The sequence below is a fragment of the Onychostoma macrolepis genome, chromosome 01 (genome assembly GCF_012432095.1).
Source record: "Onychostoma macrolepis isolate SWU-2019 chromosome 01, ASM1243209v1, whole genome shotgun sequence".
Classification (NCBI taxonomy): Eukaryota; Metazoa; Chordata; class Actinopteri; order Cypriniformes; family Cyprinidae; genus Onychostoma; species Onychostoma macrolepis.
The window spans coordinates 12078555-12581475 of NC_081155.1; the positions used below are offsets into that span (position 1 = coordinate 12078555).

A 502921-nucleotide genomic window follows, 5' to 3' on the forward strand; every position below is an offset into this window, starting at 1 on the left:
CACACATGGGAGTTCAGCTGAATCATGAAGCATCAATCACCGCACGCCTTCAAATGCAACACAACCTCTACGATCCTCAACAAACAGGTGAAACAAAACGCTCACATTAAACTAATGTCTTTAAAAGTCAAGGACCTTACGGGATCCTCAAATATGGTTATAAATTAAACCATTAATATCATTAAAGAACCATTAAAGTTGAAATATGTCATTTCTCCACCAGTGAATTGCCAAAAAACTATAAATTCTACATTTAAATTGTTGTTACACGTTACAGTTATTATCTTTTATTACAATGATAATACTAAAAAAAATTTTCAGACAGATATGGTTCTTAATTGAACCATTAATATAAAAGAACCACTAAATTTCCATTCAATGTAAGTGTAAAAACGCTAAATTTATATTTATATTAAACTTAAACATAATAAAATAAAAAATATAAAAGAAATAGTAATAATAATAATAATAATAATGTCATTATATGTTATTACTGTAAAAATGAGGATGGTGATGATAATAATTTAGACAGATATGGTTCTAAATTGAACCGTTAATATCATCAAAGAAGTGTTTAATTTGAATAAAGTTGCACCATGTGATTTCTCCACTGCTGAATCACCAAGTGGAACTGCAGAAATACACTTTGTTTTTAAACAAGTTTCCCGAACACTCCCCCGTCTGCCACTGGTCAACAAACAGATAGCCCCGCCCCCCAAATCATCCCATTGGTTGAGCTAGTGTTGCTGTGTCAGGATGCTCAAACGTTTTTTTTTTAGCAACTAATTAAACATAAACTCTTTCAAAGAGCTATCTCTCTTAGATAATGGACTGATTATGTAATTTTTTAAAGCAGATAAGTATTTTTATGACAAAAACAAGGAAGACCTCAATTAGAATGGTAGCGTTAGACTTTAACCCACATTTAAAACCATAAAAAAACATCATGCTGAACTGATTAATATCACGCAAAACATTTTACTACATAAAACTACTGTCATGACATGAGATTATTCTGTCAATATTGAGTCACACTCATGAATCAGCAGATCAATGAACTGCCTGATTTCCTGAAAAAAGGGTCAGACTCAGTTCACTGAAATGAATGAAGGATGGAAGGAAGGAAGGAAGGAAGGAGGGGAATGTTCTAGCTGAGCGTGATTCATCTGCCTTTGTAATTTTACCATGTTAAAAATCACTGTATAACCTCAACACTGAAGACTTGAGCTTCACTCTGTGTCTGATCTCTCTGAGAATGTGACTGTGAAGCGGTCTAATGTTCATCGGGGTGTGAGGAGTGCGGCTGAAGTTCATGGAGGACTGATAACAGAACTGAACTGTACAGGTTTATGCAACAGACTCCAGCAGCAGCTGGAACATTATCATCTGCTGACTGTCCTACAGCCGGAACACAAGGGGAAATCAAGACAGATATGCCAATGACAGCAAAGACTTGCTTTACATTGAATTCTGACTGGATTTTCCAATCTTGAAGGCCTTGTCAATAATAATAATAATAATAATACCACCACTGGGGATTGTTACCACCTCATGTTATACACATACAATGAATCGCATACTTGCAATGCATTGGCCAGATGCAAACTTTGGTAGGACATTACATGCAAAAAAAGTATAAATAAATAAATATGAATATTTAAATTAAATTTAATATGTAATATTTAAATTAAATGCATTCATTCTAATAACAAATAACAATATTACTGTAATAATAATAATAATAATAATAAAACAAATAATAATAATAATAATAATACCTAATAATATATTTTGCATTGCAAAAATTCCAAATGTCCTATGAAATAAAAGTTTAATAAGAATAAAAAAGTACATAATCCTGAATAATGAATAAAAAGTACATAATCATGAATAATGTAAATAATAATAATATAAATAATGTAAATAATAATAAAATCTCAAATCAAATAAATAAGCTAATAAAAATAAAGGTAAATAAATAAATAATAAATAAAAACTAAATAATAAAAGTAAATATTAAACGATTAAGCAAATAATAAAATGTAAATAATAAATATAATGCAAATAATAATTTTAATAATAATAATAATTAGTATTTACTAATGCGGCCAAACGATTAATCGCGATTAATCACATCCAAAATAAATGTTTTCCTTTATATAATATATAAGTGTGTACTGTGTATATTTATTATGTCTATATATATATATATATATATATATATATATATAAATACACACACATGTATGTATATATTGTGTTTATATATTAAATATATTTATATATATAATATAAAATATATACTATATGTATGTGTGTTTATATATGCATAATAAATAAACAGTATACATACATATATTATCCAAACAAAACTTATTTTGGATGCGATTAATCATTTATAGCACTAGTATTTACATTATTATTTGCATTATATTTATTATTTATATCATATATTTATATTATTATTTATATGGGATTGCAAAAATCTCATATTAAATAAAATAAAAAACAATAAAAATAAAGGGAAATAAAATGAATAAATAAAAAGTAAATAATAAATGGAAATAATAAAAGTAAATATTAAATGGATAAATAAATAATAAAAATGAACAAAAAAAAAAAAAAAAAAAATAGAAATGCATTTAAATAAATAAATAAATATCTTAAAATGAAATATTTGATAAAATGATAGAATGCAATATTTCAAACACAGCTTCCTGTGTAATAAAAACACACATCAGCGCATTAATGAAGCTGACAGTATTATATTGCGACACAGTGCTACTCTGCAGGTTGTCAAGTTTGCACTATTGCAGTAGACTTTGATTTTATTGGTTAATTCTTAAATGGCTAATGTACAGGGGTTTTACTATTTGCATTGCAAACCTATGGCACAATACTTGGATCGAGTACAAAAGATACGAGGTTAAAGATAAAACAATACTTGATAGGTAAGCGGATAACCTGAACAGATAAACAGCTGACTTATCAAGTGCTTAGTGATGGGAAAGTGCTTCGGCAAGTGGTAAATAGCTTCAATTACAGGATATTTTGATTCGAAGAAAATTCATTTTGAGGCTGAGAGAAGAGTTTTCGCAAGCACAGCGCCGGTAATGACGCAGGACTGGCTGACTGAGACAGCATACTGTCATTATGTGAGTGCCAAGTATCTCCAGAACTGGGCCGATCGAAGAACAGCAGCGTGTGATTGGACGTCTGCGCTCACACCCTCTAAACGTCACGGCGTTTCATTCAGGACACACCGCTGCGTTACAGCCCTGAACTCTGAACAACAGCAAACACAAGGCCTCTGTCCAATTTATGCAAATGACAGAGTCTCACAGCTCTATTGGCCTCTAGTGGACAAACACTCAACAACAGCCACATTCAGCATGACCAAGCAGAAAAATAACACCCTCAAGAACGAACAATAATTAAAAACAAAGAAATAGCCCTTTTCCTTATACTACTACTACTACTACTCATATAAAATAAACAAATAAATAAATAAAGATAACAAAAAAGTTAATAAAATAATAAACAAATAAAAATAAATAATAAAAAGTAATAAAATTTAATAATAATACTACTAACAACAACAACAATAATAATTTATCTGGGGTTAAATAAAAAGTAAATAATAAATAAAAAATATCAAATCTCATATGAAATGTAAAAAATAAAAAATAAATACATAAAGAGAGAGAGAATAATATTCATTGTAGAAAACACATTAAACTAACATTTATTAATTTAAAATACATTTAGGTTTATCAGAAAAATAAGTTTATTACTAACTACTAACCAAAATTTCTTCATCAACTAGCTACATATTTCTGTGACAGTTTTATTTAGCCTAAATCTGCGTCCATGTCCATGCCCAAGTGTTGCAAAAATTGCAAACCTTGTATAAAATGTTAAATAAAACTGCATATCGGAGCCCCGTTTCACTGACACTTTACAAATAAAATGTAATATAAAAACAACAACACAAACACTTTCAATAGCTTTTCCCCATGTTTTGTACTGCAAATGGACTGCAATACAGTAAAAAATAAATGAAACAGAAGTGAAGAGTTTTTGATAACAGGACAGGATATTTCCATTTAAACTTTTAATTGCTGGAGGTGATCTCAATCATTTACAGGTCGATTTTAACCATTCACATTAAAACGTAAACTTAAAAACAGCAGCATGAAATAAAGTAGAAACGTCTATTTAAAAAAAAAAACAATCAAACAATAACTTACGAGAAGGTGCACAGACATGCCACATGCCTGGTGAGAACACGGTAAAATAAAAACTGTACACAATCATATTCTTCAGCAAACACTATAAATCAGATATCAATCACAGCTGGACTGTGTCGCCTCTCAGCCGATTCATATCAGATATTTCAGCGCTGACAGATGTGAACATCCTCACGATTTACAAAGAAGAAAAACCCAAAGTGCAGGTGCAAGGAATCGAGAGAGGAAGAGAGAAATTAGAAATCTGGGAAATTACAGATGATATAGAAAACGTCCTTCCAACAATCCCAGACACATTTAACTTCCTCTGTGTTAAATATCACAGCCGCTCTCTCACGTTAAAGATCATTTACTATACTATAAAAAACAAAGCCATTCTCTTAATCTGTATTTAATTATCTTATTTCAAAGTAAAAATATCTAAATCTTCAGAAGATACTTGAGAAGCAAAACCACATAAGGTTGCATAAGGCTATTATTATAGAATATATTATAATGTCAAATAAATGTAAAGTTTACCTGTATTGTCTATACAAATACACTATTTAAAAATTTGCATTTTTGTTCTTGTTTTTAGCATACAAATGAACCTTTTCCCCCCCCTAAGAATTCTTGCACACACTTTTGCTTCTTAAGTAACTTAATATAGCTTTTTTTTTTTTTAAGGAGATTTAGATACTTTTATTAGAACATAAAACAAAAGTACAGATTAAGAATGTGTTTTATCGCAGCGCAGGACATGTTTTATCCCAATCAGGACTAGTGAGCTATTCTAGACACGATTACTATGATAAACAGCCTAACTGTATTAGATATTATTAGTAAACATTTCTGTATATAAAGTACATCAAGCGCATTGTAGTATACAACAGGTCCTCTCAGACTTTGTACAGGTAAAAAGATCATTGTGTCGGTCTGTCCTCAGATCAAAGACAAGCCTCGAGGAAAACGCAATACTGTCCGTTCCCTAACGAGCTCACGCGAACATCAAGCCTTTGAAACTTCCCGCCGATTTAAGAGGAGATCAGATTAGGTTTAGTTAAAAATAAAAGTTCTGTCATCATTTGCTGACCTTTGTGTCGTTCCAGACCTGCATGAGGTTATTTCTTAAGGTAGAACACGAAAGGAGATATTTAGCCAAATGTCCAGGCTGCTCATTTCCATAGAGTGAAGACAGGAGATTTCAAGCTCCAAAAAGGACACTACAACGTCATATAAATGGCCAATAAACGTCTAAAGTCATAAAATAGGTTTGTGCGAGAAACAAGTTGTTACTTGCTAGCATATGGCTTCAGACAACACATTATATATAGTGCACAATTATGTTATTTCATTGGACGTTTAGGTTCACTGCTAGAAAACAGTGAAAATACATCAATTAGGGTTTTTTGGGGGGGGGGGGGGATCTGTTTTAGACAAGTCCCAAAAACGTTCAAGTGCTGCAAAAATTGCAAGCCTTGCATAAAATGTAAAATAAAACATTGTGACCTCCTGAGGAAGATTTCGAGCTCCAAAAATGACAATGAAGCATCATAAAAGTGGCTAATATGATTATTACAAAACATCTAAAGTCTTAAAACAGATTTATGTGAGAAACACACTCAATTTAAGCCGTTATTTGCAAGCACGTGGCTTAAAAAAACTCAATACATTGTGCATAAGTCTTATATTCTGTCATTTGATATTGAGATTTACTGTCGGAAACAGCGAAATCACACCAATCAGGGATTTTTTGCGTGAAACTGTTGCAAAAAGCCTTGTATAAAATGTAAAATCAAACATATAATATTTCAAGCTGACAATGAAACATCATAAAAGTTGCCATTATATTTATTATAAAATGTCTAAAGCCATAAAGTGGGTTTGTGAGAGAAACATGAACTTTAAGTTGTTAGCATATGGCTTCAGAAAACTCACTATGTAGTGTCCAAGTCTTTTTTTATGGTGCTTCTTGTCATGTTTTCGCTCGACAGAGATGGTTACCATCCGCTTTCATTGTATGGAGAAACTAGCATAAACTTTTCACAAAAAATAAGTCAGGTTTGGAACATAAAAGTGAGTTAACGATGCCCAAATCTTATGTTTTGGATAACTACTCCTTTAACCCCCAAACACAGCTTTGAACGCAGAGGTAACAGTTTTTAGCCTGATAGCGAGATCTCATAGTCACTGATGGACATGTGTTGGTGTCCCACCTTGCGAACGTTCTTGGCGTTGGTTATTCGTGCGGCAATCTCCGCAGGCTTCTCAAAGTACTGCACCAGGGCTTGTTCGGTCAGCACCGAGGCCAGGAACTGCTCGAAAGTGATGGCCCAGTCCTTGTCGATGCTGGCGCTGTGAGGCAGACCGGACCTCCCATGATGCCCGGCGGCCGCTGCGCCGCTGCGTATGAGCACGGTGTCCTCGGCGATGTCCTCGCACTGAAGCTCGTGCGAGCCGGCGCTCAGGACGGAGTAGGAGGACATGGACGTGTCGTCTTTGGTCTCATCGTCGGAGATGAGCATGGCGGAGGACGTGGCCGTGTCTTTGGGCGAGGAGTCCTCCAGCTTGATGTCGTCTGAGGGAGCCGTGTCGCAGGGTCTGCGGCGCACTCGCTCCTGCTTGCTCCTGCTCGGCGGGATGCGCTCGTCTTCATCCTCCTCGTCCTCCTCGTCTGTCTTGTGAGCCGGACTGCAGAAGAGCTTGCCCACCTCTCCCATCTCCAGCAGCAGGCTGGTGACCGTGGCCGTGGCGTGATACAGCTCCTGCTCGCTGGGGTCTTCGCTGAACATGTTATAGAGAGTCTTGCACAGCTCGATGAACTGACTCTGAAGAAGGAAGAGACAACAGATTCATCACAACAGTCAGATTTTCCATGAATAAACAAACCTGAGCTACTTGTCTTGCAGTACATTTATTTATTGAGTTTTGTTAGATAATTATATGTGTGTGTATATATATATATATATATATATATATATATATATATATATATATATAAATATGTGTATATATATATATATATATATATATAGTTTTATATTATTTATATTTATATTATTAGTATTATATAATATATTAAAAATATTATTATAAATTATATGTATGCTATTTATGTTGTTCTATCTATATCTTTATATCTAAATCAATTTATTTATATATAAATGTTATTATATAATTATATAAAAGCTAATAATTCTATAAAGTTGTATCTAAAATATAAAATGTATTTAAAATATATAATAATCGTTATTATAATACATAATAATAATCATTGAATTAATAAATAATTATATATACTATTGTTTGTTGCTAGATAATATATATTTTTCTTAAAAAATGTAAATGATATGCATTTGTTATTTGTGTTTTTTTTATTTATTTATCAGATGAACCATTATTTCAACCAAACAACCATTGTTGTAAGATTTTTAAACACATTTTAATTTTTAAACATTTTCCACTGACAGTTTCTCGTGTTTAAGTGAACATGAATTCAAATTATCTTATATTTACTTCATAAATTCACATTTCTGGTGTCATTGTACTCCGAAGAAAGAAAAGGTTTATTTTTGTGATCTTTCTTGCTCAGCCTCTGAAGTGGCTTTTCTTTGAATTTGATGGGTTGTGAATAGAGAATCATGTTGTTTTAACAGGAGTTACACTGATGAAGTAACTTAGGTTGGTCTCCAGATGTACCTGGTTGAGTTTGGGCAGATCCTTCATGTTCTCTAACTTTGCTTTGGTCTCCTGGTTCCACAGGCGCAGGTACGTGCGGTAATCTGGAGTGTGCATTTTCTTAACTACACAGAAGACATAATGCTGCACATTTAAACAGCTCTCCAACATCAAATATCAGCTCTGATTCGAAGAAGAGGCTGTTTTCTCCCACCTTTTTCACTTTTAAAGGTGACTCCTACAAAACCATCGTCCTTCTCGGCTCTGTTCTTTTGGTCGAGGCCTATCAACGAGAGGTCAAAGCATCAGCACCAGCGATCAGTTTCCAGACTTGGCATCAAGCATCATTTTCACTGTAATTTCAGTGCAACAAACTATTTTGTATGGTAAGTGTGAGCATGCAGCAGTACCGCTGGAGGTCTCTGGGGTGATGTCCTCAAAAAAATACTGCGTAGCTTCACACGCTGAGTCGGGCTCCTCCTGCTCCTGGTGCAACTCTGAGAACAACAAATACATTCAGTCTCTTCTAGAGCTCAGTCTAATTCAGATAATAACACCAAATCACAAAAAACATGATACAAAACACATTATAATTAAGATGCATTTTCTTGATTCTTCTTTAAGGACTATTCTTTTGATTTGTTGGTTAAATTTGACCCAGACATGTTCGTGCCAATGTACAGTAATTGAAAACAACCATCTTCACTTTCATTTCTGCTTTTTATCCATATTTCCCGCTCACAAAAGAGAAACACAACTAATAATCTTACAGTTACCACATAATATACAGTATGCATGTGTGCAAAGGCAAACAGGAATATCAAAGCCGAAAATAATAAACACATACTACAAGACAAATTTGTAGCACCATGCTAACAATGTTTTACATTTTATTTTCTCTTTTACACCCACCTGGAAGTACATGAATCTTATACAGAAATTTGAGTTTTTCCGTCAGGTCACCGTGACACAGGACACCTACAATAGAAACCAAGTTATCAAGTTAATCATTTTAAATGTGTACAAAAGCAAGCAACCTCATACATTTGATTTAGTCTGAATTTAAATGTTTTTAAATCACATTCATGTGTTTATGTGAACCTAGGGTCCACTTATAGATTTTTCTGGTCATAATATAGATTATAATTTTTTGACATTTTTACTTCTAAACTTATTTTACTTCCATAACTTAGCCGTTTTACTTATATATGGAAAGAAAGATGATTGCAACTTCAAAAATGGGATTGGTCATGATAAAGCGCACTCACTGAGGCCGCTGATGAACTCTCTGAAGTTTATGAGCGTGTCTGCGTTGTGGTCCAGCAGACGGAAGACGCGCAGGGCCAGGTCGTCGGTGTGTGTGCCACAGGCCCAGGAGAAGAGCAGCGCAAACAGCACTTTGAACTGCTCCAGATCGATGCGGTACTGCTCCAGGTATGGCAGGCTCGGGTCGTGCCGGCTCATGGGGTTACTGGTGCTGCCCCAGTAACAGCTGGTCAGATGCTCAGCCTGAGGGTCATAAATCATGCACAGGTCATGATACTCATGTTATACAGTCAATGGATATGGAGCATGTATGTTTAAATGTGGATGCACCTGCGATGGGCAGTGGTCGCAACTAATGTGTTTCATCTGTTTTACTGTCTGCCAGGCAAAAATATTTTTTTACTGTTACCACAACAGACTATGATTTGAGGATTTATTCAAATGATGATGAGGATGATGATAATAAACAATTATTTAGCAAGAACCAGTAAATGACAAGACAAATTGAGAAGTGCCGTTTTCTATGACCTAATTATGGTTATTGCCATTATTATTGCCAAATGGAAAGCATCCTCTGATTAATAACCACATTTATTCCTTTAAATTAACAAGACATTTGGGACAGAAATGGCTTCGATCCAGACACAAGGAAACCCTCAGAGCGCTTGCTGTGTCAGTGAGAGCTAATGAATGTCCTGAAGAACTGCTTAAGATGAAGATACACGACTCGAGTAAAAACTCAACCATCTGCAATATATTAACACACACAATCCATCTATCCGATCCTGCACAGGGGAGTCATTATCTTAAATCACAGCACACTCGCTGTAAATATGCAATTGGGTGATTCATGACCTCATCTTGGGACTGACCTTAAAGAGTGTATAAAGCTCCTCCAGCTCATCGATGCTGAAGGGCGTCTCCGTCACGATGGTCCGCACCTGCAAAACCAGTGGATGACCCAAACATATTAAACTCCCAGATCCTCTGACTGAGTGCTGATACTACACTAGTGTCAGTATGGAGGGTGTCTGATTACCACATTGCGTTTGGTGGTGTCCTCAATGGTCTGGATCACTCTCAGCCTCTGTTTGAAACGCATCTGCTCAATCACATCCGCCCGGATGGAGCCGAACTTCTGCAGATCACAGTGAACATCAGCAAACATGCAACACCACACACACAACACGTGAACACACTTTATGATATACAAGTTGAGAACTGGAGATGAACGGACCTCATAGGAGCTGCGCACCAGTTTGAAGATGTCCACCTCAGGATGAGGCTCCCCATTATCCGTCAGGAGAGAGTGAAGATGAGGGATTGGAGGAAGAGTGCTGTCCTTGTTTGTCACGCTGTCCAGATACCTACAACACAAATACACAAGCATACACACTCGTTTGAGTCAGCAAAACGAAGAAAATCAGCACTATCATCACCGTTTCACACATAGAAACTGCTATTCCATATGTACTGTAGTATACTAAAAATACACAAACATATATATACACTTTATAGTACATTATATACACATATACTACAGCATAGCCCCTTTGTAGTACACTGTATACACACATACTACAGTATAGTCCCTTTGTAGTACAATGTATACACATACTACAGAACAGTCCCTTTGTAGTACACTGTATACACACATACTACAAAATAATCCCTTTGAAGTACACTGTATACACATATACTACAGAATAATCCCTTTGTAGTACACTGTATACACAAATACTACAGTATAGTCCCTTTGTAGTACACTGTATACACATACTACAGAACAGTCCCTTTGAAGTACACTGTATACACACATACTACAGAATAATCCCTTTGTAGTACACTGTATACACATATACTACAGAATAATCCCTTTGAAGTACACTGTATACACACATACTACAGAATAATCCCTTTGTAGTACACTGTATACACATATACTACAGAATAATCCCTTTGAAGTACACTGTATACACACATACTACAGAATAATCCCTTTGTAGTACACTGCATAGACACATACTACAGAATAGTCCCTTTGAAGTACACTGTATACACACATACTACAGAACAGCCCCTTTGTAGTACGCTACATACACACATACTACAGAACAGTCCCTTTGTAGTACACTGTATACACATACTACAGAATAATCCATTTGTAGTACACTGTATACACACATACTACAGAACAGTCCCTTTGTAATACACTGTATAGCCATATGCTATAGTATAGTCCCTTTGTAGTACACTGTATACACACATACTACAGAATTGTCCCTTTCTAGTACACTATATACACATATTACAGTACAGTCACTTTGTAGTACAGTATATATTACCGTATAGTCCCTATGTAGTACACTACATACACATATACTACAGAATAGTTCCTTTGTAGTACATTATATACAAATACAATACAGAATATACACACCATAAAGTACGCTGCTACACACACTAGGTTTACAGGATACTGTATACTCTTATTTAGTATGTAACATATAATCATGTTGTTGTTCACACATTTTGCTTATAGATGTGAATACTCACTACGCATTATACTAGAACCACTAAATTTCCAGTGTACTATATACTCTATGTCAGGCATCCTCAAATCTGGCCCACTCCTGCAGAGTTTAGCTCTAACCTTAATCAAACACACCTGAGCATGCTAATCAGAGTCTTCAAGATCATTAGAAAATCACAGGTAGGGGAGTTTGATCAGGGTTGGAGCTAAACTCTGCAGCAGGCTGGCCCTCCAGGGAAAGATGTGAGGAACCCTGCTCTATGTAGTATAGTGTTGTCACGGTACCAAAATTTCAGTATTCGGTACCGATACCAGTGAAAATCCACGGTTCTCGGTACCAATTTCGGTACCACATGCTAATTAAAAACACACTATTTTTAATAATAGTCAAACAAAAATAAAATTTACAAAAATCAATGCCATTCTTCATACTTATTTAAATTGTGTTTCAAGTTTTTCCGCAAGTAATAAAAGTATGAAAAACAGTAAACAGTAAAGTTTCACCCAAATTTAATTTGTCTTTTAATTAATTAAATTTAAACATTTTATTTTTGGGGTAAATAAAGGGGATATACTATTAAAATTAAAATATGGAAGAAATATTGTGTGACTATTTCTTTAAAAATATATATATTTTTTATCAACAGTAGTAATAGTATCACATACATTCTACTAAATAATAGTAATATATTTTTGGCACAATGTCTTTAAGATAAACTTTTATTTTGACGGGTTGCCGTGAATACCTTTAAATTTCTGTGTGTAGCTATATGATATGAAGCTGGTTTTACTCAAATGGAACGGTAGAATGCTCGTGAAGTGACTCTCAGAGCAGTTCTGTAGATGTTGTTTATGTATTTATGTATTTATGTCTTCATTGAGACGGCAGATGATGAAATCACCGCGAGCGTCACGCGCTTCAGTGTAAAAAAAAAAAGAAAAAAGGAAAAAAAACGCGCGTCTCTGCCATTCATTCATTCACACACACAGAGACTCGCAGGGTTCATATCTGAATCGACTTTTGCGGCTTAATATTTACAGATACTAGTCCATGTCGCGATTTGATTAAAGTGTGACGACCTACTTTTGATTAATTCATCCAAACTTTGACAAATTCCGTGACATTTCGTGCTAAACTGTAAACTCCGTTTTTATAACTGGATTCCGAGATTCCATCCGCGTTTTCTGCATCGCGGAAATCATAGGTCCATATGTGTCAAGAACCGGGTTGACCGGGTACTCGGTACCACCGGTACTTAAAAAAAACTGGTACCGTGACGTTTTCATTTTTTTTGTACCGACTTGGTACCGAAGTACCGGGTCTTTTGATAACACTAATGTAGTATGCAGCATATTGTCACTTTTCAGCACAGAGCATTAGCAAACTTACAGAGTACATATACTCACTTTGTAGTATGCTATATACACTATATTCAGTATTCTGTACACTCATATAATCAATCGCACAATTGCATACAATCACACAACAAACTTTGTTTACTTAATACATTGTAGAATACAAACTTAATTTGCAGTACACTGTGTACTCTGTAGTATGCAGCATAAAACCACTTTGTAGTACACAAAAAACACTGCTTACAGACTATATATACTCACTTTATAGTATGTTACATCCAATACATTTGCAGTATACTGTATACTAGTATGTAGTATGCTACATATAATCACCTCGCAACATAAACATGAACTGCTTACAGACTATATACTCACTATGTAGCATGCAACTAGGGCTGCACGATATTGGAAAAAACTCACATTGCGATATTTTGTATTTCTGCGATATATATTGCGATATGAAAAAAAAAAAAACTCAGATGACTTGAAAAGCTCTATTTGGAAAAAAATATTGTAGATGAGTAAATCAGCATAGAAAAATGAACAAATTACAAACATAGATAAATATAATAGAACAAAGATATAACAGTGCTTTATATTTTTTCCAGTAAGTCTAACAGTATTCAGGTATACTGGTTGAATAATCAAATGTAAAATAACACTGTATAAATTAAATCTAATAAATCTGTTAAAGCTACAAAAGTGATTTTTCTCTGTGTTTTGCTGTTTGATTAACATTCATGACACTGAAAGCCTTAGGAACATTAAACTGCTGTGAGCCTATACTATCCATTTTCTTTATCAATTTTTTACCTTCACCTAAGCCATAAGCAACTGTGTTTACAAGGATACTTGCAGAGACATGCATTTTGACAGTTTCGCGCCTATGTGTCATTTCAGGCACAAATAGACACAAATATCTGAGTGACTCTCACCGTGTCTACAAAGGGCGCTGACAAAATACAATAGAACCCATTATAATCAGTGATGCCGTCTACACTGGATGCGGTGCGACACGGCAAATCCTTGCGAGTAAATCCTCATTCTTTTTATGACGACTGACACAAAGTTCAAAGGATTTGCAACGGTCGCCGCGTCCAGTGAAGACAGTGCGTCGCGGTGGCGTGATGCGATAGCTGTCGCGAAAACGATCAGTATAAATATAACGGTCAGTATACTAAAAATTGCACATCCTGCGATGTGACTATCGCGGATGTGCATATCGCGATATCGATGCTGAAACGATATATCGTGCAGCCCTACATGCAACATTCACTAAACTCGCAGTATGGTATATAGTATGCAGCATATGACTTTGCAGAACAGTACATACTGTATGCAGAATACTATGCATACTTACTAGGCAACACACTACAACAGACTCATTATGAATTATACCACACTTAGTATGCGGTTCTCCTACCTGCCCAGGATGGTCATGGCTTCTCCATCATCTTTGCAGCTCAGCAGCTGATGGATGTTAGCGTCGAGCACCGACAGCGCTAGTTGGAAGATGACCTTGATGCCCTCATAGAAGAAGCAGTCGACCACCACCACGGCGCTCTCGAAGGGCATGACGGACAAGAAGAGCGTGAGGAACCAGGACAGAGAGATGGTGGAGATGACACCCAGCGCCTGCATGCAGTCGTACAGCTGAGGAACATAGACGTGAGCCAGCTCCTCGAACACACCCTGGTCCATCAAAGCACCTGAGATACACACAAACACAATCAGTGTTCACAGATCTGCCTGGATGTGTGTCATAAGGCAGGGGTTTCCAAACCTGTCCTGGAGGCCCCCCTGCACTGCACATTTTGTGTGTCTCCCTTATCAGACACACCCAATTCAGGTCTTGCAGTCTCTACTAATGAGCTGATGAGTTGAATCAGGTGTGTTAGATGAGGGAGACACAGAAAATGTGCAGGGCAGGGGGGCCTCCATGACAGGTTTGGAAACCCCTGTCATAGGGCACTATGAAAATGATTTATTTTTTCCCAAATTTACAATTAACTGAAATCACGAAACATAAACAATTCAACATAAATTTATTAGAAGTTTGAAAAAAAAAAAAAAAATGTTGTTAGGGATCTCAACTTGAAATCTCCAAATTCTGTTTTCCATTTTAAATTTTCTAGATTCTATTTTAATGGTTTAATTAAATCAAAACTTTGACAACTTAATAATTTATTACGTATTTTACCATTAATAGAGCCCTATGAAAAAGGTTGAATTTTTTTCTAAAATTATGTTTAATTTTTCCCTAATTCCGCATTTTCCACTTAAATTTTTCTGGTTTCCATTTTAATGGTTTAATTACATTTTAATAATTAAAAAGCATGTATAATCAACTCATTTAATTAATTTGACAAGAATAGTGCTATATAATTTTTTTTCGCACAAAAAAACAATTTCAAATGAATCAAATGAAGGCATAAAACATTAACAATTTAATTCATAGTTTAAAATGTAATCGGATGAAAATGAATAAATTCCTTTCTGCTGCACAACAGAGGTTTACTATTAAAATTAAAACATTTAAGACACGCAAGAAAGGAATTGTGTAACTTTGTGTAATAAGTTTCATTATTATTATTATTATTATTGTTATTATTATTATTATTACTTTGAGAACTACATTCTACACAATAACACTTGTTAAACAAAATTCTTTCACTGGGTCATGATGAGTCCAATTTTATTTACTTTTATACTATTTTATTTTGTAATATATTTATGCCTCAATTTCTTCAATTTAATAAAACAATTCTGCTCGTACTTTATTTTATTTTATATTTTATTTTATTATTAATTTATTTTATTTTCTAATATATTTATGTCCTTTAAGACCTTTGAGTTTTTGTGTGTATCTGACGATAGTTTTAAGAATTGGAGAAATACTGGTGAAGTGACTCTCTGGAGATCCATTTGTGTTTATTTCCTCATATAGTAAGACGACAGATGCTGAAAACACTGTAAGCGTCACGTGTGCCTGAGTAAGTGTGCAGCAGATGAAACTACTCCACTCATTCACACAGATACGTGCAGAACATGCAGATTTAATATTACACAGCAGTTTTTTGTGGTTTAATGTTCACCATTACTAGTCCATATGGTCATTTGATTCATTGTACACTGCTACTTTTCATTTATGCATCCAAAATCTGGTGGCTCGTTGATGCATTTGAGAAGCTGCAGGAGCTCACCTACGACTCTGGTGTTGTAGTAGTCAGGAAGCATACGCTCACATAAGGCCACCAGCAGCCAGAAAGCCTCTTCCTCTTTAGCGTACAGCAGCAGGACGGAGGTCACGATGTTCATGGCCTGTGGAAGATGACAGACCGGGATTACGACCGAGCTGTGAGTGTATTTATTGCAGAAGGTGTGTTGTTGTGCGTCATACCTGACAGTAGCCGATGTTGGGGTTGCGGAAGGCGTATGCAGTGAGGACTCGACGCAGAGCAGCGATGCCCATCTCATTCTGAAAGGCTGGATGCTCTGGAAGAGAGCGGTGCAGGTCTCTCTCGATCTCCTCGGTGGCCAGATTATATTTCCCCATCGACTTCTCCACCAGATCCTCATAATAACCAGGATGAGTGGACATCTCATTAATCGCTCCTGTACACACCAATATACACACGTAAACAACCAAACAATCAGATAATAATAATAATAATTTTACTGAGTCATGATGAGTTCAATTATACCAGTGGTTTTAATTCCTGCCCTTTATTTTATTTTAAGCAGTAAAACTAGCGATTTATTTATTCTATATCATCACCAAAGGCTCTTTCTATGGCATGGACAAAATAATTTGATATATTAAATAATTATTTGATCCCCTGCTGATTTTGTAAGTTTGCCCACTTAAAATAAAGAAGGGTTTATCATTTTTATGGTAGGTTTATTTTAACTGATAGAGACAGAATATCAAACAAAAAATCCAGAAAAAAGCAGCATACAAATTTACATTTACACAGTATACACATATTATATATATATATATATATATATATATATATATACACACACAAACATGTTTCAATTTGACTATTGTTTGGTGAGACCTTTAAAAAAATCTGACTGCTGAATCAAACTGTCACATGTGTGTTCCGTTTTGCCCTTATTTGGTCAGTTTCCTGTGTTCTCATCAGTAGTTAATTATCGTTTAGTCTGTTCACCTGAGTTCTATTAATCGTCTTGTTTGCTCCTTTGTTCCATGTCTTTATAAGCCTTCAGTTTCTGTCTAGTCTTTGTCTCGTATTTAATGTTCTCCTCAATGGTCTACGTGAGTTGATGTTTATTAAAGATCCCTGTTTGTTTACTTCTTCGTCAAGAGCCTTATTCCACAACCACAACCACGACCGCGTGACACAAACATTTGTATAGTGATATTAAAAACTGGGCAGGTCCAGTAATTTCATATTATATATATATATATATATATATATATATATATATATATAAATAATGTGTCACTCATCATCACCAAAACTATTGCTGAAATGATGCACTGAAAATACAATGTACATTTGATCTTGCAACTTACAACCTGCTCATTGTTTCTGTATTACATTAGATACATTTCACTGAACTGTCTAAGCTGATTATTAGATCACATAACAGTTCTTGTCGACTTAGTAAAGCTTAGTGAGCAGCTTGGGCAGGTAATTCAACAGAGTAATTTAACATTAGCTGAACTACTTTAAATCATGAGAAGCTTGTAGCTTGGCAAGTTTCAAATGAACTTCAATCCCATGATTTCATCGTGCTGTAATGTTGCTCATGCAGAAAACTGTGAAGGAAAACAAGGCAGCTATTTGTTTACTACCACAGAAGTGTGCTTGTGCAGTCATGTGTTTCAGTTTGTGCACTGGCCTATACAGCTTTGAAGTGTGCATGTGTGACTCTTCTAAATAAGGCGCTCACATCTAACAAACAGGAAGCAGTGCTGTATTAGACAAACAGGTACATACCCTGAACCACAAAACAACCGCACAACAAAACAGGTGCACGTAAAAGAGAGAAAACACCTTTCAACACGTCCAGGTTTTTGTTCCTGAATGCTCATGTCTAGTGCAGTGGCTGGTTTTGCTTCAGGATCCAGATTTTACATGGAACATTAAGTGCTGATAATTATTTCTTGCATAAAAGTACAATAAAATATGTATTATTGTTTTATTTTTTTATTATTTAAAAATAATTATTAAAAAATAATAATTTTTTTTTGGACAATAATTGGCTGCATAACACAAATCATGCTCCACGCAAAGCATTTTTAATGTAATCTGGATCATATTTTCATTTACTTTGTCTATTTTCCTATAATAATGTTCTTAAAATCAAACTTAAGATGTATTATTGTTTTATTTTCATTATTTAAAAATAAAACTATTATTTTTACCAACAAAAAATATTAAATTTTTAATTTATTCATTTATTATTTATTTAGACAATAATTGGCTGCACAAAAACATCATGCTCCATGCAAATCATATTTAACGTAGTCTGGATCATATTTTCTTTTACCGCATATTTTGCTCACTTTTTGTTCACTTACTCAATGAGGTTAACACAACTTGTTCATCTTGGCATCTATCTAATCTGACTAACTTCAACCAAATGACAGATAAATCTGTAGAAACTAATTGGCCATGGGCTCTTTGATATCAACAACACAAGATATCAGTAGACGGAAGGTGATAAGACTAATTATCTGGCTAGTTATTTATTGCTTGAATCCAGTCTTCTTGTTCTCCCTGCTGTCTGTGACCCAGTTGTGGGACGCATGACTCACCAGAAAACAGGAGCCAGAGCTCTCCTCTCATATTCTCCGGGATGCCCTGCAGCACCAGCTCTTTGGTCTTCTCCGTGCGGTACATGCACACTCCCTGGCCATATTCTGTGAAGTGATTCTTCCAGGCCTGCTCCTTCAGAAACTCTTTAGCCTGAAATATGAGTATAAAGAGAGCGACTCATCTGCTGTCCTGACTTCAACTTCACAAGTGCTGATGTAGGAGACTCTGACTTTGAAAATAAGCACTGGCAAAGAAGCGAAGCCAGTGAAGCGTGAACTTCATTAGCTTTCTATTCTCAAATTTAAAATGTGGTGCATTTAATGTATATAAAGGCTTTAGATTAGACAACCTTACAAGCAAAATCCCCCCAAAATGACAAGAATACTATTCTGAATGCAAAATGTACACATCTTTGCAAGATTTACATGCATTTTGCTCTTACGCACTGATACTGTGTGACTAAATTAACCTAGTCTAGTAGTTTTAAAGCGAATGACTTGGTTAAGCAGGTTTTCAGGTCATTTGTTTCAGGGTCAGCAAACAAAACGAACTGTACAAGGTCTTCTCATCAGTTGCACTTCCTGTGTGTGTCCTACTAAAGTATCTGCTTTAACCACAGCAAATGCAATGACCTGCATCTGACTTCAGGCTTTGAACTCTGACTGTACGAGGTGCATTCAAATGCCGATAAACACAGACCTGTGACCACACCAGGGTTATTATCATTAACTAAATCTAAAACTTTTTTTTTTTGTTAATTCAAATAAAATACATGTTAACTAAAATAAAATAAAATATGAAGAAAAACATTTTTAATTAAAAAATATAAAATATTAATTATTTTATAAATAATATTTAATTAATATTTGTATATTATAATATTATATATTATTATTATATATTATTTTGTATACTATTATATATTAATATTTAGAAATGATTATATTTTGTAATAAAATAAAATATATACAAATTACATTTATTTTATTTCAGCAAGTTGCCAAGGCATCTTTATTTGTTTAGTTCAACTTGAAGTAATAAATTAACTAAAACTAAATTAACTACAACTAATAATATAAAAATAAATACAAATTACACAGACATTTGAAAAAACTACAAATGACAAAAATACAACAAAAATAACTAAAATGAAAATGAAAACAAAACAAAATGTAATTTAAAATATTAACAAATACTATAATAGTACATCAATGATAATAAAAATATACTAAAATAACACTGAAACAAGATGCTGTGTTGTTTGTAAACAGCCAATAATTAAGCTGAAGAACTATGTAACTTCACATAAGATTAGTTTACTCTGACAATTAATATTAATTTATAAACACAACTATAACTATTGATGTCTTCCTGTTGTGTTATAAAAGCAATAAGCCACTCAGGGTCATGTATGGCAGTGATTTAACTGTGTTTAAGAGTTTCTTCAGGGTGAAAGGCAGCTCTTAATCATGGTAAAATCACTATAATGCACAGCCTCTTACAGTATTTGGCAGGACACATTCTATTCTACTAATCCTGTTGATTTGTGAACAATGTACATCAGCTCCTGTCCTTCTCCTTCAGTCCTCTCAGTACACAGTGATAAAAGCACAATGCTGCGGTGTTTGTGATCAGGCATGAGGGTGCTGTACCAGTTTGGGGTTGAACTCCTCCGGGGATCGCCGGCGGTACATGGTCATCAGAGCTTGTGTGGCAGTGGGAACCCTGTTATCATTGAGATTGAACTGTCTGTCACTGTCTCCCTCCGAGCTGAGAGCGCTGCGCTGGGGACTACAGGACAACACACTGCCCTGCTGAGAGTACACCTGCACACAGCACCGCAGAAGAGATTTTAACGTTAAACGTATAAAATATGACAGTCAAGACATTTATACTGTTGCAAAAGATTTATATTTCAAATAAATGCTGTTCTGAACTGTCCATTCAGAAAAGAATCCTGTATCTTCAAATATAAAGCGCCACAACTGTTTTCAGCATTAATAATAATCAGAAATGTTCTTGAGCTGCAAATAAGCATATGATTTCTGAAGGATCATGTAACACTGAAGACTGGAGTAACGATGCTGAAAATTCGGCTTTGCGTCACAGGAATAAATTACATTATAAAATATATTACAATAGAAAATGGTTATTTTTACATTTGCATTTACATTTAGTAGAAGCTTTTATCCAAAGCGACTTACAAATGAGAACAACGGAAGCAATCAAAATCAACAAAAGAGCAATAATATGCAAGTGCAATAACAAGTCTCAGTTAGCTTAACACAGTACACGAAGCAAGTTTTATTTTTATTTTTTATTATTATATAATAAATAAAAACAAATAGACAGAACACAAAAAGATTAGAGAAGCTAGTGTTAGTTTTTTTTTTAAAGAAAACAAGCAGTTAGTAAATGAATAGAGTGCAAGTCTAAAGAATAAAAAACAGAATAGAAAATAAAATAGAATATTTTAAATTGCAATAATATTTCACAATATTACTGTTTTTGCTACATTTTTTATCAAATAAATGCAGCCTTTTTGACCAGAAGAGACATTTTTTTTTTTTAAATTATTTTTCTTTTTTTTTCAGGATTCTTTGATAAATACAAAAGTTACACAGAATAGAAATTATTGGAAATTTTAATGTGTACTTACTCAGTAAAAGCAGAGTTATTTCCTTTAAAAAATGAGTATTAGTAATAAATACAAATAGAATAATAAACAGAGTTGTTCCCACCTCGTCGTCTGAGCTGCTGAGGCTGCCCGTGATTTCCCGCTCAAAGTAGATTTTGGAGGTGGTCTGCTGCAGGAAGTCCGAGATCCTCTGCACCAGGAAGTCGCGGTCTTTGAGGTTGGCAAAGAGGAAGGTCATTTTGTTTTTGGTGCTGATTGACAAGGGGCTGGGAAGGACGTTACAGCTATCGGCTTTCTCAACGATGGTCACCTAGTGAAGAGAGAGAGGGAAAGGATGCAAAATGCAACTCACAACCCATTTTACTTCCACAATGATAATTAAAAATGTCTTTATGCTGCAAGAACTGACTGGATTGTGAAAGATGGTGGAGAATGCAGGATAAATGCTTATGCATGTTCAAGTTTTGATTAAAAAAAACTAAAATCTAATTAAAGTTGACTGTTTTATGTGTGCACTTATTAGAGTATTGTGTCATTAGTCACGCACCTCTCTGAGCGGGATAATCAGACTGCAGACGGTCTCCTCTTTACTGGTGAAGCAGATGTAATTGGTGGAGACGAACATCTGTCCGAGGATGTGCATCTTGTTGAAGGGGGTCCATAGTGTGCAGTCCGTGTGACCGTCCAGTTTCTCGTCTTTCGGCAGGCGGAAAAGTGCCCGGTATCGCTCGCTTTTAGCCCTGGCATCCAAATCCCTAAAGTCACAAAAACAAATGTAATACTGAAAAAGGCTGCTATAAGTTTCCTAAACTCCTTCTAAATGCATATAGCGAACTAAACTCTACAATATTGTCACTTTACTATAAAATTGGTGGAGCTGTTCTGCTCATCAGAGCATTCTCACATAATCCTCTTAGTTTGCACACACGGTGTTCAGAGCGCTCTGAAGGAAAACCAGATTTGCTCCTTTCAATTTCACACAGCTGCCAGACGACTGTTTGCTCCAAAATATAATCCTTCACTTTTTTGTATTTCAGCTCCCATTTTTAAGTCAATTACTATTATCTAATAAATTCGATAAGCAGCAGTTCTGTGACTGATCTGTAACTGAAAAATTCTCAGTTGTTTTACAGAACAAATATCTAAACTTTCTTAAAGCAGGATACATTTACATGAGAAGCAAAATTACTGAAAGGTATTAAGTTTTGTTTTCTGAAATAAATTAGCAAAATTAAGTGAGTTTAAACCTAGAAAAACAATCTTTAAATGGGGTTAGAAAAATAAACAATGCGAAAGGAAAACAAGTTTTATTTTTCTTATCTCATTGGCAAATATTTATTATTATATCTTTATATATACTTTTTATTATATACTTCATATCTTAATTTAGCTTCTTAAGTAAATGTATCTTGATTTAAGAATATTTAAATTAAATATAAATATAACAAATAAAAATGACAAAAATACTTGTTTAGAAAATCTTTTTTCACATCACAATATGAATTTCATTTAATTAAAATGTATTAATTAATTTACATTTATTTCAATCTACATTTTTTTGCAAGAAATTCAACGCCAGCTTTTATGTATTACATAATAAATTAGTAATTTCTATTTTTGATAATCTAGTATAAACTCTACACAAATTAAAAGTACTTCACCAGGTGCTCATTTAACAAAATAGGTTTAATAAGTAAATAAATGTAAGTAAATATTTAAATAAGTTTCCTCGTTTAAATAAAGTAGTCAGTGCAAAAACAGCATTACACACACACACACACACACACACACACTTATATAAAATCAATATTAATATTTCTTTGTAAATGCTTTTCCACACTGGGTGTGAAAAAGCTAAACGAATTTTGGACACGATGACGCGCTGGAATAAAACAACAGCTTCCTATGGATGCTTCCACATAGACCGCGAACATTCACGCATTGAAAATGCAAATGTTTTTTTTTCGTCCAGTCTGACGAATCTTTTCAGTTTCGCAAAGCCAAAACACAAGCCGTCCAATAAGATTTGAGCTAGGATCACGTGACCGGAGCAGCTGCTGTTGTGCAATAGGGTGAGAATGGTGGGGCTGTTTCGAAAACCAGTGTAAACAAACACCGAAGAAGAGTATCTCGGATAAGAGTGGATGCCGAGTTCTTGTTATCGTTGGTATTTGAGAACAGATTTATTCTCATATATATATGTGACCCTGGACCACAAAAGCAGTCTTAAGTCGCTGGGGTATATTTGTAGCAATAGCCAAAAATACATTGTATGGGTCAAAATTATCCATTTTTCTTTTATGCCAAAAATCATTAGGATGTTAAGTAAAGATCATGTTCCATGAAGATATTTTGTAAATTTCCTACCGTAAATGTATCAAAACCTAATTTTTAATTAGTAATATGCATTGCTAAGGACTTCATTTGGACAACTTTAAAGGCGACTTTCTCAATATTTAGATTTTTTTGCACCCTCAGATTCCAGATTTTCAAATAGTTGTATCTTGTATCAAATAGTTGGCCTTAACTTTGTAAATGTGTGGTGTTTAATTCACCTCCTAACACCGGTTTTCTAGCATCACTTGATCTTGATTGATCTACTTTATCTTCATGAGTGTTGCTGTCACAGACCTTTTGAGGGCCGACACTTTCTTGGGTGACTTCTTCTTGAGTTTGGGCAGAGAGCGGTCCTGCTCGAAGCCCTTGTTGTCCAGCAGCTGTCTCATGGCTATGTTGGCGAGCTGCTCCATGAGTTTGAAGGTCTCGTTGATGTTGAGAAAGACGGAGAAGACATGCTCGCTGCAGCGTGTGCTGACGCGCACCATGTCCGGCAGCAGCAGCGTGGCGTTCTTCTCCAGCTGAGTCACGTCAGCCCAGCGGATCACCAGCTTAGCTGAAACAAACCGCCACACACACGCACAGTCAAATGGAGGAAGAGTAAACATTAAGATCTGTTAGGACAGAACATATGTGACCCTGGACCCCAAAACCAGTCTTAAGTATCACGGGTATATTTGTAGCAATAGCCAAAAATACAATGTATGGGTCAAAATTATAGATTTTTCTTTTATGCCAAAAATCATTAGAATATTACATAAAGATCATGTTCCATGAAGATATTTTGTCAATTTTTAATTTTTGATTAGTAATATGCATTGCTAAGAACTTCATTTGGACAACTTTACAGGCGATTTTCTCAATATTTAGATTTTTTATTTTCAACCTCAGATTCCAGATTTTCAAATAGTTCTCAGCCAAATATTGCCCTATCCTTACAAACCAATTTAAAAAAATGGCCCTTATGACTGGTGTTTTGTGGTCCAGGGTCACATATGATCAGAGGACAAAAAGAACATATCTTGTCATAAACATTAAAATACCGTATACTCAATAGCCACTTACTGTACACACTGTAAAGTTTCAGGAGTCACAACCACATTTACATACAGTGGTAAATCTCATACATCACTGTTTTGTGTGAGTATGGAACAGAACTCACTGATGATTGACATTGTTGTAACCATAGCAACATTTTGCCTTCTCACGCGTTCAGTATCCACTATTTTTTTTTTTATAAAAGTAATACTACAATGACCAAAGACTCGTTATGTTCTGCAATTTTAAATAAACCACTGTCAACAGAGCCATTGTGTTTGGGTTGAAAGTGGGAATATTCTGAAGGCTGCTTTGCAGAGCGCGCTCTTGATGGGTTGCCAAGTCCTCTTATTATAATCAATGCTTATCAAGCGACTTTGGGCCTGTTGTTTAGGATCGGCTTGGCTCATAATGCGATCCATTTTACAATAAAGTAGGCAGGTGTGAGTCATGATATTTCCGTATGTGGCTTATTTGTAAAGATAACACATCTGGCTCTTAATTAATGTGTATTTTTTGGCAACAGTGAGTCAAAACGTACATCCTGATATGCAACTCTGATATGCGTTTAAATAAGTCATTAACAACTACTTGTTCAGTGCAGTTCTGCATTTTCTGGGAGTTTTTGTTTCATTTGTAGAATCCATTTGTCTCTCTGGTAAATTACTAAATTGTGTGTGTACAGAAGAGAATTAAGCACTAAAAGGTGAACTGACAACCGCTGCAGTGTGTACGTGACCAATATCTACTCACCAGCATTATATTAGTACCACTGATATATTGTTATAGTTTTTGTTAATATTTTGAATGAGTAATTTATCATTTAGTAATTTTAGAATTTCGTCATTTTGTTTCGAGGTTTATTTTTTTTTCACTTTAAAAAAAAAAATGTCTATTTAGTTTTTAGTTTTACTTCATTTTTTAGTTTAGTTTAGTTAGTATTTTAATACTTAAAGCTAATCTAGGCGAAAATGAGAAATGAAAAACATTTTAGATTTTTTTTATAATTTATTTTAAACATTATTGTTAACATTTATTTTATTTCAAGTAACAGAAATCTTTTTTATGGTTTTAGTTTAACGTAATCAACATAATCAGCATTGTTTACGTTCAGGATAAAGCGCGCAATGACTGATGATCGTAAACAGCGCTGATTACGTTGATTATGTTCTGGGGTACTCTCTAAAATGGCTGAAGACGGTAACTCAGGGAGAAGAATTGTTGAATAAATTATGTTATTATTGTTTTCTTTGCACACAAAAAGTATTTAAGCAGCTTGGTAAAATTATGGTTGAACCCCTGATGTTGTAGTGTACTCACCCTCTTTCCCGAGCAGGTAGGAGTAAAAGCAGAGGTGGTTGATGCTGAGGTACAGCCAGCCCTGCCGTGGCACCTTGCCCTTCCAGTAGCTGCAGGAGTAATAGTTGACCAGCTTCTCCTCCTCCGGCATGACGAAGAGCTTGCGAAACTTAGCGATGGCCTCCTTAAACTTATCCGTGTCGTCATCCTCTCTGATATCATGACCTTTGTTGTATTCGGCTATAATGCCCTGAACACAAACACACACTTATAAGCACTTTGGCTTATAATTAATCACCAATTAAATGAATAGCATGTCTGAAATGCTAATGTGTAACCTGTATTTTGCCCTTGACGAAGGTGGTGATGTCATTCTCGTTCTCGAAGATGGAGAGCGTCTGCAGCAGATTCTGCTCCAGCCATTCCCAGTTCTCCGTGATCTCCTTACGAGAGCTCCCTGCCAGAAACAAAAGCCTCGGCGTCGTCAAACAATACTAATCCAGGCGTTTAGGATAATGAATTTCATTTGAAGTCTTTATCTGCAGCGACTCCATTTGCTCAGAACTGAACAGCAGATGGGTCCGGGTTCTTGGTTTAATTAGCTCTGTATTAGCACAGCTCTCCTCCGGCAATTAATCAAACACATTACTGGCAAGCCAAATGATTCATTAAGAGCGTTCTGTGACGAGTGCCCCACAATTAGGTAAAGATGGAAATACACAATTATTTTAAAAATTAACTATCCACGCTCCATGTGCCGCTTAGCCAAAACTCGCATAAAACAAACAAATACATTTAATATTAAATGTTAAGTTAATATTAATATAAACATACATATACATATATATATATATATATATATATAAGCTTAAAATAAAAAAATATATTATTAATAAAATTAAAAAAATAAATTGTATAATTATATAATTTTATATTTATAATATGTACATATGTGTATATACTATAATAATATTAAAATTCATTTAACTGTTTATAATGTCTGAAAACCAATTTACATTTTTTACATTTATATACATGTACATTTAATATTAAATATTAATAATAACATTAAATTTACTTAGTTGTTTATGTCTATAGTAATATTATAGTTAATTTAATATTAACATTATAATTTATGCGCGTGTGTTTGTGTGTGTGTATATATATTAGTGGTGGGCATAGATTAATTTTTTTAATCTAGATTAATCTCACTGTAATCTTGGAATTAATCTAGATTAATCTAGATTAAAATGGCTCATTTGAATTCTGCCAAGTAGATCAGAATAAGTTCACTACTAGTAGTAAACAACTAGCAGTCATCAAGAATTTAATATTGGTAATAACATTGAAGACATTGTATGATTATTCCTTAAAGATAAGGTTTTAATAGTTTTAGTAGTAGTAGCCTATTACGTTCTGCCCAATGTCTTCAAGTGAAACCGAACCTTTATTTTGACGGGTTGCCGTGAGGATAGTTTTTCTCAAATGAAACACTCGAATGCTCATGAAGTGACTCTCAGAGCAGTTCTGGAGATGTTGTTCATGTATTTATGTCCTCATTTAGTGAGACGACAGACGTTAATATCGCCGCAAGCGTCACGCGGGCTTCTGCATGAGTAGTGAACAAACCCGCGCGTCTGCGCCATACATTAACACAGAGACACGCAGAAGTCATATTTAAATAGACGTTTTGCGGCTTAATATTTACAAATAGGAGTGGGAGTGTGCTCGCTTGTGTGTGCGCTTACGTTTGTTTGTTTGCTTGTGTGTGTGTGTGTGTGTGTGCGAACCGGGGCGGAACTCCGCTGTGCGCGAGATACAGAGAGCGCGACCATGTAACGTAGAGACAGAAATGACTTGCCGATCTTCATTGGGAAGCTTCTTAAAAATAAATTTTCCCTGAAGCAAACCCGGCGGCTTCACAGCTGCATCCATGTTAGCACGCATATACACACAGGTTCGAAGACTCGTTCTCGCCCCCTACAGTGCAATTCGGCTAGGTATACATCCGCGCTAAAATATCGAGGTGAAAGTCATCATAGCTTGCGTAGTATAGACTCAGCTCCCAACCCAACTTTGAGAATAGATTAACGGCGATATTTTTTTATCGCCCGATAAGAGTCTCACGTTAACGCAGCACGTTAACGCCGATAACGGCCCACCACTAATATATATATATATATATATATATATATATATATATATATATATATATATATATATACACACACACACACACACACACACAATTTTAATACTGAATATTTATTACATTATTTATTTATACATTCATTTTTATAATAGTAAACAAAATAATAATATTTATATTAAATAGTAAATTTATTATTAATATTATAATTTTATATTTATAATACAGGTATTTTAAAAATATTTTTATAGTTAGATATAAATGTAATATTAAACATTTATTACTTATATATTTATTTAGTTTTATTTATTTATTTTACGAGGATTACTAGCCTAGGATTACTTCTAGAAAATACATTTTCAATAAAAAAGTCCCTAGGTACAGTCATGCTACAGCCTTTCACAGAACATATGCACATCAGAGCAGGCATACGGGTTTCTCGCCTTAAATAAAAAGATTTACCAAATGGCTTGCAGCTAGCAAAGTAACAGCTTGTGAAATATGAACCAGCATTCGCAGTTGCCTGTAAACCATATTAGCTCCGAAACAGAGCACTCTCCGCTCCTCTGGGAAGCCAGCGCTCTCTTTTGGCTTCACACATAATGTTCTGGGCTGGGGCTGGACGTTCTTACCGTAAATACAGTGGGACGACCATACAAATCTTACTGATATAGTCATCTTGCATTCAACTTCATGTTGTGTCATCCATTAATAGCATGCTTTTTTCCATGTCTGACCATTTTCAGCTCTGTATTTTCACTCTCAAAATGTCTCCACATATTGCTTGAAAAATTTTTATTTTATTACTGAATGTGTATTTGTCTTTTTAAAGCAATGTTAATTTGAAATAAAATGTTTTAAAGTATTATTTATTTAGAATTATTAATTTGCAATAATATTTAAATCTGTAATTTTTTTATGATTAAAAGTAATTTTTTTTACCATATTAAAATAAAATAGTGAAATATGTAAGAGGCTCAATATCAAATTCATTTTTGTAGTGGTATTGAAATTAGCATCAAAAATCATGACATTTTTTTAGCATTGCTACTGACTACAAAAATGAAAATGATGGTATTTTGACAAAACTACTTGTTTCTTTAAGTGTAGGGGGCTTTTATAGCAATATTTACTTAACTGAAAAACTACTGAAGGCTACTTACCATTTTTTTAATGTATTATTTATTTAGAATTATTAATTTGCAGCAGTATGTGTAAATAACATACATAATATGTGCAAATAACGTAAATCACTCTTGCAGAAATATATCTACCACGTCAATAATTGTATAGTAGAAACTATACTGGTTTGATTTTATTTTATTTATTTATTTATTCATTCATTTTTGTCTTTTTAATACAATATTTACTTAACTGAAAAGATACTGAAGGCTACTTGCCATTGTTTTAATGTATTACTTATTTAGAATGATTAATTTGCAGTAACATTTCAACAAATGTATTTGTATTTAGATTTATAAGTTAAAATATAAACTAAAAATATAAAGTGAATTAAAAACATTAAGCTAAAATTAAAATATTTAATATTAAATGAAATTAAATTAAAAATAGAGATACAGTCCACTACTAAAAATAAAGTTGCAATAACAATATTTGTGAAACTGGTTCTGAGAATCTTTACTGAAAATGTTACAAATTTAGAAACATGTTACTGGTATTGCTCTAGCTACAAAAACTTTGGTATTGTGACAGCTGATTCCATGTTTCTTCACATGCAATAAGCGTAATGCAGACCTGCGCAAATTATATCTACCATGGTCAAAGTGCTATAACACAATCCATGGGTTTCAGTGTGCAGTGTTACTCTGAGCAGAGCCACTCTCCTCATAAGTGCTCTTAACTGCACATTAACCGCACTGCCCTGCATCAGAAGACTCTTCGTAGTCCTGCACAAATACCGATTCTTAACAAACACCATCTGTGCTAAAACATCGATTCCTGCACTGAAGTTTTCCACGTCTAAACTGAAGTTTAAAAGCGGAGACAGTGAGTGAACATCATGTTCAGCCGGGCAGCGTTTGAAAGAAAAGTGGAGATTGATTTCTGACTTCAGCTTGCACTTTAGAGGCACTAGAGCATGAGGTAATGCTCCGGCAGCAAGCGGCCGTCAGGGAGCAGAGTACTCCAGAACGGGAGGCGGCGGGGGTCCGAGGCAGTATGTTACCGTGGGCGATGGTCCAGTAAACCAGGGAATCGGGGGTCTGGTAGAGGATCCTGTACGGGGCCACACGGGCGCTCGAGTCCAGCACCACGTCAAGAGTACCAACCAGCAGACCTGTGAGAAAACAGACCACACACACTCAGAATGACCTGCATATCAGTAGCCTAAAGCTGACTAAACCAACAGTGCTTAGAAAACAAGTCCACACAGACTTAGGTTTTATTTCATGGAGATATTTCTTTTTGAAAAAATTTGTTTGATTTATTAAATGGTTTCAGTTTTTCATTTTAGTTTTAGTATCAGTTTAATATTCGGGAACATTTCCAGAGTTGTTTGTAAAATATTGTTTCCTAATGACCACATCATTAGACTCTCGTTGTGATCTTGTTATCCTTGTCTTGGGACTTGAAAACATGACAGCGTTATGAAATAGATGATTTAATATCATCCCTGATTTAAGCTTTAGCAACAAAAATGGTATTACAGTTGCTAAAGTTGATTTATTTCAGTGAATCAGTTCAAAATGAAGTGATTCATTTTAGTTTGGCGTCTTTTCAGTCTCTATTGCATCGCAGGAATAAATGACCTCTTAAAATATATTCAAAGAAGAGATTTCTTCCAAAACCATTTTAAAAATCTCACCAACACCAAACTTTTGAACAGCAGTGTGTGTATACTATATACATATCTTCAAAAAGCAGAAGCATACTGACATACAGCTTCGAAGGGTGTAGTTTAGCTCTAACTAGGTGTAGATAAGGTCAGTAGCAACAAAACAACAACCAAGCAAAAACACATCAGTCCTCAAAGGCTGCTGCTTGTAAACCCCCTGGGCGAACGCTGCTAGCGGCTTTGAAGAGTATACCTGAGGAGCGTTAGCACTGCCGCAGGGCGAGAATGTGCTAGCATCGCTATCAGAGCATCAGACACCTGCAAAACCTGCAGATCAGAGGAGCAGCACTCATTCTCACAAAACCTACAACACGGTTTCACAATCCAGTGCAGATCAGGCAGGTTCAGCCAGTTTGAACGTGCACAAGCAAAAATGCCAATGGGATTTGAAAGTATCTATTTTTTTTGGAATAACTGATCAATCATGCACAATAAGACCCGGAATGTGCATTAGCAAAGTAAACACCCACGTGGCCGTTTTTGACACCACAGATTTTGCCAAAGTTGAATGTGTGAATCAGGATCCTCCAAACAAATCTGGCTTCCTGTTTCTGCTGGAGCTCGTATGTTCACTAACACCCCCTCCTGAACACATGACTTTCCGTTCCTGCTTTCATATGCTCGGATGAGCCACGGTTTCCTTGGTTGCGAAACAAGAGAGCAGAGATTTGAGAGTACTGTAAGGATCACATGATCTATTCAGCGGCAGAGCCCTGTGTTGAGCGCTGTTTAAGAGCAACAACATTCAGTTCATTCTTTAATAAAACCTTTCCAGTATTTCGAGGTCCTTTGACAGGCAGAACCAGACAACTGCCTTCTTCTGTCAAATACTTGACATATTTCATGACATAGCATTTCATCAGCCTCTTTTTATACTGATGTATTTTCAGAAAAAAACTTAAATATTTGTAAAAAATATTTTATTATTTATACTTTTTAAAAAAAAATTATTATTGGTATATTTTAATATGATTGATAGAAATTATTTTACAGACACATTCAATTATATTAATTGCGTTTCCTCTGCAATAAATATTAAATATTCTATTCTTGGGTCATGAATATTAATTAAGCTGCATGACTGGACAGTCCCAAAAGGTTTCCAAGCAACGCCTGCCTCAATTGATATTCACACACTTTATGGCTCAAATTCCCACTGTTACACAGTAGCAAAGTCGTTTAACACTTTCTATTTTCTATTAGGGTTCATTCACACTAGATTGCCATCAAGAAAAATCACTTCACGCTCCACAACGAATACGAGCAAATGTATGTGAAATCATACTCTAGGGTTTTTGTTTTTAGCAAATAATGAATTAAAATAAAAAATAAAAAAGGTAATAATGAATGCAAAATGTCAAAATATACCATCTATAGCAAACAGCATTAGTGTTTGTTGTTATTGTTAAGCAATGTTTTTTGTTAATTGAAATAAAGCCAAAAATATTAATATTAGATGAAAAACTAGAAACTAACTAGCAAGTTAAAGTACTAAAATTTCTAAAACTAAAACTGAAATTACAATAAGTTAAAGGTAACTATAAATAAAAACTACTAAAAATGACATAAAAATTAGGCCTACATAAAATTACTCAAATTAAAATAAAACTGAGAATATAAAAAACATTTATTTTAAAAAACAAAAATTTAAAATACTAATATATACTATAATAGCATATAAATAATATTTAAATAACACTGGATGTTTATATTCTTTGTGTTGAAGTCAATCTGCAATGTTTAGATCCTCTTTTGGTCAAACTGCTCAGTTTGCACTGCACATTGCCTACTATTTTTAAATATTTGAAACAATAATTGTTTCAATAGTAGTATTCTACACTGATGTCACAAGACCTCTTTGTGAACATGTATAATTCAGCACGTGGCATCCTGTTGTTGTGTTTATAAAACATTAAAAAATAAGCATTTTTAATCCAATGCATTTTAACCATTTGCATATGGAAGGACCAGTCAGGTACACTGCATTATGGGAAACACTACATAGTGTGCACTACTGTACACTGCATATTTTGACCACTGTAGTAGGGAGTGCTACACTACATAGCCTTTTACAGATATTCTTGTGTTTCCCTGTTGGCAAATATGTGAATCCTAGGAACACAATTCAATCAGTCCTGTGATTCTTGTTAGGATGCTTGGATAAGGAGTTGTGGGTGGAAAATTTCATTGTTGTCTTTTCTCATTCTAAATATAGAACGTTCTGCTCTCAATTGAATTCATCTCCGCTCTGACAAAAACAGCCTTACCAGCACATGGACAAAATCAATATTCTCCTGAACAGCATCAACCTGATACAACTGTATTGAATGGCATAAAAACACAAATGAGCTGTTGACTTCACCCGTATTTAGTCTAAAAATCTCTACTTTTCATCTATTATCCTCAGGCCCAGTGGATAATATCAACCGATATTGATATCTTCTTCTTTTTTTTATAACCGATAGTTTGCATGTTTATGTGCCCGATAACCGATATGCAGAACCTGCATTTATTGTTTTACTTCTGTTTTATTTTCATCATGCACTCATTCAAGCCTGTTTTATTTTAAAATTATGTAAAGTTACATCTTGATTTGACATATTACTTGACTCTATTTCAAAGCGCCAAGCTTAAACTACAGATCAAGTGTTTATGTAACGCACCTCATTTGTGCATTAATGGCAGTTATGTTAAAGTTTAGAAATTAAAGCAAAGCAAGTTACTTTACATTTGAACAGGTTCATAATGGCGGTCTTGCATGCAATTCTTCATTTATCGGTGGATTCGATATGAGAAAACTGATATCTGTTTATGGAAAAATGCATAAATATCTGGGAAAATATTGGTAAAAACGATTATCGGTCAATCTGTTGCAACTGTTCTGGACATCTTAATGATAAAATTGGATTAACGTATGTTTATGTTGGTTTAAAAATGTACTACTTACAGTTTGATTGCTTAAAGGTTGCTCTTTCTTAGCTCAATGGAATTTTTTAAAGCATTTATCATTTAAGCATCAACTTTGTATCAAATGTTTGTCATAAAATGCCTCAAAAACAGACACAAATGAGTCGGCTGTAGAGTACAGATCTATACATATAGCTCAATAACTTTCCTGGAATAATCTGACGAAAAATGCTTGAGACCAATGGCAAATCTGAGCACAGTTTGAGACAATGTTGAAACACATGAGGGATTCCTTGAGTCTTTATCTCAGGAGAAAATGTACCCATATTTAGCCACAGAAAAGACATTTGGGCTACTGCATGCATGTAAACCCCCAGCGCTTTAGATAATTGACAAAAACACAACTGTACTGGACGTCTTAATTAACAAATTGGAATAAAGTTTGTTTATGTTGGTTTAAAAATGCACTACCTACAATCTGACTGCTCAAAAGCTGCTCTTTCATAGCTCACTACTATTTTTTTTAAAGCATTTATCATTAAGCATCAACTTTGTCTCAAATGTTTCTCATAAAATGCTTTAAAAATAGACACAAATGAGTCGAATTTTGAGTGTAGAGCTATAAAAAATAACACATGGATTATAGCTCAATAGATTTCTTGTAAGAATCTGATGAGAAATGCTTGAGTTCCTATGGAGAGCGTTGTTTGAGACAATGTTGAGATCTCTAGAGGAGAAAATTCTTGTAAGATTCAGGTAATAATACCGAGACAAATGTCTCTGTTCAAAAGCATTTGTTCTCAATGAGAATCAAGTGAGACATTAATGAGATCTTAGCGAGATCTCATGTGTGATTTTTTGTTCTCATGGGTAAATAAATGGAAAAATTGGACGAATCTACAGTATTTACACATGTAAAGAATCAAAAAAATAGGAAAATGTTTCAAAAACCATATAGGCTCATCATTATGCACAACTCCATCGTCTTTGTCTATTCCACTGTTCTTCTGTTAAAAATTCATGTCTGAATAAAAATTTGACAAGATATTTGGTCAGTTTTACGTATGTAAACACACACAATATATACACTATGTACTTCTGGCCGAACGTCGGCTACCCAAGACTCTGTGGGTCAGTCTGCTGGGCCGTGCCAGGCTCACCGACTCTCGCTGGCACACAGCTCGCACATTTATGTAACAATGACATCATCTCCCCTCGCTAGTGTACGCTTTGTGTCTGTCTTTTCTCACTGACAGACACAAAGAGGTAGACGCACAAATACCGGCAACGTTTCGGCTCTAACAACGTCGATCTCTGCTATTCACTCTGAGTTATATCCGTAAACACATTATTTTTCAAGAACTCTCTTCAAGGCTCCAGCACGGTATCTGTCAATCAGCGATAAAGAGGCGAACGCCACACATACAGCACCTGTCCAGCTATGAATACAGGTCAGCTCACCAGGTGAGGTCAGTAAAGCATATTTCACAACACCAAACCAGTTCAGCTTCCTGCCCTGAGGCATTGAGAATAAATTGAACCTTATTGAGCCTGTTTGGTCACTAAAATCACACTAGAAGGACTTTTATATCGGGCTATTGGATGCATATATCAGCCAGACCGATTAATCGGACAATATGTGACAATGGACCACAAGAGCAGTCATATTAAGTATCACGGGTATATTTGTAGCAATAGCCAACAATACATTGTATGGGTCAAAATTATCAATTTTTCCTTTATGCCAAAAATCATTAGGATATTAAGTAAAGATCATGTTCCATAAAGATATTTTGTAAATTTCCTACTGTAAATATATCAAAACTTCATTTTTGATTATTAATATGCATTGCTAAGAACTTCATTTGGACAACTTTAAGATTCCAGATTTTCAAATAGTTGTATCTCGGCCAAATATTGTCCGATCCTAACAAACCATACATCAAGGGAAAGCTTATTCATTCAGCTTATTTCATTATTATTTAAAATTGACCCTTATGACTGGTTTTGTGGTCCTGGGTCACATATTTGGCCATTTGCCTGTTATCAAAGCAATAGAGTAAATTTTTAGGTTTTGTAACCAAGTCTAACAACATGAAAATGAATGTTAATTTCAGCAACTTTCCCAGTCATCAGTTAACCTGATCTCTAGATATTAGTATCAGCCACTGAAAAAACCCCATCGGTCAACCGCGGCCATATTAAAAACATCCCACAGAAACAATAATGAACCATTTCTATGCTGCTTGAATGCATCTACAGCATCAGCAGTGATGGAAATAATATGATTATGAGGTTATATAAATCCATGTAGGTCTATATTATGCACAATCATACATACAATCATTAAATATATACAGAATACTTGATTCTGATTGGTCAGTCATGGTATTGTCCAGGGCAACTGAATGGAAACCAACTTTCTATCAATATCAAATCAGAATATTTATTGTCCATTCAAAATCTAATTTATTTTTATTTATTTTTTTAGAATTTTGAAAAAGGAACTTTCAAATAATCAAATAATGCTGGATAACATGAATCAGCAAGTTACCACAAACTTGGCCATGCAGACATTATAAACATGAAATATTAAAATTGCTGTTATTTTCAAATGATGCTGATAACATATTTGCTAAGAAATAATACATATTAAATTGTGAAAATGTCTACACAGGTAAGAGCGCACTCGCGCGCACAGGTGCGTCTCCGTGTACGCGGCGTGACCAATAACAGCGCGCGTCCACCTGAGTGTGCAGGCATGAATGAACACACACACACACCTGTGTGTTAATAAGCTGTCATCATAAACAACATGCGGTTGATTGAGTAAACACGGCTTTACCCGCGAGCCCTCCTCCGCCGTCTCCGTGGCCCTTTCTCTTCTGCAGGATGAAGTAGGGATTCGCTCTCTCTGTCATCCACAGCGCGCTGGCCAGCAACACCTCCTCAGGGTTCACCCACATCTTCTGCTCGGGTTCCTCACGAGGACATCAAACTAACCTCAGATGCGTGTGCGTGGTCCAGTATGTGGTCGCCGTCCTGAAGCTTATCCGAGCGTCACAGCGACTTAGGGAAGCGACGCGCTTCGAAAATCCGACGGCGGTATAATGCAAAATTATGAGCTGTCAGTAGAATATAACACTTACTGTACCGTGCAATTGGATAAATATTAAAATATGTTCATTTAAAAATGTGTACAGTCCTTCCGGAGCTCCTTGAGACGCGCGCGCACCTCACACTACACAAATAACAGCATTAAACACCTTTCTTATTAAAGGACGACAGCGGCTCCAGTGCCTGACACTGACTGGCTCATCTCGCGAAGAGCAGGACTGATGTAGTCCGGGGGCTAATAATGAACGGCGAGGATAGTTTCAGCGTTTAAACGAGCACGCAAAATAAACAATGCCTGACATTTCTACCGTGCTTCAGTGATGCTTCACTCACTAGCTCCACTGCAGCGCGCGTCATGGGCAGGCCATTGTGACGTCACGGCTGTGGGCGGGAAGCACGTTGATCATAAACAACAAAATGATTGACAATTCATTTTGACTAAAATAAAATTAAAAAAATATATATTTTGGGTGGTTTAGGATTACAAACTGGGTTTTATTAAGGTGTCACCATCAATAATGTTTAATAAATAAATAAATAATAATGAATACACACACACACACACATTTATATATACATATATATATACATATAGTCAACATTTGAAGTGGATCAAAACCTTTTATCAAAGTTGTCCTAAAACCTAAAACCAAAATGCGTTTTTGTCTTTGATTAACTTTTTAATCCACTTCAATTGTTGACTACTGTATGTATATATATATATATATATATATATATATGTACACACACATACACACACATATATATATATATATATATATATATATATACATAAATACATAAGCACACACACACACACACACATATGTAGATATGTGTGTGTATATATATATATATACAGTCATGGCCAAAAATATCAGCACCCTCGGGTCAGAAAACCTTAAAAAAATTGTCAAACAGCACCTACATCACCACATGTTGTTTGGGAGGGTTTCAAGAAAATTCTCCTCGCTCATCCAAAACAAACTCCAGCATATTCAGTTATCAGACACGACTGGAACTTCAAATGGGACTGGCTTCTATGGTCAGATGAAACTAAAAAATGCTTTAGCAGCAAACACTCAAGATGGGTTTGGTGAACACAGGGATAAAAAGTACCCCATGTGTACAATGAAATATACTGCTGTATTTTTGATGTTGTGGGCCTATATTTCTGCTGGAGGTCCTGGACATCTTGTTTAGACACATGGCATCATGGATTCTATCAAATACCAACAGATTAAAAATCAGTGACTGACTCTGTTAGAAATCTTATAATGGGCCATGTTTGGATCTTCCAACCGTACAATAATCCAAACACACAACTCAAAAACAACACAAAAATGGGTGACTGAGCACAAAACCAAGCTTCTGCTGGCCGTCCCAGTCCTCTGACCTGAACCCTGTAGAAAATGAGTGGTAAACTGAAGAGAAGAAGCAGCAACATGGAGCTGGGAATCTAAAGGGTCTGGAGTGATTCTGGATGAAGGAATGGTCTCTGATCTCTTGTCAGGTGTTCTCTAACCTCATCAGGCATTATAGGAGAAAATTTAGAGCTGTTAAACTTGCAAATGGAGGTTTCAAAAAGTATTGAATAAAAGGGTGCCGTTAATTGTGGCCAATGTGTATTAGAGAAAAACATTTATTTCATAATGATATTTCCCTCAATTTTAAATTCTTATTATCCAATGAAAGGTTAGATTTTTAAAAAGATCAAAAAGATTAACAATGCAGATTTATTTTCACAGCCTTCTTTAATCATATTTACCAAGGGTGCCAATATTTTTGACCATGACTGTATATATATATATATATGTATATGTGTTGAAAAATGCTTAATTCTTCATATAATGTAATGTGTGTGTGTATAGGCCTATGTACATACATATAATATTTTATTATAATACATATATCTACAAGTTATATGGTTATAATTTATAATAATAAGAAAAGTAATATGTATGTGTATATATAGTGTTATTGTATTGTTTATTTGTATCAAAAATTATTATTAAAATAGAAAAATAATTAATTATATTTTTATATATTTAAAATGTGTGTGTGTGTGTGTGTATATATATATATATATATATATATATATATATATATATATATATATATATATATATTTAATTATAATACCAATAAGATGTACAAGATTATGTATGGTTATATAATTTATAATCATAAGAAAATAAACACGTGTGTGTGTGTGTGTGTGTGTGTGTGTATATATATATATACATATATATATATATATATACATATATATATATATATATATATATATATACATATATATATATATATATATATATATATATATATATATATATATATATACGATGTACATGATATTTTTTAGGATTATATATATAATTCTATAATTTATAACAAGAAAATAACCTTTTATATCATGTTTGGCTAATTGGCTGATTTTCAAATAAATAATCATATCATGCTTGTCATTTGATTTTAAGTTTTACAACAAAAGGACACAATTTCTATTTTTGTAATTGCCATTTAATCAGGTTCATTGGGTTGAGGTGAAGCCCTTATGCATAAATAGGTCAAGTAAATAAAGCAGTAGCTGATGTTTGCACGAGGTGTTTCCCCATCAGTCGTCTGTGAAGGATCAGAAGCAGTGTGTTGTTGCGTGTGGCTAACCGCTGTGTCAGTAAGTTTAACACCCCTGCTCGGCATCACAGGTGGGACAGGTTGACGTTCAAAAGGACGAAGCAAAACAGCCGCATAAACACCCACAGCGACAGCTGCACAGCAGGAAAACAGAGGTGCGAGCGGCCGTCAGGCATCCATTACTGCACTGCTGCTCTGGTGGTTTGTCAGCCGCTGCTGGATGAGAGGCAGGAGATCGAGCTCCTTCCTAAACCAGACCACAGCCAGAAAACAAACAAGATTGTGTTGGCGGCGTTGAGAGGGTGCAGAGGAAACTCAACTGGAAAGTGCTGTGAACTTGGAATAAGTGATCATGTACAGTCAGACAGTCACACGGCGCTCTGTTGTCATGCTTAGATTAGCTTAAAAGAGTCTGGTACAACTTAGCCAATCAGAATTTAGTATTCCAGAGAGCCGTGTAATAAATTATACAGAACAAAAGCAGGATGTTAAGTGCTCACGTCAACTTGGACAGTTTTATAATTCCAATAAACCATACAAATATTTCTTACAAAATACCCTTCAATAGTAAAGTCTGTGGAGATTCTGTCAGCTCTGAATGACTCATGTGTGTTGCATTTCTCACTCATTTTCTCAGTTCATGAAGAAAATGTGGGACTTTTCTGTGTTACATGTGGAACTAACTTACTTTTCAGAGACAAACAGATCAAAAAATCCTAAATGACGCATTGCAAGCATTACATCAAAATAACGTCAGAAACAGAACAGAACAAGAAAGGTTTTATTTGGATGTCATGCTGACTTAAGCCTACAGTAAATTAACCTAGGCCTATCATACATGAATCTCTAAGGCCTGTAATCTAAGAATAACTTTTAGAAATATTTCAAGATGAACACTTACTGAACTGAAGTAACGTTGGTTTACTTGATCATCCTTATTAGTCCATGGGCCAAGCCAGAATTTGGTACCACCTAAGGTGGCAAAATCTCTTTGGTACCAGTTTGTTTGTAGAGTCCATATAAGTACTTTGAAACATGGTAACCATTTCAAATGAGTAGCTTTACTAATCTTTTGGGACAATCATTATTTTAGCCATTATCGTCCTACAGTATCTGCACAGCAGGTTTGTATGAAGTCTATTGTAAGAGGTAGCCATACATCCTATATGTTGTTTTTTCAGGACAGTCAGGGCTATCCAGATCTGACATAATTTGACATGATATTTGTTGTATACATTTTATATTAGCCTTCACATTAAATAAAACAATTTTTTGCATCTATTAAATTGTTATATTTGTATATCTATCTCAAAAGATATTGATGTTAGGGGGGATATCTTTTCAGATAAGGATAGACAAGACTGTCTGTAATCTGGTGATATCAGAACCATAATGGTGGGACAATCCATGACCTAGCAATTTGAAAAAATATGTATGAACTGTATATGAAATAGTATATTATGCAACAACAACGCCTGGTGCTAGTTTCAAAACCAGATTACTCCACCATACTTTGTTGTAATGATAAGCCACTAGCATCATCTGAAAAGGTAAGTCCTGCTGTTTATTTTGATATGTGTTACCCTTGGAGGCCACAAGCACTTTGCAACTTATTCAGCTGTGACTCAGCTGTGTGAAAATGAGTAAAGAAATGACCAATGATTGCAACTTTGTTTAATTTGATGCATTTTCAAATTAAGATTACTCCGACCATCTTTGTTCTATAAGCAAGGTACTGGTGTCACTGTGAAGCAGAAGGTCCACACTTTCATTTGATACCTGCTTTATACGATAACAACTTCGTGAATAATTAAAAAAAGATTGAGTGTGTGGAGATGCAGAGATGGAAGTAGTGCAAGACGGCTGAAATTTCATGTGATTTCGAAATTTACTAACAGATAACATAATTGGAAACGGCTAGTCCTGATGCTATTTTTAACACCTCATATTTAAATGTTCCTTGTTCTTGATATAACGGTATTTCTGTTATTTTCAATGTACATCACAGAATAGAGAAGTATGGCAGAACAAAGTGCAAGTGTTACAGTCAGAGTGTTTAATACACTGTTCGGATGATGACTCTAACCTTGTGGCACCTATGAATATACAGGTGCATCTCAATAAATTATAATGTCGTGGAAAAGTTCATTTATTTCAGTAATTCAACTCAAATTGTGAAACTCGTGTATTAAATAAATTCAATGCACACAGACTGAAGTAGTTTAAGTCTTTGGTTCTTTTAATTGTGATGATTTTGGCTCACATTTAACAAAATTCAACAAATCTCAACAAATTAGAATACTTCATAAGACCAATAAAAAAAATTTTTTTTTGTGAATTGTTGGCCTTCTGGAAAGTATGTTCATTTACTGTATGTGTACTCAATACTTGGTAGGGGCTCCTTTTACTTTAATTACTGCCTCAATTCGGCGTGGCATGGAGGTGATCAGTTTGTGGCACTGCTGAGGTGGTATGGACGCCCAGGTTTCTTTGATAGCGGCCTTCAGCTCATCTGCATTGTTGGATCTGGTGTCTCTCATCTTCCTCTTGACAATACCTCATAGATTCTCTATAGGGTTCAGGTCAGGCGAGTTTGCTGGCCAGTCAAGCACAGTAACACTATGGTCATTGAACCAGCTTTTGGTACCTTTGGCAGTGTGGGCAGGTGCCAAGTCCTGCTGGAAAATGAAATCAGCATCTCCATAAAGCTTGTCAGCGGAAGGAAGCATGAAGTGCTCTAAAATGTCCTGGTAGATGGCTGCGTTGACTGTGGACTTCAGAAAACACAGTGGACCAACACCAGCAGATGACATGGCAGCCCAAATCATCACAGACTGGAAACGTCACACTGGACTTCAAGAAACATGGATTCTGTGCCTCTCCACCCTTCCTCCAGACTCTGGGACCTTGATTTTCAAATGAAATGCAAAATTTACTTTCATCTGAAAAGAGGACTTTGGACCACTGAGCAACAGTCCAGTTCTTTTTCTCCACAGCCCAGTTAAGATGCTTCTGACAATGTCTCTGGTTCAGAAGTGGCTTGGTAGCCCTTTTCCTGAAGACGTCTGAGCGTGGTGACTCTTGATGCACTGATCCAGCTTCAGTTCTCTCCTTGTGAAGCTCTCCCAAGTGTTTGAATCGGCTTTGCTTGACTGTATTCTCAAGCTTGTAGTCATCCCTGTTGCTTGTGCACCTTTTCCTACCCAAATTCTTCCTTCCAGTCAACTTTGCATTTAATATGCTTTGATACAGCACTCTGTAAACAGCCACGCCTTTCAGTAACGACCTTCTGTGACTTACCCTCTTTGTGGAGGGCGTCAATGTTCGTCTTCTGGATCATTGCCAAGTCAGCAGTCTTCCCCATTATTGTGGTTTCAAAGAACAAGAGATACCTGGAATTTATACTGTAGGGATGGTCATTTATTCAAACTCAAATGTAAATATTCTAATATTTTGAGATACTTTTTTTTTTTTACTTTAATGAGCTGTAAGCTCTAATCATCAAAATAAAAAAAAAATAAAAAAAACTTTTGAAATGTTTTACTTTACATGCAATGAATCTAAAATATATGAAAGTTTCACTTTTTGAAATAACTTACAAGAAAAAAATGAACTTTTTCACAACATTCTAATTTATTGAGATGCACCTGCAGATTCATGGAGCATACTACTCAGAGCAGCTAAAATAAGAGGCTACAGCCCCATCCTTGATCTTGCTAAAGACCTACCTGAAGGTAGCATACCATCAGTATTGTATCACAGGAAATGTCGTAGCATTTTCACTATGAAGAAACTGCACTCCTACATCTCTAGTGGAGTTTCTTCAGATACTCCTAACAGGTTAATTCATTTACAATGCAGGAGAGTGCAGAAATGTGCAAGCTACAAACCTGCAGCAATCAGAGGGAGGAGGTGGAGGAGGATACTGATGTCATGAAACTAGTTGAATATGATGATGATGACGATGATGATGAATAAACAGAACAGTTTGCAATGACCAAATAAGCTCATGAACAAGGTAGAATTATGTTGCTTTTCTTTGTATGACATGCTCTGTTCAAATAAAGTTAAACAAGATATTTTCATTATCTGGCTCAACGGTTAGTGTCATTGAAGGCTGATTTCTGTGACAAAGCTACCACTAACAAAAGGTTATCATGTTGTAATATCATCTAGAGATATGGACTTAAAAAAATAAATCAAACTAGAATTTGCCACCTTGGGTGGTACCAATTAGTGAAAAATGTGGCCTGGGCCCATGGACTATATAGAAATATCTTAGAAAAATCATAATTGAGGAACATTTATTTGTTATCATCATTGAAGTGAATCAGATTTTGCCCCCCACATTAAAAACTACACACCTTTTGATCATAAAGCTAAACATTTAAGTCACCTTACAAAGACATTATTGGGAGATATAGAGTGAAAACTGATATTTATATGTATTTGATGTAAGTAGTCTGCTTTAGGTCTACTTAGGTCTCACTGATTTGCTTTTTCAGACTATTATAGGCATTACCGGGTTATGCGCGAGCTTGTCGAGTGAATATACTTTTCTCACAGACATCACTGCAACGTTTGTAGTTCGGTCGGATATGTCAAAAACAAGTAAGCAAAACAATGCACAAGTTACTTAACGGTAGGGAGGGAGGGAGAGAGAGAGAGATAGAGCGCGCGCGCACTTCTGTGACCTTTATTGATGTTCGTTCACATAGCATGCATCACTTGGATTAAAACTGAATCGTAAATATAAGACAATTTATAGGGGCACTCACTATAAAATAAATAATTTATTTTCAACCTTAAGCATACACGACTTTCTGACGAAAGTGAAACTAGCAGCCTGTGTGAAATGCGCTAGGCTGTACTGTCCCTCTCATTCTGCACCAGTACAAACACGTGCGCGCGTTGTGCATGTTTTGCTTGCTTCATGAGTGTTTCTGCATTAGAAAGAAAAGGAAAGAAAAACGCGACTTCTATTTCTGAAAATATTAAGAGATTTATAACGAGTGGTTCCCTTCATTATTACAGCAAAACGCGTGATTTTAGCAGCTCTAATGCAATTGAATTAAAGATGATGTACCATAGAGCAAAAAAAAAAAAAAAAAACAGTGAAAGTAACAAAAACTTGCAAAATACATTTTACTGTGCATAATTAAGTGTGAAAATAACCGAAGGATATACAGTCAAACCAAAAATTATTCAGAGACCAAACCAACCAACATTATACATACTCTTTTGGTTTCTGCACCCAATATTTAAAAAATTTACAAATGCAATGAAAATATTGGTATCGGGCGAATACTGGAAAAAGTGGTATCGGTGCATCCCTATTCTCAAGGTCAAGCGGTGTGAAAATCCTTGATTGAAGCCTGTACATCAGGTTAGGGGGTGTTTTGAGGGTTTTCTTTATGACTAATGACTTTCCCCTGCTAATGTCTGCTCTGTACTTTTTCTATTTTTGTTCGTATGACTCATCTATACGAATATATGACTCATAAATATCCTCAATCTGACTTTTAAAACCAGAGTGTTCCTGTTTTTGCACCTAGTTAATATTAAAGGACACACGTCTAACGCAACAGTAACCGTGTTGTCTCGGTGGATGTTTCACTACTGGAGAAGCTCATGCAGATGCAGAAGTTTGCCAGCACACACTTCACATTATCAGCTGAAACCAGCTGAGGCGTAAATGTTCTGCTACATAGCCATTCCCCCAAATGGCTTAATTATCATAGAAAACAACAAGGTAAGCAGTGTCACTCGTTCTGCATCATTTGAGACGATCACATCCTGAGAAAATGCTCATGTAGAATGGAAGCGGGTATGTGAAACTGAGAGCCATCGCAGACAATAAGGTGTCTGGACTTCATTAACATACAGAACAACAGGAACAACTGCTTTTATTGGGGGCAGTAAACTGAAACAGGATGAAGGCTTGAGTTTAGGATGTTCGGCTGCTACTTTGTTACTGCTATACTGCAATAAACTTCCTCATTGAGATGTCTTCATCCTTTTTTTCTTACAGTATAATATATTTTAACATGGGAGGGACATGTACATATCGGTGTTATTTTAGTATTATTGATCATCTGTTTTTGTATGTATAGCTTTTATTTATATATTTCAATTTTATATTTTCAGTTTTAATTTATGTAGTTTTAATGTAGTTTAGTATATATTAATATTATTTAATTAGCTTTTATTTATATATTTTATTTTTTAAATTCCGTTTTTCATTTTAGTTTATGTAGTTTTATTTTAGTAGGCACTCTATATCTTATATATATAGAAATATATTGCTTTCAGTTTTCATTTAATTTAATTTTTATATAGTTTAGGTTTTACATGCTTTGGCATTTAAAAAAAAGTAGCCTTTCTTTCTTTCTTTCTTTTGAATTTCAGCTTTAGTTATAATAACTTTAACACTTCGGTTATATGCCATGGCAATTTTTGTTTTTGTTTTTTTTTTGTTTTGGTTTACAACAGCATATAACACTAAATGAAGTGGGAGACAGTTCTGCATATTGTGCTTCCACTAGAGGGCAGTGTGTCTTTATACAATATAATAATGTCTTTATATAATAATCGAATATATATATTCTGAAGAGCAGCCATAACAGATGCAGACAGTGAAGCACACATTCATTCTAAGGAGTCGGTTCATCCTAAAAAACCCTTTTTTCCCGAATTATTTTAGTGAACCTGTTATATAACCCTGTAGCCTATATATGTTTTTGTTCACTCGGTTGTTGAAGTATTATACAATTTACTGTACTGTATATTTACCTTTTTACCATCCAGAGTATTTACCTTTTCGAGTTTGATGTTTGCTTTTCATTCACTCAAAACCCCGCGTTGAATTTGTGACATAAAAAACACAGCCCTGATTCAATAATACATTATTGAATCGTTATAATATTGTATAATAGTTTTATAGTTATAGCTATACATTTTATAAAGCATATCGTTGCCCAACTCCAGCGTAGTCATCTCTTTTCGTTTGTAGCTTGTAGCCTATAGCTAACGTTTTTTATTTTTCCGATTGATTATCTTGTAGCTTGGCAAACTACAGTTTCAAAGTACTTCTTCAACACTCTTTATATACATTTATTAGATTTTAAGTGATGCAATGTGTTAAAAGACATTTTTCTGAAAGGGGATGTGTGTTGCCATAAAAAGGGTCGTGTTAGGACAAAGGACTGGATGTGACAAAATATCTTCAAGTTCCACTAAGGACAGAAACTCATGTTTAAAACAACTCGAGGGAAACTGACAACTCAATTTTAATTTTTTAGGTTGACTTTCCTTTTAATGCCGGTAGATCAGGGCAATAAAATCAACCATGTCAAAACTGCACCATGAGTCTTCCAGTAAACAGTAACGAAGAGGATTGCAGCCAGCAAGACAACGTTGGATATCCTGATAGCAGAGAACCGGCAGGGACACGTTGAGACGAGTTATTGACATCCAACACAAAATGACAAAAAGTACATGATCCAGAATTGGCAGGACATCTAGATTTTTAGCTGCCAACTGACTTTAATTAAATAGGGGAAATCTGGCGCAATGCAGGGAACATCCATAACCATCGAATAACCAAGCAAAAGTGTAAGCAGGGTGGCTGTAGGTCTATAATAAGGAACAGGTCGGAAATCCAGGCCATGCTTTTGGGTTAGAACGGCCTGTGCAAAGCCCAGATCCAACAAATGGAAAGGCTACTCATAGATGAACCTATAAAGCAGAGGTTGTGTTTGAAAATGAAGAAATCTCCAACATGAATAGCCAAACACATCATACAGACGTTTGATACCGATGCCCTCTGAGATTAGGAAACGCTCCGGTATCCACCCAAACAGTCACGCCACGTCTAAAAACTGTATTGTATCTGTTTCCCTGAAGGAGGGTGAGGCACATCCTGAATGACATTAAATTTGATGTCAAAGCCAAAGTAAATACAACACTTAGAAGATTTTCTGTAGCAAACATGAGGGACATTTATGTATCCAAACTTTCTGCCAACATGGTATTCAGTTTTAGTGCCAGGTTAATGTTAGGACAGTTTTTTAGGACAAATATTTGAAGTTGCAACTAAAATAAGGTGACCTGTCGCATGAAGCCGGTTTGGGTTTTTATCCAGGTACGTTTGAGTTTTGAGGCTCAAAAAGGTGGGTTGGTTTTGAGCAGGTTTTGCATGTTTTTTTTTAATGTTGTGGGTTACAAATAATAATGATTTAACAACAACAATAATAATATTGATATACAATTCTCCAAAAAGCACACTATGACGAGTAGTAAACAGTAACCACTGCAAATAGCGAACAAATCAAAACAATAATATAATATTACAAAAATAACAACCTATATAAATCTGCACTATGAATTAAATATTTAAAAATTTAAATATACATTTTATATTTAAACATAAAAATTATATTTGTAAATATTATAAATATAATTCAATATTTTTAATACAGTGGGGCAAAAAAGTATTTAGTCAGCCACCAATTGTGCAAGTTCTCCCACTTAAAAAGATGAGAGAGGCCTGTAATTTTCAGCATAGGTATACCTCAACTATGAGAGACAAAATGAGAGAAAAAACCCCAGAAAATCACATTGTAGGATTTTTAAAGAATTAATTGGTAAATTCCAATGTAAAATAAGTATTTGGTCACCTACAAACAAGCAAGATTTCTGGCTCTCACAGACCTGTAACTTCTTCTTTAAGAGGCTCCTCTGTCCTCCACTCGTTACCTGTATTAATGGCATCTGTTTGAACTCGATATCAGTATAAAAGACACCTGTCCACAACCTCCAACAGTCCAACTCCAAACTCCACCATGGCCAAGACCAAAGAGCTGTCAAAGGACACCAGAAACAAAATTGTAGACCTGCACCAGGCTGGGAAGACTGAATCTGCAATAGGTAAGCAGCTTGGTGTGAAGAAATCAACTGTGGGAGAAATTATTAGAAAATGGAAGACATACAAGACCACTGATAATCTCCCTCGATCTGGGGCTCCACGCAAGATCTCACCCGTGGGGTCAAAATGATCACAAGAACTGTGAGCAAAATCCCAGAACCACACGGGGGACCTAGTGAATGACCTGCAGAGAGCTGGGACCAAAGTAACAAAGGCTACCATCAGTAACACACTGCGCCGCCAGGGACTCAAATCCTGCAGTGCCAGACGTGTCCCCTGCTTAAGCCAGTACATGTCCGCCCGTCTGAAGTTTGCTAGAGAGCATTTGGATGATCCAGAAGAGGATTGGGAGAATGTCATATGGTCAGATGAAACCAAAATAGAACTTTTGGTAAAAACTCAACTTGTCGTGTTTGGAGGAGAAAGAATGCTGAGTTGCATCCAAAGAACACCATACCTACTGTGAAGCATGGGGGTGGAAACATCATGCTTTGGGGCTGTTTTTCTGCAAAGGGACCAGGACGACTGATCCGTGTAAACGAAAGAATGAATGGGGCCATGTATCGTGAGATTTTGAGTGAAAACCTCCTTCCATCAGCAAGGGCATTGAAGATGAAACGTGGCTGGGTCTTTCAGCATGACAATGATCCCAAACACACCGCCCGGCAACGAAGGAGTGGCTTCGAAGAAGCATTTCAAGGTCCTGGAGTGGCCTAGCCAGTCTCCAGATCTCAACCCCATCGAAAATCTTGAAAGTCTGTGTTGCCCAGCGACAGCCCCAAAACATTACTGCTCTAGAGGAGATCTGCATGGAGGAATGGACCAAAATACCAGCAACAGTGTGTGAAAACCTTGTGAAGACTTACAGAAAACGTTTGACCTCTGTCATTGCCAACAAAGGGTATATAACAAAGTATTGAGATGAAATTTTGTTATTGACCAAATACTTATTTTCCACCATAATTTGCAAATAAATTCTTTAAAAATGGATTTTTTTTTCTCATTTTGTCTCTCATAGTTGAGGTATACCTATGCTGAAAATTACAGGCCTCTCTCATCTTTTTAAGTGGGAGAACTTGCACAATTGGTGGCTGACTAAATACTTTTTTGCCCCACTGTAAATGACATTTTTAAACAATTATTTTGAACAATTTCTTATTGTATTTAATTTTCACACATTTTGTATATACTGTAATTACAACTTCAGATGTTATTTTATGTTTGTGCTTTTGGAAATGAGTCGTTAAGCTTATTTGGCTTTTTAGGCTCATTTTGAGCAGAAAATGCATTCTGCAAACATGCATTAACAAGTGTAATTGTTGAGGTGGATTTGTGCTTTACTGTCAAAAGTAAGACAGACAGCATTCATCCCCAGGTCTCTTTTATTATCTTCACCTCTCATCCGTTGTTATGATGGAAACATCTTCGATAGCGGTTGTTCTGTTGACACAGCTTTGTCGTTGTGTTTAATGTTTTCCCGCAGCAGATGCCAGCTGGCTGACACAAATGAAGATCCATACGGCGTGTTTAAGAGTCCAGTCTGTCATCTTTATGTTAACTGTTGCTTGGAAGCAGCAGTGTTTTCTGTGCTGATGAAAAGCATTAGAGGAAGACAAATGACAGTTATGCAACCGTTCAGTCATTAAAGGTGAGGCACGTGCCTTAAAATAAAACGACAAGATTAACTAGATTTACACAGGTGTTTCTTCTCCGTGTTCTTGGCTGAAAAACATGCATATAAAATAATTTTACAGAAGCCATATTCTGCTTCTTTAAAAAAAATATACATTTAATAGAGAAGTAAAACCACTTGACTTTAGATATTTCATTAAATAATATACCTGTATCTTTTATACATTACAGAAGTCTCTTCTGCTCATGAAGTGTGCATTTATTTGATCAAAAATACAGTAAAAACAGTGAAATATACGTTAATATACTGTAAAATGTAATTTATTCCTGTGATCAAAGCTGAATTTTCAGCATCATTACTCCAGTCTTCAGTGTCACACGATCCTTCAGAAATCACTCTAATATGTTGATTTGCTGCTCAAGAAACATTTCTGATTATTACCAATGTTTAAAACGGTTAAAACTGCTTCATATTCTTGTGGGAACCATGGCACTTTTTTTTCCAGGATTCTTTGATGAATAGAAAAGTTAGAAAAAAAAAAAAAGAAAGACTGATCCCAAACTTTTTGGTGTTTCCTTATCAAATATTCACATTTCTAAATAAATTAAATGTATAATTAATAAAATAAAAAAAAAGTATAACACAAAGTGAGTAGTGGTTGAAAAACCTCCAATGAAATGTATTGTCCCTCACAATCATGGACATGCAATGATGTATTATAACTGTGGCTGAATATATTTACATTTTCTTTCATAACAAAAAAGGCTGTACTGGACTGAGTAACTAAAAGTGCAGATCCCAAATCCTTATAGCTTGTAAAACATGGAAGTGGTAAAATACTGAGAAACTGTGCAATAGGTGAACCGAGACGGAAGTCAGATGGTCGCAGAGTGCTGTGGCCAGCATTAAATATCAAATCTGTTTTTAAGGTATTTAGGACAGTGGCAATTGAATATTTATCACAATTATAATTTTATTGCACTGAAAAAAAGCAAATTGATTTACTGCAAATACCACATTCACAAACCATGAAAGACATCTGGTTCAAATTCAGAGAGGTTATCAACCAAATGCTAATGGTATCATGTGTCTGTGCAAATCACACACAGCAGCCTGGATAGCATCCAATCATTTCACAAGAAAACTGATATGCATATACAGAATGTGCTTGATACATCAGAGGTATAAGGTCCAGTGCATGACAAAAACATTGAAACAGCAGTCAGACAAACAATCGATCATGTCTACAACAGCACACACACATACCGCTTCCTTTAAAGGGGTCACAGAAGAAATATCACCTTGACGCAAACATACTGCAAAATGACGATCTCAACACTTTTTGACGAATCTATCCAAATGTGTGCAAATGCTCATGTTTATATATGAAGAGGGTGTTTACATCGTCTTAAAGGCACAGTACGGAAATATTGCAAATTAATTTCCCAAGGAGAAAAAATAAATAACAAATGCAAGATATGACCGCTTTAAAGGATTCACAAAATAATTTATAAACATTCCAGACAGACGACTTCAAACAATCAAACCACACTGGGCCGAATTCACAAAACTTTAAAAAAAGAGAAAAGTTGAGAGAATTTTGTATTCCCAAAAAACGTCGTATGAATGTTATATTTTTTCTTATTACAAACTTAAGAAGAAATAAAATTCTTGAAAAAAATTTAAGAAAAAAAAAAAGTAACTAATTTAGTAACAATATTGTACATACTTTTTCAGATAAGAAAAATAATCGTTTTTTAAATAATTGCACATTTTTTAACACATTTACAAACTTAGAATTTATCTTCTGAATTTTCATAGTTTTTTCAAGAATTGCACATTTTAACGTTCTTACACTCTCAGAAATAAAGGTACAAAAGTTGTCACTGGGGCGGTACCTTTTCAAAAGGTACACTTTTGTACCTATTAGGTTCAAATATGTACACTTTAAGTACTAATATGTACCTTTAAGGTACCAAAATGGACCCTTTAGGTACAAAAATGTACCTTTTGAAAAGGTACCGCCCCAGTGACTGCTTTTGTACCTTTATTTCTGAGAGTGTATGAACTACTTCGAATTTATCATTAGTATGTTTGGATTTTTTTCTCAAGAATTGCACATTTTTCAACATTCCTACAAACGTCTTAGAATTTATAAGAACTTTTGTAACTTTTTTCTTAAGATTTTTGTGAATCCAGCCCACTGTCATTTAGTTTTTGCATGTTTGTTACAATGATTAAATAAGCACCAAACCATAAGTGCTTAATCATCTAATCTATAAAATTCCTCGGAACATCAGTTTCATACACTGTAAAAAACAAAAAAAAGTTTTTGGAGTTTGCTCTACTTATTTTTGTGGGATACTCTCAAATTTTTGTTGTATAAACTTAAAATGACAAGTTGAGAAAACTCAAAAATCTACTGAAGCTGGTTGCCTTAAAATTTTAAGTTGGCTCAACTTTTTTTTTTTTTTTACAGTGTACATGCTAGTCTAAAGTGACAATAAAATCTGCAGATCTCAGGGAAATCTCATGTGCTTTTTGGCTGACAGATGCAAATAACACTGCACAAGCCTTTACGTTAAATATGACTGAGTATGAATATCAGGATCACAGATCCCAGCGCTGTGCTCCACAACAAGACCATTCAGTAGAAATGCACAGGTCACGTGACATCCACCTGTCCTAACATAATGGACATATGCAGACATATCCAGCAGTGTGTTGAAATGAAACACTGAAGCTTTGGTGTGCTGAACATTCATCAGACCGTCCCGCTGCAGCAGTGCATTCTGGGTATTAGCGCGTTTAACTGGGGAAGTGCATTCTGAGACAAAGTCTCACTGAGAAAAAAAACAATAATTAATATTAAAACAAAATACCTAATTAAATGACTAAAAATTCATAATTTTTTTTAAATAATAAGAAATATTTGAAGTTGGCAGATACACCAACAGTAAGTCTGTATTCAACATCGACAGGCTACATATGATCACTATATATACTGGAAAGCTATTTAGTGAAACAATAATAATTATAATAATAAAACATAAATATTTAAAAGGGGTGTTGTTTATCTTCATATGAGTCCTTTGTTTGTTTTTGGCTTTTTCGTTTTTAGAAAAATAAACCCTTTGATATCAAAATAACCAGTCAGCAGTCTTTCACTTTCCTATTGTGCATGATAAAAAGCAAACGGTCATATCAAACAGGCCTGTTAGTCATATGCTAAACTTCTGCAAAAGTATCGTGAGCTGTTTAAAATGGTATCTTTTACTACCGTCCTGTAAAAGATACATGTGCAATTTCTGCAGCAACCAAACAGAATAGCAAAAACTATTCTGTTAGTTCGGCTGTTTTTTTGGACGCCATCCATTGTTTGGACAAACTGGTAGCGTCTGCGCCACTAATTGAGATGTTCGGATCAATTCAGCTGCTCAGACTGAAATTCTGTTTGGAGTTGCAATAATTACCCACTTTAACTTTTAGCTAGGAGTAAAGCAAGCATGTCCACGAACAGAATGTAGAAATCCTAGATGCCGCAGAACACAAACCAAATTTGATAAACCTAAATTTACAAATGTTCTACCATTCTTTATATTTAAATCCAACACAACAATTCCTCTTCAAAACAGAAACAGCCCCTGAAGAGGTTAACTCAGCACGTCCATGCCAGAGAATATTACAAAAATGGCCACATGCACACTGCAAGGTTTAGGAAGTGACAAGTGCTGTTATTTGTGGGAGTGCATCACGACGCTTGACTCAGACTGTCTTCATAACGGAAGGCTAGCTCAGTGCATACTGAAAACTGTGAAGTATACACTTCATACTGACAAATCTTTAGAAATATAGCATGTGAAAAAGATTACAATACTACATTTCTGTCAAATGACAGAGAGTGGCATCCATAATCTTAAATAAATAAAAACGTTCATTTAACAATATTGATTAAATGTAGTGTAAAATATCTTAAACTTCATCAACATTGACAATCCAAGTCCTTGGAATCAGTTGTTGTGCATTTTATTAAGGAGTCAAATCAAATAATTAATTAATTAATTAATAAATACATTACATTTTTTACATTGTTTTAAAATAAAAATGCTTTTGATATTAAAATCATAATATCAATCATGCATAGCACTGTGGGGTACTGTAATGCATGCAGTGTGCTCTTTATTATGTTTTCACTAGTTTTCACAAATTCATACTATTCACCATTTTTTGCTTGCAATATTAAGTCAGGAGAATTATGATTGGCTGTCAATGTTTTATCACATATGAAACCAAAAATATTTATATATACAAAAAAAAAAGGAAAATATCCAAGGATGATATTGTGCTATTCTCATAAAATTACCATTCATTATATTTTTTCATAATGTTATGCTTTTGGATTTTTTTATTTTGACAATGAATTGCAATAGAAACTTAATTATACAATTAAAATGTATGTAAAAAATGCCTTATGTGCAATTTAAATGGCTATATATGACTCAGCTTTTATTTGACTGTTGAATATTTATTCAATTTGTTTAAATAATTCAATTAAATTTTACTCAATTCAATAAAAAAATAAAAAAATAAAAAAAATTAAATTCGGACCCCCTCAAAAATGAGATGAATCATCTCAAGGGGCTATCCCGTTAATAAATTCAGTTCAATTGATTATTAAATAAACTTTCAGTGTTCAGTTTTCGACTAAATGAAAACCTAAATTGTTTTTTGTGCATCACTAATACTTATCATTTTGTGTGTGAATGGGCCTTTATTTATTTTTGACATTCCACATCGTACTTCATTTCCAAGCTATGACATGCATGCAGCTTTGAATATGACATGAAAATTTAGTCGTCACTTGAATTGGGTTGAATTTGAATGCAGTTGTCACTGTATTTAGCAGTGTGCATGTGGCCTAGCAGAACAGATGACAGCACTTAGTCAAGACAAAATGAGCGGAAACTACCTGTGTTTGTGGCATTGTGATTTACAAACACTGCTGTGACACGCTGTCACTGGATACGGCTGCTGAAACACTCACCATGTCATAAGCTGGGTTTCTGGGTTCACTGTAGCGTGATTTGACACATCAAATATCTGAAGATGCAAGAAGTGTCCTGCATACGATAAGCACTGGTGATACTTCACAAGGAGCATCTGACACTGGACCATATGAACTGCTGGTTAGAGCACACGCAAACTGCTTTAGACACTCAAAGCAAATGTAGGGCGCATTCATTGATGCATTACATATATTCATTTTGGAATATCCTGGTGTATACTGGCAGTGATCCCATAGGGAAGTTGAAACAGTCAAAATTCTCCAAAATAAAAGCGGAAACATCCTTCGTAGGACCATGTGGCTTTTCCAGTCTGGTAACACAAGCTCAGGACAGAAGACATTGAGTGCAATACAGCCAGAGGATGAGGACAAGCAAGCTGTTTTTTGCAGTGATGGAGACCATGAGGTCAAAAAAGGAGGTTGCACACCTGTGCTGCTTTTGCTCATGTTCTTTTATTGTCCCGCTGCAGTCCGGCTCCGTTTATGGCACTTCAAGACTTTGCGTCGTCCTGTTCTGGATCGGACTGCAGATCAATGTCGGACAGGGCGAGCTCCACTGGCATGATGAGTGAGGTGTCTGAATCAGTGCTCATGGACGGCTGGTGCTCACCTGAAACAACAAAAAACATTCAAGACGTATGTGAGAACCAATGCTGTTTTAGCACCAAACCTGGTGAGAGGTGTCGTTTTTTAATTGGAATAAAAATGTTAACAAGATTTGTATGTAAATTTGTTTCTGCCACAGAATAAAAAATAAAAATTTAATTTAAATGGTGAGACATAAATTCTGAGAGAAGTTTGAAATTGTGAGATATAAACTCACAATTGTGATATAAACCTGAAACTGAGAAAAAAAGTCAGAATTGCGAGATATAAAAACTCACAATTTTGAGAAAAAGTCAGAATGTGCGAGATATTAAAACTCACAATTTTGAGAAAAAGTCAGAATTGCGAGATATAAACTCATAATTGCGAGGTATGAACTCGCAAGTTTGAGAAAAAGTCAGAATTGCGAGATATAAACTCATAATTGCGAGGTATGAACTCGCAAGTTTGAGAAAAAGTCAGAATTGCGAAATATAAACCCAGAATTGGGATATGATCTCGCAATTTTGAGGAAAAAGTAAAACTGAGATAAAAACTGAATTTTGAGAAAAAACTCAGAATTGCAAAATACAAACCCAGAATTGCAGAATTTGCTATTTTGAGAAAAAATAATTGCGAGATAAAAACTCAGAATTGTGAGATATAAAATTCTGAATTGCAAGATATACTCGCAATTTAAAACAAGTCAGAATAACAAGATATAAACTCAGAATTGCGAGATATGAACATAATTTTGAGAAAAAGTCAAAATTGCATGATTTAAACTCAGAATTGCAGGTCATAAAATGGCCATTTTGACAAAAAAGCCAGAATAGAAAGATATAAACTCAGAATTGCCTTCTTATTTTTGTGAATTAAAGCTGCAGTTAATGATTTTCCGAGATTTCAGAGCTGGGAACAAAAGCTGTGGTTTTGTGATGTTTTTTTGTTCTGTCTGGAGTTTGACAGGATTATTTACAGTGAGTGGCAGCAGATCTAAGCTACAAATCTAGTCTCATATCTAACAAAAGGCCTGATACAGGCTACAGAAGCAGCACAGGATCAGATTAGAGCTGCGATGGAGAACCAGGACAGGCTGTGCTTTTATTTGCTGCCGACCTAAATATGTGAGAGCTGGAAGTAGATCACATGCAAGATCACTGGAACAGACTAAAATAATCAAAGAGATGTGTAGGTCAATGCGAGAGAGGGGAATTTCACACTGGAACTACAATTTCTTTTATATTTGCTCTAAGCATTTCTTATACAGATTCTTGCATTATGTGGAAAAATGTCTTTATTAGGATATTTCATTTTGATGGATTCCTCTTTTGAGTTTCATTTTAAAAGTAACTTAAAACCCCACAGAAATAAGAAAGTGAAGGTCCATATATTGTTCCCACTTCTCTGAAACAATGAATTTCTATACAACTGCAAGGAAGTTTAAAATTAATTTTACATAGACTGCACTCAGAAATAGCAATTCCACAACCAGAAAAATACATATTCAATATTCAATATGAAAACGACCATTGATTGCATGAACTCTAGCCCTGGAAATCACCATTTTAAAATTCCCTAATTGCTACTGAAAATTCAGCTTTGCGTTAAAAGAAAAAGAAAAGTAAATTTTAACATATATTTAAATAGAAAATTGAGAAATGATTAAAATTAAAATGTTTTTAAAAAGTTACTAAAACTTTTAAATAAAAAGTTATTTAAAGTTATTATTTTAATTTAAAAGTTATTAAAATTATAATAATATTGCGCAATATTAATGCACAAAATTAATCAAATAAATGCAGCCTTGGTGAGAAAAGGGACATCTTTCGAAAACTAATTAATATCTTACTGACCCCAAACATGTCAGCATGACAGTTATTCAATATTCATAAATTATTTAGATGTTATACAATACTTTAATTACTTTACATTACTTAAAACATACTTTTATTTTTCTTATTTTCATAAAATACCTTGAGAAAAACTAAACTTCTTTTCCCAACAAAAGGCTCAAGTTGTTTTCTTGATAATGCATAGACTTGTGTATTGTGAGTCACATGACGGTTCATCCATACTCACTGCTGGCGATGTGATGGCTCTCTCCAACCTGTGGGAAGGTATCCATCTCGTGGTAAATGTGTGACAGGCCTATTGTTCTCATAGCTGGGTCCAGGACCACCGAGCTCTCGCCCACTGAGACCTCACTAGCGCCCGTCACAGGGTTGGTGGGCGGCCCGCTGATGGACATCTCATAATCCGGAGGGATGTCATCAGAACAGTCTGTATTGGGCTGTTTGAACAGCAAATTACAGTGTTATTAAGAGCAAAATGAGGTTACATGCAAGGCTCGTGGATAGAGTAGCTTCTACTCTTACCGGGATGCCCAGGGCCTTAAGGATGTTCATTTTGCACATGGGACAGGTTCTGTGGTCCTGTAACCACGGGTCCACACAATTCTTATGGAAGACATGACTGACAACAACAACACAGTGACATTAAACAGTCAGAGACGCATTTTACACAAAAACACCTGTCAAACACTGTCTAAACATTTTCATTTAATTTTTTAATGCATTTTAACCACATTAATATGGACTTTGTATTGGCTATCTTAGCAAACAAACAAACAAATAAATAAAAATGATACATGATCAACCAGTTTTTAATGTCTTTAGATGCCTACAAACTGATTAGAGTTCATTTTTAACCATCTGATAAGCAGAAATGATTTTTCATTTTTGCTTTTTGATTCAATAATTAAATCCCAGAAAACAAGTATACAAAAAATTATTATTATTAAGTAGTCTTTAATTATTATTACTATTATTTAAAAAGTAACAAACTTATTTGTGCAAAAAACATTAATTATTAATAATTTAATTATTAAACATTAAGTGAAGCATTAATTGAATTCACAGTAGTGTAAGTAGCAATAAAACTGTGAAACTATACATATAGTAATGAAAGATTATTTAAATGAGTAAGCCAGACACCTGGAAATCATGGGCCGGCTCTGTTGTAACGGTCAAAAAATATTCATTTGTAAATAAAATGATTAAATTAAAGATAGATGCATTAAGACAAAGTGTCTGGAATAGCTGTGCAACATTTTAATAATAGAAATGTGGCGTCTGTTGATCCCACAGATACTTCCAATTTCTGCATTTTCATTGCTTATAAATGAAGTGATGTATTTTCATCCAGTGCAGACATAATTTAAGCAATGCTCCAGGAAGGAGGCATTTGATTCATACCGATGCTGAACTATTGGGAAAAACATTTAATGTTTCACTTTCACAGAATAAAACTGAATGGCTTTAGAGGAAGAGCTCATTGAGTTCAATAGTTTTAGGTCGAACCTCAATACGACAATAACACTCACGACAACACTAACTTCACTAATGATGACTTATTTACAGTTTTAAACCTTCTATTTCTCTGAGAGTCAGAATTCGTCATTTCAAACTACTTTGCTGAAGTCTTGTAATGTTTGTGTGAAGTCTTACCGACACGGCAGTATCCTGACAACATCATTAGGTTTGTAGTCTTCGATACACACAGCGCAGTTATCAAAGTCTGACTCGGTTTCCTAGAAACAGTGGGTCGATAAATAATGTTGTGAGAAACCACACATGGTCGACTGTATGTGTACACTGATCTCCATTAGAGCTAAAGCAGCAGACAGGAACATACAGCCATAAAACACACATAATGAGATTGAATCACAGACGGCTGTTAAACGACACCAGACTACAGATATCACACATTTTGAGCATTACATAACATTTCCTCTTCAAAAAGTGACACTTGCGATACGAATTTAGAATCAGAACAATCCATTTTACACTTACTCAAAATCTGAGGTCAGTATGATTTTTTTTTTTTTTTTTGCAAGAAATTAACACTTTTATTCAGCAAGGATGCATTAAGCCAAACGTATTAATCTATTTCAAATAAATGCTATTTGTAACTTTCTTCTCATCAAAGGATTTGAAAAATGCATCACAGTTTCCACAAAAATATGAAGCAGCACAACTGTTTTCAACATTTATAATAATAACAATAAATGCATCAAATCAGCATATTAGAATGATTTCTGAAGGATCATGTGACCCTGAAGACTGGAGTAATGATACTGAAAATTCAGCTTTGTAACATAATTATATTATAATAGTAAACAGTTGAGTTAAATTGTAATATTATTTCACAATATTACTTTTTTTTTAATCAAATAAATGCAGCCTTCGTGAGAAGACACTTCTTTCAAAAACATTGAAAGAAAAAAAACTATTCTATATTATTCCAAACTTTTCAACAACTGTATAATAAAAGCTGCCTGGCCAGTTTATAAGGATGTGTTTTTGCCTCATTTTGCATGATTTTTCATTAGAACTATGGCATTATTCTTCTGAGTGAGTTGCTTAAAACATTTCACAATACTCAAATACCAAGACATCTGCCAAAAAACACAAAACGAGCCGAACCTTGTCACCCTTTCTAATGGTCCGCACTTGTATCTTGCTTATGGCCTTTTTTGCAGCGTCGCCCAATCGCCTCTGCAAAAGACAAGAAACATGCTGCACTGAAATTATTCATTGCTGTCTTAATGCATGTTGTGTAAAATACAAGCGTGCCTGTACAGCACCTGGTTGCGGTCGCGTGCGTTAGCGTAGCGAAAGCGCTGGATGTAGTAGAAGACCAGCCAGGCCAGAGAGATGATCATCAGGACGATGAAGGAGATGGAGACGAACACCACGGAGGTGCGGCTGACGTATTTCTGCAGGTTGCGTGTGCCAATGGTGATGTGCATGGCCACGGTTATGTTCTTCTCCAGTAGGGCCACGATCTCACGACCTTTAGGCTCGGGAATCATGATCGCCACCACATCGCCGGTACCTAAACCAATGATGATGGGTTCAAATCTCAAATGATTGACGCAGATGACATACTTCACACTTTTAACTGACCAATGTAAAAACACACAGACAGTCAGCGATTCACAGCGAGTTGCACTGTCATTCGGTGTCAAAACTAGCTAAGCTCTACTTTAGACTCTGCTCGAGTTGTTTGAGCTCTAGAAATCTCTGGAAAAAGCCTTCGCTTGCATTTCCTGAACAGATCTGCAAAGCTGATGTAACTAAATACAGAGAACAAACACACAGGCTGCTCACATCTTCCTTTACACTGATACCATTAACAAGACATACTTCATTTAGATTGGATTCTGCTTCATTGAGTCACAGAAAATGAAGAAACGGAATAAATAAATAAAAAGAAATTGATCTTTTTGTGTGTTAATAAGGGTATTTCCTAAAACTAATATTTTATATTTAAAGTCTGATATTTTCAAGTGATTTTATTTTAAGATGTTATTTTAGTATTATTTATATACTATTGTAGTATTTATTTATATTTAGAGATTGTATTTCTTTTTATATTTTCAGTTTTTATTTTAATTTTAGTTTAAGGCTTTTATGTGTATCACTTTTTAAAATTGCATGTAGCTTTATTATTTTTATTTCTGTTTTAATTTTTGTCATCTTAGTGCTTCAACTTTTTTATTTCACATAGTTGCCAAGAACAAATTTTTCATTTTTTTATTATTCATTTATTTTTTAATTTTTTTTTTACGTTTAAGTCTAACATTTATATTTTATTTTATTTCAGCTTTATTTCAGTTAACAAAAATTATTTTTAATAGAATAATCAGGCTTCATTCAAAAAACAAACAAACAAACAAATTTTAATATATTTCAAAAAACGGCCTTCCTAGACAAAAGGAATAAATAAATAAATAAACAAACAAAAATAATAAATACATACTACAACTACAACCAAAAAAAAAAAAGAAATAATAATAATCCTAAATTAAGAAGATTAATAAAAAAATGTATAAAAAGAGTAACATATATAAAGCTAGTTTTTCAAAATAATTTGTAAAACTGCACTAGAATTTCAAAGTAGTTCATGTTTAAGTTAAACCTAATTTTAAGTAGTATGTTTTGAAAGAACATAAATTTTTTTGTTGTTAGATATTTCATTGATTTTGCATTTAAACCATTTCGTGTGTTTTGCTCATTTCGAGAGGGGCAGTTTTCCATCACCTGATGTTTATTATTTGAAACTAAAGACTTCACACATCTCAGCTAAGCTCTGGGCTTCAGACATTCTGGACTCTGAACTTCATTTTGCATCTGAGAAAGCCAGTCACTTCATCCTCCAAATTAGCAATGTGGACTGAGCTGTAATGCAGCCAGATGGTGCATTTGAGCTGCTTTAAAACATGATAAACATTAACAACTTACATCTGAGCTGAAGAATTCAAGCACATTCAGATGTAATGAACTCTCACATACTTACAGCGAGTTTCTCACAACAGCACCATTTCAGATCTCTGATTCCCACAAAAACACTGTAAAATCCCAGGCCAATGTCTGGCCCCTCCTCATGCACATTTCATTACTCAATGTAAACAAAGAAACCAAAAATAACACTACAAAGAATGCACTTGACCAGCGCTGAGTACCAGCCCCCTCCATTTGCAAACAAGGAACTGGCTGAGTGCTGGATTTGAGAGATGAATCACTGCGCTGCCGAGTTAAGGATACAGTGATTAATGTTAAACAACACTTTTATGGAACTTCATCCATAACAACATGACAGCAGCAGGTTACACGTCAAAACTATGCACGAATGTAGTCAGTTTCAGACTCTGACCCACTTCAACCCTTAAATGATAAACATTTGAACTAGTGCTGTCAATCGATTAAAAAATGTAATCGCGTTAATCACAGTCATGGACTGTGATTAATCATGATTAATCACAAATTTAAAATACTTGGATTTACCTGTAAATGTGTTGAAAAAGAAATGCATGACAAACTAGTTTAAGGAAACAGAACCTTTCACACCTCCGCCAGGTATGAGACATAATCCTTATTATTCTTTTATCTTTATTCTTTTGTTTTTATTCAGCCATAATCAGCCTTTATACTGGCAATAAAACTTTTACCAAGCCACATCGCTTCAATCCCAGTATACATTTACCTGACTATTATCAAAAGTATTTCTAAATAAACACAACAAAACATTTCTTGCGTCCTTACATGAAGTATTATGACAAAATGCATTATGAAGAAGAATTGGACCTGTTCTGCAGCTGCATTAGAGCTAATATTAGCATCATGCTTTATAAGACAATTTATGAGATTAATAGTACACTTTTACTCAGAACTCACTTCAAACCACCATCGAGTGTTTGTAATAACTTCCTTTTACGATCACATGTGGAATTTGGTCGTTTACTGTTGTTAATTATGCTATTTATAGCCTTTTAAAAATCACTCAAGAAAATCACATACAGACCATATCTCTCGTAATCGTTTGTTTATTATCTTATATAATCTATAGTGGCTGTTGTCATGTTTATTTCTGTTGTGTAAAAGCCTTAACATGTGCTCTGCTGAAACTCACGTTGTTTGTGATATTACAACCGCCTCTCCATTCTTAAGTTGCCAGGGATACATTTCAAGTATAATACACATTACTAAAAGGATCTATTTAAATTTGTATTTGTCTATATACACTTTGAGCGTCCGCGGTACATTATAAAAGTAACCCAAAAAACCGCAACCCACGGCTCTGCAATTTTTCCCACGACTGTATTTTCAAAATAGCCCACTTGTGCCGTTACCCTGGCAACACTGGTGCTGTTCCCTCATCACACAATGATAGATAACCTTCCGCGCTGCGATGACGGGAAGAAGTTGGGGCCAAACCTTATCAGATGATTAATCTGTGTTAAAAAAAATATTAACACGTTAAAATTTTTGGATTAATCGCATGCGTTAACGCGTTAACGTTGACACCCCTAATTTGAAAATTTTAGAGGCTAAATAGAGAGGTTTAATGGAGAGTTCACCCAAAAATGATAATTCAGTCATCATTTAGTCACCCTAAATTCGTTCCAATCCTGTATGAGTTTCTTTCTTCTGTTGAAGAATGCTGGTAATCAAACAGTTGATGGTCCCCATTGATTTCCATAGCATTTCTTTCTCTAAAGGGGACCAACGACTGTTTGGTTCTTCAAAATATCTTCTTTTGTGATTAGTAGTAGTTCATTCAAGTTTGCGACAACTTGAGGGTGAGTAAATAATTACAGACTTTTCATTCTTGTAATGTAAACATAGCATTAAACAGAATAATTTCATTTTGCCTGTTATCCAGCACTGCTTATTTCAAAGCTAAACTACAATTTACAAGACTCATGTAGTGATGAACAAATGATGACAGAAACATTTAAGGGTGAACTGTCCCTGTAACATTGGAAAAAGAAAAGAAAAAAACCCACAGCAGCTTTAACCAACATTTGCAGAATAATCTGGATACTGTTGCTCTTGCCATGCCTGTCTGACTGCTGTGCTAACCCTCAAAAACCACAAAGAACTCATGAAACAAAGGGTCAAGAGACAAGAAAACAGTGGGGAAGTGAGAGAGACAGAGAACAACAGGCACTCTTGATCAGACACAACAGCATGTTCTGCAAACGCAAGAGAGATTCTTGTGGTTGAAATGGTTTGAGCAATATAACAACTCCCACTAACGTTACCAAACTGAAACACGCACAGACAAGATCTTTGAGATTACGTTTAAAATGAATAGTCCACCCACAAATGAATGAATGAATGAGGCATTTATATAGCGCTTTTAATGTGTATTGCAATACACCCAAAGCGCTTTACAATCATGTGGGGTGTCTCTCCTCAACCACCACCAGCAAATTCACTGAAAATTCACTCACTCTCAGGACATCCAAGACGTAGATCAGTTTGTTTCTTCATGGGAACAGATTTGGAGAAATGTAGCATTTCATCACTTGCTGACCAGTGGATGCTCTGCAGTGAATGGGTGCCGTCAGAATGAGAGTCCAAACAGCTGATAAAACATCACAGTAATCCACAAGCAATCCATAATAATGCTTCCTCCAGTGAAAATGTCCTTCCCCTGTTACTCTCTCGCAGCAAAATCCACCAAGATATTTGTTTTAAAACAGTTTTTGGCTTGGAAACAGTGCTTGATCTGTGCATATTTCTCTCCTGATTCAGACAAGATGACGTTTTCACTGTAGAAAGCTATATTATGCATAGAGGACTCATATTTTAGCCGAAAGCAATGATGGACTGGATTGGTGTGGATTGCTTGTGGATTACGGTTATGTGTTTATCAGCTGTTTGGACTCTCATTCTGACGGCACCCATTCAATGCAGAGGATCCATTGCTGAGCAAGTGATGAAATGCTGAATTCCTCCAAATCTGTTCCAATGAAGAAACAAACTCATCTATATCTTTAATGTATTAATGAGTTTTTAATGTTAATGAGTTTGGGAGAACATGAGCTTAACTGTCATGATGATAATAATAACAACAACAACAACAATATTAATAAGTTCCGAAAAAAGCCTCACTTTCTTTATACAAAATATAATTTCTTAATATTTTTCTTGTTGACCTGGACATGTTTTTGTGAAAATCGTCAATTGCTGAGAAAGCACAACACAAGCATGAAGAAACCTGCAGTGATTGCAAGCGCATTGAGTAATCATGTCGCAACTCAAGTAATAAACATCATAGTTAGTCACGACAACAATCACAGAAAATATGTGTGTAGACCAATACATTTTGATTCTTGCAATATATGAATCATACAAGTATGAGACAGTGGAGTCAAGAGACAGTTGGGAAATGTTCGGAAAGTCTGTGCAAGAAAGTGGGATGTTGGGAACGTCATTAATGTGCAATAATATGCCTTGTTGTTAGCATTATAGTTTTTACTTTTTTGCATTACAGCAATATTATTTATTGTCATGAAAACAATGTTAAAAAGCAATAAATAAATAAACTAATGGAACCTTATTGCAAAGTGTAACAACATTTTTTATTTTGTTTTTGGTGTGAAATATGATGCAATATGAAAATAATATTAATGCAAATATGGCTTTGATGCAAAAGAGGCTTAATACTTTGCAAAGTATGTAAATAGACCATGCAAATCTAACGGGTTTTTCCACATCAGCATGATAGATGTTAACTATTAATAGTGCAAACAAACTGGTTAAGCTTGATTCACACAATATGGACCATTGGCCATAATCATTTATTATGCATTTATGTGATATCCTTGTTATACATTAAAGGAATAGTTCATTCGAACAGCAATTTGGTCATTATTTATTCACCCAAATAACCTTCAATAAAAGTTTCTTTAAAGTTCACCCAAAAATGATAATTCTGTCATCATTCGCTCTCCCTCAAGTTGTTCCAAACCTGTATGCATTTCCTTCTTCTGTTGAACACAAAAGACAATTTGAAGAACGCTACCAACCAAACAGGTGCCGGTAGCCATTTATTTGCATAGTATGAAAAAAAAAAATCACTGGCTACCGTTTGGTTACTCACATTCTTCAAAATATATTTTTTTGTGCTCAGCAGAAGAAAGAAATGCACACAGGTTTGGAACAACTTAAGGAGCAGAATTTTCATTTTTAGGTGAACTACCCCCTTTAAGTTGCTCTTATACAGTGCACAACTTTAACGGTCAATTCATGAGCAAATGCACAAGAAAAGCATCTCATCTTACCGTGATGTGGCATAGTAATGGTCTCATTGGAGTTGCTGGAGGCCACATTGAAAATGACCACAGCGGATGCATTGAGAGTAGCAGCATGTCTGATCTTCTCCCTGTAGGTGCAGTTTCCTCTGGCTATCAGTGCTATCCATGGGATGCTGGGATGGGGAAGGGGGAATTTAGTGTTACTGTCGCACGCCTGTCTGTCCTGCAGAAGAGATGGCATAAACACAAAGCCCCTGGCCTCTCTTTTAGGTGAGTGCTCCCCATATCTGCCACATTCACTCTTCTCTGTCTTTATTTCAGATGTGACTGGATCCAGGTAAGTGATGTTGACAAAGGCAGTGTACCATTCCTCCTTCTCTGCTACTGTGAAGTCCAGACACAACAAATGCACAAAGCAAAACGACAGCAGCCATGTAGACAGGGCAAGACTCCGGCAGGCTTGGGTTAGGGACATTGCCATGTTTTAAGAGATGATCCCAAACTAACTGTTTTCACGCTGGGGAGCGTCTTTATCCAGTCTCTTTTTTAGTATATGATTACGATCATTGAATACAGCATCACTTGGCAACCCCACTACACAATTAAAGCGCAGTCAGACCGAAAAATCTACCTGTCCATCGCCGTCGTCCTTTAAAAGTGGCTTATAGATGCAGTCCACCATCACGACAAGCCACCCAGCAGCATTTGCGCTTGTTGTGACGGTGTCGGATGCGAAGGTTGCCAGATATTGTTACTAAACATGGTCTGTTTAGTAAATGCAGTTGCTGAAGAATATCGCAATATACATTGCTATACTAAGCAATAAGGTGCTCAAAGAGCATATAAATAAATAAATCGGAATAATTGAAACGAGAACGTTGCTATGCACACACACACACACACACACACACACACATCTATCTATATCTATATCTCTATATCTATCTCTCTCTCTCTCTCTCTCTCTCTCTCTATATATATATATATATATATATATATAATAAGTAAATCATGTAAAAAGATTGCATAATCTTTGGCAGTGTTTTTTATTTTATTTTTATTTTTTTTAGATATACTGCTTGATTTAGATTTATAAATCGTTTTATTACTATTTTAATTACTACCATATTTATTATTATTTTTGAGTAGAATATTTGCAATATTTGAATGATTTTTCCTTTAATTTATTACTTATCAGAGGCAACGTGAAAACTTAGTGAAGCGATTTGATAGAGTGTCTGGCAACCGCTCCATTACGGACAGCGCAGAACATGTGCGTTGCCCTCCTCTGTGATGGAGTGGGACTACATCTCCTGTAATTCTTTTAAATTAACATATATATGGGTTTTAATATATATATAGATATTTTAATACAGTTTATCTGCATTATATTATAATCCAAACGGTTCCCCCACGCAAAAGACACCTGTTGGTAAATGTTCACGGAACTGATAACAGCTTCAGTTAAGTTTTCTTCCGGAACGATTTACCGTTACACACGCACCGGGATCAGCTGTGATCAACTGCCTGTTTTCTACGCGATTGAACCTTTAATCTGGGTATGTTTCCTATGGCAAACGTGGTCGATTATATGTTATTGACTAAAACCAGACGTTTTCGTAAAAGTACCTGTTAAGCTTGCGATGTTTATTAAAGTCATATTAACGTACTCATGCGAGTTCAGTGGGAATCAGCAGCGCGGAGTCACGCTCCGCCAACAGCACTTCGCAGTGTGTTTTATAGTCAATCGAGTACATGTGTCACATGTTTGTGTTCTGTCTTTGTGATATTGGAGGTGGAAGATGCCTAAGAAAAAGACTGGCGCTCGTAAGAAGGCTGAGAGCCGAAAGGAACGAGAGAAACAGAGTCGAGCCAATAGAGAGACTGTGGATGTGGCCAAACACCCATGCAATTCATCCATGGTAAGAGTCATCCAAAGCTTTCATACTGCATTGACAGATTACGAAAATATATTTTTTCCTTTTTTTCCTCAAGGCTTTCATATTAGTTCAGTGCTTATTCTCCTTTTAAAACTGAAAATAAAAACCTCTATGTCCTCTTAAGTGCCATTTGAAATTTTCTTCTGAAATTAGTGTTTTTCTTTTAGGCTCTTAAGTTTATGTTTGGTTATTTCACTTTAATGACAAAGAAAAGAACTCGTGTATTAAATAAATTCAGTGCACACAGACTGAAGTAGTTGAAGTCTTTGGTTCTTTTAATTGTGATGATTTTGGCTCACATTTAACAAAAACTTCAGTGTGTGTGCATTGAATTTATTTAATACACGAGTTTCACAATTTGAGTTGAATTACTGAAATAAATGAACTTTTCCACGACATTCTAATTTATTGAGATTAGGGTTGCAAAATTCCGGGAATTTTCAAGACTGGAAACTTTCCATGGGAATTAACGGGAATTAATGGGAATAAACTGGAAATTTGCTAAATTGTAGGAACTGGGAACTTAAATGTAGTTGAGAACAAAAACTTGCAGCATAATCTTGGTTAAAACAACCAGATTTAATGCAATTTCAGTTTAATTTCTACTCTACACATTGCTCAATTGCACACAGCACACTGCTTACTGCAGGGCTATCGAGGCCACGCCCCCTACATGCACTGTGCTTATCTACCATTACATGCACACATCATTTCTTAAATCCTGCACACAAAATATCGAAATGTCCATCTTGGTAAGTATTCATATAAATTACATGAATATTACAAAAAATGTTTAAAACTTCCTTGTGCTGTGTGTAATATACTGTGCAACTAAATTAGGCTATACCATAGTAAAAATAAATACACTGACTGAACAAACATTTAGGTGAGATAATAATAAAACAAAAGTCTAAAAATGACCCTCCCCCCCACACACAATCCTCTCTAGTCACCTAAGAGGGGGATTCCCCTCCATTTTCTCTGAAGCTGCATTTGAGCCCAAAGACTACATCTAAGTTTTGATATTCTAAATATATTTGATCTATGGGGTTCACGTTTAACTAGTAAATACCAAAAAGTGTTTATACAGTAGCTAGACCGTTTATGAGGTTGGCTGTGTGCTATATAGCTCAAGCTGTGATGCTCCTTCTGCTAACAAGTTTTCTGTTATCATACAGTAGTGCAGTACTGGTCAAAAGTTTGGACACATTACTATTTTTCATGTTTTTAAACATTGCATATCTTTTGCTCATCAAGCCTTCATTTACAGTGGGGCAAAAAAGTATTTAGTCAGCCACCAGTTGTGCAAGTTCTCCCACTTAAAAAGATAAGAGAGGCCTGTAATTTTCAGCATAGGTATACCTCAACTATGAGAGACAAAATGAGAAAAAAAAAATCCAGAAAATCACATTGTAGGATTTTTAAAGAATTTATTTGCAAATTATGGTGGAAAATAAGTATTTGGTCAATAACAAAATTTCATCTCAATACTTTGTTATATACCCTTTGTTGGCAATGACAGAGGTCAAACGTTTTCTGTAAGTCTTCACAAGGTTTCCACACACTGTTGCTGGTATTTTGGCCCATTCCTCCATGCAGATCTCCTCTAGAGCAGTAATGTTTTGGGGCTGTCGCTGGGCAACACGGACTTTCAACTCCTCCAAAGATTTTCGATGGGGTTGAGATCTGGAGACTGGCTAGGCCACTCCAGGACCTTGAAATGCTTCTTACGAAGCCACTCCTTCGTTGCCCGGGTGGTGTGTTTGGGATCATTGTCATGCTGAAAGACCCAGCCACGTTTCATCTTCAATGCCCTTGCTGATGGAAGGAGGTTTTCACTCAAAATCTCACGATACATGGCCCCATTCATTCTTTTGTTAACACGGATCAGTCGTCCTGGTCCCTTTGCAGAAAAACAGCCCCAAAGCATGATGTTTCACCCCCATGCTTCACAGTAGGTATGGTGTTCTTTGGATGCAACTCAGCATTCTTTCTCCTCCAAACACGACAAGTTGAGTTTTTACCAAAAAGTTCTATTTTGGTTTCATCTGACATTCTCCCAATCCTCTTCTGGATCATCCAAATGCTCTCTAGCAAACTTCAGACGGGCCGGACATGTACTGGCTTAAGCAGGATTTGAGTCCCTGGCGGCGCAGTGTGTTACTGAGTGTGCGTTCACACCAGACGCGACTTGCGCGAATAAATCGCGCTATTCGCGCGTAGTTGGACGCTTGAACATTTTGAGTTTACTCGCTTCATTCGCGCGTGACATTCACTTCACAACAGACGCGAATTCGCGTCATGGGAGGGGCTTCTGCCAGGCGAACGGCTCCTGTCTCGTTGCGAAATGGCTGACATGGATAAAATACGGCGAATAAGCTCAATTTAGCTAGCTTGTAGTCTCAATACGTGTATATGTATATGTGTGTATATATATATATATATATATATATATATATATATAGCTCAAATTGTATAAAGAGCGTTTTTTACAATTTACCAGATTGTCCGACCTCCTCACTCACTTGCTTCCAAGCAAAATCCTTTTTATTCCCGTTTCTGTAAAAGTACGAAAATGTAGGCTATCATACAGCTCTGGGTGTCCACAAACAGCGATGATTATTTTGTCCTCCATTGTTGTTTGGGATTCCCTCCGCTCGCTACGTCGTAATCACGTCACTACTAGAGCAAGCTCCTGATTGGTTAACGCGGCGCGAATTTTCGCCAAAGTTCAGATTTTTCAACTCGCGCGAATCACGCGTTACGCGCCTCAAACGCCCGAAACGCTCAATTCGCGCCGCCTCATTCGCGTTTTTGACATAGACATAATATACGTTTATTATGTCTATGGTTTTTGAAGCCTAAAGTGGGCGGAGCCGACCGCCGCCATCTTGGAAGCGCGTCACCGTGCATCACTCCCGGATAATCGAAAATGGGCAAAAAGGCGGGACGTGGGTGAAGCTGAGCTGAAACCACGCCCCTCTATAGTGACAGCAGTGCTGCCGTGCAAAGACAAAACACCATAACTTCGTTTTTGGTCGAAAATGAGTTATTGATCATTTTGGGACATGTTTAACATGTTGTATCATGGAGAAAAGTCCCGGAGAAACCAAGGCAGAACACTATAACATCAGTTACCGCTCTTTGATTTTGTTTTTGAAAGCTCAATTAAGTTACGGTGCTCTGCATTTGTTTGCATTCGTTCGTCAATACTGTGCCAGCCTGGAGTTACATGGTATTCTGCCTTTGTTTTATTGTCCATTTAAAGTCCGCCGCGTTTGTGTACTTCTATATCTGTTGGCACTTCATTAGACAAACAAATGAGAGAGATCGCGATCTAACAAACTGCTCCACTGTAAGCAATAACGATTCGATAACTTGGCACCAATAATTAATCGTAAATAATCTTTAAAGTGTTTTTTTTAATATATATAATGCAGATTATTCACTCCTTGCAAGCTGTCAGTCTGGGGCTGCACACTTCTGTACATGACAACTCAAATGCCCTGACAGCGTATCACACACAAAATCAATAACTGGTCGCAATTAAATCCTTTTCCTTCCTTTTCTTGTAAGTCGACAAAATCCATTGCAATGAACGCCATCGGAGATGTTTAATTCACAATCATTCGGAGCATCATCCCTGCTGGCGTTCACATCAATCCACAAGTCTTTCTTAAGCTATTTTAATTCAGTTCGATGTAAAAACAATAGGCTAAGTATATCTTGCATCCTTTAATGTTAGCGAACATTGCAAATAAATTGGTTGCAAAACGGTATCCACTGGTGTTTAACTTTGTCTGGTTGTTATGGTCAGAAAAAAAAAAAAAAGAATCACATTACTAGATGTTATAGCCTAGCCATTGATCACTAGATTTTATCCAGATGTTACTATAATGATTCTGTAAATGGTGATCAGCACCCTATATAATGTGTTACTGCCTTTTTCCTTGGCGTGACATCTCACTTTTTGCAGACAGTGCAAACGCAGAGTACAATATCAATATAGCCGTAAAAATCAAGTTTGAGATCATTTTCATTAAAACATCTAATTGCCAGATTCCCAGTGTCCTACCTATAATTATTTTTTCTGTACAAATACAAAAGTTTCACACTCTGGAGCAGAGCGGCAGTCCACCTGTCACTCAAGTGACCACGCCTTAATTATGCAGAACTTTAAGGCTTAATATAATTTAAACGGATGAGTTATAAAAAAAAATTCACCCCCCTCACAGTTGTCATGAAGGGCAAAATTAGCTATATAGACCAAAATAATTGTTTGTACCAGGCTATAAACTGCTGTAAAGTTGGGCATTTTAACATGGGGAGTCTATGGGATTGACTCCCTTTTGGAGCCAGCCTCCAGCGGCCAGTCGATGTATTGCAGTTTTAGTCCGTGTTGGTTTCAAGAGAGGGAGCGGGAGGTTGACGCTTGGTGGAGCCCCAGATCGAGGGAGATTATCAGTGGTCTTGTATGTCTTCCATTTTCTAATAATTGCTCCCACAGTTGATTTCTTCACACCAAGCTGCTTACCTATTGCAGATTCTGTCTTCCCAGCCTGGTGCAGATCTACAATTTTGTTTCTGGTGTCCTTTGACAGCTCTTTGGTCTTGGCAATGGTGGAGTTTGGAGTTGGACTGTTGGAGGTTGTGGACAGGTGTCTTTTATACTGATAACGAGTTCAAACAGATGCCATTAATACAGGTAACGAGTGGAGGACAGAGGAGCCTCTTAAAGAAGAAGTTACAGATCTGTGAGAGCCAGAAATCTTGCTTGTTTGTAGGTGACCAAATACTTATTTTACAGAGGAATTTACCAATTAATTCTTTAAAAATCCTGCAATGTGATTTTCTGGATTTTTTTTTTTCTCATTTTGTCTCTCATAGTTGAGGTATACCTATGCTGAAAATTACAGGCCTCTCTCATCTTTTTAAGTGGGAGAACTTGGTGGCTGACTAAATACTTTTTTGCCCCACTGTATTTGATCAAAAATACAGAAAAAAAGTGATATTGTGCAGTATTGCCGGTATTACAATTTAAAATAATGGTTTTCTGTTGTAATATACTTTAAAATATAATGTATTTCTGTGATCAAAGCTACAGTCTTCAGTGTCACATGATTCTTCAGACATCATTCTAATATGCTTATTTATTATCAATTTTGGAAACAGTTGTGCTGCTTAATATATATATATATTTATGTTATTGTTATTATTACCTGTGATTCTTTGATGAATAAAGAGTTAAAAAAAAACATTTATTTAAAACAGAAATCCTTTTTTAACAATACACTACCATTCAAAAGTTTGGGGTCAGTGTCTTTTCTCTTTTTTTGAAATAAATTAATACTTTTATTCAACAAGGATGTGTTAAATTAATAAAAAAAAAGTAGTAGCAAAGACTTGTATTGTTAGAAAATATTTCTATTTTGAATAAACTGTTCATAAGTTTTTATTCATTAATAAATCCTGAAAAAAGCATCACGGATTCCCCCCCAAAAATGTCACTTTTAAAATTTGTATTAGTTTGCATGCAAGTGAGCCTATGATCAAAAATATATATATTTATGTTTGTATATGATACAGTTTTATAAATTTCCAATTAATTCCCATAAATTCCTGGTAAGTTTCAAATTTGGAATATTTCCGAAGTTCCCATGGAAAGTTTCTGGAAAAATTCCATAAATTTTCCGCCCCTTTGCAACCCTAATTGAGATGCACCTGTGTATATATAACACACACACACAGTGCACAGCATAAATGAGTACACCCCCTCTGAATAAATATAAAGATGTATTTTCTTAATGATCACTAATATAATTCATGGAAAGATGGCAAAATTGAAATGTATTAAACATATGCTTAATAAAAACAACAAAATATATGCCAATATTTTCTGTAAGATAAGTAAATTAGCCAATTTTATTTACATGAAGGATTGCAGAAATGAGTACACCCTAGATTTAATTCAGCAAATGTATAATATTCTAGTACTTAGTATGTCCTCCAGAACTTTAAGTATACTGCTCTGACTCTTCTTGGCACTGAGTGTACAAGTTCATGACAAATTTTCACATCTGTCCTGTTTAACTCTACTCTGGTCTTTAATGGGGAGCTTTGCTCCGCTCGTCTCTACAGAATCCCCCACAGCTGCTCAAGAGCGTTAAAATTGAGTGAATTACATGACCACTGAAGGATTTTCACCTTGGGAGAATGAATATCTTCATTGTCATGCTGAAAATATGCCCAATAATGCCGGGAATGAGGGGAGGGTAGCATCTTCGGTTTCAAATTTTTTGTATTACATCACACAGTAGTGTGTGAATTCATGACAGTGTTGATAAAGCACAACTCCCTCACACCTTCAGCACTCATTCATCCCTATATAAGAGCTTTACCACCACTGAACGGCACTGTGGGAACCAAGCACTTCTCACTGTACTCCTCCTCTAGCAACGCCAGAACATTTTGGATGCTTTTGGATCCTAAATTATTGACTTGGTGACTTGGAAGTCTCTATTTTGTAAGTATAGGCCTTGGAAGAGGTTAAATGAGTTTATTTTGCTTTGGCTACAGTAGGTATACTATATGGACAAACGTGTTGGGACACCCCCTTCTTTAGAACAGAAAAAGGCACTTCCAAAACTGTGGCAACAAAGATGGGAACATAATTCACGTGTTTAAAAATTGTATTTCCATATCTGTTGCAACAGTTTTGGAAGTGTCTAAAATGACTGTACCCATATGCACAAGTCATTGGTGTTTGGTAAAGAGTTTTTGGCTCAAGATCTGTATTTAAAGTCACAGCAGAGGTGTTCAGCTGGGATTAGGACTTGGCTTTCTGCAGACCAGTCAAGTTCTTCCACACTGAACTAAATCAATCATTTCTTTTTTAACCTTGCCTTATACACAGAGGCATTGTCATGTTAGAATAGAACAGGGTCCTGTCCAAACTGTTGCTTTAAAATTAGAAGCACACAATTCCCTAGAATAACATTATATGCTTAAACATTAAGATTGGTACTCATGGAAATTACTAAAGTAGTCAAACCTGTTCATTAGAAGGGGGTGACCCAATACTTTTGGCTATATAGTGTATTTCTAGTGGTGACAACAACCATGCATATCACTTCTGCAGGCTGCGTCATGTCCTGTGAGATAAAGTGTCACTCTTTTCATAGCTTTTGCCGGCTCTGAGACACTTGTATGTTATTTCTCCTGCTCCTTTTCTAGCAAAAAAATTAAAGTGAAGACCTGATTATTTCAGGAGCCTTGTCACAAGTCCATTGTTTTTGAATGTCGGTGCTACTTCTGCTATATTTTCACACTTAAAACAATAATTTGGTATTCCTCTTGTACCATTGTCCTCTCTTATGCTAAGAAATAAGTCAGCTGGCAGTTCTCTCCCGAGTGGTTCCACTGCTGCCAGCATTAAGTTGGCTATATAACACTTTTAATTGTCAGGAAATTACTTCAAAAGTTTTGGTTCAATATACTTACCTGTTGATCAAAATAACCTTAAACCTATACACTTTTTATTTTATTTTATTTTTTATTTAGTCATTTTGAGGAGGGTGTATTCATTTTTGCAACACAACATTTTATCACTTTGATAAGAAAATCTTATTTTGCTGAATAATTTTGACATTCTTCTTTGGTAATTGATGAAGCAGGTTTGATGGAACATTATATCTCCAAAGGACCCTAACATGTCATATAAGTAAAGAGTAATTGCTGAATTTAAGTTTTAGAGGTGTTGTCCTTTAGTGGGCTGTGCACTATATATATATATATATATGTATATGTGTGTATGTATATATCAATTTTTCAAAACTGAGATTTAGACATCACCTTCATAAACCATACATCAATGGAAAGCCGAATAAATAAGATATAAGAATAATAAAATGGTCTTTAAATTAGTCTAAATGAAGTTCTTAGCAATGCATATTACTAATCAAAAAAATAAGTTTTGATATATTTACAGTAGGAAATTTACAAAATATCTTCATGAAACATGATTTTTACTTAATATACTAATGATTTTTGGCATAAAAGAAAAATCAATAATTTTGACCCATACAATGTATTGTTGGCTATTGCTACAAATATACCTGTACTACTTGTGACTGGTTTTGTCGTCCAGGGTCACATGTTCTTTCTGTTTTTGTTTGTTATTTTGCGAGATGTCCCAGACATGCTTTTTAAATTTCTATCAAAATTTGGATGTAACCTAGGCATTTTCTAATTAGTACATTAATGCACAGACGTAACCTTTTTTCTCTCTCTCTCTCTCTCTCTCTCTCTCTCTCTCCCCTTTTTGTACTTTTTAGGAATGTGATAAGTGTCAAAGGTAATTTGACTTATTTTGCACTCAGAATTGTTACATTACCTTGTACCTTTCCATAATATTTCATAAAATTATCTGTTGACAGGCGACAAAAGAACAGGGCGTTCTGCTATTTCTGCTCTTCAGTGCAGAAACTTCCCATGTGTGCACAGTGCGGTGAGGCGAACTTCCTCCTTTTGAACCCCAACACGCCCTCCACACTCATGATAACTGACCCTCTTCATTTTCCCCAGTTAGAGTCAGTTTTTTTCTGGGAAATAACTTGCACGTTGCTCAGTTTGATATTAGATGTCTGTCCAGTGTTCTGAAACTTGGCCTGTCCAATAAAGAAGATAAAGATAACACATTGTTCTTAAACACACAAATAACAAATGATAACAATACAATCAACAGGGATGTGATTTCTTTTTTTTTTTCTAATATTTTCCAACCTCTGGGACGACCCATGTGATTTGTGTAGATTTGAGTATTTTTTGGGGGGGTGGTTACTGCATGATGATTGAAATCGCACAAATGGCCTTAAGCTATTACCTAAATAAACTGCGAAAAGATTGTTTTCTAAAACGTTATGGATGAACTGGTCCTGAGAGTGCTGCACGAGCTCGCGGCGCCATCTGCAGGACAGTTCAAAGCGCCAAAGGTGAGTAGATTTAGTGCTGAAACGTGTTACTCGACCCGGTGACTTTTTCTGAATGGCGGTGAGAATTTGAGATTGTTAGTGCTGTCATAAAATGCGCAACGGTTGTGATATAATTATATAATAGACTGTAGTCTGATGCGCTACATGTCTGCTGTTACAGTACTGTTTCAATTCACTTAGTCGACGGCTGAAGGTCTGGAATCCATGGCAGCTTTCATTTGCCAAAGCCCGCCCATGAGACCGTTTGACCAACATGTCAAACATCCATTCACAGTTTGTTTCGTTCAGCGTCACGTTTCGGGGCGTGGAAATGTCGCAACAATAACAGACTGGTGTGTAAAACTCTTTGAAGCATTTTAAAGATTCTATTGAACTTTGTATATTTCACATACTTTTGAAAATCCAGCTTTTAATTGATCCTGATAAGCGCACGTCATCACAGTTGTAAACACAACGGCTTTCCTCTTTCGTGAGGGGGTTTGGCATCACGGCCTCTTTGTTTCCAGGCTGAACGTTAAAGAACGCGACACACACGTCTCCTGGAAATCCTGTATAATCTAACCAATCCGATGACGACTTGGAAACTCCTGAAGTGTTTCCACTTTTGTGTGCCATATGCATCAGACATTCAGCCAACGGTCCGTGAGCGTGACGTCTGAGGCTGAGACTACGATTCATTGTTAGTGCTAGCTGAGCTGCGCTTGGTTCGAGACGCTTTAATTCGCATTTGAGAACGCAACATTCGTCATTAGAAACGTTTATAAATCTGTTGTTGTTTACAAAGAGAAGTTTCAGTGTCACATGATCTTTCAGAAATCATTGTAATATGCTGATTTGCTGCTCAAGAAACTATTGTTAAAAATAGCAATGTTTTGCTGCTTAATATTTTTGTGGAAACAATGATACCACTCAAACATTTGTATAAGATTTGAAAAAGAGAGAGAAATTAATAATTTTATTCATCATGCACGGAAGTGATTAAAAGTGAGTGAAGACATTTAAAATGATTTCTATTTTAATAAATGCATTAACAAATTTAATTAATATATTTGACACATGCTGTTCGTTAAACTTTATATTTATCAAAAAATCCAGAAAAATAAAGTATCACCATTTCCACACAAAATATGAAGCAGCAAAATTGTTTTCAACATTGATAATAATCAGAAATGTTTCTTGAGGGTCAAATAAATTGTAATGATTTCTAAAAGATCATGTGACACTGAAAACTGGAGTAATAATGAAGAAAATTCTGCTTTGCATCACAGGAATAACATTGCATTTTATAATATGTTAAAATTTAATATAATTAATTTTTTTTTTAAATTTGTAATATTTCACAATATATATATATATATATATATATATTTTTTTTTTTTAACTTTATTTTAATCAAATAAATTCAGCCTTGATGAGCAGAAGATATTTATTTCAAAATCATTAATAATTATAATGTTTCCAAACTTTTGGCAGGTACTTTAATAATAATAACAATTCTATATACTTTACTATAATATTATAGTACTTTATTCTAATACATTATATTTTTATCATGATGATTAAATGCCGCTTTTTATTTATTTATTTTTTTTTACAGGACAATAGTATGTATTATTACAATATAAGATATAGCTTTTAATGTGCTAAAATATATATTTTTAATTATAATTGGCTTGTGGGCGTAGTCAGATTTTCCTTCTTTTTTTGTCTCTAGCTAATCGATCAAATTCCTGAATCAAATCTGCAGCTCAGGAACAGAGTGCTGCTGCTTGCTTTGCGTGCAAAGGGACATTTCTTCAAAACACAGCACATAAAATGACATTATAAGCAGACCTCAGAGTAAAAAAGGAGTATATAATACGATCCCCCTAAGTACGCAAAGGGAAGTGAACTTGTCTGTGAAATGTGCCTAGTGTATCATAAAATAAATAGACGCTGGACAGAGATAAAGCACGGTTGGTGGGCTACAGAAAGAGAAGTAGTACATTTCTAGAATATTACACAGTTTTAGGTTTCTATTTGAAGTATTTATTCTGTTATTTTTCTTTATTCAAAGGCAAAACGAAATGTATGAAGGCTTCAGACTGTGTCATAAAACATCCTGGTGTTCACAGCACTGGAATGGGCATGGTGGTAAGCACAAACATCTCCATAAATGACCTCACATGTCTTCCATTTTATACCCATTATGCTAGAAAGGGCTGTTTTTGGACAGAAAGCCAAGCAACTGCCAAGCTCTGAATGTTAGCAGATGGCTTTCTCTAGGTTGCACAAAAGGCGGTAAATGCAGCATTTGAGCTGATTTGCCAAGTGCCATAAAACCTCTAAAGAAGGTTGCACAAACAAATTCCAATCCAAGTAACATTCTTATGATTTATATTCAGTTTCTTCAGTGATTTTAAAGTTTTCTTTAGAATGAAAGTCTGTTGTGTTTGTCATCATCACACATTATGACTGTAGTCTAAGAGTTCACCTCTTTCCTACACCCCATGATGTTTTGCGGAAATTATGGGAGTATCTTCAGTTAAACTTTAAACAGGCAGCGACTGCCAATAAATGTGTTTTAAAGGTTCACTTTAAGAATGCAATACTAATCCTTTGCCAAAAACTACAGTGAAGTGACATTATTCTTTCACTCCTCACCCATCAAACAACTACAGTAAACTTAAAAGTGTTCAGCTGACCACCAACAACCCTAAAAGATCAAATGAATGAGTCTTTCAGTAGCAATATTATGGATGTGTTAAATATTACTGTTTAAATATGTAGTAACATGTATATGTTGTGTTGATTAAAAATGCTCCATTATTAACTGTAATATTTATGGATATTTCAAAGTGCTCTCCCTCATTTTGACAGATCAATGTTGTATTTCCAAGCTTTATATTATTATGTAACTGAATAATATTGAATATGATCAATATTCCAATAAACGCAGCTAATAAGGATTGGAAGTGAAAAAGGGAAGAAAACAACTACATTTGAAACTGCCATTTGAAAGAAGAAAAAAAAAATTTCTTTTTCATATTAATACAGCAAAATACAAGGAAACAGGAAACAGGACACAGCTAGAGGACTGAAAAGAGATTTGTCACATGACATAGGATTGTTTGTGATGGCAATAACATTCCAAGCATTATATTGTTTTCCTTACAGATAAAAATAGAGCATGATGCATGATATACTGATTAGGGATTATTTGTAGCACTACCTTATAATTTGAAATGATTTGTTTCAGTCATTTTGAATGGAAGTTCCCCAACCCCATGATTTAAACACAATAGGACTCGTTTGGAGTTTCTTTTACAGTCCAAATTTGTATTTGTTATCATGAGTCATTGCACGAATGGCACAGAAAAGTGAAGTTAGTTCTAGGAAAATGTAGTTCACTTTTTGTTTCTAATGCAGTGAAACTCAATACTTTTTGGGGTCACTAAATGTGTGTCATCTTTTAGTTTCGCCTTATTGTAGACGGAGACTTATTGGAATCGTGCTGATGCTTACGTCACTGTTAAAGGTGTTTTAAATTGGCTTTAGAAGAATCTGAAAATGCTGGTGTGTGATTTGAGCTCTTGCTCAGTCCAAGAATCAGTTTTTTACTGAACACAGAAGAGTCTGATTGAATGCTTGGCTCTGTTGTTAATGCAGTAGTGTTTATATCCTATAGGGGGCCATATGTGACTTCTGTGAGGCCTGGGTTTGCCATGGAAGGAAGTGCTTGAGCACCCATGCCTGCTCTTGCCCTCTTTCTGACGCAGACTGCATTGAGTGTGACCGCAGCGTTTGGGAACATGGTAAAGGGCAAACGTTCACGTCTACTACGGCACAAACCGTTACCACCAGTTACAAGTAACACAAGTGATGTAGTCAGATTACTTTTTTTACTGTAAATAGTAATGCATTACTTTTAAATTTACAGCAAAATATCTGAATAACTTTTTCAAATAAGTGACACAAACTGCTTTGTGAGTGAGATGCCAGAGGTACTTCCTTCAGCTCGAGGCTTATTCATTTAACTTTTGGTGTGAAAGGGCCTTTACAGTTGCCAAAAATATAACTTTTGGGATTTTTGCTATTAAAAACAAATAAGCAAGTCCAGCCCAGGCTACAAAAAGTAACACAAAAGTAATGTAATGCATTACTTTTAAAAGTAACTTTTTACAGCACCTTACTGTAAATCAGCTGTGGTTGGTTGGAGAAACCAATCAAATCCTGTTTGTTGTATAATGTACAGGTGGTCGCATTTTCCGCTGCTGTTTTTGCCACAACTTCCTGTGTGAGGATGATCAGTTTGAACACCAGGCGAGCTGTCAGATCCTGGAAGCAGAGACTTTTAAATGTACGTCTGTCTCATTCCCAATGTTTTTCTGAATATTCTTCTTTACAATAAGACATTCAGCTTTAATGACTTTTGGCCCAATTTCAGGTTTATCTTGTAATCGTCTTGGTCAGCATTCTTGTCTCCGATGCAAGGTTAGGATTTTCATCAGTGTGATTTGTTTGTGTATGTATATTGTTTGGACAAACTGTGAGTGAAGTGCTGTTTTTGTAGGCATGTTTCTGTGATGACCACGCTCGAAGCAAAGTGTTCAAGCAGGAGAAAGGCAAGGCTCCTCCGTGCCCAAAGTGTGGACATGAAACTCAGGAGACCAAAGATCTCAGCATGTCCAGTGAGTTCCCTCTGCTATCTACTATTACAGTCTTGTCTAATCTGAATTGTGACATCTAAATCCAGACATTTTATTCAGTATAGTGCAGCCAGGGCTGTACAATTAATCCAAATAAAAGTATGATAATATAATTCTTAATTTTTTTTTAAACATTCAATAGAAATAATAATAGCTCTTTTTTTTAATTTTATTTTTTTTTACCTAAAGCCATAAAAACATTTTTGCTACATGAAATAAACATAAACATTTGATTTCAGCTAGTTGCCAAGGCAACATTTCCCATTTTCATTTAAAGTACTAAAATTACAAACTAAATAAACTTAAAATTAAAGTTTGTGTTTACATATTATGTATTGTTATATTATACTATGTATATTTAAATGTGTGTGTGTGTGTGTATATATATAAATGCACACACGTCTATATATATTTGCATTTATATATGATTTATATTATATATAAATATATATTACATATATTTCTTAAATATATACAGTATATTTATATATGCATATATAGTAAACGCATAATATGCAAATACAAACTTTAATTTGGGATGCGATTTAATCAATTTCAAAGCACTACTTAAAAATGAATAAAAACTGATAAGAAATATAACCCCTCCCCAGCAAACTAATAAAAATGACAAAAATTAAATGCAAAAACTGGAATACTTAAACTAAAATCACAGTGAAAACAAAATACATTTTATTCAGTATAAAAATCTAAATATTAATCTAAAAATATTTATAAACTTTATTTACAAAAACCTCATTCAGAAATATTAACAAAAATGATGAAAATGATAATAGTATATTGATATTTACTGTAGTAATGTATAGTATATCAATGATACTTGTATAACAGCGGTTTTAAGTAGCAGTTAGATGTCTGGTACTAACCAGATGATTTTATTCGATGTTCTTGCAGCCCGAACACACAAATTTGGCCGACAGACTGGTGCTGATGAAGATGATTATGGTGCGTCTGGATATAGCTCCTATTGGAAAAATCAGGAATCTGGAGGGGGATACAAAGATGAGGAGGATGACGAATTTGATGATGATTATGATGAAGAGGACGAGGAGGAAGATGATGATGATGACGATGAGGAGGAGGAAGAAGACGATCCAGGGGTGGAGGACTCTCTCTCAAATCTGAGTTTGGGAGCAAGTGGAAAGACCCAATAAAAACACAATATTGTAGATGGGATTCAGAAATTCACATATAGATGTAATCTAAAAACGTGTCAGATATTTGGCCTTTTACCTAAGGTTTTTTGCATTGCGTTGAAATGAATGTGTGCATAAATGTCTGTCACCTTTTTGAATTTCAAATATATCTGAAGAAATATTTTTAAAAGTCAGTTGTTTTGTGTATTTATTTAATGGGATTTCAGATAACAATAATGCAGACCAGACAGCTTCTCAGCTCTTAGGACACCTACGCACTAGATGCTGTGTACGCACTTAGTGCACTCGGGGACAAAAGGTGTCAATTTTAAGTTAGTTAACTGTTAAGGTGTTAGTATTAAGGGTAACACTTTACAATAAGGTTCAGTAGTTAACAACATTAGTAAACATGAACTAAGTATAAACAATAATTCTACAGAATTTATTAATCTTAGTTCATGTTAATTTCAGCATTTACTAATGCATTATTAAAATCACAAGTTGTGTTTGTTAACATTAGTTAATGCACTGTGAACTAACATGAATTAACAATGAACTATATTTTCATGATCAAGATTAATAAATGCATTGTTCATTGTTTGTTCATGTTAGTTAATATATCAACTAATGTCAATAAATGACACTTTATTGTAAAGTGTTACCGTATTAAGCTAGTTAACTGCTCCAGCTTCAACTGTTAGTTTCTTTATTATACACATCTATATAATATCTATATTATATAATTAGGTAGGTTTTGAAGCATGGGTGCTGATTTGAGCTGGTCCTTAGCTGTCATGTGCTGGTCCTAAGCAACTAGCTCCTGCTCAGGACCAGCTTAAACCAGCTCATGACCAGCATCCATGCTTCAAAACCTACCTAACCAGCATATGTGTATTTTTTTTCCCCAACAGTGTAGACTGTATTCAGTCTCCATGTATATTGTTGTTGCTACATTATTTGATAATTTTATGTTTAGGTTTTGTAAAGCGGCTTCAGCATTGACTAAATATGAAGAGTTCAGATGCAAAAGCCTTTAAGTGCCATCTGAAATTTTCATCTAAAATAAAAAAAATTTATCAGGCTCCTATGTTCAGTAAACAATTTACTGTAAATGTATTCTAATGGCAATGTATAGGTCCTTCTCAATGCAATTAAAGTGAAATAACTAAACATAAATATACGAGCCTGATAAAAATTTTCATTTTAGAAGAAAATTTCAGATGGAACTTACTTAGAGGCTTTTGCATCTGAACTTTTCATATTTTAATTAGTAGTAAACAGCGCTGGTCACGTGACATCAACAAATGGCAGAGACCATAAGGGGGCGACCCGCTCTATGCAAAATAAAACGGTTTTCCCAAGTTCACTTTCAAGACTCATGACCTTTAATGTCAGTGCGCATTTTAATAATATTTCTCGTTCATTTTTTTTTTTTCTACGTGCATATTTAGCCATTTTCCAGGATGACTTCATTAGAAGTCCCTAAATGACCTTATCTTAAGGTCTTATGTCGTCAGTGGACCTCTAACTCTGCTCCTTCTTCCATGAACGCTCTTCTTCGTGGATCCGAGATTACGGTGTTTAACACCACAGACAAACATGTTGCCGAGTTACAGAGAAGGAAGAGCACGAGCACTGGCGCTGCGCTGTCAAGAGACGCACGTCAAAGTGAAAGAGCTTCATGGGCGGTGTGTGTGTGTGTGTGTTTTCACTAGCACATTTACTCAGTGCGAGCACGGAGGACAAGAGGAAGAAGCCTGCAGTGTGCACGCATGGATTAATATCCAACTGGAGCATATACCTGGATTCCATATACCTCCATGATATACTTCAAGAACTTTTATACGAGAACATGTGAACTTAACGCAGCTGTCGTTGTTGGCCTACCAACAATCTCGCTTTCGATGATTTTAATGACCTCCTTCCTCGCCTTCATTTTAGGATTGTGGAATAAGCCAACCAAGCTAAAATCAATGGTAGGAAACAAACACTCACTCACTGGACGTTTTGGGCTCTGTTGTCATTAATGTCACTGAACAAGGGTCAATAAACTTGTATTATGGTACTGATCAGTACATGTTGATAGTGGCTCATGCACGACGCATTGTGAATGGCATGTCAAAATATTTATCTACAATTAATATATCTGAACCATGTTGTAGATATATGTCGAAAAGCATGGTTGTTAAAACTCGTTCAATTTCAACGTTAGGTAACCCCCCCCCTATTTTGTTTATAATGTCCATAAGTGGCACAAAATTTAATCTCAGCACTTTTGATGGATGCCTATGCTATTTTTCATTTCGTTATTTCATCTGAAGATCAACAATTGTGAGATGGAGTTAGATGAAACAGTTTTGATGTCAATTGATTGAACTAGACTTGAGTCTATGAATATGGGAGTTTTTTTTATTTATTTATTTTTTATTCGTGGACACATCAGTGTTTTTTGTTTAGATTTGTGAAGTGAAAGTTAGAATTTTTATACTGAAGAAAAAATTATAAAAATGATAAAATTGGACCCTTGGGCTAAGATGCGACTCAGAATTGGCCCAGAAGTTGGCATGTTTTTACTAGTGTAATTATGTTTAAATTTAATACTTATTGTAATTAATGGGGTCATTATTTAATATTTACGTAAATTAGGCATAGGCTACATTACCAACATCTTCACTTTCATTAAAACCTATAGGTTAATTGAGTGAAACCATTAAATTTGCTTTCATAGTGTTATTTCATATCTTTGATTAAAATATAGGCAATTAAATATGTAAATATTCATCTTCTATTTTAGCTTATGTTTTGACCATTTAATTTATATATATATAGTGCTGGGCGGTATACCGGTTCATACCGAATACCGGTGTTTATTTTTCTTATGATATGAATTTTTAAAATACCGCAATACCGGTGTTATTTAAATAACGTTCGGAACGCGACACACTGTTTGAGAGGGGTCTCTTCACTGTTGCATTGTGGCGAGGACACAGCTGTATGTGTTACAAAGCGTGAAAGTTCTGAAGCTGTAGAACGTGATGACACAGAAGAACTCATCCACAATATCCACCGCGCGCTGCCATCAGCTCCCGCGTCTCACACACACGAGCGTGACTTTAGCACTATATTTAGCAACTTTCAGACCCTTTTAGCGGCTTTTTTCCATAGAATATACAAACTAACAAACCTAGCGAATTTTTGGATAAACCTTAGCAATGCTTCAGTTGGAAGAAGTGGCCAGTACTGCCTCGCGAGCGCGAGATCTGACACTTCCGGCGCATTTGTCGCCTCTCTGCGTCTGTTCTGTGCAGCGAGCGGCAGAGAAGCACCGCATTCATTTGACTTTTTTTTTTTGGTTTACTCAGAAGCAGGCAATGAGACAAAAAAGTAATATAGCCAAAACTACTGCGTAGCCGCTCTTTAGTGTAACGCTAGATGCATGTTGATTTTATCAGATGATGTCGCGATTATAAATGAGAGTGACTCCTGGTTAACATGTATTAATGAGTCGTGTTTGGTCACTATTTAGTGTGGAATTTTTCTACAATATTTTCTCATCATGACAGTAAAATAGGGCATTCTAAGTCAATCTACTGCAGTTTTCCCTCCCTCAATCAGTAGAAAATGTGGTTAACACCCGATCATGCATGAAAAAAATTAATACCGTCATATACCGTGAAACCGGTATAATTTTGAAAAATACCTTGATATAAATTTTTGGTCATACCGCCCAGCACATATATATGTATATATATATATATATATATATATATATAGGCCTGTGTTTTTGCTCTATAGGAATCTGCTTTACAAATATTGGCAGTAGACTCGTGAGCAAATTGTGCACTAAAGCGTTAAGCAGTATTAAAGGTATATACGTACAATCATGGCCGCAGGAACTAGGGGTGCTGAGGGTGCTGCAGCACCCCCCGCCGCAGGGCCGGGTCTGAGATTTTCCTTTTGCCCCTCGATCATCCCCAAAATACTTAATTTTTATGATTATTTATTAAACTGACCAGAAATATATAGCCTAGTGCAGCTGTATTTTTCTTGCGCGCCTCGTGGCACGCGTCCCTGCATATCCGCCTCACACTGACAGAATTTCATGTGGATGTTCACGCGATATTACTGTAATTTTACATTCCGACTTGTAAAAACCAATCAGGTCCTAGTCCTTTTTATGAGCTGTTTTCCGAAGCTTTCTCGCTTCTCAAGACAGCCACCATCAATAAGCACTGCTCTTTAATTGCGCTCTAGTCTCTGGTCAAACTCTGGTCTGTAGCCTAATGTAATCTATTAACTACGCGCATCATAACGCTTTAGGCAAGTAGGCTATCCATATTATGACAAAATATTTTAATAAGACTGAATTTGAATTTAACCTGATCACGTTTAATAAAAAGACATTTTAAGTTTGATTATAACGCGCAAGTCCACTATTATTCAAACAACTAACAGATTATACAGCGAACAAAGAACATTTACATTTTCAAAGAATACTGAAGCGTGAGTGTGAGCACTCTTAAAAAAAAACAAAAAACAAACAAACTATAAGCTACAATCAGTGATGTTGTCTGCAGTGTATGATCAATCTCTTACATCGCACGTAGGTAGGCTACATCCAAAGACTATAGAATACCTTAAAGAGACTTTGCTATCTGCGTTTCTGATGAGAGAATTCGATAAAGTGCATTGACCAAAGCTTTTGCGTATCAGCGATGTTAATATTTAATAAAATCCCCTTATATAATAGAAATATTAAAGAAAAAAATATTGAAATAAAATCACAAAAGCACAAATACATTGGATTGCATATAGGCTACATCTTAATTTGTATGTTAATCTATAAGAGTTTGGGCTGTTTATAGGATTTTGTCAAAGGCCCCGCCCTGCCTCATCAAGCCCCACCCCCCAGATAAAATATGTTCCCGCGGCTATGCGTACAATGATAAATACTTACAAATACTTTATGGTTGACATGCTATTCATCTGAAAATTAATGACTCAATCTGGCACGCTTTTCAATGTACGTAGTCCTTTGTTGAGTCAATTGCTATCAATTTCAAAATGACATGATTTCAATTCGGCTTGATGATCTTGAAATGTTACTTACTATTTATTTCTGTTCATATGTTAAGCCATTTTAATACCTTAGCATATTCCTTTAGCCAGTGTCCATTGTTAATTATTATGCCTATTCCAAATTGGTGTAATCCTGTGTTATTTTATTTGGTAGTACTTAGGTGTTCGAAACTAGTAATTATCCCAGTTTTTAAGCTTCCAGTAACAATTCAATTTGGAGTTTCATTCATGCCTGTGTAATGACTTGTCAGATTAGTTACTTTTACTAACTTTTAAAATGCTACATATTGTAGGCGTTGGTGTCTATTCCTAGAACTAGAAAAACGGATAACAGAAATCATTTGAATTAAAGTAACTAAAAAGTAAGTACTAGTGCTACTAAAAGTACTGAAAGTGAATAGTTGATATCTGAACAGTAGCTCAATGGCTCTTGAGTCTATAGTAGCCCAAATTTGCACTCATGTTTATACTAATAACTTCTGAACCAAGGGCTAGAAGGCTCAAGACAAGACAAACTCCTCCTCATGTTCACAAAAATCGAAATAAATCATCTTCAGACAAGACACGAAGTTATGGAATTCAAGTTGATTCATCAAATGGTTCTTGCACAACACTTGAATGAGTTTGATGAAAAGCATACCACAATGGATGTGAGGCAGTATCTCTGCAACTCTTTAGCATATTCAGACCAAACTTTGTGTGTGTTATCCACCTTTTTCTTCAACGCGGAAGTAAGCCTATGGGTGAGACTTCCGGTTCATTAGCCGCTATACGTAAATAACGAGAAGAATAACAGCGTGCAGTAAACGGTAAAAATGTTTGCACTACAAACCAGTTTGTTCACAATTAAGATAATACATTAAAATAATGTGGTAAGACACACCGATTTTCAATATCAAGCAGCAAAACAAACTGTTTCGTACAGCTAAAAATAGCGGGACGCGGATGAGACCGGAAGCTAGACCCATAGAATTTACAAATGGCCGCGTCCGTTTTCACGGCAAGAAAAAGGTGGATAACAACCATGACCTGAAACTACATGCACAGTTTTGACACAGAGCCACCTAGTGGTCAGGAGATATGAAAAATGATATCTTCTGAACTAAAAAAAACAATCCCAAGACTGGTCTCTTTAGATTCAGTGTGACATTCCGAGTCAAACAATTGTTCTCTGTCAGCCATTTTGTGCATCGATCATTTTAAATTTGGTCTTTTAATTTTTTCATTTGTCTCTTTAATTTTTCTTTTAATTTATGAATGCATTGGTGTATCATTACAAAACTTAGTTTCATTGGCACTTCGTTGAAAGTACTCAAAGTTTTGGGACAGCACCACCTTGTGGTCAAACATTATAACTTTAAAAAAATACTACTAGCTTTTGATGAATTTGACCTATTGTCATGAGACTGGTCTTTGTATATTCCTTGGGTCATGCTGAGAATATCGATTCCAGTTAGGGATGGGCGATATCTTATCGTTTGCGATATACTGGTAAATATTCTCCCCACGATAATAATTAAGTCTTCCCGCGATAATAACGATAAAGTCTAGTTGTTGACACATTTCTGTGTGCGACAGTGCGGAGTGACATTGCAGAAGGCGGACATGAAATTGAGGAGTTTATCGCTAAATGAGGAGCTCCTTCTACAATCTGGAACTGGTTTGGTCAGGGCTGTACATGATACAGTTTTGCATGTGTATGAGCCTGTTTACAAACCTGTTGTCCAACAAAGATATCATTTATCAACATGCTTTTTCTCCAGATTAACTTAATAACAGTTGAGGGTTTGAAATAACTTCTTTTTGTGACCAGAAGTGGTTTCATATTACAGAATAATAATATTATATGCAGGCTATGTCGATTATCATTGCATTATAAATATACTTTCCTTATAAAAAAAAATACCCAAGATTGCTTGAAGAACACAGATAAACCATATATTTTGTGCAATCGTATGTTTATTGTATTTTAAGTTTCATCAATTAAAATGTCTCTATCTCCGTTGTGCGTTTTATTCAACTGGATGCCTTTGTCCTTATAAGGGATTTCAAGAAGTGCAAGAGCGCCCTCCAGCTTCCAAGATGAATTAAATGGTTATTACATTATGTGTACTCAGTAATGCTCACAACACCCTATTTTGGGTAAATAGGAAAGATAATACTTTTCTCTAAAGAAACAGGATTCCCTGAATTATTGTCGTTGATATTATCACAATAAATACCAGAAATATCGTGATATATTTTTAAACGCATATCGCCCTTCCCTAATTCCAGTTATGCCATAGTCAACCGTTTTTTCCCCCTACTTTTTCAGACTCCTCCTAAAGGTGTGGTCCGAATCTCACGGAAATCAAATCTGAGCATATTCAGACTATGCTGGCAAAAATGTATGGATTTCATGTTTATATACAAATAACAAATTTGATGGCATATTGCCAAAATGATTCAGAGGCTGTATCTCTGCAAGGCAGGCATATTGACACCAAACTTTGTGCGCGCCACACTGAATACACCACATTAATTAGGTCACAGTGCCACCTACGGGTCACAAATCATTAGGAATGAAATCAGATTATGTTTTTTCAACCGTAAATCATCTATAAATGTCTTTGATTACTCATTTTGTCCTTTGCTTTTCATATCTTTCTTTTTCCCTACTGTGCTTTGCCCCTCAATTGTCCATGCTGCACCGCAACTAAACTTTTGTTTTCGTTTCCACTGACTGCGCACTTTGCTTCCTGGAACTGTGTATTCTTTCTAACAAATGAAAGAATCACTTCTGTATTTGTGGAATTTTTGCAGTATTTTTGTCCTTTGTGAGTATTAAAGGAGTGTGTGATCTTTTGCAGAGAACTGGAAGATGTGCTTGTAATCCTTGGTGCTTTGAGAATCACATGGAATGCCCTTTGATCTCAGAGGTTTGGAATTCTATCTTAATTCTGAGGTATATCTAAGAAATTAGACTGCTTATTTTCTTTACTGATTGCTGTTTAAATCTGGTACAACCACAGTAACTGGGTTGCTAAAACCGGTTCTAGGGCGAATGAGCTAACTTTGGCCACTTTCTACTATTAAGACGGCCCAGTTGTCATAAATTAAAGGGACAGTTCACCTTCAGTTGCTGGTCGCCATTGACTTCCATAGCATGGAGGAACAAAAATGCAAGTCAATGAGGACCAGCAACTGAAGGTGAGCTATCCCTTTAACCCCTAATAAAATTCACTGGGAAAAAAAAAAATAGGGCATAGGATTTACTTTGAAACGAGTTTCATTCAGAAATTGGTAGTAAATTTCACAAATTATTACAAAGAAACAGCACGTAACATTGAATTAAACGTGAAATTGTGAAGTAGAAAGACTGCAATAGTATTTTCTCGTAAAACGTATTCCAATAATCTTTGTTTTATTTACAATTTTATTTCAGTTTTTACAATGTCAATAGAAGAGAAACTGTATAGAGGAGTTCAATGTTGTTGTTACACCATTTCTCAGGTTTTATTTGAATGCCAGTTTGTGTATCAGATGCATACATTAAAGTCTCAGCTACAAAAAGATTTACTTTGAATTTCAGTATTTCCTTTTAAAACATACTTTAAATATCTTTGTTAATAATACTGCTTATTGTAGAGATAACAAAAGAAAAATGAACACCAGTTGTGACAATGTTTCCCAATAACAGCAGGCCATTTTGACAAACTATGGAGAAAGATCTTAATGGGAATCTGCCAATAAATAAGTCTATTTTAAGCTGTATGAAAAACAAAACAATTCTTGAAACTGCAAAAACAGCAAACTGTTGTTTTGGGCATGAGTTGTACTGAGTCATTTATATAAAATTATAACATGTGACAGCCTGATCCAGCTAAACCGCAGTGTTGTGAGAACAATACTCAAGCTATCAGGTAATGTCGACCTTCATTATATAGTCGACTTTATTTACTCTAGCACTCTTACATTTGTCTAATTGGACTTTTGACTCTTTATAGTTCTTGAGTTTATAAGTGTTGAGATACAGCCCTTGTGACAGCGTCACCATGTGACATCTAGCCCGCACCCCCCCAATACAGTTATAGTCCATAAAAAATAATTAGTCTTATGCACTGGATGAACTGACACATCTGAGATTTCTAAAGTCCAATTTAAATGGCCCTTTATCTGCTGCTGCCCCACTACAGTGTGCATTAGCTAAATGTGCTTGTCATTGCTGTACACTATAAAGAGACGCTAACACGGCTGGTAATATGAACCCACTGCAAGATCAATCTCAATCCTCACTACCTAGAGCAAACAACACCATTATCTGTTAAGAACAAAGTTGTGTAGCCTTTTTGCTTGCAACAAAAAGGGTGGAGAATCATGACCTTAAATGTCATCAGATACAAATGAAACCTAAATCTGATACTGCAATGACGTTAAGATCTTTGGTCACAGGATGGTGGTGAAAATAACTAGGTTTGCAGGAAAGGAGTTGTGTACACAGTATATAACGCATGCTCTATTTTGATTTGTTGATATCTTGATTTAGCAGTTTTTCCACTGCAAGCAAAACAAACTGGAGTTGCATTGACTCTGTTCCAAATCCAAGTGTAAAGGCTGTTCCAAAAGGCTCAACTTTATTGTAAGATAGCTCCTTTTGGCCAAATTGCATGTGGAGAAGGTACTTCATGAAGAAGGCGATGCTATAGTGCATTATGCATTGAGCTTAGTGGACAAAAAAATGCTTATAAATGGTTAAAATTAATTAATTAAAATATTTCAATCCTATATGGACTACAATCCTACATTGTACCCAAAATTTGTGCTCTGTGTATTTTTTAAAAGAAATTAATACTTTTATTTGGCAAAGTAAAGACATTTATTATAATGCTACTAAAGGTTTCTATATTAAAACCCTTAAAAATAATGGTTTCAAAAAAATATTTATCAGCACAACTGTTGCCAACATTGATAATAATCAGAAATGTTTCTTGAGCAGCAAATTAACATATTTTCATGATTTCTGAAGGATCTTGTGACACTGAAGACTGGAGTAATGATGCTGAAAATTTAGCTTTGCATCACAGTAATGAATTACATTTTAACATATATTCACATAGAAAACAGTCCCTTTAAATTGTAATAATATTTCACAATATTACTGTTTTAACTATTATTTAACAATGAAATGCAGTCTTCATAACAGTAGTGTAGAGTGTTTAAATAGTTCTGATGTAACTGTAGAGAACAATGTGGCTTCACTATAGGTTTTGGAACAGAGCCATGTGTTGCATCATTGTGTTGGCGTTTCTGTTAACTCTTCTGTTTTTGGACACGTTCCTGAAGAGCTGCATGAAGAACAGATCAAAATATGGGTCGTGAATGGTTAATGAGTTTGTGCCTGTAATGGGTTTTGGTTTGGGTGCTGTTCCCTGGACAGTAGTTGAATCCACCGGAACTGTGGCATTGCAAATGGATGTGTAATGTAGATGGAGCAAATTATAATTGGATTGTGCAGGATTACTAAATCATTTTACATTAACTCATGCTATATTATGGTTGGTTTTGTGTTCAGCTGTCTAAGTGCTCTATTGCCCGTGGCTGAAGGTCATGCAATGCAGGCACTGCAAGACCTCCAGAACGCACTCCGAGACAACGAGACCAAGCTTTTATTCCAGGCGAGTATAACATCTGAGATTCTGATGCATTATGTAACTCAAGGAGTGTCATAATTGCCATATTGTCTGCATTCTTTTCCCAGCTGTCACAAAATCCACTTGACCTACATAGTAGATCAGAATCCTAATTTGTGAACATTTTTTCATTTTCTCCAGCGTTCTAATGCGAGTTTGTATACACCAAACACTGATGATATCGACGTAAGTTCACTTAAAAAAAAATTCAAGAGAATCATTTGACCAAATAAAAATGATTGTCAACAAATTATGGATTACTGGCATGGCAATACACATTCAAATCCAGTGCTAATTGACCTCTATGTTTGTCTGCAGAATTGCACGTTCAAGTTTTTTGACTGTTTTCTGATGGAGATGAACGTTCTCTTGCATGACGAAGACCCAACACATGAAAACAAGCACAAGCCCATGATAGAGAAAACTTTGGAAGAATATAACAAAAATGTAAGTCAAAGCAATACCACAATGTGCGTGTCAATATTGTGCATCATTCAGAATTGACATGGCTCAACTGGATCAAATGAGCCATGCATTCAACTTTTTATACACTGAAAGTTTACATGCATTTTTTAAAACATTAGATTACATTTTATTGTTAGTACACTTGTGTGAAATATTATAGCTATATAATAATGATAAATTTCATATTGTTTACATATTTTAATATAAGGTTAAATATGAAAACAATATGGTGTGCACTGGACATTTTGTGGTGCTGTTTGGTAAATGTTTTCACTATTTATTGGTTGATTATTGTTTAACTATATTGAGCATAGTTAAGAAAAAATGAACTTGTGCTATTAATGACTTTTTCTTGTGGCTGAGAATTTTTAAATGAATCATCCTGTCATTCCAATTCAATTTCGCAGTTATGAATAGGAAAGAATTTGATTTGTGACCCTGGGACCACAAAACCAGTGTTAAGTGTAAATTTTTCGAAATTGAGATGTATACATCATCTGGTTTGTTAGGATCGGACAACTATTTGAAAATCTGGAATCTGAGGGTGCAAAAAAAATCAAAATATTGAGAAAATCGCCTTTAATGTTGTCCAAATGAAGTTCTTAGCAATGCATATTACTAATCAAAAATGAAGTTTGTATACATTTACGATAAGAAATTTACAAAATATCTTCATGGAACATGATCTTTACTTAATATCCTAATGATTTTTGGCATAAAAGAAAAATGGATCATTTTGACCCATACAATGTAGTTTTGGCTATTGCTACAAATATACCCCAGCGACTTAAGACTGCTTTTGTGGTCCAGGGTCACATTTTTCAATTTTCAGAATAATGAGCATCCCGGTTATGTATAATGGAACTGACGGTTATGCTTGCAACAGCTGGTAACGAGTCTCTGTTTGAACTGCTTCCACAGAAGTGTTCAGAGCGATATCCTTGTGAACTACAAGAACTTGCCTCCTCCAATAAGTTCTTGGAGAAGATGACAGAGTTCCTTGAGAAACAGCGAGCTCTTTGCAGTCAACTCTCTACTATAACATGCGACTAAAATCATACTTTATTTCCCTGAAAGCATGTACAATAAGCTCATTTATCTATTATCATTTTAAATTATGCTAGTCTTTTTATTTTTTTTTTATTAATATTTATATCACCTCAGTCTGAAAGTGTCACTTTATTAATGCCGTAAGAATGATATATTTTTTTAACAAAGGGGTTTTTTGAAGGTGAAAAATTGTTTCATGTAAAATAGGTTTTATATATTGTTTTATATTCAATGTATTGTTACATTAAAGCATTTTTTTTTTTTAACAGAAGTAATGTCATTTATGTTGAGGTGAATTGGGTCCAAGACTAAAACCAATCTAAATCACTGACCTAATGACCGGTCTGAAGGAAACTTGATGCCTGATATCATTTTGTAACTGTTATAGGGAGTATAACAGCTTCTATTGTTTCACTTTGTCTGAGGAGGAATTTCCTGTGGAAGTTCAAAGAGGTCTGGTCCTGACCTTCTCCATGACTGCCCCATTGAACTGCATGAGGATTATGAACTCTACATCTTCATGACACAAATCACTAATGCACTTTAGTCAGGATAGTGCCTTGTGTTATTTTTCACAGGATTGATAACAAGACTTTGAGGAATACAAGTACAGTGCATTCAATGAACTGTATTGTTGTTTAACGTTATAATTGTTCCCCTTATGACATTGTCAAACATTGTCAAACAATTATATGAAACAAAACAATTATGTGATCTAGGACTTTAATACAGTGTCTGCCATGGTAAAGAAAAAATCCTTTTTTAAAAAAAAATTTAACACTTAATTTGTTTTTCTTTAAATTCTGCATTTACATCTTGCAATTCTTTTTTTCTTCTCGCCGTGAATGGTAATTTTACCTCACAAACACTTTTTTCCCACTGAATTCTGAGTTTACATTTTGCAATTCAATTTTTTTGTTTGTTTCCACCGTGAATTAAGGTAATTGCTACTTTTTCTTGCAGTTGTGAGTTTATATCTCACAATTCTGGCTTTCCTTTTCAAAACTGCAAGTTTATATCTCCTATTTCTTTAAAAATTGTCTCCTATTTCTTTAAAACATCTTGCAATTTTTCTCAGAATTGTGAGTACATACATATCTTGCGATTCTGCATTTATATCACTTAAAAGTCCAATTTGTGAGATGAACTCAGAATTCTGAGAAGGACAGAATTGTGAGATATAAAATTACGAGAAATTTCTTCTTTTTTTTTTTTTTTTTTTTTGTGGTGGAAACAAGCTTATACTTACCGCATTGTTTTCATGACTGAATGATTTCTGAATTTGTCATTTAGCTGCTTACCTGATGATGATGTTGAGGTGGTTTGATGCTGCAGGCTGTTGACTTTTTCTGACTTTCGTGACATTCTGTTGAAGAATCTGCAGCCCATCTGTACAGTACACTGATTTGAAACACAATCCTGAGTCACCAATTTTAGAAAAGTTGGGACTATTTAGTCAGGAAGTTACAAACTGCTGTGCTTATGAACGAACAGGCACTAATTTAAAACAAATGTTTTCCACTACTTTTGGAGGGAACATATTATGAGCTCCCAAAGGTTGTGCTGATAATTATTTTTACTTATTCTTATCCTTAGCAATACAGCACATCCAGTCAGAGGGCTGGATAAAGATGAAATCATCACATTTTTCCCAGTTAGAACATTTAATCACTTTTTTTTTTTACTTTTCAAATGTAATTTTGTTTGTGCTTTTGGACATTGAACTTTACTATCCTTAAAGTGCCCCTATTATGGGTAATGAAAGGTTCATATTTTGGTTTTGGGAGTCCCCAACAACAGGTTGACATGCATGCAAGGTCAAAAAACACTTTCATTGTCTTATATGCATTTATTTTTACTTTACTTGCTCAACGATTCATTTTTCCAAACCCCTCCTTTGCGTGACGCTAATCTGCGGTGATTGGTCTCATTTTCATTTCATCTCGCCTGTAATGCCTGATAAAGCAGCGTTTGTGAGTGCAGAGCTGCTTTGTGTACAGCGTTACCGGGGATTCGTTTTAAAAACGACTCGTTTCAATGATTCAGAGTCGACTCTTTCTTTTGAGAGACAATAACTTTATACACGGTGCACTTTCATATTTAAAACTTTGCAGGATGTTTTCATTCACTTAGAGATGTGTTACACACTCATGAAAAGGTCATTTTCAAAAATCCATAATTGGGGCACTTTAATTCGGCTAATTAGACGTATTATACTGCATTTTTCATTTGAAGACAGAGTGCTTAATTTAACAATTAAAATAATTTTGTACTTTCACTCATGTGGTAATAATTTGACGGCGGGACTTTCCAGAACATTTTTAAGTTTTGCAAAACTATCCCACACTCTGATCAGACCAGTACACACAGTCAAAATTACTTTAATTTAACGTAAATAATTTAGTATGTGACTACCTAGAAAGCAATAACTTTCTTAGTTTTTTTTTTTTGATAATTGATTGATGATAATAGCGCTCTGCTGTCATCCAGGCTAGTTCTTCATGGCTAAAATAGTGGCACGCGATCTAATCAGTGTAGCTCACAGTGCCCTCTGCTGCTGAATATACTTGTAACCATTGGAATTAGGGAGAAGGGTCCTATTGGAATTAGGAATTGTCAAACATAACTTTTAGAAGATGACACGGTAAGCCAGGCTGGTAGTTAATTTTTTTTCCCCTGACGAGGGTAGAGGGAGAGGGCCTAGGTTCAAGAGTCACAATTCGCTACTGGATTGACTCAAGCAGCATTCACACTTACAGTGGTCTTCAGCAACAGAGACCTAAAGTGATTAATTTTCTATTAGAGATTTATTTTCCAGCCATTAGCATTGCAAATTTATGCAAATGAGCAGGTTCAGCATGAGCTTGCTTTGTTGTTCGTACACGTACACGGCTGAGAAATGTGATGAAAAATGTTTCAGTGAGCCATTCTGTTCAGACCCGATGACAAACATGAATGTGAACTGGCAAGAACTTTTCAGCTAATCTGATAACACATGATCGTTTTAGGTACATGATATTTCATCCAAAGCATTTTGTATGGCTTCGAAGGTCAGTCAGTATGAATCTGATCCACTTGTACGGTGATAAGCATCTTAAAAACCTCACAAATAAACAATGTCACAGTGACATTTGGTATGGGGCCTTTTAGCACAAGAGAGGGAGTGTTATTTTACAGTTGGCAGCATATAGAGAGCATATTATATAAACCTCAGATTAATGCACGATGAGTGTAAAAGCAAGCTGAAGGCTGTTATGGAAATAGTCTCTGTCCAAGAATCATATAAACTGAAAGTGAAATGGCTTTATATACCAACACAAATATATTTTTAAAAAAAACAGTACACACTTTCAGCAATACCTCAAAAACAGAACAATAACAACAAAACACAATCTATGGTCATGAGATACAGATGTGATGAATCTCAACTAATATGATGACCTGCAAAGTTTTACTTGGCATTCAAAGCTACATATTCAGGAAAGTCCTGTAAATTGCTCGCTTTTCACTTTTGATAGAAAACATTTGTACACATTTGACGATTTACATGTAAATAATGTATATTTACTACAGTTTACATTTAGTATCTTTAAATTATTTTTAAATAATGCACATAATTCTTCCTTAAAACCATAAAACAAGAGTAAGTACTTTTCAGTAGGCCTTTTTTAAAAAAAATATATATTAAAACACTTTTCTGTTTTATATATGAAATGAACTTGCACAAAAACACACATATGTACAAGCAAGGTTCAAAAGTCAAGAGATTGTATAGTAGAAATGGGTATTTGTATAGTATTTGGTTTTGCTGCTGTCATTAAAGCATTATTTAAAAAATAAAAATAATAATAACATTTTGAATCCCTTTCAGTGTGGATTTTTGAACCCCACTGTACATATAGCATTTTAAGTGTAAAAATAATGGTGCTGCGTTTCAGGAGTCCACCTTGCCGTACGTCCCTTCAGGTGGCCGGTAGTATTTGGGAAAGGCCATCAGCTGGAGCATGTTGAAAGCGTATTTTCTGCACTTTATATTCTTTTGCACATTCTCAATCCGGCAGCCTTCTCTGATGAGGGGAAGATGAAAAAGAAAGAAAGAAAAGGAAAGGAATGATAATGATGATAACGATGAGGATGAAATCATGAAAAGGCCTCAGTGTTTGTACCTGCATGTTAATATGCAAAGCACGAGGAAACATTTTGATTGTACTGAATAAATGAAACTTCAATTATGAAAGCATAATGCAACAGATAACTCTGACATTCATGCTGCATTTAGAGCGTGTCAAAAAAATAAACACATCCTCACTTCCTTCTGACAAAAAATCATGTGCAGCTGCTAAAATGCTTTCCATTTGTGATCAAAATACCATTCCAAACCCGTATGGGACATTGTGTTTCACAGAGAAAATAACATAAGGGTGGAAACACATGGGAGACTGAACCTTTAAATATTACCAAAATCTTTAGTAGCATGAGTGCTCAAAGTGAAACATCTTATTTTGTTAGTAGTTGTATAACATTAAATTCCTATGAAAGCCTGTTTCCTCCACGGGATAAAAAAAATTAAAAAGGTAATTGTGACGTTTTATCTTAAAATTAAGACTTTTTCTTTTATCTCACAATTTTAACCTTTTTTCTGAACTGCGAGATATAAACTCAGAATTCAGAGAAAAAATGTATTACAAAATATAATTTCAGAAATCACAGAAAAAAAGTCAAAATTGCGGGATATAAACTCAGAATTCAGAGAAAAAATTTAAATTGCGGGATATAAACTTCGAATTCAGAGAAAAAACTCAGAATTGCAAGATATAAACTCAGAATTCAGAGAAAAATAAAGTCTGAATTGCAAGATATAAACTCAGAATTCAGAGAAAAAATGTAAATTGCGGGATATAAACTCAGAATTCAGAGAAAAATAAAGTCTGAATTGCAAGATATAAACTCAGAATTCAGAGAAAAATAAAGTCAAAATTGCGGGATATAAACTCAGAATTCAGAGAAAAAATGTCAATTGCGGGATATAAACTTCGAATTCAGAGAAAAAACTCAGAATTGCAAGATATAACCTCAGAATTCAGAGAAAAAGAAAGTAACTTCTGAAACTAAGAATTCAGAGAGAAAAATTCTGCTGATATATTTTTATTTAGCTTCTTTTTTTTTTTTTTTTTTATTCCTTGGCAAAAAACAGCTTCCATAAATACAGAGACAATACCCAGACCACTTTCGAATGAAAATCAGAAATCAAAATGTTATGCGTGAAGACAGAGTGAACCACTCGAGGAAGCAAGTAAGAAGTTAGACGCAGCTCGGTTATGGCATAATCAGCAGTTTATTGGTATTTTGCAAGCAAAAAAACAAGACTTAAAATGAGCCACACCACCAGCAGGTGGGAGCTGACAAGCAGAAGGGCGATTGGATAGAAGTGGCGGGACGCCGGCTTGTTAATAGCTACAGAGCCCGCTTCAGGGTCGTCCCATTGGGCAACCTCTCCCTGGGCCAAGAGACCACTGAGCGGAAACGAGAGAGAGAAAGAAGCAAACACACAAACACATTCAACAAGACGTTAGTTTAATAGGTCAGTCCACACACACAAACAAGCTCAAGAAAAGGTTAATTGTTTCATCCAAGACTCTCACACAAACACATTCAACAAAACCCTAGTAATATATGAGAGTTTAAAATAATGGCAAAAATAAAGGTAAATGGTGACAAAAATTAACTTGTGTGCAGAAGGAAATATCAGAAGCAAATGATTCTCATTAAATTCATGCCCATTAATGGTTGTTGAATGTCTGTGTTTTTCCACCGATGTGGATAGAATAGCAAACTACAATAGTGAATCTATTGCGAAACAGCAAGTAATCAAATCTGAACTGAATGTGTTGAGAGAAGCAGATTGGGCAATGCAAAAATGATACAAATATCTTTCTCTTGTGTTGTGTTGTGCACAAAAATAAACATACAGGGCAACAAGTGTAGTCTGATTCACAAACAAACAACTCCTTCAAACGAAGCAGTCCAATAGACTGACAAATGTGACCCTGGACCACAAAATCAGCCCTAAGTATCACAGGTATATTTGTAGCAATAGCCAACAATACATTGTATGGGTCAAAATGATCAATTTTCTTTTATGCCAAAAATCATTATATATTAAGTAATGTTCCATGAAGATATTCCTACCATAAGTATATCAAAACTCAGTTTTTATTATTAATATGCATTGCTAAGCGCTTCATTTGGACAACTTTGAAGGCGATTTTCTCAATATTTTGATTTTTTTGCACCCTCAGATTCCAGATATTCAAATAGTTGCATCTCAGCCAAATATTGTCCTATCCTAACAAGCCACAAATCAATGGAAAACTTTTTTATTCAGCTTTCATATAATATATAAATCTCAATTTAAAAAATTGACCCTTATGACTGGTTTTGTGGTCCAGGGTCACAAATCAGTCGCACATTCCTAAGTTATGAGCATCAGCTGCATCGTTGCTGACGTGCTAAACTGCAAAACTAATCACCATTTCAAACAGGTTTCTCAAACATTGTCTCACAAATACTGAAATAATCATCAATGGATTCGAGTTAACAAAGAAACGTTCACAAATTGCTCACTATTGCTAAACATTTACTGCACCTTTTTCCAACACTAAACACTCCCTAGAATGCAATTATTTAATTTATGTTGACAGCATTTTTTTTACTGTGCAATTATTGTATTGAAAACACCTGTCAATCAAAGCTGTATGCTAATATTAAATTCCATTATGCGATGTAAAAGCAAAAATTCGGAATTAAAAATGTTTAATGTAAATGTTTTGATTTACATTTTAAAAAGTAAGTTAAATATGTTGTATGAATAAAAAAAATCCACAAAATGCACTTTCAAGAGCAACAAACACTGAAATTCTTTTGAAAAGGGATGAAAAGTTTTGTTTTTGTCTCAGATTTACACAATATCTCATTGAAATGTCACAGTAAATCCATACAGCTGAGTGAATGTCACACAGCTTGACATGCATCCTCATTAATCAGCACACGTGTCAGCTCAACCTTCTATTTTGGCTTTAAACAATTTCCGAAGACCGGTTCTGCTACATAAAATCAACAGGCTTCTCATCTGCCACTGCAAAACAAACAAACTCGAAGCCTTCAGGGCTTCAACACCCAACACTACTAATAAGAGAATTGCCCATCAGTGCAGGCACTTCACATCCGCCATGAGCATCTTTAGCAGGATCTGACGACTTTGTGGGGTTTTGAGAAGAAAACTCGCAAATCATTGTGCTTATTAAAAGTAAGTTTATGCCTCATTATAATATTTTAAATGTTCAAAAATGAGTCAAATGCGTGCTGAAGACAACAGCAATGAGAAAGTATCTTTCCATGCAACATGTTTGCATGGAAAAAACAGTTCTGTTCACAATGCAATTTCAAGTGTTACCTTAAAGGAGAGCAGAATTGAACTAAACTAGATATTTTATTGAGACAAACAAACCTTGAGACACAATGCTGTTCAGTTGAGCCAGTTTGTTTACATTGGAGGCAGGTTATACTGATAGGCAAATCACAGCTAAATGACTTAATCACCGCTTGAGCACATTTATCCTGATGCAGTGTTGAGTCTAAACACAAGGGTTATACAATTATTTTGTGTAAAATTTTTCTAAATTGTTCAATATCAAATGAATTACATTTGTAATGTTTTTCAGATCTTTTTTAGCTTGTTGCAATGCATTCTGGTATTGCATTCTCTTTAAACACAAGGCATATACAAAAAAATATAAAGAAAAGAAATAAAAAAACAGGACTTTCTATTTGCTTTTAAACTGTAAACGCTTTTTAATTAAGCTGTTTTTCCAATTTTTCAGGTTCTACATTTTCTCCTTAGCTCCATGTCGCTGTTATGGAGGACCAAACCTGCAAAAACAATAAATAAATAAATACGCAAATAAATCCACAAAATAATACATAAATAAATATATAAATAATTAAATGTGCGAGAAAATAAATAATTAAATAAATTAAACGAATGTTGGGGGAAACAATTAAAAAAATGCTAAAGGAAATGCTAAACTGAAAGTTCTCCCCTTTCAAACGATTATTCATTTTTGAATGTAGTTCAGTATTTATTTTTCCTCAGCTCAGCATGCTAATGAGGGGGTGTCTATCAAGCATCAGAGAGGCGGTCTTTATGCCATCATTGGTTGATCGTTATAAAAGTTCTGCGTTCGATTGTTTGCCTGCGCAACATATAACCTTGTATGAAAATGTCTGAACCGTTATTGCAGGGTTTGAAAATGTTTTACAAGGCGTGAGGGCACAAATTTAGAAGAAAAAGTGACGGTTTCCTTGACAGTGTTCTCTTTTTCAACATCGCGTCACATTACGTCACGAGAGGGAGTCGTGTGCCGCGCGCTGCTGGTGTTCAGTGTGTTTTCGGTAGTTATTTTCATTTCAATTTATCATCGTCATGGTAAATTATTGTGTTTGTGAAGGTTGCAGGACATCGAGTCCACAGGTTTCCTCACAAGAACGGTGTCTTCCGGGCCTCGGTGCGTTTGTGCCGCTGAAGAGACGGACTTCACTGATGCATCTGCTTCAAACAACGAGGTGCTGCGATCACTTTACACCGGAAGATTATCATCCCGGCGATATGATGCAGTTCAGCATGGGATGCCGAAGCAAGAGCTTAGTGAGACTCGGTGCGGTTTCTTCGGTGCACACAGCAGCTTCATCGGGCCCCGGTCCGCCTGTGTTCGGCCGCCGGCGGAGACATGATGCTCACGGATCCGTCAGAGATGCTGCTCCACGAAAATATCGGCTGTGCACCGTAAGACTTGATTTTTAAAATTTGCTAACTACCATATCAGTAAACATAATTATTTAAATAATGAGACACAACGAGATGTATATAAGTTGTTGTAAAGCACCGCAGCTAGCTTGTAAGCATTAGCAATATCGTTATACTTTTAAAAACCGTGTAAAAACGTTACCATATGAGAAGACGTAGCTGGTAAGTTAACCTCAGTTTGCTAATATTTTAACTATCAAGTCTAGTGACAGCTTAGTAACATTGTTTGCACAGCTAATTGGTAATTTTTTGTCATACGATGCGTTTTATAAGGCTTTGGATGATGAGGGTGTGAAGATCAGCATTCACCATTTAACACACTTTAACAACACATTAGTGTGATACCCAGACTGAAAGATTGTTAAATGTTTTTAAATGGGTCCGATGGTATATTTTTCTTTCGGTAGAATGTTTTGTGCGTCTATATAAATAAATATATATATATATATGTTAATTAACAGCTGCAATGTTGTGTTTTTGGTTGGATATTAACAGTGCTATGAAATAATATTTATAATTTAGTGCTATATAAATAAAACTGAATTGAATTAACCATAAATGCAGATATGCTTGATATACATCTAATGTAAACTTCATAAACAAGTTTTTATACAGTAAGACAATTTGTGATTTGTGATTTATTTTAAATTGATGGTCAACAAAATGGGGCCATTCAAAACCTCCTTCCTCTGTAAACTGTCTTCTAATGTCTGACTCGACACATGCAGGTAAGGGCTGCTCAGAACACCACAGGCCCAGCGGACAACTTGTCTGTATGCTGTCAGTATTGATTGTCTTATACCAATGGCATTAAAAAGTGACTTACAGGTAGTTGTGACCTACCTAAATATAGGCAACTTGTAATTGAAGAAAACACAATTATTCAGATGGTTTTCAAATCTTTAATATACTATGTATTTATACATACAAGTATTTAGCTCAGAGTAATAAATGATCTCTGCCCTAAACACACTCATGTCTGCTGGCCTGGAGAGGTCTGTGCTCCTGTCTGAAGTGCATATAGGCGATCTGTAGCACATGGGTTCAGACCTGAATACACACAGACTCATGGGGACTCGTGTCATGGTGGGGCTGGGGACCTAAACTGAGGTCAGAAAGTTTCCTGTAAGGGGTAGGTTTAGGTGTAGTATGTTCTAAACCATTCCTAATCTTCTGTTACAAACCAAAAATATGTATATTTTCTACACAAAAAGGATACATACCGTTTAGGGCATAGTATAAATAGGCGAATTGGGACGTACCATACATATCAACAGCATTTGATCATTTTAAACAAATCTGAGTTACAGTCGTCAAATAAACCTAAAGTCTAAAATACAGATTGTGTCAAAGCACTTAACAGTGTGGGATTACAAATTTATTTAAATGTTTAATTTAGATTCCAATGTAATAGTGTACAAACTGAAGAAGTTATATACCTTGTATTTAGCATTTAAGGTGAAAAATGGTGACATGAGTCAGATCACTACATCAGATGCAAGAGGTCCCTGCCAGTTCCTGTTCTCCTATTGTAAGTGAAATGAGCCAGACTCGAATCTTTTGTTCTGCAAATGGCTTTCGGAGCCCCCTGGCCCAGACATGAATCGTTAGACTGATTGGATTATCAATGCAATTGAGTGTTGTTGATTGGGTCTGTCTTTCTCATTTGCATGCTTTGTTTAAAGTTGTCACCCAGGTGCTTGGTCTCCATTCCTAAGCACTGCCCCCTAAAATGTATTTAAAACTACAATGTATCACTGCTTTAGTTAGACTTGGATGACTACAGCGACGCGCAGCGAGTTCTCAATAAAGAGGAACTTCTGGATGAAAGATATCCCAACGTCTCCTGGTCTCTGCTTCGTAGAAGATAAAAGTTCACAACAACAGTATCAAATCGGAAGATAGAGTGTCAGTAATGTATAATGATAAGATTAAACACTCAATTTTTAGTCTAAACAAAATAATTTCCCGGTGTATACCTAACGTCCATCAATACTCTGATTTTAATACGATTACGACAATACTCTGATTAAGAGTCTACCATGTAAACAGAGATTTTTTGTGACCCTAATCCAGCTAAAGTCATAATCGAAGTAAACACAAATCGAATTAAGACATGTGGAGTATTCCTATTTTAATCGCATTATTGAAGTGCAGTAGACATGTAAACACCTTAATCAAACTATTACCGTCGTGTGGGACTTTTCACCGCAGTTTGCGACAGGACACACACTCGGCAGCGATCAACCGTTTGACGGCAAATAAAAGAGCTTCAACACCACAGTCGTCTGTACACGTACATATAATTAACTGCACTTGAAGCTTTCATAAAATTAAAAATGAAACACCCAAAACTGTATGTGGCATCATCACAAAGACGAACTATATGTTTATATATGAAATTCTGGAGGACGTCGGATAGCGTCGCGTGGTGACGTAATGACGCATGCCATTAATCAATCTATGTACTATAACATGTAAAACAGGAACATGAAAGGATTATTCTAAAAGCAACTCATGTAAACACCTTAATCCTAATATTGTCTTATTCAGAATAAGGTAAATAATTAGATTACTGATGTCCATGTAAATGTAGTCAATGACTCGCGGAGCAACTGGGCAATCGACCTTCTTTCCGCCATGATGGATCTACAAACTCCCGCCAAACTGTTCGACTGCAATATTTTCATACAAGGTTATATGTTGCGCAGGCAAACAATCGAACGCAGAACTTTTATAACGATCAACCAATGATGGCATAAAGACCGCCTCTCTGATGCGTGATAGACACCCCCTCATTAGCAGCTGAGCTGAGGAAAAATAAATACTGAACAACATTCAAAAATGAATAATCGTTTGAAAGGGGAGAACTTTCAGTTTAGCATTTCCTTTAGCATTTTTTTAATTATTTCCCCCAACATTCGTTTAATTTATTTAATTATTTATTTTCTCGCACATTTAATTATTTATATGTGGATTTATATATTTATTTGCACATTTGTTTATTTATTTATATATTTATGGCGCAGCAGATGGCAGCCATGGTTTGTCGGTGCTTGGTACTTGTTCTTTTTTTGTTTGTTTGTCCTGTCTTAAGCAACTTTTTCCCGATCAGCTTTACTAGAAACGAACTCCTGGACATCAGAAACAGCACACCAAATAACTTTCTGCCTACATTTGAGCAGTCAGACCTTTTACTGGACATTTTAATCGGAGGAGCTGCGTTCATATACAAGCGCTCCAGGCGACCCAGGCGAGGGAAGCGCGCTCGTGAAACTCCGACAGCGGCGGTTTAGGACTCCGCTGCCGAGCATTCATCTGGCGAATCTCCGCTCCCTGGCAAATAAATCAGACGAACTACAACTCCTCACCCGCACAAACAAGGACTTTTTAAACTCCGCTGCGCTTTGCTTCACGGAAACCTGGCTGAACGGAGCCATCCCAGACAGCGCGCTTCATCTAACGGGCTTCCAGCTGTTCAGAGCAGACCGCGTCACCGAGTCCTCGGGGAAAACGAGAGGCGGTGGATTATATTTTTATATCAACGAAGGCTGGTGTACAGACGTGACAGTTTTAAAGAAGATGTGCTGCCCAAATTTGGAAGCTCTCTTTATTAACTGCAAGCCTTTTTATTCACCGCGGGAGTTTTCCTGGTTTATTCTGGTGAGTGTGTACATTACTCCTGACGCGCGCGTGAGCGCGGCGCTAGAACTACTGGCCGATCAAATCACACACACAGAGCAGCGTTATCCGGACTCTTTCATCATCATTCTCGGTGATTTTAATAAAGCTAATCTCACCCGTGAACTGCCTAAATATAGACAGCACATCACATGCCCCACCAGAGACAGAAATATACTGGACCACTGCTACACTGTCTTAAAGGATGCATATCACTCTGTTCCCCGTGCAGCGCTGGGACTCTCTGATCACTGTTTGGTTCATCTTCTACCAGCCTACAGGCAGAAACTCAAATCTGCTAAGCCTGTAGTAAAAACTGTAAAGAGATGGACTTCTGAAGCAGAGCAAGTTTTACAGGCCTGCTTCAAACTTACTGATTGGAGTGTTTTTGAGGCTGCAGCTACTGATCTGGACGAGCTTACTGACACCGTGACGTCCCCACATCAGTTTCTGTGAGGACGTGTACCCACCAGGACTTATTTAACATTTAACAATGACAAACCTTGGTTCAGTGCAAAACTCAAACAGCCGCCAGGCCAAAGAGGACGCCTACAGGAGTGGGGACAAAGCCTTGTACAAACAGGCCAAATACACACTGAATAGGGAGATAAGAGTGGCAAAATTAAACTACTCTGGAAAGCTAAAAAAACAGCTTTCAAGCAATGACTCTACATCAGTGTGGAAAGGCCTGAAAGCCATCACCAGCTACAAGAGCCCATCCCCCAGCACTGAGGCCAATCAACAACTGGCTGAAGACCTGAACGAGTTTTACTGCAGGTTTGAAAAGACTGGTCTGACACCCCACACCCTCCCCTCCCTCCCCCACTGTTTCTCAGCCTGTACTCAAGATCTGTGAAGATGATGTATGCAAAGTCTTCAGAAAGCAGAAGATAAGGAAAGCCAAAGGCCCAGACGGTGTCTCTCCAGCCTGCCTCAAAGCCTGTGCTGTCCAGCTATCATCCATCTTCACATTGATCTTTAACAGATCACTAGAGCTGTGTGAAGTCCCCTCCTGCTTCAAATGTTCCACCATCATCCCTGTACCCAAGAAACCAAAAATCACAGGACTTAATGACTACAGACCTGTTGCCTTAACGTCTGTGGTCATGAAGTCATTTGAGAGACTGGTGTTGGCCCACCTGAAGGACATTACTGGACCCCCTACAGTTTGCTTACCGAGCAAACAGATCTGTGGATGATGCAGTTAATATGGGACTGCACTACATCCTGCAACATCTGGACAAACCAGGGACTTATGCAAGGATCTTGTTTGTGGACTTCAGCTCCGCTTTCAACACCATCATCCCAGACACCCTTCAGAACAAACTTACCCAGCTCTCTGTACCCACCTCCATCTGTCAGTGGATTACCAGCTTCCTGACAGACAGGCAGCAGCTAGTGAGGCTGGGAAAACACACATCCAGCACCCGCACCATCAGCACTGGAGCTCCTCAGGGCTGCATTCTCTCCCCACTGCTCTTCTCCCTCTACACAAATGACTGCACCTCTAAAGACCCCTCTGTCAAACTCCTGAAGTTTGCAGACGACACCACAGTCATCGGCCTCATCCACGACGGCGACGAGTCCGATTACAGACAAGAGGTTGAGCAGCTGGCTGTCTGGTGCAGTCACAACAACCTGGAGCTGAACACGCTCAAAACTGTGGAGATGATAGTGGACTTCAGGAGAAACCCCCCTCCTCTCCCCCCACTCACCATCATGAACAGCACTGTGGCTGCAGTGGAGTCATTCAGGTTCCTGGGCACCACCATCTCTCAGGACCTGAAGTGGGACAATCACATTGACTCCATCGTGAAAAAGGCCCAGCAGAGGTTGTACTTCCTTCGTCAGCTGAAAAAGTTCAACCTGCCACAGGAGCTGCTGAAACAGTTTTATTCAGCTGTTATTGAGTCGGTTCTGTGCTCCTCCATAACTGTCTGGTTTGGGTCAGCCAGCAAATCAGATTTAAGAAGACTTCAACGGACTGTTAGGACAGCAGAAAAGATCATTGGTGTGCAACTCCAGAGTGAAGAAACGGGCAGGTAACATCATCAAAGACCCCTCTCACCCCGGACACAACTTGTTTGCACTTCTCCCTTCAGGCAGATGCTACAGATCTCTGTGCACTAGAACATCTAGGCATAAAAACATTTTTTTCCCCCATGCCATCTCCAGCTTAAATAGCTAACACGTGGATCATTACCTGTGTTCTGTAATTCATTCTCCATCTTTAATTATTGCCTCCCTCTCAAGTATTATGTAAATACACATACATATGTTTATCTATACAGCTGTATATAGAGTAAATAATGCACAAATCTGTACATAAATCTACTGTTCCAGATTCATACTTATTATTATTATTATTATTATTATTATTATTAGGATTATTATCCATTGTTAAGTCTTACCATTTAAATGTTTTTTTTCTGTTCTCATGTCACATGTGTATGTATGTATGTACCAGGAGCACCTTAAAACCACAACAAATTCCTCGTGTGTTTGCGCACACCTGGCGAATAAAGCTAAATCTGATTCTGATTTATTTATGTATTATTTTGTGGATTTATTTGCGTATTTATTTATTGTTTTTGCAGGTTTGGTCCTCCATACGCTGTAAGTTTTGGGAGTTCATTTTTATTCCATCTCCTAATCTGAAAAGTCTGTCTTGCAGAGATTTAATAAAAATTAGCTCCTAAAACTTGCTGCCAGATTCTGGAAGATAAATTCTTCAAACAGTGGCACAAGAGGATGTGATGCTGGTCCTTCCAAGAGTCACTCACAACTTATCTGTCCATAAAGCCTATAAAAAAATCAGTCTTCATGTATTTCACAACACATCAGCATGTTATTCTTAAGTGAGGGTCATTTTTTAGGATTTTTTACCCAAGCAGTCTCTGAGAACCTGACACCTTGTAATTCTGGAGACTCCAGGAAGGTTGCAGGATAGGGATTTCGCCTAGGGCGTCAAAATAGCTAGAAACGGCTCTGTCCCCAGTCTTATGAAAGTGACGATGATGGCACGGTTCTGAGGTTGTATATTGTTCTATTACTCTGCTTGGGGTTTAGTTTTAGTGTATGCTCGAATTTGTGTATTATTCATTTATGATTATTATCTTTTACCATTTACTCATGATCATTCTTATATTATGCACTGGTTTATGATTATTCTTCTTTAATGTTTATTTTTGATTATCACTATTCTTTTATGTATTTACCTATGATTATTGTCATTATTATTGATATCAGCTGCATACCAACAATAAACAGTTGTATTGCTTGATTAGTATGGTGTACAAGCCTTTTATTGGCACCTTCTCTTGCTGATTAGAACCACACTTGTCTCACATCTGTTTTGAAAACAGAAACCATACTAAAACAGTGCCATAAACTAAATTTATTTTTTCCAGGCCTTGAATCCATATGCCTGAAATTCAAGTAGCCTACTTTCAAGAAGCGTGGTAACCCTGTCTACAGTTCTTTTTATTGATAGTGTTGCAGTGCATTCTGGTATTGCCTTTATCTTTTAACAAAAATCCTTTATCAAATTCCTTTAAAACCAATATTAAACAAATTACATTTTAAATTAATAACATTTCACTATTTTTTAACTTTGCTTGTTGCACTGCATTCTGATATTGCATTCTCTTTATACATAAGCATAATCTCGTTGAACGATACATGCTGGCCAAATGAAAGCATCTCATTAGGCACTATTAATTACAGTGAGAGCAGTTTGGAACAGTTCTGTGTAGACCGATTATAACGTTTAAAAACAGAGCCTTTGTTTGGGAACAGTCACTAGAGTATGTGTGTAGTGTGGGCCGCAAATATGTGCAGCTAACAGGGAATATTTCCAGCTGTTCCACATGACTTCTTATAAAGCCTCGTCATCTGTATGTATGCATTCAGCTTGAACAGGAAGGAATGTTTCACCTATTTTAGCTTCTGTATCAATTAATCTTCACCCATAATTTACACTGGCTTGGATTTCAACCAAACTGTGAGGGCTCTGTTTCAGAACAAACATACTATGTTATTTTAATGAAACATAGGTGAATGATTTTTGTGCACAACACAATCAGATGCACTGGTATTGGGTTAACATCCAAGACAGGCTTTATTATCAGCATTAGATGCTAAATGTTAAGTGTAAAGGAATAGTTCACACAAAAATTAAAATGTGCTGAAAATGTTCTTACCCTCAGGTCATCCAAGATATAGATGAGACTGTTTCTTCATCAGAACAAATCTGGAGAAATGTAGCATTTCATCACTTGCTCACCAGTGGATCCTCTGCAGTGAATGGGTGCCGTCAGAATGAGAGTCCAAACAGCTGATCAAAACATCACAATAATCCACAAGAAATACACACCTCCAGTCCAGTCCATCAATTAATGTTGTGTGAAGTGAGAAGCTGCGTGTTTGTAAGAAACAAATCCATCATTAAGGCATTTTAACTTAAGCTTCTGGGTAAAATACGAGTCCATTGTTACGCTCTTTTTGCTTTTAAATGGTGCTTGATCTGTGCATATTTTCTGTGCTGATTCAGACAAGATGACTTTTTCACTAAAACAACCAATATTATGGACAGAGCATTTCAGCTGGAAACAATGGTTTGAAATTAAAAACATCTTATACATTATGCAGCTTTTCACAAGACTTGTTGGACTGGAGTGGTGTGGATTACTTGTGTATTATTGTGATGTTTATATCAGCTGTTTGGACTATCATTCTGACGGCACCCATTCACTGCAGAGGATCCATTGCTGAGCAAGTGATGTAAAGCAACATTTCTCCAAATCAGATGAAGAAACAAACTCATCTACATCTTAGATGGCCTGAGTGCGAGTAAAGTTTCAGCAAATTGTCACATCTGGGTGAACTTTTCCTATAATGCAAGCACATATGAGGAGAACAGATCTGTGCAGAAATGGCTGGCGCTTACCTCCGCATGCAGTCCAGAGCTCGCACAAAGTAATCTTTATTGAGCTGGTGCTCGTCCCTCAGCAGAGAGCACTGCTCCAGTGTCACTGACATGGATGTCCTGTCTTTGGCACTTTTACAGCTGGTGAAGCGGATACCATTCATCCGTCGACAGATCTGAGGAGACATGTGACGGATGGAATTGTTTTTACTTTCACTTCCTTTAATTAAAGGGGTAAGTGATAATTTTTATATATATATATATATATATACAGTATCTCACAGAAGTGAGTTCACCCCTCACATTTTTGTAAATATTTTATTATATCTTTTCATGTGACAACACTGAAGAAATGACACTTTGCTACAATGTAAAGTAGTGAGTGTACAGCTTGTATAACAGTGTAAATTTGCCGTCCCCTCAAAATAACTCAACACACAGCCATTAATGTCTAAACCGCTGGCCACAAAATTGAGTACACCCCTAAGTGAAAATGTCCAAATTGGGCCCAATTAGCCATTTTCTCTCGCCATGGTCGACCAAAGAAGTTGAGTGCACGTGCTCCGCGTCATATCCAGAGGTTGTGTTTGGGAAATAGACATGATAACTACCCCAAACACACCTCCAAGACGACCACTGTCTTGGAGGAGAAGCTGAGGGTAAAGGTGATGGACTGGCCAAGCATGTCTCCAGACCTAAACCCTATTGAGCATCTGTGGGGCATCCTCAAACAGAAGGTGGAGGTGCGCAAGGTCTCTAACATCCACCAGCTCTGTGATGTCGTCATGGAGGAGTGAAAGAGGACTCCAGTGGCAACCTGTGAAGCTCTGGTGAACTGCATGCCCAAGAGGGTTAAGGCAGTGCTGGAAAATAATGGTGGCCACACAAAATATTGACACTTTGGGCCCAATTTGGACATTTTCACTTAGGGGTATACTCACTTTTGTGGCCAGCGGTTTAGACATTAATGGCTGTGTGTTGAGTTATTTTGAGGGGACAGCAAATTTACACTGTTATACAAGCTGTACACTCACTACTTTACATTGTAGCAAAGTGCATTTCTTCAGTGTTGTCACATGAAAAGATAATAAAATATTTACAAAAATGTGAGGGGTGTACTCACTTCTGTGAGATACTGTGTGTGTGTGTGTATATATGTGTATATATATATATATTTTAGTGGTGTCACAATTAGCGTGGTAACGCAGGCGATTAATTTTTACAGTTTAATGCGAGAAATATTTAAGGCAATTAACACAGGTGCGGAGCTAAGGTTGGCCACCCCTCTCACAACTGCTGTTTCTGTCACTTTTTCTCTTGACAAGAAGTGCATTTATTCAGTCTCCGAGCATCTTTACGTGCACTTGCCAGGCGCGAGTCAAACGAGCGTGGTAACGGTACTGTGCTTGCAGAGCGTGCTCTTCCATTGCATGCACAAAGGTGCCGGTGTTCTGAAATATTCGGTGTCTGAGATTTTCGGTGACGCTGGGCGGAGCAAACATGAATATTCATGAGTTTCCTGTTTTGCGTTAAAGCGCCACTGAAAATATCAGTGCACTCTAGGATCATCACCGCACGGAAAGTTTTACGTAATGTAATTGTTTCAGCGACAGTGGCGATCTAGCTCATTTAGCTATTTTTTTTTTAGCTTTTGAAGTTTTGTTTATCTGAGCACAATAGTTTGTAGATTGTATATGTTATGTTTGATTTCATGATTACAGCAACTGATTTGCGTGCCTGTCATTAGGATATACCATTAACATGTGTTATAAACCCTTTCCAGGGTCTTTTAAAGTTTTGTTTGATAACTTGTACACAAATATCTAAGGTGGCATAAAACTGTTAAAAACACAGTACTGGTAGCCTTCTTTCGTTGGTTCGAGCTTTCCCACTAAATCCATCCCCACAATATCCCAAGGCTGTGCCACCTAATAAACATTCATGTTTAATATATAAAATTGCTGTAACAAAAATATTCCTTGTTTTTCATAAAAACATGAATTACCATGATAGGGGTATATTCTGTTGAGTTCTTCAGAGAACATTGCTTTTTTTGACAAGCAGCACAGTGTTTGACCTAAAATATATGATCAAAATCAGTTTTGATGGAATAATAGATGTATGAAAACATGACGAAGGATTCACATATTAAACTCACCCATTTTTTTATGTCCACAGACATACCAGGCCAATAAAAGCGCTTGCTTATGGCATTCAGGGTTTTTTGAATGCCACAGTGAGCACCTATTGGGCTGCTGTGGAGCTCTTCAAAAATTTCTTGGGCACTTTTTCCTTGCTGACCACTTTTGCCAAAGTACCTTCTTTTTTTAATATAATACAAAGCTTCATCTAAAAAGTATACAAATCATTATAAACAACCAGTGAAGCCACTAAATCCAGATGTACATTTTACATTACTTACTTTCAAAAATGAAGCTTTTAGCTCTTCTTAGAAATATGAATTTGTCATGTCTGGAAAGACCCTGAGGTATCTTTCCAAATCTTTTAAAGTCTGTCAGTGCTTTGAATTTAGCCTCATCCATCTTCAACACAACAGTGCAAAATCTAATAAATGAGTCTTATATATAATTGGTCATTACATGTAATTGTGCACCACTGGTCTCTGTCATCTAGCCATTCAGTCAATAGAATAGAATAGAAATAGAGGGGGGGAGGGGGGTAGAAAATGTGGTCCATCGGCGATTAAAGGGTTAGGTTATGTTGTCTTCTCTAAACACACATTTGCGATTAAAACTAGCACCAAAATAACCTGCTGTCTTTATTGTATTCATAAATGCTAAATATCTACATAATGACTTTATCTTTTATCATCACACCATGTTTCTAACCATTTGGAGCACTGTGTTAAGAATGATTATATTACAATTTATATATATTACAAAAACATGAATTTATTACTAAAGTTGGGTTGATGTTATATAAGCTACCAACTGAGCAAACAATATGAAACACCACAGAATGATCACAACTGAAACTTTATTATGTCAACAACAGCAAAGATAAATTTATATCAGTTATTAACTGTTTTAAAGATTGTCTAAATAAATTAGGTACATAAACAAAAATGTTTGTTGGCTCAGTAAGTTGGAGTGTATCCTCAGGCACATCAACAATTTAATAGCTGTAATAATTAAACATAACATACCACACAATCTACAAACTATTGTGCTTAAATTAACAGTAGCCTAAATACCTGCTGAACTTCATCACACTTTGAAGCATTTCTTTTTCTGAAAACATAGTCAATATTTTCAGTGGCGCTTTAACGCGAAACAGGAAACTCATGAATATTCATGTATGCTCCGCCCAGCGTCACCGAAAATCTCAGACACCGAATATTTCAGAACACGCTGTAGTGTGCCCTGTATCATTTCATATCAAAGCGAAATAAACTACGAGCATGCAATGTTGTGGTCAGTTAAGTCATGATGTTACCAAAAAGGCGATTAAAGCTGCCTTAAAACTGTGCTTGGTTGCGTGCATGTAGCCTAATCTATTTTATATGAGTCACATTTAAGAACTGTCTCTAAAATGGTTTTCAAAACTTTCCTGGAGCAGCCCAGCACTGTCTCCCTCATCTAACACACCTGATTCAACTCGTCAGCTCATTAATAGAGACTTTAAGACCTGAAGTGTGTCACAAAAGGTGATGAGAGTTGAGAGAAAATACGATGCGTGTCAGATCCGCGTCACGTTCAGCAGCGACAGCTCTTAAAGAAATAACAGCCAAAACAACCTAATAACCAGCTGCTGTGATGTCTGTTCATCAAAGGACAAAGAAAAAAAAGAGAGGAAAAAATAACTTTTATAGCTTTAAGGATTCATCTATATTTGATTTAGTGTTTGATAACTTCAATTACAATTTCTGTATATTTCTGCTGAAAGGCACAGGTAAATATGACATTTATAATAATGGGTTTATGTGAAGATTGTTTTAAGTTTAAGAGTTAAGCTATTTTTTAAAAGTTTAATAAATGTTAAAATTGATATCTCTCAATTATACTGTAATGTTGAATTGCTATAGTCAATAGGTAAATATTGGGGGGGGCAGTTTTATAGAGAAATCAGTATTGCTATCAGTGATACTGGCCTTCAGTCATGAAAAAAAGAAGCTATTAAACAAATATTAAAAAATATACTGTCTTTATGTTGTTTGTACATTAATTTGAAGATTGAATGTGAAATTATTGCAATATAAAAGTATATTTAAAAACTTTAATGTTAGGGGGAATTAATTGCGATTAATTTCAGAAAAATGTGCGATTAATTAGTAAATTTGTTTTAATCGATTGACAGCACTAATATATATTAATATATATATATATTCAACAAGTCCACATTAAATTTTATATATATATAAAATTTTATATTTAATGCATTTTTACACTAAATATAAAAAAAATATGTATTTTTGTATATACTTTTATATATTTTTAATGCATTTTTTAATGCATCAAAAATACAGTATTATTTGAAGAATAGAAAGTTCAAAAGAACACCATTCTTTAAAAAAAAAAAAAAAAAACAATCCACCTTTTTTGTACCCCTTTCTTACCCACAAACATTTCAATGGTTGCATATGTATTGGCCACATTATATAAGCCAGTAATTACTCTCTTGAAACCATTGAGGAATCAGATTAAAATCTCTTTGATCTCCTGACCGTAACATTGTTCTGAATGCTTGTTCTGCAACCTAATGGTTGATAATTGTGAGGTTACGAAACAAACTATACACACTTCCTGCACAGACTCCATGACCTCAAACTCACCATTCCCGCAAGCCACAGGATCTCCACATTCTTTCTCTTCTTGGTTACTACATTCTGGCCGAGGGTGTCGAGCAGTTCCTTGATGTCTGTCTGTGTCTGAAAACATGGCAGGCCTTCGGAAAGAAGAGACCAAAAGAGCAGACACTTGAGATGTCATGCATCAACGGGTTTAAAGAGGGCTTGTTTGTCCCTGTATTGACAAGCACTAAAGATGAGATCGAAAAGTCTGGGGACATGTTATTTTTCTGATAAACAGAGAGATGGAAAGAAGACAAGATGTGACACGCTGCGATGCAGCTTGGCATTCGTCTGCTGGGAGCATTCATCATCCGGAGCCGTCACGCTCCATAGACGTGATTGACATATCAGAGAACAATAAATTCCTGCACTCAAATCGTTCAACCACGAGAAGCTGCACTCGACACAAACACTGCACAAGTGTCGCATCAATGCCCATCGTCAGAAGTTGGTCTAAAAAAACTAAATCAGTCGACTGTAGGATCTTTTTGTTTGTTTTGTTTTTGTTTTCAGAAATAACAAAACAAGTGATAAATGTAGACTTCAATATGAAAATATATTAAAACATTTTCCTGATTTGATTTAAATCTCTTTATCAGCCCTATCTCTTTATGTATATATATATACACACACACACACACACACACACATGCTCTTAATTAAAAAAAAAAAAAAAAAAATTGAAAAATCTTTTCTAACATTATAAATATCTAGTATAAATGTAGCAATTTTTGATAAAAGTCCCATTATATTAAAATTTAAATCATTTTTTTTTCTTACAGTTATAGTAGATATGACATGACAGTCTCATTATTAATCTTTTTTATTATGGGTGAATCTCAGTTCATCCTCAAAATTAAAAGAAATAAATGAGAAATTAGTAATAAGAATGTTGAGGAATAGTATGAATGTTGCATAAATGTTTACTTCTCAATGTTTTTGTTTATTTATACATACATGTGTGTATTTTTATTCTCTGATTTTTTTATTGTCTGTGTGTTGTTGTCTCTGTGTACTGGAAGCTTGTGACACTAAAACAAATTCCTTGTATTTGCAAACATACTTGGCAATAAAGCTCTTTCTAACTTCTGACAAAAAAAGTAAAAAGTTTTTTTTGTTTTTTTTTACTTTAATATCAACATCAACCATTTTTGCAGTACACAATACCTAGTTTCTAAATAAACTGTTTCCAATGTTTGAATAAAAGTAACTGATGAATGACTAAATGCAATATAAAAAGCTCAGTTTCTTGAATGATGAACTTACATTCAGACGACACCGTGTTGGTTAAGGATTTATAGTAACCTTCTAGAATCTCGAAGTTCTTCTGGTTAATTCTCTCCTGTAAAGATATGTCACCAAATCTGAGAGGGAGACACACAGAGAGCACAAGCATCATGTTCCAGCTCAGACACGCTTCACCGAGCATTAACGCTTGTAGGGATTGTATTTCATTTCTATCAGTCAGTGCTTGTACCTCTCAGCGATGGTTTGTTGCTCGTTTATGCCCACATTGAAGAGCACGGGGAACACGCGTAGCGGCTTGCCCTCGCGCAGCTCATCCGGGAGCGTTTGGAAGGCATGATGTGGGAGAGGCACCTCGACAGTGTAATGGTCTCTGGGACAAAAACAGGTTACATTTCAAAACTCTGTCAACTCCAGCATGTTCCCACAGCTTCCATGGGAAAATTCCTGACTTGTTTTGAAACTCCTTTTAGAGCACTACCATTCCCCAAGTTTGGGGTCAGTAAGATTTTGCGATGGTTTTTAAAAGATGTTTCATTTGCTCATCAAGGCTGCATTTCTTTGATCCAAAACACAGTAAAAACAGTAATGTTGTGAAATATCACTACAATTTAAAATAACTGCTTTTTGTGTGAATATATTGTAAAATGTAATTTATTCCTATGATCAAAGCTGTATTTTCAGCATCATTCCTCCAGTCTTCAGTGTCACATGATCCTTCAGAAATCACTCTAAAATGCTGATTTGCTGCTCAAGAAACATTTCTGATTATTAATTTCAATGTTGAAAACAGTTGTGCAGCTTCATATTTTTGAGGAAACTGTGGCATATTATAACATTGTAACATTATAAATGTATTTACTGTCAGTCTCGATCCAGTTAATGCATTCATGCTGAATAAAAGTATTAAAATACCCTAGCAAAATTCTTTCTTCAATAACTTACTAACAATAAAATTCTATATATTAATTATTTAATTAAAATAGTTATTTATATTTAATTTTAATAATATAATTAATACAAAAATGTTAAAAATATTAAAAATGTAAAATAAATAAATAAGTTATTTAATATTTTAGATCAGTACATAACTGGAAAATATGAGTGATTTGAATATTTATTTCCATTACTTTTTTATTTTGTTTTTAATCATTTTTGTCTTTATTATATAGGACGGTAAAGAATTGACAGTAAGTGATATGAGAGATAGAAAGAGACATGTATGCTTGTATGTGTGTGTGAGGGGTCTCTCTCACCGTCTACCGCTGACGGTGGGCTGCAGGCTGACAGCTTCCTCAGACGCCGCCTCTGTGATTCTGAAGGTCACTCTGTGCAGGTCACTGATCCCCACCTCCATGTCCTCCAGCATCCCTATTTCCTCACCTGAGTGACAAACATCTGTGTTACTACAGCATGCCAGCTATCTACATGAGGAAATACTACAGACTTCTTCTGACTAAATAAAGATGCAATTCTGTTCTAAAACTTAAAATTGCCATGCAATACAAGCACCCAAATGCATATTGTACAAATGTATAAATACATCTATTGTATACAGTTGTACAGACGTTGGATTGGTGTAGTGGGTAATATCATTTGGTTGATTTAATAAATCATTGCATTATCTTCAATTTATCTTTATGTTGTCTATATTCTCTAGGTTGTATATCAGTTTAGTATAAGTTCTGCAGTGATTAGTACAAGCCGTGGGTGAAATGGGTGATTTCCAAAAAGGACAAATCACAGGAGCCCGTTTAGCAGGAGCGCCTGTATACTTAAGAGCCCAGATGTTTGGTCTTTAATAATGACTACACAAGCAAAGCATGGCAAGACTTCATCAGTGAAGAACAATGGTGGGAGAAAACCAAAAGTGAAAGATAGGAACCACTGACTGTGTCCAAACAACACAGAACTACTATAGCAATGTGAAGGCAAACCTCACACAAAACCCGACCACAAAGCCACCATCCATGAAAAAGCTGGGAAACTGAACACATGACTATAACATTTGGTAATGCCATGCTCGACCAGTTAAGCTCACGTAAAAATAACTGGTTTATAAGAATGTTGTCTCTAACTTCAAGGTTATAGTTAACTGAAACTAAAACTAAAACAAAAACAAAAAAAAATCTTAAAATAAAACAAATGTTAACTAAATATACAGTATATATATACACACACACACACACACACACAAATAAAATGATTTATTTATTTATTTTTAAATTTTCATTTTAACGATGCACTAAAATAAATATGAAGTAAAAATGAATAAAACTACACAGGAATATAAAACTAATAAAAATGACTTATAAATGACTAAAAAATAAAATAGAAAATAGAAAGATAAAACTAATTCAAAATGTTAATAAAAACTACAATAACACCGCCTAACTACCCTGTTTGACCAGGAATGTTGATCGTGGAACACGCTGTACCTCTTACGCACCTCTATCTTAAGGCACAGGCATTGTATCATAACCAACATAATTCTCTAAACATTACCTGGGATCACAGTTGACACAGTAATCTCCCCACTGGCATTACCTCAACATATTAACTTTCTCTGAGTGCAGCAAACAATCGCAGTCATTCATGAGTCATTCAAACACACTTCATCAAACAAAAACAACAGCCTCCAGCACTTCACACTGCAAGAACGGTGAACTGAGGTCAAAACCCGCATCGTGTTAAGATGCATGTTCAAGCACTTTACTGTAATCTGCGATCTAAGGCACGCGCACAGCTGTAAGTGTGTATATTTCAAAGTTTGGTTGCTGCAGGAAACAACAATCATACGCAGAGAACTAAAGTGTAAAATGAAGCATTAAGCCACTCGAGGCTGAATTACAGTCATTTTACCACAGTTACGGAGTGCCAAAACAGTAGTAAGTTAACGCACAGTCTTGAGTGGCTTATTGTTTTTATAAAACAGTTCAAACTGATTATCCATCCTGTTCGCTTACAAGATCTCCCATTTTCAGGTATTTCAAAATCCTTAAAGAAAACTTATGGACCAATTATTGAATATTCACTTGATGCATGGAAAAAGGTTGAGAAAATTACGGGTGGCCCTTTTTTTATATACTAAGACAACTCCACTATGGCATAATAATCGTTTATGCACTGGTAACAAACCCTTTGTTTCTAAAGCCTGGTCTGATGCTAGTGTTCATACATTGAATGATATTTATTTAAAGATGTTTTACTGCTTCTAAGAATCTTGCACATCAGATGATACATTATAAATGTATCAATAGGGCCTATATCACTCCAGTGTTCTATACAAGATGAAGGTTAGATCTGATCCTTACTGTCATTTATGTAATAAATAGTAGGCTCTTATTTGCACATGTTTTGGGAATGTCCAGTGGTGTTCTTTCGGATTTCCTGCATTTAGATATACCTCGAGATGCCCTACTTTTTCTATTGTTAGATGATTCCATTCTCCAGCTGAATGCTCATCAAAAAAGGACCTTATCAGCTGCAAGTACTGCTGCCAAAAATACTATTTTGAAGTTATGGATAGAACCATCCACTACCACAACTTTTACTTGGCTATCATCCTTCAGAGACATTGTCTTGCTGGAGGGTACCACTGCCAGGCTCAACGGCGCAAAGGACAACACCATTCAGAGTTGGACAAATATTGCTGTAATGTTGCTAGATAGGCTGAAACAAGTGGATGGCTTCATGGCATCTGTTTGTACATAGTTCTTTTGAACTGTGAACTGTGATATGTTTCTGAAGTGAATCATCATAATCATAAAAAAAAAAAAAAAATCACAGTTGTTTAAATCACAATTCACATGGCACAATGCGAAAGCAGACTTCATTCGCCCCAATGGAAAGCATATTTACAATGAATTGTTCCCTATCCCCTATGTAGCGCACCATACAGAAAACAGTAATTCTGTAAACAAGTGACTGATTTCAGCTACAACTTCAATGTCTGTTTATAGTTTAGGAGGCGGGACACTTCGGATTGTAGAGAGCATTTGATTGGACAAAGTTTGAATAGAAGCTGAAGTCCAGAGTGATGTCATCAAATTCGTTGATCCACATTGGTGGAAGTCAGAGACTGTAAGTTTGGAAAGCTTATATCGTATAAATTTCATATACAGTGCTGCTGGAAAGTTTGTGAATTTCTGCATAAATATGACCCAAAACATAATCAGATTTTCGCACAAGTCCTGAAAATAGACAAAGAGAACCTAATCAAACAAATGAGACAAAAATATTTTCTTTGTCATTTATTTATTCAGGAAAATGATCCAATATTGCATATCTGTGAGTGGCAAAAGTATGTGAATCTCTTGGATTAGCAGTTAATTTAAAGGTGAAATTAGAGTCCATCTGCGCAGAGGTGTTTTCAGTCAGTGCAATGACTATCAAATGAACAGGGATCTATCAAAGTCTGATCATGATTGTGGAAGTGAAAAGGCTAGAAAAGGTTACAAAACCGTCTCTAAAGAGTTTGCACTCCACAAATTCACAGTCAGACAGATTGTGTACAAATGGAGGAAATTCAAGACCACTGTTACCTTCCTGAGAAGTGGTCGACCAACAAAGATCACTCCAAAGCAGAACGTGTAATAGTCTGCGAGGTTGCAAAAGTTCCCAGGTTAAACTTCTAAGCAACTAGAGACCTTTCTCACATTGGCTAATGTTAATGTTCATGAGCCCACCATCAGGAGAACACTGAGCAACCATGGTGTGCATGGCAGAGCTGCAAGATGAAAGCCACTGTTCTCCAAAAAGAAAACTGCTTGCTAAAGATCATGTGGACAAGCCAGAGGACTATTGGAGGAAGGTTTAATGGGTGGATGAAACTATAATAGAACTTATTGGTTTAAATGAGAAGCTATTATGTTCAGAGAAAAGAACACACTGCATTCCATTTTAAGAATCTAATCCCATCTGTGAAACATGGTGGTGGTAGTATCATGGCTTGGGCCTGTTTTGCTGCGTCTTGGCCAGGACAGCCTGCCATCATTGACGGAACAATGAATTCTGAATTATAGCAGCAAATTCTAAAGGAAAACCTCAGGACATCTGTTTAAGAACAGAGTCTCAAGAGAATGTGGGTCATGCAGCAAGACAACAACCCCAAGCACACAAATCATTCTACCAAAGAATGGTTAAAGAAGAACAAAGTTAATGATTTGGAGCGGCTGAGTCAAAGTCCAGATGTTAATCCAATTAAAATGTTGTGGAAGGACCTCAGCAAGCAGTTCATAGGAGGAAACCCACCAACATAACAGAGTTTAAGTGCTTCTGCACTAAGGAATGGTCTAAAACTCCTACATGTTATTGTGCAGGACTGATCAGCATTTACAATAAACTTTACCTTCAGTTACTGCAGCAAAAGGGGGTCACACCAGATACTCAAAGCAAAGATTCACATACTTTTGCAACGCACAGATATGTTACACTGGATCATTTTTCTCAATAAATGAATGACAAAGAAAATATTTTTCTCTCACTTGTTTGATTCGGTTCTCTGTCTACTTTCAGGACTTAGATGAAAATCTGATGATGTTTTGGGTCATATTTATGAAGAAATATAGAAAATTTTGAAAGGGTTCACACACTTTCAAGCAGCACTATGTGACCCTGGACCACAAAACCAGTCATAAGGGTAAATTTTTTGAAATTGAGATTTATACATCATCTGAAAGCGGAATAAATGCACTTGGTTTGTTATGATAGGACAATATTTGGCCGAGATAAAACTACTTGAAAATCTGGAATCTTGAGGGTGCAAAACAAAATACTTTAAAGTTGTCCAAATGAAGTTCCTAGCAATGTATATTAATAATCAAAAATTACGTTTTGATATATTTACGGTAGTAAATTTACAAAATATCTTCATGGAACATAATCTTTATTTAATATCCTAATGATTTTTGGCATAAAAAAAATCGATGATTTTGATCCATACAATGTAATGTTGGCTATTGCTACAAATATACCTGTGCTACTTAAGACTGGTTTTGTGGTCCAGGGTCACATATAAAAATGTGGATACTGGTAAGAATCATGCTTGTTTATTATTTATAGATTTTGCATCCGCATTTAACACTATTCAACCACTTCTTTTAGCTGAACGTTTGCTATCTGAATTTGATGTTCCTAAGGGCTTGGTGGCCTGCCCAGTCAACACGTGAGGTCACGCGATGATCACAGTGACATCACACTATGGTGATCCTCACAGTGTGAGTAATATATGAGCTCATTGTGAACTCAAAATGTTGAGCAGGTTGAGAGGAGGCAGCTCAAATATCAGTCACCGGGGGTACATTCTACTTCCTGTTTCTCAACACTATCACAGAGATATCACAGTGCTCTCACATGATGAGCTCATGAGTGCACGCCCAGCTAACAGATTTCTGTTATAAGATCCAACTGAAACATACGTTACCATCATGGTGAGTAGTGTTTGCTTTAGTTGGGCTCTTGACCCTTGACTTTATAATGTTATATATTTTTGGGGCTGCTGTAACTATGTTTGTAAAGCACATTTGTTATGGCAAGAAAAACCAAAAAGAGACTGCAATCAGGTGATATTGGTTTGTTATTGCTGCTAACAACACAGTCATCACCTACACTCAATATGCAGTCTTGGTGAGGTTTTATTAATAAACAGTTTCTAAATATAGTAGCTCTGTGATAATACAGTATAGGATACAGCAGTCTCATTATTATGAAGTTACGAAGGATAAAAGCATAAGACACAAACATTATTAACTACCCTCTCATTTAAAAACAAAGAGAGACATCAATAATCGGTGTATGAATCTCAACAATGGTGACAATCAAAAGCTTCATGTTGCAATGCATGCTGGGTACCTAGTCTCCGTGCAGCGAGTGAACTTTGACCTCACATTAGTATGAGCTCACAGTGAGGGCGCTGTGAGGTTACACTTTTAGCTCACTGTTACCTCACATTGTGACCTCATCATGAGTATCCTGTGAGATCAGGGTGAGATCACTGTGAGATCAAATTGTTGACTGGGTGGATTTAAGATTTTCTGACCAGAAGATCTCAAATAGTATGTGTAAATGGAGAATATTCCCGGGAGCTTTATTCCTCAGTGGGTTGCCCCCAAGGTTGTATTCTTTCACCTCTTTTATTTGTTTTATATACGGATAGGTGCAGAAGTCAATATCCAGGCAGACACATTATTAAATATGCCGATGATACAGTGGTGCTAAGCCTGTTAAAACAGGGCCCATTCTGAACTATTTTTTGGATTGGTATGAGAGCTTTCATTATCAAATTAATGTTTCCAAGACTAAAGACATGACAATAGAATTTTATAACTCTGTTGATAGCCAATCTAAAGTTGTTATTGCAGGTAAAGAAGTCGAGAAGGTCAATTCATACAAGTATTTGGGTACAGTTATTGACGATCAATAGCACTTTAATAATAATAATCAGAGAAAAGGACTGGAATTGTGTTTTATAGTAAAAATACTCTAAAAATTGGTTTTATTTAAAACTTTGAATTGTTGTTATTATTATTAGTAAAATATGCCACAATTTATTTAAAATACATTTATTTCATACTAAATATAGTTTAAATCTATTAACATATTTACTGACATATCGCTTGAGAATTACTGATATAAAAATAATAATTAAACTTTATTTGGAGTACTATTTGTGCACAATGCACATTTCTTAATATTAAGCCTCAAATGTGTTTTAATTTGACTATTAATAAGGATTGCATGATCTATATATAATATTAGTCTCTAAATGCGATATATTTAAAGTGTACCTGAAGTATACTTGCAATAGTTCCACTTCAGCACAATCAAATATACTTCAGTATATCTTTATTTGGACTTCAGCAATACTTCCGCATAATTAAAGTGTATTAAGTACAAAATTAGTTGTTCCAGTTTAGCAGACTTTAAGTATACCAGTTTAGTATACCAAAAGTACAATTGCAGGGTATTTTTATTAAGCACAAAAATATTTATATGTATTTGCAGTAGGGCTGCCCCCTAATAGTCGACTAACCGTTAGTCGACCAGAGGAGGCTTGGTTGACCAAAATTGTATTAGTCGCTTAGTCGCAGAAAAAAAATAAAATTGACAGGTGAAGTCACACAGTCCGTGAAAGACAGATCATTAACGGCTGGCTGGTCTATGTGGTAATACAGTAAATCCAAAAGTTCGCCTATCATTCATCGACCTTAAATATGGCTTATCATCTGAAACATGTAAGTATTAGCAACTTTACATGGCCGCTCAATCTAATGTTAACCTAGAGAAATGTGCGCTATTCAGTCTGTGTGGAGCTTGGAAGCTGAACAGTAGCTCACTGCAGCACAGATGGAGGCGCCAGAGAGATCACTTACTCTTAAAATACTCCCTCATTTTTGGTCATACAGATAAGAGTAATTGTAGTGAGGAGTCAGAGGCAATCGGATCCATCTGCAGTGTTTTATTAAGATCAGTATAACAAGCAGACAGAGGTCGATCAACAGCGTCTTGGATAACACAGAGAACCAGAATCATAAACGTTTTACCAGGCTTGGGTCGGGGCAGGCAGCAGGCAAGAATCAGGTCAGAGTCAGAGCAAACAATCAAAGGGGCAGGCGGCAGAGAATTCCAAAGGTCAAGGCAGCCCAGTATCAAACACGGAATAACAGTCAAAGTAAAACGCTCAGAAATGTCAGACAGGCTAAACAAGACTTCGCGTTGGAGGAGAGTGTGAGTGTGCCTTATATAGCGGGGGGTTGATGGAGAACACCTGGCGGTGATTAGTCCTAGGTATGGGGTGGTGATCGGAGAGAGCTACAGAGGCCTGGCTTGTGACAGTAATACATCTTTCGAAACTGTAAAGACTCTACGTTTATTTGTGTGCACTCACAATAACGAAACATTGCGCTTTTGTAAAATAGTGAAAGCAAACAGGATGCGTTTTCTGCCGTCTCGGTCTCTGTGAACTTGAGCCTGAATCTCAGAAACTCTGTGTATACTTGCCTTACAGATATGAAAACATATCTATAGACTTTTAAAGGAACCAATTCAAATGGAAAACAAATATTTTCAGATTATGTAATCCGTGTGAAACAGGCGCATCCTCTACTGTGGAGATGAAGAGTCAGTGTTGCCGAGTTCATCTCTTAAACCAAAACAAAGAAAGCACTAATTTATCAATGAATTATTAAAACGTTAATGCAGCCTTCTTACTGTTTTTCCCGACACATTCATAATCATTACTTCTGCTGGTGCACTGTGGTAAAGCGCTTATTAGGCTATGTAGGCAATTAAAGGCTCATTATTTATTAATAAATGTGCGATTAGTCGACTAATGCTTAAAATGAACTAGAAAAATCCTTAGTCGAGGGCAGCCCTAATTTGTAGTATACCTGGCACAAAACAAATGCATTTGAAATACAGGGAATTATTTTTACTCTATGTCTTTTTACAGTGTAGTTCATTATATTAACATCAGGGCTATGTTTGCCAAGCAACGCAAAAACTTAGCATTTCATATTAAATGTGCGGTCAATGGGCATGTTTATCTCGAAAAGTTGATTTTACTGTTAATAAAATACTATAAAATACTAAAGTTGATACTAATTTATCGGGTTATTTTGGTGTGATTGCGTATCTGATGGCGTATACTCACTGTAAGTACTCAGCAGGCTCTCAAACTGGGCCACCAGCCCGACGGCATGCAGCTGTCTGAGAAAGCCTTTATCCTCCAAACCTGCGTATAATCGCATGACAAATCCACATGCCAGCGCAGCCAGCTGCAGATACACAACACATACATCTTCACAAACACCTTGTCACAATAAAATGTGATACATAAACAACTTGATAAATTATATCAGTGCACAGTTTGGAATAGTTTTTCATCAAAGTGAAAACGCATTTTTTCAAAACACACTTGACTAAACTGAAGGCCAGATAGTTTGTGTCTGGTCACTCACTGCCTGGCTGAAGACAGCGTCCCGTCTCTGCTGCAGCTGCAGGCCCTGTGCCGTGCTGCACACCGCCTCCTGGAGCAGGACGAAGCTCACAGAGCGCCTCGCTCTCTCCGCCACCTCTGCCACACAGTCCTTCAATGATTGAACCAGGATGCCGAGCTGATCCTGCCAAACTGCTGCAGTCATGGGAGGATCTGTGGGAAAATATGACAATTGTTACATGGTTTTCCAGTAATGTGTTTTCCAGAACATTCTGAGTGACCTATTTCCACTACCACGCAGATGGTCAGTATTAATGAAAACGAAACTGGATGTTGGAGATTAGAAAATAGCTTGAATTTGCTTGTGGTTTGTTTGAAGCACTAGAAAAGTGCTTAAAAAGGAGTTTGCTAAGAAGCATCAAAATGAGATGTTGTTGGTGATATTAAACAATCATGCCAAACAGGTGAACTCATTTACTCACTAGTTGCTTTAATAGCCTAATTGTGTTTATTCACATACTTACAAACTTTATACTTCTGGTAGTTTTATTTAGGCTTCAAAGTTTATAAAAACGTTGTGAACAAAACGTTCCTGCAGTAACTCTAAAGCCAACGGAAAAATCCTGTTGGATATTGGAAGCAGGGTGATGCAACTTGTTAGGATTAGCCTATAAAAATACATAATCATTGTAGCACTCTATTGGCTAGAGAAACAGCATGTTTTAACATGAAAGGTCACTAATTTAAGTGTTTATATTTGAAATAATATGCATTTATGAATCGTTCACAATAAGAACAGGAATGTGCATTTTTAAGTAAATAGAGTCCATTCGGATGTACACTTTAAAATCAGACCAAAATTATGCAAAACTGACCATAACATGGAAAATGAACAGTTTTGGTTATGACAGCATTGTAAAATAATTTGCAATCAGTGGAACCTGAAATGAATGTAGTAGTAATCTCTTTATTTTTTGTGCACTTCTGTTCATGTTTTTTGAGGACGATGGTATGTCACAACTGGTCCATACTGACATTTATCTAATCTGACTCACTCGCTCCAAGTGACAGATGAAGAACCATAGGAAGCTTTTCCATTTTCTTTTAATGACAGTTCATAAGCCTGTTTATATATGCATGCATGACTACATGGTTAGTTGCATTATATTATTTGCATTTAGCACTGTGTTTTACCCTGCTGGGAAAGGGAAAGGATTTAATGGAATAATGAAGTTATAATCTACAATTAGTAAAGTTTTATAATCTACTATTACAAAAATGGCAGAGTTTGTTTATGAGTGCTGTATGCAGGAATTAAGAACTATACAGCTCTCTCCGACATGTATAAAGCAGCCCACCCGCTGGTAAGATTACAATGCAATTAAAGTGCTCTGAGAAGAAAGCGGATCAAGCTTTAGAATAAGCTGTGTTTAATGCTGGAGGCATGCACGGGTCTGTTTGTTATCTAAATTACAGACTAAGACAACTACAACTCTTATCAAAGTCCCAAAAGCCGGGAGACAGAATTAGACCAAAGTTAGCAGATATGATCTTTAGGGCACTGGGGACTAAGTCTTGGCTTCCTTGTCTAAACATGGTCTGGAATATATGAACATCAAAGTTTTAGCTCCATCGACAAAAATAGCTCCAAATAAAACCACAGAGTCTCCACGCAATACATAGTAGTGGTGTCTCATTAAAGTGCCCCTATTATGGATTTTTGAAAATTACCTTTCATGAGTGTGTAACACATGTCTAAGTGAATGAAAACATCCTGCAAAGTTTTAAATCTGAAAGTGCACCGTGTATAAAGTTATTGTCTCTCAAAAGAAAGAGTCGACTCTGAATCATTGAAACAAGTCGTTTTTAAAAAGTGAATCCCAAGCGTTTCATGTTGATGTCAACATGAAATATTAGCATATTGCCCACCCACTTGTTGGTCTTTTCGTGTTGGTCTGAATGAAAATGCAAATTCACTAGGTGAATTTGCCACTAGGTGCGGCTTTTGGAGCGGTATAAATAGCGGTTTCCCTGGTAACGCTGTACACAAAGCGGCTCTGCACTCACAAACGCTGCTTTATCAGGCATTACAGGCGAGATGAAATTAAAATAAGACCAATCACCGCAGATTAGCATTACGCAAAGGAGGGGTTTGGAAAAATGAATCGTTGAGCGAATCGTTTGGGATACGTTGAGCAAGTAAGGTGAAAATAAATGCATATCATAAGACAATGAAAGTGTTTTTTGACCTTGCATGCATGTCAACCTGTTGTTGGGGACTCCCAAAACCAAAATATGAACCTTTCATTACCCATAATATGGGCACTTTAATGAATCAGTGTTTTTGAACAGATCTTTAAAAAAAAACGATTCAATGACTCACTCGTAAAGACAGTCTCATGCTTTGTTCTTGAACAAATTAATATTTTGAAAAAGTTGGATTAAAAAAACTATTTAATGACTAATTCATAAACACAGTCACATGCTTTGCTACTGAATGAATTAATCGTTTTTGAAAGAATTGGTTAAAGAAACGATTCAATGACTCACTCGTAAAGACAGTTGCTTGCTTCGTTCCTGACTAAATCAACATTTTTAAACGAATCGGTTGAACAAACAATTGAATTTCCCCTTTTAAATACAGTCACTTAATTTGTTGCTGAATGAGTTAATGTTTGTGAAATAATCGGTTGAACAAATGATACAATGACTCACTCATAACAGCAGCCACTTGTCTCATTTCTGACTGAGGCTGCGTCCGAAAGCCTAAGAAGCTGACTTGCTGCCTTTGCAGGCAGCGTTTTTGCACGAAGGCACCTCATGAAACTGATTTCGGACAGGCTTCTGAGGCAGCGTAACGGTTTAATGATCTACAACAAAATAGAACGAGTTTTGGTGATACTAAATGAATATTTAATTACTAGAAATAACATCAAAAGTGAAAAAAGTTAGTCAGAAATATACATTTACACACAAACTGACCACCATACGCAACTTTCAGACGCCATCTTTATTTTTTAGCTCAACCGTTATGCAATGTAACGCAGAGGATTGCGGGATATCAAAGGCAGCGAAGGATACATCTATGCTTCCTTCAAAATTAGATCAGAAGAAGGTACCTCTGGAGACAGGAAGTGAAGCAGAATTTGGATTCCCTGCCTTGGAATGATGCCTACGAAGCTTTCAGACGCAACCTGAATCAGTGCTTTTGAACTAATCACTTGAATGACAAATTCAGTGAGTCATTCTTAAAGACAGCCACATACCAAAATACATTTTTGTTAAACAAATTGGTTGAAAAATGATACAACAACTCACTCATAAAGGCAGTCACTTGCTTCATTTCTGACTGAATCAAAGTTTTTGGATGAATCAGTTGAACGAATGATTCCAATGACCCACTCAAACAAATAATTAAGTGACTCGCATAATTTGTTGCTGAATGAGTTAATGTTTGTGAACAAATAATTAAATAATTCACTTATAAAAGCAGCCACTTCATTCCAGAATTAATGAGAGTATTTAAACGAACCAGTTGAATTAATAATTTAATGATTTATTTATAATAATTTGACTTTTTTTTAGTTTTCACCTTTTTTCCCACATCACTGATCACAGAAAATATAATTTATACATTATTTATTTATATAAATGTACATTATATGTATAATTTTAATAATCACTGTAAAAACCCATATACATGTTCAGGCACCTTTCATTTTCCACATAAAAATCAATTCTAAATGTCAAACACAGCTGCCCTGTTGAAATTTCACATGCCCTAGCTTGTTATTCTTGCAAAATTGTCATTCAGCTCTGTGATTTGCAATAAATCATTTGTTGTTTTAGAAAAAAAAAAGAACTTAAATCTTTAATCAACAAAATAGATCTGCCTTACTCCTTTCATGCGCATCTGTTTTGCAACAAGCCCTGCGCTTGAATTTGTTTCGCATTAGTCATCAGATTTTTGGCAGTATTATCCTCGTTTTGCATTGATTGGCTTTTTCAATGACCCCATTTCACAAGAACATTCATTGAAAGAGTCACGTTCAATAGTTTGGTTCCCACCCAGGGTGTATTCACACTGATGATCGGAATAGCTGTCTTTATTAAATTCATTACTTTTTATGTGCATGACACGAGACATCAACCTAAACCGGTCCAACATCATTTCATCGTGCCTTTGAATGACGGCTGATTTCATGTGTTATGTCAAGTATTTGCACAGACACAATAACGTTTTATACAATACATTGCCTATAATGTTGACATTGTCGCACAAAATGTACATACTGCTGACAATGATCTCGCAAAGATGCAATCTTGTGTGAGGAGAAAATATTTGCACACATTTGCATTCTTGTTAACAAACGATTCTGTACTTTTGCGCTGCAAAATTGCTGCAATAAAAATATATTATGAAAAAACACATAGTATTTCTGAAATCAATCATAAATAATTAATAACCAATTGCTTTAACATGGCATGACGGCTTAATTCCAACTTTTATGTAAAATGTGATATTTAAAATAGTGAATTTGGAGGACTGTCAGAAATGAAGTGTAATATGAGCTCAGCATAAAAAAAGCATAATTGCCCTATAGTAAATTCATTATATTGTAGACTGCAACCGGCAGAACCTCAACATGTAGTTTCAGATAATGTCCAAATGGTGGCAGCATTGGCTGCATTAAAAAAACTCTGAGGTTTGGTACTCTTGCACTGCTTGTCATCAGTTGCGCAGTTTTTTTTTCTTTCTTTTCACTTTAATAGCACTGAGTGTCAGAAGTTTCCTTTAACTATACCTGTCTGACATAAGATCTGTGGATGGTGCTAATATTCATCTCTCAACTGACAGATCTGACAAGTGCTAAAAAAAAATCCCATGGGTTTTGATTAACGCATGAAAAAAAGTATAACCCGTGAAAAATTCTGACAGTGAAGTGGAAAATCTGCCATTAGAAGCTTTTCTAGGATGCATGAAGTTGGCAACACGTGTGAAATATTATTACTAAAATCATGAAGAAAAAATTACGATACATCTTCACATTTTTGTACACTATTCTCTACTTAAGCCTGTATGTATAATGGGATCAGACAATGCATTGTAAGGTGCATTACAAGGCATAATTAATGCATTAAAATACTTTTAATAATGCATTGTATATAAAGGCTTCAAATAAAGTGTTACCCAAAATTCAAATAATAAATCAAATGCAATTTCAAATCCTCATAATAGGGAGTGTTAAGTGTAACAAAAATATTTCATTTTCGTAATTAATTCAGGGCAACGGCATAATTAATTCAGTCAATGCCAATGCCAAATTCAGCATGACAATGAAATGATACTAATGACACTTGTTTTTCCATTTTTCATAGTCTATGCTTCACCATAAAAGGAAATGAAACCACCTTTAGGCAGATTGATCATTCAAGCAGCTGTTTGGCATATTTGATGTATTATTTTAGCATTCAAGTATTTGCTGGTTCATTGCAGCTGCAGTCTTGAGTTGTGATTGATCATCTGAGTGTAGTTTGTCGTACCGGGACTGTGTGAGGTGATGACGTCTGCCAGCGTGTGGCTGGGCACTGATTCCTGGTTGTTGTTGTCTTGCTCCTGTAGTTTATCCACCAGGGCGATGATGCAGTTCAAACTCTTCGCCACACTGGCCCAGACCCTGTCCTAGAAGAGCCAGAGCAAACGTTAACAGACCGACACTTACATCACAGAGAATTTATGGGCTAATTGGACAGAGGTGTGATCAGCACTGAGTGACTTTTGTATTCTGTAAAAACATGGAACAATAATTTAGGAGATTTAAACTTGTTTGATGTGCCAGTCACTCTCAAAACTTGTGTATCTATCTATCTATCTATCTATCTATCTATCTATCTATCTATCTATCTATCTATCTATCTATCTATCTATCTATCTATCTATCTATCTATCTATCTATCTATCTATCTTTCTGTCTATCTCTCTGTCTGTCTATCTATCTATCTATCTATCTATCTATCTATCTATCTATCTATCTATCTATCTATCTATCTATCTATCTATCTATCTATCTATCTATCTATCTATCTGTCTATCTGTCTGTCTATATTTCACCATTTTTGTTTCACAGATATTTAATATAAATATACATAAATACATTTTATAGCATTGGTTTTGATTTTGTCTTACACATACATATATCCACAATATATGTATTTTACATAGTATATATTTAATCCACATGGAAAACATTATATAGAAATATATGTATAGAAATACAAACTGAAACACACACGTATGTAAAAATGTTAATATTTAACAGATTAGCTTTGAAAGGTCATTTGATTTATTTTAGTTTCTGAAGCTGTGCTCGACTCCTTTCCAGAAGTTTTTCAACAATCAAAAGATGACATGTTTCCGTCTGCCCGTTTTTGGCTTTTGGGGCCTTGTTACAGAAACTTCCTATCTTAAAACTTCAATTAAGATCTAGACAAGTTCAACAGAATGTATACAGTTCCTAAGTGAAATTCGGCATGGTTACTAAGTCAGGATGTTTCTGTAATACGGCTCCTGATCTCATTAAAACCACTGCAGAAGCTGCACACACACACACACACACACACACACACACACACACACACACACAAACACAAGCATACCGCAGACCACAACCACTCCAACTGTCACATACAGTTCAACTTCAGCTCTGGTTTAATATGCTGATGTTGTTGGTTAACATTTTTTAGATGGTCTCCCCATGCATTGCATTTAAAGCCAAAGCAGGAGGAAAACAAACGAGCACGTTTGAGACTTTAAAAGTAAAATATCCTCGAAAGAGAGTGTTTTTGCTCTTTCTATTTTATTGTACCTTTTTATGGAGAGAGACAATAAAACAACTTCTCATAATATTTAATTAAGCACTTACTGGTTACTCCTATGACATTTATGCAAATTGGTAAAAGCAGCACTTCTATTGGCTGACAATAAAAAAAATGACATGAACATAAAACATTCTGACAGGAAAAATGACAACATACTTCTGCTATGAACATTGAGAAAATTCATCATCTTAATGTAGAGCAAACGTAAGGCATGGCTTCTCCTTCCCTCCTGTGAGTGGCGCTCAAGGGCACGCAAGTTATTTTGCCATTGATTAGAGATGCTTGTCTTATCTTGGCCTCTAATCCTCTTCTGTTAGCCACGGTTATGACACACACACACACACACTCTCTCTCTCTTGAAGGCAATTACAGGAGGCAGACACCACAACTTCACATCCACGTTTCACAGCACCATTGATTAAACAAACACAACACACTCTTAGTATGTGATTTGAGTTTGTGGTCATCCTTCAGTATGTGTGGTAAAGCTTTCAGATGCTAATAGCGGTTGCCATGTGTGCTGATGTCACTGGCTCGGTTGCTAACCTGATCCCTGTCTGGCCTCTGGTCCTGTGGCATGACTGAACCTCTCAAGATCCTATCAAATATATCTGAGCTCAAGCACTGTCAGACTCTCTGAAGAGCTGCAGACACAAGCAGCACAAGTATGGAAGGCCGTTTCAGCCACAGAATAAAAAAAAAAAATAAAGATAATTTTCCTCACAATTCAGACTTTTTGTCTTGAGGTTGCGAGTTTATATCTTGCCATTTTGAATTTTTTTGTCTTACAGTTGTTACATTTTTATTTCGCAATTTTGACTTTGTTAAAGGCAATTGCAGGTTTATGTCTCACAATTCTGTGAAAAGTCAGAATTGAAAGATATAAACTCACAACTGTGAGACAAAAAGTCTGAATTGCAAGATAAACATGCAACCGTGAGAATGAAATAGAAAGGTGAGTTTGTATCTCGCAATTTTGAAATGATTTCTCACAATTGTGTTTATATCCCATAATTCTGACTTTATAACAAACAACTTTTGTGTTTATAGCTTACAATTCTGAGAAAAGAAGTCAGAAATGCAAGATATAAACTTGCAACTGTGAGAAATAAAGTCAGAATTGCAAGATATGAACATATAAACACACAACTGCAGAGAAAACAGACCAAATTGTGAGATAAAAAGTCACAAATACCTTTTTCATTTATTCAGTGGTGGGCTTCCATAGCAGAGAGGCTGAAAAACTAAAGGCTGGAATACACTACCTGACTTTTGCCCAGATTTTTGCCCAGTTTACAATCGGGAGAAGTTAATGCTAGTTGTTGAAAGTAAGAGTCAATCTGCAGATTTGAGTTGACAGATTTCATAGAAATCACTTATGGTATGATTGTCACAGAGTTTTTAATTTTTTTTTTTTAGTTTCAGACCATGAATCCATCCAGTGTGAGGATATCTAACATTTTTGATATTTTGAGCCGATTTTAGAACACATACGGTTTTTATTCGTCAGCTTCTCAAATGCTAAAGTTACTGCATCTGTCTGGAAAAAAGAGACAAACCTCTCAAGCTACTCTCATTATAAAAATTCTCAAAATTAACCAAAATTAAAAATAATTTACTTGTAATCTCCGCACAGGTATCAGGTAGATGGGTATGGGCATTGCCTATCAGTGTTAGGGCTAATGCATTATAAGTAATGCGAGTTATATAATCAGATTACATTTTCCAAGTAACTAGTAAAGTAACACATTGCTTTTAAAGTATGACATCTCTTAGCTGCTTTTTAAAATAAGTAACACATCCCTAGTAATTTCATAATAAGTATAGATTAAATCTATTATCATATTTACTGACATATCGCTTGAGAATTACTGATATAAAAAGATTAATTAAACTTTACTGGGAGCACTACTTGTGCACAATGCATATTTCTCAATATTAAGCCAAAAATGTGTTTAAATGTTACTATTGATGAGGATTGTATGATCTTTGAATAATATCGGTCTTTAAATGCAAGATATTTAAAGTGTACCTGAAGTATACATGTAATAGTTCCACTTCAGCACAATCAAATATACGTCAGTATATCTTTAGTTGGACTTCAGCACTGCTTCCGCACAATTATAGTGCATTAAGCACAAAATTAGTTGTTCCAGTTTAGCAGACTTTAAGTATACCAGTTTAGTTTACTAAAAGTATAATTGCAGGGTATTTTGATTAAGCACATAAATATGCAAATGTGTTTGTAGTATACTTATCACAATATTTCAAATACATTTTAGTATATTTATTTTTCAATAGGGAAGATACTTTGTTTTCCCATTTATTCACTGACACCTCTGATGTCCGCGTGTTAAGAGAAATCGGGAGTGAGTTTCAGAGGCACTTCCTTCGGCCTGAGGCTTATTCATTTCACTCTTGGTGTGAAAGGGCCTTTAAAGTTGCCAAAAAATATAACTTTTGTTTTTATGTTATTAAAAATAAATAAGCAAGCTCAGCCCAGGCGACAAAAGTAACAAAATGCATTACTTTTTATAAAAAGTAACAAAGTAACATAATCAGTTACTTTTTTTGAAAGAGTAATGCGTAACTTTTAAAAGTAACTTTCCCCAACACTGTTGGCTTTCCACCATAATGAGTTGAAGAATATTGGCATATTGGATATCAGGAAAGGATTCAATATAATGCATCCCTACTCCCAATGATGCATGATTTGCATGAAGTGAAGCACTTGCCCATTCCTCCTCGTCGTACTCTTTGTGGTGTGGGATGGACTTGGAGCGGACGGGCGACGCTCGGCTTTCTTTCGGCGGCGTCTGGGAGCCGTCCACGTTGTTGCAGATGCTGTGTGGCTCCTGAGCAACACTGGGGTGCGGATCGGCCACGGCCGGGGCAGGGCTGGACGGAGTGGAGCTCTGACTCTTGCTGACGTATCCGGGACGGGCGGCATGCAGCGCCAGGAGAGCACTCTTCACCAACTCATCCTTCAGAGCGTGAACAAACTGCTCCGTCTGCAGACACACAGAGAAGAGCCAGCATTTAATAACCAACATTTCATTAAAGTACAGAGCAGCATGAGAGCGCGTGATGAAGATTAAAGGGACGGGACGAGACGCGCATCAGAAAACTAATAAGCAGACAGCGATGGAATATTCGATAGAAACGCAGAAGAAAGAGCGAGAAGAATTAGAGAGACACAAAAGACACGCGGGTTCTTCTGAAACAACAACATACGATTCAATTAATCTACAGAGTCGTGCGAATATTGAAAAGACTGCAAGAGAAACAGAAAGAGCAGGACTAGCACATTCATATTCGTAGGTACTTGTACATATGTATACTTTTGTATGTTTGGAGAAACTCTCAAAGTAGGCAACGTCCAAAAGTCTGATTTCACAGTGAAAACCTCATCGTGAGTCTGATGAATAAATCATGATAAACCTGATCTGAGAAAAGATTTTTTAATGTCAAATTTATTCATAAATGAAATCAATATGAGACAAACATCCTTAGCACTATTTGTGAAATAAATAAAATAAAAAATGTAATTGCTGTTTGGTTAACATGATAGCTCTATAAATAAATAAATAGTTCTAAAATATTTTAAATCAATAAACTGCAGTTTGATCAAAATCACAATAATAAAAAAAAAACATTTTAAATTAATTTCTTTACAGTAGCTTTTTGGTTAATGGACAACTATAAAAAATCAAATCAAATATATATATATATATATTTACAATATATATTTATATAACAATTTACAATTGTTGTTGTTTGGTTAATATTACAATCTCTAACAAAATAAAATAAATATGTAAACTAAGCTGATTAAAAATGTTTTAGTGCTATACAGTTAATTTTATTTATTTATTTATTTTTATATAATTAGGTGCACAACTGTCTCTGACAAGATTTATTTTACAGTTTTTCTGACTCCACTGGCACTACTGGGGTGCAAATAACTGTGGCAGTGCTTAAAAAATAGAAAAGAAACAAATTCACAACCTGGTTAGGCCTCACTTATCTTTTCATCCATCACCAGTAAGCTTTACTCAGTCTCCTTGTATTTCAGAGTCAATTGAGCAGATGCTGCTGTTACTTTGATATCAGTGGATGGGACGTTTGCAGCTCACCAAATCAGCGCTGCCGTGACCTTTTCTCATTGTTTTAGAAATGATGATCACATCCCACAATTCATCAAACTCTTCAGCAGTGAGCTTCTCCACGTCTCTTCTGTTTGGATTCCCATCTGACTGAAATGCCGGTATTTTTAATGCAGCTTTAGGAGCTATTTTTACACTCAATGGCATTTTAACAAGCCCGGTCGAATACACGCTCTTCTCACGCTGAGTTCCTGGCAGCAAGGTGCCATTCCTGCGGGACAATTTCTCATTGTCAGCGTGTGAGTGATGCCTCATCACGCGTCAGGATCTCAATGTTCTGTGTCATTACCAAAACACACATTCCTGAGAGCAGGAAATGGATCCAGCCGTTCATTCTCAGACGTGAACACACTCAACACTTACAGCTGTTTTGATTTATATTCATCCAGACCTCAGATACCCAGACTCTCTCTGCTGCCCCCTCACCGCCACACGGGCAGAAAATAAACAGTAAAACCCCATGGCAACCCATTTTACTTTTATTTTATTTTCATTTATTTGCACTAATTTACTATATACTATTATATTGGTATACTTTATATACATGTGTGTATATATGTGTATATATATATATATATATATATATATATAAATGAAAATTATTAAATACCATTCTTACATCTGTTAATTTAGAGAAATATGCCCTACAATTAAGAGTTTAAAAGTCTGAAAGAGTTGAAAAATAATAAAATAAAAAATAATATACATATAAAAAAAATTATATTATAAATAAAATAACTTCAAAATAAATTTCTTTCAAACTCCTGTTTGTTAAAATAAATAAATAAATAAATAAATGTTCTAAAATATTTTGAATCAACAAACTGCTGTTTGGTCAACATGATAGCTCTAGAAAAAAACTAACAAACAAACAAACAACAAAAAAAAAAACGGTTTTACAGTTGCTTTTTGGTAATGTGATAACAGATTTTGAACCAACAGTTACAGCTTCTGTTTGGTTAAAATGATAGTTAAAAAAAATAAAATAAAATAAAACATTTTGAATTAATTCCTTTACAATTACTGTTTGGTTAATATTATATTTAAATAAATAAATAAATAAATATTTAAATAAATACAGAAGAACATAAAATTAGTCCGAACAGCAATTGTAACTTTTAAGTCCCTTTAAGTTTTAACTAAAATGTTTACAATGATAGCTAAAAAATAAATAATAATAAAATTTAATAAATAAAATTTAAAAATTTAAATGAATAAAAAGTCACAGTCCTAGATGGTGTGCTTGCAGTGTTGTATACAAAAATAAAATAAAATATAATAAATAAAACGTCATAGCCCTAGATGGTGTGCTTGCAGTGTTGTACACAAATCTAACGCAACATCAACACGCACCCACACAAATAGTCGCGGAGGGCTGGAGATTTCAATCAGCAGAAGCGTGTGATCATGCGGCGGCCGTCGCACTGCTAATCAAGGAGGTGAAGAGCGGCGGCAGAGAGAATTAAGCAATGAAGGCGGCTGATTGGCGCTATTCCGCTGTGGCAGAAACAATCTCTGTGTCACAGATTGCACACTGACGGCAGCAGATGTAATTCATTAATTACACACATGAAACATGAAGGCCTCCAAACGAGACACTCGGCCTGGTGGCTTCTGTTGGCTTTGGCAGAGGGGAACATGACAGACCCATGGCCGTTTGTCAAACAGCCTTCATGTTTGCAAACCGACCTGTTTCAGGCCGAGACTCGGTGGTCCGGGTGAACGGACGACGCGGTTAGTGACTTGCACACGCTGCATTTGTGGATGTGAAATCTGGTGTTGTCTACAGAAACACAGTGCATTCACTGCTGTACCAATTCAGCATGTAATTCATTTCAGTGATGTATTTTAATGGCTTAGTGTAATGGTTTTTAGTCTTGGTACCATGGTAATAGTATTTTTAAGTCATAGAGCTACAGTATTATACAGTACAGTGATATATATTAAAGCACCATGGTATTAGCATCTGACACAGTACAAGCGCAGTACTTTTGTCTGGTACAGACAGCAAATGTTAGTGAACTAGCCATCGGTTCTCTCAGTGATTCAGCAGAAGCAGCAGCAGCAGCTTGTGCATGTGGATAAATTGAGTGTGACAGTAGCGTATTTCATTAGCAGAGATATTTGCCCTTAAAGCATGAACATTTGCAGAACTATTATCAGCTGCACTATTCTGCCTCATTTTACATTTATGCTCCCAAACCACCGTCTTGAAGATTAATACTTTCTTTAAAATTTTACTTTAACTTTAAAACTTTATGCAATTCCAGATTGACTCAGCTATCCAAGGACATTGGCTAAAATTGCCTCTCGAATAAAGATTTTTCAAGGGTTTTTTTTGATGAGTCATAGTAATACCATAATGAATACTCACCTACACCTCATGTCCAGTTACAATGAAAAAAAAAACAAAAAAAAAACTATTAAATAAATAAATAAAACAAAAACATATTTAAGGACATTGGCTAAAATTGCCTTTTGAAAAAAGATTTATTTTTGATGAGTCATATTAATACTATAATGAATCCTCACCTACACCTCATGTCCAGTTATTACCTTAAAGAATTCTTTTTTTTAAATAAAATAAAATATTTCTGTGTTTGTTTATTTCAAGGACATTGGTTAAAGTTGTATTTCAAGTGTTTTTTGATGATGTTTTTAATAATACCATAATAAATCTTTACCTAAACATCACATCCAGTTATTACCTTAAAAACTATTTTGTATAATAAATAAATAACTAAATAAACAAATCAAATCAAAGAATGAACAAAATAATAATAATAATAATAACAAATTCATGATCTATTTATTATTATCTATTTTTTAATATTGTATTAAATTATTAAATAATAATAATTTCATAATGGATCCTCACCTACACCTCACGTCTAGTTATTATCTTGGGGGGAATTTTTTAAATAAAATAAAATAATTAAATTAAATGACATTAAATTAAATTAATTATTGTGAAAGAAGAAAAAATACATACATATATAAATATAGATTTTGGGGTCAGTATGATTTCTTTTGTTAAATTTTCATGTTTTTGAAAGAAGTCTCAGTAAAAACCAGGGCTGGGTACAGTTCCAAAATTTTCGATACCGATACCTTGACTTCGATACCGGTTCTTGAACGATGCTTTTTTCGATACCAATTTTATGAAATCAATATTAACAAAATTACATTATCTAAAAAAAAACAACTTTGGTTTTATTTTTCAGCTTGTTGATGTTTATACAGACTCAAAGACTCATCTCCTAAGTCACTGCACAAAGGAACAAAATGTAACCACAATAAATCAGTGGAAATAGTTTTAATAAAGCTCAAATAGTCTTCAGTTTACACATCTGTTACACTAGTGAGTGTTCGTTTTAAAACGCATAGCTCAGACAGAATCATCATTTCATTTTCCACTGATTTACTGATGAGCATTAGCAGCTTCCAGCGCTGGCTGCCTGTGTTCTCTCTTCCATGATCGCTGTTCTGACTCAGCGGTAATAACATATTTCAGCAACATTACATGGCTAAAACACACATTGGCAAGCGGAAGTTATTACAAACACTCGATGGTGGTTTAAAGTGAGATTTGAGTAAAAGCGGAATATAAATCTTATTTATTGTCTTATGTAGCATGATGCTACAGTGTGCATGAATGGTCACGTAACATGCGCTTTCGGTCGTAAACGGACATCTGCATATGATTGGAACTCCACGCAGCTCCCGCACTACTCTCCATTGGAAATGAATGACTTTCGGTCTGTCGCATGTCGTTTGTCAGAGATAGTGGAAAGCTGGCTTGAAACGCAGTGGAAACGCCAGTATGATGAGGATCGTTTTCATTTTTAAACAAAAACGCACCAGTGTAAACATAGCCTTACGTCTAAGAGGGCTGGGACACATTCACACTACAGCTTTACGTGTAATCGGTGTAAACTAGTAGGTGTGTTCAACTTTACGCGGACCGATCGGTGTATTACAGTACCATGAGAGCTACAGAGAGCAGACTGCTCCGTACTCTTTCGAATTGCTCTCGCGGATGTCAAACACTGATCGATCTGCGCCACGTCGCTTCTAGTCGAACACACCTAGTGCCGCAGGCTTATTGGCTCACTGACGTTGATGAGATTAACCCCTTAGGTATCGAAATTTGGTATCGAACGACGAGACGTTTTTCGATACTTGATGGTACCGAGGCAATTCGGTCGGTGCCTAAAAAGGATCGAACTCGATACCCAGCCCTAGTAAAAACAGCGATACTGTGAAATATTATTAAAATATTAAAAATACATTTCTTATTATTATCAATGTTGAAAGCAGTTGCAACACTTCACATTTAGTGGAAACCGTGACGCATTTTCTTCAGGTTTCTTTGAAGTTCAAAAGAAGAGCATTTATTTGAAATAGAAATCTTTTGAAAGAGATTGTCTTTCCTGTCACTTCTGATCAATGGAATGCGTTTGCAGGTCTCACCTTGTCCTCCAGGCTCTTGAGGACGTCTCGGAGACGCTGGCTAGAGCTCCGCTGGGCCGTCTGGAGCAGCTGGTCGGCCAGCGCAGAGATGTGCGGCTGCAGCTGGGACACCACACGCAGGATCTCGCGGGCCTTGGCCGTTTGTTCTGGAGGATAGTAAATGCACTGATACGCCGTGCTGTAGCTGGAGGACGCCATACAGCAGCCAGAGAAACAACAGAAACAGAGACACAGAATTAATAACAGCAGGGAGATGAAGAGCGTCGTCTTGCTCATCATCAAACAGCTGTGATTACAGCTCTGTGCAGCACATACACTCTGACAAAATATATCTAATAAACCCAGCCGAACCAATTCCAGTCCCTGCGTGAACAGCACTCGCTTGCAGACACTGGCAGCCAGGAGAAATTACTGTTTTTTTAGGGGATCATATCATGCATTTTTAGCAGATCATTTTCTCCCAATGGCCACTTACACAGTTTGCGCCCTAAAAAAGTCATAATTTGTTTGTTTTTTTCATGACGCGTTACCCTCTCTGTGAACCTGTGGATGTTTGTATAGAAGACCTCTGTCTGCAAACAAGACAATGGACTAGAAGTGAACGATGCCAGACATGAATTCAGGCCTCAATTCTTGTGCCAATACGATTTTAATAAAAAAGTCGATTTTTAAATATGATTTAAAGTAAATAAAATATGATTTAAATATTGTTATATATTATTCATTTTAAGTAATATAATTATATGTAATAATTATAAAATAATATGTTTTAGAATTTAAACTTATTAGTAAATATATTTTAAAATGATTCATATTTTAATACTTTTAAAATATGAATATTAATATGAAATTATAAATATTAACAAAATTATTAAGATAAATTATACATAACTATCACTTAATTATACAATTATAATATTTTAGATGTATTATTTATATTATATAATGTGTTACGTATTATTTATATTAAAATATTAATTATATTTAAACATTAATGTAATTATTAAAATAAATGACACATATTTCATCACTTTTAATTACACAATCAATTTATTATATATATGTATTATATAATTTGTTATATATTATTTATTTTAAAATATTAATATTTTTAAATATTTATAAAATATTAATATAATTATTAAAATAAATCATCACTTAATTATACGATTATTATATTTTAGATTTATTGAAACGTAATATTTTTACATGTTTTTACTTAATTTTTTTACACTGACGACTGATGCATACTTGTAAATGGTAAGCACTATTATATCTATTTATTAAAATATAAAATAATAATAACATATATAAAATGTGAACATTCATGTGCTACAAACAACTTCAGAGTCAGAGTCCTTTGAGGTTGGCATAACACTGAATTCATGGATTTAATACAGCATGTTGGTTTTTTGTGTTTACAACAAATTAGATTAATTAAACAGGTTTAACACCATTACATTTAACACGATTAACACTAAATTGGCTAATTTGACATTATAAGCATAAATCGGCAAAGCCGTTCTAAACTAGCACACACTCACAGGCCCCGTTTCAATTATAATCACACTTATTGTGCTTTTATGATAATTAAATTCAGCCATACAAAGAGTGCAAATGACTTTACTCTTATTAGTCCCATCTGGATTTCATTTATGACAAATTTCCAATTCAAAAAGTCATTATTTCAATATTTCTCCATCATTTACTCATAGATGAGAGCCCTGGTGCGTGTATTAAACTCAATCATCTATACAGCCACAAAAGATGCAACAATTCCAGTTTTCTCTCAGTATAAATGTGGAAACTTGAATGATAAGTGCTTGAATGTTAGAAAAGGCCTCTGGTCACGAGTGGCTCTATCATGAGCATCCAATTCATGTCCACTTTTAATGGCAGTGGTGAGATTTCTGTAGGCGCAGCATCCACACTGAACAGCTAGGGAGAAAAGGGCAAACTCATAATGACGAGCCGCTGTGGTCTGTAAGTTTGTTTGTGATGCTGGAGATTAGAGACGGAGTGTTAGCGTCCTGATCCGAGATCAGCGTATTGGCCGAGACTCACAGAGACCAGGCTCATCGCTTCACATAATTGGCTCCCAGGAGGATCGCTAACCGCCGCGGCTCCGAGCAAATAAAAGGCCTTGCTTAAAGAGAGGAGACACACACCAAAGGACAGAGGAAAATATGAGAGGACATCAATAACTCTAGCTACTGGACTCATTTAGCAGGTCTACAATAACAAAACACAGCAGAGACCGGGTTAAAAAGTCCAACTGACGCTTCATGTCAATATAGGGCAGCAATTCACTAAAAATAATGACACAACTTAGCTAACATAACTACATTCTCACTCTCAGGAAGGCTGAAGGCTGAAATGCATCAGTGTGCAGAGTTTTTCATTTTTAATGTTTATTGAGAAGGCTTTTTAACCTTTTTGGACCAGAAGAAGTGCCTTGGATTCTTCTTTTGTAATAACTACATTCTCATTTATCCAAGTATCTGTGTAAAGCCTGACAAACACTGCATAGTTTGTGTTTTTGTGATCTGATTTATTACAGAGAATCATTAGTGCAGACTGAACCAGTTTGGTCAAAGTTTTAATGGTTAGGTAAAAAAAAGAAAAAGAAGCAGATCCTCTGATTCATTCAATTAATCTGTTAATTGTATTCACAAATAGTCTGTTTTAGAAAATCAATTTGCTCGTTTAAAAAAGACTAAGGATAAAAATTGATTCACCAGTTAATTTGAGTCATCTTGGAATAGTGCTTACAATTAAAGCCAGGTTGGTTAAATCAAACTGATTTGTTTAAATAGATCAATTCTATTAATTGGTTTAAAAAAGGTTTTGTTGATTAGTTTGAGTCATCACTCAAATGAGTTCATGAGAGTGTTTTTTTTTTGGCAAATTGGTTAATTCAGACAGTTCATTTCAATGAGTTGGAAAAACAGATTTCCTTATCACTGTTTTAGTGATTCGGTTCATTCGAACAGTTCATTTCAATCAACTGGTTTAACAGATTTACCAAATCATTTGAGTCATCACTCAACAGTGTTCAAAAAAGTAAATTCTAAAGGTTGTTTTAGTGAATTGATTCATTCAGACAGTTTGTTTCAATTAATTAATTCAAAATAGATTCACAGATTCATTTATCACTCAACAGTGATTAGAAAAATTGATTTGAATGGTTTATTTTAGCGATTTAATTCCTTTGGACATTTAAACTGACTTCAAAATATAAATAGTCATCACTCCGGAGTGTTCACAAATTTTATTTCAATTCAATTTGTTTTAATCAAATTGATTCATTCAGTAAGTTCATTTCAAAGAACTGGTTCAAAAACATTCACATTTAAAAAAATTGTTTTTTTATATTTTTAAAATTCTATCTAATATGTTATATAAACAATATATATAGCCTATATATACATACGATTAGTGTTGTCAAAAGACCCGGTACTTCGGTACCAAGTCGGTACTAAAAAAAATTAAAACGTCACGGTACCAGGTTTTTGTAAGTACCGGTGGTACCGAGTACCCGGTCAACCCGGTTCTTGACGCGTACGGACCTATGATTTCCGCGATGCAGAAAACGCGGACGGAATCTCAGAATCCAGTTATAAAAACGGAGTTTACAGTTTAGCACGGAATGTCACGGAATTTGTCAAAGTTTGGATGAATTAATCAAAAGTAGGTCGTCACACTTTAATCAAATCGCGACACGGACTAGTATCTGTAAATATTAAGCCGCAAAAGTCGATTCAGATATGAATCCCGCATGTTCTGCGAGTCTCTGTGTGTGTGAATGAATGAATGAATGAATGGCAGAGACGCGCGTTTTTTTTTTATTTATTTTTTTTAACACTGAAGCTGTGATTTCAGCATCCACCGTCTCAATGAAGACATAAATACATAAACAACATCTACAGAACTGCTCTGAGAGTCCCTTCACGAGTATTCTACTGTTCCATTTGAGTAAAACCAGCTTCATATCAGAAATTTAAAGATATTCACGGCAACCCGTCAAAATAAAAGTTTATCTTAAAGACATTGTGCCAAAAATATATTACTATGATTTAGTAGAATGTATGTGATACAATTACTACTGTTGATAAAAAAATATATATATTTTTAAATAAATAATCACACAATATTTCTTCCATATTTTAATTTTAATAGTAAATCCCCTTTATTTACCCAAAAAATTTAATGTTTAAATTTCATTAATTAAAAGACAAATTAAATTTGGGTGAAACTTTACTGTTTACTGTTTTTCATACTTTTATTACTTGCGGAAAAACTTGAAACACAATTTAAATAAGTATGAAGAATGGCATTGATTTTTGTAAATTTTATTTTTGTTTGACTATTATTAAAAATAGTGTGTTTTTAATTAGCATGTGGTACCGAAATTGGTACCGAGAACCGTGGATTTTCACTGGTATCGGTACCGAATACTGAAATTTTGGTACCGTGACAACACTACATACGATACATTTATAAATACATTATAAATTAGATATATTTTGTAATCTTATGATATTATATCATATTTTGTATGATTATCTTTATGATTTAATTTTACAGTCCATTATAACGATCTGTTTTAAAAATAGATTCACGGATTAATTTGAATCACTCGCAGTAACACTCCCAGTGTGTCATTTTAACTTTTTGGTGGCATAATAAATATTTAAATATTCAAAATGCATAAATAAACATTAAAAACAACTAATAAATTATTGCGATCCTCATTGCTTTGAGCTATTTTAGTTAGTAACTTGTGTACTTTTCTGCAATACGTTAAATTGAGTAGTTCTGTGGCAGCAGATCATCTCTGATACTGATGAAACGAACCATTATCAGCAGTGTCCTAAAATCAAGCAAAGGAAAGACAGAAAGGGTGTGGTGTTTATTAGGCTGTGACTGACCCTGCGCCACGGCTAATGACTCGTCAGCCGAGCGCCTCAGGAGAGCCAGAGCCGATCTAGTCTGAAGAGCTTCTTTATCAAACCGGCTTCAAGAAAACAGCATTTGTGCCGGGATGACTAGCAGTAGAGAAAAGCACCTGACTCATTCATCAAATCCTCCAGCCACTGTTCCCAATCTCAAACACCAGACACAACCTGTGGAGGTTTTTGCATTTTCATTTACATGAGTGCCTGACTGCCACTACAGACTCTCCAAGCAGACAGCAAACTGAAACTGAGGCAGAGACAATACTCAGATAGCACTGGGAGATACAGCAAATAGCATTAGCATAGTAATCAGATTCATTTGAGCAAGTCAGCTTGTTCAACTGGTTCATTTCAATGAACCGGTTCAAAAGAATGAATCACCAGTCAGTTGTTATACAAAAAATATAATATTTTTAAAATACTATCTAATATAAAAAAAAAAGAAAAAAAAGGCAGCACTAAATAGCAGTATATTAATTAAATAATTGCAAATGTTTTTAATATAAATATTATATATATATATATATACACATACACATATACATACAGAATTCATCAGAATTAGAAATTATAATTCTAAATATTTTTAATACAAATAAATGATTTTCTGGAAAAAAAATATATATATATATATTCAGAAAAGAAAAAATATTTAAAAATGTTTGTAATTATTTCATTAATATACTTCTGTTTAGTGCTGTTTTTCACTGTTGTTTATATAATAAGATATTATTTTAAATATATTGTTAAAATATTGTTAATACAACTGTTAAAATATTTATATATTACATAATTGAATATACTATCATTTGATTACAAAATAAATAACATATTTTTATATAAAATTATTATTAAAATATAAATATTATATTAAAATATAAATAGATTTGTATGATTTTTTAAGTTAGTGTTGAATGTAATATTTTTTTGTACAAACAAATTACATAAAATACTTATAAATGTATATGATTGTTAAAAAAATCTGTATTTATTTAGTTGTTTATCGTTCTTATGTATGTAAGTAAAATATGTTTTTGTTTAATTTTATTAGTAAATGTAAATTACAAATAAATCAAATTTAACACATTTTTTAGAGTATTGATAACCTTATTGCTTTTGTGCCAAGCTTATAGCTTGGGCAGCTACAGAGTCAAAGTATCTTCAAAAAATTGTCATTAAATTAAATATACTGTCTACTCCTGAGTCTATTAGAAATTACAGTAATAGTGTGTTCTTCAAAATGGTGCATAACTAGCCTAAAATAATCTACAGCGAAGCATCAAACACACAGCATGGGGGACGTTTGGCCGCAGAACAGCAGGAAATATTTCAAAGGAGCACTACCATTAACCACATCCTCCATACACACAGGAAGATCTGTAAATGTGCTGTCTAGATGTTCGCAAATGATCAATGGAAATAAAAAATGATGCTAATGAGAGGAAAGGAAACGCCAAGCCCTTCAGTGCAATCAGGCCCACGTCTCTGGTGAATCTCTAATTAAACATACAAATAGAAAGGCAGAGAGAGAGATGTGTATGCCACAGGATGAGAGTTTACACCAGGCCAGCCATTACAATCCGCTGCTGGGAGTCTGTAGCTACATTTCCATCATGCTGTTTTTATGTGAATTCTGAAGTACCACATCAGAAACGAGTGATGGAAAGCCTAAATTTTGAAAAAGAAAATACCTTAATTCGCTAAAATGTTTTTACGCTCACTTGAGGTACATTTTGACTTGTGCAAAAAAGGGTTAATGCGAATAACAGGAGATGGAAATGCATTTATAGGATAAATTCCTCCATGTGCATCAAAAAATTATTTGCGCTATGGAACGGCGAAACCTGTCAAACCAGCGGACTGATCTCATTGCACAGCATCTGAAATGTTATGTCATTCTGAAATGCCTGAGCAAAGTCTGTCAGCAAAGTATTTCTGTATAATTGCCTCCTAGAACCGTCTTACACGACTGCGTTCCCAAACAGCAGGCATCCACCTCCGAATGCAATGACCGCATTTATGGTGTTTTGTCTGAGGTGCAAGTAATTTATTATATATGCAAATGATTATACTCAGTGGCTTCTCCTACTTTTGTTAGTGATATTTAGTGCCAGTTTATCAGGAACCCAGCTTGTAATATGGAGAAAGCTATCCGTTACATTCATAACACTCCTCTAAGCAAACAAAAATAATAACATTTTGCTAATGTTTCCATTAAGTTAAGAATAAGTTATTTCTGAGCATTCTATGAAAATTAATTTAATCAAATTCAAAATACCAAAAAAAAAAAAAAAAGTGGGTATACAAACATTAAGGAAGTATTCAATTTTTGAAACATTACAGTAATGTTGCATTTGAATGTTCTCTGAACATTCTGAAACAAGTAGCAACATTTAGAAAATGAACATCCAAATAAAAAGTTTCAGAAAAATGTTCCAAGAATATATAAATAACATTACCAATATTCCACCAACGTTCCACCAATGTTCCATGACTACATAAATAACATTCCACCAATCTTTTATGATTACATAATTTTTCATCGATGTCCCATGAATACTGAACATTCCATCGGTGTTTCACAAATATATCAATAACGTTTCATCGATGTTCCAGGAATATATCAATAATGTTCCATGAATATATCAACAACATTCCATTAATGTTCCAGGAATATATCAATAACGTTTCATCGAAGTTCCAGGAATATATCAATAAAGTTTCATCGAAGTTCCAGGAATATATCAATAACGTTTCATCAAAGTTCCAGGAATATATCAATAACATTCCATGAATATATCAACAACATTCCATTAATGTTCCAGGAATATATCAATAACGTTTCATCGATGTTCCAGGAATATATCAATAACGTTCCACAAATATATCAACAACATTCCATTGATGTTCCAGAAATATATCAATAAGGTTCCATCGATGTTCCAGGAATACATCAATAACATTACATCGATGTTGCACAAATATATCAATAACGTTTTATCAACGTTCCACAAATATATCAATATTGTTCCATTGATGTTCCACAAATATATGAATAACGTTCCATTGATGTTCCATAAATTTATCAATAACTTTCTATCAAAGTTCCACAAATATATCAATAATGTTCAGTTGATGTTCTACGAATATATCAATAACGTTCCATCGAAGTTCCAGGAATATATCAGTAACATTCCATCAATGTTGCACAAAAATATCAATGACATTTTATCGATGTTCTACAAATATATCAATAATGTTCCATTAATGTTCCACAAAAATATACTGATGTTCCAGGAACAATATTGTTCCATTGGTGTTCCAGGAATATATCAATAATGTTCTGTTGATGTTCTACGAATATATCAATAACGTTCCATCGAAGTTCCAGGAATATATCAATAACATTCCATCAATGTTGCACAAAAATATCAATGACGTTTTATCGATGTTCTACAAATATATCAATAATGTTCCATTAATGTTCCACAAAAATATATTGATGTTCCATTGGTGTTCCAGGAATATATCAATAATGTTCCATCGATGTTCCAGGAATATTTCAATAATATTCCATCGATGTTTCAGGAATAAAAATCAATAACAATCCATCGTTGTTCTATGAATATATAAATAACGTTATATGAATTCATGAAAACAAGTTTAATGAATGTATAAATTATGTTCTTCTGTGAACATTTTAAGTACATTACCAAGATTTGAAAACTTTGAATGAACATTCTATAATCTAGGCTGGAACAATGTTTGTTCATAACTTTGAGAGAACCTTGCCAGAACACTAGCCAAAGTTCTGAGAACGTTGCTGGGATGTAGTCAAAGTACACACACTCAAATGCACCCATTCATGCCATCTGGAAGGAGACGATTATCTCTGTGCAGCGAGCAAATCGACTGCTGAATGACAGAACATTCTAGTCATGCCGACACGCTCAAATTAAAGGCAAATAAGATTCTCGTGGACTGTCGTGGAAGTTAAAGAGAAATAACTGCTTGGGCTTGGAGGTGGCCTCAGGGAACCGGAGAAATGGATATTGATTGGCTCTCACACAGCGAGCCAATCAAAGCCATTGTAGCTGCATAATACATCGGGCCGAGCATCCACCCCTGACCTGATGGATCGGTCCGATCGCTGCCCGGCTGCCTTTCCTGCCTCGCTCTTCAGGCAGAAGAAAAGACAGATGGCTCTTTCATTTCACTCTCAGCGTCCTTTTTTCCCCAGCACCCTTTTTCCTGTGATTCATTAATAATGGCCAAGAATTGCGTCTGTCCTATTATTTGTCTTCTAATCAAAGAAAATGCTAAAAGGTTGCTTTCCAGGAAGGTCTGGGTGGATGCATGTATGATTATGGGTGTGCTCGAGAGGTCATCTCTCATTGTCTGTTAAACTACACAAAGAGTTTCTTGCAATCATTCACACATAAGTTCTGCTGCACTGTTCATTCATTGTCGCATGTTGTGTGAATGTTCCTTTTATGAGTGAAGAGATAAAAAAACAACCAAGAATGGAAGTACATTTCACCTCAAAATCAAAATTTTGTCTTCATTCATTCACATTTGTGTCTTTCCAAAACCTTTTCTTTAGAGGAACACAAAAGGAGACATTTTGAAGAATGCATTTGGTTGCTTTTTTCCATGCAACTACAATGAATGAGAACTGGAGCTTTTAAGCCTTGAAATAGACTTAAAAGCACCATAAAAGTACACTATATTCCAAGCCTCTTGAAGTAACTTTGTGTGAGAAACAAACCAAATTTCTGTCTGTCACAGCTCTGCTTAGCTGAAATGTGAATGATTCATTCTTTTGAATCAGATCTTTCCAATGAATCAAATGATTCAGTTCAAAAACCAGTTGTAATGATTCACACATAAATTGGACTGATCTGGATCATGATTTTAGCGGTTTCTCACAAAAAGCTACGACTTCAGTAAACTTGGACCTTGGTGCACAAGTCACATAAATAATTTACTGAATTGTTTTTAGTGATTTTGTGGCCTTTGAAGAATAAAAGTCTTCATTCATCCTCATTCATTGTAATTGCAAGTAAAAGTTCAGCTAGTGCAATCTTCAAAACACCTTCAATTGTGATCCACAGACGAAAAAGTCACACAGGTTTGGAATGACATAAGGAAGAGTAAATGATAACCATTTTAAACTTCCTCTTTTACAAGCATCTTTAACTTTATACACTGTTACGTCCCTTGGGACGTTTTGAGTATTTTTGGTTATTGCTTGTTTTCTGTGTGGGGTTTTTCTTTTCTCTTGCACTGTCCCTTTAACAGGCCGTGTGCTGGTTGGCTGCCTGACCTGTCAATCCTTCCTGAGGACGTGATTGGCTGATCTGCTGTGTGGGCGCGTTCTTCCAAACAGCCTGATGCTCTACACCTGGTGAACACGCTACTTAAGGGACATGGGGCTGCAAAGCGGGAGACTGACTGCCTGTTCTGAATCTGACCTGTTTTTGTATGCTTGTTTCTTTTTGTTTCTGAGTTTGTGGTTTCTAGCATTTTGTATTGTCATGTGTATCCTGCCTTTTTGGGTCTACCCTTGTAAACTTCTCAGTTGGGAGGTTGGAACTCTTTTGAGTAACTTTCAAAGTTGAGCTCACCTGGTTGGAGGCGAAGGGATTAGGTAGGATGTCACGTGACATACATAATGCACACTTAGGTTAATTTTGTTTTGTCTAGATACACTAGGTTAGGGGTTTGTGCCACATTTTGTATTTTTGGTTTTGATAGTGAGAGTAGGGAAGTTACGACGTCATGGACGTTGAAGACTTTTCCTTTAATCTTTTCTTTTTAGTCTAGGATTAGTTTGAAATGATTTAGTAAGACTCGTTTTGATTATATTACTTTCTTTTGTTTGGCACGATCCAGTTTTCCCTTCGTTCTCCCCCTCAGAACCTATTTGTGACTTGTGTTAATTTTACCTTTGGTATATTTAGTGTGGGGTTGTTCATTTGTGGGTTAATATTTGATTCTGAATTATTAGTGTACATCTTACTTTATATTAATTAAATTATTGTTTTCACTTGACGTTTCGTGTTTTGTCTTATTCTCAATTGCTACACAGTGGTCACTAACGACAGGAAAAGGAACTGTTAAAATGTTCCCCTTCTCACTCCCTAGATGATCAACAGCCTGGAAGGGTCGTAACATACACAAATTTAATACAGCACTGATTTAATAGAATTATATTTTTAAAAAAAGAACTATAGAAGGACTTGCTAGCTAGTGAGGCATAAAAAGTGCAAATCTGAGCATGAAGTAAAACATTAGCCAAGTGAAAAACGAAACAAAATGAGGTCCATATCAGGCTGGATTAATGTGCAGCACGAACGCTCTTTCAGAAATTGATTTCTCTCCGGTAGAAACAGCAAATGTCCTTGCCTCGTATCAGTGGCGTTCCGCTGATAAATCTTCCCACTATTGGAGGCTGGAAACTTTTTGAAAAGATGTTCAATTTCTTTGTACTAGTATTCCTCTGTCGGTCTGGCTCAGTAACATAAAAACCCAGGCACTGTAAAGAAAATAATTGGTCTTTGCTTGGTTTTTAATGAGTCTGTTCTCAGAGGGGTTGAGAGAAGAACATCTCAAATGAAGAAAAAAAAAATGGACACATTCACACGACCGGCTTCGCGTCGACAAAATCACCCCCTAAGACTCGACTGCATTCACAAAAGCCAGCTGTGATCATTCACAAAATACAAAAATAGAACTGAATAAGAGAAACTTGTGAAGCTCTTTATTGATGGAAATCACAAGTGGGCTGAGATGACATGACATGCTTTTCCTTCTTCTTCAGACGGCTGAGAATAGAAAACACTCGTAGTTGAAATGTTTGGCGTGACAGCAAGGACAGACAAAGTGCTTCAATGACTGCCAGGCTGCTAGAGTCAAGACACAGGCTTTCTAATTAAACATATCTGTGAGGACAAACTGAACAGAAGATGGAGGAGGAGGAGGAGGAGTGCGAGATGGACGAATGAGGCAGAAAGAGACGGTCAGAATTCATTTGAGAGAAATGAACATGTCAGAGACTCCAGAGTCCTGCCAACAGGATCCAACTGGGAAAATGTAAGACTCTGAAGTTATTAAAGTCATTAAGGACTCTAGAGAGAGAAACAACAGGACCACTGTTACTGTTTATTCCACCAACAATTTGGAGTTAAACTTGTAGCAAATATGAACACATATTATTCTTCATGACAGTACAATCATTGCACATTCAGACTTGCAAAGTGATTTTAGCCCAAATTATGATATATTTTATATTCACACACACACACACACACACACACACATAACATCACCCAGAACACATTTGCAATCACCCAGGACACCCAAACAACCACCTCAGCAACCACACCTTAGAATCCATATAGCAACATGTTAACAACCAACAGTACTGGGTAGAATACTTACAAACTGTAGTCGGTAATTTAATCATTACATTGCGCATTTTAGGTAATGTAATCTGACTACTTTTTGACTACTTTTAGATTACATCTGATCTAACTTGTTCATAACATTGATTTAAATAGCATATTCTTGTACCATATTGATATAAAAATACAAAGAGAAAGAAAAGAAATGTTGTTATTAACAACAGGAAGTGCATTAAACATAACTGGGGTTTGTGAAGGAACGGCAGGGGTTTATGAGTTTAATGAAAAGCTAATAATTAATTAAATCATAAAAATGTAAAATTAAAATAAATCATTATAAAATAACAACAATCAGAAAATAAAACTGTTACTAAAAGATTAAATATTCATTAATTATAAATATTAATGTATTTTTTATAATAATTACAAAAAATAATTTAAATAAACACTTCAGAATCCACACAGCAACATGTTAACAATCAATTACAACACCCTAGCAACTGCACAGCAACGCACACAAACACCCAGAACACATTTACAACCACCTAGCAACACCCAGTATGCCTTAGGAACACCCTAGCAACCACTCAGAAAGGTTACATAGCAACACATCACTGCATGATCGCATAGCAACACACTGAAAACCACTCAGAACGTCTTAACAAACACCTAGCAACACCCTAGCAACCACCTACACCACCCTTAGAATCTGCATTGCAACATGTTAGAAATTTAACAGTAGCACACACATGAAAACACCTAAAACATTTTCTTAACATTCAACAGCCTAGCAACAATATAGCAACAAGCTAAAAAAACATCAATTTAAGCATGAGTAAATTATTTTTGAAGTGGAGTGATACAAATGGTGAAATGGTTGGGGTGCTGTTGTCACTAGAATATTGCACTGCTGGAAAAGGCTCTCAGCCAATCAGATTCGAAGACCAGAAAATAAATAAATAAATATACCATTCCCCTCTAGAATGTGGTTTTTATTTCCTGAAAGTTGGTAATTGTGTAGGATATGGCTGTAAGTTTTCTCTACTTCGATAGTGTGCGTATGAACATGAAAACATGGATAAACTGTAAATCCAGACTTCATTCAACATCGACGTGGCAGAACATCACAGCTCTGTCGGGTTCACGGATCAGGGTTCCCTGCTTGCTTTTCAACTAGAATCAAAGCTTGAGGAATCGTGAAATAAAAAATCCTCCATCATTCATCGAAACCAACTGGATTTGACTGGATTAACAGATTGATCAATTTAAAGAGTCTTAATGAGGGAAAATATTTAGGCCTAAAGCAAAAACATTAACTTCAGAAAGATAAAAATTATGTGGATTATAGTTCAGCTTCCGAATGATGCAACCTTCGTACAATTCCCTAGAAATACATCTAAACGTGCTACAGCTCACGCAGCTTATTTCTCTACAGCAAAATAATCAATTTACACGTTCATTTGCCTCAGTGCAGGATATTGAGACTCGCCGCCATCAATATATACCAGATTTATGATGTTTTCGTAGCTCTTTGGCGCTTGACAGCCTGTGGTCTCAAAATAATGTTCTTCAAAATATATTTTTTGTTTCAGACATGGATGACAAGGATCGAATGAATTTATAATATCTCATTAAATGAAAAAACTCCTCGGTGGTGTCATGTTGACAAATTAATCTTGTATAAAATCGTATCCATGCAAATGACAGAAATGACATATTTTGCGAACTTCTCTAGTTTCTATCTCTACAGAAGGATGCCGGTGAGTGTCTGATGCACAAACGGAGGCTTTCGTGGATTCATATACAGCTGTCAGAAAATCATTCTCCATCACCAGAGCAAAGTAATCAGAAGAGACACGTGTGAACATGTGGAGACTGACCTCTTCTTCTCGGATTCGTATTTGCTGAGCAGTTTCTGCAAGCCCCCGTTCTTGAAGCCTTGTGAATGGGCTGCCGGAGCTCCTACTGTGACCACATCATAGAAGGAATCTGCGGAGGAAACATCGGCAAACATCCTTCAACAGGCCTCACAAATCACAAACAAGCCCACAGCACACGTCTTGCGTCTATATTTCGTCTTGTTTTATGTGCTTCCTGTTGTTTTGCGAATACATCCAAACAGCCTGTTCCACCTGCAGCTCTCTGAGGAACTGTGATACGTCTATTAAACAGGATTCAGAGTGGAACAACATGCTGTTTAGACGTATGTAAACATAGTAAGGGAAGCACCTGAGCAACAGAACATGTGTACTACTGAACATCTACAGCAATAATGTAGAAAAGACAGGAAAACCGTGAACTAGACAACAGCATATGCCTAAACTTCATAAAAAGTTTGCATTTAAAAGCCAAATTTCCAGTTACCACATAGTATTTACAGAATTTACATTAAAAACACAAAAATATATTAGTTATTTTACAACAATAATAATAATCAGTACACACATTAACTTACAAATATCTTGTGCATTGTTTTATTTGTATTTGTTATTTTGTAACTAAAATACAAATACAAGAAAAAAAAGACATACAAAGCACAAGATATAAATAATAAGTAAGTTTATAAATAAAAAATGACTAAAATACAAAGAAATAAATTAACATATGATATTTGCAAAAAAACATAGTGGTCTATCTATCTATCTATCTATCTATCTATCTATCTATCTATCTATCTATCTATCTATCTATCTATCTATCTATCTATCTATCTAGATAGATAGATAGATATATGCTTATATCTATATTTAGCCTTATACTAGATATGAGGGAGAAATGGGTCACTTCATGAACCAGTAACTATATAAATGTGCCAATAACTGTATATTCCTTCTTGTATATTTTTATAACCTATTTTACATTTGCGGTTGTAAAACACTTGTTGTAACCCTTCAAATGTCAAAACAAATCATCAAAGAAACAAAAACGCGGACTTTATGAGATTCATTCAGATCTGGTTGCTTTACTTCAAGGCTTAAAAATCTTTACTATTGAGGGCTGATGTGTCCTATAGGCAATATAAACGGTCGCTTAGAGCCTTAACATGCTGCGGTTGAGAATATTAATAAATATCACAACCTCCTGACATTTATCCCCCAATACACACAGAAAGAAAGTGGCGACAAAGCGATTTACAAGTGATATTTGCAGTGGCTCTATGGATGTTTTATTTTTACATCAATTGGGGCTCATTTTCATGATTTCACCTCGATTCCCAAAGCTGCCTATGGAGAAGAGCAACGGGAAATGTCTTCACGGTGGAGGTCACACGCTGCATCTGCAGTATTTCTGTTAGATATATGTAAGGTCAGCCAATCGGCTCCATGGGAGGTGAGCGCAACACATTAAATGGCAAATAATGATCCGGGCCCCTTCAAATGTGCTGACCCCGGGGCACCGGGATCACGACGCCGGACACTGCTCTGGCCGCTTCGTTCCTTTGCTAATGACGACGAGGTTCTTGTGCAACGACTTCCATCCCACCCTTGTGCTCTCGCCGCTCCCCGGCCGCTTCTGGAGCATCTAATTGGTTGTTTCACAACAGTGTACCCACACGATGAATACAGTGGCATATATACGGGTCAGGATCATCCGTCACGCATGGCCCAATTTGGAGGCGATTTGTGCAGGTTCTTGCAGTCTCTATAAATGGAGGCTCTGATCCGAGGGGCTCAGGCACCTGTGTCTTTCTGTGGCAGAGATGAATTGTTTGCAGAGGCTAAGAAATGTTTTAAGTAGGGCTGTCAATTTAACAAGGTAATTTAAAGCGATTTTAATTTTATACTGTATGAAAAATGTATGAACAATTAGGCCTATTAAAGCGATAGTCCACCCAAAAATGAAAATTATGTCATCATGTACTCATGTTGTTTCAAGGCTGTATGACTTGTGTGAACACTGAAGAAGATCATTTGAAGAATGTTGGTGATCAAACAGTTTTGGTTTCCACTGAAGTCAATGGGAACCGAAGCTGTTTGTTCACCGACATTTAAAAAAATAAAACATGTTTTACATTCAATAGAAGAAATAAAGTCTGGTTTGGAGAAGTTTTCACAGTGATGCCATAACAGAACCATTGTTGGTTCCCTCAAGAACCTTTCAGTGAAAAGTTCCGAAAGGAATTCTACAATAAAAATTTCACACATTCAGATGTCAAATTCAGATGGCATTTCTCATTGAATATCCTACACTCTTAAAAATAAGGGTTCATTATTGGCATTGATAGTTCCAAGAAGAATCTTTAACATCCATAGAACCTTTCCATTCCACAAAAGGCTCTTTATAGTGGAAAAAGTTTCCTTAGATGATTAAAATGTTCTTCACACAAAGAAAATAATAGTTCTTTTAAAGGATTAGTTCACTGACACAATGAACATTTCTTGATCATCTACTCAACACTATGTCATTCAAGATGTTCATGTCTTTCTTTCTTCAGTCGAAAAGAAATTAAAGTTTTTGAGGAAAACATTCCAGGATTTTTCTCCATATGGTGGACTTCAATGAAAGCCAACAGGTTGAAAGTCCAAACTGCAGTTTCAGTGCAGCTTCAAAGGGCTCTACACGATCCCAGTCGACTTATCTAGAGAAACGATCAGTCATTTTCTAAAAAATATAAAAATGTCTATACTTTTTAATAGGTGTGACCCCGAATAGTCGACGATTCAATGCTTCGATAGGAGGAACCTTATTCGACTCCCAATCTCACAGTCGAATATTCGCAGGGTGTTATGATCATGCCATTTTGTCTATATGGGGGTGCTCAAATGTCTGATTTCACATAGAACTACTGGTTTTCTCCCAATAAGTTAATATACAGTCTATTATGATAAAGCTGCAAATAAGAATCTGAAAAGAAGGAAGCTTTAAATAAATATTGTAACGTGCGTGAATAAATCCAACCACCCCTATAGATTTAAGTTTCACTTTCCATAATCCGTGACCAACAGAGGAGCATGTATTCATTTGTCCCGTCCAGCTCTCCTATGCCTCCGCTGGTCCCGTTCAGCTCCCCTGTGCCTGCCCCACGAAGGCGCCTCCCTGTCTCCGTGCTGCCAGAGCGCATCCAAGAGTCCGCAGTTCAAGAGCGCCACCCTGTGCCTGCGCCAAGAAGGCGCCTCCATAGCTCCGCGCCGCACGAGCGCATTCAAGAGTCCGCGCTTCAAGAGCGCCACCCAGTGCCTGCGCCAAGAAGGCGCCTTCCTAGCTCCGCGCTGCCCGAGCGCATTCAACAGTCCGCGCTTCAAGAGCGCCCCCCTGTGCCTGCGCCAAGAAGGCGCCTCCCTAGCTCCGCGCTTCCAGAGCGTATCCAAGAGTCCGTGCTTCAAGAGCGCCCCCCTGTGCCTGCGACACGAAGGCGCCTCCCTGTCTCCGCGCTGCCAGAGCGCCCTCAAGAATCTCCGCTGGTTCCGTCCAGCTCCTCGCCCAGAGCGCCTCAAGAATCTCCGCTGGTTCCGTCCAGCTCAGCGCTGCCAGAGCGCCCTCAATAATCTCCGCTGGTTCCATCCAGCTCCTCGCTTCCAGAGCGCCCTCAAGAGTCTCCACTTGTTCCGTCCAGCTCAGCGCTTCCAGAACGCCCCCTAGTATCTGCGCTGCCAGAGCGCCCTCAAGAGTCTCCACTGGTTCCATCCAGCTCCTCGCTTCCAGAGCGCCCTCAAGAGTCTCCACTGGTTCCGTCCAGCTCCTCGCTGGGGGGGGGGGGGGCTATTCCCCTATGAATCTTGCTCCGGCTTGGGCGCCCAAGCTCCCTGCTCCTCCTAGACCTCTCGTGTCCCTGGATCCTCCATGGCCTCCCAAGCTCCCTGCTCCTCCTTGGCCTCTCGTGTCCCTGGACCCTCCATGGCCGCCCAAGCTCCCTGCTCCTCCTTGGCCTTCCAAGCTCCTTGACCCGCCATGGCCGCCGGAGTCCCCTGACCCGCCCTGGATGCCTCCTCAGTATCCGGTATCTCCGTCCTGCACCGGCATCCAGAGCGCCCACCCCCCCTCCCCATTGGTACTGTTACGGCGCGGGACGCGCCTACCAGGAGGGGGAGATACTGTTACATGTCTGCCTGTCTGGAATCCCCGTTGTCCTTATTTGGTTTAGTTCCGTTCCTCATTAGTTAATTATCTGTTATTGTCCCCACCTGAGTTTGATTACGTTGTTTGCTCTTTTGTTCTCTCTCCTTTAAAAGCCTTGAGTTCTCCATTTGTGTTTGTCGGTTCTAACGTTAATAAAGGGATAAGTGAGTTGAAGCCGTTTATTCTCTCATCATTCATTTATATTTATGTTCGCTCTACGCCACAACCACAGACCCGTGACAATTATAATATTATAATATATTAATTTTTTGAGTTTAGTTGCCGTGTTTCTGCACGTTGTTGCATGAAGATCACGTCCACAAACGAATTTAGTCACATGTTCACTTGTGCATGCATTCGGGGCATTTTGTGCAGATAGCCTATAAGTCGCAATATTAACGTTATGTTTTATAAATAATGAAGTGTATTCTATATGAGATAAATGATGAGTTAAATCCCATTGATTAAAAACCTGCTATCAAATGCTTCATTCTACTGGTCATAGTCAGCATGCGCAGCTCAAAACAGAAATGCTGAACATTAATAACCTAAGTCATATACATAACGTTATAATGAGAGCACTATTGTAAATGTTGTGAATTCTTAGGGTTTCGCTGACGTTTAATGCTATCTTTTAATCAAAACATAAAACATTATTTTTGTATCTGTGAGGCGTCCGTAACACATTTTCCCTTTGTGTTAACATCAGTAAATTGACTGTCGAATGTCTGATTACTTGACTCTTGTTAATGTCCCCCGCCCCCAAACATATGAGTCGACTATCGGCAAAATTTGAAAATTCCGATTCGACTATGAAAATCCTTAAGCCCCGCTCACACTACGACAAAGCGACACGATCCCATTAATTTCAATGGAGAGCTGGCGATTTCCGGCAACACGAGCAATAGCATTGACAGCGACGCGACAAAGTTCAGAATCCTTCAACTTTATGCAAATGAAGAGCGACTTTCGGGAGCGACAGCTAATAGGAAAGACGACGGTTGAGCTCTTGTGATCGTTCTCCTCTCAGCTGTAGATAAACATACGCAATGGAAGAAAGTAGGCTCTGTTTCTCATTCACGCCTTACGCAATCTGATTGGAAAGGTCACGCACAGTTAGTTCTTCGTCTCATTCACATTTTCTCCTCCAACTTCAAAATCATCCGATTATTTTTCGGCTGGGATCGTGTAGAGCTCTTTGAAGCTGCACTGAAACTGAAATTTGGACCTTCAACCCATTGATCCCAAAAGAAGTCGACTATATGGAGAAAAATCCTGGAATGTTTTCCTCAAAAACCTTAATTTCTTTTCGGCTGAAGAAAGAAAGACATGAACATCTTGGATGACATTGGGGTGAGAAAATTATCAGGAAATTTTTTTATTCTGGCAGTCAACTAATCCATTAAAAGAACCATTATTTTCTTAGTGTGAAGAATATTTTAATCATCTAAAGACACTTTTTCCACTATAAAGAGCCTTTTGTGTAATAGAAAGGTTATGTGGATATTTAAGGTTATTCATGAAACCATCAATGCCAAAGAAGAACCTTTATTTTTAAGAGTGTAAGATATGCAATGAGAAATGTAAGACAGGATTTGACATCTGAATGTATGAATAGGTTTAGAAAGATTAGAAAACACTTCCATATTTAAAAAAAACCCAACATCTCAAATATTTGACATGTTATGGGACTTAAGAGCAGTTGTAAGTGGCTTGTCAGCACCAGGCAAAAAAGAAAACAAAAACATCTGTGGCATTTTGCTAGTAACAAGCAAAGGCAGTCTGTAGAGTGCTGTCCACTACTGTCACCTCAAGACTTCTGTCTGAGGCTATAAACAAAAGTGTCTTCTAGGAAATTGTGTTTACAGCGTCCTTAAAGACGGAGTGCCATTAACAACATGAACTCGGAGACAATGTCTGGCTTTTAAACTCTCATTCTGTCATTCAGCTGTTCTGTACCAGACTCTCTGTCATGATTAATTTTTTTTTTCTGTACATTAGCAATGAATTTATTTATGAATTTAATAATTTTTTTCTTTAAAATCCCCAAAAGAAATTATGTATACTGTATATAAATATTCTATTATATATTACAGATTTATCTATACTATCGTTCAAAAGTTTGGGGTCTGTTCTATTTTTAAAAAAAAATTGTATATACTGTATATATATATATATATATATATATTAGTGCTGTCAAATGATTAATTGCATCCAAAATAAAAGTTTTAGTTTACATAATATATGTGTGTGTACTGTGTTTATTTATTATGTATATATAAACACACACACATACAGTATATATTTTGAAAATATTTACATGTATATATTTATATTCATATAATTTATATTATATATAAATATATTAAATAAACAAACATAAAATTTTTCTGAAATATATACATGCATGTGTGTGTATATACACAGTACACACACATATATTATGTAAACAAAAACTTTTATTTTGGATGCGATTAATCGCGATTAATCGTTTGACAGCACTAATATACAGTGAGGAAAATAAGTATTTGAACACCCTGCTATTTTGCAAGTTCTCCCACTTAGAAATCATGGAGGGTCTGAAATTGTCATCGAGGTGCATGTCCACTGTGAGAGACATAATCTAAAAAAAAATCCAGAAATCACAATGTATGATTTTTAACTATTTATTTGTATGATACAGCTGCAAATAAGTATTTGAACACCTGAGAAAATCAATGTTAATATTTGGTACAGTAGCCTTTGTTTGCAATTACAGAGGTCAAACGTTTCCTGTAGTTTTTCACCAGGTTTGCACACACTGCAGGAGGGATTTTGGCCCACTCCTCCACACAGATCTTCTCTAGATCAGTCAGGTTTCTGGCCTGTCGCTGAGAAACACGGAGTTTGAGCTCCTCCAAAGATTCTCTATTGGGTTTAGGTCTGGAGACTGGCTAGGCCACGCCAGAACCTTGATATGCTTCTTACAGAGCCACTCCTTGGTTATCCTGGCTGTGTGCTTCGGTCATTGTCATGTTGGAAGACCCAGCCTCGACCCATCTTCAATGCTCTAACTGAGGGAAGGAGGTTGTTCCCCAAAATCTCGCAATACATGGCCCCGGTCATCCTCTCCTTAATACAGTGCAGTCGCCTGTCCCATGTGCAGAAAAACACCCCAAAGATGATGCTACCACCCCATGCTTCACAGTAGGGATGGTGTTCTTGGATGGTACTCATCATTCTTCTTCCTCCAAACACGTTTAGTGGAATTATGACCAAAAGTTATATTTTGGTCTCATCTGACCACATGACTTTCTCCCATGACTCCTCTGGATCATCCAAATGGTCATTGGCAAACTTAAGTCGGGCCTGGACATGTGCTGGTTTAAGCAGGGGAACCTTCCGTGCCATGCATGATTTCAAACCATGACGCCTTAGTGTATTACCAACAGTAACCTTGGAAACGGTGGTCCCAGCTCTTTTCAGGTCATTGACCAGCTCCTCCCGTGTAGTTCTGGGCTGATTTCTCACCTTTCTTAGGATCATTGAGACCCCACGAGGTGAGATCTTGCATGGAGCCCCAGTCCGAGGGAGATTGACAGTCATGTTTAGCTTCTTCCATTTTCTAATGATTGCTCCAACAGTGGACCTTTTTCACCAAGCTGCTTGGCAATTTCGCCGTAGCCCTTTCCAGCCTTGTGGAGGTGTACAATTTTGTCTCTAGTGTCTTTGGACAGCTCTTTGGTCTTGGCCATGTTAGTAGTTGGATTCTTACTGATTGTATGGGGTGGACAGGTGTCTTTATGCAGCTAACGACCTCAAACAGGTGCATCTAATTTAGGATAATAAATGGAGTGGAGGTGGACATTTTAAAGGCAGACTAACAGGTCTTTGAGGGTCAGAATTCTAGCTGATAGACAGGTGTTCAAATACTTATTTGCAGCTGTATCATACAAATAAATAGTTAAAAAAATCATACATTGTGATTTCTGGATTTTTTTTTTTAGATTATGTCTCTCACAGTGGACATGCACCTACGATGACAATTTCAGACCCTCCATGATTTCTAAGTGGGAGAACTTGCAAAATAGCAGGGTGTTCAAATACTTATTTTCCTCACTGTATATATATATATATATATATATATATATATAGATAGATAGATAGATAGATAGATAGATAGATAGATAGATAGATAGATATTAATATTGTAAACTTTTAAGCATTTTAAATTAATTACTGACCACAAATATAAAAGTGATATTTAAAACAGATTTTGGAAACATCCCTGCATCCTCACAGTTGACGTGTTTCCCTGTTGCTGTGAATCCTGTTATTCTGACATGCATCTTGTCCAATCAGGAGTGAGTGTCCTGCTGCGCTGTCATATCCTCATTTAGTCGTCTCAGTGCACGTCTGCACCTGTCAACATCTCCCTGCTGACCCCTCACTGACTGCAGCGCACCTGCCACCGGGACGCATGTGTGAAACGGAGCATCAGAGGGCGGCTGAGCCAAACACACTCGGCTAATAGGGTGCTGTACTGATCGGTGAGACCACCATGCTCTGCTTCCCACACCAAAATAAACAGCCAGACACATGCTACACAGAGAGCCTGTGTGCTGTGCACAATGACTTTAACTAGTACTGCAGTATACAGTATGTGTACTGTGCACAGCATTGCATACCTGCAAATGAACAATTCATATAGCCTACAATACTTCAGTTTAATATACTGTATGCAAATGTAGCCAAGAAAGAATCTTTGAAACATTATCAGCACTCTAAAGAAGTTACAAACTGAACTAATGATCTGACCGCTTGTGTTGTGAGCAGACAAAGCCTACAGTCACTCATTACTGTAATATACAACATTATTTCCTGTTACAAGAAAGGAAAATGTTTTTATTTAAAATAAGTAGAAAAAGTGCTACTATGTCCATACTTTACAATTAAAACAATAAACAAGCAAGCAAATAAATAAATAAACAAACACCATATTATTCTAATTACTACTTCAGTATATGTATTAAGCATACCTGCTTTTACCATTTCGTGAAGAACATATGACACAACATACCATATCCCAGAATGCATTTGATCCTACATTTCCAAAGTGATGTATAAATCAAAAAATGAATATATATATATAAAAATGATAGAAATAATAATAATAAATAACATATATTAATATAAAACTTATTTTAAATAAAGAAAACATACAAATATTTTTATTTCAAAGATAATGAATTTCATTAGATGAATCTGAAATAAATTTGCATGACAACTGCATTTTTAAAATTTTATCATGATAATAAATTACATTTCCAAACACATCAAAATGTATATTATATTATTATTTATATTATAATTAGCATTATTACAGTCATTCTTATTACTATAAAAAAAGTATTGTCCTGTTACAAAAATACAAAATTATTTGTTTTTTACTTATCTTAATTAAAATGTATTAAAATAAATAATTAATATCATATTACTTTATGACTACTTTGCATAGTAGCTGCATTTACCATTCTGTGCAGTATACGACACTGCATATCATATCCCACAATGCAATGCTCTCAACCTGATTTTACATTCCGGAAATAAATACAAATAAATAAATAACAATATTTTATAAATACATAGATTAAAAAAAAAAAAAAAAAAAATACAAACAACTTACATTAATACAATATATATTAATATAAAATACATTCATTTATAATTTTATTTCTAAGATAATTAAGTTCATTAGATTATTCTAAAACAAATTTGCATGATTTTACTGTTTAAAATATTTATTATGTAATAAATTATTTATATGCAAGCTGCACAGAATGTATTCAGTACGCTAGTATTCGATTCTAAATCCAGCTTGAGAACGTAAACAGAGGGAATAAGAAGGCATGAGACGCACCTGTTTTTCTTGGACACGTCACCCGCATTCTCTGTGTGTGCAGGTTGATGGGAATGAACTCCAGATATTTCTGGCCTTTGCTGCAGCTGGGCTTGAACGACGGGCCTGGGAAAGATCATCAAAAGCCAAGCGTTTATATATAATCTGCTTTAGCCCTCATTCAAGAGCAAAACAAGCACACAAACAGACAGAGGAGCACAAACAAACAGCGGGGGCTCTGCCATCTGCTTCTATTGAATTACAGCCGCATGCAAATACACCCCTTTACTGTTATTCTGACTCGTATGTGTTGGTCGCGATGCATTATAGCGGCGCGTTTGAATGCATTTGAGTACAAAGCCACGATTTGATCAAATGAATACCACGTCGGTCAGATTAAATTAATAAAAAGAAGGCAATTAAACATCAATTGAAGGCGAGAGCCAAAACAAAGAGCCTGCATGCAAGGCCTTTCATTTGAACGTGTGAAGGTAACGGCTTTCATACAGGCCTAATAAAGGATAAAAGAAATTGTGGATGACCTTGAGTGACTGGAGCTGTAGTAATGACTGCTCAGAAACGCTTTAAAACACCGCAATCTGATTACAAATATCACTCTCCCAAATACCAGCTCATTTATTCTTAAATCCACTAAGCACAGGGTTTTGCTCAAATTAAGCACCACCTGCTTCGTACAAAAACAACCCAATTAAAATCTTCAGAAATGGATACTGTAAGCCCCTATGGTGAAGCAAATATCGCCCGGCGACACACGGCAGGCTTTTGATCGCTTCAGTGTAATATATGCAAATATAGCCAACAAAGACTCTTTGAAACATTATCAGCGCTCCTAAGAACTTCCAAAACGAACAAATTATCTGACCAGTTGTGTTGTGAGCAGACAAAGAAATTAGAGGGGAAAAAACTAACAATAAATAAAAAACTGATACGCCAAATAACATTGGGTTCATAAAATAAAAGAAAGCTACAAAAATAAATATTTCACTTTGCATGTTTTTTAAAAAAAATGATAATTAAGTATAATTCCCTCAAAATTCATATTATTATATTATTATTGTTCTTAATGGTCATTCCCATGCACAAATAATAAATAAATAAAAGTAAAACATTATATTATTATTCTCAATGGCCATTTCTCAGTCATTAACAATAAATAAATAAATGTAAAACTTTATATTAAGTTATTATTCTCAATGGTCATTTATTACTTGTCATAAAGTTTTTTTTTTTTTCATATTACAAAAAAAAAAATACTAAAATGTCTGTACTGTAAATGTAACAAAACTACTATGAATTAATACTTTACATACATTTTTAAAATGTAAACAATAAACAATTCTTTTAAACAAATAATTTGAGTGGAAGCTGAAAATGAAAATCTTAATGATCTTAATTTTGATACGTGTTTGTTTTCATTTGATCCAAAACATAATCAAGTATATTTCACTCCCAACATTTATATTATTAATCTCAATGGTGGTTTGCATTACTATAACACAGCATTTATAAACAATTTAAAAAACAAAAACAAAAATGAATGAACGAATGCATAAATAAATAAACCGGGGAATATTGTCATGAAAATTATGTCACAATGGAAAATTAATTGAAATAGGCTTAAAATAGGCTTCATTCGATAGGTTTCCATAGCATGATGAATGAAAGATTTTTTCCCCCATGAAATATGACAAGGAATTCACTCATATAGTGTGTGAGCACTTCAACGAGTAGCAGCACATTTTCAATCGACACCAAAAGCACAAATGGACTCTTTAGAGAGTGAAGAGCTGTGATAATTACAGCAGATCAGACTCAAAGGCTCTGTGCTTTAAACACATGTGAAGATCAAATCAATGAATGGCACACTGAACATCACAATACACCACTGTTGCTGCTTACACAGTTCAATATCACTCGAATATAGATCAGACCTGCCAATGCCTCCACAAAACGCCCTTTTATTTACAACCAAACATACCGAGGAAGGGCAAAGTGAAGAAATCCACACTGAAACATGACCTTTGCCCAAACATTTTATCATGACCCTTGTCAAGCCGAAAAAGTACATGCTGAAATATTTAACAAGGCATAAATTCACTACACTCCTACAGCATTATGTCAGGTGGGTAGAAACCGCACTCATGGGCACAGAAAAATATCGGTACTAAAGAAATACTGCATCAACCCAAATTACAGTGCTTTATATTGTTAGATTTGGTGTCAATTTTAATTAAAGTTTAATGCAGTCATTCTAATTAAGCTTCATACAAAAATAAATAAATAAAATAAATAAATAAATAAAATAATTATTTGACATCATCAGGAATGTTTTATTTCATTTTATTTAGTGTAAATTTAAATACATGTTTAATGGAATCACCTCAATATAAATTTGGATAAATACTGCTCTGATTCCAAAAAAAAAAAAAAAAAAAATAATAAAATAAAATAAAAAATAATTTGATAACTGTTTAATGCAATCACCCTAATTAGTAAAATACATTGCAAAATGCATACGTTGTACAAAACTGTGTTTGATGTTGATTTGAACTACTTTAAATTAAGAGTATGTTTGTAGTCTGGAAAACTGCATTTTCAAAGCAAACAGCTTTTATTAGGCCACTCATATGTCTTACTCTCATGTGTACGCGCATCATTTAAAACCTATGTATCAAAGCACCCCTCATACTCTGTGTAAAACTTGGTACCAAGTACAGAATGACTGAGAGCACATGCGGACAGTGCTGTCAGTCAGACAGATGTGCTCTCTCCTGGGACACGGGTTAATGGAGGCAGGCCGGCCAGGCGTGGCGGAGGAATTAGCCCCATCACACACACCATCTGCCCATGCAGGTGCTGCCCAGGGAAACCCCGCAAAACTGACCAGCAGCCCACTTGTTTCAGAAGTGACTAAAACCTTATTCTATACACCACACTAACAATATAACACAATACAGTCATTTTTGTTATGTATTCAGCCTAAAATGATTATTATTATTTTTTTTTTTGAGTGCATGTGTTAATGCCTGTTTATGAATAATCAACACACTCTCATGGCAGTTCATAATTATTTTACATTCAGTTCGAGTTGGTGTCTAATATGGATAAATTTGTACTTTTGTATGTTTTCATACAGTTAGCTTTAGGGTTGGACCTTCATGCTTGCATTTTTTTTTTTTTAAATCATGCATTTACAATAATACGAATTCACACAAAATTACGTGAATCCAGTCAGTGAAATACTTTACAAACAAAAGATACTTCATTTCATTTGATTATTGTCTCTTTGTTTTTGGAGTCTGAGGAATGCAAACCAGAAGATAATTTTCATACCAAATTAATGACACATTTCATATTATATAATAATTAAAAATGGATCCAACTTTTAATTCTGATCGGATAAGCTACATTAAGAGTTGAGAAAGTTATATATTCAAATCGTGTCCAATTTTTCCAAATTTCAAGTAAAATATGTAATACATCCTCATCATGCACTATAAATTATGAATTACAAAAACATATCAATATAAACAATGTGAACAGAAATACTATTTTAAAATACTGACTAATTAGGGTCTGTGTTCATCATAAATATACATAATTGCATTTAAATTTGTGTTTAAAGATAAAAAAGTCTTCACTGTTTGTCACCTATCATAAAATTCATTTTGTCACAAATATCCATGAAAATATGCGAAACGATGGGTAAAATATGTAATATTTAAAATGCAGTAAATAACACAATGGACACTTTGCTATCCCATAATGCCTTGGAATCAAATATAAAATGATGAATAAATATAAAACAAGATGATGATTAAAATTGCCATGATGAATAAACGTACCAAGAAAGTTGCTCCTTGTGATTGAACTGCACTATTTAATGTATTCATTTTTTGTTGACAAAGGTGAAGGCAAGCCAAGACGAAGGATGAAGTTTGTATGCATGAAATACAGTAAAACAAAGTAATTAAGACACAGTGCTTGTCAAGCTTGTAAGCAGTATAAGTTCTGCCTTCCACTAATTAAACTTTATATAACTTTGCTATATTATTTAACTATTTCCATTTTAATTTATTCAGTTCAACACCTCCGCATAATAAAAAATAGCATTAATAAACATAATAAGTAAACTCTTTATTGATTTGTGTGGATGCAGCATATGGGAGTCTGCTGAATAACAGCTGAATACCTAGAAATATCCTGCGGTGTTAGACTACAAACCTTCGAAATAATCTGTCACACTGCAGGACTAAACAACCAGTCGAGGCGAAAAGTGATTAAAAGTAGTGGAAAAGAAATGCATCTACAAACTACCTTGAAAAAAGGTTTATGTCCGTTTGTCAGCTACACAAACGCACGTTGTCTCCTTTCCGTAAGAAAGCCAACAGTCTCATTATTTCTGTTCCTCTCTGACTGTTTTTCCCTCATAAGATCTCCTTCTCGGCTACAGAAGCGCATAATGATGAGAGCTCAATGCGATCACTTCTCCAGTCAGAGATGAGTGTACTTGAGCAGGAGCATCAGGCACATTTCTTGGCTTCCATTAAAAGCCCTTTTCAGAAATACTGAGGAAAAAGTCCCAGGCCCACGATAGAGCCTAGAAAGCACAACTGGCATGACGATACGCGCTAAATGCACAGCTAGCTATTGGCACAGAAGCCCCTGACTGCTTCAGCTTCGCTGTAGGTCTCTTGTGCCAAGCGTTTTCAGGGTTTTCCTCCCGTCACACAGGCACCAGAGTCCCAGGGCAACAGCAGCAGGAGTAGGTTGTGGTGTCTGCGGCCTGCAGGCTCATTCAGCACAGACTGTCTGTGGTTTTACAGCGGTTCTGGGGAACAAATCTGCGTCTGAGGCTTAATAAATTGTTTTTATGCTTACATGAGACAGCTAAAGCCAACAAAGAACAAACAGTGCTGCTAAAAATCCATTTTCTCACCCTTATGTTGTTACAAAACTCTTTTGAGTTACTTTCTGCCATGCCACACAAAAGGAGATGTTTAGCAGAATGTCAAAACTGCTCTTTTCCCAAAAACAAAAGGATACGGTGTCCAGGGGCAGTCGGAAAACACCATAAAAGTATTAAAATAGTCCACGTGACTCTGTGCAATGCCTTCCGAAGTCACTAGACAGCTTCGAGTGAAAAAGAGATTGAAATTTAGTTTGTAACTGAGAAAATTTCACTTTTCTTTAGCATCAATAACATCAAACCTACCATATGTGCCATTTTTGAATCTACACGCAAAAATGAATATATTTTTAAGGCTTTGATTAGGAAGATTATCACATAAAGCTGTTATATGACTTACGAAGTGTTCGTTGCACTTCTGTTCAAAGGTTTGATGCCAACTTGTTATACAAGCTGTACACTCACTACTTTACATTGTAGCAAAGTGTCATTTCTTCAATGTTGTCACATGAAAAGATATAATAAAATATTTACAAAAATGTGAGGGGTGTACTCACTTCTGTGAGATACTATATATATATATATATATATATATATATATATATATAAAACAGATATTTAAAAAATGTTAAATGTACTAAAATGTATTAAAAAAGCAGAATGTACATTTGCAGTAACACGAGGGTGAGTAAATGCTGAAGAAAAGAAAAACTCATTTAAAGAAAAGTCCAGGAAGCTTTCTCACTTATTTTAATTACCCTCAACTTATTTCGTGACTCAGTGCAGTCTTTGTTTGGATTTGTCTTACTTTGCTGTCTGTAACGGGTGAGACTGTGGGTTTCTCCACCCCGGGCCGCACAATCCCGCTGGAGGACTGACAAACAACAGGATTAGCTCCCAGTGCCTCTAATTCCACCGGCTGCAAACAATGCTAACACAAAATGATTAATTCATTAGTTAACACACTCTGAAGTACCCCGAGTCAGCCTTGTCTAATTAAAAATGAATTAAATGAATGGGAAAAAAAAAAAAAAAAACACCACAGAGCTTGTTTTTTTTTTTTTTAGACCAGAGCCAAGCGATTGCAATACCTGCCCTGAGGTGAAGAGGGCGGCGGGAAAACGGATCTGCCCTTTTGAGAAATGCTGGCTGAAATCAAACACTCTCTCGAGCCACAAGTTGCCAACCTTGTGATAACATTAGATATCAATAATTAATACTCTGCAGTGGCACTGCAGTGAGTGGATTATGACAACATCCCAGAGGACAGGAGAACATACACAGACACGAAGGGTCCAACAATTGGCTAGTCCATTAATACTGTCGACTCGTTTTTCTAGCATATTTTACAGGTTTAGTTTTTTGAGCTTTAATATTTTAGCTGCAGTGCTTTAAAGGAGGATGAATTAGGGGATGCAGAGGTTTTAGCATGATAACTGTACTGTCAGCATGGCAAAACACTCTCTAAATGCTTTAATAATCAAAGTGAAGTTTTGTGGCTTTTAGACCATGTGTATTGGAGATTATTCATATGCTAGTGTACACAGATATATGCATTTTACAGCATTTTGTAAAAACCATGTGCTCTCAAGAATGTCTCTCATGCTAATGCCGCCTGCAGCCGATTAGCATGCATCAAAACAAGGTACACGGCTGTGACGTAGGCTAACTAAACGCTAAAAAGACGAGACCAGAAGAGACCAATGCCTTGTCCAAATACCCACATTTGCGGTCTTGGCCACTTGAGAGCACATGTGCGCGATAGGAAGCAAGTGCTCAAGACTTTCCCAGGTCTTAAAAACGCCAATGATCCCATTACGCATCATGTTTTGTAATAAATTATATGTAAATAATTACATATAATTTGGTAAAAAAACTAAGTGTTGCACGTTTTATTGGTGCAAAGATGAGTAGTGGTGATATTTATTTTGTACAACATTTGCAACTACTTTTCAGCACTTAATTAGAAGCACCACAAATCAAATTGTGTCATGTTATAGGGACTACTGAACAGACATTTAGAAGTTGATTTTAAAATGCAAAGTATTTAAAATAAAAATAAAGCTATGCAAATACTTTCATTTTTACACCTCTATAGGCCTAAGTGTGTCCCATCAGGTAATGAAAAGTTCTTCACAGACTTGTGGTCTTCATTCTCACTTAGACACTTTGGCCAAATATAGGAAATACGTCATATACGTAAATAGTCAAGTGGTCAAGTGCAAAAACCTCAAGTAAGGGGTATTTGGACAAGGGCCAAGTGACACAACATCCCACCTAAACCTGTTTTAGAGGAAATAAGTCCTCCTAGTGATTTCATGGGTCATTAGCATTAGCCACTAAAGCTATGAAAACATGTTTTTGCAACAAATTCTATGCCTTCAACAATTTTCAAGACGATTACCAACAGATCAATTCCTGTGAAAGTTCCCAATGTTTTGCAGAAACTAATAGTGCATTAGTCATGTGAGAAAGATTGTATTTTTGAGTTGAACACACTTGAATGCCAGCACAAAGTGTTAATTAAGAATAAAAAATGTATAATTTTTTTTAAGCGCCAAAAAACATGGTGGACGCAATATGCAGCATCTGTATTGATTTGAGAAATGAATGTTGACCAACAGAAAGCTGCTTGGTTTGCAAGTGTTTTCTGTGTGAACAGCACTTTCTACAAAGCTACACTATTGACAAAAGTCAACGGACCGTTTTATCGGTGAAATCTCGCGAATATAAGTGCACTTTAAGACAAAACCACACCTGATGCACATTCTTTATGTATCAATTCGTAGAAATAGAATTTAAAAATGTCCTATTTTTTGTAAAAATGTTACATCTTGCTCCAATGAAAGTGACTTGAATACTTTGCAATCACGACTTCTCTACTCACGCATATACAAACTTTTCACGAGGACTTGAATGCACCATTAAGTTGTCTTTGAGGACTACGCTTTTTTGTATGATAAATTCAGCCTGTGTATTTAAAAACAGAAATAAGTTATTTTATGGTAATTAAAATGCAACCTAAAAACAACCATTAGAGAATGTTGTGCATTAGTATTAGTTTTTATTAGGTTGTCACAAAAACCTCCCTGCAATGTTCTGTGAACGTTAGTTTATGATAATTTTTTTTTAAAAACTATACAATGTTTTACAGTGGTACAGAGCCTTAAATGAGAATCAATCTACAAATAACTGACTAGTTTGAATCTCTGCTGGGATAGAAACAAATTAACATTGCTAACACAAAAATGACACACTTCCCCTTTAAGATTCATTACAGAACAGAACTCCTGAACTGAAAACTCATTTTACGCTGGAACTCGTTTTAAGTTTTTGTGTTTTTCTGAACAACAAGTCAGATTACAAAAAAAATAAAAAATACACAGTCCCTGGTATCAAGGGAAAAAGGGAAGTTGGGAGCGGCTGAGAGGGAGCAGGGCGTCTGCTACACGGCAAACAAGATTAGAGGCCGATGTAGCAGCTGGCCACTCGTGGGCTGTCGAGAGGCAGAACAACCTGAGATCTCACCATCTCCTCTCCTACTTAAGGGACGGACACGTCAACAGCACTCAGCTGGCAAAACACAAGCCTGCACAATTTCATCTCTGAATATAAGCCTTGGTAATGGGTCGATCGATCAGGCAGATCAGTTTTTTCGTCCCGTCACGGCTGATTAGAAGGCCAAGATCATCAATGACTATTTTTTCTTGGTGTGAGGCGCAACACGGCTGACAAATACTGGCATTATATGCTCCGTTTTATTTTTTCTCCAACAATATGGATCATACTAGAGCCGGGGCGAGATGATGGCATATACCGCATGACAGTAGCAATGTGTCAACTGGTAGAGACATATAACGCTTACATGGCCATCGCTATTGTAAAATGCACTGCGGAAACGTCTTATATGTCATTTTGGCTTATGTGCTTCTGAACAGCAACATAAAATCAGAATCTTTTATCCATTTTTCAGTCGATTCAAGTTTAGACGGCTCACAAAAATCAGGCAATGCATGCAGTCGCAACACTACAGTACATCTTGTTATTATTGAAAGGGACAAATATGTGTTTACTGTGAACAAGCTTTATACAGGCTAATGCAATAGAAGGCAGCTTTAAAAGCGAACGCTCTCTATCTGCTTGTTCCTCTACAACGTGCAAGTTTAACGTCGCATTGAATGTGACAGCTAACTGTGAGCTGCGTATGAAAATTTGATGAACTAAGAAATTCTGCATGAATGCGGCTGGACACAAAAAAATGCTTTTACAACCTGCACTGCTGATCAATTGTGTGTGATGTCGCATGCAAATTGCAGAAACTGTTTGCACTTGGATAAAGTCTCATGCATGCAAAATGAGAAAGGCTGCATATTATGTGCACGTGTGTGTATGTGTGCGCGTGTAATCATGCTTCATTGCATCTGAAGCCTTTACCAGTAAGTTTCTCCAGCTCCACCAGCGTGTCCTGGTATTCTTTGATGATCTGGTCGTAGCGAGAGATTACATCCTTCCGTAGGTTGTCCCAGTGTGGTGAGAGTTCTCCCAGATCTTTCAGCTCCTGTATCCTGTAGGAAACAACATAAATCAATCATCATGTTGGCTTGACTTACAGAATTCCCATGTCAGGCTTCGGAACAGGCCCAAATTCGCATAGTCTTTCATTGAGGGGGTGAAAACTTTCATACAATAACTGATATAGAGTATTTAAGTTGCCATATCACTAGCAAAACCTAACAACTAGCCTGCAGCACACCAAATAAGCCTAACAACATGTTAAAATATGCTAAGAACATGCTAGCAACATAAAACATGTTAAACATGCTAACAACAGGCTAAAACATATTAGAAACATGTTAAAACATGCAGGGAAAATGTTCAAATGTTCTCAACATTTAGAATGTATAGCATGTTTTAACATCAGTCATGCTAAAACACATGTTCTACAAATGTTAGCAATGTGTAACCCTAACCCTCATGTGTTAAAACATAAGCAATGTCATACTAAAGCATGTTAAAACATACTAGGATCATGGTAACAACTTGCTAAAACATGCTAAAATGTGCTAACAACATGTAAAACATTAGTATTGTTAAAACATGCTAAGAACATGTTTAAAAAAACATGTTAATGTGTTAAAACATGCTAGAAACATGTTAACCACAATGGTAAAGTGTGTTAGCAATGTGCTAAAATACTGTATGCAAATGCTAGTAATGTGCAAAAATGTTATCAACATGGTAACAATTGCCAAAATATGCTAGAAACATGCTAGCCACATGGTAAAACATGTTAGCAGTGTGTTAAAACACATTAAAATATACCAGAAACATGCTAACAATGTTAAAATATGCTGGAAAAATGCTAGTAACATGTTAACAACTTGCTACCCTCGTTAAAATTAACCATGATTTAAAAAAAATATATATATATGGTAACCACAAATTAACCATGGGTTTACACTAACCATAGTTTAAATATATTTGTAGTAAAACAGTGGCTATACAAATGGTAATCAATACACCAAAAAAAAAAAAAAAACATGGTTACTACACTTTTGCTACAACAAGATCATGGTTAAATTTCATTACATAACATGTTAGCAATGTGCTAAAACATGCTAAGGACATGTTAAAACATTGGAAGTATGCTAGCAACTTATTAAAACATAACAGCAATGTGCTAAAACATGCTAGCAACACTTACTTTCTCTGAGTTAAACCTTCAAAATTCAAGCTTTTAAAGTTATTTTAAACTTTCAGACAAGTGTATCTTCAAACTTTACTCATCTAGTTATTATTACTGTCCCTGTTTAACATACAAAAATCTGAGAGCACTAGCGATTTCTACTCTGCATTCATAATGCTCATTTTTGCTGTAATGAAAGCAGTACTGGAGCAAACTTGATCAAAACTTGACAATCATGTTCTCCTGCATGATTTGAGATGTAGAGCATCTCAAGCTTCAATGCAAGCAATCTGAATTACTGGCATATTTTACTTTGACATTTTTTTTGCTATTGGATCTGTTATAGTTTTAACTGCTGCATCCTTCAATAACAACATATCTGCTGCCCAAACCCTGCATTACGCTGAGATAGATTCATCAAACACACAAGCTCGCGAATGTGCCCTTCAAACTGCTAAGATCAGACTGAAATGCTCAGGGATATTGTTAAAAGTAAGCTTCAACTCAACTTTACTAACATTCCTGACATCAAAAAGTTGCAGAACTGCAAAACGCTGCCTATTTTCAATAAATGTTTTGAGTTTTAAGTTCTGAATGTCATAGTACGTTTTTGCAAACCAAGAAACCAGTGAATTCCTCATCACATGACCCCTTTAAATCTGTATATGCAGGGATTAAAAGCCACAAAAGTCCAATTTTGCTTACATTGGGCCTTTTAAAAGGGATCACAGACTATTTCTGTCCCCTGGAGCAACTCAACAGGTGAAATTCAATCATTCAGTCTCATTCAACAGCATTTATGCATAGACTTTCTCTTTCCGTGTCACGCTGAGAGGCTCTGTTGCTTGACTTACTGTGTGTTGTGTCTTTATGTTGTCATGCGAGGTCTGCAGCGATTTGCTGTGTAACACTACAGTAGATTTAAATACGTTATCTCTCCATGCAGACTGACAGAGCCAAGTCTCATTAATAAAAGACTCAGGAATCTTTAATTGTGGAGGGCATTTCCAAAGGGAACAATGATTAATTTTCATGTAAATTCAAAGTCTCTGTGATACTTAAATAATAATTTCAGAAATGTGATTAGCATCTTCAAAAGGAGCCAAAGGTGACAAGAGCTGCAGAAATGAAAGAAATGAGCAGAACAGAGGGATTATTGCTTCCATTGAAAGGTAAGAGCAGTGTTTTTTTCTTCTTATTTTCTACATTTTAAAGCCAAAGTATGTCGTTTCTGTGCCACTAACATCACTAAACTGAAAACGATTAATGTTCATTTTTCAATACATTAACATCTACAGTATGTGCACAATTACATGTAGTAATATTCATGAAAACAAAACAGTTTTATTCAGGAAGGATGCATTAAATTGATAAAAACGGACCATAAATAGATTTATAATATTACAAAATATTTCCATTTCAAATACAGTAAATGCTGTTGTTTTAAACATTAAATTCATTGAAGAATCCTGAAAAAAAGTATCACAGTTTGCACAAAAATATGAAGCAGCAAAACTGTTTTCAACATTGATAATAATCAGAATCGTTTCAGCATATTAGAATGATTTCTGAAGGAACTTGTGACGCTGAAGACTGGAGTAATGACACTGAAAATTCAGCTTTGTTCACAGGAATAAATTCCATTTTACAATATATCCAAACAGAAAATAGTTATTTTAAATTGTAAAAATATTTCACAATTTTACTGTTTTTTTTTCTTGAGCAAATAAATGTGGCGAGCATAAGAGACTTATATTCAAAAATGTATAAAAATCTAGACAACCCACAGTGTTTAAATAATGAATTTAGTTTATTTCTTATTATAGTGTTAAATTAACTTCATTAAATTAAATTAAATTAATTAAATTAACTTAAATTAACTTGTTAATCCAACCACATCCTAACCACAACTACAGTGTACAAACGTCATTTCTAATCTTAATTAGATAAAGCAACCATGTGATTTAAGCATCGATTAATGGGCCAAACGCAATCCACAGTGTGTATCTGATGGCTGAAATGTACATATGGGCTCATACGGGTCCAGAAACAGCACTGGTTAAGACTAGATCTAAGCTTACATTTTTATCAGAAATTCCTTTTTTATTCCTTTTCAAACAAGAAGACTGAACCCCCACTGACTTTCATTGTATGGACACACACACAAAAAAATCTTCTATGTCGCACAGAAGGAAAAAAATAATGGTTTGAAAAGACATGTTTCAATTTTCACTTTTATATGAACTTTTAAGATGTGAAAGAACTGATGTCTGAAGTGCATGTGGACTAAGAGATGTGTTCAAAAATAAAATTTGAACAGAACAATAATAGGTCCAAAGTACTGCAGATTTCTGCTTCAGCCACCAATCGGTCTCTTTCAAAAGACACAGAGGCCTTCAGATTGATCTATTCCGGTCTCGTTCTCATTGTCAAACAATGGTTATCTAAGGAAAATAGGCAAAAAGAAATTGTTATTACTTCATGCCGAGCCAAAGCTGTTAAAAGTCTGAGAAGATCTTGTGCCGAAGTTGTCGAGCCACTTAAAAAAGCATCATATCTACCATCTTGTTTTGTTCAAAAGCTCCGACTTGAATTGTAATGTCGCTTTATCAGAATGTGCTTTGGGTTGAGCGGCGGCGATAATAAAAAAGAGATTTGTAGCGGAAAGAACGCATGCGGAGAGGAAGCGGAGGAAACTTCTGTTTCATATTTTAGAGGGGTTTGGTTGGAAGAAAGGCACAGTGATAAAGAGCAGAGCTGAAACAATAGATCGAGGAGTGCTACAGGAGTTAAAAACACAATCGTTTGGCAGACGAAGGACGAGAGCGCTGGAATTATGTCTAGATTTCAGTACGGCGGGCCGTCGAGGAAGCGGCCACTCTGAAGCCTTCATTTCATGGTGCGTTACGGCCGCCGTTCGCTTTAAATCACCGGAGGCTTTGTGTCTGCCGTCAATTCCAGAAATGTGACGGGAATAGTAATTAACAACAGCTAACAGTAATACACTGATGAAGAAACTGCAAAATGCACTGACCTCCGAGTTAATCAACACAAATACATTGCAAAACACGATTTGGAGAGTTACATGACAAATTATGTGACAAAAATGTCCATAATGCTCACTCTTTCTGTCCAAAATACCACTTTCTACTGCCTTAAACCTGTGTGTACAGGCCTTCAACGTCAAAGTATGAATGTGAAGAAGAAATGAGTCTCGTTGCAGCCCTTCAGATAATATTATCACAACAACACTGGTATATAAAGCATGGGGAATGAACGTTATCCGCTGGCATTTGCATTCATCTCAATGACAGATTCTCATCCCCTCTGGATGTGCGCGACCTGCACGATGCATCTTTTAAATGTAAAAGTCATGTGACCAATCACGGCGTAGCCGCAGGAAAATGACATCATCACAACCCTGACTGGCTGATGGTATCACAGGAACACACAACTGAGACAACAAAGACAGCAGACAGGCAATTTATGAAGAATAAATAAATAATAAAGCAAAATAATAAAACTATTAATACATTGCATCATATAATAAAATTAAACATTTGCTATTATATTTCTTTAAAGACAGCAGGCAGGGAAAAAATAAGTCAATGCCAAGCTCCAAGCTTTCGGAAACTGGCAAAACATCTATTATAATATATAATGAAAATTGCTATTTTTTCAAAGACATGGAAGAAGTAAGTAAAATAATAAACATCGACCAAAAAAAAAAAAAAAAAAATGTAATTAATTAGTATATACTGGGCACTTGTGTCATACATGGAAATACAATTAAATGTTTGCTATTTTACTTCCTTAAAAACAGGGAAAAATAAGCCAGTGTCATGCTTTGTTTAAAAAAGAAACAAAAATAATGAATTAAATAAATACATAAATATCTTCAAAGATAGCAGATGGAGGAAATGTCATTCTTTTTAATTTCATGCTTTGAAAAGTCTTACAATAAATAAATTATTAAATATCTGACACTAGCAAAACATCTATTATAATATAATGAAATAATTCTATTAATGCTGTTTATTTTAAGACTTCAGACATGGGGGGGGGAGAGAGAGAGCTAATTTCATGCTCTGAAAATTCTTATCATAAATAAAGACATTCTGGACACTGGAAAAACATCATTAAATTGCATTTAATTTGTGCAATTAAAAAGAAATGTATTTATTTTATATAATTAATTTTATTCATAAATAAGTAAATATCAGACACTGGCAAAACATCTATTATAATAAAATCTATTTTATTTCTCAAATGCATGCTAGTTTTGAATAGCTGGACTTTTTGAATGGAGAAAGACCATTTTTTATCCTTAAATTGTTTAGTTATGATAGTGTCCAGCAGGGGGCTAAATGGACATAACTACTTTAAACTTGACCCCTTGTTTTCCAAAGACTGACTTCTGTAGAGTCAACATGATGGCATTTAAAACCCATTTCACTTTCAATATCGAATGTAATTTCAGCTTGAACAGATACTTAGAGAGGAAAACAAGTATATGCCAGGACCTCAATATAAGCATCAAGAATAAATAGAAAATAAATTAGACTAGCTATGTCTGTCAACTGACAAGGAAAGTCAATTCAGAGGTGAAGAGCTTATTTGTTTTCAAACACACAGTGAAGACATGAAAATTTTGAATATTTTTTTTTTTTTTAAATAAGTTGCACCGATGAATCGTGCAAAAGAAATAAAAGCAGAAATGTGCATTGCGCAAGAAAATAGGTTGAATCTGGATGTCATGCTGACTTGTGAAGGACACATGCAGAGAACGACACTGTGAAATTCCGTTGACGTCAGTCCAATGAAAGCGACAGAAAAACAAAACGTCTCATTCATAACAAACAAACACTAGCGTTTGGCAATTGCTGAGGATAATGTGAGTTTCTCCGCGGATGAGAGTCTCAACAGTAACAGTGCTGCTAAGCAAACACCGCTAATGACAAAACATCAGCCTTGCACTGCATTCGATTGCTTCCTTTTTCCAAACACGTTGAGACATGATATCTATTTTCTTTGAATCGTATGCAATTGTGGTTAAACCAGAGCCAACAAAAGCAACTGAAACGGCCTTAAAGGTGAACGCGGCACCCGGGCCGATAATTAGATGTCTAGGGATAGAAATGGCTGCTTGAGTTACCTGTCTGTAGCGGGAGAGCAGGTGTTGAGGCCAAATAGCCTCGCTGAATAATGCACACATGATGATAATTGCTTAGCAGGGTCTGATCTATGGGAGCTCCAGTCTGGGAATGTGTGTCTCGCCGAGTTAATGATCTCAGATTCTTCAATGGCCAAACACACTCTCGGTCTGGACCGGCTTACAATGATTCGCTGCAGATGAAAACGTGCCTATGCTAATACCTGTCGACTTTGGGAAGTTGCTGCTGATAATGGTGCATGCTGAGAAGTGTTGTGCATGTACATAAAAACAGAAACTCTGGGGAAAGAGCCGGAGCTGGAAACAAAGAGCAGACTAAGCCGAGAGATTGTTCAGCTTGTTGCTCTGTGGTGAGAAACAAGATCACAAATGGTTTACTAAGTTTTCATCTAGCTTTCAGTGCAAGGATTGGACAAAATCCTGAATTTAAGAACAGAGTGTGACTAAGTTGTGCCTATTTATTCTCTCATATGCAGAATATACTGCACATATTCTGATTAGACATATTTCACTAAAAGTCCAATGCTTAAAATATATATAAAGCATAGCCAACATTTTTTTTCACATTTTGCCATAAAGCACTATAAAATATCCAATTTTTTAATAATATATAATATATGTTTCATATATTTAATAATTCTTAGATTTTAATGTGCAAATTAAAATATAAACATTATATAGCTACATTAATGCAAAACTATAAACTAAATTTATAATTATTTAATTACAATTTTACATTTATAATAATTTATTAATTATTAAATATTTTGCAGATTAATACAATTAATAATACAAATATTAGACAAATAAAAATGAAAATATACACACACTCACTCACACATATTTGTGTTGATGATCATTGTGTATATGATTATTAAATGCAATATATGCTTACATATAATTTAAATAAAAAATAATATGATCACACATTAAATATATTATAAAATTGCACATATTTAATATAATTATTAAATACAAAAACTGTAGATATGAATATATAAATATAAATATAAAACACATATAAAATATCTGCTTTTTCCACAAAAAGATAAATGTATTAATTTTGTTTAATTAAATATATAATAGAAATAATAATAGAACACATTCCAAAATGTAGATTTCTGCTACATAAAATAACAACATATATATTTTTATGAAAATTTGTTTAATAATAAGATATAAGGTATATTAGTGTTGATGATCATTGTGTATATATATTAGGGATGTCAACGTTAAATTTAACGCGTTAATGTGTTTTAACGCAAATTAATCATTTGATAAGGTTTGACCCCAAATTCTTCCCGTCATCACAGCGCGGAAGGTTATCTATCATTGTGTGATGAGGTTACAGCGAGCCAGTGTTGCCAGGGTAACGGCACAAGTGGGCTATTTTGAAAATACAGTCACGGGAAAAATTACAGAGCCGTGGGTTGCTTTTTTGGGCTAATTTTATAATGTACCGCGGCCGCCCCAAAGTGTATATAGACAAATAAAAATTAAAATAGATAATTTTACTAATGTTTATTATACTTGGAATGTATCCCTGGCAACTTAAGAACGGAGAGGCAGTTGTAGCATCACAAACAACGTGAGTTTCAGCAGAGCAGCAGAAATAAACATGACAACAGCCACTACAGATTATATAAGATAATAAACACACGATTATGATAGGATATTTGTATGTGATTTTCTTGAGTTAATGTGTACATCTATGCTAATTTGTGCAGCGATATAAAAGGCTATAAATAGCATATTTTAACAACAGTAAACGACCAAATTCCACATGTGATCGTAAAAGGAAGTTATTACAAACACTCGATGGTGGTTTGAAGTGAGTTCTGAGTAAAAGTGTACTATTAATCTCATAAATTATCTTATAAAGCATGATGCTAATATTAGCTCTAATGCACTTGCAGAACAGGTCCAATTCTTCTTCATAATGCATTTTGTCATAATACTTCATGTAAGGTCGCAAGAAAATGCTTTGTTGTATTTATTTAGAAATACTTTTGATAATAGTCAGGTAAATGTATACTAGGATTGAAGCGATGTGGCTTGGTAAAAGTTTTATTGTCAGTATAAAGGCTGATAATGGCTGAATAAAAACAAAAGAATAATGATAAAAGAATAATAAGGATTATGTCTCATACCTGGCGGAGGTGTGAAAGGTTCTGTTTCCTTAAACTAGTTTGTCATGCATTTCTTTATTTCAACACATTTACAGGTAAATCCTAGTATTATAAATTTGTGATTAATCATGATTAATCACAGTCCATGACTGTGATTAATGCGATTAAATTTTTTAATCGATTGACAGCACTAATATATATATATATATATATATATATACATATATTACATTTTGAATTCTGCATCCTGTTTGCCAACTTTCTAGAATATAAATTTGACGAGCATCTGACCACACTGAGCTGTGGTGGTCATGTCACATCCATCCATCCATCAGAAACCCCAAAACATCTCTTGTTGCAGCATCTGTAAACATGTCCACTTTCTTCTTCCACAGGTTTTCACGGAGCTGTGTGATCACACCTTCATCTGATTGAAACACACAGGAACTGAGCAGTGCGCTTTCTTTAAAAACATCTATGGGTTGTGTTGGAGTGCACTGTTGACTGCTGTGCTTTAGAAAGCTGAAGGTTTCCCGCGTCGCGCCCTTGTACTCTTCACTTCGCGCTTCCATGCGGCTCCATTCTCTTCTAACGCTCAGGTAACAGCTCTCCCACAATGAGATGGAGGGAAGAGAGAATGCAAAGGTAAAATGAAAGAAAAGCAGGAGAGAGGGAGGGTGGTTGAGTTTCCGAGAGAGAGGACAGGCACTCTCCTTTGAAGTGTTAAACATCCTTGAATAATTTAGTGCAGGCTAAGTATAGCTCTAAAACAGCCATTTCCATCTCTGAAATAAACCCTCGTTCCGCAAGCGCTCTGCATCTCGCTCAAACCGCCTTTTGTGTCGCATTCGTTCTAGCAAACAATTCCAGCTTCGCTCAACCTGCACTTGAACCTGTTCTCTAGGAGCGGGAATTGCCAGGCAGTCACCATACTTCAGCCGCAGGACATTCATATGATATTCACTGCAGATTTCAGATCACAATACAATAGACTTTTTTGTGACTTTCATACAGACAGATTCTCGTCCAGATCTGGATACTAGATCGGTTTCTTCGCGACCACAAATTAATGGAACAGTTTAAATCCTGCCATCATTTACTCAGTTTTTTCATTCTATAACATAAAAGGAGAAATTATGAAGCATGAAAGAAAGATAATCACACAGTAAGGTGAGTAAATAATAATAATGATAATTTTTGGGTGATTTTTGGGTTTTACTTTGGGTGAAGTAAAACAAATCACAAATAGTTATTTTCTCCCTGTGGAGCAGCTAAAGCATCATTACAAATGCAAATGTGACATAGCACTTTACATTGAGTTAGTGAATGTATATTGTATGAAAATAATTATGCAATTATGCAAGAAGCAGCTTATTCATTCTCACGCAGAGCCATTGAAAAACAAGACATGCTGATCAATCATGACAACTGCAAAGTTTAAGGTTTGATGCTCATTTCAGATCATATAAAATATCTGTTCAAATTAAATGCTCTTTTTTAAATAAAAAATTTGTTTAGTATTTTTTCTTCTTCTGTGCTTTACAGGTTCTATCCTAGACAAAACGACCATTTTGTGTTGAGAGTTCAGGGTAGGTAAGATTTTTTGTTTATGTATTCATTAAAATAATAAAATAAAATATAATAATACTTTTTTTTCAGAAAAGGTGCATTAAATTTATCAAAAAAAATCACAATAAATTGTTGCTACTTCAAATGTTGCTCTTTTGAACTTTCTATTCACCAAAGAATTCTGAAAAAATGTATCACAGTTTACACAAAAATATGAAGCAGCAGAACTGTTTATTGAGCAGCAAATCAGCATGATTTCTGAAGGATCATGTGACACTGAAGAATGGAGTACTGATGCTGAAAATTCAGCTTTGATCACATAAATAAATTTCATTTACATATTCACATAGAAAACTGTTATTTTAATTTGTAATAATATTTTTCAACATTACTGTTTTTGAAAATATTTTGATCAAATAAATGCAGCCTTGGTGAGCAAGTGAAAAACACTGTTATTTAAGAATATTTCAGTTACTTTATACAGTATATAACAGAAAAATATGTGACTGCTACCAAAATAAACAAGTTGCATTTGTTGCAAATGCTAAAAATGTCATTGTTAAAATGCATTAATGAATATTCCTGTAGTTTACTTGGTCGCAGGGTCATAGGTTTGATTCTCACTGAGCACACAAACTGCTTGAAAACAGTATAAGAAACTTTGCTAAAAGGATCCGCCACATGACTAAAAAAAATCTAGTTCATTATATTGATTTCACAGTTTAACAACAGAGTAATACAACACTGTATTGACCTGCTGTCATTTTTACAGTGAAGGGTACTGCACTAAACATCCAGAGCAGAAGTTTATACAGTAGGCAAATTAACTCTGATATTACACCCACAACTCATTACTTTTTGTGCCGCTTTAACTATTTCATCTGCTTCACTACTTGCTCCTGTCCTGTTTGCCCTGACGGCTCTGAACGGCTCTTACCTGCAGGTGTCCTCCTGAATGTAGAGGGCGATGAGCTGCTTCGGGACGCTGAAGGACAGCGTACACTCTGCCATCTGCTCCCGAACCAACATCCATTTACTGTCCACCGTCTGAAACCTGTACACCTTACACACCGCGTTCTTAAACACTGATGGAGAGACAGAGAGAAAGATACAGAGACATTAAGTGAGACATACTGTACAGTAAGTGATCATTTAGGCAAAGTACTGTGAATAACGGCAGCCTGTTCCTTCCACAAAGCTATTGTATGACTTTCGAAGACTTGGAAATATAGCACACAAGTTATACGGACCATTTTATGGTGTTTTTTGTTGTCTGACAGATGTTTATACTATATCCTTGCATTTAAAAAGTGCCTTCTACTTTCCACAGCGCTATTTAAACTGCTTTAAGAGCTGCTAACTAAGTCCTGTGAAGAGAGACGGAGGGAAAGTGGTTCTGGATAGCCGTGAATGAGAGTGCAGAACACGTTTAATGCTCTTATCAGAAGTGAGGTGGCAGTGGGAGAAGTTATTTCCTCTATGGCATGAAATCTTGCTTCTCGTCAACGCTTGGCAATACAGGCGAGTCAACAGAGCAGGACCTGAGGGGAAATCTGCAGGTCTCAACCGAGCGTTTACGTTTCCTCATTATAGAGTTGCTTAAATAGTGGACGTTTTCACCATTTTTGGTCTTTGTGGTGTCAGCATGAGAATCTTATTAAATACACAGGGAAAAAATCTACTGCAACTCTTTAGGAGCTTAAACAAGGGGCTTTGAAACATAATGTGGGTATGTATCCAGTGGAGAAGTCTGACTAACATAAACACAAAGGCTGAAACCAGTAAGAAAAATTAAAGTGAACTTATAATGAAATGTAGCTAGATTTGTTGTGTTGCCCCTATATGTAACAATTAATTAGAAATGTACATTATAATTTTTAAATGATAATTGAAATATATTAATATCTATAAATATATATATATATATATATATATATATATATATATATACAGTGGGGCAAAAAGTATTTAGTCAGCCACCAATTGTGCAAGTTCTCCCACTTAAAAAGATGAGAGAGGCCTGTAATTTTCATCATAGGTATACCTCAACTATGAGAGACAAAATGAGAAAAAAAAAAATCCAGAAAATCACATTGTAGGATTTTTAAAGAATTAATTGGTAAATTCCTCTGTAAAATAAGTATTTGGTCACCTACAAACAAGCAAGATTTCTGGCTCTCACAGACCTGTAACTTCTTCAAAGAACACCATACCTACTGTGAAGCATGGGGGTGGAAACATCATGCTTTGGGGCTGTTTTTCTGCAAAGGGACCAGGACGACTGATCCGTGTAACGAAAGAATGAATGGGGCCATGTATCGTGAGATTTTGAATGAAAACCTCCTTCCATCAGCAAGGGCATTGAAGATGAAACGTGGCTGGGTCTTTCAGCATGACAATGATCCCAAACACACCACCCGGGCAACGAAGAAGTGGCTTCGTAAGAAGCATTTCAAGGTCCTGGAGTGGCCTAGCCAGTCTCCAGATCTCAACCCCATCGAAAATCTTTGGAGGGAGTTGAAAGTCCGTGTTGCCCAGCGACAGCCCCAAAACATTACTGCTCTAGAGGAGATCTGCATGGAGGAATGGACCAAAATACCAGCAACAGTGTGTGAAAACCTTGTGAAGACTTACAGAAAACGTTTGACCTCTGTCATTGCCAACAAAGGGTATATAACAAAGTATTGAGATGAAATTTTGTTATTGACCAAATACTTATTTTCCACCATAATTTGCAAATAAATTCTTTAAAAATCCTACAATGTGATTTTCTGGATTTTTTTTTCTCATTTTGTCTCTCATAGTTGAGGTATACCTATGATGAAAATTACAGGCCTCTCTCATCTTTTTAAGTGGGAGAACTTGCACAATTGGTGGCTGACTAAATACTTTTTTTGCCCCACTGTATATATACAGTGGGTACGGAAAGTATTCAGACCCCCTTAAATTTTTCACTCTTTGTTATATTGCAGCCATTTGCTAAAATCATTTAAGTTCATTTTTTTCCTCATTAATGTACACACAGCACCCCATATTGACAGAAAAACACAGAATTGTTGACATTTTTGCAGATTTATTAAAAAAGAAAAACTGAAATATCACATGGTCCTAAGTATTCAGACCCTTTGCTCAGTATTTAGTAGAAGCACCCTTTTGATCTAATACAGCCATGAGTCTTTTTGGGAAAGATGCAACAAGTTTTCACACCTGGATTTGGGGAACCTCTGCCATTCCTCCTTGCAGATCCTCTCCAGTTCTGTCAGGTTGGATGGTAAATGTTGGTGGACAGCCATTTTTAGGTCTCTCCAGAGATGCTCAATTGGGTTTAAGTCAGGGCTCTGGCTGGGCCATTCAAGAACAGTCACGGAGTTGTTGTGAAGCCACTCCTTTGTTATTTTAGCTGTGTGCTTAGGGTCATTGTCTTGTTGGAAGGTAAACCTTCGGCCCAGTCTGAGGTCCTGAGCACTCTGGAGAAGGTTTTCGTCCAGGATATCCCTGTACTTGGCGCATTCATCTTTCCCTCGATTGCAACCAGTCGTCCCGTCCCTGCAGCTGAAAAACACCCCCACAGCATGATGCTGCCACCACCATGCTTCACTGTTGGGACTGTATTGGACAGGTGATGAGCAGTGCCTGCTTTTTTTTCTCCACACATACCGCTTAGAATTAAGGCCAAAAAGTTCTATCTTGGTCTCATCAGACCAGAGAATGTTATTCAGGTGTTTTTTAGCAAACTCCAGGCGGGTTTTCATGTGTCTTGCACTGAGGAGAGGCTTCCGTCGGGCCACTCTGCCATAAAGCCCCGACTGGTGGAGGGCTGCAGTGATGGTTGACTTTGTACAACTTTCTTCCATCTCCCGACTGCATCTCTGGAGCTCAGCCACAGTGATCTTTGGGTTCTTCTTTACCTCTCTCACCAAGGCTCTTCTCCCCGATAGCTCAGTTTGGCCGGACGGCCAGCTCTAGACTTGGAAATATAGCACACAAGTTATACGGACCATTTTATGGTGTTTTTGTTGTCTGACAGATGTTTATACTATATCCTTGCATTTAAAAAGTGCCTTCTACTTTCCACAGCGCTATTTAAACTGCTTTAAGAGCTGCTAACTAAGTCCTGTGAAGAGAGACGGAGGGAAAGTGGTTCTGGATAGCCGTGAATGAGAGTGCAGAACACGTTTAATGCTCTTATCAGAAGTGAGGTGGCAGTGGGAGAAGTTATTTCCTCTATGGCATGAAATCTTGCTTCTCGTCAACGCTTGGCAATACAGGCGAGTCAACAGAGCAGGACCTGAGGGAAATCTGCAGGTCTCAACCGAGCGTTACGTTTCCTCATTATAGAGTTGCTTAAATAGTGGACGTTTTCACCATTTTTGGTCTTTGTGGTGTCAGCATGAGAATCTTATTAAATACACAGGGAAAAAATCTACTGCAACTCTTTAGGAGCTTAAACAAGGGGCTTTGAAACATAATGTGGGTATATACAGTATCCAGTGGAGAAGTCTGACTAACATAAACACAAAGGCTGAAACCAGTAAGAAAAATTAAAGTGAACTTATAATGAAATGTAGCTAGATTTGTTGTGTTGCCCCTATATGTAACAATTAATTAGAAATGTACATTATAATTTTTAAATGATAATTGAAATATATTAATATCTATAAATATATATATATATATATATATATATATATATATATATACAGTGGGGCAAAAAGTATTTAGTCAGCCACCAATTGTGCAAGTTCTCCCACTTAAAAAGATGAGAGGCCTGTAATTTTCATCATAGGTATACCTCAACTATGAGAGACAAAATGAGAAAAAAAAAATCCAGAAAATCACATTGTAGGATTTTTAAAGAATTAATTGGTAAATTCCTCTGTAAAATAAGTATTTGGTCACCTACAAACAAGCAAGATTTCTGGCTCTCACAGACCTGTAACTTCTTCAAAGAACACCATACCTACTGTGAAGCATGGGGGTGGAAACATCATGCTTTGGGGCTGTTTTTCTGCAAAGGGACCAGGACGACTGATCCGTGTAACGAAAGAATGAATGGGGCCATGTATCGTGAGATTTTGAATGAAAACCTCCTTCCATCAGCAAGGGCATTGAAGATGAAACGTGGCTGGGTCTTTCAGCATGACAATGATCCCAAACACACCGCCCGGGCAACGAAGGAGTGGCTTCGTAAGAAGCATTTCAAGGTCCTGGAGTGGCCTAGCCAGTCTCCAGATCTCAACCCCATCGAAAATCTTTGGAGGGAGTTGAAAGTCCGTGTTGCCCAGCGACAGCCCCAAAACATTACTGCTCTAGAGGAGATCTGCATGGAGGAATGGACCAAAATACCAGCAACAGTGTGTGAAAACCTTGTGAAGACTTACAGAAAACGTTTGACCTCTGTCATTGCCAACAAAGGGTATATAACAAAGTATTGAGATGAAATTTTGTTATTGACCAAATACTTATTTTCCACCATAATTTGCAAATAAATTCTTTAAAAATCCTACAATGTGATTTTCTGGATTTTTTTTTCTCATTTTGTCTCTCATAGTTGAGGTATACCTTTGATGAAAATTACAGGCCTCTCTTATCTTTTTAAGTGGGAGAACTTGCACAATTGGTGGCTGACTAAATACTTTTTTTGCCCCACTGTATATATACTGTATATATATATATATATATATCTCAAACGAGCGCGGAAGCGGTACTGTGCTCACAGTGCGTGCTCAATTGCACGCACAAAGGTGCCGGCGCGCGCTGTAGCCTGTGTCATTTCATATCAAAGTGCGAAATAAACTACGAGCATGCAATGTTGTGGTCAGTTAAGGCATGAAGTTACCAAAAAGGCGATTAAAGCTGCCTTAAAACTGTGCATGCATGCAATATATTTTATACGAGTAACATTTAAGAACATATCTCAAAAACTGTCCTGGAGCAGCACTGTCTCCCTCATCCAATTCAACTCGTCAGCTCATTAATAGAGACTTTATGACCTGAAGTGTGTCAGAAATGGTAAAAAGAGTTGAGAGAAAATATGATGCGTGTCAGATCCGCGTCACGTTCAGCAACGTCAGCTCTTAAAGAAATAACAGCCAAAACAACCTAATAACCAGCTGTAGTGATGCCTAGTAATCAAATGACAAAGAAAAATATAGGATTCTTCTATATTTAATTTAGTTTGATCATCTCAATTTCTGTATATTTCTGCTGAAGGGCACAGGTAAATATGACATTTATTATAATGGGTTTATGTGAAGATTGTTTTAAGTTCACTTAAATTAGAAGTTATTTTTTTAAATGTCTAATAAATGTTCAAAATGATATCTCTCAATTATACTGTAATGTTGAATTGCTATAGTCAATAGGTAAATATTGGGGTGCAATTTTATAGAGAAATCAGTATTGCTATCAGTGATACTGGCCTTCAGTCATAAAAAAAGGATGCCATTAAACAAATATTAAAAATATACTGTCTTTATGTTGTTTGTACATTAATTTGAAGATTGAATGTGAAATTATTGCAATATAAAAGTATATTTAAAAACTTGAATGTTAGGTGGGATTAATCGCGATTAATTTCAGAAAAATATGCGATTAATTAGTTAATTTTTTAATCGATTGACAGCACTAATATATATATAAATATATATATATATATATATATATATATATATATATAGCATTTATGATATATGAAAATTAACATTTAGACCTATTAAATTTTATGGAAATCTTCAGACATTAATTAATTATAACCCTTTAAGCAAAAACAGGACACAGGACCAAAATACTAAAAGACATCATGCTCATTTATAATGAACATGTTGTATTAAAACAATTTTCACAAGTGGTCTCAGACATTTGAACCCCACTGCAAAAAAAAAAAAAATTATAATAATAATTCATGACCTCCAAAATCGTTACATGTCCTTAACGTGTCCAGAAAGTACAGACAGGTGGTTGGCTGAGGATGTGGAGTCAAGACAGAGACAGATGGACTCGTGACCTCCAGAGGAAGAGAAGCGGACTCAAACTCCCTCAACCAGCACTGAGTTCTTCACAGAAGAGGATTAACCTCTGACTCCGCCCTCCCGTCTGCCCTCTAATCCGACGGCCAATCGTTTCGCAGCGTTTCTGCCTGCTCAAGCTCTTAGGGAAATGACTGTGCGTTGAGTTCTTGTTGAGGCACAGGGGTCGGGGTGACGAGGACAAATTTCATTAGTCACTCTTACCAAAGCAGCAAAGACTAACATATTTTGACAAGCAGCAGCGTGACTAAAACAACAGCCGCAATGACATTCAATACGGTTACAGATACATCAACAAATAAACACTGCGAAACATCAGATACGAAGATAACACCCTAGACTTCTAGAGAGATTCGTCTGCCGTTCCCGACTTCCCCTCCATCCATCACATCACAGCAGCTCATAAATAAAGAAATGACCTTCTACAGAGTTTGCTTCTCAGGGAACTTTTCTCATCCGGAGACTTCGGGTCTATTCACTCACTAATAATGTGCCAAAACTATCCGACACATCCCAACTCTCTTCTCCTCCTTGTGCAAAGCAAATTTACACTGACTAAATTGAAATGGCATAAAAACTACCGTATTCCCCCAATACTGTTTAATCTGCTACGTTACCTGAGGTAATTAAGGTAATGAGCTGCACTTCACACCGCTGCTGGCTGTTATTTATCCTCAGCAATCACACTGTTCACTGGGACGGCAATCAAACGCTGCCGGATCCACTTCATAATCTCAACAATACGATGAGAATCACACCGAATTCAACAATTCTGCTTCTGACTCTACTTAACGATTCTATTACTGATTATTTCATTGCTCAACCAATACACTAAACAAACATGCTAAATTAAAACAACACTATTTTTGATTACATATTTAGTCTTAAGTACCATTTGTTCCAACAGAACTTCCCTAGAATAGGAAATCGGGCCTGAAAAAATGGAGTCAACAATGCTCATTTATAAAGAACAAGGTGCTTTAAATGTTGATTGTCCACCACAGGATGTCATAAGAGATGTTTTATTTACTATTCTTTTCATAATGTCTTAAAATCACACAAATCAAGGTGTTATTTTCTAGGAATAAACACAGAAGAAAATAATTTGTGATCTCGGATGAATAGAAAGGTCAAAAGAACAGCGTTTATTTAAAATAGAAATCTTTGTGACACTATAAATTCTCATATTTGATCAATTTAATAAGGCGAATGCAGTTCAAATGATGTCGCTTCTTTGGTGTTATAACCAGCTGTAACCAGATTGCATTATAAAACACTTCCTAGACAGCGATGAGCTTAAACAGCGAGCATGTTTGCTCAGGCCTCCTGCTTTCCAGAGAAAAAGCATCATGCATCATCTCTAGAGTTTCAGCAGAGATCACAAACTGCTCAAATTCGCCAAGGCACAAAAGCCTGTGAACAAAAGTCAAAAAACTCAATATGAACTCATAAATTTCTCATCAGATTCTCTGGAGCCTGAATGATCTGAGCTGATATGCACTTTCATTTATAGCTCTATAGTTTGACTTTAGCTCAACAACTGCCTCATTTGTACTTCTTCTAAAGAATTGTAAAGAAACCTCTGAGACAAAGTTGATCCATACATGAAATATAACCCTTTGAAGGAGTTTGAAGAAGCACCCCTGAGCAATCATGTATATAGGAAATTACATCACATGTATCAGTGAATTCTGCATGGCTGCAGAGCAGGAGAACTAGAGTTGGCTGGTTAGCGTGACCCAGTTAATCGCTGATGGAAGATGGTTGCAAAAAGTATATTCATCACTGATAGCAATGTAAAACATGCATTCTGATGAAATATATTTTAATAACATAAACTGGAAATTATATTATACACTATCATTCAAAAGTATCTTTTGCTCACCAAGGCTGCATTTATTTGATCAAAATCACAGTAAAAATGTGAAATATTATTATTTAAAAACACTGTAAAAAAAAGTCATTTATACTTGTGATGAAAAGCTGAATTTGTAGCATCATTACTCCAGTCTTCAGTGTCCCATGATCCTTCAGAAATCATTCTAATATGCTCATTTGTTGCTCATAAACATTTATTATCAATATTGAAAGCAGTTGTGCAGCTTAATATTTTTGTAGATGTTTTTTAAATATTCATAAATGAAATAGAAATCTTCTGTGACATTATGTAAGTCTTTACTGTCATTTTTGATCAGTTTAATGCATCCTTGTTGAATGAAAGAATTAATTTCTTTTAAAATAATAAAAAAAAAGTCTTTCTGAGCTTTTAACCTTCTTAAAAGTGTGACATGGACGTATATTTTTTTGGATCATGTACATTTTTTGTGATGTCATCAGCCAATCAGCATTGTCATTTTTTTGGTCACATGACATTAAAGCATCAGGTGATTGATTCAAAACAACCTGGCAACCTTTCTCCAAACTTTGCTGCATATGAGTAAAAAAACTAAATATAAAGGATTCTTTAACTCACCAGCATTCATTATTGGTCCGTTATCTTTGTCATTAACACTTCCATGTGACGACTCATACACCAGCGTGCACTGTGGGAAGAAAACAAGATTGTGCATTTGAGAGTGGAGCTCATTTGTCCCGATTATTAGACATCAGCATAATGACTACTACTCTAAATACGACCGAGTTTAAAACACCGTCCCATGACTCTCTCTCTCTGTCTCATGAGCCGAGCGCTCAGTGACAAGCTGTCACCTGCACCGCTGCTCAGATAATAGAGGACTTCTCCAAGTATCCCCGAGCGCCAATGTAAGCAATCCAGGAGAGAAGAGACCCTCACGGCAGCTCAAGACAAACACGACCCTCCATCAACATCAGCCGCAGCGCTCACGGCCTAATCACTTGAAATGCAACGCCCGCATCAGGGTTTAGTGCGATGACGGATGAGTCTTCACGTCTCATTAGGTCCCATGACCTTGGATGGGTCTGTAAGAGTTTCCAGTCAGTTCTTGGCACACAGCTCAGGGGGGAAAAACAAAAAAAACAAGAGAGGAGTTGTGATCAGGCCATGTTTTATGAAGACTCTTGTTCTGTGGCAGATGCTCCTCAGACATACATCAGGCCTGACCCACATTCCCTCATGAAGAACAAAGAAAATCACTTCTGAAGCCCTCAGATCAAATAAAACCACAACGGCTCTGAGCCAATAAACAGACACACACTTGTTACAATAGAGCACAAAAACGACTTATTATCTATCTGTCCGTCCACCCGTCCATCCATCTATCTATCTATCTATCTATCTATCTATCTATCTATCTATCTATCTATCTATCTATCTATCTATCTATCTATCTGTATTCCATCCAGGGGTGTCATGCACTCATTATTTTTGAGGGGGCACGTGGGGGGGTGGTCGTCATGTGACACACAGCAGCTACAACAGCACTTATGTTTTATTTATTTTTCTCCTTTTTATTCGAAACATTCCCAAATGCATTAACTATATCACAAAATATCTTGATTCTCACCTTTATAGATGTTAGTTGATCTATAGTGAGCATATATAGTAACCTAATAATGTAGTCTATTAACTATGCATAAAAACCTGTCTGTTCACTTGTAACAAATACGGTCATGCCATAACATATTTTTAATACGACTGACTTTATATTTAATGTGAATTTAACATTGAAAGTTAATGTGAATAAAAACATTGTAAGTTAGGCTACTTATCAAAACACTTTCATTGTACAGAAAGAGAGCAAAGAACATTTACATTATCAAAGAACATTTTCACTGACAGTCTAGAGTTCAAGCACTCTCAAAAACTCCCATTAAAATCACTGAAGCAGTCTACACTGTGAAATGAGTATACTTACATATTCATACACATATTTGCACTTTGTTGATTCTAACGAGAGAATTCGCTAGAAAGGGGTCTTCAGTCAGCGAGCGAGTGAAGAAAACACAGGCATTTTAGCGATGACTCATCTGAACACCTCTGATTGGTCATTGCATTCATAAGCTCAACAGCATCGTGTGTGATTGGTTTAATGCGCTATGCTGTAAAAACTCGTCTAGCTGTCTCTGGCTCAGCGCCAGCCAGGGAACGCAGATTTGAATTTAGCAGCTGATGATATGACGCACTGAACGATCTAATCACGCCGGTGTGATTGTATCAAATATAGAAAATATTATTCGGCTATTTTTTGTCTTTTGGAAGCTGCATTCAAAATCCACTTGGCTCAAAAATCTGAGAGGGCACTTTGAATGGGCATGTTCCATCTGATTCCATCCGTCCGTCCGTCTATCTATCTATCTATCTATCTATCTATCTATCTATCTATCTATCTATCTATCTATCTATCTATCTATATATCTATCTACCTATCTATCTGTATTCCATCCATCCTTTTTTCTGTCTGTCTGTCTGTCTATGTATCTGTCTGTCTGTATTCCATCCACCCTTTTGTCTGTCTCTCTGTCTGTCTGTCTGTCTATCTATCTGTCTATCTATCCACCCTTTTGTCTCAGGGTTGCTGCAGGATTTTTAAGCTCAAAGACTTTTTAAGACCTTTTTTAAAACCTGCACGAATAAAATTAATACCATATGAGCAGGGTAGGGCAATGTCTATGGTAAAATATAAAATTAATGTAAAAAGCATGATTTACAGTTCAGATAGAAGTTTTCACAAAACAAAAAGTTTTATAAAATTATACAATTCACATTTCAGCCTTTAAACCATTTTTTAAGAAAATGGATGAATCAAAAGTATTAATTATATTAATTTAAACAATTATCAATAAATTATTTTATGTGACCCTGGACCACAAAACCAGTCTTAAGTCGCTGGGGTATATTTGTAGCAATAGCCAACAATACATTGTATGGGTCAAAATGATTGATTTTTCTTTTATGCCAAAAATCATTAGGACATTAAGTAAAGATCATGTTCCATGAAGATATTTTGTAAATTTCCTACTGTAAATATATCAAAAGTAAATTTTTGATTAGTAATATGCATTGCTAAGAACTTCATTTGGACAACTTTAAAGGCGATTTTCTCAATATTTAGATTTTTTTGCACTCTCAGATTCCAGATTTTCAAATAGTTGTATCTCGGCCAAATATTGTCCGATCCTAACAAACCATACATCAATGGAAAGACTGGTTTTGTGGTCCAGGGTCACATATTAATTAAATAACATACAAACACATTTTAGTGTTTAGATTTTTATAATGAATTATCTCCTTATCGATCCACCAGTTCACATTTACAGCTCTGCGTGTTTGCAGGGTAAAAACATGGGTCGATTTTTGCATTGGTCTGAACAAAAACAACCCAATGTTCCTGCAATACTGGAGGCTGCAGTTCTAGGACTGCATAGGACCCTATTTTTTTGGGACAGCACCATCTATTCCAACAGAGGAGCCCTGATTCAAACATCAAACAAACAGATGCAAACAAACAGCACATCAGATGTGAAGTGCTGTGGCTAATTAACTGAAGTCTCGCACAGACACAAGTCTTCTTTCCAAGAAAACTGAATTTTAAACCAGAATATATTGAATATTGAAATAAATTAGGTAAAATATTTCAAGAGGGTTACCAACGGGTATGTTTAGAGTTAGGAGTTGGTTAGGACAATAATTAAGTGTATACAATTAAATAACTACATAATTCCTTAAAAATAATAATATACAGAATTGAATACCAAGTGCTATAAAATAGTATGAGCCACTAATATTTAGTCATTTAGCAGATGCTTTTATCCAAAGCGACTTATAAATGAGGACAATGGAAGCAATCGAAATCAACAAAAGAGCAATGATATGCAAGTGCTATAACAAGTCTCATTTAGACTAACGCAGTACATGTAGCAAGAGATTTTTTAATTATATAATAAATAAAAAGCATAGAATAGAAAAAGATTAGAGCAAGCTAGTGTTAGAGGCCTTTTTTGCTTTTGTTAATTGTATAATAAATAAAAAGAAAACAGAATACAAAAAGATTAGAAAAGCTAGTGTTAGTTTTTTCTTTTTTTTTAAAGAATAGAATTAGAATAGAGAGAGGTGTGACGTTCTTCATTCTCTCTTACATTCTTTTTGGATCATTAAAAATTAATCTTGCTGTCACGTTCTGGATTAATTGTAAAGGTTTGATAGAACTGGCTGGAAGACCTGACACAATACATACATGCAAAAAATAAATAAATAAAATAAAATAATTAAAAAACAAACAAACAAACAAAAAAATTATAGGGTCCTAGAAATCCAGTTCTGAAACTACAGCCTCCTGCTACTCACAACAACAGCCCTATTGAACATGCAGATTCATTCTCTGCCAGCAGGAGGCGCGTTCGAACGGTTTCCCCGGTAACGGCAAAACACAACGCAGTGCAGCACCAGACTTTCAAACGTGCAGTGCTCATATTTTATTTATAGCCTTTTGAAGTTTAATCCTCACATTAAGCTGTATCCCGATTCTGGTCTGTACCCAAATTTAAGACCTCTTGAAATCCTAATTAAGACAATGTAAGACTTTTTATGACCTTAAATTTTGATAAAGTAAATTTAAGACCTTTTAAGACTTTTTAAGGACCCGCGGGAACCCTGCTGTCTGTCTATCTATCTATCTGTATTCCATCCACCCTTTTGTCTGTCTATCTATCTATCTATCTATCTATCTATCTATCTATCTATCTATCTATCTATCTATCTATCTATCTATCTATCTATCTATCTATCTGTATTCCATCCATCCTTTTGTCTATCTATCTATCTATCTATCTATCTATCTATCTATCTATCTATCTATCTATCTATCTATCTATCTATCTATCTATCTATCTATCTATCTATCTATCTATCTATCCATCCATCCATCCATCTAGCTGTACTCTACCCATCCATCCGTCCATCCATCCATCTAACTATCTGTCTGTTAAAAATGGGCAATGATTTTAAACTGAAAAATGAAACTCAACTATCTGTCATGAAGGTCTATATACTTCCCAAACTTTAGCTTTTATACAGGGTTTAATCAATCCAGCATTCAAAGTTCGTCTTCACAAACTTTCCTTTTCAAGTTAAAAAACGACCAGTTACATGAATTTCATTCCAATTTATTTCTAATTCCCTGCACTTAAATACAAATACTGAATCTCTACCACAATTCAAATTCAGCACTGTCATTTATAAGGCACTCTTATTTAAATCTCTTCAAGTTTCTCTATTAAAATGGTGCTCATTCTAAATATCCTCCATTTCCTCTCTCATGTCCTTCATCCATCTCCATAATGTTCCACAATTCTTACACCCTTATGGGTTTCTTCCCCATATTCTGTCTGTGTCTCTTTCCTGCTGATTAATGAAGGTTAAAGGGCTCTGCTGATGGCCGTGTCAGTGTAAGTTATTGAGTTTAGGGGACATGAAGGGTGTTATGCTGTCTGTCAGTGCAATAATGCTCAATTCTCCCTGACACATGGGACAAAAGCAGCTGGGGATAAAAAATACGGCTCATTTGCACATGTCCATCACACATATTCCACAATATTTCATAAGTGTCCATATATACAGATACATGCACACTGTAAACACTTTCCAAACGGCTGCTTTACTTCTTCAGTCAACTGTGCAATTGAATTTCAGGGATGCCACACTCAATATTCACTCCACTTTCCCTCTTTGACTGGAGACATGTCCTGAGAGGTGATTTTATATTACCAGCCCTTACAAACTGCATGCACATGCACAAAAAATACAAGCCACTCTTAATTTACAGTTGTTCAACTGCAGTCAATAACTCTCTTGAAAACGTAGTTACACAGCAAGCTACTAACACTACATACGAGCATTGCATTTAACTAAATATTTTACTTCAAAAACAACTAAATTACATCATTAACCAATTATCTGCTCAGTGAATTGTTCATTTAGATGATCTGTGTGACCTCAATAAAATAGGATGAAAAATACAGCGATTTTGTCTTGAAAATACCACTGAACCTCTGGTGTTGTTAATAATAAAAATATAATATTGCCTAAAAAATAAAATACCTAGAAATAAATATTTCAATTTAAAAATGTCATTCATAAAAAGAAATATAACTTAGTAGGCACAGACTATATAATAATAATCATAAATGAATAAAGGTATAAAAGAAAAATAAACAAATGAAATTAAACAACCTAACAAACACATAAATAAATTCTATAGGTAGCATTTCAAACATTACTTAATTTTTAGTGTTTCTGAAAAGACGCTATATGCTGTGCGTTTATGGGTATATAAAAATGGTTACATAATGTAAACATAGTATTACATTAAAAACCATACAGTATATACCTATTAAATAAATAAATGCCTAAAAAATAAAAACGAAATGCTACCAAATATCTATAGAATTAATTTCTTAACCTTAACTTGTTAAATACATAGGATAAAAATACAATACAATCCTTACTTAATAAACATAAATAAGTAAACAAATAAATTCTATAGATTAGCTTGCCAAACTAAACTATCTATCCGTTATACTTATATATTCAAATGCAACACTGTTTTAAAAGCAGTTGAACTACTAGTGTTGTTAAGTTAGTAGCAGTGCTAGTTTAGAATAAATAAAAACACTATATTACTCAAGAAATAAAAATGAAATGCCACTTACTGAAATAAAATTTCTATAAAATGAAATGTTTTTCCACTGTAGTTCATCAAAAGAAAAGTAATTAACTTACTTTATATCAATTATAGAAAATTCTAATACATTTATTTAATGAATTTAGAAAAATTGTAAATAAATAAATACATGAATGAATGAATAGGCTTGGAAAGATAAACAAATTTGTCTGTAAAGCCTATATACAGCAGTCAAATACTAGCGTTATTTAGTTAACAGCTAGTTGTATTTATTTAGCTTACCTTCTGGTGCATGTCGGTGGTAAAGTGGTCCACCTCACCATCCTCGATCTCACCCATCTTCATCTGGCTCACCACCACTGTGCCCACTGTAGCTGAATCATCTGCTGTCCTGAAACACAACCATACATGCATGTCAACGTCTTTTTTGAACAGGAATGAGATTACACCCATCATATCTTTATTTCATCCAATCAGACTCATTGTATATTTGTATCATTTCCAATTAGAATGTCCAGTCTTCCGTAAAAAAAATAAAGGGACACTGCGGCCTCACTAAGGTAACTCAAACCCATATCTGATATCCTGTAGACATTAGCATTGATTAAGCAAGATTACTGGTTTTCACAGTAGTAACCGGCTGCAGGTTTGGCACGATCAGATCAGGCCCCAGCTGTGGCTGTTCGTGTGCCAGCAGACTTGGAGCGAGTCTGATATCTGAGGTTGTGATTGACCTCAAGTTAACTTTGAAGCTCGATTGAGTCGTGGAGGAGAGGAAAAGACATCCAGTCAGCCTTTAGAGGCACATTGGCAAATTACCCATCCATGAACATGACCTAGACAAATCTAATTGGCCCTGGGTCTCTTTGTGACAACAGTAAATCAGAGAGAGTTGTTATGAGAAGAGCTAGCGCTTTATGCTAATAGATCTGAATGAGAAGCCGTTAGCAACACATTTTACTTCTGTAATGTGACACTTTTCTGAGTGAAACAGGATATTTAATGATTGAAAGAAATGCAGGGACTTTGTATCCATTGGGGATTAATTGGAGAGTGACAAGTAGTCATTATATAGCAAAAATGGAGCTTGATGGTTGGAGGGGTTAATAAAGTAAAAGGCATTCTTGATGTTAATTGAAAAGGAAAGTCATTTTAGAGGTGGCACAAGTTATGGTGTGGTACTATTTTTTCCTATATATTTTTTTTTATCTTCTTGTGTGTCACTATGTAAGCTGTCACACAAGAAGATCTTTGTGAAGTTGATGCACTTATATATACTACAATCTCAAAAGACGTTTGTACCTGCCACCCACTGTGCATTTAAAATTAGCAATACACATATACACACACACACACACACACACACACACACACACACACACAACATACACGCACACAACTATTCAAGTTTGCAGTCAGTGAGAATTTCTTTAAGAAATGAAGAATTTTTTCAGCAAGGACACATTAAATTGATCAAAAGTGGCAGTAAAGTCATTTATAAAGTTATACAAGATTTCTATTTCAAATAAATGCTGTACTTTCTATTCATCAAAGAATCCTGATAAAAATGTGTCATAGTTTACACAAAAATATGAAGCAGCACAATTGTTTCCAGCATATAATAAACGTTTCTTGAGCAGCAAATCAGCATATTAGAGTGATTTCTGAAGGATCATGTGACACTGAAGACTAATGAGAGTAATGATGCTGAAAATTCAGCTTTGATCACAGGAATAAATTACATTTTACAATATGTCGATTATGAGATAAAAAAAAACCCCTCAAAATTATGAGATACTAAGTCTATTATGAGATAAAATTTTTGAAATTATGAGATACTATGTCGATTATGAAATAAAAAAAAACTAAACTATGAGATTTTAAGTCAACTATGAGACTCAGTTTACTAAGTAAACTGAGATAAAGTCAAAACTATGACATGAGTTGAAGCATTAAAATTGTCATCATGACTTTTCACCTTTTGATTTCTAAGTTTTGTCAATTTTGACGTCATAATTTTGACTATCTCATTTTATGTCATAATTTTGAACTATCAAAGAATTATTTTGTTTTCAAACATTTTTTCTGGTTCATTGAAAAATACTATATCTGACAATATCACGTCTTAAATGCAAGTTACCCAAAATTAAATTTGTTTATTAAAATATTGTATAAAATCATTATCACACAATCATGCTGCCTCCTTGTTAAGTGTTAAGTACCTTGTTATTAACTCAGAAATGGCTCCAGGCACTGTTGCACATTTTAATGTGACATTTTTTAAATTTTAGTAAATGAGTCTTGGCATCGTTTGAGCTAGGTACACTCTCAGAAATAAAGGTACAAAAGCTGTCACTGGGGCGGTATCTTTTCAAAAGGTACATGTTTGTACCTAAAGGGTCCATTTTGGTACCTTAAAGGTACATATTAGTACTTAAAGTGTACATATTTGAACCTAATAGGTACAAAAGTGTACCTTTTGAAAAGGTACCTCCCCAGTGACAGCTTTTGTACCTTTATTTCTGAGAGTGTACGTATATACACGTATCATGTACCAAAGTCCTGCATAGTATAAAGAGGGCAAAGGAAAGAGCAACAATGGTGAGAATCATAAATCTTCTAACAGACAGCATCACAAGACTTGATGATTTATGATGCCTTTAAACTCACAGCTGACTCAGACACTATTTCCTACAGTGAATAACAGCAGAGTCAATTAAGAGAGGCAGAATTAATATTTCTCTCTCTCAAAAAAAACATACATTCCTTTATTTCGAGCTAGAGGGCATCTCAAGGACACAGTGGCTTCCACACAGAGAATACCTGACAGTCAAGATACTGTATTGGAGCCGCTCGCAAAAGGACTGAGATAGGTTGAATTTGAACATGATATTCAAAAGAGAGAGATGTGAAAAGTTAAATGAAGAGTGACATTGAAAAGAAGCACTTCAGTGGAATGTAAGAAACCAACTTTACTCTTCACCAGCCGACACGCTGGGTCTGTGTCAACCAAAGTGTCTATAATACCTGCAGAAGAGAGATCCCTTAGCATTGCCATTCAGTGCAGTTTCTCAGCTGAAGTATACCCTTTGCAGTCTGGCTTAAGAGCACTGAGATTCACAGTTTACTTTTCCTTCACTGCCATCAAAGAATAAATATAAAATACAAAACAACATTTAAAAAATAAAATAAAATAAAATATAAAACTAAATTAAAATAAAATACAATAAAAATAGAAAACTAACTAAAAAAAAAACTACGTTAAAGATCAAGTAAATATAATACAAAACTAAATTAAAATCTAAAATTAAAAAGTAGATTGAATTAAAAAAAAACTTAATTACAAAATTAAAAATAAAATAAGCTGCTAGCTCATGGATCAAAATAAAAACAAAATCGCCAGAATAAAATTTGATTTAAAAAAGCCCATTCATTTTAAAAAGAAAAAGTTTTAGCAAATAAAAAAAATAAAATGAAATAAAGAAACTGCTTTTATCCTTCACAAGTTAAATCAAAAACTGATTTTGTGAACCGATTGAAATAAACACACTGAAATGATCAGACTCAAAAGAACGATTGATTTGTGAATCAGGCATTGCTAGTTGACTCTTTTATGGATGATTAGCCAAAATGAAGCAGCGGTGAAGCTGTAACACCGTCTCGGTCTCATTCTGCCTTTATTTCTCCCAAGTTCTCCCATACATCTCACCCTACCTGCGGAGAAATCCTCCGATTTTTGACCTACATAAAAAGCCGGACGGTGCTAAAAATAGCTCGCTGGTTTTATGGTAGTCTGTATAATGCTGGCACGATTCTAGAGAGCAAATGAGTGAAAGTGACTGTGGATCCTTGCAAATGAATGAGCCGTTTCTTCCCTGTGTTTTTCCCATGACTCAGCAGTAATTGCATTTGGATGGCCGTCTCAATCAGTGCATCGACACACTGAGCTTGATGCTTGCTTTTTCCAGTCTTTTCTAAACAGACGCTATGCAACAGCTACTCATGAATATGAACAACCAGCTCCCTTGCTATTTTTACAGTGGAGCATATTAAATGAATTGAATTCATTCAGAAGCCATGTCGCAGGCTGCGGCGAGAGGACGGTTTATCTGTGCGCTCGATATTATTGTGTATTAAAGCGGGCGGCTGATGGATGCCGCTGAGTGCTGTGAAAGGTCATTCGTCAGTTGGTTTCCGAGGGCTGTTAAAATCTCAGCATCAAACGAGGTCATGTTATGAAGCTCATGTCCAAAGACTGAGCGCTATAACCCTGTATTATAGACCCTGTGTTTCATTCTAGAAAGGTGGTGATCTTTTAAAAAGGGTAATTGAGAAATAGGTCAGTCCATGTATGTGGGATCATTATTATAGCGAACGCAAAACCTGTCAAGAACACGTCTGGGTTATATTTAACCCTAAATTAAAAAAGAAAGAAATGAGAAATTATATTTTGCATAAAGAAAATGTAGACTGCTTTTGCATTTGAGTTGTGAAACTTCCAGAAAATCTGTCTAGCTGACAAGTAACAAAAATGATAATTAGTTTGACCAATATTTTAACTCGTATTGTTATTCTTCTCAATGAGCAGTTATTAGTCATCTAAATGTCAAAAAGCAAAACTATGAATTAAAAATTCTGTTATTAAACATTAAATATGGTTAAAAATTAATTAAAAGTTAAATGAATTAAAATTAATTTATTACTATTATAGAAAATAAGTAAAAATAACAAAAAAATAACCATGTGGGATTATTATTGGGGTGATTGTGAAATCTATCAAAGAACTAAAAATGACAAATTAGAACTAAAATTCCAGACCTAATTAAAGTTTTTAATTTTAATTAACAATTAATTAAACAATTACTAATTAATATGATCGCTATGACGATAACAGAAAATAAACAAAAATAAATAAATAGATCATTATTAGAGCAACTGCAAAACCTGTCAAGAACAAGGTTATATTTAACCCTAAAATCAAAAGAAAGAAATGAGAATTTATATTTTGCATAAAGAAAATGTAGTCTATTTTTATACTTGTTTTTAATTGTGATACTATTACCATGATAGATTAAATTTCCTCAAAACAGTCTCACAAGAAAATTCATTTCTGGTAAGTAAGTAAAAAAGTAAGAAAGAAAGCAAACAAATGAATGAATTAATAAATGAATTAGTTTAAAATTTAAAGCTATAGATATAGCTACATACATAGACTTTTCAAAAAATATTTTCCTTCTTTTTGTGTTTGATTTTGAGGTGAAATGTGACATGGTTCGCCCACTGCACGCTCAAATGAAATGTATAAACTAGTGAATTCAGGTAAACATCTCGAGATTAAACTCCCCCAGCAATTCATTGCGCTCTCTCTGAGGATCTTACATGGCACAGCTCTTACTGAGGCTTATGAATCGAGGCTGTGTGTTTGGCGCAGTCTTTCATTTCCATAAAGCTTCATTATGTACGCCCTGCTTGTGGTTGCAAGTCAATTTGCAAAGGCATTTGTGAGGCAAGCTCCAATCAATGACAATCGAATGAGAGTGCCAGCCACTGGTGCAGAAAACAGGAAGCCAGTCATTGACCTCATCACAATCCAGCGCAGTAATTGTGCTCTATTATCAACTAGATTCGCAGCTTTCCTGTACCTGGTAATTCTGTTATTCACTTATTTCCTTATGAGATAATATGTTGAGAAGCGAGCTGTGAATTGACTCATGAGGAGGCCCAGATGGAATCTGAAGATGACTTCTTTTGCACATTTTCTCCATTTTTTGGGGGCCAATCTGTTTTCTGTTTTCTATTCAAAGAATGGATTTGAACACGGTGAAATGTGTTAAACCAAGCTGAGAGTAGGCTACTTCAGTCTTATTGGTAGCTGAGAGCATGATCAAATTAGCAGAAATATTTAATAAAACATTAAAAATATTTAAGCGGGCTCAGATTCCAGTTGGTCTTGCTCATGAAGGCTGAACTTTATGCATTTGAGTTGTGCAGCTTTCAGAAATCTCTGTTTGGCTGCTGAGCACTAACATAATAATGAAAATAACAACAATCGGCTTGACCAATATTTTTACTCATATTCATATTCTGCCTGAGCAGTTATTAGTCATTTAATGGGAAAATCAAGTTTAATAGATAAATGCTAAAATTTGAATGTCCAAAAGCAAAACTAAAACTCAAAATAATTTTTGCAATTCTATTATTAAACATTTTAAATGAATATCATCAGTATGATAAAGAAAAAAAAAAAAAAAAAATATATATATATATATTGATTAATACTATTAATATAATTGGTATGATATCTTTAAAATAATATTATAAAATCAAAAATAAAAAACCTTTAAAATAATATTAATATAAATAGTGTGATATCTTGAAAAAAAAAATATATATAAATGGTAATATAAACAGCATCAGCTGATAACCTAACATAATAATATTAATATAATTAGTAGAATGAATGAATGTATGAATGAATAAATAAAGTAAAATATAAAAAATATAAAAAATATACAAACATTTCAGTTGATAACCTTAAAATAATCTACCTGGTCTCATAGCATTTACATACCTGGGTGCACTTTTTAGCGTGACATGAAATATGTACCAATAAGTACATATCACTGCAGTTTCCAAAATAAATGAACACTTTCACACAAATTTACAGAGTTGCGATTAATAAAGCGTAATTTTCGCACAATTACTTGAAGAATAGCATGCTATGACTTCAAAACAATATTAATATGTTGGGAGATTTGAAAACTGATGCTTTTGAACGTTAGCATCGCACACATCCAGCTTCATATCCAGAGGTGGGTAGAGTACCAAAAAACTGTACTCAAGTAAAAGTAAAAGTACTTGAAGAAATATTTACTCAAGTAAAAGTAAAAGTAATAGTCTGAATAGTTACTTGAGTAAGAGTAAAAAAGTATCGGATAAAAAAACTACTCAAGTAGTTAGTTACTAGTTACTTTGGATCATATACTGAATATAGTCTATTTTTATTTAGATATATAGATATTTAGATACATTTTTATACACACACTGCTGTTCAAAATACCTTTAATTTTTTTTAATGTAATTTATTTCAGTGATGCAAATCAGAATTTTTATCAGCCTGATTTATTATCAACGCTGTTCTTTTTTAGCTTTCTATTCATAAAATATTCCTAAACAAAATGTCACAGGTTCCAAAAAATATTAAGCAGCAAAACTGTTCCCTGTTGAAAAAAACAGCATATGCTGGTATGGTATGTTTTGAAGCATGGGATGCTGGTTTGAACTGATTTAAGCTGGTCCTTTGCTGGTCCTAAGCTGGTCCGACCAGCACATGACCAGCACAAACCAGCATCCCAGCTTCAAAACATACCATACCAGCATATGCTGTTTTTGTTTTTTTCAACAACATTGGTAACAAAACAATATATTTGAATGATTTCTGAAGGATCATATTACACCAAAACTGGAGTAACAGCTGATACAAATTCTGATTTGCATCACTGAGTTCAATTAAATTATATTTTAAAGTTGAATTATGTATTATAAATGTATATAACCTCTGACACGGAGAAGAGTGAAATCTCCTCACACGACCGCTACAGAACATCTGAACATAACGAAACAAATGCACATTAGACGGATCTTCTTCCGTCTGTTCTGCAAAATGTAAACAAATGTAGCCTTTATTTCTGCAAGCGTAAATATTGTGACAATTTCCATATTAATTGTGTCAAGGCAAGGCATTCCTCCTGGAACTAACGCGGGTTTGGCGGGTGTTTATTTCATACTCTGTCACAGCTTTTAATGAATCAATTATACATGTATTTAATGTGTAAGGTACATGTACAACAAACTGGTAATGTCATAGTGGTATCGTGTATTGTAATCGAATCTATACCTGTGAAACACACGTGGTGTTCGTCTAATAAAAATCTTCATAGCTAGTAAACCATAGCCTTTGCAGATTTGCTTTCTACTGACTGTTGATCCAAAGCCACGTCTTCAGCGCTCTTGATGTTACAACTCTGAGTGAGAGCCGCTTCAGACGACTCAGCGCGTGCGGTAGGGAACTGAACGAATCATTCAAACTGATTCGCGAACCGATTCATTGGTCTGCAAACTGGTTTGATCAAGCCTTCGAACAGAATTGACTCAAAAGAATGAATCATTCGCGAACGGGCATCGACCATTGTCCAGAAAAAAAAGTAGATGGCGCGCTTGGAATAAATTGAAGGATTTTTAACTTGTATGCATTAAGATAAAGTAACGAGAGGAGCGTCGCCCACAGTAACGAAGTAAAAGTACCGTTTTTTCACCAAAAATGTACTTGAGTAAGAGTAAAAGTACCCATTTTTAAATATACTCTAAAAGTATTAGTTACCCAAAAAATGTACTCAAGTAAATGTAACGAAGTAAATGTAACTCGTTACTACCCACCTCTGTTCATATCTATGGGTTTTCATAGATGATAAGTTTGTTCGGTAGCTCACGGAGTACGGAGATGGATTTAGGAGACGAGAAGCACTGGTTCGAATCCCGTGTAACTACGGTTCAACAAAGCAGTTAAAATCTGTGTAAAAGGAAGTTGAAATGGCACAGTTGCATCAGCTAATACGTTTTTATATCAGTTTTGCATTTGTTAACACTGTCGGGTAGGTTTAGGGCTGGATTTGGTGTAGGGCATATTTCCAACACGATAGAGCATTAACCTTTAGCGACAGTCCCCGGATATTTGAATTCTGAACCGCCGCAATACGTGTCTGAAGCAAGGTACATGAAACGGTGTCACACAAAAAGTGCGCAGAGGTACGTATTTTTATGAGACCAGGTTGAAAATAATATAATTAGTGTGATTTCTTAAAAAAGTAATAATAATTTCAAATATAAAACAACAGATTTAAATGGTAATCACCTTAAAATAATTATATTAACAGAATTAGTGTGATATCCTAAAAAATAAATCGTCCGCTCGAGTCTCTGGAGCATCGCAGACTATCAGTGACTCATCACTGCGTGCTTTAGCAGCTCCCCGAGAAACACTTCTCTTCACAGTTTGCCAACGCTGCTGAAAATGTGTTTTCACAAGTCACTTGTTCTATCAGCTCAGCAGGTTCACAGCAGCAGCAGCCACGCTCCACTCCACCAACAAACATCTCAAACATCTCAAACTCACTCCACACCAGCACCCTCAGATCCTGATCATGCAAACAATCCGCTCACCTTCCCAGCTGAAGGTCCTGGCCTGCGCTCGTGAATGTAAAAGTATCTCAGGCCAGTCAAAATGTCAAGCGAGTGGCAGCTTCCTGCAGGGGAAAGAGAGCAAAAGGTACCACAGACTAAAAATACCCTGTTCTGTGGGGCTGGACGGAAATAGCTTAAAGGTAAGCTCTCGGTCTCAAGAACAAGGCTCGAGACGCTCGGGCTGGGGACACGGCATCTTTTAGAAACTCTAAAAGCCTTTAGTGTCTGTGAAGAGCTTGAGTATTAATATTTTACACCCCACACATTTACATAACGAAGCATTCAAAGCGCGCCGAGTGATAGAAAGTACAAAACTCCTACAAAAGAATAGTTTAGTAGTCAGTCATTATTGGTCATATGCAAGCGATCCTAAACATAATGTTATCTTATCATCATTGGGTCAATGTTAAACATCATTTCCACTGTTTTGTACAGTAGTAAGGTATTATGGTCAAAAATGGCTTCAAATTTCAGAATCGTAATTCCTATTTATAGTGATAAAAATACAATGTAAAGTTTTATTTGAATACATTTAGCAGTTTAGGCTAAAAAACTAAAAAGTGTGTACGCTTGTATCATACTTGTCATGATAAATTTATAAAATAAAAAATAAGAAATTATATTTTGCATATTTTAAGCATTTTAGGATAATTATTTAGGACAATTAAGATTTTTGGTGACTTTATTTTCATGATAATTAATCATTTTAACACGCAGTGTTATTTTAGTATCATTGAGATTCTATTAAATTTGTATTAATATTTTGAAATTTTCATTTATATTTTTGGTTATTTTTATACAATAAGGCTTGTTTTTTATATTCTTATTTTATATTTTTATATTTTAATTCATTTTCATTTTAAAGTTTTAATAATGTCTAGTTTTTATTAATTTTTATCTCAGCTAGTTTCAGCTATTTTTAGATATTAGTTATTTTTGCATCAAGTTAAACTAAACATTATATTTTATTTTATTAAAAAAATAAAAAAAGCTTTAGCTTTAGTTAACTATAATAACCCTTACTCTCATTGCTGTAATAAAATAAACAACATAGTACAACATGTAACACCATGATGTAATATTTTCCAATTTCACTAATACATATTTTTTTTTTTTCATGTATTTATTTTCTGTATTGGAGTAATAAGAATGGGGGGAAATCTTCCTGTTTGTCATGACAATAATGGTCACAATGCAAAAAATCTAGTTCCTAATAATAATAATAATAACAATGAAAGATAATTTTTTTTAATTATCATTTACTTAAAACTTTTTAAGGCAACGGGTTTCCTAAATTTTTTTAAGTTAAGTCAACTTATCACTTTTTACAGTGTGGCAATTATCTGCACCTCAGTATTGTAGTGCATTATAAAACAGTACGCAATAATAACGTATTGAGTGTAAATTATAATTTTAATTCAAATTATTAAATGGATGCCACCTTATTGGGACAATAAAGCCCTCCCTACACCTACCCTAACCCTACCCGATACTTTATTTTCAACTTATTGATTATTTCCTTCATTTTTATTGAAAATAAATGCCTTTCGAACTCGGGTTGATCGCGTCAAAAAGCACACGCCTTACCATCTACACCACTGAAACTGATGTTGAATGAGTGTCTTTTTTCAGTGTTGACTATCCCAATCACACGTTGGTGGGCGGAGTTAGTGTAAATAGCCTCTGCCAACAAGGCGGGCTATTTGCACTTAGTGTAAATAGACACTCTGAAACATAAATTGTTTTTGAGACGCTTTATGAGATTTGTCCATTTACTAGTAAATGTAGACTACTTCAGCTTGTCTTGAGTTACTCATAAGGCCAGTCAAACAGAAAACACTGACACATGAGCTGAGACTGTCGTGTGTGTGTGTGTGTGTGTGTGTGCTGCGCTGTGGGGCAGGAAGGATTTGAGTAGGATGTTGATGTGAGTCATTGATATTGACAGTCTGGGCTGTTAGAATTCCACCCGCTCGCTCCTGAAAGTCACCAGGATTAGATTCATCAGAGCTGATGCAATCCCAGCATCGCAGCAGGGATGTCCTCCGACAACTGCTGCTAATCCATACACACACACAACACACAACATCAGCACGGCACTGAAACTAGAACACATGGACGCCACAAACAACACAGGGGTTATGATTGTCTTACAAATAAATATTCAGTTAAAAACAAAAAAACCTTTCTTCACAACCTGAAGCCAAACCAGAAATCTTTCAAGTTCCACAAAAAAAAAAAAAAAAAATCTCTAGTTCTTTAGAAAACCATCACAAGAATGTATTGATAAGTCTGGATTATATGTGGACTACTCACAATATATTTTCAAAAATGATGCCAACAATTAATTTAAAAGATAAATTAGATAATTAAGTTAAGATAATTCTAATGTGCTTTATGTTTAGCCATAAATTGCTTAACGATTAAAATGCTTGGCTGAATTGGTTGAAAACATTAAAATAAAATAAAAAATTAAAATAAAATAAAATAAAATAAAATAAAATAAAATAAAATAAAATAAAATAAAATAAAATAAAATAAAATAAAATAAAATAAAATAAAATAAAATAAAATAAAATAAAATAAAATAAAATAATTTGTATAGTCAAAAGATTGAAAAATATTGAATGAAAAATTTAATATAAAAAAGTCATCATAATAAATAAATGATTCTATAAATTAGGGTGCTTTATATTTGTCCATTAATTGCCTAAGGTTTGGTTGTGATCAAAAATGTGAATAATAATAAATAATAAATAAAAATATCAAATATTAAAAAAGACTGCACTATGCTAACATATAATATTGTTAATAAAATTAATCAATATAATTAAAAATGTATGTGATTAGTATGATGATAAAAATGAAATAAACAATAATAAATAAATAAATAAATAAATAAATTAATTAATTAATTAAAATAAACAGCAATATTATAATTATCAGTTGATAACCTTAAAATAATAATATTAATACAGTTGGTATGATATTAAAAATAAACATCACTATAAAATATAGAAAATATCCAAAATATCAGTCAATAACCTTAAAATAATGATATTAAAATATATGGTGTGAAATATGAGAAAATAAAATAATTATACAAAATAAAATATTAGAAATGGATGTAAAATAATGTGAAAACACTCATTTAAAAGCAAACATAAATAAATATATATATAGAATATTTAAGAAATTATAATATATAAAAAATGTATAATGAAATGTAATGAATTGGAGTAAATAAATGAATTTTATATCAAACAATACTGATTTGTATGTGTTTGTTTTTTCAGCTTCAGTGGCTCCAAAAAAAGTATCAGAAGTTTCCAAATGTTTTTTAAGGCTTATATTTTGTAAGTATTTTCATTACTTTAACCCAGTTGATAAACTCCAGCTTTTAAGTTTCCAGGTTTCTCATAATTGTGGGAAGCCTGTCAAAGGAACCTTTGAAAGACCTTTATTTGTAGTAGAGTAAGATGCAATCAGCCGTATAATGATTGTTCCTGTAAATACTTTCCTTCCAAAACGATCATTAGAGGCCTGATTGCCTGTTGGCCTCCATTATAATCCGCTCCGCACACAATCACCACGCCTGGCATCCCCGTCAGAGAACAGACTATTTCTTCAGCAGAAGCAAGGACGTGCATGTGTCTGTCCACCGAAGCCTTTCATTCGGCGGTTATTAAAACAGTAAGCAGCTCCTCCGAGCTTATCCCTGTCCCTCCGGTGTCAGAGCCCACTTCCTCTGTCAGCCATTTTAACTCGGCGTGGAGGAGCTCTGTCTAATACCTCCAGACTAACAATGAGAAAAATGTCAGAGCAGTGAAAAATGCTGTGACAGTGCGCTCGCCGTGGGCTAAATGTCAAAGCTCTCTCACCTCCATAAACAGGTGGCTGTTTGTTTAGCATGTAATCCGTGTAACCTCTGTTAGGAACGCAAGCTCATCGGCCGTAGCAGGACATTAGGCACAACAACTGTGTGTGGTGCAGATACAGGCTCGTTTGCATTAGCATGCTGCCAAGCTAACAACCTGACGCTCCAGTAAGCATACAAACACACCGCAGAGTTATTAAGCCATGTTTAATGTATATTAGTACCAAATATAAAATGAATAATCAGTGTGATCAGGGATAGAGTATAATCAGACAGTGATTATCGTAATATACACCCTGACAGGGGGATTAAGAAGAAAACAATCAGCCTAGCAACAAAACAGTATGTTGCCACAAACAAACTTAAAAGAAAAACAAATGTAGTTCAGGCAAAAACTACAGTGATGTAACAAATGTAATAGTGATTTAATACTTTAGAATTAAATAATACTTTAGAATTAAATATGATTCCAAATCGAATAATACCTATTTATCCAAACTTACTAAACTTTATAAAAAAAATACTTGCTTAAATAAATATTACATTAATAATTAATTACTATTATTGTTATTTTGAAATAGTGTTATTATATCATTTTAATGTCACTATAAAATCATTTTATTGCATTTTTAATCCTGTAAGTAGAAAAAAAATAAGCCTAGTCATAAAACGGTATTTTGCCATAAACTAAAATAAAAATATGCAATTATTATACACAAATTTCTGACTGCTCAGTGGTGTATAAAATTAAATAAATAAAGAAGAATAAAAATAAAAGAATAATATTACATATATTTCTATATGAAATAATACTACTTTATATTAATATTTAATTTTTTATATTAATATTTAATGGTTTGTTGCCATCGACAAAAGTAAAAACATACAGTCCTTAAATAATTGATAAAATTTCTGTCTAAATTAAGATTAGATTTGATTTGTGACTAAAAGAGTAGAAAGAAAGAAAAAAAGAAAGAAAGAAAAAATACTTTTAAAAAAACGATCAAACATTAATCCAAATTTAATAATATTTTATTTAAAATTAAATTTAAATGGTATGTTGCCAGTGACAAAAGTAAAAGCATACAGTCATTATATAATTAATACAGTTTTGTCTGATCAGATTTGTGACTAAAAGAGTAAAAAGAAAGAATTAATACTAAAAAAGGCCAAATATTAATATATAATATTTGTCAATATTTCTTTTTGTCCATCATCCTGGATTCATCTGCAGTCTTCTCTGCATAAGATACTAGCAATACTGCTTTAGGTTTTAGCAAAAGAAAAGGAATAATTATGCTGTCTGCCAAAATAATTTATGCAAAAAAAAATTATGCTGCCTATATTTTGGTATCAGGATTGTGCCTATGATGACTTTAAATGCTGCCTATGTAATTTTCTGAAACAGGAAGGCTTTTTACAGCCACAGCTAGAACAAGACACGAGACATGATCCAGAAAGCACGAGTCTCCAGCTGAGCTGCAGATGTGAACGTGTCCATGCATTACAGCTCCAGACAGTTCCATCCCAACACATGCAGCATGCAAACCTGTACTGATGACACTGAGGTCAGGTCAAGCTGGAAAACCAAACCATCCAATCAGTAACATATGCAAGTCTCAGAAAACACATCACAAAACTCAACACTTCTGCTATGGGCTGAAATCTACACGCTGCATCAAACCCAGCCAGAGCAACGGCCAAGCACGGATATTCCTTCCTGAGCAAACGCTTGTGTGCTTGCAGTGTGGAACAAGTGGTGACTAGCAGCAGATAAACCAGGGAGGGAGATGAGAAAGCCATACTAAACCACACACACACACACACACAGTGCAGCATCAGAAGCCCGTGTAAAGTGTGACGCGTCAGTATTTCTCCAGCACAGCCGCACCTATCCCTTTTTCTGCTGGGCTCTGTATTTCACTGGATCAGATACTTGATGGCTTTTCCATCACCGAGGCAATAAGCCTGGCCTTAAGTGTGTGTGTGTGTGTGTGTGCGTGTGAGAGAGAGACGCTGCAGTGCTGTGATAGGCAGACTAGTAGAAGCCGAGGCAAAGAGTTAAGTCATTCTCAGATTATTCTCAGCATATGGAGCACAAATATACATATACACTTGCTTGCTACAGTGTTCAGAGACTTTAGGATGACTGAATTACGAATCCTTCAGTTCTTTCTAAGCACTAACATCAAGATTGAAATAAGACGTTCACAAATTGCAGTGCTTGCAAGGAGGCAAAAAATAGCACAACAGTTTTAAGTAAATTGGTAACAACATTTATTCATCTTTGTTAATGTTAGTTAATAATAATTGTTCATTGTTTATTTGCATTAGTCCACAGTGCATTAACTAGTCTTAAAAACACAAATTTTATAAACAAATTGAAAAAAAAGGTATAACTAATTGTTGAAATTAAGATTAGGATTTATAAATGCTGTGGAATAATATTTCATTATTAGTTCATGTTTACCATTAAAGAAACTAGGGGCGCTCCAATCAGGATTTTTGAGGCCGATCGCCGATCACAGAAAGCAGTATCTGCCGATACAATCACCGATACCGATCTTTTTAAAGCCTTCTTTTTATCACGTAGAATTATTTACAGTGTTGATCCAATCAAGATTTTTAAACATTTATTCAGGGCCTGAATTTTATTTTTGAAAATGAATTCCTCTCTTAGGTGACTCTTGTGAGAGGAGATTTTTATTTTTTATTTGAAGGGGTGGAGCCCTTTTTCAAACATTTTTCAAAAAAATATATTTATCTCACCTAAATGTTTGATCATGCACTGCATTTTTGTATTGACAATCATGCAATTGTTGTACAATATAGCCTACACACACAGCGCAAGCCTGATTTCGTGAGCTGTATGTGAGGCGGCCTTTTACACCAGGCTCACACATACTCCGTTTGCAGTGCGTATGCAGTCCATGTGTGGTACGTAAGCGGTGCAGAAGCAGCACTGACTGTGCTTTCATTTTCGTGTCAATCCATGTCCATATTGATGTCACTTTAATTCAGCGCGTGCAGCGGAAACGATCTCTGCACTGCTGCAGACGCACCGCTCCTGGAACGCACTGCCGGACCGCAACCGTGTACTGCACTCGCAATCTGTTTACATGAGCGCGGAAAAAATACGCATAGCATACGCACTGCAAACAGAGTAATGTGAACCTGACGTTATGTATGTGCGCTGCGAGTGTGCATGAGCGCACGGTCTCCAGGAGAACGCGTGAGTGCTGAATGGTTTAAACACTGGCAAGAATTAAAAAGAAATGCAATTTATAAACTTTAGTGACGATGCGACACTGCCTCGATTGTGCAAGTGACAATTCCTGTGTCAACTGAGCAGCTCGCTTAGCCTATAGTGCAGAAGCGATGTGATATGAAGCCATTTGCGCATTTTGAGAGAAAGAGAGAGCGCGCGCGCGGTAATTCACTCACGCTGTTTGTGAAATCATGTCTCACAGAAAGTTTTCAAATTACTTTATAAGTTATTTAATGAAGAAAAATGAATTGTACCTCACCTTCAGCATTATAATTATTTTAGCTGCGCCGGACGGTGCGCTGCGTGTTGTGCCAAACCTCTCACGGCAGGCGCGTCATCAGCTTGAGATCGTTTTTTTGAGATCTGCCTTTTTAGAGACCGCCGATCAAACATCCCCAAGCGATTATCGGCCGATAGTGATCGTAACCGATCAATCGTAGCACCCCTAAAAGAAAAGTTTGTTTCTTCATCAGATTTGGAGAAATGTAGCATTCCATCACTTGCTCTCCAATGCATCCTCTGCAGTGAATGGGTGCCGTCAGAATGAGAGTCCAAACAGCTGATAAAAACATCCCAATAATCCACAAGTAATCCACACCACTCCAGTCCAACAATTAACATCTTGTGAAGCGAAAAGCTGGATGTTTGTAAGAAAAATGAAAAAAGCCATTATTAAGGCATTTGAAATTTAAACCACTGCTTCTGGTTAAAATATGTCTTCATAATCCATAATAATGCTTCCTTCAGTGAAAAGGTCCATCCCCTGCTTTCCTCTCACATTAAAATCCACCAACATATGTGTTTAGAACTGTTTTGTAAAGGTACTTGATCTATTCTGTACATATTTCTCTCCTGATTCAGACGAGACGACTTTTTCACTGGAGGAAATGTCATTTTGGATTTGGAGTCATATTTTAGCCGGAAGCAAAAATTTAGTTAAAAGTTAAAAATGTCTTGATGGATTTGTTTTTGGCTTTATCTGACATTAAATCATGTACTGAAGTTGTGTGGGCTATGTTTGGATTATTGTGATGTGTTTATCAGCTGTTTAGACTCTAACGGCATCCATTCACTGCAGAGCATCCACTGGTGAGCAAATGATGCAACATTTCTCCAAACTTGTTCTGATGAAGAAACAAACTCACCTTGGATGGCCTGAGGATGAGTACACTTTCAGCAAATGTCATTTTTGGGTGAACCATTCCTTTAACAAATGAAGCCTTACTGTAAAGTATTATTAATATGTTCAGGTTTCAGGCTTAAACAAAATGTTGCATCAGAGCTGGTCTGACACTGTCATCACGCTGTGCATGAGAATCAACACAATGTGAGTGACTCTGCAGATGTTAAACAGAAAAAAGACCGATCACAGCTCAGCATGCAAATACACGCAAGAAAGAAAACCAGTCGCAATTCAGAATGCAAATGTCACTATGACATCATCACTGTCGTTCCATCGTGAATACTGAACGTTCTATTAAATTTAAAATTTTAATTTCTTTCTAAAGCACAATGTTAAAACCAAAAATAGCCCAGCTGAAGTTATGTACTGAAAGTGGTGGTTGCGGCTGAATTAATTGCAGAAGTTTAATACTGGGTTTAGAGAACAATCCTTGACCAGAATGTTTGAGTAATATGAATACAGCGCTGCCTTGAAAGCACATATTCAAATCAGACTGTATTATTTAAAAATTTTGTTCAAAAGTGTTTCTCGTGAAACTGTAGAGCTGAGAAAAATATGTCAAAGTCACACGTCTAAGAAATGAAGACAAGAATGTACTGTATGCATCAATATACTTCACAGACAAAGCCAACAGACTGATTTATTCAGGAAATGATCTTCATTTTAAAAATGTTAATGGAGAAAGACACTTTTCAAGCTTCACTTCACATAATTTAGTGTCTAGAAGGACTGAAGCAACACATTAGCAAAAACCAAACAGAAATACAATTACATGCAGCATTTAAAGTGATTCATTGGTTTGTGCGTCTAATGCAGCGTTTTCCAACTGGTGGGTTGCAACCTGTTCTAATGGGAATCTGGACAGCAGGGGGAAAACTATGTTAAATACAAATAATAAAATAAGTAACCATATAATCATAGCCAGGACAGCAAAATAAACAGGTTTATCAACTTCTCTAAGGGAGAAAACGCTTCGGGTTTCTCTTGTTGTTGGCATCAAAGGCTGTGCGTCTAAAGCACTTTGGCACAAATTCATTTGGGGGGTTTATTTTTTAAAGAGCCAGCCTCTAAACTAACACCACCAGATCCACACTAACTCATAACGGGCTTTACGAGGGCTTCAAATTCACCAAGTTATGGTCTAATTCTGGCCAGTGTTGGCAAAGCAATGAAGTTATACTGACCGCAGCACATGTTTACACCTTTTACTGTCTTTGGAAAGAGGGAGGTTATAGAGGATATAGAGATATAACACTGAATGTGAATGTGTTTGGGCGTAAATGTGTAAATATGAGCTGAAGTGTGATATTTTTTATTAACATTTATATTAGTTAATTCATTATGAACTACCAGAGAAACAACAAAAACTTTTTCACAGCATTCATATTCATTTATTCAAATTTAATTTTAAGATTATGCATATTTTAATCCTGACAGGGTGAAGTAGAAAACATCACCCTTGCAACAAAACAGTATGTTGCAGACATTATACAAAACTTTCTGGCTGCTCAGATTCAAGAGAGTGGTGTTAATATGTAAAATGAATTCAAATATACTACTTCATTAATGTGAAATACATTTATAATTATAATTTTGAATACAACAGTTATTCACTAAACAATTATTTCATTTTAACATTATACATAGTTTAATCCTAACATACTGTAGTGTTAAAAGTAAAAACATTATACTAGTAATTATAAAACTAAGCAGTCATTATACAAAAAATTAAATTCTGGCTGCTCAGATTCATGAAGAATTAAAGTAAAAAACATTTAAAAAGTTGTCATACAAAAAGAAAATTAAAACTACTATTCCATCCTAACTGTTAACTTCACATTTCTTAATACATAATACATAAATGTTAAGTTATACAACTCGAGAAATGAAAATTGTCCATTTTAATGTAATGACTAAACGAAAAAAAAAAAAAAATTATATTTTATATTCCTACAAAAAAAAATGTATAAATCATCTGTATGCACAAAAAAAAAGTTCATTAAACAAAACAAAAACTACACAATATAAAATGTGAAAAAAAGTTCAGTTTAAAGTTAATGAATATTCCTGCTGAACATTTATTCAAACAGCGGTTCAGCTTCAGTAACACGCTAATAAATCCAGAACAAACTAAGACATCAACGCTTTCCTCACAGTGTTCTGTTTGCTATTGGCATTTATTACGCCGCATTTTAGCAGGCTAATTTAATCAAATCATTCATTTCCATTTCAACAACAGCAGACGAGAGGCTAAAGGATGAATCAGGAAATGCAGGCCAGTAACCCTTCAAACACGCGCTTCATTCGGCTGTATACTGATTTATGTTGGTTTCATGTAAGGGCTGTAAATGATTCTCTCGCGCCTGACATCTTCCAGCTGGCGGAGATCTTGTGTGTCTCACAGATATGCATGAATATTCACTTACAGCAGGTACTCAAAACAAGGTGTTTATGGAACGTGTAATTGAAATACGACCGTATTAAATCATTCTCGTCTTCTCCAGCTCCTTGTCAAATCTGATCACACATGCGCTTTATAAATGAGCCCCCAGATGCTTCTAAACACGTTCTCCTGAAATTCTCTGGCAACCCGAATGAACTTCCAAAGACATGCATTCATCAAAGCACACTTCCTTCCTGATGATTGTGCTCGCTTAAGTGCCACTAAGATCAGGGTTAACGCTACTCATTTATCTCAACAGTTTAGAACGAAAGGGACGGGGTTACAGGAGGTGAGCAAAGCATTGTGGGATAAGATCAGATAAACTGCCTTCCTGGTCGTCCATCACTGGGCTTGTCAATAGCAACATTATTAGTATGTAGCAAATCACTAAGTTCAGTTCATGTATTTGAAAATCATTACTTGTGCACCAGAAGGCTTCCTGCTTTGAATGTTCTCCATGTACTTTTAATCAACCCCACACAGGGTCCAAAATTAAAGCTGCACTCAGCCATTTTTCCCTTCATTAAAAAAGATTTATTCATAAAAGAATGACTGGTACTTTTGAAAAATCATCCATGCTCACATGAAATGAAATTACTATTTTGTGTGATGCTACATTCATGCTGTTAAGTGTCAATATTCAAGACATCTAAAAAAGATTTAATAAATATATGCAACCATAAAAAATACTAAAATAATTAGCAATTCATCATCCGCACAATATATATATATATATATATATATATATATATATATATATATATATATATATATATATATTTATAGAAAATAGGTAAGTAAAGTAAAAGTACTAGCAACTAACAATTTAATCAACAATTTTAATGGGTCTTCATAATTTTGTGATTTGTGGGGTTAAGATTATTAAAGTAAATTTTACAAAAAATATAAATAAATAAACTTAAAAATTCACATTTAATTTAATATGTTATTTGTCACGTCTTTGTAAAATTAAATAGCAATTTCTAAGTGAAACCTGCTTCAAAGTTAAACCAATCCATTTATTTTTTTCATGCTGCAAATGACAAGCAAATATGTTTGTTATAAATATATAATGTATACACACACACACACACACATATATATATATATATATATTTGTTGCTATGATACAATTTCATAGACAGTTTTAAATACTGATGAATGGTGATATATGTTTTTGCAACTGTAAACAATTCATAACTATGGTCAGAAAAATTCACCAGGTACAGATTAAAAAAACCCTGATCTCTCATATGACGAAACTTTCATTTAGTGAAGAAGAAATGTGATCTGGAGCGAGCTAACATTTAGAGGACGCTAGATTTCATTCGCCATGGGTACGGCACGTCTCCACCCATAAACTCCCTCCCAATCAATACTCGGACTGTAAAGTGATTGAATTCAAGACTCAAAGATCTCCAGTGCAGGCCACTGTTTATTGCCCTAGACTCCCTGCATCTAAGACTGCTTGGATAAGGATCTATAAATAACTGAATGTGTCATGATATAGAGAGAGGAAGAGATAAGCAAGAAATGAAAAGATGACCTGCGAGGGGACGAAGAGAGGAAAGACAACACTTCCTGAAACACAGCGCAGCAGAGCTGACAACTGTGTGAAAGGTCTCGGCCGGGTCGAGCAATAGAGTCACAAACACACACTGCTTTCCTATTGTTTGCACAACATAAACAATTGAAAAAACGGAAAAGCTTATTTACCGCATAGACAGCAACAGAGAGTGCTGATTATCAACAATCGACGATAGAGAGCTCAAGAGTGCAAACCACTTTTTCAAAGTATTTTTTCCATGCATGAAATATACTGCAAATGCATTTCAGAAGATTACTCATTTCTACACCATGACCCATCAGAAATGAGTCATTTCTACACTGCAAATAATGCAATTGAAACGGTACAATAAAAAATAAAGGTAACGCTTTAATTTATGGTGTCCTTGTTATACATGTTACATGTACTTGCTATTATAATATTAATAGTACTTAAATGTATAATTACACTGTAACAAGGACACCTTAAAGTAAAGTGTAATCAAAATAAAATATGTACAAATTAAATTAGAAATGTAACTTGCATTGAATAAGAATATAAAATATATAATAAATATAAAAATACATATAAAATTATAATGAGAACATATAAATTACAATAAATTATTGGCTATGAGAACACAATATTTTGTTGGATTTATTACAGTGTATTCAAATATATTATTGACATAATACAAATGTACAACTAATACTCTTGAACAGCACAAAAAACAATGCACAAACAAATATAATATATTGGGTCCACATAAATTATGTAAGAGTTGTTGTAGCATTTAAATTGAAATAAAGATTTTGATTTCTGAAAAATTCACAAAATAAATATTTAATATTCTACACTATTTCTAGGTTACTCTCAGGTAAATGAGGGCCGTGACTCTTCATATACTGTTAAAAAAAAAAAAAAATCAATAAAGTCATGGCAACATATGTTTTTCCATTACGTCAACCAATTTCAAACTATTTATATCAACTCGGTTTTTTAAGTCAGTTTAATATAATTTGAAAGTTGAAATGACTTGTACAGCCAATTTAATTAAACTTAAAAAAAGAAAGAAAGCAGCAACTGAACAAAGATAAAGTTTGATAAAACTTTTCTTCAAGTTGAGTTGAAATTGGTGGAAACTTCTTACAGTGCACAGATAGTCCTACATTCTTCCATCAAAGCTCAAGATGCTCTTTGAAACATCTCAGATCATGCTGAAGCTCCAGTACTGCTTTAATTAAAGCAGAAGAGACACAAACCAAAGACATTCACCTTAATTTTTCAATCCAACTTACACCATTTTACAATATGGAAAAAGAAATAGCTTCCCAGACTTTTGCACCCCATGTACTGTATGCCTTGCTGCATTACACAAGAGACAGCGCAGTCCTTTTGTACTTCACCAAAGAGAAATGCTATTCTGAGCTTCAAGAGAGACACGAAGAGCAACCAGCCACCGACAGCGCATCAGAACAAACAACAAGAAGCAAGGGCCAGCGTCTACAACCTAACATGAGCAATATGCCAAATAAAGAGAAACAATAATCAATATCAATACTAATGTTGTAATCTGTGTGCAGGGAATCCCTCCGGCTGTCACTCACAGTCACGACACTATCAATTGTTATCTCACACACAGAACACAGCAAGCTTTCTTCATTTTTACTGCATGCTTACTGTCAAGGAGACTTATGAGCGCGCTTCTTAGGCAGCAACCCAGCAAACGGCACTCCAACTTAGAAGACAGCCGTTTGGTAAATGCTGTCTACGTAGGCAGCTCACTAGGTTTTGGAGGAGATCCAGTGTGTCTCTGTTCACAGGAAAGAGTAACGGCACCGAAGCAGCTGTTTGAACACCGAATCATTTAGTGAACGACAACAAGGCAACAATGCTGTCGGTTTCCAGGTCTCTCTCGAGGCCCTGATGGCATGTTGCAGATGCTTACGGATATGAATGTGTCTTGCCTGCACAGTCTGTACTAATTTAGAACTCCAATTTTTCATTTAATTGCCGCTTTAATATGATTTACAGTACATTTACAGGAACAAGCCCATTGGGAGGAGCACAATGGTGATCACTGTTAATGAATCACACTTTGACTCTCAGAAATAAAGGTATAAAAGCTGTCACTGGGGCAGCACCTTTTCAAAAGGTACACTTTTGTACCTATTAGGTTCAAATATGTACACTTTAAGTACTAATATGTACCTTTAAGGTACCAAAATGGACCCTTTAGGTACAAACATGTACCTTTTGAAAAGGTACCGCCCCAGTGACAGCTTTTGTACCTTTATTTCTGAGAGTGTGGGATTTGAACCTACAGTTACTTTTAGGTTGCCAGGTTAGATCTGTACGTATTAAACCACACAACATCCTCTACCTGACTCTTTTCACAACACACTACACAACTGTCATATTTACCCACTTAAACAGCACTTAACTACCTAAAAACTATAAACTAGCATACAATAGACGGTATTACTTAATTATTTTTTATTATTATATTAATATGAGTGCTGTCAAAATTTGTGTGTTAACACAGGCGATTAATTTTTCCAGTTTAACGGCGTTAAAAATATTTAACGCATTAAGGATTCATCTATATTTAATTAAGAATTTAGTGTTTAATTTCTGTATATTTCCTACTTGCTGAAGGGCAAAGGTAAATATGACATTTATTATAATGGGTTGATGTGAAGATTGTTTTAAGTTCGCTTAAATTAGAAGCTGCTATTTTTTTTTTAAGCCTAATAAATGTTAAAATTGATATATCTCAATTATACTGTCATTTTGAATGGCTATAGTGAATGGTTAAATATTAGGGAAAGAAAAGAACAATTTCTTAGAGACATCAGTAGTATTGCTATCAGTGATACTGGTCTTCAGTCATAAAAAAAGATGTCATTAAATAAATATTAAAAATATACTGTCTTTATGTTGTTTGTACATTAATTTGAAGATTGAATGTGAAATTATGGCAATATAAAAGTATATTTAAAAACTTTAATGTTAGGCGGGATTAATCATGATAAATTGCAAATAATTTCAGAAAATAAAAGTGCGATTAATTATTATTATGGAAGATTCAACAAAACAAATATTTATATGTTAAATTAAAATGTTAAATATCTATATTTGTATAATTCAGTGAATTAAATTGAGACATAAACTCAGAATTCTGACTTCTATTCTTGCAATTCCGAGTTAACATCTAAGAAATCTGCTTTTTTTTTCTCAACCACAGAATTAAAAATAAAATAGTAATTGTGACTCGCAATTTTAACTTTATATAGGCCTATTCTGAGAAAAAAAGCCTGAAACGTGAGATTAAAAGTCACAATTACCTTGTTTATTTTTTATTCTGGGGTGGAAACGAGTTTAGAGTTTTGATTCTAAATTCATTGTATGAGCCACATTTAAAGCACAGTGGTTCTCTGCACCCAAAAAACAACAAAACATGTCTTTACCAGTTTGGGACACGTCCTGCTCCGCATTTTCACTTTATTCCACATTCCTCATTGTGTAAATAACATAAATCTACCACGCTATAAATCGTCATGCCGCCCTGCCCTACCGTACAATACAAACTCAAGCTGTGCATTCATTGGACAATCTGATCGAGCTGTGTGGCAACTAAATATGTGCCAAATACAGGAGCAGATGGCCTGTTTTCTGCTGGAGTCGCAGTCCTGTTTGATCAGCTGTGTGTGCCTGACATCATCCACCACCAGAGAGCTCATCACATGAGCACGAAACCCAGCAAATGAAGTTTACACATAAAACCACAGCGCAGCCTCAATGAAGACAATGCAACTCACCTCAGGCTGAGAGAAAGCTGCTGGTCCTTGGACTGGAGGAGATCGGCAACGGAGAAGCTGCTACTTCCCAAGAAGTTCCTCTAAAGAGGAAACACAGGAGAACGTGGTCATGACATGAACGCAGACGTCATCCAACTGTAGAACGTGATAAACGCATCCGGAGATTATCTTACATACACTTTTCATCAATGACGTTGTTGAAGGTAATGAAGCAAAATCTAAATTAAATGAAAATCTAAATAATATATGTGTAATGTTTAACTAGAAAATAAAACTTTAAGACAGCATTTGAAGGCCGAAAAGAGTAAAAAAAAAAAAAAAAAAAGTTTGAAGTGTTTGAAGATTCATAAGCTTTATAAACAGAAAACTATAGAATGATATACAGACAGATATGATGGATGGATGGATGGAACAACAAATAGAACAATACAAATACAGAAAGACAGACAGCTAGATAGCTAGATAGCTAGATAGATAGATAGATAGATAGATAGATAGATAGATAGATAGATAGATAGATAGATAGATATGATGGGTTGCAGGGAAGATTTTCATTCCTGTCACACAAGTAATAATCTGCTCCTGGCCTGGAAACATGTTTGTGTGTTTATGCATGAATCCAGCAGTGGCAGTGAGCATGAATAAACACACAGTGCAGGAACGAAGCCATCAGTAAACACACACAAACACACACACACACACACACACACACAGAGTGGACAAGAGACAGATTGCTAGAGGAACAGGAATAGAGTTGAAGAGTAAGAGAGAAGGAAAATGATGTAAGGGAAGAAAATGCAAAGTTTTGACTTAAAAGCATGAAGTTTAGTAGTTGCTCCACAGACAGACAGACAGACAGACACTGACGAGGCTGACAGACTACATTGAAAGCTACAGGAGGAGAAGCGTCTGGTCTCAGAAAGATGCAGCAGCTTCAACACAACTGCTTTGTCAAGCAACAGAATGAGAAAACACAGACATAAATGTGGACTGGAAGTGTTCATCACTCCGGTTTTGTTCCACTGAGAGAGAACCGGTCATAGCAAGGACATGCAGCCCTCTACGCTGCCTTAATTAGTAATTACAACACACACACACACACACGGACAGAGACAGGAATCCCTGGACATTTCTCAAAAATTAATTACTGCGCCGCATTCTTCACTGTAAAGACTCAGTGGAAGCCAAAACAGACTCTGATTTTGAGGAAATGCTGTGGAATTGATTCATACACTAGTTAAATGGAGTTGAGAGTTTTTGTGCCGTTTTCACACATGGCTGGTTTGGAGTGTTTGTTTCTCCCTTGGTTCGGATATATAAATATACATATAGAAAGCTGGGTGGTAACTGATTACATGTAATCTGGATTATATAATCAGATCACAAAAATGAAATACTCATAAATAGAGTATATTACATTTTCAAATGCTTCTCATTAGATTACGATTACAGGTTTTTTTTTTTATGGATTACATGATTACAAGTAATTCACACAATGGCAGTAAATTATTCATATTTTCTCTTTTAAAGTTTCTTTTCATGTTTATTAATGTGTGTTCATGTAATGCAGGGATTTCCAAACATTTTTGTCAGCCAAATCCTTTTTTACAGTCTGCCTTTGACAAAAAAAAAAAATATTCATTTGAAATATTCACCTGAGAAAGTTAATATATTTCACTAATTTAACAAGACAAGTTCTCTGATGTTGGTTAATGGTCACACTGACATGCAGGTAAACAAACAGTTCCATATTTAGCATTCAAGTGTTTCATTTTGATAGTATATAAAACAGTTTATTTTTATTTGACACTTTTATGACTGAATTAATTATTAGCTTTTTATCAACTATTAATTACTGTCAGGGAAACCATATCATGTAATGTTTAATGCATTTCATGATATTGATGTATTAAAAAAAAAAAATGGAATATATTTTCTTCCTCTTTGTTTTTTTATTTTTTATTATTATTTTTTTTTATATTGATGCGGTACATTTAATTGCAAGTTTAAATATGTATATTTTTCATATTGAACCCCTAGTTGCGTCTCCATTTCACAAATCCAACTCACTTTAAAATCAACCCAAACATAAGTGGCACGCAATGTCGCCAAATGTTCCTGTCATTTGCATGTTTGACTTTTTAAAATAATGATTTCCTCGTGAAGGTGTATGGTGTTTAAGGAGACAAAGTGTTATCAGAGATCAAGACGGGATCTTGTGCTTGACATGATGAAATACGTGGGAATACGGCGTGCGGTTTGGCTCTGACAGCGATGTGGGGTAATTGGGAACAGCAGTGCTTTTTCCTGAGCAGGAATTGGTTTAGCATCATCATCATTTCAATTCGTCTAAATAAGAAGGTCACCAGCCACTACACAGGAGGTTAAAACAGAGCGAGTCGTGATTTATTGATGTTTTACATGTGCTGAAAAGGTTACGGGCCAATTCACAGTATTGACAAAGACTTTAGTGGAAGAGCCAGATGTGTGTCCAGATAATAGCTAAATCCTCTACATACACTTCAGAAGTATCAGCCTTATAGACACACAAATACACTTCTAGCTCGTCTTGGTCTATGTCTCTTTTGTAAAGATTGCAGTGCCTGAGGAACACTATCTCAGGCATCATTACTCCACAAAACCCTCTGAACAGTATGCTAAGTGTGAGAAAAAGATCAGTCATGCAACTCTGAAAAAACGCTGTCCATGCAGCAGAATCGGTTTCAGAGACCGAAGAGATAAAGGATGAACTAATAATGCAACCACTGAGACTAGCTATCTGCTTATATCTCTACATAAACCAAATAAATTAAATAAAACAGGTTGCAATTGTTCAAGCAGTCCCATTTAGATCACCTGACTAATGTAAGTCAATTGGATCGTTTTAAAATAATAAAAATTTAAAAAAATGTATATTGAATACTGAAGGAGCAACACTGTAAAATAGAACAGTAGAAGAAGTTTGACTCCTTGCAGTACCAAGTTAATATGACCCCAGACTTAAGGCAAAATAAGGACTTAAATACACACTATAGTGATATATATTCTAGATACTGGTGCAATACTAATATGACAACATGTCGTCATCATATGCAAATAGTTTATATATATATATATATATATATATATATATATATATATATATATATATATATAAATAAAAAATAGCAACATTTAAGTACAAAAGGTGAAAATAACCACCTCAGCAAGTGTGTAACCACTTTTCAGTTTATTTAATTCATTCTGGTATTTCATAACCTCTCATTTTATGAGATCTCCTGTATTATTTTGCTGTAATTTTTCATGCCTTTCTACCCCATATACTTTTATTACTCGACAGTTTGAACAAAACTGAAAATCATTAAATATATGATCAGGGATTCTAAATGGCAACATGAATCAAACCTCAAAATCAACCTTTAGACCTTTAGCAAGTATGTGTTTTACTGATATGGCTATATCTGTTATATATTTAGACAGGTAGGTGTTCAGGAAAGTGGTTTTAGTTTCTGTTTAGTGTTTTTGAAGCATATAGCAAACCTCAAAAAGACCTTTTACACCAGAAGGCCTTTAGTCCTGTCATACTTTACTCTAGAAGCATGATTTCTCTTGCTTTTCTTCTTCCTAGAGCACTTTTAAACAGACACATTCACAACAGTGTAAAATCTTGATAACAAACCATGCAGCGTAAGGGCTTTTGTTTTGCTGTATTGTCTTTCTTTCTTTCTTCCTTCTTTCCGTGCTGAGGCGACTCATGAAGGACCAGACAACACCGCAGAAATAGTCTCAGTCTCAAGATGAGTCACATACGAGAGCGTTTTTATCTCATGTACTTTTCCAACTGCTCGTGGAAGAATTTTTGTGCTTTTAAAGGGCATCCTTTACACTGACCTCTTCTGCACAAACACTTCCTTCCTCTGTGCCTTCACGCTAATAGAGCAGCTTCTCAGGTGCATTGCAACATAGCAAAACCACACACACACACACACACACACACATACACCTGTATATAGATACCCAAGAAAACAAAAAAAACAACAGCTAGAAAAAAAAACCAAGCTATTGAAGCCATTTATAATCCAGACAAAACAGAGCATCTAAAAACCTGTTACAAACACATAAACATAAGCAATAAGTGTGCTAGACACAAACAAATACAAAGAAAAGAGACGCAGCCCCTCATTTTCATCAACAGCTTTATAGTTCATAGCCAGAAGGAGCAGGACAATTCAAGCAGACAAACATAATGAAACTTGATAAGCGTTTCCTGAAGGAAACAGCAGCATTTGGAAGGCAGCAAACATGTGTTCTGGTTTAAGGTAAGTGTATGTGTTAGTCTTTGATTCAGAGTGAATGAAATGACGCATCAGAGAGGCTTTATCGCTGTCATGTCACACAGCACAGGCACATCCAGGATCTGACCAGCAGCACATGAAAAACAACACATGCAACAATAAAGAGTTACATATATGCGAGGAAGATCCAATCGGTGTGCATATAGATATTGCAATGACATCATCACAGTTGGATACATTTGGAATGCTGAACATTCTATGAATGCAAGTCAATGGGACATTTTCAAAGTATAATCTCAAATATATATATATATATATATATATATATATATATATATATATATATATATATATATATATATATATATATATATATATATATATATATATATATATATATATATATATATATATAAGTATAAAGCCTGCAAAAATACTCAGGATTATATATATAGAGAGCTCAGGCCACTTAATCAGCCAATATTTAGTCAATTTGATATATATATATATATATATATTTTTTTTTCTTTCTAAAATTAACTGCACGTATGTATGTTTCTTGTTAATAGTTAATGCATTTTTTTCAATTAAAAATAATTTTAATATTTTAAATATTTTTTTATTTTTTGTGAATAATAATAATTAAATATGTTTAATAAACATTTAAGTATTCATTTTGTTAATATTGTGTAATAAAGTTAATACTTAGGTAATAATGTTAATATAGTGTGTTAATAATGTGTAATATATATAATGTGCAATATATAGTGTGTAATATTTCTGCAACTAAAAAAAATCCATATAGGTCTGATGTAAATCCAGTTTACCACTCATACTTAGCACAAGCAACACTGAAATTACAGCCAAAAGAATAGCTTTAAATAGAGAACATTAAACAGTTCAAACAGAATCAAATCCAGTAGTTTAATACTAAGTGTTGAACAAACCCTTGCCAGAATGTCTGAGGAATATCAACATTGTTCTGCTTTGCAAGTGAAATGAGAGAAAGAGGAAAGATAAAAGTGAAGTTTCTTGACATTCGTAATGAGCTGCCGCTGTCACTCTTACTCTCTCTCTCTCTCTCAGTGTGTCACAGACTAAACGCAAACTTCTGATCATGCCCTCCCCTCGTCACCGGAGGAAGTATGCATGCTCAAAACATGACACTGACACAAACACAGATGCACGCGTACCTTGCTGTCTAAATGAAGACATACCGCACACTTCAGCTGTTTATATAAACCTAATTCTGACTCCAAACTACCTCAAAGAAACTTTCTGCATGCTAGGTCTCAAAAAACATCATGCAATTTATTCATAAATCATTTGATAACCTGCCCAAAGGGAGATTTTGCCACATTGAGCTCACGTCTGGGGACCATTTTGTCCCCAAACTACAACAAACACACATCTGGCTCTTCAAAGACGACACGTCTCACACTCCAAATCCCCAAATGCACTTATTTCCCACACAATTCCCACACGGATCACACCAATGTCAGTCCAGCAGCAACCAGTCCATCCCACCTGTGCGTCTGGGTCATTTGGCTTCGCTGACAAACAAGAACCCTTCAGACGATCCGCACCTGCATAAAGCACTCAAAGGCGTTCATGTTGACATCCTGAAAGCAGACTCACTTGTTAAGAGTAGCGCTTGCACTCTGAGGTCCACAGAGGAAGTGTCCTAGCAGAGCCGTCGTGGGGCAGAACTGCCTCACAGGGCTGCTGCACGAAACCGCATCTCCTCCTAAGGATACATTTGCAGCCTCCTTCCCGTCTGCGCATACCAGCCGGGCGAGCAAACACACGCGCATGCAGCGAGCACACAGAGTGGCAACACAACCCGACTGAACGACTGAATAAGCCACTGCAGATCTGAGCCCACGCCAGAGACACTGAGAGAGAGAGAGAGAGAAAGGGGGAGGGAGTAAGACTGGGGAGGCGTGTAATACTCAGAGATTAAGGAAGGAACAGAAAAAAAAGAGAGAGAGACAGAGCGCACACACTGCGAGAGAGAGAGAGAGAGCGACAGCAAAAGTAGGTGAGACAGAAAAGAGAAACAGACACACCTAACACGGGTTAAACAGTGACGGGGGTCAGTGACTCAACAGCTACTTGAATTAACACACAAAGATAGACGCTGATTGTGTGTGTGTGTGTGTGTGTGTGTGTGTGTATGGTCCATATAGTCTGATATTTGTGTGTGTTTGCTCTGCAGTCGGAGGAATTACAGTTTTACAGGCTTACAGCTAATCCACAAACATGCATCAGAGCCACGTCTTCTGAGAAAAAGGAGGCCAAAAATGTATATAGAATGATAAAATAATTGACATTATAGAATTAAAGCGAAAGAAACATTATGAAACATTAGGTTTAATGCCACATAAGGCATATTTTATCTTAAGTAAGCGTCTTTATAACAACACAAACACAGTTTCTGCAGAGCTGCGCCAAAATGGATGTTTTTCACATTTCCGGGGTTCTCAGATCCAGAAGTCGTCATAGTTTGGTAAACTTATACAGTGGTGAATTGAAACATTTTTCACATCAAAAAATTGAATTTTCCCATTTGCTCCAAAAGAAAGAAGAAATTGAGATTGAGTATGATGGTCAAAAGAGAAAAAGACTTCAAATTTGGTGTCACTCCCTCAGCCCTTAGTAAAAACACTCACACAGCACTAGGGGTGGGCGATATACCAGTAGACACGATTAACTGGTAGAAACCAGTTTGTCAACCGGTACAGATTTTGGACTATTGTCTCCATCTCGGTTACATGCTCACGTTACATTACTGTGCCATGTGGTAACGAAAACGATACTTTCGCACGTTTTTAAGCATTTGCGGTTTAAAAACAAGTGATTTTAAGTAGTTCAAATGCAATCAGCCGTGAAAGAGAACTAATTTCACTATATGCACATGCTGTCTGAGAGACTGTTTCTGAGAGCTGTCAGAGAGGCGTGCACATGAAGATGGTGCTCATAGAGCACGGGAGTATTGAACTGAGATATTTTTGCTGCTTTACATGTGTTGTATGGTTAAATACACACTTATGTGTCAAAAGTCGCAAGTATCCTCTTAAACACGGTAATTCAAGTCTTAAGTGAAAGTAAACAGCTGAGAAAGAAAACATGTGCAACAGTATGTTGGACCAGGGCAGCTCTTAAAGTGACAGCAGTCTGTCTGTCTGTCATTCATGTTAATCAAACAACAAAAAGAGAAAATCTCTCACTGCTCTTGACTAATCACTTTTGTAACTTTAATAGGAAGAAATATATTTAATTTACACAGTGAAGAATATGCAGTGGTTTTGTAGATTTGATTTCTTTATATTTATTTGTTCTATACTGTAGTTTTTTTGTCCTATTGCTTGTAATTAGTTTTTTATTCTTATTCTTATTTAACCAAAGACTGTTTACTTGTCTTCAGTGAGCTTGAGGTTTTTTTTTTTTTTTTTGGCTAGTATTAGATTTTTAAGATATTGAAACAAAAATTATATTTCTATGGCATCAAAAATGTTGATATTATAAAGTAATTATTTAAAGCAAAAACAGCTATATCGTGATATATATTGTTACTGTGAAATAAAAACATACCGTGATATAAGATTTTGGTCATATTGCCCACCCATACACAGCAGCATTAACTATTTTTTCTGTAATTTAATAAAAGGTAATATAACACAAAGTGTATATAAAGTATATAATTCTAAATTTACATTGCATTTATTTTTTTTAATTGCTATATTTACATTTTGTAAAATAAATAGTGTGAGTAATGTGTTCACACTGAAAATTCCAAAAAAGTACACTTTAAATACCCACATGATACACTTAAATAACCGAAAAAAAACGAAGTGTTTGCTCTACTGGACTTCATGCACTCAGCCGTCGCAGCTTTAAAGTTCCCATGAAATCAAAATTTAAGTTTTATGGCTTGTAGTATGATTATGTTAGCCGTAAGTTTATATATAAGCTACTGTGTTCCAAAACAATGACACAATTCATATTTACAAGATATAAGAATTCAAAACTTAGGGCCCTATCATACACCCGGCGCAATGCGGCGCAAGTGTTTCTGCTAGTTTCAGCCCGACGCAGTTCTCATTTTCCCATCCTGCGCCGCGTTGTTTAAATAGAAAATGTATTTGCACCCATTCGTGCGCCTATGGGCGTGCCGGTCTAAAAAAGAGGTGAACTGTTGTTCAGGTGCATTGTTGGCGAGTTGCTATTTTGAGGAACTGAAAATAGACTGCGCCGTAGACCAACTCAAACCTGGTCTAAAATCATTGCGTGTATCAGAATTAGCCTACATATTTGTTCGTGCACGAGCAGATCCGTTTGCTCTCTGGAGACGCGTTTAGTCTGTGCGCCTTAAAATTCCGCTGTTTGCACCTTAAGACTCCGCCATGGCGCGAGCGCAACTCTCTCTTAAAGGGAATGGGAGATGAGACTCTGATTGGTTTATTGCACGTTATGCCCAAAAACACACCCATTACCTTTTAGACCAAGCGCTGGGAACGCTGACCGTTTTTCCCGTCGTTATACTAGCAAAAGTGGATTCGGAAACGCCCTAAGAGCACCTGCTTTAGACCATGCGCTTAGATCGTTAAAATAGGGCCCTTAGTCTCTAACTTCTGTTAAAAATGGATCAACGATTTTGATGACACCACCCTGCACTTCAACTTCTCATCAAACTTTACGTCCAATCAAATGCTCTCTAGAATCCAAAGCATCCCGCACACTGCACTATAAATAGATGCTGAAGCTGCAGCTGAATTCGGTCACTTAGAGTTACTGTTTTCTGTACAGTGAATGGCAGGTAGTGCACTATATAGGGGATAGGGAACGATTCAGACAATGTAAATTTGCTTTCCATTGGGGCAAAATAAGTCTGGTTTCATGCTGTTTCACACAAACCACTGCAGCGCACTTAGTCTGCTCCGGTCCAGAGACATGATTGCACAGGCTGATCTTATGCATGAATCGGTGAAGACCACAAAACGTATCGGGCCCATTTGAATTCTACACTGAATGTTATATTTTATAGCGATATGGTAAGATTGTGAGTGTCATATGCTGTCAAATGCGGCTTTACCGAGATCTATGACTCTGGCGCAAACTGTGATATAAAGGAAACGCTATTGGCCATTTAAAAAAAGGGTGACGGGACTGCCCGACTGTCCTGTTTCTATTGAAATAACGACAAACACATAGAATAGTGCTGCGTGTTTCAAAGCACTTCAGTGGACCTTTAAATATGTAGCAATGGGGGGGGACAAAATAACCGTATATAATTCATACACTACATGGTTGCGTACATAGTGCATAGTCAGTGTTTGCCATACATTGATTTATTTGAGGCGGCCAGCCACAATATCAAAACTGACCGCCGCAAATAGATTTTCCAAAAGGCTTTGACTTCGTTGAATAAACATGAGCACTGCACGTTTCAAAATCAAAACCCGGTGCGGGTGTTTTTATATCACTATATTTCTGAAGGAATTTGATTGTCTTCAGAAAAATTTGGATGTCATTTTCATTTCATCTTGCATGTAATGTCTGATAAAGCAGCATTTGTGCATGGAGCGCTGCTTTGTGTACAGCCGTTACTGGGGAAACCTCTATCTCTACAATCACCCCCTGCTGGCAGAGAATGAATTTGCATATATATGCCACCACAAACAGAGTGTAAGTCTGTGGGAAACACTGATAATGTATAGTGCGTCATTTGGGGTGCAGCTAATGTTAATAACTGTGGAAACACATCATCACAGTCTTTAAAAAAAGTGATTTCTGTGTTTTCTACATTGCATATTTTCTTTAAAATATGCTGGAATTCAGACTAATAAATAATTATTAATGTTACTTGGGTGAATGTAGTGAAAAAATACCAGTGTAGGGTCACATGATAGGCGGCAGTGCCTCCACAGCGCTGTGATTGGCCAGTGAATTGTCTAAATATGTCAGACTAGTGAGAATGTATGGACTAATTACAGAGTAAACAACTTAACCACTCATACATCACCAGTTTTTGGTTGAATCATGACCTTGAAATGACGATGTGTGAGTGAGCCGGTTTTTCAACTGTGTTAAATTAAAGTTGCACCTCCTTTATATGACAGCTGCAGGGTTTACAGATAATTTGATGACTAATGGTCTGAAAAGAAAGTGGATATTAACCATAATTAAACAGCAGTAACTAATAAAAGCTACACAAAACTGCATTACTGTAGTTATCTTTGATGCAAAAACAGTTTAAAACAAAACAGATGAGACTAAACAGACTGATCACATCTTCTGGTGTCATCAGTCACAAAAATACTACATGCACATGCGTTTCATTTTAGCCTACATCTTCACACTGAGGTTTCACGCCAACATTTTCTCAATTTACCAGGCCTATACAGTACATAAACCTGTTGCAATGATGCACAGGCAACAAACACACAATTGCAAACCAAACATGAATCAACCTAAATAAAAAAAATAAAAAATAAATTTATTGATGAATTCCATTGTACACATAAGAAACCAATGAATGTAAACTGAATTATAAGACCAAAAAGACAAAACTGCATGTTAAAGCAAACCAAATGGGGATTGGCCAATTCATATGTCAATCAAACTATGTCCTCCATTCTAAGTGGGCGGGACTTAACCAGAATAAGCTGCTTATTCGGTCTGACGATCAAAAGTCTGGCTACGTAAGATTGTTACATAACCTCTAACACCACTAGAACTGAATGGTGACAAATTTTTATCACATTATTAAATAATAACTTCTCTCTATCACTTAATTTTCCTGCTCTCGACAGTCGCTTCAACAGCGCCGACCTCTGAGACTATGAATACAGATATCTGAGAGCTACAGGTCACACATCGCTAGGCTAGAATTTCAATATCTCAGACATGCTTGTTTAAGGTTAATCTGGTCGGTTTCAGACCTGCCTGAGTGCTTTTTCTTTTGCTGTATACAACCTTTAAGCCAAAGCAACTTCTAAAACACACACACACACACAGGTCATACTACACTGATAAAGTATCCGTTAGATGCACATGCACATCTGTTTACTAGCAAAACATCCCGAGGTGAATATGAGCGACTGAGACTGAACTTCCTCCAATAACCCTGATGTAATTCCCGCTGAACATGACACATGGACAGAAACAGTCATGAGATTTCAAACTCAGTCTCATGAAGGCCAGTGCTGTCTAGACTAATGTTTACTTACATGAACAGTGCTTTGGAAAAATGTTGCATAAAGAAAATGAAAATTCTTCCTTTGCATCTTGACATTTTCTTTTTTTCAATGGGATCACATGAGGATACACATTTTCTCTTGAAGGTTTACATGCATTTACTTAACAGAAGATTATATGTGAATCTACAGCTTAATAAAATCTCAACAGAGAAGCACAGCTTGAACACACTTTCCACTGAGCAATATGTGTGATTCATCAGATGTACTATAGCACAAACACAGCCATATGGAAAAGTGACCTACCAGCTTGAACGACAAACACTATTATGCTTCTTAACTTGTATAAACAGCGGCAGGCCTTTGAATAAAATCATCACACAGCAGATCAATCCACAACTGAACTTACTACTTATGGTTAACGACTCGTAACAGACAGGAAAACCAGCAGTGTGGAGTCATTCCACAACATGCCCATGCTCGCCCTAAACTTTCACATGACCAGTACAGGCCAATCTGCTCCACTGCACCAGCAGGGATGAACTAAAGTCAATACTGGCTTCTTTTCAATTCATGAACAGACTTTTGATCATCATACTGAACAAGCAGCTTATTCTGTTTAAGACCAGCCCACTTATTTTGGGGAATTTACTGAACTGCAATTCAACTGAATTGAATTTTCATTAGTCATACACAAGGCAAAACACAAATTTCAAAACAATTTCTGGTTAAACATGTTAATAAAATTTTCATTTAATCATGCCTAAATTAAAAACACATTTTATCAAAATACACATTGTTTTTTGTCACTTTATCAAAATAAATATTGAAATCAAAATGTGAATATTGTGATTGCAAATAATATAATATAATATACAAAATATTTTCAACTATAAATACACAAGTGGAATAATTAACATTTCCACCATGTGCATAAAAGTTACATTAATAAAATGTATTTACATTCTTTAAGATCCAGAATCACATTATTTAGTTAGTACACAAAATTAAGTTAATATCCATTATAAAAAAACATAAAAATTGAATTACTGTGACTGTAAATTAAATATAATTTCATAATATAATTAATAATAATGATAATATAATATAATATAATATAATATAATATAATATAATATAATATAATATAATATAATATAATATAATATAATATAATATAATATAATATAATATAATAAACCATAAACACAGGTTTAATAATAATTAACATTTCCATCATGGTAATTAAAAGTTACATTAATATCAAATTTCTCTATTAAATATGATAAAATATACATAAATACTCATTTCTATTGGTGGTATTTCTCACATTGATTATCAGTATCATCTACTGAAATTATGATGAGAATAATGTTTATGGGCAAGTGTGTTATAAAAGCAACAGTACTATAAGAACTTTATAGCATTACAATTCTACATCCTGTTTAGTACCGGAAGTAAAATGCAACGCACACTGATTTGAAAATGTAATCAGAGCCAAGTATGTAGAATGTCTGAAATTGTAATTTCAATCGACCTAGGTGGAATTTAAAATGCATTTTCAATCCAAATCTGAAGCGCACACAAAGCTCCTTATAGTACCTCATCATTCATTTTCACGGTGCACAAACATCAGGCCAAAGCGAGGCTCACTGTCCTTTCAGATGAGCCAGACTCACGAGTACATCAGTGAGAGATGATGTTCAATCAGCAGGTCATTATCACAAAACAAACTCCCACAGGGGGATCCGGATCAATCGCAGGTCACCCTAAAGAGTTTTATTTTGCCAGAATATCCATCTGACCATACCTTACCCTGCTTATTAGACTTCTTCTCACCAAATAAATAAATAAATAGACTTGAAATATTGATTTGAGCTGAAACTATTCCATTATGCAAGAAGAAAGAGACCGTAAAGTGATACGAGAGACATGAAACTAGCACGTCTATGTCAAAAATCAGTCAGTTAAATACAGTTTAAAAAATATTTCAGAATCGAGTATCACAGAGAAATGCGTAATAAGATGTAGCTATCTGAATGTGCCTGGTTTACTTCGCCATTCGGCTGTAAGTCTCGCTCCAGAGTCTCGCTAATCCCAGACTGCGGCTCATGGGACGAGAGTTAATCAAAGTGAACTCTGAGTCACCTCAGGCCTCAGGAGGTGTGGAGGGCCAATCCAACAGCTTCCCTCTGAGGGACTCAAACAACAGGGGGAGTTACAGGAAGGAAAACATGGACAAAACTATTACGAGTGCATGTACATGTTTCACTGAAACAGAACCGATACGGGAAAAATAAGGATAAAAGTGCTTCTTTTTTCTTTTCTTTTTTTTTTAGAAACAATGGTTTACTGAACAAATTGTTGCTCTGTCTTTCTGTCTTTACTTCAGCTAATGCTGTAAACTATAATTACTTGCACATTACTATCATATTAAAGTTTACAATTAAAACCACATACTATTAAATTCGACTGCTATTTATTTTTAGATATAATAATCAACATTCAATTGTATGCAAACATGTAAAGGCAGTTTTTACATTAAAGGCAGGGTACGTGTTTTGGTTCAAAGACATTTTTTGTTATGCTAGTTGAAAGTCTCTTCATATCCCAAAAGTCTCGGAGCAGCTTTCCAGCGGTGGAGAGACCTCAAGGAGCAGGAAGCCCTAAAATCGAATGCCGAGGTTGCGTTATTTCTTCATGATAGGTGAGTAACGTTGATTTTGCTTCGTTTCACACAATTTAACCGTGTTTGTGTCATCTTCACTTGTTTCCATGATTGCCGTTGCCATGGTTGCGTACGTACGTGTGGGTGGAGATTTCAGAATAGGAGCGAGGTCCTGTCGGGGTATGGGCTTGTTTGTTTTAGTGCTTTCACATATCAACATCGTTTGGCAAAAATTGCACCTTTAACTTCTAAATCTAATTATAAAAAATTTGAAAGATGAGACTTATCGAAAGTAACAAAATATAAACCTAGAAGTTTTAAATGAAGGTTCCACACATGCAATGATGAAAGACAACACTGTATTTGTTATGTACACATGCATACCTAACAGTACCAAATATCATTTATAAGAGCAGGTGCATTTTTGGGTGAGAGGGGAAATCTGACATATACCGTAGAAGAAATAATCATCAGACAATCAGGCCATGTGGTTCAGAGGGCAAAGGTCAGAGTTTGCGGGTTCTTATCTCACGCACTCACTCCCTCACAGAAACTGTCAGATAAGTTTGTTTCACAAGCGCACCTCTGCCCACTTCTCGTCTTCCTGTCTCTTTGAAGCACGCAGGTGGGCGGCTTGCAGATAAAAATGACAATGACACGAAGATCCACAGACTTGATCATCTCAGAGCGATCACAAACAGCACAGAGTAAAGTTTAGCAAAACTACACGCGATAAGAAGTCATATTTGGCCGACCAACATCAACAGACTAGCCTCTGGCTGGCCGACTCATCTGTAGTGACTCTGTGATACGGTTTGACTCTGAAGACTTTCAGCACAAGGTCATTTCACAGTCACTCAAACAGATGCAGTCACACACTTCAATGAATGCACCTCAAATAACCTGCAGACAATCGCTCTTGATGCTGGTCAGGAATGGGCCATCGCACGCACACACACACACACACACACACACACACAAGCCTCCGGGCGACACTATCATCTCCGTCTCTCTGACAAGCAGGAAGTCCAATTAGGGAAGTGGTTTGAGTCTGCGGCTCTGTTTTAAAACCCAGTGAGCCGCCTACATAGGTAACATGAGTGAAAAAGAACCTCATAACTCTCTTCATGTGCAGCAACAAACAGATACACTCCTCACATGAAGCGCGCTGGAGATTCGACTCACAACTGATCCAGAATTTGGCATTAACATGCTGATAAGCTTGTGATGCAATACTCTAACCATAAAAATACACAGCATAGTCAGATATTGGGTAAAATTGTTCTAAATATTATGCATAGCATTTTGTAATAGATTCGTTTTTTCTTTGTGATGCATTTAAGTATTGAATGATTCGTATTTACAAATCAACATTACTTACTGGGTCTGCATGCTTTTTTCCCCCCCAAAGAGCTTGTTAAATGATACTGCCCACCTTTTGAGGCTATTCTTTGTAATTTAAAACGCTGCCTACAGAAGCACTAGACCTTACACCCACAACTGGCCTTAGATTTAACTACAAAGATCCCAGTTGCATGTTACATGCATTCATAGATGTGTTATTGTACCTCAAACTTTGTTTCAAAAACTACTTCTGTCTGTAAAATGCTTATGGTAACACATGACAAATAAAGAAAGAAAGAAAGAAAGAAAGAAAGAAAGAAATTTAAAATGCTGTCAGCACAAGCATATGCCAGGCATCAAATCTTGGTAGATATTATTAGTGTTGTGGCATATGGTCAAAACAGTTGTTTTGACACCTGGTGTGTTAAGTTTAAAACTTTGCTGAGAAAATTAGTAATAATTGCATGTGAGAAGCAATTTATTCAGATTATTCTGAATTTACAAATACATATACCGAATTTACATATTATTATAGCCAATTTATGATCAGATTTATAAATGATTTAAGCTAAATTCCTGACTTTGATATTCAATAGAGCAATTCAGGTAAGCAATTCTCCTGCAAGGTCCATTATGCAAATATCTGCACCAGTGCAAGGACATGAATAAAGTACAAAAAAAAAAAAAAGAAGTTAAATAAACTAATAAATAAATAGATAGATAAATATAACACAAAATAAAACCAAAAATAAAAATGTATATATACAGACCTATTTTTATAGCCAATTCATGACGCCAGATTATTATATTACAATATTACATTATTAGAAATGATTTAAGCTAATCTCCTGACTCTGATATTCAATAAATTAAGTAAATAATTGGCCTGTATAAAATAAAATAAAATGATATATATAATACATATAAAAATGAATAAAATAAAAGCATACAACAAAATAAAACAGGACTAAACCAAAATTAACCAAAATTAAATTACAAAATAAAACAATCAAATTAAAATAAAAAATGGATAATTTTGAATTTATGGATTTATTGGACCTATTTTTTTATAGCTGATTTACAATATCATAATTATAAATGACTTAAGACTTAAGCTCCTGACTTTTATATTCAATAGATTAAGCAAACAATTATCCTTTATGGCCCATGAAAATACCTGCACCAGTGCAAAATTTAAAGTAAAATAAATAGATAAATAAACATAATATTAAAATAAAATACTAAATACTAAAATTAAATCAAATTAAAATGAAATAAAATAAAATAAATAAAAAATAAGTATTGATTATTTCACAGACAGAAAACAAACTAAAGCATTACAATGCTGGTTAACCTTTTTTTCAAATCTGTTCCACTAACCTGTCAAATCGTGTTCTTTCTCAGAAGAGCTCATCCTGTGCACTCTGACTCCCATAAGCAGCACAAAGCCGGCCAATCAGATCAGAGCTTGTGATTTTAATAAGGGAAATATGTGAAATATGCATCAGGTGGTCCTTGAACATTCGGTCTGAGGCTGAAGCTGTGGATTTTAAACCTGTCTGAGCGGTGGAATAACCCCTACTTCAAAAGAAAGGTTTCAGGAGCCGACTTCCATGGATATTAAAGTAACAGTAAGCCGGTTTTCCATTGAGAGATTAGAGTTAGCCAAGCACTGAACTCACCCTTGACCCGCTAATACAAGCAGGTGAGAGAATATGAATCAGTGATCAGCGTGAGGGAGAAGAGAGACCACCCTAATTACATTTCAAAATGAAGAATGCATTACAAAATTGATCTGGACAAATCCCATCTTGTGGAAGCTGGAATGGGATTATGAATGGAAAGGAGGGGCCTTTGAGACGACTGGAGCGCTTTACAGAGCCAATGAAGAATGAGCTTCTACAAAAAGACGTGATGTTTAACTAAACCACAGCACTTCCAGAAGAGTCCATCAATACCTGACAGAAACGCTCACGGCAGACGAGTAGGGCTTCACTTCAGGACCCAGGCTGTAAGTACACTGGACATCAGCTGGAGACTAATACAGTACCAGCTGTCACTTATACAACATAAAACTTCCACAGAAGTTTGAAATGAATTTCTAACATTCAGAAAGTAAAAAAAATATATATTTTATTTTAATTTTATATTTTATTTGATTTCATTTTTGATAGTTGTAGAATGGTAATTAATGGTAGTATGTATTTTGGATAAACCACTATTCCAAACACAGTTTTTATTATTTAAAATGAGAAAAACAGCCCAAAATCAGCCCATCTGTGGCAAATATTATGATTAAACGGGTAACACTTTACAATAAGGCATCATTTGTTAAGATTAGTTGATGTATTAACTAACATGAACAAACTATTAACAATGCATTTATTACACTATTTATTAATCTTTGTTAATGAAAATACAGTTGTTTATTGTTTATTCATGTTAGTTCACAGTGCATTAACTAATGTTAACAAACACAACTTGTGATTTTAATAATGCATTAGTAAATGCTGAAATTAACATTAACTAAGATTAATAAATGCTGTAGAAGTATTGTTCATTCTTAGTTCATGTTTACTAATGTTGTTAACTAATGTTAACTAATGAACCTTATTGTAAAGTGTTACCATTAAACGAGTAATAATATCAAAAAGATTATATATATAAAATATATATTAAAAATTAAAAATACATATATATATAGGACTAATTGAAGAAAAATTATATATACATTTTTAAAAACATAAAAATGCATTATATATAGAAAACCATTTCACCTTACACTTAAACTTTCTTGCACTGACATCTAAATTTGCTAAATACAAGAAGAATAAATTGGATTACTGCATAATGCCTAATCACTATTTCAACATACTGTAGTGTTTTAGTATTTAAAATGATTAAAACAGCCCCAAATCAATCTACATGTGACTTTTTTTGTGATTTCATTCTGATTAAATGACATACAAATAGCATCATGTATTTAAGGGTTGCATTATGTGTAAAGTGGGACATTTGAATGGAAATAAATAAATAAATAAATAAATAATTCCCTTCAACACCTATATTTGCTAAGTGCAAGAAGAAGAATTGTCTCACTGCATAAAGGCAGATTATTAATACCAGATGACAGAATTCGATTATCTTCTTGAGAAGTTCCACAATGCCAAATGCGTATTTTCTTACCCACAAGCCTAGTCATGGCGCCTCAGCACTTTTACAACCGTGACAGACTTCACACGTTGCTAAACCAACAGATGTCACAAAGCCGCCTCTCACTAGCGCCCGTCTGCACGTAAAACCCAGCAGCTGCTTTCTTTTATTTGACTGCTTCATTTGTCCAACAACCAGTCAGCCAAGTTTGCGCATGTTCTGGCACTTTGCCACTTTCCAGCGCTATAAAATCAAGAAGCAGACATCCAAATCGCTATTAATATTCGGTGCTGTATAAAACCCTGTGACCGTTTACAATGGCACTGTATTAACAACCTAATTCATCACTCCTCACCTCCACACCTTCATGGGGACAATTTTTACTGTCCGTTCAGTGTTTACTGCTCAGCCTGCGCTCTGGGAAGGTTTATACCATCAACAGTTCAGCCAAAAAATCTCCCATTTTCTGTCATTATTTACTCTCTCACTTTCCAAACCCAAACAACAGTTCATAGCGACCACATCTGTCAAGCTCCAAAAACACCATAAAAGCACTTTACACCAAGTTTTTTTATTTTTTTTTTAAAACTAGGGTCTGAGGATCCTAGCCTGCAAAAAATGCATTTATTATGTATAGTACATAAATACACACACATACAGTATATATTTTGAAAATATTTACATGTATATATTTATATTAATTTAATTTATAGTATATATAAATATATTTAAAATATAAACATAACATTTTTCTTAAATATATACATGCATGTGTTTATCTATATACATAATAAATATACACAATACACACACATATATTATGTAAACAAAAACTTTTATTTTAATTCGCAATTAATCGTTTGACGGCACTAATATATATATATATATATATATATATATTATATTATATATAATGAGAGATATATATAATATATCTCTCAAATATTGTTCACAAATCTGTCTAAATCTGTGTTAGTGAGCACTTCTCCTTTGCCGAGATACTCCATCCACCTCACAGGTGTGGCATATCAAGATGCTGATTAGACAGAATGATTATTGCACAGGTGTGCCTTAGGCTGGCCACTCTAAAATGTGCAGTTTTACTGTATTGGGGGGGTCCGGGGGCGTCCGAAAACCAGTCAGTATCTGGTGTGACCACCATTTGCCTCACGCAGTGTAACACATCTCCTTCGCATAGAGTTGATCAGGTTGTTGATTGTGGCCTGTGGAATGTTGGTCCACTCCTCTTCAATGGTTGTGCGAAGTTGCTGGATATTGGCAGGAACTGGAACACGTTGTCGTATACGCTGATCCAGAGCATCCCAAACATGCTCAATGGGTGACATGTCCGGTGAGTATGCTGGCCATGCAAGAACTGGGATGTTTTCAGCTTCCAGGAATTGTGTACAGATCCTTGCAACACGGGGCCGTGCATTATCATGCAGCAACATGAGGTGATGGTTGTGGATGAGTGGCACAACAATGGGCCTCAGGATCTCGTCACGGTATCTCTGTGCATTCAAAATGCCATCAATAAAATGCACCTGTGTTCGTTGTCCATAACATATGCCTGCCCATGCCATAACCCCACCGCCACCATGGGCCACTCCATCCACAACGTTGACATCAGCAAACCGCACATCCGTCTGTCTGCCATCTGCCCTGTACAGTGAAAACCGTGATTCATCCGTGAAGAGAACACCTCTCCAAAGTGCCAGACGCCATCGAATGTGAGCATTTGCCCACTCAAGTCGGTTACGACGACGAACTGCAGTCAGGTCGAGACCCCGATGAGGATGACGAGCATGCAGATGAGCTTCCCTGAGACGGTTTCTGACAGTTTGAGCAGAAATTCTTTGGTTATGCAAACCGATTGTTGCAGCAGCTGTCCAGGTGGCTGGTCTCAGACGATCTTGGAGGTGAAGATGCTGGATATGGAGGTCACGTGATCTGCGGTCGTGAGGCCGGTTGGATGTACTGCCAAATTCTCTGAAATGCCTTTGGAGACGGCTTATGGTAGAGAAATTAACATTTAATTCACGGGCAACAGCTCTGGTGGACATTCCTGCAGTCAGCATGCCAATTGCACGCTCCCTCAAAACTTGAGACATCTGTGGCATTGTGCTGCGTGATAAAACTGCACATTTTAGAGTGGCCTTTTATTGTGGCCAGTCTAAGGCACACCTGTGCAGTAATCATGCTGTCTAATCAGCATCTTGATATGCCACACCTGTGAGGTGGATGGAGTATCTCGGCAAAGGAGAAGTGCTCACTAACACAGATTTACACAGATTTGTGAACAATATTTGAGAGAAATAGGCCTTTTGTGTACATAGAAAAAGTCTTAGATCTTTGAGTTCAGCTCATGAAAAATGGGGGCAAAAACAAAAGTGTTTCGTTTATAATTTTGTTCAGTGCATATATACATGATTAATTAACAATTAACATATAACATTTATGAATATATATTTGTATGTATATTTTTTTTTAAATCATATGTAAAATTTATATTTATTTATTTATATTTTTTAATTGATTAAATAATTATAATAATAATAATAATTATTATTATTATTATTATAGTAACATATTTAATTTTGTTACCGGCGGCACTTGTTTTTCTAATTATTATTGCCATATATGATGTCAATGTAAAAATAATTATGTTCCAGATAATATTTTAACTTTCGTACAAAGACATTATAAAAGACAATTATTTAAGAAAGGTTTAGAAAAGATTTAATTTAGTTGTTTTTATAGTATCATATATAATATTTTTATTGCACAATATAATTGTTTTAACTAGAAAATCTATCAAGGCCTTTTTCATTTTAGAAGGTGATTTGCAAGGTGGTCATCATATTTGGGGGTCCTCACAAGCGGGAAACACCCCAGTTTATATAACCACAAATATTCTAAAGCCACGTGAATCTTTAAGAAACTGCCCATAATTTAAGTCCTAACTTACTCTCAAATCACATCAGTCATGCAACTGAAAACCTAACGACAGTTTCTTCTATGAAAGGTTGTTTTGAACTACTAAGATCTTCAGGAAGTCTGTTCTGTCAAGTTAAAGGCTTGCACAATTAAGCCCAAATTCACCAGAAGCCCAGACACGTGCTCAGCGTTCAGCAGCGCGTCACGGATCTGCCAGAGAAATATGATGGAATATGAAACGATTCCACATGTTCATGTTCGAGTTCAGCCGCGCTGCCGCTTCTTCTGGTGCAATCCTCTAAATGACAGAGCATTAACATAAAATTAGCATAAACAAATGCGACGGCGGCGGAATTACTCTGGCAGACGGGAATGAGAAACGCGTGCTCAAAAACCAGTCCCTTTCAGCCCAGTTTGGATACTTCAAGGACGGTTTTGAAACGAAGCCATTCTCATCACCGAACAACACACTAATCAATGAAGCGTGTGGGGCCGGGACATCTTAATAATCTTACACACACACGGGCCGAAGCGCGCTGGAAATACAAACGCCACTCCGCAGTCATCCCAAATCTCTTCACTTGTCAACTCTTCGTCCCGGCCTTTTATTAAAGCCCTTTGCTCCTCTTTTCAGCCTTAAAATAGGAATAATTGGAGAGGGGCTGAGCGCAGGGGTGGCAAAGAGGGAGAGCTGGCTTTTCATTTAGATTGACAGGGCCGTGTTATCAGCGCTGAGCACCTGCACGGGGGTCAGAGCCGAAAAAACCCAGCGCAACCAAAGCCGATCGCGGCAGTCACCGCCGCTGTAATTGCTTCCATTGACCCTCCTCTGGGTCACGTGTTACATCTACGCAGCTATCACACGCAGATGTGCTGCTGATCCAAACGGCTGCGCTTTAGCATGTACCAATCATATGAGTTAGTTTTCTTTCATCACCAGGTGAGGTTAAATGAACACTGTGAACTTCTTAAATGAAACACAGGCAATATATTGAGAAGTGTTAGAGGTGTTTCCTCACTTTTCCTTTCTCAAGTCTAAATGTTTCAAACAAACATATTTTCTTGGGAAAACAATTATTTATATAAGTTTTCCTGTGTCCTAAATATTACTGTCCTGGGCTGTGTTTCCCAAAACCCTCTTAATGCTACGTTGTTCTTAAGTTGTACCTTAAGCTGTACCTTATCGTTAATACGTGTTTCCCGAAACATTCTTAGTTAAGTATACCTTCTATAAGTCATACTTTCGTAAGGTTGGTCTGGACCACTCTTAGCTATACCTTATCACTTTTGACAGTTCACATTTCTTTACATCTCATTCTATACGAATATAATAGTTGTGCAAAATCAAAGACGCTGCCATCCGCGGAGCCATATACTAAAACTTTAGAAAAAAAATAAAAATAAAAAATTTGGCGGCGTGGCAGCATATTCAGCAGCTTTTAGATCTAGTTGGTCTGATTTTGTCGAGACAAATTCAACTGCTGGCGGCTCTCCTCTTTCTCTCTTTTTCTCCGTAATAGCCTAGTAGATGTTGATTATATGTTTCTCTTGTTGTGTTTTTATTGAGTAGGTCATCCAATAACAAAAACTAGTGATTTACACCAATATGTGATGCGGCTGCTGGGCGATCAACCTACATTTGGCATGAGGTTGTGGGTTCGCGAACTCATTTCAAAATTATATAAAATTATAAAAAATATTAAAATATATATTTATTTATTTTTTTCTCTCCTGTTAAAAGCTGTTAAATTATTAAGCAGTGTCTCTTGTAGGCTTTTTTTTTTTTTCTTGTATTTTATGTGGTGACCACTGGGAGGTGCTCTGGGCGTATATTTTTTCTTTCTTGGTTTTCTTCCCTGACATGATGAATGTTGCGAAGTGAAAGTGAAAGTTTCACGCAAGTTCGTTGCATTCTAACAGGAAAGAGTTCCGTGTCTTTAATTAAAATAAACACTTCTTTTATAAAGAACACCGCTTTCTCACATAATGCAGTGAAGCAGCCCGTACATAAAATTAATAATCGATTCTCGAGTCATTGATATCAACCAATTCAGCACCACCGCCATGGACAGCACCTGGTAACGTCGCACGTAAGAAGGTATATCTTAAGCAGCCTCCTAAGGTATAGTTCGGGGGAACACTCCTAGAAATGGTACACCTTTAGTTAAGGCATACCTTTAGAGTCTTCGTAGCGCGCTAAGAGACAGCATTTTCGGGAAACGCAGCCCTGTTCCTTTCAAAATAAACTAAATTTAACTAAAAGAAAATAAATAAATATATATGATAAAATAAAAAACAATGTTACGAATGAAATAGAATTAAAAATAAAGAAAATTCAAGTTAAAAATAAAAATAATGTAAAATAAAATAAATAAATAAATAAATAAAGCATAAAATAAAACAAAAAAATAAAATTAAAAATTAAAAATTAAGATAAAACTTTTACTTTAAAAATAAATCAAACAAATTGAATTGAATGATATAAAGGATAAAATAAAATAAAATAAATAATAGTAAAATGAAGAATAAAACAAAACAAAATAAAATAAAAGTAAAATGAATTTACAAAAAAGAAAGAATAAAATAAAATGTAACAAAATAAAAAAATGATAAATAAAAACAATGTATAAAATATATAATTAAAAATTAACATGAAGTTAAAAAAAATAATGTAAAATAAACAAATTAATGAAGCATAAAATAAAATAAAATACAATAAAATAAATATTATTAATGAAGCAAAAAAACATTAAAAATAAAATTACAAAAATTAAATGGTGTAAAGAATAAAATAAAAATAATAGTAAAATGAAGAATAAAAAATAAAATAAAATAAAAGCGCAACCCAATAAACTGGACTTTATTAGTTATTAGTCCACATCTGTTTGCTTAGAAACTAATGCCAATATAATAATGTACTTCAAGAACTTGAATGAATTAACTGAAGATAAAGCAAATATTCATATTTAAATTTATAATTTATATTCACATTTACATTTTGTGACGGTTCCCGTTACTGAATTCTTGAGCACTTTGTGATTGGAGGCTCCACCTATGATTCACTCCAATCTGCATCTCATTGAGTGCACCTGCTGCTGCGGTTCAGACGCCCTTTAAAAGGGATTACTAGCGGAGACAAAGGGGCTCGGATTTTGGACTTGGGATTTTGGGTTGTGTTTGATTTGATTCTTATTGTTTGAGCACTTTTACATTGCTACAACAGCACATTACACTAGCAGCCAAGCACCCCGCTTTACACACTGATGATGCTGACGTTTTCAGAAATATTGTTATTTTGTGTTTTGTTTTATTATAGTGGTTTATTTTTGAGCTTAATAAAGTCTTTTCTTCTTCAGCTTTACGTTTGCGTGCGTCCTTCCTTTTGTTGCTTCCCTTTGAGCCAGGGGTCGTAACATGGATTTAACAAGAGAAAAAGTAAAATGCATTTAGAAAGAGAGAGTAAAAACTACTGTTAAAAAAAAAAAAAAAGAATAACCTGCCAATTCACAAAAATAAAATATGTTAAGATGTTTGCAAAGCAGCTGCTGAAATATCTACTCTACTGTAAAGTTTCATGATTCCACTGTAACTTCATTGAGTCTGCAGCATCATACTCTGTATTCATCCGGCTGCCTGCTGTACCGCATCCGCTGCTTCAGTGAGTGCTTCAGTTCACATCGACAAAAATGAGACGAGTCCTGCGGGAGAGAAGCCACAACACCTGAGTCACTTCTCCAGGAAGGTGCGAGAGAGGGAACAGTGTGTCTGGAACAAGACAGATCATCCGTAAAACCTGAAAGAACTCATCGAGGAGAAGTGCAGAGGAGATCTTCTGCTGTACACATTACTCTTACTGTAACGAATAATTCAAAGTGATTCAAACTGTCCACAGATCGACCACAATCTGCTCGTCAAGTCAGGAAAAAATGTTTTAAATAAAAATGTAAATAAAATAAAATAAATTAAATTAAAATTCTTGATGTATTTTTAGTCTTAATGAATTATGCTCTATTGCTTTACACAAATTTATCTTGGCATCATTAAAAAAAAAAGACTAATTAAAAACTCATGAAGAAGTGCATTCATGAAATTTAAATTTGTTTGTACTTTTGATTTTTAATAAGAGCGATCAGGAGTTTTAAGCATGACATAAATCAGTTTTATCAATTAATTTAATATCATATATCAAACAATAAGTACCCTATCCAATGAACACAAGAACGTACAAGAAATGGCAATTCTGTTTTAAATTAAATTAAATTAAATTAAATTAAATTAAATTAAATTAAATTAAATTAAATTAAATTAAATTAAATTAAATTAAATTAAATTAAATTAAATTAAATTAAATTAAATTAAATTAAATTAAATTAAATTAAATTAAATTAAAAATGGTGGTTAAAATGAGTCAAATTAATTTCAAGTTTCTATGCTGATCATTATATGTATGCATATATATCTGTTCACTAACTCAAGTAAAATGTAATAAAATCAGCCCAATCTCAAGGCAATTCGTACGTATTTTACAAGTTGCACAATTCGTATGAATTTGTACGAATGACCTACAACTAACCCTGCCCCTAACCCTACCCATCCCCTGGGGTGTAGACAAATCGTATGAGTGAGGTCGTGCGAATTCGTACGAATTAGCCACCTCGTAAAAAATGTACGAATTGGTCGTGAGATAGCATTGAATAAAATATATAAATTACATAAATGTAATATGCCATTATTATGTAAGTTAAATGTCAATTACCGACCTAACTTATTATATTACTCACTTAAATTACAGTATATTATACAGTACAATACACACACACGCAAAAAAGCAAAAACTGATATGATCAGTAAGTCATGGCAACTTATGTTTTACATGAATTTAACTCATCAAAATTAGTAGAGCAATTTCAATTTTTTTTTTATGTACGAAATTCTCTTTTCAAGTCGGTTTAATGTAATTTAAGATGTAATTTAAGTTAAATTAAGAAATGACTTACAATCAAGTATACTTCAAAATACAGCAGCAACTGAACTTAAGTTTTTAGGTTGAAATAGGTGGAAATTTCTTACTGTGTTCACACACACACACACACAAACATACATGTTTTTAAACTATAATGAATCATGTCAAATTCATAGTGTTCACGGACCACCCACAGTCTGCTGACTAACTCAAGTACACAAACACAAGCACATACTGGCACAGAGGGACAGCAAACATGCAGGCGACAAGAATAAAAGATCTCCAGCTGTCTTCTGCAGCACTGGGCAGAAAAGCACACATCTTCTGTTTCCTGCACATGATGAGCACATGCAGACAGTCAGTGTGCTGCTTGCACACACAAGCAGAGAGAAGACTCCCTGCAGAGGACGCTGGGAAGGTCTTCAGGTGTGCGCTATTAGATTACAGGCCACAAGCAGATGGGATGCTGGGATATCACAGCGGGAGAGCAGCTTCGCTCGCTGGCTGCGGCTGCTATCTGTGATTCTCTGAAACCGATCCAGGAGCATCGAGTGTGAACGTGCGCAAGTCTCGCTCCTGATCCGCCTTTGTTTCATCTTCATCTCTTTGTACGGCTTTGATCTGCGTTTCTCTCTGATTAAAGACATCTCACTCCTCATGTGCCGTTATGATGACATGATTTTCAAACAGGATGATGAAACGTGAGGGGATGTCAGAGAAATGTATGGATTCTGACAGGTCATCATGTTGCTCAGATGCGGTCTGCATGTACAGGAGAGTGTGTGATGCTGCTAGTGAGAGCTAGCACGCAAAGTGACGTAACGACACCATATATATGTGGCTGTCTTTCTCCACTGATGGCTTTGATGACAAAAGAGCTTCATGTCGGTGCTCGACAACAATCACAAGGAGAATTACACGTGACGTTCATCCAAGTAGATGAACAACTCTGACACTGAAAATATGATGAAATGCAAAAGATTACGAAATTCTCTAACTTTTTATTGCATTGTTCCCATTTAATTTAATTCAGAGATTTGTCAGCTGCTTTTTTTTTTTTTTTTTGCTTGCTCTTGTAAGGTCTAGAAATTCTTTATAGCCTTATAAAAAAAAAAATCTATCAAAAAGCAAAAATAAATCCTATTGTTAAAGAATACTTTATTTTCCAGTTAAAATAATGCAAAAAAAATAAATAAATAAAAAGTTACATTAAAATTATTTACATCTTTTCAGCTTGTTCTCGTTATTTTGGCCACTTTGGTTTATGTCTCTTTGCTATAAGGTCTATAGAAATTCTTTATAGCATGCTAAAAATGTTCTATCAAAAAAAAAAAAAAAAATTCAACAGATCAAATGAATAAATCCTGTTGTTAATGAATACCTCTGTCAGTTAAAATAATGCAATAAAAGGTACACATTTAATTTATCCAGAGTTTTGTCAAATTGTTCACCTTATTTTGGCCGTTTTGGTTTATTTTCATGTTTCTTTGCTCTAAGGTCTATAAATTCTTTATAACCTTCTAAAAACTTTAATTAAAAACATTAAAAAAAAAAAATGAATTAAAAACTTAAACTATTAAAGTTAATATTATAATTAGAAATAATTAGAATTATTATAAATGTATATTATAAATAATAAATAAATAATATTATTGTATAAGATATAAAGACTTACATATTGACTTACATATTGGCCTAGCCAAAAAAACAACTAATTAATAACTCATTAAGAAGTTATTTTTGCAGTGCATTTATGCACTTTAAAATGTGTATTTTGATTGCTGTTGTAACATATCAAGGGTTTCAAGTATGCATGTAAACACTTCAAACACTACTGCTATATCAGTACAAAATCTGTCACTAGAGCAGTACTTTTTCAGAAAGAACAAATATGTACCATTTAGGTACTAATATGTATACTTTAGGTACCTATTTGTACCTTTAAGGATGCTTTAGGATAAATAAGGTTTAAAAAAAAAAAAAAAAAACCCAACAAGGTATACTGTTTGAAAGGGTATCGTGCCAGTGACAGTTCTTGTACCTTTTTTTTTTTTGAGAGTGTACACGCAAACTATTGCTGAAGGTTGAGTTCTGCTTTCCATTTGACTTGCAAGTTTTTCTTTTCTTTTTTTTTATTAAATGAGGCAACAAAATGGTGCTAAAAGCAGCCAGAAACAAGATGGGACTGACTCAGAAGATCTAGGAGCATCTGGAACACACTGACCCCTGGTGCGCGTATAGGACTGAAGTGTGTCTCCATCCACGACAACAACAACAACAACAACAACAACTACATCTCCAGGACTCATTCATCTAAACCAGACGCACTGAAAGACATCAAACAACACTTCATCCACAACAACTACACCACCCATCAAAGACCTAAGGGGCGAATCACCACAAAGTAACCACATATGAAATGTCAATAAAACTTGGGTTTCACTAAAGGCTATCCAAACAGCTGCTGGTAGCCACTGACTTACACAGTATGGGGGAAAATACTATTAAAGTCAATAGTATCCATCAACTGCTTGGTTACCAGAATCCTTCAAAATATCCTCTTTTGTGTTCAACAGAAGAAAGAAACTCATACAGGTTTAGAATCACATGAGGGAGAGTAAATGATGACAAAATTTTCATTTTTGGGTAAACTATCCCTTTAATGCACCAAAATGAGAATATAAAAAGCTAAATCAATATGGTTGAGACATGCAGCTTTACAGAAATACGGAGACTATATCAAAGACCTGCAATGTTTGTCAAAATTATTCAAGGAAAATCAGCTAAATAATCAAAGCGAAATGACTTAAAGTAATAAAAGTTTAATTTTATGATTTTTTTTAAATTTATTTAAAATAAATACATTTTAATAAAAACATATTAATAATGACTCAAAAAAAAAAAATGCTACTGTTTGAATTTGTATTGATAATTCTAATGTATGATGCTAATTCTACATACTTGTTTCAAGTCTATGTCAGTTTAATAATTTTGATAAAAAATAATGTCCGGCCTATGCAGTTTATAGTAATATTAAAACAATTTTGCATGTTAAGGAAAACTGGTTTTGACCCAGCTAGAGCTGCCGCTCCAGGGTGCACCGAGATCAACAGAATGAAATATTAAAAAGCCAACAAGCTTCTAGAATATCAAAAAGAAAAAGAAAATGCCATAATTTTCACAGTTTTTAATGCAGAATGATAAGTAGCCATGTTTTGTATTCATAAATGAAAGCTGTACATTTCAAAACATGGAGATCTGCACACATTTTAACACACACAGCATGATCCTTAGTTACATACATAAATAAATTCTAGTATCATGGATGGTCATTTTCTTTACAATTTACTCAATATTTGTGCATATTCCAGAAACAAACCATTTCTCACACTGGATAAACCTCTGTATGTACTTTTAATAACCTGCAAAAGTTTTTATACTATTTCAGCATGTTTAGGAAAATCAGTGACTATGCAAATGTTTCCTCGTTCCCACAAGCACCGCCGTGCATCAAGACAATCAAATTAAGGGGCGGGTTCATAAAGACTAAGCGATAAAAATATTCTTTCATTATCTGGGAGCTCGTTCCCTCCGAGTCTAAATGGAAATAAAGGAGCGCTTGATTAGCTAGCGTGCCGCCGCTGCGACAGCTATGACATGTTCAGTAGTCCAGCGGATGCTAGATAATGACTTTCTCCTGACAGCCAACTTGTAGCTCCGCTATTAGTTTGCCTCTCAAAGAGCTTCCTAAATCAGGTACATAAGTGCTAAAAGATATGAGAAGTCTTATCTGTATTGGCCGCATTTACTGCTGTTCCTTTCTTCACTAATTTTTCTCTCTCTCCCACACATTGTGCAATATGCAGGATAATCAAGTTCATTATGTTTTCCACAATGTCTCAGACTGAACCATGACTGTTCATGAGGTGATCGGAGGTCTGAGGTGAACTGAGGTGAACTGCTGCATCACAGGTCAATTCTGACAAGGTCATGCACAATAGGAGGAAAAATATGCTAAAATAAAATGCATCTAACATAACTCTGAATAACTATCTTAACACCATGCAAAATCAATAGGCATATGAACTTTTAAAAGCGAGGAGAAAACAACTGACATTCTGTCAAATTTCATGGTGCAAAATAATTTTGTAGTACAAAACTACAGGTTAAAAAAAAATGAAACTACATAAAACTATATAAAACAACTCTTAATCTATATCTAGCTAATTGAGGCATAATGATATTGGAATATAATAGCAAAGACCCAAAATGTTAGCCTGGTAATACCAAACTCTGCTACTTCGCTTTGCTTCGTAGACAGAGTAGACAGAGTAAATCTACGCATCTACAATCATCGCCTTGCTGAACTTTGGCCTCCCCAAAGTTCGCTGACGATCGGTAACAGTTGATAAATTAAACTTTTCCCAAAACCTGTCGGGAGTAGGGCCACAACATCACCTCCATTCAAAATGTGAACCAAACACTCTTCTTGTTCGGGCTTCAGTTGGCAAATCCCGGGAATATTCTCCACAACAGAGCGAATAGCATCCGGTGTCTCCATGTCCGCTGTCGTTTTAGATTTCCCTCACCTAAACTACAATCTTAAATTCGGCGCTTAGCATCTGCGTCACGGCTCTCAGCCTGCCCTCTGTTCGTTGGTTGGCCCGGCTGCTGCGGAGCCGGAGATAAACTGGGAGATGGTTTGCTATATCAGACTGAGTACAGAAGCGAACTGAAATTGAGCGGAAGTACGAAGTCTGACGTAGTCAGGCTACCAAAATGTAGGCTAAGGTAAATAATGTTAAGCTGTTATCAGTTTATGAAACAGAAGCTTATTTTTATTACAAAAATATATACCAAGGAAAGGTATCTTTTATTTTTACGCAGAAGACAAAAACTTTAATCTAAAACTAAGTAAAATGTTATGTTTATAATATATTAAGATGTTTTGTCTGATCTGATCTGATCAGGGGTGCGTTTCACAAACTATGATCGCAAGTTCTGTCGTTACCAATAGAGTTCAATGGAAATAACGACCATAGTTAGCTAACAATGGTTTTGTGCCACAAAAGCCCCATGTTGAATTTGTCCTCCCTCCACCCCCAAAACGCCATAGATTTCATCCGCACTTTGGCAGGCGCTGAGCCAGAGAAAGACGAGCTCAGAAAAAAGAAAAATTTCAATTAATGGACGACGTGTTTTATTCCTATCAAATATACACATTGTGTAGGTTACTATAAAGTTTACTCTGTTTTTCTACCAGCTAACTGGCGACTTACTTTGATGTATTTCGGGAGAAATAGGTGAATTTATGTGATGTTAATCCGACAGATCCACACGACACCGTCCAGCGCATATTATCAACATGCATGCATGACATGTCGCTATGGAAATAATACAATTATTTATATAGATTATTTAATTATTTAATATTGCGCTTTCGTATAATTACCACTCTCCACTGACATAATATATCATGAATTAAAATAAAATAAAATAAACTGTAGGTTACTCTTGGGGGCCCTCTGGTGGCCAGGGGGGCCCTAAGCAGCCGGCTCTGGGTTACCAGGAGCACAAAATCATCTAACATTTAAAAACTACTCAAACTAAAATTACCTTAAATTACGTTTCTGCTAATTTATAGTTGTTTCATGTCTGTCATTTTAATAATTTTGCATATCGCTGCATATTTGGGCCTATGCAGTTCAAAGTAATATTAACATTTCAATGTTTGATTTTTAAGTACATTCTGATTTAAATTCACTTTTTAAATAATTCTGAAGCCAATTTGTAATCACTCTGCATTTTGAAGTCCTGAAGCAAAACGGTTTTTGACCCAGCTAGAGTCGCCGCTCCAGGGTGCACAGAGATCAACAGGATACTATATTAAAGCAAACAAGCTTCTGGAATATCAAAATGCCATAATTTTCTCGGTTTTTATTTATTTATTTATTTTTAATGCAGAATGAGAAGGAGGTATGTTAATGAAAGCTGTACATTTCAAAACATGAAGATCTGCACTACCATACATGTTTAAAACACTGAGCGATCTGTCTCTGTTTCAAGGAAAAGCAAACACATCCGACTGGAGTCTTTTGATTTACAGATAAGCCACTATATATAGACAGCAATCTCCTGAGTAAACTCTGGTCCTGACAGAAACAGACCCCATTCCACTCCAAAACCCCTGGTGTGGGTTCAGAAGTTTGCACTATTTATATAGTACATACACAAAGTTTATTCCTGGAATTTCAACCTCTTGAGAATATTGTGCTCTTGCAGTGCTGTGGGTCATTAATATTACACAGTACATCTACATATGCCCATCACATATGCTTTAATACTCTGGACAAGATATTAAACTAAATTTTTAAAGACGTGAAACACAACAAATATTTATTTATTTGTTTATTTATTTATATCTATCTATCTATCTATCTATCTATCTATCTATCTATCTATTTATTTATTTAAATAACTTTGGTTTGACTGGATGTCGTCATGTTCCTGGTTGTTGCAATAAGTAAATAAATTCAATATCATACATTATTAATAATTAATGTATAATGTTTTATAATAATAATTTATTCTATTTAGTGTCCATTTCACTCATTTAACATTTAATATTGGGTGCATCCAAGTTATTTGACATATTTGAACTTTTTTTTTTTTTTTAAGTAACAATAGTTACTATCCTTGGTAATTAGTTACTTTTATAATGATGTAACTCAGTTACTAACTCAGTTACTATTTGTGAGAAGTAACTAGTAACTATAACTAATTACGTTTTTAAAGTAACGTGCCCAACACTGGAGAGGATACAACTATTTGAAAACCAAAATATTAAGAACATCGCCTTTAAAGTTGTCCAAATGAAGTTATTAGCAATGCATATTACTAATCAAAAAAGTTTTGATATATTTACAGTAGAAAATTTACAAAATATCTTCACGGAACATGATCTTTACTTAATGTCCTAATCGATCATTTTGACCCATACAGTGTATTTTTGGCTATTGCTACAAATATACCCCAGCGACTTAAGACTGGTTTTGTGGTCCAGGGTCACATATATTTCTATAACACATTTAATATATCATATAGAATTTAATATAATATAAATATTACTTACTCAGAAATCAGTACTTTGTATCAAAGTTTCAAAAGATGGTCAGAAAGTTGTTAAATAAATAAATAAATAGACCATGACATGACTAACTCCATCTCTTTTTGACCATCCTGTTTATTTTCCTGCCATTATGCAAATAAGTTCTACAGTAATTAAAGTTGAAGTGCCTGAGCTTGCGAATTACATTCTTAAGGTAGAGCAGGAATAACCCTGCTATTATTTTTATCTATATATGTGAGATGGCATGCGGTCCACCTGTCCGCTCTGACTTTATGCCCTCCGGCAAGATCAAATCCAGGCAGAGCAATCAGGAAGTGTTTCCATCTGCCCAGCGCTCTTCCTGCTCTCTTATTCATGCCAGTGAGGCAGGACTCGTACAGGAATACTAAAGCATGACACTACGGGCGGCCGAGGAAATGATGCTCAAATGAAACCTGCTCCGGATCTGCTCAGAATCTCAAAAACGTTCTCTCTCGCTCGCTCTCATTAAGCATCTCCTGCTAATATCCTGCTTACTGAAGCTTGGCGGTATGAAGCGGTTTGGAAGTGATTCACAGAAACTAACCGTTTGAATTCAGAGAAATGAATCAAACAGGGATGATCCCGCAGGATGAATCGAGGGCTGAAGGGTCCTGCTCGAGGGCACAATGATGATGGCTCACAGATTTAAACTCATAAGCTTTCAGTTAACAGCCTTGATCTTTAACCACCAGGCCACAGCACCCGCAACCCATTCTCACTCCCGAGGCGTCAAAAACTGAAGCATGGTCAAACGCCACTATGAAGAAGCCAAAAGTGGCCCTAGGCGTCAGTATATGACAAAATAGGATCTCCATTACTTTCAATTACTTGCTTTATGCGTCAAGACGCTTATGGAAAATGACAATATGTTCTCCTCCGTTGTTTTCAGTTGTTTGTCTTAGCTTAATGGTTTGCATGCATTTGTAAAAAATAAAAATAATTTTATATACATTTATACTTTTATTGGAGCACCTAACCCCACCCCTACACACTTCTGAACAACATAAAACACGTAACAGGCAAATATAAGTGCAGTCACAGGTATTTACTGCAAAAACTGACCATAAACAAGCAGTATAAAAGCATTACAAACAAGTCGTGTTGCATTCCAAGTCTTCTGAAGCCATACAAAGTCTTTATGCGAAGAAGAGAGCAAAACATTAGGTTTTAATCGCTGAAAATGACCCGCTCTGTTAACGTGCTCACATCTCATTCAAAAGATACTACCGTCCGTGGCGTGGCGCAATTGGTCACGAGACACACGAGCCAATAGCCTGTCGGAACAGCAAAACGCAATCGGTCACGAGACACACAAGAGCCAATAGCATTTCACAACCAAGGCTGACGTAAGGCTTCTTCTGGCGGCATTTTGAATTCGCTCACAGAGTCAGACTGCAGCATACAGGATTAACGGCGGACGGAGACGGCGATCACGTCTATTCCTCTCACAAATCAAATGTTTTGCCTCGGAAGACTTGGAATATTAATATTTTTGAATAAATCTTGTGTTTTATTGACAAGTGGTAGGTTTAGGGGCAGGGGTTGGGTTATGTGCTCATAAATGTGTAAATAATGTAATATAAATAAAACTGTTGTGGCTGTTTACATTGAAAAATCACACCCCAACATATATGCAATAATGGCACTGTTATTACCCAATATATAATTTAATAATGACGATAAAATTCCCAGTATGGCGTTGGCATATTGACGCTAAGGGTTTCCTATTTAAAGCAATGGGGTACCTTGAGCGTCAAAAAGCGACGCCAAGTGGTCCTGACCAAGCTTCAATATGTGACGAGTTGGGTGTGAGAATGGGTTGGCACCCGATGTCTGCTGTGGGAAAATGAATGTCATGTGGGTCCTGACTCTCTCAGGGGGGCAACATGACAAACACACACACAGCACTGGACAGATGCTTTATTCACTGAAGCTGAAGGCATGTAGTGATAAACTCTATGTGAGAAACACCATTACATTATATCACCAAAATCAACAAGATTTGCCCGGATTTGTATATTACATACCAGAATTGTTCAAAATCAAATTTGAGTCAAATTTTAACAGCACAGAAAACAATTTTATAATAAATGTGTATTGTATATTATTGGTAAATGTATACAGTGTATAAAGCAGTTATTATAGTTAATACCTAAAGATTAAAACGTACCAAAACCTCTTTTCTTTTACTTCTTGAAATAAACTAAACAATAGCTGAAATAAAAGATCTTTTAAAAATATTGTAAAATGTATTCATTATTTTCATTATTTTATTATTTCGTCATTTTTATTTTATTTCAGCCAGTTGCCAAGGCAATATTCCTCATTTTTGTTTAGTTTAAGTGCTAAAATATATAAAATTTTAATTTAACAAAAACTACATACAAATACTTAAAAACACACAACAAAATTACTAAAACTTTAAAATTAAAACAGAAAATATAAATCTAAAATCTAATTCAAAATATTAACAAAAACTAAGATAGTATATAAATTAAAAAATATATATAAAAATAAAAATAATAACATTGGTAAAGTATAAAGTATATCATTATATAAGTAAAACTAAAAAATATCACCTTAATCTTAGTTGCCACATTGGTGGCAATGGTTTCTACAATCTATTTAAAATATACTGTGCACAAGAGAAATAAGTTGCAAATTACACAATAAAATCAGTTTCTGTAAACTTTGCGAGTCTCGTGTCTTCATGTCTAAACAAAAGATGTTTGAAAAGTGTCCAGACTCATTTCTTAAAGTTGGCATATTTCTCATGCACATCTGTTTCTCCTGCTTTGTTTTCAGATTTTGTCTTTGAAATAATAGCTAATTTCTTCAGCGTTGTCTGCAGAACGTACCGATGCGACAGAAATTAAATGAGCTGTCAATTTGTAGCAGAATAAACATCAATGTGCCAGACATTATGCAAAATAATCAAACGTGTGGCTTGCGAGACAATGTCTGATTTATAGACTAAAGCTGTAGCTCTGAATGATTTTGTGACAAACATTACCAAGCAGGTGATTAAAAGAAAAAAAAAAAAACCTCAAGGCCTTGCAAACAACATTCGGGCCCCAGAAGCCCCAACTAGAGCAGTTCAGGTCGCAAATCAGCAACACAATGACGGCACCCAACAAATCCATGAACCAGAGACTGAGATCTGCTCAAGCAAAAGTGAAAGAAACTGAGACGAGAGAGCAGTGTGTAGCTCAGATCTCATCCAGTGTAAAGAGTATAGCCTCTTTACTCACCGTCTGCTGGTGGCCGTCGTTCACACCGTAGACGCTGAGTTTAATAAGTGTCTCGCTGTAGACGGGCCAATCAGGTGGGAAACTCATGCCAGTGAGGAACATGGGATCCCTCGTTCCCTGGAAAGAGGAAAAGAGACAGAGAGTCAATGGGTGAGGACAATAAATGAACCAGCTGCTGTCTGCCAACGTATCGCTGCTCATTCACTTATTCAAGGCAGATGGGAATAAAAATGAGATGTCATGCTGAAGTATGAAGAGCAAATCAGAGAAGGTTGCACAAAAATGGAGGTTTTCAAACTTGTAGTGTACAAATAGAAAATGTATCAAAATGTAACAAAACAAAATAAAACAAAACAAAATAAAAATACCATTAAATAAAAAAATTAAAAAAATACCATTCAAAGGTTTGGTAATATAAACTACCATTCAAAGATTTTAAAATGTTTCTGAATGTCTCCTTGGCTTGCTAAGGCTGCATTAATTTGATCAAAAATGCAGTAAAACAGTGATATTGTGAAATATTATTACAATTTCGAATAACTCTCTTCAATGTGAATGTATTATAAAACGTAATTTATTTCTTTGATGCAAATCTGAATTTCGAGCATCATTACTCCAGTTCAGTGTCACATGATCCTTTAGAAATCACTCGAATATGCTGATCTGCTACTCAAGAAACTATTATTATCATCAATCTTGAAAACAGTTGTGCTGCCTCATATTTTTGTGATAACTGACATTTTTTTCAGGATTCTAGAGAGTTCAAAAGAACAGCATTTATTTGAAACAGAAATTATCATTTAGGAATTGCAAGGGAATCTTGATATTTGAAGGTCTGTGCCATCAAAAAGTTCAAAAATTGCTGTTGTAAATTGCAGCGGCTCATCTAAAAACACAACCACAGAGGTAGAGCAAGAGATCAGGCACTTCAGATGAAGCCCACACCACATCAAAAAGTGTCTGTTTCTGAGAAGAAGCCAGACACTTCCCACGGCCGAACCCTCACGCACTTATCATAGTTCACTGATCTCAGAGCGGGAAACTCCCAGTCACAGCCGTGTTTACACATCGGCATTTCCTCAGGTTATGCTTGCTGTTCTGGGGCGTCTCTGGACCAGAGTCCCCTGAGACGGTGGGCGGGACAGATAGTGAGGAGCGATTGCTGGCATGAAAGCTCAATCACACACATAGAAGACTGGAACAGCTCTCTTCTTTCAGGGTAAAAAGCAGCCCGGCTATTATTCAAGTCAGCGCTGGATCGATGCAGCCACAGTCTATCTGTTTCACATCTGCTTATTGGCCGAGCACACGTCGCTATCTGAGCTGAAGATCACATTGAGTCTAAGTGCCTCTGGTTCTGCAAATGAACTGAGCAAATGTATCTGGTTAAAGAGACAATTCACCCATAAATGAATATTCTGTCATCATTTACTCCACCTCATGCTGTTCCAAACCTGTATGCTAAGAGATTTGAAAATATTCCAAAATTATAAAAAATATTCCATTCACTGCATTTCAAATGTTTTGAAGTCACACAACAGCTTTTTATGAAGAACAGAACCCATTATTCATTGAAAATAATCCCCTCTGCTGCAGGATCATGCTTTGTTAAATAATAATTATGACCTAAAAAGTCAAAATTAATTATGCATAATATGTTTGCAATCTCATACATAATTATGAGATTAAAAAATATATATATTATTATGAGATTCTAAGTATAATAATTATGAGATAATAAAAAAAATGATTGTTAATTATAATGTCATCATTTTGACGTGTGTAATAAATACCTTTTAACTTTAAATATTTTTTCAAATCTTTTTTTCTTTTTAAAATGGACTTTTCAGTTGTTTTGTTACAATTCTGACTTTTTATCTCATAATTTCAACATCTCAATATCTCATTTTATACAGTCGAAATTTTCAGACAATCAATTGACAATTGAGTTTTTATTATCTCATAATTATGACTTAGTATCTCAATTATATTTTATCTCATAATATATAATACATTTTATCTCATAATAATAATAATAATAATAATATATATATATATATATATATATATATATATATATATATATATATATATATAGTCATAAATCTATATATAAGTCATAATCGACATTTCATTGCAATTTCAACTGGTCACTTATGATTTTTGTCATAATTATCACTTTTTAATTCATAATTTCTATTTTATCTCGTAATAATGCCTTTAATTTGAATCCATAATAATGAACCCATAATCGTTTTAATCCATAATTTTGACTATTTTATGTCAATCTTAATTTTGACTTTAAATCTCATAATTATACTGTATAACTTGTCATACTATGTTACACGTCAATTGTGTCATAATTCTGATTTACTAAAGCACAGTTTTTTTTCTTAGGTGGAGAAAATGGGTGCATAGGCTGTAAGGCACATTTTTATGGTGTCATTTTTGCAATTTGACAGACTATGGACAGACTATGACAGACTCGTTTTGGGCTGTAAAGATGCTTCAAAATGACTATTTTTTGTTCCAAGGAAGACAGAAAGTCATATAGGAATGACATGTGAGCCAACTTTTATTTTGGGGTGAACTATTCCTTTAAAGCTAGCTAGGCAAGAAACCAGCACATAGAGACATAATAAGACAAGCGTTTTTTCTCACAGACACGCATCTCCCCAAGGGATCGCAGAGTCTTTTACAGGTTTGCATCATTCATCAGTTCAACAGGGTGAGATTGATTTTATAAGGTGCTTAATTAAAAGAATCAGCAGGTTGTATAGGCTGAAAGGTTTTCGCACTTTATCCTGCATACGACTACTAATCACTAAACAGCACAAAGAGGACCATATGAATCTTGCTAAAGTTATGATAAATGCTAACTCGTTAAAAAGCATTACAATATCAAACTTACCTTACTCTCCATGCCTGAAAGTTCAGTTAGAGCTGAGATAAAGCAAGTGACCAGCACAAATCTGAACCCATACAACCACAAGGTCAATATCACTGGCGGTAATAAATCAGCGGAGAGCTGAAAACTCACTGCTGCAGTGTGGGTAATGGTCAGTCCTCAGGACTAATGGCCCCGTTTCAAAAAGCAGCGTTTATTTAGTGTGTGTGGTGAATGCGGGGCGGAGGGAGTCATTTAGATATGTCCCAAAGTGGCCAATTTGTTCCGTAATGCGCCGTCATGCTGGGCAAACTCAGACACGCTCATATTTTTACACTAACTGGATGTTCAATAGGAATGCGATTCAAAAAATGGACAGAATAAATAGCGGGTCACCATGTCTTTGGCTAGAAATCAATGTGCACATGAATGCACATGCATCAATAACACATAACCGACAAAGATGTCTTATAAAGAGGCAGTGTCGCGACGTCAAATCATACTTCCTGCCCTCCTCTTGAGGCCAGACGGACATTTTTAGAGTGAGATTTTCCAGGAGATTAAAATAACACACACACACACACACACACACACAGAGGCAGCATCTTTCAGGGATGGAACTTAATTGTGTGATTATTAAATTGTTAACATATTTTTCTTAGTACGAGGAAAATTTCTATGTGCCATACTAACCAACGTTCAACGTTTCTGGTAAGATTTCACAAAAATATTAACCACCACAATTGATAATAATCAGAAATATTTCTCGAGCAGCAAATCAGCATAGAATTATGGTTTCTGAAGGATCATGCGACACTGAAGACTGGAGTAATGATGCTGAAAATTCAGCTTTGCATCACAGGAATAAATTACATTTTAACATATATTCAAATAGAAAACATTTGTTTTAATTTGCAATTATATTTCACAACATTCCTGTTTTTACTGTATTTTTAATCATATAAATGCAGCCTTGATGAGCATAAGAGACAAAAATCGTACTGGTCCTAAACTTTTGAGCAGTAGTGTGTTGATTAATATGGCATAGAAGTCATTGTTTTTGGTAACACTTTAGTATAGAAACCAATTCTCACTATTAGTTGCTTAATAGCATGCCTATTATCAACATATTGGCTGTTTATTAGTGCTTATAAAGCACACATTCTGCATGACCATATTCTACATCTCTAATCCTACCCAATACCTGAACTTAACAACTACCGCACTAACTATTAATAAGCAGAAAATTAGGAGTTTGAGGCAGAAGTCATAGTTAATGGTTTGTTAATGGCGATAATTGCACCATACCATAAAGTGTGACCAATACTTTGTTAATGGTATGTCATGTTAATAAACAGTCTACAAATGTTAGTAAAACATCAGTTAATGTTGGACTAGTGCACACTTTACTATAAGGTTCACAAATTCCCTTAATAAATGCTTTGTTAGTTAATAAACAGACTACAAACATGAGAAACATTATCAGTTGATGTTTAGATGGTTTCCAAGTGTACCAATAGCCCAAATCAGTTCTCAAATAGGGATTTAGTATTGTTTATCCATTGTGTGTGTTAGCTGCTAGTTCATTGTTAGTTCATGTTAACTAATGCATTAACTAACAAATTAGTATATGAATAAGTTAACATGAACAAAGATTAAGTAATGCTGAACAGATGCGTTGTTCATTGTTAGCTCATGTTAACTAATGCAACGTTAACTAATACAACATTGTAAAGTGTTACCAAAATATGTTTATCTCCTTAATATCACTTTCCATCCTGTTAGCCTTTTGCAGCTAGTGTCAACATTTTTGTTGAGAAAAATGGCAAAAAAAACAAAACTAAATTGCAGAAATGACTATATTAGTATCACAATTTCAAAAAATAGCTAAAAATTTTAAAATATCAACAGAATAGTTAATCGTGATCTAACAGTCAGTCTCATTAATTTTAGTTAATGACTAATTGTATTTACATTATGGAATATGCATTAATGATAAGTATATATATATTATTCAGTTTTTCCTAAACATCCTTTATCAAACTCATTCTCCAATAAATCCTGTTTAAAATATAGGATTATTATTAGATTGATAGTGTTTTAACAACCCAATATAAAAAGAAAAATAGATGCATGACACAGCATGATTGCTATGAATGAAATAAATCACCACGGCTCTTTAAATCACACCAGATTCGATCAGATTAACACTATCACACTGCCTTGCGTTCACTAACTGGCCGGTTCCCCAGCAGACCAGCATCAGCATGAAGCAGCACAGGCCCCAGCTGTGACGGAGCAAAACCCCCACTGGGAAACACAGGACTTTGCTGGCCCAAACGGTTGCCTAAGTGCCAGCAACATCTTCACACATCCACACACACACACACACAGGTTTACATGAGATTACATGTGCATTAAGTCAAGAGACTGGGGAACAGCTGCAGTCTCATTTCAGACTACACCACCTGTCTATATTAAACAACAAAAGTGGGCCAGCTCTCTCCTCACAGCGCGCGGCCCACACCTGCAGCTATTTCAGACAACTGCCATTCACAGGAATCCACAACATGCTCAAAGAAATGTGGAAAGGGAATCTGGGAATCTCGCTTCACGGTTTCTCCCATTAGGGAACCTCTGTGATTTTCATCTCCACTTCAGATGATCGCATGCGATTATGAACTACGTTTGAGGGACACGTCTCAGTGGAACCGCTAATGTGGGCATGATTACATTCAGTTCATTTCAGTCCTTTTGTCAATTGCTTACCAAATTATATTGCATAGTTTATTGCATAATGCTTCATTTATGAATGCAAACAAGATATCGAAATCCCTAAAGCCAGACTTACAAGAACAGTTCGGCAAAAGAGGAAAGTTTTAAATAAATCAAAAAACAACTTACTCATATCTTAGGTCTTCAAAGATTTTTGATGAAGAAAAGATTGTCACTAGGTTCGATTAAGGTGTTAATGACGTCAACTACTTTTATGATACTTTTTGATGCCTTTTTGTCCTTTATTTATTTAATTATTTATTTTATTTTATTTATGTATTTATTTTTTGGACAGATGTGGGCAACGTGAAATGCGTATGTATACAAAAATAAAACTTAATGAATATTTAATAAATGTTTCATAAAAACAAAAATGAAATTTTCAGAAACAGGTAAAAAAATTATAACAAATATTTTTAAAAAATGTATTGAACTTGTATAAAATTATGGTTGTAATTATATTATTTCTATATTTAATTACAACAGGAAAATAAACCATGAAAAAATAAAAATGAGAGTTTTCATTTTAAATACAATTATCACAAATATATATATATATATATATATATATATATATATATATATATATATATATATATATACACAAATTATATTAAAGTATAAAAATAATGTATACAAATATAGTAATTCATACATTACTATAATTTATCAATTTAATTACAATAGTAAAATTAAGAAATACAATATTTAAATAAAATACTTTATATTCATGAACTTGTACAAATATAAACCTACACCTACCCAAGATCTCAGCCTCCAGCAACATGAGCTCAAATCCATCTTTAGTGCAGAGTCTAGAGTGTTTTCACAAACAGGTCAAAAGTGGCACTATTCAGCACTTTCCAGCATCCAGTTCACTAGATTCCTAACACTGAAACTGACGACAGCCATTGTCCGATCTATACAGCGAGGTTTAGATATGTCGCAGAGCTACAAACAAACACACACACACACACACACACACACACATAAAAGCTAAATATTACTGCAGTCTGGGTGAGCTTCAACAGCGCAAACCTCTTTCCTCCAGCAAATCTAATTTGGAGGGAAATAGACTTCTCTTTGTGCACTCATGTGGGGCCGAGAGTCCATGTGGAGGAGAAAAAAAGAGGCAGAGTGAGAGAGAGAGAAACAGAGAGATCAGTGTGCCACTGGAGGGTGTGTCTGGGTGTGAGATATGAGCCAGCTGTTGCCCTCAATAAAGAACTCAAGAGGACTGTCAGCAGAAACATGCCAGCTTCCCACAATAAATAATGTGTGTGCATGTGTTTTAAAAACACAAACAGGCTTGCCTAACTATGCAACTTTACAAAGAGCATGATAGCATCCTAAAGGTGTTTCTTCCTCTGCTTTTCTCTTCTGCCCCAATGTAGAAACTACAAGTAAGTAGGTTAATTCAACAGTGTAGACACTGTGACTCCGTTGCTGTGGTTGTTTAACCCTGACTAGCCTGACACAGCTAAACCGGCTCAACCAATAAGATAGGTTTGGGGCGTGGTTATCTATTTTTCTTACCAATGGAAAGGCAGAGAGCAGTTTTTTTTTTTGACACATGCTGTAGTCTTTTGATGAAGATATCTTTAAATTTATTCAATGAATTTTTGAAATGCATCTAATTTTAGTCAGAAAAGAATATTTTAGTTGACGAGAAAGTGCAAAATTAAACAAAGTAATTATATTTTAACGTACAAGTGAGCGTTAAGCCATTCATTTTGCAATTCTGAATGACACGCTTCACCTTTATGTGCACTTTCACACCACAGCTTTTTGATGTCATCAGTTTGAGCCATCTTTTTGATAAAGCATCCCTTTGATGTCAATTCAGTTCGTCTGGTTTGTGTCACAGTTTTCAAAATTCGGTTGAGCACCAGCAAAATACACCTGAGTCTCTTTGGTTTGGGATACAATTCACAACATGCATGAAAACAAGCGGTCAAAAATCACCAAAGCAATCGGTATTGATGACGTACAGTTTGCATCTTTGCATGCTCTCGGTCACGTTTCTCATACTACAATGCAGTTACTCAGCAGTAAACAGCCGACACAAGTAATCGACAAAGCAAACAAACCATGACTCAAGCCCAAAAGTACAATGTGGAAAAGGAGGTTCTTTCAACCAATCAATCAAACCAAGCAAGCCTAAGACTCATCCAGTAATCTACATGCCTCATGACATGTTGAATTACCAAAAAAGTCTATAACTCAATATCTTCTAGGAAACAGATCCCCATTTCCTGTAGCCTGAAGCTCAATAATTAGGCCAACGAGAACAGAAACAGTCACGTGATGGGACCAAATAGTATGTGGACACAATACATGTCACTGCTTTTACCTCTACTACTCAAAAAGCCAAAAAAAAAAAAAAAGCACCATAAAAGTGGTCCAGGTTATTTCAAGACTTCTGAAGCCTTACGACACATTTAGGCTAGGTTTCACACAGAACTAAGTATAAACATAGTTTATACCCCAAACAAAGTATACAAAAAGAAAAAAAAAAAAAAGAAAAAAAAATGCTGTCGTGCCTCCTCCAACACACCTGCAATGACGGGTTCAGCTTCCTTCCCATGAACTCTGACACCTTAAATGCTGAAAGAAGACAGAGACAAGTCATAAACACGAATGATAGAGTCCAGAAGAAAGATGAACGCTTGATAAAGGACATGTATAGGAAGTAGAGGGAATGGGAGAGAAAGCATATGGAGATAAAGATCCTCTATTTTTTGAAAGAATAAGAAAAAACAGTGTCAAAAGGAGGAGAAAACCCTTCAAATGTGAAGAGCGGTTTGTTGGTGTCCACAGGAAGTATCTCAGGAGGAAACAGGAAGTCTGGCTGAGCGTCCTGAAAAGTGGCATGGAATGGCTGTGAGAAGTGTGTGTTTTTACCCCATTACGGTTGAATTTCTGTCAGCAAATGCTTTAGCGAGGCTTTCACCCTCCCGTTCCAGGTTTCCTATAGCAGGAAAAGCCGCTCGGCTCTGGAGCTATTCTTGAAGAGGGATTTCTCTTTCACTCCTTCCCTTCCTGCCTCCGCCGTCTTCCTGTATAACAGCACCTCACCGCTTTGCGAATGCCTGCAGGATTAGGATCCGTATGAAGTTTATTAAAGCCGTGAAAAACAAGTTTCAAAAAGTACAAACCAGGCCGAGTTCATAATCTAAAAGAGTTGGATGTGTTCTAACAAATACAAAAGTGATCCGAGGTGATTCAAGGTCAAAAACGAAGCCAAAACACAATAATAAAAAATGCATCAAAAGAACTGACCAGGAACATCAACGCTTGATATTCCTGTCAAACACATCATCAAGACTTTCAATGCAGCTCAGGTTATTGACTGCAGCAACAGAAATAAATGTGCTACATACGAATGGGAATCGTAAAGAACATACCGATTTTGTTTTTTGTTTGTTTTTATGATTCCACTGAAGATTCTTAGAACTTTTGAGACAGAAATAATTGATGGGGAAAAAATAAATGCAATTGCATTGCCAAAAGATGAGATTATTTCAATAAACTATTTTTTTTAATTCTTTTTTGGATGCCCCATATGCAATTTTATAATCTGCCTTTTAACTATTATCATATGAACAATCACTCAGTGACAGGCTTTAAGAACATCACACATTAAATTGTGTATAAGTATAATGAGACTAATTACCCAAGCGAGACCTAGCTGGATATTAAAGAGAAGGATCAGCGAACAAAGACAAAATAAAAGCATTAAAAATAAACTTCAAAGTAAAAGCACAACATGATGTTTCATATGCTCAAAAAATAACTAAACAAAAAAACAAAAGACCAAAAAAAAAAAAAAAACCTTTTCTTCCATATTGGTAACCACAGACACAATAGGCTAGGGGTGTGCGATATTGACAAAAAAATTATATCTCAATATTTTTTGATGACAATAATTAAACAATATTCCTCAACAAAAAAATCCTCTATTGTGTGGTGTCATTATGATTGTATAACTGCTCCCGATCGAGACAGAGTGTCGCCGAACTCAAATCATAAATATCAAACATGTTTGATAGATTCATATAGATTCTCAAGTATGTTTTCACGAAGACATTTACACAGAGAGTTGCAGTATATTTAATCCCTCAAGACTTCACGATCCAACAAACTATTTTTCTAATTTCAGCAGCTGTTGGTATGCTGGGAACAGAAGTAGAGATGTGTGATCTGAATGTCACAGATAGGAGCGTTGGATAACTAAATGTATGAGCTCGGAGATTAGACGTCAACAATGATGACATCAGTAAACTTTCTCAGCAGGCTGTGAGGTGGACGTTTTAACATCAAAGGTCCTAGAGCCGCGAGAGAAATGCTGAATATCATCCCTGCTAGTAGCTAGTTGACACCTGATCTCCATCGGGTGATTTCAGCCACCATCCTTCTGCTAATCTTAACAAAAATCTATGAAAACAACCATTAAAAGTTCTTATTCTTATCAGCTGTTTACAAAAAAAAAACTCTCACAATAACTGACTCCATCCTTCAGGGTGAAACAGCACATCCATTTATGCTCCTTTACACACGGTTTCATCAGATGTTGCCAGTCAAACACATCCAAGACCAAAAAAAACACAGACAGAATCGTGTTGACATTATGAGATGATACAGATGCCACCTTGTGATGAGTTGAGAGGCATTAAAAGCCTATGTGAGAAGGAAATTAAATTAGATAAATTAATAATAAAATTATTTAATTAAATATCATTACATTTTATAATTTGCATTAAATTATATATAATGCAAAAACAAAATTTAATAAGATATTTATTAATATTGCACAATTATGTTATACAATTAATAAAAATACACAATAACACTGAATAATTATTTTATAAATGATATTAATTCAACAAATTAAGAATCAATAAATTAGATCATATATATATATATATATATATATATATATATATATATATATATACACACATACACACACACACACACATTATGTAATTATATAATCAAATAGTATTGAATGATATTGAATAAATGTACACATGTAGAAATACAATAAACAAACAAAAAGAAAAATTAGCACAATGAATGATTGTTTGGTACGAGCAGTATGTCTTACGAAATGTGGGGAATATATTTTATATTTAGAAAAATGGCATCGTGCTGGATTGTGCCCCAGGGCCTTACAAGACCATAATTCATTCTTGCTTTTCACAAGCACATGACAAAATTCAGTTTTCTCAAGTTTGTTTCGAGTTCATGCAACCGGAAAAGCAATAATGGGTGGTTTGCGGCTTTTAGTCCACGTCTGTTAGTTTTGAGGTCACCACCATGGAAGCAAACTCATCTTTTAGCAGACTTCCACTTACAAAATGTAGTTTCTTTCTTTTAAATGTTAATGACATTCTGCACTCAAGGGCATAGGCAAATTTTCATCCAATCAAATGCTTTCTAGAATGAGAATGCCCCTCCCCCAAACTTCTAATTCACTGCCAAAAATACAGGCAGGATGATCCTTTAACTTCCTGCTTCAACAGTAATGAAGTATGTCAACATACTAAATGGTTCCAAGAGGCCTTTAAGACATTTAGCAAAAGTAAAACTTTAGGTAAAAGCAACCAGACTTGGCGTTTCGTTCTTTAAGCCACTCCATCAGTACCTTCGCACCTGCGAGACTGCCGTGCCATCGCAACCATACAGAACGTGATCCTCCATTAGCATAAGAATCCAGCGCTCTGAATAATATTAATCATGCCTGCCAATCCTCAGCGCTGCAATTATGCAGTGCTGTTTATTTAGTGTGACTGGAATACGTCGAGCCATTAGCATAGCAGACGAGCGCGCTGTGTAATTAGTTTATGACAATGAGACGCCACAAACCTCGAAACAGATCAATTTGAGTAATGTGTAATGTCATTAAGAGGAAAACACTGGTTGCTACGAGAAACCCATATGCTTTTTAAAGCGAGGACTATTCATCACGGTAATTTTGTCATTGTTTTAGTTAAGGTGACACTATTTGCATCTGGCCTCCACGCAGCACCTGTTTGACGATTAGCTCAAGAGCTTTAATTTAAACGGGAACTCGGGCTTAATGAAGAAAACTGATGAGGTTCTCGTTGCCAGTTACATCATGGGATCATCAATAATATTATGCACGTATCAATTTGCACAGAATTAGATGGAGGTGGTCAAATGTGTGGCATCCAAAGCACCAAACCAAGCTTTAAGAAACAAAACAGACCAGTATGGAGGGAATATTTAGTGGTCATCTCATTAAAAAGTTGGCGGTAAGTAAAAAGCCCTTTGCCAAGACCTCTGGGCCGGTGTGTGCTTCTGGACTGCATCTATTCAGACTTGGAAACGAAACGGATGAGCTTGTTAGCACAGATGAAAACACCCACTAATGAAGACCGGTCCAGTCCGAAGGGAAACATTAGATGGATAAACCAGAAAAGCTTGCTGAACATGGTGGAATTGAGTCATCTATGTCAGATCTCTACTAGTTTTGCTACAGGGCCAAGATTTTAGATTAAGAGCAAGAAGTGATCCAACACAAGGGCTAGATACTGACAGATTTCACAAATCGTTTCAATTCCGATTCACAAGCTCTTGATTAATTTTAATATTGATTTTTGATATATATCAGGTATAGTTACCTGTCAATTGTTCCTAGGGAAAACAATCTCTCAGCTAAAGCTGTAAACTATAGAGGAAGTAGGTACATTAGGGGTGACCCCTAATAGTCGAAGATTCGATGCTTCGATAGGAGGAGCCTGATTCGACTCCCAATCTCACAGTCGAATATTCGCAGGGTGTTATGATCATGCCGTTTTGTCTATATGGGGGTGCTCAATGTCTGATTTCACATAGAACTACTGGTTTTCTCCCAATAAGTTAATATACAGCCTATTGGGATAATGCTGTAAATAAGAATCTGAAAAGAAAGAAGCTTTAAATAAATATTGTAACGTGCGTGAATAAATCACCCCTATAGATTTAAGTTTCACTTTCCATAATCCATGACCGACAGAGGAGCATTTTGTGTAGCGTGTACTATATGAGATAAATGATGAGTTAAATCCCATTGATTAAAAACCTGCTATCAAATGCTTTATTCAACCGGTCATCTTCAGCGCGAGCAGCTCAAAACAGAGATGCAAATTAACTACTGTCATATACATAACGTTATAATGAGAGCACTGTTGTAAAAAATGTTGTGAATTATTAGGGTTTCGCGGACGTGTAATGTTTACTGTCTTTTAATCAAACATTTTTTTTTTTTGTATCTGCGAGGCGACCGTTACACATTTTCCCTGTATGTTAATGCCAGTAGGCTAATTATGACTTGGTAATGTATTTTGCCCCGCCCCCAGTCGACTAGCGGCAAGATTCGAAAATTCAGATTCGATTATGAAAATTCTTACATAGTACATACTATAATATACTTATATTTTTTTCTTAAACTGTTAGTGATGTCTTATTTAATGCATGTTTGAATAAATATATCATGAAATCAGACAGCCACCATTTAAATATTCGTATTTTAGCAACGAAACAGAATAGAAATATATAATAAAAAAGTTGCTATAAAAACCACGCCATTATAACCTCTTTATAAAGTTAAAATGAACAAAAGTCTAAACTGAACCGCTAGTAAAGATATAAAGATGAATGCAACACATAAAAAGCTGTACACAAACAAATTGTACACAATGTCAACTTTTTTAATTAGCCTATACATACATTTTTCTATTCCAAATCGTTGCTAAAATATGGACATTATTTAAAAAGCGGCTGTCTGATTTCATGACAGACTTATTCAAATATGCATTAAATAATCATAATAAATGATCAAATAATCAAACATTACTAACAGGTTAAGAAAAAACATAATGATATGTAATATAGTGCATATATTTAGCAAAATAATCCTCTGTATTGTTATTTATTCCAGCTGATTGTGCGGTGGAAGTTGCGATATTTCAGTGAAATTTTGCGAGGAAATAAAGTCTGTGAATAAAGCACTACTCACAGAAGTAACTTCCAAAATCAGCTTGTTGCTCAAATTCACGTAACTCTCTTGAACACAAGCGAAATGTTGGCAACTTCATCAGCCTCACGCAAAACTCCCAAACATGCGGATTTCTATTGTAATGACAATATTTCACTCATTACTCCTTTCAAATGTAATATTGTTACTTTACTTATTACTTTCTGGCAACAGTAATTAGTTACACTACTAGTTACATTACTTTTTCTTCACGCCCCACAGAAGTTGTAACTGTGTATCTTCCACATAAAATTATTCTAGAATGTTACTAACAACATATTTCTGTCTCGTTGCTTGACCAAAATCCACATTGGCTCGCAGTCAGAAGTTATTACAAACACTCAATAGTGATTGATAGTGGCATTAAAGTACAAGTGTTCTGTTGTATTAATCTCATTAATTGTCATGTGTAGCTTGAAGTAATTTGTCCGTTACCCATATGCGATTCAATTTCGTTATGCATTTTATCAAATCCACATGAGTTTGTAAGAAACTGTTTAATTTTCCAAAAATATTTTGAATTATATTAATATAATGTACCACATGCTGTTTAGAGGGATGTAATGCCAGAGTAAAGTAAAGCCACAACTTACACAACAGATCTTTTTTCCAGACAAAATCAATTTAATGCAATATTTCTATCTGCTGAATGTAAGCTTTTCCATATTCCAAGCTTGCCTGCTGCACTGGGGACATCACATGCATGTGCGAGTAGTGAGAATTATGAAAATAAATCTAGGAATTATTTGATTGTTAGATTTTAGGGGTTGAGGCATCAAAGTAACTAAGCTGTTTTATGGAAAGTAACTGTAATATTATTACTGAAATCTTATTAGTATTTAGTTACACTACTAGTTACTGCAAAAAAGTAATATTATTACAGTAACTAATTACTAGTAACTAGTTACTCCCCAGCACTGTATTTCACACACGAAATTTCTCCGAGCAAACGGTAAATGTGACCGCAGCTCAACAAGCTTTGTTCACTGAACGCCTTTTCTGAGGTAAATGTAAGGTAACGTGACATATTGTTCACAAGTTGTTTTATTGCCGTCTTTCCAGGAAACACTGACAGGGTGATTACATGATACAATTTAGTAAGTTGTACCGTTTCTTTCAACATACCTTCTGATGTTAACGAGGCGCTTAGCCATCTGTCACGACGAGCCCGGTCTCATGAAAATGCGTATAAATGGTACGCCAAAAACGAAAACTCGTGGAATTGATATGCAAAAATGGACTTTGGTGTCAGGTGTTTGGCGTGTATATAATACCAACCCATTCTCACTCCCAAGGCGTCAAAAACTGAAGCATGGTCAAACGCCTTTCGCGTCACTATGAAGACGCCAAAAGTGCCCTAGGCGTCAGTATATGACCAAATAAGAACTCCATTGCTTTCAATTGCTTGCTTTATGCGTCAGGTCAAGACGCTTATGGAAAATGACAACACGTTCTCCTCCGTCGTTTTCAGTTGTTTGTCTTTAATGGTTTGCACGCATTTGTAAAAAATAGAAATAATTTTTTATAAATTTATACTTTTATTGGAGCACCCTAACCCGACCCCTACCCTAAACCTACCCACTTCTGAACAATATAAAACACGTAACATAAAAATATAAGTGCAGTCACAGATATTTATTGCAAAAACTGAAACAAGCAGTATAAAAGCATTACATAAAAGTCGTGTTGCATTCCAAGTTTTCTGAAGCCATATGAAGTCTTTATGAGAAGAAGAGAGCAAAACATAAGGTTTTAATAAAACATAAGCCTGTCAGAACAGCATAACGCAATCGGTCACGAGACACAAAAGAGCCAATAGCATTTCATCTGGCGGCATTTTTTGAATTCGCGCACAGACTGCAGACACGGGATGAGCTTAACGGCGGACAGAGACGGCGATCGCGTCTACTCCTCTCACAAATCGTCAAATAGTATTTGGAATATTACTATTTTTTTAATAAATTATGACGGTAGTTGTAGCTGCCTGTTATATCTTGTGTTTTTTGACAAATGGTAGGTTTAGGGGCAGGGTTGGGTTATGTGCTCATAAATGTGTAAATTATGTAATATAAATAAAACTGTTGTGGCTGTTTACATTGAAAAATCACACCCCAACATATATGCAATATTGGCAATGTTATTACCCAATATATAATTTAATTATGATGATAAAATTCCCAGTATGGCGTAGACATATTGACGCTAGGGGTTTCCTATTTAAAGCAACGGAGGACCCTGCAAGTCGAAAAATGACGCTAAAGGCCGTAAAGGGTACCTTGAGCGTCAAAAAGCGACGCCAAGTGGTCCTGACCAAGCTTCAATATGTGACGAGTTGGGTGTGAGAATGGGTTGATAATACGCAGTTTTCGCGTACATATGATACGCATCAACCCCACAACCCTAATCCTACCCATGGCATAGCATATAGCCTACACTCCAAAGTCCATTTTTGCATATCAATACCACGAGTTTTCATTTTTATTTGGCGTACTATTTATACGCACTTTAATGAGATCGGGTTGGTCACGACACACTGAAAAGCGCCACAACGCCATTTAAACCAACCCGCAAAATATGTTTTTTCATCTAAAACATATTTTTAAAAATATGCTAAATGTGTTTTAAACAGTGAGCCTGATTGTATATTCATATATATTTTTTTTAATGAAAATGTGTCTAGTTTTAACCTATACTAGACACATTTTCATTTTTTTTATTAAATGTTCTTGCTCCTGAATTAATTTTTTAAAAATTAATTCAGGGCCAAGAACATACATTTCCAATCGAACAGTAACCTACATCAAGGCTAGATTTATTTATTTATTTACTAATGTTACAACAAATATAATTCTTCAAATGTGATATTTTAAAATATTTATTTACATTTAGTCATTTAGTAGACACTTTAATCCAAAGCGATTTACAAATGAGGACAATAGAAGCAATCAAAACCAATATAATAAATAAAAAGAAACAAGTAGATAGAAAAGAAAAAGTATAGAACGTTATAGCGTTAGAGGGTCTTTTTTTACAATAAAAGTAAAACAAGTCAAAAGAATAGAAAAAGAATAGAGAAAGCTAGTGTACAGTAAGAGGCTCTTTAAAAAAATAAATAAATAAAAAATAAAAAAGCAGGTAGAAAATGAACAGAGAACGCAAGTGTTGGAGCCTCAAGCGTTTTTTTTATTTATTTAATAAAAAAGTAAACAAACAGATACAAATAGAATTAGAATAGAGAGTGCTAGTTACAGGGTCAAATAAAGTAAAATAATATATTTTAAAATATTAAAGTTTTTAAAATATATTTTATAAAAATACAAAAATAGCCAAAAATACATTGGTAGAAAATAAATTTACATAAATATTTTGAAACATAATTTAGCTAATTTTTTGTTTGTTTGTTTGTTTTTTGTATATTTTGAAATAAGTAGGCTATATAAAATATATATTTTTGACATGTGGGATTGTTTGAATCTCATGATAAAATTGACCAAATTTGAAAGCTGAAACTTTGATTCACATCAAAAGTAACAAAGAACAAAGTTTATTCTGGTTATTGGACCAGTGCACTACAAATTATGTTTAGTGATGTTTTGTTCAGGCATCAACATCATCAAATGTATATTAATTGATATTATGAAGCCAGCCCTACCCGGGACAGCATTAAAGTTTTACAGAATTACATGGTATTACAACCCAATGGTTTTTGAGGATGAAGGCGTGTTAGTTAGCATCATCTAATTTTGATGAGTTTCTATCAAAATATAATAGTTTGATGGGACATAAAACCTTTGACTTCAACAACAAAAGAGATGGCAAGTGTTTCACCTCCCTTTTAAAAGACTTTGAAAACACGAGTGCTGTTAAATCAAGTGGTGCACGGAGGAACTGACCTTGCTAAAATGTTAATTATAAGGAAATTACTATGGCGGAGACGAGGGAATCTTTCTGAACTCTGTCTTTAATCAGGTGTTCCCGCTGCCGCACGAGGCACATCTGCACTTTAAAATCCAGTTTGGGGCTTTTCAGGTTGAAGGGGTTTTACTATCTCATAATTGCATAGCTTTTGATTGCAAATAGGTGTAAAATTATATGTTTAACTTAATTGCTTGTTAACTGTCCAGTTCCCCCGATAAAAGTCAGTGCACACACAATTGACAAAGCTCAGTGGGATGTTAAGTCCAGATTGTTTCTGTCCTTTATGAGCGTTTCTGGTCACTTTATATGTTATGATCCCAGTGAGATCTGGAGTAAAACCTCAAGAAAACTCTGCAGCATAAACAGTCTTTTATGTCAGAGACTCCATGATGTTCATCTTTAGACTTTGGAGAAAAATGAGTGTGCAACTAATCAGCTAATCAAAAAAAAAAAAAAAGGTTCATCAGGAGTTCTTCAGCGGTTCTTTGGGGAGGTTGAGGTGCTATATAGCACCGCTACCGTATAAAGAACCTGTTAAGCCCCTGTATAGTTCTTCAGCGGTTCTTCAGCGGTTCTTTGGAGTGGTTAAGGTGCTATATAGCACCGCTGCTGTACATAAAGAAGCCATAAGCCAGCCATTACGTTTTTTAACTGTATTTGCACTTGGATGGGATTAATGCAGAACACAAATTCCAAGTGGGTTACCATACTTGCCCACATCTCACTTCATACTCTAAATTTTGTAATTGCAGTAAATTAAACTTAATTTACTAATTGCACATCACATTATCATTTATAACATATTGGTGTTGAATTATCTACAAGTTAACCACGTTGTTTGTATTCACTAAAACTGATTTACTGAAGTCAAAACACGGACGGAATTGGCGTTAGTGCGAGCGGCGCTTGCTGTGAAGCGGGAGCGGCGAGCCGGCAGAGGCAGAGCTGAATCGATTCAAAAAAGAATCGATTCCGAGGCGTTGGGAATCGATCCCATCAAGAGGAATCGACTCCTCATTCAGAGCTTTTTTCAGTTCAACAAAGCTTATCTATGGGTGCCTCTCAAATGGAAGGCTGCACACATTTAAATTCACGAAAATAAACAAAGAAAACGAGTCGGTACTGAGATCATCAGAATTTGAGGATGCAGCCTTCATTTTGAGAAGCACCATTCACCTCCCTCATGCTCGATAAAAGCCGTAATTACGAGAGTTGTGAGATAAAAGATTATTTTTTATATATAGCCTAAAATATCTATTTCATTTTTATATTTGTATTACCCTTCGCCTCATGTTCTCTAAAAGTGATTAGAAGTATGATTCGTTTCTACGAAAAGGTTCTTCCGGAAAAAAAAAAATGATTCTGGGGTTATTTAACGGTGGACCTGGCTTATATTGCCCACAATTTTGAGCGCTGCACGACAGAATAGATCATGACGTGATTGAGGGTCTTATTTCCCTCTAAAATACAATCTTTTATTTCTATCAGCCAATGATAATGCTAAAAGAAAACGCCACGAGCATAGATCAGTGACCGAGAGCGCATCTGATTGACAGATAAACCACGAGCTCTATCAATGCTATTGTTAATGTTCTGGTTATTTTGTTTCAATGTAGCCTACAGTTTGTTAATTTTGTCCAAAGCATACAGTCAAAGTAAACTTCATCATTCAGCTGAACTGTGCACATTTATTTTAGACACTTCATGTCTTGTTCAATTCATGCGATAGGGCTTAATGTTGTTACAGATAGTTCATGCTGGCATAACTGAAAAGTCTAAAATAAATGTGTTTGAGTATAAAATCATCAGTGCATTGTCAAGTTGGATGAAAAGAGCTCTTGTTAACATTTTTAGGACACATGGGTAAGCCACATTTCCATATTTAAGATTATTGATTGTCATACAGTAGCCTTACATTTTATTGGCAGCCCCCATTTTTATCAATTTAACTACCCCGAGGTGTTGATTCTGGAGAAAATTAACAAAGCATCAGGGAATATCTGCATCTAATGAAGGAGGAAACAGAGAAACTTAGACCAAACGTAGAGCTCCTCAAAGAAAGGATGGCGCTGATAAAATGCTATCGGACAAATTTTGTGTCCAAATATAGCACAGAGGACACTCTCTCTGAGTTCCTGTGTTTCAGACTGGCCACAATGCTCAGTACAGTAGTGTGTTAATTGCCTCCTTATTTAATTGTATGAGTTATGACTATATTTTAATACATGTCTTTCCTCCTTTGCCTTCCTCTTAATATAAGCTCCTTTCGGATCTATGAGACCACGCCAGTGTTGATTTGGACCAACAAATTCTCACACAGCTCTCTGTAATGACAACCCGAGTCCTTCAAGTTTCGCGGAGTCCCCTGACGGAGAAGTTCAGGTGCATGATTGATGACTGTGAAGATGGCAGACTGAAAAAAGGTAATTAAATCATTACTGCTTAGTTTTTCATTGTACCACTGACTGACACCCTACCTCTCTGCCTGAGATCATACCTGTCTTCTTTCCTGCATTTATCTGTCTTACACACAGTAATGGATGTGAAAAAAAAAAACTAAAGGGTAAAAGCATCCACCATGTTATGTTAATCTAATGAGGTTATTTTGTTTAAAGGCATACAGTTGGAAGCAGCTATTCTGCTCTTGCCTGCTCTGTTCAAGGAGGACCCCGGGGTTGCTGTTTGAAGTTGAGGTGAGCCATGAACAGTTGACTATAGTGTGAAACACAATCTAATCAAAGCACTACACTTATTGAACATTTTCAATGCAAACATTAGTTTTTTGTTTGTTGGTCTACACCAGGGGTAGGCAACGTCGGTCCTGGAGTGCTGATGTCCTGCAGAGTTTACACCTGTTCACCTGCCTGTAACCCTAGTAAGTCTGAAGACCTTGATTAGCTTGCTCAGGTGTGTTTGATTAGGGTTGGAGCTAAACTCTACAGGACAGCGGCACTCCAGGACCGACGTTGCCTACCCCTGGTCTACACAAACTGTGCTATCAAATTGAAGAGAAAATTTTGTTCATTTTCAGTTCATGGCCAAAAGTATTTGAGTAATTGTATGACAGTAGTTAAAATGAATTTAACTCATAAGGTTTGCCTTATAAATATGAGAAGATAGTTAATGCTATTATCCCCTCTCCCTCAGGGCCATTCTCAGACCAGCCCATCCCAACACCTAAGATGAAGCTTAAAGGCTGTAGGGAGGGTCATCTCGTGCAGTAAAACCACATTGTGCTCACGTTGGATGGACAGTTAATCACAGAGGAGAGCAAGGACATCTCGACAGCGCTGGGACTCCTCCTGTAGCAGCGGAGGAGTCCCATTCCTTAAGTACCCCAGACCAAGACCAACATCCCCTTATTTAACACACCTGATTCAGATCATGAGCTCCTTAGAAAAGAGCTCCATGAACGAACTGTGCTCTGACTGACATGGTCCCTACACGGAACATTCATTCACAGATTTACACTACTTCCTGTCACTGTAAGTCAATATTCAAATATTTTGTATTTGTATAAAACAACAACTCCCCGTATATTGTGATGTTGTATATGTATATTCCCTGGCTTGTCAGCACTCATTTTATTTGCTGCTGAAAGAAATAAATTAAAAGGTTTTGAAAGTGGGATGTGATATTTAGTGTCTCAGTAAGCATTTAGTACAGGATTTTTCATCTTTAAAGCTGCAATTTGGTAAGAAATGATTAGTTAACATTCATCTTAAGTAAAAGTGTCATTTAGAAGCATATTGGCTCATCTATGGTTGTAATATATGGCACCTCTAATGGTTCTGTGTAACACATTTTGACAAATGTGCTGTTAAGCTTTTTATCTTTAAGAATATGTGCCATATAGTACCAAAAGAGGTTCCCCTATGATAACAAGCCAAAGAACCACTGCAATAAAGTGCTATATGGCACCTCTTACTTTTCCACTCTTAAATGGTAGATATTAGTGTCTTGCGGAGCTCTAATTTATAAAAGCGTGTCTTCATTATGCAGTGTGTGTCCTTATAGAGAAAATGTGTAAATTATAATAGGAGTATGTGCAGTAAAAATGTATAGCGACTTATGGTCCACAAATCAGACTAGCATTGAAAATGTATCAATTTATTATAACATTGTAAGGTCCACGAATTTGGTCCTCGGACGGTATCCAATCGTGGGTGAAGGTTTCCTGCGTGTTCGATCTTTTCAGCGCGCAAAGTTATTAAATCTAGGTTAACTTCAAATCTGACTCCATTTTTATTAATTAATCTGACTCCATTTTATTATAACCTCGAATTTAGGTTGAAATGCAAATTGGTTGTTTGTTTATTTCTAATTAGTATTCTTCTGATATTTGATTATTGTAGTGACTCTTTACTTTATATTTACTCGTTCATTCAGGTGCTCATGTCGCTAACAAGGGTACCACGTTTTCTACTAGAGTCAATAATTACAGAGTAAAACAGAATAAGATCAAATGTAACATTTTATTATCAGTCAGGTAAATATGTATTATGTCAATTGCATAGCCAATTCAGAGATATCAAATCATATCAATACAAAACATCGAATTCTCAAAGATAAATCTATGAGTAAAAGATGCATACCTGACTTTATAGAAATACATAGTGTGAAGTATAGAGACACACCACACTACGGGCTTCTGGCTACAGATCGCCCCGATCCTTTTGCAACATTTCCTTAAGTACCCCAGACCAAGACCAACATCCCCCGAGATGGAGACAGGAGCTAACGATTGGAATTTGCATTGACTGAGTTAACACCTTTTGGGACAAAAGGTAATTTTGCGTAGAAACCACTGGAAACTGACCCACCCTCTACAGTGCGCAAAATATCTCTAAACTCTTAGGATCTGGATTACCTTTTAGTTTACTTCTTGTAAGAATGAGCCCATTGTACCAGTCGCCCTGAGACAATTCAAATGATACCAAACATGACTGTAAATATCACTTGCATTCATGTAGAACATTACAATCTACTATTGACCATTTTGAGCAGAGTGGAGGGAAGGATAGGTGAGGGGAAGGAAGGGGATGAAAAGGAACTGATGCATATGTGAGAGAGGCGTTTTCCCGCATTTTCTCTCAGTGGGATGTGGAGACAGATGTCTGTATGTTAATACACCGTGTTGGTGTTGTCCATCTCAGAAGTTCAAAGTGTCTGAGGTTCTGTAATTCTTACAATATGATTGTGCATTCTTGTTAGTTGTAGCAACATCAGGATCATAGATTCTCATGAAATGCATGGTAAAATCATCTACCAAGTGCATAAGTTTACACTTATATTTTAACTATGTTTTATTACTTATTTTATGATTAATAAAAAAAAATTCATATAGAGAAATGGCCTTTGTACAAAGGAGTGTACATGATCAGTGTCACAAATTTGCATATAAATATTTCTTAACTATTTAACATACATTTTTGCATTTTTAGAAATTCTAATTTTATATATATATATAATTTTTTTTTTTTTTTTTTTTTTTTTCAAAATACCAAAACTTTGTCCAGGTTTAAATAAATAAATATATGTCAATTTAATTAATAAATAAATAAATATGCATGCATTGTTGATTTTCAATGTGGTCTCAGACTTTTCAAGTCTAATATAAGAACAAGAAGAAGAAGAAAACATGCTGGAAACCTGACTGCTTTTCCTTCACTACTGGTAAAAATAGAATCTATTACTTAAAATTATAAAATATTATTAACTGACATAATATACCTAATAATAACTTTTTAGGCTCACTCTGTGTGAAGCCAAACAGACTTGCTCTTGTGACGTATTGATGGTGTTTTATTTGAGAGAGCAGCTGTAGCAAACAGGAAATCCTTCCTGCCTGTTACTTAGCAACAAGTGCAATGCTAATATTGCCCACCTGCTGAATATTGACAGTGTAAATGAGTGTTTGGGGATGAAGAATACGAGATGCTCAGAGAATCTGACACACTCATTGTGTGCCGGCGACCCCCCCAAAGCAGCCCTTCACTGCAATAGAAACCTGTTAAAAGATTAAATATTAAGATACTGCCATTTTTCACTTGACTGTCTGCTCGAAGCATACATACATGAATGTATTAATGATTACAATAATAAACGTAATCTATTTAAAGGGTCATATTCCTAATTTGCAGTGAGGGAGACTATTGTGCACTTAGACTGCTGAAAGTTTTGCTCAGAAATGTTTGAAAAATTATACTTATTTCATTTTATTATTTATAAGTCATTATTTAATATTTAGTATTTAATAATTAAATATTAAAAGTAAATTATAAGTTACTGTATTGTAAGAAATATCAATTATTTTATATTAATCATCGATGATGATAATAGTAATCATAACAATAACAAGATGATGACAGACACACACACACACACACACACACACACATTAAGAACGTAATAATATTATCAGAGTTATTGCAGGTTATTGTACATAATTATATTAGGTATTTGATATTTTAATTTTTAAAAAATGTTTAAATAAATTATAATATTTTAATAGTTAAGTAATATAAATTATTTTTAATAATAATGTCAAACAAATTATGTCTCACACAAACATTAAGAAATTAATAATATTATTATTAGGGTTATTTAATTTATATTAAATATGAAAAAAAAAAAAAATATATATATATATATATATATATATATATATATTACAATAGATTCTTATTTTTTTAAATCAGTCGTTTTAAATAAGTCAACCAGATATGCAACCCATTTATGTAATCTCATCTATTTCATATCGCAATAATAATAAAAAAATGCTGTATATTTTATTTATTTAATGTGGTTTCATATAGAAGTAATTATTACTACAAAGAGAGGTAAGTGTGACAGTCTGAGGTTTTTCTTTTAGCAAATCCTCTTTTGAAGAAAGTAACTTGCATATTCTGTGTAATATCTGATTTAATGCTTTCGATCTGCATCACAAAAAAGCCCCCCTAGTGTGAATCGTTCCATAATTAGGAATAGTGCCATGAATGATGCTCTGAGGGCAGATGACAGGGAAAATCAGATCACTGTCGACTATCCCTGAAACCCTACATGCATGTCACATTCGGAAGAAGTTTGAGAGTTTCCTGCTAAACGAGACAGAACTTGGGTTTGCAGATCTGAATGCAATTGATCAGCTCCTGCTGCAGTCGACAGGGACAGACGCCAAAACAGACTGTGATGCTCTCAGAGCTGGAGATATCAGTGAAGTCTGGCAAAATCTCTCTAGTTCATTTCACTTACATGTAGAGATGATGGCTGCTAAATTTCATCCATTTGTAGCAGAAGTCTTTATGATGTAATGCTGAAAATGCATCTCGTCTCGTCTGCACTCTTCACGGGTTAAGAGAGTGATTTCTGAGGAGGCCTGAGTTTGAGTTCAATCTCCAGCTGTCTAGAAAATGAGAAAATGAGTCAGAAAGCCTCAACGATAATGTAGGTTGGGATCACATGCTCTGGTGTCAGATGAGAGCTGTGGAAACTGGACGTTTGAGACCCTACGCCTCAATTACGGCTCAGTCGTCTCGCGCAGACAGCATAAAAACTGCTCTAGTTTGCAGACTAGACCATCGAAATGGCATGACAAATGGCGAGACACTGTCTTTTTGTATTTATGTAATATTTAGAGGTGAAATATGAACCACAATAATACATCAGTGAGAAAAACTCATTCATACAATTGCAAAATGTTTGCCCAACAAATGGTAGTCTAATTACAAGTGCTCTGTACAATAAAAAATAATATTATTAAATAAAAAAATAGCGTTGTAAATTAACAGTCAGATGGGTGAGATAAATTCACATTATGACAGTCATAATTACATGAAAATATCTTAATTGGTTTTAATGAATAATGCAATATTAGAGAAAAATTATAATAAATATTAGAGATTTGCTTATGGATAATCTTGGTTTGTGTCTGTCATTTTCTGAATGAAAAGACAAAATAAGCAAAGCAAATAAAGTATCTTTAATTTATAAAGTATTTCATTCACTGGAGTATTAAACATTTGGCATTATCACATTAATTTAACAAACATTAATAAAGTAACTTTTCTGAAACAAAACTAATACTTATATTTAGCATTAAATTGACCAGAAGAGACAGTAAAAACATTTATAATGTTACAGTACATAAGATTTCTATTTCAAATAAATGTTGTTCTTTAACTTTGTTCACCAAAGAATCCTTAAAAAATAAATAAATAAAATGTTGCACAGTAATGTAGCAACACTTTTCAAATTGATAATAAATGTTTCAGCAAATCAGCATATTAGAATGATTTCTGAAAGATCATGTGACGCTGCATGATGATGCTGAAAATTCAGCTTTGATCACAGGAATAAATTAGAGTTTGCAATATCTTCAAATAGAAAACAGTTATTTACTGTTTTTGCTGTATTTTTAATCAAATAAATGCAGCCTTAATGAGCATAAGAGACATTTTGAACAGCAGTGTAGGCATTAACAATTTATTTAATATATCATTTAATTTAAAAAAGGTTCATTATAAAATATATACTATTACTTTGCTACGCAATTACCCATCATGATATAACATCTCGTTTGCACCACCCAGCCCTAAACCACACATACTAAACCTAACAGCACATGGTGTTATTAGTCAGTTAACATCCGACCTCACCAGCATCTGAATGATTGGTAGCTCACAGAGCTTTTATTACTAGTATGTCACCTCACTCTGTCAATCTCAGTGCTTCCAGAGAGAGGCTGAAAGGCAGCAAACACCTCAGCAAGCCAATGTAATTACTGCTGCTGGAGGTGTATAAACAGAGTTCCATCTCTGTGAAGGCTTCTATGAATCCGGGTAATTAAAGTGCCCCTGCTGCTTTTATTCAATCAGCGAGATGCCATTCCTACTTTCACAGGCAGCGATCAGAGGGGAAGGAGAGTTCGCCTTCACTTGTAAACGCTGATGTGAAACACTGCCGATGTAATTGGATGATGCTTGCAAATGGTGTGGTGATGACCATAATACTGACCTATGCTTTGATTGCAGGCTCATTTAAAAGAGCCAAAGATTCCAGCAGAGACACTCATCTGAGACACTAATCAAACATCTTGATGGATTCCTAGCAAAAAAAAAAAAAAAGGAATAAATAATCTCTTCTTTGCTTAGCTCATAATCACACATATTTCTGCAAATTACATTGCTGTGCTGTGTGTGTGTGTGTATACATGTGGTGAGCGCATAATGGACCGTCAGGGACATAAACTGAGGCCTAAAAGTGTTTCTCCCCTTCCTACTCTGATTAAAGGAACAGTTAATCATCTAAACATTACAATTTTGTCATATTTATGTTGCTTCAAGCAGTTTAGCTTTTTTCAGCATTGATAATAATAATCAGAAATGTTTCTTGAGCAGCAAATCAGAATGATTTCTGAAGGATCATGTGACACTGAAGACTGGAGTAATGATGCTGAAAATTCAGCTTTGATCACGGGAATAAATTACACGGTGAAATATATTCAAATAGAAAACATTTATATTTAAAAAAATTATTTTACAATATTACATTTTTACTGTAACAGTTACATTATTACATTTTTACTGTAAGTAAATGTAACCTTAGTGAGTAGAAGAGACTTTTTCCTCTATCTATCTATCTATTTCATTTATGAATAATGTCCAAATTTCTCTTTTAGATAAAAGGAAAGTGGATATAGGCCTATTTCATCCATCATATAACATTAAAATATTCCAACACTGAAAGTAATAACTTGTTGATTCAGTAACTGCTCTGACAGATTCATTAAACTAGACTAATTAAAACGGTAATGCTTTATTTTCTTCTAAAGATTGTTTTTGAATGACTCAGAATCTTTTTGAATGATTCATTAAAAGGACCAGTTCATAGACTTATGTTAATGAATCAGACTAAACTGGCTGCACTGTGATGTTTGTTTGTTTTTGTTTCACTACAAAGAATCAGTTCATAAGAATCATTTACTAATGAATCAGACTACTTTGATCGCACTATTGCATGCAGCCTGCAAAGGGAAAAACCCCACGAAAGACATGTCATGTGGCTGACAGAGTTTGAAAAACATGAGATTTGAGAGAATGAATCACCTCTATGGAAAACATAAGCTCAGTTATTTTGCCTAAAATCTCCTTTTGTGTTTAACGTGAAAATAATGCAGATTTGAAAATAATGCTATTTCTTGGATGTTGCTTTCAACAACAAAGTTAACTAAAGGACAAATCACCAAAGCAACAGCGACTAACTTTGATATCAGTAGTTGCATTAATTTGCAAAATGATATTTTTAATGGGAAGCAAGTGCATTGGGCTCCAATCGTTGACAGGAGAGGTCACGTCTAACAGACCTCAGAGACACTGAGGTCGGGGGAAAATGCATAAAAATATATGAAACACCACGTCCTCGAAAAAGGGACTGATAAAATATGAGAGCTCAGATCTATTGAGCTTTGAAGTAACAAGCAGTTCTGAATGTGAAGCCAGAGTCGTCTGTACAGGCCATGACTGGAGATGAATTTCCAGCTATGGCATCATCAACTAACTGCGGCTGAGGAATAACCTTAATCCTTCCTACAGACACCAAGAAAACAGAATAAGGACCGGGACTTACCCAAGCGAGACTGTGTGCGGAGCTTTTCCAATATGAATGACTTCTGGGTACAAGAGAGGGGCTGGAGGGAGAAAAGAGGAGAAACGCAAGACAAACCGTCCTTCTTTATGCTTGTCAGCTGAACATCTACAAGAGATATGTTCATAGCTGGAGGTCTTCACATAATACACGACCTGGTACATTTCAGTCTGGTGACAATCTTCACAAATCATTGCTCTCCTGTTTAGCCATAATGCTAAACAGCTGACAGCAGATTTGTTTTTAAACCTAGTGAGCTGGTTAAGGTGGATATCTCTTATGGACAAAGTCTATGGCATTACTGCATGTATCCTTTAAGAATATGGCAATCCCAGAATGCATTGTGATGACCCAAAATGGCAGACAAAATAGAGATGATCAGAAAAATATACTTAATATTAATTTAATTAAAAAATAAATAAGTTATCAAAAATATTATAGAATATAGAGTTGATTTAAAGAACAGGCATTTTCAACTAAAGCTAATGAAAAAGGGCTAAAAGCAGCTAATGAATTTCTGAGTGAAATTTTCATTAGTGAGCTAATGTTGCCACTTAATAAGTGCAGTTATTTTGTTAGATGCCGCTAATTATTGTGCCCATCATTTAATATTTATATGCTGCTCTAATTCTTTTAGTGTTATATATTATTTATTTTTAATTTTTTTCTTAAATGTATGCTGCTGCAATTATTATATTTATAATTTTATACTGATTTGTGGTACATGTTTATGTTTAGTGTGATGCAGTGCTTATGAGCCAGTGGAATGGAATCTCGTTCATATATGCACTTTGTATGTACAGTTGAATGACAATAAAAAGCTACCTACTTACCTACCAACCTACCTAATGTACATTTAACATCAAATATTGATGGTTGGGTGTGATTTTGTCATGCAAATGTTTTGTTTAACCTGGAAAAATTACAAACTTGAAGTCAGTCCTGTTCAGCATATTGCAGCATGCAATTTCCCCTAAATCAGCACTGAAAACACATAAAAAGTCAGCAGATCCTGCGCATACGGTGATGCTTAAAAGTTTGTGAACTTTTAAGAATTTCCTGTATACTTCAAAATAAATTTGATCTATGCTGACATCAGATTTTCATCTTCAAATCCTATTACTAAAAGAGACTCTAATCCTCAGAAATCAATTTTGGCAATGGCAAACTTCCACAAACCTACTGAATAACCTTCCACAAAATATCTGAAAAATCTCAAAAGATACAGTAAACTTACTTGAGAGTAAACACTGCATTAGATATTAGGACTTGACTTTTTTTTTTTTCTTGACTATTTTGTCTTACTGCACTTGTTTTTAAGTGTAAAACAGTAAAAAAAAAAAAAAAAAAACGAATGTAATGAAATCTTATGACAAGTCTTTAATATCGCATGCATTATTACCGGTAATTATCGAGGAATCTTATTTTAACAATTTTTTTTATATTTTTTTTTTTTACTGTGAAAATACAAAGATTCGGCATATTATTGGTTTAAATATGCAGTTAAAATTATCTAGTAAAAAAATATAATAAAATTGGATGAAGATCCAAACACAATGAAAATTCGAAATAAAGGTTTCAAAAGGGGGTTTTCACAATAATACAATAGAAGAACCACTTTTCATTTATCGTTCTTAAAAGAGACATTTTTTTTTTTCTTAGTGTGAAGGACATTTTAATAATGGAAAGAACATTTTGTGCAATAGAAAGCTTCCACGGATGTTAAGGTTCTTCATAGAACTATTGATTGCCAAAATGTATGAAGTGACAGTCCCATTTAAAATACATACTTCTCAAACTTCTATAGGATCTTCTTGACTTTTATATAGGATACAACGGGGCTAAAGGCGCCCCGGGGTAAAAGGCGCCTTTGATATTATTTTCATCTGAACCACTAGATGGCACAAAAACATGGCTCAGCACTTTCCAGATCATTTGCTTTTCAAGATGCACGTGTATATTTGTCTGATCCTTGACGCGATCGCGCGCAGCAGCGCAAAGTTGATTCTGTGCTTACTTGATCTAATCTTTTATGTTTTTAAATGTTGTAGATTTAAGTAGCAAATGAGAATCGCTAAAATTAATGCATATATTTTGAGACAAATGTCGTCTTTATGAATTTCAGTTTTGTTTAAGATAATTAAAGCAGCAGTTTTTAAATAACGAAAGAATATGTAAAAGTATGGTATTTAGGGTAAAATGCGCCCGTGCTGTTGGGGCTAAAAGCCCACAGTAATTAACATGATAATTAATAGATTTCTGACTTTCCCATTTGTTGACACGACAAGGTTAGATTCAGATGGTAAATAGGCCTATCATATATTATGTTGGGTGCCCATATTAGAGATAATCACCATGTTTAGAATGAAACCATCATATTTAAAAACATGATATTAATCATATCATAGCCTATAATAAAATATAATTTGTTGTTACTACTGTAAATATATATTCAATTATTATTGGATCTCCTTTAATACTTTCATAATCTTATTAAAATGATTTTGGTTCTGTATTTTAAAATATATATTAGCATATTTTAATGACAGTATATTTATTGAATAAAAATTATTTTATTTTTCAAAATAAGCAGAAAATAGTACAAACTTTGCTAAAGTGATTGTTTTGAACAAGTATTAACTTAGACATTATTTTAAAAAACATTATTTTAGCTGAAATATTTGTATCAATACTGCGTGTGGGGTAAAAGGCCCCCATTGCCACCTCATACATTTATAAGATTTTTAAACAAAATAAACAACTTGATTTATTTTTAAACAAAATAAACAACTTGATTTATTTTCACACAAAATCTGTTGCTCCATTAATGTTCAATACAATTTTTTTTTTTTTTTTTCTCCAATTACACATTTTACTTTTCACTTTTTTAACATTAGTTAGTGTGTAATGTTGCTGTTTGAGCATAAACAATGTCTGCAAAGTTACGAAGCTGAAAATTCAATGCAAATGGAGATATCTTCTTTTCAAATTCTGGCAGTTTAATGCCTACAAAAACGACTGGTAAGGGACTACGAGTTACTTCCCAGGTCAGTTAAGTCAAGAATCCAGATAAACCCGCCCCCAGGAACACGCAGCAAAGGGGGCCCATGCTGCACTGCTTAAGAGAAGAGGAAGAGAAAACTAGGGGTGCGCGTAAAAATCTATTCATATATGAATCGCGATTCTGTCTTCTAACCATTCTAATGGATTCACAAGTTTCAAAACCATATGTTTTAAAGCAGCAGTTCTTAATACTGCTCCTCGTATCCCCTGCTCTGCATCTCTCTCTCTGCTTCTGCAAGATCCTCTTCACTAATATTCTCTGAGTCTCATTCGGGCTCAAATTGATAAGTAATATAGATAACGCCATTGTTTACAATACAACCAGAGCACATGCAGCTGAGGCGAGGGGCGGGACGTTTAGACGCGCTCTAGAGGCAGTTTAGCGAATCACAACAGCCTTTACTAGCTAACCAATCAGAGCCCATCACGTATTTATCAGGGAGGGGCTTCATAAAACCAGGAAATATTCGGGGCATTCAAGGGACAGATAGGTGTGGAATAAAGGTAAAGTATGTTTTTAAAAAACCTAAGCATGAACACATGTTTGACTGCACCCCATAAACACAATCAAGCCTAGAAAAAAACAAAACAGTCAACCACCCCTTTAAGGTGGGCCTTTAGCCCCGTTGTATATGTATAGCCTAGTGTCGGCATTTTTGTTCAAACGCATAAAGGAGCTTTTTATTTTTGATTATAGATGGGCTACCGATGAACATGCACAGAAGTGCAGGACATATAACGGACAAATGAGGAACATCTTCACCGGTGAGGCAACAAATAACAGTTCTCTGGTGGATTTCCAAGGATTCGCTGCATTAGCGACAACTCTGGCCCGCACAACAGCATATGCATGCTGACACGCGCACAAATAATTATTACAAATATCACACCTCCCCAAGGACAAGCTCCAGCCAACTGCACTCCGCTTCCGATGATGAAGTTCTCATTATGCTCGCAACTCAATTGAATGACCTCAGCAGGTCCTGGCTGATTAACAAGTACCGATGAGAGGCCGGAGAGCAACACTGAGGTATTTATAACCCGCATTCATGAGTGCAAAACACACACAGCGATGCCGTACGGATTGTTATGCGCGCTGAACTAATCTGGCCAGGCGGCCGCTTCATTCAGGACTGGATACGCCAACGCTGCCTCCGCTGTTTATCAGGGGAAGCACGCGTTAATGTATGCAGATGTACAGGGTTTGCCGATCTGCCCCTTTGGGCAATGCATTAGTGATGAACACATCGGCGTGACCTCATTCTGTATGACTGAACTTTCTCATAAAGCTTCCGGATAAAGACACAGATTGACGTGTGCATGTACGGCTAGGCTCATTTCTATTCTGCAAGCCGTCAACCCGAACGGGAAGCCGAAGATTGCATCAAATCGTGTATTCTTGCCGAAAAGTCATGGCTCCAATCTGACTCTTCTTGATTGCCCCTATCAGATGCTTATCCTCTTTCATGAATAGATATTACATTACTTGGGCGAGACCCAGAGGGGATCTTTTGCAATTCCTTTTCATATTCACTTTCTTCTACAAGGCCCATTTACTTATAAATGACTGTGAAAAAGGAATCAAGGGAACTCGGGGCGCATTTGTATTCCGCGATGGAAACGCTACTTCTGCATAACGTGACTCTATCAAAACACTTATCACAGGTAGACCGGTGGCCTATTGCCTCGACGGGCTGTTAACGAGGGCAAAGTGTATGCGCCGCTCCTTGCGGGACTCGGAGCGATTCTGATAAATTTCAATCATCCTTTAATTCAACATACCTGGAGAAAGCCATCTGTTTGCATTCTTGTTCATCTCAATGGCTGCTGGTCGCCTGGAGCATGAGACATGGGGATTATATGTGACCCGCATGACGCCATCTTTGCTCATGAGCTCTCAGTTTTTTTTTTGTGTTTTTTTTACATTTTTGGAGTCAATCACCTGAGCCATTAATGTCATGAGACTAATTACTTTGGAGGAAAATGGCATCCTGACAATGTTAATCGGCTTCTGGCACCTCAAGAACACACACAGAGTCCCAAATCTTTCACTATACTAACCTGAACTGAGATATCAAAGACAGCAGACAAGGAAAAATATCCAAAAAACAGCAGCAACAACAAATATGGGCAAAACAGTGAAAACAAAAATAATATATAAACAATAAATAAGACAAAAGAAAAATGTTTTTCACAGAACTTCTTCCAGTTGCTTGTACTTTTCCTGAAGTCACTTTTTACATTTTAAGTGGCAACATTGATACTAATAATAAATGTTTCTTGAGCAGCAAATCAGCATATTAGAGTGATTTCTGAAGGATCATGTGACACTGAAGACTGGAGTAATGATGCTGAAAATCAGGCTTTGCATCACAGGAATAAATTACATTTTACAATATATTAAAATAGAAAACCAGTTATTTTAAATTGTAAAAATATTTCACAATATCAGTGTTTGTACTGTATTTTTTTCATTAAATGCAGCCCTGGTGAGCATAAGAGACTTTTCAAAACTTTTTTTTTTTTTTTTTTAATTTCACCAACCCTCAAATTTCTGAAGAGTAGCTATATAAAAAGAAACTCAAATGCTTTTTCACCAGCAAGACCAGCACAAACCAGTATTGAAATTCCTGTGGGTTTCAGGCTGAGAGTGAATGTGTTCTGCTGTTGATCTGGCTGTTTGAACTGTTTGTTTAAATCATATTGCTTTTGGCATCATTAGAGAGAGTTTTCTAGGTCAGCGAGTGTGAATGTGCTTATGCCTGCACCTCAAAACTCTCTCCTTGGAAATATAAACAAATCCTCCACCTCGCGAGTGGAAACGCACAGTTGTCAACTCATCTCCTCCGTTAGCTCTGTAATTACCTGTTCAAAGTGCTGCATCTGCAGAAAACACGCCAATGCGAGGTGCATGAATGCGATTTATTGTTACCTGTCCAGTGGCATCTTTGCTATACAGCTCTTCTCTGGACTGTAAAACTGTGAGGGGGTCATTAGTCATATTTTGACTTTTGTTTATCAGACATTTCTCTTGCTTGGATGGATTTTTTTTCCAGTGACTGTTTGCCTTTTCCCTGAAGGCTACGTAGAATTACTTTTTTTGGCCAGAATGAGGCATCTTAGAAATCAGCATAATTATGAATAATTATGGAGGATCTGTACTTGTGAACATGAAGGTATTTTTAAATGACTCGATCAGAATTCAGAAACGTCTAGGCGCCAATCAGATGAAAGTGCAGCATGTGTCTCCTGTAAAGAAACAAGAATGAGTCACTCCGCCGAATCAGCACCAAACGGGATCTGCTGACCTTTTTCATCAATTCTGTGCTGGTTTTCGGGGGGGAAATCTGCAGGTTTTTATGCAATTCCATTTGAACTGTGTCAAAGTTGGGGAGAGGCCAACTAAATTTAGTGTTATTTTTACCATAATGCTAAATAGCTGTTTTAAATGAGACACTAATGACACTTGGCTTCACAGCTGAGCAAGCTGAGGCAATAATCAAAATGTGATCTTCTAAAACATCCCCTCTGTCAAATTTAGCACTGGAACATCTGATTCATTTAGAAGTGAATTGGTTTGTTCAGATGGTTCATGTAAATGACCCAATTCAAAAAGACAGGATTCAGCGATGCATGACTCTGTGGTATTTTGCCTCACTTTCATAGTATATTCAGATGCTGCTGTTGAGTGTGTTTTCAGCTTAGTTATATAGTATTGTTTTTTTGTTGTTGTTTAGAGTAAAATTATCCAATTAATTTGATAAAAACACTTTCTAAGGCATCATATTATTATAGAAAGCTTATTATTACATATTTGAGTGATTCAGATGATGTAAAGTTGATGAAAAATGAAAGAAAAAATAAATAAATAAAACTGGCTCTACAAATGTACACGAGGGGTGCCCAATCCTGCTCCTGGCGATCGACTGTCCTGCAAAGTTCAGCTCCAACTCTAATCAAACACACCTGCCTTTAATTTTCAAGCGATCCTGAAGACCTTAATTAGTTGCTTCAGGTGTGTTTGATTAGAGTTGGAGCTGAACTTTGCAGGACAGTCGATCGCCAGGAGCAGGATTGGGCACCCCTGGTGTACACGATCATCCAGCCTCCAAAAGTCAAATTTATTGAGAATCTTTTATTCTTTATAACCTCCAGTATATGCTTCCTCTAAGTGCTTAGAAGCTTCTGTCAACACCCTTTGCAATCTTGGCCCATTCCTCGCTTGAAAAAGCATTCAGATCACTGCTGTCTTTGTTTTTTATGTTGCCACTTCTTTCTTCAAATTCCACCAAATACTTTAAATGAGATTTATTTTGGCGACTGAACAGGCCACTCAAGAACATTCTACGACCGATCCCTGAAACAAACTTCAGTGGATTTGGACGCATACTTTGGGATGGCTGTCCTTCAGGAAAGTCCAATGACCATCAGCTTCAGTCTATTCACTGCAGGCATTACAATCTTTGGCCTGATACTTCAAAGTATCCATGATGTCCTTCATACAGTCAAGATTTCCACTTCCTGCAAAATATTTGTCCAAGGAGATGGTGTTCTTCTGCTCATTAGCTTTGCCTTTTTTGACCCAGGCATACCGCTGATCCATTTGTCAAGAAAGTTTGGTCTCATAACTCCATAAAACATTCTTCCAGAACTCCAAAGGTTCATACAAATTAATTTTAGCATTTTCCAGCTGGCCTTTTATGTTCTTCTTGGTCAAGAGTGGTGTTTCTGAAAGCCATGCTTGTTCGGTGTTCTTCTTATACTCTGCACTGAAATATTTTTCCTCCTTTCATCAGGTCACCCTGCCAGTCTTTGGTAGTAAATGGAGAGTTTTTCTCAGCCGATCTAATCAAACATTCCTGTGACTATACTGTGCTTTTCTTCAACACCCTGTTGCCAGCTGTGGTTCCAGGAACTCGTGTCTCAGAAATGTTCTTGTAGCTGTAGCTAGTGATGGGTCGTTCTTGAACGATTCGTTCATTTTGAACGAATCTTTAATGTGACTCGAGAAGAACGAGTCGTCTCAGGGAGTGATTCGTTCAGTCGCGCATGCGCAACATCCTATAGGTTCTGTACTGGAATTAGTTCACCTGTTTCGAGTCTTCGGGTTTGAGTCGTTCGTTCATCACGTGACAGCCCCATAACTAAACCAATGCAGTCAGAGCCGGAAAGAGAATTGATTCGTTCACCTCCCGAGTCATCGGGTTTGAGTCGTTCGTTCTTTTGTCACGTGACGTGACAGTTTTGGGCAGAGAAATTAGTTAATTTACAACCTTCCTTACAAACGGGTGCATAGTCATTATTATTATTATTATTATTATTATTAGCCTATTATTATTATTATTTACTTGTACAGTTATGTGATGCATTTCTGGTCTCAAATTACTGCTTTTAATTTCTGTCACGATGGTTCTTATCCATAATACTGAATGTAGTAATAAAGATAATAAAGAGTTGGTTATGCTTTAATTTAATTAATTTTTTTTTTTTTTTGGAGTCTATCTTCATAAAATACAATACCTTGTTGTATTTATGTCTTTTGAGTTAACCCTTTAGATTAGACTATAGTGTTACTGACTATACTTTTGTAACATATGACATTTTAGACATTAACACTGTGTACACTCTCTTGAATTGTTTTTTTATTGTTTATTTTTGTGCCAGAAAAAGCTTTAGCAAAGAGGATAACTATTCCAAAATGAATTAAAACAATTTAAATAAAAAATACAAGAAAATTAAAATATACTAAAGCCACAGAGCCAGATCATAACCATAATATTTTAAACTAGCATTAATCATTCATATTCAAAATGTTATTTGCTTTCACTTTATGTCATTGTGTCCTTTTTGACCAATCTTCTTATACAAATATTAGACCAATATGTCAAGTCTGCTTAGGAAAAACAATTATACCAGCAAAGTCAAAATTGGAGTAAAAATGAACAAACTATAAGTGCTTTGTAATTTTAGGCTTGTATTTTTTATTATATAGTTATATTATATGTTTATTGATAGACAAAGACAGTGAAAGGACAAATCAATCAATATTTTATTTATAACAGGGTTTTATTTATTTATAAAATAACACAGATCCTCAAGAAACCGTAACAAAAACATAGTGACAGAAATGAACAGACCATTTTTATTTCCAGGAAAATGCTTATTACACATATTTTGATCATTTTATGATAATTCTTAAATATGATCCAACATACAAAACATACAGTTTTACTTTATAGTATTTTACTGATCCGGCAAGTGGTCACGTGACAAAAGAACGAACGACTCAAACCCGAAGACTCGAAACAGGTGAACTAATCAATTCTCTTTCCGGCTCTGACTGCATTGGTTAGTGTATGGGGCTGTCACGTGATGAACGAACGACTCAAACCCGAAGACTTGTCAGATAGAGGTGAGGTGAGCTAATCAAGACCCAGGTAAACGATGAATTAATCTTTTCTGTTTCTTATAGCATTATAGTTTGTATTGTTTGTAGTGTGATCAACGTTTGCATAAGTAGTAGATGTGTTAGGGAAGTAGCATGTAACATTTTAATTATATTTTGCTAAAATGAACGAAATGACTCGAAAAAAGATTCGTTCATTTTGCTGAACGAGACTCAAAGGTCCGAGTCAGTAAAATGATCCAAACTTCCCATCACTAGCTATAGCCTTTCTGATGGAATTAAAAGCCTACTTCTCTATAGCTTTTGTGACAGCTCTGTTGACTTGGCCATAATTGCTTCTCAGCTTTAGCACATGCATGGGCTAAATTTATATATGTGCTAAAGCTAATTAAGTGTTATTATAGATTTTCCAAACTTAGTTTTAACAGATTTTGTACCCTGCTTATACTAGTACGTGACTTAAAACAGCAATGTTGAATAGGGGTTGAATAATTATGACAGCTGTTTTACTAAATCCTATATTGACAGTATCACTTTTAAAATGCCACTAAACTGTTACAGATGTAATAAAAAAAAAAAATCTATGGATCTCCAGAAAAGCTTACATTTGTAAATATTAAACTAGTCTGAATCATTTTGATTGCAACTGTCTGTGTATATGTAAATTGCCCGGCGTGTGACCGTTTTAATGTGGTTTCCCCAACTCATCACGATAAAATGTGTTAAATGAAGCTTAGAGCACTACATTCTTATTAGTAGCTTACATTGGCCAAGATATTTAAAGATCAGGGCTGTGTTCCTCAAAAGCATTGTGAGCTAAGTTAATCATAGAGACCGTTGGTGGCAATGGTTCTACGATCTACTGAGGCAAACAATGCTTTTGGGAAACGCAGCCCAGGCATGTAAGGGATGTGCAGAACCTTGTAAATTATGGGCGTCCCAGCTCTTTCTGCAGGCGCAGATTCCTCGTGGGTCTGCCAATGACTCGGCACATCTAATTGGCATTCTGCCCGTGTGAGGGATGCTGGGAGATTCACCTTGCTGTGCCAAGGCTTGTGTGGTAGACGGAGGAAGAAAACAAAACAAAGACAAAAAGCACACAACAGAGAGCAAACTGGAAAACATGAGAAATGTGAGGATCACCTGCTTACGGCGGGCTGCGTGTCAACTCATTATCGGCCGCTGGCATCCGAAGATTCCTGGGCATTCAGACTCAGAGTTTTATTCCCAGTGGAGTGCTGAAGTAAACTTCAACTTGACAGGACCGCTGAAGTCCAGAGATAGGGCACATGTTGTCCTGGACTGAGTGAGTTGGGCATACAGAAGAAGAAGGGAAAAGACAAAGGAAAAATGAGGTGGGAGAAAATATGTTCTAAGAACTTTCCATTTAAGTTTCATTTAAGTATTTCTGAATATTCTGTGAATGTTCAAATCATTTAGTTTTTTTAAAAATGTTTAAAAACTTTTTTTAATGTTGTACGAACATTAAGGGAACATTCCATTTTATCATTTTTTTTTTATCTTCTCTGAACATTCTGAAATAAAAATGTTCAACTAAAATGCTTTAGAACATAGATAATGTTCTTGTGCTGATGTTTTCAGAACAATATTACAATATTACTGTATTTCCCCGCCAGTATTTGTTTGTTTAAGTTGCTAGCTAGTGCCATTATTTTTGATCGTTTTCACAATTTCATGGCCCCCATTATATTTGGTTGTGTGAATATCTGAACATACAATATATTAAAAGAAAGAACAGAGACTCTTTCGTTAAAATCTTTCATTAGTTTCATTTAAAAAAAGCAACATTTTAAATAAAATGTCAAAGATTATGTCTGGATTGAATTCAGAAAAATTATCAAAACATAGATGGAGTAGATCATGTCCATCAACACCCACAAAGCTTGCACAGTCCTCTACCACTTACTGGGGCAACATTTAATTCGCTAACGTCAGGCAGTTTTAATTTAAATGCTGTTCATTGTTTGATGATTGTGTTAGCTTACGTGTGTAAACAATGCTTCTATCGCTTGTTTCTGCTTCTTCGCCTGTTTTTGGATCCAGAAATTCTGTACGATTTCAGAAGATGTATAATAGCACCCCCCACACTGAAAATATGGATTGCTCAAAAATTCTGTAAGCGGTGGGGAAAGAATTAAAGAACGGATAACTTTGAATGCACATTCCGTGAACGTTACTAGAAGAGCGTTTGTGCTTTGGTGAACATTCTGGCAAGGTTGTCTCAATGTTGTGAGAATGTTTTCTGCTAGCTGGGATTGAGCTTCTGTACACTGCAAGACTCCAGACATCAATCTGTGCCAGGACAGAGGAAGTCTGGGACGGAGATGCCAGAAACAGCACCAGATCCCACACATTCAGAGCTTCAGCAAATTCACAAAGGCGAATGGCTTCCTCTCGCGCTCTCGCTGAAGAAAAGCAATTAGTCAAAGCCTGAGAGCAATCTCACGCTCAGCAGGTGAGCGGCACACACAAGCAGCAACGGGAACATATCTGGAGAGAGAAAAAGAGAGACGCTGCCTTCAAATCATGTCAGAATGATCGTATTTTACGAGATGATAGCACTTGAGCGCCGCCGCAGTGTTGTAATACCAGCGGGAAACTTGAGATTTTCGAATTAAAGAATCATGGTGGAAGCAAATTATTGTTGCAGCTTTTATTTACGGTTTTCCTTCCCATGCTGAATCATGTACGTTGAGAGATGATGAGATGAATGGGAATGTTAACAGATTGCTTAAGCACTGAGACAAAGTATTTTACATGTGCATCATTTGTTTTGTTTTGTTGTGCTAAATCTTCTTATCTTTGCCAGGAAGCAAAAAAGAAACACAAAAAAATTCCCATAAATAATTTTCACCTCTTGAAACTTCCCAAAAGTATGGAAGCCCTTTTCTGCCACTGAATAAAAAATAAAACAAGTTAATTTGCGACTTTTTATCTCACAATTCAGAATTTTTTTCTTGTAATTGAAAGTTTAATTCTCACAAATTTGACTTTTTTCTTAGAATTGTGAGATATAAAGTCAGAATTGTGAGAAGCTCACAACTGCGAGACAAACATATTTGCAAGATATTTATAGTTTTTCTCATAATTTCGAGTTTATATCTCACGATTCTGACTTTTTTTCTCGCGATTCTGACAATTCAATCCTAAAGTCCAATTTCGAGAAAGGAAAAAAAAACAATTTTCTTACAATTGCGAGTGCAATTTATATCTCACACTTCTGACTTAACTTGCAATTACATGTTATAAAGGCAGAATTGTGAGATGTAGACTCGAATTATGAGGGGGAAAAAGTCAGAATTATGAGATAAAAATTACAATTGCAATTACCTTGTTTTATTTCTTATTCATTTGCAGAAACGGGCTTCCATACAAGAGGATCCGAAGGCAAGAGGAGATGAATAAATTAAAGGAGGCAGTATAGAAGAAAAATTGAAGGAGAGATTGGAAAATACAGGGGACAGAAAAAGAGACATGGCTAAAAGAAATTGGGGCCGAAGCAAAAACATAAAAACAAAACGGAACAGAAAGAAGAGGAGGATTTGAGGTTATAGCAGAGAGGTTTTCACAGAAGAATACATCACATACAGAAGTGCTTAAAAATCAGGCTTTTCACTGATTTATGATGTTTAATTGTCAAAATAAAAGTACAAATAATGAAATCTGACAACCAGACAGCTAGAATTAGGAAATAACAGGACAGGAGATTAAAAAAGCAGCTGATAGAGATTCAGACAGATTCTCACCACCACAAACGATACACAGGAACTCCCAAAACATCCATATCCTCTCCAGCACACTGCAGAGAGAAACCTGGCACTGAAGGGATTCAGTACCTGAAGCATCTATTCAAAACATCCTCTCCAGAATAAAGCCATATTTTTGTGAAGAGCAAGGCTGACGGCACATTCATGGGCATGAATGCACAAAATGTGCATTTAAAATCTCTTCTGCTCACCAAGGCTACATTTATTTAATTGTGCGGCATTTATTTAATTAAATATGCTGATTTGATGCTCAAGAAACATTTGTTGAAAACAGTTGTGCTGCGTCATATTTGTGTGGAAACTTTAATACTTTTTTAATATATTTAATATCTCTTTGAGAATGCTTTGATAATAGAAAGTCCAAAAGAACAGCAATTATTTGAAACAGAAAGCTTTTGTGACATTATAAATGTCTTTAATGTGACTTTTGATCAATTTAGTGTGTCCTTTCATTTCTAAACTCACACCACTGCTTGAGGCAAGGTTGCTCAGACAAACACATTGCAATTTGGTGCTGCTAATGCCACAAAAATTACACGCTGCATGTAGTTTTTTTTCTTTTAAATACTTCAAAAGCAGCCTCCCCCTTTTAAATCTCTCACACACCGTATCAGACATCAGAGTCAAAAACAAAACATTCAAAACTCCAAAAACAGTCCATTAGGCAAAGACACGTTCACCTCTCGACTTTAGCTGGGAATAATACACCATGAAGAGACGCTTTAGAAAGCTCCTGTAAGCCCGTGTGTCAATAACATTGACTTCCCATACAGAGAAAGTCAAGCAGAGATGGCGAGATAATGATTTGCGATGCTTACCTAACAGACGGAGAGATCCGGCTCTGCTTTTGCTCTTTATGCTGTGCCGCTTGACAGATGAGTTTAATAAAGAGAATTGTGGGTAATGACCCAATGGAGGCCCCAATCTGACAGGTGTTACAGGAGAAAGGCGTAATGCAGAGAAGGCCGTGCGGGCCAAGATCGGCCACGCTGAAAGATGAGCATTCGGTCCACTCCATCACGGACAGCCACGACAGGTCACGCTACCCTCAGCCGAGATGGGGAAAAGGGATCAATAGTCAGTAATAAATGGATATGGTCTCATTTTAGTTTGCGATAAAACAGCGATTATTGGAGCATGTTTTATAAGAAAATACTATTACCTTGCTACTTCAAAATTTCATGTTTGTTTCAATGTTACTTGAAGTTTCTTTGCAATTAATTGTAACTGTAATTCAGTCATGTGCCGTGGTACTCTCGTGAATGTGCAGTGGAGACTGACCTGAAAGAGAAGACATTTTTGAATGAAGTCATTATTTTTGTTTTCTTTGCACACAAAACACATTTTCGTAGCTTCATAAAATTACGATTGAACCACTGATGTCACATGGACTGTTTTAATCGATGTCATTCCTAGCTTTCTGGGCCTTGAATGTGTCAGTTGTGTTGCAGGGTGAACGAAGGTCTTACAGGTTTGGAACGGCATGAGGGTAAATAACTAGTAAGTAACTGGGTGAACTATCCCTTTAAGAGAGCGTACTAAGAACAGAAACATTTTTTCTTTGCGTTTTTGAAAGGTTTTGCATACAGACGACAACGTCATCAAAACGATGCCCATTCACACGTATCTGCAAAATGACTAAGAATGCTGTGTTGTGCATGCCAGGCCAGTAGACGGCGCCTTGAACGTATGCATTCCTATAGACTGAACACATAATACACGTGAATATCGTTTTCAAAAACTGTTTTGCAACCCGTTTTCAAAAGTTTGCATTTTCAGGCCCACAAAATGCTGCTGTCACATAAATGAATGACCAAAACCTATAAAAGTTTGCTGTTTTTAGTGAAAAATGGTGTTGGTGTGTAAACACAGATCTGACATCACAAACCTTGAAATCGGCAAATCCAGTGACATCTTTGAATTTTACCAGTTTACAAGTTCGGAAATCATAATTATGGCTTCTAACAATTTTGGTTGGAAAAAATTGACACATAGGGCAATTTCTTATTGCTTTCTGTCTCTGTCACTTTACTGGAAGCTTTTAGCGCTAATGCAGCATAATGAAAAACAAAGGACGCACATATGACGTGTGGTTTTCTTGTGCTGCCCTACAGAATGCAGGTGAAATGTATTATGGTTGTATAAGCCTGTCACTTTCTAAACCACCTAAATGAGTAGAGGTTTAGAGAGGTTAAAGAAGCTGTTTGGCTTGTCATGCAGTGAGTCAGCTCGGTGGATTTGAAGCATTGCTACTGTTAAACTCAGAGTTTCCTACAGCAGACAGGACTGATATTAAGAGCTCCTTCTGTTTGAGCCAGGCCGCCCTCACACTCAATACACCACACTCTTTTCTTCACTCATTTTAATGCTTATTGACAACATGTGCATTGGAGCTCTTGCTGACGCTGTGGACAATAGACAGAAGCTGAACTTTAAAAACCAAACTTATGGTCCATGGGCTCTGGAGCCTTTTCAAAAACGACACTGCGAAGGACAGTAATCGATTCGTCATTACGTCAGACGTATTAGCCATTCTCTTTCACTTCCGCTGTATCGACGCCGCTCCTGAAAAACAGCCTTCTCTCTTTCTCTCCAGTCTGTGAGGTGGAAGAGACAGTTATGACAGGCAATAAAGCTCCCTGAATAAGGGTTTCCTACAGAAACAGAAAAAGGCCATATGGAACTGGTGCTGCGGCAAACGTCACCCTAGGCTCCGTGAATGAAGCTATAACATCAAAGTGCAATATCTGGCATGTCATTTCTGGTCAACATCTTCTGCTATTCAGAATTGGCTGTATAATGTCATCTGGCATTATATTTTAGATCCTGGAAAAACAAAAACAAACAGTGTAGAGCTATATTCATGTAATTTCAGAATGACTGGCAACATTCATAACTGAAATGAATTCCAGTGATTTTGTTACTGATGACGGCAAAATATTTCTCAAAATGTAAAAAATTTGCACTTGCAAAATACTATTTCAACATTCAAAAGTTTGAGGTCAGCAAGATTTTTTTTAAATGAAAGACATTCTTACTTTTATTCAGCAAGGATCCATTAAACTGATGGGGAAAAAGTGTCAGACTTTTATAATGTAACAAAAGATTTCAATTTCAAATCTCACAAAAGTGAGTACACCCCTCACATTGCAGCAACCATTTTAGTATATCTTCTCAAGGGACAATACTATAGAAATGAAACTTGGATATATTTTTATATATCCAAGTTTCATCGAGTAGTCAATGTGCAACTTGTATAGCAATAAAGATTTACTGTCCTCTGAAAATAACTCAACATACAGCCATTATTGTCAAAAAAGCTGGCAACAAAAGTGAGTACACCCTAAGTGATAATAGCTATACGTTGTTTAACCATGCAAAGCCACATGTCCTATTCATCATGTTCATGTTTTTTTCTGCTTGACAGGACTATACAAATTTGTGTATCTTGTTTTAGAGCAGTTAAAATTTGGTGCTTTGAGTACAATTCTCTCATACGGACCACTGGATGTTCAACATGCACCTCATGACAAATAACTCTGAGGATTTGAGAATCAGAATTGTTGCTCTCCACAAAGATGGCCGAGGCTATAAGAAGATCAGTAACACCCTGGAACTGAGTTACAGTACAGTGGCCAGGGTCATACAGAGGTTTTCCACTCGGAACAGGCCTTGCAAGGGTCGATCAAAGAAGTTACAGTGGGGCAAAAAAGTATTAAGTCAGCCACCAATTGTGCAAGTTCTCCCACTTAAAAAGATGAGAGAGGCCTGTAATTTTCATCATAGGTATACCTCAACTATGAGAGACAAAATGAGAGAAAAAAAAACAGAAAATCACATTGTAGGATTTTTAAAGAATTAATTGGTAAATTCCTTGGTAAAATAAGTATTTGGTCACCTACAAACAAGCAAGATTTCTGGCTCTCACAGACCTGTAACTTCTTCTTTAAGAGGCTCCTCTGTCCTATTAATGGCATCTGTTTGAACTCGTTATCAGTATAAAAGACACCTGTCCACAACCTCAAACAGTCCAACTCCAAACTCCACCATGGCCAAGACCAAAGAGCTGTCAAAGGACACCAGAAACAAAATTGTAGACCTGCACCAGGCTGGGAAGACTGAATCTGCAATAGGTAAGCAGCTTGGTGTGAAGAAATCAACTGTGGGAGCAATTATTAGAAAATGGAAGACATACAAGACCACTGATAATCTCCCTCGATCTGGGGCTCCACGCAAGATCTCACCCGTGGGGTCAAAATGATCACAAGAACTGTGAGCAAAATCCCAAAACCACACGGAGGGACCTAGTGAATGACCTGCAGAGAGCTGGGACCAAAGTAACAAAGGCCTCAAATCCTGCAGTGCCAGACGTGTCCCCTGCTTAAGCCAGTACATGTCCGGCCCGTCTGAAGTTTGCTAGAGAGCATTTGGATGATCCAGAAGAGGATTGGGAGAATGTCATATGGTCAGATGAAACCAAAATAGAACTTTTGGTAAAAACTCAACTTGTCGTGTTTGGAGGAGAAAGAATGCTGAGTTGCATCCAAAGAACACCATACCTACTGTGAAGCATGGGGTGGAAACATCATGCTTTGGGGCTGTTTTCTGCAAAGGGACCAGGACGACTGATCTGTGTAAACTAAAGAATGAATGGGGCCATGTATCGTGAGATTTTGAGTGAAAACCTCCTTCCATCAGCAAGGGCATTGAAGATGAAACGTGGCTGGGTCTTTCAGCATGACAATGATCCCAAACACACCGCCTGGCAACGAAGGAGTGGCTTCGTAAGAAGCATTTCAAGGTCCTGGAGTGGCCTAGCCAGTCTCCAGATCTCAACCCCATCGAAAATCTTTGGAGGAGTTGAAAGTCCGTGTTGCCCAGCGACAGCCCCAAAACATTACTGCTCTAGAGGAGATCTGCATGGAGGAATGGACCAAAATACCAGCAACAGTGTGTAAAAACCTTGTGAAGACTTACAGAAAACGTTTGACCTCTGTCATTGCCAACAAAGGGTATATAACAAAGTATTGAGATTAAATTTTGTTATTGACCAAATACTTATTTTCCACCATAATTTGCAAATAAATTCTTTAAAAATCCTACAATGTGATTTTCTGGATTTTTTTTTCTCATTTTGTCTCTCATAGTTGAGGTATATCTATGATGAAAATTACAGGCCTCTCTTCTTTTTAAGTGGCAGAACTTGCACAACTGGTGGCTGACTAAATACTTTTTTGCCCCACTGTAGGTCCTCATGCTGCGCGTCAGGTGCAGAAGCTGGCTTCAAAGAACAGATGTATGAGTGCTGCCAGCATCACTTTAGAGGTTGCAGAAGTGGAAGGTCAGTTTGTCAGTGCTCAGACCATGCGCCGCACACTGCAACAAGTCGGCTTGCAAGGCCATCATGCCAGAAGGAAGCCTCTTCTGAAGCTGGCTCACAAAAAGCCTGCAAACAGTTTACTGAAGACAGCCTGGCCAAGAGCATGAATTACTGGAACCATGTCCTGTGGTCTGATGAGTCGAAGGTAAACTTGTTTGGCTCAGATGGTGTCCAGCATGTGTGGTGACACTCTGGTGAGGAGTACCAAGAAAATTGTATCTTGCCTACAGTCAAGCATGGTGGTGGTAGCTTCATTGTCTGGGTCTGCTTGAGTGCTGCTGGGGAGCTGAGGTTCATTGAGGGGAAACATGGATTCCAACACGTACTGTGACATTCTGAAGCAGAAGATGAAGCCCTCCCTTCAGAAACTGGGCCGAATGGCAGTTTTCCAGCATAATAACAACCCCAAACACACCGCCAAGATGACAACTGCCTTGCTGATGAAGCTGAAGGTGAAGGTGATGGACTGGCCAAATATGTCTCCAGACCTGAACCCTACTGAGCACATGTGGGGCATCCTCAAGCTGAAGGTGGAGAAGCACGATGTGTCTAACATCCAGCAGCTCCGTGATGCCATTATGGTGGAGTGGAATAGAATGCCAGCAACAGCCTGCGCAGCTCTGGTGAACTCCAAGCCCAGGAGGATTAAGGCAGTGCTAGGTAACAATGGTGCCCCTACAAAATATTGACTCTTTGGACACAGTTTTGACACTTAGGGTGTACTCATTTTTGTTGCCAGTTATTTGGACAATAATGGCTATATGTGGAGTTATTTTTAGAGGACAGTAAATTTGTACTTCTATACAAGCTGCACATTGACTACTCTAAAATATATCCAAGTTTCATTTGTGTAGTATTGTCCCTTGAGAAGATATACTACAATTGTTGCTGAAATGTGAGGGGTGTACTCACTTTTGTGAGATATTGTATGTATGTACAGTACATAATTTTATATATATATATATATATAAAATTATGAAGCTGCACAAATATTTTCAACAATGGTAATAATATTAATAAATGTTTCTTGAGTAATGATGCTGAAAATTCAACTTTGCATCACAGGAATTGATGACATTTTAAAATATATTCACATAGAAACAGTTATTTTAAATGGTTAATAATATTTTAAAATATTACTGTTTTTACTGTATTTTTTTATCTCATAAAAAATGTACTGACTGTTGAACAGTAGTGTACATGGCAAAATAAATAAATAAATGTAATCAGTATTTTTTAGTGCTGTCAAATAAAAAGTTCATCGAAAATAAAAGTTTTGTTTACATAATGTGTATACTGTGTATATTTATTAGGTATATATAAATACACACATACATGTATATATTTAAGAAAAATATGTTGTTTATATATTAAATATATTTATATATAAAATATATGAATATATAAATGTATAAACGTAAATATTTTGAAACTATATACTGTATGTGTGTGTATTTATATATACATAATAAATATACACAGTACACACACATATATTATGTAAACAAACTTTTATTTTGGATGCGATTAATCGTGATTAATCGTTTGACAGCACTAGTATTATTGTCTCGTTTTACAGTAGGAAAAAACATTTAAATATCCTTAAAACAAGAAATTTGATCAGTTAAATTGTGTAAGATAAGCAGAGACATCAATAAATGTTGTCAATTATTTTTTAAAGGAAAAAATAAATGAATGCATCTCATTTTAAGAAGGTTTAAATATTTTTCATGAAAAATAAGATAAAAATACTGACCAAGACCATGGTTTTTCTACAGTTTAATTTGCTTAATTTGTAAAGTACAGAAATTGTCATTAAAGAAAACACTACATTAGTTTACTCACGCCTGGTATACACTGTCTATAGTAAAGCCATCTTTAACTGCTGAGGCTGCTGTAATTCACGTGAGAGACGTCTGATCGTTCACAGAATTCCAACTTTTTAAATTCTGAGTTCAATGAGGACGTGAACAGTTTTAGTCAGAAACTCATATTTATGGTAATTCTGACATGATGTGACCGCAGCATATGATAACTGTGAATTCATAAAATCAATTAATTGATCTGAACACATGGTGAAATCCACCTACAAGAGGATTCGCTCTTAAGACCGCCGGCTTTAGCTGGTCTCGGTGGTTTTTACATCTGTTCAAACTCTCCGGTTCCTGGAAACCATCCAATCACGCAGTGCAAACATATCAAGCGCATTAAAAATCATCTCTCTCAGCTATCGAGAGCTCCATATGTTTTTACTGCATGAGTCATTATTGCTTCAAGAAGCGCAAATGGGATTTTCATGATCCTGTGAGATGCACTTTCTCAACCCTGCTGAAGAGAAATGAGTGCCATGCTGGTCCATGCTGGTCCATGCTGGTTCATGCTGGTCTAGCTCAAGAGGTCGGGGTTTAGCCGTTTATCCTTGGCCTGCTGTATCTACACGATCTGGGGTCAAAAGCAGCTGTGCAAGCAACTTAGAAATTGCTAATATTTTACCACATCAAAGCAGATTTACTATTATAGAATATACTTTGCCCAGTCAGTAGATTCTGTCCTCTGGCCTTGACTTTCTCAAACACAAAAAACCCACAGACATACACACTCGCACGCAGGCTTTCTGCCCTATTGTCTCCTGTTTGATGTACTGAGAGTGAAATCGTATTCCCTTGCTGGGTTTGTTTGCTTTGTTCAATGTGTCTGCCATGGCAGCAAATAATAAAAAGAACAGAAGAAACCATTTGGAGTGTTTCTCCTGCCGAGATCAATAAAAACATTTCATCCTGCAGAATTGTGCCGAAGCCCTTCTGGTTCCTCGAGGTGTAAGCGCCAGCTGAAATAACTAGCAATAATACGACTCCTCTGGCTTTCGGATGCCAAACCTTCTGACATCAAAGCGCCGCCGTAATGAAGAGGAGAACAAGAGCTCTTCCCTGTTTATGACCAAGATAGAGCAGATCAAAAACACAAACTATATTAACATTCAATGAAGAAAATGTGAGCGCCGTTTGTCCATGCCAGACTTCTAAGGTGATTGCCAAAATAAAAAGAGTCCACCCTCAGGTCTATGTCACATTATGGTCCCTACATAGGGCTCTGCTGAACACTAGGATCTGGTATAAGGTGCTAGAGGGAACTGCAACAAGTCCAAGAGAACATCTGGCTGCTGTTTGACTTAAAATCATGCCATGAAAAGAGATCCCGAAAGAGATGGGCACATTTTGAGTGTGTTATGAACTTTTTCAATTTTAAAGTTCTACTTTAAAATGTGTTTTCAAAGGCTGAAAAAGTTATAGAAATAAATAAAATTGTGAAATAAATAAATATATAAATAAAAGGAAAATAACGAATAAAACTAATAAACAGTTATTATTTAAATAAAATCTTATATAATTTATTTTAATAAAATAAAAAACTTTATTTAAAAACTAAAAATAACAATAATACATAAAAATAAACTTACAAATACTAATAAAATCATAATATTATTTATTATAATATTATTTAAATAAAATGTTTTTTTTTTTTTTTACTTTTAATAAAATAAAAACCAATGAACTTAAAAATATAATAAATAAAAAAAATACACACACACATATATATATTAAATCAGAGGTGCCAAAAAATCAATAAAATGACATTAGTTTTCAATAAAATGACAAAAAATAAGCAAATAAAATAAAATAAGCAAATAAAAATTTAATTACATAGATTTTATATAATTACATATTTTAAATGATTTTTCATATATTTTATGATCAGGATTTTGCTCTTGTGTAGAGGAAAAGCAGCTTGCAACACAATGATATTAAATTCAGTTTATAAATCTGATAATCAAATAAATCTGTTGCAAAACTGGTATGATAGATTCATTAGTAAATCATTTTGAATTTAGATGATATACAGACAGCTAGAAATGACATAGTTATTGTTAAGTGCCTTTGTGGTGTATTTTACAACTTTTAGTTTAAAATACCCCTAGATCTAACCTTCAGTGTGACATAAGCAGATTGCACAAAATTGCACGAATGAGATTGCTAAAGTGTAAAACAGTTCCACAGGCAAATGTCTTGTTATTTTATGCTCCTATTTCGATTTGCATAGCTTAGATTGTCTTTTTGCACATGTAAGATTTGTTATTTGGATTTCATTCGAACTAAGCACATTCATATCCTTCAACAGTCAAGCATTTTATGTTAGAAAAATGACACTTGGCACAAAATATTCTGTTTCAACTAATCTAATTAGCTTGTCATAAGTATGATTGCTTTGTTTTTAATTGGTACTTGCCATTGCTTAAATTAAAATCAAGACTCTTCCGCTCAACAGCATTCCAACTGATTCATTCATGTTTCAATAGAGCCTGTGACTTTATATTTGTACACTAAACGAATCGCACTCATTCAAGCACAAAATAACTCCTTCTTCCTCATGGTATATAGATTGACAGAGCTCTGGTGTTGGTTCAGTACAGCATCACCTGCCAGCCATCCATGACCTCTGCCTGCCCTTCCACACAGCCTCTCATCCCGAGATCACACAGACAGTGGGAGAAATGAAAAAGTGCATCATCCATCCGTGAAAAAGCCTCAGGTTTGGACGTGTCATATGCCTACAGTTCCCATGAGCCCCGGTGGTGTGTGTTCTGCTCCAGGGAGGCCTGGATGCCTACAGGAGCTGCAGGAATATGAATTTTCATGAGCGAGGTCAGGAAGAGGGATGAAGGAACAGAATGAGGAGGAAAAAGGATTTATCTATGTTCAAAAACCACACTAAAAATGTTTTGTCCTCCAAAAAATAAAAAAATAAATATATATTAGTGCTCTCAATCGATTAAAAAATGTAATCGTGTTAATCACAGTCATGGACTGTGATTAATCATGATTAATCACAAATTTAAAATACTAGGATTTACCTGTAAATGTGTTGAAAAAGAAATGCATGAAACTAGTTTAAGGAAACAGAACCTTTCACACTTCTACCAGGTATGAGACATAATCCTTATTAATCTTTTATCATTATTCTTTTGTTTTTATTCAGCCATAATCAGCCTTTATACTGGCAATAAAACGTTTACCAAGCCACATCGCTTCAATCCCAGTATACATTTACCCAACTATTATCAAAAGTATTTCTAAATAAACACAAAAAAAAAAACATTTTCTTGCAACCTTACATGAAGTATTATGACAAAATGTATTATGAAGAAAATTGGACCTGTTCTGCAGCTGCATTAGAGCTAATATTAGCATCATGCTTCATAAGACAATTTACGATCACATGTGGAATTTGGTTGTTTACTGTTGTTAAAATATGCTATTTATAGCCTTTTATATCGCTGCACAAATTAGCATGTCAGATGTACACATTCTTCTCAAGAAAATCACATACAGACCATATCTATTGTAATCGTTTGTTTATTATCTTATATAATCTATAGTGGCTGTTGTCATGTTTATTTCTGTTGTGTAAAAGCCTTAACATGTGCTCTGCTGAAACTCACGTTGTTTGTGATGTTACAACCGCCTCTCCATTCTTAAGTTGCCAGGTATACATTTCAAGTATAATACACATTACTAAAAGGATCTATTTTAATTTTTATTTGTTTATATACACTTTGAGCAGCTGCGGTACATTAAAAAGTAGCCCAAAAAAACGCAATCCACAACTCTGTAATTTTTTCCCGCAACTGTATTTTCAAAATAGCCCACTTGTGCCGTTACCCTGGCAACACTTGTTTGCTGCACCCTCATCACACAATGATAGATAACCTTCCGCGCTGCGATGACAGGAAGAAGTTGGGGCCAAATCTTATCAAACGATTAATCTGCGTTAAAAAAATTTACGCGTTAAATTTTTTTGATTAATTGCATGCGTTAACGCGTTAACGTTGACACCCCTAATATATATATATATATATATATATTAAGGTTATTAGTAAAATGTGTTAAAAAAACGGATGGTTCTGTTCCTTGATTCTGATTGGTTGAGCCGCATACGAAGCCGTTGTAAATTACACTACAAACATACACCTTTGTTTACATCTGTGTGTTGCTTGGTAACCACTTTGTTGGAACCACAACTGTTTCTGAGGAACTACATTGTTTGGTGGAAGAATACTGTTTTTATTAATATCATTACACTTTATTTGCTCTGTTTTATTTTGTGAAACCTTACTACGTATATGGAATAACCATTTTATAAAAGCAATAAGCCCCAAGAAGCCGTGGTTTATAGTGAATTTATAACAGCTAAGGGGGTTTTAGGCACTTCGCGTCGTGCCTAACAACGCCCCTTAGCTATTATAAGTAAGGGATAATCAACGGCTAGCTGTGCATTAAACGATTTGAATGCACGACGCATAGCGGAGTGCATTCAAATCGTTTAATTTTCGTCTGTATTACTATTCAACTGTAACTGTATGTTACTATGGTTACCAATGTTTATAGGAAGCGCATTAATATAGAACGTGATTAAACTGACCTGGAACTACCTGTGCGGTTCAACGAATTTAATCAACACCTGCCAGCCAATCAGAATCGAGTATTCAGACAGACCATGGCATAAATTCACTGTAAACCATGGCTTCTTGGGACTTATTGCTTTAATACACTCTAAAAGCTAAAATGTGTTATGAACTCTAAAAGCTACATTTTTCTTTTGTGATTATAGTAAAAGAAATCAAATGGGACAAATGTCTTAATTTCAGTGTGCTTTTAACCATTGTTTTTACTTTCTTGAAATTTACTTTCCCTGAATAACTTTAATTTACAAAAATGCTTGTAAATCAATACTTAGTTTTATTCAATAATCTCTGAGGAGTCTTAGTTTTATTCAATAATCTCTGAGGAGAGAGTTCAGAAGTGCAGAGAAGAACTTTGTATGCAAAGCCTGGCGCAACTTTTTTCTGGAAAACCTGCCAGGCATTAAACTGTCGCCTGATATTAAGGATGTTGATGGGGATTTGGCAGAATGTTGGAAAGCAGTTAACAAGCAGCACCGCAGAGACCTTTAAAACAAAGGACAGGCGATGTGAAAGCGCAACAAACCACAAGCGCTCTCGGCTAACTACAGCGCTGGCACACTGTAATCAGCAATGGCCAAACCGGGTGCATGCATTAGCTTAAGCACAGTGCACCATTTCTACTTCAGTACACAATGTGAACAGAGCTATGCTAAATGTGTCCTGTAAACATGCTGAAGGATAGCAAAGGTCAGATGTGACCTGAAGCCTGAAGATTTCATGGACTTCCTCCTGGGCTTGTACTATTCACTGAGCACAAAATGTGAAGTCAGACGTGTGAATATGGCAGGTAATGTCCCCGATGACCTAAGCAGTAGGTGCGCATGAGGTCATATTGGTGCACACGGTAACAGAGTAACTCGCGCATTTGCAGCTCAATCCATGCGCTCACTGCTGCTTCAGCTCTTGGCCTTACAGTCCATTTGGCTTTGCTCCTGGTTCTGTTAATTGCTCCCTCAGATAGACATTTTAAATAATGCGTTGTGGGAACCTGAGAGAGACATCACACAGAAAAGCCCTCAGATAAATAAATCAAGAGAAAGATGGATGGAATATAGGGATGGATAGATGGATGGATGACACTGATGGATAGATGGATTGATGTATGGAATATAGTGATGGATGGATGGATGCATGGATTGATGTATGGAATATAGTGATGGATGGATGGATGGATGGATGACACTGATGGATGGATGCATGGATTGATGGATGGAATATAGTGATGGATGGATGGATGGATGACACTGATGGATGGATGCATGGATTGATGGATGGAATATAGTGATGGATGGATGGATGGATGGATGACACTGATGGATGGATGCATGGATGGATGGATGGATGGATGGCATATAGTGATGGACGGATGGATGGATGGATGGATGGATGGATGGCATATAGTGATGGATGATGGATAAAGAGATGAATGGCATATAGTGATGGATGGATGGATTGATGTATGGAATATAGTGATGGATGGATGGATGGATGGATGACACTGATGGATGGATGCATGGATTGATGGATGGAATATAGTGATGGATGGATGGATGACACTGATGGATGGATGCATGGATTGATGGACGGAATATAGTGATGGATGGATGGATGGATGACACTGATGGATGGATGCATGGATGGATGGATGGATGGCATATAGTGATGGATGGATGGATGGCATATAGTGATGGATGATTGATAAAGAGATGAATGGCATATAGTGATGGATGGATGGCATATAGTGATGGATGATGGATGGATGGAGAGATGGATGATGGATGGATGGATGGATGGATGGATGGAGAGATGGATGGATGGCATATAGTGATGGATGATGGATGGAGAGATGGATGGCATATAGTGATGGATGATGGATGACAGTGATGGATGGATGGAGAGATGGATGGATGGATGGCATATAGTGATGGATGATGGATGGATGGAGAGATGGATGGATGGCATATAGTGATGGATGGAAGGATGGCATATAGTGATGGATGGATAACAGTGATGGATGGATAGAGAGATGAATGGATGGATGACATATAGTGATGGATGGATGACAGTGATGGATGGATGGAGAGATGGATGGATGACATATAGTGATGGATGGATGACAGTGATGGATGGATGGAGAGATGGATGGATGACATATAGTGATGGATGGATGACAGTGATGGATGGATGGAGAGATGGATGGATGACATATAGTGATGGATGGATGACAGTGATGGATGGATGGAGAGATGGATGGATGACATATAGTGATGGATGGATGACAGTGATGGATGGATAAATTTTAACCAAAGATAGGCTGGCTTTAGTTTTTTCCCACTTTTCACAATCCAGTCCAATTATTTTTATCCAAAGCAATGTTCAAATGATGAATTCCTGAAGAGGTCCCACCCTACATCTTTTATGGCACAGAAAAAAAAGACACAAAAACAGGCAAATTAATATTAGAGGATGTGTTAGAGGACTTCCGCAGATTGGTTGTGTTGTGGCTGAGTTTGTCAGCGTCTCCACTGCATTATTCAAAACACAGCACACAGATCTGCTCAGAATTCAGCGCACCTCTGCTGGCAAATGCCCCGCAACGGCTAACCATAATAGCTTCCACTGCATATGGACGAGCCGTGATTAATCATATTTGGATGGGGACATTTGTAGCAGACAAAAAAAAGAGTGATCCACCTTTAACACTTTTCATTAAGGTGCTGCCAAAAAGATTTTTCTGTCTGTCAGAGTTCAGGACAGAGAGTATTTCTCATTTATGCTGCTAAGATTTGCATTACATGACCTGTTTGAGAAAGCACAGGAATCTACACTAGAGAGAACTCATTATTTCATAAAATCATATCTTTAGAGGAGCTAAAAAAAGGCTTACACTTTAGCCAGCTGAGGAAGGAAAAATCTTCGGAGAACTTGCTCAACTCTTTAAAGCTGAAGTGTGTAGTTTTAAGTCATCAAACAGATCTGCAGAAATACATATTGCTGCAAGCAACAATTATGGCGCATACATTTTTCATTCATTCCCAAAAAACTCTGTTTTAACTGGTAAATACCAAACAAGTCATGCAACTCATGCCAAATCATATACAGTACAAGTACTGGCATGCATTATAATGTTTGTCACCATTATAGCGCCACCTTTTGGACAAACAGCAACTTCAAGTTGGTGTTTAACATGCGTATACCTAATTCATTGATCTCATGTTGAGCTAAAGGGTAAAGATTATTTAGATAACTGTTCAAAACAGGACTCTTTGTCTTTCAGTTTAGTGTGTGTGTGTGTGTGTGTGTTGCGTGGTAAATCAAATCAGTTCAGCAACAGCTCTGTTTATGTAGTCTGTTCGATGGCGTTTCTCATGTGTTAACATTCAGAAGCGCTGGATCTTTCAGCATAAGCGCTGTACACATGCTCATCCTCACATACAGTCTCTCTTTCCCATTAGCTCTTCCGGATAAATGATTTAACATGAACCCATGTTCAAAGCCAGGAGAAATTGATTAAACCCGTGTGAATCAATCCCGTCGATTTTGGTGATAAAGACTGCATGTAGGTGTGAAAGCGAGGAGGTCATGAAGGGCCGGAAAAGTTTTTTGCTACACTGCTGATGAAAAATGCATGAGACCAACTCCAGAGGAGCTGTGATTGTTTTATTTATTTATTGTTTTGTTTTTTTGTTTTTTAAATGGTTGACAGAATAAAGGAACATGTCTAAAAACAAATAGAGAGAATAAAATTTTGCTCAAATATTACTCATAATAAACATTGTCTACTGCCTAAGTGTGTGTGTAAATTTAATATTCTATAATTGTAGAATTTAAATGTTATTATAAATTACTGTTATATATGTGAATATTACTACTATCTAAAATTGAATACTACTATTATAAAAATGATTATTATCAATATGATTTGTATGGTACCATATCAAAATATTAATATAAAGATTTATTATTATTATATACAAATATGAATGCTATTATTATTATTATTATTATTATACAATATGATAATCAATATGATTGGCATGACTATCAAAATATTAATATTATTATTATTTTCATTATATTCAAGATATTAAGCCAAATCATATTTGATATTATATAAAACACATACAAATATTATTATTATATTCACAAGATATTAATACGGTAATGTTAAATAAAATGTGAATCATACTACTATATAAAAACAAATACTACTATTATAAAAGATTATTATTATCAATATGATTTGTATGATTATCGTATCATATCAAAATATTAATACAAATATATATTATTAATATTATTCACATGATATTAAGATAAATATACTTTTATTATATAAAATATAAATGCTATTATTATTATAAAAATATGATAGTCAATATGATTAGTATGACTATCAGAATATTAATATTATTATTATTATTATTATTATTATTTTCATTATATTCAAGATATTAAGCCAAATTTGATATTGTACAAAACATTCAAATAAAAATGTCTTGTGTGCTTATTAAAAACATTATTTAGTTGCATATACACACCCACACACAAACCCATCTGAGAGTTATTTTGGTATATTGAGCTGTTTGCTCACAATGGACAATTGGACAAGGAAACACTTAAAAGCGTAGTATTTCACAGGAAAAAGTAAATAATGGATCAGAAGAACATGAAAAAGGGCCCACACCCATGATTCAAACAAACACTTTCCACAACTCAGCAAATCAGCTGAAAAAAAAAAGAAAAAAAAAAGCATGTTTTGGAGGTTGTAGCGGAAAAGAAATGCAATTAGAAGAGACAGAAAAGCGGGGAAGATGGGAAGGAGGCTTGGACTGACACTGATGAAGAGCTTGATGTGGGTTTGATTACTGTGGTTTTGGGCAGGCCGTGAGGAATGTGCCACAGCACAGTCTTTCTGCTGAGACGCTTACCTTATGGAGAGCCATTTAATCATTTCAGCTTCACATCCCTCCTCTATTTGCCTCGCTCACTTTGATTAATGACTCATGTTACATCCAATTCAGCTTTACTGACATGACTGCACCGCTGTGAGTGCTGCTGCCCATTTGGGACGATAACACTCGCACACATAAACACACACTTCCTGCAGTAGTGCTTATAAGTGACGCTGCAAACCTGCCAAACCTTGTTGATTAGAGCCGTTCCTTACCTGCCAACATCACCAAAACTCACGCTTAAACATATACACTACCCTTCAAAAGATTGAGATTGTTTCAGGTTTTTAAAAAGTCTCTTCTGCTCACAGAGGCTGCATTTATTTGCAGTAATATTGAGTAATATTGTGAAATATCATTGCAAATTAAAATGTTTTCTATTTGAATATATTTAAAATTGTAATTTATTTCTATGATCAAAGCTGTACTTTCAGCAACATTACTCCAGTCTTCAGTGTCACATGATCCTTCAGAAATCATTCTGATATGATGATTTACTGCTCAGGAATCATTTCTGATTATCATCAGTGTTGAAAGCAGTTGTGCAGCTTCATATTTAAAAAATAAAATAAAATCAGGATTCTATGATAAAGTTCAAAAGAACACTTTTGATCAGTTTAATGCATCCTTGCTTAATAAAAGTAAAAAAATATTTTAAAAAATGGTGTGTGGCGAGTTACACAAAAATGTAGTGTGAAGAAAAAAAAAAAAAATTAACTCACCATCAGGTTGTTCCTGTCAGACTTGTGTTCCTGTCTTGTGTTGTGCTCCCCATGTGCCTTCCCTGACCTAGTTTCTCCCTCCATGCCCTTATTTTGTTATCTTCCTGTTCCTGTCCTCATTATAGTTCATTATGTTCATTTGGTTCCTCCTGTGTTTGATTAATTATCTAGTTTACTCCCTGTACTTAAGCCCTGTGTTTCCTTGTCTCCAGCGTCCGGTGTTATACGTCATTCTATGTCTCCTGCGTTCCCTGCCTTTGTTTCCATTAAAGACTGTTTGATTGTTGCACTACTCCTCGTCTCCTCGTTCCCTCGCTCCAGCGAATCGTGACAGATCCAATATGAATGATGTTTTTCTATGAAACACAAAAGGAGAATTTCTAAGAAATAAACTGTTAATACACATAACTGTCAAGATACATACAAAATATCAACAAATTATAAAAAATAAATTTGCAAAATATTATTTTAAATAGTAAAAATATCTATAATTTTTTTATTCAAATGTATGAATGAATGAAATAAATGAATGATAAATGAAGGAATGAACAAATTAATGAATGATTGTACAAACGAACGAATGAATGAATAAAATTATAATTGATTATTGAATGATTGATAATTAAATAATTGAATGAATGATTGAATGAATGAATGAATGAAAAACAAATGGATGATTAAAACAAATGAATGAATGAATGAACGAACGAATGAACGAATTACTGATTAAACAAACAAATGAATGATTAAATGAATGAACAAACAAATGAATACAATGTCTTCCATTTCTTGATGTGAACTAATCTATCTGCATAACATTGTGTAAGGTGGCATTAATTGTACAATGTGCTCAAATATGCACACACACACAAAACCCAAAGCCACAAGGGATGTGCGAATCATTCCAAAGCTGGATCAGAAATAATTTCCACTCTAGTCTCTTAGTTCCCCTCGGACATACAGTAATTGATTTTTTTAAACCTCTTTTGTCGTCACTCCAAACCCAGCCTGTGCTCTCTCAGCTTTTCCACTTGTATGTCTCTCTAAGCAGTTTTTTGGCCACATGAGGCCACAAGCCTCACCCCACCAGACCTAAGAGTGCAAAAACTTTTCCTTTCAACCAGAAGCCCGTCAAAATGACAACACGCATACAGAAACACATCTGTGAAGCCGAAAGGTTTCATAATGTGAACTTTTTCTCACTTATGAATAAACTGATCTTTAGTTCATGTCAATCATGTTCCAAATAAAGGGAGAATACAACCATATTTCATTCAATGGATTATCCAAAAATAGACATCTCCACATTTGATTATACAGCTGTCACTGGGGCAGTACCTTTTCAAAAGGTACATGTTTGTACCTAAAGGGTCCATTTTGGTACCTTAAAGGTACATATTAGTACTTAAAGTGTACATATTTGAACCTAATAGGTACAAAAGTGTACCTTTTGAAAAGGTGCTGCCCCAGTGACAGCTTTTGTACCTTTATTTCTGAGAGTGTATATAAACATTCCTTCATTACATTTCTGACAAAAATAACTATTGTTATATATATATATATACTGTATATATGGCAAAATTCTTCTCATACAGTACATGCATCTCTGTAGGTTTTCTTTGTTCTTTTCATGTTTTCTTATGATTCATACTCACAGACATGCATCTCCCCCATACAGCGCTCCACACATTTCAAAGGATGTCTCTTCCATTCTTCCAGGGCATCTCTCAATCTGACGGAGAGTGCAGCAGTAAATAGGAAATCCCCATCATTGTGTTTTTTGTCTGCAGAACATCAAAGAGCAGAATAATGGAGTTGTGAATGGTAATACAATTAAAGATGGATCTTCTAGATAATACAGCAGAAGGGCTCGCTCATCTTCACTGGGGAATACACTTGATGAAGTTCCTAATGAATTCAATTATGCCGAACCTGTTTGAAACATCGCTCTCGGAATCAAGGGCCTGCGATGCTAAAGATCAACCCAGTCACGAATCGCACCAAACTATTTCAGCTGGCCAATAAAATTCCTCTGTGTCCAAGAAAATCAATGCAATCTGCTGTTGAAATGGTCCGGACAGAGTTGACAAATGAAAGATTTATAATAACAAACTGATTGGGAGACAAACTGATCTCATTAGTATTCATAGTAGCCTATTTATGTAAAGTGGTTCTATCAAACACACAGCGTGAACAACTTCAGACATACAAATTGTTGTATTTTGTTAACAATTTGCAATAAAGTTTAATGCATTCATGCTCAATTAAATATAATAAACAGCAGTTAACACTTTTACATTCATCTTTGTTAATGTTTCCATATACTAATGCATGTTTAACACTATACATTAATATATTATGGACAAACATTAATAAAATAACTGTATTTGTAAACATTATTAACATTAACTTAGATTAATTAACACTGTAAACTGGCTTTTCATTGTTAGTTCATGATGCATAATGCATAATATTCTAATATACCATTTTATACTAATGTTAATAATTTAGCTTAAACACTTTATCAGTTTCTTAATACTTTGTTTAGGTTCAAATAATATTTAAAAGTGATTTATGTGTCAATAAAAAAATGATTAAACAAATTATATAAAAACACTTTACAGTAAATCTATTAATATATTATAAACAAACACTAATAAAAGAACTATGTAAGCATTATTAACATTTAATTTAATTTAATTTTTATTTGTATACACACTGTAAAAATGCTGTTCATTGTTATAGGTTATGATACATAATGCATAAGAGTAATATTAGTAATATAAATAGCGTATAATATATTATGTATAGCATTTTAAACTAGTATTAATACATAATAATTTTAAACTTAAACACATTATCAATTTCTTAATTCTTTGTTTAGGTTAAAATAATATTTAAGAGTGATCAATGAATTTTGCATCAATGAATTACATTAAGTAAATGTAATTTATTAATTATATTTATTTACATTAATATGTTATGGATAAACATTAATAAAAGAACAACATAATTGTAAACATTATTAACATTAACTTAATAAGAACCCAGCCAGAGCCCTGACTTAAACCCAATTGAGCATCTCTGGAGAGACCTAAAATGGCTGTCCACCAACGCTACCATCCAACCTGACAGAACTGGAGGATCTGCAAGGAGGAATGGCAGAGGATCCCCAAATCCAGGTGTGAAAAACTTGTTGCATCTTTCCCAAAAAGACTCATGGCTGTATTAGATCAAAGGGTGCTTCTACTAAATACTGAGCAAAGGGTCTGAATACTTAGGACCATGTGATATTTCAGTTTTCTTTTTAATAAATCTGCAAAAATGTCAACAATTCTGTGTTTTCTGTCAATATGGGGTGCTGTGTGTACATTAATGAGGAAAAAATGAACTTAAATGATTTTAGCAAATGGCTGCAATATAACAAAGAGTGAAAAATTTAAGAGGGTCTGAATACTTTCCGTACCCACTGTATATATGGCAAAATTCTTCTCATACAGTACATGCATCTCTGTAGGTTTTCTTTGTTCTTTTCATGTTTTCTTATGATTCATACTCACAGACATGCATCTCCCCATACAGCGCTCCACACATTTCAAAGGACGTCTCTTCCATTCTTCCAGGGCATCTCTCAATCTGACGGAGAGTGCAGCAGTAAATAGAAATCCCCATCATTGTGTTTTTGTCTGCAGAACATCAAAGAGCAGAATAATGGAGTTGTGAATGGTAATACAATTAAAGATGGATCTTCTAGATAATACAGCAGAAGGGCTCGCTCATCTTCACTGGGAATACACTTGATGAAGTTCCTAATGAATTCAATTATGCGAACCTGTTTGAAACATCGCTCTCGGAATCAAGGGCCTGCGATGCTAAAGATCAACCCAGTCACGAATCGCACCAAACTATTTCAGCTGGCCAATAAAATTCCTCTGTGTCCAAGAAAATCAATGCAATCTGCTGTTGAAATGGTCCGGACAGAGTTGACAAATGAAAGATTTATAATAACAAACTGATTGGGAGACAAACTGATCTCATTAGTATTCATAGTAGCCTATTTATGTAAAGTGGTTCTATCAAACACACAGCGTGAACAACTTCAGACATACAAATTGTTGTATTTTGTTAACAATTTGCAATAAAGTTTAATGCATTCATGCTCAATTAAATATAATAAACAGCAGTTAACACTTTTACATTCATCTTTGTTAATGTTTCCATATACTAATGCATGTTTAACACTATACATTAATATATTATGGACAAACATTAATAAAATAACTGTATTTGTAAACATTATTAACATTAACTTAGATTAATTAACACTGTAAACTGGCTTTTCATTGTTAGTTCATGATGCATAATGCATAATATTCTAATATACCATTTTATACTAATGTTAATAATTTAGCTTAAACACTTTATCAGTTTCTTAATACTTTGTTTAGGTTCAAATAATATTTAAAAGTGATTTATGTGTCAATAAAAAATGATTAAACAAATTATATAAAAACACTTTACAGTAAATCTATTAATATATTATAAACAAACACTAATAAAGAACTATGTAAGCATTATTAACATTTAATTTAATTTAATTTTTATTTGTATACACACTGTAAAAATGCTGTTCATTGTTATAGGTTATGATACATAATGCATAAGAGTAATATTAGTAATATAAATAGCGTATAATATATTATGTATAGCATTTTAAACTAGTATTAATACATAATAATTTTAAACTTAAACACATTATCAATTTCTTAATTCTTTGTTTAGGTTAAAATAATATTTAAGAGTGATCAATGAATTTTGCATCAATGAATTACATTAAGTAAATGTAATTTATTAATTATATTTATTTACATTAATATGTTATGGATAAACATTAATAAAAGAACAACATAATTGTAAACATTATTAACATTAACTTAATAAGAACTGTAAAATGGCAGTTCATTGTTAGTTCATAATACATATTTTACTTCATAATATTACATACTATATATTATATAGCATTTTATACCAGTATAAATAAAATTAATCATATTTATTATTAATTGTTTCAATTTCTTTATACTTTTAAATTAAGTAAATGTATTTATATTTATTACATAATATGTAAATGTGTTATACAGTGAGGAAAATAAGTATTTGAACACCTTGCTATTTTGCAAGTTCTCCCACTTAGAAATCATGGAGGGTCTGAAATTGTCATCGTGGGTGCATGTCCACTGTGAGAGACATAATCTAAAAAAAAAATCCAGAAATCACAATGTATGATTTTTAACTATTTATTTGTATGATACAGCTGCAAATAAGTATTTGAACACCTGAGAAAATCAATGTTAATATTTGGTACAGTAGCCTTTGTTTGCAATTACAGAGGTCAAACGTTTCCTGTAGTTTTTCACCAGGTTTGCACACACTGCAGGAGGGATTTTGGCCCACTCCTCCACACAGATCTTCTCTAGATCAGTCAGGTTTCTGGCCTGTCGCTGAGAAACACGGAGTTTGAGCTCCCTCAAAGATTCTCTATTGGGTTTAGGTCTGGAGACTGGCTAGGCCACGCCAGAACCTTGATATGCTTCTTACAGAGCCACTCCTTGGTTATCCTGGCTGTGTGCTTGGTCATTGTCATGTTGGAAGACCCAGCCTCGACCCATCTTCAATGCTCTAACTGAGGGAAGGAGGTTGTTCCCCAAAATCTCGCAATACATGGCCCCGGTCATCCTCTCCTTAATACAGTGCAGTCGCCCTGTCCCATGTGCAGAAAAACACCCCAAAGCATGATGCTACCACCCCATGCTTCACAGTAGGGATGGTGTTCTTGGGATGGTACTCATCATTCTTCTTCCTCCAAACACGTTTAGTGGAATTATGACCAAAAGTTATATTTTGGTCTCATCTGACCACATGACTTTCTCCCATGACTCCTCTGGATCATCCAAATGGTCATTGGCAAACTTAAGTCGGCCTGGACATGTGCTGGTTTAAGCAGGGGAACCTTCCGTGCCATGCATGATTTCAAACCATGACGTCTTAGTGTATTACCAACAGTAACCTTGGAAACGGTGGTCCCAGCTCTTTTCAGGTCATTGACCAGCTCCTCCCGTGTAGTTCTGGGCTGATTTCTCACCTTTCTTAGGATCATTGAGACCCCACGAGGTGAGATCTTGCATGGAGCCCCAGTCCGAGGAGATTGACAGTCATGTTTAGCTTCTTCCATTTTCTAATGATTGCTCCAACAGTGGACCTTTTTCACCAAGCTGCTTGGCAATTTCCCGTAGCCCTTTCCAGCCTTGTGGAGGTGTACAATTTTGTCTCTAGTGTCTTTGGACAGCTCTTTGGTCTTGGCCATGTTAGTAGTTGGATTCTTACTGATTGTATGGGGTGGACAGGTGTCTTTATGCAGCTAACGACCTCAAACAGGTGCATCTAATTTAGGATAATAAATGGAGTGGAGGTGGACATTTTAAAGGCAGACTAACAGGTCTTTGAGGGTCAGAATTCTAGCTGATAGACAGGTGTTCAAATACTTATTTGCAGCTGTATCATACAAATAAATAGTTAAAAAATCATACATTGTGATTTCTGGATTTTTTTTTTTAGATTATGTCTCTCACAGTGGACATGCACCTACGATGACAATTTCAGACCCCTCCATGATTTCTAAGTGGGAGAACTTGCAAAATAGCAGGGTGTTCAAATACTTATTTTCCTCACTGTATTTATTTAAAATGAGTTTTAATACCACAGATAAAATGGTCCTACAATGTGCCAGGTATCACTGAAACAGACCCTAAGAAACCACCACTGGAACATAAGGTCTTTTTTCTACCTGTCAATCATTCTGCAGCAGCGCGGCTTTAGAGAGATGGTATGCGGTCTGGCTGAGGTTAGCAAAATGGATGCGATCCATTATAGCGCATTTAATGCATTTTTTATAGTATATAGTATCAGAGTCTATCTAAACATAAAAGTGTTAACTTTACATCTAAATAGCTGTCAATACTAATTAGGACACATTACACCAACACACAACAAACTTGAGCATAAAATCATCTAGGAAGAGAACACATGGAGAATACAGCGTTCTTTGAGCGTAAATCAAGAACACAGAGCAGCGTTTGTATTTAATTAGCCTTCGGTGCGCCTGCTGTGCCCAGCCAGTATGTAATTACTGAGTAATGCTTGTAATTGGAGACATTCCCGTGATTCTGACAAGAGCATTTCTGAGCTTAGATTGAGTAAGAAAATCCACTTGATATGCAAAGTGCATTCAACCGTTTTAACTGGAGCAAGGATTTAAGCTCTTTAATTTTTTTTTAATGCTAAGGGAATTTGGCCATACAATTTCAGAAAGTTTTCAATGCCAGGATGCCATGTTTTGGGAAAAACTACCAGCCAGTATGTGTGTGAGAGAAAGATTAAGATTCCCGAATGAGAATTTGATGCCTTGAGAACTCAATTTCACAGGGAGAATAAAGCAGAAAATATGCAAATTCAAATGAAGACGGAGGCCTGCTGGTAAGTACAAGGTTTAGCTGGTTAGCTTGGACACATTAGCGCATGCTGCTAGATATCATAACTACACCAACTAGCTGCAAAGGGCATCTTTTTCCATTGACGGCAACAATGTATTCTGTCAAAATGCAATAAGCTTAAATCACCAATATAGTAATTATTTAAAAGGCTCTTAATAGTGCGAAATGATCCAATGTAAGAAGAGGAGAGAATATAGTAATAGTGGCACTCGTGTGGCCGACGGCTCAGTTCTGAGTAGTGCGTCTTCAACAAACTCATCATCTTCAAGACCTCAGGCCACTAATTGTCTTCTGAACATCATCAAAACCAAAACAACATGAACATCAAAACGCCTTTGAAGATAATAGGGAATGATTTTTGCCACCACAAGGAAAGAAGCTATTACCAGATGAGCCAACGTGTTAAAGCCCTCTTAGTGAGAAGAGGAACAAAAGATTGCTTCAAAAGCTTGTTTTTACTGGAGTGGAAATCTCTCTTCACTTCAGTCCATGAAATAAATGAGAACAGGAACAGCATGTGCAGTGTATTACACGGACACACAGATACAGTTACGAATGAATGGAGTTTTTACATATTAATTTTAAACTTTTTTCAATGTTTGCCCATTTTTCAATTCAATGGGCACTAAAGTTGTTCAGTTCCCCAAGTTCTTCAAAAAATGTTTAGAAATGATCATTAAGTTAAAGCACACTCTTAAAGAAAAAGGTTCTTTATGGTTTCATAAAGAACCTTTAACATCCAGTGATCAGTTCTTAAAAGAACCATTTTTTTCTTACTGTCATTTAAAACAATTTAAGAACCTTTTGTCCAATGGAAAGATATGGATGTAAAGGGTCATATGATGTTGCTAAAAAGAACATTATTTTGAGTATTTGGTGTAATGCAATGTGTTTACGTGGTTCGAGGTTCAAAAATCATATTTTTTTCTACATACTGTACATTATTGTTGCTCCTCTATGCTCCACCTTTCTGAAACGCGCTGATTTTTATGAAGCTCATCGTTCTGAGAAGCGAGGTGTGCTCTGATTGGCCAGCTATCCAGTGCGTTGTGATTGGCCGAATACCTCAAGCATGTGACGGAAATGTTACGCCCCTTACCGTATTGTGATGGCATGTCCTGGTGCGACGAGACTAAAACAATAAAACGAACTATAAACTAGGCATTTGTTGCATTCAGTGAGGATAAAATTACTGATTATAATGACTCATACGGTCTTTTTATGCGTTGTGCCGCGTAAACATAACACCATGTCTGCATTTGTGATCGTAGAAACGCCAAACAAGCACTACTTGCTAAAAACTCGCGTTTGAATAGTCAGTAGCAAATTCTTTAAATATGGAAATGTACTCACAGGCTGTGAGTCAGAAGCACCAGACTGTCCTTGCGACGTTGGAATTGCTGTTCACAGCCATTCATAGTGTTCACATTGTAGGCTACTCTCTCCCAGGATCAGGAAACAGTCCTCCATAAAATGCGCTGCACACACTCGAATATTTGCGTTGTACTGTTCTGGAACAGTGTTGTAAATATAACTTAACCACTGATTTCTAGTTGTGTACTCATTTGGAAGGCCAAACAAAGTACTTTCGCTTTCACAACGAAACACACAGCGTCTCCATGACATGGTGGCGGCAGCAACAATACTACAGCAAGAATAAAAGTTATGCCTTCTTTCATTGCATGTAGGTTTGGGCGGTGTTTTGCAAATATTCCCACACAGTGACGTAGACATGTGGGGGTGTATTTAAATGAGGCGTTTTATGAAGGCGTGGCAGAGTCTTAACTTTTATAAATAATATCTCTTTGGGTTTGAGACTTTAATCTTTGGAACTTTACAGATCTTATCTCTGCACAAACAGCTTGTAACACTCCAAAGACAAAGGAAAACATGTAATTGCATCATATGACCCCTTTAAAGGTTCTTTAACCATAGAAAGAACCTTTTTCTTTAGTGTGCTTTAACTCAAGTACCATTTCTCAGTACTTTTTAAACCCCTGCTAAACATTTTTGGAAAACTTTGGGAACTGAATAACTTTATTTTTGGTTCCCCAAAAATGGTTTTTATTATGAATAATATGACCATTGTGAGTGTACAGATACTGTCAAAAATTTTACTTTAAATTTGACTTAAAATAAAGAGAACCTACCAAAAATACTCAAGTAAACAAGTATCAACATTTAATTGTACTTAAGTACTTTAAAAGTAAAAAATAAATAATTTTATTGAAAAACATTTAAGTCGCATGACATTTTTTAAAAAGTCTTCATGAAGTTAAATTCGAGTAAAAAGTATTATTTTTACCCTCTAAATGTAACTGAGAAAAAAAAAGTACAAATATTCAGTTTTAACAGAACTAGTAGAGATTTCCCAAATAGTGCTATTATTCAGATATTTTACTACAGCTACTTAAGGGAAATATCTTTTTCAGTCTATAAACATTTGACAATAAAACTTTAATCAGGACCATATTTTTTCTTGCAAGCATTTTTGACTGAATGAATACTGATCATTACCGTGACTGTATTACTTATGAAGATATTTATTTACACTAAATACAACTCTAGAAGACACACACTATAGTTTATAGAGAACATAGCATCATCTAAATATTCGGCTATAAAACAAAAAATAAAACTATATAAAATGCCCAACAGGACTTAATTTACTAAATCATGTTAATTTATTTGAACATTTATATTCCTTAGAATGAATCACTTTCTGCTTTATTATGGAAGGTTTCCACCACAGAATAATAAGAATTTTGAGATATAAATTCATAACAACAAGAAAATAAAAAAGAATTTAAAAAAGTATACTTGCAATTCTGATTTTCTTTCTCGCAATTCAGTTTTTTTTTTTTTTTTTAAATTGTGAGTTATAAACTCAGAACCGCAAGAATAAAAAATGTAAAAGAATAATGTGACTTTTTAATCTCACAATTCTGAATATTTTTTCTCACAATTGCGAGTTTATATCTTACAATTGTCTCTTGAAGCGTGGACTCTTGGATGCGCTCTGGCAGCGCGGAGCTAGGGAGGCTTTTCAAAATAGCAAGTTATTTCACAATTTTGACTTTATATCTAGCAATTCTGAGTCAGAATTTTGAGCTATATAAATAGAATTGCAAGAAAATAGTCCAAATTGTGAGAAAAATTCTGAATTACTTTTAATTTATTTAATTTTTTTAATCCAGTTGCGGAAACAAGCTTCCATACTTTCCAGCCTATTATTTGAAAATGCATCTGAAAAATTGAAAAGCGGATACCGATGCCTGTCCATCATTCCATCTGTTGTAGAAAAACCAATAAGCTCAATAAAGGAGCTCCAAAGCACAAAAAAGTTTAATAAACACTGAACCTTTGAGCCAACTTGGCATTCTTGTTTTAGCACATCCAAATAACGAGTGCTTTTAAGACACGAGCCATAATGAAGAGCAGCGTTCCATAAACATGGCTCACTTCTAAAAAAAAACCTACTGGAGCTTGTCTAAGGGATACGCTTGAATCGCCGGCCCACAGTGAGCTTCTGTATTCGTGCTGTGCTCGACTCAAGAAAACAGCTCACCTAACGTCATATTTCATTCTGCCTGGGCTTTGATCAAGAGAGCTGCTGCTCCAGATTTCCTCACGATCATGTGTGATGGAGGATGAGCCGGTCCACCGCAGCACCAGGAACACGGGCGGTCTGGAGAGCGCTGAGGGATGACGAACCTGCGGAAGACCAACAGCACAATGTTCTTCTCATGCCATTTTCACTAATGAAATGTCTGTAGGGGTACAAGAATACGGAGTGCAGAAATAGTTCTCCCAAAATCTCATCTAACAAGAACATTCTTAATGACAACAGCCTGTAAAGTTTTGAAGAAAAACAGCAAAAAAGCATGGTAAATGAGTCCATATGACTTTAACCCTGTAAAGCCTGACATATTAAATAATCAAATTATTTGAAATGGCAAATTTTACTGGACCTTTAGATACTTCAGGCTTTTATGGCCTATATACTATGATATAATGAGAATAATGGAGTTCATATTTGAAGAGGAAAAACACTTTTTTTATTCAGAAGCCCAAAGTGAGCAAAAATATGTTGTTTGGTGCAGTTGCTAATATTTATAAGGCCACTACTTACATAAAATGCAAATAAATATCAGTCGTCTCGCTATATCTACCAATAATATATCTTGTATGATGATATTTAAGTGCTTAGTTTTATGACAAAAACTCTGTAGTTTGTATTGTTAGGGCAAAACATATAACTAAAAAGTTATATTAAAAATGTTTGAATGTTGATCATTTAGATGCATTAAAAATTGCATATTAAATATGATACAATAGGCTTTATAGGGTTAAAATTAATATAGGCCACTTTTATGTGGTTTGGTGGTGAATAGGGATGCAGTCAATATTAAACTTCTGGCCAATACCAATAAGCAATATTGGTAAGGGCATATTACTGATAAATGGACAATATAAAAATTCTATAATCCTCTGTCAAAACAAATAAAAAAATTATAATAATTTAATAAAACACTACAAAATGTTACAAGTAAATGCAGGCACCACAGTGTTAAAAATATTCAGTATTATTGCAAGTTTGCTGCAGATTTACTAAAGATTAAATTTAAATGATTAATGTTGATAAATCTTAACTCTAAAAAAAAAAAATGTAAAAGTGAAATGTTAAAATTATAACGAGCACGCACAGTTAAATGTAAAATCAACCAAAACCAATTCATTCAAAAAGAAAAAAAAAAATTGTATCATGCACTCTTAGCATCCCCAACATTCTTGGCTTAACGATTACTTTAAGGAAACGCAACAGAATAAGACAGACAAAAATAACTTTTAAAGCTGCCAAAGCATAATTACATTTGAGTGCAGAGTATGTGTGAAATGAGTTGCTCTCTGAAGAGAAACCCACATCACTGAATTCACATCATTCAGAGACGCTTCCTCCATCTGCTGCAGTGCAGGAGTTTCACATTCAGAAGTCAAGACATTAGCATGGTGATGCACGCTATGCACTGCGGCAGAGTGCTGCTTTATATCAAACCACTGATATGAGGCATGATATGGTACAGACTGACTGATGTTCCTGTTAGATTGGGTAAATCCATAAACCCTGCGGTGATGCCTCCTGAGAGGAGCTCAATATTACAGCTATGAACTGAACATCACAACACAGGCAGGCATCAAGATTGGGTTTATGAATTTGAAGGCTTCAATAAGACACTACAGATATGTACTGTTACATGTGGGGTGCAAATAAATGACTGCCATTTATTTATTGAGTGATTTTTAAAACACAAATTATGGGGGTCAATATTAATAGAAAAATATAGTAATAATAAAGTGGATTGAAACTGACCAGAGTGGAAGGATATATATAACCCGAAAATGTATTTATTGAATTAGTTCAAATTATTATTATAATGATTGTTTAAACAAATTTCATATGCACATTTTGGAAATTTTATTCACATTTTGGTCTATTTATGCAGCATTTTTCATGCAAATAAATAAATAAATTTTATTCACATAGGTTAATTCACATATGCAGCATTTATTTATTTTTATTTCTATATTAATTTATTTATTTAATGCAGAAAAAATAAATAAGTGGATGGAAACCTGACTACTGTTGCACAAGCTCAGAAATCTACTGTTGCAGTGAAACTGTAAGGATAGAATGAGTGTTTTCTGAAAATAATCCATGAATATATTAATTGCCGATGCTCTAGAATAAAAAGTCTAATCTTATGTGCAAGCTGCAGATACATCAAAATCCATCCCACAGACATTGAAAAGGAAGTTATGAAACGCTGTCTTACTGCACATCTAAGAAAAGTCTGATAACTGGGAAGAAATAGTAAAAGTTGTTATACAAGTTACTTAGAAAGGAATATAGATATTATATCACTGATCCATCTTTTAATGGATGAATAAGCCATATGTAACAGAAGGAAAAACTGCCATATTTTTCTGTAATAAGATGAATCTGGACATTTAGAAACCGGCAGTTAATTAACCAACCCACAATAATCCTGAGTAAGGTCGTTAAAGTGCAAAAGATAAGGTCAAAGGTCATTCAAACATATATCCAGTGATTAATTAATTAGTTTGATATAAATATGGAAGTTGTCAAGGACATCCAGTAATGAATCATGCACAAAAAGAGCAGGAACGTGCATTAATAAAATGATTTTGACGTGATCTTGTTTGTGAGTCTAAGCAACACTGACAGAGGAACTACAGCACAATGTCTGGAGAAGTTACATTACAATATTACATCCCTCAAATCCATGTTGCGCTGAAGCCTCCATTACTCTCAGCATTCATTTTAAATGGGGACATTTCAACGGCCCATAAGCCTTGTTCACAACATGAGGTTAAAGCCAAGCAATGCTTCACATGTCCTGTCAACTTAGATATGATCTAGCTTTGCTACAAAGATGTTTGAGATCCATTTTCTTTTTTGTTGTTACAAATACATAAATGTTCATTTATTTGACTGCTTTTAATTGGCCATTTCAGACGGTGTACTAGGGATAGGGGTGGGCGATATGAAAAAAATATCATATCACGTTTTTTTTTTTTTTTTAGAAATATCACGATTTTATCACGATTCTTTGTCATGTTGATTTTACTATTTTGCAAGCTGTCTGAGCATTACAGCCAAACTAATTTCCCTATTATAAAGACAAAGCCTTTCAAGGTAAAAAAAAAAAATGAATGGCAGATATTTAGGCCAAAGTCGGCGAAGATAAAAATCGTTGTCATTATTTTATCTTTGTTATTAACAAATATTTTCAGGTACAATGGGTGTATTTAGCAGGAGCGTTCAGGAAATGTAAAATAAAACACTATAGACTGATTCCTAAAGCAACTGTATTAAAGTTCTTCAGTCAAGAGTGAGTGATTTTTCTCTTTGTGTTTTGTTGTTTTATTAACGGAATAGTTAAAGGAATAGTTCACCCAAAAATAAAAACTGTCATCTCATCTCAGCTCAAAAGTTGTTTTAAACTTGAATGAGTTTCTTCTGCTGAACAGAAATGCTATTTTGAGGAACATGGAAAACCAAAACAGTTGCTGGTCCCCAGTGACTTGCATAGTATTTTTTTCCTATTATCAAATTCAATGTGGACCAGCAACTGTTTGGTTACCCACATTCTTCAAAATATCTTATTTTGTGTTCAGCACAAGAAAGAAATTAATACAGGTTTGGGACAACGTGACAGTGAGTAAATATTGACAGATATTAAATTTTAGGGTGAACTATCCCTTTAATGACAGTCAGCTGTCCCTTTAAGACCTGCACGCATCCGTTTTTCTCTCAACTGTTTACTTTCATTTTAGACATAACCAACTGAGTCTATATGTAAACCTTGTGTGTTTTGACAGTGCTAGCGCAAAAGATAACTTAGTCCAGTAATCAGGCGCTGTTTGACAGGGTGAATGAAAAGCGGATGAAACATTTAAAAGCACATGCAAATAAAGTACTTTTGTGATTGCAAGTAAGTGCAGTGTCCCGAGAGAGTAACTCTACCGCTGAGTTAACACTGATGTGAATGTATGTGGTGTTGTACAGTAGGCTATATGTCGGCAGCGCCAGAACTGTACACTGTAAAAAAATTTTTTAAAGTTGAGCCAACTTAAAATTTTAAGGCAACCAGCTTCAGCAGATTTTTGAATTTTCTCAACTTGTCGTTTTGAGTTTATACAACAACAATTTGAGAATCTCCCACAAAAATAAGTAGAGCAAACTCAAAAATCTGCTGAAGCTGGTTGCTTTAAAATTTTAAGTTGGCTCAACTTTTTGTTGTTGTTTTGTTTACAGTGTAGCTGATGTGTGCTGTAGCACGATACTACAATATTTCTTCAAAAGCAGATCGTGGAGACATTTTTATCGTCCACGATCAAAAATCATCAAATCGCACACCCCTACACAAGCGTTTAAGGCATATTTGTGACAAACATATCGAGTTTAATTAAATGCTCTTAACGCCTTTAAAAACCTGAATCATTCAGTGACGTTCCATGGACATCTTTGTTTTAAAGACACCTCTCCCTCTTACTGTCCTCTCCTTTTTGGAAAGCCTTCAGTGAATTAATTTTTCATCTGCATTTTATGATGGGAACCATCTGTTTGTGCTTTATGAGCCTATGTAGAGAGATGAACGAGCAAATCCATAAATTCATCACACTGATCCACATAAGTCTGCGACATACGGTAACAATGACAGCCAGAGAGCGCGAACACAAGCATATAGATACACATCTAATGAACTCTGACCTGCGTATTCACAGAGCACAAAGATGTTTGAGCAAAAGAGCATCTAAATGTCACAGATTGACCTCTTTACTCAATAGAAAGAACAGAATTCAAAGTTACAGAATAAGTGCATATTAAGAACAGGTGCATAATAAAAAGGATATATTTTTAGGTTCTTATATATATATATATACACACACACACACACACACACACACACACATACAACAATTTTGCTTTGATTAATACATAAATAATTTTTGTACATAAAAAGGCAGATTTTAGGTCATATGCAAATATTTTGGCATGTTAAGATATTTTTAAAAAGTATTTTTAAAAAGTATTTAAAAGAAATGTTCCCACTCGGGAACATCGACAATGAATTTGACATTATTTCTAAAATGCCGTCCAACAAAGATACCATTGCACCATTGAAATCAGAGATAAACAGGGAGAAAATTATTAATTTTGCATGCTTCTGACAGCACCATCATGCTGCTGTTTTAGCATTAACTTTAGACAAGGTGAGTCATCTAGATTTAAAGTATTAATGGTTTCCACATGAATAAAAAAAACATGAATTAAAGTTGGATTTAATAAATCATTATTTTGTTAATTCTACACAGATTATATAGGCTATTTCTAATGGTGCTTACATATTTTTTAATTGTCATTTATTTTAAAATCATTTTTAAGCAAGAAATAACTGTTCTAACCAACCAGTCTCTGCATATCAGTAATTTTAAGGCATTCTGATTGGCTGACATGTCATGGGAGGGTGGGTTTTTATAAAATTAGCAAGATTGGCAATATTGTGCAAGCATATTACCATTTATATATATATATGTGTGTGTGTGTGCGTGTGTGTGTAACATACTGTGTGTGTGCTGTCACCTGAGATAACTGTGTTGCCTCCAGCCAAAGCAAACAACAGATGATTATCGGAGAGGAAGGAGAAATTTCACAGATAAAGTGCAGACACCAGAGTCAGCACGTTCTTCCCAGTCATCTGTAATTGCCTTACAAACACCAGCACCTTGCTGTCTAGTTGCTCCTGAGGGCTTTGAGAAATCCAGTGTATCATCTGCTGGCACACAAACACATGATGGGTGAAAACTTCGTTTTTTTTTTTTTTGCAGTGCACTTCAAATTTTCAGAGTCTTTCACCTGAAAAGGAGCATTTTAAAAAGTTGCATGCATAGAGGCGCTTGATGATATATAGCAGCACTGAATCCTGTGAACGTCAGCATATAGTGACACTCACAGCTGTTTGTTCTGAGTGTATAATAAGCATATGAAATGATTAGTTCATAAAGTGAGAGCTGTGACAGCCTGTCATCAAACACTGACGGGATGCGGTGGAGATGCTGTCGAGGGATCGATATCCAGATGGCGGCTGATACGGATAACAGCTCTGCTCTCCTGCCGAGTGGATCTGTGAAAAGTAGAGATTTTAGAGCAAGGCCAAGGTGAAAATGTGGGTTAAAGGGCATTATATCTGTTTGACTCCACACCTTCAAGCAATGGTTGGATGTAATGATGAAAAGCCATCATTGGTTTGAGTTGGACCTTTTCACAAAATCGTCATGAATAGGATTGAATCGGTCGGAGAGCTTCTCGAGTTAACAGCTCACCGACTCATTGAGCCCCACTCATGAAACAAAACCAATTTATGCTAATTCATTCAGAAATCCATTCTTGGAAATTTCTTCAACTTTAGGCACTTTTATGTCCCAGGAGATGATTTTTATTTCAACAGATTGCCACTTTATTCTTTTTGTTATATGAAGGTCACATTAAACCAGTCTTTGAACTTTTCACAAGGCTTTTATTAATAATATTTATATTTTACTGCCCTTGTTCAAGACCCAGATTTTCATCTTAAATAGCTAAAAAAAAGTATTTATTTTATATATAAAATACAGTATATATTAAAAATATTATTTATATTATTATTCTTATTTTATTGCCCTTTTCTAGACCCAAATTTCAATTACAAATATATAGAAATATATAATACAATTTATTTATAGATAAATATATCTGAATATGATATGAATTATCATATTTTATTGTTGTTATTATAATTACTATTACAGATTTTACTGCCCTTAAATATTTGTACATATATTATGGGTATATACTACATATAAACACTCCACAAAAATATGAATCATTAGTATTTATTTAAACTATTTAAATATTTATTATTTAAAACTATGATAATCTAAACAGAGCAAAATAACAATAATAAAAACATTTTATTGTGAATACCATATTAATTATTAAATATATTAATGTAATAATAAAAAATATTAATTTAATATCAATCAAAAACAAGTTTTATTTATTTGTGTGTGTGTTTGCACTTGCAGGGTGCCACTGAGGAGCTTTATATACACTGTTAGACATTTCAAAGGATTTTTACAGTAACTTATTGTAAGTTACTGTAATTAAGATTTACAGTAGCAAACTGTATTTGATTTACAGTTGCAAACTGTAAATTAATCAGTATACTACTGTAATTCATTCATTTTAATATAGATTTCATTAGATTTTATTTTTGTATAGAATTAATTGTATTTTACTCTACATAGGTACTACTGGCATTCAGTTAAAACAGACACAATTACTAAATATCAAATTCTTTATTTAAAACATTGCATGTACAACACTTAAAAATACAGTCTCCCAATGCTGGAACAGTGCAACTTCACCATTTCTCCTGTCTTAGGACGTTTTGCAGTGCATTATGTTGTGTCCTCTGGATTTATCCTCACAAAAGAATCTTTAGGCAACAGAAACACAATGAGGAAAAAAGACAAACAGCCAAAGAATACATAGCCATCTGCAAAACCCAGGTGCTGCTCCAAAACGTGGCCACCATCTTTGCTCACCATCCACTTTGTTAGTGACAGAAATGTCTTCTCTGAAATACAAGAAGTAGAAATGACACACTTTTAAAAGGCAAACCCCATATAGAATACACAAACCTCTCAAAACCATAGTTGTTCTCTTACCATGAATTATCAGTCTCAGGGTGGCTGGCCTGCTCATGTCTTTCTTGATGCTTCATTGCAGTTGCCTTTAAAACACAAATACAAAAAAATGCAGTAAATCTTAAATTCCATTAAAAACTATAACAAACTAATTCTAAAACTAGAAAGGCAGCTAGCCATAAAACTTGTTTAGACGCAGATGCGAGTGGCACGGCGGGACTCGAGAAAAGACAATATACCTATTATATATAACATTACGATCTACAGTGGATGCGGACAGTAAAGTAATGTCCCGGCATATTTCTGCCATACAGATGCACTCCAAGCGCTCGCGCTGTTTCTGACATGAAAGACAAACAGATTTTCCAGTCATTACAAGCGATGTAACGGGTCCAGTGCAGTCAGTCCCAAGCTGTTGCGGCATTGTAGAAACGGTGTTGGGCAAATCGTGTCAATCCAAATGTGAGAAATTATGAAAATAAAACAACCTCAATAGAATGGCGCCAAAAAGGCCGTTACAGCAAATACAGTAGTATACAGCAATTTTAAAAAATACAGTAAGTCCCTGTATATGGGGTCTGTCTGACGGCACAGAAAATTCCCATGATGCAAAGGGTATTATAGTTATTTACTGTAACGGGAATTTGCAGTATTATACTGGGTGATATACAGTAAATAACTGCAGAAATTACAGAAATGTCTAACAGTGTATGATGTGATTTGTGGAGAGAAAAAAAGAAAATCGAAAAAAATATTACAGGTAATCAATATTTTCATCAAGCATAATATCCAAATTAAGCTGTTATTGTGTCAAATTAAGCTCAAAGTGTGAAATATCATTCAATTGTGTGTATTTAGAAAGAAAAAAACATCCAATGATGACTGCTGTCAAAGTAATAAGAAATAAAACAGTGTTGGACATTGTTAGATGACAAACTAAATAGTGAGAGTGCGTGTGTATGTGTGTTTGTGTGTTTGTGTGTCTAAGTGTGAAAAGTATTTTAAAATTCATTTAGCAGTGCAAAGGCTAAAAAAAACACCCATAATTGAAGAAAATCACAGAAACTGTCAAATGTATTTTTGTGTGTGTTGTGTATGTGCTGTATCTGAAGGAAGAAGCACTTCTCCGCACCTACCCTTGAGGACGATACGACACCGCTGCTCCCCTTCAGAGAGACAAGCTGAATAACAAACAGCTCAGAAAGCCTGTATAAAGGATGGGCTTTCAAGCCAACAATCAATCACTTAGCCAGCGTGACCATAGGTATCCCAGCTCACAGAGATTTATGGGTTCAGAGGTCAGAACGGAGGAAGCAAAACACTGCAGGTAATATACACCACTGGAGCACCGGAGCCGACCTTCCCAACAGCAACTCAACACCCCACGATCAATAAACACACACCAACCTGTCACTCCACCGCAAAGAGAGAGAGGCAACTTGCAATGCGTGAGGTCAAAGGTGACCAATGAGAGTTTTTGGGGAATTTTACAGAGCCCTGTTATTTGAAGATGTCTCATATGTTGCTCAGGACACGTGAAGTCAAGTGTAAGAGGAGATAAAGAACGTCAGCCTGCCGCCAGAGACCTTACTGGGAGAAAAACACGGCGTTTTTAACAACGAGAGAGGGGGCTGAACAGAGTCACAGACAAATAACCACTAGAGGGCGATCTAGAGGAGCAGAGCAAAACATGACAGTGCAGAACAAGCTGCTGCTGGTTCAGGATCAAAAGAGAAAGCAGTGAGGGGGAAGAAACATGAGCCGCAGGGTGTTTGAACATGAAATATGATGGTGTTTTATATAGTGCTTCGGCGAAAAGGGGAGGGGGGGGGGGAGTAAAGAGTAAAGGAGATCAAGCTGTTGTTTCTCATCAAACAAAAGTGGATGTCATTTATAATCCAAAACTGCCAAAAATAAATAAATTTATGCAATTAAATTAATGCACAATTTTTCAAAAAAAAAAAAAATTACAATTTAAATAAAAAATAAAATTCATATACACACACTCATAAATATACAGGTGCTGGTCATATAATTAGAATATCATCAAAAAGTTGATTTATTTCACTAATTCCATTCAAAAAGTGAAACTTGTATATTATATTCATTCATTACACACAGACTGATATATTTCAAATGTTTATTTCTTTTAATTTTGATGATTAGAGCTTACAGCTCATGAAAGTCAAAAATCAGTATCTCAAAATATTAGAATATTTACATTTGAGTTTGAATAAATGACCATCCCTACAGTATAAATTCTGGGTATCTCTTGTTCTTTGAAACCACATTAATGGGGAAGACTGCTGACTTGGCAATGATCCAGAAGACGAACATTGACACCCTCCACAAAGAGGGTAAGTCACAGAAGGTCATTACTGAAAGGTGTGGCTGTTTACAGAGTGCTGTATCAAAGCATATTAAATGCAAAGTTGACTGGAAGGAAGAATTTGGGTAGGAAAAGGTGCACAAGCAACAGGGATGACCGCAAGCTTGAGAATACAGTCAAGCAAAGCCGATTCAAACACTTGTGAGAGCTTCACAAGGAGAGAACTGAAGCTGGAGTCAGTGCATCAAGAGTCACCACGCTCAGGCGTCTTCAGGAAAAGGGCTACCAAGCCACTTCTGAACCAGAGACAACGTCAGAAGCATCTTAACTGGGCTGTGGAGAAAAGAACTGGACTGTTGCTCAGTGGTCCAAAGTCCTCTTTTCAGATGAAAGTAAATTTTACATTTCATTTGGAAATCAAGGTCCCAGAGTCTGGAGGAAGAGTGGAGAGGCACAGAATCCATGTTTCTTGAAGTCCAGTGTGAAGTTTCCACAGTCAGTGATGATTTGGGCTGCCATGTCATCTGCTGGTGTTGGTCCACTGTGTTTTCTGAAGTCCACAGTCAACGCAGCCATCTACCAGGAAATTTTAGAGCACTTCATGCTTCCTTCTGTTGACAAGCTTTATGGAGATGCTGATTTCATTTTCCAGCAGGACTTGGCACCTGCCCACACTGCCAAAGGTACCAAAAGCTGGTTCAATGACCATAGTGTTACTGTGCTTGATTGGCCAGCAAACTCGCCTGACCTGAACCCCATAGAGAATCTGTGGGGTATTGTCAAGAGGAAGATGAGAGACACCAGACCCAACAATGCAGATGAGCTGAAGGCCACTATCAGAGCAACCTGGGCTCTCATAACACCTGAGCAGTGCCACAGACTGATCGACTCCATGCCACGCCGCATTGCTGCAGTAATTCAGGCAAAGGAGCCCCAACTAAGTATTGAGTGCTGTACATGCTCATACTTTTCATTTTCATACTTTTCAGTTGGCCAAGATTTCTAAAAATCCTTTCTTTGTATTGTTCTTAAGTAATATTCTAATATTTTGAGATACTGATTTTTGACTTTCAATCAAGCTCTAATCATCAAAATTAAAAGAAATAAACATTTGAAATATATCAGTCTGTGCGTAATGAATGAATATAATATACAAGTTTCACTTTTTGAATGGAATTAGTGAAATAAATCAACTTTTTGATGATATTCTAATTATATGACCAGCACCTGTATATATATATACACATACATACACATAAATAAAATATATAATATCAGAGAAGTAATGCAAATTAAAAATACATACATTAGGGAAGGAGTGCACAATTTTGAAAAAAAAAAACCAATTTAAATAAGAAATAAATATAATAAAATTCATACACACCCACACTCATATAAATATATAAAAATAAAACATAATAAATAACAGAGAAGTAAAATAAATTAAAAAATATACATTAGGGAAGGAGGGTGTTTAAGATAAACTTGTATTTCAGTAGTAAACTAGTATTTCAATGAATAAATGTATTTTAAATGTTAGTAAATATTTGTTTTTGTAAGTATGATCCCTTTAAAGAATGAAAGCTGAAAAAAATCATAACAGCTATATAAAATCTACATATAGAAAATGTGAAGTGTGGCAAAATCCACTTTTGACCAACTAAGATAAAATTATTTACAGAAAGTCTTCCTTTTCAATACAATCATACAAAATAAGGACACACTTGAGTGTCATATCAGATCATACAAACACTATTGACTGGATATTGAGTTTGTACTTTCAGAGAAATATAACAGAACAACATAATGACTCGCATTGAATCACTGAACTACAATAGAGACTCAATAGCTGGAGATGTTAACCTGGGTAAATCCATTCGATGCCAGCTATTCATAAAAAAACACTCTTATACAAGTGTATTTGATTCAGTTGAGTGTTGAATACAAGTTAAGTAAGGTGTTATTGAATTGAGTTGTTGAATTTTAATGGTCCAAATGAGCAATATACTTGTAGATAGCAGCCGCTGGTGCTGTGGGCAAACCAGAGAGATGTCAAAGCCAAACTCATTTTCTGGTCCTGGTCTGAAGAGAGACTCATGAGGTGATGTATAACCTCATCATCTCTACTTCTGTCACAAAACACACAGCTGTGAAGATGGACTAACAACAAGAGCTCACAAAACTCTCGAACCCAGGCCAGTCCAAGACCAGCAGGAACGACAGTCAAAGAACAGAGATACTGATGAAGACTGCAGGAGCATGATGGGATTCTCCACTGTAGTGGCAGGAATGAAATCAGACCTGGTCTGTGCAGCTCCAGTCGAAGAAAGAGCAGAGATGTGCTTATTTTTTTATAATTGATTATTCAATATGGTAATTTTCAATATTTTTTAATATACAATTTACAGATTTTCAGTAAATATATAAGCTAAGTATCTGAAACATTTTATTGCACAAATTACAAAATTACAAATATCACACAAAACAGAGGCAGTTCTGACAAAAATTGTCTTGAAATGTATTGTGGAAAATGACACGTTGACAATATTAAATATATTTCAAATAAAAATAAACAAAAACGTAAATAAAACTTTAAAAATACATTTAATAATTTAATAAAATATACATAAATTATATGTATATAAGTACATAAATACAAACATTAAAATAATTAAATAAAATATAAAAAGATGATATGCAACTAAATACATTTTTTAAATTTATTTTAATAAATAAATACATTTTAAATAAATTAAATCAAAATCAAAATAAAAGGAATTAAATTAAAATTACGTTAAAATGTAAATAATTCTTAATATTTTAATGTAAATAAGTAAATCATTAAAATTCATTTAATAATACAATTTAAATGAAAACAATTAAAATAAATGCAACATTGTCATAAAAGCTATTTAAATAAGAAAGAATTGAAAATAATTACACAAATAAACAACTTTTGGTTGGGGTTAAGATAAACTAGTCAGCGTTACAATTACTTGGTTGGTGCTTCACCCTGCTACACGTGAGGACACCAGGTGACATTTTATCTGCCCTTCTCATAATAACAGCAGCTGTAGCAACAGAAGACAACAATGCAAGGAGAGAAGAGAGCCACCAAATCCATGAAAGAAAAGCTCTTCCGGGAGGGAAGGTGTTTGTGCCGTAATGGAAGAGCCATCCTGCTTCGTTTTCAATCAGAGTCGAGTACACTGTTGTCCACGCTCCTTTCCTCTCCAAGCACTCCTCAATTCCCCATGGTCTGAGGGAAAATCCAATTACTTTTCAAACAACCCCAGAGGCACCAAATGGTACTCTGTCTCTGCCAATTATCTCGGGCTCCTCAGCGACGGATGCACGCATCCAAGTGTTCATGCCGCTCAACAGGTCCGCTGGCAAAACCCCCTTCTTTAAAGATGATTTGATATGATTGTGCTGGGAGGTGAGGGAACGTTTGGTCCACCACTGGAAAAGTTCAACACGTATTTAAGAAAAAAACAAGTTTCTCTCACTGAAAATAAGAAGTTTACCTCACCTGATGCTGAAAGTCAACAACAGTCCATTTTACTTACATAATGTCACATTTCAGAGTGAAACAGTATGACAAGAAAAAGGAAAGGATTTTTTTTATTATTCAGAAATTTCACAGGTTGTGAAAAGCGGTCTTTACATGAAATTTGTAAACTATAAAGTAAGCTGAAAAATACTCAAGCTGAAAATTTTCACTCAGAAATTGCTAGTAAATTTCACTAATTATTATTAATTTTTTTTTTTTTGAACACACACTCCAATAATGTTTTATATATAGGCCTACACAACTTCAAAAATATTTTTTTTTAAATTACAACGTATATTTGAAATCATACATTTAAGATAATTTTGAAATATGTTAAAAAGTGTTTTCATTTTATTTTCTGAGATAAAACAATGAAAGTGCATGAACACTGGGGCTGTCAAGCATCAAAAATGATTCAAAAGCAGCATAAAACGACCATAAAAGTGGTTCATATGAATCCTGTGCGATCTTAAAAGTCTTCTGAATTTATTTGAGATTTGTGTGATGAACAGACCAAAAGCAAGCTGTTATTCGCTGAAAATCTTCCTTTGCTGAAATTCAATCATGTGTCAGTGAGTTGAATTTGAGAACCATCTGATTTAATAAAAGAATCATTGGGACTGCTTTTGTGAATCAACTGATTCACTGAAAAAGATCAGACTGCAAAAATGATTCATTTACAAACCACACATCATTAATTCAGTCATGAACTCATCAAGAATAAAAAAACATAACCATGATATTCTTGAAAAATTCACCTTGAGTGTTCGATAAAGATAGGTTTCAAATAACTGTATGAATATGAAACGACAGAAAGTTACTAATTACATTTTTAGTAAGCAATCAGTATATCTGCAGCAATACAACTCTCTCATCTCCAACTTTCAGCGATTAAACAGGCATCTGAAATAGGCTAATTATTTTCTGATGAACTTAACACACACAACACTGCGAGAAGAATGAAAACTACAGAAGCTATGGTTAATCAATAACACCTTATAGGGCGTGAAAAACAAGATGATCGATCGTGTTCCCCACCGCATGATAACAGCACCATTCATTACAGGGCTGATGCAGCTATTGACCACGCGCTAATATATTACACAAATGGAGAACGCTGCTCATTAAAGACTCAAATATACTACAAAATACCGACATGTAGCAGAGCTCTCGAAACAAAGAGTCTGCCGCACGACATTTTCATCTCCATCAATAGCAGGGCTTTACTTATTCATGAGGTTAAACAATTACCCAGCAGACAGACACTCTTTCACACTGAAGGAAGTCAAGCTGCCGCCGCAGCAGTGCTAATGAAGGAAATCAGACTGTATTAACTGAGTAAACAGCCAGAGATTCACTGATTCTCTCATGTTTAATATCCAAACGCAGCACAGTAATGAATTGCCCATCATTGGGGCTGTAACGTGCCAGATAAATGTGTCTGAGCTGTCTTACCTGACACACACACACATATTATTATTAAATGTCTATTAAAAAATGTTTATATAAAAAAAAAAAAAAAATCCTTTTAAAGTCAGTGAACATTTGTACTATTGTGAAGACTGCTACAACTTCATCTTCTTTATATCAGAACTTATAATGTCCATTACTGCCCCCAAAAAACAGTTTATATATAATAAGTTTTTATAATATAACATTATACATTTAATATTTTTAATATTACTTATATATTACATTACAATTGTATTTTAATTTGTTTAATATTTCTTAATTTTGTATTATTAATTATATCAGTAAATAAATACAATAAAATAGTTTATATAGTATATAATAGGCCTAACAGTTTATAATATAATTATATATTTAATATTTCTAAATAAAAATTACATTATATAAACACAATAATATTATACTTACATTATTTATACAATTATTTCTATATTTTATTACAATATAATGTCATTATTTTTACATATTACAATTACAGTATAGAATATTACAATTCTGATCAAATAATACAATATAATACTTGTATTCATAAATATATCATTTTACATTGTTTAATTTGTTGTAATTTTTAATTGTTATATTAATTATATTATATAATATTATAATAATGTAACAATACAGTAAAATGATAATATGCTTATAATATTCATAAATGTTTATATATCATTTCACGTTATAATTAAGTTTAATAAAAGTTGGATTAAGTTTGCATTATTCAACAGAATTGCTATATAACATTAAATGTTAAAAATAACTGTTAAATGTTAAAAAATATATATATTCTATAATATTATACCTCTAATATTCATACATTTTATTTACAATTTTATATAAAATGCTTCATAAAGAAAAACAAACAAAGAAAAAAATCATGGCACAACAAAGAAAGCTCAGTGGAAGGACATGGTGTGTATTGGAGGAAATGGAGAGGTTTTGTCTATGCAGCTGATTTGAGGCCGCTCCTCTGTTCCTGCGCTACAAAGCACTGCTCCTGAGTAAAAGCCGTCAGATTTATTTAGATGAGGTGTGACACACCAGCGTTGGGACGGGTACATGCCTCCCCCCGGCTGCTGCTGCTGTAACGATTAGGAGCAGGGCTGGAGTTTCTGTCAAGAGAGTAACACACGGAGAAGGAAAATATATTTTCAAAGAACTGCAGGCAAGGAGGAGAGGATCGATGACGTAAACCAAATTAGAAAAGCACTGGAAAGATGAGAGAAGTGGAATGAAGGAGAAATAATACATAGAATTTAACCAATCTGCTTCCAATTGTACTTAACGACGAGCAAATATTATTGAGGAAGAGTATGTTTGAGGAAGTAGTTTTAAGGGATTTGCTCTTACTAAACAATACTACACAAAAAGAATAGTTAAAAACTTATTAAAAGTAAAAACTCTGAATGTGTGTCTTCATCTCTTATTCACGCAGGGCTTAGCAATACAGAAAAGGGATGTGATCCAGAAATTATCTACATATACTACATGACCTCGACTTCCATGTGGGAAAAGATGCATCATTTCCAGCCCAGATTAATGTTTATCTGCATTTTTTCTTCATTACAGATGAGAGACCATTACTGTCTGATTAAACCCTCCAGCCCTAATTTCATTATGACTTCGCCATCTCTGTTATATTATCTTTATATTATAACATCTACAACGGCAAAAACATTTTTAAAAATAATTTTAGCATGTAAACGTGTATATATATATATATAGGGGTGTAACGATACGCGTATTCATATTGAACCGGTTGGTACGGTACACATCACAAACCGAACGATTCGTTGGACTAATCCTATTATGTTTGGAAAATAAAAGCTTAAAGTGTGTGAAATATCAGTGCCACTGCGCTCAACAAGGCCGCCCAAACGATGTAACAGGCAACGTGCTGTCTGCCCCGTGATAACCTCCCCTTGCTGGGGTGCGTCGAAAGACGATGATCCTGTATCGACGACAGCCAGAGATATTGTCACAAACATCAATTATTGGCAATCTAAAGTGATTGTTTTGAACAAGTATTAACTTAGACATTATTTAAAAAAACAATATTTTAGCTGAAGTATTTGTATCAATATTGTGTGTCTTTTACCCCTCGCTGCTGAGCCTTTTACCCTGTGTGTGGAATTAGAATTGCAAAATAATTACAAAATATGTATTTTTTTATTCTTTTCTAAACATTCTTACATTTTTAATTTTGTAATATAATTATATAAAATAATAAGTACAATGTTTATTAATTTCTCTTTTATTATTTCCTAAAATCATACTTTATATTTTATAATATATACAGTATATAAAATTGGTAAAACAAATATTGCAGACATTTTTTTTTTTTTACTTATTTAATTTACAATTTTGTAATATTTATAATTGCAAAAATATTAAATATTTGAAAATTTATATTATGTTCCAAATTCATAAAATTTCTGTTTTGAATGTGTATCATTAGCTATAACATTAGATTTTAACTACATTTGGCATCAGTAATTAAACACATACTACACATAGTAACACTAACAGTTTCTGGTTGGTTAAACATAACTAATCATAACCACATTACTAGGAATTGCCTCAATCAATCGTTGGGAACAAAAAAACAAATTGTGAGGTATGTTTGTTGTCGTCATTGTTGATGTGAGAAGATGTTTATTTATTGTCTATTGCCTTTTATTTTGCAATGCCAAGTTCAATTCACATTAAATTCAGACAGCAGATAAAACTAGATAAAATATATTTTTTAATATTATATAAAATATTATAATATTACATAATATTATATAATAAAAAACATTTCTCTTTCAGCAACACAGGAAAGATTATTACAAGTATGCAGACATCCAAAAACCAATGAATGATTGTCATGCCATTCAGTTTCATTGTCCTAAATAAGATTCCCAACCTCAGGAAAGAAAAGAGAGATACATATAGAGATAAACAGAAACCGGAAGAAAGTTAAAGGAACCACACTATGTTATACTGCCTGATTTCTTTATGGCCTGTCAAGATGCCTATTGGTTATGCATTATGTTTGAACTGGGGACCACAAAAAAAAAAAAAAGTAATAGAACCACCTGGCAGGCCGGACCGCAACCATGAATCAAGAGTTTGAGCTCTGATTTAAGAAATCCCACGCCTGAAGCCCAATAGCAGCCCATCTCTTGATGCCACAAATCAAGCCAGTTTGTGTACAGCTATGAATTACTGTGGAGACACTGAGCATAATATATCATATAGACTCAACGTCACACTATATTACCATGCATACATATATTTATGAGAACGCGCTTAAATACTGTGCAACTATGTATATGGATGTCCAGCAAAGGAAATGTTCTTTATTATAAAATCCCTGGAATCTGCAACACAAATGTCGGCGCTAAACTGCATGACGCGAGAGGTGATGATGGGTTACAGCTCTCTGTGTGCTGCAGGAAATATATAATAAGCTCTCAGCACTAAGTAAAACATCAATACTGGAGCGTATTACAAATAAAGCCTTAACAGGATTGCAACAAATTTCTATGTGAAAATCAGTAGAGAGCTTCAAAATATATTGGCCGTGTTTTAAAGGCCTTTCTGCTCTGTGAATCGCAACACAAGACGGATGAATATCAATGTGAGGGTGTGAAGCTTTAACAAATACAGAGTTATGAAGCCGTTCAGCTATGAGGATTGATGCACCTTTTGAGCAGGTGGAAGAACTTTTGGCTCAGATTTGCCCAAACTAGTGTAATGACGCATGCATTTACATTTATGCATTTAGCAGACGCTTTTATCCAAAGCAACTTACATTGCATTCAAGTTACAGTTTTTACATTTTATCAGCTCTTGCTTTCCCTGGGAATCGAACCCATGATCTTGGCGTTGCTAGCGCCATGCTCTACTATTTGAGCTACAGGAAAGCTATCCTGTCCATGCTTTAGAAAAGTCAAATGGGATTATTTTAATGTGCCTTTTATTTGCTCCATAATTGAATATTAGCAGCTGTATTGCACAAGTACCACTCCTGTTTGTTTGAAAAGATACAGACCTCCAAAATTGCCACGTGATGTGCATTGTTGAGCAAAAATGTCATTTTTAATGTCATTGAAAAAAATTTCATTATTTGTCATTTTTCCAATTCAACAATTCATGGTAACAATGAGGTGTCACACTACCAAAACGATAAAAAAGCACCATAAAAGTCTTCTGAAGTCATGCTAGTTTACAATAATTTACGACTACGCTTTCTTAAAAGAATATCATGGTACTACCAATTGTCAAGGAGCAGAAATAAAAGTTTGCACCATTTTTCAGGAAACATTTGGTTCAGGGTCATTACCTAAAACTAGACTAAATAAAAGAAATACAATTTAATTGAAATAAAATACAAATACTATTTTATTTCTGCTAATTGCTTACTTCTCTTTCACATAGAAGTAAATGAACTACAAAATTTAAAACTATATAGACATATCAAAACATTAAAAAAATAATAATAATAAAAATACTAATACTTTAAAATTTAAATTTTAAAATCACTTTAAATTGTAGTATGGAATTTTCTATATTACACTATACTTTGTGTTTTATTACCTTGGCATTAAATTACACATGCTGCCTTTTTCTCTCTGTTTTGATTATGGTGTATTTTTTTACATTTATTTATTTATTTTTTAAATGGTAACACAAATATGATATTTGTTGTCGTTTCCATTCACCAATATTTGTTTACCCAACTATGACGACTTTGAGAAAAACGTGAAATGTGTCCATAATACTAGAAGAGCACTGAAAGCAAAGAATAATACTAAAAGAGCACTGAAAGCAAAGAAATACAGTCATTTTTATCTGCAGTTCTGCATTATCAGTCTATTTGAGTGAGTGCTCCTTTTTCATTCAGAGGGGAAGTGACAATGAAGGATGACAACGAGAGCAAAAGACAAGAAGTTCCATGTGGACAAGATCTGATGTTATATGTAAGTGCCTGCGATGCGATCAGACAAAGAGCAAAGCTTTCATGCTCCAGACACTTAAATGATTTAGAAATACTCCTTAAAAACTGTTAGTGGTCCACCCACCCAAAAAAGGAAGGAATAGATGATGTAGCGATGCTAAAAATTCAGCTTTGCATCACAGGAATATATTGCATTTTAACATATATTCAAATAGAAAACAGTATTAGCATTTTTATTGCATTTTTGATCATATAAATGCATGTATTCAAATAGTAAAATTATTTTAAATGCTAATAATATTATTTCACAATATTACTGTTTTTACTTTTTGATCAAATAAATGCAAGCATGGTGAGCAGAAGAGATTTCTCTCAAAAACATAAAACACTGAAAATTACTTGTCAGTGTGAATGCACCATAAAGCTCACCTATTGCATTTCTATTTCCCATCTTTCACATCATACAAATAACATGCAGTGCTATTATTGGCACAGAAAACAAGTTTGCACTCCTTATATGTACCATACCCACTAAAAATACATTTTTGAGCACTGAAACAGCTTGTGTTGCTTCACGTGAATGTAAGATGCTCTTGAACTTTAACGTGCATCTCCATTTGATGCTTTATAAAAGTGCTTGGATGCTTCAAATTTAGAAAAAAATAAATGGTGGTGCAACTATTTAATAATACTGTACATGTTTTCTGGCCGTGTGGGCTACTTTCCATAACAATGCATCAGAAACGTTGTCCTTGTTGGTTAATCCTGCAGATTTAGGTTTGTTAGGATGGTGAGAGAGACAGAGAAGCACAATGGGAAGCACACAGCGCTTAACCAGAAATAAAAATTCTCTCGTAGCACCGCCGTCTCCTGTGGCATTTCAACGCTCCCTCATTAAATCACAACACAGCGCTATATTAATGACCTGTCATGACTGCTAACATTTATTTCATGTGAATTCATTCAAATCGAGGGAATTTTTACAAATGGCACCCACCGACCACTGGCTCGTTTTTCCTCCCTTCATTGAATTTAAGTCAGCAAAGCCCGGCGCTTTGGCTTCGCACAGAGAAAGAAGAAAAATGGCTATATTTATGGTCTTCGGGACCGTTGTTCTCACAGGCACATTGTTCAAGGCATTAAGCAATATCTTGGCAAATGTGAGGGTAGACACTGAAGATTAATCTTCGTGGAGAGTAAATCCTCACAATGCTACTGTATATATACTCCAACATTTCTCATCAAACCCTTCAGGACCAAAATTATCTAATAGACAGTACACCGAAAAAAATCCCTTTGAAACCATTCACTCAGAAATTGCTATTAAATTTCACAAAGAAATACAAAGAAATGGCAAGTACACATTGAATTAAACATGATTTTTTTTTTTTTTTTTTAGTTTAAAGACTGAAAATATAATTTTCTAAAACATACTCCATTTGTTTGATTTATAACTTAGAAAAAAAGCATTGTAGTCATTGAATGATGTCAATAATTGTCTCATGTTTTCATTTGAAAAACATCCAAATGTTCTCACTCCATGTAAAATATCACATACAGCATTGTAAAATAAAAATAGATAAGACTTTATAAAAAGGCCCTATTGGTTAGCATTAGATAATCCATTAACAATAAACAATATATTTAATACAGAACTTATTAATCTTTGTTGCCATTCGTTAATTAAAACACATTAATTATTAGGTAAATAGAGTAAAAAACAATAAAAAAAAAAAACAATATAGTCCTACTTCCCCAGCTGATTAAGAAACACAAATATTTTTTGCATTACAGGTTTTCCAAAATGTTGTTTAACTATGCAAATGACATTTAATAAAATGTTGACTAATTTGCATACAAATTTTTGGTTAAATCAGGTAAAAAAAAATTTATTGAAATTTGCTGACATATTAAAGTCAAAGGTTTTTAGGGGATAAACCATTTTTCAATCACTAAAACGTGAAAATACTGTCAACAGCTAGAAAGAAAATCACCATGCATTTAGGAATAAATGTATAAAATGAGGTGAATGATACATAAACAAATCCCTCTATAAACACTTTTTCTTTTAGGAATAAAACAAATGTAAAGTCAGAAATCTACAGATGAAAAGAAAAAGTCACCCAAAAGAAACACTAGTCTAAAAGAGTCTAGTAGTCTGAAACTTCATGAATAGTCAAATATCCCAAAATCTCAAAACTGACCAATTCATGAAAAAAAAAAAAACTTAAATAATATTAACAGATACAACTTTGGATTTTAATAATGTATTCGTATTTGGTAAATGTTGAAATGAACATGAACTAAGATTAAAGGAACTATTTTTGAAAATAGGCTCATTTTCCAACTCCCCAAGAGTTAAACAGTTGAGTTTTACCGTTTTTGAATCCATTCAGCTGATCTCTGGATCTGGCGATAGCACTTTTAGCTGCAGCTTAGCATAGATCATTGAATCTGATTAGACCATTAGCATCTCGCTCAAAATTGACCAAAGAGTTTCGATATTTTTCCTATTTAAAACTTGACTCTTCTGTAGTTACATCGTGTACTACAACTGACGGAAAATGAAAAGTTGCAATTTTCTAGGCCAATATGGCTAGGAACTATACTCTCATTCCGGCGTAATAATCAAGGAACTTTGCTGCCGTACCATGGGTGCAGCAGGTGCAATCAACATAACCAACGTGACCACCTGCTTGCACAGGGCAGCGTGCCTTGCAACCATGGAAACATTTGTGAGAGACGATTCAGAAAATATTTACTTTGGTGCAGATCCTGAACCGTATCTATTTGAACTGGAATACACTGAAGATGAGCTTTTGGAACGTGAAAGGCAAGAAAGTGTGGCTGAACAGACTGGGGCAGAAGGGAGGAGGAGAGCAGATTCGAACTGGTGGTGCAACTGTGGGGCTTGCCAACCCATGCCGACCAAAGTTACCTAGCTGGGGACTATTTTCAGGCGCTAATATCATTGCGCCTGCTGCACCCATGGTACGGCAGCAAAGTTCCTTGATTATTATGCTGGAATGAGAGTATAGTTCCTAGCCATATCGGCCTAGAAAATCGCAACTTTTCATTTTCCGTCAGTTGTAGTACACGATGTAACTACAGAAGAGTCAAGTTTTAAATAGGAAAAATATCGAAACTCTTTGGTCAATTTTGAGCGAGATGCTAACGGTCTAATCAGATTCAATGATCTATGCTAAGCTGCAGCTAAAAGTGCTACCGCCAGACCCGGAGATCGGCTGAATGGATTCGAAAACGGTAAAACTCAACTGTTTAACTCTTGGGGAGTTGGAAAATGAGCCTATTTTCAAAAATAGTGGCGTGTTCCTTTAAATGGTTTAGAAGTTTCACTGTTCATATTAACTATTGTATTTAATTAATGTTGACAAATGGAACCTTATTTTGAAGTGTTACCATAAAAATACTGTTTTAGCTAATTATATATTTATTATTTTTTAATCATCGCTATTTATAAGAACATTTAGAATACTTAAGAAATGAAATACCAATTAAACTACTTTAATTTTATGCATCACTGTGAAGAAAATTGCTTCAAAGTAGGAAACATTACATGACACTCAAGAGTGGCGCTTGTGTCTGATTGTTGCGAAACATCTCCCAGTTTCTTCTTCGCCAAGTAAGTTTCCTCCCTTTTCTCTCACTGTATTTACGATGCCGCCCATTACATCATTTCGTTCAGCGTCAACATATTTTTGATGTGAGGCACAGGACGTTAACAACTATTCTGAGAAACCATTTTCTCAGAGCTGATAATAAAGATGGAACAAGACAAATCAGCCTTATATCACTTTCCTATTTCTAAAAGACAAACATGCTTATGAAAGAAGACTTTAGGCTGAAGCTACTGCAACAACCTGATCCAATCGCATTTCAGACAGTTCATTTTCTGAATACTGTTCTAATATCAGCAATCAGCTCCATATGTGATCCTCTTTAAGGAATACTTAACCAATAAGGTGTTTGGCCACAAATAAACAAATGCAAATGACAATAGAGCATCAAAGAGAATGATTTACAGTGAATAACGTCTTGAGTTTTGGTCTGCTCCTCACTTAAAGCCATCAAATGACTTCAGAAGACCTTTAACGAGTTGAAAAAAGTATACCAAAAAAAAAGAGCACATTTTGTCTTAGTCTGCTATAACTGAGGAATTACAAGGCAATACAAGAGTATGGGTTTTTAAATGGGCCAGGACACAGATAGCACCATACGGTTTGTCCTTCTGTCCTATAATCATCCAAATGAGCCATGGAGAAAACGACAGAGAAGGAAGGAGCTCAAGGCAGACAGCCAATCTGCAGTAACACTAGCGGGATGACAAATGACAGGATAAAAAGTAATGAGAATATCCCATCCAAGTTGTCTCAATACGGTGTTTAATCTCTCCTGCTAACCGCGCTCTTCTCAGAGGATACGTGTTCCCCAAATAACGCTTGTACTAGTTCCTGCAGGAGCTAAAAATCACACCGAGTACTTATGCAGCGCCTTCAGAGGATTCAATCGTGCTTTTGGTGTTTGGAGGCTCGAACATCTGCTCTGTTCTTCCCCCTGAGCTCCTATGACGATCAGCTGAAGAAACAAAAGACATTTCTATCGAGAAGACAGCAATTTCAGTTCAAACATAGCAAAGTGGGAGGCTACTGTGCTTTTCAAACTGGAAATTGTTATTACTACATGAACTTAATAACCCTGGGTTATCTTGGCCCCGTTTACACCTATTAAGATTAAGATTTCTGTCAGTAGACAATGCTAAATACAGGTATAAACGGGGTCTGAAAAGTTTTGAGCTTTTCTACTTTTGACCACTTCCAGACGAAGTCAAAAATGCATTAGACTGGATTGCTTTTGTAGATGCTCATGTGGTCGAATGCGTTTGAACAGCCACTAAAGACCTGCTCCTCTCTGACTACTGACCTCATTCTTAAACATTATGGGACATGCTGTTAAAGAAATGTAAACTTTGTCAAAAGGATGTTGCAGTTCACCCCGAGCCAGTTTAAAATCGATGAAAATATGTGATGATTTAAGTAGAATGACATTTGAAACGAATAGAGTATTTGGGGATAGGAGTTGAATGCATCTCTGAGGGGAACTGACTGTCTTTAGAAAAGTTTAGATGGTATTTTCTTTTCATCTTACCTCTGTGTAATGCATATTTAAGAGTATTTATCCACCTTATTCTTCAACGTGGAAGTAAGCCTATGGGCGACACTTCCGGTTCATTAACCACTATAGGGAAATAACGAGAGGAATAACAACATGCAGTAAATGGTAAAACTGTTTGCACTACAAACCAGTTTGTTCATAATTAAAATAGTACATTAAAATAATATGGTAAGGCACACCAATTTTCCATATCAACCAGCAAAATGAGTAGTTTTGTACAGCTAAAAATAGCTAGACGTGGATGAAACCGGAATAGAGTATTTAGAATTAGCTGCTCTTACGAAAAAAAGGTGGATAAACGCAGCGCTTCTTTGTTTACAGCATTAACCAAGGAAACGCTGTATCGCTGCTGTTCCATAAGCGCCACCTACTGTCAGAGAGTGAATTTGCACTCTCATTCAGCCCATCTGCTTTTATGTAGCAAAATTTCACAAAGCTAAAGTCTATTTTAGCATGTTTAAAACAATTCTGTTTTTGCTTCAAATGCATTTTCGGCTGGAAAATGTGGACATGCTGATATTCCTTTAAAAAAAAAAAAAAATCCAAGCAAGGAATGAGCACAGGCAAAACCTTAGTTTTGTTTATATGAAGAGATTTCTTCTATTTGTATTATTCATTCATATATTTGATTTGGGATTTGTTTTAAATTTCCAATTTAGTTTTGTTCAATTTCACAAATAAATGTACAGCATTTTGTCTGAGAAGGACACTTTTTCCATTTTGAATTTGTCCAAAATCTCATTAAAAGAAAGTGAGAAAATCGTATTGTGAGACCAGTATACAACAATGTTTAACCAGTCCTGATTCTAACACAAACCCACAGTGTTTGATGTAGTTTTGCGGATATCCAAGCAGAAACGGAAGCTGCTGCTCTCCGTAGCATTTTCCATTGCCTACTTTTGACATTCATAGGTAAAATATTATTTTGCAATATTAGCTCGAAAGATCTACATACACCCGCCCACAGTCCCTCCCCTCAAAGAAATCAGGAAAGAGTTTGAAAAAAGGTGTATTAAAACTCATGGGAATGTGTCTCCCTACTTGTGATCCAATCAACGTAAATGCATCTTAATACCAGGTGTAAACAGGGCTCTTGTTTCACATGGGTGATACTTTATGAACGGTCAAGATTTAAGCTTTCACACCCTGCACTTTTACATCTGCAAACTCTGGGTTAATGTTTCTATTTGCATATTTATGAGGTTAAATAAATAGATTCCTGCTCATCCTGCTTATACCATAGTCATTTGCCAGCATTGAGAAATTAAAGCTGTTTCTGATGTTTGCAGAGCAATATTTGACCAGAAGGGTAGATATTATGGTTATTTTCATCTGTTAGGTTTGTTAGATATAGCATTCTCACCTTAAAATAGTCTAAATGATGCTTCTAATCGATTAATTAGAAAATGAATGATACATCCAGTACAATACATAATGGCAACAGAATATGCAACTTAAGGGAATCAACTCATGTTTTTAACTTTTAACAACGGTGTTGAAATAAAAAGGCTAAAGCGAGCAGGCTTCAGGTCAAGTGATCACATAAGGATGAGGGTTACAATACAAAATAAAGCCAAGCATACTTTCATTTCTTCAGGGGAAGAAAGGTCAAGGATCACGAAGGAATAAGGGTCTATTAGTGCACTTGATGAGCAACTGTAAAATTTTAGGTTGCTAATGAGAAATGTTGCATTACATTAGAAAAGAATGCAAAAGAGAAGCATTTGGTGTCTGTATGACACTCTCAGACTCTATAAATAGATGTAATTTCACACACACATTTGCAGAGCATTTCAATTAATCACTGAACAAACTGTGGGCCGCTTGAATTAAGAGCAGCGCTGTTAAGACACGAAACAAGAACACGAAGCGCATCGTTTATCAGCCAATGGCTATATGAGAAAGCCGAGAGCTCATTAAAAAGTTTATTCATTTAGTGGACTATATTCACTCTTTGACTGTTGCGGCGAGTGCTGCGCTGGAGTGCTGCTTAACAGGGCATTTAATTATAGGCGCGTCAGTGAGCTGTGAAATACTGTCACACCCGCAGGAGTCATGTCAGGGGTTCACCAGCAGAGGTCTCTATCATCAGAGCGCACGGACCGGCCCGTCCCATCACTGTCACTGCTGCACTATTGCGCTTTGTGCATTTCTAGGCCCCAATTACAATCTTGTCATCGGTTTTCTCAGTAATTCTGGCCATTCACCCTGCATGTGTTTATTCCAAATTGGTAATTTTTCTTACCAATTACGCCTCTGCGCGACTGGATATCTTAATAAACTCGAAGCACTCTAAATCTTGAATCGTCCATGTTAGTTACACACTGTAATAAATGATTTTTTAAAGTTGTAAGTAAAACAAAGATAAGGGTTTTTGGAGCATGTTTCTCCCAAGAAATACTTTTAAGTAACTCTACTACTATTCTGTGTGTTACTTGCCATTTCTTTGTTAATTTTTGTGATATTAACAAGCAAGTTTTTCTACAGCCATTTTTTCAGTATGAACTTTTTCAAACACTTTCATATCTGTAAACTGTGGATTTATGTTTCAATTTGCATATTTATGAGTTTAATAATGATGATTAGATTATGTCTAAACTTTTAATATTCTCTTTTAGTAGATTTTAAAACAGACATTTATATATACAGTATATACAGGTGCTGGTCATACAATTAGAATATCATCAAAAAGTTGATTTATTTCAATAATTCCATTCAAAAAGTGAAACTTGTATATTATATTCATTCATTACACACAGACTGATGTATTTCAAATGTTTATTTCTTTTCATTTTGATGATTATAACTGACAACTAAGGAAAATCCCAAATTCAGTATCTCAGAAAATTAGAATATTACTTAAGACCAATACAAAGAAAGGACTTTTAGAGAATCTATGGGGTATTGTCAAGAGGAAGATGCGATATGCCAGACCCAACAATGCAGATGAGCTGAAGGCCACTATCAGAGCAACCTGGGCTCTCATAACACCTGAGCAGTGCCACAGACTGATTGACTCCATGCCACGCCGCATTGCTGCAGTAATTCAGGCAAAAGGAGCCCAAACTAAGTATTGAGTGCTGTACATGCTCATACTTTTCAGTTGGCCAAGATTTCTAAAAATCCTTTCCTTGTATTGTTCTTAAGTAATATTCTAATATTTTGAGATACTGATTTTTGACTTTCAATCAAGCTCTAATCATCAAAATTAAAAGAAATAAACATTTGAAATATATCAGTCTGTGTGTAATGAATGAATATAATATACAAGTTTCACTTTTGAATGGAATTAGTGAAATAAATCAACTTTTTCATGATATTCTAATTATATGACCAGCACCTGTATATATATATATATATATATATATATATATATATATATATACATATACATATATACACATACATACATATATATATACACATATATATTTATACACATATATACACACATATATATATATATATATATATATATATATATATATATATATATATATATATATATATATATATATATATATACACACACACATATATATATATATATATATATATATATATATATATATATTATTATTATTTTTTAAACAAAAACATTAAAAAGCTGTGACAAATACAAAACCGTTATTTACTAAATATGAATCAATAAATATTCATCTTTCATAAATAAATATTTATATTTAAATAAATACATATATTATTTAATAAATGAATACTTAAATTAATCAATATTCAGATTACATAAATATTCATACAAAATTGCAATAAACATATGCGTATTAAATTAATAAATATTCATATTAAATGTAAATAAATAAATAGAATATATATTACATAAATAGATACATTCATATTAAATACAAACATATTCATATTAAATAAATATTCATATTCACACAGTTCAGTAAAGTTCTAAATCTCTATGAATTTCTTCTGTCTGAAACACACAGATATTGAGAAGGATGTTGTCCATAAAATAAAAAGTAAAATAAAAGCATTTTGCTAATGCTGTTTTAATTGAATGTATAACAGTTTAAATATTCGTCATAATTAATGCTTCAGCTATATTTGTTTATACAATAAAGACTTCACTCTAAAATGAAATACAGCACATAAAAGCATCTGTGATGATACAAAGCACATGAATATTTAATGAAGTAAGTATTGTTTAGTTTATAATTGGCTGAGAGTGTTGCTAACTTGCAATTTATTATAGAAATGCATTACTTCACATTGCATAACTAACATTGTTTTTTCTCAAACACATTATTCAACAATTTCCTTACTGAAATAAATTAACCATAGGACATTCTTTTACAAAAGACGTCATAACTTTGGTGTATACATGTGCCACATCATCCAGAATAATATAATCAAAACACCACTGAGTGCAGTTTTAAGATTAAGTGACGAGGATCTAATAAATGAATAAAAACAGGAGAAATGGAAAGTGTAAGTAGTACACAGGGCAAAATGTAAAGGAATATTAATGAGGTGAATGCAAATATGGCCATTTATCTTGGCTGGGGGAACTAATTGGGGTTTATCTGATGTCTGTAGAGCAGTCCATCTCCAGAGACAGCCGTTTAGATGATCTCAGCCTTTAACGAGTGTGCGGTAAATCCCACGAAACTTCCAGCCCATTAACCAGGAGACACGCCAGTCATTCACTGAGGAATAACAGCACTCCTCAACATGGACGTCTAAAAGCCATTCGCCTGCATCATTCAAAATGATCACTATCACTATGACTTAAAACTCACGTCATCCTTCCGATTTACAAATAAAGGAATCATAAAACGGATTGTTTCAATTGTAAATACTAATTGCTTTTAGTCTGCACAGGGAACATCAGTAATGTATGTCCATGCGCAAAACTCATTATAATTCTCTTGGGATGAAGTGAAGAACAGAGTGTGAAATTATGTATTCTACACATATTCTTTATGTTATTTTTTTGCCTGCCATAGTCTAGATTTTATCACGTAGTCAAACCCATCCGAGTGTTTGAACACCGGTACGGAGTCATTTTTGCTGATGGGAACTTTTCCTTTTTCTTCCAAGCGAACAGCCTGAAGAGTGTGAGCTGATTAGATTTATTTAAAAAATATGATTAACATTAAAATTCACTATGTTAAATGCATAATCCGACTCAGACACATATTGACTTTTAGAACATTAAAATGCAATAACCTTTACTTTTTACTGCTTATGTATGTTTTATTCTACAGTTTTCAGCTTAAAGAGTAATAGTTGGATAACATCCAGAAACACTCCCTAGTCATGCGCTGAATTCATCTTTCATCAGAATTTCCACTTCAAGTTATATCTGTCAGTCTATTCTCCTGCAATCTCGCGTTGCATGCTATTACAGATCATTTTGCTGTTCGGCACACAGTCTCTTTACCTTCAGGACCCTGCGGTCACTTGATAAATGCAGGATATGAATACGTTGCATTCGATTTCACGCTGCCAAGACATACGCTGCCGGTTTTATAATGAACTGCATTACATTAGGCTGGTTTGCAGAAAGGCGTAAGGAATCCTGAACGCATCCTTTGAACATCTGTTATCATCAAAAGCACTTGTAAAAGCGGCGGTAATGTTAAGCACCACACAAATGCCTGGGCCCCGGAGATTTGAGAGTACTGAAAAGACTGAATAAATCAATGCGTTCTGCACAACTGTTAATACCCAGCCAGCTGATCAGCACTTACAATAAATCATGTCAACAATCACTATACAGTCAGTTTATGGTCTAATTTGAGCAAATGCAAATTAACAACGGAACTACAGCAAAATTGGTTTGTTTGTTGAAACAATCAAAATAAGTAATCTAAACATTAAATATTTGGTGGATAGCAGATCAACAATTTTAAAAAGTACAGATTTTCTCTTCCAGGCAAAAAAAAAAAAAAAAAAGCACTGCAGAAATAAATAAAATAAATAAAAATAATAATAAAAAATATGTTATATATTCATATTTAATTAATTTAATTAATAAATACACTGTAAAAAGTGATAAGTTGACTTAACTTAAAAAAAATTTAGGAAACCCATTCCCTTAACATTTTTAAGTAAATGATAATTTAAAAAATAAGTTAAGTGAATTGTCAAGTTCACTTAACTTTTTTTTTTTTAATTATTATTTACTTAATCATTTTAAGGCAATGTGTTTCCTAAATTTTTTTAAGTTAAGTCAACTTATCACTTTTACAGTGTACTCATTTTGAATACTCTTTAAATAAATTTGTATTAAATAACTATTCATATTAAATAATGATTAAATACATATTTGTATTAAATGAATAAATACTCATAATACATAAATTCATATTAAATATATTTGTATTAAATAACTTATTAGATACAATTGTATTAAATAAATATTAATATTGCATAGTCATGTTAAAAATATTAATTTGTTTTAAAATGTATATTAAGTACATTCATATCAAATAAATGAATTTGCACTAAATAGATTAATATTTATATTACATTAATTGATTAAACAATTTAATAGTCAAATATTTGCTTGTGTGTGCTGTTTTGTCTTATATAAAGTGGTTAAATGCACTAAGATGATGACTAAACTTCAAAATCACATCATCTGAAGGCAGAGATCAAACACGATCAGTCGGCAAAACCCCCAAATCAAAAGCTCAGCCCAAAACTGCTGCCATTAAAGCTCAACGGGTTGAACCTGCAACAGCAAAGCTGACATCAGAGGCTCATGGCTGAACACCTCGGGGCTTCATCTCCTCGCCTCCAGCCAGACTGGGATTAAAAATAGAAAGTGGCCAGAGAGGATGCCAGAGGGTCCAACAGGGGAGTCAAAAGACTTTTTAGAGTTTGTTTTTAAAAGGCACAACTAAATGGACCATGTGCTCCACAAAAGATTCAGGGATGCTGTTGGCAAATAAGCTTTCAAAGCGATGCACGCAATGGAGACGCTGCATTATTCACAAGTGCAGGTGACTGCAAACAGGAAGAAATGTATCAGCCAGGACTAGGAGAAAGAGGGCAAAACGAGGGAGAAAGATGCTGCAAGAGAGAGGTTTTTTAACATCATTCACATTAACAGCATTCACTAAAATGGCCTGACTGTACCCCCTGACCCCATTACTGAAGACCGCTTGAATAAAGATGATGAAAATAATTCTAAAAAAGAAAATGAATGCTAAAAAGACCAGCTTAATTTTCCAAGCTGGTCCAAAGCTCATCCACCTAGAAAACAAAAATGGAGAGCAAATGGACACTATTACTGGTGTCTCCTGCTTGCCAGATGTTTCTCCTGAGAAAAGATATCTCAATAATATCTCAAACTGTGCTCAGATTGGCTAATGCACCTAAATACACAATTAAAAATCAGATTAATATGAATTTAAACATTTTTCTAAGTTATTCTAAGCTAGCTACATTTTTATATTATCTGCGTGTCAACAATTGACTATTGTTGTTTTTTTTATTTTGGGAGACGCATCTGAGAGAAAGTTACTTGCAAATTTTGTGTGTGATCAAATTGGACTTTTTTCATATTTCATATATTAAATATTTAATAATTATCCATAATGAATAAATAAAATACAAATATCAACTAAATAATTAATACACTCGTTTTTGATGAATAAATACATATTTAATAAATATTCACATGAATACCTTAAATTCATATTTGATACATAAATATTCATATTTAATAAAGTATTAAATTAATAAAATTATTCCTTTTAATAAGAAAACATTTTAAAAATATATTTTAAATAAATAAACAAAATAAGATATAACAAAACCAGAGACAAAGTTACTTGCAAAGTTGATGTGCGATTTTAAAAAATAGTTTTTTTCATATTTGATAAATTAAATTAATATTTACTAATTATCCATAATTAATACATAAATAAAATATAAATTTTAAATAAATAATGCATTTGTTTTTTTAATAAATAAATAAATCTATATTTAATAAATATCGCTTTTTAATACAAATATTCCTTTTTAATACAAATATTTTTTATTGATAAAATTAAGATTTTCAGATCTCAAAATACAAAGTGAGGCATTTTAAACACCTAAATGTGTCCTTGGAGTTCCTGGCATCAGCCTTTACATTCTGATATCCCAACAACAACAATATAACAGACAGCAGAGCAAAATTCATTGTTATTTGACTGGTGTCTTTTCTGAAATAGTGATTCCCGCTGGTTTCTTCTCCAGCCTCAGTTATTGCACCGAGAGAAACAGACAAATGGCCAGTGATACATTGCAGGGGTGTGTTTGATCAATACGTCCTCTTTTTATCATTCACCATGAGTTCTGTGCAGCATCTTTAATCTCATTCACTTTCTCAATGAGGAAGGACTGAAGAGCTGCTGCTGGCTTTATTCAGCCATTCACCTCCAATGCAATGAGGCTTATTCGTCTCAACAGTCCAATCAATTCCTTGCACTCGCAATTTGTTAGAGTAACAGGCATCACAAAAACGGAAGAGCTTGGTAGAAAAACTTAGACATGATTATTCAGAAAAACAGACATTTACAGAAACATGCATGAACTAACGATTATGGCTGCAACAAAGATTGGGTGAAAACACAAGTGATGAAAACCTCAAAACTTACAAAAAAGGGACTAGAGGGGAAACTATTCTGCTTATTTTAAGAGCTGAGGCAGCTAATGTAAAATCAATCATGCTAGGGTATTTTAATTGTTACTTAAAAGGAGTTTTATATTGCCAAGAGCTCACAGACATTCGTATTGATTCAGCAAACAAGCACAATAAAAGCCCTATTACTCCAACAAGATTAGTTTTTGCTACAAGATTATTCATGGATGGAGACGTTTATGAGGTTATCATTTATGCTTAATGTTACTATGCTTTTACTCAGGCCATATTCAGTAGTAAAACAACATTACATACTGCTGCAGTCTTTCCATAAAAACGGAGCAATAGCACCACCTTGTGCATCAACCACATTTTCAATATCAGAATAGATCATTTGCAATGTAATGAAGATTTTAGACAATAAATACTGCAACTACAAAAAATTATTCATGGCAATAGCAAATTTTTTTCTGACAATTTAAATGAATGAAAATAAATAAGTACATAAATAATAAATAAATAAAAATGTTTGCACTCACAGGTGTTGTGGTCTGTTCAGAAAGTGCCCATAAACTATCCTCAGACTCCCAAGGATCATCACACTACTGCTGACACCAGGCAAAAAGAGATTTGAGATTTATTATATTATTAGACAATAGATATTACAAATTATTTGAGGAACAGTACAGACATTTAGGAGGACTTATAGGCAGGGCCGTCCCTTTCTGACGCGAGGCCCGGTGCGAAGTAGGGATGACCGTTCATGATCGCGTTCCGGGGAGGGGGGTCCCCCTTGGCCCTTTCACCGCGGGGCCCGGTGCGACCGCACCAGTTGCACCGCCCAAAGGACGGCCCTGCTTATAGGCTATAGAAGTTCAACAGCCCCATAGTCAACTAGACTTTAGATAAATTGCTAGTCAAAGGCACGTGTTATTACAAGTTAAAAACAGTGAGTGAAGCGAACAATAGGCTAAATGATTACACTAATATTAATATAGGCTTAATATAGTGTTATATATCGTGATGTGTATGCGTTTTGTGTGTGTGTGTTTAATCCGATGGGTAACACCACTTCAGACCAGGGGTGTATTCCAGAAAGCATGGTTAACTTACCGTCAGATAAACCCTGAACTTTTGGTTGACTAACCCCTAACCTTGCTTACTCGAGGTATGTGGTTCCAAAAACGGGTCCGGGAGTAAGTTCATTCAACTCAGAGTATGTTCCTGGTTAAGACTCAAGACATTCTCAACAGAGCGACGAATCGACGAGTCACTATGGAAACGGAAGCTAAGCGCGCCATACTGCTTCTTTCTTCTTCTTCTGTTCAAAGGTCATAGGCCTTATGCTTAGTGCATATCGCCACCTAATTGATGGTTTTGCAATCATTTTTTTGTTTTTTTTTCGTTTAATCTTTAATCCTTGAGAATAAAAATTATATTGTTTGTTTGATGCTAATTATATATTGTCATATCAGATATGTATTTTTATTATAGAAATATATTATAGAAAATGCCGATCCATGTGTGAGATGATAATATAAAATGTAATAAATAAATATATATATATAGGCTAATAAATTAAACATTACCTTGTCATAATAGTGTTTTATAATTTATACAGATAACTGTTATATGTGTCAATAAAATATAATAACCATATTAGTGCAATATATAGGCTAACCTTATTTATTACTTATATTAGCGGTTTATCATTAAAATAGCATACAACTATATATATATATATATATATATATATATATATTTAGTAGGCTACATAACTGTATTGTAATATTATATAATACTGTGCGCTATCTGTCACGCCCACTGAAGGCTCGTCTGTAGATCATACATGCTCTGATAGCGCTGAAGTGAACTAACCCTGGAACATAACAGGTTATCTTCAGAGAGCACGTTGCTATGGTTACTTACATACCTTGAAAGTAACCTCCGATTTTGGAACCGAAAGCTGAGGTTATCCGCTCACTTATCCTCAAACATACCCGCGTATGTCACATAACCTGCTTTTGGGAATACACCCCAGCAAACCTACAAACTCACCTAGTGACCTGTCGTCGATTCCTCGCGCAGAGCGCCTGCGTACGTCTGAGTTCACCTCGCATGCGCGTTCTCCGTTGCCTAATTGCTACGTTTTGATCGCGTAGTAATGTTACTCTAAAAAAACATATGTGAGTCTAGAGAAAATTGATTCATTGTATATCATTAACAGCGTGAGCAAGACACAAATGCGAAAGCAAGGTGAGAGGTTTACCTGTGATACTCAAACAGCGCGATCCTACAGAGTGACAATTGTACTTTTTATTAGTAGAGAAATAGATGCAGCTTTTTATAGACAAAACGTGACTTAAAGATAAGTTTTTTATATGCACTTTAAATAAATCCAAAAGGGTATTAAATATAAGAATTTACCTTTTTTTTTTTTTTTGCCAATTTACCACAGTTGATAAAATAGCCTATGACGTTTAATATCTGTGAATATTAAAGAAAAAAATCCTGTAGTTTTTTTTTTTTTTTTTCGTTTCTGTTTTCTTGTTTTGTTTTGCGTGATTTAAAATTACAAACACATCATGGCTGTGAATAAGAGCTGTGATGTAGCAGTACTGCACTGTAAAATGACAGTGATTAACTCTCTGCATTGCAGTGACCTTTTTTATATTCATATTAACTGCAATAATATGACATCCGCACTTTGTTGTTGCTAGGGCTCAATCAATCATATTGTCCTGCACAAGAAAGATTAATACAGATCTTATTTTAAAACTCTGTGGCTTGGACTTTAATGCAGTGATAATCACTTTGTGACTGGTGCTGTTTCTGATTATGGTAAATGTCAATAAAATGCTTCATTTGTCCTTTGTAGAGACCAATTATTCCATTCTCAGAGAGAGAAAAAACATATATGTTAAGAAGTTACAGCCAATAAGCTCTCTTGTTACTGGGTGACGTCATCCTATGATCCATCGCTGAAGAGAGAGGAGCAAGAAGTGCTCTGAGGCTGAACAATAACGATAATTTCCAAAGTGGGCATTTATTTACGTGCGTCATTGAAACAATTTAAGTGTGCTTTGCTGTATTTGCCTAGGAGACTCTTTATTTATGTTTGGCATGTGATTGCATTACTTTACTAGTATATTACCTCTAGAACGTGTATCCACTCCAGCAGGGATAGCAATTTATGTGTCTAAGTGCATCTGCCTTATTGCCTTCTTAATAAGTTCTAATACTTTATTTCATAGTTTAAGTGATGTTTGTAAGTACGAAATTTGTAGTATTTAATATTGTATATTGTGTTGATTGGCAGTTAGGCTACATGTTGTTCTTTGCATTTACCATTCGACTTAATGAGGCAGCAAATATAATGACCTTTTACCTACTTAATGCCATCTAGAGGCACTACGTAGTACTACAATAATGCTTATTTTCAGTATATGTTAAATACTTGAAGAATAGGATTGTAAATTATTGTTTATTGCTAATTATGATGAGTTACTGTTATTGCTGTTTACTCATTGTTATCTTTGTTATTTTCAGACCATATCTAGACAAATGTCCATTGTCAGAGACTTCTGAGCAAGCAATGCCCTGTGGTCTGACTGAGCTGTGCAAGATGACTATACCCACTCTTTAACTCTGGATCTTCGCAAGACCGTGCATGACCTTGACAAGGAGAACAGAGAGCTTCGTCAATCTCAATTGTCAATGAAAGAGGAGATAAAACGACTTACAGAAGTCCAACAAGGTATGCAAGACATGTTAACAAGGAGCCAGTCAAGTCAAAGGTCATCTCCCAATGGCATCTCCAAATGGCAGCATTTATCCCCAACACCTCCAGTGCCCTCACCTAGAACTATTTATAGGGAGTCACAAACACATGTGCCTAAACTAGCACCCCTGCTCATCCAGTACCAGTACCATGCAAAATTCCCACTCCAAAGAGTACAAAACCTCATGATACAGACAATGATGCCCCTTATGCTCCTCCTCCAGTTCGACGTCATTGTGATGATATCCCTGCCACTGGGAGAGTATCAGCTCAAGTTCCTTCAAGCTCACCTGACCCCTACAGACAATACATAGGCCCATGGCAGCCAGAGATGGAGAGGTCAGCCCCTACCCCTTCAGTGCACTATTCCATTCAGCCTACCTGGATGGCAGATGAATGTGAATAGACAGGAGAAAACCTACAGAGGTCTTCAGCCAACTATACCGGACTTTACCCGTCGGGGCCCAGGTGAATTTGCGCGCCTTAAGTTGGCCTTGGGTAATTTGTTACCAGAGGACGCAACTGAGCTCTTTTAAGTACCAGGTACCAGGTTTTGGTTGACCACTTGAAGCCAATGGAAGCCCGTCTGATAGCAGATTCATTCTTGAACTCTCTTACTCCTTATTCAGACACTATGGCAGCATTCAAAGACCACTACCTGAGCCAGTGTACATCCTTCCAGGCACTTTCCAAAGATCAAGTGACTGACTGGATAAAGACGAACAATAGATGTTGGAGGTGTGGACGTTCCCATCGAGCTGCGCAGTGCACTTTGAAGAAGCCATGACGTTTGTGCAACGGAAAGCACTTGCAAATTCTCCATCATGTGAATGATAGGTCACAGAAGGAAGGTACCTGCCTCTTCAGCTCTACCAGCACTCCGCTGTATATGGATCAGCCTGAAGGGTCCAGTAAAGTCCTTTTCAAGGTCATTAGAGTGATCCTGCAGCACAAGGGTAAGAACTTAGACACATATGCCATGCTCGATGACGGTTCAGAGCGCACCATCCTCCTGTCACCTGCAGCTCAAAGACTAGGTCTCACAGGACTGGAAGATAAACTGAAGCCACAACAGTGTCTGCACATCACCATTAAACCTTCAATGGTTGAGCTTTTCCAGAATGTTGAAAGACTCTGGCAGGCTGCTGATCTTCCCATTAGATCAGAGGGAGTGGTCACACGGTCAAAACAAGATGAGGAAGCTCTTAACCTTCTATGGACTCAGACTACCAGAGTACTGGTTGATGGAATCAATCGACATGCTACCCCACTCCTTCGCAAGAAAGACATGCCTCTTCTTCAAGCTCCTAAAGAGGCGGTGCTGCTCAACCTAAGGAGCACAGAGGAGCGTCTAGAAAGGGACCCCATTAAAGCCGCTGCATACAAGGAGGAAATAAGGAAGCTAGAAGTCTCTGGTTATGCACGCAAACTTCCTCCTGGAGAAGTCAACACTGAGGGTGAGTCATGGTTCATTCCGCACCATATTGTTCAACACAATGGAAAGAACTGTGTGGTCTTAAATAGTTCATTCTAGTTTAGCGGTCACAGCTTGAATGAATACTTACTGCCTGGTCCAGTGTTAGGCCCCTCCTTACTGGGTGTCCTGTTATGTTTTCATGAGCGTACAGTGGCATTGAGTGCTGATATCAGGGGGATGTTTCATCAAGTCAGCCTCAAGTTCCTGAAGACAGACATCTCCTCCGTTTTGTGTGGTGGGACCTGGACAGAACCTAACCTCCTGATGTCTATGAGTGGCAGGTATTACCTTTTGTCACCACTTGTAGCCCCTGTTGTGCCATTTACGCTCTTCAGTGGCACATCATGGACTGTAGCAATTCCGACGAAGATGTCAGAGTCATGGTAGAGAGAAACTTCTACGTGGACAACTGTTTGAAGAGCCTACCATCACCTGAAGAGGCGAAACAACTTGTGGATAAATTCCGCAAACTCCTGGCCAGTGGTGGTTTCGATCTTCGTCAGTGGGCATGTAATGTTCCCAGAGTGGTCGAGCATCTGCCAGCAGAGGTGCGGTACAACAGCACAGAGCTGTGGCTGTCACAAGACCAGACTGACATGCAGGAATCTACTCTGGGTTTAAAATGTTACTGCCAATTAGATGTACTTGTTTATGAGACCCGCCAATTGAAGCCTGGACCCCAAACCCTTCGTCCCATCTACAGAATACTCGCAACTCAGTATGACCCCCTTGGTTTTATCCTCCCATTTACCACACGAGCCAAAGTCTTAGTACAAAGTTTGTGGGATAAGCAGAGGGAATGGGATGATCCCAAGCTACCAGATGACCTCTTGAAATCCTGGAATGACTGGGAAGAAGAACTCCCTGCCCTGGTCGACATTTCCCTGCCTCGTTGTTTCGTATCTTTAGACACTGAGCAGTCCCAGGTTACCCAACAGATACACATCTTCTGTGATGCCTCTGAGCAGGCTTATGGGTCGGTCTCATATCTGCGCACGGAGAATGCCAGAGGTCAAGTCCGGCTCGCCTTTATCATGGCCAGGTCTAGAGTTTCTCCTAAACGGCGACATACCATCCCTTGATTGGAGTTGTGTGCAGCTCTGAATGGTGCTCAGCTAGCCAAACTTCTGGAGACTGAGCTTACGATGGCAATCGGCAGAGTGGTCCTGTGGACAGATTCCACAACAGTACTCTCCTAGATAAAATCAGAATCATACAGATTCAAAGTATTTGTTGGAACAAGGATCGCTGAGATCCAAGACCTTACTGCAAGGTGTACCTGGCGGTACGTGGATTCCGATAGGAACCCAGCAGATGACCTCACCCAAGGTAAAGCCCTCAAAGACCTGTCAGTAATCAACAGATGGAGCCAAGGACCATAATTCCTCCTCGAACCCGAGTCAGCATGGCCGATAACTCCTGCTATACAACCCCCTGAGGACAGAGCAGAGCATCGTAAGGGAATATTTTGTGGCATTTCAACAGAAGTTACAGTCCCAAGCCTTCCTGATCCTGTTACATACAGTTCCTGGAAAGAGCTAGTGGAGGCAACAGTCCAGAACATTAAAGGACAAGAATAGCCATCAGCTGCAGATTATCTAGCTGCAAAATCACTAATCTTCCAGAAATCCCAGATTGACAGTTTCCCTGACGAGTACAGATTACTCAAGGCTGGGAAGCCTGTACAGTCAACTAGTCGGCTACTCACCCTTGCACCAGAATTTGACGAGTCCTGTCAGCTCATTAGAGTTGGTGGTCATCTACGTCGGGCAGAAGGACTGGAGTCATCAGCATCAGCAATCCACCCCATAGTTCTACATCTCCATTCGGACTCTTTCAGGCCATTCCATATCAAAATCGACAGATGCAATGAGAAGAGGTGGGGGATCATCCTTAAGTGCCTTACCACAGGGAGTGTACATCTGGATCTTCTCACTTCAGTTGACACAGACTCCTTCCTGATGGCCCTAAGGAGGTTTGTAGCTCGACGTGGTACACCATTTGAGTTAATCTCAGACCAGGGCACCAATTTCTATGGTGGAGAAAGAGAACTGCAAGAAGCCTTCTCATCCCTCAGCTACAACCAAAGCTGGCCAAACAGAAAATATCCTTCCGCTTCAATCCACCGAATGCTCCACACTTTGGTGGGGCATGGGAAAGAGAGATCAGGTCAGTGAAGAATGCCCTACGCACCACCATTGGCTCACAGGTAGTGACTGAAGAGGTTCTCCTAACAGTCCTCATTGAAGTGGAGGGCATAGTCAACAGTAAACCACTAGGATACACCTCAAGCAATGTAGCTGACATTTATCCTGTTACACCTAACTACCTGCTCATGGGGCGGCCAGATAATTCCTTGCCACCTGTGGTCTATCCAGCAACTGAGCTCACGGGGCGGCAGAGGTGGAGGCAAAGTCAGGTACTGGCAGATCAGTTTTGGTCAAGCATCATTTGTAACTACTTACCTACACCTACAGTCACGTTCCAAGTGGCATTCTGAGGTTGGGAACCTATCCTTTGGAGATATAGTGGTGCTTGTAGACTCTCAGGTTCCTTTGTGCCTTGTGGTTAGTGGGCAAGGTTATGAAAACCTTTCCTGGATCAGATGGCCGGATCAGAACTCCTGAGATCCAAATCAATGATAAGACCTACACCCGGCATGTTTCTCGTTTGATTCTCCTTCCTGCTCTCTCAGTTGAGAATGTACTTGTCAATGATTCAGCCTCCACAAACTGATTAAGCCTACAAAGGGACAAATATGCTCAGCATATTTGGGGGCGGCAGTGTTAAGAAGTTACAGCCAATAAGCTCTCTTGTTACTGGGTGACGTCATCCTGTGATCGATCGCTGAAGAGAGAGGACCAAGAAGTGGGGGCCCCGAGGGGGAAACGTAATTTCTACCGAGGGGAACGCTAGAGCCCTGCATTTCAGCCCGGGCCTGACGTCCCCGACTTTTTTATGCCTTTAGGGCCGGGCTTCGATCGGGCCAATTTTCACATCATAGTTCAGACGCGGGCCGGGCCTCGGACCTGTTTTAGGCTTCTCCTTATTTTTATATTTTAGACATCCATCAATTAGTGATGGAAAAAAATTTCCGCGCTGGTGGAAACAACACGAGACCGTGCGACTGTGAAGAACGGCTCGATGGTGTTTAGAGTCCCGCAGCAGCAGAGAGCGCGCAGTCAGCGCAGCTGAAGACTTCTGTGTTCAAATACACACAATAGGCTGCAGTTTGCTGCAAAGCCCCAGCAAAAGTAATTACCATGAATGTGTCCAGGGTAAATAGTAAGGAGATATTTTAATTATTTACTAATAAACTAGTGTTTTCTGTGTCAGTGTCGCAAAGATGAAGATGATGATCCTGACTCGCCGTCTCCTCATTAGACGCACCTTTAGAGAGAAGTGCATCTTTACAGATTATAATGAAAGAGTTTTTGTTATTTTGTTAAGTAGTCATTTAAAGCTTTCTATAGATATATTTATCATGTCTGTGAGGCATGTATTCGTTGACCTTCGGTTCATTTTTGTGAAGCGCTCCTGTTCAAGACGAGACGGCAGAAAGCGCATCATTTTCTTAAAAGCACAACGTTTTGTTGATATTGTGAGTGCACAGAAATAAAAGTAGACCCTTTATGGTGTATGAATGGTGTATTACGCTAACCTTTATGAGCAAAAATTACGGCCTAAGTTGTTTCCATTGAAAAAAAAAATGCAATTATTATTATTATTACAACTTTATTTCCAGACTCAAGGTCCATTAGCAAGAAACACACACTACAACCCAAAACAATTACACATTAAAAAAGACAGTTATCCCAATAGGTCCTCATGGAGGACTGATATCGCACATCAGTAAGCCCAGGATTTGACAACAACATTATAATATTATTATGTGAAACATCCAGGCGACAAATAAATTTATACATCAATTTTCTCCTTAAAGCAGGGAATGACTGTACTCTTGCCTTACAGAATAGTTCACTTGCACTGCTCCATCTTGGTTTTTTCAGCAGAATCCTCATACAATCATTGTATGCAACCTGAAGCTTACATAGACTCTCTTTCTTAAACTTAACCCACAAAGGAGCAGTATACAAAGAAGTACAATATGCTCTAAAAAGGTTTATCTTTACCTGATCTGAACACATATAAAATTTTCTCACCAACATATTTGCTTGAGCATATAACTTACGACGTTGCCTATACATATCATCATCATCACTCATTTCATTATTAATGATATGTCCTAAATATTTTACTGTAGTACATACATTTAAAACTTGCCCTGATAAATAAAATTCTGGGAAATTCAAATCTCTATGTTCTTTGGTTCTACATATCATGGCAACACTCTTTTTTGTATTGTATTGCACATCATATCTAATCCCATAATCAGAACAAATATTAAGCAACTGTTGAAAACCAACACTACTTGGGGAAAAACAACTAAATCGTCAGCATACATATAGTGATTGACTGTGGTATTACCAAGCATACATCCAGTCCTACAGTCACTTAATTCTTCTGACAGTTCATTCATATAAACATTAAAAGAGCTGGTGAGAGTAAACCTCCTTGCCGCACTCCATTACTTACTCTAAATGAATTTGAGACACAATTATCCCACTTTATCTGCATACTTTGATTAGTGTACCAATATGTCAAAATTCTTAATATGCTATTAGGTACACCCTTTGTCTTAGTTTACTGAACAACTTTTGATGATTAACTCTATCGAAAGCTTTAGAAGCATCAATGAAGCCGATTATAACAGTGGAATTTTGTCTTTTATACAGTTCTACTACTTCCTTCAGAGCATATATACACAAATCAGTACTATGGTGAGCCTTAAAACCAAACTGATTATCAGTGGTATCAAGATAAACACCTAATCGATCTAATATAATTCTTTCCAAAACCTTTGGCACAACACTTGCTAAAGCAATTGGTCTATAGTTATCCAAACTACCTACCTTGCCAGCCTTATCCTTAATAACCGGCAACAAGGTGACTGACAACATAGACTCTGGTAGCCGCCCATGTATCATAAAACCAGTAAAACAAATTGCGAGAAGAACCAGAAGTCTAGGGCTCGCAAATTTTAGGTGTTCAGCAGTTATTTTATCTAAACCACCAGTTTTCCTGTCTTTAAGCTGAATTATTGCTTGATAAACCTCATTTGTTGTAATACTCCCGGTATCCATAGAGACAACTTCCACTTTACGTCGCTCACTCTTTACACAATTAAACAGAGTAGAATAATGTTGTCTCCACAACTCTGCTATATTCTCAGCTCCGTGACACCCTCAATAGAGCTTGGTAATGTCACATTACTCCGATTTATTGCTCTTACATCCTTCCAGAAAGCATTCACATTATTACAAAGTAGATTTTCTGCCATTGAATCAGCTCTCATCACTTGTTCATGTTTACAAATATAACGAACTGCATATTTATACTTGGCATTAGTTAACTTTTTCTGGTCCAAAAGTGCACCTTGTCTGGGCCTACCAACTAAATCCCATGCCTTAAATGCCTCCTTTGCTTTTTTATGGTATGCTGATACATACTTTTTCCACCCTGGCTTACTATGATATTTCTTTTCAGGACAAATAAGATATGTTCTACTAGCCTCTTGCACAATTCTCACAATATCATCATACATATCACAAAAGGCTGTACCATGGGAAGTGACATTACAATTCACATCTGTACACATGATTGCATCTCTGGGTAATACCACCTTGTTCAACAGAGTGTCCGTTTTCACATAATATGTTTTAATATCTTCATCAGTAAGTTTAGACCAATCTAATTTTCCCAAAGCAGCCAATTGCACTGGTGCCTCCATGTCCTGCGCTTTAACTTCGAACTAGCACAAACTATTGGATACAGCGCACATTTATCTAGGTTTAACGTTTAAACATTGTTATATGCTTGAACTGTTTTAGTATATCTACAGATTTTATTTTAGGCAAGTCGTGATGATTTGAGGCGGCTAAATTGATCAAACATAGGCTATGATCAGCCTCCCGGTCTGCCGCTGGCCGCTTGGTCGTTACTTTAAGAAAGAAAAAATTTATTTAACGACCAAAACATTGCTCCAAACACCCAAAATATACTTTATTACATAGTTTAAGTGATGTTTGTAAGTACGAAATTTGTAGTATTTAATATTGTATATTGGATTGATTGGCAGTTACATGTTGTTCTTTGCATTTACCATTCGACTTAATGACACAGCAAATGAAATGACCTTTTACCTACTTTTTCTCCGTGAGCTTCAAGCGCCATCTAGAGGCACTACATAGTACTACAATAATGCTTATTTTCAGTATATGTTAAATACTTGAAGAATAGGATTGTAAATGATTGTTTATTGCTAATTATGACAAGTTACTGTTATTGCTGTTTACTCATTGTTATCTTTGTTATTTTCAGACCATATCTAGACAAATGTCCATTGTCAGAGCCTTCTGAGCAAGCAATGCCCTGTGGTCTGACTGAGCTGTCAATTTGTCATTTTCTTATTAAAATCTGGAGCTGAATCCTGCCTCAGGTGTCCTTACCGACACACCAGTGTGAACACAACTCCACCTGAACTAGTGCACATACGGTTAGAATTAATCCTTTCCCACAATGTACAAAACAAAATATGCAGCAGACATAACCTTATCTGTTAAATTCAGTAAGGAGCAGCCAGGGCCGTCCTTATTAGGAAGGTGCAACTGGTGCAGCCGGGGTCCCACGCTTGAGGGGGGGACCCTGCGGCGACGATCCGGGGATTGAGTGTGTGTATAAAATTTGTATGACTATATAAACATTAACACAAGTAAGCAATGTTGGCTTGCTATCTTATAACAATACTTCCTTATTTTATCGCAAATTTTGTATAATTTTTCTAAAACACATATATAAAATTATATACAGTGCCGTGAAAAGGTTTTTGCCCCCTTCCTGTTTTTTTTGTTTGTTTTTTTTAACGTATTTTACATATATTTTTTGCATATTTGTCACACTTAAAAGATTCAGATCATCAAACTAATTTTAATATTATACAAAGATAATGCAAGTAAATACAAAATGCAGTTTTTAAATGATGATTTCATTTGTTAAGGGAAAAAAGCTGTGCAAACCTACCTGGCCCTACGTGAAAAATTAATTGCCCCCTCCTGTTAAATCATGAAAGAACTGTGATTAACCACGTTAGTTTAGAAAGCTGAGTTAAATTTCAGCCAAACCTGTTGAATCAAGAAATGACTTAAATAGAACCTGTCTGACAAAGTGAAGCATGCTTAAATAGCAACACATCATCCCACGATCTAAAGAAATTCAGGAACAGATGAGAAACAAAATAGTTGACATGTATCAGTCTGGAAAGGGTTATAAAGCCATTTCTAAGGCTTTGGGACTACAGTGATCCACAGTCAGAGCCATTATCCACAAATGGAGAAAACTTGGAACAGTGGTGAACCTTCCCAGGAGTGGCTGGCCTATCAAAATTACTCCAAGAGCACAAAGACGACTCATGCAGGAGGGCATAAAAGAACCCAGAACAATATCTAAAGAACTGCAGTAATACAACAATAAGAAAGTGACTGGGCAAAAGCAGCATCCATGGGAGAGTTCCAAGGCAAAAGCCATTGCTGAGCAAAAAGAACACAAAGGCTCGTCTCACATTTGCCAAAAAATATCCTGATTATCCCCAAGATTCCCCAAAAAGTTGAACTTTTTGGAATGTGTGTGTCCCGTTACATCTGACGTAAAACCAACACAGCATTTCATAAAAAGAACATCATACCAACAGTCAAACATGGCGGTGGTAGTGCTTTGCAGCTTCAGAGCCTGGATGACTTGCCATAATTGATGGAACCATGAATTCTGCACTCTATCAGAAAATCCTGAAGGAGAATGTCCGGCCATCAGTTTGTGACCTCAAGCTCAAGTGCACTTGGGTTATGCAGCAGGACAATGATTCCAAACACAGCAGCAAGTGCACCTCTCAATGTCTCAAGAAAAGCAAAACAAAGTTTTAGAGTGGCCAAGTCAAAGTCCAGACTTGGATCCGATTGAGATGCTGTGGCATGACCTTAAACAGTCCATTCATGCTCAAATCCTCCAATGTGGCTGAATTAAAACAATTCTGCAAAGAAGAGTGGGCCAAAATTCCTCCACAGCGATGTGAAAGACCCATTGCTAGTTATTGCAAACGCTTGATTGCAGTTGTTGCTGCAAAGGGTGGCACAACCAGTTATTAGGTTTAGGGGCAATTACTTTTTCATGTAGGGCCAGGCAGGTTTGGACAGCTTATTTCCCTAAATAAATTAAATTTCAAAACTGCATTTTGCATTTACTCTGGTTATCTTTGTGTAATATTAATATTAGTTTAAAAAACAGGAAGCAGGCAAAAACCTTTTCATGGCACTGTATATATATAACATTTATTTTGCACAGATGTTTAACTTTGAGCTGGAAAACATATTACTATTAGATGTTAACTTTTTTTGTTAGTATTTTAGACAAATTTAAATCACTATCTCCACATATGGTAAATAGGAGTAAAGTTTTGGTGCTTTTAAAAACAGAATAAAAACAATTTCTTTGGAATTGTCAACCGAAGTGATTGATGAGGAGGTTTGAGTTGAACCATCACATAAGGATAAATGTCCTCACAGAGTACAAAAAAGGAGAGATGAGGTAAACGACAGAACAGAAGCATGAGGTGAATCATTAAGTTTCAAAGAACACAAAAGAGCCTCTTTTCTATTTCCAACCCTACCCTTTAAGCACAACCTCCAGTACAAAAATCTCATTTCATTCCCCTTTATAAGCCCTCATTTGCTTTCAGCTTTTTTTCTTTTTTCTTAAGCATTTCTCAAATATTATTCCAGCCCTTAATACCAAAGCTCTCTGTGTAGTTGCTGAATATGTACAACAATACTACATTAACATACAAACTGAAGAGATTATATTTATTTGGAGGAATCATACTGAGCGGTGTTTATAAAAACAACATTTATTAGTCACGTTCCAATTGACTATTCAACTGAGGGTACAGAGACAATACTGAAGATGCTAATAATGAGGGAAAGACGGCAAATCAAATTGATACAAGCAAATGGAATGTGGTACAAAAAAAAACCAAACAAAAGTAGGCATAAATACAAAACAATTGACAGCACAGCCATAGCACTTTATAAAGCTAAAAGAGAGATCTAATTTACAACTCTACACCTTGTTAAAAAGGTTAAGCTACTTGGAGGCGAGGTTCAGTGCTGCAAATCCATACAGTACATGAGTGGGACCCGTAACAACAAACGCAAGAATCGCTGTACTGAAGGCCCTCGCCAAGTGAGGTGTGACGCTGATCACAATTTGAGCTTCTTCTTGCGGCCGCGTCCATCTGGGTTCCCTTCCTGCTTGCGTTTCTGGGCCTACGGGGAAAGAGGGATAAGTCATTAAAAATTCCTCTCCAGCTTATGAGCTCAATCTTCAGTTTCGCCAGCGGTTGTTGTGATGAAGAATACGACTAGCACAAACTCACCGAAGATGTGCGAGGGCCCCTCTTCTTCTTCTCCGCTTTCTCTCGCTCTTCCAGCTCCATGTTCTCACGCTCGATGAGCGTGATCAGTGTGTTACATCTCCTCTGGAGCTCCTGTGGTTACATAACAGCGTTAGGACATTTTGAATGGATGAATGTTATATGATTGTTTGTGATATGACACATAAATCTCACCATGGCAGTGCGGGACTTGAGGAACCAGTCAAAGCGGAACTGGGGCGAGTTGCGTATGCACTGGCGCAGCTCATCATAAACGCTCTCCTTGTCAAAGCCTAGTTTGTGCAGCATGCAGATGAGAAATCGATCCTCCTCCTCTGTGTAATTCTTGCCTTTGTTGGTGCCATACGAGATCCTGAGCTGATGGAAGGGCGCCTTATAACGGCCAATCTGAAGAGGAAAACAAAGTGTGAATCCTCACTATTATTTTTAGTATCATTGATTTACTATTATAATTTGTTAGCATTTTGCATTAGATTTTATTTCATATTAGTTGTGATTGTTTTAGTAATTTTGTCATTTTTATTAGTTTTTTTTATTTATGTCTACATGTTATTTAATCATTTCTTGTTTTAGTTAAAACAAAAATGAGAAATCAACCTTGCAACTAGCTGAAATGAATATTTTATTTCAGTTAATGTTCATGTTAAGTAACAAAAAGTTTATGATTTTAGATTTAACAATAATACTCCCTTCTCTGAATTACAAATCCCAGCAACACTTTATATTTCAAATAAATGTTGTTCTTTTGAACTTTCTATTTCAATAATCCTGAAAATAAAAATCAACAAAAATATTAATCAGCAAAAACCGGTTTTCAACATTAATAAAAAATAAAGTTACTTGATCAGCAAATCATGATTTCTGAAGACAAAGATATTTTAGTATCACTAATATGCTGTTATAGTTAGTATTTTGAATTAGATTTTTTTTTTTTATATATTTATTATTTCACATATATTTTCCATTTTTATCAGTTTTTAATATGCCTATATGGTACTTAACTATTTTTATTTGTTAGCCTATTAAGTTTTAGTTATTTTAGTACTAAATGAACTACCTCCGCTATGCGTCGGGTGGTTCTTCACCTCCACGTCGTGCATTCAAATCGTTTAATGCACAGCTAGCCGTTGATTATCCCGTTTATGCCATGGTCATTTCCCAGCATTCACATATTAAAGATGTTAACAATATTTGTGCTGCAATATTTGACCGGAACGATAAAAATGATGGTTATTTTCATCTGTATTACTATTCAACTGTAACTGTATGTTACTATGGTTACCAATGTTTATAGGAAGCGCATTAATATAGAACGTGATTAAACTGACCTGGAACTACCTGTGCGGTTCAACGAATTTAATCAACACCTGCCAGCCAAAATCCAGTATTCAGACAGACCATGGCATAATACAATGTAACAAATGATTACAATTTAACACCTAAACCTCTCATTGAAAACCCGATAACAGAAGTGTCGCTCACTTTAGAGTCCAGTGCTTTCTTGATGCTGATCCTCCTCTGGATTCGGGCCTCTCCTCTCTCAATCTGAGCCATGATCTTCTCGATGTCCTGCAGCTCATTGCATCGCTCCCAGAACACAGCTGCACACAAACACAACACATCTCGATCACATGTGTCCTGTATACGGTTGAGCGGTACGGTGGTGGACGGCGTTTTGACGTACCAGAATATTCCATGACCTCCTCCGGGGTTTTGCCCTCCACCTCACGGGCGATGTTTTCGATGTCATCTCTTCCCCACTTCTCATTGGCCTTGATGAACTGATTGAAGTCACGCTTGGTCCAGATGGTAAAACCCTGAGTATATAAGACATATTGACGTGAGCTGCTACACAAACATAACCTCACGCTTTCTAGAAGGTCGAAACGTTTAAAAGCACAATTTAGACTAGAATAAGCAGTTTAATGTTAATATACTGGGATTAATTACACTTAAAAGTGTCATGTAAATATGAGAAGATATGGAAGTGAACTCCAGTCGGCCATCACATGAATTCCCTGCTGGGATTTACCTGTGAGAGGAGGTTCTCCTTCTCCTCCAGCTCTTCCTCATTAAGTGGTTCAGCTTCATCGATCTTAGCCTGCTCCTCTTTCTGCATTTGGGCTGAGTTGGGCAGATCAGGGTTTCTTGGCACCTGTTAGTGTATTGACATCATGCAATGGAAAATTTAGAAGGGATAATAGAGTGGGGGAACTATGACGTCACTCTGTAAGCGGATCGGCTGTTAGCATGAAACTGGTTCCTCGATAAAAAGCCAATGGGATTTTTCCATAGGCTTTTGGATTATTGCAAAAAATAAGCTCTGTGTTCAATCATAGTTCATGAAACTTACACGTTTTGTCCATCACGATAATCTTCACAAAATATAACTTGAACGAATTTTGAAGCCTAAATAAAAGCGCCAGAACTAAAAGGCTAAACTTAGGCTATAAACGAACTACAGCACCACGGTCGCTCGCCTTCAGCGTCACCACTTATTTTAAACTTATTTTAGTGAACGAAGTACCACATTTCAGCTATCGTTTTGTTAGGATTGGTACACAAAATGTTATTTCATCCTTGCTTCTAGAAAATCCTCAATCTATATGCTTTCTAACAGCTTCATGTGGCCGCAAACATTTAATTTTAATGTGGCTTTAAGCACTGCATCATTAAAGTTTCACTTTTACCACGTAAAGCTGGTAAATGTGGTGTTTACATGGAATAATCGTAATATGAGTTTACCTTATGGTCTGAACCCAGAGTCTCAGTATCAGTAGGAAAACGATAAAACGAGCTTCTTCCCTCCGAAGACTTGAGTCACATTTCGGGGCAAAGCAAAAAACCATTGTCGAACAACAATATAAAATGCGGGAAACTATTCATTGGTTCTTCTACAGTTAATTGAATTACAAATTATACTACAATTTGAAAATACTGTAAATTGATAAACTGTTCGGCGTGATGACATTGAATGTCTCCGACAGCACCTGTAGTCCCATTTAGCAACCGTCTTTAAGAAACATAACAGTTTATATTAAAAAAAATAAATCACGAGTGGGGTGTAACTGGTGTGTTTTATGTCGTAGAATAAAACGTGAAAGTATCTTGAGCCTGTCTGAACCACGGACCTTATTTAAGGGATTTAACCAAAATCCCATTAAAAAAAACCATTGACTCTGGGACGATGGAACCGGTGCTAAAATGCACTCGCTTCCGGGTTTGCGCCTACATCATAGTTCCACCACTCTATTGTCATCTGAAGAGTTTTTACAACATTATTCAATGCTTCATTGAACTGCATGTTAATATATGAACATACTGAAAGTTAAAAAAAAAAAAAATCACCATGAAACTTCATTTGCAATCCTTCCTACTTGTGTAATGTGCAATATTTATAAAACAAATGTTGAATAACAATGACACACAGAGTGTGTACTAAGTACACTACCGTTCAAAAGTTTGGGGTCCATACGTTTTTTGTTTGTTTGTTTAGAAATTAATGCTTTTATTCAGCAAAGATGTATTAAAAGTGATAGTAAAGACATAATACTACAAAAGATTTCCATTTCAAATAAAAGCTGTTCTTCTGAATGTTCCATTCATCAAAGAATCAGCATGATTTCTGAAGGATCATGTGACACTGAAGACTGGAGTAATGATACTGAAAATTCAGCTTCGCATTACATGAATAAAACATTCAAATTTTTTAAACATTTAAACATAAAACTGTTATTTTAATTTGCATTCAATTCACAGCATTACTGTAGTTTTGATTTTTTTTTTTTAAATGTAGCCGTGAGCATACGAGACCTGAGACAAAACCACACACACAAAAAAAGATCCAATTTTTTTAAAATAGTGTAAAAAGTGTCAATTTTGTGGACCCCAACATGAAGCTCAAAATATAGACACACCTTGTAGCCAATAGTCTTCCTGTAATACAGGATCTCTTTCTCCAGCAGCTCAAAAAGCCGAGGGGGAAAGAACTGGAAGTCTTGAACATTGGGCTGTTTGGGAGGACGGGGAGCCTGAGGGAACAAGAGGAAGTCCATTAAAACAGCTCTGGGGTTTATGATTCAAATGCTAATTCCGGTCAACAGCATGAGGACTAATAATACCTTTGGTGCTTTGGGCTCGCTGACACGCAGGGCCTCTCTGAAGTAAGCATCCACAGCGTAGTTGGCCTTGCGCTCTCTCTTGGGTGGCTCAATCCAGTTAGTGATGACCTGAGGAGGAGGGGAGTTCAGATCAGTCTATCTTTTTCAACCCAACACTACAATGACAAGTACTTGTTGTGATTTGTAATGCATTACCTTTTTCTTTTCTCTGTAATCTTCACCCTCAAAATTGTAAACGCTGTTCTCTGTGTCCATGGTAAAGTTTCTCAGCGAGCCTTCTCCAAGATTGGCCAACTTCTCCTTCATCTCCATTGTCTAAAACAACCATTAGTAAAGTCATAAAGAGCATTTCTCTAAATTAACTGAAACACTTCAGTTCAGCTATGTGAAGTAATTTCCATAGATCATGTCCTACCTTCTTCTCTCCTCTCTCCAAGATGGCATCAATGTCTTCATCGGTAATCTCACTCTCCTTAGAGGCGAACACATGAGTGGCACCATGTCGAATGATGGACAGCATCTCGTCTTTGCCAAGTTTGCTCGTGTTTGGATCAACCAGCCTGCCTGTTGGGAAGCAACAGTATTAACTATGATAATAATAATATTATGCATGTATGCATGTATGTGTATAAAATAAACAAAACATTATATAGACAAATTATTTTTTTTAAATATTATAATTGTATACACCTATCCACAACCCCATAAATTAGAAAAAATTGACTAGTAATTTTCTAAAATATTAAAATTATAAAATATTTATAGATAGATACTAATTTTATAATTACATTTACTTATTTTTATATATTTATTTTTACAAATGAAGAGTTTATTTGCAAAAACAGATCATGTATTTTTTGTTATTTTTTAACCTAATCAAAATATCCCAAATGCAGCTTGATTGAGATTAATTGGAATTCACAATGAAAAAACATGATTTTTTTAAAACTGTTCAAATCGGTTTTTGCAAATGAACTCTTCAAAGATTATTTTAAGTAGCTTGCGTACGTTTCACGTCTTACCTTGTTGAATGACAATAGAGTCTAAGCGGAGCTTCATTTCTGCACGTTCCACAATTCTTTCCTCCACTGTATTTTCCGTGATAAAACGGAACACGCGCACCTGTTTCTTTTGACCAATCCTGTGGGCACGATCCTGAACAAAGAAAATCCAATAAAAATAAATGAACACTCCATTCCACAAGAGGTCTGATGCTGCTGTGGAGAAAAGGACTCTTTAATCAGAGTTCTGGCAAAGGGAGAAAAGCAATATGCTACACATAAATCCAAACATCAAAGCGACAACATAGAATAGACTTATATATATATAAAAAAAAAAAAAATCTGTGTGCATAGTGACCATAGCCTGCAGATCCACTTGAGGATTCCAGTCAGAGTCGTAGATGATGACGACGTCAGCCGTGGCCAGATTGATACCGAGACCTCCTGCTCTGGTGCTCAACATGAACAGAAACTTCGAGCTGTTGGGCTCGTTGAAGGCGTTGATGGAGATCTGAGGAGATGAGAAGAATGTTACAGACTCTCATTCATTTGTGCTTATTTATTACTGAGCTGTTCAGTCACGACAGAAGGCCAATTCATAATTATGACTGTGAAATCATTGTCACACCTGTCGCTCCTCATGAGGAGTCTGTCCATCCAGACGGCAATAACCGTAGTTACGCCACATACAATAATCCTCCAGAATGTCCAGCACCCTGGTCATCTGACTGAAGATCAGCACACGGGAACCTGCAGGAAGGAAAAACAATGAGGCATGTTAGAAACAACATGTCAAGACAATTTACCGTTATTCCTTGTGAAGTATGCCGGACAGTAAAGCAGTCACCTTGCTCTTTGAGCTTCGGCAGCAGCTTGTCCAGTACCACCATCTTTCCGCTGTTGACCACCAGGTGGAGGTCAGTGGTGTAGGGCGGGCCAGGCTCTGCTCCATCAAACAAGTAGGGATGGTTGCAGCACTTCCTGAGCTGCATCAGCACGTTCAACAGACGCATTTTATCCATCTTACCAGCAGAGTTCAGAATGTCAATGTCCTTCATCAAAATCTTGGTGTACCTAAAAGGGAAATAATAACAGCTCATTATTTGTCTGTAGATACCGATACTTTGACCTATTTATCTAAAAAAATGCCTGGTAAACCAACCTAGAAACAAATTTCAGACATACATTAGTATTAATAATATTTACCATTCTCTCTGCATCTTGCTGAGCCCAATATACATCTTGATTTCCTTTTTGGGGAGGAGAGACTTCTCCACATCGGCTTTGATACGTCTCAGCAGGAATGGACGGAGTACCTATACCATTGAGAGATTTGTTAGTTGCAAGTTTAATGTACATCTATAGATAACTAACTCTATAAATTAATATACTAACTAGTAACTAATAACTATACATTTTCAAAAATCATGTTTTTATTGTGTTAGTTAGCTGTATTTGCTAGTTATTTTTACCTAATCAAAATAACCCGAATGCAGTTTGATTGAGATTAATTGGAATGCACAATGAAAAATGATTAAAAAAAAAAAAAAAAAAAAAAAAAGTTTTTGCAAATGAACTCTTCATACATACATATATCCCTTTTTTCGCTTTATTCTATTCTCACTCGTTATATATTTTTTATTATTAACATTCTCAATATTTAAAATATTTTATATTTTTCGTTTAAAAAAACATTTTGCTTAAATATATTCTCACTTTTATATTTATATTTATTAATATTCTCAATATTTAAAATAACATTTTATGTACAGAATATATAAATATACATTTGTAATTTAACATTTAAAAAAAATACAATTTTAAATTTTGCATTAAAATTGCATTAAAATTAAGCCTGTATCAGGACCATAAGCTTATATTTCTCAATCCAAAATATACTATATATACACTAATATTTCCAAAATATAGTCATTTCCTTTTGACCCAAGTATACATTTTAACAAATTTTTCTTGACATTCTCCCATTGATTCAAGCTATAAATGTCTACATAGTAGTCAAAGGAAAATGTACTCACAGTATGAAGACGTTCCACCAGTTTTGTGTCTCCCAGACAGTTATTGGTGTCAAACCAGGAATCAAAATCCTGCACAAAAGGAAAAGACAAAAGGCATTCATAACAGGTTCAGCTGCAAAAAGGGAATTTCAAAAGCTTACACACCCTTCACAACATGTGCTTATGCCAGCATTCTTGTGGCAGAATGCAAGAAAGAAGTGGCACCTCTGAGGAGTTGAAGACGTCAGGCAGCAGGAAGTTAAGCAGCGCCCAAAGCTCGTGAAGGTTGTTCTGTAGTGGGGTTCCAGTCAGCAGCAATCGATTTGTGGTCTTGAACTCTCTCACAATCTCTGAAAGCTGAGAGAACAAACTTTACAAATTAACTTTTAGACTAGAGGAAGCCAGGGACAATCAATCTGTAACGATTGTGGTCAAACATGCTGCAGATGGAAAACGGACGCAACTGCAAACCTTTGATTTCTCATTCTTGATACGGTGAGCCTCATCAATGACCAGGTATCTCCAGTTGAACTTTTTGAAGACGGCCCTCTCGATAATAACCATCTCATAGGAAGTCACGCACACATCCCACTCGCCTGGCAGCAGCGTGTCACGGACAAAAGCCGTCTGCAACCAGAAGCGAGTTATTAGATGAGCAGAAGTATATAATAGTTTAAAAAACTATTTCTTTAAGCCCTAATTCACAATAAGGAAATCCCTGCTTACTCTTTCATCCCTGTCACCGATGAGGCAGACGGCTCGTAGAGAGGGAACCCAACGCTTGAACTCATTCATCCAGTTATACAGGGTGGATTTGGGCACCAGAACCATGTGAGGTCCAGGAATGTTTCTATAATGCTTCATGTAGCCCAGCAGAGAGATGGTCTGTAGAGTCTTACCAAGACCCTGACAGGACAAGAGAAGACAAGAAGTGTGAGCCATTTGTAATGGGCACAGATTAAAACCAATTTCTGGGTGCTGAAATATTTTAGAACTATAAAAAAAGAAAAGAAAAATGGACTATGGGAGTTTCCATGACTTTACCAGGCTTGCAATCCACAACTTAAATGCAAAACAATTATATGATATCTCTTCAATTACCACTAAAAAGACAATGAATCAATAGGTGGAGTCATACCATTTCATCAGCAAGGATCCCGTTGATTCCATTCTCATAGAGGGAAATGAGCCAGTTCAGTCCACGGACTTGGTAGTCTCTCAGTTTGCCAGTTTTCACATCTGTTAATAAACATTCATTGGCCACAATAAGCTTTCCTTAAAATTACCAAGAGGCCTTTGACCTAATTTCATATAAAAACACTGTTCTAGGTGTTTATAAAAGAGATGAAGGGTTTTAATGTGCGTTTAACTCACAGGAAGGCGAATCATCAAAACGTGTGCAAACGCTGGTGGCCTTGCTGCTTTCATTCAGCAGCTCCTCATCCTCCTCCTGCTCAGTCCGACGGTGGCGGTTACTAAAAAAAAGAGAGCACACAATCAGTCAGGAGGAAGCGATTATCTGATAGACACATTACTAACATGTGAAGCTCAAACTACTGGAGTTACGAATTAAATTGATAAGTGCAATACTTAGGGCTGCATGATTTATGGAGGAAAAAAAAAAAAAAAAATAATCTAATTGCAATTACAATTTAAACTGATTTAAAAGAAAAAACCTCCATCCAAGTTTTGCTCTGCTCATCTGCAGGGATGCACAATTTGGAGACAAATTTGATATATATATATATATATATATATATATATATATATTAATAGGACTTTAATACTAATATAATTACTAAATAAAAGTATTATACAACACATATTACTAATAGAAACTACATAAAAATAATACTAACTTAAAAATTATTACTAACACAAAAGACAAAACTGAGTATAAGAAAAACAGCATAATATTTTGCTGTATAACTGCATTAATTGAAATTACAGTCACTCTAGGAAACAAAAGTGTTCCCTCAAGAAAAATTCCCATTATTTTGCTCCATGGAAAATCGACTTTTAATAACATTTGAAGTTGTTAAACATCTATATCACTGGCAGCATGAGCTTTATGGAGAAAACAGATGGGAAAAATACTCTTGAAAGCAAATCTGCTGGAACGGTGTGGGCAAACTCACTCTCCAGCAGACAGCAGGTTCTGCTTCTCATCTTTTTTAATGCGAGGGCGGCCAGGCTTCATCTTTAGAGGTGAAGTCGGGGTCTTCTGGGCAGCTGGCTGGATGAAATGAGCAAACAATTCAGTTTGCTTCAGGAGGTACTCGAATCTGTTGGTCCGGTCTGTTTTCTGTTGAAACAAAGCAGAAGTCAACACCACACAAAACGTCACGTCTACTTATGGATCAACATTCTTGCATAACCGTAATATGCACTTTATTTCCCTCAACTAACTTTCATTTTTATGGAAGGCTAAATACATTACCACTTTTTCTTCATATCCACCCGGCTGGTCCTTTTCCTTTGCCAAGGGAGGTGATGACGACTGCGCTTCACTATCCATTGCTGTATCCGAAGCTTCATCTTGACCGTTTTCTGAAGCATCATCCTTAAAGAGTTGTAGTATATTTTTTATTTAATGCCATGTATAACAAATACAATAAAAACCAGCAAACAAACAAACACGCGTTATATTACACAAGTGTTTTTTTATCATCTATAAAGAGAAACAATAATGTAGTTTATGCTTGAACTGCAAGATAAAAATATAAACCATTTTAAGACAATAATGATTAACCGTTTCTTTTCTTATTTTCTATTTCCTAATGACACAGGAAGTTTGGACGGGGCAAAGTTGTGAACAAACGTAACTAGAGACAGATATTTTCTTCCGTATTGTGATGTACAAGTTACAATATTTTGTTAAAAAATAAATAAAATTACCAGGTCAAAAAAACAGCTGAACCATTCACAACAAGATCTCCAACATGCAAATAGAAAACGGGTGAATTTAAAGGAACACTCCACTTTTTTGGAAATAGGCTCATTCTCCAACTCCCCCAGAGTTAATAAGTTGAGTTTTACCGTTTTTGAATCCATTCAGCCGATCTCTGGATCTGGCGATAGCACTTTTAGCATAGCTTTGCATAGATCATTGAATCCGATTAGACCAGTAGCATCGCGTTCAAAAATGACCAAAGAGTTTTGATATTTGTCCTATTTAAAACTTGACTCTTCTGTAGTTATATCGTGTACTAAGACCAGCAGAAAATGAAAAGTTGCGATTTTCTAGGCCGATTTGGCTATGAACTATACTCTCATTCCGCGTAATAATCAGGAACTTTGCTGCCGCACTACGGCGCAGTGATATTACGTGGCGCCTGAAAGCAGTCCCCAGCTATATTATAACCAGGTACCCAGCTGGGGACTACTTTCAGGTGCTGCGTAATATCACTGCACCTGCTGCGGCCATGGTACGGCAGCAAAGTTCCTTGATCATTACGCCGGAATGAGAGTACAGTTCTTAATAATATCAGCCTAGAAAATCGCAACTTTTCATTTTCCGCCGGTCTTAGTACACGATATAACTACAGAAGAGTCAAGTTTTAAATAGGACAAATATCGAAACTCTTTGGTCATTTTTGAACGCGATGCTACTGGTCTAATCGGATTCAATGATCTATGCAAAGCTATGCTAAAAGTGCTATCGCCAGATCCAGAGATCAGCTGAATGGATTCAAAAACGGTAAAACTCAACTTATTAACTCTGGGGGAGTTGGAGAATGAGCCTATTTCCAAAAAAAGTGGAGTGTTCCTTTAAAGATTAGCGATATTTCACTCAAGAAGCATTTGATTGGACAATATCTTGGATACGCCCACGAGGCCACAGTTACGTCATCGTTACTGTTAAATACATTTTAAAGATATACAAATTACCTCAAAATATAGACACTTTAGGTAACAAAATATCATATCGCGTTATGAAGGCATAACCTGAAGCTTTACAACCGTTACTGCGATTCTAGACGTTCAATCTGAACTTCACCTTCACAGCCATGCTAACGTTAGTTCAGTTTAATAACGCGGTCACTGAAAGCAGCACACTGTTTAAAATACGCCTAAACGACAGCGCTGTAAGCATTAAAGTACGTCTAATAAATATCATTGTACGGTGACTTTTGTGGCATCGCATCTCTCCGGCGGCGGGTAATTCCCTGCTCAGAGTCACACTACAGGAGCGTCACATGAAAACCCACAGAACGGAACTTTTATTTTGAATGAAGTGTACAATGAGAAGAAGAGTGCTAATGGAATAACTGTTTTCAAGCCATAAAAACGATCTGCCCGACCTGAAACACGGTTAATTTATTAAAGTACCGCTCTAAAAGTAGCAGAACAACAACACCATTGATTGTCATATTAAGTTTATTTAGACGATAACAACACATCAAACCTGCCATCTGTCTAACTCCATCGACAAATCTGCTAATTAGCCAGGTTAAAAAGTGATCGGATGTTGTTATGAGTGTGAAAATGGACGCCGATCTGCTCATCTATTCATCTGAGCCGGAACAATACATGCTAACAAAAACTTTCAGCCGCACTCTCGAGAGCCGCGCTCGGTTGGTTCGTCGCCGCTTCGTTTCTAGCTCCATCAACCCGTGTTTTAAAGTCTCAGGTAAACTGGGGTGTAGTTATGAGTGAGAAATGATGGGGAAGAAGCGCTCACCTCTATCGGACCGGCCAAGACGAGTTGGCTCGGCTCTTCCCGCTGCTGCTGCTGCTCCATGCTGCTTTCTGTTTGGGACATGATGGGCTGGCTAATTCCGTTATATCGCTACGGACACGAGTAATTCCGTTTAAAACGGGTCCGAAAAGCCGAAAAAGTGTATAGGTTTGATTGGGAAGTTTCAAAATATTGCCCAAATAGAGCAAGCACACCACGCGTCATTCACGGCCCCCGGCTTTTCTGTTGACACTGTTCCCGCAAAACGGGCCCGGCTGCAAACTATCGCGAGATTTCAGACGCGCATGGCGTCATTCGTACACTAAACAGGAAATGCAAATCGATCTGCGCGTTTAATTTTACATTCATACATTTTCAAAGAAAACACCTCACTTTTAATTTTCATAAAGATGTTGATGTATTTGAATAAAAAAAAATAAAAAAAAAACACCCTCCAAAAACTCACTTGTAAGACCTCAATAGTGTAATAGATTTTAGTTAATTTAATACAATTCATAGTGAAATAATCCACTTATAATTATACTGTTATAATATTTTGTTTTATTCTGTCTAATATTTTGTTTGTCTTTAAGCGTCTAAATATTATCTTTTCTGTTAATTTTGTTTTGAGACGGTCTATTTATATATATTTTTTTTAAAAAGTAAAAAAACAAATATATATATATATATATATATATATATTTAAAAAGATCTTGGGGATGTCCATTGTTTTGTTTTTTTTAGGAATGTTCATTTTGGTAAGAATAAATATCGTTTACTGTTGCCAAAATTATGTATTGAACCTAATTTAGAAAACTTTTCTTTTTTTTTTTTTAATCAAACTGCATATGTAAATTCATATAATAAGATGAATACAGGTTAAAGCTGTTTAATGGTTGCAAATTATTTTAGTAGTGTGCTGATAGAATATATTTATATTGTTACACATTTGTTCGTTATGTGCATTATTTTTTAACATGTGACAACATGCCCTAATAGCAATGTTGAGTTAAACTGTATGTGTGGTCACTTGTTTCACAGCTATTACAAAATAATAATAATAATAATAATAAATAAATAAAAGGAATAAAAGAAAATAAAAAATAAAAAAATAAAAATATGTTATTAGATCAAACAGAATTCACAAAATGTATCCAAGTTTTTTTTTTTTTTTTTTCAAAACCATTCTAAAGACAACCAGCACTTTTGACACAAATCGTTGTAACTACTAAAATAAAGCTTGTGACAAATTTCCCTAAACTCACATTTACCATGGTGCTGAATAATTACATTATTAATATACCATCATTTTCACATGGTCGTGTAAGTACTTTGAAGAATGCTGTATTAATACCATTAGGCTTTTCGTTTTCTTAATTATTTTCCCAGTTTCCTCATGCTTACACCATAACAGTATATTTAGTCAAAAACAACAACAACAACAACAAACCTATGGAATGTGAACAGGACTCTTTTCCTAAGGGGATTTATATCATAATTTAAAATCAATGTCCTATATCCCAAGTTTTTTCTATTTTTAACAGTTTTCCAAAATACACAAACAGAAAACTGGATCTTTTATGACACAAATTATGGTCACCAATACAGACTCCTGTAGTGTTTTTAGCGCACTCACGCCGTGTGCATGTCTTTAAGCTCGCGCGCCAGGAATCTTGTGCCGTGTGTCAAGCGCGCGCGGCGTCTCGCGCAGCAGAATCAAACGAGATCATTTTAACACAGACACATGTTCCATTTTCAGGTAAATGGTTTCTTTCTTTACGAAGTGTGTGTCGAAATGGCTCTTTTCAAAGAGATTTAATCTCATATTTTAATGGAAAATTGCGGCTTTGTTTTACGACACTACAGTAAGCGAGCTAAAATTGTTTGAGAGGCCTAACCATCAGTTTCCTCTGGTGTTGGTATTGAACAAGATGTAAAAGCTTCTTGAAATCTGTAACAGCCAACTGTCCTTAGCGAATATCCGCTGTTTTGAGTTTAGTGTGGCCCAGATGTGTGATATTAAACCTTTGGCCTTGTTAGCATGTTAGCGAGGCCGTGCTAGTACATCAACTAACCGGGGCAATGGAAACGCACTGGGATCGCTTTCATTTTCCAAGCTTTTTTTAATTATTTTTTTGTCACTCTGAGAGTGCTGTTTCCAGGGCGAAAGGGTTTCTGTTAGATTTCTTGTTATCTGTAGTTATCGTTAACGTTAAATGTTTATGCACTTAGCAGTTTGCATACTCAGTATTGGGAACATGTATAAACTGTTTCTAAGGACTGATGCGTCTTTTTAGTTGTTAAAAGACCCAAATAATTAAGATTAATGTCCTCTACCACTGATCATGTTGGTTTTTTGTGAGCACAAGGACAATATTTTACCTGTGCATGTGGCTACAGCATCATCTTTCCATAGGACCACTGTTTTCCACCTCCTTAAGTTAGATCTCCCTACTTTTTATGACATGTTGAAAATGTGTACATGTATAATCTATATTGCTCCTGTGTTATTTTGCAGTCTTTTGACGATGACTGCACCCTGGAGGAGGAAGGGTTGGTACAGGAAGAAGATGAAATTGATCAGTTCAATGATGACACTTTCGGTGCAGGGGCAATAGGTAAGTTTTTCTCGGCAATCCTTACACCTGGACTTATGAATTTACCCAACAAAGTCTACTATATCACATTTGATATAGCATTAAAAAGCTGAATAAATAAGCTTCCCTTTGATGTATGGTTTGTTAGGATCGGACAGTATTTGGCTGAGAGACAACTATTTGAAAATCTGGAATCTGAGGGTGCAAAAAAAAAATCTAAATATTGAGAAAATCGCCGTTAAAGTTGTCCAAATGAAGTGCTTAGCAATGCATATTACTAAACAAAAATTAAGTTTTGATATGTTTACGGTACAAAATTGACAAAATATCTTCATGGAACATGATCTTTACTTAATATCCTAATGATTTTTGGCATAAAAGAAAAATCGATCATTTTGACCCATACAATGCTACAATTATACCTGTGCTACTTAAGACTGATTTTGTAGTCCAGGGTCACACCTGATACATGAATTTCTTATGCCTCTAAAATGACCAATGGTTAAAACTGCTCAAAAACCTGTTGTACATAATCTATTACATGCAACTGATATTTTGTAAGTAAGAGGTGCTTTAGTGCAATTGTAAAAATGTCCATCTTCAGGTCATGATTCACATGTTTTTTTGCTGTGAAATCTTTTCTGATTTTTATGAAGTAAACATAAGAATATTTGATATGTTTTGTTAATAATATTTCGCAATTTCAAGAACCTAATTTATTGGACTAAGCAATATGTCTATAAGTTACATTGGCATATCAGATTGTAACATCAGCTCGTATGTTTTGCTCTGTAGATGATGATTGGCAGGAGGAGCACGCCCGCCTCGCAGAGCTTGATGAGCGGGTACGAGACGGAGTGCATGGAGCGGGCGACGCCTCCTCCGTTGACCTCCCTCTCGCTGGCAGCAATGCCCACTCTTCGGCCCTCCCTCAACCCTCCTCTTCCTCCCGGCTTTACCCTGACATAGATGAACGGGGTGGCGGTGACCTGGCGGAGTCGCTGACTCGGCTCATCTTGGGCTCGGATCCTGCTATTGCTGGAGTGGGCACCGCCAGGTCGGACAGATCTCACCTTCCTCCGATGCTGTCCGGTCAGGCTCCTCAGCCTCGGCATTAGCTGAACAGTCTCATCTGCTGCTGAGCTACCAACAACAGCAGCAGCGCATGCACAGAGGGCCGGCTCCTCTTCCACAGGTTTGTGTGATTGTGTCTCCATCATATTAAGCCATTATTGATATGAATGGTTTGTAAATCTATTTGAAAACATGAAAATGTCATCATCAAGGTGTGGACTGTAGCAGGTAACTTTTACAAACAGGTATTTTAAGGGTGTGGCAAAATAGGGCTGCACAATTAGTTAAAATAAAGCAAAAATAGTCTAATTATTGAATTGCAAAGACTGTGATTTAATTAAAAAAATACATTCACTATATAAGTGTTCTTTTACATGAGCTCATGATCCAGTGTTTTCAACATCCGTTGAAATAATACAATTTCAATATAGTTTTCTTAGGGTGTATTCACAACAGAAAAGTCCGCTAGTTCACTTGCTTTGGTCCGGACCAAATACAATGTTGACCTTTTTTTTTTGTTGTTTGGTGCGGTTTGCTTTCATACTGCCCTTTTTGCAAGTGAACCAGAAATTGTACACACAACCACACATGTGCTAAGGTCATCCGTTCATTGGACAAAAATTTTCAAGCAGGGAAAAACAGGAAGTGCAAAAACAGGCTAATCATGGAGATCTTTCATAGTGCAATTTATATTCTTTTACTGATTTGCTGTCATGAGATAAATACACAATATGAAGAAACTTATGAGTATCATATGAGACAATGTCATACAATGTTGTAATAAAATCTATAGATATGAAATACTTAAAGCATATCAAAATGTTAGTTTAAATATTTGATCTAGATAAATGTGCGCTATTAGGTGCATATCCAGTCGTTTGTGCGGAGAGTGGAAACTGAAGCGCGCTGTGCGCACTCACGATATCAAGAAAACCGTCTTTTCTAAAATAAAGAAAACTTAATAGGATGCGCTTCCCGTCAGAAATGAACCGTAACTCAGTGAATATTTTCCTTACAGACATGATGAATATATCTATAGAAAGCTTTGAATTACTACAAAATTAAATAATTCATATCCAAAACAAAAACTCTTTCATTATAATCCGTAAAGATGCATTTATTTCTAAAGGCGTGTCCAATGACGAGACGGCAAGTCAGGATTTTTAACTTCATCTTTGTGACACTGATTCAGAAAACACTAGTTTATTAATAAATAATTCAAATATCTCCTTACTATTTCCCCCAGACACATTCATTGTAACTTTTGCTGGGGCTTTGAGGCAAGCTTTAGCCTATTTAGTGCGCTCATGTCACGTTACTGTGGGCGCTATGGTCACGAAAACTCATAATTTACATGCGTTTTTAAGCATTGCGGTTTAAAAACAAGTGATTTAAGCGATTGAAATGCAAACAACAGCACTATATGTGCAAGCTGTGTGTTTTCTGAGCGTGCTTTCTGCAATTGGATCTATTTTCTATTCTGAACTCTGCTAAATTTACAGGATTTTTTGTGGAGTGTGGAGAATGTAAATACATGTTTCTAATGTTTGTAACCATTTAGTTTATTTTACATTATTTCTGAATGAAATGATAAAATGTGTCTTATACATCAATCGACTTGTACACCAATGCAACTTATCTGTGTGTCATGAAGTGCTCATAAAAAAATAGGTAGAGATGGTGCAAGAAAAGAACTGCCATGTATGTACAAGTATACATACGGTACAGTAGTAAGTGAGTGTCAATTTAGAATAAAAAAAAAATTAATTCAAAGCTTCATTTGTCATACACACATTATGCGGCCCCTCACTTAATGTGGAAAATTTGATGTGGCCCTCGAGTCAAAAGTTTTCCCACCCCTAGCATAGTACATTTACTATGTGTGCATAGAATCATAACACAGATATACAACAGGGCCCGAAGCCAGGATTTATTAAACAAATGTGCATGTTGCCATAGATTTAATTACAGAAAATTACAGAGAACCCTCTGTTGGAACTTGATGCATGTTTTATATTCTTTGGAATCAGTTTTAAGGAACCTACCCTTTTACGTTTGACCTCTTTATAATAAAGGCCAATGAGCATTTGGGAATTGCAGGTTCGAATTGCATTTTCTTACCTTGTTTTTATGTTTAGTCTGCCCTATATGAAAGCATCTAGTGTGCACTAAGGTGGATAAAATAACGTTTAAACATATGTAGGAGCCTTCAGGTAAATTTAGCAGTATGCTTGGCTTTATTTTATGATACGTCAATAATGTGGATTTGTCTCTGTGATGTTTATCTTACTGCTCTGAATATTCAGTATAAATGTATAAACCAATATTTCCCTTTTTCTCCCCCCAACCCCATAGATAAACTCTCACAGTATTTGGGAGAACAGTATGGGCTTCAGTCCTGGACTAATCACTCAAAAAGAGGTAAAGCACTTGTGTATATATAAAAAAATCTTTCTCAAGTTTGCTTGATTTGTCTTTCTGTGCTGTTCTTCTAAACTTCTCGATTAACTGCTCAGGACAAAACGCTTATGTCCATTATCAAAGAGGTGGGGCTTCCAAATCGGCCTCCTGCACTCAGCAGAGAAGAAGGGCGGGATTTGTCCGAAAGGGTTCCGCCTCCTCGCTCCTGCTCACCTGTGATTGGAAGTCCGCCTGTAAGGGCTATACCTATTGGAACACCTCCAAAACAGCCCATGAGTCAAGTCCACAATCAGCAGGTAAGATGTCATCCTAAATACATTAAAATATTTACATTTAGCAGAAGCTTTTATCCAAAGCAACTTGCATATGAAGATAATAGAAGCAATCAAAACCAACTAAAGAGCAATAATATGAAAGTGCTATCACAAGTCTTGGTTAGCCAACCATTTATTTAATGCATAAAGTAAAAGTGTACTTTAAAATGTAGTATTTTTTTCTAAATTAACCCAAGGAGTGTTGATATGTTTGCATTTAGTATTTCTGGTTGATGCAGTGATTTACATTGAATTAAAGTGGTTTATTGACGACTTTTATTTTTTATTTTTCTTCTTCAGAATAATCACCCTTCAGCCATTCACGTGAGAGCCTCTGTGCCACTGCGCTACCCACCACCCTTCCCTGAGCGTCTGTCCCCCAACCACATCCTCAGCATAGCTGTGAGTCCCAGATCAGTTCAGAATCAGTCAACTCCAGCAGCCTGACGGTGGTGCTATAATACAGTGAAAAAAGTGAACAATTTTCCACACTTTCATGCCTGTTTGCTCGTGCTTGAGGTTCTCTTTAGGGGACATCTAATGTCTGCCTTGCTTTTGGGAGGAAAACAATCTGGTTTCATATCTATTTTGAAAGTTTTTGAACAGTATTGAAATGACAAATTATGCTAAACCCTTTTTCTGCTCTCTCAGAACTCACCGTTGTCTCATCCTCCATTCCCTGCTGGTGTTGGCCCTGTTCTGTCTCAGTTACAGAGAGCCCAACTGCTCAACTCTCAGGTATTAGTATACACCATTTAATAAGAGTGATTCTGGAGCTTCCGTCATGTCCTAACCATAGAAACATGACAAACTTTCTTTCTATCTTATGCTATCCTCGTCCGGTTGGTCAGTTCCCACGTGGTCCAGCTCCCCCATTATTACAGGGAGGTGTCGGGGGATTCAGGCCGTTCTTTGGGCAGTCTGGTCCTAGAATGGGTCCCCACGGGCCACCTCTTGGCCACGTGCCCATCCGACACAACACCACCCACCTCCACCCACAGCACCGCAGGATGCTCAACCAGAGGATGCAGAACAGAGGCTTGGGGTGGGTACCATCTGTCCTCTCTCTGAATGACGACTTTGAAATGCCTCATGTAAATGTTTCTGTGTCACTCATACGCTCAGTGATCATGTCGGAGGGAGAGGTGTTGGAGACAGGAAAAACCGAGATCCTTACGGCAATCTGATGACACAAAGAGAGAAGGAATGGGTAGCAAGAATCCAAATGATGCAGCTTCAAAGCACCGATCCGTATCTGGATGACTACTATTACCAGGTAATCACTCTTTTACCCATACTTACCCAAGACTGACACACATAAAAATGAAAACCTTATTCTTCAAAGTTTGTTAAACAATTTTAGACAAGGCTTGAGTCATCAGAGTTTGTCTACCATCTAGTTATTTTGTAAAAAATATAGTGTAGATTTTTATTGCTGCTTAATGATGACTTTTAATTCTTGTTTTGCAGAATTACTATGAAAAAATGGAGAAGCGTCAAGAGCGGGACAGAGACAACAGGAAGGAGCACACCACCAAACTCATCACTCCTCAGGTGGCTAAACTGGAGCACACCTATCGGCCAGGTAAAAAAACAACACATGGCAAAATGGCATAAAAAAAAATGCCTGTCTTAGCATTCTTATAACTACAAGCAAACCAAAAATGTATATTTTGCAAGCAAAATTAATATTTAGTTGTTAGCGATTTAATTGTGCATTTCTATCAAGTCTATTATTTCTAATTCAAATGGTCTAATACTTTGTGATTGTGTTTGTTTCACAGTGCAGTTTGCCGGCTCATTAGGAAAACTCACTGTCTCCAGTGTGAACAATCCAAGGAAAATGATTGATGCCGTGGTGACCACTCGCAGTGATGACGAGGTCAGCACTCTATTCCCTCACCCGTTTACATAGACTATTTTCATAAAACCACTTATGAGGCTGTTTTTGGTTACTTATGAGTAGACCCATGCAAACATGCAAAAAAGAACTCAACAGATTATTTCTGGTCCTAGTAATGCATTTTTCTTCATAAATAAAGAGTTTATTCAAAAGGTTCATGTTATTATGGTACCGTTCTTTGTACCAGTGTTCATTCTTTTGTCATTTTACAGGAAAAAAGAGAAAAGCAAGTGTGGAACAAAAGACGGCAAATCCTTTACACTGTGGAGAAGGTAAGAATGGAGAGAAGTGAAGCTTTTGTGGGTTATTTCTACTAGCTCAGTCAGTTCAGTTGTTCAGATTCATATTTTCCCTGCCGAAAGTGTTTTTCTGGCCACAACTATATAAACAAATAGTTTTCAGAAAGTTTTTGTTGAGCCCTGTAATAAAATCAGTATTACACAAAATATTCTAAGTATAATATGTAATACAGTAATAACCTGTATATTTTATGCAGATGTACAGTCTTCTATTAGAAGTGCAAGACTTTGAGAAGAAGTTCTTGCAGACCCCTGAGCACCAAAGAGATGCCCTGCTAGAACAGCATAAAACCCACACGCTGCAGCTCTACAACTCCCTCCGAGAAAAAGAGTGGGACGACCGGTGAGTGCAACAGGAAGAGCCACATGCGTAAAGGCACATGAACTAACCTAGTTGAGAAATAGTTTTGATCATGTTTTTAAATTTAGGTTAAGTCATTTAACAGACGCTTTTATCCAAAGCGACTTAAATATGAGGACAATAGAAGCAATCAAAATCAACAAAAGAGCAATAATAATGTAAGTGCTGTGACAAGTCTCAGTTAGACTAACTCAGTATGCAAGTTTTATTGTTTATTTTTTTATTTTAAAAAAAGTAGATAGAATAGAAAAAGAATGGAGATTGCTAGTGTTAGAGGGTCATTTTTATATTAAATAAAAAGAAAATAAGTAGTTAGAATAGAAATAGAATAGAGAGTGCAAGTGTTAGAGGGTCAAATGAAGATGGAAGAGATGTGTTTTTTGCCATTTCTTAAAGATGGCTAAGGACTCAGCTGCTTGGAGTGAGTTGGGCAGGTCATTCCACCAGGAGGGAATATTTAAAGCTGCAGTCCGTAACTTTTTTTTTTTTTTTGGTTAAAAATGATCCAAAATCAATATTTAAGCAAGTACATAACCAGCCAGTGTTCAAAACTATCACCATACTTTAGCCCGATTCACAACAGTTGGCTTATAATGTTTTCTAATTTGAGTGGTACGGGTAGAATTTCGTGGGAAATTCGAGCATGAAGAGAACATAAAGAAGTTGTCCCAGCTACTAAGCTATCGCATGTGATTGAGGATCCTGCAGGTGGCACATCGTTTAAAGCCTTTTCTCACAGCAGATAGAATAATTAAATGTAACATTTTGATAGTGGATTGTAATCCAGAAAGGATTGTCTTTATGAAAAACATGTGAATGAAATTAAATTATTCCAGTTTTAAATGTGCTTCTGTTTACAAATATTGTGTAATAAGGCTATCTGTATTTTAAAGAAAACCAGTTCGAAGGGAGCATAATTTGCTTTTTGGGTTAAAAGAATTTCTTAATATGAAGTTTGAATGGCATGACAATTAGATTAGACTGTACAGAAATTGAAATCTACATGCTAATACACACTATACTCATTGTCACGCAATGCTGATGTTGTTAACATTAATAATTTGAGAATAAAGTATAACAATAATAATAATTTGCACGGTTTGATGTGATATGAGCTAACAGATCTTTAGATTTAAATCACCATAGCGAAATTATTATTATTATTTTTTTCTCAGTTGGTCAGAGCAAACATGGCAGACGCTACTTGTTCAGATGGCAATATACAGTGAAAATTCTTATTTGGGTCATATATTCCAAGATGTAGGGTATAATCTGTGATCGTGAAGTGCAGTAAACATCCATACTGGTGCGGTGACTGACAGCTACACATTCACCTCAAAACATTAGGATCATCCACGCTGAAGCCGTGCCAGAGCACAACCCCACGCAGGGAAGATAATTCCGCAAAAAGCTGCAATTCCAGATTTTCAAACCGATGGCGACAAAGAGGCAAAACTTACAGACTGCAGCTTTAATGTAAAAGTGATTTTGTGCTTCTTTGGGTTGGCGCAATGCGCCGTTCACTTGCAGAATGCAAGTTTCTAGAGGGCACATAAGTCTGAAGTATTAGGTAAAGGGGTGCAGAGCCAGTGGTGGTTTTGTAGGCAAACATTAATGCCTTGAATTTTATGCAAGCAGCTATTGGTAACCAGTGCAAACTGATGAACAGATGTGTGACATACGTTCTTTTCGGCTCATTAAAGATTAATCTTGCGCCCACAGTCTGGATTAATTGTAGAGGTTTGAATGAACTGGCTAGAAGACCTGCCAAGAGGCCTATGCAATACTCCAGCCTGGACAGAACAAGAGCTTGAACAAGGAGTTGTGAAGCATGTTCTGAAAGAAAGGGCCTGATCTTCTTGATGTTGAATAAAGCAAATCTGCAGGATTGGGCCGCAGGCAGACCCAATTAATCGATAATGAGAATCGTTGCGCTGAGGCACCCCAGTAGTTAGATGTTGCGTCTTGGACACCTCACCCCTCCAAGATACCTTGAAGGATCTATCTGATTAAACCCATTTTATTTTTTTTAAATAAACAAGCATGTTAAAACAGCGTCGTTTTGTGCTGTAGTCAAGAGCTGTGTGAAGTCACTGATATTAGTATCAACTACTAGAAGGTTTGTGAATGTAACAGACCTACTTTCCACCCTTCTGCAGAGTGAGCGATGAGCAGTGCTTGATGATCATGTCTGTGCGTAAGGGGAAACGCCTCATCTCCAGACTCCTCCCCTTCCTGCCACAGCCCCAGGCTGCTGCTGTTGTCATGGGAATAGCCAGGAACCTTCCAGCTCTGGCCAAGAAAGACAAACAAGACCAGGTACAGTCACAGACGAGTGGGTTTTTGTACGCTTTCAGTGAAGAGAATGAGATGTGGCAAGTTCTATAGGTTATGGAAAAAGGAGTCAGCTTCTTAGCTTTTTTTTAAGTTTCCTCATTTGCATGTTCTCTCTCATAGGTACTGTGTTGGTTGGTAGAGCCAGTGACAGCAGTAATCCAGTCCATGTCGAGTACCTCCCTCACTGATCTCCTTCAGGAGCTGCAGGGCAGTGAAGGACAGCTGCCCCTTGTGCTGCAAAATAAGGTATCAAAGTCAAATTTGATTTTTATTAGATTTTTTTTAAATGGCAAAAGTGCACGGTCTCCTCTGGCTTTTTGTTGAACTAAACCAATGGTAGTTCAGTAATGTATGCGTTGTGTTTGTTAGTTTGGCGTGACGTTGCTCTATCTGATTCTGAGTGAAGGAGAGAGGATGCAGAGCTCCGATCCCAACTGTCAGCTCATGGACGATAACCGCTGGTGAGCATCTGTCTGTGTATTATCCATTTCCCCTACAGGCATGCTTGGTATTCCACAGTATATTCCACTTCGTGTGTGAAAGTGGTATTTCATCATGATTCGTAGCGCTGGGTTTTGACACAAATTTCACGATTCGATTCGATTCTCATTCACAAGCTTTTGATTCAATATTGATTGTTTTGGATATATATCAGGTACACGTGCCAAATTTTCTCAAGGAAAAAAGTTCTCTGAACTAATGCTGTAAAATCTACATGAGTCAGTTGGTACTACATTACTATAATATTGAAGGTTAAAACTGACTGATTTTTTTTTTTTAGGCTATACAACAAATTTCACTTAAATAAGTTTTTATGATAAAAGTTACAATTACATAAAACGAATTGAAGTAGAAATATTATTTTTTAAATATAGACATCTAAATGGTGGCTGTCATAAAAAATATAAATTAAACATCGAAGAACAGTAAAAATTATAATGAATATATTCTATGGTGCCTATATTTAGCAAAATGCCCCTCTCTACAGTTTATTTTTCTAGCTGACTGTTAGAATAAAGAATTTGAGAAGATCCAGTCTAGTTAAGAGATGGAGCACAGGAAGCGGGTACACGGGAATGACACAGACACAAGTAGTGTAGTTCACTCAAGGTACAAAGCTTTATTGTGAGGGTACATTATATGTAGACTTGGTAAGACTTAGTGTAGCCAGTTAAGGAAAACATGTCCCATGACCATGATGTAATGCTGCATCCTTTGGAGGTACAGAAGAGCACAGGGTGTCCTAGAATCTAGAACCGGATGTCTTGCCTATCGAAACATCCCTGTGCCTGAAAGTTTAAGAAGCTACTTAATATTGCCTTTTAGTCAAGATATATTCTATTATATGGCAAGCTAAGAGGAACTCTACTTAGACATTAGATATTTACATTTCTCTTTCTGAGTCTACATGTTCTTCAGGTTCCAAATGATAAGTATGAGCATAATCATCAAGTATTAGTAATGAGTTTATGGTCACTGAATATGTTTTTTCTGAGGTAAATGGGACGTTACGTGACATTGTTTACAAGCCGTTATATTGACATTTTTGCGCGGCTGAACACATTGAGGGATTACATGAGACAGGATACGGATTGTAAAGTACTCTTTCTTTTGACTTGCCTTCGGATGTTTAGTCATGTTTATGTTGTTTATCTGGTATTAAATTGGAGGAGATGATCGGTTCACGTATGTTGAACTGAGGCGCTACAGCGAACTGTCACTCCAGATTAAATGGCGCCAAAACGGCATTTATTGTTTGAATATGAAATACAATGGACAGAATTTGAAATTTGAGACTTCATTTCATATTTAAAGTACCAAAACACAATGCTTATTGCGATTTATTGGATGGGAGGTGCCCTTCGATGTTGCGTCCATTAACTGAAAACAGACTGGAGTAATCGATTCTTGTGTTTTAAGAATCGATATCGTACCGTAAAAATGAAAATCAATTAAAATCGCGAGATCAATATTTTTTTTTTACCCAGCTCTAATGATTCAATTTGTCCTGTTCTTCATACCAATTGTTTTCATTCTGTTTCCAGGACTGAGTTGGTGTTCTCTGTGACGCGGGAGCTTTTGAAGGTCCCGTCCTCTGCGCTTTCATCGCCGCTGTTTACTCCTCCAAACCTAGTGTCACTGTTCTCTCGATATGTGGACCGGCAAAGACTCGAGCTCTTGCAGGAGAAGCTACAGTGAGTTTGTCCTCTAAAACTCAAGATTTAAAATGCATATAAGACAATAGATCTGATCCATATTTATAAACTATTCAATATTTCAGATATACAGTAGTCAACGTTTGAAGTGGATTCACTTCAAATGTTGACTAATATTATTCAGACCTGTGTATATATGTGATTCCTGTTATTGACATTTTCAACATACTGAGATTAATGGAAATCACAAAAATAATAATTAGGGATGCACCGATACCGAGCTCCTGTACTCGTACTCGTTAAAATGCCAAACGTCGATACCACACAGCATGTGATAAGTGCCATTTTCAGACAAAGAAACACCGACAACACAACAACAGACAGCAGAATGGAGTTATTCGAGATTAAGGATGTCTACGAAGTATATGTATGCAATGAATTTAATGTTAAACATTCAGTATTAACGCCTATAGCTGATGTGCGCGAGCTGATAAGCAAAGCACGCTGAGTGGATTGAGCGCGCGGTGGCTCAGATGCGCGAGCTCATCGAGTGAATATCCCTTTCTCACAGACATCACTGGATAGTTTGTAGTTCGGTCGGATGTGTCAAAAACAAGTAAAACAATGCACAAGTTACTTAACGGTAGGGAGGGAGGGAGAGAGAGCGCGCGCACTTCTGTTGTGTGATCTTTACTGATGTTCGCTCACTTAACACACGCATCATTTAGCTTAAAACTAAATCGTAAATATAAGACAATTTATAGGGGCATTCACTATAAACATCATTTATTTTCAACCTTAAGCATACACGACTTTCTGGCGAAAGTGAAACTAACAGCCTGTGTGAAATGCGCTAGGCTGTACTGTACTTGTCCCTCTCATTCTGCACCAGTACAAATATGTGCACGCGTGTATTGCTTGCTTCATGAGTGTTTCTGCATTATATGAGTGGCTTTGGAATATAAATCGCAGCACGTTTCAGATGAAAAAACGCGACTTTGATTTCTGAAAATATCACATTTAGGAGATTTAGAACGAGTGGTTACCTGCATTATTACTGTAAAACGCGTGATTACAGTACTGAGCCCCTGCAATGGAGTAGCTCTAATGCGATTAAATTAAACATGATGTACCATAGAGCAAAAAAATGAATAGTGAAAGTAACAAAAACTTGTAAAATACATTTTAATGGGCATAATTAAGTGTGAAAATAACTGAATGATATAGTCAAACCAAATATCATTCAGACACCAGATATAATTTTTGATATTTTGTTTTTACTAGTGGGTGCAGGACACTATAGTTCATTTAAGTAAGTGAGGATAGCAAAATAAAGTAAACTGTGACATATTATAACAAAAAAATCTTCATACAGTGGACTACCAGTAAAATTGATACAAATTTGGGACCAAAAATTATTCAGACCGAGTCTGGGAAAAAAACTGAAGTTCAGGTTTGCATGAACCTGGTTGACAGCATGCCCAGGAGACTACAGGCTGTCATTAAGGCTAAGGGTTGCCTGACAAAGTATTGATAGTTGTGTAAATATTGTCATACTAACAGCTGTCTGAATACTTTTGGTTGATTGTAATCCATCACATACCTTTCTATCAAAGTTATCTGACATTATCAAGCTGAATTTGTTCTGACACAGTTTAACTCTTAGTTCTTGTCATATTTTACTACCATTTTCTAAACTATAGCGAATAAACTGTGATAATGTGAGAAATGTTGAAGGTGTCTGAATAAATTTTGGTTTGACTGTATCTATTTGATAAATGAAGTTAACCAGCTAACATTATACATACTCTTTTGGTTTCTGTACCCAATATTTAAAAAATTTACAAATGCAATGAAAATATTGGTATCATTACTCTGTATCGGCAAGTACCAAAAATAAAAGTATCGGTATAGGGCAAGTACTGGAAAAAGTGGTATTGGTGCATCCCTAATAATAATAATAATATAAATGATAATAATAATATTAATAATAAAATAAGTACAAAAAGCAGCATTTTATTTATATATTATGATTTTTACATTTTTATTTATTAAAGTTTTTTACTTGGTAGTATTTTACATATACACAAAATATATACATTTTACCTATACACACAAAATGTCATAACATCATTTATACATATGCAAAAATTGCACTTCTGTTTTAGAGCAAGTAACATTTACGTGCATATCAAATGTTATTTATTTGTATATTTAATATATGCATGCATACTTAATTAAAGCAAGCATTTTTTGCAAATATATAATCACAAATATATCAGGAGTATCCAATATAGACCAGTCCTGGAATGTTTGGACATGTTTGGTTTTTGTGTTTCGTGTAAAATAGATGTGATCAAATAAATGAAAGAAAGGAAGAGATCAGGTTATTTAGGTCTTTTATTGAGATTGACTTGTCTTTATTTTCTTTTCAGGATCACAGCCCTGTCCAGGTAGAAGTGACTTCAAATGTGGCAGTTGTTGAGAGACTGACTGTTAATGTATTTGTGAATGAGCAGTTTAATGTGTGATATGTATTGGAGGGTGAGGCCAGGTCACTTTTCCTTTATCGTTATAAGAGTCACAATAGATAAGAATAATGTTTAAATGGTAATAAACTGTTGTCCCATAGGTTTGTCAATAAAGGCGATCAGGTAAATGTATTTTAGCTTCCATTAGGGTCAGCTCTGCGCAGAAGAGCCAGGAAAGGGACCGCAGCGTGTGGCGAGGTTTCCCTGTGAAATGGCTCGATCATGACAACATCCGACCTTATTTATAGACACATAGATTTGAGGAGAATTTTGCTGTACATTAATATCTTAATTTTCTTATACACTGCAGCTTGTTGTATGTTTGCAAAGAGTGACTGTGCAAGTGTGTCTGTGAGTTTAAATGAAGGTTTAAACAAAGGTATTCTTCATTTTTAAATATCTTGACATGATGCCTGTGATACACATGAAATTAAAACTTTCTATTATACAAAGATTGGTGTATTGGTGTTTTGATCTTAGCTGGGTTTCTAACACACCTGGAAAACCTGAACTTTTCTAATTGTTAGAATAAAATAACAAGACCGAGATCTGGAGTCAGGCTGTCAGGATGTACAGAGAAGAGAAACCTCGGGGATTAAAGACAAGACACAAATGTCCCGTTTAACCAGAGCTCAGCTTTATTAAGCCAAGCACAAAATAAGCATCCAACAGCACTGCATTCGTTCAAAGGGCACAGGGTGTTCTGCTAAAATCTCACAATGGCCACTTTAAGACAATATGATGTCTTGCCTACTGAACACTCTTGTGCAAATTTTAAAAACCATATATATATATATACACACACAATCATTACGTCATCAAAATCAACAAGTTATCCCAATAACCAGTGTAATCATCGGAATTAATTACTACTTATTGAATTTCTATCTATCTTAGCTAGTGAGACATACATTCAAGAATTTACACTTCTGATTCTATCGGTTCTTCCGGTTCCAAATCGTATGTATGAGCATAATCATCTTCAGCATCTGTATCAGCATCAATTGCATATTCAGTAACCCGCTCAATTGGTATTACGTTAGGACCAAATGTCCTCACGTTCTGCACATTCATCATTACTTGATAAGTATCTCTTGTCATGAGGGCTGTGATTGAACGGGTAACAAGAACACTGCATTACACATGGTGTGATCATTAATAAAAACAAAGATAACATGCTAATAGGTATAACAGTGTGAAAAATCCAAGTTCCCCATCCACCCCAGAGGGTGCTAAACCAGCTGAACCAAGAAGAGTCCACTTTCTCTGGCTCCGGGATGGATTTCTTCATATGTTCCACGAGAGTTATCTGGAATGTGAAAACAACAAGATACTCCTAACATTTTACAAACTCCTCCTTGTTGCGATGTGAGAACGCCTAAACTACTCTGTTCTGTATAACGGCTTCTCTCATTTTCTTTAATTCCTCTATCATTCTCCAATGATAAAACTTGCCATGCTAACCCATTCATTTTATTCAAAGCGGCCGTAGTCCCTATTCCGGTAAAAATACCTGCTAGAGACCACCCTACATTCTCCCATGGTTTTGTCCATGGACTTACAGTCTTATATCCATTATAACGATTAGGCATGTCAGATATATCTCGTCTTCTGCGACTTTGTTCTAGTTTTGCATCATTCTCTTCTATGTCTTTCTTTGTCAATACTGTAGTTCCTGTTGAGAGCAGAGCTGGGTAGCAACATCCACGCCAGTCTCCCTGATCTAAATGATAGTATCCTCCACAGGTCCAAATCATTCCTGGAGCGCTGTCAATATGAGAAAATGGGCACACAAAATTCCTCGTAGTTTGATTAAAGAATTTAATAGTACAGTTGTGAGTACCATCTGTATGATTCAGTGTTATGGTGTTCCTACAATCAGACATTCCTACATGATGCTTTCCGTCACTTGAACAGATACATAAATCTACCGGAAAGGATTGTACATGAAAAGCTGGACCTTTAAACGGTAATCCTATATGGGAGCAATTATGATCTTTAATACCGAATGTTATTGTTCTGTTTGCTTTCAAATTACCCATCATTTGTATTATTTTTGGCATTTGCCTTGGTATTTCACATTTATCTTTATTGTGACATACTGTTTCTGGAGTTATCGGATATGTTTTCCATGCTGCATGTAATTGCATATAAATCCAACACTCTCCATCTACCTCACTCTTTAACACTTCTCTCTGTAGGATGGGTAATTTCCTTCACACTTAGTCTTTGCCGCTCTAACTTCCTTAATATCATCACTCAAACCTGAACTCATGATGAAATCTACATCCTTTATTGATGCATCTGGTGGCATTTCCGGTGGCAAAGTTTAAATCATGCAAACAGCAAGCTAAGCACAAAATAAGCATCCATCAGCACTGCATTCGTTCAAAGGGCACAGGGTGTTCTGCTAAAATCTCACACTAATATAAGTGAACTTCCTCCCAAATTCTCATTACTATATTGCATTATATGTATTTTACATACTAATTTCTTAATTAACATTGTTCTCAAAATCTTTTTTTTTTCAGTAAAATTAGTTTTTTTTAAACACCAATACAACAATTTTTTCCATGATGTGTAAGGGTGGCAACACTTACCCTAGAAAACTTAACCTCATCCAACTTTATCTCCAGGAAGTGACAAATATTAAAAATGTACACCACCATCATAAACAAAAATCGCAATCTCAATATATATAGTTTTCCCTTATAGTGATACTTTCTTTTTACTTACTTTTTATTTTGTGGCCTGGAGGTCTTAATTTCTTTGTGCAGAGCAGACTTTGTAACTGTTTGAGAGAACAAATGTATCATCTCATACACCCTGATAAAACTGTTGTCAACAGAGGAAATTTCTGTCCCTTTTGCTAAGACCTTGAAAGTGTTTCTGTACAGACCGTGTCAGAGCTTTGATAAAGAGACAACTAGATAATTCAGTATCGCTGCTCATTTCTTATGTCTGTCTCCTCTTCCTCTTGACAACTTTATCTGCTTGTTTTGAAGAAACAGTTTGGCCTATCACAATAAATTGGCTACAACAAAATACTATACATCTGCAGGTACTATTGTGGGGGGGGGAAATGCCATTTTCCTTTTCTCTTCATAATGTGCTGAAGCAAGCTGATTTGTAATGAGAGCTCAGGAGTCTTAGCAGCTGACCTTCCTGATACACACATTTTTATAGAGCATTCACTTGCACTGTAAGTACGTTTTTATATCCCAAATGTTACTTTTTACTTTTTTTACAAATGTTTGAAATGACATTTTTGGGTGAACTAACCGTTTAAGTCAAAAGAAAGCACAAAAAAGTCTGTAGATGAGCACATGTTTCTGTTACTAAGCAAATAAATGTTCTAGTCCATCTAATCCAGCTGGTTGTTTCAGAACTAATTTCAGAGTATGGTACAGCTACAGACACAGTTTCGAGATGGTGTATCAGTATCTGCGGAAACATCGTAAGTTGCTTCCTTATCATTATGATACGCTGTATCAGTAATACTCAACATAACCATCTGGAAAACTGGCTCCTGATACCCAACGGTCTGCAGAAAGTCTTCTAGATTCTGGAATAATTTGATGTTCTTCAGGAGGGTCCTGGAGATATGAAATGTGGCGTATGGATCAAAACTTGACTGATCTTTGTGCATGGTCACGTAAATTTTCCCAAACCTCCATTCACCGTGAACGGTGACAATAATGCGGTCCGCGTTGCTGTGGTCTTGCTGGTAGGTGTTGTGTTTCTTGATGTAGTTCGGCAGCATATCAGCTCCTGGTGAATTCAGATTGCCCAGCAAGTAATAGGGAAACTCCACATCTGGAAGAAGTTTCTCTTTACGTATAGTGTATCTGTTCTCAAAGAGGTGAAAGCCGTAGAGTTCCTTCACCGGGTCACATGCTAGGAACATCTCGTCGTCGTCGTTGTCATTAATCCAAATACAGTCTTTAGCAAACCAGTACAAGAGCTTGAGTCCATGTCTGGGCCAAGGCTGACCGAATCCACTGTCTTCTAGCTGGGATATAGTTGTGATTTTTTGCAGCATGGGCTTCATCTGATGGAAAGATGAAAAATAAACACATGTTAATTATTAAATAATAATGCATTCATTACTTAAATATGTAAGGGTTTTGAAGCAGGGGTTTGATAAAACATTGCTTTACTTTCTGCATAATACATATTTTTGAGCATGAGTAGTGATATTTGGAAAAGTTTCATCTTTATCTCTTTGACCTCAAATTCAGCTCTACACAGCCACCTCTGTACATACATAAAACTTTGCAATGCCTTAGAAATTTTGCACATCAAATATGATACAGTAAGCTTAGAGGGTTAACCTGAGTCAAAATCTTAGTTTATATTTGACAAATTCTCTTTATAACAACCAGTGTTGGGCTAGTTACTCAAAGAATGTAATATATTACTCATTACTAGTTTCAAAAATAAAATTGTTACTTTACTTATTACTTTCTGGCAACAGTAATTAGTAACTGTGTATCTTCCACAAAAAATTATTCTAGAATGTTACTAACAACATATTTCTGCCATATCATAATGGAAATTTTAGATGACCTTTTAGATGTATTTAATTATAAAACACTTTATAATCTATAATAAGTTAGTTAGCAGTTAGTTTTTAATATTACATACTTTTAATATTACAATATTATAAGACTCTACACTTACATTTCTTTTCAGGAGCACTAGTGCTCCTACTTAAAAAAAAATAAAGAAAATAAAGAACAGAACAGAAAAAAAAGGAACAGACACCTTCTGATCAATGACAGAAATGAACCTTTCCGTGAAGTTGTTTTTTTGTTTTTTTTGTTTTTTTTTACCTTTGTAATGCCACTTTTCTAACTTTTTAAATGTATGTCATCTTTTGTGCCAAAAAAAATCGATTTATAAACTTTTTTCTAAGTTGTTTGTGTGACGCATTGTAAAAACATATGATTTATATCTGTGTTTTCTTAGCTTCTAATAGGCATAGCTGGCATGTGTCAAAGATATTGTGTCAAGCTAATATCCCAAGTTTTGTAACGGCTGTCAGTGTGGTTGCAACATGTTGTTGCAACTGTCCCAACATGCTGTCCCTTACCACAACATTGATGTAAAAGCTTGCCATAACATTACACAACATTTCTCCTTTTTTATTTAAGTAAAAGTGGACTCATTTCAAAAGTGGACTCAAGTCAGTTCCATAAAATGGTAGATTTGTCTCATTTGAATTGAAAAAAAGTAAGACTGATTACCACTGTTAACTGCTAATTGGTCAAACTAGTTCTTAAGACAGTCTTAAGATAGCAATGGCCTCAGTTCAGTAACCTTTCACAGATGTTAACAGAAGTAGGCTATTATTAAATTTCAGTGTCATGATTCTGATTAAATTCATATTTTGTTGTTCAAATGTATTGTAATAATTAACCAAGACATGGTTGTTACTTGAAAATGCCCAGCTCCCCCACCTCACATTTACTATTCTTTGTTTATATACAGCCAATTTAACTTATTAAAGACCATGTCTAGGCACAAATAAAAAAAAATAAAAAAAAGATATTTAAGAATTGTTTTAATTACATTTTAATGAATGTTGCAACTGCCCCTGTGGACTGTTGCAACCGTCCCCTGTTGTGGGGTCAGTTGCAACATTTGACTTTGCCCATTTGCCTATAAGTATAAATTGTATGTATATAATCATATGTGCATGTGTTACAGCAATGTGAGTGAGTAGCTGACTGATGTGGCTTTATTGTATTAAAATTCTGGCTTTCTAATGCAAACAGTCTCTGAGAAACTAAAGCAAATGCAAAAAGTGTCACAACCGTCCCCAGTCTCCCCTATATAGCGTGCTTAAACTTCATCACACACGACTGATCTCGCAAGAGTCAAATAGCAGAAAGTTACAGCCGAAATAACTTTTTAAATGTGCAAACAGAAAAAGAATAATAAAACCCAAAGGCTACTGTACCTCTTTGTTATCAAATATAGTTGTAGTCGCAGAAATCTCTTCTTGTTGTTTATCTCGCCGCAGCAGCAGGAGTGAAGTAGAGGAAGAAGAGAAGCTCATTTGGGGGAAATGCGAGTGAATGAAAGTGGGTGTGTCTTTTTTTTCTTCTTCTTTTTTTAACATTCTGGTTTCCTCTAACAGTTGTTTTGTATGGAGGACCAAACCTGCAAAAACAATAAATAAATAAATACGCAAATAAATACGTAAATAAATATATAAATCCACATATTCCTGTATAAATAAATATATAAATAATTAAATGTGCGAGAAAATAAATAATTAAAAAAAAAAAAAATGCTAAAGGAAATGCTAAACTGAAAGTAGAGTCCCCCCTTTCAACCGTTTATTCATTTTTGAATGTAGTTCCGTATTTATTTTTCCACAACTCAACATGCTAATGAGGGGGTGTCAACAGTCATTGCAGTCGAACAGTTTGGCGGGAGTTTATCAAGCACTGTCTTTGTGATAATAATTTTCCATGGTTCTCTATACCCAATGTTATTTTTTAAAAATGTGGTGGTCTTCATTTCCTACTTGCCTGTGACTTTAAATGCAAAAGCTCCCCATTAAGTTGTCTAACTTTCACAAACAAACTTTGGATGCATGGAAATTAGTCTATAAACATAATTTCTCTCCCCATTCATGTGTTATTTGGAACAATCAACATATATTATTCAAAAACAAGTCCATTTTTTGGAGTGATTGGTTTAACAAAGGTTTAATTTTTGTTACAGATTTATTAAATCATCAGGTGATCTATATAATTACACTGAATTTATTAATAATTGTGGATTAAATGTATCTTCCAGTGAATATATAAAACGAATATATCCCCAAACCTACTTCACCTTATTAAAAATGAAAAAATGTATAAGCCGGTTATTGGTTCTCTTCCAGATCTTACTGTTGGGGGCCTTTCTATCAGAGATAAAAAAAAATTCAATAACTTTTATATTAGGAAAATCTTCACGAAAGAAAAAAGTATTTTTCCTAAGGCAGTGGTGAAATGGAAACAGGATTATCCCTCGCTTTTATTTCAGAATCCGTGGTCAGATATGAATAAATATGTAATTCCTAATAAGGTTAAAGAAATTCATTTTAAAACAATGCATAGATATTATCCATGTAATGATTTTATCAGTAAGTTTAAAGAGGGGTTCTCGCCCTTATGCTGTTTTTGTAAAGAAGAGTCAGAAACCATTTTTCATTTATTTTTCAGTTGTGATTATACCAAACTATTTTGGTCCCAAGTTTCTTTGTTTCTTTTTGAAGTGTTTTACAAGTTTGTCACTATAACTGATATAATGGTCTTGTTTTTGGATTGTGATACATAATCTATGGAAATGGACAATATAATTAAAATTATTGTTTTATTGGGGAAATATCACATACACAAAGCAAAATGTATGTTAACTGTACCAAATGGTAGACTATTTTACATTGATTTAAAGGTTTTTTATGACTCCCTAACTTTAATACAGAACAATCGTAAAGCTGTTAAGACATCTCAACTATTAAAGAGGATTATTGATGTATTAGATATATAATTTTTGAAAAATGTATGAAAATTTCAAAAATTGTCTGTTTTTATAGACTTATATTTCCCAGGGAAAGCAAGAGCTGATAAAATGTAAAAACTGTAACTTGAATGCAATGTAAGTCGCTTTGGATAAAAGCGTCTGCTAAATGCATAAATGTAAATGTAAATGTAAATGTATGACTTTGTATTCCCCTACTGTTATTTCAAATAAATAAAATAAAATAAAAAAATAAAAAACAGTTTGGCGGGAGTTTGTAGATCCATCATGGCGGAAAGAAGGTTGATTGCCCAGTTGCTCCGCGAGGCGGCGAGTCGTTTAGAAAATTGTAAGAGCGAATTTTTTGTGTAAATTGAGTTTTGTATGTCATAGAGTTATTTTGTAAAGTTAACTATTGTAATAGCCTATCTCGTGTTGGTATAGCAGATACAGCACACACTTCGGCTCCAACTTTAAATTCTGAAACTAGGCCAACGACAGAAGGTAAGGTTAGGTATACACCGGGAAATGATTTTGTTTAGGTTTATTTGACGTTTTATTTGACAACTGTAACTCAGATTTGTTTAAAATGATCGAATGCTGTTGATATGTATGGTGCATCCTATTTATACTATGCCCTAAACAGTAGGCCTATGTATCTTTTTTTTGTGTGTAGAAAATGTACATATTTTTGGTTTGTAGTAGAAGATTAGGAACGGTTTAGAACATACTACACCTAAACCTACCCCTTACAGGAAACTTTCTGACCTCAGTTTAGGTCCCCAGCCCCACCATGACACGAGTCCCCATGAGTCTGTGTGTATTCAGGTCTGAACCCATGTGCTACAGATCGCCTATATGCACTTCAGACAGGAGCACAGACCTCTCCAGGCCAGCAGACATGAGTGTGTTTAGGGCAGAGATCATTTATTACTCTGAGCTAAATACTTGTATGTATAAATACATAGTATATTAAAGATTTGAAAACCATCTGAATAATTGTGTTTTCTTCAATTACAAGTTGCCTATATTTAGGTAGGTCACAACTACCTGTAAGTCACTTTTGGATGCCAGTGCTTTTTGAGAACGGTCAAGGAAACCGTCGTTTTTCTTCTAAATTTGTGGCCTCACGCCTTGTAAAACATTTTCAAACCCTGCAATAACGGTTCATATGATATTTTCATACAAGGTTATATTCATTTGAAAAACAATTTTAACCTGCAATATGCACTTTAATGGGCATTGCGCAGGCAAACAATCGAACGCAGAACTTTTATAACGATCAACCAATGATGGCATAAAGACCGCCTTCTCTGATGCTTGATAGACACCCCCTCATTAGCATGCTGAGCTGAGGAAAAATAAATATTGAACTACATTCAAAAATGAATAAACGTTTGAAAGGGGAGAACTTTCAGTTTAGCATTTCCTTTAGCATTTTTTTATTTTATTTCCCCCAACATTCGTTTAATTTATTTAATTATTTATCTCCTTGATCGCCACATTTAATTATTTATATATTTATTTATGCAGGAATATGTTGATTAATAAATTTATTTGCACATTTATTTATGTATAATTTTGTGAATTTATGCATTTATTTATTTATTTATTTGCGTATTTATTTATTTATTGGATTTGCAGGTTTGGTCCTCCATAGTTTTGAGTGCCATCATCCGGTATAACAAATACAATCCAAGTCAACTGATCAACTGTTAAATGGTGCAGTTGATATTATTTCCATTGAAGGTAATGTTAGGCACATTGCATTGTGGGATGCTTTATTTCTATGGCTGTCTATATTTAATCAAAAGTACAGTGAAAAAGCAGTAATACCATGCAATATTAAAATATATTTTAAAATGTAATTTACTCCTGTGATCAAAGCTGAATTTTCAGCATCATTACTCCAGTCTTCAGTGTCACATGATCCTTCAGAAATCATTCTGATATAGACTGATTTGCTGCTCAAGAAACATTTCTGATTATTTTTGCTGCTTTTAGTGGAAACCGTTATACTTTTTTATTTACAGGAGTGACTGATGATTAGAAAGTTGAAAAGAACAGCAAAATCAATTCATTTGTTAAAAGTCCACGACGAAGACATTGTGTAAGACACTGCACTTATTTTGGATAAACAGGAACAACATAATGTCAATAACGAAAGTGTAGATTACAGTGGTGCTTGATCTTAACTTGTCCTATGAAATCTGACCATTGCAGGCTTTGAATGATCCTGATGAGGCCTTGGCTGATGCGGTAGGTGCAGGTCTCATTGAAGGCTGTCTGATTCAAGTGTTGTGTCACATAAATCCTGTCAAACCATTTTTCATTCCAGTCTGAAGCGACCGAAACAACAATGCGATCTATGTTGCTGTTATCTGCATTGCCGTGGTAATATTTAGTAACATAAAGAGGCAGTGCGCCCGGATGGTGCAGGTTGCCCACGTCATAGTACGGTAAACTTGTATCAGGAAGAAGTCCATCTAAGTTATGGAATGGGTGGAAGCCAAAGTATTTATTTTTTGGGTTGCAGCGTGCAATCATCCTGCCGTCGCCACCTACACCACCCTTAGCAAACCACCACAGCAGACTGAGACCATGTTTGGTATACGGCTGACCAAACCCAGAGTCTCTTAGATGAGCCAGTTCATTCAGCGTTTTTCCTCGCATGGTTCTGTGTCTAGAAGACAGTAAGAAAATCAAAATAAATAAATGTAAAATTGTGACATATTACTACAATTTTAAAGACTGAAATGCAATTTATTGCTGTGATCAAAGCTGAATTTTTAGCATCATTACTCCAGTCTTCAGTGTCACATGATCTTCAGAAACCATTCTGATATAGACTGATTTGCTGCTCAAGAAACATTTCTGGTTCTCAGTGTTGAAAAGAGTTGTGCTGCTTTATATTTTTGTGGAAACCATACTTTTTTCCAAGGATTTTTAAATAAATAGAAAGTTTTAAAGAACAGCATTTTTGTAACATTATAGCCTACATGTCTATGTCTGGTGTAGTTTAACAACAACATCCAGTGTGAAGTGTAAATATATCCTATAATGACAGTAAAGTCTTGTTGCCAAAAAAGCAATAGAATTTAGACAAATATAACAAAGGATACTGCACCTGTAGTTCATCCTTGACAGCTCTCATGCTCTTGTTCTTCGTGTCTCTGTTAGTGGGCAGAAAACAAGTCAGACCTTCTGTGTACGGAAACTGAAACTGGATTTTTAGCCTATTGTTCTCAAGGAAGAATCAGTGAAATGTTTCTGTGCGACTAAACTACACAAGACTCGTGTATGTCAACCTAATAACAGGTCATTGTTTTAATAGGATACATTACCTGCAAAATGCAACATGCAGGAGCAAAGAGCCTTCACTGCAAAAAAAAAAAAATTGTTCCAAAAAGTTGTTTCAACTTAAAATAATTTGTTACCCCGCTGACTTGAAATTTTAGTTTAGTCAACTTGAAATTTTAAGTTACTCAATGTTAATTTAAAGGACAACTGGAATATTTTAGTTGAATAAACTAAAAATTTTAAGTCAGCGGGGTAACAAATTATTTTAAGTTGAAACAACTATTTTTTACAGTGTTTATCGTGTGTAAGTTCACAGTGAGCAGAGGTTAAATAGTAACAGAATGTATGTTTCAAGGTAATCCAAAGTTAAAAATACGAATCAGAAGTGAGTATATAAGTTCATCCAAAGTTTAACAGGTAGTGAGAGAGCGGCTGACTATGTAGGAAACAGAAAGTGAGGCAGACAGACAGCAGTGTGAGTGCATTCAACATGAGCAAACACACTCTTCACTAGCCAAGTGAACAAAGGGACTAATTTGAATCGTGTTTGATCATATCATTACTCTTTACTTTGCCAGGACAGTACATTGATGTTCTTCCATGCTTGCTGGGCAAAAAAATTCTGTAAATTTGATCAATAATTTAAGTGCAAAATTTATACACCATAGTCTTTAGAAATGCACAAAAACAGGAACAGAGCAGAGATCTTGATCTTCACCACTATCGCTTATCTTATTACTGTCTAACAATTAAAAAGCAAGTCATAGATACAATTTTAAATGTACAGTTTCTTAAAACAGTATCTATATTTGGACTCCATTTTCTCTACAGCAGACTTTTCTTTTCTCTACACATTTTTTACAGAACCGTAATATTTGATATATTTATGAACATATTGCTATTTGCACATCTTTTTGGATGCTAACTGCATTTCATTGTGTGTGGAGTTGTAGCTGCACAATGATAATAGAGTTGAATCTAATGTAATCCAATCTTCAGCTAATCAATGTCATTAAACTAATGACAGGAACTTCTCTACAGTAACACACAGTTCTCCCACTAGTTGCTTGTGCTGCTGTAGTGATGAACAGAAACTCATCAGTGTGGAATGAAAAACGAGTGGATTTACATGAAAGGCAATTTAGATTAAATTTCATAATGTTATATACTTATATTCTTTACATTATATATTAAAGCATATCATACTGTGTATTGTTCATATTAAAATTTAGTATCAAGAGTTAAGATTTGTATTCATCACACAAACATAGATAAAGCAGTGGTTTTTAGAGCTTTGATACTAATTCTGTGTTTGAAATATGATGAATAATCACCAACATCACAAAAAAATGGAACACATTTAAACGAAACACAACAATGTCATGGTGACTTTAATATCAAATCTTGAAGGTTTACATTTGGTACCTCTAAATGTTAAATACATTTTTTAATATCATTACAGTGACCATTCAAAAGAAATATGTGATGCTCAACATTGTAAACATATAAAGTCAAGCATTTACATGTATTCAGATTGGCAAATACACAGCAGTTAACTAAACTTTGTTTGCCATTTTTAAAAGAAAGAAAAAAAACACAAACAATAGCAACAGCGCACAAATCAGCGCACAAATAAGCTCAGAGCTGCAATCACAGGAATCCCAGGTGAATTGGTGTGACCTTTGACCCTGCAGTGACTGAGGTGAAAATGTAAACTGTGAGTGTATGTTGGAATTTTGATGGAAATACATCTGATGAGGATGTATTTGATTATTTATCATTTCTCTGCGGAAGTGTTCATGGTTCAACATTTTAATTATTTTCAGAAGATCAATGCTAATGTAGTAAGTGTGATTCTGGTCAAAGTTTGTCTGATCTGAGTGCCGAGTCACATAAATGCTGTTGAATCTTTTCCAACTTGAGTTAAAAGAAACAATGATGCGATCTGTGTTGCTGCTGTCTGAATATCTTGTGTAATTCTCAGTGACATAATAAGGCAGTGAACCAGCGGTGTTCAGGTTGCCCACTTCATAGTATGGAAGATTAGAGTAAGGAAGAAGTCTGCCACAATTATAGAATCGGTGGAAACCAAAATCTCCATTTTCAGGGTCACACTGTGCAATCATCTGACCATTGGAGTCAATCTGAACACAATCATGAGCAAACCACCACAACAAGTTCAGACCGTGTCTGGGACGTGGCTGACCAAACCCGGTCTGTTTCAGATCAGACAAATCATTCAGGATTGTCACCATGTTCCTGACAATCCTGTAAAAAATAAAATAAATAAATAATAAATTTTACTCAATAGCACACTTGCAGTGATCTTTTTTTAGTATGAAATATACAATAAATAAAAAAAACAGTAATATATCAAAACAAAAAGAACCATAAAGGGGCATTTTAAAAAGAGCTATTTTCATTAATATGATACAACACATCTTCAGATATTGGTCACTTACTCAGATCTCTGCAGCTGGTTCTCTGAGACTCTTGAGTGAGATAAGTTAAAAATCTCAAAACGTAGCTTAAAGACAGATTCTTCAAGCTTTTGGTAATGACTGAGGTGATTTGAATTGCCTTCTTTTAAGAGAGCATCACTGAAAAGCATGTGTAAGAGAAATACAGGTGTTTAAAATGATGGAAAACACTACCAAAAAAAAGAATTATAATAAATCACACTTTCAGTTGGCAAAAGCAGAAATTCACAAACACCAGAAAACACCTGAGTGTGTCTTTCGTAAAATAACCAACCAATTTAGTAGAGCAAGAGAGGCGAAAAGCAATCTAAACCTTATACTTTCTTTTTCTTTGAAAATTGTCAAATTGTTACTTACACCACTTATTGTAGGAATGTATTTCGCGCTGGTGTTGAAAAGAATGAAAAGCTAATTTCATCTGAACCAGATAGGAAGCAAGGCTATATGTCTATAGACAGAGAGATAGGCTATACTGTATGTGCGTCATTAACAATGCATATTACAACAACAACAAAAAAAGTAAACACAATTAGTCTTTCTCCAACAATAGTGCACCTGTTGTTCAAAGAACAGCAGAAACAGGATCAACAAACATTTGTAAGTTACTATAATATGAATGACTAATCTATTCCTCTCATTCATATTAGGTCTATACTTCGTAATAATACATCAAAATGCTTAACTGTATTTAATGCAAATTATCCTCTAAGAAGCTATAGGTCCAAAATAACATTTCACACTTGTCTTGGACACAAACACATCAAATAGATTTCCTGTTATCTCTCAGCTCATCGAAAACTCAAGCATGTTAATCAAGCATTTAGAAAGGCAAAGGACACTCTTTGGTAGAGTGGAGCAAATAAAGCTAATTATAATAATTCATATAAAAAATGAAATTTCCTCCACATTAACACATTAATGAATTAGTAATAATGTAATAAAAAACAGCCAAACACATTATGAAATGAATCCACCTTACCTCGTTGATGCGAGGGGAGCGTTACATGGATACGTGCTTTGGTGCAAAGATTTGCAAACAGAAATGGGTGTTGTTGTTCCATAGTAATGTCAGGGGAGGAGTGACTCGATGGGGAAATATTTGGTTGCCAAATAGAGTACAGCATCATTCAAAGTAGATTTGAATTTTTGCATACTAAAAGATAAGATTCATAGGCTAAACCAGCAATATAGGCTACTTGTGGAAGCCAAAGTCTCCACTGTGAAACCGGGAACAATATCACCATCACTTAAGCAAACCAATGCAACATGTATAAGCCATGGCTTGAACAAAGACTGATTGTTTTAGCTTGGACAGTTCACCATGATGGACAACTGTAAATAAAGAAATACCAATAGATAAAAATGACATGTACGCTAAATTAAAAGTAAAAACATTCAATGAGTAAATACAATAAAGTAAATACAAATCAGTCAGTACTTAAACAGAGTTGAAGCAGAAAGTTGAAAACTCAAAATGTAAATACAGTCTCTTAAAGCTTTTTGCAGAGACTGAGGTGTGTTGAATTTTCTTCTTCTAAAAGAAAAGAACATCCCTTAAAGCATATGGTAGAGAAATACAGGTGTTTTAAGCATATAGCCTAAGAACATTATTTTGGATTTTAAGATGGAAATGAAGTTGGTCAAAACATCTAATCGAAATAAATTAAGTAATAATTATTCCACGCTTTATACATTACAGCGATGATCATGTAATTCATTACAGATATTGTAGGCCATATATGTAAATAGAGCATAAAGGTCTTCAGCTCTTTGGACCTGATAACAATGCATATTTTCTGACGTCACTAAACTAACATAAATATTCTATGGTGACACTCACTATGGAAATACTCTATGGTAACACTCACAGGTTTGTCACTACCATGAAGTCTCTTGACAACTCTTTCAGTCTTTATTTAAAAAAACATTTTCCCTTTTTGAGTTAAAATAGTTTGCAAGAGTTTGATTACAAATGGACTGAGAGAGGAGTCCCTGACAATCCATTTTTAGGTCCTTTTTTTTTTTTTTAAAGCATAAGCTTGCATTCATTACGAACCTTATTTCAGACATTAAACCAAAAACTCATTAATAAATAAATAAATTGCTAACTTGTTTCTACGTTTGGGTCTACAAAATACATCATCCCTCCTCTATAAGCATGAGATGATCGACATGAACGTGCATGTGACCCTAACTATTTATAAACCCACAAGTCACAAGGTCATACAATTTAATCTTATTATGAATATTAAATAATAATTATCATTATTTTTATATGTATAATTTTAAATGTTATGTTATTACTAACTATAAATTTAAATCATTCCTTTTACTGCAGTGAACATTTTCTGGGTTGGCTTGGTTTTGAAAGTCAGTAAATAGTGAAAGAATTTTCATTTTTGGGTGAACAATTGCTTTAATGCAGTGAATTTAGACAATTAATTAAACAATAAATATTTAAGTAAATAGAACACAATGTGTTGTATTAATTATACGTGAAGAATCATAAAGCTTCTCATTCAGAGCAAAGTAATGACACAGTTGAACCATTTGTGTTTCAAATCAATTTACAAGCTTTGAATAAAATGAAAACTAAAAGACTGTCAAATCACATGAGCCAATGTTTTATTCACAATATAACATAGATAACAAATGTTTAAACTGAGAAATTGTAAAATTTTATGCACAAAATGAGCTAATTTCAAATTTGATGCCTGCTACAGGTCTCAGAATAGTTGGGATGGGGGCATGTTTACCATGGTGTAGCATCTCCTCTTCTTTTCAAAACAGTTTGAAGATGTTTGGGCATCGAGGTTATGAGTTTCTGGAGTTTTGGTGTTGGAATTTGGTCCCATTCTTGCCTGATATAGGTTTCCAGCTGCTGAGGAGTTTGTGGTCGTCTTTGACATTTTGTTTAATGATGCGCCAAATGTTCTCTATAGGTGAAAGATCTGGACTGCAGGCAGGTCAATTCAGCACCCAGACTCTTCTACTACGAAGCCATGCTGTTGTAATAGCTGCAGTATGTGGTTTTGCATTGTCCTGCTGAAATACACGTCATCTGGAGGGGAGCATATGTTGCTCTAAAACCTTTATATACCTTTCAGCATTCATAGTGCCTTCCAGAACATGCAAGCTGCCCATACTGTATGCACTTATGCACCCCCATACCATCAGAGATGCTGGCTTTTGAACTGAACGCCGATGACACACTGGAAGGTCTCCCTCCTCTTTAGCCCGGAGGACACAGCGTCCGTGATTTCCAACAAGAATGTCAAATTTGGACTCGTCTGACCATAGAACACTTTTCCATGAGCCTTGGCCCACAGGACACGACGGCGCTTCTGGACCATGTTCACATATGGCTTCCTTTTTGCATGATAGAACTTTATTTGGCATCTGCAGATGGCGGATCGTGTTTACCGACAGCGGTTTCTGGAAGTATTCCTGGGCCTGTTTAGTAATATCAATGACAGAATCATGCCGATGAGTGATGCAGTGTCGTCTGAGAGCCCGAAGACCACGGACATCCAACAAAGGTCTTTGGCCTTGTCCCTTACACACAGAGATTTCTCCAGTTTCTCTGAATCTTTTGATGATGCTGTAGCGAATTAGCTTAAAAAGGGAATTATTTATAATTAATTATAACTGGTTAAAATTAATAATAAATATTTAGATTAGATCTTAGAATTAACTGTAGCAGAATCGATATTACAATTACTTGATCAGTCCGTCCACCGAGCAGACAATATAATTATTTATCAATTCTAGGAAGATTACTTTCCTGGCCAAGGAACAATAGCCTTCCTACTTATACAGTGCTAGCAGTAGTTTAGCATGTAGCAAGGAGCAATCATTCAGTGACTTTGAAATGTGAGCGGAACACAGAGACAATCAATTGTGAATATAAGGGATTTAATAAATGAAACTATAACTAACATACACACAAACTAAGCAAAACATACATATATAGAATAAAGGAAAGTAAGGAAAAGAGAGAGAAGAGCAAAGAATGGCAGTATTTCACATCAATTAACCACAACCTAAATGAGAATCATCAGAGCCACAATTCACCTTAAAAGGGGTTCAAACTTAAACACGCATCTAATTAGTTGTAAATGGTTACTTGCATTGGTTTGTTGCTGAATAAGAGTTGTGATGCGGTAGACGAGGTCCTCGATGATTTCTTTAGGAGGGAGTTGAAGAAGTCCGCAGCAAGTCCACAAAGTTACTTGAAGGTAAACACTGCCAGAAGGTTAAACTCAAGAGGAGAGTTTTGGAGTGTGTTTGTCTCAAGAAGAAGAGTTTTTGAGCGATGATTAGTCTACGTTCGGAACTTTTAATAGTTCATTGCCGCACCTATTTGGTGGGTGGAGTCGCCAACCAGAGGCATGCATTTTGAGCGGGAGAGACATCCTTTGTCTCCGTTTATGGCCCATTCGCATTTAATTGCTGATCTGAACCGCTAGTGCAGCTTTTAATTCAAAACATAGTAAGAATTGTTTGATGCATTTCACGATCACATAGTGTACATTATTTTGTGAGAAATAAAGAGAAGATCATTTTGATACCAAGAAGGTAACCTCCAAATGATATTAAAGAAGAGATACACTCACACACTGGAATATAGGCATTTAACGTCTAACTAATACAAGAAAAGGGTTTTAACTAAGTTAATATAACAGAGGGAATATACATACAACACATGCATATAGCAGATACATTTATAACTGCTTAATTATGGCCTAAATAGAGAAAATGTCTTTAGGTGTGTGTGTGACGTGTCAGAAGATCTTTACTTCTGAGAGACCCTGCCTCGCTAAGACATCCCTTTTATAGCTAATCATGTTACAGACCTAATGTCAATTAACTTAATTAGTTGCTAGGTGTTCTCCCAGCTGAATCTTTTAAAACTTTCCTTAATTTTTTCAGCCCTTTGTTGCCCCCGTGCCAACTTTTTTGAGACCTGTAGCAGGCATCAAATTTGAAATGAGCTCATTTAGTGGATAAAAGTGTAAAATTTCTCCATTTAAACATTTGTTATGTTCTCTATGTTCTATTGTGAATAGAATATTGGCTCATGTGATTTGAAAGTGTTTTAGTTTTCATTTTATTCAAATGTAAAAAACGTCCCAACATTTCCGGAATTTGGGTTGTACAATTCGAATAGATTTTATTTGTTATGAAAAGTCCAGGAAGACACTTGCTATTAAATGCTGTTCTTTCTTTTCTCCATGCTCACTGTGACACACAACACAAAGGTTGAGTCAACTTTTCTCCATTTTAACTGGTTGCAGGTGTGATTACTGTATTTCCCACACCTGTTACTTGCCACAAAGCAATTATTTCTTACAATTTTGACAAGGTGCCAATAATTTTGTCCAGTCCATTTCTGAGTTCTGTGTGAAATTTGATCAAGTTTGACTTTTCTTCTGTTTTTTTTTTTTGTGTGTTGTTGCAGTGCAAACAAAAACAATAAGCACGTGAATACCAAAATATTTGCAAATGGAACAATTTTCTGAAAGAAGTGTTGAATTTTCTGACAGAATTGTAAGGGTGCCGATATTTTTGGCCATGACTGTAAATCCTGTCAAACCACGTCATCTCATCTGAGTCGACCGAAACAATGCGATCTGCATTGCTCTCATGCACATCTCTGTCGTAGTTCTTAGTAACATAATCAGGCATTGTGCCCGGATGATGCAGGTTGCCCATTTCATAGTACTGTAGACCAGTATCAGGAAGAATTTCTTTTGAATTATGGAACAGATGGAAACCAAAATCTCAATGTTCCGGGTCGTATCATGCAATAATATTGCCATCGTCATCCATCTAAACACATTCATCAGCAAACCACCGGCTGACCAAACTTGGTCTCTCTCAGATGGTCCAGCTCATTCAGGGTTCTCAGTTGGGCCATTCTGTGTCTAGAAATCAGACAGGGGGAAAATAAATAAGTAAAAGACTAAATGGGAATGGATTACAGGATAGGACAATGGGTTGCCCCAGGACTTAAAAGTGTGATGGTGTAATATGTATATTTAATTTATTAAAATGTATTAAATAATATAACAAAAATATATTATTTACATTTGTGTGTTGTATTACATGTAATAATATACCATAATATAATATACCTGTAATATAATATAACCCAGACAGCATGCGGATGTGGGCCACTTAAGGCAATGATACGGCACTGCTGGCCTTCTTATGGCCCGTACAAAATAGATGTAAGCCTGAAGTGGCCCACATGTAAAATAGCAAAAATGGCCCAAATGTATCAAATCACATGTGGGCCTCTGTAGGCAAAGATGTGGTGTTCACGGCAATGTGTAATTTGAATGTGACCCTAAAGTGGCCCAAGTGGTAAACAGTAAATATGGCCCAAATAGTGCCAACCAAATGTGGTCCACCTTTGGCAAAAATGTGGCACAATCAACAAAGGCTAATCACTGTGTAAACCAAATGTGGTCCACATATGTTTCAGCAAATGTGGCCCAGGTATATTAAAATGTATCTGGGCCAGTTTTGGCAAAGATGTGGCACAGTGAGCACTGGCTAATGTGGCTGCAAAGTGGCCTGCACACGATGCCACAAATGAGGCCCAGTTATCCTCAAACATATTTGGGCCAGTTTTGGCAAAGATATGGCACAGGGAGCACTGGCTAATGTGGCTGTGAGTCTAAAGTGGCCCTTATATGATGCCATGAATGTGGCCCAGTTATCCTAAAACATATTGGGGCAAGTTTTGGCAAAGATATGGCACAGTGAGCACTGGTTAATGTGGCTGTGAGCCTAACTTGTCCCACATTTGACATGGTAAATATGCCCCATATATTATAAAACAGATGAGGGCCACTTCTGGTTTGAATGTTGCACTTGACACTGGCTAATTGAAATGGAAGTTTGAAATTGTAAATATGGCTTAATAGAATTTGGCTACTTTTAGTAGGATGCAACACAGTTAACTGATGCAGGATGATCTGGATATGAGTCTCAAGAAGGCTATATACCCACCCAGACAGCAACCAGTGTCGGTCCAGGTCCGGCCCACATCTGGCCTGCATGGATTTCACATGTTGCTTTATGGGCAGCAGTTTATTTTTTGAAACATGCTTTTCATGGCAGTTTTTTATATGTGTACTGTGCAGCAAAAAAACAGAAGTGCACTATAATGATAGCTCTTACTGTCAAGGTTTCTGTTAATTTGGACTTTGTTTTCCTTTGCACCGTTTCCCTTGTTGTGTTGATTGTATTATTCTGTTCAGGTGTGCCTATATATAAACGCAAAACATTTACTGAACAGCTGTTTGCCGTTGTTTAATAAAGCATATTTAAGCAGCAATATCCCACATAAAGTAAACGATCTTATAATGTAATTGAGGTTGGTCTTAATAACAAAAAGCAATTCAAATCAGACAAATAGACATAGAATACTGAATGTGTCAGGAATCAGTCACCATCACGACAGTCACCACCCAGCACCATCACCCGATCACAGTCACCTGACTTCTAATTGCACGCACCTGCTGACACCAATCAACACCACTATATACACACACACTGCCATTCCCCACATTGTCTGGTCTACAGTTCACTAGATGGACAGCTCTGGACTCACTCTACGATCACGGCTTACCCCAATGATTACCAGTTGGATCCCTTGCCGATTCTCCCTCGATACCTTTGATCCCCAATCTGAACCTGCAAACAAGGACGCAACTTCAACCACAGCTAAGCAATCAGAACTTCACACTAACTTGCTCACTCACCTGCTTTTGATCTCTCCCGATCCCGAATTCCTTCAATAAACCTGTTTGTTCTCACTCACCAGTTGTGTGTACTGTGTTTTGTGACAGAAGACCGGACCATAACCGACAACCAGATGGATCCCCATCCACACCAGCGGAGGTCCTGGAGGAACTTGTCACCACTCTCTGGGCATCCCTGGTTCCCCTTACACCTCTGAGGTCTGCCTCTGTCAGTCCCATGGCCGTGCCTGCTACCTTCGTGGGCTACGCAGCTGAGTGTGGCGGTTTCCCCCTCTAAGTGGCACTGTATATGGAGATGCAGCCCCAACAATTCTCCACCGAACGATCAAAGGTATCCTTCCTGATTTCTCTTCTCCGTGGCAAGGCGCTGTTATGGGCGAAAGCAATATGGGATGCAAATACTGCCATAACCAACTCATACAGTGTGTTCACTAACCATTTTAAGGAGGTGTTTGGCTATGCAACAGGAAAGCTCTCTGTAGCCAATCAGTTGCTGCGACTACGTCAAGGCTCTGCTTCTACGAGTGACTACACGGGAGTTTCGAACGCTAGCGGCCACTAGCGGGTGGAATGAAACCGCTCTGCTCAGTGCCTATCGACAGGGCCTGGACCCCCGCATTCAAGCACATATGGCCATCTATGACGACTCCGTTGGTCTTAAACTTTATGCAGAGAGCCACTCGTATTTCACAACGCCTCACTGCCTCACACGCCAATGAAACGCGCCCGCCATGGGTTCCCCAGTACCAGAACCGATGCAAGTGGATAACACTCGATTCACCCCCTCAGAACGGGCTTGCCGCCTAGACTAATTAATTTGTCTGTAATCTTTTACATCCAAGATTTTTGGGCATTCACTGTTAAAAAAAAAAACAATACCGCAATGGTAATTTTTACTCCATATCAGAGGTCTTAATCTTACTGAATGTATCTAACAATTAAAAACTTACAACACCATAATTTTGAAACCATCTATTGAAATAATATTAAATTTTTCGTTGCGTCTTTATGTAGTAACCAATTTTAATGCCTAGTTCTGTCATGAAACTCTAGATGGCACAGGCTGATGGGAATTAATGTAACATGTTGATGTTCACAGCGTTAAACAATTTGGCTCAAGCTGATTGGTTCATGTTACATGCGCAGCCAATGAGCTTACTGCTTTACATTTAAATGGCTGGTTAGCAGCATCCACTTGAGAATTTTGCAGCATGCTTTCAGGGTTCACTCTTAAAAATAAAGGTGCTTCAAAAGGTTCTTCAAGCGATGCCATAGAAGAACCATTTTTGGTTCCACAAAGAACCATTCAGTCAAAGGTTCTTTAAAAAACCATCTCTTTCTTACCTTTTTATAATCTGAAGAACCTTATTTGCCACAAAGAACCTTTTGAGAAACAGAAAGGTTCTTCAGATGTTAATGGCTCTTTATGGAGCCCTTTAGACAAAAAGGTTCTTCTATGACATTGTGAAGCACCTTTATTTTTAAGAGTGTTCCTCTGAAATCTTCCACCTTCCCCAGCTCCACCTATATAGATCTGCAACGGGTTATTTTATATCATGTTTGTGCAGCAGTATGTCTTAAATACTAACAGCACTTCCTGTACTTGCTTGCTGCAGCAGCAATAATCTACAACTACAGCAATAATCAGCAGCAGCAGTGTAGCAGATCTATTCCACCAAGACCAAATACATTAACATTGTCATATCCATCGCCATGCTAAAATCTTTCAAGAGTTGTCATGATAGAAAGGACTTCAGCTAGATCTTTGGCTGTGACCACCTCATTTTTGTGACACTGATAATGTATATTTGCTGATGTCATTAAACTAATGACAAGTACTACTCAATAGTAACACCATTTACAGGTGCATCTCAATGAATTAGAATGTCGTGGCAAAGTTCATTTATTTGAGTAATTCAACTCAAAATGTATAACTCCTGTATTAAATAAATTCAATGCACACAGACTGAAGTAGTTTAAGTCTTTGGTCTTTGGTTCTTTGTACTGCAGAACCTGCAGTACAAAAGGAGTCAACTTCATCGACAACTTCAATATTTTCTGGGGCCATAGACAACTGTTTAAACTGGATGGCTTCCACCCAAACAAACTTGGTGTAAGAGTCCTAAAGGACAATATCTGTTTCTCCCTCCGTCATCCTTCAGTGGTGTGTGCCAATCCACTCGGCCTCAATGGCACACCTGGACAGAGTATGAGTGACCACAGGACTTCATGTCAGCCTCAGAGTCATCTTGTGGTTGACGCATCCCACAAGGACACTGATAACACCACGCAGCCAAAACAAGCTTTCCTCATGGAAACTATCCCGGCTGCCCAAAGAGCTCATCACAGACAGACTGTGACGTACTACAACAGCTCCAAGACTCAGCACCCAAGGACAACTATCTGGAAAACAGCCAGGGAAGCCAGGACAACATTTCACAGCCACCAGAAACACCAGAGCCCATCTCACCAGACACACTATCCCTCTCTCCACTTCTAAGCTTCTCACAGAAAATGGAGGAACTGGTGTATGCTGGGACCAAACTCTCCCACTCTTTCGCTGCAAGCCCCCAGATATCAACTAAAAAACGGCGGGCCCCACAACCACCACAGACTGCAGACCCAGCTCTCCCTCCTCCTCCTGTGAGAGCTCTCCGACCGCTGCCACAACGCCAGGGCCCAAACCCTCCTCCATCGGCTGTAGGTGAACCAAAAACAACTGATAACAGCTCTTAGTGATATGTGTCGGGTCCCCGCTATATTAGCAGCAACATTCACAAATGTTCCCGCTTGTTCTGTGAACCCAGTGTGCCTGTAGCCTTCTATATTCCTGTTTTATCACGTGATAGAAAGTCTAAGGCCTTCTCAAGCCGTACGGCTGACCCATCTAATCTGCGGCCTATAATGCGTCAATCTAAGATTGCTGTAGAGACAAAATGTAATTCCATCAAGTTAGCCTTTTTAAACATTCGCTCACTAAAAAATAAATCCTTTCTGATCAATGATTTAATAACCACAAACAACCTGGATTTTATGTTTCTAAATGAAACATGGCTTGAAGACAGCTGCAGTGCAACAGTCCTAAATGAAACAGCCCCTCCTAACTTTAATTTTATAAGTGTCTGCTGGACTGTTAGGAGAGGTGGAGGTGTAGCTGCTCTATTTAAAGATGTTTATCAATGCAAGCAAGTGTCATTTGGTCAGTATTTGTATTTTGAATACCTAGGTATTGTGTTGAAAGGTGCTCCACGCATTCTGTTTATCGTTATTTACAGGCCTCCAAAATACTCTCCAGCCTTTGTTGAAGAGTTCACAGAACTGTTATCAATGATTTCCTTAGAGTTTGACTGTTTTACTATTGCAAGGGATTTTAATATTCACATAGATAATGCAGAAATCAAAACTGCAAAAGAAATTATAACTGTTTTAAACACTTTTGACCTGATCCAGCATGTGCATGGACCCACGCACAATCGTAGACACACTCTAGATTTACTCATAAGTAGAGGTCTAAACATTTCATCCATTGTTACTAAGGATGTAGCACTATCTGATCACTTCTGTATTTTCTTTGACTATATTGATCTCTATTACCACTGAATCTAGATCTGTCTCTGTCAGAAAGAGATGCATTAACGAGAACACTAGTGCGCTATTTATGAAGGCTATATCTTTAACACCAAGCATTTCTGCAGACTCTGATCTTCTCCTGGATTCATTTAACTCAAAAGTTAAGAATGTTATTGATGATATTGCTCCGGCAAGGGTCTGCAAGATGAATGGCAGACAAAAATCATCTTGGAGAAAATCAACAGCAGTTCAGAGTACGAAAAGACAATGCAGAAAAGCTGAGCGGATGTGGCGGAAGACAAAACTTGAAATTCACTATAGCATCTATAAAGACAGCCTTCATGCTTTCAATGTGGAACTAGCCACAGCTAGACAGACCTTCTTCTCAAACCTTATAAACAGTAACTTAAACAACTCTCTGACTCTTTTTGCTACTGTGGAGAGACTGGGCTTTCTGGGATGGTACTCAAATGGTTCAGGTCATACTTAGAAGGGAGAGGTTATTATGTGAGTATAGGAGAGCATAAGTCTAAGTGGACGTCCATGACATGCGGAGTCCCACAAGGCTCAATTCTTCCACCACTCTTGTTTAGCCTGTATATGCTCCCACTAAGTCAAATAATGAGAGAGCCAAATTGCCTATCACAGCTATGCTGATGATACCCAGATTTACCTAGCCTTATCTCCAAATGACTATAGCCCCACTGACTCCCTCTGCCAATGCATTGATGAAATAAACTGTTGGATGTGCCAGAACTTTCTTCAGTTAAACAAGGAGAAAACTGAAGTCATTGCATTTGGAAACAAAGATGAAGTTCTCAAGGTGAATGCATACCTTGACTCTAGGGGTCAATCAACTAAAAACCAAGTCAAAAATCTTGGGGTGTTTCTGGAGACAGACCTTAGTTTTAGTAGTCATGTCAAAGCAGTAACTAAATCAGCATACTATCATCTCAAAAACATTGCAAGAATTAGATGTTTTGTTTCCAGTCAAGACTTGGAGAAACTTGTTCATGCCTTTATCACCAACAGGGTGGATTATTGTAATGGTCTCCTCACCGGCCTTCCAAAGAAGACCATTAGACAGCTGCAGCTGATCCAGAACGCTGCTTCCAGGATTCTGACTAGAACCAGAAAATTTGAGCATATCTCACCAGTCCTCAGGTCCTTACACTGGCTTCCAGTTACATTTAGGATTGATTTTAAAGTACTTTTACTCGTTTATTAATCTCTCAATGGCCTAGGACCTAAATACATTGGAGATATGCTCACTGAATATAAACCTAACAGACCACTGAGATCATTAGGATCGAGTCAGTTAGAAATACCAAGGATTTACACAAAACAAGGGGATCCCGCTTTTAGCTATTATGCTGCCCGCAGTTGGAACCAGCTTCCAGAAGAGATCAGATGTGCTAAAACATTAGCCACATTTAAATCCAGACTCAAAACTCATCTGTTTAGCTGTGCATTTGTTGAATGAGCACTGTGCTACGTCCGAACTGGTTGCACTATGTATAATTTTCTATTCTTAAATGTTTTAAATTCTTTTGTGACGGGGTGGAAGAATCACGCGACAAGGAGAGCTCAAATAAATACCCCGGAGGGTGGATTTATTAAGAAGAAGTGAAGGTGCGAGGTGAGAGGTGGCAGGCTGGCGTGAAGTGGTGCTCTTAATGTGCTTCCTCGTGGTGCGGTGAACGCGGCGTGCAGCTCTCGTCAGAGCGGGCTCGGTCACTCGCTGGCCTCTGAGAGAAAGGAAAGAGACAACACACATTAGTCTTCAGCCTCAGCGAATCCTCACTGGTACAGCCTCTGTAGAAGATTTTTATTGATATTAATCAGAATTACTTAGACGTAATCAAGGTGAATTTTGCCAAAAATTTATCTATTGAATCTTCCAATATATTCTGAAGGCCTTTGTGTCAAAATGTGTACGTGGCAAAGCACATCTGGAAGAAATGAGGAGGGGGCTTTTTTCCCCCTTTACCATAACAAAGTCAGGATGGTCTTCTCTCCTATGGGACAGATAGAATTACGTACACTAGCGAAATATAGAATGGTATACGTGGGGTTCAATGTATAGAAACCCTCCCTTGTTAATTTTTGAGTATATATACGAGAGACAAAGAGCATTCGGGAGAACTCCTTTGCAAACGAGTTTTCGGTTTTATCCCATTACAAAATAAAACCTACTCTGGAATCAGACTCTGGCACTGCGTTTTGTTCTTTGAACTGCGGCAGACGACACTTCACCTCACGCGGCTTATCTGGCCGCGGGCTGATGAGCTGCAGGTGTGGCCGATCCCGTCGTGGTGAGTAGGTGCAGGTGTTTCGTGTTAGTCTCCAGGGCAACGCTGATGAGATGTCGGGACGCTCGTCACACTTTTTAAATAAATTTTTAAATCACTTTGTTTTTATTGTTGTGATTATTATTATTTTTAATTCCTTGTTGTTATTATTATTTTTAATGACTATTTCACATCCTTTTATGTAAAGCACTTTGAATTACCACTGTGTATGAAATGTGCTATATAAATAAACTTGCCTTGCCTTGCCTTTTAATTGTGATGATTTTGGCTCACATTTAACAAAAACCCACCAATTCACTATCTCAACAAATTAGAATACTTCATAAGGCCAATAAAAAAAAAACATTTTTAGTGAATTGTTGGCCTTCTGGAAAGTATGTTCATTTTCTGTATATGTACTCAATACTTGGTAGGGGCTCCTTTTGCTTTAATTACTGCCTCAATTCAGCGTGGCATGGAGGTGATCAGTTTGTGGCACTGCTGAGGTGGTATGGAAGCGTATGGAAGGGTTTCTTTGACAGTGGCCTTCGGCTCATCTGCATTTTTTGGTCTCTTGTTTCTCATTTTCCTCTTGACAATACCCATAGATTCTTTATGGGGTTCAGGTCTGGTGAGTTTGCTGGCCAGTCAAGCACACCAACACCATGATCATTTAGCCAACTTTTGGTGCTTTTGGCAGTGTGGGCAGGTGCCAGATCCTGCTGGAAAATGATATCAGCATCTTTAAAAAGCTGGTCAGCAGAAGGAAGCATGAAGTGCTCCAAAATTTCTTGGTAAACGGGTGCAGTGACTTTGGTTTTCAAAAAACACAATGGACCAACACCAGCAGATAACATTGCACCCCAAATCATCACAAACTGTGGAAACTTAACACTGGACTTCAAGCAACTTGGGCTATGAGCTTCTCCACCCTCCCTCCAGACTCTAGGACCTTGGTTTCCAAATGAAATACAAAACTTGCTCTCATCTGAAAAGAGGACTTTGGACCACTGGGCAACATTCCAGTTCTTCTTCTCCTTAGCCCAGGTAAGACGCCTCTGACATTGTCTGTGGTTCAGGAGTGGCTTAACAAGAGGAATACGACAACTGTAGCCACATTCCTTGACACGTCTGTGTGTGGTGGCTCTTGATGCCTTGACCCCAGCCTCAGTCCATTCCTTGTGAAGTTCACCCAAATTCTTGAATCGATTTTGCTTGACAATCCTCATAAGGCTGTGGTTCTCTCGGTTGGTTGTGCATCTTTTTCTTCCACACTTTTTCCTTCCACTCAACTTTCTGTTAACATGCTTGGATACAGCACTCTGTGAACAGCCAGCTTTTTTGGCAATGAATGTTTGTGGCTTACCCTCCTTGTGAAGGGTGTCAATGATTGTCTTCTGGACAACTGTCAGATCAGCAGTCTTCCCCATGATTGTGTAACCTAGTGAACCAAACTGAGAGACCATTTTGAAGGCTCAGGAAACCTTTGCAGGTGTTTTGAGTTCATTAGCTGATTGGCATGTCACCATATTCTTGAGATAGTGAATTGGTGGGTTTTTGTTAAATGTGAGCCAAAATCATCACAATTAAAAGAACCAAAGACTTAAACTACTTCAGTCTGTGTGCATTGAATTTATTTAATACATTTGAAATTATTTAATACATATTTAATTGTTTCACAATTTGAATTGAATTACTGAAATAAATTAACTTTTCCACAACATTCTAATTTATTGAGATGCACCTGTAGTTGTGCTACAGGTTGTGCGTGTGTGTGTGTGTGTGTGTGTGTGTGTGTGTGTGTGTGTGTGTGTGTGTGTGTGTGTGTGTGTGTGTGTTGCTGCAGTGATGAACAAAATGACAGAAAAAGCTGAAATGCGAAATCAAGATGGAACAGTGGGTACGGAAAGTATTCAGACCCCCTTAAATTTTTCACTCTTTGTTATATTGCAGCCATTAGCTAAAATCATTAAGCTATCGGAGGAGAAGAGCCTTGGTGAGAGAGGTAAAGAAGAACCCAAAGATCACTGTGGCTGAGCTCCAGAGATGCAGTCGGGAGATGGGAGAAAGTTGTAGAAAGTCAACCATCACTGCAGCCCTCCACCAGTCGGGGCTTTATGGCAGAGTGGCCCGACGGAAGCCTCTCCTCAGTGCAAGACACATGAAAGCCCGCATGGAGTTTGCTAAAAAACACCTGAATAAGATTCTCTGTACTGATGAGACCAAGATAGAACTTTTTGGCCTTAATTCTAAGCAGTATTTGTGGAGAAAACCAGGCACTGCTCATCACCTGTCCAATACAGTCCCAAAAGTGAAGCATGGTGGTGGCAGCATCATGCTGTGGGGGTGTTTTTCAGCTGCAGGGACGGGACGACTGGTTGCAATCGAGGGAAAGATGAATGCGGCCAAGTACAGGGATATCCTGGACGAAAACCTTCTCCAGAGTGCTCAGGACCTCAGACTGGGCTGAAGGTTTACCTTCCAACAAGACAATGACCCTAAGCACACAGCTAAAATAACGAAGGAGTGGCTTCACAACAACTCCGTGACTGTACTTGAATGGCCCAGCCAGAGCCCTGACTTAAACCCAATTGAGCATCTCTGGAGAGACCTAAAAATGGCTGTCCACCAACATTTACCATCCAACCTGACAGAACTGGAGAGGATCTGCAAGGAGGAATGGCAGAGGATCCCCAAATCCAGGTGTGAAAAACTTGTTGCATCTTTCCCAAAAAGACTCATGGCTGTATTAGATCAAAAGGGTGCTTCTACTAAATACTGAGCAAAGGGTCTGAATACTTAGGACCATGTGATATTTCAGTTTTTCTTTTTTAATAAATCTGCAAAAATGTCAACAATTCTGTGCTTGTCTGTCAATATGGGGTGCTGTGTGTACATTAATGAGGAAAAAAAATGAACTTAAATGATTTTAGCAAATGGCTGCAATTTAACAAAGAGTGAAAAATTTAAGGGGGTCTGAATACTTTCCGTACCCACTGTGTATATATATATATATATATATATATATGTGTGTGTGTATATGTATATGTATATGTATATGTATATGTATATATATGTGTGTGTGTGTGTGTGTGTGTGTGTGTAGAAACATTAAAATATGATACACCTTACCTTGTAGAATCCAATCTAGGTCTAGGACATGATAACAATGCATATTTGCTGATGTCACTGAACTCATGACAGGAACACACACACTAGTTGTCCTACAGGTTGTCCGTTTGTGTTTTGATGAATAGAAACTCATACTGTTGAAAACAAACCTTATGCAGAAACACATAGAACAGATTGGACAGATAATAAGGAGATTTACATTAAAGCTACTTCATATTAAACTATAATATCTCACTCATATTTAGGTTTCATATTAAATATGAATTTTATTTTACAGTATTTATAACTGTTATCAACAACATGGCATGCCATTTATAGTTTATGATATATTAAACGTCTTTTCCATCTTATACATAGACTTATTCATTTAGCAGATCCTTCTATTCAACTAAGCTATTTGTCCAAATGGAGCTGCAATACACAGCATCAAAATAAATAAAACAAAATAAAAACAAACAGCATGGAACTATATTTTCATGATTAAAAGCAAGAGGAAAACAGCAAAAATGAACAAAAACATACAAAACAGCATTTTGCACAGACACTCTTAATAGATTGATTCGACTTTTGACTCTGGTAGGGTTCACTCTCAACTGACTGAGCTGGAGATAGAAACTGTGTGAGTCTGGAATGCATTTGGAAAAACATCTGATAAGAAACATTCCTAGTTTCTCTGAGGAATTCTTTCAGGCTTAAATCTTGAATGTCCTTCAGAAGATCAAGGCTAATGCAGTAGGTGTGATTCTGGTCAAAGTGCACCTGATCTGAGTGCTGTGTCACATAAATATCCTCAAATCTATTCCAACTTGAGTTAAAGGAAACAATGATGCGATCTTTGTTGCTGTTGTCTGAATATCCAGTGTAATTCTCAGTGACATAATCAGGCAGTGAATCAGTGGTGTTCAAGTTGCCCACTTCATAGTATGGCAGGTCAGTGTAAGGAAGCAGTCCATCCCTATTATAGAATTGATGAAAGCCAAACGCTCCATTTGTAGGGTTGCACTCTGCAGTCATACAACTGTTGGAGTCAATCTGAACACAATCATGAGCAAACCACCACAACAAGTTCAGACCGTGTCTGGGAGGCGGCTGACCAAACCTGGTCTGTTTCAGATCAGACAAATCATTCAGGGTTCTCACAGTGTCCATGACGATCCTGTCAAAAAAAGGAGCACTTTTAATTACAGAAAAAGGGGAAATGTGAAATCAAGATGGAACAAAAATCAGTTCTTTGTCATGACTTCATTTAAAGCAGTTAATTTCATCATTAGTTAAGTCTGCAGAATTGGAACACCTGTTAAGTTCAGTCAATACTCTACCGTTTACATGTTCATTTATTAAATATTTGGGCTAATTAGATGCTGTTTTCAGTTTTCAGTCAATAAGAGTCAGTCCTGTTCAACAAATTTAAGAAGCAGATTTTCTCTCTGAAGCAGCACATTAAAGTCTGTTTTTTGTTTATACTGACCAAAACCAAACAGCAGCCCCAAGTAGAAATATTTAAAATACATTTATATACCGGCATACTGAACACTAACACAGAAATGAGGAAAAACTGACGATTACTGTGGTGAGATGAAGGCAAGGGCGTAGTTTTGGTTTGAACACTGCTCCCTCTTAAGGTTTATTTGTTTGTTTGTTTGCTTAAATGTTTATTTTTGTAAAATGGTCTTTTGTGCTATCCACCACACATGCAAAGTTGGTTGATTGCATAACTGCAATAAAGTAATAGGCTAGTTAACAATTACTTGTTTACATAGGATATATGATGTATTTTATATTATTTAGACACTTATAGTTTGACAGAATGTTCTAATTCAACACGCCATAGGAAGTCAATCTAACTTAACATTTTCTTATATTGATATTATTTATTTCTTACTCCTTAACAGTTCATCAGGCTCTTAATGATTTAATCTATGCCATCATTGGAATATCTGAAGGCCAGGTTTTTCCATCACTCATCATTACAACCCATTGGCTCTCGATTCTGACTTGTACTTGCTCTGATGAAAAAGTACCATAGTACTTAACTGTAGCATTTGTTATAATAAGGCTAGCCTGTTAATCACAACCAGGGGGGTGTATATACAGTATGTACATATATATGTACATATATATATATATATATATATATATGTGTGTGTGTGTGTGTGTGAATGTGTGTGTGTGTGTGTGTGTAGAAACATTAAAAAATGATTCACCCATACCTTGTAGAAGCAAATCTAGGTCTTTAGCACTGACTGCTTCATTTATATGACATGATAACAATGCATATTTGCTGATGTCACTGAACTCATGACAGGAACACACACGCTAGTTGTCCTACAGGTTGTCCGTTTGTGTTTTGATGAATAGAAACTCATACTGTTGAAAACAAAACTTATGCAGAAACACATAGAACAGATTGGACAGATAATAAGGAGATTTACATTAAAGCTACTTCATATTAAACTATAATATCTCACTCATATTTAGGTTTCATATTAAATATGAATTTTATTTTACAGTATTTATAACTGTTATCAACAACATGGCATGCCATTTATAGTTTATGATATATTAAACGTCTTATCTGTTTTTTAACTGATAGAGTCTCAAAGTTTTATCTTCTGTCTCCCTTGATCTGAAATATTTATCTACATCATTGTAAGATTCCAGTGACAGACAGCAAAGCTCAACATCATATCTTAGATTTACAGAATGATGAACAATATATTTATAACTACATTTATACATACATCATAGCTTATACATGGAGTTATTCATTTAGCAGACCCTTCTATTCAAATAAGCCATTTGTCCAAATGGAGCTGCAATACACAGCATCAAAATTAAAACAAACAGCAATGGAACTATATTTTCATGATTAAAAGCAAGAGGAAAACAGCAAAAATGAACAAAAACATACAAAACAACATTTTGCACAGAAGAAAGATGAAGGGTTAATCTGCTGTTGGAGTAAAATTTAAAGTAAAAGCAAGGAAGTCAAAATCGGCTGTCATATTCCAGCTAATTTGATACTAATTCATACATAATTTATGACAAAATAAACAGCTGGGACAATTCAGTGCTCTTACCGTGTATCTGGTAACGAACTATTGTGTCACGCAGTTCCTCGTATGCAGCAACTTCCATAGTGTCTTGTGTGAGGTCAAAGATACTGCTATATAGATGCTCCAAACCTGATCTTGTAACTAATAAAGCAATAAAAATCAGCTGTATGAACACATAAAATGAATCCAACTTATCCTGCAGAAGCGATGGGAGTGTTCACATTCTGATAATGGCTTTTGTGGGTGTTCTACAAACAGAAACTGTTTTTATAGCATTATTTATAGCAGAGAAACTGACAGGCAATTGTGCCTTTAGTTGAGTAACTTGTTTCTTCCATTTTAACACTAAAATCTTGTTTCAACAGAAATACTCAATACGGAATGAAAATTGTGTGAACCATCCCATCCCCAGTCTCTCTCACATGCCTCGCACACCTGTTTTCAAAGGGCCCCTTGCCAAAAAGTAGTATACTTCAAGTTTATTTTATTAAGTATACTTAAGTAAAGTTCAAGTATATTTTTAAGTATACTTTATGTAGTAAGTATACAAATATCATTGTACTAGTAGTATACTTGTAAGTGTAGCCTACTATTTCAGTACTCTTTGGGACAAAATTTACCCACTTTCTAGTATATAAAAGTATACTTTTAACTGTGTCCAGTCTGCTTCCCTAACACACTCTCTCTCTCTCTCTCTCTCTCACACACACACACATTATATATGTATCAGAGGTGGGTAACGAGTTACATTAAGTTCGTTACATTTACCCATTTTTTGGGTAACTAATACTTTTAAAAAAACGGTACTTTTACTTCGTTACTGTGGGCGACGCTCCTCTCGTTACTTTATCTTAATGCAATTCAAGTTAAAAATCCTTCAATTTATTCCAAGCGCGCCGTCTACTTTTTTCCTGGGCAATGAGCGATGCCCATTCGTGCATGATTCATTCTTTTGAGTCGATTCTGTTCGAAGGCTTGATCAAACCAGTTGGCAGACCAGTGAATCGATTCGCGAATCAGTTTGAATGATTCGTTCAGTTCCCTGCAGCACGCGCTGAGTCGTTGTAACATCAAGAGCGTTGAAGACGTGGCTCTGGATCAACAGTCAGTTGAAAGCAAATCTGCAAAGGCTATGGTTTGCTAGCTATGAAGATCTTTATTAGATGAACACCGCGTGTGTTTCACAGGTATAGATTCGATTACAATACACGATACCACTATGACATTACCAGTTTGTTGTACATGTACCTTACACATTAAATACATTGTATAATTTATTCATTAAATAAGCTGTCACAGAGTATGAAATAAACACCCTCCAAACCCGCGTTATTTCCAGGAGGAATGCCTTGCCTAGACACAATTAATATTGATATTTTCACAATATTTACGCTTGCAGAAATAAAGGCTACATTTGTGTACATTTTGCAGAACAGACGGAAGAAGATCCGTCTAATGTGCATTTGTTTCGATATGTTCAGATGTTCTGTAGCGGTCATGTAAGGAGTTTTCACTCTTCTCCGTGTCAGAGGTTAACTTATATACATTTATAATACATAATTAAACTTTAAAATATAATTTTATTTAACTCAGTGATGCAAATCAGAATTTGTATCAGCTGTTACTCCAGTTTTTAGAGTCATATGATCTTCAGAAATCATTCAAATATATTGATTTATTACCAGTGTTGTTGAAAAAAAAAAAACGCATATGCTGGTTAGGTATGTTTTGAAGCTGGGATGCTGGTTTATGCTGGTCATGTGCTGGTCTTAAGCTGGTCGGGTCGGACCAGCACATGACCAGCTTAAACCAGCTAAGGGCCAGTTTAAATCAGCTCAAACCAGCATACCATGCTTCAAAACATACCATACCAGCATATGCTGGGTTTTTTTCAACAGGGAACAGTTTTGCTGCTTAATATTTTTTTGGAACCTGTGACATTTTGTTCAGGGTTCTTTTATGAATAGAAAGCTAAAAAAGAACAGCACTGATAATAAATCAGGCTGATAAAAATTCTGATTTGCATCACTGAAATAAAAACATAAAATGTATTTTGAACGGCAGTGTGTGTGTGTGTGTATACAGTGAGGAAAATAAGTATTTGAACACCCTGCTATTTTGCAAGTTCTCCCACTTAGAAATCATGGAGGGGTCTGAAATTGTCATCGTAGGTGCATGTCCACTGTCAGAGACATAATCTAAAAAAAAAAATCCAGAAATCACAATGTATGATTTTTTAACTATTTATTTGTATGATACAGCTGCAAATAAGTATTTGAACACCTGTCTATCAGCTAGAATTCTGACCCTCAAAGACCTGTTAGTCTGCCTTTAAAATGTCCACCTCCACTCCATTTATTATCCTAAATTAGATGCACCTGTTTGAGGTCGTTAGCTGCATAAAGACACCTGTCCACCCCATACAATCAGTAAGAATCCAACTACTAACATGGCCAAGACCAAAGAGCTGTCCAAAGACACTAAAGACAAAATTGTACACCTCCACAAGGCTGGAAAGGGCTACGGGGAAATTGCCAAGCAGCTTGGTGAAAAAAGGTCCACTGTTGGAGCAATCATTAGAAAATGGAAGAAGCTAAACATGACTGTCAATCTCCCTCGGACTGGGGCTCCATGCAAGATCTCACCTCGTGGGGTCTCAATGATCCTAAGAAAGGTGAGAAATCAGCCCAGAACTACACGGGAGGAGCTGGTCAATGACCTGAAAAGAGCTGGGACCACCGTTTCCAAGGTTACTGTTGGTAATACACTAAGACGTCATGGTTTGAAATCATGCATGGCACGGAAGGTTCCCCTGCTTAAACCAGCACATGTCCAGGCCCGACTTAAGTTTGCCAATGACCATTTGGATGATCCAGAGGAGTCATGGGAGAAAGTCATGTGGTCAGATGAGACCAAAATATAACTTTTGGTCATAATTCCACTAAACGTGTTTGGAGGAAGAAGAATGATGAGTTCCATCCCAAGAACACCATCCCTACTGTGAAGCATGGGGTGGTAGCATCATGCTTTGGGGTGTTTTTCTGCACATGGGACCGGGCGACTGCACTGTATTAAGGAGAGGATGACCGGGGCCATGTATTGCAGATTTTGGGGAACAACCTCCTTCCCTCAGTTAGAGCATTGAAGATGGGTCGAGGCTGGGTCTTCCAACATGACAATGACCAAGCACACAGCCAGGATAACCAAGGAGTGGCTCTGTAAGAAGCATATCAAGGTTCTGGCGTGACCTAGCCAGTCTCCAGACCTAAACCCAATAGAGAATCTTTGGAGGAGCTCAAACTCCGTGTTTCTCAGCGACAGGCCAGAAACCTGACTGATCTAGAGAAGATCTGTGTGGAGGAGGGCCAAAATCCCTCCTGCAGTGTGTGCAAACCTGGTGAAAAACTACAGGAAACGTTTGACCTCTGTAATTGCAAACAAAGGCTACTGTACCAAATATTAACATTGATTTTCTCAGGTGTTCAAATACTTATTTGCAGCTGTATCATACAAATAAATAGTTAAAAAATCATACATTGTGATTTCTGGATTTTTTTTTTTAGATTATGTCTCTCACAGTGGACATGCACCTACGATGACAATTTCAGACCCCTCCATGATTTCTAAGTGGGAGAACTTGCAAAATAGCAGGGTGTTCAAATACTTATTTTCCTCACTGTATATATATATATGTGTGTGTGTGTGTGTATATGTATATAAAATTTTATCTAAATATTGTAATGGGGTGAAGAACCACACGACAAGATTGGCTCGATAAATGCCCCGAAGGGTGCGTTTATTGTGCAATATTGTGAGTCAATGTGTCCTGGGCGTGCCAAACTGTGCTCCGTAACCTGCTTCCTCCGTCAATCCGAGTGCTCGAGTGTAAGGTGTCCTGTGCTGTGCTGGTGAGTATGGCTGACCGGTCACACGCTGCTCTCTGCAAGGAAAGGGAGAGGTCCGTTAGCAGGTAGTCTTGAGGAGACATGTCTCACCCGTGTGTGTGTGACTCGGCGGCCTTTATAGCGGCACTTGATTGGGTTCAGCTGTGACCGGCCAGCCCGGGCTGATGGCGTGCAGGTGTTCCTTCTTTGTTTCCAGGGCACCGCTGATGAGAGCTCGGGACACGTGTCACACCCCCCAAGCGTCGTCCTGGTCCTGCGGGATAAAGGGGAGACAGGGGGTGGGTGGGGAGTGAACCCTGACAGACCTGCGAAAGCTGCCCAGATCCGCAAGAGTCCATCGGCGTTGGCGTTGGCCGTCCCTGCCCGGTGTCGCACGACGAAGTGGAAGTCCTGGAGCGCTAAAAACCAGCGGGTGACCCTGGCGTTCGTATCTTTGGCCCGGGCCATCCACTGTAATGTGGCATGGTCAGTAATAAGCGTGAACTTTCTGCCAAGGAGGTAGTACCTGAGCTCCAGGACTGCCCACTTGACGGCCAACGCTTCCTTCTCAATGGCGGCGTATCGTTGTTCCGCTGGGGTCAGCTTCCGGCTGATGTAAATTACCGGGTGTTCCTCACCGTCCTGCACCTTGGAGAGGACGGCTCCCAACCCGGTATTGGAGGCGTATGTTTGCAACAGGAAGGGGCAGTTAAAGTCCGGGGCTCGCAGTACCGGCTCCAAGGTAAGCGCCGCCTTTATCCGCTGGAATGCCTCGTCTTCAGTGGGTCCCCAGGGGGTCTTCTCCAGTTGCCCCTTCCTGGTCAGGTCTGTCAGGGGGGCTGCTAAGGAGGAGAAGTTAGGGATAAAGCAGCGATAGTATCCCGCCAATCCCAAAAAGGCACGTACCTAGGTTTTTGAGGTGGGCCGTGGAGCCGAGAGGATTGCCGTCACCTTCTTCTCTTGTGGTTTGATGAGGCCTCGGCCCACCTGGAAGCCCAGGTACTTTGCTTCATAGAGGGCCAGATGACATTTCTGGGGATTGGCGGTCAGTCCAGCCCTGTGCAGCTCGACAAGCACCCTCCGTAGCTGTTCCAGGTGGTCCTCCCAGCTCTCCGAGTGTACGACGACGTCATCCAGGTAGGCCGCCGCATAGGACTGGTGGGGCCTCAGCAGGATGTCCATCATTCGCTGGAATGTAGCTGGGGCCCCGTGCAGGCCGAAGGGGAGAACCCGATACTGCCAGTGGCCACTGGGGGTGGAGAAAGCGGTCTTCGGTTTGGCTTCTTCGGTTAAAGGAACTTGCCAATAGCCCTTAGTAAGATCCAGGGTCGATATGTACCGGGCTCTCCCCAGGCGATCCAGTAGCTCATGCACTCTGGGCATGGGATAGCCGTCGAACTCAGAGACCTCGTTGAGACGGCGGAAGTCGTTGCAAAAACGGAGGGTGCCGTCCGGTTTTGGGACCATGACGATGGGGCTGGACCAGGGGCTGCGCGAGGGCTCTATTACCCCTAACCTCATCATCTCCTGCACTTCCTTCTCGATGGCGTGTCGCCGAGCCTCTGGGACTTGGTAGGGCCGCTGCCTGACAATGGTTCCGGGTGGTGTGCGAACATTGTGTTGGAGAATGGTGGTCCGCCCAGGGTGTGGAGAGAACACATCGGAGAACTGACCGACCAGATGTTTCAGCTGCTTCTTTTGGGCAGCCGATAGGTGGGGGTTGACGTCGACAACCACGGGGTCCGTGATGGCCAGGGCGGCCAATTGGGTCCTAGTCCCGACCCACCGTTTCAGGAGGTTGATATGATACAGCTGATTCTCTTTTCTTCTACCGGGCTGCCGCACTCGATAGGTCACAGGACCCACCCGTTCGGTCACCATGTAGGGGCCTTGCCATTTTTCCAGAAACTTGCAGGCGGCTGTCGGGACTAGGACCATGACCATGACGTGATCTCCCGGTTGAAACTCCCGTGGCTGGGCTGCCCGGTTGTAATGGCGTTGCTGGGCTTGTTGGGCCTTCGCGAGGTGTTCCCGGACGATCGGCATCACCCTGTCGATCCGCTCCCTCATCTCCCGGATGTGCTCCACGGTGGACCGATGGCGGCCGGCTGTTGTTCCCAGGCTTCCTTGGCGACGTCGAGTAGGCCGCGGGGTTGGCGCCCAAATAACAGCTCGAAAGGGGTGAATCCGGTAGAGGCTTGGGGCACCTCACGGATGCCGAAGAGGATGTACGGCAGCATCTGGTCCCAGTCTTGCTTATCGTCCGTGGCTACTCGACGGAGCATCAGCTTCAGCGTCTGATTGAAGCGCTCGACCAGCCCATCGGTCTGAGGATGGTACACTGAGGTCCGTAGTTGTTTCACCTGCAGGAGGCCAGCCATCACCCGGGACATGAACGGGTGCCCTGGTCAGTCAGTATCTCCGTGGGGATGCCGACTCGGCTACACAGGAGGAAGAGCTCCTGCGCGATGGCCTTGGCAGTGGCTCTTCGTAGGGGGATGGCTTCTGGGTAGCGAGTGGCGTAGTCCACTATCACGAGGATGTGTTCGTGCCCCCGGGCGGACTTCAGCAGCGGCCCGACCAGGTCCATCCCTATTCACTCGAAGGGCACCTCAATGATCGGTAACGGGATCAGCGGGCTGGGGGGAGGGGTGCGCGGTGATGTTTGTTGGCACGTCGGGCAGGCTTGGCAGAACCGCTTCACCTCGGCATCCAATCCCGGCCAGTGGAAACGGTCACGGATCCGTTGGATGGTGTTATGGATCCCTAGGTGGCCTGCCATCGGGTGGGAGTGTGCCAACTCTATCACGGTTTCTGTCTTCGACCGCGGCACCACTAACAGCTTTTTTTCCTCCCCCCTTCGTGGAGCGACACAGTAAAGCAGGCCATTCTGGACGACAAAGTGGGGGACCGGATGCGGTGGCGGCTGCGTCTCCTTTCCCTCGATCACCCTCACTTGTGTCCAGCAGTGCTTCAACCGTTCATCCCCGAGTTGTTCCTTGGCAAAGGACTCGCCTCCCGTAACCTGTTGGAACACATCATGGAAAAGGTTAGCGGTTTGGGAGGGGGACTCACCGTCTCTGGCGCTGTCTGAAGCTAGCAGGACGGGGCATTGTCGGCGACCTCGGTTGACCCTCCGCCTTCGGCGGCCCCCGGCAGGGCTGACAGGTTGGGTGGCGAGGGCGAGCAGGCGGTCAAACCCTGGCCAGTTTCTCCCGAGTAGCACGGGGACGGGTAGATCCTTCACGATCCCGACCTCGACTGGCCAGGAGCCTGGGGCGGCTGAAACAGTGACGTGCCGAGCAGGGACCTGGCGAGTGTCGCCATGTATACACGTGATGGGTAGGCGAGATTTCGACTCCAATCGTGGGGGAAATACTGCAGGCTGGACCAGGCTGACCGCGTTGCCCGAATCCAAGAGAGCCTGGTAGGAGCATCCGTTCAGCTTCACCTCTATCCGCGGGGCTTCAGTTGGTGCCTCACGGTGGACGATACAACCTGCCAGCCAGGCCCGGTGTGGTGAAGGCGGGGGATCCGTGGGCATTGGCTCGTCCTGGGGGCCGGGAGCCGCCGGCCTGCTTACTGGTCTGGAGATGCCCTCCGGCGAGCATCGCTCCTGGTGCACCCTTTGGGGAAAAGGCGGCACTCGCTCCCCAGCCTTGTGTCGTTGGGCCGCTTCTGCCAGTTCGATGGCCTCCACTAGATCTCCCACGGTGAGCATTCCGCATGCCGGCCGCTTGCCGAATCTGCCGAGGGAGGGCCCGGAGAAGACGGATCTATGACGACCCGTTCAGCGACTTGGGCGGCGCTGGGATCTCCTGCGAGCAGCCAATGCCGTGATAGGCGGGAAAGGTCGGCGGCTTGGGCGCGGGCTGGCAACCGGCTGTTGTATTCTCAGTCGTGAAATAATTGCGTGGCCGCGATGGAGGACAGGCCCACGCGCGAGAGTATCTCCTTCCGTAGCTCCCCGTAGGAATCTCTTAGCTCCGTCGGGCATTGAGAAATAGGCACGCTGCGGTTCTCCTGTCAGTAACGGCGCCAGCACACGCGCCCATTCTTCCTGAAGCCAGCCCTCCTGGTTCGCCGTGCACTCAAACATTTGAAGGTAGCTTTCTACGTCATCGTGAGCCGTCATCTTCAGTAGGAGCATATTGGCTCGAGTGCGGGGGTCCGGCAGCGGAACCCGCTGGGCGGCGGCAGTGCGGAGCGCGGCGACCTCGCGTTCGGTCTTTCCCTGGCGGGCGGCCATGTGTTCCACGATCTGCTGCTGTCTGATGCTTACCTCAGTGAGGTGTTTTAATAGCTCCTCCATGGCTGGGGAGGAGTCGCCGCCTGTGAAGGAGAGAGGGAGAGCCAAAAAGAGAGAGGAAAAAAAAAAACTTAAATTAGCGGTAGTCCGTACCCCAGGGGATAACTCAATATTGCCAAAAAAAAAAAAGGACGCTTGTCTGTGATTCTTCAGAACCTTGCCCACATTCTCCACCAGTGTAACGGGGTGAAGAACCACACGACAAGATTGGCTCGATAGATGCCCCGAAGGGTGCATTTATTGTGCAATATTGTGAGTCAATGTGTCCTGGGCGTGCCGAACTGTGCTCCGTAACCTGCTTCCTCCGTCAATCCGAGTGCTCTAGTGTAAGGTGTCCTGTGCTGTGCTGGTGAGTATGGCTGACCGGTCACACGCTGCTCTCTGCAAGGAAAGGGAGAGGTCCGTTAGCAGGTAGTCTTGAGGAGACATGTCTCACCCGTGTGTGTGACTCGGCGGCCTTTATAGCGGAGCTTGATTGGGTTCAGCTGTGACCGGCCAGCCCGGGCTGATGGCGTGCAGGTGTTCCTTCTTTGTTTCCAGGGCGACGCTGATGAGAGCTCGGGACACGCGTCACAATATCTATGTATCTAAATAAAAATATACTATATTCAGTATATGATCCAAAGTAACTAGCAACTAACTACTTGAGTATTTTTTTTTACTATTCAGACTATTACTTTTACTTTTACTTGAGTAAATATTTCTTCAAGTACTTTTACTTTTACTTGAGTACAGTTTTTGGGTACTCTACCCACCTCTGATATGTATATATATTTATTTTTTATTTACCATGCTGTCATACTTAACGTATTTTATAGGAAATGAACAGCGACACTATAAGGTTCTGAAAGTGCTGTCAGGTACAGACCCAAATCATTGCTGCTGCATAGTTGCATTTTTCCAGTTGCCAAATATGTTAATGTAGTGATTACTTCCCTTTCTGGCACTATGGCGTTTCTGCGTGGTGTCGGATGTTAGCGTGTCTCTAATAAGATCGGTCACAAACATGATCCCTGCACCATCTAATGTGTAGCGTCTTATTAACTCACCGTCATGCATTGTGTGCAACACATCTCTTCTCCCTCTTCATGTTTTGTCTATTTTCTCCACTGCTAAAGAAACTTTTAAGCCTCTTAAAAGTCCTCGTCCGTGCTCCTAACAATTTTGGACCTTAAGACCTCTTTTAAGGGTTAAGATGCTTTCTGAATTACTTTTTTCTTTAGGATCTTTTCTTTAATTTTAAGGGGAAACACCCATATTTCTAAGAATTTTCTTAGAATTTTGTTACTAGGAGCAACTCTTAGTGCTAAGATTTTTCATGAATACGGGCCCAGATGTGTTTGGTGCAAACAGAGATAAAAAGTACCCCATGCCCACGGTTAAACATACTGCTGGATCTTTAATCTTGTGGGCCTGTTTTTCTGCTGGAGGTCCTGGACATCTTGTTCAGATGCATGGCATCATGGATTCTATCAAATACCAACAGATAAAAAATAAGATAAAAAAGATAAAAAAACAGACTGCCTTTGTTAGAAATCTTATAATAGACCATGTTTGGATCTTCCATCAAGACAATGATCCAAAGCAAACATCAAAGTCAACACAAAAATGTGTCACTGAGGCTGAGCACAAAATGAAGCTGAACCCTATAGAAAATGAGTGGGGTGAACTGAAGAGAAGAAGCACCAACATGGAGCTGGTATTCTGAAGGATCTGGAGTGATTCTGGAGAAAGGAATGGTCTCCAATCTCTTATCAGCTGTTCCCCAAACTCAGAGCTGTTATCTTAGGTAAACATTACATTTACATTTACATTTAATCATTTAGCAGATGCTTTTATCCAAAGCGACGTACAAATGAGAACAATAGAAGCAATCAGACCATCGAGAGTGCAGCAGTATACAAGTGCCATGACAAGTCTCAGTTAGTTCAGCACAGTAGACGTAGCTAGTTTTTTTTTTTGTTTTTTTGTTTTTTTAAGACAGACAGACATAATAGGTAAGTGTTAGTATTAGTTGGTCAGGTGCTGGCGAAACAGTAAAGGATAACACTGCCACTCTGAGAGGCTCTTTTTATACCCAATCATGTTGCCAATTGACCTAATAAATTGGTCCTCCAGCTGTTCCTTATATGTACATTTAACTTTTCCGGCCTCTTATTGCTACCTGTTCCAACTTTTTTGGAATGTGTAGCTCTCATGAAATCCAAAATAAGCCAGTATTTGGCATGACATTTCAAAATGTCTCACTTTCAACATTTGATATGTTATCTATATTCTATTGTGAATAAAATATAAGTTTATGAGATTTGTAAATTATTGCATTCCTTTTTTATTCACAATTTGTACAGTGTCCCTTGGAATCGGGTTTGTAAATCGCACAAACACAAGTCAATGACTGCGTTTACATGCGCATGAATATTGCGATTATTTCCAATAATCAGAGTAAGGACTTAATCGCATTTTGATGTTTACATGTCAAGAGCAAAGCTCTTACTCCCGTTTACATGCAATTTCCATTATTCTTATTATTCGCTAAGAATTGTGGTTAATTTTTCACTGCCATTATTCACATACCCCACTGGACAGCACAAATGATGGACTCAGAAAGAGCAGTGTTACTGGTCGCTGTTTTAATCTATTTAGCCTACGTCTAATGCATAATGATTTTGTATCGCTGTATTCCACGCTTTTTCGGCGCCATGATAGAAATATGATGGAATTTGTTTGCCTATACGCTGCCGTCGCGTTCTGTTCGTCCTTTCTGGATGAGGGTAAGGAACAGAGCAACCTGATCTCACAGAATTCCGTGTAATGAACCTCCGAATTTGTGGTGGCATCACGGAATAGCCGAAAATTCTATGTTAATACGATTATGCTTGCTGCGATTATGAGCTTAATCGCATTATTTAGATCGAAGTATGAGGTAAAGCATAATCGCAATATCGCCAAAATCTCATTATAATCGCATTAAGAGGATCCATGTAAACGCACTTAATGTTTTGTTTTGTGTGTGTGTGTGTGTGGGGGTGGGGGGTGTAAGTTCGGTCCCACTTTATATTAGGTGGCCTTAACTACTATGTACTTACATTTAAATTAACACATTGGTACAATGCACTTATTGTGTACATACATGTTTTTACATTGTACTTATATTTTTAAAAATACATATATGTAATTACATCTGTAATTAATTTCTGTAATTACATTAATAATTACACTGTTGACCCATCCCTTACACCTTAACCCACCCTTAAACCTACCCATACCACCAAACCTGTCCCTAACCTTACCCATATCCCACCTCAAAGCAGCAAAATTGTTTTGCAATACAGTTTGAACACAATAAGTACATTGTACTTATTTTTTGATGTAAGTACATAGTAGTTAAGGCGACCTATTATAAAGTGTGACCGTAAATTTTATACAAGGTAATACAAAGAATATATTTCAAAGAACAAGCACAAAAAGTAATAATACAGAAATGACTATAAATGAAGACAATGATTGGGATGTGATGTGTCACCCAAAATCTTAAAGTCTTAATATTACATCATTGCAATGAACCATTAAAAAGACTGTTGCGATAAACATGCAACCCTCAACATTGCATTTTATTATACATAATAATAAACATGATAATAAATTTGTTCATTTTTTAAAATAACTGACTCAAAGGAAACAAACTGCAACATGCAGCTTCAAAATTAGCTAAAAAAACATTTTTTTATTGCTGCTACTGTCTCAAAAAATAGACAGTAGCAGCAATAACGGCCAGTAGGACTTTAAAGCAGCCTCCACTGTTGGAACGGCAACGGCATTCCGCCATCATATTGCGCGTTCACGACTTCAGCTGCTACTTCGCGAGGCAAAGGACCTCGAGACGAGAATCAAACTCGGGTCGTATCGGTGCACTAACCACTAGGCTATCGGTGCCGACACAGCGGCATTTCTTACTCTGACAGGTGTTTGTCGGGCTGTGCTGCCCTGACTGATGTATGTCTATGGATATGTGTTGAGAACGATTTGTGCGTCCTCTGAGGAATTCTTCACGGCTCAAGTCTTTAATGTTCTTCAGAAGATCAACATACACAGCGCCTGAAAATAGTCCCCAGCTAGGTAACTAGTTATGATATAGCTGGGGACTATTTTCAGGCGGTGCGTCATATGGTACGGCAATCAAGTTCCTTGATTATTACGCCGGAATGAGAGTATAGTTACTAGCCATATCGGCCTAGAAAATCGCAATTTTTCATTTTCCATCAGTCGTAGTACACAATGTAATTACAGAATAACAAGAATTAATCTGTTTATTTTATACAGTGAAGACTATGCAATGCTATTTTATATTTGATTATTTGGTTTCTGTACCTGGACACCTACAAACTTGAAAAAACTTAAACATTGTGTAAATAGCACAAATAAATATATAGAACAAACATATATCAAACTATTTCAAACAGGACCCACAGGTACAACCTGCACCGGCCCCCGCAAACCCCAGCTGCGGCCCGGGGAGCAGTGACAGATCAGTCAACTGTCCCAAGCATCTTTCTCACAGTCAACAGTATGTTGACTTTCTCAGGCCAACATAACTAGCTAATAACTTCAGTAACATTAGTGTGCGGATCAATGAATGCAGGAGAAGGGGAGGGATAACACAGAAATGTGTGTGTCTGTGTACAGCAGTTCAACGGAATACAATTTTTATATCTCCTTGTTTCAGATGACGAGAGAGATGAGAACTCCTGTCCAGCCTTGTGGACTGAAGGTCAGGCTAGGGAATTTAAATACAGGCACTCTTAAATGTGCATTGAAAATTGCCAGCTGATAAAACCTGTGCTCCAGGGACCATATTCAGGAAAAATGTAGCTCTTAACTGGCTGAGTTAGATGACTAACACAGTAGAAAATCAGTCCAGCCTCCCCAGCTGTACATGTCATTGGCTGTCTTGTGTTGCTTATAATAAATTGACATGTCGATATCACATAAGCCATCTTTCAGAATGCTGTCAGTTACATGTAGATGCATACTGTACACATTAGTGAGTAGTGTTTATGGGGTGTCGCATTGGGATGGGTGAGGGAGGGAAAAATCACAGTATGCTCATTACAAAAAACTACACTACACCACTGCCCAATTCATAGTATTATAGGCCAGTATCAGGAAGAAGTCCCACTGTATTACGGAACGGATGAAAACCAAAATCTCTGTCTTCTGGGTCATATCGTGCAATCATCCTGGTATTGTCAATCTTAACACATTCGTGAGCAAACCACCACAGCAGAATGGGACTATGTCTGGGATATGGCTGACCAAACTCATTGTCTTTCCTATGGAACAATTTTTTTCTGCTTTCTTGGTCGGGTTTAGAAGACAGACCAAAAAAATGATAGAACATTTTAAAATAAATAGGACTACAGTATAAAATTGACATTTAAAATTAGCAATGATACCTCGTACCTTATCATAAAAATATGAATATACTGTAAACTAGATTTAATTTCTTTCCAACACTCAACAGTCCATTACTACTCAGAGTCTGAAAGGAAACTGTGCAAAACAGTTTTGTACGTCACAGCTGTCTGGTGTAGTTTTGTAAAAGCTTATTTAAGCAACACTATCCGCTGTGAAGTTTACATGGTAATGTCTGTGAAGTTGATCTTGTTAACAAAAAGCAATAAAATAGGCAAATATACAAGGACACTGCACCTGCATGTAGTTCATTTGCTGTAAGAAAGATCTGAATCTGTGACGACTAACATACTATTATTCTTCATATCTCTGGGTGGTGCAAAACACAAACCTGCTAAACTAACCTACACACATCAATGGTATCAGAGGACAATCAGTAAAATATTCTGTGAAACTAAACAATAGACTTGTGAACGGCAACCTAAAGTTGAGTAAGAAAGAACAGGCCAGTCTTTTTACAGGACAATTTACCCACACTAATAGAAAACTGAAAAAAGAAGAAAAAAAAAAAAATTGCAATTGTTACAGAAATGAAAACTTTCCCATTGTTCCCTTTTCTATTTTTCCTTTTGTTTTTGATTCAGCTTCAAAAAGATCATTTTTTATTGTCGTTGGAGTGTTTGCTTTCTACAGTTGCGAAAGATCAGGGAAATAACTGGGAAAGTGAAAGTAAAGCAGACTGACAGTAGTGTGTGAGTGTGTCTATTGTAAGACGAGAAAACACATAGATCATAGTATATGCCTTATAAAGGCATAGTGTCATGATGCGAATTAACTTTGTTGTATTGAATATTATAAATTGGTGTTTAAAATTAGCATGCATGTCTATATTTCCAACTGTTACTGTCCAGGAAAAAAGGTGAGCAGAGGTTGATCTTCACAAATTTTCAAAAAAATTTAATTAAAAACATACAAAAATATCGTCATTTTGACACAATCTTGGACTGATTATTTTAAATTTGTTGTTGCACCTTTAGTTATTAACACATTTGAATAAATGTGTTAAACTAGGCCTCGTTTTTGTGACACTGACAATGCATGTTTGCTGATGTCACTGAACTCGTGACAGGAATTACCCTTTGGTAACACATACTAGCTGACCTACAGTTATGTGTGTTTATTGCTGTAGTGATGAACAGAAACTCATCTGTGTGGAAAGAAAAACACATTACAGCAGAACAGCTAATGAGGAGATTTACATGGAAGCTATTTGATATTAAACTGTATAATGTCTCACTCATATTCACATTTCATATATACAGGTGCTGGTCATATAATTAGAATATCATCAAAAAGTTGATTTATTTCACTAATTCCATTCAAAAAGTATAACTTGTATATTATATTCATTCATTACACACAGACTGATATATTTCAAATGTTTATTTCTTTTAATTTTGATGATTAGAGCTTACAACTCATGAAAGTCAAAAATCAGTATCTCAAAATATTAGAATATTACTTAAGACCAATACAAGGAAAGGATTTTTAGAAATCTTGGCCAACTGAAAAGTATGAAAATGAAAAGTATGAGCATGTACAGCACTCAATACTTAGTTGGGGCTCCTTTTGCCTGAATTACTGCAGCAATGCGGCGTGGCATGGAGTCGATCAGTCTGTGGCACTGCTCAGGTGTTATGAGAGCCCAGGTTGCTCTGATAGTGGCCTTCAGCTCATCTGCATTGTTGGATCTGGTGTCTCTCATCTTCCTCTTGACAATACCCCACAGATTCTCTATGGGGTTCAGGTCAGGCGAGTTTGCTGGCCAATCAAGCACAGTAACACTATGGTCATTGAACCAGCTTTTGGTACCTTTGGCAGTGTGGGCAGGTGCCAAGTCCTGCTGGAAAATGAAATCAGCATCTCCATAAAGCATGTCAACAGAAGGAAGCATGAAGTGCTCTAAAATTTCCTGGTAGATGGCTGCGTTGACTGTAGACTTCAGAAAACACAGTGGACCAACACCAGCAGATGGCGTGGCAGCCCAAATCATCACAGACTGTGGAAACTTCACACTGGACTTCAAGCAACATGGATTCTGTGCCTCTCCACTCTTCCTCCAGACTCTGGGACCTTGATTTCCAAATGAAATGTAAAATTTACTTTCTTCTGAAAAGAGGACTTTGGACCACTGAGCAACAGTCCAGTTTTTTTTCTCCACAGCCCAGTTAAGATGCTTCTGACGTTGTCTCTGGTTCAGAAGTGGCTTGGTAGCCCTTTTCCTGAAGACGTCTGAGCGTGGTGACTCTTGATGCACCGACTCCAGCTTCAGTTCTCTCCTTGTGAAGCTCTCACTAGTGTTTGAATCGGCTTTGCTTGACCGTATTCTCAAGCTTGCGGTCATCCCTGTTGCTTGTGCACCTTTTCCTACCCAAATTCTTCCTTCCAGTCAACTTTGCATTTAATATGCTTTGATGCAGCACTCTGTAAACAGCCACGCCTTTCAGTAACGACCTTCTGTGACTTACCCTCTTTGTGGAGGGCGTCAATGTTCGTCTTCTGGATCATTGCCAAGTCAGCAGTCTTCCCCATTAATGTGGTTTCAAAGAACAAGAGATACCCAGAATTTATACTGTAGGGATGCTCATTTATTCAAACTCAAATGTAAATATTCTAATATTTTTAGATACTGATTTTTGACTTTCATGAGCTGTAAGCTCTAATCATCAAAATGAAAAGAAATAACCATTTGAAATATATCAGTCTGTGTGTAATGAATGAATATAATATACAAGTTTCACTTTTTGAATGGAATTAGTGAAATAAATCAACTTTTTGATGATATTCTAATTATATGACCAGCACCTGTATTTAATAGCATTAAATATTAATCACATTAGAATGCATTATTGTTTATTCAGGTTTAGAGTTTGTAATATTAAACATTAAACTTATGGCAAAGTTAATAGACAAGTTTAATTAAATTAAAATAATATCATACAAGTCAATGGTTTTTGGACTTTTATTTCAAGGTAATACAGTCTCTGTTTTTATATGTCAAACAATAAGCACAACTAATATGAATAAAGAAACTAAATTACTATAAATCAGGGCATAACCACTTGATTGGGATGTGTCACCCAATATTCAAATTACTATTAATAATAATATTTTTCTTTAGTTTTACTTTAAACATTAAAAAGTATGCAGTAGTAAACATACAATCTTATTTCATATAATTAACATGTAAAACATGTAATTCATTTTATTCAAATAAATAAACAGCTCACCCAAAAGAGACAAGCAGCTAATGACAGCTTTGTAATGAGCTAGAACAACAAACAACAGTGGATGAAAACTATATTTTCATTATTTCAAAAACCAGACAATAGCTGCAATAAAGACCACAATAAACAATGCACAAGTTAGCAGAGTGCAGCATTCTTCACAAGTGGACTGACTCTGCAATGGTTGAATCTGCGTTGACTGAGGTATATCTATGGATATGTGTTCAGAACGATTCGTGCGTCCTCTGATGAATTCTTCACGGCTCAACTCTTTAATGTCCTTCAGAAGATCAATGCTAACGCAGTAGGTGTGATTCTGGTCAAAGTGCACCTGATCTGAGTGCTGTGTCACATAAATCTTTTCAAATTTGTTCAGCCTTGAGTCAAAGGAAACAATGATGCGATCTTTGTTGCTGTTGTCTGAATATCCAGTGTAATTCTCAGTGACATAATCAGGCAGTGAACCAGCGTTGTGCAGGTTGCCCACCTCATAGTATGGCAGGTCAGTGTAAGGAAGAAGTCTGTCCCTGTTATAAAATCGATGAAAGCCAAACGCTCCATTTGCAGGGTTGCACTTTGCAGTCATACGAACATTAGAGTCAGTCTGAACACAATAATGAGCAAACCACCACAACAAGTTCAGACCGTGTCTGGGAGGCGGCTGACCAAACCTGGTCTGTTTCAGATCAGACAAATTATTCAGGGTTCTCACCATGTTCCTGACAATCCTGTTGAAAGAAAGTACACTTTCAATGCAATAAATGTTATAATATTATGTACAATTACAAAAAACTTCAAAATGTAAAAAGGAACATAAATCAGTTCTTCATCAGTACTCTCAGCCCAGTTATTGAATCTATTGATTTGAATCTTGAATCTGTTCAGCAGTTTTTCTCTCGAAGGAAGCAGCACATTAAAATGTTGTCCTTGACTGAAAATTGCCATCAGTTTTGTGATCACTTACACAAAACTGATGTGTGTGTGTGTGTGTGTGTGTGTGTACATGCATATAGAAAAAAAATTATACGTCTTACCTTGTAGATGCCAAACTAGGTCTTTGGCACCGACTGCTTCGTTCATATGACACGATAGCATGTTTGCTGATGTCACTGAACTCGTGACAGGAACTACTACGCTGTAGTAACACACACTAGTTGTCCTACGGTTGTGCGTGTGTGTGTATCGGTTTCTGTTTTGATGAATAGAAACTCATACGGAAAGTGAAACTTGTAGAAACACACACAGTAGATGGAACAAATAATAATCTCTCACTCATATTCAGAATTCATAAATATTTATTTTATTATACAGTATTCATACATGGGATGCGATTTATATTTTATGATGTATTAAATGTCTTGTCTCTGTTTTTTAACTGATAGAGTCTCAAGATTTATCTTCTGTCTGCCTCAATCAGAAATATCTACATCATTGTAATAAATAATGAAAAGAATCCAGCGATAAACATGCAAAGCTCAACATTATATCTTAAATTCAAAGAATGATGGACATTATACTGGAGACAAGCTTCAATACACAGATTTAAAATTAAAAACAAACTGCATGAAAACTATATATTTTCATTTTTAAAAGCAAGAGGAAAACAGCAAAAATGAACCAGAACATAACTGTTCAGTGTTTTCACCAAATTTCTGGTAATTAGGTTCTTGTGATCAAATTTTTATTTATTTTTTAAATCAACAAAACAACATCCACACATAATTAGGTTCTTAAACAAAGATGTTGTTTATAGTGTGGCGTACCACATGTTAATAATTTTGGTTTAACAGTGAAATCATAAGTTATATAAACACACGATAAAATGAATTCAACTTACATTACTGAAATGATGGGAGTGTTCATACCCTGGCAAGTCTTTATGTGAGTCATGCAAAGATCTGCAAACAGAATCTGGTCTTGTTCCATATCAGTGTCAGCGGAGGAGTGACTCCATGGAGAAATATTTGTTTGGAAAATAGAGTGCAATCAAAGAATCTGTCATTGAGGATTCAAATATTTACTCATATTCACATATAATTAGCCACTTGTCAATTTCAAAAGCAAGTAACATCTACAGTCTATCTCTGATTACGTGATCAGTGATCAAAACGACTATGAAAAAAAGAGAAATGCACACAAAAATGGCTCAAATTAATCATATAACATATAAATCATAAAAATAATAATTAACCTATTATTTACTGTTTATTGCTTTCATTAAAAACTAGACCACATGCCAAATCAAGAAAAGGCATTTTATGATAATTAAACTCTCATTTGCACATAGTTGGGTTACAGTTTATTCTGCAAGGGATAGGCCTACTTAACAAAGTATGAAAACGGCGCCAAGTCTCCCTCACATTCTTGTACCTGTTTTCAAGGGCATCTTATTGCCTACTGCATGAAAGAGAAGATTCATTAATGTTAACAGTAAGAAACAATTGCTCAAAGTGTGAGTTTCCAAAGTAATTTTATTTGAAACCAAGCCAGAGAAACCATAGAAGAGAAAGAAAATCAGTTAATAACTAAAATGATTATAATTATAATAGGAGAGGAACATGAATAATAGTGACGGGAGAAGTGAGGCTTTTTTGAAACTTCTATCCACCTTTTTCTTCAACGCGGAAGTAAGCCTATGGGTGAGACTTCCGGTTCATTAGCCGCTATACGTAAATAACAAGGAGAATAGCAACGTGCAGTAAATGGTCAAACTGTTTGCACTACACACCAGTATGATCATAATTAAAATAATACATTAAAATAATATGATAAGACATACCAATTTTCAATATCAAGCAGCAAAACGAACTGTTTTGTACAGCTAAAAATAGCGGGACGCGGATGAGACCGGAAGCTAGACCCATAGAATTTACAAATCGCCGCGTCCATTTTTACAGCAAGAAAAAGGTGGATTCATTGCACCAATTGCTTAGCAAAATGATACCCCGCACCTGCTGGTTAAAGCCACGTAAATGCATTCTACTCAACTTTATTAAACATAAACATGACTCGAGATCAACTTATATTACCCATTGTCAACCTGCTTTCAAAACAGTAGCCTCCTGTACTGAAATCACGTGAATTGGTCAGTTTGATAATACCAATGCGCGATTCAAACCAGAACGTTCATAAGGTTTCGAATCTTCGTGATTTTTTTTTTAACTCACCCATCAGTAACAGATGCTTTAATCAGTTCTATATAAAACATAGTATTAATAATAATAATAATTATCATCATCATCATATAACATCCATGTACAAAACGAGAGAATATTAATAGTTAGCACCTCTTTGTATTTAAAGAATGGTACATGAGCAGGGATTGTCTTTAGGCGCAATTTCTTCACGTATCTGCTTTCTACTTGTTTTGACATCCTCTTCAGTGTTGGAGACCTGGGCATGATCTTTTTGAGTGTTGGATGTCTGTTTGAGAAACTGCTCGAGACTCGTGATGTTGTTGATGGTCTCGAGGAGGCCCTGGCTCACGCAGTAAGTTCTAATGCTGTCGAATAGTTTCAAGTTATGATTCAAGTGTTCAGTCACATACACACTGTTGAGGTTGCCATTGGTGTCTTGGCACACAATAATGCGATCCTTGTTACTGTCAAGATTGCTGTGGTTGTAATTTGCCCTGACATAATCTGGGAGCTTGTCTGCTCCTCGAGCGTTCAGGTTGCCCACCTCATAGTACGGGAGATTCTGAACGGGCACAATGCGGTCATTATCATCATTTTCAAACTTATGAAAGCCAAAGCGTTCATCTTGAGGAGTATATTTGAAGACAATTTTTCCATTTCTGAAGTCTATATACTCATGAGCAAACCAATACAACAGGTTCAGGCCATGTCTTGGCTGTGGCTGACCGAAGCCTGATTGTTTGAGCTCAGACAGTTCATTCAGTGTACCTTTCACCATGATGATGACTGTGTGAAAGACAAATAAAGACATAGGAATAGACTCAAACTACATTTAAACAAATAAAACATTCAATGAGACAGTAAATACAAATCAATCAGTTAAATATAGCACTGAAGCAGAAAGTTCTCAGCTGTACCTTGAGAAGAAAGGCTAATCCTTCAAGCTTTTTTGCAGAACTGAATGTTCTCTAAGGGAACGTCTATGAAAACCATGTGGAAGAGAAACAGAGTTCTAAGCTGGCTGTTTAAAATTTTAACAAAACAATTTTAACATAAAATTATCCACACTTTTGGTTGGCAAAAACAGAAATTCACAAAAACAGCTGAATGTGATTTGTAAAATAAAGCAGCCAATTTAGTAGAAGAAGAGGAAAAACTTTTTTCTCTGACGGCTGTTGCTCTTATTACAGAGACGTGTCTTTAGAAGATGAGGAGAATGAAAAACGCCGGAAAACAGACTGAACCAGATTGACAATCCTGTGTGTGTGTGTGTGTAGATTTTAGAGATTACAAAACCAGTTGAAGTTTGTCACAAAACATAATCAAAAATGAACTTAATATGTAATTATTCAATGGTATAGAGAATGTTACAGCGATGTTCTGTAAACGAGGAATTATTTTTCATCTAATGCATCATATACATATTTGGCCCTGAAAGCATCATTGATAACAATGCAAAGAACTATTCTGTAGTAACACCCTGTAGTTATACTTCTATTATGCGTGAAATAACTGCACTATGAATAGATTATGACATATTTCTGTAGGCCAACCCAGAAGTTATTATCCCTTGTTCCATCAACAAAAACCCGATAGGATTTTCCATTGGATTATTGCAGGAAATAAATTCTGTGATCAACAAAAGTTTAGGATTCATACACGTTTTGCTCATAATGATAATCTTCACACATGGACACAACGTTTGAGTTAGAATACCTTCAAAGAGTGCAATTATAAACACAATGAGGATGTGAAAGCGATTAGTGAATAGATTAGTTTACCTGTTCTATGTGACCCTATTAATCTCTGTAGTCCTATATAGCCACTTGCTAGCAACCATCTTTTTCAAGACAAGTAAAAGCTTTTTTTTAAATCTCAAGGGGTATTTCTGATGTATTTTATGTTGTAGATTAAAGATAAAAATTGGTCTGTGTTCACCACAGACCTTACTTGTTTCTAGGTTTTGGCCTACAAAAATACATCATCCTGCTGGACTTTAATAGCATGAGATGATCGACATGTACATGTGACCCAAATGTTATAATATTTATAAACCCACAAGCCAGTGTCATACAATTGAATCCTATTATATAATATAAAATATTATTTATATTATATTAATAACTGTAAACTGTAATAACTTGCAGTAAACATGTTCTGGGTTGGCTTGGTTTTGAGAGTTGGTATAAATAATGACAGAATTTTCATTTTTGGGACAAACAATTCCTTTAATGCAATGCAATTAGAGAAATAATTAAAACTAAACATTTAAGTAAACAGAGAGAACACAATGCATAGTGTTAATCATACATAAAGAATCATAAAGCTTCTCATCTAGAGCAAAGTAATGACACAAATGAGCCATTTATGACCCAAATCAATTTACAATTAATTTGTATGTTTTATTTGAACAGATTCATGTTTTATTTGTTATGAAAAGTCCAGGAAGACACTTGCCGTTAAATGCATTTATTTGGATGAACGGGAATGTTTGATTTCAACTATGAGTGTCTGCAGGATCCAGACTGCATAGATGAGCGTGCACACATAACACAAGCTCAACGCCGACCACGCCGCTTACGCCGCTGCCGGATCTTCACCTCCCCGATGAAATCTGACCAATCCATCTTCTGAATGATCTTAATGAGGCCTTGGCTGATGCGGAAGGTGGAGGTCTCATCGAAGCGCCCCTGACCTAAATGATGTGTCACATAAATCCTGTCAAACCATGTGTCATTCTCATCTGAGTTGACCAAAACAACAATGCGATCTGCATTGCTCTCACGTACATCTCTGTCGTAATTCTTAGTAACATAATCAGGCATTTCACCCGGATGGTGCAGGTTGCCCATTTCATAGTACTGTAGACCAGTATCAGGAAGAATTTCTTCTGAATTATGGAACGGATGGAAACCAAAATCTCTGTCTTCTGGGTCACATAGTGCAATCATATTGCCGTCGTCATCAATTTCAACACATTCATCAGCAAACCACCAGAGCAGACTGAGACCATGTCTGGGATACGGCTGACCAAACTTGGTCTCTCTCAGATGGTCCAGCTCATTCAGGGTTCTCGGTTGGGCCATTCTGTGTCTAGAAAACAGACAGGGGGAAAATAAATAAGTAAAAGAATAAATGGGACAGGGTTGCAGGACTTAATTAAATAGAATGAATATCACAAGTATGATGGTATAATATGTATAGCTAATTAATTAAAATGTATTAAATAATATAACCTAAAAATATTATGTTATTTGTATATTTGATGTATAATTTTTTTTTGTTAAATTAAAAAGGATCGTTTTCTCAATAATGTGCACATGTGGACCTTGAAGAAGACTGGAATTGTAATGTTTCTTATATATTTGCCTTCAGCTTGGCACATGTTCTGTGTATCTTCAGTTTAAAAAAAAATAATATGCTAAATAAAATTTAATAGGCCTATGACAGATATTGATTGCATAAACCAGTGTGCAAAATGCAAAATGTAAAGCAAAAAGGTAAAAAGAAAAAAAAAAGACTTTATTTTTTATGTAAATATTTTTTTTTAATTTAATATATATTTTTTTATTATTCTATATATATATATATATATATATATATATATATATATATATATATATTATTTAGAGTTTGCATGAACCGATTTACAGTTGTAAAATGTCTGGTTTTACGGTTTGTTTGTTTTTTCATTTTCTTTTTTTCTTGACAGTTTACCTGGCTATTTAGTTAGTATATTTAGGTAGGCTATATATTAGTTAGTTAGTTTTACAGCCATTTTCAATCTAGTCTTAATCCACTCTAGTTTTATTTAACCAACAAGTGGACATGTAGGTTTCGTTTCTCTCTAAACGCACCCCCACAGTTCAGCCCATCTGATACAGACTGCAGGCAGAGACTCGCAGTCCGAACAGCTGTTTGCCGTTGTTTAATAAAGCACATTTAAACAGCAATATGCCGCGTTAAGTTGAAAACGAACCTCTAATGTAATTAAAGTTAGTCTTAATAACAAAAAGCGATTCAAATCAGACAAATAGACATAGAATACTGTACCTTATTCATGCGTATGGAGGATCTACGTCTGTGCAGCGCACGCGCTCCTATTATTATTCATGTCTCTGTCAGTGGGCGGTGACAAACAAAAAATTGGACCTATACATTTCAACAAGGATTAGGCTACACCAATCAAATGAATTACAACCTGAATTTTAAAAAGTCTTGACCTAATAAAATTATATAGGCCTATACATTGTTTCAGAAATTAAAATGGTTCCTATTGTTTTTGATTCGACTTTTAGTACATAGCCTAAATTATATATTTTTTTTTCTCAAAGTGTTAAACGATTAAAATAAAGATAGCAAGGTTTTAGCATACCGAAGGAGTGTTTATCTTCCACAGCTGCAGAAAAGGGGAATAACCAGGAAAGTGAAAGTAATGCAGACTAGGAAAACACACACCAAAAAAAAAAAAAAAAAACTCCCACAGATATTATAAATAGATCTTGAACATTTTTTTGTGACATTGATAATGCATATTTGCTGATGTCTCAGAACTCATGACAGGAACTAGTAACACACACTAGTTGTAGCTACTACAGGTGTGTGTTGCCGTGGTGATGAACAGAAACTCATCAGTGTGGAAAGAGAAACACATCATTACAGGACCATAATTGAATTGTATATTGTCTTATTTTCAAATTTCATATATCAAAATGTAATAATATTATATGTTATTCATATTGAAATGTATTATAATTTATTACGATTTATAGTTAATTACATTAAATATATTGTTGACACTTATGCCAAAGTTAATAGACAAGTTTACATTGTTAAATAAAATAAAATATAAAAAAACACACACAAGTCAATGGTTTTTGGATTTTTAGTTCTATACACAAGACAATACAAAGAATATATTTCAAAGAATAAGCACAAAAATACAGAAATTATTATAAATCTAGAAAATGATTCGTATGTGATGTGTCACCCAAAGTCTTAACATCTTAAAATTTATTTACATCATTGCAATGAACCATTAAAAAGAATGCTGTGATAAACATGCAACCCTCAACATCACACTATAATAATAAACATGTTAATAAATGTGTTAAAGCTCATTTAAATAAGCAACTGACTCAAAGGAAGCAAAATTAGCTAGAACAACAAACTGCAACAGATTAAAACTATTTAGTTTTCAACCCAAAATAGAGAGCAACACCAGCAATGAGCAGTACCAGCAGACCACAGCCAATCAGCGCACAGCGGCATTTCCAACTCTTACAGGTGTTTGTCTGGTTGAGTATATGTTCAGAACGATTTGTTCGGCCTCCTTGGAATTCTTTACGGCTCAAGTCTCGAATGTCCTGTATGAGTTGATTACTAATACTCTGACAGGTGTTTGTCTGAAGTGACTGAGGTATATCTATGGATATATGTTCAGAACGATTTGTGCGTCCTCTGAGGAAGTCTTCACGTTTCAAGCCTTTAATGTCCATCAGAAGATCAAGGCTAATGCAGTAGGTGTGATTCTGGTCAAAGTTAGTCTGATCTGAGTGCTGTGTCACATAAATCTTCTCAAATCTTCTCCACCTTGGGTCAAAGGAAACAATGATGCGATCTTTGTTGCTGCTGTCTGAATATCCAGTGTAATTCTCAGTGACATAATCAGGCAGTGAACCAGCGGTGTTCAGGTTGCCCACTTCATAGTATAGTAGGTCACTGTAAGGAAGCAGTCCATCCCTATTATAGAATCGATGAAAGCCAAACGCTCCATTTATAGGGTTGCACTGTGCAGTCATACGACTGTTGGAGTCAATCTGAACACAATAATGAGCAAACCACCACAACAAGTTCAGACCGTGTCTGGGAGGCGGCTGACCATACTTGGTCCGTCTCAGATCAGACAGTTTATTTAGGGTTCTCACCATGTTCCTGACAATCCTGTTGAAAAAAAGTGCACATTTAATGCAATAAATGTTACAATATTGTGTTTTTTAATTTAATATATTTTATATAAAATATACAATTACGGAAGACTGCAAAATGAAAAACTAAGAAGGAACATGAATCAGTTCTTCATCAGGACTTCGTTTAAATCAGTTAATTTCATCATTACTTAAATCTGCAGAAATGGAACACCTGTTATTCATCAGAACCCTGCCGTACACATGTTCATTTATTAAATATTTGGGCTAATTTGATGGCGATTTCAGCTACCAGTAAAGTGTACAGAACTCTCAGCTCTGGTTTTGAATCTGTTCATTTGAATCTTGAATCTACTCAGACAATTTGAGTCTATTCAGCAGATTTTTCTCTCTCAAAAGCACCACATTAATGTCTGTTTTGTCCTATAGACTGACCAAAACCAAACAGCAAGCTCAAAAGGAACTACAGATACTGATAACCTCCACAAAACTGAGAAAATAGGATAATTTAGGATAACTGCAGTGAGATGAAGGGTTAATCTGTAATTCTATAAAAGTATAAACACATTTTAAAAAAGATATATCTTACCTTGTAGAAGCCAATCTAGGTCTTTGGCACCAACTGCTTCATTCATTTGACACGATATAGCATGTTTACTGATGTCACTGAACTCATGACAGGAACTACTACGCTGTAGTAACACACACTAGTTGTCCTACAGGTTGTACGTGTGTGCATGTGTGTGTATCTGTTTCTGTTTTGATGAATAGAAACTCGTACGGAAAGCGAAACTTGCAGAAACACATTAGAGCAGACTTTCCAGTTGCGTATAATGCATACGCCAAATGCCAATTTTGCGTGCATATGACACGCCAATCCTCCCCATCAGGCCCGGCTCCAGATACGAGTTGAAGGGTGGGCCAAGTGATATTCCAGGTGGGCAGGGGTTATGAGTTGGGGTGTATAGGCTACTCTTTTATGCCCCATTTTTTTAAAGTGAAAGGATGAATGCCTTATATTATAAACAGTGACATTTAAGACTTGCATTTGCACATTTTCACTTAGCTTCTGCTACTTCACGGAGTAAGGATAATTATGGAATTAATATTAGCCACAACAGAGGTGCAAATTTTGCAATACATAATTCAAATTTTAAAAATTAAATAGACCGCAGCAATTAACATTTTGTCAGAACCTCTAGTAAATTACAAGTTATTTGTTTAGTTGTCTATTGAGAATCATAGGAGAATATGATCTCTATTTGGAAAAAGAAAAAAAATAAGTGATAAATTTATCCAGAATTGTGCATATTCCTATGTTTGACTGACTGTTTCTCCCATGGCAGTGACGGGCAAATGTAACCCAGTCCTTGGACTGAAAAGTTTACCGGTTTAAAAAATATCTGATCGCAAAAACGTGGTCCTTTTGATTTTTCTTTTCATATTATAATGTACTGATTCCAATTAGAAATCAATTATTAATTATTATTTTGCCACTTTGCGCACTTCCCGTGACTCTCACGCCCCACCCCAGACCGGCTCTGCTTGCATTCACATGATTTGTAGAGATGAGAGGTAATTCACGGTGCCCCCTCCTGGGTAGTCCGATTTTTATAGTATCATTTCTAATTATCCTGACACTTACGCTCTGACTCTGAGCGATAAAGATTAAAATATAAAAGTGCCGGTAATGCGTAACGGAGTTAATGCGTAATTGAGCACTGCTTCTGTTATTAAAGAGTGTTCACTTTGGCTGTCTTCATTCGAAGTTGTTGTTGTTGAAGAGGCAGCATCTCTGTCAGCATCTTGTCTCGGGACGAAGCAGGCGCGGGCGCAATCATCAATCATATTTAAAGGGAAGCTGGAGCGTCCTGACCGCATTACTGGGTGTTTTTAGGGAATATTTGCATTTATTCACAGACGATTTGATTAGCAAATCATGTGGTGGACTGTCATTATTTTGGCTAATGCGAGACACCACTGAATGCGCATCAGAGGGTATTTAGAAGTAGGTATAGGCTACGCAAAGCCGACTGATAAGCCTTATTATACCTGAATATACCCTGCACTACACCACTGAGACTGACGAAACCATGCATCAACAGATTCTTAGCTCATTGACAAATATCTGATCTTGTAAGATGTTCTCCCTTTACACAGAGCACTGTACGGGTGATCACCAAATCGAAAGTGAAAGTAAAAGGCGCGAGCGCTCATTCAAAAGGATTTCAATTCCGCGCATATTGATAGCAGCTCCCTGTATTAGCTGTAAAATACAGTATTAGCACGTATGTGGTGTGGGCGGTAAGAAAACGAAAAAGAAAAAATATATGAACCTCAATTGAATATCACAAAAATTTTGTGATTGGCTGTTATGTGTGGGGCCAGGGTGGGCCAAGCTTCTGATTGAGTGGGCCAGGCCCACCCTGGCCCCCCCGTGGAGCCGGGCCTGCTCCCCATTAACTTCGGTGGAGAGCAGATGCGTCACCAGCGAGGCTCGGTTCGCCCGGTTCACCTGATGCGCGTGCACCTTCAAACAGGTAAGTAAGGGCAACAATCTTTTCCTTTTTAATGAGATCATTATTTTAATTATTTCAGTGTTTCTGCGTTGCATGCGGTCATTACAATGGAAGCATATGCATTCAAATTAGTTGTTAGTAGAACAGTGGGCTGCTCAGCACAGCAGGTAACGTTAGCTTACCATTGACATTAGCCTAAGCTAACTTCTAACTGTTGCAGTTTGAAATAACTAAATAAATAAAACCATTTTAAATCATGTTGTGCCATGGGTCTTCAGCTTTTAGACGTGGTTGATGACAGCTCTACAAATCAGCCAACCCATATCGCGTGAAAGTCCACACATTTACCATATTTTTTTTAACCGCGGTCAAGTGAGCCGCCACCTGGATTCTGCTGCACGTCTATGAGCTGCCAAAATGCTGACGAAGACCTATATTTCAGCGGTTATGAATTAAATGTGCCCCAAAACACAAAAAATAAAAGATACAGTTATATTATGTTAAAATATATTATACTGTGGAGTTTTCCATAAAAATAAAGTCTGTTAAAATACATTATAGCACTGATTATTTCCTACTATTTTCTACATGCATTATTCTAATTATTTAATACAAAAATGTCAATAAATTTTTTTTCTGAACGACCAAGTCTCTATCTGTGTCAACTTTCCCTGGGTTTTACTGTAGAATTTGGGAGAAAATGAATGCCAGTCTGACACAATGCATTATAACACACCTTCACATTTAGACAGGCATTATTCAAATTCCTTCAGAGTTAACATGAAATTTGGAATTAATTCTTCTTCAGGACACCCAAGACTCTGTCTGTGTCAAGTTTCATGAGATTTTACTGTAGAATTTGGGAGAAAATGAATGCCAGTCTGACACAATGCATTATAGCACACCTTCACATTTAGACAGGCATTATTCAAATTCCTTCAGAGTTAACAAGAAAATAGGAATTAATTCTTCTTCAGGACACCCAAGACTCTGTCTGTGTCAAGTTTCATGAGATTTTACTGTAGAATTTGGGAGAAAATGAATGCCAGTCTGACACAATGCATTATAACACACCTTCACATTTAGACAGGCATTATTCAAATTCCTTCAGAGTTAACATGAAAATTGGAATTAATTCTTCTTCAGGACACCCAAGACTCTGTCTGTGTCAAGTTTCATGAGATTTTACTGTAGAATTTGGGAGAAAATGAATGCCAGTCTGACACAATGCATTATAGCACACCTTCACATTTAGACAGGCATTATTCAAATTCCTTCAGAGTTAACAAGAAAATTGGAATAAATTCTTCTTCAGGACACCCAAGACTCTGTCTGTGTCAAGTTTCATGAGATTTTACTGTAGAATTTGGGAGAAAATGAATGGCAAAGTCTGCCACAATGCATTATAGCACACCTTCACATTTAGACAGGCATTATTCAAATTCCTTCAGAGTTAACAAGAAAATTGGAATTAATTCTTCTTCAGGACACCCAAGACTCTGTCTGTGTCAAGTTTCAGGAGATTTTACTGTAGAATTTGGGAGAAAATGAATGGCAGTCTGACACAATGCATTATAGCACACCTTCACATTTAGACAGGCATTATTCAAATTCCTTCAGAGTTAACAAGAAAATTGGAATTAATTCTTCTTCAGGACACCCAAGACTCTGTCTGTGTCAAGTTTCATGAGATTTTACTGTAGAATTTGGGAGAAAATGAATGCCAGTCTGACACAATGCATTATAACACACCTTCACATTTAGACAGGCATTATTCAAATTCCTTCAGAGTTAACAAGAAAATTGGAATTAATTCTTCTTCAGGACACCCAAGACTCTGTCTGTGTCAAGTTTCATGAGATTTTACTGTAGAATTTGGGAGAAAATGAATGCCAGTCTGACACAATGCATTATAACACACCTTCACATTTAGACAGGCATTATTCAAATTCCTTCAGAGTTAACAAGAAAATAGGAATTAATTCTTCTTCAGGACACCCAAGACTCTGTCTGTGTCAAGTTTCATGAGATTTTACTGTAGAATTTGGGAGAAAATGAATGCCAGTCTGACACAATGCATTATAGCACACCTTCACATTTAGACAGGCATTATTCAAATTCCTTCAGAGTTAACAAGACAATTGGAATTAATTCTTCTTCAGGACACCCAAGACTCTGTCTGTGTCAAGTTTCATGAGATTTTACTGTAGAATTTGGGAGAAAATGAATGCCAGTCTGACACAATGCATTATAGCACACCTTCACATTTAGACAGGCATTATTCAAATTCCTTCAGAGTTAACAAGAAAATTGGAATTAATTCTTCTTCAGGACACCCAAGACTCTGTCTGTGTCAAGTTTCAGGAGATTTTACTGTAGAATTTGGGAGAAAATGAATGGCAAAGTCTGCCACAATGCATTATATCACACCTTCACATTTAGACAGGCATTATTCAAATTCCTTCAGAGTTAACAAGAAAATTGGAATTAATTCTTCTTCAGGACACCCAAGACTCTGTCTGTGTCAAGTTTCATGAGATTTTACTGTAGAATTTGGGAGAAAATGAATGCCAGTCTGACACAATGCATTATAGCACACCTTCACATTTAGACAGACATTATTCAAATTCCTTCAGAGTTAACAAGACAATTGGAATTAATTCTTCTTCAGGACACCCAAGACTCTGTCTGTGTCAAGTTTCATGAGATTTTACTGTAGAATTTGGGAGAAAATGAATGCCAGTCTGACACAATGCATTATAACACACCTTCACATTTAGACAGGCATTATTCAAATTCCTTCAGAATTAACAAGAAAATTGGAATTAATTCTTCTTCAGGACACCCAAGACTCTGTCTGTGTCAAGTTTCATGAGATTTTACTGTAGAATTTGGGAGAAAATGAATGCCAGTCTGACACAATGCATTATAACACACCTTCACATTTAGACAGGCATTATTCAAATTCCTTCAGAGTTAACATGAAAATTGGAATTAATTCTTCTTCAGGACACCCAAGACTCTGTCTGTGTCAAGTTTCATGAGATTTTACTGTAGAATTTGGGAGAAAATGAATGCCAGTCTGACACAATGCATTATAGCACACCTTCACATTTAGACAGGCATTATTCAAATTCCTTCAGAGTTAACAAGAAAATTGGAATTAATTCTTCTTCAGGACACCCAAGACTCTGTCTGTGTCAAGTTTCATGAGATTTTACTGTAGAATTTGGGAGAAAATGAATGCCAGTCTGACACAATGCATTATAGCACACCTTCATATTTAGACAGGCATTATTCAAATTCCTTCAGAGTTAACAAGACATTTTCGATACATCCTTCTTCAGGACACCCAAGACTCTGTCTATGTCAGCTTTCACTGTGTTTTAGTGTACATATGTGTAATATTCAAAAAAGACAAAAAATGTGGTCCAACACACTAAAAAACTGTTAACATGCATATTAATAATGGACATTATAAAAGATACAGTTATATTATCTTCAAATATATTATACTATGGATATGGAAGATTATATGTTGTGTACTTAAATGAGATTAATGCAATCAATGCAAAAGCAACAAAATTAAAAAAACAAAATTATATAACAGTCCTCTCTTCTGATCATCACTTATCACTTATAATGATTAAATGTAAAAAAAAAAATGTAAACACATTACCCTTAAAGTTTACATCAAGCGTGAAAATTCACTAGGATTCAAAACACACCATCACACTCATAAGGGTGAAAATAAGCATTTTGCATTGTTTTTATTAGCATGTCAAATTCCTAGGTGTCTCTTTTACAGAAGCAGTCTCCACCACATATTGTTTGCTTACAAATGTTGAGGGTCTGAGTGGTCAAGCCAGTGCTCATCTACTGTCTTTACTTCTCTGACTTGTGTTGTAGATATTTCTCTCTTTAATAAAGAACACGGTCAGAGACAGAGTCTTTTGAGATTTTACTCTTGCAAGAAGGTCAGACAATACAGCAGTGAGCTCTGCAATATGTGTGACAAAAATAAGTGAACATGGTTCTCTGCTTTTATATCCCTTTGCCCCATGTTTTCAATAGCTATCTCCCAATATGACTATATGGCTAAGCAAGCCTCATGAACATATTCGATATGTTTCATTCCTCACGTCGCGTCTTCCCAAAAGCATCATGATATCCTGTTTTTCCTAAGCAAGCAAGAACAAGCAGGTTATTGTGACATATTCTCGTGCAAGGCAGAGAAAGGCAGAAGCAGGCCTCATAGGCCCTGTGCTCAAACAGTTATATGATGTTATATGATTACTTGTGATATAAAAGAATATTGGAACATGTGAATATGAAATGTATATGAGTAAATATTAATAATATGCATATAGTAAATATATGTAGGCTAAATATGATAAAATTATACATTTCTCACACAATTTCCCCCTTTTAGTCATTCTTTGACAAGTTTAAGGATACATATTTATCAGAACATCGAGTGCATGTGCTCCTTTAAGGCTTTAACATACCCCTTCATTAGCTGATAAGTGAAAAAGACATCACAAGCTTAAGGCATTTTTTGTGTGAAGAAAATTATATAAATCTCCTGACACATAGCCTATCTCATCTCTTCATCTCTTCATTAACCTTCTGTTTACAGTACTTCATACCATGGATACAGACCTGCTTGTACCCCTTTCATTAAAGAAATTTCTGTTTACTCAGTCTCAGAATCAGTAAAATAAATAGTGTCATGCATAGGTGGTTTTGGTACAAAGGATGGCGCCGGATGCACAACTGCTTTCTGCACTCAAAAAAATGATTTGGTCTAAATTGACATTTTATGTAATTCAATTGCATAACAATTTTCCATCCATTTAGATTACATAGTTTTAACATAAACAAATCAATAAACTTAATATGATTCATATCCATCAGTCATACGTGAATGAAACAGGTAAGATTTATGTAATAATTCACAGCAAAGTCCCCACACTGCTCAGTGTTCATGTGTTTCCACACTACAGAGTGTTCAAGTAGAATTGAAGCAGTGCTGGAGTTAAGAAGATAATTATGTGATGATTGATCATTAATGGATCCAAGATGGCGGCGCGATCAGACGCGGCGGCTGCTCCAGGTCCCAAAGACGGTGCTTTTTTGTCTTTTAATGTCGTCTGTTCGTCTCCAAATAGTGTAAATTTACCGCTAGTTCATAAGGAAATCACTCCTAAACTCAAATATGTTCGCCAAAGACTTTTGGATATCGGCAACGCATACAAAGACCAACTCTCGCCGGCGGCTACTGAGAAGCTACGAGGCCTCTGTTTACTGCTGAAGCCGGACCTCGAGACCGCGGCCTCGCCTACTGTCGCTACCCGCACAAGGCGGCGCCGCAAGCGGTGTGAGAGAGGACGGAAGCGCGGTAAGCGCGGAGGTATACGAGCTAGGCTGAGGGAAAACCCCACAAGACCGGCTCTTCCAACGTTCGCTCTCTGGAAAACAAACTGGACTTAATTCAACTCAGTCGATCTACACAGCGTGAGACAAGGGATTGTTGTGTGTTTGTTTTCACTGAAACATGGCTGAACGACAACATCCCGGACTCCGCCATTCAGCTGCATCGGACTAACTTGCTACCGCGGACAGAGATTCATCACTGTCTGGTAAGACTCGCGGCGGTGGCTTGTGTGTGTACGTCAACAAAGAATGGTGTAACAATGCTGGGGTAGTGACAAAACACTGTTCATCGCTGGTGGAGTTTATGTTTGTGAAGTGTCGACCGTTCTATCTGCCGCGGGAGTTCACGGCCATTGTTATTGTCGCGGTATACATCCCACCGTGCGCAAACGCAAAGGACGCGCTTGCGAGCTATACAGCGCCATCAGCGAACAACAAACAAATAACCCGACGGCTTTTTCATCATAGCCGGTGACTTCAACCACGCAAACCTAAAGACAGTTTTGCCAAAGTTCTACCAACATGTGAACTTTGCAACAAGAAATAACACACTGGACTTTGTTTACACAACAGTTAAGAGCGCATACAAAGCTGAACCCCGCCCCCACCTCGGGTACTGGACCACATCTCTGTTATGCTAATCCCAGCATACAGACCACTTCTGAAACTGGCCAAACCGGTTCACAAACAGATCAAGGTATGGCCAGACAATGCCACCTCAGCACTGCAGGACTGCTTCCAGGACACAGACTGGAACATGTTTAAAGAGGCGGCCACCTACAACAACCACACAGACCTGCAGGAGTACACTGAAACTGTGACTGCTTACATCCAAAAGTGCACTGATGATGTGGCAGTCACCAAGACCATCACCACACGCGCCAACCAGAAGCCATGGATGACAGTAGAGGTTCGTGGGCTGCTAAAGACCAGAGATGAAGCATTCAGATCAGGAGATAAAGCAGCCCTCAAAACAGCAAGAGCCAATCTGTCCCGCAGCATCAAAAATGCAAAACGGTCATACGCTCAAAAAATCAACAATCACTTCACAGACAGCAGTGACACACGGAGCCTGTGGCAAGCTATTCAGACCATCACAGACTACAAGCCCCCGCCACAGGCCTGTGATGACGACACATCCCTCCCAGATACACTCAACCACTTTTACTCACGGTTTGAAATGCAGAATGACACACCTGCACAAAAACTGCCCACACCTCCCAACGACCAGGCGCTCTGTCTGTCTCCAGCCGACGTAAGGAAGTCCCTATCTAGGATCAACCCACGCAAGGCTGCGGGTCCCGACAACATACCTGGCCGTGTACTGAAAGACTGTGCTGCACAGCTGACAGATGTCCTAACAGATATCTTCAACACCTCGCTGAGCCAGGCAGTCGTCCCCACATGTCTCAAATCCACAACAATCATACCGGTACCAAAGAAATCACCTGTGTCCTGTCTAAATGACTACCGTCCCATAGCACTGACTCCAATCATAATGAAGTGCTTTGAGAGGTTAGTCATGCACAACATCAAAACCAGCCTCCCCAACACACTCGATCCGCTCCAGTTTGCATACCGTCCGAACCGCTCTACGGACGATGCAATTTCCTCCACTCTCCACCTGGCTCTTACCCACCTAGAAAATAAAGACTCTTACGTTAGAATGCTGTTCATTGACTTCAGCTCAGCATTCAACACAATAATCCCACAACAGCTCATAAATAAACTCAACCTGCTGGGCCTTAACAATTCCCTCTGCAATTGGATCCTGGACTTTCTAACCGGAAGACCTCAGTCAGTCCGTGTCGGCCACAACACCTCGAGCACTACCACACTGAACACAGGTGCCCCACAAGGCTGTGTGCTCAGCCCGCTGCTCTTCACGCTGCTGACCCACGACTGCACTGCCAAGTCCAGCTCCAACCACATCATCAAGTTCGCTGATGACACAACAGTGGTAGGCCTCATCAGCAACAACGATGAAACGCACTACAGAGAGGAAGTGGCACAGCTGGCTGAATGGTGTGGCACTAACAACCTGTCCCTCAATGTGAGTAAGACAAAGGAGGTTGTGATGGACTTCAGGAGAAACTCCGGTGATCACCCCCCACTGACCATCGACAGCTCGCCTGTGGAGAGAGTCAGCAGCACTAAATTCCTGGGGGTGCACATCACAGAGGATCTCACCTGGTCCACCAACACCATGTCACTCTCCAAGAAGGCACAACAGCGCCTACACTTCCTCCGCCGGCTGAAAAGAGCAAGTCTCCCTCCACCCATCCTCACCACTTTCTACAGGGGCACCATTGAGAGTGTGCTGACCAGCTGCATCACTGTCTGGTACGGAACTGTACTGCAGCAGACCGCAAGACCCTACAACGGACAGTGAACACCGCTGCAAGGATCATCGGTGCCCCTCTCCTCCATCCTGGATATTTTCCTCACACGATGCTCCAGCAAAGCCAATAGTATCGTGAAGGACTCCACACACCCTCCCACAGTCTCTTCCAGCTCCTACCATCAGGAAGACGGTACTGAGCATCAGAGCCCGCTCTGCCAGACTGCTCAACAGCTTTTTCCCCAGGCTGTGAGAGCCCTGAACTCAAATCACCCGCCCCTCTCTGAACCCCCATACAAACCCCTACCTCCTGTAACATGTAACGTGCAATTCGAAGTGTGCTACACACAGGTGAGTGGGCCTGTACAAACCACCTGTAGTAGCACACTCTCCTCCTCTATGCGCACTAGTCACTTTTCACACACACTGCTGTGTGTACACAAATCCCACAAAAGAACTCCGTAATATATGTATGTTTACATGCTCATGCACTACAAATCATCCTGCACTGTTCCCCAGCCAGCTGCTTGAACTCAATGTTTCTCCTTGCACATGTACAGTACTTATCTGAAGCATTCGTATAGTTTGTATAGTTTGTATTTTTAGTTTGTATAGGTACTTTTTTATAGATAGTATATTTATATTTATAGTCAAATCTATCAGAAGGATAGTTGTGTATAGGTTTATATTGTCTTACTCCATTGTTGTATGCCTGTATTTATGTAGCACTGTGGTCCTGTGAGGCACGACATTTCGTTCCACTGTATGCCCCCGCATGTAGCGGAATGACAATAAAGCTCAACTTGACTTGACTTGACTAATGATGAACAGCTGCTGTTATCAAGAAGAATCACCGAAGAAAAGAGAAACACAAGAACTACAACTGACTTCAGCCACAGACGAAGATGAAATCAACTGAAATAAAAGAAGACTCGCAAGATCTGATTAAACAACTCCACATACAGCATCAGATTGACCAGATTGACTTTATTTCTGTCAGACTTCTAGAGAAGCTCTTATTGAGAATTAACAGAGGTTTAGATACTTTATTGTTTTGTTTGAAATCACCATCAAAGAGACCAGTGTTTCCTTTTGTTGGGCTCTGGGCTCTGGGCTCTTGACCCTTGACGTGTTGGTGTTAATATTACACTGGTTGCTTTAACTGTGTGTTTATATAAAACACACTTAGCTCAGCCAGCAAAGCTGAAAAAGAAAAAGAGTTGTGGGCAAATGATCCCCCGATCCAACATCTGATTGTATGGATGTAGTACTGCTTTAGATTTTTTATATAGCTTCAGATCTAGTAGTCTTGTAAAATCAGATAATTTAAATAATTTACAAATCACTTTGTGCACAAAAAGTTTTCATCGGTAACAATGCAAAGACCACAGACATCAAGAATCAGCGTATGAATCTCAACAATGGTGACAGTCAACAAAATGCTTCATGTTGCAATGCATGCTGGGTACCAGCATAGTACAAGACTCTCCCATGTATCCCAGCATGCATTGCAGCATGAATAAACAACACAGCTGAATTGTCTGATTATTTTCTTTTATTCTTACTATTTTATTTTACGTATGCTGTTATAGTTGTGACTTTTAGTAGCTTGTTTTGTGATGATCAGAGTTTCATCTGAATAGTTTCTTGACTGTCACCATTGTTGAGATTCATATACTGATTCTTGATGTCTGTGGTCTTTGTATTGCTACAGATGAAAACTTTATGTGCACAAAGTGATTTGTACATTATTCAAATGATCTGATATTTGCAATACAGCAGAATATGAAGCTATGAAAATATCTAAAACAGTATAATGTCTATATAATCAGAAATTGGACTTGAAATGAGGTCAGTGAATCATCAACTCTTTTTTACTTGGCTTCGCTGGTTAAGCTAAGTGTGTTTTAAATGATCCCACAATTAAAGCAACCAGTGTAATATTAACACCAAAATGTCAAGGGTCAAGAGCCCAATAAAAGGAAACACTGGTCTCTTTGATGGTGATTTCAAACAAAACAATAACGCATCTAGTTCTTGTGTTTCTCTTTCCTTCTGTGATTCTTCTTGATAACAGCAGCTGTTCATCATTAATGATCAATCATCACATAATTATCTTCTTAACTCCAACACTGCTTCAATTCTACTTGAACACTCTGTAGTGTGGAAACACATGAACACTGAGCAGTGTGGGGACTTTGCTGTGAATTATTACATAAATCTTACCTGTTTCATTCACGTATGACTGATGCATATGACTCACATTAAGTTTATTGATTTGTTTATGTTAAAACTATGTAATCTAAATGGATGGAAAATTGTTATGCAATTGAATTAAATAAAATGTAAATTTAGACCCAATCATTTTTTTGAGTGTATACATCTCAAAGGTCATAAGGTCAGGCAGTTATAGCTGAGGCAGCTTGCTGTTAAATAGAATAAAGGATTAATAATGCATTATGCATATACATTTGAAATAAGTCAGAAATAATGAAATGTGCTTTTCAGTATGATGTCGGGACCACACAGATCATGGATCATTTCAGAACAACAATGAAGAGTGCACCACTTGTCCTTAATGGTGATTCCAACACTTACTGCACACCAACATTCCCGTTTGACCAAATACTTCCTCCCACATGCCGTTCTGTGGTCTGGAATGATGTTAGGTAGGTTTAAGTCAAGTTAAATTGATTTAAGAGAACTATTTATTAAACAATACATCAATACAGTATTTGTGTCCAGTACTTTTACAATGTTCTAATTGTCTTTAGGGGATCTAGAACGTCATGGGACAAGGCAAGCATACCAGAATTTGAGTAAGCTCTATAACAAAGTCAAACAATCAAAGAAACAGGTAAAGTGTTGCAAGAAGCATCTCATTTTTTTTAATTAAAGCATACTTAATGATGGCCCTTATAATTTCAACAGATTACAGATGTAATTTAAATTTTCAGAACTTCACTGAAGATAACCGAACACAAGCAAATTCGGCTCCGAAGAAGGCAGTTTACAAGACTGGATGACTTTGTTAGAGCATACCAAAAGATGCATGATGCACTGCTCCTTGAATATGGAGACATGGAAAGAAGCAGGAAGAAAGTATGGGATACTTGTTTTTAATAAAGTCACTTCAGTGGCAGTATCTAAGTACCAAATAAGATTGCTGCTTTTTGCCTGATCACGTTTTAAAAACAATAGGCCTGTGTACAGATTTTTGTTTTATTCTTTTTCATTGTGTGTAAAAGTATTTAACTTTGTATGTGTTTTCAAGTCCTTTCAAGTGGAAGAGGAAGTATGGCGAAAAACTCAGAAGCGTACAGGACTGTACGTGTCCCCTTTAGTGCTGGACCCGTCATTGAAAGTAATTATGAATGATTATTATTAAGAGGTTAATTATTATTAAGAGGTTTGAAGTGACACTGAAGTACACTTGCATTTTGTAATTTTTACTATTGCTACATCCTATTGTAGTGCTTAGAATTGTTTTAAAGCAAATGTAACTAATTGAAACTGTCACTTTTTTTTCAAACAGAAACAAAGAGAGAACTTTTCACAGCAACAGCCACAAATAGCTGAGGAAAAAATACAGTTATCATCCAAACACAGGTATATGTCTATAAAAAAAAAGTATATGTCAAAACAGGAAGAATCATATAGATTTCTCAAGTAACATGAATTCATTCTGTATTTTAACATTATTTGCATTCAATATGTACATTTTATTCATTCAATAATCAATTTATTATTTTTTGGTAAGACCACATCTGACTTCACTGAGCATCAGCAGGAGGACACAAAGAGAAGTACCACTCAAAGAACCAATGATGCTCAATCACAGGTGATTTTATTCAAAATGAAGTATTGTCATTGCACTAACAGCAGTAATTGTTTCATATCTATTTTACAGTATTATTTTTTTCTCACCCACAGCTAACTGCATTGTGGGGCAAAAATAACACAGAAGTGGTCGTTTCTGTGGTCCTTTCTCAATTTAGAAAGAAATTATTAGTCCACCACAGTGAGTTACTATCACTTTGGCCTCATAACTGGCTCACAGGCGAGGTAAGTATGGCAAACAGTGCAGCAGCATGATCGTGAAAATATACTTAAAAATGCACAAATGTAGTGTTAAATAGCCGCAGTGAATTGTTATCATTTTTGGGGCTTTGAGCTCTCTGTTCCTGTTCAAAAGTTTTAATGTAAATATTGTAATGTCATGATTTCTGATGTACTGATTGATGTTAGGTCGTTGAGTATTTCTTACATCACACTGTCAATCGACTAAAATTTGTTTAGCGAAGGTACAATGGGTTTTGAGGTTGATAATTGTTTAGACGTTTGATGATGTGTAAACGATTTTGACTGTATGTACATGATGATAATGATAAATGTTTATTAACTGAAGCAATTTCTGTGGTAATATCATATAATGAACATAATTTTGATGTGTTACAGGTTAACTTTGGCAACTACCAAGCTATTGTGTCCTTTGTTAACATTAATAATATACACTGGAAGTTTCTGGTTAGTTTTTATTTAACACTTTGTATACTGATGTGCATTTCCCATGTTTCTGGTTTTGTGGTAAATATTTGTGGAATAATGTCATTTTTCTTGTGGTTACAGTACATCAGTGCAGCAGATGAAAAGATGCACCGTGTGTATTTGGTGGATCCTTCAAGCAACGCTGCAGAGGAGGCAGATTCAGAAGCTGCTGCTCAAAAATTCCGGTTCTTATGCAGTTTAGTTCATTCAATCTAATCATGTACACTGCATCTATGTAATTGTATAAATTGTAGTATTTTTGCACATATATAAACAATAATTATATTTTAACATTTCATTGTCACACAGTGAATACTTTCAGATAAGGACTGTCCACCACCGTGAGAGAGAGTGGGCAGATATTGAATTCACAGGAGCTGTTATGCAACACCCAGTTCAGCATGATACATATAGCTGTGGTGTGATGGTCATGATGGTAAAATAACATAGATGTGCAGTTACATGCTGTATTCACGCTTGTATTTTGTATTATTTTAGCTTCATATTTGGAGAAGAGCTATTTACAATATTTCAATGACTACAGTAGGCAATATACAGTACATACAGTATTTATCTTGTGTACATCACATATTTTCTTTCTGTCTTATTTTGTTTCTTTGTTTTTTGTTTCTTTAGATGGCAAAGGCCTAACATGGAATTTGGGACTACTGAAGACGAAATGGCAGAGGAACGCACAGCTATGGCACTTGAACTACTTGAGGCTTCAGGTATGCGTTTTGTTTTTGTTTTTTTAAATGTGTCTTTGTATTGTCATAAATTGTCAATTTTGTTTTTCATTAGTGTTTGATGCAGAGAACAATTGTTCCATGTGTGCAAAAGAGGAAAGTCCAGGGTCTGCCCTTACTGACTGGGTAAGGTGTTGATTTTTAATGTTTTCTTTTGTTCTGGTTACTGGATTAAAGTGTTTGCATTTTGTGGCTTTAATAGAAAATAGATATAGCTATTTTCCTTGCACTTGGCCTTTGGTAGCTGTCAAGTTCATATTAAGAACTATTGCAGATTGCCAACTACTGTAAATAATAAAAGACAACTCGTAACCATGACAGTAGCATTTTTGGTAGCAAGTTTGTACATCATGTTAAAATATGTTTTATCGATACAATCTGTTTGTACTATCTGACTTTCTTTTATAAAGGTGTTGTATTTGTTATATTTACAGATTCGGTGCGACAGCTGTAACAGGTGGTTTCATGTACCGTGTGTGGACATGGACAAAAAACAGTTTGAACATGCCAGAAAAGCTGCCTGGGATTGCTGTTTGTGCAAAGCTTGATCCAGAACTTATTGTGTATTTTCATTTATCAGATTAAAGACTAAAGGGTATTGTGCCTTCTCTGTGGCAGCTCCATGTCTCTGGAATAGCCGCTCTGCTCATATTAGATCATGTAACTCATTGGGTATGTGTACAATTTTTGCTGAAAATGCATCTCTACTCTATTGCTTCAAACTGCCCTCAGGGGTGGAGTCTGAGTAGTGACTTGTTTTCGGTGTATTTTTTATTTGTCTTTGTGCTCACAGTGTAAAGCACTTTGGTCAACGTGTTGTTTTTAAACATGATTTAGAAATACATGTTGTTGTTTTTATGTTGTTACTTTTTGATTCTGAAGAGTTGAATTCTGAAATACACTGCTACTTCAATATATATCCATATATATATTTCAAGTGGTTTATGCAGTTGTTAATTAATATTATTATGTGAAATTTTCAATGATTTAAAGGATTTCCTCATGTGAAAGTTGAATAGCATAGAATTACATGTCTAGAACATGATCTGTCCTTGGTTGGAGAAAAGCACCCAACATGTTAAAACATACATATACTCTTCTTTGACAGCTTAGGTCATTAGGGCCTCTCATGTACATGACCAATTTACAGTTTACTTCATTCTTGAAATTTCCAAATAACAAACAAACAAAAAAAAACTTTAGTCGAAAACCACTGGTAGAATAAAAGTACTTCATATCTGAATGTTTTGGGAAAGTTACTGATTAGAGCTTGGATTTCAACAACGCAGCCTTGAAGAAGTTGCATTTTTCTCTATGTATATGTGTTATTGTCTCCTGCCATTGCGAATGTGCTACATAAATAAACGTGTCTTGCCTGTAAAGTATTAAATAACAGAACTTTTGAAACACATTTTTGTCTTTTTTGAATATTACACATTTGTAAAGTAAAACACAGTGAAAGCTGATATAGACAGAGTCTTGGGTGTCCTGAAGAAGAATTAATTCCATTTTTCTTGTTAACTCTGAAGGAATTTGAATAATGCCTGTCTAAATGTGAAGGTGTGTTATAATGCATTGTGTCAGACTGGCATTCATTTTCTCCCAAATTCTACAGTAAAACCCAGGGAAAGTTGACACAGATAGAGACTTGGTCGTTCAGAAAAATTATTTATTGACATTTTTGTATTAACTAATTTGAATAATGCATGTAGAAAATAGTAGGAAATAATCAGTGCTATAATGTATTTTAACAGACTTTATTCTTATGGAAAACTCCACAGTATAATATATTTGAACATAATAAAACTGTGCCTTTTATTTTTTGTGCTTTGGGGCACATTTAACTCATAACTGCTGAAATATAGGTCTTCGTCAGCTGTTTGGCAGCTCCGTGTCTCCGTACCGTAATACCACAAATAGACGTGCAGCTAAATCCATGTGGCGGCTCACTTGACCGCGGTATTTTTTACCATAGTAACTGTTTCTCTACCTACCATGTCATCTGTAGCCAATGCACAGTAACTACAACGCATTTACCATGCTTCTCCCACCGTAACTGCAGTTTTATGGTATTTGTAGGTATGGTAACCACAACACTTTTCGTGATTTTACCATAGTAACTATGTTTACTGTCTACTCTTTGTATTTAAAGAACAGTAACACAGCTTCTACCATGTTTTTACTGGATATTTGTAGTTAAAGCACAGTAACACTTAAAATGGTTTTACCACAGTAACCATAGTTTTACTGTGGTATTTGTAGTTAAAACAGTTTTTTTTCTGTCTTGCAGATATGTCAGATCACATCATCCAGCAGCTCTTTTAAGAAGTCATCTCTTGTAAAAGCCATCACTTGTTCCTATTTTTCCCAACTCTAATCCATAATTCATTTACACATAGTTTTGCTCTCTCTCTCTTTCTGTGCTTCGTGACATTTTTAAATGTCATAATTTTGACCAATTCTGTCAGAAAACTGCTAGAATTAACAGGGAACTTGAACTCGAAGCTCCCAATGCTGATCTTGAAGAAGCTGCCAAGGAGGCTGAACAAGTCCTTCAAAGTTCAACTCTTCACAGTAATGTTGAACACATTTAGCTATAGCTGATTTGCTTTAATGAACACATCCTTATTTTATGTGTTAATAACTTTCCTTACAGTCCTTCCTCTCAAATATTTTGCTCACAGTTCATTTTTAACACACTGTCTCAACATGTATATATTTCTCTTTGTTTTAGCTGAGAGGGAAGACCTCCCTTTGGATTTGATTTTGGCCGTATTGTGCGTTTACAGAGAAGACCAAAAGCTGCAAATGCAAATGGTATGCCTGTGTTGGTCTGAGCACCTTGACAGAACTGTACTGCAGATACATTTTGCACAGCATTTGATGTTTCTTAAACTTTGCTTCACATATCCCACGGCCCCATCAGAAAGATCCCCCAACAAAGTGTCATGTCGAAGTAGTAATAATTCATACAGTTTACCAAGTCAGCAAATTCATATGATATTGTACAAGCGTACTCGTACAAAATTCTACGACTTTTACTTCTGTCATTGGCCATTGCCTCAACTCTCATGTAAATTGTGCCCACTGTAAGTAGTCTGAGAGTTTATATCATAAAGTTTATATTAAGTCAATTGTGTTCTTTATTGACCTTAACAGATTTGCGCAGTCTTGAAGAAGCTGCCAAGGAGGCTGAACAAGTCCTTTTTACAGTTCTAGCTCTTGCTGTGAACAGCTTTAAGTGATCTGATTTGGCCAAATTAACTGAAGATCTGATTTGTCACGTGACAAGTTAAACTAGCATCTCCAGACTATTGCTTCTTACACAGATGCGTTCAATAAAAATCAGCATGGAAAGAAAGGCAGACTGTGAGGTGTGGACAGATATCATGTACTGTTAGAACGGGAAGAGACCGCACCAATTTGTAAAGATTAATAAAGATTCCAATGGACTTGAAATAAACTTTATGATACAAACACTCAGACTACTTACTATGAGCACAATCTGCAGGAGAGTTGAGGCATTGGCCAATGACAGCAGTAGGATTAAAAGTCGTAGAATTTTGTACGAGTACGCTTGTACAATATCATATGAATTTGCTGAGTTGGTAAACTGTATGAATTATTACTACTTCTGCATGACACTTTGTTCAGGGTTCTTCGTGATGGGCTACATAAACCAAAGTTAAAGAAACATCAAATGCTGCGCAAATGTAACTGCAGTACAGTTTAGTCAAGGTGCTCAGACCAACACAGACGTACCATTGGAAGTGTTAGCCTTTGCAGCTTTTGGTCTTCTCCGTAAACACACAAGATGGCCAAATTCAAATCCCATGACAGGCCTTCCTTTGGTCTTGCCTTTCAGCTGAAACACAGAGAAATATATACATGTTGAGACAGTGTGTTAAAAATGACCAAAGTGACCAAAATATTTGAGAGGAAGGACTGTAAGGAAAGTTATTATTACGTAAAACAAGGATGCGTTCACTAAAGCAAATCAGCTATAGCTAAATGTGTTCAACATTACTGTGAAGAGTTGAACTTTTGAAGGACTTGTTCAGCCTCCTTGGCAGCTTCTTCAAGATCAGCATTGGGAGCTTCGTTTTGGTTATTGTGCTTTAACTACAAATACCACAGTAAAACTACGGTTAATGTGGTAAACTCATAATATGTGTTTTGGTTATTGTGCTTTAACTACAAATACCACAGTAAAACTACAGTTAATGTGGTAAACTCATAATATGTGTTTTGGTTATTGTGCTTTAACTACAAATACCACAGTAAAACTACGGTTAATGTGGTAAACTCATAATATGTGTTTTGGTTATTGTGCTTTAACTACAAATACCACAGTAAAACTACGGTTAATGTGGTAAACTCATAATATGTGTTTTGGTTATTATGCTTTAACTATAAATACCACAGTAAAACTACGGTTACTGTGGTAAACCCATGCAAAGAGTAGACAGTAAACACAGTTACTTTACTATGGTAAAATCATGAAAAGGTGTTGTGGTTACCATACCTACAAAAAATACCACAGTAAAATTACAGTTACGGTGATGAAAGGCATGGTATATGTTGTAGTTACTGTGTATTGACTACACATGACATGGTCGAGTTACTATGGTAAAAATATGGTAAATGTACTTTTTACATGATCACAATTATCAAGCAATGCTGGGTTGGTTGATTTGTTGTGCTGTCATCAGCCATGTCTAAAAGCTGAAGACCCATGTCACAACATGATTAAAAACGGTTTTATTTATTTATTTCAAACGGCAACAGGTAAATATACAGTAGAAGTTAGCTTAGGCTAATGTCAACGTCAAGGCCAGCTGTGCTAAAGCAGCCCACTGTTCCACTAACAACTCATTTAAACACATTACCTCATCTAACATGATGCAGAAACGCTGAAATAATTAAAACAATACCGTTAAACCCGTGATCTCGTTACATAAAAAGATTGTTGCCCTTTTACCTGTTGCACGCGCATCAGGTGAACCGGGCGAACCGAGTCTCGCTGGTGAGGAGGTCACTGCCGCTGTGCTCTCCACCGAAGTTAATGGGGAGAATTGGCGTGTCATATGCACGCAAAATTGGACTTTGGCGTATGCATTACACGCAATTGGAAAGTGTAAACTCGTGTTATTTATACGCAGATTGATGAGACCGGGTTGTATTATTCATGTCTCTGTCAGTGGCGGTGACAAACAAAAACTTGGACCTAAACGTTTCAACAAGATTAGGCTACACCAGGCAAATTAATTACAACCTAAAGTTTAAAAAGTCCAGTTTCTTGACCTACTAAAATTATATATACATTTTTTCAGAAATTAAGACGGTTCCTATTGTTTTTGATTCGACTTTTAGTACACTACATAGCCTAAATAATTGTTGTTGTTTTTTCTTCTTTTCTCAAAGTGTTAAACGATTAAAATAAAGATAGCATTAAGTTTTAGCATACCGAAGGAGTGTTTATCTTCCACAGCTGCAGAAAAGGGGAATAACCAGGAAAGTGAAAGTAATGCAGACTAGGAAAACACACACCAAAAAAAAAAAAAAAAACTCCCACAGATATTATAAATAGATCTTGAACATTTTTTTGTGACATTGATAATGCATATTTGCTGATGTCTCAGAACTCATGACAGGAACTAGTAACACACACTAGTTGTAGCTACTACAGGTGTGTGTTGCCGTGGTGATGAACAGAAACTCATCAGTGTGGAAAGAGAAACACATCATTACAGGACCATAATTGAATTGTATATTGTCTTATTTTCAAATTTCATATATCAAAATGTAATAATATTATATGTTATTCATATTGAAATGTATTATAATTTATTACGATTTATAGTTAATGACATTAAATATATTGTTGACACTTATGCCAAAGTTAATAGACAAGTTTACATTGTTAAATAAAATAAAAGAATCACACAAACACAAGTCAATGGTTTTTGGATTTTTAGTTCTATACACAAGACAATACAAAGAATATATTTCAAAGAATAAGCACAAAAATACAGAAATTATTATAAATCAAGACAATAATTAGTATGTGATATGTCACCCAAAGTCTTAAAATCATTGCAATGAACCATTAAAAAGAATGCTGTGATAAACATGCAACCCTCAACATCACACTATAATAATAAACATGTTAATAAATGTGTTAAAGCTCATTTAAATAAGCAACTGACTCAAAGGAAGCAAACTGCAATTTTCAAAATTAGCTAGAACAACAAACTGCAACAGATTAAAACTATTTAGTTTTCAACCCAAAATAGAGAGCAACACCAGCAATGAGCAGTACCAGCAGACCACAGCCAATCAGCGCACAGCGGCATTTCCAACTCTTACAGGTGTTTGTCTGGTTGTGCTGCGCTGACTGAGGCATGAGTATATGTTCAGAACGATTTGTGCATACTCTGATGAATTCTTGACGGCTCAAGCCTTTAATGTCCTTCAGAAGATCAGTGCTAATGCAGCAGGTGTGATTCTGGTCAAAGTTTGTCTGATCTGAGTGCTGTGTCACATAAATCTTTTCAAATTTTTGACTTGAGTTAAAAGAAACAATGATGCGATCTGTGTTGCTGCTGTCTGAATGTCCAGTGTAACTTCTAGTGACGTAATCAGGCAGTGAACCAGCGGTGTTCAGGTTGCCCACCTCATAGTATGGTAGATTAATTTTAGGAAGAAGATTATCCCAATTATAGAATCGATGAAAGCCAAAACGTCCATTTGCAGGGTTGCACTGTGCAATCATACGACTGTTGGAGTCAATCTGAACACAATCATGAGCAAACCACCACAACAAGTTCAGACCGTGTCTGGGAGGCGGCTGACCAAACCTGGTCTCTCTCAGATCAGACAGTTTATTTAGGGTTCTCACCATGTTCCTGACAATCCTGTTGAAGAAAGTGCACATTTAATACAATAAATGTTAAAATATTGTGTTTTATAATATAAAATGTACAATTATGGAAAACTGAAAAAAGTCAAACTAAGAAGGAACATGAATCAGTTCTTCATCAGGACTTCATTTAAATCATTAGTTCATCATTAGTTAAATCTGCAGAAATGGAACAACTATTTTTCATAATGTTCAGTCAAAACCATACACATGTTCATTTATTAAATATTTGGGCTAATTCAGTGGTGTTTTCAGCTACCAATAAAGAGTACAGAACTCTCAGCTCTGTTTTTGAATCTATTCGTTTGAATGTTGAATCTTTTCAGCAGATTTGTTCTCTCAAAAGCAGCACATTAAAGTCTTTTGTCCTAGACTCACCAAAACCAAACAGCAAGTTCAAAAGGAGCTACAGATACCGATAACCTCCACAAAACTGAGAAAACCTGGCCTTCTAGGATAACTGCAGTGAGATGAAGGGTTAATCTGTAATTCTATAAAAGTATAAACATGGTTCAGAATAAATAAAATGTATAAATATGTGTGTATATGTATATAGAAGCGTTAAAAAATTATACGTCTTACCTTGTAGAAGCCAATCTAGGTCTTTGGCACCAACTGCTTCATTCATTTGACACGATATAGCATGTTTACTGATGTCACTGAACTCATGACAGGAACTACTACGCTGTAGTAACACACACTAGTTGTCCTACAGGTTGTATGTGTGTGTCTGTTGCTGTTTTGATGACTAGAAACTTATCCTATGGAAAACGAAACTTGCAGAAACACATTAGAGCAGATAGGACAGATAATGAGGAGATCTATGAAAGCTATTATGAAAGTCTCACTCATATTTAGGTTTCATATTAAGTATTTATTTTATACAGTATTCATAACTGTTGTCAACAGCATTATGCAATTTATAGTTTATGATATATTAAATATATTATCTCTGTTTTATAAATGATAGTTTTATCTTTTGTCTCCCTTGATCTGGAACATTTATCTACATCATTGTAATAAATCATTGAAAGAATCCAGTGAAAAACAAGCAAAGCTCAACATTATATCTCACATTTATAGAACGATGAACATCTATTTATAATTATATTAACATGCATCAGATTATACAGTTATTCATTTAGCAGACCCTTTCATTCAAATAAGTCAATTGTACAAATGGAGCTTCAATACACGGCTTCAAAATGAAAAACAAACAGCATGAAAACTATATTTTCATTATTAAAAGCAAGAAGAAAACAACAACAAAAATGAACAAAAACATACAAAACAGCATTTTGCAACATTTTGCACAGACATCCTTGAAAGATTTAGACTCTTGACTCTGGTGGGGTTCACTCTTTACAGTCTGAGCTGGAGATGGAAACGGTGTGTGTCTGCTATACATTTGGTAAGAAATCTGATAAGAATCATTCATAGTTTCTCTGAGAAATTTTTTCAGGCTTAACACTTGAATGTCCTTCAGAAGATCAGTGCTAATGCAGTAGGTGTGATTCTGGTCAAAGTGCACCTGATCTGAGTGCTGTGTCACATAAATATCCTCAAATCTTCTCCACCTTGGGTCAAAGGAAACAATGATGCGATCCTTGTTGCTGCTGTCTGAATATCCAGTGTAATTCTCAGTGACATAATAAGGCAGTGAATCAGTGGTGTTCAGGTTGCCCACTTCATAGTATGGTAGGTTAGTTTTAGGAAGAAGTCTTTCTCTATTATAGAATCGATCAAAGCCAAAATCTCCATATTCAGGGATGCACTTTGAAATCATCTGACCATTGGAGTCAATCTGAACACAATCATAAGCAAACCACCACAACAAGTTCAGACCGTGTCTGGGACGCGGCTGACCAAACCTGGTCTCTCTCAGATCAGACAAATTATTCAGGGTTCTCACCATGTTCCTGATAATTCTGTTGGGGAAAAGATTCAAAGAACAGATCTAGTTTTACTCAAACAAATGTGCATGTAATGCAAAGAATGGTATACTGTATATATTTTTTATATAAAATATACAGTTACAGAAAAACTGCAAAAATGCAAAACTAAGAAGGAACAAAACACATTGGAACTGCAAAATCGGAAAGCGTGTTATGCAAAAGATTTAATTCAGATCTGCTGCTCTCTGAGTCTGAATATTCATTTATTAAATATACTGTATAGGCTCAGTTGATTTGCAGCTATCAATAAAAGTGTAGTAATATCAGCTCACTTTTAACAAGTTTAAATTCATTCAGCTGATTTTGGGTCCTTGACTGACCATCTGCATGCAGTGAAACACAGAAATACAATCAGAAAGATCTCTGTAGCAGTAGAAAGACTGATCCTCTAAGAATCTTGCAGTATGATGAAGGGTTAATCTGCTGTTGGAGTAAAATTGAAAGTAAAAGGAAGGAAGTCAAAATCGGCTGTCATATTCCAGCTAATTTGATACTAATTCATACATTATTTTTTATGACTAAATAAACAGCTGGGACAATTCTGTGCTCTTACCGTGTATCTGGTAACGAACTATTGTGTCACGCAGTTCCTGGTATGCAGCAGCTTACACATTGTCTTGTATGTGGTCAAAAATACTGCTATATTGACGCTCCAAACCTGATTTTGAAACTAATAAAGTCATGAAAATCAGCTGTATGAACACATACAATGAACCCATCTTATTCTGCAGAAGTGACGGACGGGAGTGTTCACACTCTGATAATGACTTTGGTGGGTGGAGAAACATCCTGCAAACAGAAACTGGTGTTGCTTCATGCCAGATATTTATTGCAGAGAAACTGACAGGCAAGTCTTTAGACCTTTAGTCAAGTATCTCGTTTCTTCCCTTTTAACAATAAAATCGCTGTGGCGCCTCAGTTCAAGCGGGATGTGAACCGATCATCTCTTCCTCTTTACTAGTTATAGCATGAAATAAACATGAATGAACATCAGAACGTATATTGTTTCAACCATGGAAAGACGTCAGTACACACCATTTTTCAAGTCCACTGATGTTAATTTGCTCTCAAATCTGGTTTGTTTCTCATTCAGAAACAGCAGATTCAGCGTTATGATTGGTCAGATTGCCTGTCAATCAAACTACCTGCTTAGGGTCAATTCACTGAACACACACTGGCCTTTTGTGACAGCATACCCCAAGAGTAAAGAGGAGTTTTGTGTATTAATCTCCACTGAGCCGAGGTTAAGTATAACTGCATGTATTTGAGTCAGAGGTGAGTGTATAATAAACACCTTAGTTCATCCAAAGTTGAACAGGAAGAGAGAACAGCTGACTATGAAGGAAACAGAAGCAGTGTATTACAATTTTTTAGGATGTATAGTTAATGACATTAAATAAATATTGTTGGCAGTTATGGCAAAGTAATAGACAAGTTCACATTGTTACATTAAAAAAACAAAATTGCACAAACACAAGTCAATGGTTTTTGGAGATTTAGTTCTAAGGCAATACAGTCTCTGTATATTTCAAAGAATAAGCACAAACGAATATGAATACAGAAATTATATATATATATACTGTGTGTGTGTGTGTGTGTGTGTGTAATACAATTAAAAAGAATGCTGTGATAAATATACAATGCTCAGCATTGCATATTATTGCATATTATTCAACATAATGATAAATGTGTTAAATTTCATCTAAATAAGCAACTGACTCAAAGAAAACAAACTGCAGCATGCAGTTTCAAAATTAGCTAGAATAACAATGAAAACTATATTTTCATTTTCAACAATAAATAGAGAGAAGCAGCAATAATGAGCAACAGTACCAGCAGACTGCAGCAAAGCAGCGCACAGCAGCATTTCTCATTCTGACTGGTGTTTGTCTGGTTGTGTTGCACTGACTGAGGTATGTCTGTGGAAGGATCTGAGTGTTCTCTGAGGAATTCTTCACGGCTCAAATCTTGAATGTCCTGTATGAGCTCAGTACTTATACTCTGACAGCTGTTAATCTGAGCTGACTGATGTATGTCTATGGAAATATGTTCAGAACGATTCGTGGGTTCTCTGAGGAAGTCTTCACAGCTCAAATCTTGAATGTCCTTGATAAGTTCAGTGCTAATGCGGTAGGTGTGATTCTGGTCAAAGTGCACCTGATCTGAGTGCTGTGTCACATAAACATTCGTAAATCTTCTCCGCCTCGGGTCAAAGGAAACAATGATGCGATCTTTGTTGCTGCTGTCTGAATATCCAGTGTAATTCTCAGTGACATAATCAGGCAGTGAATCAGTGGTGTTCAGGTTGCCCACTTCGTAGTATAGTAGGTCAGTGTAAGGAAGCAGTCCATCCCTATTATAGAATCGATGGAAACCAAACGCTCCATTTATAGGGTTGCACTGTGCAGTCATACGACCGTTGAAATCAATCTGAACACAATCATGAGCAAACCACCACAACAAGTTCAGACCGTGTCTGGGAGGCGGCTGACCAAACCTGGTCTCTCTCAGATCAGACAAATCATTCAGGGTTCTCACAGTGTCCATGACGATTATGCTGAAAAAGTAAAGAACTGGACTGATTTTACTCAAACAAAAGTCCATATGTAATGCAAAGGAAGGCTATATTTTTTAACATCAAACATACAGTTACAGAAAAAAATGCAAAATCCAAAACTAAGACAGAACATAGGCACCAAAAGCAGTCGAACTTCAATTAAATCATTTAATTTCTTCATGCAGAATTGGAAAACCTGTTAGTCATTTCTACAGACACATTTTTTAGTCTTATTTGATGGGGTTTTCAGCTATCAAAAAAAAAAAAAAAAATTGTAATATCAGCTCACTGTTGGACATGTTAAAATTCATTCAGACGATTCTCTCTCAATATCAGCAGAATAAAGTGTGCTGGGTCTTAAACTGACCATCTGCATTCATTGATCACCTACACAGAAATATGATCAGAAATCTCTAGGCCTATATAGAAAAACTGATCCTCTAAGAATCATACAGTAAGATGAAGTGTTATTCGGTGTTAGTTGGAGTGAAAGGCAAGGAAGTCAGGACTGGCTGCAGTATTCCACCTAATTTATACATTATTTTTTTATAAATAAATAACTGGGACAGTGCTCTTACCGTGTATCTGGTAATGAACTGTTGCATCCAGCGGTTCCTCGTATGCAGCAGCTTACACATTGTCTTGTGTGAGGTCAAAGATACTGCTATATAGCCTAGATGCTCCTAACCTGATTTTGTAACTAATAAAGCAATAAAAATCATGAGTCTACCTTATCCTGCAGAAGTGTTCACACTCTGATAATTGCTTTTGTGGGTGGAGAAATATCTGCAAACAAAAACTGATGCTGCTTTATGCCAGACATAGTGTGGAATAATCTTGTTTCATCAAAACAATTCTGACAGAAATAGTTAAGGATTGAAAATTGTGTGAACCACCTCCGGTCTCCCTCACATGTTTCGTAGGCACACCTGTTTTTGAAGGGCATCTGATATTAGGCTACTAAGATTTTGATTTTGTTTGATTTGCACAAACAAAAAAGAACAGTTTCCAAATAGTTTTATTTCAAACCAAGCCAGAGAAACCATGCATTTAATGGAAATAAAATGAAAAAAGTAAATGAATCAGAATATGTGATTATATAACAGGAGACATAACATTTATAACAGTGACGGGAGAAGCAATGCTTATTGAAATTTGATGTTCAGGGGGCCCGGAAACCATAGCGGCACCCCTGTAAACACACAATCCTTTCTGGATTAAAATCCGTCATCAAACTGATCAATTTAATTATTCCAGCTCCTCACATGTGATATAGCATACTAGCTGGGACAACTTCTTAATATTTACAAATGAGACGCAATGACGCAGCGGCATGCTCGAATTTCCCACGAAATCCTAGCTGTATTCAAATAAGAAAACATTATTATAAGGTAATACGATAACCAGCCAGTGCTCAAAACTTATGTAATTGCTCAAATATTCATTTCGGATCATTTTTAACCAAAAAAAAAGTTACAGACTGCAGCTTTATATTGTAAAAATGACTCGAGATCATTTACAACCACACGTTCAATGCATTTAACACAACACCATCTTCAAACCACAGACGCTTTAAAACTGTAGGATGTAGCAAAGCCTTGTTTGCTGAAATCACGTGACCTGCTCCGATTCACTTTGAAACATGATTCATAAAGGTTTCGAAGCTTCGCGAAGCAGTTATTTGAACTTGCCCATCACTAATAGACGCTTTAATCAATTCATCATTATATAATAAAATGTATATAATAAACATGGATATAATGAAAGCAGGTTAATGTCAGCAGCTCTTTAATGGCTTAAAGAATGGTACACCAGGAGTTGTCGGGCGCTGTCTCAATATTACAATGCTGTTGTGTGAATCTGGCATGATCTTCTTGAGTGTTGGATGTCAGTTTGAGATACTGCTCTCGACTCATGTTCTGGATGTTCTGGAGGAGGCCTTGGCTCACTCGGAAGGTTCTGCTGCTGGCGAATCGTCTCGGGTCACTGTGTTCGGTCACATACACCCTGTTGAAGTTGCCACTGGCATCCTGACGCACAATAATGCGATCCCTGTTACTTTCAGGATAGCTTTGGCTGTAATTTTCCCTGACATAATTTGGGAGCTTGTCTGCTCCTCGAGCGTTCAGGTTGCCCACCTCATAGTACGGGAGATTCTGAAGGGGCACAATGTGATCATCATCATCTTCAATTCTGTTATAGTACGGGTGGAAGCCAAAGTCTCCGTTTCGAGGTCTGTACATCGGGACAATATCACGATTACTAAAGCAGATATAGTCCTTAGCAAACCAATACAACAGGTTCAGGCCATGTCTCGGCCGCGGCTGACCGAAGCCGGAGTATTTTAGCTGGGACAGTTCATTCAGGGTGCTCACCATGATGGACAACTGTGTGAGAGAGAGAGACAATGAAGACATTTAGAATAATATTAAAATCATGTAATGAGGCAGGAAATACAAACCGGTCAGTTATACGTTTATAGGGAAAGTGCATTTTAGATGATGAATGTGTCACCTTTTATGTTTTCCACCGCTTTGAATCACTCTTTTTGTCTAAATTCCAATGGTCGTGTTATGAAAAATTCATTTTTAAAAGTACTAAATATAAAAGGCAAACATTCTTAGTCTTTAATTTAATGTATAATTCTATTACAATGTAGCAATTTTTAAACATTTTTTGTTGCCAATGCAAAATAGTTTAATACAGTTCAGCCAATTATAGCTTTAAAGGGAACAGTAAGCATTGATCTTACTTTTGTGTTTTATTTTGCTACATGAATACAAAAAACTATTGTTAGAAACACCTTTCAACTAAACATTACACCAGTTTAAAAAAAAAAAAAAAACTCGCTTTTTAAGAAAACTTTTCTAGAACTTTTAAATCAGGAGTTTTAACAGTATTCTCAACAGTATAAACTTGGAAAAGAATGCCATATTTACCTTTTCTCATGAAATTGCACCATCAAAAATAAGATCTCTTTGAGAATGCTGACAATACACATTATTTTATGGGTGAAATTATGGGTGAATGAGTCTCAAGACAATGCCTATAAAACCATGTAAGATAAACATGACTTTTAAGCATCATATTGTTCTTATGGAAAACAGAAACATCTGAAAACATTTTTACCTTGTAAGGTGAAGACTGATCCTCCAAGTTTCTTGCAGTGATCCGGTTATTGATCTGTAGTGAGTCTCACTGAACAGCAGAGTTCTTTTTAAAATGATTCTTTCTTGACACACCTCCTTCGAAAAGCTCACAGCTGGGAAATAGAAACTTAAGCTGTTTGGAAGGGAGTAGGCCAAGGAATTTTTTTCATTACTGAATAATGCACAGTATGTACTGCACACTAAAACAGTATCTGGAACAGTATTAGTACTCTATTATTAAGTCGCATTTAAACTTAAATAAAAATTAAGCTGAACAAAAAAGAAAAATATTAAACCTAATTCAAAGTATTAATACATACTATATCAAAGACTCAAAGAAAATAACACTGGTGAGCATAGAGTTAAATGTTGTTAATATTTTCCAATAGTAGTTATTAGGACCTAAACAATTTACATAAGTCAAATATAGGTGTAAACTTCTTGATTTCTTGACCCAAGACACTAAAAAAAAACCTCTTTCAAACAATTATTTTAAAACATTTTTTAGAGAGTGTTTTTACATTTGTTTGTCAGGTACTAATGCTTGAAATTAATGGATTTAAATAATTATAATTCTTAGGGTGCAAATTTCTCGAATA

The 502921-nt window shown here is 36.1% G+C and overlaps 12 protein-coding genes and 6 long non-coding RNA genes across 28 annotated transcripts; 7 read left to right on the top strand and 11 right to left on the bottom strand.

Annotated features, from left to right (window-relative positions):
• Nucleotides 1-3784: 3784 nt before the first annotated feature.
• tbc1d9 (TBC1 domain family, member 9 (with GRAM domain)) lies at nt 3785-37545 on the bottom strand. The gene is made up of 21 exons (XM_058784904.1): nt 36925-37545; nt 30504-30614; nt 26508-26626; nt 26191-26419; nt 24127-24388; nt 22043-22250; nt 21599-21805; nt 20510-20683; nt 18857-19007; nt 16463-16677; nt 16266-16383; nt 14486-14771; nt 10411-10540; nt 10213-10311; nt 10046-10114; nt 9176-9416; nt 8820-8885; nt 8318-8404; nt 8122-8190; nt 7929-8032; nt 3785-7057 (listed from the first exon to the last, which is right to left on the bottom strand). Exons 1-21 carry the CDS (start codon nt 37043-37045, stop codon nt 6392-6394), a joined length of 3732 nt encoding a protein of 1243 aa, XP_058640887.1. The 5' UTR covers nt 37046-37545; the 3' UTR covers nt 3785-6391.
• Nucleotides 37546-51345: 13800 nt separating this feature from the next.
• Nucleotides 51346-67515, bottom strand: rnf150a (ring finger protein 150a). Of its 3 annotated transcripts, XR_009273294.1 has the most exons (8): nt 66682-67515; nt 60691-60941; nt 60530-60622; nt 59552-59634; nt 58421-58517; nt 58125-58335; nt 55437-56067; nt 51346-53235 (listed from the first exon to the last, which is right to left on the bottom strand). XR_009273294.1 is itself a non-coding variant. In XM_058790488.1 (7 exons), the coding sequence occupies exons 1-7, from the start codon at nt 67133-67135 to the stop codon at nt 55949-55951; spliced, it is 1308 nt and encodes a 435-aa protein (XP_058646471.1). In that variant the 5' UTR covers nt 67136-67515; the 3' UTR covers nt 51346-55948. The 3 variants fall into 3 exon arrangements, 2 of the variants coding, with proteins under 2 accessions (XP_058646471.1, XP_058646588.1); XM_058790488.1 differs by having other exon boundaries at nt 51346-56067; XM_058790605.1 differs by having other exon boundaries at nt 51346-56067; nt 60530-60601; nt 66682-67512.
• Nucleotides 67516-67980: 465 nt separating this feature from the next.
• On the top strand, nt 67981-83616 carry znf330 (zinc finger protein 330). The gene is made up of 10 exons (XM_058791482.1): nt 67981-68213; nt 68450-68576; nt 76928-76947; nt 77030-77100; nt 79641-79717; nt 81252-81378; nt 81819-81923; nt 82011-82057; nt 82137-82254; nt 83185-83616. The coding sequence occupies exons 2-10, from the start codon at nt 68457-68459 to the stop codon at nt 83442-83444; spliced, it is 945 nt and encodes a 314-aa protein (XP_058647465.1). The 5' UTR covers nt 67981-68213; nt 68450-68456; the 3' UTR covers nt 83445-83616.
• Nucleotides 83617-84845: 1229 nt separating this feature from the next.
• il15 (interleukin 15) lies at nt 84846-98835 on the top strand. The gene is made up of 6 exons (XM_058794090.1): nt 84846-85402; nt 91355-91449; nt 94057-94159; nt 94316-94360; nt 94493-94621; nt 95561-98835. The coding sequence occupies exons 1-6, from the start codon at nt 85247-85249 to the stop codon at nt 95690-95692; spliced, it is 660 nt and encodes a 219-aa protein (XP_058650073.1). The 5' UTR covers nt 84846-85246; the 3' UTR covers nt 95693-98835.
• Nucleotides 98836-98977: 142 nt separating this feature from the next.
• inpp4b (inositol polyphosphate-4-phosphatase type II B) lies at nt 98978-294707 on the bottom strand. Of its 5 annotated transcripts, XM_058785660.1 has the most exons (24): nt 294673-294707; nt 293062-293151; nt 291301-291451; nt 274989-275176; nt 274642-274691; nt 266423-266539; nt 229463-229542; nt 204367-204475; nt 197958-198027; nt 189394-189541; nt 178334-178464; nt 168991-169095; nt 158915-159023; nt 144671-144854; nt 138767-139042; nt 134697-134835; nt 129175-129365; nt 128868-128991; nt 120472-120598; nt 119448-119588; nt 119237-119334; nt 117953-118065; nt 113182-113336; nt 99766-101202 (listed from the first exon to the last, which is right to left on the bottom strand). In XM_058785660.1, exons 5-24 carry the CDS (start codon nt 274669-274671, stop codon nt 101025-101027), a joined length of 2625 nt encoding a protein of 874 aa, XP_058641643.1. In that variant the 5' UTR covers nt 274672-274691; nt 274989-275176; nt 291301-291451; nt 293062-293151; nt 294673-294707; the 3' UTR covers nt 99766-101024. The 5 variants fall into 5 exon arrangements, with proteins under 5 accessions (XP_058641560.1, XP_058641643.1, XP_058641483.1 ...); XM_058785500.1 differs by lacking the exons at nt 274642-274691; nt 274989-275176; nt 291301-291451; nt 293062-293151; nt 294673-294707 and adding an exon at nt 272847-272940; XM_058785746.1 differs by lacking the exons at nt 274642-274691; nt 274989-275176; nt 291301-291451; nt 293062-293151; nt 294673-294707 and adding an exon at nt 269334-269350.
• Nucleotides 285773-287460, top strand: LOC131552569 (uncharacterized). The gene is made up of 3 exons (XR_009274017.1): nt 285773-286469; nt 286662-286739; nt 287194-287460. It is a non-coding gene; the product is annotated as an uncharacterized LOC131552569 (long non-coding RNA).
• Nucleotides 294708-298176: 3469 nt separating the features above from the next.
• Nucleotides 298177-308171, top strand: LOC131552112 (uncharacterized). 2 transcript variants are annotated; one of them, XR_009273909.1, is made up of 3 exons: nt 298177-298257; nt 298451-298783; nt 307538-308171. It is a non-coding gene; the product is annotated as an uncharacterized LOC131552112 (long non-coding RNA). The 2 variants fall into 2 exon arrangements; XR_009273915.1 differs by lacking the exon at nt 307538-308171 and adding an exon at nt 302550-302642.
• Nucleotides 308172-343958: 35787 nt separating this feature from the next.
• On the bottom strand, nt 343959-371687 carry LOC131552221 (uncharacterized). Of its 2 annotated transcripts, XR_009273936.1 has the most exons (4): nt 371551-371686; nt 370977-371042; nt 344370-344434; nt 343959-344278 (listed from the first exon to the last, which is right to left on the bottom strand). It is a non-coding gene; the product is annotated as an uncharacterized LOC131552221 (long non-coding RNA). The 2 variants fall into 2 exon arrangements; XR_009273933.1 differs by having other exon boundaries at nt 370977-371687.
• A 12969-nt stretch (nt 371688-384656) lies between these two features.
• Nucleotides 384657-397364, bottom strand: smarca5 (SWI/SNF related, matrix associated, actin dependent regulator of chromatin, subfamily a, member 5). The gene is made up of 24 exons (XM_058785393.1): nt 397079-397364; nt 394835-394957; nt 394533-394699; nt 393769-393869; nt 393533-393633; nt 393121-393300; nt 392866-393021; nt 392620-392751; nt 392416-392484; nt 391586-391695; nt 391227-391453; nt 391008-391129; nt 390738-390890; nt 390401-390533; nt 389794-389942; nt 389574-389693; nt 389379-389486; nt 389175-389288; nt 387290-387412; nt 386942-387074; nt 386740-386858; nt 385432-385644; nt 385240-385350; nt 384657-385129 (listed from the first exon to the last, which is right to left on the bottom strand). Exons 1-24 carry the CDS (start codon nt 397157-397159, stop codon nt 385064-385066), a joined length of 3111 nt encoding a protein of 1036 aa, XP_058641376.1. The 5' UTR covers nt 397160-397364; the 3' UTR covers nt 384657-385063.
• Nucleotides 397365-398675: 1311 nt separating this feature from the next.
• On the top strand, nt 398676-413520 carry patl1 (PAT1 homolog 1, processing body mRNA decay factor). Its single transcript, XM_058788719.1, is given in 19 exon segments — nt 398676-398834; nt 399594-399693; nt 400468-400779; nt 400782-400867; nt 403102-403167; nt 403263-403463; nt 403782-403883; nt 404133-404219; nt 404333-404526; nt 404607-404757; nt 404952-405066; nt 405266-405363; nt 405597-405656; nt 405881-406026; nt 408204-408363; nt 408502-408627; nt 408751-408842; nt 410427-410576; nt 412973-413520. Coding segments are annotated over 19 exon segments (2283 nt in total). The 5' UTR covers nt 398676-398819; the 3' UTR covers nt 412995-413520.
• A 131-nt stretch (nt 413521-413651) lies between these two features.
• wu:fc75a09 (uncharacterized) lies at nt 413652-419171 on the bottom strand. Of its 2 annotated transcripts, none has more exons than XM_058792569.1 (2): nt 419034-419171; nt 413652-417119 (listed from the first exon to the last, which is right to left on the bottom strand). In XM_058792569.1, the coding sequence occupies exon 2, from the start codon at nt 415216-415218 to the stop codon at nt 414301-414303; it is 918 nt and encodes a 305-aa protein (XP_058648552.1). In that variant the 5' UTR covers nt 415219-417119; nt 419034-419171; the 3' UTR covers nt 413652-414300. The 2 variants fall into 2 exon arrangements, with proteins under 2 accessions (XP_058648552.1, XP_058648561.1); XM_058792578.1 differs by having other exon boundaries at nt 415340-417119.
• Nucleotides 419172-462814: 43643 nt separating this feature from the next.
• Nucleotides 462815-464713, bottom strand: LOC131551323 (uncharacterized). Its single transcript, XM_058794202.1, has 2 exons — nt 464120-464713; nt 462815-463813 (listed from the first exon to the last, which is right to left on the bottom strand). Exon 2 carries the CDS (start codon nt 463798-463800, stop codon nt 463168-463170), a length of 633 nt encoding a protein of 210 aa, XP_058650185.1. The 5' UTR covers nt 463801-463813; nt 464120-464713; the 3' UTR covers nt 462815-463167.
• Nucleotides 464714-466382: 1669 nt separating this feature from the next.
• Nucleotides 466383-467000, bottom strand: LOC131543621 (uncharacterized). The gene has a single exon (XM_058781150.1). The coding sequence runs from the start codon at nt 466998-467000 to the stop codon at nt 466383-466385; it is 618 nt and encodes a 205-aa protein (XP_058637133.1).
• Nucleotides 467001-471094: 4094 nt separating this feature from the next.
• LOC131551120 (uncharacterized) lies at nt 471095-473028 on the bottom strand. The gene is made up of 2 exons (XM_058793844.1): nt 472739-473028; nt 471095-472165 (listed from the first exon to the last, which is right to left on the bottom strand). Exon 2 carries the CDS (start codon nt 472150-472152, stop codon nt 471409-471411), a length of 744 nt encoding a protein of 247 aa, XP_058649827.1. The 5' UTR covers nt 472153-472165; nt 472739-473028; the 3' UTR covers nt 471095-471408.
• A 12382-nt stretch (nt 473029-485410) lies between these two features.
• Nucleotides 485411-486505, top strand: LOC131552350 (uncharacterized). Its single transcript, XR_009273949.1, has 5 exons — nt 485411-485547; nt 485720-485809; nt 485981-486054; nt 486206-486286; nt 486379-486505. It is a non-coding gene; the product is annotated as an uncharacterized LOC131552350 (long non-coding RNA).
• A 396-nt stretch (nt 486506-486901) lies between these two features.
• On the top strand, nt 486902-488322 carry LOC131552383 (uncharacterized). 2 transcript variants are annotated; one of them, XR_009273966.1, is made up of 6 exons: nt 486902-486972; nt 487075-487189; nt 487303-487429; nt 487630-487721; nt 487795-487865; nt 488174-488322. It is a non-coding gene; the product is annotated as an uncharacterized LOC131552383 (long non-coding RNA). The 2 variants fall into 2 exon arrangements; XR_009273959.1 differs by having other exon boundaries at nt 487075-487429.
• Nucleotides 488323-493925: 5603 nt separating this feature from the next.
• LOC131551182 (uncharacterized) lies at nt 493926-494829 on the bottom strand. Its single transcript, XM_058793966.1, has one exon. The coding sequence runs from the start codon at nt 494674-494676 to the stop codon at nt 494011-494013; it is 666 nt and encodes a 221-aa protein (XP_058649949.1). The 5' UTR covers nt 494677-494829; the 3' UTR covers nt 493926-494010.
• Nucleotides 494830-494836: 7 nt separating this feature from the next.
• LOC131552298 (uncharacterized) lies at nt 494837-497346 on the bottom strand. The gene is made up of 4 exons (XR_009273942.1): nt 497170-497346; nt 496889-497039; nt 495244-496589; nt 494837-495152 (listed from the first exon to the last, which is right to left on the bottom strand). It is a non-coding gene; the product is annotated as an uncharacterized LOC131552298 (long non-coding RNA).
• Nucleotides 497347-502921: the final 5575 nt, after the last annotated feature.

What these genes read in the sequence shown, in the direction of transcription:
- tbc1d9 (XM_058784904.1), bottom strand. Translation starts at nt 37,045, where the DNA reads ATGTGGGTGAACCCTGAGGAGGTGTTGCTGGCCAGCGCGCTGTGGATG. An exon ending in TCGTCAAGGGCAAAATACAG is followed by an intron (nt 26,420 to 26,507) that starts GTTACACATTAG and finishes GTTTGTGTTCAG; the next exon opens with GGCATTATAGCCGAATACAA. An exon ending in GCCATGACCATCCTGGGCAG is followed by an intron (nt 10,541 to 14,485) that starts GTAGGAGAACCG and finishes TTTGTGTTGTAG; the next exon opens with GTATCTGGACAGCGTGACAA.
- rnf150a (XM_058790488.1), bottom strand. Translation starts at nt 67,135, where the DNA reads ATGGCAATGTCCCTAACCCAAGCCTGCCGGAGTCTTGCCCTGTCTACA. An exon ending in CATTACTATGCCACATCACG is followed by an intron (nt 60,942 to 66,681) that starts GTAAGATGAGAT and finishes TCATTGGTTTAG; the next exon opens with GTACCGGCGATGTGGTGGCG. An exon ending in ACGCACGCGACCGCAACCAG is followed by an intron (nt 60,623 to 60,690) that starts GTGCTGTACAGG and finishes ATTTCAGTGCAG; the next exon opens with CATGTTTCTTGTCTTTTGCA.
- znf330 (XM_058791482.1), top strand. Translation starts at nt 68,457, where the DNA reads ATGCCTAAGAAAAAGACTGGCGCTCGTAAGAAGGCTGAGAGCCGAAAG. An exon ending in GCACTGGAATGGGCATGGTG is followed by an intron (nt 79,718 to 81,251) that starts GTAAGCACAAAC and finishes TATATCCTATAG; the next exon opens with GGGGCCATATGTGACTTCTG. An exon ending in CCGCAGCGTTTGGGAACATG is followed by an intron (nt 81,379 to 81,818) that starts GTAAAGGGCAAA and finishes TATAATGTACAG; the next exon opens with GTGGTCGCATTTTCCGCTGC.
- il15 (XM_058794090.1), top strand. Translation starts at nt 85,247, where the DNA reads ATGATATACTTCAAGAACTTTTATACGAGAACATGTGAACTTAACGCA. An exon ending in CAACCAAGCTAAAATCAATG is followed by an intron (nt 85,403 to 91,354) that starts GTAGGAAACAAA and finishes GATCTTTTGCAG; the next exon opens with AGAACTGGAAGATGTGCTTG. An exon ending in AATTCTATCTTAATTCTGAG is followed by an intron (nt 91,450 to 94,056) that starts GTATATCTAAGA and finishes TTTTGTGTTCAG; the next exon opens with CTGTCTAAGTGCTCTATTGC.
- inpp4b (XM_058785500.1), bottom strand. Translation starts at nt 272,885, where the DNA reads ATGGATTTGAGCTCATGTTGCTGGAGGCTGAGATCTTGG. An exon ending in ATTCAGGAGGACACCTGCAG is followed by an intron (nt 178,465 to 189,393) that starts GTAAGAGCCGTT and finishes TGTTTCCTACAG; the next exon opens with GATACAGGAGCTGAAAGATC. An exon ending in TCCTGTGGCTTGCGGGAATG is followed by an intron (nt 113,337 to 117,952) that starts GTGAGTTTGAGG and finishes ATGTCTCCTCAG; the next exon opens with ATCTGTCGACGGATGAATGG.
- smarca5 (XM_058785393.1), bottom strand. Translation starts at nt 397,159, where the DNA reads ATGTCCCAAACAGAAAGCAGCATGGAGCAGCAGCAGCAGCGGGAAGAG. An exon ending in TCTTGGCCGGTCCGATAGAG is followed by an intron (nt 394,958 to 397,078) that starts GTGAGCGCTTCT and finishes CAACTCTTTAAG; the next exon opens with GATGATGCTTCAGAAAACGG. An exon ending in AGCAAGATGCAGAGAGAATG is followed by an intron (nt 391,454 to 391,585) that starts GTAAATATTATT and finishes TTTCCCTTTTAG; the next exon opens with GTACACCAAGATTTTGATGA.
- wu:fc75a09 (XM_058792569.1), bottom strand. Translation starts at nt 415,218, where the DNA reads ATGCAATTACATGCAGCATGGAAAACATATCCGATAACTCCAGAAACA.
- LOC131551323 (XM_058794202.1), bottom strand. Translation starts at nt 463,800, where the DNA reads ATGGTGAGAACCCTGAATAATTTGTCTGATCTGAAACAGACCAGGTTT.
- LOC131543621 (XM_058781150.1), bottom strand. Translation starts at nt 467,000, where the DNA reads ATGGTGAAAGGTACACTGAATGAACTGTCTGAGCTCAAACAATCAGGC.
- LOC131551120 (XM_058793844.1), bottom strand. Translation starts at nt 472,152, where the DNA reads ATGGTGAGAACCCTAAATAAACTGTCTGATCTGAGACGGACCAAGTAT.
- LOC131551182 (XM_058793966.1), bottom strand. Translation starts at nt 494,676, where the DNA reads ATGTGCACTTTCTTCAACAGGATTGTCAGGAACATGGTGAGAACCCTA.